Raw genomic sequence first — 558,592 nt, forward strand, 5'->3', positions numbered from 1 at the left:
ATGTTGACTATGGCCTATATGGAAACCTGGCTCTATGAGTATACAATGTTTGAGTCCCACCCTCTTCCTTGTGTTGCCTTTTTTCTTTTTTTTTTTGAGGAAGATTAGCCCTGAGCTAACTGCTGCCAATCCTTCTCTTTCTTCTGAGAAACACTGGCCCTGAGCTAACATCCGTGCCCATCTTCCTCTACTTTATATGTGGGACGCCTACCACAGCATGGCTTGCCAACCAGTGCCATGTCCACACCCGGGATCTGAATTGGCAATCCCTGGGCTGCCAAAGTGGAATATGCGCACTTAACCGCTGGGCCACCTGGCCGGCCCCTGTGTTACCTTTTATTGGTACTGTGTGTTCCTATGTCTGGGTTCACCTGGATCTCTATCACATGTAATTAGCAGAATGGAGGAAGAAGTCTATTCGAACTGCAGCACCCACCTCACTGTGATGACTTTCTAATATGTGCCTTTTGCTTACACTTCCTGTGCCTGAGATCCCGCCAATCTCCTACAGATGTCATTGTTCTGGCTGTCTTCCACTCCCTCCTGACCCCAAGGCTCAACCCCGACTCTACAGCCTGAAAAACAAAGAGGTGATGGGGCCCTGAGAAGAGCGATTTAGAGAATCCACTCGGTGAAAAGGTAGACAAACCATCTGTCTTAGTCTCCAGGTCTCAGTTACACATCTTTTCAGCTGTGTCCAGTCATGAAGAAAACTGATATTCTGTGTCTAGAGTGAAGGAACTAAAATTAATCTAGAAGATTAAAAAAATTAAAGTTTCACATAATAATTGTATATTCTAAGGCATCATTTTTGTTTATCTTTGTGAACCTCTCTTTTCAGTAATACTAAAGCAATGGATTTTCCACTAACTCATGGGCAAGGGGGCTTAACTAACATGTATAAATGAAAACAGAAAATGCACAAACATGACGTCATTCAGCATACCAGTTCTACAATTCTTTATCTCTCAAAATTAGTAAATTAAGACCAAAGAACAATAAATGACTTAGGATGGACCCGATCTAATTGGAACCAAATATTTTATTTATTTGTATAATAATTTACATTTTTTCACCCTCATTGAATGTAATTGACTAATAAAATTGTATTGTTTTCAGTTGTGCAGTAGGATGATAGGATGCATATCCATTGTGAAACCATCACCACAGTCAAGCTAATTGACATATCCACAACCTTACATAGTTAATTTTTGTTGTTGAGAACAGCTAAGACCTAGTTGCTTAGCAAATTTCAGGTATGTAATTCAGCACCATTAACTATAGTCGCCCTATTCTGCATTAGAGCTCCAGAACTTCTTATCCTGCATATCTGAAGTTACGTATCCTTTGACTAAAATTTCCCCATTTCCCCCATAGTCCATCCTCTGGTAAACATCATTTTACCCTCTGCTTCTAAGAGTTTGAATTTTTTATATTTCACATATAAGTGAGAACATGCAGTATTTTTCTTCCTGTGTCTTCCTTATATCACTTAGCATAACATCCTTCAGGTTCATCCATGTTGTCACAGTGAGCGACAAGATTTCCTTTTCTAAGGCAGAATAGTATTTCATTGTTTATATTTATTTATATTTATTTATATTTACCACATTTACCACATTATTTATATTTACCACATTTTCTTTATCCATTCATCCATCCATAACCACTTAGATTGTTTCCATGTCTTGGTTTTTCTGAATAATGGTACAATGAACATGGGCATACAGATACCTCTTCAAGCCAATGACTTCATTACCTTTGGATATACACACAAAAGTGAAATTTCTGGGCCATATGGTGGGTCTATTTTTAATTTTTTGAGGAACCTTAACTGATTTTCATAATGACTGTGTCAATTTGCATTCCATCAACAGTGGGAGAGATTTGAATAGATGATATAATTCTTGACATTTTATACACATGTCAATTAAGCATTTACTAGAAAACTAAATTATTAGAAGTTTAACTTGTAGAATAGTAATTGCCTATAACTTGCTTCTCTCCAAATTTAAATTAAGTGGAATTATTTCTTCACAAGGAACAGGATGAAAATGTCATAATAATGTGAAAAAAATGTGACAGTTGCTTGTTGTTAAAAGATTTGCTTTATCCAACTTAACTACATGCTTCTAGAATTTGGGGAAATTTGAAAAATATTTAAAAATATACAAAAATATTAAAAAGACAATTGTTGCTTAAGACCAGTGACCAAATACTTACTAAGTACTTCACACATTGTGAGGAACATTAAGACATATTTCAGACTAAATGGTGAGCCAATGACAATTGCAAGTTAGCATAAGCCTTTTGTTCTTGCATTACAATAAACCAATCAGCCATAAAATTTTCTAAATGTTTTCTACTTGAACATTTTTTAAGATCTCTCTTCTTCAATTCCTGTTATCACTTCATTACTCTAGGTCCTCCTTCTCTCTTTACTGGAATATTTCCTAGCAAGATTTTCTAACTGAATTCAAATGGAGTTTGGAATTCAATATCATTAGCTAGGGTTCTTAAGTGCAAAAAGAGAAATAAATTCAGTCCAATATAAACCGATAATATAACACTAAAAATGATTGAAAGACTTATAGAATCTTCAGAAATAGAGGTGAATCTTGTCTGAAGACTGCAACCATGAAGAATGTCCAAGATGAGCCTGAGGATGAGTCCTGTGATGATACCTCTGTTGCTCCATCTGGGTGCCATTGACAGCCTCAGAAACATGTGATGAGCTCCTCTAGAAACGTCATGAGTTTACTTCTGTTGCATCCATATTCCCTTAGAGGCTGTGCACTTGCCCTGGTTCTTTGAATGACACACTCCCAGGTTAAATCCTGCAGATAAAGAATCTAATGCATAGCGTAGACATATGTCTTGGTCATAGAAGTACATCAAGTAAGGAAGCAAGCATTTAGGTTCTATCGTAGATATGGAAATGTTTGCTTTATAAGACATCTCAAACGAGCTCAGATAAAAAATGATGATAAATGATTTCTAGACTTTCTGCTTAACCAGAAGTCCTGTGGCCCTTCGTTTATCTATTTACATGAGCCGTGACAAGTGAGATATAGGGATATGTGAGGAGTTTGTCTTAGTTACAATGTCTGGGGAAATAAATATGAGAGATTGGAAAAATAGAAACGATTCGATCTCTACTTCCTGATTAATTCACAAAGACTTCCTATGACTCTATTTGGGTAGACACAGTGAATGGTCACAGAGAGATAGCACCTATCATGAAGTTTGTGAAATTCATGTGTGACTATTGGTGCCTCTAAAGACTGGTGATCTAATGTGACTCAGAGCTGTGTAGAAAGGCCATATCTACATTTCAGTAGTGAATGTAATACGGTGGCAACAATACAGGAAGTTCTCTTACTTCCTTTGGTATCTCAAAGCTCCTGCATCTTTCATATTTTCCAGAATGGTGTCTTCTTGGGGAGGATCCCAATAACCATTCTCATAAGCTAAGAGAATCTAGAGATGATTGTGTTATTATGACTGCAGTCTCCCAGCACAAGCCTGTTTTTCTTCTATCTCCCTTTCAATCCTGACTGGCTTGAATTTCTCCTAGAATTTCTTAGCTACAATATATATTGATCATGTTAATCTCCTTAGTATGGTAAGTAATTATCTCCTTTAGCTTGTAAACCCCCTCATTTGCAGCAACATGCAGTACAATGTCCTACCTAAAACTTTATCTTGTCTTCATGCTAAATTGAATGGAGTTCTCTGAAATGTTTTGACAAGTCAGAATTGCATCAGGTATACAATGGCCTGTATCTTCAATATATTATCCACCATCCTCACAAAAAGTTCTTTGACTGGATAATTCTTCTTTCTCACTGATCTCAAGTTTCAGATCAGGAGTCATTTACACAAGGAAGCTGTATCCTTCCTCTCTGCTTGCATAGATCCCAATATCCTACAAATAAAACATGCCATCATCATATGGGAATCATCTTTTTCACTATCCTTCCATGGACCATTAACTGTTATTTTTCTTCTTTAAAAGCATTCTTAAAATATGATTTACAAACACTTGGTAGATTTTCACAAATAGGAAACACTGAAACAGGCGTCCTGACTGGTGAGCAGACATGTCCAGAACCTCACCAGCTACCCCTGTGCTCTCTTTCATTATCTATCACTCAAAGAGTAGTCCATTTTACAACTTCTGACTGCATAGATTAAATTTGTCATTTAAATGTTTTATTTGTATATCATGTGCCTTTTTGTATCTGTCTTCTTTTCCTTCACATTATGTCTGTAAAATTCATTCCAGTCATTTGTGCATTTGTAGATCATTAATTCACGTTGCTACTGAATACTCTATTTGGTAACTATCCTCTATTTACTCACTCAGTTTTGTTAACAGACATATGTGAATATTGTAGGATTTAACTATTACAAATGTTGCTGCTATGAATATTTTGTACGTGTCCTTTGGAGACTTTATTAAAAAATTCTGTTGGAAAAGACCTAGAAGTGGAAGTTCTCAGTCATTGGACATGCTTATGTTCACCTTTTTTCATCAGCTTTATTAAAGTACAATTGGCAAATAGAAATTGTATATATTTATGATGTGCAACATGATTTGATATATATGAACCATTAACTGTTAACCGTCAATGGCTTTCTTTTTTCTTTTCCATACTCCCAGATCTTGCTTACTGAGTATTTGTTCTACTTTTGAAATATTTGCACATCAAAGCATGTCTCAGTTATTCTTAGCCCAATGCATTTCCACATAATTACTAGAATTAGTTTATAAAATTTCCACCAAAAAATTGGGATTTTGAGTGAGATTGCATACCATTTGGATGAAATTTGTGGAAAGAAAAAAATCTTTTACAAGTTGACTCGATTCATTAAAAAACATATCTCACCATATATATGTCAATTTATAAAGGCTTGAAACACATCCATATTCTATTAAATTAGTATAGAAATGTTTTCTTTTATGATTTTGTAGATATTTTCAAACAATTTTATGAAAATATTTGTCATCTGAATCTCGCATTTTTCAGAATGGGGCTTCTTTTTCAAAATATATAAATGTGATTGTTCATGTAAGAGCTGTGTGATTTTATGAATAATTTAACTGGACTGAATACAGAAATTTATAAAAAAAGAGCTGAGGAGTTTATTTAAGTTTCACACTCTTCTTTCTTCTCTTAAGATAAACCAGATGCCATGGTAAAAAAAAAAAATAGAGAGAGAAATGTACCAAACAGAAATTCTAGAACTGAAGAACACAATGACTGAACTGAAAAAACTCAATGCAGAGTCTGAACACTAGACTTAACGAAGCCAAAGACAGAGTCGGTGAGCTCAAGACAGGTCATCTGAAATTACCCAGTCAGCAGAACAAAAATAAAAAAGAGTGCAAAAGGGCTACAGAACTCACAGGATTCCACAAGTACACCAACATATGCGTTGTGGGAATCCGAGAAGGAGCAGATGAAGAGAAAGGGGCAGAAAGCTTATTTAAAGAAATAATGACAAAAAACTTTCCAAATCTGAGGGAAAAGAACATCCAGATCCATGAAGCCCAAAGAACTCAAAACAGAATGAACATACAGAGGTCTTCACTGAGACAGTTTATAATCAAAATTTCGAATATTAAAAAATATTTTTAAACAATTTTAACCAGGCCAATATTATTCCCTCTCAAGTAAAAGATGTAATTAACTTGGTTACTAGAAATCATGAGAAATGTAAGAACAATTAGACTATTTTCTTCAATAGCATTGTTTTATTAAATATTTTGCAAATATAAATGTACCAATGAGTACTATCATTATTTTCGTTATTAAGTTGAACTGTTTATAGTTTAATGGGTTTTTCCAACAGAATGGAAATAACTGGAGAATATGTAGTAACTAAAATAAATTAAAGATAACTCACATATGTGTGATACATTAAGAAGTTTTATGTATACATTTTTATTAAACTAACTAAATTTCATTTAATTTAATAAATTTGTAGGCCAATATAATCAAAACGGGGAAATAATATATGCAGACACAGGTTTACTGTGCACCTACTGAACAACAATGTATGAAATATACGATCCGTAAAACTTTAGAGATGTAATAAGAATGTGAATAAATATATTTGTTTCTTTCCCCACTGAATTTACCCTTAACACACCTGTAGAAACATCTAAAGAAGTTATCAGAACTCCTTCTCCAAACGTGGCTTACAGCCATCCCGGGCAATTAGTGACTTAGCTTACATTTTCCGAGCCTCAGAGAACATACCCAAGTGAATACCAAAAAAAAAAAAAAAAAAATGAGCATTAGACTAAATCTCCAGGTAAAGAAGCCCTAGAATCATTGTTGCTGCTGAGTTTCATTGGATGTACCTAAAATTTCAAGTATAGACATGAAAGTTTAATATGTATGTTGGTTTGGAAAATATTCAAGGAAATTTACAGAAAATGACTTTGTTCATTTTATGACAGTTGGACCACAGCCAGCTAACCAAGCCAGTGAGTTTGTGAAAGTGTGGAGATAATGAAAGGTATTAATCTTAATTGTATGTTTATCTTTATTAGCCGCTTAAGAGGAACTCTTCAGCAAGTGCTTAAGAGAGATTTATTCAGAATTAAGTACTTCTGTTTATAATAAGCCATGGATACATTCAGGCATCTCATTAACCAGGGAACTCCAAAAAGAAAATTCCATTTGAATATAGTGGGTTTGAATAAGATATATAAATATTTTATCCTTAAAAATAAGAAATGGATGGGCTGCTTGAACACTTGTTCACATTTTTTCAGATATGAGTTCTTTATAAACCTAAAATGTGATATTATACAATTCTGAGAACTGATCTATTTGTGAACAATTGGTCATGAAATGACAATAAAATATGGTAAAATTGACAGAAAAGCAGATGATGATATTGTCTATGAACTACCGTTCTGGAACTATGGTGAATAATACGTGGGCCTAGATGCAACAATACCATATTCTGAAATATAATTGAAAATACTTATGATACTCTATGATACAATATACAATAAAAGTTTATATGAATTTCAGTGATACTTCAAATGTGAGAAGAGTTTATTTGGCCATATTTGGCCCAAGACATTTATAGAAAAAATGAATTTGCAGGATAAAGAATATTCACTGAAGAAGAGAGGATGCATTGTACCCACAGTCTGTGATCTATCCTCTGGGAACAGGGAAGACTGAAGCCAAGTCAACAATGCTTGACAGCAGTGTAGGTAACATGAATTACATTCTTCAGATGTAGAGGTGTTTTCATTCAAGGACATTAGGTGATCACAAAAGTATCGATTTCAATGTTAGCCACTTTGGCAGTGTTGGTTACCATTTGTATTCAAATCACTTAGAATTTAAGGTGGCAGTTTAGAAATGAGTGATGTAATCCATGTAAGAGTTTTAAGTTAAGAAGCAAAAGATCTGAAATGCAGTTTGAGGTTGAGCGAGTGGCTGCACATTTTCGATGCTGTTCAGAAGGAATTGTAGAGTATGAAATTGACAACAGAAAGTGGTTTTGGAGCTGATCCATAAATGTGCTCTCTAGAGACAAAGTGAGATGAGGGTCATGAGAAGAGGTAGGGCCTAATCACATTGGAGTGTGCTTTGGATGTGCCCAAGTGAAACTTGAAGAATAAACCTAACACTTAATGGTCCACATCCTCAATAAAGATTGTAATGGATAGCCTTTCCTAGTTCCTGCTGCTTTATTATATTTTTTTCCCACGAAAGAAGAGAGGTTACATGGCACCCATGGTGATCTTAATGTTGCTTACTACTTCCTCTTTTACTCTCCACTCTTTTTAAATTTTAATTTTTAAATTAATTTTCTGTTTGTTGAGTTGTAGGAGTTCTTTACATATTCCCTGTATCAATCTCTTATCAGATGTATATTTTGCAAATATTTTTCCATCTGTGGGTTGCTGATTCACCCTGCTGATAAAATTCTTAGATGCACAGGAATTTTCTAATTTGATGAAGTCCAGTTTATCTATATTTTTATTGTTTTACGTGCTTTGACGTCATAGTCAATAAAGCACAGCTAAATCCAACATCATGAAATGTTTCCTCTATGTTTTCTTCTAAGAGTGTATACTTTTAGCTCTATATTTAGCTCTTCTGTTCATTTAATTTTTGTGGATAGTGTAAAGTAATGGTACAATTTTGTTATTTGCATCTAGATATCCAGTTTTCTCACTGCGATTTGTTGAAAGGATGTCTCCATTGAATGGTTTTGAGATCCTTGTCAAAAATTTGACATTTGACCGCACATGTGAGGATTTTTTTCTGGTATCTCTATTTTACTGGTTTATGCTTGTCTTTATGCCAATACTACACTATTTTTATTATAATAGCTTTTTAGTAAGTTTTGAATGAGAAAAAAATGAGTTCTCTAATTCTTTTTTATGGTTATTTTGGCTGTTCAGAGCACCTTGAGATTTCATATGAATTTTAGGATGCATTTTTCCATTTCTGTAAATAATCTCATTGGGATTATGACAGGCATTTCACTGAATCTGAAGTTACTTATGGTAGTATCGACATCTTAATAATATTAAGTTTTCCAATCCACGAACGCAGGATGCATTTCTCTTTATTTGTCTCTTCTCCAATTTCTTTCAGGATCTTTTATGATTTTCAGTGCACATATTTTTTGCTTTCATTGTTAAGTTTATTTCTAAGTATTTTATTCTTTTTGATGATATTATAAATGCAATTGTTTTCTTATATTCTTCTTAGGATTGTATGTTATTAGTGTACGGAAATACAACTGATTTTTGTATCTTGCAACTCTGCTGAACTTCTTAGTTCTAACAGATTTTTATTTGTGGACAGTTTAGAATGGAAACCTTCCTGCTCTGCATGCCACCCACTTCCACCTCTTTTTCTGTTTCCCATCCTTTCAACATAGTTACATACCGCTTTGGGTCTGGGGGGCAAAGTTGACAGCGTTGTTTCATCTTCCAGCATATATTGCTAAAATACGAAAATATAAACTACAATAAAATCTAATGATAATTTAGTTACTATTTCTTTGTATAGTTCTTTTCATTATTATGGCTATTTACTCCGTCAAGGCACTTTTCAGGTCATAAATTTATCAGCAATGTTGACAGTTTTCAGAAAGTATTTTCAAGAAGACATTCAGCATTTTCAAGAAAATATCTTTCAATAAAATATTTCTCATTTACTTTTCTGTGTTCTGTTCATGATGTTTGAATATGGTGGATCATATATATCAATTCTGAAAAATTTTTTTTGATAATATTAACTCCATTATTATTTTGCTAATTGCATTTCTAGGAATAACAAGCATACACTGGTTTCCCTGTATTAACTCTCTAATTATCCTAACTTTTCAAAATGGCAATCTTTTTATTTTGTTGTTGCTGTATTCTTTTAATTCTGGTAGATTTTTTCACTTTGTCTTTGAAACTTTCACCTAATCATTTGATGAACTATTATGTATTTTTTAATTTGCAAACCCTTTCTTATTATCTGACACTTTTTAAATTAATCTAATAATACATCGTGGAATGATAATGTTTCATACTTCTTTAAAGATATGAATCCTGATTTTTAAAAATGTGCTGTCTTTCTGCATTTTCCCAATCATGTGTAACTCACTTTATATTTGTGTGGGGTGTGTGTGAATACACGTGTGTTTGTGTGTGTATGTGTGCACATTTGTGCATCTTCCTCTTTCATGTTGGAAGCTTCCTTAAAAGTCTGGGAACATTGACTCTAAAATAATATTTAAGACTAAAACATCGCGCACTGTGTGGAGCTTGTTCACTTCCGACGTCTCTGGAGGAGAAGCCTCCTCCTACCTCCGTGAAGACCGTCAAGGTGCCAAGTCCTTTTTCTCCATTTAAGTAACTGAACATTTCTCTAGCCAAATTCTTTCTTTCAGAGAATCCTGAACTGTTTCATTTCTCATTGTGCCTTTTGCTCACCTGCTGTCTTTAATTTATAACACATCCAGTTGTTTATCATCATAATAATTGGGTTTTAAAAGAGAGAAATGGTAAGTATATATGCTTAAATTCACACACTTATCTAGAACTGGAGATAATTTTAAATACAAAAAAAGGGAAAAATGAATAAGACAAAGTGTCATAAAGCAATGTATAATGTTATATACATGTTAGAGAAGCAGAGAGACAGAAAACATCCTCTTGGGGAGATGTTGAGCAGAGTGATGACAGCCACAATGAGCATGTGTGTAGATGTTGGAGCAGAGGGTCTTCTTTAACTGCAGCACTCAGAACCTGAGTGAGGAGGCAGAAGAGAATGACTTTGCATAAGTGCAACTTGACAATAACGATTTATGCTATATTTCAGAACAGATGAACCAAATGATAATACCTGACTTCAGGAAAACTTGACTTGACGTTATTGTGAAAAGAAGATTTAAGAAAGACAAAGCTCCTCAAACATGAGCTGATAGACTACTTCAATTTTAGAGGTAAGTTTTAGTGAAAAATATGAAAGAAAAATCATCCCTTAAGGGTCATAAACATTTATTGATACTAGAACTCTATCATATATGGGTTTCCATAAATTTTCTATGCATGAACTTTGAATACAACAACTGATGTTAATGATATCTGAGTTTGTGTAGGGCAGTAAAACATATTTATCCTAAGGAGATCAAAATAGAAATCTTGTTTTTAAAATATTTTAATAGATTCTTAGAAAACACTTTGGCCACAAATGTTCGCATTTTCACATTTTAATCTCTGGATCAGAAAATAAAGTTTATTTCTCCCAAAATAGATAAGTTCAGTTCTTCATTTAAGAGCTATGAAATTTTAAATAATACACAGTCTAAAATATTAAGTTAAAAAGAGATTATAGTTTTATACTCAAATCACTTACTCTTGTGTCTGTCTCTAGGAAAAATCATGTTAATGCTCCATGGAAAATTATAATCTAACATCAACTGATTTTATTTTATTGGGGTTGTTTCCACTGTCAAAAATTGGCCTGTTCTTCTTCATTCTCGTTGTTCTCATTTTCCTAATGGCCTTGTTTGGCAGCCTGTGCATGATTCTCCTCATCTTCCTGGACTCCCAGCTCCACACACCCATGTATTTTTTACTTAGTCAGTTCTCCATCATTGACTTGAATTACATCTCCACCATTGTCCCCAAAATGATTTCTAATTTTCTCTTTGGAAACAAATCTATCTCCTTCATTGGATATGGGGTTCAGAGCTTCTTTTTCTTGACTTTAGCAGGTGCGGAAGCGCTGCTCTTGACATCTATGGCGTGTGATCGTTATATAGCTATTTGCTTTCCTCTCCACTATCCCATTCGTATGAGCAAAAGAATGTGTGCGCTGATGATAAGAGGATCTTGGATAATGGGCTCTGTCAACTCTTGTGCCCACACCACATATGCCTTCCACATCCCTTACTGTTGATCCAGGGCCATCAACCATTTCTTCTGCGATGTCGCGGCCATGTTGACTCCGGCCTGCATGGATACCTGGGTCTATGAGTACACAGTGTTTGTGAGCACCACCCTCTTCCCCGTGTTTCCTTTCATTGGCATTGCATATTCTCATGGCGGTGTTCTCCTTGCTGTCCACCGCATGCACTCAGCAGAAGGGAGGAAGAAGGCCTATTCCACCTGCAGCACCCACCTGACTGTGGTGACTTTCTATTATGTGCCACTTGTTTACACTTATCTACACCCAAGATCCCTAAGATCGCCAACAAAGGACAAGGTTCTGGCTGTCTTCTACACCATCCTGACCCCACTGCTCAGCCCTATTGTCTACAGCCTGAGAAACAGAGAGGTGATGGGGGCCCTCAGAAGAGTGATTCAGAGAATCTGCCCTGTGAAAATGGAGACAGAGCTTTTTGCATGTGTAGCCAGGACTTGGATATACGTTCATTCACCAGTGTACAGAATTAAAAATATTATTTTATGCTTAGGGTGCAAGGACCACAATTAATCGAGAGAAGAAGATTATCACTTAGGTCTGGACAAAATTCTCTTGTAAATATATATGCATGTGAGTATATATATACATATATAAAATTCTAAGCCTTATCTTTTTTCTTCATGATGCTTTTTCCCATCAATTTCAAATAAATTTCCAAATTAATTTATTTTTTGCTGATGTGATGTTGATGATAATTATTGTTTGTCATGCAGCAACGAAAGGAGAAACTAACTGAAGTTGTCATTCATCATAGCAGTTCTACTATTTTCAAAAATATCTAAAACAAAAATAAATTTTTCCTGAATGTCAAGATCTAATTGAAAGTCAGAAGACTTCTTGTTATTCTCATAGTAAACCTGTAATTTACCATGCCAGTTAGTCTTTCTTTTAATTTAAAGAAACTTATCATTACAGGTATTTAGCTGAGACTTCAAGAATTCATCAGGGGTTCAGAATTCCTTATACTACTCTGAGTGGAATATGAGAGGTTTATGTCTCTAATAGGGTGATGAATGCTAAGGAAACGATTTAATTTCAGGTATACCTCAGGATCAACAATAAAAACGTGGAGGTGCTAACAGAGGTCAAGGAAATTGTGCAGTTAATTATACGATGAGTGGCTCAAAGGTTTAGTCAAATTAGTGGGAATTCATTAATCAAGGACATTCCCACACCCATCACTGGTTTTCTACATATACTGTTTGCATCCTAAGTAATGTTAAGAAACAAATTCAACTGAATAAATTTTAAAGGTTGTATTGGTTTTATTTAATGAATCGGGCAACATCCCATCTAGTAAACAGAAAGGAGCTCTGAAGAACTTTACACAATGAAACACTCTTATAGGCAGAAGCAGGCAGGGCAAGAAAGTTACTCTTGCAAAGAGCTGATTGTTTCAGGCAAGGTCACCTTCCCTTGGGGGATGGCAGGAGTCCATTAGGTGGGTTACGTCACTGGTGCTGAAGGGGTAATTCCAGATTGACTGGTTTGAGACTCCAACCCTGTGGAAGGTTGAAATTGTAATTAAGTTTGGTATCAAATCTCAGTTTTGTGATTTGGGCTTAGCGCATACGACTCCATTCTGAACCTTTTGTCTCTTTTTTAATAGTAGCCACTGCTACTCGTAGCATTAGATAATGTCTCTCAGATGAGATTTTATTCCCCATTACTGCATCTCATAGCTCTACTGAAATATGTTGAGAGAAGCCAACATCTATGGATCAATTTTACTCATTGATATTATGGCTCAGTCGCTATCACAAATAGATCCCACCATTACATCCAATAAAAATCCATCAGCTCCAGTAAACTCCCTCGGTGAAATGCCCATCAGTGATGAGTGCAGAAACGCTCTTTACCCTCTCAGGTATGGCAGGAGGGGAAGGGTCATACTCCACAGAATTTGAAGGGCACAGCACAAAATGAAAATACGAGGCTTCTTGTTCAAAAAGCAGGAAAGACTACCACTATTGGTGCTAAAGTATAAAGTTTCTTCCTTCAGAATTAATTTATTAGCTATAAAATGAAATACAAATTACAAACAATATGTTTGTATTATAATTTTATATATAATCAATAGATATAGTTTATTATGTAATATCAATATTGGTCATAAGATTTTTCTGGAACTCTTTTCTCCAAATTTATCTTCATCAAAATTTATAGTTTTAGGAACTTCGGTTGTTGTCAATATAATTGAAAATATTGTCAGTCACTGGTGGCAAATGCTAAGTTGCAATTACGTTTTGGTGATTTTTAATTTTGAGAAGAATCTGCTTAAGTTATCGGAGATATTAAGAGTGTTTGTGGGTTATGAAAATTTGGACTGAATTTCTGATACCTTATATAAAAATATAAATTACAGTAAAGATAGAGCTAATGATTCTCAAGGAGAATTTTTTATAAAAAAATTTCTCTTATGAATAAATTTCAACCTATCCATATCAGCCAATTTCATGTAACTCTGAATTTAATTTTAAATATAAAGCTAATAAATGGCATTTTAAAATAAAAAATCTGAATGAAAATAAACTTAAAGCTTCCAAATGATGGTCTCACTATTTCAAATCATGCTTATTGCTACCTAACTTCAATGAAAAGGACACATTCTGACAATTATTTCACGTTTATTCTTTATAAATAAATGAACCTACATTGTTGATTTGACTTCCATATGACTTTCTTTGACAAGGAAAAGAGCTTAAGAGAGATTGTCATCTATGAGCTTAATTTTAAAGAAGTGAGAAAGAAAAAAGCAGACTGACAGTTGTCTACTCAGCTTGTCTGATTAAACAGCTGGGTCACGCGGTCCTGTTGATCATCACTAATTGGAGTCGGGAAGACCTGTAGGGGGAGCTCTCACACCTTGTCACATGTCATCAATTACTCCAAACAAGAAGACGCAGAAGCTTGAATCTCTGACAGAAAGTACAACTACTTCACCACTGAAGGGAGATTTCTCTCTCTACCTGCCAGTAGCCCAGCCAATAAGAAACGCCACAGCTCAGCCACCGAGAAGTTGTTGCCACCCTGAACTTCTACTTTTCCCCAATGAACTTCGTTTAGAATAGACCATCCTTACTCTCTTCTTTCATTATAAAAGCATGCTCCTCTCCTTTCTTGTCTGGATTTGCCTGTGGTTCACTATAGCATGCACATCCCAAATGGGAATTCTTTTGGCTATTCCAAAATAAACTCATTTTGAGGGTAAAAATAATAAAATTAGCTTTAACGTTGACAAAACATATTTCTATATATTTTATCCTGAATAATGTCAAATGACGTGCGACAAGAAAGGCCCGTTTGGTCTTTTTTTTTTTTAAGATTTAATTTTTTTTCCTTTTTCTCCCCAAAGCCCCCCGGGTACACAGTTGTATATGCTTCGTTGTGGGTCCTTCTAGTTGTGACATGTGGGACGCTGCCTCAGCGTGGTTTGATGAGCAGTGCCATGTCCACGCCTAGGATTTGAACCAACGAAACACTGGCCGCGTGCAGCGGAGTGCGCGAACTTAACCACTCGGCCACGGGGCCAGCTCCCTGTTTGGTCTTTTTGTCCCTCTTTATAATGGCTGTTTTTAAATGTGTGCTTTTTAACTCTGATGAAGTAAGATTTCATATAAGATCTACTTTATGGACTGTATTAGATCAAGTGGAGATAAGCAAGTAATATGGTTGGGATGACAATGTTACATTTTTAAAATGGCAAATAAAAGAAATGTGCTATGGAGGGCAGATCTCAGAACTGCATTTGTTGATATGCATCTAGAAGATAGAGTAAATGTTAGATATCAAATTGTAATTAAAAATATTTAAACACTATACACTAAAGCTATCCAAATACTGAATAGTTTCACTTCCTATATACATTTATTTTATATATGATACAAATATTTTACATATATTTATATGTAATGTGTATATTATCTATATTATCTGTATACTATTACATTTATCTTGAAAAGAGAAGATTGTTATATATGCCTGTCAAAACAAATATGTAAGGGCAAAATGAAAGTGGTGGCTATACAAAAAGAGTGGAAACTAAGAAACCCTTAGACGAGGCTTTCAATATCCACAAGGAACCCTCTGTTCTGTGAATGTTACAAAGTAACATAGATCACTCAGGGGCACTGTTTGGCCGGTTGCTAAACCACAGTTGTGTGTGTGGTCTGACCAGTAATCAGTTATCTAAGTAATTTAGTCTGTGCGCTGTAACCAGTCTTTGTTTAAAGGTAGTTGGCAGGAAGAAAATATGAAAGAGGAGTGGGGTGTAAATAGATTATAAAATCAAAACTGATTTTCCAATGATGATTGGGCTGATAAATGTTAGTGTCGTTTCTCCTGAGGCTTGTGCGTTAACGGAGGACTCAATAATATATTCTGTCTGTTTTTCAAAGGTGAGTTAGGGGGTTTATGGAACAACGACAAAAAAACCAAAAAACTTTTATTTGGGAACAAAGAAAAGGCATCAGGATTACCCAGTAATTGGAATTCACAGTGTGATTGCTTTGTTCTCAGGGACACTGTTCACAGGGAGTTTCCAGTTCGTGGTTTGCTTTCTCCAACTTGAACATCACCTGGCCTCCCACAGAGACTATTTACGAAAAACAGGGCAGGTTAAAAGCTCAGGGACTCAGTAAAGATTTACATTGTCTCTCACATAACATGAAAAAAAGGCTTGAAAGCAGCTTTGTTTCCTTTGCTAACCAACTTCCGAGAGCTGGGAGCCCTGCCAGTTCAACTCCTTCCTGGACAGGCCAGGGCACTTGTTAGAGTCTACACTATAACAATAACAACTTAGAACTAAGTAGGAGAAATTACAAGCACTTGCACCTGTAGTTTGGATCCAAAAAGAAAAGCTTGTTAAAACATCCCTGGGGTTTCCAACTCAGCTCTCCCAGGCATTTTGGAAAGTAATGAGGTCCCACATGAACATAAGGAGAATTTGGCAACAGTGAGATAAAAAAGAAACTTTGAGAACAAGTTTTAGGTTTGCCTCATGCAATTCTCATACACAATGCATGGACCTTTCGCGTCTCATTAAACTCGGTGTGTCTGTGTTGACAAGCACATCGAGAAGAACTCATTTTCACCCAAATATTCATTTTTACATTACTTTTGAACAGATGCCTTTTTGAAAATCTTAAAAAAACAAACATTTCAAACAGTTGGCTAACACGCATGAACTAACACTCATTCAGTTTTTAAATTACGGATAATATCCGTATTAACATTATAATGACTCTGTACTACAGATTGACACGGTACATCGTAACAGCTCCGAAGGATTCTTCCTTGATGCATCTCAACACATCCTTGAAGCACCTCAACATGGACTGGAGAGGAGGCACTTGGAAGGAAATCAGAATGTACACTAAATAATACAGTCAACTTTTGGGGCGTGGATGGAAGTGGGGGGCCTCCATTTAAAAAGTAAAGTATGGTGGCACTGCCCCACTGGTCGGGGAACAGGACACCTTGTAAAGTGTGCCAGGAGTGTAACCTGTTTGGAAGGTGCGGTTCGCTCCAGGGTACATGTTGGGGGAGTAGGCGGGAGCCGCTGCTGCGTAGCCCGTGGGGAAACCAGCTGGATAACCAATTCCTTTGGCATTGGCATAGGGAACCCCAGAAGAACCAGGGCTATAAACAGGATTCATGATTTCAAGAACATGACATCCACAACCACGGCTAAGACAGAGGTCCAGATCAGCGCTGTCCAACAGCACTTTCTGCAGCGATGAAGCTCTTCTCCATGTGGGCCGTCCGATAAGCACCCATCACCTAAAAGTAACAATCGCTCTCCGCGCCGCGGCGGGCGGCCTGGGCCTCGCTGACCAGCGCGCCGGCCAGGGGAGCGCCGCGAGGCCTGCTCCGATGCGGGGCCCGAGCCGCCAGGGCCAGTCTCCGCCGCCGCCGCGGGCCTCTCCCCTGCTCCGCGCCCGGCGCGCCTCTCCGCAGCCCGCGCGACCCGCCCACGCTGCTGCATCTTTTGTTTTTATATATTCTTTGATATTTTTGTTTTTCTCCCAACATTGTAGTATGAAAATTATTTTATAAATGAGTAAGTTGAAAGACATATACAGTCAATGCTCATATTTCTACCTTCATTTAACTGTTTGTTTTATTTGTTTTATCCCATATCTATATATTTATGAATGCCTTTCTCTATTTAGTCCATTTTATTTATCTATTTTATTTGTTTCAAAGTGAATTTCAGACACTGGTACACTTTAGCCCCTGAACATTTGAGGATAGATATATAATATTAACTAACTAGAGTTGTTTGCTTATTTTTAAATTTTATTTCTATATTTTCAATTAAAAAATTAGTATGTAAAACTACATATGCTATATTTTTACTTAAATACAATTAGATACACAAATTTAAGTGTACCACTCAATGAATTCTGGCAAATGCATACACCCACGTAGTGTGTTGCATTTATCCTGCAGAAAATTTCTTCCTCCTACGCCCATTCCCGTTAATCCTTGCCCCAAACCCCAGAAGTTTCAACATCGTTCTGACTTTTTACCACCTTGGATTAGTTTGTTTTCTGGACGTTTATACTAGTGGAGTTCTATGGCATCCAGTTTTGAGTAAGAGTTCTGTCATTCTACATGTTTTTGAGATTCACCCATGTTGTAGTATGTATAAATACTTGATTTGTTGTTGTTGGTTAATTTAAACTCTTTTCTTTTGAGAGATAATTTTAGATTCATATGCTATTGTAAGATATAATGTAGAGAGATACTAAGTAACTTTTACCCATCTTTCCTCAAGGATGACATCTTACAAAACTAAAGTACAATAATTATAACCAGCACAGAAACATTGATAAAATTTATCAATATTTCTCAGATTTTCCTAGTTTTACTTTTCTCAAAAGTATGTGTGTAGGTGTGTGCGTTTAGTTCTATGTAAGTTTATTATGAATGTAGGTTAGAGTGTCCTCCACTGTGGTCAAGATACAGATCAGGTTCATTACCATGAGAGTCCATCAGTTTGCCATTTACTGCCATACCAACACACCCTCCCCTAATTCATGGAAATCATTAATTTATTCTCAACTCTATAATTCCATCATGAATTACATGAATTTATGTATATTACATAAATATTATATGAGAGGAGTTTTATACACTATATAATTTTTCAGGACTGGCTTTTTTTCACTGAGCATAATTGTCTGGAGATTCATTCAAGTCATTGAATGTAACAATTCCAAAAACTTAGACCATTTTTAATTAATTTGTTTTTATGTTGGAAATGGAAACATCTTGTATATTTTTTAACACTAGAAAAGAGGGGACTGGTGAAAGAGAAAGTTGACTAATATAAAGTTATTACCATGCAAGCTGTAGTTGAAATTATTCTGTTTAATATAATAAATTTATATAATAAATTTAAAAATCTCAAACTACACTTCAACATACTAAACTTTTGAGATGGAATGAAAATAGTTAATAAGAGAAATTTTATAGGAGCTAATGTCTGCATTTAAAAAAAACCTTAAATAAACAACCTAACCTTGAAGTTTCCAAAGAACTAGTAAAAGAATAAATTAAGTCCTAAGTTTGTAGTAGAAATAAATAAAACTGAGACTGAAAACAATACAAGAGATGAATTAACCTGAGAAATGCTTTTTTTTAAAGGTAAACAAAATTGGCGAAAATTTGGCTGGACTAATCAAGAAAAAAAAGAAAGAGGGGTCAAAAAATACAATCAAAAATGAAAGATTACACATTACAAATGATACCACAGAAATAAAAAGGCCCATTACGTATTATTATGAACAACTATATGCTAACAATTTAGATGGTCTGGAAGAAATGGATGAATTTCTAGAAATGTAAAATCTACCAAGACTGTCATGAAGAAACAGAAATGATATCTACATATACAATGTAATATTATTCAGCCATAAAAAAGAGTGAAATCTTGCCATTTGTGACCATGTTGTTGGACCCTGAGAACATTATGCTAAATACAATAAGTCAGACAGAGAAAGACAAATACTGTAGGATCTCTCTTATATGTGGAATATATCTATACAAACACACACTATTTATACACACTATGTACTATACACCATGTATATACTCTATAATATGTATGCTAGATATGTATGCTATGTACTATAGATAGATCGATCGATAGATAGATACAAGCTCATGGATACAGAGACCAGACTGGTGGTTGCCAGGGGTGGGAGGAAGGAGATGGGAGAAATAGTTAAATTGCTGTTTGTTTTTGTCTAGTTTAAATCAATTGAACAAAAAAGTAGAAATAAAAAGAAGTAGAAAATCCAAACAGACTAATATCAAGGAAGAAGATTGAATTAGTAATCAAAAATCTTCCAACAAATGAAAGTCCAGGATCAGATGGCTTCACTTGTGAATCTGACTAAACAATTAAAGAAGAATTAACACCAATCCTTCTTAAACTGTTTCAAAAAACGGAAGAGAAAGGAACACTTCCGAACTCATTTTATAAGACCAGAATTATCCTGATAGCAAAGCCCGATTAGGACACTAGAAGAAAAGAAAATTACAGGCTAATATTGCTGATAAACATAGATGCAAAAATTCTCAAACAAAAATTAGCAAACTGAATTCAACAGCGTATTAAAAGAATCATATACCATAATAGAGTAGGACATATCCCTGCTATGAAAGGATGTTTCAATATGTGTAAATCAATAAATGTGACATTAGCAAAATGAAGAATAAAAATCATACAATCATTCCCATAGATACAGAGAAAGGATGTGAAAAACACTTAACATCATTTCAGGATCAAACATGATAGCTATAGTTCCCACTGTTGTATGATATATATGAATGTTGTTAAGAGAGTAAATTCTGAGTTATCATTAGGAGAAAAAATATTATTTTATTTCCATGTATTTTTATTGTATCTGTGTGAGATAATGAATGTTAGCTAAATTTATTGTGGTAATAACTTCTCAATATATGTGAGTCAAACATTTATGCTGTACACCTGAAACTCATACAGTGATGTATGTTAATTATATCTCAATGAAACTGAAAAAAGACCTCTCAAACTAGATATGGAAAGAATGCAATTCAACATAATAGAGACTATGCATGACAAGCCCACAGCTAACATCATACTCAACAGAAAAAGCTGAACACTTTCTCTCTGAGATTAAGAACAAGACAAGGGTGCCACTCTTGCCACTTCTAATTAACATAGTACTAAAATCCTAGCCAAAGCAGTTAGGAAAGAAAAATAAATAAAAGGCATCTGAATAAGAAAGGATGAAGTAAAATTTTCTCTGTTTGTAGTCGACATGATCTTACATATAGTAAACCCTAAAGACTCCACAAAAAACTGTTAAAACCAATAAATGAATTCAATAAACTTGCAGGTTATAAAATTAATATGCAAAATAAGTTACATTTCTATACACTAACAATATACTACCTGAAAAAGAAATTAAGATCTCATTTACAATAGCATCAAAAAGAATAAAATATTTAGGAATACATTTACTAAAGGAGGTGAAAATCTGTACACTGAAAACTATGAAATACTGATAAAAGAAACTGAAGACTCAAATAAGCTGAAAGATATCTTGCGCTCAAGCATGGAAAGAATTGATGCTGTTATAATGTCCGTTATACCCTAAATGGTCTACAGATTCAAAGCAATGCTTATCAACATCCGATGGCTTATTCCAAGAAATAGAAAAAAAATCTTAAAATTTGCATGGAACCCATAAGGCCCCAAATAGCTACAGCAGTCTTGATCAAGAACAAAGCTGATTTCAAGCTGTGTCACAAAGATATAGTAATCAAAACCATATGGTAATGGTATAAAAAAGACATAGGCCGCTAAAAAAGAAAAAAGAGAACAGAAATAAACCTGACTGATGTTTTTACAAAGGCACTAAGAAGGGGCTGGCCCCATGGCCGAGTCATTAAGCTTTGGTGGCTCAGGGTTTTGCCAGTTCGGATCCTGGGTGTAGACCTAGCACCACTCATCAGGCCATGCTGAGGTGGCGTCCCACACAGCACAACCAGGGGACCTACAAGTAGAGTATACGACTATGTACTGGGGGATTTGGGGAGAAAAAAAAGAAGATTGGCCACAGATGTTAGCTCAGGTGCCAATCTTTGAAAAAAAAAGGCACTAAGAATACACAGTGGGGAAGGGTATGGATGTTAGCTCAGGGCCAGTCTTCCTCAGCAAAAAGAGGAAGATCGGCAGTAGTTAGCCCAGGGGTAATCTTCCTCAAAGGAAAAAAATCATTAAAACTCAAAAAAGTAGCACAAATCTCCCTGGTAATGGTAAATGTACAGCCATAGTTAAATCTGCAATATGGTAATAGTGGTGTATAACTCACAACTCTAGTTTACAAGGTAAAAAAGTCAACGTGGCAAAAATAACCAAAAATTCAATAATCTGTCATTAGTTACACAATACTAAAAAAATTTCAATTGTAGCATCAAAAATCTAAAATTTGAGGAGGAGAAGAAACCAAAATATAAAGAATGTAAAATATATTGATGTTAAATTGTTAACAGTTCAAAATAGGATGTTATAAGTTTAAGGTATTTTATGTAAGCCTCATGGTAATCACAAAGAAAAATCTCATAGTAATTATTCAAAAGAACATGATAAAAAGTCAAAGCATACAGTTACCAAAAACATGAAAACACAAAAACACAGCAGGAAAAGGAAGAGAAACAAGGAACAATGGATATATAAAACAGCCAGAAAACAATTAATAAAATAGCAATAGTAAGTCCTACCTATATATAATTACTTAAAATTTAATCAAATTAAACTCTTCAATCAAAAGATAAAGAATGGGTGAATGGATAAAAACAAGACCCAGTGATATGCTGCCTACAAAACACTCATTATAATTTTAAGGACACACATAGGCTGAGAGTGAAGGGATGAGAAAAGACATTTCAGCAAAAGTTAAACAAAAAAAGAAGTGGTAGCTATACTTATCACAGACAAAATAGACTTTAAACTAAACATGATAAAAAGAGATAAGATTATTACATAATGATAAAGGGATCAACACATCAAGAAGATATAACAAGTGTAAATATTTATGCACCCAAGATCTGAGTAGCTAAATATATAAAACAAAAACTAGCAGACCTAAAAAGAGAAAGAAACAGCAATACAATAACTATTGGGGACTCTAATACCACATTCTCAACAACAGATGGATCATTCAGACAGAATCAATAAGAAAACAGTAAATTTGAGCAACACTATAGATCAAATGGACCTAACAAACATATAATGAACATTCTGTCCAGCAACAGCAGAATACACATTTTCTCAAGCTCACGTGAAATATTTTTCAACATATCATATGTTAGGCCACAAAATAAGTCATAGTAAATTTAGGAAGATTGCAATCATCCAACTATCTTCTCTGACCACAATGGCAAGAAACCAGCAATCAAAACAAGAGGAAAACTGGAAAATCCAAAATCACATGGAAGTTAGATAACATTATCCTGAAGAACCAATGGATCAAAAAAGAAATCAAAGAGGAAATAAAAAAGTTTCTTGAGACAAATGAAAATGGAAATACAACATACCAGAATTTATCGAAAGCAGCAAAAAGAGTTCTAAGAGGGAACTTCAAAGCAATGAGCACCTACATTAAGAAGCAAGAAAGATCCCAAATAAACGACCTAATTCTACACCTTTAGGAACAAGAAAAAGAACAAATTGAGCCCAAAGTTAGCAGAAAAAAAAGAAAATCATAAAGATTAGAGCAGAAATAAATTAAAGAGAACAGAAAAACAATAGAAAAGATTAACCAAACTGAGTTGATTCTTTAAAAAGATAAACAAACTCTTAGCTAGATTAACCAAGGGGAAAAGAGAAAGAACCCAAATCAAGAAAATTATAAATTAAAAAGGAGTTAACCTAGATTCACCAAGAAAGAAAAAGGCTCAGATAACGAAAATCAGAATTAAAAGAGAAGACGTTATAACTGATACCACAGACATTCAAAGGATCAAAACAGGCTACTATGAATATCTATATGTCAACAAACTGGACAACCTAGAAGAAATAAAAGAAAATTCTTAGAAACATACAACTTACCAAGAACCAATCAGGAAGAAGTAAAAAATCTGAATAGACCAATTACTAGTGAGGACATTGAACCAGTACTCAAAAGTCTCCCAGCAAAGAAAAGCCCAGGATCAGATAGTTTCACTGGTGAATTGTACCAAACTTTAAAAAAATCCTTCTCAAATTCTTCCCCAAAACTGAAGAGAAGTAAACACTCTCAAACTCATTTTACAAGGTCAACATTAAGCTGATACCAAAACCAGAAACAGATATTACTAGAAAAGAAAATTACAAGCCACTATCCCTGATGAATATCAATGCATGAATTATCAATAAAATACTAGTAAATTGAATCCAGCAGCACATTAAAAAGATCATTCACCATGTTAAAGTTGGGCTTACCCCTGGGATGCAAGAGTGTTTCAACATATGCAGAGCAATCAATGTGGTGCATCACATTAATAGAATGAAAGAAAAGAATTCTGTAATCATCTCAATAGACACAGAAAAAGCATTTGACAAAATTTAGCATCCATTCATTAAAAAAACTCAAAAATTTAAACATGGAACATATCTCAACATATTAAAGGCCATATATGACAAGTCCACAGCTAACATCATACTCAAGAGCAAAAGGGTGAAAGATTTTTCTCTAAGATTAGAAACAGGACCAGAGTGCTCACTCTCACCACTCCTATTCAACAGAGTACTAGAAATCCTAGCTAGAGCAATCAGGCAAGAAGAAGACTGACAAATTATCAGAATTGGAAAGAACGAAATAAAATTGTTCCTATTTGCAGATGACATGATTTTATATAGAGAATATTTCAAAGATCCAACCAAAAATCTGTTAAATCTAATCAATAAATTGAGTAAAGTTATAGGATACAAAGTTAATATACAAAAATCAGTAGCATTTCTTACACTAGCAGTAAAATTTCTGAAAAAGAAATAAAGACATTGATCCAATTCACAATAGCATCAAAAACAATAAAATACTCAAGAACAAATTTAACTAAGGAGGTGAAAGATCTCTGCTGAAAACTACAAAACATTGATGAAGGAATTCAAAGAATGCAAGTGGAAAGGTATTCTGTGTTCATGCATCGGAAGAATTAATATTGTTAAAATGTCAATATTATCAAAAGCTATCTATAGATTCAGTGGAATCACTATCAAGTTTCTAATGGCGATTTTTACAGAAATAGAAATAATACTCCTAAAGTTTACATGGAATGACCAAAGACCCCAAATAGCCAAAGAAATTCTGAGAAAGAAGACCAAAGCTGGGAGAATCTCAGTTCCAGATTTCAAGATATAGTAGAATGCTATAGGCACCAAAATATTACAACACTGGCATAAAAACAGACGAATAGAAGAGCATTGAGAGCCCAGAAATACACCCAAGCTTGTGTGGTCAACTAATATCTGACAAGGGAGCTGAGAATGCTCCATGGTGAAAAGACAGTCTCTTCAATCAACGGTGCTGGGATGATTGCATATTCACATTTAAAAGAATGGAACTGAGCTCATGTCTTACACCACTTGCAAAAATTAACTTGAAATGGATTAGGCTTAAATGTAGGACCTGAAACAAGGAAATTGCTAGAAGAAAACTTAGGAATAAAGCTCCTTGACACGGATCTTGCAATAAACTTTTGTATATGGATTTTTTTGACGCATAAAGCACAGGAACAAAATAAAAAATAAAGTGGGACTACATCAAACAAAAAAGCTTTTGCATGACAAAAGAAACCATCAACCAAGTGAAAAGACAACACCTGGAATTGGAAAAAATATTTGCAAACCATGTATCTGATAAAGGGTTAATATCCAAAACATAAAAACTCATACAACTCAATGGCAACAAACAATGAAATTGAAAAGTGGGCAAGGGATCTGAATAAACATTTGTCCCAAGAAGATCTGCGAAAGGCCAACGTACATAAAAATATGCTGAACCTCATTTGTTATTAGGAAAATGCAAATGAAAATCACAATGAGATATTAGCTCATGCCTGTTAGAATGACCACGGTCGAAAAGACAACAGTTAAGAGATACTGACCTGGAAGTGGAGAAAAAGGAATGCCTGTGCCCTGTTGGTGAGATTGTAAATTGGTACAGCCACTGTCAAAAACAGTATGGAGGATTCTCAAAAAATTAAAAATAGAACTACATTATAATTCAGCAATTTCACTTTTGATAATATATCCAGAAGAATAAAAGCATAAACCCAAAGTTAAAATAATACTCCAAAGTAACCCCATTGTTAGCCTCCAATATGGTTCTTTTTGCTTATCATCACCTAGAATATCAATACAGATTACAAGATATCCTGCTAAACTGTGTGCTGCTTAGTTTCATGTTTGGAGATTTCTGATAAATGTTATGGCAATAAAATATTCTTTTATATTTTGATTTTAATACTCAACTTCAAGTTTGTGTTCTTCGTTTAGGTTCATTAATGCTGCTCTGTTTGCGATTATTCTTCTTTAGGTTTAGAATGACAGTTCTTCCATCCTGGGAAAAAATGAAGACTATTAAAGGAAAATGCCACAGATGAAATTATTTTTGTGGCAAAAAGAGGGGAGATCATGCATGCATGTGTGAATACCTGCTAATGTACTCCATTCACGTGTGGCGATTCTGCCCAAATCTGAGCCCTTTTGTTGAACTAAGTGCTATGGACTGGATATCTGTATCCTCTCAAATGAATATGTTGAAATCTTAGCTGCCGATATAATGCTATTGGGAGACACTAGGCACTTTTGTAGATGATTATGTCATAAGGAGGCAACTCTTAAAAGGGATTAATGTTGTTGTAAACGAGAAGCCAGAAAGCTCCCTTACCCCTTCCACCATGTGAGGACACAACAAGACTATGGTCATCGATGAACCCTCACCAGACATCAGATCTGCAAGACCTGATCTTGTAGTTTTAGTGCCCAAAACCGTGAGAAGTAAATTTTTGTTTTTTAAGCCGCCCAGTCAGCAAATTCTTGTTATAGCAGCTGAATGGACTTACACCAAGGAAAGCATCCTTTGACAGGTTGGAAAAGATCACAGCCCCCAGTACAAGGTAGACGTGCAGACAGGGAAACTATGGAATGCAGAAATTCTGCAATGTCAACAATTTGCTGCTTTGGGGCCTACTGTAGAAACAGTTCAGAGCTGGGAATGTCTGGGTCATAAGGAGAAGGTCTCTCTGATCGCTCACCAGGGGAAGCTGGTGATAACGGCCCCAAATATGCCGGGACACTAGACAAGTTCTTTCCTATGCTAAGGAAGGAGAACTCACCACAAACCTGGAAACTATTCAGTGTATACTCCAGCACATCTCCAAATCCAAATCTTGTCTATGGTCTTGTTTCACTCTTCCTCAAAGCTTCTCTGAAGAACCAAAGGTTCCCTCAAGTTTTGAGGGGAGGGTGAATGCAGGGAGGTAAGCATCTTATATAAGCTTCTCTCCCATAATCAACTTAAAAACTAGTCTCAGAAACACACCCAAACAGAGACAGTGGAGAAGGCAGACCCTAACCCCCCACACAGGCTCTCTGACCTCATGTAGCAGCTTAACATCTGGTTGTCCTGGCCTCTCTCACATCACAGGATGAAGATAGTATGATAACAAGCAGGAGACACTGCTTCAAAGTCCATTCTGCAGACTGCAACTCCGTCTTCCTTAGAATCTGGTAACGAAATCAACTAAGGTATAATGGGAAGTGGGGGAGAAAGGTGATACATAGGTGGGGGGATTTTCCTGTTGTTGGATCTTTGCAAGCCAGCTGTTCCAGTCTGGTTCAAGCTCACTATAAGCAGAGTATTCAATCGGCAACCATATCCACCTGCACAATCTTCTGGGCCACCCCTTGCCAGACCCCTTCCCTCCCATCCCCCAGGGACTTAGTGGAGGGCTCTCCCTTTTCCATACAAACGTGGCCCTCCTGGCTCAAGAAGTCATTGACTGTGCCCCTCTTTCATGAAAGAATGAATTGTACACAGCAATTGCTCAGCCTTCTCTTGAAGGGTGTGAAAACACCACAGAGGACAAGTGAAGGAAACAGAGGGAGGTGTGAACTGTATGTGACTCCTTATGACAGGCCTGCTTCCCCTTGGCTGGCGAACTCTCCTATATGTGCTCCATTTAAAAATGATGTGATATTAAACATGACAAATCACAGAGAATCAATGTTAAAACTAATGCCAACAGTTCAAACATCCAATGACGTAGCAGGATGTCAAACTAACGTGCAAAAGTCAGCAGCTTTCATGTAACAAACAGTAGCCACAGCATATAATAGATGAGTAGACCTTATTTACAATAGAAATAAGGAAAGATAAACTAAAAAAGGTTGCCAAGAAATGACCTGGACCTCTATGCACAAAAGTACAAAATAACCTATAAATGCATAACAAACACAGAGACAAGATGGTCCTCTCTGCTAAGTTCAACCATAAAACCTGGACAACCGTAAAAGAAGAAATTTAGTGAGAACTCTGAAAGGTGGTAAGAAGAAGGCAAACTGACTTGGGACTTCAGGACTGGAGGAACAACACAGTGACAGGGTGTCTTACTCCCCAACTTTAGAAGGAGACCCAGATTCAGTAATCTCAGATCCTGATCTGCCAACAGAACTCAGCCCAGATAGGCTTGTCCTCCTCCAGATGTAATGAGTCTCAGGAACTCTTCCGAATTAGCACAGCAACACTCCCAAGGGGGTCTTTGGAAAGTGTCACTAACAAAGAAACCAAGAGAAGATTCTCCTTCCCTGTCACCCATGAGACTTTCCTGCTTCCCCTGGAGGTACCAAGCCTGCTGGGCAGCAGCAAGAGGGACTTTGCCCACTGGAGGGGACAAAATGACTTCCTCCTAGGTTTTTAGGTTCTGTGGCTGCTCTGCAGATTAAGTTTGCGTGAGACAAATTAACAAAAGGAAATAAATTGATTACACAGTAATTTGACTATGGCTTGAATTTCATAAAATATAAGACTCAAAAAGGTAGCCAGATGATTCAGACTTTTTTCAATTTTTACCAATTTATTAAATTAATGTTTCTCTAATAAACACTAACCGCCACTTGAGTGAGGTTCATAATCATTCTTGTGATTGTGTTCACAAATTAGAGACAGTTTACTTACCCCTACTGCTGTGAATAAAATCAATTTTGTCAGTGCTGTTGGCACGTCATAACTGAAAATTCTGTAAAGTTGAGATTTGGGCCTACAAAACGCAATTTAAGAGAGTAGGTAGGTCTTGACAGTAAAGACAGCATCAAAAGCTTCATCCAGGCAGTTTGCTGTGACAAAACTTCAATGCTATCATACATCGCCTGGGATTTCTTCAAGGTCTTTTTCATTCCTCTGAGAAATGATGATTCACTTCCATCCTGCTCTGTGTGCTGCCAGCACTTTTTCTTTAATTCACTGGAAGATCAAGACCCCTCTGTAATTTCTCCAGTCATAACTACATTTGAATGTAAAAGCAGCCCACTAAAAGGTGAGGCAAGACAAGTCACTGTGATAACTCCAGCTTGGGGTCCATCTTTTGTGACAGCTCCAGCTGGAAAGTGCACGTGGATGTCTGTGTTGTTAAGATCAAAACTTCCAGAAGCACAGGGCAGATGGTATTTCTCGGCATTGCTGCAGAGTCTGATAATAGCAAGATGAGCAGACTCTTCTCATGATATCCCCTAGCTGAGCAGTTGGAGTTAAATGACCTTCGCCATCCATTCAACTTGCCTCCACAAATATGATTTCTCCACCTAAGGGAGTCCAATCCAAACTTATTGCCATTCCTGGTTGACTCAATTGCCCATTTTATATATCTGGAGCCCAAAGATGTCTTTTGGAGCATAGAAATCAATCAAAATTGGCATTTCAGGTGGTAGGGCCAAGTAACTGCTGTCATTGATAGATTCAGATTTTGCGTCTTCTAAGATGTTTTCTCTGTAAATTTCTTTCTCATTCACATCAAAATGGCCCAACTTGACTTCCTTATATTGTTCTTTTCCCACCTTCACAGCAACAGCTGGGCAAATGGCCCCAAACCAGCTATCCAGAGAATGACCCCCTGCCTCTCTGGCACACCTGGTGAAGATGTGAAGAGGAGTAACCTGAGAGATCTGAATCTGCTGAGGACTCAGCCCATGTTGTTCCAGTTGCTTTGGGATCAAGTGCTTGCTGGCAATCTATCTTCTCTTGTGTATACCCTGGCACCTGAATGTCCTCATTCTGTCCAAGAAGACAGGTGGAGTAGTAGCAGTGGTATTGGCGATAGTTATTAAAATAACTTGGGAGAGGTTAAAGCCCACATTTAGAGAATGATTTGTGAAGCTATGGTTTTGTTCATGATCCAATACCTCAAGCAGAGCTGCTGCAGGATCACCTGGACACAATTTTTTCTAATTTGTCAACCTCATCTAATAGAAACACCAGATTGTTAACCTCAACGGTCTTCAAGTCATTGATTGTATGACCAGGTATACTGCCAACATAGGTGTGCCTGTGTCCTCCAATGTCAGACTATTCATGTTCTCATCCAAATACAATCTTGTGGAAATCTCGATCTAGAGTCTTGGCCACAGACTTTCCCACATTGTTTTGCCAACTCTAGGAGGGTCAGCAAAGCAAAGAATGGGCCCTTCAGATTGGTTTTCAGCTGTTTGACAGCCTAATATTCCAACATTCTTTCCTTCAATTTTTCAAGGCAAAATGCTTATTATTCAGAAGAATTTAGGCTTCTTGAATGTCTGGATGGTCAGTTGCACTTTTGTTCCAGAAAGTTCCACCATAAATTCTAAATAATTTCTAATCTGAACATATTCTGGCATTGCTTGCAGCATTTTTTAAGTCTTTTTCTCTTGTTGACACAGATCTAATGGGCTTCTTCTGACATATTGGATGCTCACTTTTTTTTCTAGCATGACAATATCATGATTATCTTCTTCCTCACGTTCGTTTTTTAAAGTACCTAGGATGATGTCCAGCCCGGTGGTGTAGCAGTTAAGTGCACACGTTCCGCTTCAGCAGCACAGGGTTTGCAGGTTCGGATCCCGGGCATCGCTTGGCAAGCCGTGTTGTGGTAGGCATCCCACATATAAAGTGGAGGAAGATGGGCACAAATGTTAGCTCAGGACGAGTCTTCCTCAGCAAAAAGAGGACGACTGGCAGCAGATGTTAGCTCAGGACTAATCTTCCTCAAAAAATAAAAAAAATAAAGTACCCAGGATGTTTGAAATCCTATTGAGGCATATTCACATAATGCATTTATTATCATCCTTCTCGCTTTTTCTGTTTTATTATTATTATTATAATATTTTTAGGAAGATTAGCCCTCATTAACATCTGCCACCACTCCTCCTCTTTTCGCTGAGGATGACTGGCCTTGTGCTAACCTGCATGCCCATCTTCCTCTACATTATATGTGGGACTCCTGCCACAGCATGGCTTGATGAGTGGTGCGTAGGTCTGCACCCAGGATCTGAACTGGCGAACCCCGGGCCACTGAAGGAGAACATGCAAACCTAACCACTGTGCGACCAGGCTGGCCCCAAGTTCTCTGTTTTTTTAAAGCAATTTCAATTCTTGCATTTGTTTCACCAGCAGTGGTATCATCATCTTGGACAGTTCTTCCAGAGTCATGGTATCTAAAATTTGGAGCATTTTTGTTGCTTGTTTGGATAAGTGATGTCAGAATGTCTAGTAAATCTTCCCTAGGAGAACTGTCTAAAAGACATCTCAATTTAGCAACTGCAGGGACAGGTATATTCAACATTTCAATCAATAGTAGTTCATTTTTGTAGAACTCTTCTGATAATTCTCCTAGTTTCTCTTTAGTTTTACAGGTGTTGAAAAATTCCTCAAGGCAGCCCAACAGTTCCACTTTAATGACAGGATATGACTTCTCTTTTAAATCTGCACCATCTGCAAACAGCACAGGCGTGTGGTCAACAAAAGTGGGTGGGAATTGGGCCGGGTACTGCCCACAATCTGAACCATCAGTGCCACGGCCCCAATCCTGTGCAGTGGTGGCAGATCCTGAGTATTGCTGGCCAGGTAGGTCATGGTGGGGATGAGACTTAGGATGGTGCTCTGCAGCCCTTGAGCAGGCAGCTCCACACCAGCTGCCAGTTGCAAGTCCAGTCCACACTGGGTGCACATGGGGGAGCTTGGAAGCAGGAAGCCATCTGGGTGAGCAGCAGCAGGAAGTGGCTGAAGAAAAATTATGGGAAAATGAGGGGAGAAAATGCATAATAAATACAGCTTGCCTTGTTATGCAGATAAATCTCTCAGCTAAAAAAATTCTCTAGGGGTTGGCCTGGTGGTTCACTGGTTAAGTGCGCATGTTCTGCTTCGGTGGCCTGGGGTTCCCCGGTTCTGATCCCGGGTGCAGACATGGCACTACTTGACATGCCATGCTGTGGCAGGTGTCCCACATATAAAGCAGAGGAAGATGGGTGTGGATGCTAGCTCAGGGCCAGTCATCCTCAGCAAAAAGAGGAGGATTGGCAGTAGTTAGCTCAGGGCTAATCTTCCTCAAAAAAAAAAAAAAATCTCTAGGGGCTGGCCTGGTGGCACACGGGTTAAATTCACACATTCTGCTTTGATGGCCTGGGGTTCACCAGTTCAGATCCCAGGTGCGGACCTACACAACACTTATTGAGCCATGCTGTGGCAGGCATCCCACGTATAAAGTAGAGGAGGATGGGCACGGATGTTAGCTCAGGGCCAATCTTTTTAAGCAAAAGAGGAGGGTTGGTGGGGAATGTTAGCTCAGGGCTAATCTTCCTCAAAAAAAAGTCTCTAAGAGTCATTCTCTTTCTGGTGCAGATGCTTTCACTAATGGAAATTTCCTTTAGAAACATAAATTTCCTTTCCAAAGAGGAAGTCTATCCTTCATTTAAAGCAGTCAAGGTGGAGATCAAGAGTTTTTCCTGCATCTGCTGGCTCTCGATTGCTTTTGGCTCCAAATAATTTGTATGTCAAAGTACCATACTTTGGGCATCTTCAGCATTCCTTCAAGAAGAAACAACTTGTTCTTGGAAGTCTCTGTCTCCTCCCCAACCCAGATGCACTCAAGCTGTTAGGGGCCAACAGCAAACAGGGTTCTGCCTCAAGAAGCTTTGGGGAAGCCTCTTCACCCTCAAAGGCCTGAGACACACGAGAGGGATAGATCACTGCAGGTTCTTCAGCCATTGAAAATAATATAAACAGTTCCATTCTCATAAATTTAACAACTTGAAAACAAGGAACAACTTACCAAAAATTTCAAACTAACAAAACTCAACCAAGATGATAGTATTTTCCTCAATCGGGCGCTGCTAGCCAAGCTTTTTGCCACAAAACTCAAGACTTGGATTCATGCGACACACCTGAAGAAAGCACAAACTCTGGGGGGAACTGCACATCATTTGGTGACTTAAAAATAAAGATTTCTCCAAATGGAAGCAGACAGTATCTGATGCGAAGGTTTCCAAGGTGTCTGGACCAGGTCTGTTGGAAGTTTGTCTGCCAAACCTTTGAGGATGACATGACACTTCAGATCATCTCCAATGCCTATGATCTTGATAACATGCAAACTTCAGGTAAAAAGTGTCAGAGAGTTCTCCCTCCTCTCACTCCGTGTTCCTCAAATGTGGCCACAATAGGTTTCCAATCTGTGTGTTTTTCCTCCAACCTGGGACATGACTCCCAGAGAAGCTCCTTCCTGGCCTCGAGGGACGAGAGGCTACTGAAAGTGGAAAAATCTGACTGCAGATCAACAGTGCTTTCAGAGAAAGATGGCAATCAAAATGGGGACATGTGAAAGTTAATAAACGGAAACGTAGTTGAAATAGTGTTGGAAGGCTAATAGAGGGAGTTCTCATGCCCTATGTCAAAGGCGCAGTGCAACAGGAAGAATAAAGACATCCTCTTCCTGACCAGTCAGAAACTAAGCCAAGGAGAGACTGTCACAACTCTGCCGATGAAAAGCCACTGCCCTCAAGACTGTGTCCAATAGCCCCCACAGTTTTCCCCACTCTGAGATAAAAGAGCTTCTCCTCTCTTCCTTGCTGGGTGCTCCTGCATGGCTTGCCATGGTTGCACACTCCAAATGGCTATTCTTTGCTAATCCCAGATAAACCAATTTTTGCCAGAGAAATAACTGGCTGTCTATTTGTTTAAGGGCAAGACTTGTTAATAGGCAAGAGATGTAGAGAAAACATTTGATACAATCCAACTCCTGTTTGTCATAAAATTTTCTAGCAAGTTTGAAATAGATGGAAACTACTTTAACTTGTTGAAGGTCATCTACAGAAAATGCACAGTTGACTTCATGCTTAACAGGGAAAGACTAAATGATTCTCCCCACAATAAGGAACACGGAAAGGAATACCACTTTCACTACTCTTATTCAACAAAATACTGAAGCTTCTGGCAATAACAGAAGTAAAGGAAATAAAAGCCATAGAGTTTAGAAAGGAAAAAATGTAACCATTCCTAGTTTCATTGTTGTCTGTGTAAAAAAACTCTGGGAATCTACAAAAAAAAAAAATCAGAACTAATACATGAGTACAAAAAGTTCACCAAGTACAAAGTACAAGATCAACACACAAAAGACCATTTTATTTCTACAACTAATGATGAACCTGCAGATGATAAACTTGAAAATGCTGTATTATTTAGAACCACTCCGAAGAACATGAAATATTCAGGCATATATTCAGGAACATGTGTACAGGATCTGATGCTGAAAATTATAAAATACCGATTACAGTGATTAAAGAAGATGCAAATAAATTGAGAGCCTTACTATTGTCAAAGACAAATGCAGCAGAAATTAGTTAAAGTGGTGAAAGCAGATTTTATTCAGTAACAGCTGACAGAAGCTGAGCTGCGCTCAGATTTGTACGGAGGTGAATCTAGAATTTTAAAGACGGAATGAAGGAGCAGTGTTCAGGGGCTCAGTAGAGTCAAAGAAGTAAAAAAGTACAAAGGTTGGTCAGTGTAACTGTGATTAGACCCACTGTGTTCGTTACTTTGCAGTTATCAAAGTTAGGATTCTATCCTCACTCAGAAGTTGAGAGAAAGAGGCTCTATCTGTCTTAATGATCGTATTTCAAAGGAGTGGCTCTTAGGTCCTTTAGAGAATTGTGAGAGATACATATCTACAGTTGTAAGCCCTCTTTAGTAAATACTCTAAGAAGGGGGATCAGAGGCCTATAATTGGGTGTTGACTAAAATAAATAGCAAATTTTTCTGTCAGCTTTGAGCTCTCAGAAAGGCATTTTAATGGTGGGCTGGAGTCATTCCGGTTACACAGACTTATGCAGCTAGAAGCCACGCCAGAGTTTGGTTGAGTCTCCTCCTGGTGTGGGGGTTTGGAAGGAGTTGTTATGTGCTGAGAATTCTGCAGTCCTCACCATGTTACTGGATAGAATAATGAGGACAGGTCTCAATTATCCCCAAATTGATCTATAGGTCTAATATTATTCTAATAAAAATTCCACCACAGTTTGTAGACAGAGACACCTTTTTCTAAAATTTATATAGAAAGGCACATAGCTGAGAGTAGCTAAAACAATCATGACAGGAAGAATAATGCGGCAGTAAACACTTTAACAATATTTAGTATTGCCTTGTACATACTGTAATCACAGCATCATCATTTTCATTGTAGGACAGCTACATAAATCAATGGAACAGAGTAGAGAATCCAGAAATGGACCACAGAGTTATACCCTAGTGATCTCTGACACCAAGAGTGAACCTTAATGTAAATTATGGACTTTGAGTGATAATGATGTGCCTATGTATGTTCATCAATTGTGAAAAGTATACTACTCTGATGAGGGGTATTGACAACAGAAAGGTTATGCATATGTGGGGGCAGGGACTATATGAGAACACTGTGTATTTCATTAAATTTTGCTGTAAACGTAAAACTGCTCTAAAAAATAACATCCATTGATTTTTTAATAGGCAATGCAAGAATACCTTGTAGTGATTAAACTGGTCATTATTTTAGCTGTGATGGATACAGAAACTTGCACATCTGATAAAATTGTACAGAACTAAATACACAGGAACAAATTAGTACAAGTGAAACTGGAGAAATCTGAATAAGATAGTGGATTGCATCAATGCCAACAAGCTGGCTGTGGTATCGTCCTATAGTTTTGCAGAATGTTATCATTGTAAGGAACTCGGTAAAGTGTACACTGGAACTTTTGGAGTTATTCCTTACAGCAGTGTAGAATCTACAATGATCACACTATAAATTTCAATTAAAAATAGTTGGCAAATGGAAAGTCAGTCTATGTTTTAAGTTAGGAAGTTTCATTAAATGGTCAGTCCCATTACTTTATAAATTGAATACAATGCCAATAAAAATTTTAACGAGCTTTTCTGTTGAGTTAGATAAATGATCCTACATGGAAAAAATAAACGCATAAGCTAAGCTAGGAAAATATGGACCAGGAAGAACTCTGAGGGAGGAGCTGGTCTATCACACGTTAAAAATATTGCAGAGACTGTAATGCGACAGGAGAGGATTGTCGCATGCACAAGAAGAGGAGAGAAGGGAAAGGGAGGGGAGAGGGTGGCAGAGGTCAGGGGAGTGGGGGAGGGGTGGCCTGATTGGAATTTGTTGACACGGGGAAGCTGGAGCTCACTAAGTAGAAGGCAGACATCCTATGTGATGGTTTAGGGAGCACATGTGGCTTTCTCTGGCGGTCCTGTGTTGAAAGCAGAACGAGAGTTTTGGAAACTGGCAGTTACTGACCAAGTGCTGACTGTTCTGTGCTGAATGCTGCAGGGGCTGTGATTTGGCTTCTTGGGATGTTTGCTTCCCACGTTGGGGGGTCAGAGTTATACTGTCATATATGATCTGTCCTTTGTCCATTTGTATATTCAGTCTCAAAAAAACAGTTGGTGCACAAATTCATCAGTTAGCTCGTCATTAAAAAATAGTCTCTTGGAAAGTTAAACCTTCGAAAGTTAAAAAGATGAAAATGGTAAAAAGATGAAAGATGCCAAATAAGTTTTATAGATAAATATGAAGAAATTGAATAAGAATCTCAAAATAAAATGTCCAGCAGTTAAGTGTATTTACTTGAGAATATATCATGCAAACTATGTTTCAGTAGAGTGTCATTTTTATTATCAGCATAGGAGAAAAGATGAGTTATGGAAGGGATTCTGCTCATGCTCAGTGATTTCCTTTACTTAACATTAAATCTTGAATAAAGTATAATGTCAAGCTGCCTCATTTACTCGTTCATTTTAAAAGCTGAAGACTATTTCCTTGGTTTTTAAATAATGAGGTGTAAAGGAGGGGGTGAGGTGTTGAAAATAACTTCCACTGAGATTGACAGTAGCAATTGCTCTTGATTTTTTTGAGAGTCGTGGGGTCACCCATCAAAGCAGGAATGCTATTTATGTTCAGAAATTAAGAATCTGAATTTTATTAGAAATTTTGACTTTTATGCACCCTCAAAAAGTAAACTTAGGAATTTATTTGAATTTTTAGCTCTGTTGAGGTATGAGTAATAGACAAAAAATGCACACGTTTTCTATATGTGTATTGATTAGTTTGGACATATGCATACACCCATCATATCATCCCCACAACCAAGTGCTGAACACATCCATGACCTCCAAAACTTTCCTTGTGATTTTTGTGTGTTTTTTTAAGCTTAGGAATTTCATGGATTTTAACCTAATGCTCAGATAAAAGAGGGAGAAGATGAGGTGTACGTTGTTTCATTGTGGTACCTTAAGACATAGACTTTCAACATACACATGACTTCTGAAAAGCAACATTTATTACTTTCACAATGAAATATTTTCTCCTATTTCCTTCAAATATATGGCCTTCTTATTCTACCCCCCACCCACTTCCTTTTTGAGTAGGGACTCAGGAGAAATTTCCAATGGTACTAACAAACAGGGTCCAAGGGGTGGCTGCCCCTCAGCCCTGCAGGCTTTTCCCTTGTGAGAAGCGACCACTTTGCACATGTGTGAGCCAGTGTGGAACAGGACAGAGTATGTCTGCAGACTGGTTCAGCCTGCTGAGCCCCTTTGCTGCTTCTAACCTATGGCCACGAAAAAGGCTAAATGGAGGGAAATTAAACTTTGATGTGTTGATGATTGAAAAGGAAAGTGCCTTGCTCTCTAAGGGATAAAGTCATTTGGAGGAAAATCAAATAACTATCATAGTTACTTTTTCCTATCTTATTTTTCCGCTGAAGCCACTAGATATTTCAATCTTTCTGACTTCCTAACAGAATCCAGTAGTACTTTCCTTTTCTAAGGCCAATGAACTGTTATGTAAGGGGCTTCTCTTGCTTTTTCCAAACCCTCCTGGGATTCTGTTTATCTACTGTTCGTTTTTCACCCCCTGCTTTTCAGATTGCTTTGTTCACTGTCCTTGTCAAATAAATGTGGCTCATTAAAATAAGCAGCATTAATATGTATCTCTTTCACTGCATTTTATCTAATAAATATGCTGAAGATTTTCTGTATTCTGCATGTGAATCCTTTGTTGAATATTGGAACTGGGACAATCTCTTCGCATCCTGTGACTTGCAAATTCCCTCTTGTAATGTGTCTTATGATGAACCGAAAGCCTAAATTTTAGTGAATCCCAGTTTACCGATATTTCTTTTATGGAGAGTGTGTGTGTGTCTTCTTTGAGAAGTTTTTTCTACCCTGTGGTCCCGAGGATGTTTTCTTATGTTGTCTTCTAGAAGTTTCATTATTTTACCTTTCCCCTTTAGGTCAAAGTGTCCAGGAATTGAGTTTTGTGTGTTGTGAGGGTAGGGCTCAAGGTTTCCTTTACATCCATATGCCCGTCTCTACGAGTAATAACAGGCAGCATTGGGACAGGTGGACACAAGCCTGGGAGTTAGGGGTCCTGTATTCTCAGCCTTACCCTCCCTTTAAAGCACCCTCTGAACGTGGGCAGGTGACTTTCCCAGTTCTCCCTCCTCTCAGACTCCTTCCTTCCTCTCTTCCTCCTATCCTTCATTCCTGCCTCCCTCGCTCCCTCCATTCTTTCCTTCCTTCCTTCCATCTATCCACCCGAGCATCTGTCCAGGTATCAATCTGTCCAACTGTCCTCCTGCCTGTTCGCCGGTTTGTCCTTCTTCTCTCCTTCCATCCTCTTTCCTCCCATGTCTCAACTTCTCTTCCTTGTCTTTGTTCTTCCTGCTTTCCCTGTGACCCTCCATTTGTCCGCTCTTCCTCTGTCCATCCAGGTATCCCCTCTATCTGTGCCTCTACCTATCTCTTTGTCGCGTCTCTCTCTTCTTCAAGCACACTGTCTCTCTTGGGTTCATCTCACTCACAGGCTCGAACATCCCTGTACTCACACAATCCCTCCTTCTGGCACTCACATTTATGGCTCACCTGTGAATGGTTGTCCTGGGACAGCCACTGCTGGAGTGCAGATGAGCCTGTGGGGCTTCACCCACTGTGTGGGGTCTCTGTCTCTCCCGGACGACAGCCCTTTCCACAGCTCCTGAGCCGGGCAGCATGTTCCTGATAACTTCCTCATTGCTTGAGCAACCAGAAGCCACCACAGGCCTAGGGGGGCCCCTCTTCCTTCCCCAGAGGAGCTCTCCAGCCCCACAACTCCACTGCACAATTATTACTGGGCAGCTGGGAAGCCGAGGTGTGCAATTCTGCTTTGAGGGCAAGCATGCTGATCACAAGGATTATACCAATATTTCAATCTGATGCAGCCCTCAGAGAGCCCCTGGTCTTGTGAAAGTCACAGAAAATTCTAATACAAGGTGGGATGTTTTGAGGAGAAGCACCTGGCATCCTTTGGGTTGGAAGAGCTCTCTGGAGGGAGTTTTGCCCAATTGGGGTCTTTAAGAAGGAGTAGGAGTTATATAGGGAAATAAGGTGTGGAGCGTGTTCCTGGCAGAGGAAATTGCATGAGCAATGGCCCTGTAGGCAAAAACAGCATAGTGTATGGGAGAAGTGACAGGAATTTTGTTTGCCTGAAGCACAAAGCCTAACTCAGAGTGAATGCATCAATGAGGCTGAAGAGTCAGCAGGAGCCAGATGTGCAAGGGCTTTGAGTGCCAGGTCAAGAAGTTTGAACTTAACCCTGAAGGCCTTAGGGAGCCACGGGTGATGCTAGAGCAGGAGTGTTCTAGTGAGATCTTCATTTCAGAAAAATGCTTCTAATGTTCAAGGCAGAGAACATCCTTTAGACAATGCATCCAGTGAGCATGTTAGGGTGTTGGTTCCGGTGAGAAAAGATAAGACCTACCTGGGACGTGAATGAACAGAAGGAATGCATTGAGGAGCAATCTGTAGGTGCAGTTGGTGTTACCGGCAGGGGAGGGAGGAGGAGCTGAGAGATATGCTGGCTTCAACTTGGATGAGCGCAGCATTGGGTGGTGGTTCCACTGGGAGCAAAGGCAACAGATGATACTGAGTTCAGGCTTCTGCTCTGGTCTCAGCCCAGCTCTCAGTGATGGCCATCTCTCTCCCTCTCTTCTTGCAGCCAAGGGGCACGACCTGAAGGCCCTCACACTCAACTCCACCATCTCCAACATCCAGTATTTGACAGACATGAGCAAGAGCTCAGCCACATTGAACTCCACTGAGAGAGTCCTGCAGCACCTGATGAGACCCTGGTGCCAGCAGCTTCCGGCAGGATGAGTCCCAGCCAGCCGCACCCAACCTGCTGTCTCTCCTGCTCGTCCTTCTCCTGCCTCCTCCCCTGCTTGGATCCTTGTTCAAGAAGAGCAGCCTGGGCCCCTTGTCTTGGGCTGTAGACTGATCTCCCTCAGGGAAGTCCCTTTTCTGAGCATTTGAGAGTCATGAACACTTTCGGTGACCACCCCAATTTTCACCGACTCAATTTGCTCCAATTTTCACTGACTCAATTTCCACTGACTGCCAATTTGCTCCTCCCTCCCTCTGGCCCCCATTATCAGAGGATTCAGGACATCTCTCTAGAGTCCCCACATTCCTCTCTCCCCGGGCCTGCGGAGGAAGGGGCAGCCTCCAGCATGGAAGCTGCCTGCACCTACCACCCTGACCCCATGGCTCATGATGGAGAGTGTGACAGAGACCCCATGTGACAGAGAGCAGCATTCCTGGGTGCTGAACCAGCTGATCCACCATGTCACCCCGAGGGGCCTCTACTCCCTGCTCAGGGACAGCCTTTTTGTCAGTGGTGAGTGTTCGTGCTGAGCTGGATTGACAGTGATCGTTACTTATGCCTGTTCTGCTTTCTTTCCTCTCTAACACGTCAGCCCAGGTTCTGAGTGGGGGACACAGAAACCACGTATGTAAACAATTTCAACTTACAAATGGAGACTATGTAAATGGATTTGTTGATCCCAATTAAAAAAGAATGTGAACTATCTCACTATTAATTTTTATATAGATTGCCTGGACAAATGGTAATATCTTGGTTATAATGGGTTTACATATACCATTAAAAATTAGTTTCACTTGTTTATTTTTAGTTTTTTAAATGTCAGTATTTAAAAAAAGTTTAAATTTCATTAGATAGAGTGTGAAATTCTACTGTTGGACAGCACTGTTCAAGACTTGAAAATGAAGCCCAGAGAAAGTGGTTAGGGACAACTTTTCCAAGGAAAGAAGTCAATCTGACCCACGTGGCAAGATGCAGAAAACAGTCTCATACACACATACATACACACACACACACACTTAGAAAGCAAGACCAACATCATAGAGTTGAACCACTACTTCTCAAGTGGCAAGAGGTTGCAGTCCTACATTGTTCTAAGTGGACGAACCTCAGGAAAGGAGCCAGGAGTCAAGAAAATTTACCAATCAGGAAGATCTAAAACCAGAGAGTAAAGGTCAGGATCTTTTGTGAAGTTCCCAGCGGTGGATTCTGTTAGAGACTCAATACGTTAGTGAGAACTTTGCAAGAAGGGTTGTTACAGAACTCACCTATCCTTTCCTATGTAAAAATACACAAGTTTTGTAAAGAATACTAGCTCCTGCCAATCAACGAAAAGATGGTAGAACACGAATATCCCCCTTGTAAATCACTCCTGGATTAGTGAGCCAGTCAGGGAACAGATGACAGTGCATTGAGCAGGACCTCATTAGGCTGATTCTGACTTCATGACCATCCTGTGGATTGTCTCATGCCAGGAACTCTAAAACATGCTGTCCCCACCACTCTTTTGTCACCAAGGTCCACCAACCAGACCTTGGTGACAAATGCCCTGGCTGGGCCCCTTCTGACCACACCTGGAGGACTCTCCACAAATCCTACTCCGTCACGGCGCTCTTCCACCTGCCACTGGCCAGGGAGGCATTTCCTCCAAGGCTGACACTCTGTGTGCCCAGCTCTGGGAATGACACGTCTCCCTCAAGTGAAGAAAAGGATCAGAGTGAAGAGCCTGTGGACTGCAGCCATTAGGACAAGGCCTGGGGTTTGCTGCCAGACGGAAGAGAACCTGTGGTGGGTGTGGGTCCCAGGGTTCAAGAAGCCCCCGTGATTCCTGGATAGAATCCCAGAAGATGATGCAGGACGGAGGAGGGATGCTTGGGTGTGATTGTGCCTGGGAATGTCCATAGGGAGGCGGATCTGCCATTGGTAATGCCTTCAACAGTGTTGTTCATTCATCGATTCATCCTGTCTCAGGGAGTGCTGTCTACATCCTTCCAGCCCCTAGTCTCCCATCTGGAGCAAACAGACAGCTTCAGAAGAACATTTACATTTCATTTGTAATGTATGCGTACAGGGCATGCAATGTGCTGGATGTTGCAAGTGTTTTGAAACATTAACTCCTTTAGCACTCTCCATATCCTCACAAATTAGGTACACTTATCCTTCTTGCCAACAACAGATGAAGAAACTGAGGCACCAATGAGGTAAGTACTTTGCCCTCTACCAATATCTAGGAAGTGATTGAGGTGGAATTTGAACATAAGTTGTGGCTCCATATTCTCTGCTCTTAACCATCTTCTTTGCTCCCTATGACTTCACACCATGAAGACGTTGGCTCAGTGTATCCATTTTCTTGTTACATCCTGTAGCCCCACTCTTTGATCTCTGTCTGAAAAAGATGCTATTCGCATCAAAACTGTTGCACATACACAACCAAAATGACTTCTCCCCATATCCCATGTCCTGGAAAATACATAGAGAACATTTCAAGACATTTCTTGCCCAGTCTGGGAGTGCTTCTGGGAAATCCCACTGTTCCTGTAAGAAGCCAAGGGCAGGCTGGGAGCTGTGTCTTAGGGGAAAGGTGAGATCAGGAGATACTATGGGGTTACAAAATGGATGTGGGACCTCAGCAGGAATTGACTTCAGGATCTGGTGGTGTTTCAAGCTGGGTGCTAATTTTCTGGCTTTGGGTGTAGGGGCTGGTGCCGCATTCCAGGGAGAGGCCAGTCTCCCTGAGTTCTTGGGGAAACCAGACCCTTGAAAGCAAGGGAATGAGAATTTCCTTTCACAATGGACTTGGGAGGGGAAACATTCAGCCCAGAAGAGACAGTCATGATCCTGAGGAAACCAGAAGAAGCTGCCTCCTCGTCCGCCAAGCAGAAAGCCCTCCTTCATGGACTCACTTTATCCAGATGAGACCAAGAAGGAGGACATGATGATATGCCCTTGCAGGTGGGAGACCTGTGACAGTGGAGCCTGTGCCTGGGAGGCTCTGAAAGGCATCATAGGGGTGACATTTGCTGTGAGCAGGGTGCCAGATGAGAGGCACGCCTGCCTGTGTCTGGGAACAGTTTGAGTGTCAGGGAGAAGGCACCGCTGGCGCAGAGGCTCACAGGAAGAAGTGGGTCTGACCAGACAATGTCCGAAAGAGGGCAGTGGAGCTGGAAGGAGCCTGAGAAGAGAGAGGAGGGTAGATGGGGACAGGCAGGGCCAGAGGGCAGGAACTGGCAGACTGTGCTTTTCCCGTCGCTCTCTGATGACACTGCTCTAAGACATTGCACCTAGAAAATACAAATCCTTAACATCTCACAAATTCTGTGTGCCAGGAATGGGGCACAGCTTAGCTGGGTGCCTCCACCTCAAGGTCTCTGTGAAGCAGTGGCTGCGGCGATATTGCGGCTCAACTTGTGGAGGGTTTGCTCCCAAGTTCACTCACATGCATGTTGACGGGGTTTGTTTGGACTGAAAGTCTGAGTTCCTACCTGTCTGTTGGCCAATCATTCCCTCCGTTCTCTCCTATGGAACATCTTCATAGGACAACTGAAAGCATGCACACTTGCTCCCCCAGTTCCAGAGATATAAGATGCAGAGAAAGAGAGAGATGGAAACAGAAGGAGGGAAAGACGGAGGGGACTAAAGCCAATGAGTAAGAAGGAAGGGCCAGGCTTTTTGTTCTTAACCCTGGGTTGCAGGCCATCCCATCACCTTGGCTGCATTCTATTCAGAAGGCAGTTCCTGACCACTTGTGGTTCCACAAGGACGTGCACAGCAGAAGACAGTGAGCACCAGGAGCCATAGTGGAGACTGCCCACTACATAGGCCGACACGAGGCATTTGGGTCTGATTCTAAGTCAAACAGGAGACCTTGCAAGGTTTCATGCCAGTGAATGGAAGTATCTGAATTTCCCCTAATTTCCACCTCTTAAAGGTGCAGACCTGGAAATGAGGCCCAGAGGGGCAGTGACTTTCTCAAGGTCATAGAGCTGGAACCAAGTCCTGTTTTGAGGGGTACTCCACACTACATCCCACCCCTTCTTGTCATTCTTTCATCTCTAAGTGTGTGCATCAGACACATGCAAACCAGACCACAGGTGTTGTCGCTATTGTCTCTTCTACACCTGAGGACGTCCTGAGGGAGCTATTTCTGGCCTCGCCCCCATCGTGCAGGTTGGGTGATTGAGGAGGCCCTGGGAGGCCCATTGGCATTTCCAGGACACAGAGCTTGTAGGAAAAAAGAGGTCGGAACTCAGCTGCATGTCCTCAAGCTGGCACCCTGGTTCCATCTCAAGGTCCTGTGTTGGGATCTGTGCTGGCTATTTGTGTACAGTTCTGGAGGTGACATGGGCAAGGAGGGTGAGCAGCCAAGATCCCAGAGAGGTTTTCGGTGGGTGTGATTGAAGGAAGGGGCCCAGGTAAGGGAAACTTGAGGAAGTGACCTCACTTCCTTGGAAACAGACCCCAACAGAACTTAGCACACTGGTCTCCAGGCGCCCACATTCTAGACATAGCATCCTATTGAGCCCACTTGAGTGGCGACACTGAAGACAAGAGGATGTTCTCCTGCTGTCTCCCGAGTTGTGGAGGCTCTGGCTTCAGGAAAGCCAAGAAAAAGAGCCTTTTCAGTCACTATAGACACTGGCTTGGCCCTCACCTGCACCGCCTCTGTCCAATTGGTAGGAGGAGCACTCAGGTAACACAGGGAAAGCCAACAGGGTTAGGCCACAACTGGATGCCACCTGCACAACAATTTGAGCTTCCTTGTGTGTCGGAGGGGAGTGAGAGATGGACGGCGGTGCTGAGCGGGGACCCACCCTGGGCAGGAGCCATTTGCTCGGTGTTGGAAGCCTGGCAGTGTGTCGTGTTCCCAGCCTAGGTGGTGGCTAGCAGGATGGGAGAGTGGGTGCTGGGAACCAAGCTCCTCTACCCATAGGTTAGTCCCGAGCCCTCCAGGTGTCATCTCATTCCCTCCCTGGCTAGAGGTCTAGGCAGATGCTGCTCGGTACCTGATCTGTGCGGGGGTTTCCTCCTGTGGCCAAGTCGAGGCAGGCCCCTCAGACCTCCGGGCCCGGCTCTCGGGCACTGTCTTTGCAGAGCTGCACGCAGGAGGTGGTGGAAGATCTGGCGGATGGCTTCGGGTACTCCATCTCCCTGGACAGGGACCAGCTGCACCGCGCCACCATCAATAACCAGGGCTGCTCTGAGGTGAGAGTGGGCACGGAGGGGTCTTCCCACCCAGGCCCCTGAGATGACCAGGGCAGGCCCAGAATCCAACCTCAAACTGCCGTTCTCCTGGGACCCTAACAGGGCTGTCCCCCATGAGTGTCCCACAGTCCCATTCCCAAAGGAATCTGGACTTCCGCTCCTCCCCACCAGCTGCATAGGAGGGTAGGAGGGCACTCTTTGCATTTTCCTAGGAAGATTAGAGAAAACGTTGATGTCGTTGTCGCTTCCCAATAGGCCCTGAGTATCTTTGAATTTTGCCTTTTTTTGAAAATGAAACCTCGATAACAAGGGTCTCCAAACTCCCTTTAATGTAAAAGAAATTACCATCAGCGTGTTTGAAAGTCAAAGGGATTCTCAGAACGTGTCACTGCCCTGTACACTGTTTCCAGACCTGGGAGGGGTGAGGTGGCCAAATAACATTTCCCTCCAGGTCAGGGTCTGATGAAGCCTCAGGCAGTCAGAGGGGATGTCCCTCAGCCCTCACTTTGGGCGGTTCTCAGTTCTGAGCCACAGGACCTAGAGAAGCCACTTGGCATGCCAAAGCCTCTGTTCTCCTCTCTAGAGAGGGGTGTCTGTTGAGGATTCACTGGGCTGGTGCTCTTCACAGAGGGAGCTCTGTTGTCCCTCAGCGAGCAAATGGCCTTGAGGGAGATCAATGTGGAATCCTTCGCAGGACCAAAGTCAGATTGTACTTTGAGAGCGCAGAACTTTGCTGAGTTGGGACCCCTGGCTCTCCTGTCGCAGATGTCTGGGAGGGGCTAGGATTTCCTGGGTCAGCTGCAGACCCCGATAACACTGGTGGTTCGCAGTGGTGACCCTGACTCTGTGTCCCTCCTCGTCCCACCCAGAGTGAAGATGAGTCCACTCTGTCTGTCACTGAGGCCTGCAGGATGCGTGGCCTCCATGCAGGCATGATGCAGAGGCTCTCAGAGACTGTGCTGCCAGCCTTCCCCAGCAGAGTCCTCTGCAGTGTCATCACCTCCCTCTGCAGCTACTCAGGCTCCAGCACAGCCCACCAGGTGCTGGACCAGCTGTTTCCCAGGTGACTGCCCACCTCCTCCTCAGCACAGTGGTGACTCTGCCCACTGCCAGCTGTGTGTCTTGCCTTGGGAATGTCACCGCATCTCTCTGAGCCTGAGTTGGCTCCTCTGAAAGGTGGGGTGGCAGAGGATGAACTTGCTAGGCTTCTCCCAGGGATGAATGGGATCAGCCCTCCAGGTGCTGCCCTGGTGCCCGGCTCTGCAGAGAGGGTGGTGGGCCATGCTGTGGTTGCTGGTGGTGATTATTTCTCTGTCCCCCACGGAAAGTAGTCTTCCTCTCCCTTCACTGGCTTGTGGCTTTTTGAGTTTGGAAAAGCACCTGGAGAGCACCCTGTCAAGGAGTTTGAGATGCCATCCAGCTGGTCCTGGTGCTTGTCCTTGGTGTAGCCACTTAGGGATCTCTAGGGCCACAGAGGGGACCCGGCCCACTCAGACACCCGGGGTGGTTCTGGTTGGAGATCATTCAACAATGTCTATGAAGGACCTACTCTGAGCAGGACTTCTGGACACACTAAGTGTCACTCAGTGACTGAAGCAGACAGCCTCCCTGGCCCTCCCCTCTAATCTGAGAGTCAGACAGTCACACTTGACATCATTCACAGGTCCCATCTACCCTCCATCCCGGGCGATGCCCTCATCCCCTTTGGGACACATGGAGGCAGCTTGGCCCATTGCGTGCGGGATGCTGGAGGACAGGACCACCTCCCAAAGTGAGTGGTCTTTGGGTCGAGAAGGACGGCCTCCTGTCTCTAGCAAACAGGGTGCAGGGAGAGGATGGAGGCTGTGGCCGGGTCAGGCCTGGGAGAACCCTGCATCTCACCCATCTTGTGATTCCCATGGGAGGGCTGAGTTCTGGTGGCTTCCACTCCGGCAGGACTGGACTCAAAGAGAGCTGTGCATGGGTCCCAGGCCCCTTGAGAATTGGAAGGGAGGCTGGGCTGCGTTGTTCACTAGAGACCCACTCCCAGCAGAGTCCCAGCCCCTCCTGCCTCCCTTTCTCCACATCCACCCCTTGTGAGCACCACCGCCAGGTCCATAGTAGGAGGTGTGTGAGCAAGCTGCTCCCAAGTCTGCTGGAGTCTTCATTCCAGTGGCCCACATTCATGCAGGGCTTGGGTGGGCTGTGTCCAGACCCTTGGGGAGGAGAGTATCGGTGGGAACAAGAGACTCTCACAGACTCTGTGTTCAGCCTGCTGGATGAGCAGGCCTGCCACAGCCAGGACAGCCAGCCAGGGCTCAGGGCTGGGATGGGGCCCTCCTCTGGAGGGGGAGGGTCTGGCACAGGGGCACAGATGCTAACATGAGTGCCTTGGGAGGGCAGTGTTTAAGGAAAGGCCAGGCCACTGACTCTCTGGCCCATCTTCCTCCACGCAGTGCTATCTATTTCCTGCTGGGAACCTGGCTGGGCCAAGGGCAGGATTGCAGGGAGCCCCTGCGGTTTCCCTCTTGGACCCTGCAGCTGGCCACTCTGCACGTCAGCTTTGGTGGCTCCCACGTGGAGGGCCATGCCTACCTTCTGCCAGGCCACCTGGAGCATCTCAAGGCCATTGAGGCCGAACGGAAAGGTGAGGGGACTGGAGTCTGGGAAGACTGTCTGTGTTGAGGTTCATGGGCTAGCGTTCCCTTAGAGGCAGTGGAGCCCTTCCTATCTTTGGAAAGGCATAGAAACTGTCAGGTGTGTGGGTGAAACTTTCTCTTTATCCTCCTCCAGAGCAAGCTCCAAAGCTCCTGCCACTTCCAGAGCCAGAGCCAGTGCCATCCCCCGGGCTGGAGCCAGCTGCACCTCCAGTCTCACCACGTGTGGTAGAGCTGGAGCCAGCAGCCCCTGAGTCAGCCACTCCAGGACCAGAGCAAGGGCCATCATTAAAGGCAGCTTCAGAGCCCAGCTGCCCCTGGGCCGTGACCACCGAGGACCAGCTGCGGGAGGAGAAGCCGAACATCTTGGACTTCCCTCCCCAGCTGGTGGCAGAGCAGCTGACGAGGATGGCTGCGGTGAGCAGAGGAGCTCGCGGGGTGGGTGGCCCCTGCCTTCCCGGTGCCATGAGCCGCCCCACACCTGCCATTCCCTGCTCGGGATTCCGATGATCTGGGTCCAAATCCCTGCTCCCTCCCTTATCAACACTGTGACCTGGGCAGCTTTCTTTCTCCCCAAGCCTTCGCTGTCCCCTAGCGAACAGGGGACGGTAGAGACGGACACTCAGCACCTGCTGTACAGGGTGGCTGTGCCGATGAATGAGGTGGGAGAGAGTGGAAGGTGGGCAGAGTCTGGCCCTTTGGTGGGGGATGGGCACTCACTGAAGTGCTGCCAGGTCCTTGGGTGGATCCCCCATCTGCGCAGGTGGCCCGGACAGCCTCAGCACTTACCAGGAAGGTGATGTGTATTGACTCCAGTGGAGACAGTCAAACAAAGCTGGGGGTTGTCCCTGCCTCGGGGGGAATGTGCATGGGAATGGGGAGTGGGACCCGAGGGGCACTGGGATGGGTGGATGATGGCCCTTCTGGTGGGCATGTGTGGGCTGCCTTCTGGAGCTTGGAGGAAGTGAGACAGGGCTGGGAGCAAATGTCCCCTCCCTTCCCCACAGTCCTGAGTCCGGGGTCATCCTGGACTGGGTGCATTCAGTGGACACAGACAAAACCCAGGGACTCCCACAAGCCTCAGGCCACATGCTCTGCTTCCTGAGCTCCAGTTCTGATCTCACCCTGCTGGGCCTATGGGGGACTGTGGACGCCGAGCTGGGGTGCGGCAGGACCGGGTGACACTCCGAATCTTCTGCAGGAGCTGTTCAAGACGTTGGTGCCCGCCCACTGCCTCGGCTCCATCTGGTCCGAGTGCGACAACAGGGAACGAGAGTACCTGGCACCCACTGTCCGTGACAGTGTGATGCACGACAACACCGTGGCCAATTGCATCCTCGTCACCTGCCTTGGGGACCCCAGCATGACAGCGCGGGACAGGGCCAGGGTGGTTGAGCTGTGGATCAGGGTGGCTGAGGTAAGCCTTGGCACGCTCTGTCTGGATGCGTGGGAATTGCCTCTTGTTTCTCAGCTCTCAGGATTGAAGTCTGGGGTCTTAGTCCCTGGACTGTCCCTTGACCCTCATGCCAGGGCCACGTTGACCTTGACTTGAGGTCCCAGTGGGGACAAGCTCACTTCCTCCCTTGTGCTGAGCTACAAATCCTTGCGCCTGGCAGTGTTACTCGTCGGGTGGCAGGTGTGCCCTCCCTGGCTTCCCTGGACATGTGTCTCCTCCAGGACAGGGGAAGTCCATGAGGGGACAGAAACCAGAGGCAGCAGAGCTTCAGCTCCCCCTCACAGCTCCATCTCTTCGCTTCCCCAGGAGTGCCGATGCCTCGGGAACTTCTGTTCCCTCCACACAATCCTTTCTGCCCTGCAGAGCCCTGCCATTGCCCGTCTCCAAGACACCTGGGGACAAGTTTCCAGGTGGGTAGTGGGTGGTCTGCTCTCCAGCCAAGCACCATGAGGGTGAGGTGGCCCAGGCAGCCTGATTTGGGCCGGCATGTCCCCCAAAGTCAGCTGAGACCACCTGGGAGACAGCGAATGCCGGGCACAGGGACTGACCTGGGTGCTGGGTCTCTGAGTCTCTCAGCGCCCTTCGGCCAGCAGTTCCGTCCCAGGGATTCATTTCCTTCCAGACCAGATCCTGGCTTGAGCCCAGGTGGAGATTCTCAGGTGTTTCCTTTGCAGCAACAGAAGCCTCTATGCAGCTGAAACCAACACTGTTCCAAAGAGATCTGTTTGGGACATCTGGGAATGGAGGCCCCAAGGGACAAGAGGAGAGGCCCCTCCGCAGTCCCATGGGGACCTTAGAGCTCAGAGCACCCCAGCGAAATCCCTCATCCAGGTCCCAGGCAGTTTGGATCTGCTGGGTTCTCAAATAAATGGGACTTGCCTTCAAGCATCCCACAGTTTTTCTTGCTTGCTTTCTTTCTTTCTTTCTTTCCCCACCCCGCAGGGAGAGTTCTCGAACCTGGAAGAAGTGGGTCAGGAGAGAGAAACGCGTGAGCAGGGAGCTGCTGGTGCAGGTAACCTGGAGGCTGGAGATCTGGAAGGAGGCCAGAAGGAGAGGGGAGGGGGGCATCCCGAGGGGATCCTAGGAGGTGAGGCTATGGCAAGGCTCGGCCCAGGCTGGGGGTCAGAGAGCCCCGTGAGGGTGAGGCAGGCCGGGGCCACTCGGCCAGGTCCCCCAAGACACCCTGCCCTCCCCCTCCCTGTCTGTTCAGCTGGGGTCTGGACACACCCCTGGAGTCCAGAGGTCGGGGCCTTGGTCAGATTTGGAGCCAGGGCTGGGGTGAAGGCAGCGGGGACAGGGCCTGTAGCTGGCACGGGGAGCGGCCTCTCCCAGTGGGTCCTTGAGCCAGTCACTGCCCCTCTGGGGGCCTCCGTCTCCTCCTCTGGGAAGTGGAGGGAAATGATCAGCGGTGCAGGCCTCCCAGCGGGGTGCTACCATCCAAGGGAGGACAGGAACGGGAGGAGATTTGTGCCGGCTCCTCCTCGAGAGGTGAGGGGAGAGCAGTGATGACACGCAGATGACTCTGAGTCCTCAGGAGACTCCTGGAAGCAGGTGACGTTCTCCTCACACTTTTCAGCTGAGGAAAGAGGGCCAGGGAGGCCTGGGCAGGCCCAAGGTCACACAGGACTGAGTCCTGGAGCCAGGACTGGTCTAGAATCAGAGCACCCTGGAGGTGGGAGCAGCAGAGGCAGCAGGGGACTGGAGCCGATGGCCAGGGTCTGAGATCAGGGGCCTTGGGGGACATGCGGAGGGGAGTATGGGCGCACTGACCCTGTCCTCGGCCCCGACAGGAGGCGACCTCCGTGTTAAAGACTGCAGAGAGGGCCCGCCAGGGAGCCCAGGAGAGGCAGCGGCAGCAGGTGAGGGTGACTGTGGGGGAGGGGCCCAGGAGTCAGAGGAGAGGGGGCTCCCCCTCCCAGCTGGAGACCTCCCTCAGGAGAGGGGCCTTCCTCCTCAGGCGAATCTGCTGTGGCTGCCAAGCATGACGGGCCTGCAGTGGCAGTGAGCAGGAGGAGGCCTGGAAGGGCTGGCAGCAGGGCAGATTTGGGGTGGGGAAGGGCAGGGGCCACTGCCCCTGGGAGGGGCCAACAGCCAGCCCTGGGACTTGACTGATGGAGTTTGGTGTTCCTGGACGGAAGCGGGGGAGGGAATTGTGTGTGTTGGGGTGTCCCGACGATCCTAGGCTGCTCTGTGTGGGAGCGTGGGGTGGGCAGCAGGCTGGGCTGAGGGGTTTCAGGGGAAGGTTCATGGAGGCACCTGAGAGCGGGAGCTCATCACCATGCCCATCCCGATGGCGGCACAGGGTGTCGTCCCCTCCCTGGTGACGTTCTTCCGTTCCCTGGAGCTGCTGGACGCTACGATGGAGGATTATGTGGAGGTGAGTGAGCCTGGAGGTGGGTCCGGGGGCTCAGGCTCCTGAGGGTGGGGAGGAGAGAGTCCTGTCCTGAGCCCTGAGCTCTCTGCATTTGGCAAAGGTCCTCTCAGCAGGGCCTCCAGCCTCGTGTGGGAGTTAGGGTGTCAGGCCCATCTCCCCAGTGGGTGATGCAGGCTCTGCATAAGCCACCGTCCAGGTTCCCTGGGCTGCTGAGGCTCAGAGCTGCCTGACTGTGTGGCCGCAGGAGGTGGTGTCTGAGCTGGACTCAGCCTCTCCCTCTGGCCCTGCCAGTGAGGGAAGAGAAGTCGGGCCCCTCCCAGTCAGGAAGCACATCAGAGGCTGAGCTGTCCCTTCCTGCCTGAGGCCTCAGTCTCCCCACGTGTCATCAGAGAGGGTTGGGTCACAAGGTCTGTTGCCTCAGTTGCTCTGCGCCCTCTGCTCTGGAGCCCAGAGACTGGCCCAGGTCCAAGTCCGGGCTCTGGATGGGCCTGCCCACTGGCAGTAGTGCAACATTGCAAGAGGTGTGGACGGGGGCTAGTGCTGGCCCAAGGGGGCTGTTTCTGATGGACTGCGGCTGTCTGCTTTCCAGGGCAATGTGCTCAACTGTCGGAAATGGAATGAGGTAAGCGGCTGCGGCCTCCCGGTGGGGAGGGTGGGGGTTGGAAATCAGAGACCCCCCCGCAGTGGGCAGGACCCCCTCTGGCCCAATCCCCATTTGGATTGGGACATTTATTTGCACAGTTCGATATACAGAGCTAGGGATCCTATGGCATTGGCGGGTGGGGGAAGGGCTGGCATCAAAGACTCCTTCCTGGAGGAGGAGCTATTTTGGGCCAAGTGTGAGAGCAGGCAAGCCCTGACTGGAATCGCAGGGAGGGAGGGTTCCCAAGTGGGCAAAGGCCCCAGACTGGCCCCTTGCCCCCTTCCTCACCCCCTCCACGAGCCCTGCAGGGTCCCCCACTCAGGCCCTGTGGGCATCCTGTGCTTGCTCTGTCCTAGCAATTCAAACTGATGGACGAGATCGAGCTGCTCCAGGAGGCTGCAAATCTGTACACCGTGCAGCCCGACGAGCACTTTGGGGCCTGGTTCCAGGCCGTGGAGCCCCTGAGCAAGGAGGAGAGGTGAGTCGGGTCAGGAGTTGGGGGAGGGCAGGGCAGCCTCTCTCTGCTGACCAGCTCCAGAGCCCATGGCCGTTGCTCCATGGTCAGCCCCTGATCCGATTGCATGGCGACCCCTGGGGCCCTTCGACCCCAGCTGCTGGCAGGCTCCAGGATGCACATGTGATGTGTGGCTCCTGAGAGCTCCCAGCTCCGCTCTGTCCTGTAGCTACAGCCTGTCCTGCCAGCTGGAGCCCCGATACCACTGGGTCAGAAAGATTCGACTCTTCTTCAAAGGCAAGAAGAACCGCTCAGGCCAGAGTGAGTGTCCAGACCGGCAGTGGCTGAAACCATGGGCTCAGGAAACATTCAGGCTGAGCGTGGGCCTGGGGAGGCAGACAGCTGGCCCTGGGTTCCAGCTCCACTGCTGAGCAGTCCCGTCCTGGGCGATTGCACTCACGTTTCTGGGACTGGTTTCCTCCTCTGTGAAGTGGGTGATGCTAAATATCAGCCCCTGTGTCAGGGACAGATGGGGTGCTCTTGGCTGACTGAGCACTGAGCACAGGGCTGGAGCACAGAGCGCAGTGGGGGCCGGGATGGGGTGTGCACTGTGGTTCCAGGGCAGGCCGCTCAGGAAATGCCTCTCTTTCTCCAGACACCAGACCCCCAACCAAGGGCCCAGTGGTGGTGGTCGATGACCCTCCTGAGACCAGCTGAGCTACAGCGGGGACACAGCATTGACACTCAGGGTGCACAGGGCCACCTCCCCTGATTCTGATGAGGAGAACTTTGTGATCCGTTTCTTGGGGTCCCCTGTTGGCCACGAGAGAAGGCACCAACCCCTCTTCCCCCTCCCCCCTTTTGCCCAGCACCTATTTCCCTATTTGGCGGGGCCATATTTTGTTGTCAATGGTAAATGCTCCGTTTGAGTATTATATTAAATTGTTGCTTCTTTCTAATCCTGGGAGTGGAGGTGTGAGTCTTTCGCTCGCAGCACTCATGGAAACCAGATCCAGAAACTCACATTCCTCCTCGAATTTAGAAATCTCCCAGAGTGAGCGGCTCAGTTTATGTGGAGAAGGGAGAAGTGCCAGTCCCCTCCCTGGCTACTGAAGGACTTGCCCAAGTGCCCCTCCCGCCGAGGACAGGATCATTGCAGTGTGGTTCACCCTGTCCAGGAGCAGAGATGGCCCCTCCGACCTCTTGGGACTAAGCGGTTGGAGGCGTTTTCTCAGCCAGAGCCACAACCACTAAGCTGGGTGTGTCTGTCAAAGTAGCACGTGCCTGTCCCTAGCACACGTCCTGCCCAGGACAGTGGCTGCCTTTTGACACTCTGCCGGAAGAGGGAACATTTTCCCGGTTTCTCTTGCACACAGATTAGGACCTTGTTTTCTGATTCAGTCTCCGCAATGGCTTCAGCTCTAAGTGGGGAAAATACCGTCAAAAGCTCAAAACGTGCACATAGAGAGGATGAGGCCAGAGGAAGGTCCTGTGGACATGGACCATGGGCAGGCAGGACTCTTCCTTCTCGGGCCCACTAGGGGCTCCCTGTTCACCTCTGACCTAGACTGGATCCCCCTGGGCTTCTGGTCCCTGACTCCGAATACCATTTCCTGCTTGTTGCCTATCCAAGGGGAAAGCTGTGGGATGCAGCTTTTAGGGCCTCAGCCAGGTCTCCCTCCATAAACCTAGTGCTGCCTGTGAGCTAGGATTTTCAGCATCTCTGCACTTTTGCATACAATTTTATCTTGGGGCAGAAATTCCCTAGATGCCCCCAGCCTTTCTATTCATCATCCTGACCAGGAATGACCCTACAGTCTCCCTGCTGCCGAGGGTGACTTCTGCGCCTGTGTGCTTCCCAGGCCCGTGGTGTCAGACAGTCCCAAATTTACACAATCTGGAGTATTTTTAGTGATTTTCCTAAAGTCGTTGCTGTGCCTGAGCCCAGCAAGTGTGCAGACCCTCGGCTGGCTGTGTTCTTTTCCACAGTCTTGTGCTGTGGTTCTGTCATGGGGATGTGTGCCTTTCCTGTTGGGAGCTTTGAAAGAGGAGGCCTAAGAAGGGTGTGAGTTGGGGGTCCTGCGGGGAATGTCAGTAACCTGATGATCTGTGGATGTGCGTGGACACAGCCTTACCAAGGGAAATGCTGAAATGCTTCCCATCTGGGTGCTAAACAGACACTGCTCTGAGCTCAACAGGAGCACCGGGTCCAGAAGCAGGAGCGAAAGCGTGACCACCCACCCTTTGCAATGTCGTCCCTTGGAAAGAGCCTGAAAGACAAGGGCAGGGTGAAGCGCTTGGCACTTCTGAGTTATCCCCTCCTTCCTGGTGGCTGCAAGTGTCACTCAGACACAGGCAGGCTGGGCTCTGCCAGGGAGGCTGTCTCAGCACAGCGGGAAGCTGAGGATCAATCCTGGTCCCCGGCAGCCCAGGTCTTTGCTGATGCGGCACAGCCACCCAGCAAAGAGACTTGCCAGAGGAAGGTGGGGAAGGCTGTCCAGTCCCTCGGAGGAGAAAGAGTTGTGGCAGGTCCCAGGGCTAGCCCAGGGCTGGGATGAAGGCATGGGTGTCCCAAGAGAGTCTCCTCCGGGACTGGGGTGCTCCTGAGAGCCGACCTGGCAGGTAGCAATATTTAGTTTTTTGTGAGAGTACAGCTGTGGACACAGGAGGCACCATTCATCCCATCTTTGGGTTTCCAAATTGGAAGTAGGTTGTGGAAGTCCACGAGGAAAGAAATTAGCAAATCTGGATGAAATGTTTCTTGTTCAAGGCACACAGAAGTTACCAAAACTGGCTTCCTAGGAGCTGACTTAGGGGAAGAGAAAGTAACAATGTGAGTCCCTTGAAATGCCTCAGGTGAATATGGTGTTGGCAGGAAATGCTCAAAATGTTTGAGGAACTGGTAAGCTGGGTGCCATTTAAACTATTCCAGGTCTAAGGTGGGGATGGATGCTTGCATCTTGGCTTCCAGTGCAAGCGAAAACAAGGCCACTTTGGGATTCAACTCAGTCTTTCCAAAGTGGTCGATGAGACGGCGTTTGTACTCCTCACTCACGGACCTCGAGAACTTCTTGCTGTGTGGTCCATGCACAGATGCATCTTCCATTTATGGGAGCTAACAAAAAATCTGTCCAGTTGACAGCCATACCATCCAGCCTAATGCCGTCTCCCCCCACTCACAGTGCCCTGAACACCCGTCTTGCTGATTTGGACATGATTTGCCTCATCACAGTGAGAGAGCCATGCCAGGGGGTTCTAGAGCCCCGGGAACCATGTTCACACCCCCTCTATCTGCCAAAACAGGAGCATCTCTGGACGGGTAACCTGAGTCCAGAACCCTGCCTTTCTCTAGGCTTGGCTTAGGATTTGTCCCTGAATGGCATGACTCGACCATTCTCCTGAATGCTGCCCCCTGGCTTAGGTGGGTCTGGAAGAATTACCAGCATAGACTGGCCTTTCTTTCACCCTTGAGGAGACCAACGAGAACGCCCCTCGACTTGCCAACCTGCCCCTGGGTTTCGATGTCTACCAGGCCTGTCCCTGTGATGCCAAGACCTTGGAGAGCACACTGTTCTGGCTCTGTGGAGGGAATCGGACTCTCCCTAACTACAAGCGCCGGACTACAGCAAATCCGTGGCCACTGTTACAGGAACAACTTCAGCAGTGTCAGCCGAGGTCGGAACCCTTCTGGAGCTCTCCAGAAGCCCCCAGGTAAGAGGGTCTGAATGCTGGAGAGAGAGATTCTGGTCTTCCCCCATGCCTTTCTCTCAGCCAATCACAGAGAAAGGCAGAGCTCTACATAAGTCCTCCCAGGGACCTCCTCCCATGGGGAGTTTGTTAACTGGGTTGGGAAGGAAGACCACGGTGAAGGAGAAGTGCCGTTGAAACATTGAGACTCAGCCCAGACTCATGCTCAAGGCCAAGGCATCCACCCCACAGCTCCTGGGAATATTGGCTGAGGACAGCTCACAGCTCTTTCCCTCACAGGACATTCCCACAGCATAGGGAAGTGCCTAACCAGAGGATGCAGCCCTCTCCAGGGACAGCCAGGGGCCCATGTCTGGCAGATAAGAGAGTAAGAAGCCTGGTCCCCTTGTCTCAATTTGGGACAACACCAAAGGGCCATCCCAGCTCCAGAGATCCCTGAGGGTTGGCTGAGACCCAGTGGCAGCAGGCTTGGGCTTCAGCTTCTCCTGCGACCATCTCTGCTTTGCTACCTTCCCATAGGGATATCTCTCCAGAACACTTCCATACACTTTCCACATGCAATACTCCCCATCAGACTTAGAGTCTCTTGGCAGGGCCCTGATATGTGACAAGCAGCCGTCAGCAGACACGACTTCTGACCATAGCAATATGAGATTCGGGAAATTCTGCTTTGGGAGAATCACCCTTTAGACAATCTGAGAGGGTAGGTCATCGTAATCTTCAGGACAACCTTAGGTAATGCTCTGGTAAGAAATTAAATGCAATGATTAAGAAATCCATGACTCAAGATGTATTTCTCCTCAGATTTACATCAAACATTGGTCGCCGGGGTGAAGGGGACCCTGCTTCCCAAGTCTCGTTGGGCAAGGCTGATGGAGACCCTATGACCTTGTTGCTACACCATCTGAAACTCACGCCTTCTTCCATTGCCACTGAAGGACACAAAGAGCACCTGGGGCCTTACACACCCTCCTTTCTCCTTTGGCCTAAAAGTGATGCCTTGGGCAGAAGTAGCCGCACGTCCATTCGAAAACCAAGAGGGCTAGGAAACCTAGTCTTCTGTGTGCCAGAATGAAAGGAGAACTGGATGCAGTCTGCCACGCTCTTTCTCTACACCAAAGCAGACAGTCGCTCTCCCTGTCACATACAGTGTTCCCTCGCCCTGTTTCCCCAGGAGGACATCCGAAGACCCACTGAACTCAGGATCTCTAGAAGATCCTTAGGCTAACAGATCCAAGTGTTCAGTGGCCACACATGACAAACACTGCAGAACTTTCAGGGTTGGATCAGAATATCCCCTAAAGAAACTATCACCATCGATTGCAGTCAGCATCCCCCAGAAACGCTGGGGAGGGGGAGAACCTGATTTCCCTAGTTGTCACGTCATAATATTCCAAATGGTAAGTTTTCTGCCAAAAGTCCCAGAGCATACAAAGAGACAAAGAAGGATGGCTCCTACCTAGGAAAAATCTAAGAACAGATGGGGCCCCTGAGGAAGCCCTCAGGGGCGAGCACACAAAGCTTTCTCTGGTTGTTGCTGTTCACATTCCTGTGTCGAGCCTCTGTCTTCCTAAGTAGCAATATGCTGAAAACCTCTGTTTCAGGGTCAAGACAGAGTCAGAGGCCATGGATGCCGGAAATGGATTTGTCTCTTTTCTTCTGTCTTTGTCCGGGACTGTACCTACTGCCTCATCTCGATTTACAGGGAAAACCTGGGAAACCTACCCAAACAAGTGTGTTTTGGTTCCTGCAGGCAGAATACGGAAAATATTGCAGTTATTTTGGGTGAGGAAACTCAACTTCGTGGAGCCACTTTCCACCTCAAGGTGAATTTTGTTTAGAAAAAATTAAACATAGAGTTATCAATGACCTAACACGTTCATTTGGGATTTTCTGGCATGGAGGGCTGTGGCATCTGATCCGAAGGTCCGACTGTGGACCACATTTCCCAAAGGCCAAGGGGCAGAGACACGCAGCTTCTCTGTTTCCAGTAAAAAAAAAGACTCCATTTCCCAGCAGGCAGCGGGCAGGAGAGGCGCAGCTCCAGGCGTTTGTGAGCAGGCAGTTGGCCAGCCTGGGCTCCGCTCCCACGGGGGCCGTCCTGTTGGCCACGCCTCCCAACACGCGGTGCTCCCGAGCTGGCACAGCCTCTCCGCTCACACTGCTCCTCGCGCTCCTGCTGTCACCCCTCTCAGGGCGGCTCGACTGCCCCGCCCCCTCTGTGGCCACGCCCCCTGCTCGTCACGCCCCCCCCTCGCCCCGCCTCCCCGCTCTGCCTGTCACTCAGACTTATGCTCTCTGGCCTTCCCCTGTGAGGCTGCAGGCTGCAGCCCCGGCTCCTCTGTCTCCGCGCCTCCCCGCTCGCCCCGCCTCCTCACTCGCTCCGCCCCCCGCCCCTGAGCCAATGGGGAAGCCCCAGACGTCCGCGTCAGGCGTGGCGGTGCCACCGTGTGGAGCCGGTGAAAGGGGCTGCAGGTTCAGACCGGCGTGAGGGGCGTGCCTGACGCGGAGAGCCGGCAAGCTGGGGCCTCGCGGGCGTCCGCGACGATCCGGTTCCCCTCAGCCCAGTGCGCGCGGGGCTGTCCCGTCCAGGCCTCGTCCCTCCTGGGCGGGAGCGGCCGGTCCAACGCGCGCCGCGTCGGGCGCTCGGCCGGCGGAGGACGGTCTGTGCCGCCCTGGCCCGCGAGGCCCCCGGGGTCCGTGCGTCGCTTCCGCGGGGAGCCCGGGCGGGAGCGCTTTGACGGGGCTCCGCGGAGACGAGGAGGCCCTCGGAGGACGGCGGGCAGGGCCGCAGCGGGGCGGGAGGGCCGCTCCGAGGGGAGACGCGCCCTGAGCCCGGGCACGGATCCCCGACAGCCTTCCGGGCGGCGGCGCGGCCCTGGCCCGCCGTGTCCGCTGAGGCCTGCGGGGCGCTGTCCTCGAGGGCCGGGGCGCGGGGCTCGCGGGCTGCACAGGGCTCCTCGGGGCCTCCGTCCCCTCCGTCCCCGCTCCCCAGCGATGGCGGGGCCGTCCTGGCGGCTGTCTGAGGCTCAGAGAGGCAGCCTGCTGAGCTCCCCGCTCTCAGGGGCTCGAGGGAGGGACAGCCGGCTGAGTCCGGGCGGAGGGAGCGGGAGGCCGCCTGCTTCTCTACCTGCCTCCCCGCGACTCACCTGGTTGTGTCTTGCCTGGTGTGGACGCCTCCCGTCTCCCCACAGCTCCCTGTCCTGGAACGACCTGGACGCCCTGCTTGGCTGTGGGAGGGCGGTGGGTTGGGGGACGGTCGAAGAGCCTCCTGAGTTCTTGTTCTTGTTCTCTGTTTTACTGGGATCGCCTGTCGAGGCTGAAATTCGCAAGCGTCGGAGGAAACACAGGGCAGCATTTCTTTGTAGGAGTTCAGAGCGACAGCCCCTTGCTTTTGAGGCCATGCTGAGCAGGATGGTTTGGGGAAGGATTTGGTCTATGATCATAAAGCAGTTGCAGAGGGAAGCAGAGGTATTTCCTGTCACCATTGGGTCCTGCTGCTGTTTATGCTGTTGCAACTGGCGTGTCGTGATTGGCATTAAGTTTCTGAGTAGATGAGGCGATGTTCCTCTGCTCCCTGGAGAAGGGAAGGTGTCTCGGGAGGTCGCTTAAAGGCTTTCTCTGCAGAAGGGGCCGCAGGTGGTGTTCTCTGCCTCCTGACGGTGCTGCTCAGATTCTGGGTCGGCACAGTGACCAAACTTTTGGACTTAATAACAGGTCACCATGTGAAGCACTCCTGTCCCTTCAGCGCTAGCATCTGCGTGAACAATCTGCACGGATATTTACAGGGTAACGGCTTGCTGTTGTGTTCAGCGCTGCAGCAGTTGTGAAGCCAATGAGATGATGCAGGGCTGTGTCAAGCGTAGAACCTGGCTGACAGCAAGTGAGAAAGGACCCAGGAGGGGCCATCTGACCTTCGTAGAGGCGTGACTTCCAACACGATGACTCGTCCACGGAGGAAGGTGGATCGGTGCTCTCAGGCTGTTCTGTGATGACATCCAGGTGAGCACAGCATTTTCACAAGTGCTGAGGGGACGTGTGATGGTGTGAGGGAGCCTTTTTATTGGCAGTTACTTTGGGGGCATCACTAGGGAAAATAAGTTAGAGAGAATGTAGTAACACCAAGTGCTGCCAGTACAGACTGATTCTGGAAGGAAACTCGGGAATCAAACTTCTTTCTCTGTTTTGTCTTTTCCAGTGTCTGTGCTTCATCACGGGACCTTCATTCCTCAGTAGTATTTCCGTCTTTCATGGTTTATTCTTTGTCTCCCATTTTGGGACTGTCTGTTTATCCTCCTTCAATAGTTTGTTTTTGCAGTCATTAAAAAAATCTTTTTTTCCCCAGCAATTGATGTATAGTAGGCACTAAATCTTATTCTGGATATTAAGTAATGACTAAGACACTGTTTATTCTCACAAGGCACTCATTGGCTAAACATGATGGGAGATGTAAAAAAACTGTAATATCCAGAGGTGACATTGAACTCTGGTGAAGTCTATCCAAAGAAGTTGACTCTTCAGTGAGAGTCTAGTGAAAGCTTCACAGACAAGCTTGTGACTGCGCTCAGCCTTGAACAAGGTGTTGGAATTCTCCCAGGTGATCGAGAGGTGGGAGCACTCCAGGATGAGCCGGGAGAGGAGGACATTTAGGGGATAATTAGACTGGAAGGTGTGTGTATAAAATTGCAATACGACATTGTAATTGTAATGCAGATTATTCCTATCTGACCAATACTGCATAGCAGAGGGTGGGAAATGAGCCTGGTCCAAGAGAACACAGTCAGGTTAAGAAAGAGCCTTATATTTTGGCCACAGGATTGTGGTTTGATTCTGAAATTAGTGGACGGTAAGTACAGGTTTCATGTGAGGGGACAGCCGTGATCAGGTCTGCTCTGTGGAAAAGTCACCCAGGTCAATGTGAGGAACAGACTGTTGCTGCTTTCCAAGTGTAAGAGAGACTGAGGGACGGAAACAGCACGGGAACCCTGGGAGTGGAAGGAGAGGAGCGGGTCTCTGAGGGGTGAAAAATAACGTATCCCAAAATTCCGATTAATTTTTCCATTAAGTAGTGAAGTTTTACTAGAAACAATGCCAGAAATGTTATATTCATTATTTAAATCTCCCAGAAACTATGAATTTGGTATCATTATCCTATTTCATGAAGAATGTGACTGTAGTCACAGTGCTTGTGCAGGGCACATAATGGAGTCTGGAGACATGTTCAGAACTCATGGTTTCCAGGTATTTTGCATTTCGCTAGTACTCTGATTTTTAATTCACTTTATTTTTTGAACAGTTGTACAGTTACAAAAACTTGCTGTGATAGTACAGAGAGTTTCCCTCAGCTCCGTTCGCAGTTTCTACTCTTATGAACACATCCTGTCTGTTATCCTACACTACATTTAGTCCTTTCTGCCTAGCCTCCCCTGGCTGTGACAGGTTCTCGGGCTTTCCTTGTTCTTGAAGAACTTGGTAGTTTTAGGGAGTAATGGTCAGGTGTTTCGTAAAATGTTCTCCAACAGAATTTGTCTGTTTTATTCTCATGATTAGATTGGGATTATGGATTTGGGGCAAGAAGATCAGAGAGGTAAATTGCCATTTTCATCTCATCATTTCAAGGGTCCATGCTCTCCCTGTGACTTCCCCCCATTGATGTTAATGTTGGTCACCTGGCTGAGGCAGCATTTCTCAGATGTCTCCCCTGCGCAGTCACTCTGTCCCCTCTGTCCACACCGTGCCCTTTGTAGGGACTTTTGTCTGTGCAGCCCGCGCCTAAGAAGCGGAGAGTTAGCCTCGACCTCCTTTAGAGCAGAATGTCCGAGTGAATCATTGGTATTCTCCCACACAGGAGATTTGTGTCTTTTCATTTCCTTATTATTCAGTTATTTACATTGGTACAGTATTGATATTCATACATTCTCCTGATTATAATCCAACAACTTTATTTATTTTGTTGCTCAGGTTGTTCCAGCTTTGGCGATTGAGAGCTCCTTCAGTTAACCGATGTGTCCCTTTGGCGTCCCCCCAGCATTCTTGGCTTTTTTTGAGTAGCATTTCATGACTTTCTTATGTTGAATGACACTTTAGTCTCATTTTCTTACATTTCCTTCCCGAATCCTAGAATTGGTTATTTCTACAAGGAACCCTGTTTCCTTTTGTTGGACTGTGGTATTAGAATTAAGACCTGGGTACCAGGTGTGTTTGCAGCTGTCAGGGCATTAGGTTCTTTCAGCGGACATAGCAGGGAAATATATCTGTGTGTAGTAGCCTGTGTGTATTCAAACACCTATAAATATATCTATACACAGCCTTCTGTGTCTATATTCAGCTAAAGTAAGTTCACACTGATGTCTCCAACTCTATCACCACGTGGATTACTCTAGCCTCTTCTCCTTGCTTATCTGTAAACTCCTACTCCAAATAATAACCTTGTGCCCACTGTTCACTGTCCATTTACTTATCTGCTCATTTTCAGTCCACATGGATAGAAGTATCAGCATTGTTAACAATACCCCCCGGGTCACAACTTTATCAGCTACAATACAGTGCATCTGCACAGTTTCTTTCATCTTCAGTTTTACAGACTCGACTCACTTCCCAAATTACATATTTCTGCACCTTTTCACCCACTCCCTTCATTCAGACTGTTTCATACATTTGTAATACAGTTAGATTTTTTCCACAGTTTTCATTCACTTCGGGAATTTTCTTGGACACATACGTGGCTTTTTGCTTGCACACATTGTTTCACTCTCTGTGCTGTAAAATTCAGAGTTTTGATAACTATCTAAGGTTTTGTCCATATTTACAGTATTATGCAGAAGAGTTTCACTGCACTAAAAAATCCCTTGTGCTTTATCCATTCGACTCTCCTTCCTCTTCCATGAAGACCGTGCTACTACTGACATTTTATTGTCTCTATACATTTGCCATTTCTAGAATGACATAAAATTGGTGTTCTACAATAGCCTCTTCAGATCGCTTCTTTCACTTAGAAATAAGCGTTAAAATTCATTCATGTCTTTTTGTGACTTAATGCTTTGTTTCCTTTTATCACTAAATAATAATAATCCATCTTATAGCCGTACCCCGGTTCTTTCTCCACTCACCTATTGAAGAACATCTTGGTCATTTCCAGTGCTTAGAAAGTATAAATAAAGCTACTATCTATATTAGCCCACAGGTGTTTTGTAAACCTATTTCCAAATTACTTGGGTAAATACCTAAGAATGCAGTTGCTGGATTGTGTGGTAAGACTATGCTCATCTTTGTAAGAAACTGCCAAACTGTCTTCTGATATGGCTGTACCATTTTGCTTTCCAGATCGCAATGAATGAGAGTTTGCTTTGCCCCACATCCTCACGTGCAGTTGGTATTGTCAGTTTCCTGCATTTATCAGTTCTAATAGGTGTGTAGAAGTGTCTCATTGAGGTTTTATTTGAAATTCCCGAATGACCTGTGGCGGTGGTTGTCTGTCCTCAGGCTCGTTTGCCATCTGTATGTCTTCTTTGGTGAGGGATATATTCAGGTCTTTTGCCCATTTTTCAATAAGGTTGTTTATTTTTTTGTTGTGGTTGACTTTTTTTTTTTGAAGATTTTATTTTTTCCTTTTTCTCCTCAAAGCCCCCCAGCACATAGTTGCATATTTCTCATTGTGGGTTCTTCTAGTTGTGGCACGTGGGACACTGCCTCAGCGTGGCTTGATGAGCAGTGCCATGTCTGCACCCAGGATTCGAACCAATGAAACACTGGGACGCCTGCAGCGGAGCACGCGAACTTAACCACTCGGCCACGGGGCCAGCCCCCTGTTGTGGTTGACTTTTAAGAATTCTTTACATATATCTTGGACATATTTTCTTTATCATATATCTGTTTTGCGAATATCGTCTGCCAGTCTGTAATTTGTCCTTTGACTCATCGAGTTTGCCTTCCACAAAGCAGGAGTTTTTAATTTAATAAAGTCTAACTTGGGGCCGGCCCGCTGGCACAGTGGTGAAGTTCACGCACTCCACTTCGGCAGCCTGGGGTTCACAGGTTTGGGTCCTGGGTGTAGACCTACACACAGCTTGTCAAGCCATGCCGTGACAGCATCCCACAGGCCAAATAGAGGAAAATCGGCACAGATGTTAGCTCAGGGTCAACCTTCCTTACCAAAATAATAAATAAAGTCTAACATCAGTTTTTTTCCATAGATTACATTTTCAGTTTGTATCTTAATAACATAATTCCAGATTCGAGTCCACTTAGAGTTTGCTGCATAATCTTTTTAGAAGTTGTATTGTTTTGCATTACGTTTAGATCTCTGTTCCATTTTCTAAAAGTTTGTGAAAGTGTAAATTCTATATCTATGTTCATTTTTGTAAGAGCTTTAATGAGGTGCAATTGATAGAAAAAGAACCTGACATATCTAATATGTACTATTTGATGACTTGCCCCCCAATATCAACTGACAGATATGTATAAATTTCTCCTTTAGCCTGTGACAGGGTGGATCACATTGATTTGATTTTGGAATGCTGATACAACCTTGCATACCTGAATAAATTTCCTCTTTGTCCTGGTGTATGATTGTTTTACATTGTTGGCTTCAGTTTTCTAATATTTGTAGAAGACAGTAATTGCTCATTTCTGAGACTTGCTGTTCTCAAGTTTTCCCTACTTTTAAACTCTAGTTTTGCTTTTAGGGTACTGCTGGGCTCATAAGATGAGTTGGAAAGTGTTGTCTCTGGTTATATTTTCTGGAACAGATTGTTGGGAGCACGAGGTTTCTGGAGGGAGACCTGGCTGAGGCCCTAAAAGCTGCATCCCACAGCTTTCCCCTTGGATAGGCAACAAGCAGGAAATGGTATTCGGAGTCAGGGACCAGAAGCCCAGGGGGATCCAGTCTAGGTCAGAGGTGAACAGGGAGCCCCTAGTGGGCCCAAGAAGGAAGAGTCCTGCCTGCCCATGGTCCATGTCCACAGGACCTTCCTCTGGCCTCGTCCTCTCTATGTGCACGTTTTGAGCTTTTGACGGTATTTTCCCCACTTAGAGCTGAAGCCATTGCGGAGACTGAATCAGAAAACAAGGTCCTAATCTGTGTGCAAGAGAAACCGGGAAAATGTTCCCTCTTCCGGCAGAGTGTCGAAAGGCAGCCACTGTCCTGGGCAGGACGTGTGCTAGGGACAGGCACGTGCTAGTTTGACAGACACGCCCAGCTTAGTGGTTGTGGCTCTGGCTGAGAAAACGCCTCCAACCGCTTAGTCCCAAGAGGTCGGAGGGGCCATCTCTGCTCCTGGACAGGGTGAACCACACTGCAATGATCCTGTCCTCGGCGGGAGGGGCACTTGGGCACGTCCTTCAGTAGCCAGGGAGGGGACTGGCACTTCTCCCTTCTCCACATAAACTGAGCCGCTCACTCTGGGAGATTTCTAAATTCGAGGAGGAATGTGAGTTTCTGGATCTGGTTTCCATGAGCGCTGCGAGCGAAAGACTCACACCTCCACTCCCAGGATTAGAAAGAAGCAACAATTTAATATAATACTCAAACGGAGCATTTACCATTGACAACAAAATATGGCCCCGCCAAATAGGGAAATAGGTGCTGGGCAAAAGGGGGGAGGGGGAAGAGGGGTTGGTGCCTTCCCTCGTGGCCAACAGGGGACCCCAAGAAACGGATCACAAAGTTCTCCTCATCAGAATCAGGGGAGGTGGCCCTGTGCACCCTGAGTATCAACGCTGTGTCCCCGCTGTAGCTCAGCTGGTCTCAGGAGGGTCATCGACCACCACCACTGGGCCCTTGGTTGGGGGTCTGGTGTCTGGAGAAAGAGAGGCATTTCCTGAGCGGCCTGCCCTGGAACCACAGTGCACACCCCATCCTGGCCCCCACTGCGCTCTGTGCTCCAGCCCTGTGCTCAGTGCTCAGTCAGCCAACAGCACACCATCTGTCCCTGACACAGGGGCTGATATTTAGCGTCACCCACTTCACAGAGGAGGAAACCAGTCCCAGAAACGTGAGTGCAATCGCCCAGGACGGGACTGCTCAGCAGTGGAGCTGGAACCCAGGGCCAGCTGTCTGCCTCCCCAGGCCCACGCTCAGCCTGAATGTTTCCTGAGCCCATGGTTTCAGCCACTGCCGGTCTGGACACTCACTCTGGCCTGAGCGGTTCTTCTTGCCTTTGAAGAAGAGTCGAATCTTTCTGACCCAGTGGTATCGGGGCTCCAGCTGGCAGGACAGGCTGTAGCTACAGGACAGAGCGGAGCTGGGAGCTCTCAGGAGCCACACATCACATGTGCATCCTGGAGCCTGCCAGCAGCTGGGGTCGAAGGGCCCCAGGGGTCGCCATGCAGTCAGATCAGGGGCTGACCATGGAGCAACGGCCATGGGCTCTGGAGCTGGTTGGCAGAGAGAGGCTGCCCTGCCCTCCCCCAACTCCTGACCCGACTCACCTCTCCTCCTTGCTCAGGGGCTCCACGGCCTGGAACCAGGCCCCAAAGTGCTCGTCGGGCTGCACGGTGTACAGATTTGCAGCCTCCTGGAGCAGCTCGATCTCGTCCATCAGTTTGAATTGCTAGGACAGAGCAAGCACAGGATGCCCACAGGGCCTGAGTGGGGGACCCTGCAGGGCTCGTGGAGGGGGTGAGGAAGGGGGCAAGGGGCCAGTCTGGGGCCTTTGCCCACTTGGGAGCCCTCCCTCCCTGCGATTCCAGTCAGGGCTTGCCTGCTCTCACACTTGGCCCAAAATAGCTCCTCCTCCAGGAAGGAGTCTTTGATGCCAGCCCTTCCCCCACCCGCCAATGCCATAGGATCCCTAGCTCTGTATATCGAAGTGTGCAAATAAATGTTCCACCCTGGGGATTGGGCCAGAGGGGGTCCTGCCCACTGCGGGGGGGTCTCTGATTTCCAACCCCCACCCTCCCCACCGGGAGGCCGCAGCCGCTTACCTCATTCCATTTCCGACAGTTGAGCACATTGCCCTGGAAAGCAGACAGCCGCAGTCCATCAGAAACAGCCCCCTGGGGCCAGCACTAGCCCCCGTCCACACCTCTTGCAATGTTGCACTACTGCCAGTGGGCAGGCCCATCCAGAGCCCGGACTTGGACCTGGGCCAGTCTCTGGGCTCCAGAGCAGGGGGCGCAGAGCAACTGAGGCAACAGACCTTGTGACCCAACCCTCTCTGATGACACGTGGGGAGACTCAGGCCTCAGGCAGGAAGGGACAGCTCAGCCTCTGATGTGCTTCCTGACTGGGAGGGACCCGACTTCTCTTCCCTCACTGGCAGGGCCAGAGGGAGACGCTGAGTCCAGCTCAGACACCACCTCCTGCGGCCACACAGTCAGGCAGCTCTGAGCCTCATCAGCCCAGGGAACCTGGACGGTGGCTTATGCAGAGCCTGCATCACCCACTGGGGAGATGGGCCTGACACCCCAACTCCCACACGAGGCTGGAGGCCCTGCTGAGAGGACCTTTGCCAAACGCAGAGAGCTCAGGGCTCAGGACAGGACTCTCTCCTCCCCACCCTCAGGAGCCTGAGCCCCCGGACCCACCTCCGGGCTCACTCACCTCCACATAATCCTCCATCGTAGCGTCCAGCAGCTCCAGGGAATGGAAGAACGTCACCAGGGAGGGGACGACACCCTGTGCCGCCATCGGGATGGGCATGGCGATGAGCTCCCGCTCTCAGGTGCCTCCATGAACCTTCCCCTGAAACCCCTCAGCCCAGCCTCCTGCCCACCCCACGCTCCCACACAGAGCAGCCTAGGATCCTCGGGACACCCCAACACACACAATTCCCTCCCCCGCTCCCCGCCAGGAACACCAAACTCCATCAGTCAAGTCCCAGGGCTGGCTGTTGGCCCCTCCCAGGGGCAGTGGCCCCTGCCCTTCCCCACCCCAAATCTGCCCTGCTGCCAGCCCTTCCAGGCCTCCTCCTGCTCACTGCCACTGCAGGCCCGTCATGCTTGGCAGCCACAGCAGATTCGCCTGAGGAGGAAGGCCCCTCTCCTGAGGGAGGTCTCCAGCTGGGAGGGGGAGCCCGCTCTCCTCTGACTCCTAGGCCCCTCCCCCACAGTCACCCTCACCTGCTGCCGCTGCCTCTCCTGGGCTCCCTGGCGGGCCCTCTCTGCAGTCTTTAACACGGAGGTCGCCTCCTGTCGGGGCCGAGGACAGGGTCAGTGCGCCCATACTCCCCTCCGCATGTCCCCCAAGGCCCCTGATCTCAGACCCTGGCCATCGGCTCCAGTCCCCTGCTGCCTCTGCTGCTCCCACCTCCAGGGTGCTCTGATTCTAGACCAGTCCCAGCTCCAGGACTCAGCCCTGTGTGACCTTGGGCCTGCCCAGGCCTCCCTGGCCCTCTTTCCTCAGCTGAAAAGTGTGAGGAGAACGTCACCTGCTTCCAGGAGTCTCCTGAGGACTCAGAGTCATCTGCGTGTCATCACTGCTCTCCCCTCACCTCTCGAGGAGGAGCCGGCACAAATCTCCTTGCGTTCCTGTCCTCCCTTGGATGGTAGCACCTCGCTGGGAGGCCTGCACCACTGATCAGTTCCCTCCACTTCCCAGAGGAGGAGACGGAGGCCCCCAGAGGGGCAGTGACTGGCTCAAGGACCCACTGGGAGAGGCCGCTCCCCGTGCCAGCTACAGGCCCTGTCCCCGCTGCCTTCACCCCAGCCCTGGCTCCAAATCTGACCAAGGCCCCGACCTCTGGACTCCAGGGGTGCGTCCAGACCCCAGCTGAACAGACAGGGAGGGGGAGGGCAGGGTGTCTTGGGGGACCTGGCCGAGTGGCCCCGGCCTGCCCCACCCTCACAGGGCTCTCTGACCCCCAGCCTGGGCCAAGCCTTGCCATAGCCTCACCTCCTAGGATCCCCTCAGGATGCTCCCCTCCCCTCTCCTTCTGGCCTCCTTCCAGATCTCCAGCCTCCAGGTTACCTGCACTAGCAGCTCCCTGCTCACGCGTTTCTCTCTCCTGACCCACTTCTTCCAGGTTCGAGAACTCTCCCTGCGGGGTGGGGAAAGAAAGAAAGCAAGCAAGCAAGAAAAACTGTGGGATGCTTGAAGGCAAATCCCATTTGTTTGAGAACCCAGCAGATCCAAACTGCCTGGGGCCTGGATGAGGGATTTCACTGGGGTGTTCTGAGCTCTAAGGTCCCCATGGGACTGCGGAGGGGCCTCTCCTCTTGTCCCTTGGGGCCTCCATTCCCAGATGTCCCAAACAGATCTCTTTGGAACAGTGTTGGTTTCAGCTGCATAGAGGCTTCTGTTGCTGCAAAGGAAACACCTGAGAATCTCCACCTGGGCTCAAGCCAGGATCTGGTCTGGAAGGAAATGAATCCCTGGGACGGAACAGCTGGCTTAAGGGCTCTGAGAGACTCAGAGACCCAGCACCCAGGTCAGTCCCTGTGCCCGGCGTTCGCTGTCTCCCAGGTGGTCTCAGCTGACTTTGGGGGACATGCCGGCCCAAATCAGGCTGCCTGGGCCACCTCACCCTCATGGTGCTTGGCTGGAGAGCAGACCACCCACTACCCACCTGGAAACTTGTCCCCAGGTGTCTTGGAGACGGGCAATGTCAGGGCTCTGCAGGGCAGAAAGGATTGTGTGGAGGGAACAGAAGTTCCCGAGGCCTCGACACTCCTGGGGAAGCGAAGAGATGGAGCCGTGAGGGGGAGCTGAAGCTCTGCTGCCTCTGGTTTCTGTCCCCTCACGGACTTCCCCTGTCCTGGAGGAGACACATGCCCAGGGAAGCCAGGGAGGGCACACCTGCCACCCGATGAGTAACACTGCCAGGCACAAGGATTTGTAGCTCAACACAAGGGAGGAAGTGAGCTTGTCCCCACTGGGACCTCAAGTCAAGGTCAACGTGGCCCTGGCATGAGGGTCAAGGGACAGTCCAGGGACTAAGACCCCAGACTTCAATCCTGAGAGCTGAGAAACAAGAGGCAATTCCCACGCATCCAGACAGAGCGTGCCAAGGCTTACCTCAGCCACCCTGATCCACAGCTCAACCACCCTGGCCCTGTCCCGCGCTGTCATGCTGGGGTCCCCAAGGCAGGTGACGAGGATGCAATTGGCCACGGTGTTGTCGTGCATCACACTGTCACGGACAGTGGGTGCCAGGTACTCTCGTTCCCTGTTGTCGCACTCGGACCAGATGGAGCCGAGGCAGTGGGCGGGCACCAACGTCTTGAACAGCTCCTGCAGAAGATTCGGAGTGTCACCCGGTCCTGCCGCACCCCAGCTCGGCGTCCACAGTCCCCCATAGGCCCAGCAGGGTGAGATCAGAACTGGAGCTCAGGAAGCAGAGCATGTGGCCTGAGGCTTGTGGGAGTCCCTGGGTTTTGTCTGTGTCCACTGAATGCACCCAGTCCAGGATGACCCCGGACACAGTACTGTGGGGAAGGGAGGGGACATTTGCTCCCAGCCCCGTCTCACTTCCTCCAAGCTCCAGAAGGCAGCCCACACATGCCCACCAGAAGGGCCATCATCCACCCATCCCAGTGCCCCTCGGGTCCCACTCCCCATTCCCATGCACATTCCCCCTGAGGCAGGGACAACCCCCTGCTTTGTTTGACTGTCTCCACTGGAGTCAATACACATCACCTTCCTGCTAAGTGCTGAGGCTGTCCGGGCCACCTGCACAGATGGGGGATCCACCCAAGGACCTGGCAGCACTTCAGTGAGTGCCCATCCCCCACCAAAGGGCCAGACTCTGCCCACCTTCCACTCTCTCCCACCTCATTCACCGGCACAGCCACCCTGTACAGCAGGTGCTCTGAGTGTCCATCTCTACTGTCCCCTGTTCTCTAGGGGACAGCGAAGGCTTGGGGAGAAAGAAAGCTGCCCAGGTCACAGTGTTGATAAGGGAGGGAGCAGGGATTTGGACCCAGATCATCGGAATCCCGAGCAGGGAATGGCAGGTGTGGGGCGGCTCATGGCACCGGGAAGGCAGGGGCCACCCGCCCCGTGAGCTCCTCTGCTCACCGCAGCCATCCTCGTCAGCTGCTCTGCCACCAGCTGGGGAGGGAAGTCCAAGATGTTCAGCTTCTCCTCCCGCAGCTGGTCCTCGGTGGTCACGGCCCGGGGGCAGCTGGGCTCTGGGGCTGCCTCTAATGGTGGCCCTTGCTCTGGTCCTGGAGTGGCCGACTCAGGGGCTGCTGGCTCCAGCTCTACCACACGTGGTGAGACTGGAGGTGCAGCTGGCTCCAGCCCGGGGGCTGGCACTGGCTCTGGCTCTGGAAGTGGCAGGAGCTTTGGAGCTGGCTCTGGAGCAGGATAAAGAGAAAGTTGCACCCACACACCTGACAGTTTCTGTGCCTTTCCAAAGATAGGAAGGGCTCTACTGCCTCTAAGGGAACGCTAACCCATGAACCTCAACACAGACAGTCTTCCCAGACTCCAGTCCCCTCACCTTTCCGTTCGGCCTCAATGGCCTTGAGATGCTCCAGGTGGCCTGGCAGAAGGTAGGCATGGCCCTCCACGTGGGAGCCACCAAAGCTGACGTGCAGAGTGGCCAGCTGCAGGGTCCAAGAGGGAAACCGCAGGGGCTCCCTGCAATCCTGCCCTTGGCCCAGCCAAGTTCCCAGCAGGAAATAGATAGCACTGCGTGGAGGCAGATGGGCCAGAGAGTCAGTGGCCTGGCCTTTCCTTAAACACCGTCCTCCCAAGGCACTCTTGTTAGCATCTGCGCCCCTTTGCCAGACCCTCCCCCTCCAGAGGAGGGCCCCATCCCAGCCCTGAGCCCTGGCTGGCTGTCCTGGCTGTGGCAGGCCTGCTCATCCAGCAGGCTGAACACAGAGTCTGTGAGAGTCTCTTGTTCCCACCGATACTCTCCTCCCCAAGGGTCTGGACAGAGCCCACCCAAGCCCTGCATGAATGTGGGCCACTGGAATGAAGACTCCAGCAGACTTGGGAGCAGCTTGCTCACACACCTCCTACTATGGACCTGGCGGTGGTGCTCACAAGGTGTGGATGTGGAGAAAGGGAGGCAGGAGGGGCTGGGACTCTGCTGGGAGTGGGTCTCTTGGGGACAACGCAGCCCAGCCTCCCTTCCAATTCTCAAGGGGCCTGGGACCCATGCACAGCTCTCTTTGAGTCCAGTCCTGCCGGAGTGGAAGCCACCAGAACTCAGCCCTCCCATGGGGATCAAAAGATGGGTGAGATGCAGGGTTCTCCCAGGCCTGACCCGGCCACAGCCTCCATCCTCTCCCCACACCCTGTTTGCTAGAGACAGGAGGCCCTCCTTCTCGACCCAAAGACCACTCACTTTGGGAGGTGGTCCTGTCCTCCAGCATCCCGCACGCAATGGGCCAAGCTGCCTCCATGTGTCCCAAAGGGGATGAGGGCATCGCCCGGGATGGAGGGTAGATGGGACCTGTGAATGATGTCAAGTGTGACTGTCTGACTCTCAGATTAGAGGGGAGGGCCAGGGAGGCTGTCTGCTTCAGTCACTGAGTGACACTTAGTGTGTCCAGAAGTCCTGCTCAGAGTAGGTCCTTCATAGACATTGTTGAATGACCTCCAACCAGAACCACCCCGGGTGTCTGAGTGGGCCTGTGGCCCCTCTGTGGCCCTAGAGATCCCTAAGTGGCTACACCAAGGACAAGCACCAGGACCAGCTGGATGGCATCTCAAACTCCTTGACAGGGTGCTCTCCAGGTGCTTTTCCAAACTCAAAAAGCCACAAGCCAGTGAAGGGAGAGGAAGACTACTTTCCGTGGGGGACAGAGAAATAATCACCACCAGCAACCACAGCATGGCCCACCACCCTCTCTGCAGAGCCGGGCACCAGGGCAGCACCTGGAGGGCTGATCCCATTCATCCCTGGGAGAAGCCTAGCAAGTTCATCCTCTCCCACCCCACGTTTCAGAGGAGCCAACTCAGGCTCAGAGAGATGCGGTGACATTCCCAAGGCAAGACACACAGCTGGCAGTGGGCAGAGTCACCACTGTGCTGAGGAGGAGGCGGGCAGTCACCTGGGAAACAGCTGGTCCAGCACCTGGTGGGCTGTGCTGGAGCCTGAGTAGCTGCAGAGGGAGGTGATGACACTGCGGAGGACTCTGCTGGGGAAGGCTGGCAGCACAGTCTCTGAGAGCCTCTGCATCATGCCTGCCCGGAGGGCACGCATCCTGCAGGCCTCAGTGACAGACAGAGTGGACTCATCTTCACTCTGGGTGGGACGAGGAGGGACACAGAGTCAGGGTCACCACTGCCAACCACCAGCGTTATCAGGGTCTGCAGCTGACCCAGGAACTCCTAGCCCCTCCCAGACGTGTGTGACAGGAGAGACAGGGGTCCCAACTCAGCAAATTTCTGGGCTCTCAAAGCACAATCTGACTTTGGTCCTGCAAAGGATTCCACATTGATCTCCCTCAAGGCCATTTGCTCGCTGAGGGACAACAGACCTCCGTCTGTGCAGGGCACCAGCCCAGTGAATCCTCAACAGACACCCCTCTCTAGAGAGGAGAACAGAGGCTTAGGCATGCCAAGTGGCTTCTCTAGGTCCTGTGGCTCAGAACTGAGAACCGCCCAAAGTGAGGGCTGAGGGACATCCCCTGTAACTGCCTGAGGCTTCATCAGACCCTGACCTGGAGGGAAATGTTATGTGGCCACCTCACCCCTCCCAGGTCTGGAAACAGTGTACAGGGCAGTGACACGTTCTGAGAATCCCTTTGACTTTCAAACACGCTGATGGTTATTTCTTTTACATTAAAGGGAGTTTGGAGACCCTTGTTATCGAGGTTTCATTTTCCAAAAAAGGCAAAATTCAAAGATACTCAAGGCCTATTGGGAAGTGACAACGACATCAACGTTTTCTCTAATCTTCCTAGGAAAATGCAAAGAGTGCCCTCCTACCCTCCTATGCAGCTGGTGGGGAGGAGCGGAAGTCCAGATTCCTTTGGGAATGGGACTGTGGGACACTCATGGGGGACAGCCCTGTTAGGGTCCCAGGAGAACGGCAGTTTGAGGTTGGATTCTGGGCCGGCCCTGGTCATCTCAGGGGCCTGGGTGGGAAGACCCCTCCGTGCCCACTCTCACCTCAGAGCAGCCCTGGTTATTGATGGTGGCGCGGTGCAGCTGGTCCCTGTCCAGGGAGATGGAGTACCCGAAGCCATCCGTCAGCTCTTCCACCACCTCCTGCGTGCAGCTCTGCAAAGACAGTGCCCGAGAGCCGGGCCGGGAGGTCTGAGGGGCCTGCCTCGACTTGGCCACAGGAGGAAACCCCCGCACAGATCAGGTACCGAGCAGCATCTGCATAGACCTCTAGCCAGGGAGGGAATGAGATGACACCTGGATGGCTCGGGACTAACCTATGGGTAGAGGAGCTTGGTTCCCAGCACCCACTCTCCCATCCTGCTAGCCACCACCTAGGCTGGGGACACGACACACTGCCAGGCTTCCAACACCGAGCAAATGGCTCCTGCCCAGGGTGGGTCCCCGCTCAGCACCGCCGTCCATCTCTCACTCCCCTCCGACACACAAGGAGGCTCAAATTGTTGTGCGGGTGGCATCCAGTTGTGGCCTAACCCGGTTGGCTTTCCCTGTGTTACCTGAGTGCTCCTCCTGCCAGTTGGACAGAGGCGGTGCAGGTGAGGGCCAAGCCAGTGTCTATAGTGACTGAAAAGGCTCTTTTTCTTGGCTTTCCTGAAGCCAGAGCCTCCACAACTCGGGAGACAGCAGGAGAACATCCTCTTGTCTTCAGTGTCGCCACTCAAGTGGGCTCAATAGGATGCTATGTCTAGAATGTGGGCGCCTGGAGACCAGTGTGCTAAGTTCTGTTGGGGTCTGTCTCCAAGGAAGTGAGGTCACTTCCTCAAGTTTCCCTTACCTGGGCCCCTTCCTTCAATCACACCCACCGAAAACCTCTCTGGGATCTTGGCTGCTCACCCTCCTTGCCCATGTCACCTCCAGAACTGTACACAAATAGCCAGCACAGATCCCAACACAGGACCTTGAGATGGAACCAGGGTTCCAGCTTGAGGACATGCAGCTGAGTTCCGACCTCTTTTTTTCCTACAAGCTCTGTGTCCTGGAAATGCCAATGGGCCTCCCAGGGCCTCCTCAATCACCCAACCTGCACAATGGGGACGAGGCCAGAAATATCTCCCTCGGGACGTCCTCAGGTGTAGAAGAGACAATAGCAACAACACCTGTGGTCTGGTTTGCATGTGTCTGATGCACACACTTAGAGATGAAAGAATGACAAGAAGGGGTGGGATGTAGTGTGGAGTACCCCTCAAAACAGGACTGGGTTCCAGCTCTGTGACCTTGAGAAAGTCACTGCCCCTCTGGGCCTCATTTCCAGGTCTGCACCTTTAAGAGGTGGAAATTAGGGGAAATTCAGATACTTCCATTCACTGGCATGAAACCTTGCAAGGTCTCCTGTTTGACTTAGAATCAGACCCAAGTGCCTCGTGTCGGCCTATGTAGTGGGCAGCCTCCACTATGGCTCCTGGTGCTCACTGTCTTCTGCTGTGCACGTCCTTGTGGAACCACAAGTGGTCAGGAACTGCCTTCTGAATAGAATGCAGCCAAGGTGATGGGATGGCCTGCAACCCAGGGTTAAGAACAAAAAGCCTGGCCCTTCCTTCTTACTCATTGGCTTTAGTCCCCTCCGTCTTTCCCTCCTTCTGTTTCCATCTCTCTCTCTCTCTGCATCTTATATCTCTGGAACTGGGGGAGCAAGTGTGCATGCTTTCAGTTGTCCTATGAAGATGTTCCATAGGAGAGAACGGAGGGAATGATTGGCCAACAGACAGGCAGGAACTCAGACTTTCAGTCCAAACAAACCCCGTCAACATGCATGTGAGTGAACTTGGGAGCAAACCCTCCACAAGTCGAGTCGCAATATAGCCGCAGCCCCTGCTTCACAGAGACCTTGAGGCGGAGGCACCCAGCTAAGATGTGCCCCATTCCTGGCACACAGAATTTGTGAGATGTTAAGGATTTGTATTTTCTAGGTGCAATGTCTTAGAGCAGTGTCATCAGAGAGCGACGGGAAAAGCACAGTCTGCCAGTTCCTGCCCTCTGGCCCTGCCTGTCCCCATCTACCCTCCTCTCTCTTCTCAGGCTCCTTCCAGCTACACTGCCCTCTTTCGGACATTGGTCAGACCCACTTCTTCCTGTGAGCCTCTGCGCCAGCGGTGCCTTCTCCCTGACACTCAAACTGTTCCCAGACACAAGCAGGCGTGCCTCTCATCTGGCACCCTGCTGACAGCAAATGTCACCCCTATGATGCCTTTCAGAGCCTCCCAGGCACAGGTTCCACTGTCACAGGTCTCCCACCTGCAAGGGCATCTCATGATGTCCTCCTTCTTGGTCTCATCTGGATAAAGTGAGTCCATGAAGGAGGGCTTTCTGCTTGGCGGACGAGGAGGCAGCTTCTTCTGGTTTCCTCAGGATCATGACTGTCTCTTCTGGGCTGAATGTTTCCCCTCCCAAGTCCATCGTGAAAGGAAATTCTCATTCCCTTGCTTTCAAGGGTCTGGTTTCCCCAAGAACACAGGGAGACTGGCCTCTCCCTGGAATGCGGCACCAGCCCCTACACCCAAAGCCAGAAAATTAGCACCCAGCTTGAAACACCACCAGATCCTGAAGTCAATTCCTGCTGAGGTCCCCCATCCATTTTGTAACCCCATAGTATCTCCTGATCTCACCTTTCCCCTGAGACACAGCTCCCAGCCTGCCCTTGGCTTCTTACAGGAACAGTGGGATTTCCCAGAAGCACTCCCAGCCTGGGCAAGAAATGTTTTGAAATGTTCTCTATGTATTTTCCAGGACATGGGATATGGGGAGAAGTCATTTTGGCTGTGTATGTGCAACAGTTTTGATGCGAATAGCATCTTTTTCAGACAGAGATCAAAGAGTGGGGCTACCGGGTGTAACAAGAAAATGGATACACTGAGCCAACGTCTTCATGGTGTGAAGTCATAGGGAGCAAAGAAGATGGTTAAGAGCAGAGAATATGGAGCCACAACTTATGTTCAAATTCCACCTCAATCACTTCCTAGATATTGGTAGAGGGCAAAGTACTTACCTCATTGGTGCCTCAGTTTCTTCATCTGTTGTTGGCAAGAAGGATAAGCGTACCTAATTTGTGAGGATATGGAGACTGCTAAAGGAGTTAATGTTTCAAAACACTTGCAACATCCAGCACATTGCATGCCCTGTACGCATACATTACAAATGAAATGCAAATGTTCTTCTGACGCTGTCTGTTTGCTCCAGACGGGAGACTAGGGGCTGGAAGGATGTAGACAGAACTCCCTGAGACAGGATGAATCGATGAATGAACAACCCTGTTGAAGGCATTACCAATGGCAAATCCGCCTCCCTATGGACATTCCCAAGCACAATCACACCCAAGCATCCCTCCTCCGTCCTGCATCGTCTTCTGGGATTCTATCCAGGAATCACAGGGGCTTCTTGAAACCTGGGACCCACACCCACCACAGGTTCTCTTCTGTCTGACAGCAAACCCCAGGCCTTGTCCTAATGGCTGCAGCCCACAGGCTCTGAACTCAGATCCTTTTCTTCACTTGAGGGAGACGTGTCATTCCCAGAGCTGGGCACACAGAGTGTCAGCCTTGGAGGAAATGCCTCCCTGGCCAGTGGCAGGTGGAAGAGCGCCGTGACGGAGTAGGATTTGTGGAGAGTCCTCCAGGTGTGGTCAGAAGGGGCCCAGCCAGGGCATTTGTCAGCAAGGTCTGGTTGGTGGACCTTGGTGGCAAAAGAGTGGTGGGGACAGCATGTTTTAGAGTTCCTGGCATGAGACAATCCACAGGATGGTCATGAAGTCAGAATCAGCCTAATGAGGTCCAGCTCAATCCACTGTCATCTGTTCCCTGACTGGCTCACTAATCCAGGAGTGATTTACAAGGGCGATATTCGTGTTCTACCATCTTTTCGTTGATTGGCAGGAGCTAGTATTCTTTACGAAACTTGTGTACTTTTACATAGGAAAGGATAGGTGAGTTCTGTAACAACCCTTCTTGCAAAGTTCTCGCTAACGTATTGAGTCTCTAACAGAATCCACCGCTGGGAACTTCACCAAAGATCCTGACCTTTACTCTCTGGTTTTAGATCTTCCTGGTTGGTAAATTTTCTTGACTCCTGGCTCCTTTCCTGAGGTTCGTCCACTTAGAGCAATGTAGGACTGCAAGCTCTTGCCACTTGAGAAGTAGTGGTTCAACTCTATGATGATGTTGGTCTTGCTTTCTAAGTGTGTGTGTGTGTATGTATGTGTGTATGAGACTGTTGTCTGCATCTTGCCACGTGGGTCAGATTGACTCCTTTCCTTGGAAAAGTTGTCCCTAACCACTTTCTCTGGGCTTTATTTTCACGTCTTGAACAGTGCTGTCCAACAGTAGAATTTCACACTCTATCTAATGAAATTTAAACTTTTTTTAAATACTGACATTTAAAAAACTAAAAATAAACAAGTGAAACTAATTTTTAATGGTATATGTAAACCCATTATAACCAAGATATTACCATTTGTCCAGGCAATCTATATAAAAATTAATAGTGAGACAGTTCACTTTTTTTTTTATTGGGATCAACAAATCCATTTACATAGTCTCCATTTGTAAGTTGAAAGTTTTTACATATACGGTTTCTGTGTCACCCACGCAGAACCTGGGCTGACGTGTTAGAGAGGAAATAAAGCAGAACAGGCATAAGTAACGATCACTGTCAATCCAGCTCAGCACGAGCACTCACCACTGACAAAAAGGCTGTCCCTGAGCAGGGAGTAGAGGCCTCTCGGGGTGACAGGGTGGATCAGCTGGTTCAGCACCCAGGAATGCTGCTCTCTGTCACATGGGGTCTCTGTCACACTCTCCATCATGAGCCATGGGGTCAGGGTGGTAGGTGCAGACAGCTTTCATGCTGGAGGCTGCCCCTTCCTCCGCAGGCCCGGAGAGAGAGGAATGTGGGGACTCTAGAGAGATGTCCTGAATCCTCTGATAATGGGGGCTAGAGGGAGGGAGGAGCAAATTGGCAGTCAGTGGGAAGAGTGAAAACTGGGGTGGTCACCGAAAGTGTTCATGACTCTCAAATGCTCAGAAAAGGGACTTCCCTGAGGGAGATCAGTCTACAGCCCAAGACAAGGGGCCCAGGCTGCTCTTCTTGAACAAGGATCCAAGCTGGGGAGGAGGCAGGAGGACGACGAGCAGGAGAGACAGCAGGTGGAGAGTGGCTGGCTGGGACTCATCCAGCCAGGAGCTGCTGACACCAGGGTCTCATTAGGGGCTGCAGGCCTCTCTCAGTGGAGTTCAATGTGGCTGAGCTCTTGCTCATGTCTGTCAAATACTGGATGTTGGAGAGGGTGGAACTGAGTGTGAGGGCCTTCAGGTCGTGTCCCTTGGCTGCAAGAAGAGAGGGAGAGAGATGGCCATCACTGAGAGCTGAGCTGAGACCAAATCAGAGTCCTGAACTCAGTATCATCTGTTGCCTTTGCTCCCAGTGGAACCACCACCCAATGCTGTGCTCATCCAAGTCGAAGCCAGCATATCTCTCAGCTCCTCCTCCCTCACCTGCCAGTAACACCAACTGCACTTACAGATTGCTCCTCAATGCGTTCCTTCTGTTCATTCACGTCCCAGGTAGGTCTTACCTTTTCTCACCGGAACCAACACCCTAACATGCTCACTGGATGCATTGTCTAAAGGATGTTCTCTGCCTTGAACATTAGAAGCATTTTTCTGAAGTGAAGATCTCACTAGAACACTCCTGCTCTAGCATCACCCATGGCTCCCTAAGGCCTTCAGGGTTAAGTTCAAGCTTCTTGACCTGGCACTCAAAGCCCTTGCACATCTGGCTCCTGCTGACTCTTCAGCCTTATTGATCCATTCACTCTGAGTTAGGCTTTGTGCTTCAGGCAAACCAAATTCCTGTCAATTCTCCCATACACTATGCTGTTTTTGCCTACAGGGCCATTGCTCATGCAATTTCCTCTGCCAGGAACACGCTCCACACCCTATTTCCCTATATAACTCCTACTCCTTCTTAAAGACCCCAATTGGGCAAAACTTCCTCCAGAGAGCCCTTCTCACCCAAAGGTTGCCAGGTGCTTCTCCTCAAAACATCCCACCTTGTATTAGAATTTTCTGTGACTTTCACAAGACCAGGGGTTCTCTGAGGGCTGCATCAGATTGAAATATTGGTATAATCCTTGTGATCAGCATGCTTGCCCTCAAAGCAGAATTGCACACCTCGGCTTCCCAGCTGCCCAGTAATAATTGGGCAGTGGAGTTGTGGGGCTGGAGAGCTCCTCTGGGGAAGGAAGAGGGGCCCCCCCTAGGGCTGTGGTGGCTTCTGGTTGCTCAAGCAATGAGGAAGTAGGCAGGAACATGCTGCCCGGCTCAGGAGCTGTGGAAAGGGCTGTCGTCCGGGAGAGACAGAGACCCCACACAGTGGGTGAAGCCCCACAGGCTCATCTGCACTCCAGCAGTGGCTGTCCCAGGACAACCATTCACAGGTGAGCCATAAATGTGAGTGACAGAAGGAGGGATTGTGTGAGTACAGGGATGTTCGAGCCTGTGAGTGAGATGAACCCAAGAGAGACAGTGTGCTTGAAGAAGAGAGAGACGCGACAAAGAGATAGGTAGAGGCACAGACAGAGGGGACACCTGGATGGACAGAGGAAGAGCGGACAAATGGAGGATCACAGGGAAAGCAGGAAGAACAAAGACAAGGAAGAGAAGTTGAGACATGGGAGGAAAGAGGATGGAAGGAGAGAAGGAGAAACAGGCGAACAGGCAGGAGGACAGTTGGACAGATTGATACCTGGACAGATGTTCGGGTGGATAGATGGAAGGAAGGAAGGAAAGAATGGAGGGAGGGAGGGGGGAATGAAGGATAGAAGGAAGAGAGGAAGGAAGGAGTCTGAGAGGAGGGAGAACTGGGAAAATCACCTGCCCACGTTCAGAGGGTGCTTTAAAGGGAGGGTAAGGCTGAGAATACAGGACCCCTAACTCCCAGGCTTGTGTCCACCTGTCCCAATGCTGCCTGTTATTACTCGTAGAGATGAGCATATGGATGTAAACGAAACCTTGAGCCCTACCCTCACAATACACAAAACTCAACTCCTGGACACTTTGACCTAAAGGGGAAAGGTAAAATAATGAAACTTCTAGAAGACAACATAAGAAAACATCCTCGGGACCACAGGGTAGAAAAAACTTCTCAAAGAAGACACACACACACAGACACACTCTCCATAAAAGAAATATCGGTAAACTGGGATTCATTAAAATTTAGGCTTTCGGTTCATCATAAGACACATTACAAGAGGGAATTGGCAAGTCACAGGATGCGAAGAGATTGTCCCAGTTCCAATATTCAACAAAGGATTCACATGCAGAATACAGAAAATCTTCAGCATATTTATTAGATAAAATGCAGTGAAAGAGATACATATTAATGCTGGTTATTTTAATGAGCCACATTTATTTTACAAGGACAGTGAACAAAGCAATCTGAAAAGCAGGGGGTGAAAAATGAACAGTAGATAAACAGAATCCCAGGAGGGTTTGGAAAACGCAATAGAAGCCCCTTACATAACAGTTCATTGGCCTTAGAAAAGGAAGGTACTACTGGATTGTGTTAGGAAGTCAGATTGAAATATCTAGTGCCTTCAGTGGAAAAATAAGATAGGAAAAAATAACTATGATAGTTATTTGATTTTCCTCCAAATGACTTTATCCCTTAGAGAGCAAGGCACTTTCCTTTTCAATCATCAACACATCAAAGTTTAATTTCCCTCCATTTAGCCTTTTTCGTGGCCATAGGTTAGAAGCAGCAAAGGGGCTCAGCAGGCTGAACCAGTCTGCAGACATACTCTGTCCTGTTCCACACTGGCTCACACACGTGCAAAGTGGGCGCTTCTCACAGGGGAAAAGCCTGCAGGGCTGAGGGGCAGCCACCCCTTGGACCCTGTTTGTTAGTACCATTGGAAATTTCTACTGAGTCCCTACTCAAAAAGGAAGTGGGTGGGGGGTAGAATAAGAAGGCCATATATTTGAAGGAAATAGGAGAAAATATTTCATTGTGAGAGTAATAAATGTTGCTTTTCAGAAGTCATGTGTATGTTGAAAGTCTATGTCTTAAGGTACCACAATGAAACAACGTACACCTCATCTTCTCCCTCTTTTATCTGAGCATAAGGTTAAAATCCATGAAATTCCTAAGATTAAAAAAACACACAAAAATCACAAGGAAAGTTTTGGAGGTCATGGATGTGTTCAGCACTTGGTTGTGGGGATGATATGACGGGTGTATGCATATGTCCAAACTAATCAATACACATATAGAAAACGTGTGCATTTTTTGTCTATTACTCATACCTCAACAGAGCTAAAAATTCAAATAAATTCCTAAGTTTACTTTTTGAGGGTGTATAAAAGTCAAAATTTCTAATAAAATTCAGATTGTTAATTTCTGAACATAAATAGCATTCCTGTTTTGATGGGTGACCCCACAACTCTCAAAAAAATCAAGAGCAGTTGCTACTGTCAATCTTAGTGGAAGTTATTTTCAACACCTCACCCCCTTCTTTACACCTCATTATTTAAAAACCAAGGAAATAGTCTTCAGCTTTTAAAATGAAGGAGTAAATGAGTCAGCTTGACATTATACTTTATTCAAGATTTAATGTTAAGTAAAGGAAATCACTGAGCATGAGCAGAATCCCTTCCATAACTCATCTTTTCTCCTATGCTGATAATAAAAATGACACTCTACTTAAACGTAGTTTGCATGATATATTCTCAAGTAAATATACTTAACTGCTGGACATTTGATTTCATTTTTTTCTTTTTTTAATCAATAATTTACACAAAAAAATCAATTTAGGAGATAAAACGCATTGCTATTTAGAATTACTTCCTGATTGTAAATTACTAGAAGTGTAAACATGAAGTCAACGCTAAGGACTTTTGAAGTCCTTTAATTCATTTGCCAAATTTCTTTTTTAGAAAATAATGTTAATATAGGACTTTAAGTTTGAGAAACCTGTTTCATGACACCCTAATCTGTTGAAGGATAATTTTGAGATTCTTATTCAATTTCTTCATATTCATCTATAAAACTTATTTGGCGTCTTTCATCTTTTTAACATTTTCATCTTTTTAACTTTCAAAGGTTTAACTTTCCAAGAGACGATTTTTTAATGACGAGCTAACTGATGAATTTGTGCACCGACTGTTTTTTTGAGACTGAATATACAAATGGACAAAGGCCAGATCATATATGACAGTATAACTCTGACCCCCAACGTGGGAAGCAAACATCCCAAGAAGCCAAGTCACAGCCCCTGCAGCATTCAGCACAGAACAGTCAGCACTTGGTCAGTAACTGCCAGTTTCCAAAACTCTCGTTCTGCTTTCAACACAGGACCGCCAGAGAAAGCCACGTATGCTCCCTAAACCATCGCATAGGATGCCTGCCTTCTACTTAGTGACCTCCAGCTTCCCCACGTCAACAATTTCCAATCAGGCCACCCCTCCCCCACTCCCCTGACCTCTGCCACCCTCTCCCCACCCTTTCCCTTCTCTCCTCTTCTTGTGCATGCAACAATCCTCTCCTGTCGCATTACAGTCTCTGCAATATTTTTAACGTGTGATAGAACAGTTCCTCCCTCAGAGTTCTTCCTGGTCCATATTTTCCTAGCTTAGCTTATGCGTTTATTTTTTCCATGTAGGATCATTTATCTAACTCAACAGAAAAGCTCGTTAAAATTTTTATTGGCATTATATTCAATTTATAAAGTAATGGGACTGACCATTTAATGAAACTTCCTAACTTAGAACATAGACTGACTTTCCATTTGCCAACTATTTTTAATTGAAATTTATAGTGAGATCGTTGTAGATTCCACACTGCTGTAAGGAATAACTCCAAAAGTTCCAGTGTACACTTTACCCAGTTCCTTACAATGATAACATTCTGCAAAACTATAGGACGATACCACAGCCAGCTTGTTGGCATTGATACAATCCACTATCTTATTCAGATTTCTTCAGTTTTACTTGTACTAATTTGTTCCTGTGTATTTAGTTCTGTACAATTTTATCAGAAGTGCAAGTTTGTGTATCCATCACAGCTAAAATAATGACTAGTTTTATCACCACAAGGTATTCTTGTATTGCCTATTAAAAAATAAATGGATGTTACTTTTTAGAGCAGTTTTACGTTTACAGCAAAATTTAATGAAATATACAGTGTTCTCATATAGTCCCTGCCCCCACATATGCATAACCTTTCTGTTGTCAATATCTCTCGTCAGAGTAGTATACTTCTCACAATTGATGAACATACATAGGCACACCATTATCACTCAAAGTCCATAATTTACATTAAGGTTCACTCTTGGTGTCAGAGATCACTAGGGTATAACTCTGTGGCCCATTTCTGGATTCTCTACTCTGTTCCATTGATTTATGTAGCTGTCCTACAATGAAAATGACGATGCTGTGATTACACTATCTACAAGGCAATACTAAATATTGTTAAAGTGTTTACTGCCACATTATTCTTCCTGTCACGATTGTTTTAGCTACTCCCAGCTATGTGCCTTTCTATATAAATTTTAGAAAAAGGTGTCTCTGTCTACAAACTGTGGTGGAATTTTTATTAGAATAATATTAGACCTATAGATCAATTTGGGGATAATTGAGACCTGTACTCTTTATTCTATCCAGTAGCATGGTGAGGACTGCAGAATTCTCAGCACATAACAACTCCTTCCAAACCCCCACACCAGGAGGAGACTCAACCAAACTCTGGCGTGGCTTCTAGCAGCATAAGGCTGTGTAACCGGAATGACTCCAGCCCACCATTAAAATGCCTTCCTGAGAGCTCAAAGCTGACAGAAAAATTTGCTATTTATTTTAGTCAACACCCAATTATAGGCCTCTGATCCCCCTTCTTAGAGTATTTACTAAAGAGGGCTTACAACTGTCGATATGTATCTCTCACAATTCTCTAAAGGACCTAAGAGCCACTCCTTTGAAATACGATCATTAAGACAGATAGAGACTCTTTCTCTCAACTTCTGAGTGAGGATAGAATCCTAACTTTGATAACTGCAAAGTAACGAACACAGAGGGTCTAATCACAGTTACACTGACCAACCTTTGTACTTTTTTACTTCTTTGACTCCACTGAGCCCCTGAACCCTGCTCCTTCATTCCCTTTAAAATTCTAAATTCACCTGCGTACAAATCTGAGCGCAGCTCAGCTTCTGTGAGCCGTTACTGAATAAAATCTGCTTTCACCACTTTAACTAATGTCTGTTGCATTTGTCTTTGACAATAGTAAGTCTCTCAATTTATTTGCATCTTCTTTAATTACCGTAATCGGTATTTTATAATTTTCAGCATCAGATCCTGTACACATGTTCCTGAATATATGCCTGAATGTTTCATGTTCTTCGGAGTGGTTTTAAATGATACAGCATTTTCAAGTTTATCATCCGCAGGTTCATCATTAGTTGTAGAAATAAAATGGTCTTTTGTGTGTTGATCTTGTACTTGGTGAACTTTTTGTACTCATGTATTAGTTCTGATTTTTTTTTTTTGTAGATTCCCAGACTTTTTTACACAGACAACAATGAAACTAAGAATGGTTATATTTTTCCTTTCTAAACTCTATGGCTTTTATTTCCTTTACTTCTGTTATTGCCAGAAGCTTCAGTATTTTATTGAATAAGAATAGTGAAAGTGGTATTCCTTTCCTTGTTCCTTATTATGGGGAGAATCCTTTAGTCTTTCCCTGTTAAGCATGAAGTCAACTGTGCATTTTCTGTAGATGACCTTCAACAAGTGAAAGTAATTTCCATCTATTTCAAACTTGCTACAAAATTTTATGACAAACAGGAGTTCGATTTTATCAAATGTTTTCTCTACATCTCTGGCTTATTAACAAGTCTTGACCTTAAACAAATAGACAGCCAGTTATTTCTCTGGCGAAAATTGGTTTACCTGGGATTAGCAAAGAATAGCCATTTGGAGTGTGAAACCATGGCAAGCTATGCAGGAGCACCCAGCAAGAAAGAGAGGAGAAGCTCTTTTATCTCAGAGTGGGGAAAATTGGGGGGCTATTGGACACAGTCTTGAGGGCAGTGGCTTTTCATCGGCAGAGTTGTGACAGTCTCTCCTTGGCTTAGTTTCTGACTGGTCAGGAAGAGAAAGTCTTTATTCTTCCTGTTGCACTGCGCTTTTGACATAGGGCATGAGAACTCCCTCTATTAGCCTTCCAACACTATTTCAACTACGTTTCCGTTTATTAACTTTCACATGTCCCCATTTTGATTGTGATCTTTCTCTGAAAGCATTGTTGATCTGCAGTCAGATTTTTCCAGTTTCAGTAGCCTCTCATCCCTCGATGCCAGGAAGGACCTTCTCTGGGAGTCATGTCCCATGTTGGAGGAAAAACACACAGATTGGAAACCTATCGTGGCCACATTTGAGGAACACGGAGTGAGAGGAAGGAGAACTCTCTGGCACTTTTGACCTAAAGTTTGCATGTTATCAAGATCATAGGCATTGGAGATGATCTGAAGTGTCATGTCATCATCAAAGGTTTGGCAGACAAACTTCCAACAGACCTGGTCCGGACACCTTGGAAACCTTCGCATCAGATACTGTCTGCTTCCATTTGGAGAAATCTTTATTTTTAAGTCACCAAATGATGTGCAGTTCCCCCCAGAGTTTGTGCTTTCTTCAGGTGTGTCGCATGAATCCAAGTCTTGAGTTTTGTGGCAAAAAGCTTGGCTAGCAGCGCCCGATTGAGGAAAATACTATCATCTTGGTTGAGTTTTGTTAGTTTGAAATTTTTGGTAAGTTGTTCCTTGTTTTCAAGTTGTTAAATTTATGAGAATGGAACTGTTTATATTATTTTCAATGGCTGAAGAACCTGCAGTGATCTATCCCTCTCGTGTGTCTCAGGCCTTTGAGGGTGAAGAGGCTTCCCCAAAGCTTCTTGAGGCAGAACCCTGTTTGCTGTTGGCCCCTAACAGCTTGAGTGCATCTGGGTTGGGGAGGAGACAGAGACTTCCAAGAACAAGTTGTTTCTTCTTGAAGGAATGCTGAAGATGCCCAAAGTATGGTACTTTGACATACAAATTATTTGGAGCCAAAAGCAATCGAGAGCCAGCAGATGCAGGAAAAACTCTTGATCTCCACCTTGACTGCTTTAAATGAAGGATAGACTTCCTCTTTGGAAAGGAAATTTATGTTTCTAAAGGAAATTTCCATTAGTAAAAGCATCTGCACCAGAAAGAGAATGAGTCTTAGAGAATTTTTTTTTGAGGAAGATTAGCCCTGAGCTAACATTCCCCACCAACCCTCCTCTTTTTGCTTAAAAAGATAGGCCCTGAGCTAACATCCATGCTCATCGTCCTCTACTTTATACGTGGGATGCCTGCCACAGCATGGCTTGATAAGTGTTGTGTAGGTCCGCACCTGGGATCTGAACTGGTGAACCCCAGGCCATCAAAGCAGAATGTGTGAATTTAACCCGTGTGCCACCAGGCCAGCCCCTACAGAATTTTTTTTTTTTTTTTTAGGAAGATTAGCCCTGAGCTAACTGCTGCCAATCCTCCTCTTTTTGCTGAGGAAGACTGGCCCTGAGCTAGCATCCACGCCCATCTTCCTCTGCTTTATATGTGGGACACCTGCCACAGCCTGGCGTGCCAAGTAGTGCCATGTCTGCACCTGGGATCAGAACAGGCAAACCCCAGGCCACCGAAGTGGAACGTGCGCACTTAACCAGTGAACCACCAGGCCAACCCCTAGAGAATTTTTTTAACTGAGAGATTTATCTGCATAACAAGGCAAGCTTTATTTATTATACATTTTCTCCCTTCATCTTCCCATAATTTTCCTTCAGCCACTTCCTGCTGCTGCTCACCCAGATGGCTTCCTGCTTCCAAGCTCCCCCATGTGCACCCAGTGTGGACTGGACTTGCAACTGGCAGCTGGTGTGGAGCTGCCTGCTCGAGGGCTGCAGAGCACCATCCTAAGTCTCACCCCCAGCATGACCTACCTGGCCAGCAATACTCAGGATCTGCCACCACTGCACAGGATTGGGGCCGCGGCACTGATGGTTCAGATTGTGGGCAGTACCCAGCCCAATTCCCACTCACTTTTGTTGACCACACGCCTGTGCTGTTTGCAGATGGTACAGATTTAAAAGAGAAGTCATATCCTGTCGTTAAAGTGGAACTGTTGGACTGACTTGAGGGATTTTTCAACACCTGTAAAACTAAAGAGAAGCTGGGAGAATTATCAGAAGAGTTCTACAAAAATGAACTACTATTGATTGAAATGTTGAATATACATGTCCCCGCAGTTGCTAAATTGAGACGTCTTTTAGACAGTTCTCCTAGGGAAGATTTACTAGACATTCTGACATCACTTATCCAAACAAGCAACAGAAATGCTCCAAATTTTAGATACTGTGACTCTGGAGGAAACTGTCCAAGATGATGATACCACTGCTGGTGAAACAAATGCAAGAATTGAAATTGCTTTAAAAAAACAGAAAGCTTGGGGCCGGCCTGGTGGCACAGTGGTTAGGTTTGCGTGTTCTCCTTCAGTGGCCTGGAGTTTGCCGGTTCAGATCCTGGGTGCAGACCTATGCACCATTCATCAAGCCATTTTGTGGCAGGAGTCCCACATATAATGTAGAGGAAGGTCGGCATGGATGTTAGCACAGGGCCAGTCTTCCTCAGCAAAAAGAGGAGGATTGGTGGTAGATGTTAGTCAGGGCTAATCTTCCTCAAAAAAAATGATAATAACAATAAAACAGAAAAAGCGAGAAAGATGATAATAAATGCATTATATGAATATGCCTCAATAGGATTTCACACATCCTAGGTACTCTATTTTCTGGCACATTGTTATGGGATATCATGCAGGTGATTTCGACATATCCTGTGTGTTTTCCATGCGTGTCCGGCACCTGATTCTGGCGTGTCCGGCAGGTAGTTTCAGTGAATCAGGCACCTGGTTCCGGCGTATCCAACAGGTGGTCCCGGCATGTCTGGTAGGCGATTCCAGCACATGTGACATGTGGTTCCGGTGTATCCGGCAGGGGATTTCGACGTCTCCAGCAGGTGGTTCCAGCATGTCCAGCACCTGGTTCTGGCATGTTTTGCAGGTGGTTCCGTCATGTCGGCACCTGGTTTTGGCATGTGCGACACCTGTGTCTGGTGTATCTGGCAGGTGGTACTCACAAGACTGGCAGGTGGTTCAGATGTGTCTGGCACCTGGTTTTGGCATGTGCGACACCTGCGTCTGGTGTATCCGGCAAGTGGTTCTCACAAGACTGACAGGTGGTTCAGCTGTGTCAAGCAGGTGGTTCTGGCATTTCAGGCACCTGGTTCTGGCCTCTGCTGTACCTGTTTCTGGTGTATCCATCACATGGTTCCAGCGTGGCTGGCACATGGTTCTGGCATATTCGGCAGGTGGCTTCAGCATACTGGGTGCCTGGTTCCGGCGTATCTGACAGTGGGTTCCATGGTTTCTGGCAGGTGGTTCCTGCGTGTCTGGCATGTGGTTCTGGTACACTCTGAATGTGGTTCCAGCATGTCCGTCTGGCGGCTACCATGTGTCCAGGACCTGATTCCATCGTGTGCGGTTGGTACTTTCAGAGTGTCCAGGTGTTGGTTCCAGCATGTCTGGCCGTTGGTTCCCGCATGTCCAGGGGTGATTCCGGTGTGTCCAGCAGGTTGTTCCCGCCTTTTCCAGAAATTGCTTCTGGTGTACCCAGGACCTGGTTCTGGTGTATCCGGCAGGAGATTTTGGCGTGTCCAGCAGGTTGTTCCAATGTGTTACGCTGATGGTTCCGGCCTCCGTGGCAGGTGTTTGTGGCATGTCTGGCACCTGATTCTGGCGTATACGGCAGGTGGTTTCAGAGTATCTGGTACCTGGGTGCGGCACATCCAACAGGTGGTTCCGAAGTGTCTGGCAGGTGGTTCCGAAGTATCTAGCATGTGGTTCTAGTACGTTCGGAAGATGGCTCAGGCGTGACCGTTGGGTGCTTCAGGCATGTGCGGGAGTTGGTTCTGGCGTGTCAGAGTCATGGTCCCAGCATGTCCGTCATTTGGTTCCAGGTGGTTCTGGCTTGTCTGGTGGGTGCTTCCAGTGTGTCTGGCGGGTCGTTCTGGCATGTCTGTGTGGTGGTTCCAGAGTGTGTGGCGGGTGGTTACGGCATGTCTACCAGGTTTTTCCAGCACCCAAGGTTCCTGGTTCCAGCGTATCAGGCAGGTGATTTTGGCGTGTCCAGCAGGTGGTTCAGGTCTGTCCGGGAGATGGTTCCGGCGTGTCCAACATGTGGTTCTGGCATATCTGAGAGGTGGCTCCGGTGTGTCCGGCAGGTGGTCCCATTCTCTCTGGCACGTGGTTACGGGGTATCATGCAGGTGATTTCAACGTGCCCTGTCGGTTGTCGAGGCCTGTCTGACACCTGGTTCTTGTGTGCCCGGCAGGTAGTTTCAGTGAATCAGGCACCTGGTTCTGGCATATCCAACAGGTGGTCCCGGCATGTCTGGTACGTGATTCCCGCCTGTGCAGCACATGGTTCCGGCGTATCTGGCAGGTGATTTCGACGTGAGCGGCAGGTGGTTCCAGCATGTCAGGCACCTGGTTCTGGCATGTCTTGCAGGTGACTCACTCGTGTCTGGGACTTGGTTCTGGCATTTCTTTAAGGTGGTTCATTCATGTCCAGCACCTGGTTTTGGCGTGTACAACACCTGTTTCTGGAGTTCTTGGCAGGTGGTTCTCACAAGACTGGCAGGTGCTTCAGGCGTGTCCAGCAGGTGGTTCTGGCATGTCGGGCACCTGATTCTGGTGTGCCCAGCATGTGGTTCCAGACTGTCTGTCAAGTGTTTCAAGCTGGTCTAGCAGGTGTTTCAGGTGTGTCCAGCAGCTGTTTCAGGCGTGTCCGGCACCTGGTTCTGGCCTGTGCTGGACCTGTTTCTGGTGTATCCGTCACATGGTTCCAGCGTGTCTGGCACATGGTTCTGGCATATTCGGTAGGTGGCTTCAGCATACTGGGAGCCTGGTTCCGGTGTATCTCACAGTTGGTTCCATGGTGTCTGGCAGGTGGTTCCTGTGTGTCTGGCATATGGTTCTGGTACATTCGAAAGGTGGTTCCGGCATGTTCAGCAGGTTGCAACAGTGTGTCTGGGACCTGATTCCATCCTGTCCGGTTGATGCTTTCAGAGTGTCCTGGCTTTGGTTCCGGCCTGTCTTGCAATTAGTTCCCACATGTCCGGTGGGTGATTCTGGCGTGTCTGGCAGATTTTCCAGCCTTTTCCAGAAATTGGTACTGGCGTATCCAGGACCTGGTTCCGGTGTATCTGGCAGGTGATTTTGGCGTATCCAGCCGGTTGTTCTGGCGTGTTAGGATGGTGGTTCCAGCTTGTGTGGCAGGTGTTTGTGGCGTGTCTGGCACCTGGTTCTGGCATATTTGGGAGGTGGTTTCAGTGTATCTGGTACTTGGTTCTGGGATATCCAACAGGTGGTTCCGAAGTGTGTGGCATGTGGTTCTGGTAGGTTCAGAAGATGGTTCCGGCCTGTCCGTTAGGTGCTTCCAGCATGTCTGGAAGTTGGTTCTGGTGTGTCAGACTCATGTTTCCAGTGTGTCCAGTGGGTGGTTCCAGGTGGATCTGGTGTGTCCGGTGGGTGCTTCCGGTGAGTCTGCTGGGTCATTATGGGATGTCTGTGTGGTGGTTCCAGAGTGTTCGGCGGGTGCTTTCGGCATGCCTGTCGGGTTTTTCCAGCCTCTAAGGTGCCTGGTTCAAGCATATCCAGCAGGTGAGTTCTTTCTCAGCTTCCTAAAGAGCTGGAAGCAAGACAGTTTGTGGCTTGTCTCCACTTGAGGGATGGAGGCAGTGCTTTGTGCCATCCACCTCTCGAGCAATATAGGGCATGGTTGAGAGCAAATGGGCCTTTCTGACATAGGGGCTTTCTGACACTCTCTCCACGAATGCACAAGGACAGTTGGTTAAAAGCCTCTTGTCTCTATCCTCCTAAGCTTGTGGAATCACAATCATTCGGGCCTTGGCCCCCTTGCTTAAGGGGAAGATGTAGCCATTACCCCTGAGCCGGGTTGGCAAGAGGGAAATGTGGCAGAAGCAGAAGTTCTAAAGCAGCGAGTTAAGGGCTGGGAGGAAATGGCGTTCAGCTGCCTGTGTATGAGAGGTTCCCAATATGCTATAAGAGCACTGTGGAAAGCGACTTCTTTCTCAGCTTCCTAAAGAGCTGGAAGCAAGATGGTTTGTGTCTTGTCTCCCCTTGAGGGATGGAGGCAGTGCTTTGTGCCTTCCACCTCTAGAGCAATGTAGGGCACGGCTGAGAGCAAAGGGGCCTTTCTTCCATAGGTGCTTTCTGACACTCTCTCCTCCAGTGCACAAAAGCGGTTGGTTAAAAGCCTATTGTCTCTCTCCTCCTAAGCATGTGGATGCACAATCATTCGGGCCTCAGCCTCCTTGCTTAAGGAGAAGATGTAGGCATTTTGTCTGAGCCGGGTTGGCAAGATGGAAATGCCCCAAAAGCAGAAGTTCTAAAGCAATGAGTTAAGGGCTCCAAATAAACAGCATTTCAGGTGCCTTTGTATGAGATGTTCAAGGTACACTATAAGAACAGTGTGGCAAGTGAGTTCTTTCTCAGCTTCCTAAAGAGCTGGAAGCAAGATGGATTATTGCTCATCTCCCCTTGAGGGTTGGAGGCAGTGTTTTGTGCCTTGCAATTTTAGGGCAATGTAGGACTCTGCTGAGCAAACTTGGCCTTTCTTCCATAGCTGCTTTGTGAACACTCTCTCCACCCATGCACAAGGGCGGCATGAGAGGTTGCCAGTATGCTGTAAGAGCACTGTGGAAAGCGAGTTTTTCTTAACTTCCAAAGAGTGGTTGGTTAAAATCCTATTGTCTCTCTCCTCCTAAGCATGTGGAAGGACAATCATTCGTGCCTCAGCCGAATGATTCGGGCGGGACTTGTGTGACCCACCTGCCTTAAATGCTGGAACCAACTGTTGGACACTTCAGAAGCATCATCTGGAAACGGTGGAACCACCCATCGCAGATGTGAGAATCAGGTCCAAAACGTGCCAGAAGCACCTGCAGGACACACCAGAACCATCTGACTCAAACGCCAAAATCACCTGCCGGATACACAAGAACCACTTGATGGACACTCCAGAATCACATGACGGGCATGAAAGAACCATCTCTCAGAGTGCCAGAACCATGTGCTGGAAATGCCGGAACCACATCACTGACAGACATGAACCACCTGCTGGACACGCCTGAACCACCTGCTTCACTCGCTGGAACCACCTTCTGGACAAGCCAAAATCACCTGCCGGATACACTGGAACCAGGCCCCTTAGAAGCCGGAAAAAGCCAACAGACATGCCAGAAGCACCTGCCGCACACTCTGGAACCACCATACAGACATGCCTGAATGACCCGCCATACACACCAGAAGCACCCACCAGACACGCCAGAACCACCTGGAACCACCCACCGGACACACTGGAACCATGACACTGACACGCCAGAACCACCTTGCAGACATGTCAGAAGCACCCAAAGGACATGCTGGAACCATCTTCCGAACGTACCAGAACCACATGCCAGACACACAGGAACCACCTGTCACACACTTCGCAACCACCTGTTGGATATGCCGAGACCATGTGCCAGATACACTGAAACCACCTCCCGAATACGCCAGAACCAGGTGCTGGCCATGCCACAAACACCTGCCAGACAAGCCGGAACCACCAGCCTAACACGCCAGCACAACCTGCCGGACATGCCAAAATCACCTGCTGGATAAACCGGAACCAGGTCCTGGATACGCCAGAACCAATTTCCAGAAAAGGCCAGAGCAACCTGCCAGACAGCCTGGAATCCCCCGCCAGGCATGCGGGAACCAACTGTCAAACACGCCGGAACCAACACCTGGACACACTGAACGCACCAACCACACACAAAGGAATCAGGTTCCGGACACATGGTAGCCACCAGTCGGACACGCCGGAACCACCTTCAGAACATACTGGAACCATATGCCAGACACACAGGAACTACCTGCCAGACACCACGGAACCAACGGTCAGATACGATGGAACCAGGCGCCCAGTACGCTGAAGCCACCTGCTGAACACGCCCAAACACTGTGCTGGACATGCCAGATCCATATGATGGATACACCAGAAACAGGTCCAGCACAGGCCAGAACCAGGTTCCAGAAACAGCTGAAACAGCGGCTGGACACACCTGAACCACCTGTTAGACCAGCCTGAACCACTAGATGGAGAATCCTGAACCACATGCCAGGCACACTGTAACCAGGTGCCCGACACGCGAGAACCACCTTCTGGACACGTCTGAACCACCTACAAGTCTTGTGAGAAACACCTGCCGGATACACCAGATACAGGTGTCGCACACACCGAAACCAGGTGATGGACATGACTGACCACCTGCAAGACATGCCAGAACCAGACATGCCAGATGGGGAAGAGGTGATTTTGGGGGAGAGGAGCTTTGTAGATTTCTCACTTGGGCACTTACCTGTTTTGTTCTCCATCCAGGGTTTTTCCTGGGAGCAAGTTCTTGAGAAATCTATAATGAAAAGTATGAGCTATCTACATAGGGAGAACTCAGACTTCGTTCAGCAATTTCCTGGGCGTCTGGAGACTCGATAGAATACTTTTTTCTTTTTCCATTGCCAACACCCATGCCCATTCAGGCCTATGTGAGCTTTTACAATGCTCCTCCAACTGGTCTCCAGGCCTCCAGCGTGCCTCATTTCTCTTCATCGTAGAGGACAATAGCAGATCAATGTTTCTGAGGCATGGCTCCACCAGTGCCCTCTCTGATGCGGAAACCTTCCTCTCACTGCCTACCTGATAGACTCCAACTCTCTGCCTTAGCACTCAAGGGCCCCTCCGCCTTTCATGTATCCCACAGTCCTGCCAAACCGAACAGTACCCACTACCCAAAAACACACATTGCATTCTTCTCTTTCACCTCTGCCTGATCAGATGATGGACTTGAAACAAAGCCATCATTTGCTATTTAAGTGACTTTTGCACAGGTCATTTCACCTCCCTGACCCTCAGTTTCTGCATATATAAGTGATGAATAGTAAGAGTCACCTCATATTGTTCTTATAAAGAATTAAAATTGACTTAGAGAGCATATGCAAAAACAGCTGGCTCCCTGCCTGACATGCTGCAGTCACCAATAATTATTCGGATCTAAATATTGGCTCATGCCATGCACTGCTTCTTTTCCTATTAAAACCTTATCCTTCAAAAGTCGGTGTGTACCCTTTCTTGAAGACCAGCCCAAGGTGTAAACTGAAGTTCATTTTCCTAAGCTGCTCAGTAACATTTATAACGCAAAGTCTAATGCGTTAGACCATGTTTTTTTTTTAAGCAAAAGAAGCTGACTCTGGCTAACTTCAGTTTTCTTATTAAAGAAATTGACTAGAAGGATTTACGGTAACTCACATAACTGAAGGGAATTTTTGAAAAAATCAACAAACAAAAAGCAAAAATAAGCTTTGGAAGACACAATAGAGCACAGTGTATAGTTATTATTACTGCCGTTCACCAAATATTGTCGGCTCTTCTCTGGCACACAGAAGGGATGTATCTTCTTGGCCCCTTAAAGTCAAATGTGACTTTGTGAGCCTTTGGCAAATGAAACTTGAGCAAAAATGAGGCTGTCTCTTCCAGACAAACCTTTGGCAAACAGTAGGAGTGTGTTTTTCCTGCCTGGCAGTTGTGCAAGAAGTTGGATCGAGCATCTTTTAGCTGCCATCTACTCAATCCTCCAGACTGAGCAAGGATAATACAGAGCCAGCTCCTGATGACATGGAGCATGTTCGAGAAATAAACCTTGGTTATTTTTAGCTGAGACTTAGGAGTTTGTTGTGAATACAGCACAACATGGACTATCTGACTGATGAAAACATATGTAGGGGAGGAAGACATTTCCTCTTCCCAAATGTGGGTTCGTCTGGCTGGAGAACGAATTAAATTCACATGAGACAGAAAAGCAAGAGAAAATTAAACAAAGCTTTATGAGGAACCGTGGCCCGGTGCCTTTCTTCCCGAAGGAAGAAAGGGCACCAAAGAAGTGGGGTGCACATAGTGGTTATATACTGCCAAATGGGGTGTTTCACATGTGATTGAAATGTCCCTCCCACAATAGTCACAAGATTGCCCTGTCGGCACTTGATGGACACAGCAGGTAGTGGGTCTGCTATCTCAGTGGGCATAGCAGGACTCAAGTCGATTGTCTGGAGCTGGGCGGTCACAGGTGAGCTCAGCAATCAGTTCCTAGCCTAAGGAAAGATGCTTAATCCTTAAGAAATGCCAACGTTGGGAGGGGGAGGAAAGTCAGTTACAGGAGGTTACCAGACTAGCACAATAAAATGCAGATTTAAGTCCTTGCCTTTGGTATTGATTAAGAGTTTTTAGAGAGAAGGTCATCTCCTTTCTTCTTCCTGGTACAGGGAGGGAGGCAACTTTTACAGATAGAGATTTACCTTACAAATGTAAATGTGCCCTAACAAAGGGCAAGTTCCATTCCTCCTTCCCTGTCCCAGTTTCTCAAAAGCAATCAGCCTCAAATAATCCTGATGCCAAAGAGACATATCTTGGGGTGGCCATTTCCAGGTCCCCACACATACATATTACCAATTTCCTGTGCTGTTGACCAAAATGACTTCAGTGAGCCAATATTAGAATTCCTTTTCACAAAGGTGGATAAGTGACAGATTAGAAGTCTACACTGTCCCAGGAGTGTAGACAGATACCATGCTTATATATAGCAAAAATATTTCCTCATTTTGTCCTTTACCTGTCAATAAAAAAGCATATCTATAGAAATTTGGAGGTAAAGCTCCAGACAAAACCAACATGGTGACAAGGAGGAACATTACATACTTGTAAAAGGAGCGACAGATGAGAAAATAATAATAATGGCTGGGAACTTATAGAACCTTGCATTGAAAGGGATCTCATATGGAACTCAGGAAATATTTATAGCTGAAAGCACTACATGACAAAATCTGGTGGATGGAATTAAACAATACTTAGAAGAAAGATACCTTCAACATACGTATCTAAAAAGAAAAATTAGAAACCAATGAGCTACTTGTTCAAGAAGCTAGACAAAGAGCAAGACAGTAAAGTCAGGAAGAAAGGAAATGAGAAAGAGAAATGCCAAACCTTTGTTTCTATTTATTTGCTCTTTATTTATTGCTATGGACTGAATTCTCTCTCCCCACCATTCATATATGGAAGCCCTGACCCCCCCTTGTGACCATGTCCAGACACAAGGTCTTTAGGAAGTAATTATGGTGAAAATGAAGTCATAATGGTGGAACCTAAATCAGATAGGACTGCGGCCTCATCAGAAGTGGAAGAGATCTCTCTTTCTGTTTCTTCACACGCATACACACACCCCACCATCTGAGGACTCAGTGAGAAGGGGACCTTATGCAAGCTGAGGAGAGAGCCCTCGCCAGAACCTGACCATGCTGGCATCCTGCTCTCAGGCTTCCAGCCCCCAGAATGGTGAGAAAATAAATTTCTGTTGTTTAAGTCACCCACGCTATGGCATTTTGTTATGGGAACCCAAGCTAAGATGCTTATCTTTCACAGTTTGTTCCTAGGTTCTGGTACCAATTCCAATGTGTGTGGGGTTGTGGGTCGGGGGAGTCCCCCCCACCAACAAGCAATTCTTGGGACACCAGCTGGGTGTCCTACAACTCAACTCGATTCTGACACTATGTACCCAGAGACAGCATCACACCCCACAGGTTAAGGGTTCAGTCCCCAAGACTGCCCCCACTGCAGGTGCCAACAGCAAGTCTAGGTTGTCGCCTATGCTTCTGAGCAACTGGCTGTCAGTAGGAGGTTCCCAAGACTCTCTACTCCGGTTCGACGAATTTGCTAGGGTGGCTCACAGAACTCAGAGAAACCTCTTACTTACTAGATTACCTGTTTATTAGAAAAGGATATGACTCGGGAATAGCTCGATGGAACAGACGCATAGGGCAAGACATGGGGAAAGGGCACTGAGCTTCCACGCCCTCTCCAGGTAACCACTCTCCCAGAACCTGCACGTGGTCACCAACCTGGATGCTCTTGGAAATCTGTCCTTTTGGGTTTTTATGCATAAGCCGTTTATTTATTCTCTTACCCTCGGCTGCTGTTTTTCCTTCCCCATTTATAGCCCAAAGCCAATCAAAGAAGGACATGTGCAGTGTGATGCTGTTCCTGTACATTTTTTAAGTGCATAACAATGTAAGAATTTGTTAACGGAGACATACACATGTATGTCTTGACTCTGCATAAAAATGTAATCTTTTGTTAATGGAGCCATGCACATGGATATTCTTGGAATCATAAAGAATGTAATTAATTTTAGGATATTGATACCTATGATGAGGGAGGGAGGAGAACGGGATGGAAATGTGAATTTTAGGTGTGACGGCAACATTTTGCTTCTTAAAAACAGACATATCGTTGTGAGCTGAATCATGTCCCTGAAAATTCATATGTTGAAGTCCTAACTCCAGGACCTAAAAATAGGGCTGTATTTGGAGAGAGGGCCTCTAAAGAGGTAATTAAGGTAAAGTGAGGTCACATGGGTAGGCTCCAATCCAATGTGACTGATAGTCACGTAAGAAGAGAAGATTAGAACTCAGACACACACAGAGGGAAGACCGTGTGAGGACACAGGGAGAAGCGGCCGGGGAGAGAGGCCTCAGAAGAGACTATACCGGCCAACGCCTTGATCTTGAACTTCAGCCTCCAGAACCGTGATAAAATAAATTTCTATTGTTTAAGCCACCCTACGTGTGGTATTTTGTCATGGCAGCCCCAGCAAATGAATGCAAAATAGGGCAGAATTTAACGTCTGTTCTTTCTGGGTATTGGGGCCGGAGATAGAGGTCATACTATGTACTCTTCTGCATATTTGAAATATTTCCATAATAGTTAAGAAAATAACAAGCAGATCCCGAAAAAGAATAACCAGAGAGTAGAAATTTATGTGTGATTACCTTACAGGCCAAGGTGGGTTTCGTGTTGGGCAGGTGGTTCTCTTCCACAGGGTGTGTCAGTCACCCATGAATTCCCGTCTCTTGGCTCTGCCATTCCTGATGCCTGTATCATTGTCTGCAACCAATCTGCACAAGGAGAAAGAAGGAACACGGAGAAGACACACCTGCTTTCAAAAGTTCCAACCTGGAAATGGCACACACCACTTCCACTCCCATTGCATTGGCTGAAACATAGTCACACGCCACACCTCACTGCAAGTTGCTGGGTGACTGCCTTCCTGGGCACCCAGGACAAGGATGTGGACAAACAGCCAGTAGTCCCACCCACAATGTCATCAGGTTGACCCTGGTCTTCATGCTGCTGCTCAGTCTACAGCGTGTCTGCCAGGTCTATGGTTAGGGTTTAGATATTTTACAAAGTCGCGGGGTTGGGGGTCATGTTTTGGGACTTCAAAGAGGAGGAAGCCAATTCACAAGGAGACAGAAAACCAAATGTTTGCTGGGCCATCTCTAAACAAATGAGAGAGAACTTGTGTAAAATGGGCCCGGCTAGGTACCTTCTTCTCTACCACATCTAGAGTTCCCTACGTTGACAGCTCCTTCCTGGAACAGGCCTTCTGTCTTAAATTCTTTTAGGCAGTTAGGGGCGAGGCCAAAGTTTCTTTTATATATAAATTTTATGTGTATATATGTAATTTATAGAACTAAATAAATGAATTTAAATATAGATACAATGGATTATATATTCTATTATATATCAATATTAATATATATTATATATATATAGATAATCTCCTTGGTTCTCCAGAGAACCCTGACAAATACAGGAGGAGTTAATATTCTTTTATCGATGGCATTTACATTTAATCATTTGAAATTCTTAGTTATGACATTGTTATGGCTTGCAAGGAAGTGTCCTTTTCAGTGTTTCATTTAGAGGCCTCAAGATACCAATTTTAAAAAGTTTCCCATTTTATTTGTTTGGTTTGATAGGCTTTTTCCAATTGAGTGCACAGATAAACCAATTTAGGAATTTCAAAGGAGCCCCATTTAGGCCAGTGAAGCCTTAAATCACCCTGAGTAATCTGAGCCCAGTGGGACAGAAATCTACATGTAGAAGGTCTGTATTCTTTAAAGACAAAACCAGCAGGAGTCCCAGAGTGGGGCTGTTCTTTGGTGGTCCTCTTAGAAAATGGATTTCTCATTTGTATGAACTTACCAAAGGATCAAAGGCCCAAAAAAGGAGTGAAAGAAACAGAAGTTTCTAACAAAGCTGACAATGGAAGGATGGCCAGAACCACTATCAAAGGACGCCTACATAAAGAGTCTGGACCTCTACCAAAAATGGGAGGTCCAGGCCCAGGAGGACTTACCACCAGGAACCAGAGCCACCAGGAGGAGACAACAGAGCACAAAAGATTCTTTGCAGGCACCTTGCTTGTGTCTGTGAAGTGGCACCAGAATTGAAGGTCAGTAGCTAGGGATCCCACTTCTGTCACCACATAAAGTCAGCAAATAAGAGGCATAAACTGCAAAAGAACCAAAAAGTTTATTTGGGGTCTCAAGAATTGCAATTCAGGAGATGTAGATTCGAGTAGAAGCTCAAATGTGCTTCTAGGAAGACAAAGGAGGCAGGGGTATATAAAAGGAAAGGACACAGGCTTACAAAGGTCTACAGTGAACAGTTAATGACTGGTTCTGGCATGGGGTGAGCTGACTTGCCAGAACATAGTTGGTCCTAGGCAGACTGCCCCTTCTTGGAATGAGGAAACACTTGAAGATGTGACCTCTGCTGTCAGGTAAAGCTCAAAAGTTCAGTTAACATCTGGTGGTGGATGTGGTGTACAAGCATAAGCCCCACTTCCTTAATGGCCTCCCAGCTCCATTTTAGAAGCCTTGAAAATGGTACTCCATTTTGTCATTGTCATCCACCACAGTCACGCACCATGTAACAATATTAACGATGTTTCGGTCACTAATGGACCACATATATGACAGTGGTCCCATACGGGTAGCACCACATAGCCTGGGTGTGTAGTAGGCTCTACCACTTAGGTTTGTGTAAGTACACTGTGTGATGTTCACACAACAGTGAAAGTGCCTAATGATGCATTTCTCAAAACATGTCCCTTTCATTAAGTGAGGTATGCCCATACTGATTTTAGTCTTGTGAATGTTGAATAATGAATTATTCATTTCAATTATTTGAGTCAGCCCCACTGGCTGAAGACGGTAAAGGCTGACTGAAGCAAAAAACTAAAATTTGTTATTCAACATTCACAAAACCAAATGAGTAAAGAACTTTAAGTTCTATATCAGGGTTCATGCAAGGCAAAAACATTTAAAGGAAAGATGGATTTGAGGACATATATGATTCTGAGTGTAAATGTCTGGGTACTAGCAAAAATTCCAGGGAGCATTTCAGACTTTCGAGGCAGTGGAATTGGTGAAACCAAAATCAAGCTCTCCAAACAGTCAAGGGGGCCCAGGTAATATCTGGAGTACAGGTGGAACAGGCAGAAAATTCCATTAATGTAATTGTATGATATGATGAACGGACAGAGTTGGAAAATAGGATGGCAGGGTAGGGCAGAGGGACCTGGAGGGCCCAGGATGGATGGAGAGATCAGCTGGGCTGGTGGGGGGAAGGGGCCATGGGCACACCCTCTTCATGTCCCCTCCCCCACCCTCTGAAACCCTTTGTGACTCTTCAGTGCTCTGTGATGCAGGCCTGGGATTATAGGCAAGTGTGGACACTCTCAGAGCTCAGTTGCCTCAGGCAGCCTTGCGATTCAGAAAATGGAGTTCAGTCAATGGAATGTTCTCTCATTTCTGAATAGCCATATTGAGTTGTTGTTGAGCATCTGCTCAACATTCTTAGATAGTGACCACAACCTCACCATCGTGTGTGGGTTGTGGTTGCTTCTTCTGTTCCTGTGCTTCCTGGTGGGGATTCCATCTTTACCAACCTTCTGGAAAACCAAAATCTACCAAAAGGTAAGGATCCCTGGGCAAGCCACCAACAGGGATTTTTTATTGTTGTTTCCATTTCTAGTCCCACATTTTTAAATGAGTTGGTCCAGAGAGACTCCTAAGATGGCAAGTCTGAATAGAGGATAGAACATCATCCTTCTAGGGGAATAGGCCAGGCAGGACTAGGGGTTCAGCTGGGACTGTTTCCCATTTAAAACTCACAGACCATCTGGGTGTGGTGGAGGATTCCTGGATAAAATCCCATCACTGATTTCACGGCCCTGCATTAGGTTATTTAGAGAGTTTGGGATCTGTGTAGGAGAACACTGTTCCCAACACTGGATCATGAGTCACGTTCCCATGTCGGGCGTCATTCGACCAAACTGTCCTTTGTATTGGGCAGATCAGGAGAGCAGGGCTGAGCCTCTGAGCAGACACTGGAGTGTGAGCTCTGTCCCAGGATACAGGGTCCTATCTGAGGAAGCACAGATGTGACTGTGGGCCTCAGAGTCTATGCCTTCCTTGAGCAGAGGACTTCTGACTGAGAATATCAAGTGTGGACTCTAGCCAAAAATCCTCCTTCGAGTTTTTCAAAGAAGGAAAAATTGAAAGTATCTTATCACCTTTAGAAATTCAGAAAGGGAAAGAACACAAAGTGCTAGTAATAAAAATGGAGAGTGACATTAATCTTGGATGAATATCTGAGTTTCCTAGAGAGAGGAGCAAGCCAACTAAGTCCTCGCTCCTCATTCTTTTCTTTTTGTTCTCAGCGTCAGGGCAGAGCCAAGAGGAGAAGAAGAGGTGGAACATCAAGTGGTAAGGTTCCACCTTTCCCACCTGAGCTCTCCAAGGGTGACCCTTCCTGTCCTCTCCATGAGGTCCCAGGTCCATGGTCTCTGAGGATGTCAGTCGCTAGATAGAGTCCCTCTCAGAAGATAGAGGCCTCAGAGGAAAGGCTCATGGGAAGGTAGTCAGAACCCGAGACATTTCTCAGATTCCTGCTCTGCCCAGCTCTGGGCATGAAGCAGTGATGGGCCTGGACAATGGGTGTTGCCCAGTGGGTGGCCGTGGGAGACGTCAAGAGTCAGAACTTCTGTCTCCTGACCTTGTAGAAACTACGTTGACTTCCTGGATGATCAGACTCCTCGAGGTAACCATTGACCTATGTTCCTCACATGGTGGTTTTGAACATCCCATGGGATAATGTATGTGACAGTACTTTATAAATGCAGCAACAAACACATGTGAACCTTATTAATATTATCATTGACCGTTTGACCACATCTACTGGTTCTTGGGGCTTTCAGAGTTAACAGCCCGTTAATATCCCAAGGGTCTCCCCTAAAGGGACTCCTGTGTAACACCTATGCTTCTACCTTTATTACATGTAATTCACTCTTCTGGTTTCCCAGGTTGGAGAAATTACCAGAGGGAAACAGAGGAGAAAAGGAGGCTAATTTCTATTCTGAAAAGGTGACTAGTCTTTTCTTTCCTGATCCCTCTTTGACATGTTCTCTGCAATTCCAGGGATTCAGTACAGCCTGCAGTAGTCATGGGAGGGGTTTGCCATAGGAGTGGGTATGTGAATGAAGGCCTTGGGGTGAGGGCTGCTGAGTGTATGGTGAAGTCATAGACGTGGGGCATTGTGAAGGGGCAGCAGGCTTCAGGTGGCCCCTCCCCTGACAGGCCAGCAGGTCCTCCTTTCCTTGTTCTGGTCCGGGCTACAGTTTTCTACTTCCTGTCTCCCGCAGGCCCCTAGGCCGGCCTCTCGATACCACCCGCTTTCGTCAACTATTATGCCCAGACCCCTCCTGTGAGGTGTGTAATAGCACAACTGCTGAGATCAATCGGCTCCTGGAGGACCTGGAAGATGATACCGCCTCTGTGTCCTCTCTGGCTTCCACAGCTTCTGGGACTGAGTCATCATTCACTCTGTCCTCTGCCTTCTCAGAAGTCCCTCCAGGAGACCTAACACCATCCCCTCCACCTGACCCTTCCCCACCGCCCCCCTCCGTCCTCTCACCTAACCCAATGACACCCTTAGCTGACTTTCTTTCACCCTCACCACCGGGTCACTCTATGCCACCAGAGCCTTTTCCTCCCTTGGAGTCCAAATTCCCAGCAGACCATTCCCCACCCCAACCCCTTGCCCTTCCCCCTCTGCCACCACATGACACCCAGGCAACGGGTCCTATTCTCCAACCAGAGGCCACTCTGTCTCTGAATACGATCTTCTCTCTTGACCGCACCCTTTCCCAAGATATTAACCCCTTACCAAATTTGTCCCAGATAATCAATCCCACTGATTCACTGGCTTGTCATCACACACCACCAAGGCCGTCTGTCTCACCACCGACAGACCACCCTTTAACTGTGACTCAATCTAAATCGGTTTCCATCTTATTGAAGTCTGTTCCAGAGAACTCATCTCCAGATAGCCCTGGTGGGTTGTCCACTTATGTCCCAACAGTCAGAGGCACTGACCATTCAAGCCTGTCAATTTCAGAATTATCCTGGTGGCAAGCTTCTGCCAAAGACTTGTTCTTAGCACCTTCCACCTTGGCACCATGTGATTTTAATCGAGAGTTTCTTGCCCTCCATTCTTCAGAGTCCTCTCTGGAGAGACACCCTACAGCTAACCTTATAGAGCCTGGTAACCTCTCATTTCTCAGCCCTCATGTCCTGGCACTCCTGGAGAGACAAGTCCGAAAGAGGAGGGATTTCCTGATGTGGAAGGAAAAGGAGAAGGAGAAGGGTTCTTTTCCAAAAAAGCTTAGGCCAGACTACCAACTAAATCCTTCGGGGAAAATGCTAGAGTCAAATGCTGATGAGTGTGACTCAGCATTCTCCCTTCCTTTTTGGAGCAGTGCAGGCAAACCAAAGGAGCTGCACATGCATGAGCAGCCCCCATATCCTAAAATCTGGGAGGACCATTTACAGGAAAAATGTATGCAGCTCTTCTGGGGTCTCCCATCTCTGCACAGCGAGTCCTTGCCCTCTGCTATCCATGACTCAAGTGGCTGCACCACAATCTTCCTTTTCAATACCATCTCAAATGCCTCCATGGGCCAAGAATCCCCAGTACCTCTCCAGCGCCCACCTCCATCCTTGCCTGAGATCCAGCCCCAACCCTTGCCTCAAACCCTGCCCCAATCCCAGCCCCTACCTCTCACTCAGGTCAAGTCCCAGGCCCACCTTAAATCCCCACTCCCAATCCTACCATCTGGTCCTCTACCCCAGATAAGGATCTGTGGAGTGTGTCACCATAGACCCCAGGATGAATCAGAGTCTCTCACCTCATCTGAAATTCAACAGCTGGAATGGAAAGTGTTGCAGAAGCAACAGGAAAGTTTGTGGGGTTCCCCCTCTGTAGTCCAAAGATCTCAGGAAGAATTTTGTTCTTCAGCTCCCAACTTTCCTTACCATCAGGCCTCCCAGGCCCATGCCTCCATCTCCATCCTTCCCGTAGAGTTTCCTCTCAGTGATGAGCTGAGGAAGAAACTGGAACATCACCTTCGAAAGAGGCTCATCCAACACCGGTGGGGCCTGCCCCGCAGGATCTGTGAGTGTCTGTCACTGATGATGCCTCCAAGAGATTTCTCAGAGATAGCTAAGGCAGAGAGCAATCGTGGACTCTCACGGATCTCGGTGAACAAAGATCTAAATGTTGGATTGAGCCAGTCCAAAAGCTTCCATGAGAGGGGTTCAGAACTGCTTCAGGTAGAGAAGGAGATGGGGAAGGATCAGGGGCATGGCCCAGAGAACGGCCCAAAAGCTCATCTGTTGAGTGACCCAGAGAGCTCTTCAGATAAGGATCCGGCATATGACTCTGAGAAAGACCTAAATAGTCACGTGGCAAGTCTGTCAGGGAAAAATTCAAGGGCCTTGGAGGAAAGTCTAGATCAGAAACAACTTGAAAATGTCCTGAAAGCACATTTGAGCAAGAAGTTTGAGGAAATCAGTGAGGCTCGGCTCCCTGGGACGGTGCGCAGTTCATGGCATGCCAGCAAGCAGACATTGCTGCTTTCTGACAAATCCCGCACCCAAATAACACAGAGGAGTTTGCCACCTTCAGTGGGTGGGGACTCCTCCCTGAATACCTTCCAGGAGCTTTGCTTCATTGATTCCAGTGCACAACAGATGATGGAAACCCATATTAAAAGCTTTCGTATGAGAATGGAGTGGGGCCTTCCCTGCAGGGTCCTTGAATCCATACAGGCGTTTAAATTGGAAGATGCTGCATCCCAGTCCTTGACCTATTTCTACTGTCCCCCCTCAAATAACCCAACTTTGGAAGTGGACTCCAAATCCGAGGGCTTCGAGCCCCATAGAGGAAGCTCTAAATCTGTTCTTCAAGAAAAAGCGGAAACAACAAATTCAGCCCTGGTCCTGGATCGTCTTTGCCCTGCTACTTCACCTATGGGCAGGCAAGGACAAGGGGTGCCGAGACAATCACCCTCTGGTATCAACCAAGAGATTGCAGAGGTTGTTCAGAGGAGTAAGGGTGCCAGGCAGACTCATCTGTCTGTCACGTGTGGCATCACAGGCAAAGCGAGTCAGAAATTTACTCAGCTAGGCAACAGATGCCCCCCAGAGCTGCCTGCAAGGCAAGCTGGTGCCAAACATGAGACAAAGGATGAGAGAGTGAGTCCCAGTGATAGAAGAGAAGGGCGACAGGACAAAAAGATGAAGTCGGAACCCTTTTCCGTGCACAGCACGGCCAGGGACATATTCAGGGCCAAGGAGCTCAACGCTCTGCAGTCAAAAACTGCTAATGTGTTGACAACCAGCAAGCCAGGAAGCTCCCAAAGGATACGTGAGAATCACAGTAAAATAGAAATTACTGGGACCATTGAAAGCCCTGCACCAAAAAGACAAGCTCCCCAAGACCCGAAGTCATTGGATCTTAAGGAACATCTGTTTAGGGAATTAAAGTCGAAACTAGAGAAGAGGAATCAGAGCCAGGTCCAAGGCCAACACACTGACAGGTCCCCTGCCTCAGAGAGCTTGACTTACAAGGCCTCACTGACTCATGCCCACGGTGTCTCCAGTGGGGACATGGGAGCTTCCCAGGTGCTGCATGTCCATCTGGAGGACACTGGGATCAGCAGGCAGCAGCGGCAGGAGCCTTGGGTCCCTAAGAAAGACCGAAAGAGGTACGAGGATAAGAAATTCCCACCAGCTACAATGAGAGTGAGCCCTCCGGGCAGCAACAAAGAAGAGCTTGGTGGAGGGGATGCAGGGTTGGGGACATCCCAACCTACAAGAAAGAGTTTCCCTACTCAGATCACAGCATCAGAGGAGACGCTTGGGAGCAAGTCTTCCCAGACCTCATCACAGAAGGCACAGCCGCCTCCTGAAAGTCTGTTCAGAAAAAAGATGAACCACATTTTTCAATGGCTTCGTCCTGGGACAAAAGGCAAAAACCAAGAACATCCCCAGGAAAAGGGCAGCCCCATATCATCTGCACAGAGCAGAGGCCTGGTTAAAGGGAGAGCTGCCGTTACTGGGACCACCACGGCTCAGAAGACCAGGACGGTCCCTGGGAAGTTCCCAGTGGAGAAACTGGGGCAGCGGTGTGCAGCAGAGGTCACCCGCCCTCAAGAGCCCCTTCCTTCCCTGAGGAAGTTTGTGAAAACTGACCAGAAGGCAGAAGAGCAGGCCCAGGCAGAGCCCGTCCAGGGACATCCTTCCAACTACAGGGCTCCCTCCTGTAAAGTGCCAAGCACCAAGTCCCGCCACCAAGAAGTTGTCTTTGCTGGCCAGAATTATCCTACATGTTCTAGACGGATCAGGGACCAGAACAGACACCCTCAGAAAGTCATGGCGTTTAAAGATCAGCTATTGGATCAGAAGCGTCCCTTATCTGTGCCCCGCAGGGAGCATGTGCCCCATCCAAGCTCCACCTGCAGGCGTCAAGCCGGCCCAGGGGCCTCCAGCTGTTCTCACCACTGCTAAAGGCACTATGTTTAGGGATCCGTCTCTATGTCAACAGAAAACGCTTTTCCAGCGTTTCGAGAGCGGAAAATTTCCCACCGCAAAATAATTCCTTCTTGTGGAGAATATTAATTCTCCCCAATAAATGATTCTCTAATAATAATGATGTCTTTTCTGTGTCCTGTGTTGGGGGCATGGGTTTCAGGTAACTCAGGGCTTGTGCTTAGGGAAAAGGAGGAGTGAGTTCAGCTCTTACTGATTGCTTCCTCTGGCTTCTAAAAGGTCACCAGTGCTCTGGAGCTCTTGTTGACAAAGAGATATCACGTGCCCCCAAAAGCCCATTTCCTCCCTGATGAAGTTTGAGGAGGTGGGCTCTGCCTCCTGCCTCTTCGCTTAGCCTTAACGAAAGTGTAGAGCAGCTCACACCTTCCGCTCACTGAATGTTTTACATCCTTCAGAGAGTAGGGAAGACAGGTGTTCTCTATCCGAAGAGGGTCAAGAATAGGTATGCAATTCATAAAACAACAATGAAGAAAAAACAGTGGCTTCATCATGATTTAGAGGTCAGTGACCAGAGGACCCCACAGGTGGGTGAACCCTGAATGGGATTTGGGGGGTGGGGGAGGGTATTGCTGCAGTGGATCCTGGGCTGGTGGGGGAGGGGCTAGGAACAGCACAGACGCGGCTTAAGAATCTGTCATGCGAGTCATATTAATGTGTTAGGGAAGAATACTTTAAACTTTACATTGAGGTTTCCCTACTGGAAAGGCACCTGGGGGAAGTGGTTCCCCTCTGTAGGTATTTCTTCAGACTGCCAAATGATATTTTGTTGCAGAGCAAAAGCATCACTCAGCTGCCAGTAGTAACAATGTTGACCAGGTAGCCACCTACCTCCCAGGATAAAATAAAGCGGAGAGTGAGGAAAAGATGACTTGGAGTAAGCGAGGAGGGAAGAAAAAATGAAGAGGGGAAAGGAGGACCTTGCTGGTAGAACAAAGCTTTATGCCTCATCATCCATATGGTGACCCTGTCCTGTTCCCCCTGCCCCCTCCTCAATCTGATCCAGGCATCACCACCTTGAGGCTGATCCAGGCACTGCACAGCACACTGATGCCTTATTCCAAAAAGGCACTGGGCTGTTCTTTGAATACTAAACAATATCTGCAGGGAGGTCATCAGGCATGGCATCCCCCTCTTTGGGGAAGGTGATCTTGCTGCCTTCCTTCCATCTATGCTTAATAGGAATATACAAGATCTTGCCCTTAGTGTGTACAGTTCACCTATCAGGATGGAAGTGCCGCCTCTGATATTCACGGCCTTGGTGGAGCCATGGCTGGTCTCCCCCAGAACACCTGCAGCTCATGAACCAGAGGTGAGTCCCAGACTGTGCACCAGGTTACAGATATATGGGGGTCTCACCATGGACTGCACACATACCCACCCTTACAATAGGGGTTTGGAGGAAAGGCAACTCCACTTAGACAGACTGGGACTCAAAAATTGGCTGAGTGTCAACTGGGGCAAAATTCAAACAGCATTATGATGGTGAGCGTTAAATACATTAAGTTGTAGACGTCTAAGTAAAATAAAGATGGCTACAAGGGTGGAAAAATAAAATACCAATTTTGTTTTCTAAAAACAACATGATTTTAAAAATGGAAGGGAGGAGAAAAAGGGAAAAATAGAATAAAATGATTGTTCTATAAGTAATAAGAGGGGGTCAAGATATAGGTGACAAACGAAATAAGACTCCGAGTAAGGGAAAGGAATTTGAGGACATTAGAAAAGATACAAGTATAATGGTAACTATTGTAACAAAACCGAACACGCACACGCGCACACACACACACACCACACAAATGGGGTGAGTATCCCAGAGGGCACTGGAGGTAGTTTTCCCAGAAAGGCTTGTGAATGCTAGGTGTTAAAACAAAAACCAAAAACAAAACCGGTGTCCACTACAGCCTCTCTCACTCCACACTTGTATCTTCTTGTCCAGAGTTATGCCATTGAACCCACAATGTCTGAAACTTGAGGTCAAAGAAAGAATGCAGATTCTGTGGAGGTCCTGGGAGGGGGATGGGGCCCAGGGCAGGAGACTTGAAGAGGTGAGGCGGCCATGGAGGGCTCTACCATCGATGTGGATAGACCAGCCAAAGACCAGCCTCTCAGTTTCTACATCATCTCATCTTAGGGTCCTTTACTTCCATTCCAGTGTAGTTACTGCCACACTGCAGAGCTTATCACCAGGAACACTTCAGCCATCCAGATTATTACAGTCGGACATTCCACCCCTTGGCCTCGTCTCTCATTCTTCTGATTCATATGCCCCTTGTTAACTTTTCAACTCCAGGCCCTTCATTTTTCCACTTACTCCTTGTCTGTCGGTCAAGCTCTTGTTTACATTTCCTCCCTCTCCGGGGTAGACTCGATGGTCTGTCAGCTAACCAACATTTAAAAAGCTCCGCTACTAATGGGCCCCATCCAATCCCTTTTAATCCTGCCTGTCTGGCAAAATCCCATCTCTCTGCCTTTCCCAGAAATGCCTTCCTATAACTAACTGATCACTATTGGATTAAATCTCACAATGGAGTCTACCGATGCCACAGTAAATTCAGCCCCAGCACTAGCTGGAAATCACTCACTCATTCCACAAAGAATTATCCCATGCTTACTAACATGAGAACAAGACAAATGGAGCTTAGGTCGCTGTTTCCTTATTCCATTCTCTCTCCAGGGACACTCAAATTTATTTCAAATCTCCTTCACTTTCCTCAAATTTAGGCTGTCTCCATTTGCTCAGTAGATGTGCTGGACCACTGATCACAGAGGAACTAGAAGTCAGGAGACAGGAACTTTCCGTCAATAAACCTTCACAAAAACCTTTTCCCGTTCCTCCTTTCCTTCTTTCCTGTTATATGAAAAGAGGTTTCCTTCCTAACCTCAATGATTACACTTCCTGAAATGTCCTTATTGAGAGAGCTAAACCCTCGTCTTGACGGACTGAGCCCCCTTGCCAGGTATCCTCTCGTCCCCTCCCTCTCTTTAGGAGACACCCAGCTTCTTTCATTATTTTAAGCTTTCTATTACAGAAATGTTTAAACATGCACAAGAGCAGTGGGACTTCCCAGGTACCCCTTACCCCACTTTCACAGTTATCATCTGGCACGTGTGATACGGCCCGTCTCCTACAGTACGGTTAAGGGGCAAAAGCCCATGGGAACATCCTGCCATCCGTCTCTCAGGTGTATGCTTTGTGCCCATGTCACAGCTCTCACGTTTCTTTGACATTTACTACCTGTGGAGCTCACTGACCCAAAACAGATGGACAGAGCCATGGGGAGGAAACGCACTGAGCTTCAGATGCTCTGGCCATCAGTTCTGCTCAGCCCTGTAGTCAAGCCTGAGAAGTCACTGAGTTAACTCCTCCCTCCACCCCACGCAGAAAGGAATCTTCCTAAGCAAATGCAGTGCATGGTGTTGCAGTCCCTCAGTCACACAGTGACTGCAGCACGTAGAGAGCACAGAAGGAGAAAACTGTACATGTGATAAGGACTTCACATCACCATGCAAGTGTTTTCAAAGATTTAGAAGAAAGTTTCTTTCCTGTAATACATTTAAAACGAGCTACTGTATGATGAGTTAAACACAGGAGATCAAACACTTTTTTATCTCCTCTCCTTCCCCAAAAGTAAAATATTACATGAAAAGATGCTCCACATCATTAGTCACCAGGGAAATGCAAATCAAAACCACTGTGAGATAGCACTTCACACACAGGATGGCTAGAATCAAAAAGTTAGATAATAGCAACTGTTTGAAGGCCGAGAAACTGAAACCCTTCTATGCTGCTGGTGGGTATGAAAAATGGTGCAGCTGTTTTGGAAAACCATCTGGCAGTTCCTCAAAAGTTAAACACAGAATTACCATATTACCTAGAAATTCCACTTCTAGCTATACACTCAAGAGAAATGAAAACATATGTCCACACAAGAACTTGTACACAAATGTCCATAGCAGTATTATTCATAATGGTCAAAAGACGGAAACAACCTAAACGTCCATCAACTGACGAATGGGTAAATAAATTACGGTATATCCACACAATGTAATATTTTTTGGCAATAAAAAGTACTGATACATGCTACAATATGCACAAACCCTGACAACATTATGCAGAAGTGAAAGAGGCCAGTCACAAATAACCTCATATGATTCCATTCATATGAAATGTCCACAACAGGGAAATCTAGAGAGAGAGGAAGTAGACTAGTGGTTGCTTAGGGCTGGGGGGATGAGAGGACAGGGGAATGACAGCTAAAGGTTATGAAGTTTCTTTTTGAAGTCATGAAAATGCTTTAAAATTGACTGTGGTGATGGTTACCCATCTGTGAATACACTAAAAATCATGGAATTGTACACTTTAAATGGGTAAGTTGTATGGTATGTGAACTATATTTCAATAAAGCTGCTAAAACAAGTAAAGGATTTAAAAAGAATAAGGCCCTTGAGGATGACAAGAAGGGGAGAAGATATGACAAAAGATGTCAACACAATTTTTGAAGACGGAAATCCGGTGCAGGAGTGGTAACTGACTAGCAGAGCAGAGGCAGTGCCGGCAAATCAACTCACACCACAAAACCCCAGAAGACGGACGACCCAGTGGCACCAGATAAGGAAGAAATTAAGGGTTTCATGCTGTACACGTGTTGAATATTTTGTTCTTTCCTTTGGTTCTTGTTTTATATTATGTATAATTTTTTTAAAAAAAATTTTGGGGGGATGCTCTTTTCCAGTATTTTGTGAAACCCTGTTGAAATGTTAGCACACTTTAAATGTGCAAAGAGGATCCAGGGTTTCTTGCCTGGGACAGAACCTGCGACAACTGTTTTAAAGTCACCACTGCACACTTCTGGGGTCTGGGTAGGCTAGCGATGGCAGGTGCGGGAATCAAAGCCAGAAATTTCAAAGGTTAGGCAAAATTTGGAACAACAGCCAATGGTCCATTTATAAAATGTATTTATTTAAAGATAAACTTGTGGAAAAGTTGCATGGATGGTAAACAACCATATACCCTTTATCCAGGTGTACCCATTAGTATTTTGACCCATTTTCGATATCTCTCCACTTTCTCTCTGTTTCCGCTCCCTCCCTCCCCTTTCTCTCTATATCAGCACACACACACACACGCACACATGGATGTCCATGAATGAGCCATGTCCGCGCCCGGGATCCAAGCCGGTGAAACGCTGGGCCACCAAAGCGGAGTGTGCAAACTTAACCACTCGACCATGGGGCTGGCCCCACCTGAAACTATTGTTGGTGGAGCTGATCTTGCTCAGACTTTAAAGGATGATTTGACAATCATGAGTCCTGGGGACCTTAGGGGCAGTCAGGACCAGACTTGCTATAAAAAAAAACAATGCCAGAGAAGCAAAGATACATAGAGGGATTTGTCTGAACAGAGACCTCCTGCAGTCGAGGGAGGGTACATGAGAGGGGTGGGCTTGAAGTGTACCTTCCTTTTGGGTAGAGACGATGGTGAAGCTGTGGATGAGGGAGAAGACAGGGAAAGAAAGGAGCTGTCATTACTGGTAAACCCTCTCACATGGGAGGGAAAGGATTGGGTGTCTGCGGCCAAGATAGATTCATCAGACTCAGCGAGGGAATGCGGGCAGGCAAAGGGAGGACATGACACAGGGCTTCATTCCAGCAGTTTAGCACTGAACAATGAAGCTGTAAAAGTTATAACTATTAAATGACTAGCTAGCGTGGGGGGAGATGAAATAAACATATATACACCATCAACAAAAATGACATTATTGTTTAAAAAGGTACAGAGATGTCAATGGGAATTTTGGGGAAAAGATAGAAAGTAGATGGGGAAAAAAATCATAAAACCTTTCATGGAAGAAGTAACCATAGGTGTGATTCAAAAAAATCTAAAGGTACTGTCAAATATGATTACAACTGTGCTCACTAGAAGTTATGCTAAAGAGAAGCCTAGTCCCTAAATCAAGATGAGTTTGACCCTGCAGGTCATGGTCCAGCACAATTGCTCTGTAAAATAATGGAAAAGTTTAAAATTTTGCTGGGAGGACGGGATTTGGCAGAGAAAAAGAGGGAGCAGCAGGGTGAGACACCGTATGGGTGGAGGGGGCCAGATTTGAGACCCTTTAGAGGCTGACTAGCCTAAGAGGGATTCGGGGAAAAGAAGAACTACCAAACATTTTCAAGTTGTTTGCCCTGGGTCCACGGATGTGCCACGCCCTTGTGGTCCTCTTTCTCATGCTTTCTGTTGGTTGATACAGACTACTCTGTTCTCTCATGCTTTTGGGTGATAGTGGATTCTTTTGAGGAGATAACGGGAGGTGGGGCTGCTGCTGAGTGTATTTGTGGTTTCATACAGGTAAAAACACATCATGTATGAGGGGAAGTTTTAGTTGAAGGCCGAGTAGATCTTGGGGATGTAAATCCCTGGGCACAGGACCGACTTTCAAAGATGACGTGGGGGTCCAAAAGGAGATCACCAAGCAATAAAAGGCTCTTAGGTAACAGCTGGGTAACAGAATAAATAGAAAATTTCACCAAGGTGAAATATATGCTATGGTGAACATGTGGAGTTGGAAGATAAGTTGGAAGGATCTAAAGGGCCTCAGAGGGGTGGACTGATTTGCTGGCCTGGATGGTGGGGGAAGGGTTGTGGGTTCATCACTTCTGTGTTTTCCCCTCCCCGACCTTCAAGAACCTTTGGTGTCTATGCTAAAGCTCTGTGATGTGGGCCTGGAACTCTAGTCTAGAATGTGCACTCTTAAGGCCCAGCTGCCTGAGGTGGCAGTGCACTTCTGGTGATGCAGATCACCCTCTTTGTCTGAGGAATGTTAATGCACCATGGCTGAGCTCCAGCTTGAGTTCCTAGGTATTCCCATCCCTGCCTTCCTGTGTGGGGTGGGGCTCCTTCTTCTGTCACTCTGCTACCTAAAGAGGAGTCCATGTTTCCCAATATTTCGGAAAGAGAGAGACATCAATCAGGTAAGTAAATCAGGTCCCTCAGAAATATCAAATCTTTCTTTTCAAATAGATGCATTCAATGCTATCAATTTCCCCCTAAGTACTGCTTTTGCTATACCTTATAAATTTTAATAAGTTCTATTTTAATTTTCATTTAGTTTAAAATACTTTGAGACTTCTTCCTTGACCAATGTGTTTAGTAGCGTGTTGTTTAATCTCCAAACATTTTAGGATTTCCAGCTATCCTTCTGTAATTGATTCCTAGTTTAATTCCATTATGGTCTGAAAACATACTTTGTACAATCTCTATTTATTTTTGTTAAAGTGTGTTTTGTGGCCAAGAACGTGGTCTATCTTGGTGAATGTTCCATGAGCGTTTGAGAAGAATGAGTATTATCGGATGAAGTACTCTACAAAATGTCAATTAGACCACGTTGACTGATGGTGCTGTTCAGGTCAACTGCATCTATACTGATTTTCTGCCTGCTGAATCTGTCCATTTCTGAGAGAGAGGGTGAAATCTCCAAACATAACAATGGATTCAGCTATTTCTCTTTGCAGTTCTACCAGTTTTTGCCTCATATTTTGACACTATGTTGTTCGATGTATACATGTTGAGGACTGTGTGTCTTGTTGGAGCATGGACCCTTTATGGTTATGTAATACCCCTCTTTATCCCTGATAGTTTTCCTTGTTCTGAAGTCTGCTTTGTCTGAAATTAATATAGTTACTCCTGTTTTCTTTTGGTTAGTGTTAGCAGGGTACATTTTACTCTGTCTTTATTTGTAATCTATCTGTATCTTTATTTTTAAAGTGGGCATTTTGCATACAACATTTAATTGGGTCTTGTTTTTTTATCCACTGACAGTCTCTGTTTTTTAATTGGTGAATTTACACGATTTATGTTTAGTGATTCTTTTAAAATATGGTAGGACTCATATCTACAATGTCTATAACTGTTTACTATTCATTATATCTATTCTTTTTTCTTCTCTTTTTCTGCGTTTTCTGGTTTTAGACAAGCATTTTCTATGATTCCATTTTCTCTCATCTCTTACTATATCAATTGTTCTTTAAAAAAATTTCAGTGGTTGCTGTAGAGTTTGTAATATGCGTTTATAAGTAATGCAAGTCCTCTGTAACATTGTTTTCATTCCTTTCACTTATCCATATACTATAATCACCCAATACATCGTCACTATTATTATTAGCTCAATTGAGAATAAGAAAAATAAAAGTTTCATTTTACCTTAATTTATTCCTTCTCTTCCTCTTTTTAATGAAGATCCAAGTTATCATTTTCCTTCTCCCTGAGGAACTTTTAAAAAATATTTATTGCAGAGCAGGTCTGCTGCTGATGAATTCCCTCAGTTTTTGTTTGTCTGAGAAAGGTTTTCTTTCTCCTTCACTTTTGAATGATAATCTCACTAGATATAAAATTCTAGGTGGGTGGTGTTTTTTCTTCTTTCAACACTTTAAATATTTCACTCCACTCTCTTCTTGCTTGCGTGGTTTATGATGAGAATCCCACAATTCTCATCCTTGTTCCTCTAGATGTAGGGTGTTTATTTTCCTCTGGATTCTTTCAAGATTTATCTTTTGGTTTCCTACAGTTTGAAGACGATATGTCCAAGTATAGACTTTTTTAGTATTTATCTTGTTGGGGTCTTTTCTGAGCTTCTACAATCTATGGTTAACCTGTCATTAATTTTGGAACATCCTTGGCCATTATTACTTCAAATATTTTTCTACTCTGTTCTTTCTCTTTTCTCCTTCCGGTATGCCAATTACACATGCGACATATTTTGAAACTGTCTCACAGTTCTTGGATAGTCTGGGCTTTAAATTTTTTTTTCTTTTTCTCTGTGCATTTCAGTTTGCAAAGTTTCTATTGACATATATTCAAACTCACATATTCCTTCCTTGGCCGTATGCAATCTACAGATGAGCCAATCACAGGCCTTCTCCATTTCTTGTAGTGTTTTTGGTTTCTAACATTCCTTTTTGATTCTTTCTTAGAATTTCCCTCTGTCTGTTGACATTCCTCATCTGTTCTTGTGTGCCATCTATTTTTTCCATCAGAGCCCTTAACATACTAATCATGGTTATTTTGGATTCTATGTGTGATACTTCCAAAACCTGTGTCAATGTGAATGTGGATCTGATGCTTGCTTTGTCTGTTTAGACTGTTTTTTCTTGCCTTTTAGCATGCCTTGTAATTTTTGGTTGAAAGCCAGACATGCTGTATTAGGAAATAGGAACTGAAATAAATAAACCTTTAGTGTGAAGTTTTATGCTCATCTGGCTAGGTGTTGGGCTGTGTTTAATATTTACCATAGCTGTGCATGTCAGAGGCTTCAATTTCCTCTAGTGTCCTTGTTTTTGTGTTTCTTGTGTCTTTAGGTTCCCCTAAATCTCCTCCTTAAACAGAGCCAATGCCTTGCAACTCTTTCAGCTATGATCCCATCACTATACTGCAGCCCTGGGGACGCGGTGGGGAGGTGTTAAGGGAGGGGATATAATTAAATCTTTTAGTGGGCCTGTGTCCCTGGGTTGTGACCTTCACAAGTGTTTCTAAGCTTTTTTTTTTCTTTTCTTTGAACTCTTTAGATGAGACAGGAAGGCTACAGGGGGCTGCAGTTGGGTAATTGCCCTTCACCCACATGGGATAAGGCTTGGTACTCTTTTCCCCTGCTGAGGAGGCTTCTATTACGGAGCACACTCAGGGGATATTTCAAAATCCTTTCAAAATGGTAACCTTTCTCCCCCACCCTCCCGTGCCAGAAACATCAGAGTTTCTTCATGGTTCTTCACTGTGAGAACTTAGTAGGGTTCCTGGAAGTAAAACTCACGAGTAGGTGGGGCCTCCCCTTAAAAGGTCCTCCAGAAGTTTCTCACTTTCATGCTAGCCCACATGCATCCTCAGCAGTTTGTCAGTGTCTTTTACGTGTTTCTACCAGTTTATGGCTCTAGTGGCTTTTGCTCCAGGTAAGCTGATCTTAACTGTGATTCTCTGCATTCACCCTCTCTGAAGATTTTGGGTAGTAGTTTGCCCTGCAACCTCAATTCTCTGGTGACTTCAAGAAAAGCCATTGATTTTCAGTTTGCTCAGCTTTTGCTTCTCCTAAAGACCATAGTAAAGACTCCCAAGATCTTTAAGTGTTGGAGCTGGAACCAAAAGTCACTCCTCAAAGGCTAATTCTTTATTTTCCTGTTCCCTTTCTCACATTTTTAAATGAGTTTGGCTGGGCCAGAGAGACACCTAAAATGGGAAGTCTGAGGAGAGGACAGACCATTGCTCTCTTAGGGGAAGAGAACAGGCAGAACTAGGGCTTCAGGGAGGACTAAGGATTCCATTTAAAGCTCACAGACTATCTGGGTGTGCTGGTAGGTTCCCAAATAAAATCCCAAACAGTGATTCTGTAGTCCTTGATTCAGTTATTTAGCGTTTCAGATCTGTGTAGGAGAACACCGTTCCCAGCACTTGATCATGAGTCATCTTGCCATGTCAGGTGCCACTTGCCAAGCTTTCCTTCATGTTGGGCAGAGCAGGAGAACAGAGCTGAGTCTCTGAGCAGATGCTGGAGCAAGAGCTCTGTCCCAGGATACAGGGGCCTATCTGAGGAAGCACAGATGTGACTGTAGGCCTCAGAGTCTATGCCCTCCTTGAGCAGAGGACTTCTGACTGAAAATATCAAGTGTGGACCTCATAGCCAAAAATCCTCCTTCAAGGTTTTCAAAGCAGGAAAAACTGAAAGTATTTTATCACCTTTAAAAATTAATAAAAGGAAGGAACGCAAAATTATAGGAATTAAAATAGAGAGTCATATTATTCTTGGATAACAAATATCTGACTTTCCTAAACAGAGAAGTGAGACCAATAAGTCCCAGCCCTTCATTCTTTTCTTTTTGTTCTCAGTGTCAGGGCAGAGCCAAGAGGAGAAGAAAGCTGGAACACCAAGTGGTAAGGTTCTACCTATCCCACCTGAGCTCTCCAAGGGTGACCCTTCCTGTCCTTTCCATAAGGTCCCAGGTCCATGGTCTCTGAGGATGTCAGTCACTAGATACAGTCCCTCTCAGAAAACAGAGCCCTCAGAGGAGAGGATCATGGGAAAGCAGTCAGAACCTGAAACACTTCTCAGATTCCTGCTCTGCCCACATCTGGGCATGAAGCAGTGATGGACCTGGGCAATGGGCGTTTCCCAATAAGTGGCCATATGAGATGTCAAGAGTCAGAACTTCTGTCTCCTGACCTTGTGAAAGTACTTTGACTTCCTGGATGATCAGATTCTTCCTTGAAGTAACCAGTGACCTATGTTCCTCACATGGTGTTTTTGAGCCTCACATAGGATGACATACATATATGAATGAAAGCCCTTTGTGAATGATAAAGCAACATACATACGTGAGCTTTATTATTATCATTAACCGTGTGATCTTGAATCCCAATTCTTGGAGCTCTCCAAGTCCAATCTACCAAGGGTACCATACAGGACATTCTACTCTGCCTCCTAAAATATCTCTTTGCTTCTGTCTTCATCACTTTCCTGGTTTCCCAGGTTGGAGAGCTTGCCAGAGTGAAGCAGAGGAGGCAAGGAAGGTGCTTTCTCTGCTGCAAAGGTGACTAAACACAATCCTTCTTTCCTGTATCCCGCTTCTTAGCAGGGTCTAAGAATTTCTAGGGCCTCAGTGAAACGTGAGATTGATAAGGGAGGGAAAATCCTCAGATTTTGAAATCCAGATTGTGAAAGTCTTAGGGAGAAGGAAACAACGTAGATTGTGGGCTCAAGGAAGTGGGGGGATGTGAAAGGACACTATGCAATGGGTGCCCCTACCTTTGTCAGACCAGGGCCCCATACATTTGTTCTGGTCCTGGCTGCAGCTATGTATATCTTGTCTCCTTCAGTCCCTGGGGCCAATATCACGATACCACCTGCTTTCGTCAACTGCTATGTCCAGACCCCTCCTGTGAGGTGTGTAATAACACAACCATGGAGGTCAATCGGCTGCTGTTCCTGGAGGACCTGGAAGATGATGCTGCCTCTGTGTCCTCTCTGGCTTCCACAGCTTCTGGGACTGAGTCATCATTCACTCTGTCCTCCGCCTTCTCAGAAGTCCCTCCAGGAGACCTAACACCATCCCCTCCACCTGACCCTTCCCCACCGCCCCCCTCCGTTCTCTCACCTAACCCAACGACACCCTTAGCTGACTTTCTTTCACCCTCACCACCGGGTCACTCTATGACACCAGAGCCTTTTCCTCCCTTGGAGTCCAAATTCCCAGCAGACCATTCCCCACCCCAACCCCTTGCCCTTCCCCCTCTGCCACCACATGACACCCAGGCAACAGGTCCTATTCTCCAACCAGAGGCCACTCTGTCTCTGAATACGATCTTCTCTCTTGACCGCACACTTTCCCAAGATATTAACCCCTTACCAAATTTGTCCCAGATAATGAATCCCACTGATTCACTGGCTTGTCATCACGCACCACCAAGCCTGTCTGTCTCACCACCGACAGACCACCCTTTAACTGTGACTCAATCTAAATCAGTTTCCATCTTATTGAAGTCTGTTCCAGAGAACTCATCTCCAGATAGCCCTGGTGGGTTGTCCACTTATGTCCCAACAGTCAGAGGCATTGACCATTCAAGTCTGTCAATTTCAGAATTCTCTTGTTGTCAGGCTCCTGCCAAGAACATGTTCCTCCCCACATTATCACACTCTGATTTTCAACGAGAGCAAGTTTCCCTCCATCTACCAGAGACCTGTCTCTGGGGAGACTCTGCTACCAATCACATGGAGGCCAGCAGCCATTCTTTCCTTGGCCTTAACGGCCAGGCATTCTTGGCAAGACAAATAAAAAAGAGAATGGATTTCCAGATATTACAGAAGAAAGAAAAGGAGGAAGGACTATTTTCCAAACAAATGTGCTCAGAAAACCAACGGATGTCTTCAGGGAATTCATTGCAGCCACTTGACGTACAAGACACCACAGCCCCCTAAACTGGCTGGGACATCACAGGCAAACCAGAGCAGCTGAGCATTTGTCAACAGCTACTGTATGTCAAGACTTTGGGAGAAAACTTGCAGCAGAAATATAACCAGCTCTTTTGGGGTCTTCCCTCTCTGCACAGTGAGTCCCTGGTGGCCACTCTCCTGGTTTCTAGTAGTAGTGCCCCACTAGGGTCTCATTTTGTCTTATTCAATGGAATCTGTAATGCTTCTGCAGTCAAGATGTGGGATCAAGAATCTCCACCACGTCCCCATTCTCACCCTCCTCCCCTCCCCGATGTACATCCGCAACCCTTCTCTCAGACCAACCCCCAATCCAAGCCCCCACCTTTCACTCAGGTCCAGCCCCATGCCCACCTTCAATCCCCACTCTCAATCCTACCATCTTCTTCTCCATCCCAGATTAGGGACCATGGAGTGTCTTTCCATAGGTCCCAGATTGAGTCAGACTCTCATATCTCAACTGAAAATCAACACCTGAAATGGCACATGTTGCAGAAGCAACAAGAAAGTCTGTGGGGTTTAGTCCCTGCATTCCAAAAATCTCAAGAAGCCACTTGTCCTCAAGCTCTCACCCCTCCTTTGGTCAGCCAGGCCTCCCATGCCTATGTACCAGTCTCTGTCCTTCCTGGCCATTTTCATATCACCAGTGAACCCCAGGATAAAATGGAGCTCCACATTCCAAGGAGGCTATTCTCACACTGCTGCCTCCATGCCAGTAGGAATCTAGAGTCTCTGTGTAAATGCACAGAAACATCTCAGCAAAAAGGCAGACATGCTCACTCACAGCTCCGTCAGCTTCAGGGCCAGAGTAGCAAGGATCGAGCAGAGACTGAATTGAGTTTCCCAGGAAGCTTCCATGAGACGATCTCAACAAAGTTTCAACTAAGGCAGGACATGAAGAGGAATCTTGGATATATCCTAGAGAAGAGCCCAGAAGATAGTCCTCCAAGGGTCTCAGATGCTACCTACTAAAGAGTCTGAGGGCTGCCTCAGAGACAAAAAGTAGCTGTGTGTGTCACTCAAGGAATTACTCAGGGAATGAACTCTTAAATGTCTCAAGGAAGGACACAGACCAGAATGAAATGAAAACCATTCTTAGATTACATCTAAGCCAGAAGTTTTGGCAGATCACTGCGGGGAGGAGCCCCCTTGGGGTGTGTCATTCATGGCTGGCTGAGGACAACCCATCCCCTCCTTCTGGGAGTTCCCAGAACAATATGGAAAACAGAAATTTGAAAAACATAACAGTAGGTGGGGTCCACCCCCAGATGACCACTCCAGAGCTTTCTTTTCTGGATCCCAACACCCGACAGGTGCTAGAAGCCCATATTATAAGGTTTCGTGTGAGTCAGAGGTGGGGCCTACCCCTCAAAGTTCTTGAATCCATAAAATCCTATAAGATGAGAAGCCAAAACATGGCCTCTTCCCCAATTTGACTTTCTCTCCTCAGCCACCTATATTTCTGGGGTGGATTCCAAAGCTGAGGTTTCCAAGCCCCCTGAGGGAAGCTCTAAAAGTTTTCAGGGAAATAAGGTGAAAACAACGAATTCAGTCCCCATCCTGGATCTTCCACTCCCTGCTACCTCATCTGTGGGCAACGAAGGACAGGGGTCCCTAAAACCATCCCACTCTGATATTGACCGGGAGCTTGCCAAGGACATCCAGGCAATCGAGCATGGCAGACAGACTTCAGAGATCCTCACACACAGCTTTATAGACAAAGTGAGTCAGAGTAAGACTGCCCTAGACAATAACAGATGCAGCTGAGAGGTGCCCACAAGGCAAGCTGGGGCTGGACATGTGCCAAGGGATGAGAATGTGAGTTCCAGTGATACAGAGGACATGATTCAGGGCCAAAAGATAGTGGAGAAGAATTGAAAACATTTTTCCACGTCCACCATGAACTTCAGGGAGATATTCAAGGCTGAGGAGCTGTGCGTTCTTACATCACAATCTTGTGACATCTTGACAACCAACAAGTTGGGAAGCTCCCAAATGGTAAATATCAATGTGAGCAAAGTAGAAACTACCCTGACCAGTGAATGTCCCTCACCAAAAATACCAATTCCCCAAGATTCCAAACCATCAGACATTAAAAAACAGCTCCCTACCGAGTTGAAGTTTCAATTGAAGAGCAAGGAACATAGCCAGCCTAAAGGCTCTCCTGCTGACATATCCCTTACTTCAGATAGCTTGCCTTCGACTCCACACTGACTCAGTCCCAGAGCGTCTCCAGTGGGGACATGGGAGCTTCCCAGGTGCTGCAAGTCCACTTGGAGGACAATGGAGATTAGCGGGAACCCTGGGCCTCTAAGCATGTCTCATGGAAATGCCAGGATAGGAATTTCCCACCAGCTGCAAAGACGGTGAGACCTCTGGACTCCAGAGCAGGAGAATGTGGAAGCGAGGATTCAGGAGTTGGGACGTCTAAAGCCAGAAAGAAGAGCCACTCTATTGAGGACAGAGAATTAGAGGGCACTTCCCCGTGTCTGTCACAGAATGAACAGTTTCCTCCTGAAAGTTACTTCAGAAAAATAATGAGGCAGTTTTTTCAGTGGATTAATTCCAAGAAAAAAATCACAGGGCAGGAAAGTCCCCAGCAAAAAGCCAAGTTCACGTCAACCTTTGCACCACTCTGAGACCCAGCTCAAAGTGAAGCTCTCGTGAGCTGTGGGCCTCCTGAAGCTCATGAGCTCATGGCAGCCATCGGGAAGATCCTAGAGGAGAAACTGGCATGTAGATGCGAACCTGAGGCTGCAGAGTTAAGTCAGCAGAAGGGGGAACTGCAGGCCCAGGTAGAGCCTGATGAGGGGCATCCCTCCAACTACGGGGCTCTCTCTGACCCACAGCCAGGGGAATGGGCAAGGACCACATCCTGCAGCCAAGATGCTGTCCCTCCTGACAAGAGTTTTCGTACAAGGGTTAGACAGAAAAGAGACAGGATCAGACAGCCCTGGAAAGTTGTGGCCTTCAAGGACCAGCATTTATGCCAGAGTCAACCCCCTTCCTCACCTTACAGGGAGTCTGTGCCCTATCCAAGACCCACCTGCATGCATGATGTATGCCACGTCCCTCCGGCCACCCTCACCTCTAATGAAAGCACTGTGTTCAGAGATCTGACTCTTCTATTCAAACAGGAAATGCTTCTCCAACACTTCCAGGGAGGAAAAATGTCCCCAAAGAAATCATTCAGTCCTTGTTGAGAAAGCATTGCAGTTTTCACGAGAACACATCCTCTGACGAGAACCATGGTTAGCACAACCAAGGATACTGATCGTCCTCAATAAATGTTTCTGTTAGGAGAGAGTAGTGTTCTCTGTGTGGTGCTTTGGGGGAGTGGGTTTGGGGTTCCCAGCGCTTATGCTCAGGGAAAGGAAGGAGGGAAGTCAGCTCTGACTGATTTCCTCTTTCGGTTTCTGCAAGATGACCAGTCCCTTGTAGGGGGCCTGACAGTGGCTTTCTCAGTTTTATCTTGGGTCCTGTATTTGACCTTATTCAGATGCCCTGTACTTAAAACACTTTACTTTTTCATAAAAAGTACAAAAAGTTTACTCTAAAAACTTCCGGGCCTTTTCAAAATGAGAAAAACCCTTCAAGTCCAGAACTCGGCTCAACTTGTCTTTCCATCTGCTCCCTCACTATCCTGAACTATACAGAGCTGCAGGGTGGGATGCGTTCCTCTGGAAGGATACAGCCAGAATTTCCCCTTGTTGCCTCAGAAAGTTTTGGAATTGGAAGTGTGGGGGTGTTTAGGCCCTGAGGTGAGTGGCAGGGGGAAATGTTGCTCTTGGATCTCTTGGTGAGGAATGAATGTCACCTGCTCCTAAGAGCCTTTCTCTCCCTCAGGAAGTCTGGGTGGTGGGCCACGTCCCCACACCTCAGCTGACCCTAACGAAAATGGGGAGCAGTTCACCCTTCCCCTTTCTCTACCCTTCCTGGAGCAGAAGGGAGGAGAGAACTTGCAGCTCTGAAAAGGACCAGAGATATGAATATTTTCCTGAAAACAGTAACTTACCTTCATTTAGAAAAAGTTGCTGATTCCTGAGTATCTCACAGGTGAGCAGTCAGTGCAGGTGTGTGTATGGATGGGTTTTGCGATTGTGGACACTGGAGTGGCCAGGGCAGGGTCCAGGAACTGGGTGGGTCCCACCGAAGAATCTGTTATATGTGGGGTGTTAATCTGTCTGGAAGGCACATTCTGAGCTCAACAATGAGGTCTCCCTGCATGTGAGGACACCTCAAGGAATGGCAAGAGCCGCTCCCGAGGGAAACTTCCTCAGGATGCCCAGCTTGGTAGAATTATTGCAAGACCAAGAGATCACCTGGCTATCATTTTTAGGAATGGTCGTCGGGCAGCCACCCAGAATTTGGGGCAAAAGGAGAAAACAAGTAGGGAAAAAGGAACGGTGGAGTGAGTGGAAAAGGAAGGAAAGAATGAGGAGGGGAAGAATGACCTTATCATCACTCCTCATGATCCCTGAGGGTCACTTCGAGCTCACAATGTCCCTTCCAGACAGATTAACACCCCACATCCTGGCCATCCATTCCACCCAGCACTACCTTACCTAGGCCTCACCTCCTGGAGACTAATCAGGGCTGGGGGGAGCACAATGATACCACTGCAGCTAAGAGAATTGGGGATAGTCTTCGAGATTGAAGACAGTATCTCCAGGAATGTTGTCAAGGAGGTGGTCCTCTCATTTGGTGCCTGCCTTCCCAGCCATGCTACATCTTACACCAAGGTTACAGTAATTTAGGGGTGTGTTAGTTACTATATAAGAAATACCCCAAAAGTTAGTGGCTTAAAAAACCAAGTATTTATTAATTCATAGTTTCTGTTGGTGAGGAATGTAGGCAAGGCCTACCTGGGTTCTCTGCTCCAAGGTCTCTCACAAGGCTGCAATTAAGGTGTCAGCTGGGGCTGGGGTCTCATCTGAAGGCTTGACTGTGGAAATACACACTTCTTTGCTCACTTCTATAGTTGCTGGCTGGATGCAGTTCCTCAAGGCCTGTTGGACTGAGAGCCTCAATTCCTGGATGGCTGTTGGCTGGAGTTGGCTGGAGGCAACCTTCAGTTCCTTGTCATGTAGGCCTCTCCAACATGGCAGCTTGCTTCATCAAAGCCAGGAGAGAGTCTGCTAGCAAGACACAAGTCACAATCTTGTAAACTAATGAGGGAAATGATATGCCATCACCTTTCCCTTATCCTATTACTCAGAAGCAAATCATGAGGTCCAGCTTACACTCAAGGGGAGCAGTTTATACAAGGGTGTGACTAGCAAAATAAGGGATCTTTGGAACCTTCTTAGAACTCTTCCTAACACAAGGGTTTCTTCTTGGACATCCCACTGAGTTCACTGAAGCAAAAGTGACCAAAGGGACCAAGTGGATCCTTGTGCTCATCCATATCCACGTCATCAAAGTTAAAGCTGTTTAATGGCTAAGCGGAGGAACGTCTGGTAAGAAAAACATCAAAGAGATTGAAGCATCCAAAGAAGGAGGGAAAGGTGGCATGGAGGTAAAGGCGGTGTGGGGTCATCATGAATGGTAAAGTGAAAGGAGCCCTTAGAACCACCTGCCTCACCACTGCCAGTATTCAGACTTAGAGGGGAGGAAAAATTAGGTGCAAGACGGCTCATCCTCACTCCGCCACTGTATCTCCACTCTGCTCTAGCTCCCCGACTACAGGCCTAAAGAAGCAACCTTCAGTTCCCATAGAGATAGCCAGGCTTATAGAGGAAGCAAACCCTACAGCTTGCAAGGTTTAACTTCTGCTCTTATTGATATATTTAATATAGCACATCCATCATTTCAAATTTGCTTCTCACAGCTTGAACATCAGAGAGGATGAATCACACAATCGATGGCAAAGCCAGTACTAGGGAATTCAGCATGTAGCTCCCATTCTGGGATGTTTTCCATGAACCCATTGCCAAAGAGCTTCTAACCAAGGGAGAGGTGGTGGCTCAAAAGGGCTGACTTACTGGCTGGGGTCACAAAACAAGTCATACCTGGTGCCCAGATATTTGCTTCTATTCAGAGAAACACTGGATGAGGCAACGAGACAGAATTTGCACACTCAGCACATCTAGGCAGTGAACTGTCCAAATGAGGTGACAGTACCACCCAGGAGTGATCCCACACTCTTGTTCTGCTTCTAGTACTGTTTTCCTTTTTCCCAGATTCCAGTTCCTATGGGAAAGCAGGACTCTTACCAAAAGAAGGAAAACGTATTAGCTGAACAGTGACTGGAGAGATGAGGATGAATTTCTCTACAAACAGATTTCATGGGCTTGCTGCTTATACCCAGAGATCAGTGCTGTGCAGCTTGGGGGGCGTGGGGGGTGGGGGTCTCATTTACACGATATTCTGTGGCACCTGAAGAATTTTCAGTGACATAGAATGTGATGGGAATGGGTTACCTGAATTTTTATACCCTCAAGCCCACACTCCAAACCTAATGTCAGGGCCAATAAAATGCATGAATTGACTGGTACCTTGATGTGGCTTGGGTATGGGAACCCCAGATCCCAGCTTCAGGTACTGTGAATTTCTCTGGTACCAGGTGCTGCCTAAGGGAATCAGCTTTCTTGAGGCAGCCTTCACATGGATTAACACTCAGAACTGTGCCCTAATCTGCAGCCACAATGAAGGGGCCAAGGCTATGAGAAGGGGTTCTTCTCTCTTTTTTTTTTTTTTAAAGATTGGCACCTGAGCTAACAACTGTTGCCAATCTTCTTCTTTTTTTATCCCCAAATCCCCTCAGTACATAGTTGTATATTTCAGTTGTGGGTCCCTCTAGTTGTGGCATGTGGGACGCTGCCTCAACGTGGCCTGATGAGCGGTGCCATGTCCACACCCAGGATCCGAACCAGTGAAACCCTGGGCCGCCAATGCGGAGCGTGCGAACTTAACCATTTGGCCACGGGGCTGGCCCCAGGGCTCCTCTTGAGGCCTTTCCTCTGGAACTTCCATTGGCCCTGGATCAGAGCCTAAATTAGGCTATTTTCCTGGGGTCACAAGGACACGTTTGGTCTTCCTTAGGGAGGCCAAGTGGAAGCTCAGAGATTTGTGGAGGCTGCCTCCCTATCTCTCCCAGGAGACTCGGGGTCTGTTCCTTCCTTCTATGGGGGCCAGGAGGTAGAGAAAGAACTGAGTATTATGCAAGTTTAGCAATGCTTCACTGTGGGAGAGGGTTGGGCTGACAAGAGTAGGTAATTTTCCTTTGCAGGGATTCTTGCCCAGCTTGAGGCAACCTTCATTTGAAACAGGATAATGCTGTTTCTACCCTCCACCTGAGGGGACTCCAGAAGGAATAAAAGTTACCTTTCCTCATTTGTCTTACAGGAAGTTCTGGGCTTCTGGGTTCAGGAGTTATTAATGGCTTTCATGTTTCCTGAACCCAAGCAGAAGTTGTGAGATACCTGTTGTACAGTCCTGTCCAGACCCTCATGTGGGAGGAGACTTTAGCTGGCTGCTCCAAGGAGAGAGGAGATAGGGGTTGACACAAGTGCTGGGGTGAGAGAAGGAGAGTTGCCTAAAGGTAGCAGTGGCTCCAAGACCCTGAGATTCAGGATGTAGAGACGAGTCCCTTAGGTGGACGGGTTCTGTGAGGAAGTCCTCTAGGAGACAGCACAATGTTTTAAGGGATGAAGTGATGATGCTGAGATGACTAATCATCAAGCCCCATCATCTTGAGAGCTGTCGCAAGACACGGCATTGCTCACACTTAGCACAGAGGCTGTGCAGCCACTGGCCTTTCAATGGGCCTGAAGGGCTTGGGCAATGAAAATCCCAGGGGCAACCAAGATGGACTCAAGATCACAGGCTCTTATCTACATATTTGATGGTGAAAACTAAATAGGCAAAAAGCTCCCATTAATGACTACTATTGTATATCTTCCTACCCTTTAAAATGGGGTCTTTGAGCCAGATTTAATTTAATTTAGAAAAATTAAGTACTGCTTATTGTACTTCAATGTTGTGAAACAAATTTATGCTTTTTATGTATATTATCCCATTTAAACTTTACAATGCTTTGAAGTAGGTTTCTTTACCCTCTTTTATAGAAGGGAACGACCTGAAGGACAGAGAAGGTAATACATATTCAGAGTGCTAGCACAGAAGAGGTAGCCAGGGATGGAGAGCCCCCTTACGCTGTGCGGGATTCTTTGGATGTAAATGATGGCAAGTACAATTCAACTGACTTTAAAAACAGGATCTGTTGACTCAGGCACCTGAAAAAGGTCTGGGAGTAAGGCTGCCCTCAGGCAGGAGGATTCATATTGGGACTCAGCTGATGTCATCAAGTTTCAGTTTCTATCCATTTCTCTGCTCTAGATTCTGGACTGGCTACCTTGTAAGTCTGTCTGGCAAGTTCGTAGCTACATCTTCCAAACTAAAAGCACAGCTAAAAATGGGTTGTTTCTCCCACTAGTCCTTTCAAAAGTCCCACTGTGCCTTATTGTCTCCAGTTGGGTCACATGCCCATCCCTGACCAAACGCTGTTGCCAAAAGCATGGACCAATCTTTTTGGCCAAGCCTGACTTCAATGCCCTCCTTTAAAGTAAGAGCGTTAGTGATAAACAACTCCACTTGACATGGACTGAAACTGACAACGGGGTTAGATCCCCAGAGGGCAAAAGAAGGACTATTTTTAGAAGGTGAGTGAATGCTGAGTGTCAAAATAAAAACAAAAACAAAACGGATGTCTACTTCAGCCCTCTCTCTCACCACCCCATTTCTGCCTTCTTGTCCAGAGTCATGCCATGGACTGAAGGTTAGAGTTAGAGGAAATGCCAATTCTGTGGAGGACAGGAAAGGAACTCAAAGTGGAAGGAATCAATCAGAGGCCCCAACATCCATCCGGATAGACCATCCAATGATCTGATCTCTCACTGTCTGCTCCTTCTCATCTTAGAGTCCTTTACCTTCATTCCAGTTCAGTTATGGCCATAGCCTAGAACTTATCACCAGCAACACTTGTGTGTTCTGAAAAAATACAGTCTGACATTCCACCCTTTATCCTCTCAGCTTATGCCCTCAGCATGCTAATTCCTCAACCTATTCAGGAACTACAAGCCACTCTATACTTTCCCCTGCTCACCTGACAACCTTTGTCTTCATTTCCTCCCCCTCCAAGGAAAACTTCATGGGGGCATCACTTAATCCTAAACCTAAATATACTGCTCTGCTCTAAACAGCCTACCCCCTTCTTTCATTCATCCTGTCTAGCAAAATCCAACTTTGCCTTTTTTAGAACTGCCCTCAAATAAGGGCCTGCTTCCTCTTGGATAAAATCACACAAGTGTGTTTGTGCCCCATAAACTTCTGTTCTACATTTGTTGCTCAGCTCCACCACTGCCTCAGAATCCAGTCATTCCTCCTGTGTTACCATGTGCCAGACGCTCTTCCAAGCACTTGGGACACCCAGTGGAGGCAACAAACAGAGGCCCTGTCTCGGGGGAGCTTCTGTGATTGTTTTCTCAGTCAACTCGCTTGCCTAAGTTCTCAAAACAATTCCACTTTCCTACACCTTGTCCACACTCCTCGCTCATTGATCATATGTGCTGGACCACCAGAGGGAAACAGAGAAGTCATCAGATGGGAACTTTTCTTCATAAAAACTTCAAAACAAAACAAAACCAAAACCAAAATGAGATCCTCCATCTCTTCTTTCCTCCTTCCCTCCCACCATACTGAAAGGTTTCCCTCAATGCTTTCCTTAATCCTCCCAACCTGGGATCTGCCCGCCCTTTCCAAGTCACAACACTTTCACATGTGTGGACTATCTGCCTTAATTATCTACTTTTCCAGAGGACCAAGACTACATTTACCTCATCACAGCTGGAAACACCAAGCAGAGCTCAGAATCCTCTGGAGGAATACATTGGCAATGGGAGGGATCTATGGGGAGGTCCTGCCCAGCATGCTCTGGGGCGGGGCCACGTCCGGGGGTAGGGCCTGAGAGACTCTGAGAGCCTGTTTGGCTTCTTGAGGGCGACGGCACCAGCAACATGGCCAGACATCTCACCTCAGGCTTCTGGAAGATATGAGTTGAGATTTAATTCAAAGACAGGTTCTGAGGAAGGTTTCTGGATGCCTGAGTGACCTTCCCCACTGCCCAGCCTGAAGGATCCTTTCCTCCATCTGCCATTTCCATTATGGTGGGCAGGCCCTCACAGCCCCTGGGCCCCCAAACTCTCACTCCAGGCCCAGCCTTAGAAGGTGCTCAGAGGCCTGGGGGCAGGGCTGTGCTTGCCCAACACCACCCCCTTTGACGATGGCACTCTTAGGAACTCCACCAAGGTGAGAATAGTAATAAATAGAGTAACAATATTGACAACTGTTAAGGCGTCACCTTACACTGGCTGCCTGGCCTTGCACAAGTAGCCTGAATCTCAGATCTCATCTATTATGTGCAGATACTGACGTGTACTGATAGGGTTGGTCCTCGGAACTGGAATGAATGAGTAAAGAGTTTTGAACAGTGTTTACCTAACACTAGAAGTTTAATATGTGCTACCCATTATTATCACTCATTTAAAATGCTAGGCCTCCTCTTTATTATTTTAGAAGTATCAATTTACCACTCATGCATTCTTCCTTCCTTCAGAATGAATTTATTTAGTACCTAACATGTGCCAGACACTATGCCAGGCTCTGGAATACAATGGTAAGCAAAAAGGTAGAGTCTCTGCCTTCATGGATCTTACAGTCTAGAGGGGAGATCAGGCAGAAATTAATCATACAAGATTGTGTAAATGTCCCATGTTACATTCTATGAAGGGTTCATGAGCTGGTTGTCGGTGCCAAGGGAGTTTAAAACATGGGGATTTGGCCTAACCAAGGAGAAGAGGGTCTTCCTCACCCATCCCTCAGGAGCTGATAAGGCTTAAGAGGTAAAAGGTGAGTAGGAGACAACTTGGCAAAGCAGGGAGGGAGAAGTGTTCCAGGCAGAGGAATCTGGGTGATGAGAGCAGAGAGAGTGAGGAGGGAGGAATGTGATGCAACAAGAAGAGGGAAAAGCGTGGGAGGCACAGATTAAGCAGAGTTCTCTGGGCCAAATCAACTAGTTAAGTCTTTGGAGTAATGGGGAGCCAGGGGAAATTTTTAAGTTAGGATTTATTTATATGTGTAGGGTATTCAGATTTTAGTTGTATTATTTGAGTTTCCAAAAGATTACTGTGAATTAATACTGTGAATTAATGAATTACAGTGATTTAATGTGAAGAATGCTTTGGATGGGGCAAACAGGATGTGAGAGACCAGTGAGAAGGCCACTGCAGTAATCTACGAAAGAAATGATGTCAGCATGGACCACAATGGTGGTGAACAAAGTGGAGTAACGTGGACGGATGTGAGTGGCATGACTTCATTAATTCTAATAAGACGGAACATTTTTCCTTTTGTTTCGCTCCAGTGCCCAAGAGGTACAGGTTGGTGCAAGATGTGGGGTCTTTTATAGAGTTGGACAAGTCAGCAGACACGAAACATTTGAAAAGGCTGCTTGAACTGCTGACTAGCCAAAATCAAAGAGGAAGTTGACCTTCAACCCTTTGTTTCATTCCAGCTGCAGAAGTCATTTTCAGTTACTCTCTGACTCAAGTAAACACCGCTCCCTGTCACCTTATCCCTTTGAGGGTTGGTTCACTTCTACATTTTCACTGGGACATGATTCTCACCGACAGTAGAAAGTTCGGCACCCAGACCTGCAGATGTGAGGACACTTGCTCCTCTCTCGAGCTATTAGTACTTCTGGGAAACACGTCCCAGTGCCAAACTGTCCTGGTCCTGAAATGACCCCGTTATTTGGGGAGGTAGTAAAGGAAATTGCATGTTTTAAACCCCGAGCGGCCCTCTCTTTGGACATCAAAAGGTGTAAATGATAAAATACTTACTAGACTTAAAGACCAGGGAGTAAACGGGGGGCTGGATGCTGCCCAGACTCTGTGTGTCAGCAAAACATATCTGAGCTCAGCGAAGTAACCCAGGACCAAGTGTTTTCCTCAGTGGAATAGTTAGACAACAGAGGTGGGCAATTTAGGAAAGATAACTTCTTCTGTCCCTGCTTTAGAATTTCTATTACAAACAAAACCCAATCCTTAGCAAGATTTAAGAGCGTGGGACAAACACTGCTAGATGTTGAACTGCTGGGAGTGGGCCCACGTTTTATTTATCTTTGTATCCAAGCACATCCGCAGTGCTTGCCACGAGGCAGATACTCAGTGAATGCTGGGTGGATCAAGGATTCCTCTGTGTTTTCATGGGGTATTTATATGGTATGGGAATTCAGTCATTTTTTGCCCCACTAGGTAGAGATGGATGCTTTCTGTTCTCCATGTTTACTTTGAACACCATTTAGCTACAGGGATGTTCTAAAATGAAATAATAAGGCAACCAGCTTTAATACGATTTTATATATACAGACAGATACACTTTCTGACCACGTGCAGATATGAATGCTCTCCCTGGAAGATGCTTTTGTAACCTAAATTGCACTAGAATGAGGTTAGAGATGGGGAAGAAAGGGAAAGTGAGGTCAAACTCACAGCTTAATTTCCAGACAGGATTGCTGCTTTAAAAATGAATTTCAGGGGCTGCTTGGCATACTTGGCCCAAGCACTGGAGATTTAACAGTGATTTGTGATTTGGTGTGACCCAGAACATGGCCCAATGGTCCTCTATCCTTTGAAGCAGTCAGTCTGTTCTCTTGATTGCTGTTCTGGACTGTCTCACCGTCACTCCCCATCAGGGCCCCATTCCTTCTGCTCTGTCCTAGTGGAACAGTCCCTTGACCTTCATTCTCCCACTACTCTAGTCTCGACTTCTCCTCGTTGCTAGATTACTCTATTATTGCTTCTCAAATTGTGGTTCCCAGACCAGCAGCATTAGCATTGCCTGGGAACTTATTAGAAATGCAGATTCTCGGGCCTCACTCTGGACCTACTCAAGAAGAAACTTTGATGTGGGGCCCAGCAATTTTAACAAGCAAGGTAATCTCCAAGGTGAGAACCACTGCTGTACGTAAAGCTCAGTTCTGAGCATATCACCCCTTTGCCCAATACCCTTTATTGCTTTCCTGCCGACAACCACATGAGTGTGTGTGTGTGTCTGTGCGCACCCTTCTATCCAAGGCCTTCTGCAATCAAGCACCAGCTCAGGTGTCCCCACGCAGGGAGGTGTGTTCCACAGTCATCCTAATGGGTTACCTGCTCTTCCCTTTGCTCTCCTGCCACCTCTCTCTGTTAATGTTGGGTCCTCTGCTAGAAATACCCACCTCCTCCCTCTCCTTGGAGAAACCTTACTCATTCTTTAAGGCTCACTGAAAAATTAATATTTATCTAAGGAATCCATACCTGTGCCTTCAAAACCAAATAGTACTGAAGGCTTTATAAAAAGCCACGGCAGGCCCTCCCCAACCTCACAACCCCAATCCTTCCTATCCCTCCAGTTCCATTCCCCATGGAAACCACTTGAGCCATTTCTATCATAGGTGTTCTGGTGTTTACCTCTATTTATATAACTAATATGCAAATACTTGTATTTAAAAGTAATTTTAAAATATTAGACACTAACTTCTTGCCGTGGTAGATAAAATTTGAGTAGGTAAAATTGCAGGTGGATGAAATTTGGTCGACACCCCATTCCCCTCTTCACTCTTCTCAATCTGTCCTCACTTAAATCTTTATTCATGCAAAGTTCATCTTGGCATGGAAGGTGACCCCTTTCCTGGAACGTGTTCAGAGACTGCTCCTCCCCTGCTCCCACAGAGCTGTGTATCTCTCTTAGTGCACTGTCCCCCTTGCCCTTCCATGTTTGTATGTATGTGTCTCCCATTCCCACCAGCTTGTAAGAGCCAGGAAAGTCTAATCCATCTTTTACTTTCTCTGAATCCTCCCAGGGCAAAGCACAGGGCCTGGGATATAGTACACACTGAGCAAACGTGGCCAATTTAACGGTAAAGTAAAATATCTGCCTGACCTTTGAAGCTTGCTGGTGTGACAGCAGTACTTGGAATGAGTCTTCCCGTTCCAATGTGGCTTTCCAACATTATTGTGGGGAATAGTAAACTGGAGTCAGGAGACTTGAGCCACACCACCTTCTTGGTGACTTCTTTTAAGACCTTGGGGAAGACACTTAATGGTTTTGCTTCCATTTTTTCATCTATAAAGTGGCAACAATAATATCTATGGACAGAGTTGTAGGGAGGACCAAATACAACAGCACAGGTTATCAGGCATAAGGCATTACATTGATTCCTTATGTTTAAAACAAAAAGGCAAACCATTTTCTGGTAGCACATAGGGCTATAACGAGCATTAAAACCAACCTTTAAATAGAAAACTTTATTTTTAGATGATCCAGGGGGTCTTTCTTCCAAGATCAGCCTAAGATTTTTTCGGAGGAAACTGTATTCTCATTGTCCTGAAATTTGAAGCAAGAAAATTCAATCATTTAAGACCATTTGCCTATTCTGACTTGTTGATGAGAAATCACCACTACTGCCACCCTTTTAGCCTCCGAAGGGATTGTAAGCTTTGTCTTGATGTGATGGCTCAAAAATAAAATCTACCAAAGGCACGTTTTCTAAGCCTTGTCTGGCTCTACCCATTAGAAAAGTGTGAGCTACTGTTCTATCAAAACTAATTATATTTTAAATCTACAACCAAGTCTCAATTACCAAGGTTAATGGGACTACATGCATACATAATTCTCTCTTACATTTATACAGTGCTTTTAACTTCTTCAAAGCACTTTTCACTGTACTGCATATATAAAACAGAGGCATTTTTTAAAATCCACAAATAAGGTAAAAAATAAATCTTAAGATCAATAATTTCAACTGTGTACCTGTCAAAAGCTATTAGAACTTGCAAAATTGTCTAATAGGACTTTCATTGCCCTACTCTCCTCTCGACCCCTCTCAACTAAGGCCAGAAAAGACCGAAAGATCTGGAGGAATCTCCAGAGGAGAGGAAGCCAGAGAGGGAAGGAAGCCAAGGACCTGGGCCATCCACAGCCTGGATCATTAGCTCCAGCGTAATTGAGAATAACTGACTGTATGTGTGACTATGGCCAGAAAATCCAGAAAGAGATGAAAAGGCAAAGAAAATGACGTGTGAGTAACAGTATTTACAGGGTCTGTCTTTGTCATTCTCTCAACAAGCATTATTGAGTGCCTACTGTAATGACAGGTGCTTTCAACAAAGAGGATGGACACAGCAATGAACAACCCAGGCAAGACTGCTATTTTCATAGTGATGACCTTCCTGAATGGTGCAGACAGACAACAAACACAAAGACACACAACTTCACATAAACAGATAACTTCAGGTGGCACTAAGCTCTGTGGAGTCCATAAACACAGGAATGTGATAGAGCCTTGGGGAGGGGATGCTGTTGTAGATAAGGTCACCAGGGAAGGCCTCAGGGTATCTGAGCTGCAATCTGCGAGAAGAGCCCACCCTGTGCAGGTCTGCAAACCAGATGATGGAATGAGTGAACTCGCCAAGTATGCTAGAGGGAGAGGGGTCCAGGCCAGTTTCAAGGGGTTCCAGGAAAGTCACTGTTCTGTGGTTATTCACTTTGTGTCCTTTTGGGGATATTACTAAAACCTCTCCAGGACCCCGGATTTATTGCCTCTACAATGTGAGTTGCTAACACTGATCACCTGGACAGGGGAGCGCTGAGAAATAATGGGTAAACAATTGTGAGGAGCCACATAAATGCTAAATAATGCTCACAGTAATAAGCTTTTATTAAAGTCAGCACCTTGATAGGCAGCTCACAATCAGATACCTTGGCAAATGTGTGAATTGATGTGGCTGCTCCCTGTGCACACCAGCACCATCCTTTAAAACAGAAAAAAATAAATGAGCCTATGGTCATGATATTCGAAGTAGTTAGTGATCAAACAACTGTCTGGAGAGAAAGCTGGTGTGTGAAGTGTACAATGGGAGCAGGAAGATAACGGCACATCACAGCCCAGCTCACGCAGAGGATAACTCATGAATTGACTGGATGCTTGCTGGTGCACACACCATCCACTCCAGGGTGGTACTCTAACCCCATCAGGACTAGGTGCTGCCACCAAAAGCCCCAGCAGACAGGAAGGGGAGTGAGAAGGAGCCAGAACAGAAGCATCTCTGGCAGCAGCCCTCTCTGGCCCTCTTGGCCTTGGAAAGCCACCCCTGGGAGAGGACTGAGCAGCCAGCACCAAGGGCCCTACCTTGGAAGGGCACCAAGGAAGTGGTGGGGGGGTGTGAGGGAGGAGGGATGAGCATTGCATTTCTCCCTACGAGAATGAAATATCCCAACGCCAGGAGAGACTTCAGTTGTCGTTAAAACTGAGCCTCCCCACACAGAGATATGAGTCCACCCGTTAGAAGCAAATCTTCCTCCCCCAAAACCTCCCCCCAAAATATAACATTAACATCACAAAAAATGAATTCTTTTTTGTGGGTCCTACCATCTCTTTGATATAAATACACAAGTGCCTAAACATTCTTTCCCATCTTCCATCCCACATCGGCAATCAGATTGTGAAACACACACACACACACAAGCACATGCTCACACAAATACCACACAAACCCAAGCACATGCTCACACAAATACCACACACACCCAATTCCTTTGTTAAGCCCTGGCTCAGCTATTATAAGGTACCTGTGGAGTGTAGGTCACATAGCAGAAAAGTTTAAATTACTGTTGCTTCTACTCTGAAAAGCAGACAGGAAGAAAAGACAATAAAAAAGAAAACACTTATTTTAAGGCTGAGACTAAACACTCTACTCCACGTTGACTGAGGTCACTTTCCCACTGTGGGATGGGGAGAATCGAGATGATCTCTGAGGTGCTATGAACCCACAGTGCAGACTTCATGTTTTGAGGCTTGACTAGAAACGACAGGGACGTGAAAAAGAACATGGCGAGATAATCCTAGTCTTCAGGAAATTATGGTTTAAACTGGGCTGGAGAAAGACGAAGATCCTCAAAAAAATCTAATTGATTTTAACCAAATGGAGTAATTTTAAAATGTTAAATACACTGGGATATCATATTAAAAGTATTCTGGGAGAGCATGCCGCATGGGACGTGGTAAGTGCTGAATTTTCTGCTGCTAAGGGAGGCATTCCTATCTGCCAGTGTCTCATGCTGCTCAGACCTGAATCATTCATTTAGGTAGACCATTTGTCCAAGTGCGTCATTTCCCAAAACAGCCAATGAAGGAATCCAGGGAGAACTGTCCTGAGGAGATGTGGTCATCCTCAAGGCCAAATCAGTCTAGACTAATATGGTTTTTAGCAAGACTGCCCAAAGGGCTTCTAGACTTTGGTAAGTGTTGTTAATGCCTTGGTAACAATGGACTGTTGATAAGGTGGGAGATAATGTCAGAAGGAAGGAAGGTACCCGCTCACATCTTTTGCTTTTAACTTAAGCTAACCCATAAAATCCATTATCAAACCCCAAGGAATGCTCCCAATTATTGTCTTGGACCCTTCATTTTGCTTTGCTTTGTTTTTTTTTTTTTTTTCAACTCTCTATTTCTGTTTTTACCTGGCACTGACTTGCTTGACTCCTCTTCTCCTCTCAGCTTCTGGCTCTGTGCTCCCCCTTTAGACTTGATGAGTAATTTTGGTTTTCCTGCTTTTCACCTTTGGCACCCCTTCAAAAATGGGTTAGGTTTATCTTCTGGCTCTTTCTACTTCTGACTGCTTGGAAGTTTGGATCATACTTAGCCAAGTTTTGATCCCAGGACCTTTCCCTGGCTTTGACCTGTCTCAGTGGCATCTGTGCTGGGCTTGACTCCTCCAGGTGAGGGCGTTGGCAAGAGGGAGGATCAAGCAAAGATCAAGCAAGGAAACAGGAAGAATACCTGGCTCAGCTTAAACTGTGCAGGGCACTGAGGCCTTGCTGGCTGTCCAGTCTCTGACTCCTTCTTCCTCTGCTGCTTTCATTCCCTCCCATCTCTGACTTTCAATTTTTATTAAGTTTCCACCTTCTGACTGGTCAATCCTCTTCTAGCATCCCTTTGTAAGATTGAAATGGGAGTGGGAGTGATATCCATTAGCCAAAATAAGTTCGATAGCTGGGAGAAACTGCTGAATCTCTGGTGTCTTTATAGCACTTATCAAATCCCAATTAACCATATTAGTTGGCAAACTGCTCTGGCTTCCCAGGGAGTCAGCTGGTAGGTGAGTCAATAAATATCTGTCAGATGGATGGATGCACACACACTAGTTGTGTAGCATGGCATCAGGTACTTTAAATAATACAAAGTATAAGACTTCATCCTTGGCTGAAGAAGGACATCTTCTCACGGCCCTTCACAAAAGGACTGTTTGGAAATATCACCAAGCGCTAGACCAGCTTCGCTATTTCTTCTAGAAAACAAGAAGAAATCTCTTGTTTCAAGAGATGTTTGTGTCATCTCTTAATGCACAACTGGCTTCATGTGGGCAAAAGGGAACGTGAGCAAAGCCCTGGTTAAAGCATAACAGACACCCTTGGGCTAATGAACTGTCGAAGGTATTAGTGTCAGCGGATTTTCTACATAACTGCTTTGTAAACAGCAACACGCATAAACCATAAACAAGGAGAATGAAGTGAGCACCCACAGACCCACCACTCATGTCAAATCATACAATGTTGATATCACCCCAGAAGCCTCCACTCTCCTGTCTGATAATCTTTCACTTACTTTTCTTTATAATTTCATCACCTTTATAAACTCCCATAAAACATTTAGTTATATCCAGTTTGGGGATCAAAATAGATTAAAAAACAACAATTGCAGGTGCATTCAACATTGGACATGAAAAAGAAAACTGGTCTTTTAATAAGATACTTGAAGTGTACACTTTCCGTAGGTGATCAAGACATTTACTCTTTCATCCATTTTTATGTTTGCTGACTGCCAATCACTCTACTCCTTAATACTTCAAAGGTATTTTTCCCAAAGCTGCCTTTTGTCTTACACTAAAGCTTTCCCGGACTCAAGTGAATTTTGAAGGAGATTGAGCTCATCATGATGAAATGGATGTTGACATTCCATAACCATCACTGTAATTATTCCTAATTTGTACTTTGCTTGAAAAACTCTCTTCCCTTGCCCCCTAAAGTCTGTACTTTCAGAATAGCATCTACAGCTTTAATTATACCTGACAATAAACTACTCTCACCACAAAATCTTGTTAATCACGGTGTGTGTTACTATCTTCAAATATCCTGTTTTTTTAAAACTGCATTTATATGAGGTTCCCAAAGAGTTACAATATTAGCAATGAATGTTTTAACTGTTTCTGTAATTACTGTTTGTAATTACTACAAATCAAAGTTGTGCAAACTTTGGATTGGAGGCTGGTTGAATTATCTACCAAACTGGGGTGAATGGTCCTTTAATCAACCGTATACTGAACAAATCTACAGAGTAAAAGCTGAGATGGAATTTGAGTGACTTGGTGTCCATCGAGAATCAAATCTGATGCTGTAGTGTTAACAAGGGACTTCAGGTCCAGAATAATTCTGTTAATCACACTTCTTCCAAATTAGTCAGTTAATGTTGTGGGTCCTGACGAGACAGGATTTAGGAAGGCAGAGAGCGGTGGGGAATGCTCCTGGTGATAGGATCCTTAGAGCAAAGGACAGAAGACAAAAGGAGAAGGCTGTATTCGTGAGAAGTGAGCTGGACCATAACCGCTATAATTATAAGCTTATAATGTCACCACACTGCTTTCTGTAATGTAATATTTTTGTTGTCTGTTATTTTCCTTGATTCAGGTTTTGTATTTTTCATGATGTAATAGTGAGATCTAGTCTCATTTTTCTGTGTATTTGGATACATTGAGTAGAGTGCTCTGGCTGAGTAAAGAGTTTCACATATGGGAGACTTGAGAAACAAGAGTGGCAAGGAAAGTTAGGTCAGATTATGAAAATTCTTAAAATGTTTATATTGGACTTAATCCTTCAGAAGTCATTTAGTGTTCTCTTTTCTTTTTTTGTAATTGAGAACACCAGGAGAAAAGGAGTGTTTTTGATGATCTATTTTATTTTATTTCTTTCTCTTTTCTTGGAGGAAGATTGGCCCTGAGCTAACATCCATGCCCATCTTCCTCCATTTCATCCGTGGCTCGCCTGCCACAGCATGGCCTGATAAGCAGTGTATAGGTCTGTGCCAGAATGGGAACCTACAAACCCCAGGCTGCCAAAGAGGAGCACACAAACTTAACCTCTACACCACCGGGCTGGCCCCATTTTTGGTGATTTCTAAGGGGTAAAAACTAGGCAGGGAGATTAGGTAAGATGATATAGCAAAAATTCAGGCATTAAGAAATAAGGTTAGACTAGACTGGCGATGGCGGCCATGGATTGGAAAGGAAGGAAGGATGGATGCAGCACCATAAGGGAAAAATTTGCTTCTTTCCCTTTGTCTTTTCAGCCATTTGGGCTTAACGGTGTTCAGTGCTCCTGATTTATTTCCTTTCCCATTTATATTTTCCTTCTTCCCTTGATAATCTACTTTTGCTTTCCCATTTTTCCCTCTCTTCTCTCCTTGGTTTGCATTCTTATCACCTTCCTTGATAGGACGATGACTGAATCAGGCAGGTAGACATCAAATGGGAGATCTGAGTAGAAACTAACTATAAGATTTACTAATTAGAGTATGTTGCTGCTTAAAACATTTTTTTAACCTTTCATCTGCAGTTAAAAAGAAGAAAAGAAAGGTGAGGAGGCAAAAAAGGAGAAGAGAGGAAAAGGGAGAGACTCATTTATCCATTCATTCAAGAAGTGCTGTGTTTCCAGAGAAAGAGAGAGTGCCAAAGAGATAGAGAAACACCACACAATAATTTGTGTTATTGTAGTTGTGTCATCTATTTCCCCTTCTAACTCAGTTGGGTAAAGTAGAGATGCCAGATGGGAGGCTAAAGACTAAGGTGACATGGGCAGTCTCCCTCCCTCCCTTATTGCCTGCTGCTTCTCATATCAAAAGATGGAGTCTACATCCCTCCCCCTAGGCCTCAGTGACTGGCTCAACCAATAGGATGCTGTGGAGGTGACTTTCTGGGACTTCTGAGGCTAGGCTGTAAGAAGCCTGGTCTTTTGGAATATTTCCTCTTGGGATGCTTTCTTTTGGAACCCAGCCACCACTCTGAGAGATGCCTAAGTCACATGAAGAGGCCACATGCAGGCCCTCCAGTTGGCAGCCCCGAATAAGATAACAGCCAGCATCCTCAGCAAACACAGAAATGAACCATCTTGACATCCAGCAAAATAGAGGCAAAGAGGATTTCAGCCCAAGATGACATCTGACTGTACTTCCTAGGAAACCCCAAGCAAGAACTGCCCAGCGAATCCCAGCCAATCCACAGAATAAGAGACAAGAATAAGTTACTGTTTCAAGCTACTCCACTTTGTTGTGGTTTGTTATACAGCAATAGATAACTTTTTTCATCCTTACACGAGACACAAAGAATATCGAAAGTTTGAAGATTCATAATGCCACCCGGAATGCATGTATATTTTTTACATATTTTTTTCCTTTTAAAGGTCACTTTCTTATTCATTAGCCTTGAAATTGGAATTTGAATTGACCTTGATCAGAAATCCTAAGAAATGCTTAAGCAAATAGTTTAAGCACTATCATATTTTGAGTACTAGCTCAGGATAAAGTGGTATTGATGTGACAAGAATAATGGATGTGTAATTAGAAGATGGAGTTTAAGTCCTAGTTCTGTCATGTATTACTGTGTGGCCTACAACAAGTTATTTAACATTTCTGCTTCCTAGTTTCCAACGCTATAATGTAATCGAAGGTATTTAGTGATGCATGACAAAACACAGACATTCAGTGAATTTCCATTTCTTTCCTTCCTACGAAAGTCCTGTACTCATTAGTGCAACCATATCAGAGCCTATCATACCGCTTCCTAAAACTAAATATTTTTATTATGTATCAAGTATTTCCCTTGATAACTATTTCATAAGCTTCCATAGTGTTGCCTTTACTAGTGTGATCTGCCTCACTTTTTCTGTGGGATAGTTTACTTAATAGATTTTGGGGACTCATCCTGTTGCTGGATTCTTACAAAGACTCTTTTGTGATAACCTTCTTTGGTTTTCAAGGACATGACCCTGTTTCTCAAGTGTGGTTCCCTACTGTAGCATAAATGTTAACAAGTTAAATGCATATCACATAAGAATTTTAATTGTTCATCATATATTTATGTATTGAAATATAGAGTCGAATTGATATAATTGGTAACATTACCCATTTGCTTTGATTTGAGATGTCAAGTGATTGAAAAAATTTTTAATTCAGAATTGAATTACCTTGCTTATTTGAATTTATCATTTTTGTGTAATTAGGATGAACTAATTTAATTTGCAGTTATCCTTAAATGACTTAACTGATGTCTGCTGAGGTTCTTAAGGCCACAGGATTATGGAGTCATGCTGAACATCACTCTGTCTCTTAGGCTTGGAAGTACAAGTGCACCTTGTGAAGCCTGGAGACAGAAGTTACAAGCTTGATTTTTCTCCATTAATGTTTTTTTTCTGTTTTGTCCCCCTCACCTCACTCTAGGCTGCTGCATGTTTCCCAGAAGCACCACACATTGCATTTGGAGGTGGTCCTCCTTTTCCAACTTTGTTCTGATTTTATGTCATTTTTACTTGGTGTTGAGCTCACATCTCAGTTCTGCAAAGGAAAGCTGGTTATTTATCTGGTAACTTGTGGTTGGAATCCCCAAGACAGTGCTCTTAATAGAGACTGATGGTCCTTTAGCAAATATTGCTTTTTGATGATGCATTTTAATAAGCATTTTAAAAATCTGGATACCAGACTACCGGCTAGGGTACCTGGAAGCAATAATTTTAAAATAGTGTTTTTCAAACTGCAGGTCCTGACCCATTAGTGGATTATGAAATAATTCTAGAGGGTGTGACAAGCACTTAAAAAACAATGAAACAAAATGGAATAGATAATATTAGAGTGTATTACACGTAAAAAGTTAAGAACAGTTTCATAAAATTTTTATATTCTTTTGGTGTGTGTGCGTATATACTGATTTACGATAAAAAATAATTTATAGATTTATTTTGTGAGTTGCCATCAAGAGAATTTGAAAGTCACTGCCATGGATTTAAAGTTATCTGAAACAGTTTTGTAATACAGTGTTTTGAAATGAAGCCCCAACAATATATGTAACAAATAAAAGTGTAGATAGGTTTTAGTTGCAAATTTAAAAGGGACTGGCAAGTTACTTTTCCTGAGAAGTCTAGCCCTGGGATGACTGGGTATTTTCCAAAGGGCCAGGAACCAGTTATCCCAATAAATGGTAGGGGCCTAAATGCTCTCTCCCTGGGAGGCTCTGAGGTCATGTTCCTCATCTCACTTGTAGTGCTGCTGTTGCCCTGCTGCAGTGGCTGTTGGAAGTACTGCGTCTTCCCTAACCAGATCAGAAGGACCCAGTTTTCCCAAAGTCTTGGTCTGCCAGAAAGATGGCATTGCACTTCTCCCCGATTTGTGGGACCTGCACCCAGCTTGGAGAGCTGGAAAACTCCAGCCCTTAACTCCCCTCTTTGCTAGGGAACCACGTTTTCCTTCCCACTGGGTCCTTGGAAGATGGGAAGCAGCAGTAAGGTTACTTGTGTTTTATCCACACCATGTGAGTCTGTGCTTTCGTGTGAAGGCTGACTCATGTGGAGGAAAGTTCTCTGCCTAGAATTATAAAATTAATGCTAATCAGAGTAATGCAGCATCCCGCTTCCAATCTGCTAATGAGCTTTGGGGAGAGATGGCACATCTTCCTGCAGCTGATGGATGCCCCTTTTAGAGGATCTACAACATCCTCCCCAGGTCTTCCCTCAGCTGGGCTAACACACTTCAGAACAGAAGAATCCTCAGGGCAGGATGGGACCCCTTGCTTTTCTGGTTCTTGTCCCTTGAATTTTCCAAACTTCTCCTCACTTTTCAGTCTACTCTCTCTGCCACTAAAATGGCTGCCTATTAAACTCATCAGTGGAAGCTGCCATACTGTGTCACTTAAACTTTTTCCATCTGCTTATGGTTTTTACTTGTTTTTCATAGAAAGCCCTGACCTAAATCCCTACTCTTCTTTTATAATGCTTTCATTTTGACCTTACTACTGCTGAAAGTCAACCAAACTCATTCATCACTGTCCCTCCCCCCAATCTCCATTAACATTATCCTGTTATCCAGGTTTTTAACATACACTCAAGAGATTGTCAACAAAAATGGACTAAACCTTTGCATGGAACTTCTCTACCTCCACATGGGACATTTTCAAGAATAGGAGCTTTCAGATGAATTAACCATGTAGATAAATTTGTTACCAACACTAGAATCTCATTCTAAAATATTTTCTACAGCTCAAAACATGGCATGAGGCAGATTCCTATTTAAGAGAAAGGGTCTTCTTTTAAGTTGTCTTGAAGATTCTGAGACTGTCCTTAAGAGCAGTGCTATGAGAGGATATGAGGCACAATCTCAGTCACCCCAAGAGTTAATTTAAATGGAGAAAGTGAGATGGTTTCCCAAAGCACTGGAATTGATTTTTCCCTGAGTCTCTCCATAGTTGTAGATTCTGATAATCACAGAAGAAAGAGAAGGAAGAAACTTGGTGTTCCTTCTAACTGCCTCATTTCACAAACCAAGAAATTGAGGATCAGAGACATGAGGTCATTAAAGTCATCTAGTTACTTAGTTGCTTACTTCGACTAGGGTGGTTTCAGAAAGGATGCAGGAAAGTACAAGTATTTGAGAGCTACTTAGGGACTGTATTAATCAACACTGTAATAATCAGCTCTGTGTCCTTGGGTGCTGCGACAGCTGGGGGTCCACTGCTGCAGCTGAGAAATAAAGTGTGAGGAACAAACAAAAACTGAGGGAGTCCATCGCCACTAGACCTGCCTTATAAGAAAGGTCAAAAAGAGCTCTCCTGTCTGAAATGAAAAGGCAAAGGATACAAAGCTTTAAACAAGTTGATAAATAGATAAAATCAGAAAACTGCAACTCTGTATCAGAACATGTTAGTAAACAATTGTGATGCAAAGGTTAAAGGGAAAGAAAGCATTAAAAATAACATTAACCATTCCAATTTGGTAACAAATTCACAATAAAGAAAGAAATAATTTTGACAACAAAAATAGCAAGGGAAGAAGAAAAGGACAGAACTTGCCTAGTCAAATGAAGGAAAAATGCTATCAGCAGAAAAAGAACTATCTCATCTGTGAGACCTTTTATATAAACCTCATGGTAACCACAAAACAAAAATTAAGGCAGAGTCACGAAACATAAAAAAAGAGGAAACTGAAAAACACATCACCAAAAACCGTCAAGCTGAAATTGTAGTGAGAAACACAAGGAAAAAGAAACAAAGGAAATATAGAGCAACCATAAAACAAAAGATAAAATGGCAATAGTAAGTCCCTATATATCCATAATCATCCTAAATGTAAATGGATTGAATGCACCAATGAAAAGACAGAGAGGCTGGACAGGTTAAGAAAAAGACCCAAAACCAGCCAGACTTACAAAGAAAAAAAGGGAGAAAGCTCAAATAAACAAAATCAGAAATGAGCAAGGAGAAATAACAACAGACTCTGCAGAAATACAACAGATTATAAGAGAATACTACAAAAAACTATATGCCAACAGAATGGATAACCTAGAGGAAATGGATAAATTCTTGGACTCCTACAATCTCCCAAAGCTCACTCAAAAAGAGGCAGACAATTTGAACAGACCAATCACAAGGAAAGAGATTGAAACAGCAATCCAAAACGTCCCAAAGAATAAAACCCCAGGACCAGATGGCTTTCCTGGGGAATTCTACCAAACTTTCAGAGAGGATTTAATACCTATCCTTTTCAAGCTATTCCAAAAACTTAGGGAAGATGGAACACTTCCTAACACATTCTATGAGGCCAACATCACGCTGATACCAAAACCTGACAAGGACACCACAAAAAAATAGAACTGCAGGCCAATATCACTGATGAACATAGATGCAAAAATTCTAAACAAAATTTTGGCAACCCGAATTCAGCAATTCATCAAAAGTATCATACATCAGGATCAGGTGGGATTCATACCAGGGACACAGGGATGGTTCAACATCCACAAATCAATCAACGTGATAAACCACATCAACAAACTGAGGAATAAAAACCACATGATCATCTCAATAGATGCAGAGAAGGCATTTGACAAGATCCAACAGCCATTTATGATAAAAACTCTGAACAAAATGGGCATAGAAGGAAACTACCTCAACATAATAAAGGCCATATATGACAAACCCATAGCCAACATCATACTCAATGGGCAAAAACTGAACCCCATCCCCCTGAAAACAGGAACGAGACAAGGATGCCCTCTATCACCACTCTTATTCAACATAGTACTGGAGGTCCTGGCCAGAGCAATCAGGCAAGAAAAAGGAATAAAAGGAATCCAAATAGGGAGGGAAGAAGTGAAACTCTCGCTGTTTGCAGATGACATGATCTTATATATAGAAAACCCCAAAGAATCCATTGGAAAACTCTTAGAAGTAATCAACAACTACAGCAAAGTTGCAGGGTATAAAATCAATTTGCATAAATCAGTAGCATTTCTATACTCCAGTAATGAACCAACAGAAAAAGAACTCAAGAATACAATACCATTCACAATCGCAACAAAAAGAATAAAATATCTTGGGGTAAATTTAACTAAGGAAGTGAAGGACCTATATAATGAAAATTACAAGGCCTTTCTGAGAGAATTGGATGACGACATAAGGAGATGGAAAGACATTCCATGTACATGGATTGGAAGAATAAACATAGTTAAAATGTCCATTCTACCTAAAGCAATCTACAGATTCAACGCCATCCCAATCAGAATCCCAATGACATTCTTTACAGAATTAGAACAAAGAATCCTAAAATTCATAGGGGGCAACAAAAGACCCTGAATTGCTAAAGCAATCCTGAGAAAAAAGAACAAAACGGGAGGCATCACAATCCCTGACTTCAAAACATACTACAAAGCTACAGTAATCAAAACAGCGTGGTACTGGTACAAAAACAGGTGCACAGATCAATGGAACAGAATTGAAAGCCCAGAAATAAAACCACACATCTATGGACAGCTTATCTTTGACAAAGGAGCTGAGGACATACAATGGAGAAAAGAAAGTCTTTTCAACAAATGGTGCTGGGAAAACTGGAAAGCCACATGTACAAGAATGAAAATTGACCATTCTTTTTCACCATTCACCAAAATAAACTCAAAATGGATTAAAGACATAAAGGTGAGACCTGAAACCATAAGGCTTCTGGAAGAAAACGTAGGCAGTACACTCTTTGACATCAATATTAAAAGGATAGTTTCGGACACCACGCCTTCTCAAAGAAGGGGAACAATAGAAAGCATAAACAAATGGGACTTCATCAGATTAAAGAGCTTCTTCAAGGCAAATGAAAACAGTATTGAAACAAAAAAACAACCCACTAACTGGGAAAAAATATCTGCAAGTCATATATCTGACAAAGGCTTAATATCCTTAATATATAAAGAACTCTCGCAACTCAACCACAAAACATCAAACAGCCCAATCAAAAAATGGGCTGGAGACATGAACAGACATTTCTCCAAAGAAGATATACTGATGGCCAATAGGCACATGAAAAGATGCTCATCATCGCTGATCATCAGGGAAATGCAAATCAAAACTACACTAAGATATCACCTTACACCCGTTAGAACGACAAAAATATCTAAAACTAATAGCAACAAATGTTGGAGAGGTTGCGGAGAAAAAGGAACCCTCATACACTGCTGGTGAGAATGCAAAGTGGTGCAGCCACTATGGAAAACAGTATGGAGATTCCTCAAAAAACTCAAAATAGAACTACCATACGATCCAGCCATCCCACTACTGGGTATTTATCCAAAGAGCCTAAGTCAGCAATCCCAAAAGTCCTGTGCACCCCAATGTTTATTGCAGCACTGTTTACAATAGTCAAGACGTGGAAGCAACCTAAGTGCCCATCAACAGACGAATGGATAAAGAAGATGTGGTACATATTTACAATGGAATACTACTCAGCTGCAAAACAGAACAAAATCATTCCATTTGCAATAACATGGATGGACCTTGAGAGAATTATGTTAAGTGAAATAAGCCAGCGAGAGAAAGATAATCTGTGTATGACTCCACTCATATGAGGAATTTAAAACTATGGACCAAGAACAGTTTAGTGGATGCCAGGGGAAAGGTGGGGTGGGGGGTGGGCACAAAGGGTGAAGTGGTGAACCTACAACATGACTGACAAACATTAATGTACAATTGAAATTTCACCAGATTGTAACCAATCAATAACTCAATAAAAAAAAAAGGGGGAAGGCCCCTTAAAAAAAATAAAATAAAAAATAAAGATGAAGACAAACACACAAAAAAAACAAAAAAAGAAAAAGACCCAAAAATGTCCTGCCTCCAGGAGACTCATCTCAGCTCTAAAGAAAAATATAGGCTCAGAGTGAACGGGTGGAAGATGATACTCCAACCAAACGACAACCAAAAGAAAGTGAATGTAGCCACAATTCTATCAGACAAAATAGAGTTCAAGCCAAAAAAGACAAGAGACAGAGATGGGCATTATATAATGATAAAGGGGATGATCCATCAAGAAGACATAACATTTATTAATATATATGCACCTAACGTAGAAGCACCAAAGTCTATAAAACAACTATTAACAGATCTAAAGGGAGAAACTGACAGCAACACCATCAGAGTAGGGAACTTTAATACCCCACTTACATCAACGGATATGTCTTCTAGAGAGAAAAATCAACAGAGAAGCGTTGACCTTAAATGAAACACTAGACCAGATGAATTGAATAGATACATATATAATATTCAATCCAAAAGCAGCAGGATATACATTTTCTCTCAAGTACACATGAAACATTCTCAAAGATACACTGTTTCTTGGGAAACAAAACAACTCCCAATAAACTTAAGGAGACTGAAAAGATATCAAGCATCTTTTCCAACCACAATGGTATGAAACTAGAAATCAACCACAAGGAGAAAGCTGGAAAAGTCACAAATATGTGGAGCCTAAACAACGTGCTATTCATTAACTATTGGAACAACAACAAAATTAAAGGAGAAATGGAAAAATATCTGGAGACAAATGAAAAGGAAAATACAGTGTACCAAAATCTATTGGATACAGCAAAAGCAGTACTAAGAGGGAAGTTCCTAGCAACACAGGCCTACCTTGAGAAACAGGAAAAATCTCAAATAAACAATCTAACAATACATCCAAAAGAATCAGAAAAGAAGAAAAATGAAGTGCCCAAAGTCAGGAGAACAAAGGAACTGCTAGAAATCAGAGCTGAAATAAATGACATGGAGAGTAAAATGAAAATAGAAAAGATCAGCGAAACTAAGAGCTAGTTCTTTGAAAATATAAACAAAATTGACAAACCTTTAGGTAGAATAAGACAAAAAGAGAGAAGCCTCAAATAAATAAAATCAGAAAGAGAAGAAATCACAAACAATATAACAGAAATACAAAGGATTACAACAGTATTCTTTATCAATGTTATAAACTACATTAACAAAATGAAGAATAAAAATCACGTGATCATCTCAACAGATGCAGAGAAAGCATGTGACAAGATTCACCACATATTTATGATAATAACTCTCAATAAAATAATTATAGAAGGAAAGTACCTCAACATAATAAAGGCCATATATGACAAACCAACAGCTAACATTATACTCAATGATGTAAACTGATAGCTATCCCTCTAAGAGCAGGAACAAGACAAGGATGCCCACGCTCACCCTTCTTAGTCCTAGCCAGAATAATCAAGTAAGAAAAATAAATAAAACATATTCAAATTGGAAAGGAAGAAGTAAAACTGTCACTACTTGTGGATGATGAGATTTTACATATAGAAAACGCTAAAGAATCCATCAAAAAACTAAAAACAAACTAGCAGAAATAAAAAATCAAGAATATAATCCTATTTACAGTCACAACAAAAAGAATTAAGTGGGTAGGAATAAATTTAACCAATGAGGTGAAAGACCTATACACTGAAGACTATAAGACATTGTTGAAAGAAATTATAGAAGACATAAAGAAATAGAAGGATATTCTGTGCTCATGGATTAGAAGAATTAACATAGTGAAAAAGTCCATATTACCTAAAGCCATCTAGAGATTCAATGCAATCCCTATCAAAACCCCAATGACATTTTTCACAGAAATAGAAAGAAGAATTCTAAAATTTATTGGAAACAACAAAAGTCCCCAAAGAGCCACAGCACTCCAGAGAAAAAAGAACAAAGCTGGAGGCATCACATTCCCTAATTTCAAAGTATACTACAAAGCTGTATTAATCAAAACAGCACGATACTGGCAGAAAAGCAGACACAGATCAATGGAACAGAATTGATAGCCAAGAAATAAACCCATACATTTAGGAACAGCCAATTTTCAACAAAGGAGCTAAGAACATACAATGGAGAAGGGAAAGTCTCTTCAATAAACACTTTTGGGAAAATGGACAGCCGTACACAAAAGAATGAAAGTAGACCATTATCTTACACCATGCACAAAAATTAACTCAAAATGGATTAAAGACTTGAATGTAAGACCTGAAACCATAAAACTCCAAAGAAGAAAACGTAAGCAGTAAGCTCTTTGCTATCATTCTTAGCAGTATCTTTTTGAATATGTCTCCTCAGGAAAGGGAAACAAAAGAAAAAATAATGGGACTACATCAAACTAAAAAGCATCTGTATGGCAAAGGAAACATCAATAAAATGAAAAGACAACCTAGCAATTGGAAGAAGATATCTGCAAATCATTTATCCAATAAGCGGTTGCTATCCAAAATATATGAAGAACTCAACAACAAAAGAACAAACTTAGTCAAGAAATGGGCAGAGGATTTGAACAGACATTTTCCCAAAGATATACAGATGGCCAACAGGCACATGAAAAGATGTTCAACATCACTAATTATTAGAGAAATACAAATCAAAACCACAGTGAGATATCACCTCATGCCCATCAGAATGGTTATTATTAAAAAGACAAGAAATAAGAAGTGTTGGAGAGGGGCCAGTGCCATGGCCAAGTGGTTAAGTTCGTGTGCGCTACTTCAGCAGCCCAGGGTTTTGCCGGTTTGGATCCTGGGCCTGGACACGGCACCACTCATCAAGCCATGCTGAGGTGGCATCCCACACAGCACAGCCAGAAGGACATACAACTAGAATATACAACTATGTACTGGGAGGGTTTGGGGAGAACAAGAAGGAAAAAAAGATAGACAACAGATGTTAGCTCAGGTGCCAATCTTTACAAAGAAAACAGAAGTGTTGGAGATGATGTGGAGAAAAGGGAGCCCTCATACACTGCTGGTGGGAATGTAAATTGGTGCAGCCACTGTGGAAAACAGTACAGAGATTCCTCAAAAACTTAAAAATAGAATGACCAGGCATGACATCAGCATCACGGCGGAGTGAGCTCTTCCCTTAGACTCTCCTCCCTAAGAAACAATGAAAAGGACATTCATAAACCAACAGAGGACAGGCACACAACACAAAAGACATCTGAGAGACCCATGCAGCCAAATGTCTGAAGATGGAGGTGCTGGACCCCCCAGGAGGAAGAAGGAGGAAGTAAGGGGATCTCCTCTCCCTCCCCAGCAATGACCTAGGGCACAGGACCATGCACAGCTCTGAGAAAAGAGGGGCCTGGGGGGAGACTCTGTGGGAATGCCTTCGCTCTCCAAGTTCCCTCACATCCCATAGGAAAGCTCCACAGAGGAGGCTAAGCTATTGTGGGGTTGTCTTCATGAAGCCAGCACGCCAGGAGGACAGACAGTGAGGGCAAAGTGAGAACACTCACGGGATGGCACATGCAAAAGAAGTGCCCCTCCCCCTGCTGGGCTCACAAGCTCAGCCAGTCAGCCAGAGCAAGGGACCCCGTCTAGAGTGCCCATGCGTACATTAGCAAAGCAGCAGCTACAAGCAGGCAATCGCAGATGGGTCCTGTCAGCATAGATTCCAAAGGACAAGCACAGACACCAGGGATCACAGCAGGCTCAGAATACACAGCTCCTGAAGCTCCTCCAGTGGTGGCAGGTGGAATCTGAAACCAGATTCTATCTATGTGAAGGCACAAACCAACCCCATCAAATAGTATGAAGAAATATATTAATAGTCCAGACCAGAAGGAAAATGAAAAGCACCTAGAAATCAATCCTGAAGGCACACAAATTTACAATGTAAACGACAGACAATTCAAAATAGCTAACATTTAAAAACTCAATGAGTTACAAGAAAATTCAGATAGTTCAATTAAATCAGGAATAAAGTTAATAAACAGAGGGAATACTTCACAAAAGAGATTGACCCTATAAAGAGAAACCAATCAGAAATGTTGGAGATGAAAAACACAATGAGATAAAGAAAAATCTGGATACCCTGAATTACAGAGCTGACATTATGGAAGACGGAATTAGCAATCTGGAGGACCGAAATATAGAAAGGCTTCAGATGGAGGAGGAGAGAGAATTAAGACTAAAAAGAAATGAAGAAATTCTCTGAGAAATATCTGATTCAATTAGGAAATGCAACATAAAAACTATGGGTATTATAGAGGGAGAAGGGAGGGAGAAAGGAGCAGAAAGTCTGTTCAAACCTGGGAAAGGAGCTGGAATTACAAGTAAAAGATGCTAACAGAACTTCTGATTACATCAATGTAAAAAGACCTACTCCAAGGCATAGAGTAGTAAAACTGGCAAAAGTCAGTGACAAAGAAGAAATATTTTTAGAGGCAGCAAGGCAGAAGAAAATAACTTACAAAGACCATATCAAACTTTCAGGAGATTTCTCAGCAGAATCTTTACAGGCTACGAGAAGGTAGAATGAGACATTCAAAATTCTGAAAGACAAAAACCTTCAGCCGAGAATACTCTATCCAGGGAAAAATATCCTACAGATATGGTGGAGAAATAAAAACTTTCCCACATAAACAAAAGCTGAGGTAGTTCATCGCCACAAGACACCCCAAATAGGAAATGCTCAAGAAGACCTTCATACCTGAAAAAGAAAAAAAAGAGTTCACAGAGCCTTGAGCAAGGAGATAAATAGGCAGCCAAAGTCAGAAAATTGCAGCTCTCTACCAGAACAGGTTAGCAAAAACTTAATTATGACATGAAAGATAAAGGCAAGGAAAACATCAAAAATAACTATAATCTTGTGATTTTAACCACAACATCACAACACAAAACAGAATATGTTATGACCAACAAATCAGAGGAAGAGGAAAGGGATGGACCTGGCTTAGACCAAGGAAATAAGAGGCTATCAGAAAATGGTATATCTCATCTACGAGATTTTTTATACAAACCTGATGGTAACCACTAAACAAATAATCAGAACAGAGACACAAATGATACAAAAAAAAGAAAACTGAGGGGCTGTCCCAGTGGCATAATGGTTAAGTTCACATGCTCTGCTTCAGCCACCCAGGGTTTGCAGCTTCAGGTCCAAGGCACAGACCTATGCATCTCTCAACAAGCCCTGCTGTGCTGGCATCCCACATACAAAAAACAGAGGAAGATTGCCACAGATGTTAGCTCAGCAACAATCTTCCTCAAGCTAAAAGAGAGGAAGATTGCTTACAGATGTTAGCTCAGGGCCAGTCTTCCTCACACACAAAAAAGAGAAAACTGAGAAAACCATCATAGAGAACTACCAAACTGAACTGGCAGTCCAAAATACACAAGACGAGAAACAAGGGAAATACAGAACTGGAAAATAAGTGATAAAATGGCAGCATTAAGCCCTTATATATAAATAATCACTCTAAATGTAAATAGATTGGATTCTCCAATCAAAAGACAGAGTGGTGGGATGGATTGATAAGACTCATCAATATACTGCCTTCAGGAAACACTCTTAGCTCTAAAGACAAACACAGGCTCAGAGTGAAGGGACGGAAGATGATACTCTAAGCTAATGGCAAACAAAAGAAAGCAGTTATTGCAATACTTACATCAGACACAGTAGACTTCAAGATAAAAAAGGCAATGAGAGACAAAGAGGGGCAGTATATAATGATAAAAGGGACACTCCAACAAGAAAACCTAACACTTCTAAATATACGTGCACCCAACAAAGGAGTACCAAAGTACATAAAGCAACTACTAACAGACCTAAAAAGAGATATTAACAACAACATAATAATAGTAGGGGGCCCCAACACTCTACTTACATCGATGGATAGATCATCCAGACAGAAAGTTAACAAGGAAATAGTGGAATTAAATGAAAAACTAGACGAGATGGACTTAATAGATATATATGGAACATTCTATCCACAAATAGCAGAATACACATTCTTCTCAAGTGCACATGGAGCATTCAAAGGACAGACCATATGTTTTGAAACAAGACAGGCCTGAATAAATTTAAGAAGATTGAAATCACATCAAGCATCTTTTCTGACCAAAATGGTATGAGACTAGAAATCAGCTACAGGAAAAAAGCTGGGAAAGTGACAAATATGTGGAGACTACAGAACATGCTACTGAACAACCAATGGATCATTGAAGAAACTAAAAGAGAAATCAAAAAATATCTGGAGACAAATGAAAATGAAAATACACCACACCAACTCATATGGGATGCAGAAAAAGTGGTCCTATGAGGGAAATTCATAGCAATACAGGCCCAGCTTAAAAAACAAGAAAGATCTCACATAAGCAATCTTAAAATACAGTTAGAAAATGAAGAACCAACAAAGCCCAAAGTCAGCCGAAGGAGGGAAATAATAAAAATCAGAGCAGAAATAAATGAAATTGAAACCAAAAAAGAAAAAAGAATAGTAGAAAAGATCAGTGAAACCAAGAACTGGTTCTTTGAGAACATATGCAAAATTGACAAACCCTTAGCCTGACTCTCTAAGAAAAAAAGAGAGAAGGCTCAAATAAATAAAATTAGAAATGAAAGAGGAGAAATTACAACACATACCACAGAAATATAAAGGATTATAAGAGAATACAATGAAAAACTATATAGCAACAAACTGGACAATCTAAAAGAAACAGATAAATTCTAAGACTCATACAACTTCCCAAAACTGAATCAAGAAGAAACAGAGAATCTGAATAGCCCAATCACAAGTAAAGAGATTGAAACAGGTTGCTGAGTGGGAAACTACTTACCCTGACAAAGTTACCCACTCAAAGCTAACAGCCAACATCACAATTAATAGTAAAACATGGTATATTTTTCCTCAAGACTGACTTGATTTCTACTATTTCTACTTCTCCTTTTCCTTTAATGCATGGATCCTGCTAAACCTTATAAATCCACTACAATATAAAATGGGGAATGAATAAAGAGCTCACCTGAGGGATGTTCACTTTCTGTGGCTCCTGGGCGAGTACAGAGGACTGTGGTTCAGCTGAGGGGACAGAAAGAAGACAGGGGTCCTGAGATTTAGCTGTCTGACAGCTCTTAGATTCACCTCCTCAAATCTCAGCACCCCAGTTGGGGATCATCCTCCCCATAGGCACAGGGCCCTCTGGGCCTTGAAAAGGCACAAGAAGGATCATCGACAGGCAGCAACACCTGTCTTTGTGTGATTCTGAAATGACCATGGAGCTGAAATCTGAAGTTTTTTACTGAGTGAACATAAACTTTACTCGATTGATTTAACAATAACGCATGCGTCCTTCTGAATAACAGAAAGAAATAAAAACAACCGATTAGTTGAATTAAAGTACGCCAAACGACAAGACACTATTCCTTCATTAAAGTTAACTTAGCAGGAAAATACTCAGTATGCATCATTTATCTATTTTTCTCAGTAATATTATTTAACCCCTGGCATACACAATCCACGGAAAGCCTAGTAAAAGAGATGGGAGGATTTAAGGCAGGAATTTTTAATTGTTCATTTCAGCTGGGAAGTATTTCTCAAAAGGCCCTTTTGATAGATGCTTTTGGTAACTTACCTGTGAGAGAGTGAACTGTCACAAACTGCGTTTCCCTGGACAAGACACTGAAATTTTCAGGCCCAATGTCTTTAAATCTTTCAAAAGAGTTAGAAGTAGGTGACCTCGGAAAACTCTTCACAGATCATCATTCTTGGATCCTGTGACGTCAGGATAACGTCACTAATGTCACATGTGGTGGTGGACATGTGTGACAGCAGCGCATCTGTAAATAGCGGGGGCCATTTAAGGGGACTGGAGACAGAACTTCCTCCCTCTGCCTGGTTGTCCCTTACCCCCAGACCTTGCCCTCACGGCTCTCCAACAAAGCAGGCTTTCCTGAGCAGCCTGCCCCTGGGCCACCCCAGCTCACCTGTACTTCCCAGGGACGGCCCAAATGCCCCACTGTCACACAGTGTGGTGGCTCCTGAAGGTGGCATCATCATCAAGTCTGGTTCATTCTGGGCAGGAGGATCAAGACCTGCTTCTGATCTTGCAAATCTAGCATCTGCTCCTTTCTGGGCTCTTGTCTCTGCTCTGAAGCTCTGGAGAGAGGTCTAAGGTCAGAGGGGCGCTCTCTTCCAGGTAAGACTCCCTCACAGAGGCCCCCTGCTTCCTGCCTCACAAGGGCTGGTTTGTTTCAAGGCAACTGGGACATGGATCTGAGAAATAAATTCATTTTAGGGGCAAAAAGTCTGACTCTTGGAATTCATTATAACGTTAGACTTCAAGGACAGAAAGCCTGACAATGCAGAGGGGGCCAGGCACCTCTGTCTGACCCAAGGGACCTGAAGAGACACTAGAAATCCCAGGATACATGTGACACACGGTGGGATTCCATCCACATCCTTTCCTTTACATCCCTGGGGACGGAGGAACAGGCCATGTTCCTAAATGCTGTGAAGGCTGTAATGCCAGTCTTGGGCAGGTGTGACATCAGACAAAGCCTGAGACTGAAGTGAAGCACACCTGCCCTCGAATCCAAATTCCCTGGCTGGGAGCTCCTCACTCGAGCACATCGGGCCACCGACCCGAGCCTCGGTTTCTGGTGAAGTGGTTGTCAGGGTACATTAAACTATCCAGTAAAAAAGCAAAGCGTCCTCTAACTATAACAGCAGTTGTCACTTACTTAAGGCTTCCTACCTGGCACTTGTCTAAAATAGTGATCTATGTTTCCAAACGCCGCCGTGAAACAATCATTATTAATATTTATAGATGAGAACCCTGACTCTCGCCCAGGTTCCTTCTGTCGCCCCTGCTTACAGGTGACAGAGCTGGCACTGACCGGGCCTGTAGTGCTCCAGAGCTCGGGCTCCACCGCAGACCAACGGTCACCGTCCGCCTGATAAACGCACTCCTCCCTCCCGCACCCACCGCCGCCGACACGGGCTTCTCTCCGGTCGGGCTGCAGGCGGGCTGGTCACACGATCCTCGAGCACCCCGGACCGCCCCGAACACCTGCGCCCCGGGAGCCCGAGGGCCGGGGTCTCCCCCATCGGCCTTACCCGCTCTGACGGCCTGCCCGGGTTTATACACCGCCGCGGGGGGCAACGAGGTCCCAGACACTTTCTGCTCCCATCCCCAAGCACAGGCACACCCTTCCCAGCTAGTCCCTCGCCCTAGGTGCGCACCCTGCATTTTCCGAGCACACCCCAAAGTTCCCCAACGGTTCTCTGGAGTCCTGAGAAGACGAACGAGGAGGCTACGGCTGCACATGCGCAGAAGGAGCGTGGCGTCCCCTTCCCAGAGTCCAGGCGGTGAACCTCACCTATTTAAAACTACATTTCCCATAGGCCTCCGCGTCTACATTTCAAGTCACTCTTGTCCTTTCCGCGAAAGCGAAAGCGGGAGGAGGGTGTTCTTAAATCTCTCCTGCCCAGGGTCCTCTGAGCCCGAAGAGGTTAAGGGTTAAACCTGAACTCTGCTGTCAAATGCAAAGGGTAATCCGCTATTGGCTCCCGATTAAAATAGCATTTTTTTCATAAGTCATTTGGAGGTAATTGGGGAAATTTGAATACAGATTGGATATGGAAAATATTAAAATATTACTTAGATGGTGTGAAAAAAATTTGGAGTTATGTAGGAAAATTGACTTTGTAAAAAGAAAAAGACATGACGACTGAAGTAGTTAAATTATATAGCTGTAAAATTATAATTTTACAATTTTTCAACCTGGGACCTCCACCCTGTTCCTTTACAGCCGCCGGACCCACCAACCCCTGAGCCCCATCCTGGCGCGCCTGGGGCCCAGTGTGCAGATTCTACTGAGGGTCTGCACAGGTGCTCCAGGGGTGGATGTTTATAGGAAATCTGTTGGGTTTTATACATTAACATTGCTTCTTGCTGAATTCTCTTATTGTTTCATAAATTTTTGTGTTAAATATCTTGGATTTCCATGCACATAACGACAAGCTTGCTTGCTTTTTGCTGACGTTTATAATTCTTTGTCATTCTTTAGCAAATTACAGATAAAAGCACAAGAATGCTGGTTAAACTATATTAAATCAATCATAATAGACTTTAACATAAAGATCACGAAGGAGAGAAAGTGGTCACAACATATGTCATTTAACAAACATTTATTGAAAACTGACTGTACAATCGACATCATTCTAGGTGCTGGGATAGCAACATCAAATAAAAGAGAGTAAATTCCCTAACCCCATGGAGTTTATGATCAGGGTTGTTGTGGGGCCTATTAGTCAGGGTCCCCTCAAGAAACAGGTGTCAGTTGTCAAGAAACCATGGGACACTTGAGGATAGTCTAATAAATAGGGCTCTAAAAATGTGGGTAGGGTTAGTGAAGCATCCTGTAACTAGTGTTGGTAGAGAGTTATTATCACCCCCAGGGCTGTAGTGAGAGTAGGTAACATTATCAGAACTTAGCACAAAAGGCCACCCTTATGAGAGCTGTGGTCTTAGGAAGAGAAACATTGTGAATGCCCATTACATGGCTCAGCACGGAGAGCCAAAGGAATAAATACCCAACACCTCACTTGTTCTCTTCCCTCTGATATCCTATCCTCTGTTAAGCATTTATAAACCCCATTCAATACCTATTCTTAGAATTCCATCCACATATGTCTCTTCTAGACCTTTTTGTCACGAATTTTCCAGTCTTATTCTTGTTTAGCCCCTACTACCTGTCAACTCACTGAGCTACTGGACATAAATCAGTATAAATCTAAACTCAAGTACATGTCAGTTCTTCACAAAGTGAACTAAATATACCTCCTTAAACTCTACCCACTGGGAAGGTTTTTTTCACCACACGTTTCAGAACCACCCCTAAGTGAGACTGTAATTGTAGCAGCCATAATTTCCAATGATGCCACCATACACTGTAAACCCAGTTTGAAGGAGAGTTGATGGGTATGTGGCCACAGGTCTCCCTTGGGGACTTTTGGGGAATGTTTAATTGTATATTCTTGTGACCAAGTTATGAGGAATTTTGTCAAAGGGACCCAGCCTTCCCTTTAGTCAAAGCCTCCTGTCTATAAAGTAGGATATATCAAGGATTTAGAAAGAGAATCTGAATCCCTGTTGTGGTGATTTGTGTTCGTTTTCTGCCCACAAGATCCAGAATTTCACACGTATATAGATATATATCTCAAGAAGCATCTTAGTAGAATACCCATCTATTTCATTTCAATGAAATTCATGATCAAAGAGCCACCACCACCGATCCCTTCATGTCACCACAAAAGATGGCTGCACATGAGAAACACTCTAAGAGTTTTAAAAAACATTTGTCAGTATCCCATTAGAGAAAATACATATTTCATTGGTATGAAATGCAACATGGGCTGCTCCTGAGTCCACAGGGAGTATACTCATATTGATTAATTTGAGCCTATCCAAACATAATTCATCCTTTCTAATCTAATATGGTAAGGATCCACCCCCTTATGTGCTACCTAGTTTCTGCTTTATTGGGCAAGATCTTGAGATCCTTTTGTGTTTTTGGTTTTTTAATTTCTGGATTTCTTGCAATTTTACTCTGAACATAGCTGGGTTTTTATTCCCATTATGGGCCTGGAGCCAGTAAGGAAGTTCGGACAGGGCCTGAGGATAGTGTTTATCTCCTTCAGGGGTAACTTATACTAGGATCACCCCTTAGGATTTGGAGAGAGAGAGAAGTGAGAGAGACACTGTCAGAATTCAGTTACTCTTCACTTCTTTTTCTAAGCTCCTCAAAGCAGTGACTTTTAGTATACCTTAAAGGCCTTAAAATTGCAGAGAGTGTGGCAGGTACAACAAACTTGAACTGTCTAATAAGCCTCAAAGCTGTGCAGAGGCAAGTGTACACCTGCCAGGCAAAGTGCACAGAGTATAGAATATCTGTTCTGACCAAGTAGTAGTATATGTTTGACCACATCCTTCTCCTCTGATAATAACTTTGGGCTTCCTAGATGCTCAGTAAATCCATGTAAGTGAAGGAATACAATTTATTCACCTTAATCTTGACCTCACACTGAGTCCATTCTAGCAGTAATTGGGGGAGGTGTACTTACCTGGCATTCACCCTCATATGGGTAGTGATCATTTTATAAAATATTGAGGAACTTAATGTCCCTCTTGAAGATATTCTTGTATTCAAGCCTTATCTGAGTGAGTAATTGAGGCAATCTATTAAGAGCCCCAGTATATTGGATCACTTTTCAAAGTGTTCAGACACCTCCATCTGGGAACTGTTTCTCTCTATGCCTGTCAATATTAGATTAGTTTTATCTTTTTAGGATTTCATGCAAAAGGAATCATACAGTGTATTTTTGTGTGGCTTTTTTTTTCACTCAGGATAATGATTTTGAGATTCATCCTATAGTTGAATACCAGCAATGAAGGAACAGCCTCACACAGGGAGAAACAACTGCTTATGAAATCAAGGGAGACTCATTGTGCCCAATGAGTTCAGCTGTATCTGAATCCAAATACATGTAATCATTCCAATGTCCAGGTTCCTAGACTTTCCCAGTAAATGTCCCAAATCTCATCTAATACACCTCCTCAAATTGTGGATCTAATAGCTATTGTAATTTTTTGAAGAAATAATGTCCAAAACTTCCCAAAGTTGATGAAACAATGTTAATTTACACATCCAAGAAGCTTACTGAACTCCAAGTAGGATAAATACAAAGATGTAGTTTTCCCTAGACACATCATAGTCAAACTGTTGGAAGCCACACACAAAGAGAAAATCTTAAAAGAAGAAAGAGAAAAACAACTGAACATGTACAGGAGAGCATCAACATAAATAATATCTAACTGCTCATCAGAGAAGATAGACCCTAGAAGGCAGAGAAATGGCATATTCAAAATACTGAAAGAAAAAATGGTAACGAAGAATTTTTTTATCCAGCAAGACTATCCACTAATTATAAAGGTGAAATAAGGACATTCTTAAATTTAAAAAGACTGGAAGAATTTCTTGATATCAGAACTGAATTGTGAGAAATACTAAAGGAAATTCTTTGGGCTGGAAGAAAATGACATCAGACAGTACCTCGAATCAGCTGGAAGAAATTAAGAGAGCCAGAAGTAATAAATTTCTGGGTTTTAAAAAAAAGAATCTATAAATATATTTTCTCATTTCTTCTGTTAAATTCTTTAAAAGACATGAGATTGTACAAAGAAATAATTGTAACATTGTAGTATTGGTTTGGTAACATATATAGATATAATATATATAAAAATAATAGCACAAGAGGGGAAAGTAATAGAGTTACATTGGAGGAAAAATTCTATATTTCATAGGAATTAAGTTAATATTCGTTTGAAATAGACCATAGTCAGTTAAAATGCATATTGGAATCCCTAGCACAGACACTAGGAAAATAGCTCAAAAACAGTAAAAAATATTCAATAGAGGAATTAAAATGATATACTGAAAGATTTATTTAGCACACAAGAAGTTAATAAAGGAAGGACAGAGAACAAAAAAGCCTGAAGACATAGAAAACAAATAGCAAAATGGGAAATGTAACTCTGATCCTATCAATAACTGCACTAAATGTGAATGGTCTAAAAAAAACAATTAGAAGACAGAGATTGGGAAAATGAATAATAAAGCAAGATCCAACTACATGTGATCTACAAAAGACACATCTTAGATTCAAAGACAAACAGAAGTTGAAACTAGAAGGATGGAAAAGACACATCATACAAACAGTTACCAAAAGATTGCTAGAGGGTTGTATTAATACAGGACAATGTAGATTTTAAAACAAGAAATATTATTAGAAGCAAAGAGGGACATATCCAAATGACAAAATGTCAATACATCAGAAAGATATAAAAATTATCAATGCTTACAAATGTAACAACAGAGCTTCAAGATACGTGAAGTAAAACTTCACAGAAATGAAAGGAGAAAGAGACAATTCAACAACAATACTTGGAAATTTCAACTGCCTCCTGTCCATAATGGATTAAAAAGAGGAAAGACAATCAGCAAGGCTATAAAAGACTTGAACAGCACTATCAACCAAATTAAATTAAGTGACGTGTATAGATCACTGCACTCAATGACTACAAAACACACATTCTTTTCAATAGCACATGGAACATGCTCCAGGATAGACCGTGTACTCAGCCATAAAATAAATTCAACAGATTTAGCAAGAATGAAATAATATAAAATATGTTCTCCAACCACAATGGAATGTGAGCTATCAAGAATGGAATATATTTGGGATATCCACAAACATTTGGAACTTAAATGACATCCATCTGAATAACACATGAGTCAAAGAATAAAGTGGGAACAAAATTTGAAAGTACTTTGAAGTGAATGAAAATTTAAAAAATAGAATATCAAAGTCTATGGGATGTGCCTAAAGCAGTACTTAGAGAGAAATTTATAGTATTAAACACCTATAGTGGAAGAGAGGAAAGTCTCAAATCAATAATTTAAGTTCCCACCCTAAGAAAGGAAAGAAAGGAAAATAAACCAAACTGAAAACAAGAAAAAGAAAGGAAATACAAAAGATTAGAACACATGTCTGTGAAATACAAAACACAAAAAATCAATAAAACCAGAAATTGGCTGTTTACCAGATAAAGTTGACTATCCCTTAGCTAGCATCCCCAAGGAAGAGAGAAGATAGAATTTACCAAAATCAGAAATTATAAAGGGCCACCCACAGAGAAATTAAAGGATTATAAGAGAATATTATGAACAACTTTATGCCACAAATTAGACAATTTATAAGATATTGGCAAATTCTTATATCCAAATTTCCAAAACTGACTCAAAGAGAAATAGAAAATCTCCATAGATCTGTAACAAACAAGAAAATTAAATTAGTAATTAAAACCCTTTCAGGGAAGAAAAGCCCAGATTCGGATGACTCAACTGGTGAATTCCATTGACTATTAATGGAGAAAATAATCCCAATCTCCCACCATCTATTTCAGAAAATATCGAAGGAGAGAGCTGGTCTCACATCATTCTATTAGGCCAGAGTTACCTTGATTTCAATGGCAAGTGAAGACATCACATGCAGAGACAAGACCACTATCCCTCATGAATATAAATGAAAAATCCTTAACGATGTGTTAGTGAGTGATGTCACCAAGATGGGAGAGTAGGAGATGTTAGCCTCTGTCCTCCCAGAAAGATCAACAATTAGACTGCTACCTACCCATGATCAAAAAGAGTTCTGGGAGAGCTCTAAAGCCCTCTTAAGAAACTTCAGCAATGTAGCAGAACAAAAAAATGTGAGAATAACCACACATAAAGAGAAAGAACAGCAGCTTCATTTTGCCTGCATCACCCCGTCCTTTAAGCTGGTATTAGTGCTAAGAGGGAACCCCTCAGCTAGAAAGAGCTCTCCTTTCAGGGAAAGAGAGAGCAGAGTGAACGACCAGCGTCCCAGCCTTTCAGGGCACACATGAAGTACCCACTTTGGTTTCCCCCCACCCAGAGACTGGCAAAGCAGAGAGATATAGAGATGGCTAGGGACAGGGAAGAAGAGCAGGGTTTACCAATATCGGGCACACAGCAGTAAAGACCACAGTTGTGTGACCTGTTCTATAGATAACCCCAACGTGGAAGGGCAAGGGGAACAGTGCACTAAGAGAGATACACAGCTCTGTGGGAGCAGGGGAGGAGCAGTCTCTGAACACGTTCCAGGAAAGGGGTCACCTTCCATGCCAAGATGAACTTTGCATGAATAAAGATTTAAGTGAGGACAGACTGAGAAGAGTGAAGAGGGGAATGGGGTGTCGACCAAATTTCATCCACCTGCAATTTTACCTACTCAAATTTTACCTACCACGGCAAGAAGTTAGTATCTAATATTTTAAAATTACTTTTAAATACAAGTATTCGTACTAGTTATATAAATGGAGGTAAACACAAGAACACCTATGATAGAAATGGCTCAAGTGGTTTCCATGGGGAATGGAACTGGGGGGATAGAAAGGACTGGGGTTGTGAGGTTGGGGAGGGCCTGTCACAGTTCTTTATAAAGCCTTCAGTACTATTTGATTTTAAAGGCACAAGTATGGATTCCTTAGATAAATATTAATTTTTAAGTGAGCTTTAAAGAATGAGTAAGGTTTCTACAAGGAGAAACTTGTAGTTTCTCAGTTTACTTTTCCTGCCACTCTAGTGCCTATGACCACAGGGCGTGGGAAAGCCCTGGCCCCAGCTTCAGAGTGGTTGTGGCTTCACGGAACATGGATGATCTGTCCCTGTGGTACCACAGCATCACGTCTGCCTGCGATCCTGCTCTAAACCAGCAGCCTCTGTTACTGCCAGAATCCGAGCATCATCCCCCCTGGCAGTTCTTCATGCCAGGCCCCACCCACTGGACCAGACTCCTGAAATGCTGAAATGGACCTGAATCCCTACTTTCTCCATCCTTAGTTCAGCCTCCTCTTTTTATACGTGGCCCACGTCAGCCTCTGGACAGCATCCACGATGCACTGATGGTCTCCCACCAGAACTCATTTGTACATTTCTGCCTGTTCCTCCTTCACCCGCTCTCTTCCTGCAGAATGGCTTGGCTGCTCCTTGGAGCTCCTGCAGGATCGATGTATCAGTTAGAGCAGCTCTAAGGAAACATCTGGTGAGGGGGAAACAGGACTCACTCGAGGCAATTACCAGACGTAGGAGGTACTGCCGATTTCCACAACCAAATAATGCACTGCACCAAGCTCCAAGGTAGGAAAGGGCAGAGATCCTAGAGCCAGGCTGCTGAGGTTGGAATCCCTATAACACCACTTACTAGCTGTGTGATTTGGGGCTCTTGATTGAACCTCTCTCTGCCTCAATTTTCTAATCTGTAAAATGGGGCTACTAATGGATCATGGAGGATCCAAGCCGAAGATACTGAAATTGGTTAAGAGGTTCTTGCATTAATCCAGACAAAAGACAATAAGGGTCTGAACTGAGGCAGTGACAGGGAGAATGAAGCTGAGGAGACCGAATTAGAAAGTTATTTCGGAGGCTGAATGGCACAATTTGGTACCAAGTGACCATGGGGGATCAGGCACGAGAAGAAGGGGACAGGTAGGAGGAGAGAGAAACCATTTAAGTGTAGCTCCTAATTTTTTTATGAGGGTAGCTGAGTAAATGTGGATGCTATTAACATTGACAGTTCACAAAAGAGACTCATATTTGCTGTGTGTGTGGCAGGGAGGGGCATATTCCAGACAGTTCTGTTGTAATGATGACATATCTCCTTTCATTTTCATCACCACACTGTGGTTCCGATCCTCAGATGACGAAAGTGTGTCTGCAGCCTGACATTTGTTACCTCACTTAATCCTCACACGAGCCCCATGAGGTAAACGTGCTGCTATTATCTCTGTGACGTAACAGGGTACTTGAGTCTCAGAGAGGTAAAGCAACTCACCCAAGATCACACAGCACCTTGGCTGGGATTTAAATCCAAGAGGATTGGACTCCTTGAGCTATCAGCCTTCCAGTATTGCACACTGCCTCTCAAATACACTCTTCCAGAGAGGCGTCCTACATATTTTCATCTGTGCAGTCCTCCTGCATGAAATAGTTCAGATTCTTCTACCTAATTTTCATTTGAAACTCTCCTTGTATACTCTAGAATTTGCCCCAGCTAGTGAAAAGGTGTTTTACCATATTATGTATTTGTCACAGCTGCTCTATAAACCTGCATGTGTGCACTGTGTTGGCACGGTGTGGTTTCTGTGTCTAATTACAGTGTTGAAAGCTACTACATGCACAGATAGATATGTATATAGATTAGGAACACAGAGCAGTTCCCCTTTCACATAAAAGTGCATGTGCTGTAGAGGAAGAATAGCATATTTTTAACTCTTGAGCACTATTTGCTTAGCTGACAGCTAAGTGAAATGAGGGGGTGTTAGAAAGCTGTGAATAATGTTCAATATGAATATTATAGGTTACCTGGGAAAAAGGGGTTTTACAGTATAAAATGATACTGCCAAAATCCAGCAAAAGGCGTAAAAGTCCAAACCACTCTAAACATTGATTTGACTCAATCGTGCAAGTTAGAACATTCCATTTCCCCAGAAAGAAGTCATTCCTGAGAAAAACTGTGCAAATGAAATGTAAGAAGGAGAGAGAAGAAAAAGTAAGATTGCAGATCCACAATGAACAGCGTCCACTTTCATCTTTTGGGAAATTTATTTCTACTCCTCAAAAAAAGAGAGCCACAAATAATGGTTTTCCCGATGAAACCACCCCGGCTGGATCATGCTAAAAAGCTTTCAGGAGGGAAGCAGTAAGTAAATTCAACTGTTCAGAGGCATTTGGATGTCATCCTAAAGCAGCAGCCCCAGTAATCGCTGCGCCATCAACAACTAAAAGGATCCAGACTATTAGATGTGGACAACAGAGAAATAATGGATGCTAAAGAGGTCGGAAACAGAAATGATGGCATTCACCCACTACATAGCTTCAAAGCGGATGAGGGGAAAATGGAGGCTCCATTTTCTAACTACTGAACTATTAAAACACACACACACACACACACACACACACACATACACACACAGACTGATAAATGCCAGTATCAGTTTTATCACGTAGGTGGTTAAACAGTCACTTTCTTCTTCAATATTTTGAAATATACAAGGACTTTGGTCTTCTACTAATTTCAGAGTTGAAGAGGCAGCACGGCTTCCTTCTTTGCCAACGTGCAGACTGGGAATATTTGATGCTGGGGCACCAAAGCTTCCAGAACCTTGGAGGCAGGATGCTGGAACATAAGGCAGGCAGGGACACACAAAATGTCTATCTGTGAGCTTAAAGAATTTTTGGATAAGAACCAGTTCTGCTTCTCCAGCCAAGCTTTCGCTACTTGCCAAGAACATTATGCTTCGGTAGCCCAGTGATTCTTGCAGTAAGGACCCACGAAGTCTGCTTACATCAGAATCAGCTGCATCCCTTGTTGAAATGCAGACGCCCAGGCCCCAACCTACTGAAGCAGAATCTCTTGAGGTGGGGCAAGGATTCTCATGCCACTGTCCTTGAGACTTAGCAAGGTAATTAATGTGACCAGATGTCGTGGTTTGACTGGGACAATCCGAAATTCCAAGATCTTCGAAGTATTATGATATAGACTAGGGGTCCACAAACTACAGCCCATGGACCGAATTTGGCTGCCATTTGTTTTTGTAAATGGCTTTTAATTGGAACACAGTCATGTTCGTTCATTTTTGTCTTTGGCTGTTTTGACCCTACAACAGCAAAGGTGGATAGTTGCCACAGAGACTGCATGGCAGGCAAAGTCTAAAATATTTACTATCTGGCACTTTACCAAAAAAGCTGGTTCACTCCCAATGTAGACCAAAGGTTTTCAACCATTTCTGCACATCAAAATCATGTAGGGATTTTTATAACACCACTTTCCCAGACCTAGTCCCAGAGTTTCTGAATCAATTGGCCTGGGGTAGGACTGGATATAGCTATCATTTAAAAGCCTGTTCAGGTGATTCTAATGCGTGGCCAGGAAGAGGCCAATTGCTCTAAGGGAGACTGCACATACTTTGGAACCAGGCTGAAAAGACTCTGCTCCATAATCCCTCCCTTCATAATCCGGCTGAGTGTCCTTGGGCAGCCCGTGTAACTTGCGTGAGTCTCAACTGCTTTATCTGTAAAACAGAGCTACCAATAGTCACTTTGTTGGGCGAGGTATTAGGAAGATGAGAGACAATATACGCACACCTCCCGAGACAGGGCTTAGCATCCTGTGAGACTAAATAAATGGTACTGGCAGTGATGAGGAGGATGATAATGATGATAACCATGATAGAGGGTAATGCCTATGGCTTCAATAATGCAATTGGATATACATTCATTAAGCACTGTCTGTGTGCTCTGGAAGGGGAAACCTTGATAAATAAGATGTGATGACCACCTGAAGGAGCTCACAGTCAAGTAAAACAAACAGGTACGTAAGATAGTGACAGCAAGAGAAAAGAAAAACGGGCCAAGAAGATGGAAAAATGAGTCACAAAAGAGAAACTAAATTCTAATAAATATAGACAAACATGTAAACTTCAGCAATAATCAGGGAAATGAAAAACAAAACTCGAATGAGACATTTTCTCCCAGCAAATAGGCAAATATTAAAAATATCCCACCTTCACAGAAGCAAATTTTTTACAGGCTTTTTAAAGGGTGAATTGGCAGGTTAAAATCTGCACACTTTTCAAATCCTCTATTTCCCTTCTAGGTATGTAGTCTGGAGAAACACATATGCTCTAACAGACCTGTGTAGGAACTTTCACTGTGGCATGGCTGCAGCAATGTGAACCATCTAAATACCCATAAGATGGGGAATGGCCAACTAAATCTTCTTGCCTCCATTCTATCTAATTCAATGCTAAAGTATTTTTTGAAGTGATTTAAATGCATACCGGTACAAAACGGACAATCACACAAAGTACTCTGTGTCAAAGATGCAAATCATAGAAAATGCCAGAACATAGGTATAATAAAGCACACACATGCACACTCAAAACAAAACTTTACTTTTTTATCCATGTATGTGTATGTAAATTCCCAGACAAGATTACTTCTAGAAAGGAAAGGTAGATTTTGAGAGCAGCCTAGAGGAGATCTTTCACTTACTATATTGTCTGAATATTTAATAAAGTGAATGTATTCATGTACTGCTTATGTACATCTTTTAAAAGAAAAAAAACCACCAGACAATAATTGAATGTAGTGAGTATTATTAGAGAAGTATGTGTAAAGTATGATGGGGGAACCAAAAACAATGCTGCTGGGGTGGGATGGAGAGGAGGAGGTGCTGCAGAGATAGGGTAATGCTGAGCTAGGCCTTGAAGGAGAAGATGATGGTGGCATCCCAGAAAGAGAGGGGACCATATGCAGGGGCTCAGGGGCATGGCATGTATGCTTTCATTCATTCATCCCATTATTCACTCAACAAACATTTGTGGAGTGTCACCTCTGAGCTCAGGAGTGTTTCAGGTGCTGGAGAGACAGCAGGGAACAGACAGACAAAGGTCCCTGCCCGCACGTTGCTTCTCTTCTAGCCTGTCTAGATAGATAATATGCAAGAAACAATCAAGACGCATAGTGTGACGGGGAGTGCTGTGCGGAGAATAATGCAGGGAAAGGAGGTGGGAGATGCTGCGGTGGGAACGGGGTCCCCTACTTTAGTTGGGGTCACCAGAGAAGATTGTGCTAGGAAGTAGCATAAACAGAGAGCTGAAGGAGCTGAAAGAGCTAGCCATGGGGACAACCAAGGGAAGAATGTTCCAGCCACAAGGACAGCAGGTGCAGAGGACCCCATGCAGGGCTGAGCTTGACGTGTCCCAGCGACCACCAGAAGGACAGCATGGCTGGAGTGGGTCAGCAAGAGGACAGAGAGACGGTCGATGGAGGCTGAGAGGTGTCGTGCAAAGCTTTGTGAAATGTGGAAAGGATTTTGACTTTTCCTCTGGGTGGGGTAGGTGGGGGTGGGGAGCGGTCACCGTAGGCTTTTAAAATGGGAAGTGGCTTGATTCATTATATGTTTCAAAGATACCTCTGGATGCTTGACTGAGAAGACTCCAGGGGGCTAACGTGGAGGCAGGGAGACAGTTGGGAGCCTCCGGCATTTGCAGGGTCTGCTCAGGGCCTGGGCAGCTGAGTCACGGGGCGCTGGGTCACTACATAGAGGGGTGGGAACACGGAATCTCAACAGCACGTGGACATCACTGGCCTCTTCCTCGGGTAGCAGCATCCTGATGCTCTTTGACCGACCTGCCTATACCCTTGCAGGACCCAGAGGAAGAGTACAAATGAAGGGCCATATACCACATGCCCAGGGATTTGAAAGTTATAAAGCAATCTATTAAAGTGTCATTTAAAATATGTACTATCCTCCTATCTTCATAATGGCTCGGAAGGCCAAGTTCAAATTTGGAATCCTCTGACTTCTCAGATTTTCTTGCCAGAATATAGCAGCATGGGGAGAGCTGGCTCCTGGCTTATGGCTCCCAGATTCCTACCCTCAGCCTGTTCCCCACTTCTCTTCCTACTCTCAGCTCTGCCCATCACTGTAGGGGCTTTTTGTACGTGTGTGAGTACATCATAACCTGCACAGTGAAAATGGGTGGACAGCAGTCTTTACATCCCCTCTGGCTTTCATGTGCCATGTGCCCTCGGGAGGACAGATCCAGGGAAGAGCCAACTTGGGCAGGGAAGTCCAGGGTCTCCATGACCAAGAGAATGGTCCAGAAGGGAGGGTGCAGGTTGATGTGGGCAAGTGCCCTTGGCCTGTGGCCTCCTTATCCCCTGGGAAGACGTGATGGGAGAAGGACTAGAGTGGAGACTTCTAGGGTGGATGACTCAGTGCAGGGATGTTTTCTGCATGGGCTTAAGAATGGCGCTGCCCTCCTCAATCAAGCCGGCTGAGCTTAGGTCACTGCTCCTTACCCAAGGGACGTGGGACACCTTGGTTGGTATTTCCTCTAAGAAGCTACACAATGGTGGTGGGAGGTGGTTCTTAGGAATTTAAATCATGAACGGAGGGGCTGAGGGAAATGTCTTGGAGCTGGTTTGTACCAGTCACAGGGTCTTGAAGAGACTGTCGCTTAAGTCCTATTCTCTGGATTATTGGAGGTCTCCTGGTTCCAGTCCTTTCTTAGGCTTCTTTGATCAGCTATGCCTTCCATTCCGTGAGCTTTCTAAGGCTTGCACCATTCAGAGATAGTTACTGTGCCTGTAACCAAGAAACCCCACAAGATGCAGGCTGTGTTACAAAGAATTCCATGTGCCACATTAGAGCGGTTGAACTTTAGTCTGCAGAAAATTGGAGGCTTTTAAACAGAGAGCTGGCTTTTTTTTTTTTTTAATGTCTCTAGAGAGACACAGAAGATGGGCTGAAAGGGAAGAAACTCTGTCTGGCCTTCCTTGCTCCTCCAGCACTTCAAACGGTGGATTAAACAGAGGCACCTATTATGAAATATAAGTTCAACTTCAAGAAGGAAAGAAGAAATCTTCAGGGTAGGTAGGTGAGAGAGACACCAGGAGACTGTTGATGAGCAATTGAGCTCATTTTCAGGCAAGAACAAAGATTCAAGGCCGACTCCCAGGAATTAGAGATCAGGCAGTACAACATCAAATCCCAGTTCAATTCTAGAAGACATTATAGAACAGATGGTTTCTGAGCAGGGAGAAGCCAATGGAGGTTCAGTATGACTAAGTCATGCCAGACTCCTGTCAGCCCCAGCCTGCTCCTGTATAGCTCCATGAACTGGAAGTCTTCAGCAGTCAGATGCATATTAGGTGCCTTGGCCTCACCACTAGTGTGGTCTTACTAACACTGCCCTAAACTTGATATATGTGCCCTGATTCCACTCAGTCAGCTTTTCCCTAAGCCTATAAGGTCTCTTAGTCTCTTGCTGAAACCATTATCTCAGCCCACCTGTACAGGGTCTTGAAATCCTGTTAATCTCTTGCAAAGTTCTTCCTTGAGAAAACTCTCCCTTGAGAGACTGCCCTTGGGGTGGATGTCTGCTGTCTCTCCATGACCAGCATCCACTTCCCCTTGTGTAACAGTTTCGTATCTGGCCTTGATAAAGGACCCTTCCTCCACTCCCACTTCTGTGCTCAGCTCGGGGGAGCTCACTTTGTCTCCAGCTCTAGAGCCTATCTTTATCATATGAGCAAGGAGCCGCCACTGAAGAGTTTTAGTATGTCCCTATGAGGACAGAGTCAATGGCAGGATGATGTGATCAGAGATGCATCTGGGTAGAATCCCTCTGGGTGCAGGGTGAGGAAGAAACTGCATGCAAGAAGACCAGCTGGAAGACTGTTGGGAGTTTTGAGGAAAGAAACGGCAGTTTGGACTAGCATATTGGCAGGAGGTAAAAGAGAAGTAGATCGACTCAAGTGACTTTTAGGAATTAAAGTCAACAGGCTGGTGATGAATTGGATATGGGGGATGGAGGGAGAAAGAGATGTCACAAATGATTCCTAAGTTTGCGCTTTGTGCAAGTGAATGGATCACGGTGACTTCACCAGTAGAGGGAAATCAGAAAGAGAAGCAGACTCGAGGAAGGGAGTCATGAAGAGCATGGCTTCAGTTTGGAGTATTTTGCAACACCTAAGAGAAAGTGTTAAGAGGCAATTGGATATCCAAATATGGAACACTGAGGATGTATCTGAGTTGGAGATATTAACTTGCCAGTCCACGTAGAAAGCCAAAGACGTGCATTATATCAGTGAGGGGAGAAGAGCGAGCCAGAGACCAACCTCATAACTGTCCCCTCTGTGTTCCCTCCGACAACTCTCTCTTTCCATCTTACATTTATGCTCTTGGTTTTTCTACCTCTCAAAATGCACGCACCCATGACTTGTTCCTACTTAAACCCAATATTCTCCCCCTGCTAATTTCTGCAGATGGTATTTTGACTTTGTTAAATATTTTTCATGGCAGAATCATAGCAATGCCTTGCATAGAGATGGCAAAAGAGATCTGGGCAGACAATGAGGCTAATTCTATTTTGTCTTTTATTTGTTCTTGAAATGGAGACACCAGGCATCTGGAATCTGAAACCCTGTACTCTATGCGTCCAGACCTCCTATTCCGTACTTCATGAAGCATCTCCAGTTTGGGAGATTACACATTAGGACAGGAATGGATGAACTAGTTTATGTCCTGTGGACAAGGGTCCGGCACAGAGAGCAGGCTGGAAGCCATGTAGGATGGGGAGCAAGGTAACTTGGGGATATTATCTGACTTATTCCATGTGGTCCCAAGAATAAGGGCAGGATCCATGACTTACACCTCTTGTGTTCTTGGGCCAGGACAGGCCTGTTACAAAGTGGGCTTCTATAAATGTGTGTTAGTAACTCTGCAGATGATGAATATACGGAGCAGTGATGAGGCCTGGCTGAGGATGCTGAAGATGTCATTCAGAAATCCTGGCATATATTACCCTTAAGTGCTGCCTCGGTGGTTGGGCATCTGCACTTAGAACCCAGCAGAGTCTTGCCCCTGATATCAAGATATCCATGGGCCTGCCTCCCGCCGTCCCTCCCTCACCCTACCCTCCACCCGAGAACCTGTGGAATTCAGTCAGACACCAGAGACTCCGGGAAGGTCCTAGAGAAGAGGCGATCAGGGGTGAGACTCTCTCAATCATTTATTGCAGCTCTCATTGGCTTTCCTAGAATCAGCCGGAGCTGAAATCTGTTTGTGGAACCTGGGATTCTGGATTGCGGGGGTATGGACCCAGGGAACATTTATTAAGCAAGACTATATGTAATGTCCACTTAATTCTCACTGCACACTGGCGTTCTTATTACTTTTGCTTAGGGAACTGAGGCTCAGAGAGGCTGAGATTGTCTAGCCTGCAAGCAGTGGAGCATGCATCAAATCGAGACCAGCCCAATTCCACAGCCTGTGTTCATTCCACTCAACTTCACACTGCCCATGTCGCTACCACAGATGAAACCAAGTAGCAGCAAGGGGTGAATAATACACTTGTCTCATCTTTATTAACATGTATTGAGGTCCATTGAGTGCCAAGTGCTGACCCACGCCGTGCAATAAATATTAACTCAGGATAATGACATGGATCATTACCTCAGAAATGAAGGCGGATATTATCCCCAGATCCCATAGCTCGGAGGAAGCAACTCAAGGGGGTTATAAGAACACGGTTTAAAAAGAAAGAGAGCCAGAAAGCCAGTGTCTTCCCAAGCTCTCCCAGGGCATATCACCAGCCTTGTCCTTCCTCTGCAGTCCCAGCCGCACCCGACTTCTGGGTCATTCTTGAGCGGCCTCGTTTCCACCCACAGTGAGCCTTTGGAACTAGCTTGCTGCTATGGCAGGCAGCCTCTAAGAGCCCCAGTCATCCACGCCTCCTGGTGCTCATGCCCTCATGCCACGTGGAATCCCCTGGCCTTGGGTCTAGACTCCACCCTCTGACTCATTTCTGGCAGAACACGGTAGACGTGATGAGATGTCACCTCTGAGATGACGATGTGAAACTCTCACTTCCCTCTTGCTGGCACTGTGGCTCTTTCACTTATTCACTCTAAGGAAAGCCACACTGAGAGCTGCCCTGGGGAGGTGTCCCTGTGGCCAGGAACTGAGGGCAACCCTCCAGCCAACAACCAGCGAAGAACTGAGGCTCTCGGCCCAACAGCCTGCGTGGAATGGAATCCCACCAACAACCATGGCAGTGAGCTTGAAAGTGGCCCCTCCCCATCTCGAGCCTGAGATGACCACAGCCCCAGCTGGACCCCGAACGCAGCCTGCAGACTCTGAGATGGAGGACTCAGGTAAGTTGTGCCTGGATTTCTGACCCAGAGAAACTGTGAGCTAATTCATACACGCTGTTTTAAGAAATTTTAGGATAATTATTACATAGCAACAGATAACTAATATAGATGCTTCTCATAATCTTCAGTGTCGTCCCACCTGACATGGCCAGGCGAACAGTGCCACATCTAATGCTGTTACCAGTTCTACTTCTCCCAGTTTCACTTCCATTAACACTACAATGCCTGGTGCCAAGGAAGTGCTCAAGAAGTACTGGATGCCACCTGTCTTAGTCTGTTTGGGCTGCTCTAACAACATAGCACAGACTGGCTGGCTCATAGCCAACACAAGTTTATTTCACACAGTCCTGGAGGCTGGAAGTCCAAGATCAGGGTGTCACCATGCTCAAGTGAGGGCTCTCTTCCAGACTGCAGACTTCTTGTTGTGTCCTCACGGGGCAGAGGGGTGAGGAGTTCTCTCAGGCTTCTTCCTAAGGGCACTAATCCCATTCATGAGGGCTCCACCCCCATGACTTCATCACATCCCAAAGGCCCCACCTCTTAATACCATCACCTTAGGGCTTATGGTTTCAACATATGAATTTTCAGGAGACACAAACATTCAGACCTTGGCCCTACCATCATCAACACCATCATTATCATCAACATCATCATCATCACCGTTGTTACTTAACAATCATTACTGTGAAGAATCTTCTGTGTATTACGGGTAACAAGCCCTTTACCTACATTATCATATTTAAACCTCACATCTGATCTTTTCAAGATGCAAATCTGACCCCTGACTCCGATGCCCCCATGTTGGCTAAAACATCTTTTTGATTTTCCAGTTGTCTTATGATGTACATCGAAATCCCTGACTCGTTCTAGGCATCCTTCCACTCTCCCTGTGTCAGGCCGCTGGCTTTGAGTTCCTCCAAAGCCCCTTGCTTCCTCCTGCCTCAGGCTCCCTACACCTGCTGCCCTGTGTGCAGTGCCCCCTCCCTCCCTGTGCCTCCTGTCTCATGAATTCCACCTCTGAGGTCTCTGCTCCAGCTCTCAGCTCCACGTGGCTTCAGCTGATGCCTGCCCACCCCAGGTTAAAAGGCCTGTGACAGACTCTCACAAGCCCTATACATCTCTTTACAGCATCTTTCCCAGAGCTGATTTTCTTTATTTGTTGATTCTTTAATGAATTTCTATCTCCCTCCCTGGACCCTGAACCCCATGAGGGTGGAAACTATAGGTGCCTTCTTCCTGGAACACTGTAAATGCCTTGTTGGTGTGCCATTTTTCTCCAGCCCTTTCAATAGGGCTGCACAAAGTAGGCACTCAATAGGTACTGAATGAATGAGGCAACCATATTTTAAAAATGAGGAAGCTCAGAGAGCTTAAGTAACTTACTCCAGATCACAATGCTGATAAATGGCAAAACCAGATTTGGACTCAGGCAGTGGAAGAGTTAGGATCTTTATGTAACCCTTGCACATAAAAGCACTGCATTCCTCAGGCCTAAAATGTCCCTTTTCTTGATAAACTGGAAGCCACAGAAAGAGTCTTCCTGGACTCACCTTAAACACCTGTTTCTTGAAATGTCCCAAACTGCGGAATGTAAGTATCTATTTGCCCTGGGCTTACTTACCCTTGGGTCATCTTTTCTGTGAACTCAGAATGGTTAACTTCTCCAGACTTTAGACTATCTTTTCTGGAAACTGACAACAATGACCTAATCTTAGTAGCACTACCGTCCCTGTTTCCCACCCTCCCTCCTCATGAACACATAACATCTCTGATAACTGCCAGGAGTCTAGTGTGATGTGAAATCAGGCTTTCTCCCCTGCTACAGTGGAGAGAAAGGTTTCTCTTCTCTCACTGTTTTCTGTCAATCTCACTCTAGCACAGTGGTTCTCAAAATGTGGTACCGGACTAGCAACACCTGTGTTACCTGGGAACGTGTTAGAAATGCAAGTCCTTGGGCCCCATTCCATGCACTGCATCGGAAACTCAGCAGGACGGGCCCAGCCATGTGTGTTTTAACAAGCTCTCTAGGTGATTCTGGTGCATGCTGGAGTTTGAGAACCACTGACTGACAGCCAGACTGTGTGATTCACCCTATACACTTTGCCTCCCCAAGAAAAGCTTTTCAACAGGAAGTGAGTCAAGTTGGAGCTTCGAGAAAGAAATGAGGGATTAGGCTTAGGATTTGTGGCTCACTCTCAGAGCAGAGAATAAAACCAAGATGATGGGTAAAATTTATGAAAACGACATGAAGGAATGAAAACGGAGAACTATGCCTTAGCAAATGGAGCTTCTAAGAGGAAAGGAAGAAACAAATGGACACCTAAAGAATAGCCAGAGAGTACGAGGAGAAACAGAAGAGTTGTGTCTTATTATGGAAGCTCCGGGAGAAATGAACTTGAAGTAGGAGGACCCGCTTCCTCCCCAGGCTCCACCTCCACCATGACCAATTTGGCGATCTCAGGCCAACAGCTTCGTGTCTCTGGAACATTTTTCACACTCCAGCATTTCCCTGAAATCACTCTCTGCAGAACTACAAGCATGCATCTCAACACTGGACCTCCAGTCTTGGTGCATCTCCCATTCTCCTTGAACTTCCTATCTCCCCCAACCACTGCTACTCTAGCTTCTTTGAGACTCTTCCTTCACATTGTCTCAGGTCACCTGTACTGAGCGACTCTTAAGTGCCGGGCACTTAAGTAGGTATTTTCACGTGTGTCATCTCATCGAATTCCCACAGCTACCATGCCATGTAAGCACGAGACATTCATTTTGTAAACAAGCAGACTGAAGCAGAGAACATTCAAGTGACTGCCCAGTTTTGTAGAACTGGTCATTGGTGGCCCAGGAACGTAAACCCAGTAGCCTAATTTGAGCCAACACTCCTCACCGCTACATTCCACCTCCACAGTATGATGCCTACACTGCGCTAAGACCCTCTACCCCGAGATTAAGAGTCTCCCCCTCAATTGATGAGGCTGGGAGGTCAGTTAGCAGAATTTACCTGGTATACCTTGACACCTTGGCCCAAAGCTGAACTGCTGTTCCAGTTCTCTATGAAACATGCTGTGTGTCTCACTAGGATCTTGAGTCACTGTAGGCTGAAGATAACAGAAGCCATGCCACCCCTGGGCCCCCATGTCATCCTTTAATGAACCTCCAGCCCTGAAAGCACCATCTGTGTGAGTCTGTTCCTCCGGATTTCCAGAAACCTGACTCACAGGCTGGTGAATCCTGTGTGTTACACAGTATGTACATCCCACTTTCATTCATTCAGTCAACACACTTTGACGGAGCCCTGACTACATATATACCAGACTCTGCTGCGGACTGGGCAGTCAGAGCTGACTAAGAGTCTCTGCTCTCCAGGGACTGTGGCATCCACCACGAATTATAACACACACAGGTGACTGTGGCCAGAAAAACAGTAAAAGGTTGTTTAGAGAGCTCATAAAAGGGAGTGATTACCTGAGGGAGCAGAGGAAGGCTGCTGAAGGAGGCAGAAAAGGAGAGAGGAGGATTCAAGGCACAGGATGTGCATTATGAACACACGTGCACTGCGTGCAAACTGCCGGTCGAGCCTCGCCCTGCAGGTCTGACATGCTTCGTCCCATTCATTTTGCACAAAATCCTGGGATGGAGGTCCTGTTATCATCCTCCTTCTACAGCTGAGATGAAGCCAACGGTCACGTAAAGCAGGGAGAGCAGTCCCACCTCTTTCTGAAACCTGGACATGCTTAGGGAAGGGTGGAAAGGTTGGTGAGGCTGGAGCACAGGGGGCTATGGTGGAAAGAGAGCCTAAAGAAGGAAGCTGGGCTGATGGTGAAAGGACTGCAACAGCAGCCTCATCGTCCTGTCCTTCCCTCTCCCTTCCTCTGCATTTTTCTTCTAGCACTTACCATCATGCAACGCAGTACATATTTCATCATTTATTGGTATCATTGACCTCCCTCCACTTGAATGGAGCTCCGTGAGGGCAGGGTTCTTGCCTGTTTCCTTCACTCTTGTATCCTCAGTGCCTAGAACAGTGCCTGCTACCCAGCTGGTGCTCAATAAATATTTGTGGAATAAAGAAGAGATGGTTGCAGACTAACAACTAGGACTTTCAGGTAGACACAGGTTTCTAAATGGAGACTGAAAGTTTTAAACAGAAGGGCCATGATCGATTTTATTTTAATAAGAGAGCTGTGGCTGGGGAGGCATTTGGCTCCAGAAAGTAAAGCCAGGCACCTGTTTGTGACAAGGGAACGGTGGCTGAGGCAACAGAGTCAAGGTGACCCTACGGAGGCTGCCAGATGTTCCTCCAAATCAAGGCCTTATCAGCACACATGGTCTGACTTTTTTCTGGGGGTTTTGGAAGGCAGAGGGATGGCTATTTGTCAAAGAACACCAGGAAATCGGGAACCCAGCTGGGTGAGTGAAGAGCACAGAACACAATGAAAGTGGGTTACCCTCAGTTCATCTCCCCTAACATCCTCCTCCAGCCTCAGCTGTGTCCTGGGCCAAGCAGGATGGTCCTTATTCTTCTAGCAAAGCTTTCCAGAAGGTGGGGTGTGTAGGCACAAACGAGGGCCACTGGGGAGACGGATGGAAACCCCGTGCATGTGTGTGGAAATATACAAACACATGCTGGTGTGCACTCACGTACATTCTTCTAAATTCCCAGGGGAACATGACTGCAGCTGTTGATGAGGTGATGATACCAAGGGTCATTTGTTGAGCACTAACTGTGTGCCACGGCCAGGCTGAGCACGTTCCATTTATGAGACAGGCGTCATTATCATTATCCCCATTTTGTTAATAAGGGATTGAGGCTCCAAGACCGGGCAGTTACTACATGGAGAACCAAGACTGGGAGCTGAGCTGTCCTGCACAGACTGCCTCCCCATGGGGGCTTGGCCCCTTCATTTCAGTCTTTAATGAAAAGCCTCACTGTCACCTGTAGGATGAGGTGGCAGAGGAAGCCTGTGGACTCTGTGCCCTCCATACAGCAACTCTGGACAGACCACAGGTGAAAGCCCTCTGCTGCATGGGCCCCTGCTCTGGCATTTACCAGGCTCCCTCTGTGGGCCTGGGGTGTGCTCATGGAACAGAGCTTCTCTGCCCTGTCATCTGCGAACAATCGCCACCACAGTGCCACCCTTAACTCTCCACTACAGGGGCTGGCAAACTACAGTCCACAGGCCAAATCCAGCCACTTCCTGTCTGTGTCAATAAAGTTTTATTGGAACACAGCCAGACCGATTCATTTCTGTATCATCCATGGCTGCTTACAGGCTACAATAGCAGAGCTGAGTAATTGCTATGAGACTGTATGGCCAGCAAAGCCTAAGATAGTTACTATTTGGCCCTTTACAGACGAATTTGCCAATCTGTAATCTACTGGATAGTCCTCAGGCTGGTTGAAGACAAGAAGGAACCAATATTTTTGAGTACCTACTTTTTGCTATGTCTTTAAAAACTCCTAAGAGAGTTTTTATTTCTTTTACCTAAAGCAAAAGTAACAATCCTATTCTGATAAAATTCCATGTTGAAAATTCAAATTAAAAAAACTGATATTGTGTATATATATACATATATGAGTGTGCGTTTATATGAAATTACTTATCATGTGAATTTTCACCATCCAGAGATAAACATTGTTAACATTTTGTTGGACACCATTCCAGACACACATAGACACATGAATATATGTGTATAGATTTACATGTATGTGTGTATATATATTTTTTAAATAAATAAGATCATGCTATACATGCTCTTTTGTAACCTGCTTTTTGCATCGAACAATATATTACAGAACTCTTTCCATGTGAATGAATATAGATATAAATAGGCTAAATAAAAGCAGAAGAAAGAAGCAAGATAGAAGCAAAATTCAATAAACTTTTCTTTTCATAGAAGAATGATAGTGCCATTAATCTCATATATTCATTTAGCAAGTATTTATTGAGTGGTTCCTACATGCCAGGCTGGGAACACAATGGAGAGAAATACACCTTGAGCCTCTGTCCACTTGTCTTATAGTCCAATGTGGGATACAGACATTTATCCCAATAATCCCACAATTACATCAGTTGCATGATGAAGATGCATAGCGTGCTATGTATGATTAATAATCTAGCCTGAGGAAGTGATCTAGGCTCAAGTGTGAAGTATGGGGAGGTGAATTGAGTATGTGTTTTTTTTTATTTTACTGCTCTGACATCCTGGGGCCTTGCTGACGCTGGAAGGGACTGCCCCTCCAGGTGTCAGCTAATTCCTAGAGTTAGCAAATGACTCACCCTGGAGCACATCTTTCATATGCAAACCAACATGGGCCCCCCCCAGCCCCCCACTACCTCTTACATGCCCAGCCACTATCCCTCTGCCCTAATGACTCGAAGGCCAGGTACCAGACAACCAGGGACAGTCCTGCCGAAAGGATTCAAATTAGGCAATCCCAAACTTGCTAAGCTTGCCTACCCCGCCTGCCTCATTCCTTCCTCCCCGTGCAATCCACAAGAAAGGCTCTCACCCACGTTTTCCCCTCGCTCCTTCTGCTTCCTGACCCACACTGATGTTGCTCTGTGTGGCCCTCTGCGGTGTGCCCTGCCTCCTGTTTCTAGGGATCTGTGAGGATAAAAACTTCTTCCTTCATGACAGTCATTTCTATGTCTGTGAGTCTTACCAAACCTGATTAAAATAAATCCCGGGTACATTTTAAAGCAGCAGGAGTCTGTCAGGTGGGTATGCGCAAAAATAGGGAGCTATCGTGGGATGGCAGATGGTTCAGGGATGCCTGAACCTTGGTGGTTGGTTCTGACCATTCCACTGAACTTCTGTTGCCAGGATCCACAGGAGATGGTCACCATGCTGGGTACAAAGAGCATCCAGCAGCGGCTGGCTTCGTGGAACCACTGTTTAATACACTGTGATAAATGGTGTAGTCAGGAATTACGCGGTGTTCATAGTGCAAAAAGAGGGGGACTTGATCCTGCCTCACAGGAGAAAAAGAGTATCAGAGAAAGTCTCCCAGACAAAATGACACCCACATTGAGTTCCAAAAGGTACGGAAAAGTTACCCAGGAGAAGCAGGAAAAGGTGAGGATGGGTGTGTCCCAGGACAAGAGCAGACAGCATGACGTGTTAGGGAATTACTGGGCAAAGTGCACAGGCGGAGTGACATGGATGAAGCTGGAGAGGACACAGGGCCTGGAACAACACACCTGTGGTTTAGACTTCATCCTGGAGACAACCTAGAGCCACTGAAGTCTTAGGCAAGGAGCAACAAGTCTGATTTTTGTTTTAGAAACACCTGCTGTGTGGAGAACGGATCAGAGGAGGGCAAGACAGCAGAGAGGAAGACCAGGAAGGAGGCAGGTGGGATGGTCCAAGGGAGAGCTAATGGGGCCTGAAGTGGCAGCAATGGAAACGGAATGGAGGAAGCAGATTCAAGAGAGTGGCTGGAGAGAGGACGAGGGTCAAGGACGACATGGGGTTATGATCTGCACCTCTGGAAGGTGGTACCACCGTCCACCGAGGAATGAGCCACAGAAGAGAGGAAGCCAGTCACAGGTGAGGAGAGGGGAAGTGCCAAGTTTAGTTTCAGAGTCTTACGGGACATCCAAAAAGACATACCCCACGGAAAGCTGCAAGCAGGATCCAGAGCTTAAGAAAGATGGCAAGTCGGAGACCTCATTTAGACACAGTTGTACACTCTCTCCATCACTATCATTTGGTACATATGTCTCCAGGTCCTGAAGTATCTCATTCAAAACTTCTTCCCGGCTTTGCCTGAGCCTTGCTGTGGTTTTTTCTGCCTTTTTTCTACATTTTCTGTTTCTAATCCTGAGGAAATCAGTCATGCAAGACATAATGAGAATGCTGAGACTTGCCTGTGTTGATCTGAATTTTGGCACAAGATTCATAAAGAGAATAGTGACTTTTATGCTCAGATGAGGAAACTGAGGTTTGGCCAGGTCAGAACCACCCACTGGACCAAGAAAAGACATGAGATGTGAGCTATATATATGTGTGTGTATATAATATACAGATCTTCTTTGACTTATAATGGAGTTAACATTTTGACAAACCCATCATAAGTTGAAAATATCATAAGTTGAAAATGCATTTAATACATCCAACCTACCGAACACCATAGCTTAGCCTAGCCTGCCTTAAATGTGCTCAGAACACCTACATTAGCCTACGGTTGGGCAAAATCATCTAACACAAAGACTGTTTTATAATAAAGTCTTGAATATCTCGTGCAATTTGTTGTGAGTATCTCAGTCTTCGCCCCGGGATCACATGCATCATACTGTCTAGAGCTAGCTTGGGAAAAGATCAAAATTCAAAATTCCAAGTATGGTTTCAACTGAATATGTGTCATTTTTGCACCATTGTAAAGTTGATCAATTGTAAGTTGAACCATTGTAAGTCAGGGGACCATCTGTATATATATTTATTTATTATAAGGAATTGGCTCACATGACTACGGAGGCTGAGAAGCCCTAAGACCTGCAGTCTGAAGACCTGAGACCCAGGAGAGCTGATAGTGTAAGTTCAATGCAAGTCCAAAGGCAAGACAGGACCAGCATCCCAGCTGGAAGACTGACAGGCAGAGAGGGAAAATTCTCTCTCCCTCTGCCTTTTGTTCTATTCCTGCCTTCAATGGACTGGATGAGGCCCACCCACAATTAGGGAGGGCAATCTTCTTTCCTGACTTTATCAATCAATATGTTAATCTCATCCTGAAACTCCCCCACAGACACACCCACAATAATGTTTAGTCAAATATCTAGGCACCCCATGATCCAGTCAAGTTGACATGTAAACTTAACCATCACTGAGGGGAACTACGGGCCCAGGCCAAATCTAGTGGCCATCTAGCATTTCTCAACACTCAACACAAAATTGCCTTTACGTATCTCCTAGGTAATTGGTTGCTGCCTGTCTGTCCTTTCCAACCAGGCTGTGAGGTCCAGTACGTCAAACACCCTGTCAGTCTTGCTCACCAAGTGTCCAGGCCACTGAACACGCACCGACCAGAGGAAAGGAAGGACTTGTCCCCAAGTCAACTCTCCAGACTTCCTGTGCAAGGAGGGAACGAACGGAGCACCCTCCAGCCTCACGCTTTCTTTTCCATACTTTCAAGTGGGGGGGGGCACATACCTGTGCTCACAACGCTCCCCGGACAGCCCCCACTGCACCCCTAACAGGTAGACTTCTGCACAGTCAAGGGCTTTGGAAAGCGCTGGCTCTGCACACAAATATTATGTGGCCCTCGACAGGCCACTTCCCCTGAACCGGCCTGAACTTCAGGGCCACGACAGGCTTCATGAAAACCCCAACGGAACTTAGCCTCGAAAAGAGGGAGACCTGCACTCCTCAGAACGCCTGGAGACCAGTGTCCTTATCGACTCCGCGTCTGTCCTGCCAAGAAGCCAAGACCACGGGTGGCGCTTCAGCGCCCGACTCCCGGGCACCGCATGCCCAGGCTGGCCCCGTGCCCGGCACACACCGCCCGTTCCACGAACGCCTGAAGCGCACGAAGAGACCCCCTCGCTCCCGGCGCCGCACAGCTGTCCCGCGACCTGACGGGCACCTCTTGGCGCACAAGCCTATTCCTCAGGTACACGCTCGCCTCCCACCAGCCCCCAGGCCCACGCCCCCCAGGTACCTCTCTCAGATGGAATCATCTTCGCAGGCGCCCTGGTCGTCCGTGTCCGGCGAGCAGGAAGAGCGGGAGCTGAAGCAGGGCCTCCTCAGGCTAGCGGCCGTGGCTGTGGAGGGCCCGGGCTGCTGTGCCCAACGGACGAGCCCGGCCCGGGAGAGAGCAGCACAGCGCGGCCGGACTCCGCCGGGCTCGGCTCTGAGCAGGCAGGCGCGGCTCGCCGACGCCTCCCACGCCTCCCAGGACTGCGGCCCAGCAGCCGCGCGCTCCTCTCCTCGCTCGCGCGCGCGCGCCGCAGCCCAGATGCTGCGGGGCTTTTGCCCTGTCCCACCTCTGGTGATGAACGTGGACGCCAGCAAACCAACCAACCACAACAACAGAAACCCATGACTACTGTCTCCCTCGGGGTGAGATCAGATATTAAAAGCTTGCTTCCTCTTCATTCAGTTGTGGAACCAATGGGTGTCACTGATAAGCAAAGTAGAAATGACCTTGAAAGAGGCTGAGGTGGGGCAGTTTATCCAAGGGAAGAGGTTAGGAGATGAAATACACCACTTTCTTTGACTCATCCTCAGCCTAGAGGGTATTGCAAGCCACTGAACACGCATAGTCGTCGGGCTCAGCAGCATACACAGTCCACACGTGTGTGTGGGTAAGAAGTGTCAACGACACACAGTAGAAGGTGTGGATCCCATCGGTCTAGATGAGGAGGCTGAGGGGGACTGGAAGAAGGTGGAGGCAGATGCACCAATACACCTCTGTTGATCGATGAGCAAAGAATTCTTGTGTTCTTTGCTGAGCCTCCGATTCAGAAAAACTGGTGATTCAGAGGACTCTGGTCAGTTTTTCATTGTGAGGCCACCCCAAAGGCTTCCCTCAGGCAGGGCCAGCTCATTCCATTTAAGCTCCTGATCAAGGGGCTGAAACTTTAGGACATAGCAGTAGAGTCTGGAAATGGTGAGCTTAACCATCTCAAGCTGCATGATGCTTCCAAGTTTGCGAATGTACTGGGGGAACCATGAACAATGTCCCAGCCAGAGAAGGTGGCTGCCGGCTAATCTGCCTCCTCTGACAAAGTCAAGAAAAGAGAAACTGGAGTTTCGATCCCTGTGAACACTAATATTGGGAGAAAAAGCTGGGCATGAACCATGGCCTTTCTCCCCAAGAGGCTCAAGTGGTCATTTGCTGCCTTGGCTGTCCAGGATTGCTTTCTTCTCGAACAACAGCTAGAGTTTATTCTGAAGAACTAAACTCTCCTTTCAGTCCACTTGTATCACATGAGGCTCCATGCTTGGCACGGGGGGCAGAACCTTACCACGGCCTGGCATTGATACCCAGAACACCCCAGTGATACTTTAGGAGTGTGTGTATGTGTGTGTTGGGGCAGGGGAGGGCGGTGACCAGGTGGGTCCAATCTGAACGAATCCAAGGAGTTGAACCAAACCAGGAGTTACTAAGTCTGGAAGAGCTCTCTTTTTGGCCAGACTTGAACCTGGGAGGATGTACCTTTCAAGCTACTGAGAGCCATCTTGCCATCTCATATAGCCTGAGAATGATGCTAATGGGAAGGCTAACGGAGTCTGGGGCACCGTATACACAATTAGTGGTGACCTCAGTTTGGAGTGTGGTAGCTGACGGGAAAATCACCAGCGCCTGTGGAAATAGTCAATTAGAAGCAGCTAAATTCAGAAAGATGAAATAAGCTGTCATTGGGTAGTTGCAACTTTACTCCTGAGCTAGGCGCCAACTATCCCTCCCTTTCCATCACCACCTGGTAGTACCTCAGTCAACCATTTTCTTCCTTCCCTGTGTTTCCGTTTGCCTACGTTTTGACCTGTGATTTGCTCCCAAGCCTTAAGTAGCTCTAGTCTCTTGGAAGACCAACTTTCTTCCATTGAACTGCTGTTGCTCCTTTGTCAAAAATCAGTGGGGCATATTTGTTGGGGCTATATCTGGGTTCTTTGTTCAGTTCCATTGATCTATGTGTCAATCCCTCTGCAAATATTACACAGTCTTGCTTACGGTACCTGTATAATAAGTTATGAAACTGAGTAGCTCAATTACTCCCACTTCCTCCTTGTCAGAGTTGTTTAAGCTATTTTAATTCCTTCTCTTTCCGTATAGATTTTGGAATTACTTTGTCTCTAGCTACAAAACCAATTTACTGGATTTTGATTGCATTAAATCTGTATAACAGTTACGGAGAATTGACATCTTTACTATATTTTGTCTTCCAATTCAGGAACATGGCATCTTTCTCCACTTATTTAGCTGTTTCATTGCTATTGTCAGTGTTGTGTAGAGTTTGCCATACAAGTCCTGGACAAGTTTTGTTGGATTTACACCTAAGTCTTTTATTTTTATTAGTGATCCCAAGTGTACTGTTAATTTTGCTATCCTGTGCACATGTTCATTGCTAGTACGTAGAAATACAACTGACTTTTACATGTTTATTTTCTATCCTAGCATATTGCTGAACTATATTATCACTTCTAGGAAGAATTACTTATTAATTGAATTTTCTTTTTTGAGGAAGATTGGACCTGAGCTAACATCTGTGACCATCTTCTTCTACTTGATATGTGGCGCACCTGCCACAGTATGGCTTGATAAGCAATGCATAGGTCTGTGTCTGGGATCCGAACTGGTGAATTCTGAGCCACCGAAGTGGAGTGCACCAACTTAACCTCTATACCACTGGGCCAGAGCCAAGAATTATTTTTAATAACTTCTTGTGACATAAAGCATGAAATTAAGATTCAATATTATGACCTGTCTTGACATCTGACAAATCAAGGGGACTGCAAATGGCCTAACTGCAATTCCCGACTCCTCTTCCCCCTATTCTCCCACAGATAAGGTCCCCTGGCCAAACACCCCTTCTCATCACAGGGAGCAGACACAGTGCCTGCTTGTTCCTGACCTCAGGCTTCAGTTCCCTATCACAGAATCATTCCAACAAGCCCACCACACCCTCCTGTGGGAACCAGGGCTCACCTCACCCTCTTGTTACCACACAGTCCTGTTCCTACCCAAACCTCTGCTTGTTCCATCTGTTCCCAAGTGCAGTCCCCGTGTGGCCCTGCATGGTGTGTGCTGTCCTCCTCCTGGGGCTGTGAGAATATGTGATAAACTTATAAACTGCTGTCCATTCCACCTGTCCACTGTTGAGTGTACTGTGTTTAGCCACCCCCATGAGTCTAGGGTGGAAAACTCCCTCTCACCAATGGAGTGAAGTGACTAAAACAGTTGGCATCACAAGGAGGATGGCCCAACCTCACCTGAGGACACCTGGGCAGTGCTCACTAACTACTCCTTTGCTAACTATCGGGGTCGTTGGCAGCAGTTTCTATCTGGGGAGTGAGGGCCCATTGCCGGCCAGCTTGGGCTTTAGCTCATGTTCTGTTCTCTCAAGTGGATGCTGCCATCTCTTCCCCACCCCAGTGTCTCATTCTTCCCCAGAAAGTGAGACCTATTCTTAGTTGACTCTATCCCAGAGTGAGGTGCCATCAGGTGTGGCCTGTGTCTGGCAGGTGGTCTCCCAGCCTCCTACCAGAGGGCAGCGACAACACAACCTCCTAACTGGTGGATGCTTGAGTTCCATTTCCTGAATCTCAGGCTGATGCTCCTTAGTCACTGTGTCTAGTCTGATGACCATCAGTGGCTGCTTGGGGCGGTCACAGAGACACTGTTTGGGAAAGTGTCCCCCCAGCACAGTCCTGGGGATGACCCCTTGTTTGGCTTGAGGAAAGGAGAAGGCCATGACCCCAGGAAGATTTCAGAATGACTCCCTGGTTCCCTCCAGAGTCAGGGCTGTTCAGGCAAAGGCAGTGAGCTCACCCATCTCCTGTGCTGCTGCTCATCATGCTGCTGTCAGGGGCTCTCCAGAGCCATAAGGGTTTCGAGGTCCACGAGCATGGGAGCCCATGGCCCAGGCACAGATCAAAAAGAACAAGTGCCTATGGGGGAGCGTGTGGTGTTCTACTTCTCTCCCAATGCGAAACTCTGAACCAGCACACTTGGGCTGTGCTTAGCTTTGTTCCTGACCAGCATGCCAAAGGACTAATCTGGTCATCAAGGGGCTCGAGGCCCCCACCTTGGCCATAGACAAATGACCTCCTGGATGTGGACTTCAACACTGGGGAGATTGACTGGCATTCCTGGAGGGAAAGAACACTTGTCTTTGAGGCCCGACACCTGGTTCCTTTCCACATAACCACCCTGAAGGTCTGTCCGCATGTCATCCAATGGAGAAACACAAACACTGTGACTCTCCAGGCAAAAATATCCCGAGGGAATAAGTACGGAGAGAAGGTGGGGGGAGGGAAGCAGTGCCCAGCGGGGAGAAGGTAGGGCTGCAGCAGAAGATGGCTTCCACCCCTCAACATCTGCATGGTGGGGGCCGTGGGCTCCTCCAATGCACTCTGTCACCTAAGCCAGGGTGGCACAAAACTCTGATCCTCAGGGTTATGAGGAAAACAATGCACAGCACCCCTGTGGCACAGTGAAGGTGTTAATTCAAACCTGATTTAAATACAACCATTGCTGTGAGAGAGGCCCTAACCCTGATGCTCCCGACCTGAGCCTCTCTGGATGGAAAACTGATAAACAAGAGCAGAGCAGAAAGACAATCCCCCAGCCCCAAGTGCATCCTGTGACCATCAGACCAATCAAAAGATAAATAAAGGAGAGAAACCTGGATACGTGCGGAGGAAGCAATGACACAAAAGAACTAATTCCAGAAAGGTTCACAATTTGGCCCAATTAGAAATTGAAAATTTACTAGACTAATTTATATGGCAAAAAGATAAAGGGTTCTAACTGGCCTTTGTTCCTCCACAACATAGTTTCTGAACTAACTTTAACATGTGCTAACATGCCCTAGTTCGTAAACCTTCATGGACTTTACACAAGGGCTGAAATTATGGTTATACCTAGTGAAATGAGTATGTTTTCTAGTTTCTGTATTTAAGGCTTTGACATCTGAGGCCTCGGCAACCTTGGAGGAACTGCCCTGCCAGGGTTAACTAGTTGCTACAGATAGTAAATGACTCCTCTGAGCAATCCTTTCATACGTAATCATCTAGAGTCAACACCCTCAACCCCCTCCTCTCTGAGGCTCTTCCACTCTGGGCCACTCTTCCCTTGCCCTCGTCACCCCAGGGACGGGGACCAGACAACCAGGGACACTGCTGTGCCCTGAGCCCACTGAAATGATTCAAACCAGCCAAGCCAACACCTGCTCACCCTGCCTCACTCCTTCCTTCCCCTGGAATCCACACGAAAGGCTCTCGCCCACGTTTTCCCCTCACTCCTTCTGTCTCCTGACCGACCCTGGTGCTGCCCTGTGTGGCCCTCCATGGTGTATGTACCCTGCCTTCTGTTGCTCAGAATCTGTGAGGAGAGAAAACTTCTTCCTTCGTGACAGTTATTTCTGTATCTTTGTGTCTGACTGTACCTGATGGAAATAAATCCTGGTACACTTAAACCTCCTGGGCACAACTACATTTACACGTGGCTGAATATTTTGCTATTATAGATTTGGTTAATATGCTCTGTTCAGAGCCTGTTTCAACATCCGCCCAGCCACAGTTTGCCATCACCTCTGAGGGGACATGTTTTTGCCTTGTTACCCACAGGGACTAAGCCGTTCTGCTCTCACAGGCAGTCTTTGCAGACAAGACCTTCACCGGATCCCCCTTTCTCCAGGAGTACAGGCATGACATGACTTTTGTGACCTCCTCCTTCGAGGACATTTGTTTGACACACTTGTGAAGGATGTACAATCCAATATCATGTAATCCCTTTTTGCTTCTGGAGGCAATATAGTCCTTGTCTACAAATTTTACTTAAGGCCATTTATGCTGTGACTTATAAATGAGCCCAGCTTCAGTGGGGACCCCCTCCAACAAAGGACTCTAGGAGCTGTCCAAATTAAAATCAACAGTCCCTCCCTCTAGAGCCCTCGGAGACTCTTGTGGGGAAGAGGCTTCGGCAACCTCCTCTCAGGCTTCCTGGAGTCTCTGGAAAATGCAGGATGTGCGTAAGTTGTCTGTGGGTTCCTGATGCAGGAAGCCCGCCTCCTTGGCCCTGTATTCTGCCATATTAGAGCAGCAATTACTGGCCACGCACTGGCCTCTTCTGGAAACAGAATCTCTCCCAGACGCTGAGCCTCCATCCCCAGCTGCCTATTATCACTTTAGTCCTGGAAGTAGCATCCAACAAGTGCGGGAAGATGGGGCCGGCCCGGTGGCACAGCAGTTAAGTGCACACGTTCTGCTTCAGCGGCCCGGGATTCGCCAGTTCGGATCCACGGTGCAGACATGGCCCTGCTTGGCATGCCATGCTGTGATAGGGGTCCCACATATAAAATGGAGGAATATGGGCACGGATGTTAGCTCAGGGCCAACCTTCCTCAGCAAAAAGAGGAAGATTGGCGGCAGTTAGCTCAGGGCTAATGTTCCTCAAAAACAAAACTAAACAAAACAAAACCAAGTGCGGGAAGGTTACCAAGGCTTCCTTGCAACAGGATGGATCCAAACCCGGGCCCTGTGGCATGTGTGACCTGCCAGATGGGGTGCCCTCCCCTGTCCTCCCTCCATTGCCAAATATGATGGAGCTGCAGGATGTCACCTCTCCCACAGAACCTTTGGCTGCTTGGGAATTCTCTTGGGATCAAGCGAGTGAACATCAATGAAAGTTCATACACTCAAGGTTGTCGATGACCCCCTCTCCCTCCTGGTCTAGTGCCAACATTGTTTCCCAGGGAAGCATTTTTCCTCCTCCCTAAATGTCTCAGATATCACCAGGGTGTAAGACGATGTCAAGGCATGAGAGAGACAACTGTACTGTGAGGCCTGAGATGAAGATTCAATATGAAGTGTTGCTTTGAAACCTGCTAAACGAAGAGGGCCTCAAATGGCCTACCTGCAAGTTTCCCTCCTCCACAGCTCCCAGAGATAAGATCCCCTCGCCAAACAACCCCTTCATCACAGGGAGCAGGCATGGGTGCTCCCCAAGTAGTGGTCTCAAGTTTCCTTCTCACCTGTGAAATTATTCAAATGAGCCAGTCCCACCTTCCTGTGGGAACCAGGGAACACCGCACCTCTCCTGTGGCTACAAAGACTGTCCCCCACCACCTTGCGTATTTACTCTCTCCCCAAGTGCACTTTCCTATGTGGCTCCATATGGTGTAGAGTGTGGTCCCATAGGCTGCCTGTGTAAATAAATAAGAAATTGCCATTGAACTCACCTGTTCAGTGTTCGGAAATCCCCATCAACCTAAGGTGCATAGGAATCCATCCCTCGCCATCTAGGTCAGGCAGAGGAAAATTAAAGACTTCCAGTGTGCACTGGATTGAAGGAGTTACCCTGCCACCATGAGGCTCCTGGGCTTGAAGTCATATGACTCAGAACCTGTTTGGGGTCTGCAGAGAGTCACACGTGGCGGGAGGGTGGCCCGCGTGTGGGTGAGGAGCAGGGAGGAAGGCTGCAGGGGCGAGGCCTTGGAGATTCTGCTCCAGTTTGGCCTGCAGGCAGTGGAGAACCCTGGATTCCTTTCAAGCAGGGAAGCAATGGGACCACACACAAACTCAGGTCCGGGTACCCGATTTCACAGCCAAGCCAATCAGTGAGACGTTAGGGTTGCAGCAAGGAAAGAAGTTTATGATCAAGAGGCGGCCAGACAAGGAGGTGGGAGTAAAACTCAAACCCGCCTCCTCAAAGGGAAAACAAAACGTTGGGGCATTTATCTGGGGTTCAGGGTAGGGGTGGGACCAGGAGAGCGCTGGGGGTGAAGCTTGAAGAGTCCTCTGCTCAGGTGCGACTGTCGCTCGTATTTCTTCGTGGGTCACAAGTGCCAAGTCAGTGGGGTTCGATGTGTTGCACGCCGAGGATCTCTGTCCGTGACGCGGAAAGTGGGTGATCCGTCATTTCAGCTGGTCCAAGCCTCTGCATGACGTCCAGTAGGGCGGGGGCCGGGGGGCTGCCATCAAGCTGCTCTCTGCTCTGCCATCTTCCTGTTGTTCTGCAAAACAACCTCAGAAACTTTGGTTACTTTCTTGCCCACGTCCACCCCTGTGGTTGCCGGGCACCGTGGTGTCAGTAACGGCAGGGTTTTCCTCTTGGGTCACCCTCCCAACAGTGTGGAGGATGGATTCAAGCGGGGGGGGGGTGGTGTGCCAGGAGGCCAGCCGGCAAGATCAGTAAGGAGTCTACTGGGCTGGTTGCGTGCAAGAGACAAGAAGGCATGCGGCAGAGCAGCGGGGACAGCAAAGAAGGGAAGGCGCTCGGCTCCCTTTGGGAGTCGGTAGGCTGCGAAGTGTGTGAGACAGAGAGCTCAAGCATGGCCCTGAGGCCTCTCGCTCTCGGGTGATGAGAGGGGCAGAGGTTTTCTGAGGTGATGAAAGGAAGGTAAGAGGAGGGGGAGGGTTTTGTTGGAGGATACCGGGCTCCCTTTTGGACGTGTCGGTTTTGAGAAGCCTTTGCACATCCTGAGAGGTGCGTCCAGCAGACAGTTAGAGAAAGCAGCGTGGAGTCAGGGGCAGGGTGACGTCAGTCGTATGCACTCAGAAGCCCTGGGCATCCGGGGCCGAGTCGAATCGTAGGAGCACATGAGCTTGCTCTGAGACCCGAGGCGTTCCTGTTCCCTGAAGACCTTGCCTTCGAGAACAGAACCCTTTGAGAAGTGGTCAGGAGGAGAAGCCGCAGAGGAAAGTGAGACAGAAGGGTCTGAGGTTAGGAAGGGCACCTGGGGAGGGGGCCATCCCCCAGAGAAAGAGGGTGGAGAGAACTTGCAGAGACTGAAGACATGGGCAGCATTCCTCAGACACCACAGAGAGTTTAGGAACACAAAGGAACCGAAGGGTGTGCCCTGGCCTCTTGCTAGGACGTGACGGTGACGAGATGTGGGGAGTCTTTCGAGGAGCCCCTGAGAGACAAGGTGATGACTGGATGGCTGACGAGGAGTCGAGGTCTTTTGGCAGCAGCTTAGCCGTGACAGGTAGAGAGAGAAGGCGGTGGTAGAGGAGCAGAAAGGAGAGGTGTGGATGCTGGGAGAGACTTGGGTGTGCTCAGCGGCTTAAGGAAAGAGATGGGCCGAAGAGAAAGCAGCTGGCAAACTGAGGGAACGAGATCTTTGGGGGAGGCTGAGCAGATGGTTCCCAGGGCACCCCACGTGGAGCCAGGACCCTGGAACTGCCAAGCTGAATCCCTCTTCCTGGAAAACCAAAGGGAAAGGGGAGGGGTGGGTGGAGAGTAGTAGAGGGATGTTCAAACGGGGGTGGGGGGGTGTGGGAAACGGAGAGTTCTTGACTAGCTGGCCTCTGATCTCTTCGGGTACCGAATGGTATGAGGACGATCCCGCTTGAGGCAGGCGATGGAGATTTGGAGGGGCTGTTGAGGAAACGGGGCGGGGGGGGGTTGACCACGGCCCTCTGATGGGCTTGGGGGCGGAAGCGGCTTCCATGCCCATCGCGAGGCGCCGGTTCAGTCAGTCGGTGTCCATCCGGACCACAGACCACAGACCCCTGCTTTGGAAAACAACAAGATGCAGTTCGTAAACCCTTGCAAAGATCTCTGACGTCTGGTGACTGGCTTTTCAACCAAAAGCGAGTCAGGGAATAAGATCCTCCCGTGCTTAGGAGTTTTCCTGTCTGTCCCAGAGGCAGGAGAGCACCCGAGGGCGGTTTCCCAGGCAGTGGAAAGAGGAGGAGGACCGAGCCGGGGGAAACCAAGCTTTCCTTGTGAAGTTTGGATGCCCTTTGCACGTTGGTGCCCTTCCCCTTTCTTCCTACTGTCCCGGGAGTGGGCGCCCTCTGGCACTTTCTGATTCTGCAGCACTAAGGCAAGTTAGGTTCCCGCTCCCCGAGGGAAAGCTCAATAAACGCCCCCTTCCCCCCACCCCCACCCTTCCCACACCCCACCCCCCACCCGCCCGCAACCCCCCCACCTCCCAGACCCAACCCCCACCCCCTACCCCATGCCCCCCAGCTCCTCGGAGACAGTGACAGCGTGACAAACAGACTCAGAAGCGTCCTTGGCCCACAGCCTGCGATCCCACCGGTGCTGCGCCTGCTCTCCAGAGAAGTGATGTCCGCTTTAAGTTGGGTGACTACCTGCAGCAACACCCTTTTAAAAGCGTGAACCATAGCTGTTTCTTTGAAAGCTCCAGTAAAGCCGCAGAGAAACCTGTGACCTTTAGCACAAGGCCACTTTGTGCTAAGGAACCCGCAGCGAGGGACCGGCTTTCCTAAAAGCGCCGTCATCTCCTCTGCGGCTTGGGGAGCCTCTAGGGCTTGGACAGGCCTTGGAGCAGCCCGGCAGCACTCTTGGCGGGTGGCAGCAGCCAAGGTGTGCCCGTGGGCACGATGTCGGTCACGGCGTCTAAGAGAAGGTGCCCAGACCCTCCGGTTCCGGGGCCGGGTGGGTCGATGAGAGACACGGCTGGGGAGCAGGGATTCCCATCTGATCTTCTGGGGGTGGCTGCGAGGGTGGTTCTCAGAAGAGCTGGCACGTTCTTAGCCAGTCTCTTCCTTGCGGGTGCTTCGGGACACTTCCTGGGCTGAGCGGGGAGCTGTCGAGGTGGAGAAGCTCCCTGAGACTCAGCTTCTAGAAAATTCACAATAAGCTCTGAGAAGGAAGTCTTGAGCTCGGATTGCTGGTTGGGTCTCCGAGGCATGTCGGGGGCACTGCGGGATCCGAGCCACCCAGTCACCCATCTGGTAAGGCCGCCCTGCTCTTCCTGCAGCAACTGCTCCATTTCCTCCCTTTCCACACCCAGGGTGCTTCCCATCTGTCGGAACGCTTCCCGGCGTTCGTGTCTGGCGCTTTGCAAGGCATCCGTGAAGAGCTTTCTCAGGAGGGCCTTGTCTGCTTTTCCTTCCAGGGTGCTCACTAAGTCGGTCCACTTCTTTTGGATGTCCTCCAGCACTTCCTGTCGGGCCTCGTCTTGTCGCTGCAGTTCTCCGATCTGCTCCTCCTGCAGGCGCGAGGCAGCTTGCGCTCTCTCCAGCTGTCCCTGCAGCGACCTCAGCTTCCCTTCCAGACCGTCTGCCTTTTGCATCCATTCGGCCAGGACCACCTTCAGGTTGGCCAGGGCTCCGGCGTGCTGCTTCTCTGCTTCCCGGGAGGCGGACAGCTGGAGGGCAGTCTCCTCTTTTTGCTCGGTGACAGCAGTCAGTTGTTCCTGCAGGGACCCGACCCGGGCAGCGGCCCGCTGGCTCGCCTTCTGCATGGCGTGGGAAGATGACAGGAGCCTCTCCTCTAGTGCCGTGACCTTCCTCCTGAGTTGAGCCGCTCTGTCTTCTGCCAGCCGCGCTGCCCGGAGATGCCAGTCTTCGCATTCTGAAGCCTGCGTCCGAGACCTCCCCAGCTCCTGGCCTAAGCGCGCTTCCTTGTCCCGCAAAAGGTGAACCTCCTCCCGCAGGGCGCAGTTTTCCACTCGTTCCTGTCTCAGCGCCAGCGCCGCCTCATCTCTCTCCTGTTCAAAGAGAATGCTCTTTTCCTGCATGGAGGTCACTGCATTGAGAAGCTGGCTTAATTCCCCAGACCGGCCCTGTTCTTTTTCTCTCAGGAGGCACTCAAAAGCCAGAGCCTTCTTCTTCACGGAGACGCATTCGAATTCCTTCTCCCTCAGCATCATAGAGAGGCGCATGTTCGTCTCTTGTAAGGCTTGGTTTTCGGTGTCCTTCTCCCTCGACCTTTCCAGCAGCTTTGCATTTTCCTGTTTGACTTGGCACGCATCCACTTCCAGATGGACTATTCTCTCCTTCAGGTTTGTCACCGCCTGCCTCAAAAGTTCGTTTTCGCTCGCTTGGGTCGTGAGGTTTTCCCTCAGAGAGAGGAATTCCTCCCTCTGCGCCTTGATTAAGAGCTCTTTGTCCTCCAGCGTGTTCTGTAAAGCCTCTTGTTTCTCCTTGAGCCGCTGAATTTCGGAATCCGTCTGTGCGTGTCTTTCTCTCTCCAGTTCCGAGGTGGCGGCCATCGCCTCGGACAGTCTCTGAATCTCCTCTTGGAGGCTTCTGATGGCTGCGTCTTTTTCCTCCGTGGCTCTCCTTAAGGCTTCCACCTCTGCTGGCGGCCCTTTTGAAGACTCGCCCAGCGCCTCGGACTTAATTGCCTCCTGAGAGCCGGCTGCCTCACAAGTCCGCGACGATGTGGCGGGCGGCTGTGGTGACGTGAGGTCGGGTGGACCCAAAAGAACCTCCTTGGCATTGCAGAGCTGCTCTAGGCTGAGCTGCATCTGTGCCAGTCTCTTCCCCAAGAGCCGGAGTTGGGTCGCATCCCCTTGAGGACGGGGGAACGGGGCGGCAGAGTGCATCTGTCGCCGACACTTCTCCTCGCTGTCCACTAAGGCCCGTGCCTCGGGTGGTGGGAGTTCTTTCTGAAGTTGGGATGACTCCCGCTGCAGATTGTGCACCTCGGTCAGCACCAGCCGCTGCCACTCCTCCAGCACGTTGACCCACTGCTTCAACGTGTCCCGTTCCCGGAGAAGCTCCTCCAACTGATTCGCGTCCATGCCCCGAACCTCATGGCCAGCGTTGGACGTTTGCCAGATGGTGAGTAAAGTCTGACATTTCTGGCTCAAGGCACCGATTTCAATGTCTTTGGCTCGGACGAGGCGTGATAAGTGCCGGATCGCTTCTTGAAACATGTCCTCACCGCCGCTGTCAGATCGAGGGCGCCGTGTCTGATTTTCGCCTCGCAGCTTCCCGAGCTCTGCTTCTTTGGCCACCAGCAGGTCCATCATTGTGTGATACGCCCTTTTCAGGTGGCTGTTTTCCCTCACCTTCTCGTCGAAAACGGCCAACACTCGTTCCCTTTCCAAAGCATATGCTTGCAGTTGCTGCTGGAGACCCCCCGCGTCCTGGACGGAGGCAGCCGAAGCTAGGCGAGCGGGAAGGCCCTGGCTCTCCCAGTCTTGCGCCTGGATCGTCTGAGTTCGTGGACCGGTCGCATCTTCGTCCGGCTCATCAAGCTGCTCGGTCAGAGGGATAGTCTTTTCGGTCCCAAGTTTCATCTCCCCTTCTGCCGCTTCTCTCCCTTTTCCTAAAGGTTCGGTTTCAGCTTTGGCCCCATCATGCTTTTCACTTCCGTTTGGCCGACGAAGACCCGCCGCTCTCGCTCCTTGACAAATCTCAGCAGGTTTTGTCTGCACGGGCTGGGTCTTCTCGGGCGACGGGGTTTGGATGTGTTCTGTGGTGTTCTGCGCGGTCTCGCTTTCCTCCTCCCCGGCTGAAGAGAGCTGAGCGCGTTTTCTAGGCATGGGCTCGGGCGCCTCCTTAAGATCGCCCACTTGCCGTTTCTGCTCTTGGCAAGATGGAAGGCGTTGTGCCTTCCTCTGCTTTTGCTCTTCAGTGGTCCTTGGAGGATGCTGGGTTTCCTCCTCCAGGTGACCTTCGATCCCTTTCAGTTGAGACACCTCGGATTCTAGTTGTGTCCCGGCGTCGAGGGTGTTCGGGTCAACCACAGGAGCGGCTCGAGCCCTCCAGTTCTTCCCTCAGGTGACTGCCTTCTTGCAGGGAGGCGAGCCCCGTGCCTCTTTCCTCGAGGGTTTCCCGCAGAGTTGCGGTGTCTCTCCGAGCTGGAGTTGCCTGTCTCTCCTTCTCGGGTTGTCCGGTCGCCTGAATGGCTTCCGTCTCCTTTCTCCCCGAGTCGGGGAAGTCTGGCAGCTTTTGCGTCCCCTTCCTCAGCACACCTCTGGTGAAGTCAGAGAGGTGTGCTGGGAGGGAAGCCACGCTGCCGCCCACTCGCCCCAGGGAATGGCCTAAGCCGGAGCCGAGGCCGAGGCCGCCAAACCAGGAGGCCATCGCTGCGGGTCACAGCACTGACCTGGTGCGCTCCGCGAAGAGCGTCCAGCCCAGTCGGACAGTCCCGCCAAGTGTCAGGGCCCCGGTGGCTGCCCGAGGCTAAGAGTCAAATCACAGCCAGGCGCTGCTAGGCAACGGCGGGCTGGCGGCCTGGGGGCGGGGCCCGGGCGGGGCGCGGGCTCCAACCGTTGGGCTCGGGCTCCGGGAGGGGAGGGGAGGGGCTGCCCGCAACCGCGAGGCCGGCAGCCTGGCCCTCACCCATGGCCACCTCCTGACCCGCGTGCCCCGCTCCTCCCCCTCCCCCCCACCGCCAGCCCCGTGGGCCTCCGCTCAGCCCCAGGGCTTCCCACCGCGGCGGTGGGCCCCCTTCTCCCTCTGCTTCAGTGCCCCCCCCGGGGGCCAGGCGGCCCTCCTGCCCCCTGGGGCCGCCCACCAGGACCGCCGCGCTGAAGGCCGCCATCCCCACACCACCGCCACCTGTGCGCGTGGCAGCGCGTGTGGGCAGAAAGGACCCAGGGCTCTGACTGCCGCCAAGCGCCTCCCACGCTCCCTCCTGTCCTGCAGCCGGGGATTTTCCGAGCCGGCTTGGAGAACACTCGGAGGGCCAAGGTACGTGGGGACCCGCCTCCACCTGCAGAGTTCCGACGAGTGTGTTTGGACACACGTCGGCCCCCTGCGTGGAAGCACGACCCTCCTGAGCACCCTGACCATTGCCATCCCCCACACAGTCGCCGCGGTCCTTGCCCCGCCGCCTCGCCCCCCTCTTCCTGCGGCCCTGCCTGGACAAGCGGTCCCCGGGAGGAGTCTGGGGGCTCTCGGGCGCCACAGGCGGGCTGTGGCACACCGCGTGCACGCTGTGCGCCCGCTTCTGTCAGCGCGGGGCGGACTCTCCTAGGGAAGGGAGTCTTCCCCATGCGTCGAGCGGGCGGTGGAGCGGGGAAAGGACCCAGAGGTCCTCGTGGAGCGCGCGGCCCCCAGCCCCGCTGAGCCCGGCGGAACGTCGTCCTCGGGGCCCGACTCGAGGCTGGCGGCCGAGGCCCGGCTGCGCGCCGCGCCCTGGGCCTGCCGTGCGCTCCTGCCCTGGCGCGGGACGCGGGGGCAGAGCGGCTGGCCCCGCCGGCCTGGGGACCCGCCACCGCAGCGGCCAGAAAGTCCCGGCCAGCCAGCCCCGAGCTCCGCGGGCCTGGGAGCCGGGCCCCGCCGCCGCCGCCTTGACTTGGCCAGGCGGGAGCAGCCGCCAGGCCGGCCCAGTGCGCGCGCCACGAGCCCCGCAGGCCAGGGGAGCCGCCGCCGCCGCCAGGTAGTGGCCGTTGCACTGCGGGAGGCCGCGGGCCCACCAGAGCATGGGCAGGTGAGGGCCCGGGTAGGCTGCCTCCCTCCGTGCACCCGTCGGGGTCTCCACCGCCCGGGCCCCGCCCCCGGGAGCAGGGACCTGAGCCTTCTCCTGTCCTGCCGGCGACCCTGGCGCCCGTGCTGGCTGCCTGGGGCCACGACTCCCATCCCTGGGGCGCGTGCCGCAGCACCGGCGACGGTGGCGCTGGGGGAGGGGGGGACGCGGGGCGGGGCGCGGCGGGGTGGTGGGTGCTGGAGCCGGATTCTCAGCCTTGGGCTCCAGCGGGGCGGGTGGCGGCGAGGAAGGAGTGGCGTGGGGTGGTCGTGCGGGCAGGGTGCGCCGCGCAGACCCTTGAGGTCCAAGTGCAGACAGAGGAAATCAGTAAAGGGGCTTCCAGCCGGTGGGATCCCCTCGGTGCGTGCGTTTCCCTTGGGCCTTCAGGGAAGCGGGAGGCGGTGCTGCCTCCAGCCCAGGGAGAGGAGGAAGTAGCGGTGCCAGTTGTTGACCCCGCGAAATTTGGAATCGGGAGCAGGATGCAGGCGCCGGGCGCCAGTCAAAGGAAAAAGGGTTCTCCCAATCCTCTTCCTCAGTTAAAGGAATTGTCTTTTGAATTTGAAGTTTCATCTCCCATTCTTGCTCTTTTCTTTCTGTTTCTAATCTTTTACTTTCAGCTTTACAGAAACTATGCTTTTCACTTCCAGTTGTTATGCAAGACCCCGAACTTTTGTTTTTAAAAAAATCTCAGAATGTTCTGTTTGAATGTCCTGGGGTTTTTCAGGCAATTGTGTTTTGATTTGTTCTGTGGTGTTTTGCAAGCTGTCCATTTCCTCATGTTTGGCTCAATAGACTTGTGTGTGTTTCCTATGCATTTGCTTGTGCTGGTATGTCAGATCATCCTTTTCCTGTTTCTGCTCTAGGAAAGACGGAAGTCGTTGTGTCTTCCTCTGCTTTTGCTCTTCGGTTATCTTTTGACCATGTTTTGTTTGCTACTCCATATGACCTTTTATCACATTCGACTCAGAGACCTCAGATGGTAGTGGTGTAACAGCATCTAGCAGTTTAGGATCAACCACAGGTGAGGCTGGAGCCTGTTCTCTCAGTCGCTCCAGTTCTTCTTTCTGGTGACTGTTTTCTTCTTCCAGGGAGGGAAGCCTTGTGTCTTCTTCCTCTAGGGTTTCCTATAAAGTTTTGGTGTCTCTCAAAGCTGGAGTTTCCAGTCTCTCCTTCTCGGGTGGTACAGTTGCCTGAATGGCTTCCATCTCCTTTCTCCCCGAGTCAGGGAATTCTTCCACCTTTTGCGTCCCCTTTCTCAGCACATCTTTGGTGAAGTTAGTGATGTGTCTGGTGAGGGAAGCCACACTGCTGCCCACTTGCCCAAGGGACTGGCCTAAGCTGGAACCGAGGCCACCAAACCAGAAGGCCATCGCTGTGGTTCACAGCACTGACCTGGTGCACTTCTCAAAGAGTGTCCAGCCCAGTCGGACAGTCCCACCAGGTGTCAGGTCACTGGTGACTGCATGTGGCTACGAGTCAAAGCACTATGAGGCATTCTCAGCCAATGCCAGCTTGTGGGAGGGCCCTCCAACAGGGAGGGTGTGGCTGTAAACTCTGAGGCCTTACCTGGGACCTTACTAATGCCTCATCTACAGTCACCCATCCCTCCAGGTGCCTCTGTTCTTCCAGAAGACTTCTTCCAACCACCGTGGTTGGGGCTCTTCTCCCTCTGCTTCAGTGACTTTCCCAGTGCCAGGTGCCACTCCTGCCACTTCACTGTCAGCTGCCATGATAGCTGCTCTAAAGGCTGTCATCTCCAACCTACCTCCACCTGTACATGTGTGAGCAGGTGTGCTAATAGAAAGTACCCATTGCCTCTGAGCTTTTTACTATGTGTTCCATACCGTCCACATTGTCCTTCAGCTGCTTATCTTCATGCCACGGTTTTTTTTTCAATTTGCATTAAATTGTACATAGTGATGCACATCCGCCTTAAGATTGCATCTCAGTACGCTTTGACAAATATCTATACCTGCGGCTAAGCACAACCCTAGTGAAGACACTGAACATTTCCGGTGTGAAATAGGAAACCAAACAGGTCACTTATGTCTAAGGGCTTTAAAATGGAGCCAGAAACCCATTATGGAAATGGGTCTTATGCACGTCCTCATTGGGCAGAATATGATCTTTTGAACTCAGTCAAGACTCCAATATTCTGAGAATCCTGCAATAAACCTGCAACTTGTCACAGTGACAGACTTTTGCCTCTTTGTAGTCAGCCTTAGCAATTAATTATGTTTAGTCAAAATTAAGTTTCTGTCACCGACTCCAATTAACGTTCTTTGTAATGCAAATCTCCCTCTTTTGCCTTTAAAAGCCCTGGTTTCTTAGTCCCAGTGGGATGCTATTTCCAGTTGCTGCTCAAATCTGTGTACCCCTAATTGTAATTCTTTGAACCCAAAATGAACGCCTTTCTGCCTCTCAGTTTGGCTCTTTGCTTTGATGTTAACATACACGTGCCAGGAGTAGGACCTGAAGCAATCTCCCCTTTGTGGACCGGCATCCTCAGGAACCGGATATGGTACCTACACGAGCCCCTTGTGCTGACGGTTTCCAGGGACCTGTGGCTCCTGCAATTGGGAGCCCTCCCAGGTTCTGACCTCCTTCCACTTGGTTGAGTTCAGTGTCTTTTTGGGGATGGTTGACTGCCTATGAGACAATTGTCTCAGTGCCAGTGTGGCTTTTTTGGCTCAAGGTCATTGCCCCAGGAAGGACTTCACTTGCAGAGTTTTCTCCCCTCTGCTTGGTGAGCACTCTGACATAATTGATGGGTTTCCCTATTGTCATTCTTACTGTTTGTTTGCCCCCTTTTCTTTAACATGGGACTTTTATTCCCTGAAGTTCCTTGAGAAGTTCCTCCCTCAGGATCTCCAGCTGGTTTTCTGTTGAAAACATATGGTCCCTTCTCTTGTAAATTTTAATCCCAGTGAACCAAGATTACTAAGGATGATTTGCAATTACAACTGGCAGTAGAAGGAACATCCTGATTTGATACTATCATTTAAAAGTGCATGCAGTTAAAAGCAAAGGCTTCAAAATTCCACAATAGTTTTATTGAAAGTTTGGTTGTGTAGGGACCTGAAATTGGCCACCCCAAGATATGTCTCTTTGGCATCAGGATTATTTGAAGCTGATTGCTTTTGATAAACTGGGACAGGGAAGAAGGCTCTGAGGAATGGAACTTGCCCTTTGTTAGGACACGTTTACATTTGTAAGGTAAATCTCCATCTGTAAAATGTGCCTCCCTCTCTGTACCAGGAAGAAGAAAGGAGATGCCCTTCTCTCTAGAAACTCTTAATCAATACCAAAGGCAAGGACTTAAATCTGCATTTTATTGTGCTAGTCTGGTAACCTCCTGTAACTGACTTCCCTCCCCCTCGCAATGTTGACATTTCTTTAAGGATTAAGCATCTTTCCTTAGGCTAGGAACTGATTGCTGCATTCACCTGTGACCACCCAGCTCCAGACACTAGACTTGCCTCCGGCTACGCCCACCGAGATAGCAGACCCACTACCTGCTGTGTCCATCAAGTGCCGACAGGGCAATCTGTGACTATTGTGGGAGGGACATTTCAATCATATGTGAAACACCCTGTTTGGGGGTATATAACCACTATGTGCACCCCACTTCTTCGGTGCCCTTTCTTCCTTCGGGAAGAAAGGCCCTGGGCCATGGTTCCTCATAAAGCTTTGTTTAATTTTCTCTTGCTTTTCTGTCTCATGTGAATTTAATTCATTCTCTGGCCAGACGAACCCACATTTGGGAAGAGGAAATGTCTTCCTCCCCTACAGTTTTGGCGTAGTCGGCAGTATAAAATTTCACTGGCTGGACACTGCTTGCTCCTGGACTGCTGTGGCTGAGAGATCCCGGACGCCTGACAAGAACCGGCAAGAGGTAAGAGTTCTTACCACATCAGTCTCCCGGATCTCTGCCTACAGACTCCAATGGAAGCAAGAATGGTGAGTTTTTTGCTCTTCTAAATTTATATTAGCAGGAGAAAATGTTGGTGAGGCTAGTGACAAATAAAAATGGCAAGTAATAGGACATATTGGAATATAAGAGGAAGCCATTTGGTGTAAACCTAATTCGGCCTGACCTTGTCTTTCCAAAAGGGCCTGACCTAGGCCGTTGAGCATGCATTGTATATCTGCTTTAGAGATTCCCTATGGCAAAAGCAAAGGCCCTTGAGATAAAGGTGCAACTTCCCTCCCTGTCCCCATGTTGGCGTCTCCTTAAGGATTAAGTATCTTTCCTTAGGCTAGAAACTGATTGCTGTGCTCACCTGTGACCACCCAGCTTGAGATGATAGACTTGCCTCCTGCTATGCCCACCAAGATAGCAGACCCACTACCTACTGTGTCCATCAAGTGCTGTGCCGACAGGGCAATCTTGTGACTATTGTGGGAGGGACATTTCAATCATATGTGAAACACCCTCTTTGAGGGTATATAAATGCCCTGTGTACCCCCACTTCTTTGGAGTGCTCTCTTCCTTTGTGGAAAGACTCTGCCGGGTTATAATCCTAAGATTTAAGCTCAGAATAAACTCACCCAAATTTTCATTTATAGATTGGTTATGGATTATTTTCATCAACATGAGTCAGTTATAAGGGTAGGAGACCTGTGATTTATTCTGTGAACTGTCCTGCTGGGGTTGTGTGCCCAGCATAGGAACTGTTGTGTGACTCTTATCTTGACAAGCCTGTGGAAGAGGCCGTGAGGGCGACGTCTGATCTCTTCTTTTCTTTGTCTGTTTTGCTCATCATCTCTTCTGTTGTCACCAAGTCGAGGTTAAGTTCAGGCTGGACCTGACCAGAACCTGGACCTTCTGTAAAATCGAAAACTTGGGTTTCTCTGTGCCTTTGTGATGCAGTTGGACAGGTAGATCAACCTAGAATGTAATTTGAGTTACAACCCAGTTTCTGGGAAATCAAGAGCAACTGTGCTTAGAAAATCCTTGCAAGACTGGAAATACTGCTCTAGAGGCAGTTCAGATTCCACCCAGTTCCTTTATCTCGAAAAGGATTATCATCTCCCCTCTCCAGGAACTACTACCTAGCCAATCATTAATTCCTAAGACTGAAGAAAAAAAAAAGGGGAGGGGAAGAAAAAACAGCTTCCAAATTCTTTTTGGTAGCAATCTTGAGTTCTGCTAAGTTAAGTGATAAAAATCTGAGTATCTGGGTAATTTTTGGATTGGATAGAACAAACGTTGCTAAACATCTAAGTTTATCTGCCTTTGGTTTTTATTGCAGAGATGCTAAAAGTCTTTGGGCCTTTTACTGTAAAGTGATGTGTTCCTAGAAATTATGAAGTGTTTAGAATGCTGATATAAAAGACAATTCATAATTGCTTACCTTTTTAGTGTTTACTAGGGTCTGTTAATGGTTAAAAGTTCTAGTTAACATATATAATTAAAGCTATTGGAAATTAATAAGGAAAACAGCTCTGCATTCAAGGAAAGTAAGTTTTCAGTAAAGAAGGTATAAAGAATGGAAATATTTTTGTTTGGTTGGTTAAGAAAGATAAATTTGTCCTAATGTACTAGAAGGGAAGAAAGAAAGCATGGGACAAATTCTGAAGGCAAAAAGAAAGTTATAGAAGGTTTGTTAAAGAAATTCTGAAAGAGTTTTGTACCTGGTCAAGTTGGTTAAGATTGAAATGAATCTAATTAAGTAAATGGGTTTTAATATGAAAAAAGGTAAACTGGTACAAAAATTAGAATTTGGCTCTCTCTTAACAGGATAATTTTCTTAAACTCTCAGTCTGCTCTTGATAACGAGATTATAAAAGGTTTTTCCTTCTGAGTAAGTTTACAAAAGATCTATGTTTTGTTGTGTCTGTGTTTATGTTTCCTAGGTGCAAAAGACAGAGGTCTCTCTATTATGGCTTTTTTTTTATTATTATTTTTTTTTTTGCTGTTGATACCTAAGCATTTTTTCACAGTGAGCATTGTTTAAATAAGTGTTTTAAAAACCTTTTGATATTTTTGACAAGCTTCTCTCTCTCAAAAAAAAATTATTCAAGTCCTAAATAAAGGTTTTCCTTTGACCTGAATGAAGGAAGAGAATTTCTCTGAGGATTTTCAGAGGGCCCCTGAGACTTCTCAAAGAAATTTGCTCTCTCTTCCTATAAGGTGGAAAATACTAAACTAATTAGGCTTATTTAGTATGTTAATTTACATTGGAAGCATTATCAGATAAGCGATGATAATCTTTCTTAAGTGGTATTATGTGGGTAAATGCTATTGATATAGATGTCTTAAAATTATATAGCATTCTTGAAATTCTGATCTGTCCTGGTTATCGGTCATAACTCCAGTTATTATCTTGAAGTGTTGCACGTCACAGAAGTAGCCAAGTTTCTTTGTCAATTGCCCTTTTGAGTCTTTTGTCCACTTACAGATAGTTGCTGTTTTACTCTGATGCTTTTTGCTTTTGCAAATATGTCTTATCTTCAGAGACATTCATGGAAAAGACTCTGACACTTACTCTGGGTTACAGTTTTCTGATAAACTTTCAGATTGTAAAACTGAACTGGGTAAGAAATTACAGAAATCTAAAGGAGAAACTGATGACCTGGTAAAACTGCTAATAGAAGATTAAGATCAAGAACAGATTATACAGGACTGAATGAACTGAGGGTGATAATTTTTGTGACTCTTATTTGAAATATTGTTGATTTTTTGATGTTTTGCTTTGTTTTCTCAGATTCAAGAAAATCTTTTTCTGTTTTCTCTTATGCTAGCTATGACTTATAGCAATTTAGTGAAATTGAGTGAAGTTATACCTTTGTTAGCAAAACTGAGACATTTATCTTTTTCTCCCTACCTGATCCCTCAAGAGTTTGGAAACTCTTTGTGAGTATGGTTATTTCATGGCAATATAGTTATTTGCATAAGTTCAATAAGAATCTGTTCTCCTTATAACAGGACATTGGTTATCTTGCCAAGCTTTGACTGGAATGTCATATTTGAGAAAAACATACAGACTTGGATATGGCAATACTGCGTTTGAGGAATAAGGTTGACTTTCTGGAAATAAAGCCACTTGGAAAAATGGGCCTGGTACCTTGCTTTACAGAGAGATTCCAGCAATCTTACCTGGTAAGTAAGGAAGCTTGCTTATCTGGCAGGTGCAAGGAACCTCGGGATATTTTGGGGGACCTCAAGAAGAGAGGAATTCACCCAAATCTAAGGTATTGCAGGCAAGGCCTGATGGCACAAATCCTTGGCTTGGCTTTCCCGGCCTCAAGAGGTCTTTACAGTTCAATCTGAGATTCCTCATAAAAATTCCAGCAAAGCAAATTTAAGAGCCTATCTGATCAATTGCTATTCTTGCTGCACTTATGTAAATAATTGGGCCAAGTTTCTTGAAACTAAACTTATATTGCAAACCAATTAGTCTTCATTTGACTATCTTTGGTAAAAATGAGGGTGATTTTAGAGAGAAGAATTATGTTTCAGTGAAAAAACTATAATGCACATTTGTGGATATTAGATCCTAGTTCTGTTAATTGTCTTTGAGGCTTTTTCTACCTGTGAGCTGGACTGGATCCTGAATTCTTCTACTGAAATATCTGGTTACAAACCTCCAAACTAATGTTTTCAATTTTTCCCTCATTTTCTTCTGGAATCATTGAGAATTGAACATGCTCTTTTTCCTGAAACCTTGCAAACTGAAGTTGAACAACTTGATAGAAACTTGAGAGAGATTCCTGTCTGTTGCTGTGTCAGCTGGAAGCCACTCACAAAGATACCTGAATGCCCGATGATGTCATCAGAGACCTTTCAAGCTACAAAAAGATGCTTTGACTCTGACAGCTAGAAGTCTTCTTGACTGTCTGCCCCCTGGACGCAGGAACTAATTTATAATTTGCTCCAACCATTAACCTTGTTACCTTGCTTCCAACATCACAAGGGAGAGAAGACCACGACTGCATTCTATTGTTTAATTTGGTTTACAAATGAGTCTTACTTCAATGATAAGTGAGGATGTTACACTGTCTAGCCTCAAGAATGCCTGCTACTTTCTGTTAACTCTGCTAACCCAGTAAAAGATTTCCTTCTACAGGCTCAAGAAATTGCCACGGAACAAGAGAAACAGATATGGCAGTCAAAAGGGGGAATTATTGACACCCCCTCGCAGATGTGGTTCGGGCCCAATAAGAAACCCATTCCATGGGTCACAAGGCCACTTTCCCCTTCCTAAGAGACCCTTTGAGATATGGCAATTGGACTTTGTCCAAATGCCACCATCTCAAGGATATAAATACATCTTGGTAATGATTTGCATGTTTTCACATTGCATTGAGGTCTTTCCTTGCAGAAGAGCAACGGCTTTAACAGTAGGTAAATTACTATTAGAGAGAATAATTCCTGTTTGGGGAATTCCTACTGAGTTACATAGTGACTGGGGAACTCAAATCTGTTTGTAATGTTTGGCCAATATTGCAGCATTTCCACTGTGCTTACCATCCTCAATCCTCAGGATTGGTAAAAGGAACTAACGGCACAACCAAAACTTAATCGGCAAGCTTTCAGAAACATTTACTCTCTCACGGCCAAAAGGTCTTGTGCTAGTGCTCTTTAATCTTAGATCTATACTTTTTGTAAACATCGGCTGTCTCATTTTGAAATAATAATAAAACAGCCTATGCAATTGGATGAAGAAATATATGAACCAGCTTTGCTTAAGGGATGTATTACATTGTTTTCATGGTCTCATTGTGGTGCTTAAAAGAAATGAAAGATTTGTAGCTGATTCTTTCACAGAGAAGTCCCAGAACTTAAGGATCATGGACTGTAACTGGAAGAATTTATTTATTGAAAGAGACATCAAATAAGACTCTTTGCAGCCCTATTGGAAAGGACCGTACGAGGAGGAGAAGAAGACGACATCTGTTGTAGACAGCTGTCCCAAGACTCCGGACCAGGCCTGTGTTCCCAACCTTATATCTCCTCATTTAAACATTTGTTATGCTTAAACTGTATACCTATTTTATAATTTGTTTGGAATGCTATCATACTTAAAGTGATTAATTTGGAACAGACTGATCTTGAAGGCCAGGAATTTATCAAGTGACTCCTAATGGAACTCAATGGTTATGTGGAACAAATCTTTGGCCTTGGCTACTGCCTGGATGGCTAAGACACTGCACCCTGAGCTTCCTTTAAAAGCAGGGAAGGAGTCAGGTTGAGTTATAACCTGATGGCAATCTCCCTTTCTTAAGGCCAGATGGGCTTGTTCAGTGTTACACTGGTATGGCTATATTTGCTTCTTCTTTGCAGTTAAAAGATGTCATTATTACATTTGGAAGCTCTGACTAAATTTACTCAAGAAGCCCTTAATGATAGTCAAGCAGGAATAACCTTATTCAAATACTGAAATGTCTTTAATGAGAAGGGCTGTCCTTCCAAACAGAATGCCTTTAGATATTCTTACTGCATCCCAAGGTGGTACATAGACAATCATTCAGACTGAATGCTGTGCTTTTATACGTCATGAATCTTCCAATGTGTCATCTCTGCTAAAGCACATGAAGAAGCAGGTGGATGCCTTATGCGATCCTGCACCTAGTTTGATTTGTTTCGTTGGCTCCCTTTTCAGTATCAGTTCCCTTTTTCGATCTGGATTGGAATTCCTATTTCTATTATTTATTGGAATCCTTGTACTGGTCATAATATTCAAACTAATTGTTGTTTTCTTTACTCAGTGTTGTAAGAGTAGCATACAAACTCAAGTAATGATTGCTCAACGGCTTGAGATGGTCAATCTGTCTTATAACCCTGGACAAATTTCCTTTTCTGATAGGGACTATGACTAAGAATTCATTTCAGACTAATCCTTTCAAATATGTTGAGTTATTATCATTACTGTACTTGTTCTATAATCATATACAATGTAAATGTGAACTGTCATAGAAAAGCACATATACAATGTTTGTGCAACAATCTAAAATTAATTGGAAATTACATGACATGAAATACTTCCTCTGTTAATATATATATAACTCTATGCTTGTCCACTATTTCCCCCCAACGTGGTCGGCTAGGCAAATAAATGAGCTCAAAGCCTAGCACCGAGGGACATGATGGACCCAGGGCAGGCGGCAACCACCCTGATGCCGAGGGATAATATTTTGATCATAAATGCTTTCTATTGAAAGATTAGAGATCAAAAGGGGGAAATGACAAATAAAAATGTCAAGCAATAGGGTATATTGGAGTATATGAGGAAGCCATTTGGTATAAACCTAATTCGGCCTGACTTTGTTTTTTCCAAAAGGGCCTGACTGTGGCTGTTGAGCATGCATTGTATATCTGCTTAGACATTTCCTGTGGCCAGAACAAAGGCCCTTGAGAAAAAGGTGGAACTTTGCCCCCACATTAGCATTTCCTTAGGGATACGCATCTTTCCTCAGTCTAGGAACTGATTGCTGCACTCACCTTTGACCACCCAGCTCACCTGTGACCACTCAGCTGGAGACAACAGACTGCCACCCTGCTGTGTTCACTGAGACAGAAGACCTACCTGCTGTTTCCATCAATCGCTGTGCCAACAGAGCAGTCTCGCGACTATTGTAAAATGGACATTTCAATCCTATGTGAAACATCTTCTCTGGGGGTATATAACCAGTCTGTGCACCCCACTTCTTTGGTGCCCTTTCTTCCTTCAGGAAGAAAGGCCCCGGGTTATAATCCTCAGATTTAAGCTCAGAATAACTCACCCAAATTTTCATTTATAGATTGGTTATGGATTATTTTTTGTCGACAATAGAAACTAATCTAAATGTTTGTCAAGTTAATGTGATATAAAATAATCTTTGGTAAATAAAAGCTTGTCTAAGTTTGTTGGGTTAATTAAAATAGGCATGTCCTGAGAGTTCCCAGCATAAAATGGAAAACTTGTTCTACCTAGCTTTACTAAAAATCAAGCAAGTTTACATTATCTCTCCTACAAAATTTGTCAGCAGAGAAGTGACGGCTGCCTTTGTCTAATGTCTCATGAAGTTTTTGTAGGTAATGTAAACAAAATTATTAGGAACAAGTAAAGTAAATGATGTAAGTAAGATAAAAGTTTTTAGCTGAACTTTTTAATAATAGTCATGTGTTATGGTATAAGTCCTTAAAAATAACTTCAAAACCTCTTGGTAACTTGAAACCTCAGAGTTTTACTAAATTAAGCTAAATGCTAGAAATTTATTGAGTATCTTGACCATTTCCAGATGAGATAAAATAGTAAAACATTAATTACTAAACATAGGTTTATCTACTTTCAGTTTCTGATTAAAAACAAAAAACCTAAAAGATGTTTGGGTCTATTAGTAAACATGTCTTGTGCCACACTGAAAAATGTATGCTATAAGGAAATGTATGTTTTCAGTAAAAGAAGGTATAAGGAATGGAGATGCTTTAAGAAAGTAAATTGGTCCCAAAGTCAAAGTGGTTATGGGAAAGAGGAAAGAACAAACTCTGAATATGAGTAAGAAAGTCACTGAAGGTTTGTGGAAAAGGAACCCCGAGAAAAGAGATTTTCCACCTAGTCAAGCTGGCAAAGATTGAAGGAATTTAATTAAGCCAGCGTTTCTAAGACCAAAAGTAAGCTGGTGCAAAATTAGAAACTTGGCTTCCTCACTGTTATAAGGATGAGGTTTTCTTGGGCTTCTAGTCTGCTCTTGATGAAGAGATTATGAAAGGCTTCTCTTTACATTTGATAGTCTGCCTAAAAGGCAAAAAAGGGATTTTATGTTTTCAAAATCATTTCCCATGTTGCTTTTATCAGGTCTTAGATTGCGAGTGCTAAAGGTTTTCTTACGGCCATTTAACTTTCTCTATTTGTCTGAAAGTCTTTGTCACATGGTCGAAGGCATAACTGAGTATTAGCTCACGGTGACCTATGATCCTATTTGACCAAGGGTTTTAAAACTGATTTGAGATTTTTTGATGAACTTCTGAAAATCAAATTCTAAATGAAGTCTTTTTCGACCTCTAGTTAACTTTGGGATTTTTCGGAGGATCCCTGCAACATCTTAAGGACTCGTTCTCTCTCCTTATAAAAAGAGGGATATGATACTAATTAGGCTTATTCAACAAGTTAAATTATGGGAGGCATTTTCAAATAAGAAATAACATTTAGACTTCATGTTGTATTTTCATAGGTATATAAATATTCTAGAAATTATGTGAAATTCCTACAAATCTGATATGTCCTGATATAATGTTATCAGTCATAACTCTAATTATTATCTTAAAATGTTGTATGTCACAGAAATGACCAAATTCCTTTCTCAACTGCTGTATAATGAACCCTTTTTAAGTCCTTTCTCAGTTAGAGTTACTCTGACAATGGTTCATAGAAAGGAAACTCATCAGACTTAACTGGGTCTCTGTCATCAAAATTGAGGCCACCCTGCGAGGACTGAATCTGAGCGTCAGGAAAATGCCCTAGCTGACTTTCATGCAAAGGCAGCAACATCAGAATCTGTAGAGACTGGCATGTGTGGATGAAGTCCACTCTGTCTCTGCAAAGAATAGCCCCTCATTGCCAGACTTTCATTATCCTGATGTGTTCTTGTAACACGGCAACTGTCTGGTCCTGAATCAGAGGCATTAAAGTGTGTAAATAGTGGCTGTACATAAACAAACAGTCAGGGCTATGGGAAACCCCAAACAGCTGTTTGGTTCTGGCTCCCTGGCAAACCCCACTTTTGGGTTTTTGCATTCCTTTCCCCACCATAGTGCATTAAGCAAAACTCTATCCCTAGAGGCCTCACATCTCCTCCCCCTGGACCGTTTGAGCACTTGCAGCTGGATTTCATTCAGCTGACGCTTAATGTGGATTAGCAGCGTGTTCTGGAGTGGAAAGAAATCTGGGATCTTTGCAGCTCCTTCTGATCCGATCTTCCCGGGCCTTTTATGTACTTGACATATTGTGAAGTCCTAGAATATCAAACAGGGTATGTATAGGCAAGGGAAAACCCACTTTTACTGAGAAATAAATGAATCCTAAAAGGATGTGGTCATACAGCATCATTCTTATATGTGAAGGCAGCATGTGTCTCTAACCTGGAATTCCCTTTGTGGCTGCCGTTCCCACTGTGGGCATGGCAGACCCTTCAGGGACTGGACATTCGGGCACGGGTCCTAGGATCAGTATGTGCACCTCACATTCCTGTCAGACTGCAGATGATTTGAATACATCATTCTATTTATGTTTCTCACATATTGGTAGATGCCACAGTAATTAATCCACTGAAAATTCATTTAAAAATATTATTGCAGGGGCTGGCCCCGTGGCTGAGTGGTTAAGTTCACGCACTCTGCTGCAGGCGGCCCAGTGTTTCATTGGTTCGAATCCTGGGCGCAGATATGGCACTGCTCATCAAACCACGCTGAGGCAGCGTCCCACATGCCACAACTAGAAGGACCCACAACGAAGAATATACAACTATGTACTGGGGGGCTTTGGGGAGAAAAAGGAAAAACATAAAAAAAATAAAAAAAATAAAAAAAATGTTATTGCACTTGTGTCTGCCTGTGTGTTTGCGTGTGTGTATTTTCTCCAACATAGATATTAAAAGTACAACGGGCCCACGGTCCCTTATCTAAAGTCGTTGGGGTCAGATGAGTTTCAGAATTCAGAATTTTTCAGATTTTGGAAAAGTAATAATGTGTACATGTCGTTTTTATATAATGTCTCCAGCTGGGTCTGGGGCAGCAGCCCTTAGCCAAACGTGTTAGCATTTCTGTAGCAAAATATATGAATGTATCTCACACCGAATGGAATACATAGAGATGATAAATAGCTTCATGTCACTTCAGGTCCAGTTTCGCTGCCTAGTGACGTATAAAAAGAACTTGTCCTTTAGATTTCAAAATGCTGGATAAGGGATATGGACCCGTCTTGCTTTCAGTAATGTTCCAATAGACAGAGCCTGTGAACTTTTTAGACTTTTAGTGCTGTTTCCCATACTCCAGGAAGTTGGAAGCCACAATTACATTCTGTAAGCAGGGGTCACAGACTCAAGTGCCAGGGCAGGTAAAATTAAGAAGCGAAGTGGGCGGTTGGTTAGAAGACAGTAGTGAGTGTGAGGACTGTGATGAGCTAGTGGGTCCGTGTCCATCTGCAGGAGCTGGCTGCTCCCAGCTCTAGCCACTTGTTGCCGTGGGGAATGTTCACACAGTGTAGCCACATCTTCCCATGTTCAGTGATCCCCCAGAATGCTGATTTCCACGTAAAGTTTCTTGACATTTAAATGTTGTCAACTAAAAAGAAAAATCCCCTGTGGAGGCCAAAGAAAACATATCTGCAAGCTTTCTCTGGCCTTGGGCTGCCTGCTTTGACCTCTGCTCTGGAGACTAATTCTCCTGAGGTGAAAGGCTGCACGGTCGTGTTTAGGTAATGAGCTGCTTCTTGAGATGGGGACGGGACGTGTGTTTTATCGTGATTCATCGTACTTTGCATATAGGTTAGAAGTTTTTGAGTGTAAAAGATGTCACAGTAAAAAGAAAACATGAAAAAGTCGATAGACACTTTGCTTTAGAATTGCCTTATTTTCTAGCCAGCAGGAAGTTTTCTTTTTCACTTGTGAATCTGAAACTTTCAAGTTACTTATCTTGGAAAAGGGAATGAAAGCCCCAAGTTAAAAAGGAGCCTCTTTGTACAAAGTTTGAGTTGAGGGAGTTTAGACTATAACACCCCTGCCTTTCCAGGGCCCTCATGATGGGAAGTGATATTGCGTATCCACCCTTGTATTGGGACAGGGAAGTGTCCTTGGTCTCCTCTCTTTTCAGACCACACCCCTAGGTGATGTCAGCCCCATAACACCACCTCGTGGCTGATGGCTCCCAGTTTTCTGCCTCCAGTCCTGGCACTTCTTCATCCTTGCATCGATCTCTGCCTTGGATGTCTCCCTTAAATGTCCTGCTATCATTGAACTCCTGAACTTCATCCTGAAATGGGCCTCCTTTCCCTGTATTCTCTAGTGTATATGTCGGCCACCTTTGGCCTGTTGCCTGTTCTATGAAAAAGGTTTATTGGTGCCCCGTCCAGCACTAAGCCGCACAATTGAGTAGTTGTCACGGGGACCGTATGGCCCCCAGAGCCTATGCTATGTACTGTCTGGCCCTTTACAGAAAGAGTTGCCGACACTTGCCCTAGTGCATTGTGTGCCCCAGTGCCCACTAGTGCACTGAATGTCACCACACCTCCTGGGTCACCTGTCAGGCAAATAAATGTTCAGAACTGCACAGAAATTCTTCTAAGCACCTACCAGGTAGCTGTCTACTGTCAGTGTGAACATTTGTAAATCAGCCAGCTTGGATTTCACGTGGTCATTGGATACTCGCAGATGCACGGGCTGGAGTGGCTGCTTGAACCCCTGCCCAGCTGTTCCTTGAGGAAATTCATCAAAGTGTTCTGCTCTGCTAGATCTGGTGAGGGCTAGCATAGAGGGAGCCGGGCACAGGCATGGGGTCTCTGAGATGTGCTTGGGGCTCAGGGAAGGCTTCTCTGACATGTGACACTTGGGCAATCTTGCTAACAGGCAGGTAGAGATGTGGGGTGATAGAGAATTCCAAGAGGGAAGAAAAATTCTTAGGGGAGACCTAACACACTGGCAGTTTTATCCTTTAACTTAACATTTTTTGTCTATGGATTGGAAAAAGGCAATATCTGATTCTTAGCAGCAGAAAAACTCTACCCAGCTTTTATTTTTAAGTTAGGTAGTGAATGGCTGTGTATAGATCCACATGTTCTCAAGTCCAGAGTGACTGTGGTGTTTAACTCAGAAGCCCTTGGATACATTTCCATCCAATAGAAGGAGTAGGTTGGTTCTTCAAGGCTTTAAAAAACTTTAAAAGCAGCACACTCAACTTGTTTTGCTTAGCGTAAACTCATGGCCATCTTTCCCCAAAATAGACAGTTTTGTTATAGGACGTTGAAAATCTCTTGAAGCATCATTTCCCACACCGTTACTTGTAAGTTCTATAATTTTCATTATACTTGTTCATCTCCTCTTACAATCTTTTCAAAACTCTGACTGCTTTTGCATTTTTGGACTGCTAGGATGCATAATACTCCCCAAACCACCACAAGATGGCAGGACACAAATATATGACCACCACTGACTGTGAAGACCAACTGTTGGAGACAGGCAGCATTGATTGGCTTTGTTCTCATATGGGCAAGACAATCATTAGAAAGCTTCTGTGCCAGTTTGGGGGGATCACAGCTGGAGGACCACTGCAGTAGAATTTGGGGAGCCCTTCTAGGCAGAAACCTGAGAAAACTGGTGCTTTAGGAAGACAAGTCTGGGGGAAGGTGGAGTGAGGATTGTGGAGGAAGGGAAAGAGGAGAAGGTGAAAGGAGACCAGTGAGGAAGCTAGTGCAACAGGGTAAGAGAGAGGACGACAGCCAGAGCGAAGACAATGGCATTGGAGACTCATTGGAAAAAGTATTTAACACCATACATAGTGTTGGGGACAAAGAAGAAAGAAAGAGACGAGTCGAGGAGATTCGGGTTATGGCTGGATGTTATTTACTGAAAAGGTAACAGTGGTTCTTCATTCTTCCATTGTTTTAAAATGCTTCTGTTTTTAAACTTATAGTTCCTATATCTACCCTTTTGCTGGCTTCCTCTTCCAATGACATGACATTGTGTGTGTGTGTGTGTGTGAGTTTCAAGACCACCCTGTGTGAGTATCTGCGGATCTGTAAAGTGGTTTAAATCTGGGAGAGCTGCTGTCCTTCAGCTTTTCTTTTTCAGTTATTCTCTCCTATTTTCACATCAAAATGAATTTAGGTATCACTTCTTTTCTAGTTCTTAGAAAAATTCATTCATAATTTTGGTTGGTTTGGAGCTCATTCATCCAAATATTTATTGGGTTTGTGCTAGGGGCTAGGTCCTGAGGATACAAAAATAACTAAAACTCAGGCATTTATGGTTTAGTAAATCTGTGAACTAAGCCTTGGGGAGAATGGACATCTTGACAACATGACGCATCTCTTTATAGACACAGAGCTTTTATGTGGTTCGTAAGTTTTGTTGTTATTGTTGAGAATAGTGCCTAATTAGGTTAGCTGGTGAACATGGGTGACATTAACGTTTGTATATATTTATTTACTTTACAACGTATTTAACTCATATTGATAATTTTGTTACTTCTTTGAATTTCTATGTATATTATCTGTGCTACGTTTTTATTTCTTCTTTTCCTATTATTTATTTCAGTGCCTTCTTTTTCATTCCTTCTTTAATTGGTTAGACTCTCCAAACAAATGTGTAGCACATATTTGTTTGTAGCAATATTGTATAAAGGGCATGTGATTGCCCCCCATTGGGCATTCCAGAAAAGTGATGAGGAATGTGTAAGTCGTGCTGAAATGCAAATGTCTCATCTGAGTGGTTCCCTATGCAAATCTACAGGCATTTTTCCTCTCTTTTGGGCCACATCCCTTTTAGTATGTCTGATATTTGAACCTCATCCTGTGTCAGTCATAAGATTGGCAGGTGATCTTAAAGGCAGAATACTGAATTTCTAGTCATCCAACTCTATGGAGAAAATAGTGCAGTGGACTCAGATGAGGAAGGAATTGGAAGAGAAAGTTGAGAAATGGTGAGAGGAGTTTAAATGGTGCATATGTGGCAATACGTTCAGATAACTTCTAAAGAGGTGGTCAGCAGGTCACACGGCAGTGGACTTCTTTGGAGTCTTTGAATCTTAGAGCCGTCTTTAGGAATAGAAACCTTGTTTCCCGCTGATTTAGATGGAGCTCTGACAACCCTCTCCCCAGAAACAATCATCTACACTCAGAAATTGGCATATCATTTCATGGACTTCCTAGACATCCTCAAGCCCATGACAAGAACCCCAGGGTCAAAGAAAATCCATTTACGTGTTTGGGATCTCAAGAAGCCTACTCGTTATCAGAGATGATTAGCTACAGTCCCTATGCTGGGAACTGGTCTCTAGAGATATGCTGTTTATGGACGTGTACGTCCCACGTCTCTGTGTGTGTTGTCCTCTAGCCTCCAAAACACACACTTGAGGTCAATATGAGAGCCTTCCCCCAAAACACAGAAAAGCGATGGACTGCATATACTGCGGTGTTCCCCTAAGATTAGTACCATATAGCCTAGGTGTGTAGTAGGCTATACCATCTAGGTTTGTGTAAGTGCACTCTCTGATGTTCACATAACGACGAAATAACCTAAAGGCACATTTCTCAGAATGTGTGCCTGTCATTAAGCGACGCATGACAGTATATAGTGAGATCGTAGTGAGAAGATGGATCCTATACGACCACTAAAGAGAGCACACTAAGGAGATCCCGGGTCACTTCAACCACTGTAACGTACAAATACAGAGAGCACACCACCGTGCATTTGCTCTGGAGCCTCCGATGCCATCTGCACACAGTAGCTGACTATGCCGCAGTCAAACCAAGAGCTCAGGTGAGCCCAGCAGTGTCACCTGAGCTGTATCTCTTGGGCAGGAAGATCAGAAGGTACACGGGCCCTACAAACATTTGGGATCATATCTAAGAAATCTGAATTTAGTTGCCAGCTAGGGCCGCTGCTGGGAAATGACAGCTTCCATCACCTGGACATCTTGAGAACTCCCGATCTGGTGGGAATTAGAGTTCAGGCAAAACTCCATTAATCAGGGGTGACTGGGGCATCATTGCAGACTGACAATCTGAAGAACGTGTCCAGCCTCACTCATCAGGCTGTCCTGATTCCTTAAAGCTTTAAATGACATCTCCTTCCTCTCGGATCAAAGCCGAAGTCCCTTGCATCACACACTAGGCTTGGCAAGAGCTGGTTCCTTCTTCTTGTTCACTAGGTTCCAGCCGTACCAGCCTCCTTTCCATTTCTTGAAAACGTCAGGAGCCTTCCTGCCTCCAGGCCTTTGCACACTCTGTGCCCTCTTCCAGGGGCTCAGAACGGCTTGGCTAACCTAACTCCTCTTCGCTCTTCAAATAGCAACTCAGATGTCACTTCTTCTGGGAAATGTCTCCACACACCTAAAGGAAAAGTTTTCTTTAAGAAAAGTTTTCTTGTTAGTACCTATCGCTTGTCTCCACAGCAGTGAAGTATCTTTATCGGTGTCGTTCTCTTGCCTGTTTATGATCTGCCTCCACCGCTAGCCTGTAATCTCCCAGAGGGAAGCAGCTGTCCAGGATGCTTCCTCTGCTGTGGTATCCCTAGTGTTACACAGAGTCCTCGGAATACAAAAGTACTCAACAAATATTTGCAAAATGTCTGAATGAACCTTCAGAACATGCTTGCTCACGTTAAAACTAATCATCGATGAAACTGGAGCAGCTCAGTCCAACTCGACCCATTGCTGGCCCATAGCCAGGGCTCAATGAATATTTGTTGACCAACTGGCCAGTGTGGAAGGAAGTAATGGGAGATGTCCAGACAGGCTTATTGCCCTTGGTATCTCCTTTCCAGTCTACCTCCTCAGCCGCAAGCATCCCATAAACATCTGCATCCTATGGTCCTCTGGGATGCTCTCCAAATTCTGCCTCCAGGACACACCAGCTTTGTTTGGCTTTCTCTATGTTGCTGATTATCTACTTTAGTTCCTCTTCCTTCTCCTTGTGTGCTTGGTGGACCTGACGATTCTATTGCTGTTCCTTCGCTCTGCACTCTGCCACTGGAAACAAGTCCACCATCCTCTGGGACTCTGATATCAGTTCTTTTCTCTGTGTTCTGAAGCCCTGGACTAGTCCCGTTTTCTTGCTCAACTGGTCTTTAGAGACCACAGTCCAGACAAGAGAGTTCAAACATCACTCACAGGAGGGGAAGTCAGATGGTCATCATCTGCTGTGATTCCTATTGCTATTTTGGACATTTAACTGGTCGTCAATTAACTTATAAAACCAGAAAACAGACTGGCCTGCTTTATAAGTGTGCATCCAGGCAGAGCACTAAAGCCAGGCCTCTTTGCCTGGCCAGATGGGCTTTTTGTGGATGGGTTACTTTGGCCATTGGCCGCTGCAGGCATTGGCCGGTTATCATCCTCCAAGTGGCCAAGTGTGGTGTTGGCTTCATTTCCCGACAGGGTCTTGTCTGTGGGAAGAATTGTGAAGAGCCGAGGAAACCAATGGCCGTGGCTTCCTGGGACCCAGGAAAGAGTTAGGGCTCCTGCCCCCATCGCCTCTTGGCACTTCCTCCTGGGCATGTGGGCTGCTGTGCAGGCACGGTGGCTTCAGGCATATGCAACCCCCACTCCCAGGCATTAGCTGCAAGCACCTCTTTGTTTTCAAAAAGCTCATTCCTATTTCTCCAGTTTAGACAAAATACACAGAACAACCTGATGTGAACTTCTAGGGCAACGGGCTTCAACCTTCACTGCATATTAGAACCGGCCGAGAAGACTGAAAAATTCCGGAGCTCAGCCCCATTTAGGCCAAAGAAAAGAGACTCCAGGCCTCAGTGTCTGGACGGCTCCTCAAGTGATTCCAGTGCCCACCAAGGTGGAGCCCCGTTGACCCAGGCAGCGCCTCTCCCAGTCGCTTGTGCATAAGAATCCTCCATGGGATGCATTACAACACAGCTTCTGAAGCCCCAGCCCCAGAATGTGGAGTCAGTGTTTCTAGGGCTGGGCCTGAGAGGAGGCATTGTTAACGAGCCCCAGGTGATGCTGCTGCTGCCTGTCCATGGACCACACACTGAGCAGCTCTGTTCCAGAGCTTTGCTACTCAGTGTGCAGTCCGTGGATCAGGAGCCTGGGCATCACCCAGGACCTCATTAGAAATTAAAAATCTTGAGCTGTCTCAGACCTGTTACATCAGCATCCGTGTTTTAAAAAGGGCTCTAGGAAATCTAGTTGCACAGCAAGGATCGAAAAGCATTAACACGTAGGGTGCAGACGTGCAGCCCCTGGGCTAAAGTTAGCTGGCAGATGTATACCACCTGGCTTACACAGTATTTTTTAAAATTTGGAATTAATTTACACTTTAAAATTGGGATTTCTGACTTCTCTTGAAAAACTGGAAGATCTAGCAATACTGGGCATCCGTTCTCACGTGGTGGTTCTGATCTGGATGAAATGGAGATGGAGGTCACGCTTTAAGGTCCATACCTCTGTTTTACACACGAGTTGTTCCTATACCCAGAGTGTCCCCAAGCAAGATCCCTGGAGCAGCAGCACTAACATCAGTGGGGAACTTGTTAGAAATACAAACTTTCAGGCCCCACTCTAGACCCAAACGCTTGATGAATTACCAGGCATTTCAGGAGAGAGTGGAATTCTGCGTGGATTTCACCAGGATCAAAATCCCATCATGAGCTCCATAATTATGTGGAGAAAGTTCAACCAAGATCCATGGGTGACTGATGTTTTGCAGGTGAGAGAGACCAAGGGAAAAGGCTAGTGTGTGTGGGATGGAGCCTCCACAGCTTGCTTCCTCCGGCAGCCCGACACCTCCCAGCTGCAGGCTCACCTCTGCGCCCATCCTGAGCCAACGAGCTGGGCTGAGACTTGGTGTCTGGATAACCCACCCTGAGCCTGGGCGTTCACAGGCTCATAAGACAGACTGCTGCTACTTTCACCACATCAGCCCAATCCACATACAGCGTCTTCTGCCTCAGTTTCCCTAGCAGGCATTTGAGATCTGAATGGACAGATCCACAGCCAATGCCATTGCCATCTGCCTGTGCTGACTTTGGGTACTGCCTGCTGCCTGGGCTCCCCTGATCTCACCCTCTCCATTGGATTGGGCTCCTCAGGTCACGCTATTTCCTCAGTGGAGCTTGAAACTGCCGCCCCCGTTGAGACACTGTACATTTGGGACTGAGCCAGCTGTAGAGTGAGGTCAGTTTCCTTGACCCCTGCCTCTCTCCCTGTCTACACTGGCTGAATTCCTGGTGTCCCAAGATGCCTATGACCAGAGCCTGCCCAAGTAATAGCAGAGGACTGGGGACATATGGCCTTTGGAGGGGAAACTGTGATGTGACCACACACTATTCTTATGGTAAGAGACGTGGCTGCACAGAAAGTTCACACCAAGATCTTGTTTTTCTTGGTCGGGAGCAGAACATGCATAGAAACAGCAGTGAAAGCGAGGCTGGGAGAGAAAATGTTTTCCTAAAGGTGACGATAGATCCGTGTTGGGCTGAATTGCAGAAGGATTCCTCAGGAACTGTTGCTCTGGCAGTTTTTAAAGAGTGAGTCAGCAAGAATGACTCTGCCTCCTGGGATTCATTAGGTTTAATACTGGTGAAAACAGGGTTGGACTATGTAATTTTTCAGAATTACTTCTAAGCAGAGGAGTCAGGCAATAATGATATTAATAATAATAGCAGTATCATCTTTTGAGTGACAGACACTCTTCTAGGTTGTTTCTATACATTCTCAGGGCTCAGCAAACTTCTGCCATAAAGGGCCAGAGAGTAAATATTTTAGGTTTTGTAGGCTACATGGTCTCAGTTGTAACGACGCAAGTCTGCCCTCGAGACACAAAAGCAGCCACAGATAATAAGTAAACAGATGTAGGTGCCTGTGTTCCAATAAAACTTTATTTATAAAAACAGATTTGGCACACGAGCTGTATTTGCTAACTCCTGCATTATCTATTGACCCCATGATACTGTGAAGTAGGTACTTTTACTGTTCCCCGTTTTACAGATAAAGGAACTGAGTCTCAGAGAGATGAGGTAACTCGCATGAGATCCCAGAGCAAAAAGTGGTTTCCAACTCAGTATTCCAACTCAAGATTTCCTACGCTATCATGGCTGGGTGAACACTTTCATGCCCAGAGGAGTTTCATCATTCTGGCTCCTCATGTCCCAAGTTCAGTTCTTCAATTATTTCACAATTATCGGGCAGCCTCGACACAACTCTCATGGTCTATCATTTCATTTAACTATCAGGATGGCTGCAGGAGGTAGTTCCCGTTTCCCCATTTTGAGCCTGTGGTCCCCAGAGGATAAGGCAGGATTGTCAAGGTCCACCCTAAGAGAGCAGCTGAGCTTGGAGTCAGACTCGGGGCTGTCTGAGCCTAAGTTCAGTGATCTTCCCTCCAGACCTGTTGCCTCCAGATTTTTAAAATCTTTCACAGTTTTTGAATTATCAAGTTGTACATGCCTTTTGTACAGGAATTGGAGTGATCATAAAGTTAATGACAAAAAATCACTCATGATCCACCACCCCAAAAATAGCCTTTGCTACTAATCTGATGCTTTTTCTCTATCTTGATCCATGCTCATTCTCCCACACAATGACATACTAAATGAAATATTTCATATAATTGTTACTTATCACATAAGATTGGGGGCATTTTCTTATGTTATAAAATTTTAAGAAAATCACCATTTTAATGAGCGCATATTTTTTCATCATTGGATATAAGAATTTTTAAACAATTTAGATACTTTCTATTTTTCTTATCATAAATGCTTTGATAACATTCTTGTACATAAGAGTATGAATCTCCGATTATTTCCCCAAGATAAATTCATAAAAGGAAAATTATTGTTTCAAAGTGTATTATATTTTAAAAGTTATTGCAGATTGGGTTTTTTAGAAATTTGTACTCATTTAGCATCCCGTCACTAGGTCAGATATAGCTAAGCCCAAATCAACAATTTTTTTAAATTAGATAATTTTGTGGGCTAAACTATTACAGTTCTAGTTTGATTTTTATTAAGTAATGAGGCTTTGGGGTTTCTTATTGATTTGTCAGAGTTGTTTATATATTAAGGACTTGTTTTTCTGGCAAATATTACTCCCAGGTTTTTATTCGCCTTTAAAATAAAAATAAACTCATCTCTATTAACTTGTCACCTTATTCACTGCAAAGCATACTCAGATCATTAGCATTCAACACATTCAGCAGCAAGAGGAGTAGGAACAACAAAGGGTTTCTTCTGTGAGTAGAATTTGCCAGGTGGCTGGGAATCACAAGCAGAGGCTTAGCCGCAACCCCCATCTCTCTGGTACAGACCGCAGACTTGCCGGGCTGTGCTTCCACACGTGTGACTCCAGGGTAGGAATCAGCCAGGACCGGAGGCAGCTCGGAGACACAGAGAGGACCTTTGAGGCTCATTATAAGCAGTGAGCAAGGAGCTGTCTTTGTTCAAAGAACAGCCGCAAGGCACTGAGCACCTCACCATTATTTCAAATAAGGACAAGGAGGAGAAGAACAATGTCATGAAAACCTCTTTTAGAAGACTATGAAATTGAAGGCTGGCGAGAACTTCATTTTCATACTCTTGGGTAAAGGCAGAGAAAAAAATGCTTTCAGGCCTGCCGTTTTCTCCCCTCAATCCTCAAGATTATTTTGAGGAAAAATAGTCCTTCATGTCCGGTAAATCCCTTCTTTGGGAACAATAATATTTCACTTTATGTTAGATTGGGCTAGGGTGGCATTTCCAATCTTAGCACTAATGACAATTGGGGCTGGATAATTATTTGTTCCTGGAAACGAAAGAATGAATAAGTGAGTGATCTAATAGTTTGCACTCAAATATTTGAAGAATTGTGATATGAGAATTCACCTTTTGTCCCCCTTGTCGGTGCCTACAGCTGAATTAATTACAGGGAGAAAGATACTGGGATCCGTGTGAGGAGTCTCTGCCATAATGACAACTAGGCAACAACGGAATGGTCTCACTCCAGGATGAATAAGCTCGTGCTCACTGGAGGCAGTCAAGGAGAGGCTGGATTGTTCTCAGGCAGCATGCTGTGCAAGACACTCACACAAAAGATGGGGAGTTCAAAGTTCAAGGGCATTTTCTATCCCTGAGAATCTATAAATCTGTGTTTCCTGCCATCTTTCTTTTTTAATATTTCATATTCAGGTATTATTTCCCCTACAGGAACTTCTTTCTTTTAAAACAGAAGATAAACTTTTCTAGAGTGCTCAAAAATCGTCACACACACTGCAAAAACTGGCTTTTTGGGAGCTCCACAGAGAAAACATGCTTGAAGAAGTAGAGTGAGGGATTTTCTGCAAAAAGTGACTACATTTCCCCTAGCCGAGGACGGGAAGATTTTCACGGTCCCTCTCAGATACCGTGGGGTTGACAATGGGCAATGGAGCCGGTTCACTAGGGGGAAGGGCGCAGCAAGTGTGTGGGGGGGGTATACTGCCCTCCTAGACAGCGTCCACAATCAGTGCTGCAGATCTTTGTTGACATTCCAGGCCTACCCCGAACTGAGGTCTAGCTTCCTGGAGCCCTGCATCTTCTGAAGGGCTGGCTCCTTTTCCTCTTCCCTCCAGAAGCCATGGTGACCAGAGGCATGGCTTAGCAGGAGCTATGTTTCAGCAAAGGACATGTGTCAGCAGGAGATGTAAGTCAGCAGGACCCATGGACGAGCAGGAGCAAAGGGTCAGAAAGAACTGTGGATCTCTAGAAACCATGAGTCAGCACGAGCCATGAGTCAGCAGAGGCCACAGGTCAAAAGGAGACAGGTTTCAGTAGGAGCTTTTGTTCATCAGGAGCCATGGGTCCGTAGGAACTACTGTCAGCAGGAACCGTACATCAGCCAGAGACAGTCAGCAGTTGGTGGTGGGGTAGAGGATAATAGACACACAGGAAGAGGGCAGCACCAGACTTTGAGGTGGCTGATGCCATAAGCAAAAGCTACAGGGTACCAAGAAGCTAAGGAGAGAGCATTAAGTAACAATAGGATCGATAAAATGTAGAGAGTAAGTCAGTCACTGTTATGACGAGGTGGGGAGCAATGTGTTTCAGAGGGGGGCAGCATAGCCTAGTGTCTGTAGGAGCATGGACTCCTGGATGAGCTGATCTTGAACAACATTCTAGTCTCTCCTAATTTCCCAGGTATCCTTAGCATAAACCCCTATTACTAAGTATGTCTTTAGGTTGGATGCTAAAAAGGGAAATTCTTGAGACAAAGTATAAAGAGTTATTTTTTTAAGGTTCTTAGTATATATTGCTAAACGACTTTTCAAGGATTTGTATAAATTTGCTCTCTCCCACCTTCTAATTAAAATACTTATAAAAATGTATTCCAAAAGGTATGAAATTTTAAGGCAGGCTGAAAGCTGTTAGTATAGCTATCTATCAGGAGAAATTTCGAGTATAAAAAGTTCAGGTAGATGCTTGATGTAGAGCAAGAGGGCAAAGGAGACTGATATTTGCCATTGTGACTGTGCCTCTCTACCCTGTGAGTCAGAACTCTGGAGTTTCAAGGGAAAGAATCCAATTCAATTAAGACTGGCTTAATTCAATAAAATAATTTCTAAGGGCTTGTAGCTTGCACATCTAGACAGTAGTGGGGTAGATTTCAGGTGCAGCTGGATCCAGGAGCTTGAAGATGTCAGTCACGACAAACACATCAACTCTTTATGATCTGCCCCAGCTCTGATGGTTGAAAGCCCCGATTGGCCAGGTCAGGCCCCTGTCATGTGCCCACTCTTGGAACCAGATAGATGTTGAGGGAATTCCTGACCCCCCATCCCACTCCAAGCTACATGACTTGGAAGGGATGGTTTTTAAATGGAGATCAAATAGGCGAATCAAAACAGATGACCACAGGCCCGTCTTACAGACATGGGGTCTTCAGGACACCCTTCAACTGGGGAGAAGCTGCATTTGAAAATGTTCAGAATGACTTGAACCTTCCCATCAGTTATTTCCATTTCATGCACCTTCTAGAATCTAGGCTATCATTTTCAATGTTACAATGTTACAGGCTGGGGAAGGAGGGGATGTACTTGCCTGTTGCATCCAAGATGTGGAGTCCACAGAGATAACAGCCTGTGCCTGGAACAGCCTTAGGAACAACGCGTGAAAACTTCTTTGACGCGTCATTTTAAATAACAGCATAATAGTCTGGTACTTTTTAAAGATTTTACTTTTCCTTTTTTCTCCCCAAAGCCCCCAGGTACACAGTCGTGTATTTTTAGTTGCGGGTCCTTCTAGTTGTGGCATGTGGGATGCCGGCTCAGCATGGCCTGATGAGCGGTGCCATGTCCGGGCCCAGGATTCAAAGTGGCGAAACCCTGGGCCACCAAAGCAGAGTGTGCAAACTTCACCTCTCGGCCACGGGGCCGGCCCCATTCCTTTTGTAATTTAATAAGAATGTTTGCCTCCTTTATGTATTCAACTACGTAAGTCTAACATTTTTTTACCAAATGATTAAGCAATTATCTGCAAATTATTCTCCCCACAAACGTGAAATGCCACTTTTATCCGATTCTAAACTTCCATATCGTTATCTTTGATCTAATTCTAGACTCTCCAGGCTGTTCCATTGATCTGTGTATTCCTATGTCACCGGTTTGCTGTTGTATATTACATAGCAGTATCTATTCAAAGCTCCTTCCCCCTCATTTTCCCCTCAAAATTCTCCTGTTTCTGGCATAACATTCGCACAGATGACAATTAGGAACTTGTCATCAAGGTCCAGAAAGTCCTATTGGGATTAAGATTGGAGAGGATGAAGACTTTCCATCCAGGATTTGGATATCTATTTTTTATTTATTCAAGCTTTTGCACACCTGTCAGGAAAATTTTATAACCTCATCTCATTAAAAAACAAAGAAAAAACTATTCTTCTGAAGTTCAGGTCATTCAACTCTGACCGCCTATTCTTTGCATATCCCTTTCATCGGATGACATTCTAGACTTTGCCTGGTTATTTATTTAATTCTTGGCACACATTTTTCCTCTCCATCCCAGCCCCGTCGTCATCTGGGCTGGTTTCACTGGCCATGCCATGCATCTCAGGGCTGGGACTCCCTCATCTCCAGTAACCTGACCCTCCACTCCAGCTCAGCCATCCGCTGACCAAAGCAGCCTCCAGCTGGTCATCACGCTCACACTCTTCCACTCTAAGTTACTAATTCAAGCACACAAACTTCCTAAGCTTCCAATTCACTGCCTCAAATATTTTTATTACTATGCTCTTTCACTTCTTAGGTACCACCAGTTCAGTGTTTCCTGGAGCCCTCAGGGCCCATTCAAGAGAAAGAAATCACACAACTTATTTGAACAGAAACAATTTAATACTAAAAAGTGTTAACTGGTATTGAAATAGGAACAGGCAAAATTCTAACCTTAAGGGAGGGAGCAACTGCAGGAAGCAGCTAGTACCACTAGAAAGGGGAAAACAAAGAGAAGAAGTTGGGCATGTTGAATCATGGAAGCTTGGAGGAGGGCCCATGGGCCCAGGGCCCAGATCTCAGAGGAGGGCAGTGCTGGCTGCTGCGGCTGCCTTGGAGAGGGTGCCATGAAGCTGGTTCTGAGAGGCTGGAAGAGCTGCAAACTGGACTCAACTGCAGCTTCCAGAAGGAAGCGTCACTGACAACACGGTGAAGCATTGCAAGGGGGATGGTCGCAGCAACAACGGGAACACGGGAATGAGCAAGGCCCTTCTCCCACCTTCAGCCTTGCAATCATCCTCTAGTGTTCTCTGTCTCTCTCTCTCCCTCTCTCTCTCTCTCTCTATTGGGACAGTCTAATAAGAAACCGGTTGGCCATGCAGAAATGTCATTTTCAGATTACCAGTCCCAGCTCCAGGTGAGTTGGAAGCTGGGGCAAGAACTTAATAATGAACCAACTCTGACTTTCTTTCCATCCATCATCCCGGCCTGCCTTCATGTGCTTGTCTGTCCAGCATGGATTAACCGCCCAGCACTTCAGTTTACTCTCTGGCTGGTATCATAAACTCATTAGCTTCCAGAGAGCAGACTGGTATCACCGATCACCAGCCCAACACTGCCCGACATCTTACCACATTTCTCCAGGCAGCTCGTTTCCCCACACTCTGCAGACTGCTTTAAATCTCCGCTCTTCTCAAACTTCCACCTCCCCTTTTTTCTTTTGCTAGCTTCTGCCTCAAAGATAGAAGCTTCTTCTCAACTTTCTGCTAACAAGCCAATAACTGCACCCACCCCCACCCATCCTGTCTCCTCTCTCAGAAAGGTGGTGTTCCTCTGTGTGAGGCCATCACCTGCTCCCCTTTACTGCATCCCATTTGCTTCTTTCTGGGAATTTGAAGATTCACCTTTCCCCACTTGATTCTGTATCTTTGCTCTCTCCCTGTTTACCAGGTCCTTGCCTTTGGGGTTTCATAAATTTTAACTTTAGTCACTAATTTTTGAACAAATTACACTCAGCAAAATGGTAAAGCCACTTTAGAAAATAATTCGGGAGTTATTGTAAAAATAAACATACAATTATCATATAATTCAGCAACCCCACTCCTGGCTCTTTACCCAAGACAAAGGAGAACATGCACACACAAAAATCTGCGTGTGAATGTTGATTGTAGCTCTCTCTTCACAATCGTCAAAAACTGGAAATGATACAAGTGCCCTTTGGTGAATGCATAAAGAAACTTGTACGTCCATACAGGGGGGATACTGCTCAGCAATAAAAAGGAATGAATCGTTGAGACACACAAGAATGTGGAGGAATCTGAAATGCATTTTGCCAAGGAAAAGAAGACAGACTCGGAAAGGGATTTACTGTGTGATTCCATTTACATGACATTTTGGAAAAGGTGACATTATAAGGACAGAAAAAAGATCAACAATTGCCATCAGGAATTCTTTTGAAATTAGGTAGATAAGCCTTTTCCACTAAAAAAATGCTCACAAAAGGCTCTTTTGGATCTTACCCTCCCCTGCACGCTACTGCCACTGTGACTCTGACTTTCATAGCAAATTTTATCCAAACAGTTTGTCTACACCCATCTTTTCCACTCCCTCTCTTTCCATTCACTCCTCAAGCAACCTCACTCTTGCTCCAGCATTGTCAAACTCACTGAGCATTTCTCTGCACTCGTCTCTCTCATCCTTGCTCAGTAGCAGCCCCAAACAGTTGACTCTCCCCTCTTCACTCAGTTTAGGGAAGAGTCTTCCTGCCTAGATGGGGCAAAGTCAGACTCTATCCTTGAGTCGGCTCTGTCACTGCCTCAGCATCTGCCACAGTTCATGCCACAGGCTAGGAATGAACCAGTGAACATTTCTGGAAAGGAGCTTTGGGACAAGTAGCTAGAAAAGGTGGCACTATCCCAAGTTTTCAGAAAAATTCTGTTATCTCCACTGCCGTGCACTTTATGTTTCCTTGTAAAGACCTTCCTACCGTGTATCCTCAACCGTGGAAGAATAAGACAAAAATGAATTGTAATTGCACAAAAACTCACAAGGGCCTCTTATTTATTTATTTAAATTTTCCCCTCTAAATACATTTCCCAGAAGGATGGACTTCTTCTATTGAACCTTGAAGGAGACGCCTTTTCGTCCCTGGGACGGGTTCAGATTCTGGATTTGTTGCATGTTCTGTGTATCTTCTTTGAAACATTGGTGCTGAACCCCCGAGCAGCAACATTACTCATTATCCTCAGGGTGTAAAGCAGTCGAAGAGTCATTAAGGACTCTCCATTTGGAAAGCAGCCACTGCCCAACAAAGGGCCTCTTCTTGCCTCAGCCAAGAGGAGAGGCACAGTCAGGGCCCTGGGGCCCTCTCTGACTCGAACCCGAGCATCACTGATGTCCTGGAGACTCCACTAAAGCAGGCGTACCCCTAATCTCACCCAGTGACAAAGCTGAAGCAGAAGTCTGCTGAAGTGCCAACAGTTTATTTTTATCTTTTCTTTAATAAGAACTTGGTAGGCTTTTCTTTGTTTTAGGACATGGGGCTACTATAGGGCAAGAAGGTGGAATTGGCTTAATCATGCAGCAGAGCCAATGGGATTTAAGGGACCTAAATATCCCCCCCATCAGCCTATCTTCCATGCCTAAAATTCCACTGTGGAATACACATTAAGTACCTTATGACATTAAGGAGTTGTGACCTAAGAAAAACAATGAGAGGGAGGGAAAATTCATTGAACCTGATATACTAACTAGATCATACATGCAAAGTGCTCAGTACAGTGTATGAAGGATAAAAAGGACTCATAAATAGTAGCTGTTATTTCTATTACTAATAACTGCTGGACCGTTCGATAAGCCAATGTTTCTTGGCCATCTACTTGGTGTTAGTATACCTTGCTAGATGTTGATAAATAGCCAGAATCTCTGTCTCAAAAGGCTCCTGTGATCAGGGCAAGAAACCCCTAAGATAAACAATTAGAATTCACCCTCATAAGTGCTCTCTCTAATAGGACACTGAGTACCAGGTGGGAGTGCAGGAGGGAGCAGCCTGCGCTGCTTGTGCAGATGGGACACTGTGCAAGAGAGACGAGTCAGGAGGAACATTTAGGGCGCTGCCAGGTGAGAATGAGGGGAAGGGTGTACTGGGCTAAGACTGCATGCAAAAGGCAAGAATGACATGAAAAAAAAGAAGGCAGGAAAACAGAGGAACAATAATGAGTTCAATGTGTTCAGAGCACAGATTTCATCAAGGGCTAGAGAAGAAAATGGGATTGGAAAAATATCCTAAAGGAGGAAGTGCTATGCCTGGTGAATGGACTTAACCCAATAAGAAACATGGGTCCAAGTGCAGATTTTTAAGCAAGAACACAATAAAATCTACTGTCTGGAAAGACACATTCATTGGTATCAAAGGATGGGGGTCAGCAACCTATGGCCTATGTGCCAAGTCCAGTCCTTTGTCGTTTTATTTTCCGGCTCATGAGCTAAGGATGATTTTTGCATTTTCACACGGTCGAAAACCAATCAAAAGAACGTATTATGGCACAGGAAAATTAAATGCAATTTAAATTTCAGTGTCATCCATAAAGTTTTAGTGGAACACGGCCATGCTCATTTGTTTACACCTTGTCTATGGCCACTTTTGTGCTAAACAGCAGAGATCATTAAAAGTATTTACCATCTACCCTGCACAGAAGATGTCTGCCAGCCTCAGGTTAAAGGATATAGCTTAGAGCAGAGAGAGCAGAGAAGGCAGGGAAGCCAGCGTGAAGGGCAGAGGGAGAAGCTTCAGCCATGTTTCTCCAACCTGAGTCATGTACAAATCCCCCTCCGAAACTGCTCCAGGAGCTCTAGTGTCACTTGAATTACTTTTATTCAAACATAAATTAAATATTTACAAACAGACATTCTGGTAAAACTTCCTTATTCTTTTAGCTCTTACACAACTCTAAAACCAAAACAAACTTAAAAATCAAGTACAAACAAAACTACAAGACCAGTCAATTTCACGTTAACGTCCTTAATTTAAGGTGAGGGACGATGTCTTTCGGCTGCAACCAGATGTCTGCGTCGAGGTCCCAGGCCAGCCCCAGATTCATCTGAGTGCGAGTGCAGGTGTCTGCTACCACGTCTGGGTGATGACAACAATCTCACAACCTTCTCTGGGTGCAAGCACTCCAGACACCTTCATTCACGTAGAATGGCGTTGGCAACACTTCTGTAAAGGGTCAGATGATAAACATTTTAGGCTTTGCAGGCCCCTGCTACAACCATTCAATTCGCCATCATAGCTCAAAAGCCCTCACAGACAGGCCATAAACGGGCGAGCACGGGTGTGCTCCAGTCAAACTTTACTGACAGAACAAGCAGTGGCCAGAATTAGCTCAGAGACTCTGGGTCAACCTTTGTTCCAGGGCAAAGTGGAAAACTGGTGGGATTTCTGTTCAGCTGTGGACACACCCTCGACAGGCCAGGAGACCACTGTGGAAGGAGAAGTCACTGCCACAGCCGCCCATCGGATGTATTCACAACGACAGGCAACACGCTGGACTGGGGCCACAAGCCTGGACAGCAGACAGCATCACAGCACTATCACCTCATCACTTCACATCTGTATTCAAACCAGCTCACAGCAAGAATGACTATCTTGCCACTTCCCTTGGCCCAGAATGGGGTTTCCACCCACCGGCCCTCAACCTCAGGAGGCTCAGAGATGCCTGCAGGTCCTCACCACTTGGTTCCTGCTGGGACATCCAGAAGGGCCGGGTAATTATGGACTTTGCACATTAGCCACCAGAGTCCAATGCATACTGACAGAGTCTGAGCGCCATGCCGTTATAGTGCTGAAACTCAAAACGCAGTAAGAAAGGAAACTTGGCAACAGTCTTTTTAATTTGGTACCTTTTTACCCACACTGCGAGGCATTTGGGATCAGAGTTCTGATTCTCTTTACGAAGCTCTTCTATATACAGAATCACAGCCTACATTTAACTTGGAGCCTGACACTCTAGAGAATTTTATTATTATTATTACGCTTCAATTTTAGACAAAAAACACATTTTGAAAGAAAAAAGTGCCAAGAAATACTATAAATTGGATAAGAAACAGTCTCATTTATTAGAGTCTTTCTTGTAGGGAAGAAACCTTCCCCACACACGTCCCCTTACCTGGCTACTCTTCTCTTCCCAAGACAGTCAATTCAGGGAAAAAAGAGGAATAAAATCTAACTCTGGGGGCCAGCCTAGTGGCATAGTGGTTAAGTTTGTGCACTCTCCTTCAGCAGCCTGGGGTTCACAGGTTCAGATCCCAGGAGTGGACCTCCACATTGCTCACCAAGCCATACTGTGGCAGTGTCCCACATACAAAAAATGGAGGAAGACTGCCACAGATGTTAGCTCAGCGACAGTCTTCCTCAAGCAAAAAAGAGGAAGACTGGCAACAGATGTTAGCTCAGAGCTAGTCGTCCTCACAAAAAAAAAAGAAAGAAAGAAAAGAAAAGGAAAAATCTGATTCTGGTGTGGGTGTATAAACTCGTCATCCTGGTGAACGGATGGATGGGTGGCTATTTACCAACCAGATGAGGAGGCTGAGTCCTCCAGTGAGGCTTCGGGTGTGTTCTCCTGGGTGTTCCTGGACAAACTGCACTCTATTGCTCACGACCATCCTTACACGGGCCAGGCTCTATGCCACGGACTGGTCAATTAGAATGGAAGACAAGAGGGGCCTTGCCCTCAAGGAGATGGCACTGGAGTGGGCACCACCAGAGTCTTAGTTTTAGTTACATGCTTACTGTGTGCCAAGCACCATGCCAAGCGCTATACACACAATTTCTCTGGGAATACTAATGACACCCCCATTGAACAGACATGATCATCTTGTCTTTACAGATAAGAAAACTGAGACTCACAGAGGTTAAGTGACCTGATGAAGGACAGACAGCCAGTCAGCGGCAGAAGCAGGTTTCGACCCTGTGTGGTCTAATCTCGGAGCTTCTGTACTTCCTCCTGCAGAAGCTGGACACCTAAACAGACAATTCCACGACATCCATTATCCTACAGCAGGGAGAGCTGAAGCAGGGGCTCTGGGGGCAGGGGACTTGTGAGGGTGGTGGGCTATTTAGAGTACTCTAGAACAAACTGATTAGGACACACGACTCATGAGTGGGACCTGAGCAAAGCCCAGCTTCTGAACCCAGTGGAGCACTTTGCTAAACATCCCACTTTAGAGCACTCGGGACTGTCTTGGAGGGAAATAAAAGCACCAACCAGGCTTTCCTCCCAGAGATCCCCGTGGCTAACTGCCTCACCTCTTTCAAATCTGCTTTCAAACATTATCTTCACAAGGAGCTACTCAACCACCTTATTTAAGCTGCACCCTGCCCCCTCACCATCGCTCTGATTTCTTTCCCCGCCCTCCTATTTCTCTGTTGCACTGTTTTCACCTTCCAACCTATGGTACTATGTAACTTACTTACTCTCTACGTTTACTGCTTATTCTTATTGTTTACTACTTGAATCCTTTCTTTAGAACATAACATCAACGACAGGAGGAACTGGTGTCTGTTTTGTTCACCACCACATCCCAAGTCCCTAGAAGAGTGCCGTGTATACAGCAGGTGCCAATATTTGTTAAATTAATAAACGAGTGAAGGAGTGTTGAAAAACAGACTGCGGATGTAAGACTGGGCTGAATGATTTTGGCAGCCCTTCCCAGCCCTGGCATTCAGCTCCCACATACAGGAAAAGCATCCTTCCATTTGGGATTCAGGGACACTGGAAGCAAGTTCTCACCCGTCTAGATACATGACTGAGGTCTCACCGGGATTGTGCTTTCGAATGTGGATGAGACCTTCATGTTCAATAAACTCTCATCCTTGGTCTCCCGTGCTTGTCTTCATTCTAGTCTTGTGCTCTCGTGACATGGGCAGTTAAAGAAGAGAATTTAGGGGTTGCCCTTTGACTGAGTGGTTAAGTTCATGTGCTCTGCCTTGGCAGCCCAGGGCTTCACCGGTTCAGATCCTGGGTGCGAACATAGCCCTGCTCATCAAGCCATGCTGAGGTGGCATCGCACATGCCACAACAAGGGCTCAAACTAAAACATACAACTACGTACTGGGGGGCTTTGGGGAGAAGAAGGAAATAAGTAAATAAATAAAAGAAGAAGAAGAGAATTTAGTGCACACAGCAAAATCCCCCACATCTCAATGGCAGGCAGAACAAACTCTGTGATTTGAGTATTTTTGTGAAAATTCATAGGAGTGTCTTTGTGTCTGAATTAATATAATCTTAAAATTTACAAGAATCCAGTTTCCTTTTTATAAGGTTTCTATAACACATGTGTCAAGTGTCTAGTTTTGAAAGGACCTCCTAATTATTTCACTTACAACTTCCTCTGGGTTAATTATGGGAGTCTAAGAGTTGGACGAGGGGACAAGAGTAATACAGTTCTTGACATGCCATCTGAATGCAGGCTGAATGCGGTCTGTAACAAAGCCTTCCGGTTTTCCTTTTACTTATTATGTTGTCTTGTCCCCTTGTCAGGGTGAGGAACACTCCACTTCTTTACAGGTTCAAACTGAATTCCAAATTCTGTCTGGAGCACATTTGGGTTTCTACCAGGCCCACTTTCTATTTCAATCCAAGAGGTGGGAGAGATGGAGGGTACCAAAATTTATTCCTGTGTGCTCAAATGTGATCAAACCTCGAGCTCTCACTTGACAGTTAATGTCAAAGAACAACTTTAGCGTCGTCTCTTTCTGGATTCATTCCTTTTTAATGCACATCCCTCTGGTTTCCAAAGCCAGAAAAATCTGCGGTTCATTCTAGATTATTCCCCCTGCCCTAACCCCTTCCCTGGCTATCATTTTGTCCTCAAGTTCTGTCAGTTTACATCTAAATATTTCTTGAATCCGTCCATTTCTCTCCATCCTCACTATGGCTGCCTCGATTATGGCTGCCACAGTGCTCTGCTGCTAAGGTCCAAAATCATGAATGAGGCCTGTAAATAGGGTGACCAGTTCATCCAGGTTTGCCTGGGACTGTCCCAGTGTTAAATCTGAAAGTCTTACACGCCAGGACCCTCCCCCTGGTCCTGGCCAAACTGACACTGTTGGCACCCTCCCTGTAAGTCTTGGCAACTCTCTGCTTCCTCTGTTCATTGCAGCCCCACTCACCTTCTTCCAGTGACTTGGACTTTCTTACCTCAAGACCTTCACACGGGCTGGTTTTCTCCCTGGATTGCTTCTGCACTCACTCTTTGTATGGTTAGCTCATCCTCCTCTCCCAGATGCTGGCTCAAACGCCACATCTTCAGATAGCCTTTCACAACCCAGCACCCAGCCCCAAGTTAATTTCTGACCTTGTTCCAGCCTCTCGCTGTATTCTTTACTTTACCTTCACATCTCTCAATTAGTGGGTTATATTTTGTCTGTGTAGTTACGTGTTTAAAGAAGCACTTTCTTCGTTAAAATTCAGCTCCTCAAAGGCAGACAATGTGTCTGTCTATACAGCTGTTTGTCCCCAACACCTTGCCCAGGACCTGGGAAGCATCGAGCCCTCTATAAATACACTTTCAATACATTTACTTTGTACGTGTTTTCCTTTTCCCCTGATTAAACTTACAAGTCCTCTTTCTATCCTCCCTCCATCCCTTCTTCTTGCCTTTCTGGTCTCTTGCTGTCTCTCCTTTCTTGCTCTTTCTTTCTTTCCAAGAAACAACTCTTGGAATTAAGTGTTAATGCTACTGTTTTTATGATTTCTTGAACCAATATTTTCTGCTTTTATCAGTATTATTTCCTTCATCTAATTTTCTTAGGTATATTCTTTATTTTAGTTTTTGAGCTCTCAGGCCCATTTGCCAGCTCTCTCTTCCTCCCACCTGCTTTAGCTAGACTGAGTCTGCACTCTTCCTCAAGAGACAGAGCTGTGTCACTTCGTCACTCTTGTGGCACCCGTTGTTTTCTCTGTGGGATATGCCCTTCATTTACTAATCTAACAAATATTTAATGGCTACCTCCCCACCTTGTCTACTGAACAAATAATTCTTTAAGATCCAGCTCAGCTGTTCCTTGACTGTAACGCTTTCCGGCCTCCACCCCCACTGAGTTTATCCGCTGCTCTGTGCCACACCCGTACCTGGAGTGGACATCCGTTATAGTACTTACGTTGCGTTGTAACACTTTATTCATACTCCATCTTCCCCACTGAGCTCTGAGCTCCAGGATGACAGTGTCCGACCTCTGTGTCTATTTTGGAGGAAGCTGAGATTCTGAAGGAAAGGGACACACATAATTAGCATGGCTCTCTCTACAGCTTCATCCTCCTAAGAACTAAACAGACCTTCTTAAAAAAATACATTGAATAAGTCAACAGGAAAATAAGCAAGGAGATGAAGAGACAGAAACAAATACTGAGTCAGGGAGCATGTACATTTTCAACTTGATTAGATAATACCAAGAGAAATTTCTTTATTGGAGGAAAGAAGAAAAACAAGAGAGGGGCAAATACAAAAATGAATTTGATGTAGATAAGAGAGATTTTGAGAAAACTCACAGTGATGGACTTGGTCCCCACAAAACATGATTTTGCCGAGTTTGGCAGTGGGGATGGAATACGGACCTTGATCAGAGTGGAACAGGTTTGGAGTACTTTAAGAATATGTTGTGGTCAACCAGTGAAGGATTGAGGACGTCAGAACCATCAAAGGGCCAACCAGATAAAGAGCAAATAACTCTTGTGATTTTATTCGGTGCAGCCTGACATTCTAGATATTGAAGGGGGTCATGAGTGGCATGGCTGAGGATGGGACGGCAGGGATCATGGAAGTTCACAGAGGCAAAGGCATCAGGGATGCTCATGAGAACCAGCAAAGTGGCTAACCTTGGGCTGAAACAAGCAAGGCCAGAGAGGTGTGAGCACGGAGATCCTGAGCTAGACAGACAACAGGTTCCAGGGGAAAACAGAGCTGAAGAGGTGGAAGGAGAAGTCACTGTGATCAGTCGTGAGGATTTCAGAATTCACACTAGGTTTAGGGTAGGTCCACATCAGGGTTTCATCATCTCGCTGGCCAATAACACGCTTTCATGCCATTTGATGGAAATGAAATACAAACCATGAGATAGTAAAAGAAGAAAACTGGCTAAAGAGTTTTTCAGTCCCTGCAGTGTCTATCAAATCCAATGCCAAGTACTATTCAGGTCTTGTAACCTCCCTTGTTCCAGTGTTCTGGCTCCAGTCAGGACACCCCTGGGCCCAGAGCTCCTGAGGTTCATCTGGTGATGGGGCAGGTGTCAGAGCGACTGTCCTAGCTTTCACGGGAGCCTTTGTTCAGGGGCAGCAGGGAGAGAGGGGCCCCTCCTCTTTAATGGTGCTATCAGAACATAGGCTTCTTTGATCTTGTCTGGAATACTGATGGATAAAACTCTCTATGCATTTTATAGGAATATAAAAGACAAACAAGAATGATTTTTAAACACACGAAGCTTTAAGCTACAGATTTGCAGACACATTTTCCCCTTCCTTATTGCCTATCTCTAGCCTTTCTGGGAGGAAACACACATCTTGGTGTTGCTTTCTTTAAAAAAAGAGAAAGGAGTCAAAACAGTTAATCTCACACGCTTCCTGTGATAGGGAAAAGGCAGCACACACTGCTGTAGGAGGAGACCTTGGGAGCAGAGCCAAAGTAAAGGATTTTCCCAATGGGTCCCCATAATGATGCTCTTGGAGGAGGAGAGACTCAGAGTCACCCAAAGGTCCAAGGCGAGGCCAGGCCCATGAAGGATTCAAGTGGATGGAAGTCATGGTCACATCCCGTGAGGAGCCCAAGGAATCATAGCCAGAAGATAAGGGGTGGAGGTGGCCCTGAGGTTAATGACAGGAGAAGACATAAGAAGGACAAACATACAGGGGCCTACGGTCAAGGTTGGAAACTTCAGCAACTAAGATGGTGGTGTCATAAACAGAAAAGAAAGATGCAGAGAGAAAAGCAAACCTGCACTGGGAATAAGGAATCGGCGGAACTAGTCTGCCTGGGACTATCAGGACATGGCTTCTTCAACTGCGGGTGCGAGAAGCTGGGAAAATCAGAGAGGGGATCACAACCCTGATCACCTTCAAATTCCAATTTAACAGACACCCAAGCTCCATCTTCTTCCTAAGACAGCACATCAGTGCCTCTGTATCCTTAATTGTGCATGTGGAAAATCAGATTCTAAAGCAGCCATTGTGGTGGCTGACATGGAGGGCCTATAGTAATCACGTGACAGCTGTGAGAGCTTTGGTCTTGCAGACCCTCAAACACCTGCCATTTCTTTCCCCCACCTCTGCCCTTCTGTTAGCAACATTCAGTTGGAAAGATTTAAATCCCTTCATGTGAGTTACTGCACACATGCCAAGAAGATGCTCAGTGGTCACCTCGTTCACTCACCATCTGCCAACTTTGCAGGATGTGTGAGTTGAGTTCATGCCTCAAGAAAATGTCACAATTGTTAAATCTCAAGAGTCACCTCCAGATAATCTAAATTTTAAGTATTGAATGTGTAAGTGACACAGGACTGGTGTTTAAAAACATTTGCATAGGAACTCAATTCGAAACCATCCTGTGGGGCTCAGGCCATTGAGTCAATGTCTCCAGAGGCTCTGGCTCTTCAAACATGAATTCCTCCTGTTTCATTAGTTTGTGCTATTGCTGTGGCTCCCAAGGCATTACCTTTGGGACAAGAGACTTAACCATGGCATTGAGCTCTCAACTGTGTAGGAAATAAACTCAGAAACACCCATCCTTAACCAAATTTGTTTCACTTCAGGGAAAGAACAGATATGGGGTTCTTAAAAACTAACGAGCGGCATTGATATTGAATTTTAGATTAAATGATTTTACTAAAGCCTCTAAAAAATACCCCTTTTTAGCAGGTCAAAGAGCTCTGCTCCAGAAATGACAGCACAGCCTCCCAGTGAACTGCTTGTGTGCAGTGTCTCTTTTTCTTCTTCCCCTTCCACCTCCTAGAGAAGCTCTTCAGAAGCCTCAGACGGGGAGCTGCTGTGTGGCCAGTTCCAGGGGGACTATTTGCATCCGAGTCCATTCACGTGACTCTCCATCACTGTTAGAGGCGCAGGGGTCAGAGAGAAAACTTGTCCTCGCTGTGTAAATACACAGACAAACCTCTTAAAGAAAGCTTTCCCAGTGTCTTAGGTCAGGCTTCCAGAAGCAGGGCCTGAGACAGTGATTCTGGTGAAAAAGATTTATTGGAGGAGGGCTCTCTGGAGGGGGTGCAGTGTGAGGGAAGCAGCAGACAGGAGAAGAAAACTAAGCAAAGGGGCTGTCTCAGCTGGAGACTAACTTCTCCCTCGTATCCCAGAAGGCTCTGGTCCACCTTGCGGCCAGGCTTCCAGCTTTTTGTGCCCCAATCATTGGCCACTGGCTGTCCCCTGCGGCCAGGAGTAACCTCCCAGGCAAGGCAGCTCCATTTGAGCAATGAATACTCACAGCAACTGAGGAAAGAGTGTGCCACCAGTGAAGGGGACCCGGGCAGGGCACCAGCAGCATCCACTACACTTGGGGAAGGAAGGGAAGATCAGAAAAGCAGAGAGGGCCTCTCCGAGCAAGCGGCATATAAGCTGAGTCCAGAAGGATAAGTAAGAGCCAGGGTAAGTAAGAGACTTGGACGAAAAGCATGGAGAATGGTGAAGGGAACAGCACTCGCAATGGCCCTGGGGTAGAAAAGAGAATATGGACCTCCTTTCCTCTTCATTCAAGGTGCTCTGGCCTCTGATTCTGGGTTGGAGGGAAGTGTGTAGTGGTATTCCTGTAAGGCAAATGCAGGGCAGGCAAAGAGTTTTGTACTTTGGGCTTCTGCAAAGGACCCAACAGATTTGTGGAAGAAAACATTATGAGTAAGCACTGGGCCCTGAAGATTGCTGGTCTCACCTTTCACATGCTCTCATCTCTGTACAAAAGTATGTTTATCTGTTTTAGGGAGATAAGTGAAGATTCCTTGCCTGGAAACTTTACAAACGTCCAGGAAGGCCAAGCTCTTGGTCTGCAATGGTGTAGCATCTCCTGTTCTCAAAAGGGTAACATGGACCATCCCTCCCAGGTATGACATCCTATGTGCCATCTAATGATTTGTGGCACCCAAAACTCAATGAAGATAGAACATAGACAGACAGATAGAAGGAAGACCAGGGTGTTCAAATACAGTTTTCTGGCATATGAATTCTGAGACATCAAAACCTCCCTAGGAAATGAAACACCTGAAGTGTCTAGTGAAGTGGAAGGCACTGGGAAGAACTGACCCTGTGTCCCCTCAGTGTCCCAGCAGGGGGTGTTTGGATGAGCGTATTCAACTCAGCAGGAACCGAGCAAGGCAAGTGGCTGCAAAGGGGCAACTGGTAGGTGAGAAGGGCCTCCATTTTGTTTGCAGATAAAAGCTTCTCAGGACATATTTCTTGGATAGTGAATAAAGAGCCCATCGAGGGCTGGCCTCTCAGCAGCCACTGTAAAGACAAGCTGAAAAGAGAAGAAACAGAGAAAAAGATACGATAACAAAGGGGGATAGGAGATTTATGGGCTTAGAGCTCCAAATTTAAACATGAGATATGAGAATTTCAACTAAAGATGGTGATTTGGGGACTAATATATACGAAGGTCCTTAAAAATGCCCCCAAAAACCATCTTGTATTTTAAAAAGAATGAATCCGTGGTAATGCTAGTAAACTGGAATGGCAGTCAGCTGGAGGACATCTTGAAGAAATCCGAGAAGACAGAAAGCAGATAGATCTGACTGATGAAAACAGATCACAGAAAGATGTAGACCAAAATGCTGGAGAAAAGAGGGACCATTCCCACAGGGGTCCTTTGAGAGCTCCAAGCTCCTAGTCCACAAACATCAAGGACAGAGATGAGACAGGGTACAAGCATGAAGGTAACTGAAATTAATCACAGGCCAAGTCCTCCCCCAAGGTCTGTTTCCTGACTTTACATCTTTCCCCTCTCTCTCTCCTTTGCTCACCAGCTCCAGCTTCATTGACCTTCTTTATGTCCTTTTAACACGTGAAGTATCTCCCCAGCTCACTGCCTGTGCACTTGCTGTTTCCTGTCTGGAACAGTCTACCTCCAGACTTTCACATGGTTGGCTTTTCCCTGTCATTCAGGTCTTGGCTCAAACTTTATCTGCTCAAAGCATTCTTCTCTGATCACAGTATCTAAATGAGATCCCAACCCCAGCCAGTCACATCACCCTGCTTGCTTTCCTTCAGAGCATGTGTGAATCTCTGAAGTTTTCTGACTCATTTATTTCTTTGTTTCTCGTCACCTGAGGACAGAGGCCTTATCTACTTTGTTTATCAGAGTATCTACAGTAGCTGGAACATCAATACAATGCGGTGTTTGTATCAGATAGCTCTTTCTGGGTGATAAACTACCCCAAAACTTAGGGGTCTCAAACAACAACTGCTCATTTAGTTCATCATTTGGATCAGTTAGGCAGTTCTTATCTGCGTGAACTCAGCACATCTCTCCCAGGCTCTGTATCCCAGGCATCCATGGTCAGCTGTAGATTGGCTGCTGGTTGGATAATCTAGGGAAGTCTTTGTCACATGCTATGTGTCTGGCAGGCTGTTGGCCAGAGCAACAGAAGCAAATGGGCCACATGTCTCTTGTCATCCTCTTGGGCTTCTTCACAGGAGTGTTACTTTTTTTTTTTTGAGGAAGATTAGCCCTAACTGCTGCCAATCCTCGTCTTTTTGCTGAGGAAGACTGGCCCTGAGCTAACATCCGTGCCCAGCTTCCTCTACTTTATATGTGGGACGACTACCACAGCATGGCTTGCCAAGCAGTGCCATGTCTGCACCTGGGATCCGAATCGGCGAACCCTGGGCCACCAAAGCGGAACGTACACACTTAACTGCTGAGCCACCGGGCTGGCCCCCAGGACTGTTACTTCTGATAGCTCAGAATTCATATGGAAAAAAATGTATTTTTAACTTTCCTGTCTTTTACCTATTTTGGGTTTCTTTTGAGCAAGATTAGCCCTATGCTAACATCAGCTACCAATCCTCCTTTTCTTGCTGAGGAATACTGGCCCTGAGCTAACATACATGCCCATCTTCCTCCACTTTATATATGGGATGCCTGCCATAGCATGGCTTGATAAGCAGTGCGTAGGTCCACCCCCAGGATCCAAACTGGCAAACCCAGGCCACTGATGTGGAGTGCACGAATTTAACAGCTATGCTGCCAAGCTGGCCCCTTACCTATCTTCTTTATAAGGGCAGCAAGAGACAGCAAGTCCAGTGTGCAAGCGGTTTTCAAGTCTCTCCTTCAGGTCACTGTTCTAGAATCCCAATGAACAAACTAAGCCACAGGGCCAAGCCAGATTCAAGGAGATGGAGAAACAAATGCCACCTCTTGCTAGGAGGGGCTCCAAAGTCACATTGCAGAGGGGCATGGACACAGGATAGACAGAATTTTCAGCCATTTTGGCACTGTTATCATACTGCTCAATATATGCATATATATGTGTGTGTGTATATATATATGTGTGTGTGTGTGTATACATATATATATATATACATATGATGAATAGTTTTGATTTAAAAGACTGCATCTGGGAAGGCTGGGCTAGTTGGACCACATCTCTCTTCCCTGCCCTCCTCCCAAATATATACAGCAGACAGCAGAGGCTTTTGGCCCCCACATAAAAATCCAAGCTGTGCAGGCTAAAGAAAGTGACCTGCTTACATGCAGATGCCTCGTCATTTGAGTGTAGGACCATGAATGGGAAGCAAAGCAGAGTTTGAGGAAACTCTGGAACATCCAGCAGGCACCTTAATGGAAAAGGAGAGGCAACACAGCTTTTCTCAAGAAGGAACATATCAAGATAATTCACTGCTCAAGTCAAGTCCTCCCTTTTTTGACTTGCTCTCCACAGCCGGCTGACCCCCACAACTCTGAACTGTCATTTTCCAGTTATGGCACCAGACCCACCAGTACAGGCTCATCCAGGGAGCAGTTTCTTGGCAGAGAGATCTACACAAATCCAAATGGAACTCCCACCGCTTAACAGCCTAGATCTTTATTCACAAACAAGAACTAACAGCCAAGGGTCAACAAATGTGAAGAAAAAAAATCACATACGTGACTCACATTAAGATTAACAAGTAAAATAATTGTGTTTTTAGGAAATAAAGATCATTCAGGAAACAAAACAATGTTAAAAGAGTAAGAAATGACTTTAGTGAGATAGGAAAGATGGCACATACAAAAGTAAGAACAGACTGCTGCTGCAAAAAAGGAGTAATCAGAGGATGAAAATGAGTGCCTGGGAATTAAAAATACGTTTGACACTAAAGCAATTCAGTGGACAGACTGACTAAGAGAATGGGGATGGTTAACAACATGTCAGTGATCTGGTGATAAAGTCAGTGGAATCTTGCAGAGCAGAGCCAAAGGCAGAATGACGGCACGTAGGAGAGAAATGTGAAGCGGCATACATGTCTGCCCTTTCTTTTATCGGGGTTCTGGAGGCAGAGAACAGAGGTAATAAAAGGGAGGAAAAATTCAGTAGAAGATAATTTCCGTGAGACAAAGGCTACAGGGGTTTCTGAAGGCCCCCTCCTTTTTTTTAAGGAAGATTAGCCCTGAGCTAACATCTGCTGCCAATCCTCCTCTTTTTGCTGAGGAAGGCTGGCCTTCAGCTAACATCCATGCACATCTTCCTCTACTTTATATGTGTGACGCCTACCACAGCATGGCTTGCCATCGGTGCCATGTCCGCACGCGGGATCCAAACGGGTGCACCCCAGGCCACCGAAGCGGAACATGTGCCCTTAACCACTGTGCCACCAGGTTGGCCCAGAAGCCCCTTTTATACGGGCACTAATCCCATTCCTCAGGGCTCTGTCCTCATGACCTAATCACCTCCCAAAGGCCCCACCTCCTAATACCATCCCATTGGGCCTTAGGATTTAACAAAGGAATTTTGGGGAGACATAACATTTAGGCCACAGCAACGGGGCCAAAGAAAATGGTGTCATGAATTTTGCTTTGGGCATCGGAAATACTAGAAAAAGGAGGTGCTATTTCTGTTCCACTGTGAAGGACAAATATCAATTCCCACTGAGAGGCAAGGCATTACAGGCAGAAGGAAGAGTATATGAGCAGAAGTAGAAAGATCTGAAATTTCCTGACAGGTTTGGAGAAAGAGATCAATAGTTTAGTGTGGCGAGAGTCTGAGATCTATGGCAGGAAGTGAATACACATGAATCTGAAATGACAGGATTGTGCCAGATTGTAAAGAGCTCACATGCTATTCTGAGAGGCTTTTCTACCTGACACTATACATAGTTGGGAACCCTTGGAGAATTTTATGCAGCAGAGCGACATATTCATAATCTACTTAGCTCAGAATCATGAATAGCAAGTGGGTACTTTCTGATGAGCCATTCCCCAGACTCACCTAGATGTAAAAACTCAAGAGTAGACAGAGAATTTCAATAGCACTAGGAACCAGAAATATTTCACCATTACCTGCTAGAAAACCGGAAGAACTTCCATGAGTTAAACCTTTAAAGCTTACAGTAGACTGGTGGAACCATTCATGGTAAAATATTTCAATAAATCTCACAAGCATAGACTTTCTTTCATCAGAGTGAAGGAATTCAAATCTCCCTCAGTATGGAAACTATTTAGTAGAGGATTCAGAGTCTTTAACACCCTCATCCAGCATCAGTCGTGAGCTGAAACGTGCATGTGGAAGGAAAGGAGCTGTGGGGCAGCCATAGTGAAGTTGTAGCTTTTAGCCACGCACGAATGCAGAAACAGCCCATCCAGGAATGAGTTTTAAATACTGTACAAAGACAATAAGGTAGTGGTATCTCAATATCTCTTCTTAGACATCAGGTTATTATTTTAAAGAATGAGTGACTTTTTAAACTAGAAAGTTTCATGACACTTGGCTATTTTAAACTAGATATCTGGCGGCCAGCCCCAGTGGCCTAGTGCTTAAAGTTTGGCACACTTTGCTTCGGTGGCCCAGGTTCGGTTCCCAGGTATGGACCTACACCACCCATCTGCCATGCTAATGGCAGCTCACATAGACACCCACAAAAAACCAGTGACATCCGCCATCATGGTGGAGTGAGCTCTTCCCTTAGACTCTCTCCCCAAGACACAATGCAAAGGACATTCATAAACCAACAGAGAACATTCACACGACACAACAGACATCTGAGAGACCCAGGCAGCCATACATTTGAAGGTGGAGGTGCTGTACCCCCGGGAGGAAGTGGAAGGAGGTAAGGGGATCTCCTCTTCCTCCTTGACGGTGATCTAGGAAACAGGACTGCATGTGGCCCTGTGAGGAGAGCGGGTAGGGGCAGCTCTCTGCAGGAACGCCTTTACTCTTGGAGCTGCCTACAGCTGTGGGAAAGCCCCACACAGAGGAGGCCAAGGAATTGCAGGGGCATCTTTATCAAGCAAGCACCCCAGGGGGGGAGACAGCAAGTGCAGAGCAGAATGCCCCCAGGATTCTGCATGCAAAACAAAGCGCCTCTCCCTCCACCTGACACATCAGCTCAGCCAGAGGAAGGGACTCCTACCAGAGCGCATGCACACACATTTCTAAAGCAGCAGCACTGAGCGGGCAATGGCAGACGTGCCCAGTCAACACAGATTCCAAAGGACAGGCACAGATGCAAGGGATCGCGGTGGGCTCAGAATACACAGCTCCTGCCCCTCCCACTGGTAGCAGGTAGAATCTGCGATCAGATACTTCCACTAAGGGGAAGCACAAATCCACTCCCTGAAATAGTACAAAAAGACACTTTAATACTCCAGACCATAAGGAAAATGACAAGCAAGCAGAAACCAACCTTGTCCTGAAGGCACAAAAATTTACAATCTAAATGTAAGACAATTCAAAATAGCTATCATTAAAAAACTCAATGAGGGGCCGGCCCGGTGGCGCAGCGGTTAAGTTCGCACGTTCCGCTTCTTGGCGGCCCGGGGTTCGCTGGTTCGGATCCCGGGTGCGGACATGGCACTGCTTGGCAGCCATGATGTGGTAGGCGTCCCACGTATAAACTAGAGGAAGATGGGCATGGATGTTAGCTCAGAGCCAGGCTTCCTCAGCAAAAAGAGGAGGACTGGCAGTAGTTAGCTGAGGGCTAATCTTCCTCCAAAAAAAAAAAAACCAAAAAAACAAAAAACTCAATGAGTTACAAGAAAACTTGGGAAAGCAGTTCAATGAAATCAGGAACAAAATTTAATGAACAGACAGAATTCTTCACAAAAGAGACTGAAACTATAAATAAAAACCCATCAGAAATGTTGGAGATGAAAGACACAATGAATGAGATAAAGAAAAATCTGGAGTCCTTGAATAACAGGGCTGATTTATGGAACACAGAAGCAGCAGCTTGGAGGACAGAAATATAGAAATGCTTCAGAAGAAGGAGGCGGAACTATGATAAAAAAGAAATGAAAAAATTCTCCCAGAATTATCTGACTCAATTAGGAAATGCAACAGCAGGATTATAGGTATGCCAGAGGAAGAAGGGAGGGAGAAAGGAACAGAAAGCTTGTTCAAAGAAATAATAGCTGAGAACTTCTCAAACCTGGGGAAGAAACTGGATTTACAAGTAAAAGAAGCTAACCGAGGGGCTGGCCCCATGGCCGAGTGGTTAAGTTCGCACGCTCCACTGCAGGCGGCCCAGTGTTTCGTTGGTTCGAATCCTGGGCACGGACATGGCACGGCTCATCAAAACCACGATGAGGCGGCGTCCCACATGCCACAACTAGAAGGACCCACAACTAAGAATATACAACTATGTACCAGGGGGCTTTGGGGAGAAAAAGGAAAAAAATAAAATCTTTAAAAAAAAAAAAAGCAGCTAACCGAACTCCTAATTGTATCAATGTAAAAACACCTTCTCCAAGGCATATGTTAGTGAAACTGGCAAAAGTAAATGACAAAGAAAAAATATTAAGGGTAGCAAGGCAGGAGAAAATAACCTACAAAGGAACCCCTAGCAGGCTTTCACCGAATTTCCCAGCAGAAACCTTACAGGCTAGGAGAGAACAGAACAATATCCTCAAAATTCTGAAAAACAAAAACTTTCAGCCAAGAAGACTCTATCCATCGAAATTATCCTTCAGATATGATGGAGAAATAAAAACTTTCCCAGATAAACAAAAGCGGAGGGAGTTCATTGCCACAAGACTCCCTCATACAAGAAATGATCAAGGCGGCCCTCATATCAGAAAGAAAAAGAAAGGGTTTAAAAAGCCTTGAGCAAAGAGATAAATAGGCAGACAAAATCAGAAAACTACAGTTCTCTATCAGGACAGGATAGCAACCAATTATAATATTGAAGATAAAGGAAAGGAACACATCAAAAATAACCGTAATCTCATCATTTTAACCATGAACTCACATCAGAAAACGGAAGTTACGACAAAAGTAACTTACAAGGGGATGAAGAAAGGAATGGAACCTGCTTTAGACTAAGGAAAGAAGAGGCCATCAGGAAATGGACTATCTCATCTATGAGATTTTTTAGATAAACCTCATGGCGACCACTAAATAAACAATCAGAACAGAGACACAAAGGATACATACGGAGAAAATCATTCTAGAGAACTACCAAACTAAACTGGCAGTCCGAAATACAAAGGACAAGAAACAAGGGAAATACAGAACAACCAGAAAACAAGTGATAAAATGGCAGCAGTAAGCCCTCATAGATCAATCATCACTCTAAATGTAAATGGATTGAATTCTCCAATCAAAAAAGAGAGAGTGTAGGCCCGGGCCAGTGGCTCAGCAGTTAAGTGCACATGCTCTGCTTTGGCGGTCTGGGGTGTGCCAGTTAGGATCTCAGGTGTGGACATGGCACAGCTTGGCAAGCCACGCTGTGGTAGGTGTCCCACATATAAAGTAGAGGAAGATGGGCATGGATGTTGGCTCAGGGCCAGTCTTCCTCAGCAAAAGGAGGAGGATTGGCAGCAGATGTTAGCTCAGGGCTAATCTTCCTCAAAAAAAAAAAAAAAGAGAGAGAGACAGAGAGAGTGGTGGGATGGATTAAAAAATAAAACCCAACATTATGCTGCCTCCAGGAAACAGATCTCAGCTCTAAAGACAAACAAAGGCTCAGAGTGAACTGATGGTAGATGAGACTCCAAGCTAATGGCAAACAAAAGAAGCAGGTGTTGCCGTCCTTAGACAAAACCGACTTCAAGATTAAACTAGCAATGGAGTGACATCAGCATCATGGTGGAGTGAGCTTGCCCAGGACTCTCTCCCCTCCAAGATACAACAAAAAGGAGCAACCCTATTTCAAAAGAAAATAACCTAAAAGCACAAAAATCCTCGGAGAGTCATGGCAGCCACATGACAGAGGGTGGAGAGGCTGGAGCCCTGCCTCAGAGGAGCTGGCCCAGGGTAAGAGAGAACTCTGCTCCCTCCCCTAAAGACTGTGGTCACTGCCAGGGAGGCTCCATGACAGAAGGAGTGGGGGAGGGGTTGCGCATCTGTGGAATCACCCAGGACTCCCTAGGGCGCTTGCGGCCTAAAGGGAAGCCCTTTAACAGGGCAAAAGCTTTCACTCAGGGGTGACCTCATCAAGCCAAGACCACAGGAGACCAGATAGCGAGAGCTGATCGGGAACCTGGGACTGCGTGCAGGAGAAAGTGCCCCGCCCCTGACCCGCACTGCACTGGGCCATCTCCGCTGAAGGTGGAGGGCTCAGAACACACAGCTCTCGACCCCCATCCATTGGCAACAGGCTGTAACTGCAACAGAATACTATCACAATGGGAAAAAGACTCATTCTTCCAGCATCAGGCAATTCATCAAATCTCCAGACCAGAGAGAAAATAAGCACCCAGAATTCAGTCCTGAGGATGCAGAAATAAGTAAACTAAGCAACAATGAATTCAAAAGAGCTATTGTCAAAAAACTCAATGAGGTAAAAGAGAATATAGAGAAACAATTCAACGAGTTCAGGAGCTAGTCCACAAAACAGATTGAAACTATAAAGAAGAATCAATCAGAAATATTAGGGATGAAAGACACAATGGAAGCTATAAAACAAAATACAGATTCCCTGAATGCTCGTGTGGACACCACAGAGGAGCGACATGTTGAAATGCTCCAGACAGAGGAGGAGAGAGAACTGAGACTAAAAAGAAATGAAGAAAGTCTCCGAGAAATATCCAACTCAATGAGAAAATACAACATAAGAATTATAGGTATTGAAGAAGGTGAAGATAAGGAGAGTAGAGCAGAAAGCGTGCTCACAGAAATAACAGCAGACAACTTCCCAAGTCTAGACAATGAGAGGGAAACGTGTCTGGAGGAAGCCTTCAGATCTCCTAGATGTGTCCAAGTAAAAAGACCTACTGCAAGGCATATAGTAGTAAAACTGGCAAAAATGAATGACAAAGAAAGAATACTCAGGGCAGCAAGGCAGAAGAAAATACCCTACAAAGGAACCCCTATCAGATAAGCAGACTTCTCTGCAGAAACCTTACAAGCTAGAAGAGAATGGAATGACATATCCAAAATTTTAAAAGATAAAAATCTTCAGCCAAGTATACTCTACCCAGCAAAAACATCCTTCAGATATGAGGAAGAAATTAAAACTTTCCCAGACAAACAATGCTAAGGGACTTCGTAGCCATGAGACCCATCCTCCCACACCAAGAAATCCTCAAGAAGGCCCTCATACCTGAAAAAATGACAAAGGGGAGAGAGGGGTCACAAAACACAGAGTAAGGAGACCAACAGATAGACAGGATCACAACAGGATAGCAAATATTCAACCACAGCATTAGGCTAAAGGGAAGGAATACACCAAAAACAAAGACAATCTTGTCACTTTAACCACAAACTCATGACACAAGTTGGAATAAGATATGACAATAATAACTTAGGAGGCGAGGTGGAAAGGGACTGAATCAGTTTAGACCAAGGAAGGAAGAGGTCATCTGAAAAGGGACTATGTTATGCACGAGATTCTGAATACAAACTTCAGGGCAGCCACTAAACTAAAAAGCAGAACAGAGACACAAAAAAGAAATAAGGAAAAAACAAAGACACACAGCATAAAAAACGGCATAATTCAATGGGTAGACCAAAACACACAGGACGAGAAACAAAGGAAATGCAGGAAAACTGGAAAATGAGTGATATAATGACAGCATTAAGCCGTCATACATCAATAATCACCTTCAATGGAAATGGACTGAACTCTCCAATAAAAAGACACAGAGTGGCAAGATGGATTAAAGAACAAGATCCAATAATTTGTCGCCTCCACAAAACTCATCTCAGCTCCAATGACAAGGACAGGCTCAGAGTGAAGAGGTGGAAGACGAGACTCCAAGCTAACAGCAAACAAAAGAAAGCAGATGTCGCAATACTTACATCAGACAAAGTAGACTTCAAGACAAGGCAGGTAAAGAAATACAAAGAGGGGCGGTATACAATGATCAAAGGGACACTCCATCAAGAAGAATAATAACACTTATAAATATCTATGCACCCAACACAGGAGCAGCAAAGTTCGTAAAGCAACTGTTAACAAACCTAAAAGAAGATATTAAAAATAACACAAGGGAGGATGGAACACTTCCTAACACATTCTACGAGGCCAGCATCACTGATACCAAAGCCTGAGAGGGACAGCACAAAAAAGGAGAACTACAGGCTAATATCACTGATGAACATAGATGCAAAAATTCTCAACAAAATTTTGGCAACCTGAATTCAGCAATACGACAAAAGGATCATACATCATGATCAAGTGGGATTCATACCAGGGACACAGGGATGGTTCAACATCCGCAAATCAATCAATGTGATACACCACATCAACAAATTGAAGAATAAAAACCACATGATCATCTCAATAGATGCAGAGAAAGCACTTGACAAGATCCAACAGCCATTTATGATAAAACTATGAAAAAAAATAGGGATACAAGGAAATTACCTCAACATAATAAAGGCCATATATGACAAATCCACAGCCAATATCATACTCAATGGGCAAAAACTGAGCGCCATCCCCCTGAGAACAGGAACGAGACAAGGATGCCCACTATTATCACTCTTATTCAACATAGTACTGGAGGTTTTGGCCAGAGCAATTAGGCAAGAGAAAAGAATAAATGGAATCCAAATAGGGAGTGAAGAAGTGAAACTCTCGCTGTTTGCACACGACATGAGCTTGTATATAGAAAACCCCCCAAAATCCACTGGAAAACTAATACAAATAATTAACAACTACAGTAAATTTGCAGGGTACAGAGTCAACTTACAAAATTCAGTTGCTTTCCTATACTCCAACAACAAACTTACAGAAAGGGAACTCAAAAATATAATTCCATTTGCCAGCGTACCTGAAAAAATTAAGTACCTAGGAATAAATTTAACCAAGGAAGTGAAGGACTTATAGAAAGAAAACTATAAGACATGAGTGAGAGAAATTGATAGTGACTTAAAGAGATGTTAAGAGACTCCTTGCTCATGGATTGGAAGAATAAACATAGGTAAAACGTCCATACTACACAAAGCAATCTACAGATGCAATGCAATCCCTATCAGCATCCCGCTGACATTCTTGACGGAAACAGAGCAAGGAATACTAAAATTCATATGGGGCAAAGATCTCGAATTGCTAAGGCAATCCTGAGAAAAAAGAACAAAGCTGGAGGTATCACAATCCCTGACTTCAAAATGTACTACAAAGCCATAGTGACCAAAATGGCATGGTACTGGTACAAAAACTGGCACACAGATCAACGGAACAGAACTGAAAGCCCAGAAATAAAACCACACATCTATGGTCAGCTAATCTTTGACAAAGGTGCCAAGAACATACAATGGAGAAAAGACAGTCTCTTCACTACTATCTCATGACTAGGTACTTAAGCAAAGAACTGGAAATCAATGATTCAGAGAGACTTATGTACCCCTATGTTCCTTGCAGCATTATTCACAACAGCCAAGACACAGAAGCAAACCAAGTGCCCATCAACTGACAACTGGATGAAGATGTCATATACGTATATACACACACATATATATATATATATTTATACACACACACACACACACACAATGCAATACTACTCAGCCATAAAAAAAGACAAACTTGTCCCATTCACAACAATGTGGATGGAACTTGAGGGTGTTATGTTAAGTGAAATAAGCCAGACAGAGAAAGGCAAACACCATGTGATTTCACTCACACGTGGAAGGTAAACACACGAACAAAGAGAACGGTTTACTGGTTACCAGAGGGGAAGAGGGGAGGGAGCTGGGCATAGGGGTAAAGGGGCACATTGATACGGTGACGAACAAATTATAACGGACCACTGACATTTCACAATGTTATAAACTCTTTTGACCTCAATTAGAAAAAAATAGGAAGATTGGCGGCAGATGTTAGCTCTGGACGAATCTTCATCAGCAGAAAGAAATAAAAATAAAAAAAATAAACTAGAAATGTGGCTCAAGGCTGTGCACATCACCGAGCTCTCCAACTTCAGAGCAGGAACAAGGAAAAGATCACACAGCAACCTGATAGGAACTAAGTAGAAATCACGTCTAACTAATAGGAAAAGGCTGTCCATTTCTCACTCCTTCATGAATACGCCGACGTGGAAATCAGAACATATATCTCAGCCATATGTCTTTGTCTTATTTTTCTTCAAGACTGTACAGCATGAACATAGAAACGTTCAGCTGAAAAGTCAGGAGAAGAGTCCTTGAAAGACTTCTATTTGAGGAAACAGAACTATATTTTAGAAAGCTTCTGCTGTGTTTGTGTTCTCAGGAAAATTCAGGAAACTGTTTGCTCTATGAAGCAAGAAATGAAAACCTGTATAAGTTGAGGGACTGAGCTGTAAAGGGAGAGGGTGGCAAGGGAGAAACAGACAAAAAGATAAAGAGAAAGTATTTTGGAAAGAATAAAATTTCCCTTGAGATTACATGCAGCTTAGAAACAATCAAGATCAGTTTTTACATCACTGGGAATTGAATCAATGATGTTGAAGCCATTCTTGAGAAACTCTCTCAGAAAGAAGGAGATAAAGGAAAAGAGAGAAAATAAGAAGAAGATTCCAGAGATGGAAAAAGATTTTCAATAGAAGAATCATTGGCATGTCTGAGGGAGAGAGCAGAGCAGATGAGACAAATAATCTTTAAATACATCTCAGAGGAAACTTTCTGCAACTCAAGGAGGGCCCCGATCATCAAAAGGAACACATCAGATATGAGGCCAAATTGATGAGAAAAAAATATGACCATAACACATATTGAGAAAGTTTTGGAACTTCAAGAATAAATAAAATTCTCTAGGGATTTAGGAAGAAAGAGAAAAAAAGGTCACATTGGAATTAGACTGCTCACCTGCAATTCTAGGATACCTGGAGCAATGTGTGGGGACAGAGACGAGGGACAAAACTGTGTGAGATAAGCATTCGATACCCAATCTCTCACCCACGAGCGAAGACAAAAACAAAAAGATTTACACTAATGTGCAAAGACTCCCAAGATACACTATTCCATCTAGCAACAATACTAGAAACACAGTTAAAAGATGAGTCAGACTCAGAAAAAATATGATCAACACGTAAAATAGACAAATGGTTAATATCCACAGTGAAGAAGGAGCTCCCAAAACCCAACTAAGAAATTACTAAGGGGTAGGAATAAATAATTGACTGAGAAAGAAATACAGATGACCAATAGGCAGCAAGGACACAATCCATCAATTAAAATCGAAACTGGCATTGAAATACCATCGGATCAAGAAAACAGGAAGAACATCACGTGTGGGAAAGGCCTGTGAAAATCGATACCGGGAAGAACTCCCAGGGTCTGGAAGATCAAGACAGCTCCCTGAATCCAAAACTCTCCACAGTCATACAATCGACCTCCTCCAAATCATACAGTCAACAAGGAGAACCAACGAAGCCACATAGAAGCAAGCCTGTAGTGTCACAATATGACCAAGACGACCATAACCTTCAAATGACCTGCAAGTTCAGAAACAAATGCCAACTTCCAGCCCAGCTCCGACCACTACTGAAAGCCTTTGGCAGAGTGGAGGATTAGAAGGTTTAAGACTCCATGGAAAGGACAAGGTCATGGAGGAATCAGAAAAAACACATCAAACCACCCTCAAAAGAGGAAGTCCAACACTACCTGCTGAAATACGCAACAGAGGCGAAGGACTCGGTAGTCCTGGGCACTGGCCACGAGCACGCTGCTGCAAGGGGAAAGGCTCTGGAGGTGTCAGCCTTGGAGAAGCACTGCTTCCAAGGGAGAACCAGAAATTGGCAAAAGAGGCGGTGCTCCTCCCAGACGGGGCCATAAGGAAAGAGGATGGAAGGAAAGAAAAAAGGAATAGGAAGGATTTTGCACAAAGGAAAGAGAAACAAAATATACCCCTTAATTCCCGATTGCGTTATGTTTAAAGAAACTGCGCTTCACCATCCTGACAGAAGTGGGCTCTCTCACACTAGGAACCCTGTCCATACAACATCCAGGAACAGGAAAAAAAAAATTCCATACAAAGTTACTGTAAGAAGAAAACAAACTGAATCATAACATTTCAGTCGTTCAAAATTTCTCCTATGCTCCTCCAAAAACATGAAGGAGAAAACATACAGCACAACACTCCACATTTAATTATTTCAAACACGCATTGGAAGATGTTAAAAAAAGAAAAACAAACATCTAGAATTAGAAAGCCACATATTAAGGCAGAAACGGACACAGCACAGAAATACCGTGAGATCCGATCAATTTCTTTTAAAAGACAACAACAAATAAACTAAAACTAGAAGGCGCCTTAACAATCCCGTACAAGAGGGAGAGCTGCACTCCTCAGAACCCATTGAGACCAACGTCACTATCTTCTTCACGTCTGTCCTTCCAGCAAGACTTGGTTCCAAGGAGCCAAGACCACGTGTGCCGCTTCAGCGCCCGACTCCCGGGCACTGCATCCCCGGGCTGGCCCCGTGCCCGGCACACACCGCACGTTCGATGAACGTGAGCGCACGAAGAGACCCCTCGCTCCGCGTGCCCCACAGCTGTCGCGCTACCTGACGGGCACCTCTTGGCGCACAAGCCTATTCCTCAGATACAGGCTCGGCTCCCACCAGCCCCCAGGCCCACGCCCCACGCCCCCAGGCACCTCTCCCAGATGGAATCATCTTCGCAGGCGCCCTGGTCGTCTGTGTTGGGCGAGGAGGAAGACCCGGAGCTGAAGGAGGGCCTCCTCAGGCTAGCGGCCATGGCTGTGGAGGGCCCGGGCTGCTGTGCCCACCGGGGACACGGAGCGGCGTCCACGGACGCCGGGGGAACGGACGAGCCCAGCCCCGGAGAGAGTAGCAGAGCGCGACCGGACTCCGCCGGGCTTGGCTCGCAGGCGCGGGTCACCGATGGCTCCCAAGATGGCGGCCCAGCAGGGGCGTGCTCCTCGGCGCCGAGGCCCAGATGCTCCCAGGCCGTTGCCCCGCCCCCTCTGGCGGTGGACTGTGGACAGAACTCCTGGGGCCCCGTCCACACGTTTCTGACCTTCGCGGAGCGGGAAGGTGCGCTGACAGGGACGCAGGGTCCCCGCTACGCTTGCTCTCAGGGAACTGCAGCCTCGGGTTCCTCCAGAGGCCGCGGAGATTCTTACGGCTGACCAAGAACTTTTAGACAGAAAAGCATGAAACAGTATGTCTGAATTACAACTGAGCTGATGATCACCAAGGTAATGCAGAGAGTGTCATGAGGACATATAACAGGGGCAAGATCTTGACTGCAGGTGTCAGAAAGGCCTCCTTGAGGGATCCATATCTGAGAGAAACCAAAAAACCCTGGAGTCATCTTTGACTCCTCAGTCTCCCCCACATCCAGTCTGTCAGCACATAATATCAGCTCATTTGCTCTTCAAAATGGACCCAGAATGTGACGGACTCTCAGAACTTGCTCTGCTACCATCCTGATCCAAGCCACAACATCTCTGACTTGGAATATTCCAGTACCACTCACTCATCTCCCTTTTCTAGCCTTGTCTCCTACAGTCTATTCTCCACAGAGAAGCTGACGTGATCCTGTGAAAACTCAAGTCACGTCACCTCCTTCTCCAGTTCAAAATCCTCCAATGGTGCCTACCTCAGAGGAAAAGTTAGGGCCTTACAAGAGCCTGCAGCATCTGTACCCACGGGCACCCAGATTCCATCTGCTACTCTTCTCCATCTCACTCAGGCTGGCCTTGTGGCTCCTGGAACAGGGGAGGCCAGCTCCTGCCTCAGGGCCTTTCTGCTCTCTGTTCTCTCTGCCTGGACACCGTTACTCGTTCCCTCACCCTCCACAAGTCTTTCCCCAGCATTAACTTCATTGGGGCCTTCCCTGGCCATCCCATCTCCAGTCACAACTCTTTCCAACACTCCTACTGCATCTATCACTACCTGACTTGCCAAATATTTTCCTTATTGTCGTTCTGGCTGTCTCCCTCCTGGAATAAATGCTGCCTAAGAGCTCCAGTTTTGTCTGTTTTGTTCACTTCTGTATCCATGCTAAAACACTGTCTCCAGAAACTGAGTAGGCACTCAATAAAGTGTGTTGAGTGGCTGCCTCCATCTGAGAGATGACGTGGAACCACTGCGGCAGGGAGGGTGGGAGAAAGCATTGCGGGAAGAGGGAACAGTGTGCTGACAGGCGCCAAGGGAGGCAGGAACAGGGCACATTTGAAGAACAGAAAGGATCCCTTAGGGAAGGGGGGAGTGGTGTGAAGGGAGGCTGGAGAAGTAGGACAGAGCAGGCAGGGCTGTGGAGACCACATAAGGAACTTTGGTCTTTTTACAACAGCCACAAGAAGCTAGTAAACTAGGGAGTGACAGGATAAAATATGCCCTTTACAAACCTCTGGATTCACTATGAGATATGGGTTTGGAGGAGGGAACAGTGACTGGGGTCCTCAGTCACCAGACTAGTGCCATAGCTCATACCACAGGTGATCTTAGCTTGGACTGAGATGGCGGAAGCACAGGTGGAGAAAAGGAGGTAGATTCCAGAAATATTGAACAAATAAAATCAACAGGTCTGGGTGATTGATCACATAAGGTGGTACAACAAAGGGCAGTTCCAAGCTGACTCCTACATTTGGTACTTGGGAACTGAATGAACAACGGCCCCATTCACTGGGTTTTGGGGTGGGGTAACAAGGAGGAGAACACGCGAAGATGATGCAAGAGCACAGTTTTGGAAATCATGAATTTGAGATCATTCTGAGACATCCTAACGGATCTTCCCAACTGGCAGTGGGTATCCAGGTGGCATGATCAGATGATGAAAGGTGTGCTGTGTCATGCAATGTCCTGTAGGTTTTTACCTCATGGCTGATGGGGCATCACAGGTTGTAACTGACAAAGTGATAGGATAAGATTTGTGATTCTGCTAAATCACCCTGGCCACAGCATGATCACTGGGGTGGGGGAGGGGGTTAGACCAGAAGCAGGTCCAACACCAAGGACGTGGTGCAATAGAGCAGGTGAGAGAACAGACCTGAGCAAGGGCTGCAGCGGTGGGGAAGGAAAAGAGCACAGACCTTCCCTCTGTCACCACCCATCTCCCCCACAGCTGCTGGGATTTTTCTACAACACACACCAGATCATGTCAGTTCTTCCACTTAAAACCCCTCACCACCTTCCATTAGCCTTGAGACCTTCTACATCTCATTCTCTGACAACCTCAATGGAATTCTCTCTTGCCACCCATTCCCCCACCCGATGTCAACGTCTCCTGACACACTATTCTGCTTCAATCTGCATCCTGTTTAGCTCATGCTGTTTTCTCCTGCCTGGCAAACACCTATTTATCTTTTTAAAACTCACTTCCTCCTCTGTGAAAAGAAGAAAAGCAGTGCTGACATCCAGGAGCTGGTCCGGTACCATGAGCCAGGCTTTCCTGTTGTTAGAAGCTGGCCTCGTGCTCCCACAAGCCATGCTGTTCACCTGTTGGACATAAACTTCTCACAGACACCAGCACAAGGTCACGCTGCGACAGGGATGACGTGAGACAAAACACCACCACTTCATCATTTTGCCTAAACAGACAAACACAAGGCCGTCGTGCCATCCAGAAAATACCAAACATCCCTCTCTCCTGACTGAAGCGAGCAACTGTGGCTTCTTTATGAATTACGGCGTTTGTCTCACTCTAGTCACAACTCCTTCTAGAAAGGATTGATTGAGCTACACGATCACAGAATTGTCCCTGCCTCCTCTCAGCACCCAGTCCAGAGCAAATCCCTGCTTCCTTGAACCCTCCCCAAACTATCCAACCAAAGCCCAAATCCTGTAAGTTCTTTCTAACGCCCTCATCCTGATAGGCTCCAGAGTTCCCTATGATGTGAGGCCTCCCTCATTACAAAGAGTAATTAAACCCAACTGGTTTACCTACTGGTGTGCTTCTGGTGGTCTTTGCTGCAGGACATTGCAACTCTAACAGTAGGATAGGTTGATTAAGTTTCTTGGAGGAAGTGAATGGAGCTCCAATCTGAAGGCTTCTATTTTCTATGTTATGCATACTCAAAACATCACCCATATTATTTTGAGAATGAAGGGTTGGGGGGAGTAAATCAGAAGTCTGTGGAAAATGTCTGAATTATATATTCTGGAGCATGGGAGAGTGACTTGACAAGAGAATCCTACTAGAATGGTCAGGCTCTGTGAGGGCATAGGTGAGGTGGGGTGACATGAACTCAACGTAGTACCCAGCTGCCCTGCTCTGAGTCCTAGCTCCAGTACTCAAGACAAAAATGGGTAGTTTGGTTTTGGGTTTACTGGGACTGAAGGGCAAGGGAGAGGAAGGCATTGCCAAGAGAATTAATCATGGATGGACTATGAAGTCCAAGCTCAACTGAGAGGTAACAGCATAGAGGAAGCATCTAAAGGATAGAGTACACCATGGAGGGCCTGAGGAAAAATATGCTGAGGGCCTAGCTGAATTAAGTGACCAAGCAAGCTGGAAAGAAGAGATCAGGGCTGGAGGGTGCTGCACTGCTCATTTGTGAGGTGGTGCAGCATCAGGATGCAAATCCAGGGTATTATGGTGGGAATGGGGACAGGTGGATGAGACGAGGTCAGCAGTACAGATGAGGTATTGAAGAAAATGAGTACCCCGTGTGCAGGCTCAGTCCTCCGCATGCACACTGAAGTCAACTAGGATGACAGCAAGAATTGAGGCAGAGAGGAAAGCTGTGGGCCAGGTGATCAAGTCTTCAATGAAATAGGGGACTAATTAGGCAGAAAAGAGTAATGAGGAGGAGAGGATGATCCAGCTGGGGACTATGGATCTCAAAGAAATGGTGTGGGAGGACAAAGAGCAGAGAGGACATAAATCTCGTACCCCCTAATCCTGAGATCTGCAGGCACCGCTTGACGGGGCTTCAAGAAAAGGATATTCTGTAGGCAGGGCCAGGGCCAAGGCAAAGAGAGGGAGGGAAGGGCTAAGAAGAGGCTGAGGAAATAGAGGAGGCTGGCGATTATGGAGTGGTAATTTCGAGGACACTGTGAGGCTCTGGGGGGTCAGTGTTAAAAAAATTAAAAGAGTGGAGAGCTGACTTAGGGTCGCAGCATGATGGGAAGATAAGGAGACGAGAGAATGGGGAGTGGGGAGAATTTAGCTATCATGGTAAGCACTCAACAGATATCTGCTGAAACAAGTGGAATTATTAGGCATAAATCTAGTGTATCCAATCTGAAGAGTCCTAACTATCAGACTGTAGGAGTGACAGCACGAGGTCATGATGATGATGACGGTGATGGCGATGGTGATGGTTTGAGGATGATGGGGGTGGTGGTCATGACAATAACTACCAAACTTGAACACCTACTGTGTGCCAAGTACTGTTGGAAGCACTCCACATTTAATCCTCACAACCCCCATGAGACAGATGACCTCAATAGGGTCCCCAGATGGGCTCTGTACCAAAGGAGGGAGAAAATGAAAACAGAAGTAACAGAAGTGTAGAAGTGGTGGATCTTGTCAAGATGGCGGTGTAAGCAGACTCTGAACTCATCTCCTCCCATGAACGCAACCAGGTTACAATTATTTTTGGAAAAATTACCCTGTATAGAAAACTGAAAACTGGATAAAAAGAACCCCCACAACAAGGGACAGTCCTGACAAAGGCAGAAGGGCCAGAAATTCCAGCTGGAGAGAAAAAAGTCACCTTTGGGAGCAGTGGAGTTTCTCAGCTGGCCAGGAGAGAGCCACCCTAGGGTATGCAGCCCTCCCGGGAGGGGTGAGGTCCAAAGCAGGGGCCAATACTACTAAAAGCATCCTTTAGACTCAGCACAACTGAGACGAGGGTCTTAGTATCTGGCTTCGCTGGCTATTAACTGCAGCAGGGAATACCCCCAGAAAAGCTATCAGATGAAAACTGAAAAGAGTCGGGTCTTAAAGGGCCCATGCACAAACTCACCCATCTCAGCAAACTAAAATCACCAGAGAGAAGGCTGACAGTCCTTTGGTGAAAAGAGACTCACCTGGTGGGCTCTGGGGGCATCCCGGTGAAAGGAGAGACCTCTCCTGAGACTGAGACATTGGTGGGGGCTATTGTTCTGACATGGTCCAGGCGTGCTAACTCAGACCCCAGCAGACACCACTGAGGTTCTTTCCCTGGCCTGTTAGCCCAGGGGGCTGCCATACCCACTAGAGCACAGATTTAATCCAGTTCAGCCAGGGCAGGCAAGCGGCCCTAGGGACCTGTCCCACCCAACAGCAAGCCCTCAGGCTACTTGTCAGCCTGCATTGGCTGAGTGTCTTGATCCCCTACAGGCAAAAAATCGGTTGTGTTTCTATACGCTAACATGAAGTAGCAGAAAGAGAAATTAAGAATACAATCCCGTTTACAATTGCAACAAAAATAATAAAATACTTAGGAATAAACTTAACCAAAGAGGTGAAAGATCTGTACACCGAAAACTGTAAAACATTGTTGGAAGAAATCAAAGAAGACGCAAAGAAATGGAAAGATATTCTGTGCTCTTGGGTTGGAAGAATTAACATAGTTAAAATGTCCATACTTCCTAAAGCAATCTACAGATTCAACACAATCCCTATCAAAGTTACAGCATTTTTTACAGAAATAGAACAAAGAATCCTAAAATTTATATGGAACAACAAAAGACCCCGAATAGCCAAAGGATTCCTGAGAAAAAAGAACAAAGCTGGAGGTATCACACTCCCTGATTTCAACATATACTAAGAAGCTCTAGTAACGAAAACAGCATGGTACTGGCACAAAAACAGACACACAGATCAATGGAACGGAACTGAGAGTGCATAAATAAACCCACATGTGTATGGACAGCTAATATTCGACAAAGGAGCCAAGAGCATACAATACAGCAAGGAGAGTCTCTTCAATAAGTGGTGTTGGGAAAACCGGAGAACCACATGCAAAAGAATGAAAGTAGACCATTAACTTACACCATGCAAAAAAATCAACTGAAAATGAATTAAACAGGATCCTTGGCCCCAGCGCGAAGGACAGAGAATGCAGCCTGGGGAACCAAGCGTCGCTGTCAACAGTCAGTCTGGGCTCAGTTCCATTCAACAAATGTTGACTGAGTGCTGACTCACGGCGGGAACTGTGCTGTGGGCTTCGCACACCTGCTCGCCTTTGTTGTGAAGCAAGGAATGTGTGGAAAACTAGGGAGCGGTGAAACTGGACTAGAGCTACCGGTTACAAGCATCAGGGGCTGAATTTCAGGAACAGAATATTCGGTGAACGAAAGAAATAGGACATTCTGGTAAAGTTCAAACCAAACAACAAAAATGTCGTTTAAAGAAACATACATCTACAGAGGAAAAATAATATACAGAAAAGGAAAGGAATGAGGGGGAAAAAACAGCAATCAGGATCTGTCACCTTGAGGAAGTGGGGAGGGTAGGACACTGGCCGACCGAAGAACGGGAATGGGGAAGGAGTACAGAGACACCCCAGTGATTTCTCCAGTTGGGCTCTGCTCACTTGTATTTGTTTCACAATTGTGCGTACTGAGGATGTTCACAACACATTTTGTACTGGACTTTTGGTAAAATAGTTTCTAAATACATAAAAGAAGTATGCTTGTGCATTTCATTTCCCATTGGGTACCAGGGAACACACAGACTTAGAGCTGAAGAAACTTAGATCACGCGCACATGCAGGCAAAACCACCAGCCAAACAACCAACCAAGCAACCAACCACAACAACTTGAACGTCAGACCTGAAACCATGAAACTTCTAGAAGAAAACATAGGAAGTATGCTCTTTGACATCAGTCTTAGCAGCCTATGTTCAAGTACCACGTGTGACTGGCAAAGGAAACAAAGTACAAAATGAACAAAGGGGAGTACATCAAAGTAAAAAAATCTTCTGCAGGGCAAAGGAAACCATCCACAAAAACAAAACACAACCTAACAACTGGGAGAAGATACTTGCAAGCCATATATCGGATAAGGGGTTAATACGCAAAATACAAAAATAACTCATACAGCTCAACAACAACTAAAAATCAACAACCTAATTAAAAAGACGGGCACAAGATCTGAGCAGTGACTTCTCCAAAGAAGGTATACGGATGGCCAACAGGCATATGGAAAGGGGCTCAACATCATTAGCAAACAGAGGAAGGCAAATCAAAACTACAAGGAGAGGTCACCTTCCTCTGGTCAGAAGGGCTCTAATTGACAAGACAAGAGACAAGTGTTGGGGAGGATGTGGAGAGAAGGGAACTCTCCTGCACTGCTGGTGGGAGGGCAGACTGGGGCAGCCACTATGGAAAGCAGTATGGAGCATCCTCAGAAAACTAAGAATACATCTACCATATGTAGGATCCAGCTAGCCCACTGCTGGCTATTCATCCAAAGAACTTGAAAACACCAATGCAGAGAGACACATGCACCCCTAGGTTCACTGCAGCATTATTCACAACAGCCAAAACTTGGAAGCAACCTAGGTGCCCATCAAGGGAAGAATGGATAAAGAAGATGTGGTATGTATACACAATGGAATGCCACTCGGCCCTAAGAAATGATGAGATCCGGCCATTTGTGACAACGTGGATGGACCTTGAGGGTATTATGTGAAGTGAAATAAATCAGAGGGAGAAAGTCAAGCTCCGTGTGATCTCACTCATAAGTACATGATAAAAACAATGATGAAGACGCACAGAGCAACAGAGATTGGATTGGTGGTTACCGTAGGGGGAGGGGGGAGGGGAGAGAGCCAAAGGGGCGATGAGGCTCACATGTGAGGGGACGGACTATAATTAGTTTTCGGGTGGTGAACACGATGTAATCTACACAGAATTCGAAAGATATTACAACGTACTTCTGAAAGCTATATCATCTTAGAATCCACTGTTGCTGCAATAAAATAAAATAAAATAAAATAAAATAAAATAAAATAAAATAAAATAAAATAAAAAAGTGTAGGAGCCTCAAGAGGCTAACAGGCTTTTTGAAAAGTTATTCCAGGGATTTTTATGGCTTAGCTCAGGGCGGCAGACACCAGCCTGAGACACAGCTGTGACACAGCCACTAACTTCAACTAAACTATATTCCGACTGGAGGGAAATCAAAACTACTGTAATCATAAATTACTGAAGGCTTCACTTTGCGCCAGATCCTGTGCCGACTGCTTTGCACCAACTGTCTCATTTAATCCTCACATCCAAAAGGTAGGTTACCGTTATTCTCCCCATTGTAAAGGTGAGCAGGCGGAAGCAGAAAGATGGCAATCTGCCTGGAATTCACAGAAGGATTCTCTAGGTAATGACATGACTTTTGGACAAGATTTCAAGGTTTAACACATTACAGTGGGGATGCAGATCCCAGTATCACAGAACGTGAAAAACACTGAGTCCTGCCCAATGTCTTAAAACACTAATTATGGATCCTCACAATCTCTTGGCCTGTTTTCTCAGATGAGGGAAAACCCAGCGTGAAAAACCGTTGAGGAGATGTCTGCAGAGGAGGACTACGTCTGGTCTTTAAAGCCGGGAACTATCCCAGTAGATTCTGAGTCAGTGGGTCCAGAGTACGCCTTGAGCGTCTCTGTGCTTTTCAAAAGCCCCACAGGCTACACTTCCGTGCCCTGGGAGTTGGGAAGCACAGTCATGCCCTACCTCGAGACGTTTCAGTCAACAACGGGGGTCCCATCAGATTAGTCCCATATGGCCTAGGTGTGTAGGAGGCTCTGCCATCCAGGTTTAGGAACTCCGTGGTGTTTGCACAGTCTCGAGATTGCCTGACCACGACACACTCCTCAGAACTTATCCCCACTGTTAAGCAAAGCATGACTATACTGCCGCCTTGGATTCTCCACGGTCCCAGACCCTGCACTGTTTAGATGACTGCGCACGCAGAGGGCACCGCGTCTGAGGCAGAGAGCAGCAGGGATCACAAAAGCTCTCGACAGAGAGTCAAGGAAAGGCGTGCTCTGCTTACACGACTCTCTACTTTTCTCTGTGTCTGAACCATTTCATAGCTAATCTGCTTTTTTCAACCCAGCAGCTTTGCCAAAAAAAAAAAAAGGTTACCAACAAACACTAAACAAACCAATATAAAGAATACATATTAAATAAGCCTAACCCTACTATGCTACTGGCTTTTATTTCCCTGGGATAATTTGGACAGCATTAGATTGTGTTACCAAGAGCAGCCCAGCCGAGGGAGATTATTTCTAATTCCACAGTGCTGCAGATGCGGTCAGTAGCAACTGCAGGCTGGAAAGGAAAGAAAGTTGGGTGTAATCCATTCAGGTTCACACGTTTCACCAGGGACAGCCTCCAAGCCTTTAATACTTAGCTATGCATTTATCCATTTCTTTAATCAACCACTACTAACGCCTACTAAAGGCCAGACACTGCTCTCAGTACTCTACGGATATGAAATATCCTCTCACCTTTACACTCACCTATGGAGTGTGTATGATAATCATCCCCGTCTTACAGATCAGGAAACTGACACACAGAATGGTACAGTAACTTGCCCAAGTTCACACAGCCCGTAGGTGGCAGAGCCAGGACCCATTTGACAGAGTCTGGCTCCAGAGGCCACGTTCTGAATCACCACGCTTAGTCTCCAAAAACCTAGAGAAAGCGCCAGCCTCAATCGAAAAGTTTGGTTTTCCCCACCCTACAGTCCCTACGCGGCGGCCCCAGTCTCCAGGGCATTCTTTCAGCTCCTCTGACAGGCCACACTCCTCCCTTGCCCTGTCCCAACACTCTCCCGCACAAGTCCTCCTTGTCTTTTAGGCATCTGCTCTCAGCTTCAACATCACTGCCTAAGTCACAAAGTCTAACAGTAAAATGCCGTATTTCTCAACACTCAACACAAAATTGCCTTTACGTATCTCCTAGGTAATTGGTTGCTGCCTGTCTGTCCTTTCCAACCAGGCTGTGAGGTCCAGTACGTCAAACACCCTGTCAGTCTTGCTCACCAAGTGTCCAGGCCACCGAACACGCACCGACCAGAGGAAAGGAAGGACTTGTCCCAAAGTCAACTCTCCAGACTTTCTGTGCAAGGAGGGAACGAACGGAGCACCCTCCAGCCTCACGCTTTCTTTTCCAGACTTTCAAGTGGGGGGCACATACCTGTGCTCACAACGCTCCCCGGACAGCCCCCACTGCACCCCTAACAGGCAGACTTCTGCACAGCCAAGGGCTTTGGAAAGCACCGGCTCTGCACACAAATATTATGTGGCCCTCGACAGGCCACTTCCCCTGAACCGGCCTGAGCTTCAGGGCCACGACAGGCTTCGTGAAAACCCCAACGGAACGTAGCCTCGAAAAGAGGGAGACCTGCACTCCTCAGAACGCCTCGAGACCAGTGTCCTTATCGACTTCGCGTCTGTCCTGCCAAGAAGCCAAGACCACGGGTGGCGCTTCAGCGCCCGACTCCCGGGCACCGCATGCCCAGGCTGGCCCTGTGCCCGGCACACACCGCCCGTTCCACGAACGCCTGAAGCGCACGAAGAGACCCCCCTCGGTCCCCGCGCCGCACAGCTGTCCCGCGACCTGACGGGCACCTCTTGGCGCACAAGCCTGTTCCTCAGGGACACGCTCGCCTCCCACCGGCCCCCAGGCCCACGCCCCCCAGGTACCTCTCTCAGATGGAATCATCTTCGCAGGCGCCCTGGTCGTCCGTGTCCGGCGAGCAGGAAGAGCGGGAGCTGAAGCAGGGCCTCCTCAGGCTAGCGGCCGTGGCTGTGGAGGGCCCGGGCTGCTGTGCCCAACGGACGAGCCCGGCCCGGGAGAGAGCAGCACAGCGCGGCCGGACTCCGCCGGGCTCGGCTCTGGGCAGGCAGGCGCGGCTGGCCTAAGCCTCCCACGCCTCCCAGCAGCCGCGAGCGCTCCTCTCCTCGCTCGCGCGCGCCCAGCCGCCGCCCAGAAGCTGCCTGGCCGTTGCCCCGCCCCCCCTCTGGCGGTGGACTGCGCACAGCGACAGGGACACCCTCCTGGGAGAACTCCTGCGGCCCCGCCCACACGCTTGGGACCTTCGCGGAGCCGGAAGGTGCGCTGACAGGGACGCAGGGTCCCCTCTGCGCTGGCTCTCGGGGAACTGCAGCCTCCTCCCTCGGCTTTTACTTGAATGTCAGACCCGAAACCATGCAACCTCTACAAGAAAACGCAGGCAGTATGCTCTTTGACATCAGTCTTAGCAGCCTATTTTCAAGTACCACATCTGACTGGGCAATGGAAACAAAATACAAAATGAACAAATGGGACTACATCAAAGTCAAAAAAAATCCTCTGCACCGCAAAGGAGACCATCCACAAAACCAAAACACAACCTAACAACTGGGAGAAGATTCTTGCAAACCGTATATCGGATAAGGGGTCAATATCCAAAACACAGAAAGAACTCATACATCTCAACAGCAAAAAAAATCAACAACCCAATTAAAAAGGCGGGCAACAGATCTGAGCAGTGATTTCTCCAAAGAAGGTATCCGGATGGCCAACAGGCATATGGAAAGGGACTCAACATCATTAGCGATCAGAGAAATGCAAATCACAACTACAAGGAGATGTCACCTTCCTCTGGTCAGAATGGCTCTAATTAACAAGACAAGAGACAAGGGTTGGAGAGGATGTGCAGAGAAGGGAACTCTCCTGCACTGCTGGTGGGAGGGCAGACTGGGGCAGCCACTATGGAAAGCAGTATGGAGCATCCTCAGAAAACTAAGAATACATCTACCATATGTAGGATCCAGCTAGCCCACTGCTGGCTATTCATCCAAAGAACTTGAAAACACCAATGCAGAGAGACACATGCACCCCTAGGTTCACTGCAGCATTATTCACAACAGCCAAAACTTGGAAGCAACCTAGGTGCCCATCAAGGGAAGAATGGATAAAGAAGATGTGGTATGTATACACAATGGAATGCCACTCGGCCCTAAGAAATGATGAGATCCGGCCATTTGTGACAACGTGGATGGACCTTGAGGGTATTATGTGAAGTGAAATAAATCAGAGGGAGAAAGTCAAACTCCGTGTGATCTCACTCATAAGTACATGATAAAAACAATGACGAAGACGCACAGAGCAACGGAGATTGGATTGGTGGTTACCGTAGGGGGAGGGGGGAGGGGAGAGAGCCAAAGGGGTGATGAGGCTCACATGTGAGGGGACGGACTATAATTAGTTTTCGGGTGGTGAACACGATGTAATCTACACAGAATTCGAAATGTATTACAACGTACATCTGAAAGCTACGTGATGTTAGAATCCACTGTTACTGCAATAAAGTAAAATAAAATAAAACAAAATAAAACACAATAAAATAAAGGAGTGTAGGAGCCTCAAGAGGCTAACAGGCTTTTGCAAAGTTATTCTAGGGATTTTTACGGCTTGGCTCAGGTCGGCAGACAACAGGCTGAGGCACAGCTGTGACACAGCCACTAACTTCAACTAAACTATATTCCGACTGGAGGGAAGTCAAAACTACTGTAATCATAATTTATCGAAGGCTTCACTTTGGGCCAGATCCTGCGCCAACTGCTTTGCACCAACTGTCTCATTTAATCCTCACATCCAAAAGGTAGGTTACCGTTATTCTCCCCATTGTAAAGGTGAGGACGCGGAAGCAGAAAGATGGCAACCTGCCTGGAATTCACAGAAGGATTCTCTAGGTAATGACATGACTTTTGGACAAGATTTCAAGGTTTAACACATGACAGTGGAGATGCAGATCCCAGTATCACAGAACGTGAAAAACACTGAGTCCTGCCAAATGGATTAAAACACTAATTATGGATCCTCACAATCTCTTGGCCTGTTTTTTCAGGTGAGGGAAAACCCAGTGTGAAAAACCGTTTAGGAACCTTGTATAGGCTCTCAGTGAACTGTAATTTTAATTTTCAACCTGGCAATAAAGCAGTAGACATCAAATTTCTCTTTCTTTCTGCTTTCTTAGGAATTAACTGCTTCTGTAATTGAGCCACTGTGCATACCTTTCTTGATTTCCCCTCCTTTCCATATGCTCCTGCAAGTATTTAACAAATGTACATGAATTCTGTGTTGTTTTGTATTAGTGTGATGGCAACAATCAGAAGATTTTTGAATATCATCTTACTTTGAAGTTTAGCCTGGAAGCCACCACTTCTCCCGTTGGTGTAATTATGGGAACATTTTCGCAAATAATTCCATGATCCACATCAATAACTCCTCCTATAAGTTAAGGAATGACTTAAGTTACAAAAGCTATCACACGTTATTCTTAACTACGTAAATAACTTAAAGTATAATGCAACATGGATAAATTCGTTATAAAGATAATTCACAGTAACAAATCAGAAAACCAAGTGAAATATAGATATCTATATCTAAAGAAAAGTTTAACGTAAATTTGGACATTTTGACACATCTACTTGGAAAATCTTTCTCAGAAACATTACTTACCAATAATCTAATGTCAACATCATAATGAGAGCAAAGCTAAACTCTATCTGATATAACCCAGCCATACTCTTTACAACTACTTGTTTCTCTAAATTAACCTTTCTTACAGAAAAAACACGGTGCCCCAGAAAGGGAATTAAGACATTTATATATAATTTTTAAAAATATGATAACCAAATAAGTTTAAAAACATAGGATGATGAAGAACAATATGACATTAGTTCTAATTCTGTTATTTGATTTTTAAAAGCAAACAATTCATTCTGCCATATGTGCAGTTTCCAAAAATAATTCTAGAAATTTTGTTCTAAATAAAGGTAACAATTTTTTTTTAATGGTAATGTTAGTCACCACTCCTCAGACTGCAATACTAAGTTTAGGAATAACTATTTAAATAAATAAATGTTGGTTTCTTTTATCTGTTAAAGACTAGCTTCTAGAAAACTTTAGTTCTGTTGATAAACACTTAAATACAGGAAAAATACAAAAACATTTGAGTCTAATACCTTTGATTTCCAACGTATCACTGAGGGATAATTCTATGTTAGCTCCATTCTTGCTATGGTTTTCAGACTCTTGCATGACAGCAGTTCTCTTATAAATGCCTCTTTTCACTTCATCAAAGACCCAAAACATATTGTACACTCGAGCAGTATAGCCTGCTAATTCAGTGATCTAAAACCAACACAGAGAAATAAAATAGAGTTAATATACTCAAGACAGACTTAAAAAAATATGCAATCATATAAGCTTTTTGATTTAATGTTAAAGATCCTATTTTATTATACATGAAAAATAAATAACATATCTGATAACTAAAACAAGTAACGGTAAAAAGCTTATCAAGAGAGCAACATAGCAACGTGTCAATGTAAGTTTGATTGGGATTATAAAACACATAAAAAATTATTCATTCAAGTCACGGTTAAAAACGAAATGTAAAGATTTCAGAATATTAGTGAGACTTAAAAATCTTTGGTCAAGGGGCTGGCCCCACGGCCAAGTGTTTAAGTTTTCACGCTCCACTTCAGCGGCCCAGGGTTTTGCTGGTTTGGATCCTGGGTGCAGACCTAGCACCGCTCATCAAGCCGTGCTGAGGTAGCATCGCACATAGCAGAACCAGAAGGACCTACAACTAGAATATACACTATGTACTGGGGGGCTTTGGAGAGAAGGGAAAAAAAAGATTGGCAGCAGATGTTGGCTCAGGTACCGATCTTAAAAAAAACAAATCTTTTGGTGCCAGCCCCGGGGCCGAGTGGTTAAGTTTGTGCGCTCTGCTTCAGCGGCCTAGGGTTCACCAGTTGGAATCCTGGGCACAGACACTGCACTGCTCATGAAGCCATGCTGAGGCAGCGTCCCACATAGCACAACTAGAAGGACCCACAACTGAAAATACACAACTATGTACGGGGGGCTTTGGGCAGAAAAAGGAAAAAATAAAATCTTCATAAATAAATAAATCTTTAGTCAAATTTCTGATTTGACTCGTTTAAATGACAGATTTCATTTCCAGAAAATTAGAAATTTTGTGAAAAGCTTAAGTTCATTCAATGAAATTATGATCCTTTATTTTGATATCTTTTTTCAATTTAAAATAGGTTTTAAATAGAAGAAAAATACATATTTTTCTTATTAGAAATGAATGTTTCTGAGTCAAATTGATTGTCAAAATTCCTAAGCTTGGCAGAGAAAATATCCCTGCTAGAGGATACCAAAATTGGGAGTGAGCTCAGTGAAAAGCTTCAACTCCTTTTCAGTCCAAATTCCACAATTCAGCTTCTTTTCAAGCCAAACATGATTTATATGCCCAAAGAAAAACATTAAATACGACTTTTTTCTAGGTGAGATTAAAGATAAGATGAGATAAATCTCTGCTTTAGTCCATAAGGCTCAATAGAGTGGTACCTTGCTCCTATCCTGCCAGTGATCCAATTTAGGCTGAATCTCCTGCTGTTTTTCTATTAAAAGAACACCTTGTTGTCAGGGTACTGTGAAAGGTGACTCATCTCCTGTCAAGACCATCTTTCTCAGTGAAAAGGAAAGCACAAAAACCATTCCCTTACAGAAATGTTTACTAGGAAACTGGAACCAATAAGCGAGGCAGGTCACTAGTAAATGTCTCTTAAACAATAAATTGTGGAATAATACAACAATGCTGACATTTGTGTAAGATTTTTGTGTGTGCAAAACAAGCAGTAAAAGAGTGCATATTACTGTCAAAAGCTTTCTACCGTGTTTCTACTGTGTGAGAGGTCTGTAGCTGGATTAGTATCACATTTCTATATGTTAATGTTATAGCTATTTAAAGGGTAATTTCTCAAATGTTATCCACAAAAATCTCCTGAGTTCTCAAGCAGAGGAAAACAGAGCTAAGGATTAACAAAATATGGATTCAAAAGAAACCTGGCTAAATATATTTGCATAAAAAAATAAAAAGTCCAAAACCAAATGTAGAGGTCAATTAAAGAAAAGCAGGAGGCAAGGAGTTAGTAGACCAGGATGCAGGGTGGAGTGGGCCAAGAGTGTCTGAAAAAACCTGAGAATGTGACTGTGGACAAATTACTTTGGGATATAAGACAGGGGGTTTGCCCTTGAACTCTAACTCTAAAAAGGACCCTTGCTCCCTCTGGAGCTAGCAGAGAATGCATGATGCTTTCATGTGCTGTCATAGCAGCAATAAGATTCTTTAGAAGTGAACATTCTGTGATTCAAAGCACAGTCAGCCAAAATAAAGCAAAATGCAATCAGTTTTTGTGTCGGAGACAATGTAGAAAAACTAATTGATATTCTTTCTGTGACTTAGATACCAAAGTATTTTAATGTGAGATGGCTAAAATTTTGATTTGTCATTTAATTTTAATAGTAATTTATTAATCAAAAAACCTATCCTCAAAACTGTGTCTTCAGATTATCAAAATTACTATTTGAAAAATTTTTTAAAATTGAGTTGGTTTGGTACGTGGCCCTAAACAACTGGCTTTACTTTTATTTTTTTAACCCAATTCAAGAAATCAGTTGTTGAATGAGACTGAAAAGTTTTGTGGGTAAATCACAAACTTTGTAACTCTTTTATATGGCTTATTCGAGGCTGATTTAATAGGCAGCTAAATTTATAAAGATGCTCTGGCAATTTATATTGATACAAAAGCCACAAGAGTAATTAATAGTGAGAATGTCTGTCCATGGGAATATTATGTAACATCTGAACTGAATAAAATGATTTCCAGTCTTAACACTGTGATATCTGCAGGTCTTATTACCATTCTTTCAGCAAGTATTTATCGACCACGTACAACATTCCAAGCATTAAAATGGATATTAAGAATGTAAAGCTGAGTAAGACAGTTCCTGCTTTCCACTCAGGGCCTGGTGCAGGGGATAGTCAATTACAATGTGGTAAAGCACCAGGTGTACTGTGAACACAGAGAAGGTAGAGCCAGACTCTGCAATGAAGGCGGGAAGAAGGTGGAATCACAAGAGGGTTTTAGAGGTGGTTGGTGAGGCTTGACTTGTCATGAAGGATGAGTAAAAGTTTGCAAGGTATATAAGTAATATTATTGGCTAACATTTAGTGACTGCTTAATATGTATTGTTTTAAACATTCTAATGCATTAACTCACAACAACCCTACAAAGTCAATGCTATCATCATCCTTATTTCACAGATGATGAAACAGACACAGACAGGTTAAGGAATTTGAGTAAGTTCATATAATTTGTAAATACTGGAGCAAGAATTTAAATTTAGGCACTCTGGCTCCAGAATCCACACCTAGGGGTGTGGGTTTTTTTTTTTTTTTAATTAAAAACAAATACGTCATACTATAGACAGAAAAAGAGGAGCTATAACTGAAAGTGTAAAAATTAAAGGGTATTAGCAGCAATATACTTGGGAGGGCTGCCTTTTATCTTGATTATACTCTTAGCAATGTTTGGTAGAGAAAAATGTTTCCAAAATACTAAGTATATCTTGTAATTTACATTTTGCTTGATTTTCATATATCTTATTTTAATCAAATTGATGACAATAAATGCAAGTACCTCTTTGTATGAAGACATAATCCTTTCAATAGCATCAGCTCCAGAGGCCAATAAATTTCGAGCAGTAGTAAAGGCTTCTGTCCGTTCACTAACCATAGCTTGTTTGGGGCCATCCTCTAGATCTAAAAGCAAATTACAAAACTATTGAGTTTTTTCAAGTAACTAAATGTTTTATTTTATACAGATGAAATTGTGGCCAAAACAACCACATGTAAATTTTTCATTAGTACCAGCAATTTCCTAGAAATTTAATGAATTATTGAAAATACAATATTTGTACGAGATTTTATTTAAAGCTTTCTTTTGTTTCATTATTTTTTTAGAAGGAGATTTGGAACCAAAGTAAGTCTATAGGAATTACGACTATTTTCATTTAGCATTCTTTTGACTTTTTCCAAATTCAACTCCCTGCCCTTATTACAGCTAGGCAATCAAATACTATGGATTTGGTCAATAAAATACTACTAATAGGAATACAAGCAAATATTTCTAGTGTAGTTCCTTTAATAGAAATGCAAGTTAGCTGACCCTCATAATCCAGCCTCTGTCTACCTGTTTCAACCAACCCTCACTCTACAGTCTAGCGGCAGCCCAAACATGCAATACTCTATTTATCCTCTGCTATTTGCATACATGATTTCTTCTGACTTCAATATACTTCTCTTCCTTCTTTGTCTAGCTCTTTCTTCAAGAGTTAACTCTTTAGTCAAGGTTTCCCTGGAAACTTTTGCTGGCCTTTCCAATGGACTTTAAGTTTCTTAAGGGTCAAGAATGTGTGTTTTATTCTTTATTCCTAGTACTCAGCAGAGTCTCCAGCACATAGTACTCCTTAATGTGTATTGAATGGATGCATGGATGCATGGATGGGATGGATAGATGAATGAACATCCTAAATTACTGTCAATGCAGAATTACGGTTAAGAGGAGTCAGACTAGGTTTGAATCCAGGCTTTACTACTTATTGGCAGGTAGTAAGGTAAGTAGAACTTGCCACTTATCCTCTCCATGCCTATTTTCTCATTTGTAAATGAGGGAGACAATAATACTATCTCAAACAATTCTATCTCAAAGAGTTGTTTTAAGGTGAAATACAAATTAAGTGTTAGTCTAATCTATGGCCTATAATAAGTTCTCTAAATATTAGCTGTTATTATTTTCTCTAGTTATTATCGCATATCTATTTAATTTAGTCTCATTCTTCAAAATTATTCTCTCCAAGTCATTACTTTAATCTTTCCAACAATTTGAGTCTCTATCTGGCCCGTCTATAGATTATTTCCAAAGTTCTAAATTAAATGCTGAAAATTAATGAAGAAATTAGAGTGATATAGATAGTCATAGTCTAACTTTGATATTTATTGTTCGCTGATTTATCTCAGTGCAAAGGTTTTTTTTCTCCATATCAGTGCAAATATTTAACTTGTGCCCTATTATGACTACCAGATAATTTCATATTTACTTGCTCACAGACAGCTCAGCTGGGTTTGAAAGAGATCCACGCATAATATAAGGTAAAATGCACTCAGCAGATATTTACTGAACACCTAGATATGCAAGAAATTAGGCAAGGTGCTATAGGACATGCAAGGATAAATGTGATTTTCAGACTCCTTCCTTAGGGAGCCTACAGTTTGGTAGGAGAGAGAAGACAAGTTCCCAAATAACTATGCAGGGCAGCCTATGAAGAGAGTTAATGGGAGGTGTTTAGAGGAGGCAAAGATCATTTCTTGCTGCAAGAGACAGGAAATGCTTCATGGAGGAGTAGACTGTGAGTGAGGCCTTGAAGACCACATATAATTTCAATAGATCATAAGTATAGTATAAGCAACAGGACAGAGAAGGGAAACTTCAAGCAATGCCAACTGAATGATAAACAGTCTGATCAAGTTACAGCATGGGTTGGTGTCAGGCACTGATTTCACCCGAGTATGAGAATCACCATGAGTTCATGGGGCCCTTTTACAATAGTCTAGGGGCCACCCGGTGGCCAAGTGGTTAAGTTCCTGAGCTCCACTTTGGCAGTCCATGGTTTCGCTGGTTGGGATCCTGGGCGCGGACACGGCACTGCTCAGCAGGCCACGCTGAGGTGGTGTCCCACATAGCACAGCCAGAGTCACTCACAACTAGAATATACAAGTATGTACTGGGCGGTTTTGCGGAGGAGAAGAAGAAGAAGGAAAAAAAGAAGATTGGCAACAGTTGTTAGCTCAGGTGCCAATCTTTAAAAAAAAAAAAAGAGGACAAATAGTCCAATGTGGTTCCTCCTAGCCCTACTGTTGTCACTGCTCTAGAGGACTCCTGTTAGCCCCCTTGAAGTGAGTGAGTTTCCCTGAGGAATGAAAAAAGAAAGGCTTTGAGTGCTGGTATAAGTGAGGAGTGAAAAATGTGATTGAATAAATAGACTGGAAACAGAATGTAGATATTCTTACATTTAAATGTGTGACAAAATTTAGATAGACACAAAAAAATTACTGAAAGATTCTCAGCAAGCTACCAAAATAGTGAATTGCTGAATCAGTTAAAGCACTAAGAACAGTTTTGGCTCATAGAGAATCTGGCTGGTGATCTAAAATAATCATGGGATTTTATGAATTTGGGTTAAAAGCGGTTTAAATAGTAGCTTTTACTGACAGTCTCTGTTAAGAAGTAAAAACACTAGCACAGATGAACTGGTGTTTGACATGGCATGGTACTTTCCACGTCGCTTTAGCAGATTAATGCCTATTGGGTTTTCTTCGTGCTTTTAGCAACAAAATTACAAATAGCTCTGGACAGATTTCATTTGACTTTTATTCTACGGATTGTTCTTTGGAAAGTACTGTGAGAGCAGTGCCGGCAGTATTTTGCCATGCACACAACAGCCAACTGCATAACCTCTGTGAGAAGGGTAGATTCCTCAGTGTCAGAGATATAAATTCATGACCTAAAGCACTCACCTATTTTGTATCCCAGATCAACACATTTTATCTTCCTCACCAAATATTTTGAATACGTTGTCAAAAGTGCCTCACTTAAGGATTTAATATTTAACATTATATCTTCTCATTTTACTGCTATTTTCAGCTCTGCTAATAAAAGGATATATTGAAACACGGTCACATCTGTTGCTATTTCACTGAAAAGGTGAGAAAGGATTTAAAACTAAGGTTATGTAATACATTTGTCAAAACCCATAGAACTGTATAATACAAAGAGTGAATCCTAATGTAAACTATGGACTTCAGTTACTAATGTATAAATATTGGTTCATCAGTTATAACAAAGGTATCACATTAATACAAGATGTAAATAACAAGGGAAATTATGGGAGGAGGGGAAATTTGGGAACTGAACACTTTCTGCTTAATTTTTCTGTAAACCTAAAACTATTCTAAAGAAAATTGTCTATTAATTTTTTAAAAATTAAAAAAGCAGGCTACCCTTCTGTACTTTTTTCTTTGGACTTACAATCTGAGTTTACTTCTTGTCATTTATGTTTTATCTTTGCCACCTTGACAAATCTCAATCTTACCCTACCTCATACCATATATAAACATCAATTCTAACTGATGATCTTAATGTGAAATGAAAAACCAATAAATTTCTAGAAGATAAAATAGGAGAGGGCCGGCCCAGTGGTGCAGTGGTTAAGTTGGCACGTTCTGCTTCTCGATGGCCTGGGGTTCGCTGGTTCAGATCCCGGGTGCAGACATGGCACTGCTTGGCAAACGCCATGCTGTGGTAGGCATCCCATGTATAAAGTAGAGGAAGATGGGCATGGATGTCAGCTCAGGGCTAGTCTTCCTCAGAAAAAAAAAGAGGAGGATTGGCAGTAGTTAGCTCAGGGCTAATCTTCCTCAAAAAAAAAAAAAAGGAGAATAACTCTATGACCTTGGGTTAGGCAAATATTTCTTAAACAGGACAAAAAAAGCACTAACAACAAAGAAAATGATTGATAAATTGAACTATATTAAAATTATGAACTTCTCTTAGACACTTAAGAGACTGAAAAGGCAAGAATAGAGTGGGAAAAGAGATTTGAGAGTGTGTGTGTGTGTGTGTGTGTGTGTGTGTGTATCTGACAAACTACTCATTACAGAATACACAAGAGCTCTACAAATGAACAAGCAAAAACCAGATAAGCCAGTTTAAAAATGAAGAAAAAACTTATCGGTACTTCATAAAAAAGGCTATCCAAGTAGCCAATAAACAAATGAAAAGTGCTTAACCTCCTCAGTCATCAGAGAAATGCAAATTAAGACTACAATGAAGCACGCTTATACACTCATAAGAATGCCTAAAAGGAAAAAGACTCACATCAAACATTGACAAAGATGTGGAGCAACTAAAAATCTCTTACGTACTGCATGATACTATTTATATAAGGCTCAAAACCCAGCAAATACTAATGAATGATCGGCAAAATGCCTGCCTTTGCTGTGGCATGGGGGCAGGGGCAGGAGGAAGCGGGGATGGGAGTAGGAGGCTGAAGATGAGGATAAGACTGCGAAGGGGTTTCTGGGATGGGAGCTTCTAGGATGAAGGTAAGGTTCTGTTTCTTCTCAGTGGTGCTCACGTGTATGGGTTGACTTTGCGACAGTTCACTGAGTGGTACACTAATGATTGTGCCGTTGTGGGCATGTATGTTATACTTTAAAAATTATAGCTCCTGACACGAATAGCTAATTACAGCTAAAAAGTATGTCTTTGATATGTACTGATAATTACTGTGACAATAATTGGTCAACAAGAGAGTAGTCATATGTAAACTGACCCAAATACAAAATTATATTTCAACAATTTGGCATTTGAATATGAGACATACTCCTGCAGCAGGAGCTATGGAGATCATCTTGTTGGAAGTACATTTTAGGAATAAAATATCACCCATGTTATGAGGGTTATGGTAGAGTTCAGTTCCATTCCTAAGAGTGCTTTCAGTTGCTACTTCTGATGTGCCACCTCACGTTAGCAGATCACCAACATGTGGACGCTACTGGCAGTGCTAGTGGCTTAGGTGCTCTCTTCACTGTCTGTCAGGTGTCTGTGATAAGGTCTGGCAGAAGGGACCTATAAGTAGCTTTCCCTGGCCTTGCCCAGAACTGCTTTTGATATGAAGAGAAGAAAAGTGGCCTATAACATTAAAAAATTGAGATACAGCTCCCAGGTAACTATTTTCTTGACATAATTTCAGTCTTTCTCTTAATACAAAGCAAAGAAAGGGGTAATGTCCTCTAAGAAAATATAATAGAAGCAATATATAATTCACTATTTCAATGCCTCTATTTCAAGCATTAGCTCCCACGATTGCTTGGTCTCAAACTAAGTTAAGTCCCTTATAGACTAAGTTCCAATATAGCTAAATGGAGGTAGCGTGATGAAGGTAAGAAAAGTAACACACTAGGAATCACATAATGTCTTCTATCCTTAGTGCTTCCACTAACCATCTGTGTGCCCTTAGGCAAATCTGGGTCTCCAGACTGGATGACCTCTAAGCTCCTCGTCTGATGTGAAAATGGCATGATTCCACATGCAATTTTGTAATGTGAACTTGAATATAAACATAATCCTGTCCTAACCATAAGATTTCACTTGAAGTTGTAGGTGGGTGGTATAACAAATCTACTACAAAACTATTTTTCTTTTCTCCTCCAAAAAAACTATGCAGGCTCTTCCTCCTATCTGCACTTTTACCTCTGACTTCCTAATCACTTTTAAATATCTTGCTCTCTTAACAACAATAATCGTGCCAGCAAATGTCTATTGAGCATTTTCGATGAAGCAGGCATTGTTCTAAGTTTCACACATGTACTCTTCTTTAATCCTCCTAACAACCCTGCTATAATTTCTCCCATTTCAGAAATGAGGAAATTGAAGCACAAGAAGGTTAAATGACTTGCCCATAGTCATAGCCTAGTAAGCAAAAGAGTAAGCATTTGAACCCAGGCAATCTGATGCCAGAGCCCACATGGTAAGAATAGAATAAATATTAACAATGAGCCACCTGAATTCTTACTACTTGCTGAGAACTGTTTCAAAGCACATTAAATACATTATATACAATTTCATAATTCTGTAAGATATATATTACTATACCTATGGTTAAGAGAGGAAAACTGAGGCATATAAAGTTTATGCAAATTTCTCAAGGATGGATAACTACTAAATAGCTGAGTCAAGATCTGAACAGTGGCCTGCTTCTTTATTGTATTGTCTTTTTTTCCTCTATCCTACTTTTTCTCCCTTTTCTCTTTGCCATTCTTCTCTCATTCACCCACTTTTTCCACCTATTTTTGCTTTAAAATATACAGTATCATGTATTTAATTCATCTCTAACATAAGGGACAACTCAGGGCATAAGTGTAAATTAAGACTGAAGATTAGATTAGAATATATGATATGTAATTCCAAGACCTAAAGCCTCAAAGATATATCATTATTTAGAAAAAATAATTTTGTATGAGTAAAATGCTAACAATATTTTCATGTGTTAAATCATTGTAGATCAAATGTCTTTAGTAAATACGTACAAACATTATAAGCGTATATATAGTAACATTAGAAATTACAGAAGATATTGAAGCAGCTTCTCATAATAATGCTGTCATATGAATTTATTTTTTTCTTCTATGAAATTCTTATACTGCTTCTCTTTGTATAAAATCCTCTTTTGAAAAGAAGCTTTAAGAATTACTTTATTTTACTTGCATCACTGTGATTATCATAATTTCAATCTGAAATTTTAATGTTGTTTCTTTAATTTAATATGATATTTTCAGGATTTATTTTTAAATATCTTATTACATCACCCATAGAAATAAGATTGTTAGATTCTTTGCATACACTGTTTACTTCTTACTGGTCTCTGTGGGGTTAATTTGTCACCATTAATAGCTGCATTTTCTCTGCTCTATGTTGAATACTCTGGGGTTTTGTAATAAGACAGTGCTTCCAAGCACTAAGAGAACTACACCATAATCTTGTCATTGGTGTTGTCTCTATACGTTATATATGAAACTTTTAAAACATCCATATACTTAGATCCACTATGAATATCTGATAATTTTGTTGTGTCTTACTAAAACTAATCTCAAGACCATAAATTTTTGTGTCATTTTTTTCTCCAATACTTTTTTGAAAAAGCAATTTATTTTATCTTATAATGAAAGGATTATGTCTAAAAATACTATTACTAACAACGCCTTATTCAATATAAACTTTTTAAATGATTTTTTAAAAAATAAAACTTTGAAAACATAAAAATAGATAAAATTCAGTTTCCCAGTGGTCTAAACACAGTATTAGACAGTTGAGTTGTGGAGTATATTTGGTATATCTATAGTCTTATCACATGGGATTGACAAATTCCAATTTACTAAAATGAACAATTTTAGGGTAAGAATGACTCAAATTTGACAAGTTTTTTTGTAATAATTGGTTAAAGCATTGAAGCACTGTTTCAAAATATTAAAGTATAGGGTAATTTTTTTACTTGTTTTTATTAGATGACTTCAAACAAATAATTCTTAATTCTACACCAAAAATAGCCGTAAAATAGTGTGAATTCTGTTACCTTATTCTCAGTGTTGCCTTTTGTTTCCTAGGTAATAATTGTCACTCTGTATCAAGAACGTCAAGAGCATGCTCTGTACTTTATAAACATTATTCTGTTAAATCCTCCCAACAGTCCTCTGAAGCAGCCTTTCCAATTCTCGTTTTACAGATGAGGAAATGGAGGTTCAGAGTTTAATTAACATGACTAAGAGGATACAGGCAGGAAGAGGGAAAGCCACGAGTTGAGCAAAGCTCTGTCTTACTACAAAGCCCATGCTTTTATTTAGTTACTTCAACACTAAGGCCAATTTTGACCAAGTGGTTTTTAAAGAGAAGGGGGAACGTTAAATTTTGGAGGAAGAGCAGAAAATGCTGCTACTTTAATTAACTCCCCTTTGTCTCTGCCCATTAAGACCCAAACTCCCATCTCAAGTATTACAAAACGTTTTAATATTGTTCTTGTTGTCCTTATCTTTCTTAGTTATCCCAAAGATGAAAAATGTTGGTAAAAACCACTGGGGTGGTGATAGCTAGAATTAGACAGGGGCAGCTTGACAACCCCTACCCCCACAATGCCACCAAATCATGCTACACAGGAGGTTTATACATGTTACCTACAAGTAGAGGAGATCTTGTTCCATGGTGTGAAGCACTTCCTAAAACAATATTCCTAGTTGCCTAATGTAGTCAACCAACTCTGCAAATCACAAAACAGGGCAGATCCAGTTACAGAATATTTATAGACTAAACACATGGGATGTGCAGAACTGAAGTTTAAAACACATGGAGAGAACTTACACTGCTTTTCAAGATATTAATTTGAAATATCTCACAACTGGAAAGGACTTTTGAGCCACTTATCTCCTTTCACATTGCAGGTATTATTATTGGATGTTGCAAAGTCTGCCTCTGTTTCTGACCATTAATGACCACAGAAAAATGGCTACATATTCAGTTTCACTCACACAAAACCAGCAGTGACACCTTCAAGAGAAATAATCCTAAACATATATTGAAGATTAAGCATAACTGTCATTACCACCATCTGCAAAGCCAGTTGCAGTGATAATAGGTACAGCCACCATAATCAGTCCACTGCTGCTCCAAACATACTTCATCAAGAACTGCTCTATCATGATGTACCACAAACGTTTGGATAAAATGAGGTTCATCTGATCGGCTAAAGCTTTGTAACTTTTCTGGAGTTGCTTCATTTCCACCTATAGAGGGAAAAAGAGGCAAGAACCCAGCATGAGTTATAAAAGTAAATACTGTATGTCTGGAGGCTTTCTTTAAAGATAGGTACACATTATTTTGTTTTACTTAGTATAGTATGATCTATGATTCTAACAACTAAAAAATACAGATTAATAGAAGAATGAGTCATTATTATTTAATTTGGTCACACCTATACTATTGAAAAAAACCCATGATACTTAGTAAATATAAAGTACATGTCAGTGATTTATAATTTTTATTTCAAAATTACTTGCATGAGGTTAAAATTAAACGATATTCTATAAGACATGAGTAAACAATGTTAGAACTTTATCCTTCTTGATCACACCAAAAATATTTGAAAATAAACACATGACACACATATGTGTAATTAGATTCCATTTTCGAACTAACTCAATTTGCTGGATTTTGTCTTAAATGCCGGAGGCCTACAGCATGCTATAATTTAAATCACTGAGTTCAATGATTCAAGAAGAATCACAGGTCAATATGACTAATACAACATATAAGGCCAATTTTCAAGGGGGAGTAGAAGTCCTAAATTTGCTTTAAATTTTCTTCTTCAGATTCCTACTACTGTAAACATTTGTCTTGATAACTAATGATGCTTCAAAAAGTAAAGAATTCTGCTTGGGAATTAAAATACCATTTCAACTTAAGAATACCTGAATATTTCATTTGTACTAAGTCATTTGTATTAAGATTTCAGATGCATCACCTTAAAAAATTTGGTCGTATTTAATATTCTGAGGTTACTTCAATGCTCTGGAAGTTTATGTAATTAGGCTAACTATTTTAGGGATCTGCTTAATGTCGAAAATCTTTAGTATTCAGAAATAACGTTCTGAAATTCCTTTTCTCCTCCTCATTTCTTCTCTAATCTTAGCTTTTCTCTCAAAGCCAGACAAAATTTCATTTCACTGCCTCTTTTTATTTGTGTCAAACATGGTGCTGAACATTAACTAAGAGTTGGAAATGCTATTTGTGAGACACACTCTCCTGCACTTCTTAGGACTGAGGACCCTCCATTGCTGACCAGACATGCAAAATTGTTAAACTTGTCTTTCATGTAAAAGGACAGGGTTTTTTTTCCTCTTAAAAACAAAGGGCCCTCAATAATAACAACAAGAGAATACCATCCTAAATTTTCCATCTCAATGGACATGTGTTTACTCAGTTTCCAAACACATTTTCTTCTAATGTTCTACACCCAATTAGGATTTAAGTTTTAAGAAAATGCTTCAGAGATAATTCTGAGCATGTTTGGGTAACTGAGGCTAAGTAGACTGAGTACTGAAAATTTTATTCTCATGAAACTTTAGAAAAGTTTGCACTCTATAATTCTTTAACAACTTGTGAGTAAAAAGGGTAAGGAAGCATACATTCTAGTACAGGTTTAGATGTCATAGGAGTCTAAAATGTTAAAGAAGTGGGTCCATCAACAGTACAACAGATGGTATCTAGCACTGCAGTGGCAGCTTGAACAGTCTCACATTTCACCCATCATCTTAATTTCTATCTTACCTTATGTCCTCTGTAAAAGGCAATTTCTTCAACATTGGCTATAATTCTGGAGTGCACATACCGCAGATAGCCTTTTCTATGAGCTTCTTCAGCCACCAATTTACCAAATTTGGGAGAGCAGGCTTTCAACACTTTAGCAGTGGCATATACCACAAGCCCTGCTAATAGGGTGAGCCCAATTGGGCTAGCTCCTCTGGATGTAGCAGTCTGGATGAGCGTATAGGAGGTCAGGATTACATCTAAAATAGGTTTGGTCAGATTAGAATACAAGTGAGCCACAGATTGGGAGAACATCATAATATCCTCAGTAAGAGACTGGTCAGGGTTTGCCAGCCTCCCATCCATATTGATCACCTTATAAGAAGTCTGATTTGTAAAACAGGTTTCATAGGCATGGCCTACTAGGCGAGTTCTGAAGGCCAAAGCCAGTTTGCACTCCAGGTACCTTATCGCACTGTTCACAGAGGTAGCAGGGATGGCAATCATAAGCCACTTGAGTAATTTGATGATGAAAGCCAGTTTGCACTCCAGGTACCTTATCGCACTGTTCACAGAGGTAGCAGGGATGGCAATCATAAGCCACTTGAGTAATTTGATGATGAAAGCCAGTTTGCACTCCAGGTACCTTATCGCACTGTTCACAGAGGTAGCAGGGATGGCAATCATAAGCCACTTGATTAATTTGATGATGAAAGCCAGTTTGCACTCCAGGTACCTTATCGCACTGTTCACAGAGGTAACAGGGATGGCAATCATAAGCCACTTGAGTAATTTGATGATGAAAGTCCGAGGCTTCTTTTCCACAATGCTTTTCACGATTTTTCCATCCAGACCAGCCACATAGATAGACAGAAATGTTCTCGAGATTAGAGCCACCGAGTGGAGGCAGAGCCACCCTGTTTCAGTGGTCACAAGTTTTGGAAAGAGAATTTTCCAAAGTTCTAGTAGCTGTTTGAAAAAATCTGCATTCACTCCAGGCGAAGAATTTTTACAAGTGGTCTCGGTGCAATGCAGTATTTCTCTGTTCTCTGCAGTCGGGTAAGCTGCTTCTTTTCTCTTCCTGTGGCCAGATTGCTTTAAACGCTTGCTAATGATGGGATAGAGGGTTTTCAGAGCATATGCCACAGCCACCAGGCAGGCAGCCCTTTTAGCAGCGCTCGATCTGGTCCATTTCACTCGATCAGCTGCTGCATTTAGCATATGTGTCATTTTCCCAATTACCCAAACCGGCTTCAAAAAGAATTGGTTTTAAAAGATCATGATCCCCCGGAATCCCCAGCAAATGTTTCAGAAAGTCCTACAACGTTCCATAGTCCGCAGCATTTCTTCTCTTCTTTATTTAAATTTTGCTTTTGTTTTTTTCAATTTTGTTCTGCTGTGACAGGTGCAGCGGAGCTCAGACTCCACCGCACCTACTGGGGATGATTCCCTCAGAAGCTCAAGCTGCACTAAGCCGCCCCAAGCTCCTCCCTCACAGGCCCCTCATTGGCTGTGAGGATGGTGGGACCTTGGAATCCTCGCCGCTTCCCTTTGAACCTTGAAAATGAGGAGAAAGCAAAGCGAATTACATCCTTAGGCAGGAGTCCAAAGAGTTAAATGTCTATTTTTGGAAAGGTCGAATCAGGGCAGCCGCGGGAGACAAAACCTGCCCCAGCTACTGAGCATGCTCAGCGTCACTTAGAAACGCACAGAAGTTTCAGAATATACATCACTCCTCTAAGGTTTTAGTAGATACCACAAGGGGAAGAGCGGAAAGAAAAGGAAATTTCCAAGCGCTATAAAATGAGATGAGGGAGAAGGAGCTAGGGAGATGAGGGAGGAGGGGCAAGAGGACCAACATGAAATGAATGTGAAAAGGATATGGAATGAATCTGAAAGGGTATGGACTGAATCTGAAAGGGAGAGAGAGGAAAGGGACAAGCGGGAGGGACACTGGAGAAAACAAACTATCAAATACTTAGATCTGTTTTTCAGTCCCATTTTATTTTATTTTTTCTGTCTGTGTTTCTCATGAAGTCCCAGAATCTATCAGACAAGTCGTAATTGAGGGCATATTTTGTAAATAAATAGGAGAGAAGTCTTCTGCAATATAGAAAATAGTTCTTTGCTATATCTCCATCTCTATGTTTACTTGTCCTTACAATAAAAATCTTCCAGCCCCACAACTGCTACTTTTAGCAATGCAGATCTGATGCACTGGTATTTATTTACAAGGTGACTATTGAATAAAAAAGAGCAGTGTTTCACTTCTACCACCCTCTGTGTCCTTTAGATAGTTGTTACTTGGAGGTGTGTGACTTTATAACCTAAAGTTAACCATTTGGGAATCCAACTGGAGTTAGATGGTGGAAATAGCTTCTCTGGGACCTTACTTCATTTTTTGAGAGTTCTTTGTCTTTTGCAAACTTTTGTTTTGCTTGTTTTGTTTAGGGTTAGAGATAATCTATTGGCTACTTCCCACTTTGGTTATTTGATTCAAACAAAGAGTGTTAAAAAAATTTTCCCTACATCCCTAATGGAGGACTTAAACTGCTAAACAGTCAAGCGAAATTCTGCATACTGTTAAATATGTAAAATGTTTAGGTAAGGATGAGTGTGTTTTCGAATATGCAAAAACATTTTTGCTTCCCCACACCCACCACCCCCCACAACATACATACACATTTCTAGTCAACTGGAAGCCTGGGAAGATATGCATTAAATTAGAACAGAGGTTGGCAAATTATAACCCAACCAGTGGGCCAAATTTGGCCCGCCACCTATTTTTTTATGGCCCTTGAGATAAGAACAGTTTTTACATTTTAAAATGGTTGAAAACGCATCACAAGAATAATAATATTTTGTGGTGCATGAAAATTACATGAAATTTTTATTTCAGTGTCCATAAATAAAGTTTTATTGGAACACAGCCACACCCATTTATTTATTTACTTATTTTCTATGGCTTTCAAGCCACAGAGCCAGAGCTGGATAGATGAAACAGAGCCTAAAATATTCACTATCTGGCCCTCTTCAGAAGAAGTTTGCCAACCCTTGTGCTAGAATATAAAACCTGTCTCAGTGTTGAATGATCTTCATTATTCAGTTTACTGTGAATAAAGAACTATTCTCCTTTTCACAAGTAACAATAGCCTTAAACTTTTAAAACTCCTTTCCCATGTACCTATATGAATTTCAAGAATCATCACAGGTCTCTTTTCACTTGTTTGCATTCAATTCAGCAGATTGACTAATACATGAGTGGCAAATTCATGCAAATTTCTTTTATAGCTGGCCATATTAGCAGCACAATCTATCATTCATTCCATTGAGACTTTCTAAGTCTGTATGTAGAGATCATAGTGTTATAGTGGTTATTTTCAAAATCTTTTATTCCTAATCTCACGTTTTTCATGTGTCAAAGTAAGGATCTCTTACCCTTATAAACTTTAATTCTTTATGTCACATCTCCTGACTGTGATAAGACAGGTGGAGGGCCAGGGTAAACTTAGCTGGGGGTGATAGGAGGATGTTCAGCCAGGCAGAACACGTTCACAGAGGGTTGCACCGGTCAGCAAGCAGCTGGCAGTCGAGGCAAGTGGCCTGCATCACTGGCATAGGACAGCCACATCAGGGGAGGAGCAGGGCAGTGGGAAATCTAGAAGCAAAGAAGGTTAGAGATCGAATCAGGCCTGCACTTAGTTGTAGGTAGGTCAGTTTATCAACTGATAATGAAGCTAGGGTATAGGAACAAGCTTTTATTGGCTTGAGTGAAAGACTTATTAGAATGAGGAAAATAATCAAGATAGAAAGACAGAAATTTGGTTACCGGAATTGTGGTGCAGGGAAGGTTGGAGGCCAGTTACTAGAACTGGGGAAAAGGTTAATGTGAGATTTGACCTAATGATGAGCCACTTAAGTACAGATGTAACTATCACCATTTTAATTCCACTCCCACCCTTCACTCTACCCTACCCCCAAGAGTCAGGGTTGGTCCTAGCATCTGAGACCAAGCTCAAGACTTCAGGGAAGGCAGAGGAAGAATTCAAGATGATAGGAAAACAGATACATAATTCCAGTTGGAAATATATGCCATTTAAGTAAGAAACTAAGAATGTCAAGGTACTTCTTTCATTTTTTATATTGCCATGCAATTAAAGCAGAAAGAATGCTAATTTAGTTTGAATTTCAAACTAGGTGAGAAAAAAAGAGTGAAAAAAAGTCACTTGTTACTATAGTAAACATAATTCAGCCTAATTTCCACTCAATCTTCTCAACTTTACATGTGTTTATATGGGAAAGCATTAAAATTTTTCTTAAGAGAGGAGAAATAATCTTAAAAAAAGATCTTGAAAATGAATGAAAGTTAAAAAATAAGCAATAATTATCAAATTACTCTGTTCTCAAGTGTGATACTCTCAATGTCAGTGTCACAGTGGGCATTACCAACAACCATGGAAGAGCAGGATTAAATAGACTTTATATATATATTAGAGACTATATATATATATACACATATATTAGGAAAACTACATGCTTTATAAACAGTAAAACATCAGAAATAAATTTTTATAATAAAGAGACCTACCTATATAAGTATATGAATAAAAATGTATAATGTAGATAATATGTGTTATGTGTTTAGATAGTAAATCACCAGAGAGTAAATAATTTTTAGCAATAAAGATAAATTAAGGTTTAAGATTTGGGATGCATTTGCTGAGAAGGATGCATTTGCTAAGTAGTATTTTATCTGTGCTGTATTCCTTTCTTGAACTGTTTCCTGACCCAAGAGATTACCTAATTGCCCTACTGGCCCTAAAATAGCACAGCATTTGACTCATTATCTACCAGTCATGCTAGCCTTATTCATGTGAGCCACAAACACAATGAAGATGAGATCTTAGGTCAATATTTCATCTGTTACAAATAACCACCTAATAACTGGTTCATAATGAAATGTCTTTTGCTGTGAAGGAAAACCCAGCAAATATCTTGTCTGAGGATGTATCTCATAGGTTAATCTTTCCTTAGCCTAATTTACCACTTCCACTGCCTCTCTGTGACTGGAAAGAAAGCAGTGACTCTAGTCAGAGAGAAGACACGGTTCTATCCAGCTCCCACTTCTTGACTCTTCTCAACAGATTGGTCAACCTGTCCTTTATGTCTCTACCTATAGAATATATTTTAAAAGGTCAGTCAATCCTCTCTAAAATTATTTTCCCCTTCTAGTTAATTTAGTTAATTTGTACCTGTTTCAAAATGTTGAAAGTAGGAAAGGCTAACACACTGGGCCATTGCTTCTGACTCGATTGTATGGTTTAGTTACTGAAAAACAATGAGCTACTCCATGACGAAGACTAATTTGTTCTGAAATGCTATACTCACTTGGTTTAATTCAAACCAATGATAGATATACTTTGGTGAATTTTTGTGACAAAAATCAGTATTTCTATGATTAAACGATGTCTACCAGGGCACATAATCCTATTTTAGGCAACTATATTTTAGGCACTATTTCCCAATGAGTTAACAGAAAATGTATCATATTTGAAAATGAGAGATTGCCCAGGTTAAAAATCTGGAAAACAATCATGACAATTGGGGAAAAAAAACCATTTTGTGCATTTGTTTGGTACAGGAGATTTCTAGTTTCTAACCAAAATATCATAGAACAGTGTGTAAGATAAACGTTTTGTGAGGATATACAAACATAACACAGAAACGATCAGTAAAATCCAACTTTCGTTTTGAGATTTTTTTCGGTAAGGTGTTTAAAGTCTTTGGGTCTTTACAGCTAAACCCAGTTTTGATCAAGCTCTCTAAGAAACCCACAAAATGGTAAGTTACTACAGCGCAATATTTCTAATAAACAACTGTGTACTGAATATTGAAACTGCACGTGAAAGATATTTAAAGGATTTGGATATGGAGTGATGTGGGAATGGAAACATCATCTTGAGGATTACGGATCCATATCTTTGTTCTTGCCTTCTTTTTCTCCCCTCAGTCTGTTCTTTGACCTAAAAAAAAAAAGGCTGAGACCTACAGCAAAGTAAATAAAACTATGGTGGGGGTGGTTTGAAACACTAACCCTGCGGCCACAGCCCGACACTTCATTTCTTGAGGGTTCCTTCGCCCGACCGGTTGAAACTGCTGTGTTCTTCCTCTTTCGGACGCGCTGCCTTCCCACGGCGGCCCTCTCAGGACAGCGTCTCCGCAGAAACCGCAGAGGCTGCCGGGAGACCCGGAAGGAGCCTAACCAGGCCTCAAAGGCTGTAGGGAGGCTGGGCTATAGGCCCGTGGGCCGGAGAGGAGCGGGCTGAAACCGAGGAAGCTGTGGCTTAGCACTGAACGGAGCCGTCTGAAGTGCAGCTGTCAGAACCCCAGTGTCTTCTCAGAAGTTTTGGGGAGATGAACTGGGTCGGGGGCTCCCAGTGAGTCGTGCTGCTGGAGCTTGAGACTGTAGCCTTGCGTCCCTGGACGTGCATTCCCGTCATGGCGCCTCTTTCCTAGGCCTCGGAGGGGAGGGCACAGCCTTGCCTGGGGGCAACTTGCTAGGAGAGGTCTTTTAATCTTCCCCAAGCCGGGGACCCTAGCACCATGTCTCTGCTCTTAAACCGAAAGCAGCTCAGCTTTTCCCCCACTGTCTTTCCAAAAGCTTCACATGTGGGGCCCGCCGTGGGTGAGGTTCTCTGCTCTCCCTCCCCCGCCTCCCGGGTCCTCCTCCTCTAGTGAGACCTCTGAGCAGCTGAGCCCTCTTCTCGGCCCTGCTTCTCCCTTTTCCATGGGATTTCTTTGCGTCAATATATCATCTTTGCACAAATTTGTAAGGCGTTATGGAAGAGGCCATTCCCTGCTGCCCTTAAATCCATTGGTGGGGGCTCGTATCCACCATAAATCCAATTTAGTTTGTTTTTGCAAGGGAGGGAAAGTGAAGCGTTTTTTGCTTTAACTTACAAGAGAATTTACAATTTGTTTTGTATTTAGAATTAATCACATAAAGGAGGATGAGTTGACAGTTTAGCTTTATGTAACCTGTTCATTGCTGTTGACCTTCAAGTCCACTAGGATAGAAATCATGTGGGCCTGTAATTTCGTTTGATCAAATTCCCCTGACGAAAAGAATTGTTTTGATTGAAACATTAAGCCATTAAATACAATTTTTGTCACAAGTAGACCCAGGACAGTGATGATATGGTTAGAATATAACACATTTAAATTCTTAGGAATTTTATAAGAGGAAAGACAGCTTTTGTGTTCAAGTATTGTAACGATGTCTGATAATTTTAGCAATAGCATTTATCCTGTTGAAGATATGTTAGCATCGTATTTTAGAAGTTTATCTGATTTATTCCTAGCTAATGTTCTAGCATCATGCTTCCACTTTGGAGAAAAGTGAAAACTCACTTACAAACGTCACACAATTTAGTTGATACATGATTATAATTTGATGTTTTTGAATTCTTTAAAATGTGAATATTAAATGAGATACAAAATCATCTTACAAATGCTTAAGCAGTATTAAAATATAGGTGCTATTATTATTCTGTCATATATCTTCTGGTTATTCAGGGAGTAGTATTTTGGTTGCTAGTGGGAGGATGCAAAAGCAATGTACTGCAGGAAACGTGTAGTCTAGGATTGTGTTTCTCAAAATGAGATAGTGCTGCACCTGGAGATATTAGGTCCCAGGGGGTTAAGAAACCACAGAAGAAACGTGACACATCTCCCTGGAGCATCAGTTTTATTCACAGATCGGAGGAAAATATATTTTTTAATTTAAGTAAACATGGATATGTTATAGAGTAAAAGGCAAAACTTGTGTGAAGTTGTAAGAGAAAATATGGAATTTTAAATAAATTTTCTTGGGGAGGTTGGGCTCGTTAGGGTCAAACTCCAGATTGGTAATGAAAAAATGAGTGTCTCCACTTTGTACTATCCCAGCAAACAAAGGTAGACAAGATTAGTTGATCATGGCGCTCTGACCATGAGGCCGTAAGGGCCTCAGAATCTGAGACAGTGCTTAGTAATCACTAGCAGTTGATTGGAGCTGCTATAGAGTAGAAGTTTTAATCCTTGTCTCAGACCATCCTTGAGTACTTGTTTATTTCCCTCTGTTGTAGGATTAGTTTTTGTTTGAAAATTTTGAGAACTGTTAGGAACTTAAAATACAGACGAGTAACTAGAGAACATTTACAAAGCTCTCTCAGAGCTGCTCCATCAGAGAATTCGGCATTAATTAATTCAACAAATACGTTTTTACTTGCCTCCCTGTTTAGGGCATTGTCAAGCTGTATAGTGGGATTCAAAAGAGAAAAAGATAAAACTTTGGACCACAAAAAGAATTTATGGTAGAATGGTGAGATTTGAATTAGGTGAATGATTTTAAGACTAGATAGTTAAATGGTACTTAATATATAACAAGTGCTGTTGTAAGAACTTTTTGTATATTAGCTCATTTACTCTTAAGAAGAACCCTATGAGGTATGTACAAATGTTATCCTCATTTTACTGATAGGGAAACTGAGGCACTGTTAATGTTAAGTGGCTTGCCCAAGGTCACCCAGCTAATCAATGACAGTTATTTGAGAACCATATGCTTAATGGCTATGCTATGCTATGCAATGTAGAAATACGAGTGTTGTGAAAGTGGCACATGTAAAGGGCTATGGATATTTAGAGAACAGAGAAATTACCTTAAACCTTGAAGGATAACAGTGTTGCACAGAACAAGCGCCACAGAGAAACAATGAAACACAGGTTCTTAAAAGCTGAAAAGGAAGTGAGATAAATAATTATCAAATTGGAGACCTAGTTTTTACCAAGGCTTCTTAGAAGAGATGGGTTGGGAGGGCAGTATTAAAGAACCTGAAAGGATTATTTGGCAGACAGTAGATAGGTCTGCATTAAGACAGGAAAACACTTGCAAAGAGGCTTTCTACCTTTTTTCCAAGGAAATGAATGAAGCAGGCTATAGCAAGTTTATATTTTGGTTGTAGCAACCTGATTGTATACACTAAATCAAACCAGGGTATTCTTGTTGTGTATTATAGGGACCTGATATACAGTTTAATTGCAGAATCATTTGATAGGAGCGTCTTTACAATTGCAAAGGTCTTTGCAAGTTTTCTTGGCATAAAAGAAACTTGGCATTTAATTTTTTGCTGCTCTTCTGTTTGGGGAGTCTACCAGTCATATGTAAGATTTTTTTTGTGAGGGAAGGGACTGGTGGCTAGGGAAGAAATAAGCTTTCCTTATTTTGCTTTTTAAATTACTTGGTTTGGCTTTAGTGTTATGCTTTGTGGACGTCTTTGAAGATATAACATTTCATTTCAAACAAAGTCTCATTTAGGGTAAAGAGATTTGGTCTAAGCTGAAACTAATTGACATATCTATGATAGCAGTTCCCAGTCTACTGTCCCTGAAACTTGCTAATCAGCCATAATGTCAGATTTTTCAATTTAATGGTTTCTTTCTTTTTTTCCTAAAATTATATTCTTTTTTTTGACTTAAAATGCCCCTCCCATTTTAAGTCCTTTCTTTTTTTCTCCCCCTGCTTTTTCTTCCCAAATCCCCCCAGTACATATTTTAGTTGTGGCATGTGGGACGCCACCTCAGTGTGACCTGATGAGTGGTGCCATGTCCACGCCCGGGATCTGAACCAGTGAAACGCTGGGCCACCTAAGCAGAGGGCGCGAACTTAACCACTCGGCCACAGGGCTGGTCCCAAGTCCTTTCTTGACAAAATTAAAAATATGAATCATTTGTCAGTCTTACCAATTAAATAATTTTTTTTTTTTAGTTGTCTGGGAATCATTGACCTAGAACTCTAATCTTTGTTTTGTACTTTTACGTCAGCACTGAGACCCTGTGTTTTCCTAGTCACATTGAGGTGTAAATTTGAAAGAGGACAGGTATAAGCACTGATCTTTTTAATTTGGAAAAGATTCTCTTTTATTTTCAGTATTTGGTGATTGATGATTTGTTTCACCAAATTCATAGCCACCTCAGACATGAAGGTGGTAGGAAGAGAAGAGAGAAAGGAGAAGATAAAGATGTGACCAGTCTTTGGGCCTCGATATGCTATTCAGAATGGGATCAACTATAGATCTGAAATACAGCACTATACATGCAGTGTAAGAAGACTTTTTGTTTTAATTAGAGGAGGTTTATTTTTATAACTTAGATTGAAGAATGCAACCCGTGTCATAAGAAAGACACAGATAAAATCCTGTTTGAATTTAGGTGAAGGAGAGGTTTGCATTTGTAAATGTAGGCCTAGAATATTCACCTGTGCAAAGTATTTAGTGAGTGCTATGTACCAGGCACTGTGCCAGGTCAGAGTATAAAGTAACTGAAATTTAGTCTCTTTCTGAGAGATTTGTAGCTTATTGGGGAGGGGGGAATATGACATTCCATAAAGTTTGAAAATATTGAAAGATCAGGGGCCAAAATATATGATTTAAAAAAAACAATGTGAACAATAGTAGAACATAGGAAAGTTTTAGCTGAGAGTTTGGCAAATCAGAAACAAGGCTAAAGGAAAGTTTGATGGAGAAAAAGAATAAAATAAATGTTATGTAAATAGTTGGAGACAAGATTACTTATTTAAATACTTAAAAATGTATATATGTGTCTGCGTGATGGTGAGGTTGAAAACCAGACTGAGAAGTTGAAATTTGATCTGTTGGATATTGAGGAGTCATTCAAATTCAGAAGTACCACAGTGAAAGTGGTATTCTATGACTGTTTGTTTGTGGTGGTAGTGGTGTGTCGTTTGGAATATAGTGGTGAAAGACTCCAAGACAGTGATACCAGTTAGGATTCTTCTGGGGAAAAATAATCAATACTATTTTTCCGTTTTCTTGTATGACTATATATTTTCCAGATCAAATCAAAACCAGTCCTAGGGCTGGCGCGGTGGCCGAGTGGTTAAGTTCGTGCGCACTGCTTCGGCGGCCCGGGGTTTCGCCAGTTCGAATCCTGGGCGCCCACATAGCACTGCTCATCAGACTATGCTGAGGTGGTGTCCCACATGCCACAGCTGGAAGGACCCACAACTAAAAATACACAACGATGTACTGGGGGTCTTTGGGAGAAAAAGGAAAAATAAAATCTTTAAAAACAAAACAACCCCCAAAAAAGCAAGCAAAAAAAACCAGTCCTATGTGAATTTGGGTTAATTATTAAACCTCTCTGTATAGGAGCAGATCAGGTTGTGAGGGACCTTCATAATGGAAAAAAGAATACAAAATTGTGACTACAAAATTAGGTATAGGGCTTGGAAGGGGAATATGCAGATGAAGGGCTCTGAACTTAAGTTTAATTAGCTTTACAATAAATTCTCTTTACTGTGAATTAGCCTCTGTCCCTGCATCTCTTTCTTCATCTGTTAAATGGGGATAACACTTAAATGTACGGTGAACATCATCCCAGTTTGCCTAGGACAGTCATGGTTTATGCCTGTGATCCTAGTGGCACGCCCAGTTTAGCATTTGTTTTCGGAGTTTTTGTTTTTTAATTAAATATAAGCTACCATTAATGGTTCCGTTAAAATGAACCCAGATAGAATCAGTGAACATCCTTTTTTTTTTTTTTAACCTCTGCCGTGGTCTGTATTAGTGCATGAGCAACGTGTGCGGTGAAGAACGTTCTCACTTTAACATGTGGTTAAATCTGAAGACATCCAATGATAACCCAGGCCTGACACTTTCCAGATAGAAAGTAACTAACAGCTTCTTTTAAAGATAGCATGAAGGGCGCTTGCTGATAAAGTGTGCTGAGACATGAGTGGCTGGGTACAACTAACTTGCTGGATGGGATGGGAGAAGTATTTAATGCTGCTGTCTCTGCTATCCACTTGTACCAGCTAGTTGTAACATTGCATTCTAAGGTCTGAGAGATTTGTATAGCCGCCATGCCTGGGAGTGGGGTCAATAGGAAACATGGAAAATTTTAGATTAGGTGTAAGTGAAATATTTGCTAGGAATAGAGGCTAATCAGTCCTGTCAGAGTGCCTACCAAGAGTAGTAGGAAGGTTGTTGTTACAGTGGTTTTGTCAACAACCGTTTCCTTTTTCATAGTGTTTAGTAATGCTTTTGTAACCTTTTGGCAGCAGGGAGCTCAAATAAAGGAAAATTAATGCTTAATGATAAATACTGATGTTTTGTTTTTCATTTGAGTTGGTGAATCTATAACTAGTACACAAAATGTTTGCCAGCATTTAGCATCTCTCATGGTCACATGACAATCTGAATGCACAAATCTGCTGAAAAAGCATCAGGAGTTACTTTCAGATTTGGTAGTTATTTTAAGGAGATTATATCTGCAGACAATAGTTTGACACATGTAACTGCAGAACATTAAAGATAAAATTATTTCTGCAATGATATTATAAATAGAAATTTGATGGATCATAGCATCTTGGGTAAAACAGGACTCTTACTAAATTATGTAACCTGTGTAGCCAAGATACACTTGGAATTGGTTGTAGTTCATGTATATTTCACAGTTGTAGTCAAAGAGGCTTGATATTTTACTGAACAAAGCTACAGTTGTCAAAATTTTCAATTTTTTATATGCACAGTTAATGTAACTGAATTACAGTGTTTTTGAGACAATACTGATGTTGAATCCAAAAAAGAATACTTTGGCGTGTTGTTATAAGCTTGCTTTGTTTGTTGCCTTTTATTAATTGGATTTCATAAACATTTGACTCTTTGAAGAGTTACTTGATAAATCAATCTATGTATCCTGCATTGTTAGTGAACATTTTTGCAAGCAAGTCCTCTAAATTTTGATGACATTTTATTCAAAAACAGTTGAAAATATTTATTCAAAATATCCCATAAATGGAGTGAAAAACTTCAACTTTAGAAGCTTTTAGTGAATTATAATTGTTGAAATAAAGTTTTTAAGATTTAATTGTGAATAACCTGAAATACACATCTGTGTTGGGCTATCATTCACAATCTAAGATCTCTTCCATTGTATGACCCAGGAGATGGCTGTTCATGTTTATCATTACAGCCTGTAACTATGAAACAATATTTTCCATGTGAAAGTACTATAAGAATTCAATCTCTAAGAACTTATTTTAATTAGGCTCTGTATTCTGAATATTAGGTGGATTTCTGCCTTATCGATTGACACTTTTTTTCTCAATACCATACCTTTTGTAATTCATATTACTCTAAAAACTTTTTCTTGTATTGCAAGAGAAGAATTTATATGAAAGCCATAGCATTCTAATGTATATCATTACTATTCCTGACACATCAGGTGGACCTGCTTTAGTTTTGTGGAAAACCAACCTAAGTACTTTTTCTAGGCTAGTTACTGTCCTGAATCTTAATAAGTCTGCTAGCTAACAATGTTAACATTATGATGTCTTAGATTAATATTAATTTCACTGTGACACAAGCCATAAAATAATTTTTTCAATTGTTAGTTATTGCTTTATTAATTTTATTTACATTTTTCACTTTGAATCACACTTAAGATGTTATTACAAGATTGTAACAATCTGGAAACAGTTTCTTTTGCATGGCACCTTGCCACTAAAAAGATAAACTAAGCAGCAAAATAAAAAGCAAAACAAAATAAACAAAAAAGAAAATTCAAGACTAGCTGACAGTTAAGATATGTGACACCCATAGTATTTAATCCCTAATGTAGTTTCAACATCTCCTGCGTACTCCATGTAAAATGTACGTTCGTGTTGTTCTTGATGTTTCTTTGACCACATTACTGCCTGTCTTTTTGTTTTAAAGAAAGTATTTCTTTAGCGTTTTCCTTTAAATCTTTGCTTACTAGAAAGAATGGCAAGGGGCAGAATGCCCTGTTATATTTTTGTAGTCAGTATGGTTTTATTTCTTCCTTTCTCTCTCTCTTCTTTCCTTCTCCCCTTCCCTCCCTTCTCTTCTCTTCTTTCCCTTTCTTAACCTCTTTACACTTCTCTATTTTACTTTATTCTTTCTATCTTAATGAAGAATAAGGTAGTGTAATCTATATCCCTGCTTCCCACAATTGATAACTTGTGGAGTGTTCTATGAAGAAGTTATGGCCTTTTGATTTTATTTTCAGTATGTAGCTATAATGGCAACTAATATTGTTCACTTAAACTTTTACTGAAAGAGATGGTTGCAATATATTTCTTTAAAAATCCATTTTCTAGAATAACATAGTAATTACTGTTAAAGAGATGAGCTTCATTCCCACCTCCCCACCCCTAAATCTCTGGTAATTTAAATTTCAGGACAAAAATTAGAGAAACTCTTAAAATTGTTTTTTATAAAGTGCATATACATTTCATGAAGAAACTGATGTTTGAATGGGGTCTTGACGGTATTGAAAGTTTTGAGTACAAAATATGGTGGGAGGAGTCTCCATATATGGAGAAGAAAAACTATATTTTCATTTGGTCGGGTGTTGGAATACATGAAACGCAGGAATGGAAAACAAAGTTGAAACCTAAGTTGGGGCAGGCAATGGAAGTCACGTCCCTAAGTGATAATCAGAGCTGTGTTTTATTGCTATTACCAATGTAGTAAGAAATATAGGAGAATATTTGCATAAAATCAAGGAGACTCTTTAAAGTATAATTATGGTAGCTAGCTACATACTTAATATTGCAGTAGTCAAAGTAGCAAATGACTTCTGAGGATTCACATTTTATATATGGCAAGCTATTTTAATTATCTGCACGTTTTTCTTTTTCTCAGATATAAAATTCCATCTAGTTTACCCCATTATTTGGGGATATATTCATTTGTTCTCCCGTCTTTTCTATCTTATTTTTTTCTACCTTTATTGAGGTATAATTGACAAATAAAATTGTAAGATATTTAAAGTATACCATGTGATGGTTTGATATATGCATACATTGTGAAAGTTAATTAACACATCCATCACCTCAGATATTTCTCTTTTTTGGTGAGAACATTTAAGTTCTACTCTCTTAACAGATTTCAATTATACAATACAATGTTATTTTGTATTAACAAATGGTATGGTTACCATGTTATCCTCAGAACTTATTCATCTTATAACTTAAAGTTTGTATGCTTTTACCAACCTCTCCCTATTTACCTGACCCCCCAGCAACCACTTGTCTGTTCTCTGTTTCTATGATTTTAACTTTTTTTTAGATTCCACATATAAGTGGTACCATGTCCTATTTGTCTCTGTCTGACTTAATTATCTAATGCCTTCCAGGTTCATCCATGTTATCACAAATGACAGGATTTCTTTCTTTTTTTTGTGAGGAAGATTGGCCCAGAGCTAACATCTGTTGCCAATCTCTCTCTTTTTGCTTGAGAAGATTGTTGCTGAGTTAATATCTGTGCCAGTCTTCTTCTACTTTATGTGGGATGCAGCCACAGCATGGCTTGACACGTGGTGCTAGGTCTGTGCCTGGGATCTGAACCTGCGAACCCCGGGCTGCCAAAGTACAGCGTGCGAACTTGACCACTATGCTGCTGGGCTGGCCCAGGATTTTTTTCTTTTAAAAGGGTGAATGATATTCCATGATGTATATATATACCAAATATTCTTGATCCATTCATCCATTGATGTACTCTTAATCTGCTTCATACCTTGGTTGTTGTGAATAAGGCTCCTATGAACATGGGAGTACAGATATCTGTTTGAGATGTTGATTTCTCTTTGGATATATACTCAGAAGTGGTACTGCTCGATCAAATGGTAGTTCTTTTAATTTCTTGAAGAACCTCCATGCTGTTTTCCATAATGGCTGCACCAATTTATATTCCCACCAATAGTGCACAAGGGTTCCCTTTTCTCCACATCCTAATATTTGTTCTCTCTTTTCTTTTTGATGCAAGTCATCCTAAAGGACATGAGGTGATAAATCATTGTGGTTTTGATTTGCATTTCCCTGAGCATTAGTGATATTGAGAACCTTTTCCTGTACCTGTTGATCATTTGCATGTCTCTTTTGAAAAATGCCTATTTACGTCCTTTGCCCATTTTTTAACTAGGTTATTTGTTTTTTGCTGTTGAGTAGTATGAGTTCCTCATATTGTGGATATTAAACTCTTATCAGATATAAGATTTGCAAATATTTTCTCCAATTCCATAGGTTCCATTTTCATTTTGTTGATGGTTTCCTTTGCTGTGCAGAAGCTTTGTAGTTTGATGTAGTCCCACTTTTTAATTTTTGCTTTTGGTGTCAAATCCAAAAAATCATTGCCGAAACCAATTTCAAGGAGCTTACCCCCTGTGTTTGCTTCTAGGAATTTTATGGTTTCAGGTCTTATATTCAAGTCTTTAATCCATTTAGAGTTGATTTTTGTGTACAGTGTAAGATAACGGTTACAGTTTCATTCTTTTGCATGTGACTGTCTAGTTTTCCCAACACTATTTATTGAAGAAACTGACCTTTCCCCACTGTGTATTCTTGGTTCCTTTGTGATAAATTGAATGACCATATATTTCTGGCTTATTTCTGGATATTCTATTCCATTGGTCTGTCTGGCTGTTTCTATGCCAATACCATACTGTTTGATTACTGTCACTTTGTAATATAGTTTGAAATCAGGAAGTATGATGCCTCCAGCTTTCTTTCTCAATTATGCCTTGGCTATTTGGGATCTTTTGTGGTTCCATACAAATAATAGGGTTGTCTGTTTTATTTTTGTGAAAAATGCCACTAGAATTTTGATAGGGATTGCATTGAATCTGATATGTCATTTGATTTCTGGGCTTTCAATTCTGTTACATTGATCTGTAGGTCTGTTTTTTTACCAGTACCATCCTGTTTTGATTACTATAGCTTTGTAGTATATTTTGAAATGAGGGATTGTGATGCCTCCAGCTTTATTCTTTTTTCTCAGGATTGCTTTAGCTGTTTGGGGTCTTTTGTTGCCCCATATGAATTTTAGGATTCTTTGTTCTATTTCTGTGAGGAATGTCATTGGGATTCTGATTGGGATTGTATTGAATCTGCAGATTGCTTTAGGGAGTATGGACATTTTAACTGTATTTATTCTTCCAATCCATGTGCACGGAATATCTTTCCATTTCTTTATGTCTTTATCAATTTCTTTCAATAAAGCCTTAATAGTTTTCATTGTATAGGTCTTTCACCTTCTTGGTTAAATTTATTCCTAGAAATTTTATTCTTTTTGTTGTGATTGCAAATAGTATTGTATTCTTGAGTTCTCTTTCTCTTAGTTTGTAATTAGAGTATAGAAATGCAAATGATTTTTGCAAGTTCATTTTGTACCCTGCCATTTTTCTGTTATTGTTGATTATTTCTAATAGCTTTCCAATGGATTCTTTAGGGTTTTCTATATATAAAATCATGTCATTTGCAAACAGTGAGCATTTCACTTCTTCATTGCCTATTTGGATACCCTTTACTTCTTTTTCTTGCCTAATTGCTCTGGCTATACCTCCAGTACTATTTTGAATACGAGTGGTGAGGGTGCACACCCTTGTCCTGTTTCTGTTCTCAGAGGGATGGCTTTTAGTTTTTCCCCGTTGAGTATGATGTTGGCTTGGGTTTGTCATATATGGCCTGTATTATGTTGAGATACTTTCCTTCTATACCCATTTTATTGAGAGTTTTCATCATAAATGGATGTTAGATCTTGTGAAATGCTTTCTCCGCATCTGAGATGATCACGTTTTTTATTCCTCATTTTGTTAACTTGGTGTATCACATTGATGGATTTGTGGATGTTGAACCATCCCTGTGTCCATGGTATAAATCCCACTTGATCATTGCTGTATGGTGATAGATTAAGATTTTGCTGTATTCGGTTTGCCAGTGTTTTGTTGAGGAGTTTTGTTCATCAGCAAAATTGGCCCGTAATTTTCTTTATTTGTGTTATCCTTGTCTGGCTTTGGTATCATCTTGATGTTGGCCTTGTAGAATGACTTACGAAGTATGCAGTCTTTTTCAATTTTTTGAAATAGTTTGAGAAGGATAGGTATTAAATCTTTGAATGTTTGGTAGAATTCTTAAGAGAAGCCATCTGGTCCTGGACTTTTATTTTTTGGGAGGTTTTTGATTACTGTTTCAATCTCTTTACTTGTGATTGGTCTTTTTAATTCTCTATTTCTTCTTGATTCAGCTTTGGCAGATTGTATGAGTCTAAGAATTTATCCATTTCTTCTGGATTTTGCAATTTGTTGGCATATAGTTTTCATAGTATTCTCTTATGATCCTTTGTATTTCTGTGGTATCGGTTAATTTCTCCTCTTTCATTTCTAATTTTATTTGAGCCTCCTCTCTTTTTTCCTTAGTGAGTCTGGCTAAGGGTTTGTCAATTTTATCTTCTCAAGGAACCAGCACTTGGTCGTTGATCCTTTCTACCATTTTTTGGCTTCAATTTCATTTATTTTTGCTTTAATTTTTATTATTTCCCTCCTTCTGCTAACTTTGGGTTTTGTTTGTTCTTCTTTTTCTATTTCTGTTACGTGCAGTTTAAAAGTGCTTACTTGAGATTTTTCTTGTTTTTTAAGGTGAGCCTGTGTTGCTATGATTTTCCCTCCTAGGACCACTTTTGCTGCATCCCATGAGTTGGTGTGGTATAATGTATTTTCATTTTCATTTGTCTCCAGATATCTTTTGATTTCTCCTGTAATTTCTTCAATGACCCATTGGTTGTGCAGTACTATGTTGTTTAGCCTCCACATATCTGTCACTTTCGTAGCTTTTTTCTTGTAGTTGGTTTCTAGTTTCATAGCATTATGGTCACAAAAGATGCTTGATATGATTTCAGTCTTCTTAAATTTATTAAGGCTTGCCTTCTTTCCCAACATATGGTCTATCTTTGAGAATGTTCCATGTGCACTTGAGAAGAATGTGTATTCTGCTGTTTTTATATATGTTCTATTAAGTCCATCTGGTCTAGTTTTTCATTTAATTCCATTATTTCCGTGTTGACTTTCTGTCTAGATGATCTATCCATTGATCTAAGTGGGGTTTAGGTCCCCTACTATTATTATGTAGTAGTTCACTTCTCCTTTTAGGTTCGTTAATAGTTACTTTATGTACTTTGGTGCTCCTATGTTGGTTGCATCCAAATATGTATTTCTTATTGTAAATTACAATATCACAATGATCAATCTGTTGTTCAAAGTGGGGTTTTGAAGTCCCCTGCTATTATTTATTGCTGCCTATTTCTCCTTTTAGTTCTGTTTATATTTGCTTTATATATTTAGGTGCTCCAATGTTGGGTGCATAAATATTTACAGTTCTTGTATCCTTTTGATGAATTGACTCCTTTATCATTTGTAATGGCCTTTGCTGTCTCTTGTTACAGTCTTTGTCTTCAAGTCTATTTTGTCTGAGAATTATGCTACCCTAGCTTTTGGTTTCCCTTTGCATGTAATATCTTTTTCCATCCCTTCACTTTCAGTCTGTTTGTGTCTGTAATGCTGAGATGAGTCTCTTGTAGGCAACATATATTTGGGTCATGTTTTTTAATCCATTCAACCAAAAAACATTTACATATAAAGTAATTATTTACATGGATGGACTTACCATGGCTGTTTTGTTGTTTTCTGGTTGTTTTGTAATTCTTCTATTCCTTTCTTCCTCTCTTGTTCTCTTCCTGTGTGATTTGATGATTTTCTCTATGGTATACTTTGATAACTTTCTCTTTATCTTGTATATCTCCTCTAGCCTTTTACTTTGTGGTTACCATGAGGCTTACTTAAAACATACTTGCCTGCTCACTCCATGTTGAACCCTGAGGGGATAGCTCTGGTGAGTGCTGCATTCCTGTTAAGAATGCTTATTTATTTGCCATAGTCTTGTGGGTCTTGTGGACACAAGCCCATTGGCTTTCAGAGCTAGGTGTTTTGGGAGTCTGTCTGTTTGGTGAGAGTCTTAAAATTTGGAGCACTAGATGTGGAGGTCAAACCCTTTGCTCCTCAGGGAGAAGGTGGAGTTGGGGATTCCCTTCTGACTGTATGGCATTGTGGCAGGGGTGGGGTTTATGATGAGAGTGTGTCTCAGCCTTTCCTACCTGTTTCAACCTGGGTATTTTTGCATTTGTCCCATGTGTACGAGTCGCTAGTCTAGTTTCTGGATCTCTTTCAGAGGGAATGCTCCAAGTGTAGCTGTACATTTGGTGTGTCTGTGGGAAGAGGGGAGCTCAAGATCCTCCTATATCATCATCTTGGTCAACCCTTGGGGGAGAAAAAAACAACTTTACAGTTTTATTTTAAGTTAGCCTAAGCAAAACTGTTAGAAGCAACTATTAGGAATATATATATATATATATATATATATATATATATATATATATTTTTTTTTTTTTTCCACTGACATAGCCAAGTAAAAAGTCACTTGGATTGTCAACTAGTTTAATTTTAATCTACATCTCTTTAGTGGACATTTGTACTCACTGGCAGCCAAGCATCTGAGCCCCTTATCTATGCGTGGGGGTATTTCCTACCTTATGAGTTTTGGTGATAGGCACAGACCACCTGCCTATGTGGAATCTTGGGAAAAAAACCCAGACATTTGTTTCACTATGCTTTGCAGCTAGCAAATAGGCATGTGACCTAAGCTGAGACTTAGATGCACTTGTCCTGTACTTTGAATTAGAAGCTAGTAACACAAAGAAGTAGGGACTACAGAGCTTCTATTGTAGTTGGAAGCAGTTGCAAGAGCTGCAGCAGGATTGAATTTTAATGCCAGTGATGCCAGGGGGTGGTGTTCACTGTCCAGGAGTGGAACTGGTGCAGTCAGTGGTGTTTAGTATTCACCAGTGCTGGCAGTGGTGTCCTTAGGAGACTAATTATGGCTTGATTTTGACTATGATGCCACAGCTCCCTAGACTTCCTTGTTCTTGCCAGGTGCCAAACGTGCTTCCTCAGCTTTGTTGACATGTTTGTTGGTTACCTGATTTTCTTTTAATAAATTTATTTTCTGTTTAAATTAACCAAAGGACCTTTCAATTTCTTGTAACTTAAGAATCCTAACTGATGCAGTTTTCTTTTCTAGTGCAGGTAATTGAGAGTGACTATATTTGGTAAAACATTTAGACACATAGTACTATTTAGTAGCATTGGTTGCCTTAATAATAATTTAAAATGTTCTTTTTATGAAATTGCCTTTGACTTATACGTTAGGATCTTTTTTCACTTTCACTGTTGTCTAGTATTAGTAGGCTAATCTAGCAATTGGTCTTGAAATCCTAATTAATTTTTTCTTAGGCACATAGGAATAGGTATTATGGAGTACATAGAATTTGGTGAGAGCCATAAGAGTGTCCTGGATAATGGAAAATCAGCCTGGAGTAAAATCACTTGATTTATACATATATGAAGACTGTATTTAGGCTTTGGCTAGTCCCTAATTCTATTGATCTTTATAATGTGGGAACTTCTTATAGAATTGATTTTTCTTCCTACTGTCTCTGTAATCTGGATTGTTTAATACTGCTGGCTCTGTCATACTTCTTATATTTCGGAACTTTGAAAAGTCACTTTGCTTTCTCTTTTTTTGAGGAAGATTAGCTCTGAGCTAACTGCTGCCAATCCTCCTCTTTTTGCTGAGGAAGACTGGCCCTGAGCTAACATCTGTGCACATCTTCCTCTACTTTATACGTGGGACGCCTACCACGGCATGGCTTGCCAGGCGGTTCCATGTCCACCCCTGGGATCTGAACTGGCGAAACCCAGGCCGCCAAAGCGGAATATGCACACTTAACTGCTACACCACCGGTCCAGCCCCCACTTTGCTTTCTTTGCCTTAAGTTTTAAAGTGATGGAGAATAAACTAATCTCTAATGTCCTCTCTAGCCTTAGCATTTGATGGGTCAATGAAATGTGATTTATTTTCTTTTTCTTTTCTAAAGTTTGAATGCCAGCAGTGCACTTATGCTGCGTGGATCTGGACAGATCGAATTCTTTGCTCAGTGAACTCAAAATGGTCAATTAAGACATAGCTATTGGGAAGTATGTTAAAGTACAAGTTCAGTAAGTACCAAAGTCTGGGGGTATTCAGTAACTGTCATTCATGTAGTTTATGAAAATCATTTGGAAAATGAACAGCTTTGTATATTCACAGTTGAAATTCTTGGAAGACAGTATAATATCTGGTTGAAAACTTCAAAACCAGAATGCTTAGGTTTCAGTCTGGCTCTACCATTTATTAGCAGTGTGACCTTGGGCAAGTTACTTAACCTCTCTGCATCTTAGTTTCTTCATCAGTAAAATGGGGATAAAAATAGAACCTACCTTACAGAGTTCCTGTGAAGATTAAATGAGTTTGTACATGTAAAGTATCTGAAGTGTCTAGAAAGGTGCAAGACATATGGTACTCATCATTAGCAATTATTATTTTCATGTTATTATATAATCTCATGTAGCTAAAATACATTTTGTCATTTTACTTATAATTCTTGTACAAATCTTGAATTTGAGATCATAGTTTCATGTATATCCAAAAGATTTATTGTGCATATCTGCTTATTTTGTCATGAATGTTTTATAGCATTCTACTATTATTAATAGAGCAAATAATTTATAACCATTAAATATTGCACTATCATGGGATTCGTTGCAGTGTTTGGCACAGAGATCATAGGTGTGAAGCACATCCATAAAAGCTAGCTGTGTTTTAAAGAAGTTATGAGATTTCAAGTATGCATAGCTGATATAGTAATGTGACTGAATTGCTCTAATAATAAACTTAACATTTCTTTCAATCCTATATAGATTTTGGTCCTTTCTCTACTTCCTGTTGATAGAAGTAGAATATTGAAATACAAGGAAAATTAAAATGGCAGCATTGACCAAGAATATTGCTATCATATGAGAATGTTTCAGTGGTACCTCCTTGCCAATGCATTGATTTCTCTTTGCTTATCTTGATTTTATAATTCAGATGTATTTTATGCTTCATTATTAATGATAGGTGTAGAGCCTTTCTTATTAGTTCTTGGATTTTCTATCTAAGAAAATTTTGTGAAACAGTATATACTATAACATTTGAGAACATTTTCATAGTTTCTTTTCATAAAATAGCATAATTATCACTATACTTTTAGATTTTAATTCCAAATCTTTAATTCAACTAAAATGACATCATTTTATTTTATTTATGTATTTATTTTGGTGAGGAAGATTGGCCCTGAGCTAATATCTGGTTCCCATCTTCCTCTTTTTGCTTGAGGAACATTGTCCCTGAGCTAACATCTGTGCCAATCTTCCTCTATTTTGTATGTGGGATACTGCCACAGCATGGCATGATGAGCAGTGTGTAGGGCCGTGCCTGGGATCTGAACCCAGGAACCCTGGGCCACCAAGGTGGAGCATGTGAACTTAACCAGTTTGCCACCAGGCTGGCTCAACAATCATTTTAGAGACCATTTCTTTAATCATTGTGTTTTTTATCCTGTTTCCTTTTTCAGGACCAGGGTTCTGATCAAGCAGGAAAGGAGAAAGCAAAAGGTAAAGAGAATATGTTTATTTGTGTTAGCTTTATGAAAAAAGTGATCTTCTGAAGCATTTTTCCAAGGGTAATAACTAAGTGAAATTGGAAGACTCTCTTCCTTTAGTCTTCTCAACCTTGTAGATAGGTTGATAACCAACCATTTTGCTTAGGCAGAGACTTAAGGACCTTGTTGATTCTTGTTGTCATTCTAGTTCCAAGATGTATCCCAAGTCTGATAACTTCTCACTACCTATACTATTAGCACCCTGATTCAAATCATCATCATTTATTGCCTAGAGTAGTATAATGGCCTTATAACCTACCACCTTTTTTTTGTTTTTTAATTACATTGATCATTACACAGTAAAGTTGAGCATGTATGTACATTACAGCTCAGCAGTATATATCTGAGTGAAACTCTTCCACTTGTGAACTTTGAGACATGTACAAGCTTGTTTGGATATTGTTGTTGTTAAGTAGCAAACAAAAAAAAGAGAGAGAAGGAGGAGAAAGTGAGAAAGAAGGACAGAGGAGGAGGAAGGAAAGGGGACCACCCAAATGTCCATTAGCAGAAAATGGTTAAGCAAATAGTGGCATATCCAAGTAATGATGGAGCAGTGAAAATGTTTCAACTACGTGTAATTAGTGTGGATGAATCTCAAAAACATAAAGTTGGATAAAGAAAGCAACTCACAAAAGAATGCAAGCAGTAAAATTCCATGTACGAAAAGTTCCAAAACAGAAAAAATATGTTCGAAGGTAGTAAAATTTAAAGAAAAGCAAGGGAGTGATTATTATGAAAGCAGGATAGTTGTTAACTCAGTGAATTGATGCTTCATTGTAAATTTAACTTGTATTTCCTTGATTACTAATGAGACTGACTATCTTGTCATTCAGGTTTCCTCTTTTGTCAGGTACTTTTCCAAGTAGTTTTTTCATTTTTTATTTGAGTTGTTTGTCTTTTTCTTATTGTGTCTATGTATTTAGGAATTATTTGTCAGGTATATTTGTCCTTTGGCTTTTAATTTTAGTTTTTCAATCCTGTCTTTGAAGAAAAGTTCTTAATTTTAATGTAATTGAACTTATCACTGTTTTTCTGCTTTATCTTTTACTCCTTTGTAGTCTGTGACACAGTGGTTAGTATGATCTTTTAAAGACACAAATCAGAATTTATCATTCCCCAGCTTAAAAGCCTCAATTGCTTTTCATTGCTCTTAGAATGAAATCTGATTTTACCAAAGTCTAAAAGAACCAGAAGGATCTGCACCCTGCCTGCCTCTCTGACCTTGTTTCTTACTACTTGTCCTATTCATTTTATTTCAGCCACATGACCTTCTTTCTGCCACTGTTCTTTGTCTGGAATAGTCTCCCTCGAGATATTTGCATGTCTGGCTTGTCAACATTTGAGTCTCAGCTAAAGTATGTCCTCTTAGATTGGCCTTCTCTGATCACTACATCTAAATAGCTCCCTGCCCTCCAAATGCTGTCTCTCCTTTACCCTCTTTAATTTGTCACTCTTTCATAATCCTATATTTTCTTAGAAATTTGTTTATTCTGTCCCCCCATTAAAATATCTTCATGAGAAGAAGGATTTTACCACGTTTGTTCATTTTCTATCTCCTGTGCCTTGAACTGTCTCTAGCAATAACATAGACACTCAATAATAAATAAACTATGAATGAAGGCTGTCCCAAGACTATTTTTAAAAAGTAATCTAACTCTATCTGGATCATTCTTTTGAATATTTATCAGAAAGGGAAAGACACATGGCTCTTCCCAAGGTGTTGATCTCTAATCGTGTCACTTTTCTCTTCTTTGAAAATTTCATACCTTCTTCCTTTACCTCCCCAAACCTCTCTTTCCCAACACTATTCTTTATCACTTCATGCTCGTTAAATGACCTTGTATCATAGTTCAGAGGAAATAGAAGCTATCAGATGAGAATTATCTCAAATTTCTACCACCAGTTCTATAAACGACCTTCCTTCTTCATCCATCTTCTCTTTCCCTCCTCTAACTACAGAAGTAATTCCCTCTGATCAAAGGAAGGTCTCTCTGTCTGTGATCTGGATTCCATTTACTTCCGCTTTCCATTGATATTTACACATACTGAATTTTCTCCTATTAGACAAGTAAAGGTGTCTCTGGGTCCTTTCTCTTTCCTGCTATGCCCTTTCACTCTCATCTCCCATTTGTTCCTTAGTCCACTTCACGGTCAAAATAGTTATATCGTCTATAAGGAGAGACAAGGCTGCTGCATCTAAAGTTTAAAAATCTAGTGAGGGAGATAGAGTTAATCAAGTACAGTAAACTATGGTAAGTGCTATAATAGAGAACATATGTAGTGCTATGGGAAAGTGTAATATAGCAACTGATACAGTCTAGGGGTTAGGGAAGTTTTGAAGGAATCAAAAAATAAAGCAAAATTTGTAGGGCCCCTTTCATGAGGAGAATGTAAGATGATGAAGAAAAAGATGATTTGAATTATCTGTGATAGTTGCTAGTACTGTAATGTCTTCTATCATGTATAGTATATAGGTGGTTTTAGTAAATATCTAAGATGTACATTTACTTAATGACCATGGTATATCAACCAATGCTTTTAAAAGATTTTATTATTCATTCTTAATTTTTAATTGCAACTTTTTCATTATAGAAACTGTGAGAAAACCGATCCATGTGAATATGAATAGAGACATAAAAATGCCCCTGAGAAAACATGATTTAGAACTTCCAATGTCGCCTCATCTTGTCCCGTCTAACCTCTGCATTGGTGATATGGAAAACAAGTAGGTTTTAGCTAGGTTGTATATTATTAGGTATTTGAAAGAGTCATTATCAACTCTGTTTTATTCATTGGAAAATGTATAAAGGGATTATCCTAGCTCCAGTTTTTGTTTGTTTGACTGTTAGCAGTATTATTAAACTATTAAGACCTTTGTCAATGAACTAATATCCATGCTAAGTGTTTTTTGGATGCATAGTTTGACTTTCCTTATCATAAAAATCTCTCTCTAGTAATAATGTAATTTTTATAAAACACAGTAATATTATAACCCTGGAATGATTTACTTAAGAGTTCCATATGTTTTCATATTTGTATAGAACAGTATGAATTTTAAATATTTATAAAAGATAATCAATTTTATTGCCACCTATGTGTTTAACTGTTACATTTTCTTTTCATTAGTTTACACTATCAAAGACAAGGCAGCAAGGAAGAACTTGGCCCAGTTAAGGTGAGAGTTAAACAAAAAAATTTTTAAGTTATTTTAACAATTGTGACATGCCACTGTTACCCAACCAGGTTCATTTTTGCCCGCCGCCCAGAAAGCCAAACACTGAGATGACGAGATAGCAGCAGAGAGAGGGTTTACTCACAAGGTAGCCATGTGAGGAAGCGAGCTCATGAGCCTGAAATTTGCTTCCCTGAAAACAGAGACTCAGGGATATATATGGGACGGGGTCAACGTGGTCTGAAATGTGGAGAGAGGTGATTGGAGGTGAGGAGAGGTGAGGTAATGATGATCTGCACAAGCGTAGTCAGACTTCATGCCTCTTCATAGGACCCATGTTCACAAAATGGCGACATTGGCATGATGTGAGGGTAGAGTTTTTAGCCTCTTCAAGTTAAAAGGTCACCTGTCGGACATCTCCGTGGGCCCAGTTGATGAGTTGGTGGTCTCAACTGGCCTGAAGTGGACAAGGAGTTCTAATTCCTGAAAAACAGCTCACACACGCATTACCATGGTGATGCAGGCACCAGGAAGATGTTACCTATAGGAGCCTAGCGGGAGTCCGCATATTGCCTAAACAGCACAATTAACAATGAGTGGGTTAAACAGCTAAAAGCTATAATCAGTAATTGCAAAAGGGAAAAAAACTTTTGTTCCTAGCTACTTAATCATCAGTGGCTCACTTTCTGCCAGTTTCACCATCAAGTGATATAAATTTTTTGAGAATCAGAGAAAATTAGTTATCCTTTAAAAAAAATTTTTAGTCTTTAAAATTGTTCTTTTAGAAGTTTTTAATGTAAGAAACCTATACCTTAAGAATATTTTAACGATTGCTTATGAGAAACCCTTTGGAGTTCTGGTAATGTAGACTAGGCATTTGTGTGCAAAGCATTTGATTCTGCCTGTCACTGAAGAGCTGCAAAGGATAATTCATTTGGGGAGTTCTACTTTGGGTTCATGTGATCATTGAGCGATTCATGTTTTCAAACGTGGTGACCAGACTATTTCATTTTATATCAAATTGTGATTTTCAATATTCATGTTGATCCCAAGATTATTTTTCTTTCAAAGTATATTTCAGATAATTATTTTTTAGCAAATAAGATTTTAATCAATTAGAAAACACATAGATTGTGATTAAAGCTTGAAATGTGAAAGTCCAATGCCATATTATTAATTATTCTTTCCTTTGAATAGCCAAAGTTAAGCTACGTCAGAAAGATAATGGCAGTGATACTAAAATCTCTTGGAAATCTTTCACCTGAATTGTAGATAAATGAAACTTAGATTTCCTGTCATTAGGAAACGACATGTAGGAATGGAGCTTGAGGGTAGAGGGGACCATCGGTGAGAAAGGCAGATGGAAAGGAGCTCTTAAGTATAATCTTAGTTGATAACCTCTCTTGTCTTAGTAAGGACTGTCAGTTACTGATGACTTGCCTTTACTTGGGACTTTTTCTCTAACTCGTGACTTTTTTCACTTTTATTTTAACTTTCCTCGTCTCTAGTTTATATATTTTGGCAAATCACATGATTGTGTCTTCTTTCCTATAGTCCTCACAAGTCATGGACTCATATACAATGTTCGAACCTCAATTGAGCAGAATAGAAAACTGCAGCTTCACACCACCATCTTTGTCAGCAGAATTAGCTTCTAACAGAGATATTACAAGACAAAATTTTATTCCCAGAATAGTGCCTAGTCCTCAGAAAGTTGCATATGAAAAAAGCAGAATGAACAGGTACCTTTCTTTTTTTAAATAAAAGTCTTTATTGAGTTAGATAGGTTACAATCTTGTGAAATTTCATTTGTACATTATTGTTTGTCAGTTGTGTTGTAGGTGCACCCCTTCACCCTTTGTGCCCACCCCCCACCCCATCTTTCCCCTGGTAGCCACTAATCTGTTCTCTTTGTCTACATTTTTAAATTCCTCATATGAGTGGAGTCATACAGAAATTGTCCTCCTCTATCTGGCTTATTTCACTTAACATAATTCCCTCAAGGTCCATCCATGTTGTTGCAAATGGGACGATTTTGTTCTTTTCTATGGCTGAGTAGTATTCCATTGTATGTATATATACCACATCTTCTTTATCCAGTCATCTGTTGGTGGGCACTTAGGTTGCTTCCATGTCTTGGCTATTGTAAATAATGCTGCAGTGGACATTGGGGTGCATGGGACTTTTGGAATTGCTGACTTCAAGCTCTTTGGATAGATACCCAGTAGTGGGATGGCTGAGTCATAAGGTGTTTCTATTTTTAATTTTTTGAGGAATATCCGTACTGTTTTCCATAGTGGCTGCACCAGTTTGCATTCCCACCAGCAGTGTATGAGGGTTCCTTTTTCTCCACAACCTCTCCAACATTTGTTACTATTTGTTTTAGTTATTTGTGTCATTCTAATGGGTGTAAGGTGATAGCTTAGTGTAGTTTTGATTTGCATTTCCCTGATGATCAGCGATGATGAACTTCTTTTCATGTGCCTATTTGGCCATCCGTATATCTTCTTTGGAGAAATGTCTGTTCATGTCTCCTGCCCATTTTTTGATCGAGTTGTTTGATTTTTTTTGTTGTTGAGTTGTGTGAGTTCTTTATATATTATGGATATTAAGCCTTTGTCAGATATACGACTTGCAAATATTTTTTCCCAGTTAGTGGGTTGGTTGTTTGTGAACAGGTCCCTTTCAATCACTAGTTCTTAGCATTTTATATTTTTGTGATATGCTCTTTTTTTCTTTTTATAGATTGAAAAAATATTAGTTGTGGCTTGCTACAGATATAGCCAAATTAGGAGAGAAATTAAGTATAATAATTCTTCTTAGGTCAAAAACTTAATTCTCTGGGCTGTAGAAGATTATGAATCCCAAAACTGGAATGTTCTTTAAAAGTCTTTGAAATCACCATCTTTTTATAAAATTATTGATAGTAAAATTGACCATAGTTCAATGTGTTATGTAATACTTGATTGTAATCACAGTAAAGGAGTAGTTGGTGATGTCATGATGGCCCAGTATACATGATATGGAAAGGATCCTGTGAATAGCAGTACATAATCTTAGTGATGTCATAGTAATCTGTTAAAGTATAAGTTGTGATGGCTTGATTCTGTCTATGATTTGAAAGATAGCTGGTTATATGCACTTCCATCCAAGACTATGCACATATGTGTATATAGATAGAGATATTTAGTGCTAAAACATTCAATCGTTGTAGTCTCTAAAGTTAAAATTATAAAAACATCCAAATTTTTGAAGTTTGAAATATATGTGCCATAGAACATACCAAGAAATGATCTTTTACTAAGTTTACATAGAGTTAAAAAATATAAAATTATTAAAGGTTACTATACTAATATATAATGGTAGTGAGTAAAATGGTTATGTAAACACTCTATCTTGTTAACAAGGTTAACAAGAATATTTAGTTTTGAATCTCTCCCATTTTTAGCATGAGGTGGTTTTATGTCATATTTGTGTATTATTTCTAAATTAATTTATAATTAGCAAATTTATAATTTATAAATTATAGTTATATATTACAGTATTATAGTTACATACAATATGTAATGATATTCAATTTTATTGAAGTATGTTTTCTGCTTTTCAGAGAAGGGAAAATGAAGTATTGTGCTAGGCTTATTAATTTAAGGACCCAATAATTTTTTGTTGTTGCTTTGGTGAGGAAGATTGGCCCTGAGCCAACATCTGTTGCCAGTCTTCCTCTTTTTGTTTGAGGAATATTGTTGCTGAGCTAACACCTGTGGCCCTCTTCCTCCATTTTGTATATGGGTTGCTGCCACAGCATGGTTTGTTGAGTGGTATGTAGGTCTGTGCCCAGGATCTGAACCAGTGAACCCTGGGCCGCCGAAGCATAGTGTGGGAACTTAACCACTATGCCACTGGGCTGGCCCCCCAATAATTTTCGAGTGATGCAATGAAAAACATTCAGTTACCCGTTCCATTTGTATTTTATAAGACTAAAACTTGCATCCTACATCAGCTTTAACTCATCCTTGCTTTGTTAAATAGTTTATAGGATAGAGAATGAGACCCTGTGTAATCTATACTTGAATAATCTTCTACTTAGAGACTGCAGGTTAGTGATTATCTCCAAAGGGGTAAATAATGTTGTACTTCATATGGCAGAAGAGAGAAAAGAGAAGCTAACGTCCCTGGTAAGGTGTGGTGTCACATTGTGAAGTATTAGGGAATTTATTTATTTGGATATATATTTGGAGAGATTTCAGGAAAATTAAAATGAGACTATAAATTACATAAGAAAATGAGTTGAAAAACAGGTTAGAATAAAAAGTGGTCTGGGGCTTACTAGTCCCTGGAGAAGTAGTATTGAGCCAATATATAATATTCTCTTCTGTTTTGATTTGTTTGTGTGTTTCTCGCTTCAAGGGATGACATTGTCCCTGCACCATTGACACTGTCTCTCTGAGGCTGAGATGAGATGTGTTATCAGACTTTATTTTCAGCTTTTGTTGATTTTAGACCTCTTTTTTAAAAAAAGACTTTTAGTATCTCTTTTTGCCTGCACGTCTTTTTTTTTCTGACTCTTTCTGTCATTGCTTGTCTTTGGACGTCTCGTTTCTGTGTTTCATGGCTTATACATAAAATATACTACAGATATGAATTATTATTGCTGGATAGATTAGTGTTGGGCCATTATAATATCTTTATATGGCACCTTCCTCATTAACAAATGGGTTATCACATCTGCTTTTCACAAGAGTCTTTCCCTACTTTCCCCGTTTTGCACTCAGTGGTAGCGATATTCAGAAAGATTAAAGTAGCAGAGGCTGGCCCTGTGGCCGAGTGGTTAAGTTCATGCACTCCACTACGGCGGCCCAGGGTTTTGCCGGTTCGAATCCTGGACGTGGACATGGCACAGCTCGTCAGGCCATGCTAAGTCGGTGTCCCACATGCCACAACTAGAAGGACCCACAACTAAAAATACACAACTATGTACCGGGAGGTTTTGGGGAGAAAGAAGAAAGATAAAATCTTTTTTTAAAAAAAAGATTAAAGTAGCAGTCTAAAATTACTTAGTAAATGGAGGAACTGAGATAAGTACAGTTGTTTCCTTGGGAGAAATCATTATTTTCTGTCAGCGATATTTAACTTTTATTTACTCAAGATCTTGGTGTTCCGGGTCTTTTTTTTTTAATCTTTTTTTACCTCTGAGAAAATGGTTAGCTCACCATAGATCAACCCTGTTATTTTAGCAGTCATTCAAATACTGACACTGCTTTCATTATTAGAACAGTATTTATTTTGTTTTCAATAAGGACGCTCTTTCTTTTAGACTAAAAAGTACATTTTTAAACTATAGATGTCTACTTAAATGAGGTTTTACGGTAAATTATTTAAATTGTATATATGTACATTTACCCTTTTGGCAGGTTCTTCCTTTTTTTTTTAGCTCAGTAATGTTAATTATTCTAATTCAGTGATTTCCAAATTAAACAAAAATCAAGATGCTTTCAGTCCATCATATAAAACAGCACAATTTGGAACATTATTTGAAAGATTAAACAGGTAAGCAAAGATGTTGAAGGAAATAAAGAACCTGTAGCATGCTTTCTTTGAGTTATTAATTTGATTTTACTGGACAGAAGTATTTTTAGTTAGAAACGTAAACAGACCTAAGTAAAACTTCTAAGGAAAAAAAAACACTGTAAGTAAAATGTAGCATTTAATTAAAGTAGTTATAAGTAACGATTTTCTGATGTACATATCTACCTTTCATTTATTTATTTTAAAAAATATTTTGGGCCAAGGTGTTTTGCATCTGTTTTATAATCCCTGTTTTATGAATTACTACTTTCTTTTTCTTTATCATAAACATAATAATTTTTTTTTCATATTTATGGTAGTTGATCAGTGCCCCATTTTTATTTTCTAGGTGTCCGTATTTAAAATCTGGTTCGTTGTTTTAAAAGACATTAAACTTGTAAAACCAGTTTGAATCACTCTTGGTAATCATAGTGAGAAACTTTGACTCTGTAATTCTGTCTCAGTCTTCCTCATTTCAGTAAATGGCACCACTATTCACTCACTTGCTTAAGCTAAAAAAAAGTTGTACCTGATTCCTTCCTTTCCTTCAGCTCCCAATATCTGTTTCACAAAGTATTGTCAATTCTGTATTCTAATAAACTTTAAAGTTATCTACTCATGTCTACATCTCTACAGGTTCCATTTCAGTCTAAGCCACCACTGCCTCTTGCCTAGAATTCTAATAGCCATATAACAGTTCTTTTTGTTTCCTCTTTGTCCTTAGGTCTATTTTTTTTCACACTTTATTAATGTATAATCAACATACCATAAACTGAACTTATCTAAAATGTGCACTTTGGTAAGTTGTGACATATGTCAAAAATAATGACCATTCATCATCCCCAGTAGTTTCTTTGGGCACCTTTGTAATCCCTTCCTCTGGCTACTTTACATCCCTTACTCCCATCCCAAGGCAACTGCTGATCTGCTTTCTATCACTGTTGATTAGTTTGTATTTTCTAGAATTTTATATAAATTGCATTAATACAGTATGTTTTCCTTGTTTTGGTCTAGCTTCTTTGACCTAGCATAATTTGAGATTCATCTATGTCGTTGGTTGTGTATATCAATGGTTCATTCCTTTTTATTGCTGAGTAGTATTCCATTGTATGGCCATAGCACAGTTTATTCATCTGTTGATGACCATTTGGCTTTTTTCTCCAAGTTTTGGCTATTCCAAATAAAGCTGCTATGAAAGTTCATATAGAAGTCTTTGTTTAGACATATGCTTTCATTTCTCTTGGGGAAATATCTATGAGTGGAATGGCTGGGTCCTATGGTAGGTATATGATTAAATTTTTAAGAAACTGACAAACTGTTTTCTAAAGTGATTTGTACCATTTTACATCGCATCAGCAGTGTATGAAAGTTCCAGTTGCAGCATACCTTTGACAACACTTGGTAAAGTCAGTCTTTTAAAGTATATGCCATTCTAGTCAATATGTAATAGTATCTTACTTTGGTTTTAATTTTGCATTTCCCTAATGACTAATGATGTTGGCATCTTTTCATGTGCTTATCAGCCATTTGTGTATCTTTGGTGAAATGCTTACCTTTTTCCTTTCCTTAGTGGTGTCTTTTTGAAGTAAAAAAGGTTTTAATTTTGATGAAATACAGTTTATTAATTTTTTCATTTAGAAATTGTTTGTGTGTTGTCATAGCTAACAAGTCTTTGACTAAGCCAGGGCCATGAAGATTTTTTCCTATGTTTTTTTCTGTCTTGTAGTTTTAGATCTTACATTTAGGTCTATGATCTGTTTTGAGTTAACTCTTATGTATTGTGTGAGGTAAGGGTCTAAATTCACCATTTGCATTTGTGGAAAGGAAAGAATATCTTTTCCCCACTGAATTGCTTTGGCACCTTTGTTGAAAATCGATTGACCAAAAATGTAAGTTGTTTTTCTTTTCCCCCAGGAATCTCAGTTCTGTTCCATCGGTTAATTATGTCTATCTTTATGTCAGCGCCACACTGCCCTGATTACTATAGCTTTACTGTATGTTTTGAAATTGAGAACTGTATTAGTCTTCCAGTTTGTTGTTCTTTTTTGAAAATGTTTTGGCTTTTCTTAGTCCTTTGCATTTCCATATAAATTTTAGCATCAACTTGTCAGTTTCTGGAAATAAAAAAAGCCTACTTGGATTTTGATAGGGATTGTATTGAATCTGTAGATCAATTTGGGGAAAATTGCCATCTTAACAATAGTGATTTTTCCAATCCATGAACATGAAATGTTTCTCCTATTCATTTTTTTTTTGAATGTCGTAACAGCTTTATTCATAGTAGTCCCAAATTTGAACTAACCTGGATGTCCATTAAGAATAGAATATTATGGGGCTGGCCTGGTGGCATAGTGGTTAAGTTTGCATGCTCCACTTCGGTGGCCTAGGGTTTGCAAGTTTGGATCCCAGGTGCAGACCTAGCACCACTTGTCAAGCCGCACTGTGGTGGCATCCCACATAAAATAGAGGAAGATTGACATAGAGGTTAGCTCAGTGACAATCTTCCTCAAGCAAAAAGAGGAAGATAGGCAACAGATGTTAGCTCAGGGCCAGTCTCCCTCACACACACACACAAAAGAATAGAATATTATATAATACTCATGCAGTGAAATAATACACAGAAATGAAAAAAAATAAACTGCTGATACATGCAGTAACAAGCATCTCCATGGAAGAATCTCAACACAAAAAGAGGACCATTGTGTAATTCCATTTATGTGGAGTTCAGAACCTGGCTGAATTAATGAATGGTGATAGCACTCAGAATGGTGGTTACTGTTGGGAGGTGTGGACTTGGAGGGGCATGAGAGAACCTTCCAGTGTGTTTGAAGAGTTTTTATTTTTCCAGATGTATTGAGATATAATTGACAAATAAAAATTGTATATATTTAAGATGTTCAAGATGATGATTTGCTATACATATACATTGTGAAATGATTACCACAGTCAAGCTAATTAACGCATTCATCACCTCAAATAGTTACCATTTTTGGGTATGTGATCAGACCACTTAAGATCTGTTCTATTAACAAATATGCAATTTACAAGTATACAATATAGTATTATTAACTATAGTCATCATCTTGTACATTAGATCCCCATAACTTACTCATCTTATAACTGGAAGTTTGTACCCTTTGACTAATATCTCATTTCCCCTACTCCCCAGCATCTGGCAGCCACCATTCTATTCTCTGCTTCGAGTGTGACGTTTTAGATTCCATGTATGGGTGAAATCATATAGTATTTGTCTTTCTGTGTCTGACTTATTTCACTTAGCATAATGTTCTCCCTCTTCATCTATGTTGTCACAAATGGCAAGATTTCCTTTTTTATGGCTGAACCATATTACATTGTGTTTGATCTTCTTTAATTTCTCTGAGTAATGTATTTTTTTTTTTAAAGATTGGTACCTGAGCTAACAACTGTTGCCAATCCTTTTTTTTTTTGTCCTACTTTTTCTCCGCAAATCCCCCCAGTACACAGCTATGTATTCTAGTTGTGGGTCCTTCTACTTGTAGCATGTGGGATACTGCCTCACTGTGGCCTGATGAGTGGTGCCATGTCCGCGTCCAGGATCCGAACCGGCAAAACCTTGGGCCGCTGAAGTGGAGCGTGTGAACTTAACCACTTGGCCACTGGGCTGGCCCCTCAGTAATGTATTGTAGTTTTCAATATATAAGCAGTGTGCTGCTTTTGTTAAATTTATTTCTAAGTATCTTATTCTTTTTATGCTGTTGTGAATTGAATTATTTTCTTAATTTCATTTTTGGATTGTTCATTGCTAGTGTATAGAAATACAATTAATTTTTGTATATTGATCTTGTATCCTTCAACTTTGCTGAGATCATTATTAGTTCTAGTAGTATTTTTGTGGATTCTTTAGGAGTTTCACCATACTGGATTATGTTGTCTATAAATAAAGGTGTTTTTATCTCTCCTTTTTCAATCTGGTTGCCTTTTACTTGTTTTTCTTGCCTGAGTGACTACAACCTCTAGTACAGTGTTGAATAGCAGTGACAAGAGTGGACATGCTTGCATTTTTCCCACTCTTAGGGAAAAAGCATTTAGCCTTCACTATTAACTATGATATTAGCTGTAGGTTTTTTTGTAGGTGCCCTTTATCAGGTTGAGGAAAGTCCCTTCTATTCCTAGTTCATTGAACGTTTTTACCATGGATTTTGTCAAATGCTCTTTCTGTGTCCCTTGAGATTATCATCTAGTTTTTTCCTTTATTCTATTAACATGTAATATATTACCGTATTTTGAAGTATTAAACTACCTTGCACTCCTGGGTTAAAAGCTGCTTGGTCATTATATATAAACCTCTTCATGTAATGCTGGATTTGGTTTGCTAATATTTTGTTTATGATTTTTGCATCCATATTCATTAGGAAAATTGGTCTGAATTTTTCTTTTCTTCTTATGTTTTTTGTCTGGCTTTCATATCAGAATAATACTGGCCTCATATAATAAAGTGTAAAGTGTTTGCTCTATTTAATAGAAGAATTTGTGGATTCTTTAGATGTTTTTGCATCAGGGCTATTCTTAGTGGGAAGGCTTTTTACTAATTTTTTTTACTTGTGTAAAGATCTATTCAGATTTTCTAATTTCTTCTTGAATCAGTTGTAGTAATATGTGTTTTTCTAGGAATTAATCCGCTTCATCTAAGTTGTATGATTTGTTAGCATAAGGTGATTTATAGTATTCCCTTGAAATCCTTTCAGTTTCTGTCAGGTTGGTGTTGATGTCCCTTTTTGAGTTCTACGTCTGTGTCTTTTCTCCTTTTTTTCTTGGTCAGTGTAGCTGAAGATTTGCTAATTTTATTGGTCTTTTTAAAGAACTAAGTTTAGGGTTTTATCAGTTTTCTCTATTTTTCTGTTTTTCATTCCATTGATCTCTGCCCTAATGTTTATGATTTCCTTTTTCTGCTTGCTTTTGGCTTAGTTTGCCTGTCTTTTTTTAGTTTCTTAAAGTGCAAGCTTAACTTACTGATTTGATATATTTCTTCTCTCCTAATACAGGCATTAAAAGGTATAAATTTCCCTCTAAGCAGTGCTTAGAGGCCAACCAATGATTAGTTGGAGGTTGTGTTTAAGTACCTTCAGCTAACAAGGCTTCCCCCCTTGCACAAGACCTTACACTCAGCCAGGGATGAGTAGATACCTGTAGCTCTTTCTGGTCTCTCCTGAGTCTGCACTCAGCCTTACACATGTATGCAACCTTCCAGACCACCAGGAGGGTCTGGGAGTTTATCAAAGCCTCTTGTACCTTTTTGTTTTCTGGATCTCTCTATGAAATTTCTGGATGGTTTTTGCTTGCTCCAAATATCTCAGCCTCAGGCAGCTGCAATTTTGGGCTTCTTTGATAGTTTGCCACCAAGACAATGATTATTTTTGACAAATTCCCTGGGCATGAGTCTCCCACCTTCCCGACCCTCTCCAGACAAGCTCAGCCTTGGTAGGCTACCAGCCATGGAGTTGGGGGTGGAGGGATGGTGGCAGCCTAAGGCTAAAACTCCACAGGCTCCCACTGGTTCTACTAAGGTTGAGTAGTTTTTCTTGAAGTACTGCTTCACAGTTTATTGGATGCCATTGGTCACTCCCCATATTTGAAATGATTTTTTTGGTGAGTGTTATCTGGTTCTGTTACTGCTTTTAGGGGACAAGATTTGCCAGGTTTCTCAGTCTCTCATTCCAGAAGTCTGGCCCCACAATTGATTAATTTTGAATGTTAAACCACCCTTGTATTCCTGAGATAAACCCTACTTGGTCACAATGTGCTAACCTTGTTATGCATTCATTGGATTTGATTTGCCAAAATTTTGTTAGGGATTTTTACATTAGTCTTCATGAGGGAGATTACTTTCTAGTAATATCTTGTAATATCTTAGTCTGGTTTTGATATCAGCCTAATGTTGGTGTCATAGAATGAGTTGAGAAGTATTCCCTCCTGTGTAATTTTCTGAAAGAGTTTGTGTAGGATTGGTACATTTCTTCCTTAAATGTCTGGTAGAGTTCATCAGTGAAGTCAGTTGGTACGAAGTTCTTTTTGTGGGAAGGTTTTTTTTTTACTATAATTTCCACTTTTTACTAGATAGAAGGCTAGTTGGATTATTATTTTTTTAGTGAGCTTTGGTAGTTTGTGTCATACAAAAAATGTATCCATTTTATCTATGTTGTAAAATTTATTGACTTAAAGTTATTCATAATATCTCCTTATTATGCGTATGAAATCTTTAACTTCTGTAGTGATGTCTTTTCTCCCATTACTAATATGGGTAAGTTGTTTCTTCTTCCCTTTTTCCCAGTGATTATTCTGATTAGAGACTTGCCAATTTTATTTATTTTCTCAAAGAATCATCTTTCAGTTTCACGTATTTCTTACTTTTGTTTTTATTTCATTGAATTCTGCTCTTATCTTTATTTCCTTTTGTCTGTTTACTTTGGATTTAATTTACTCCTTTTTTCCTGATTTCTTAAGGTGAAAGCTGAGGTCATTGACTTGAGACTATTTTTCTTTTCTAATGCACGTGTTTAGTGCTGTAAATTTTCCATAACTGCTGCTTTGCTGCATCCTACAAATTTTGATATGTTTTGTTTTATTTTCATTCAGTTAAAAAACTTTCTAATTTTCCTTTTGATTTCTTCTTCACTCCATGAGATATTTAGAAATTTGTTATTTGGTTCCTAAAATTCCCAAGACTTTTCTGTTATCTTTCTAAATTAATTCCATTGTGGACAGGGAACATCCTTTGTGTGATTTGAATCCTTTCAAATTTATTGAGACTTGTATTATGGTTGTGAATATAGTTTACATTTAGTGCAACAATTGATATATGATTGGATTTGTCTGTTCTCTTGCTATTTATTTTTTATTTCTCCCATATAATCTTTGTTCCCTTTCCCTCTTTTCTGCCTTTATTTGATTTTAGTCTTTTTTATGACTTAATTTATCCTTTTGTTGGCTTGTTATCTATAACTCTGTTTTGTTTTTCAGTGGTTTCTTTAGAATTTATTGTATATATTTTAATTTATCACAGACTATATTCTAGTTATGTTATACTACTTCAAGTATTATGTAAGAACCCTGTAATGGTATGCTTCCGTTTCTCCCCTCTGGCCTTTGTGGTGTTGTATTCATACATTCACTTATATAGATGTTATAAATCCAATAATATATTATTGTTCTTTTTTCTTTAAAGAGAGTTAAAAATTAAGAAAATATGTTTTTTATACTTAAGCACAAATTTATCATTTTTGGTGGTCTTTGTTATTTTGTGTAGATCTAGATTTCCGTGTGGTGATATTTTCCTTATGTTTGAAAGACTTTTGTTAACATTTCTTATAGTGTGGGGCTGCTAGTAATTAATTCTTTCAGCTTCTGTGTATTTGTAAGTTTTTATTCTTTTCTTTTTGAAAGATATCTTTTGCATTGTTTCCTACTAGAAGTTGCTGTCATTCTTATCTTAATATCTATATATCTAATACATAATTTTTCTCTGTTTCTAAGATTTTTCTATCATAGATTCTCCATGGTGGATTTTCTATCATAGATTTCTATCCATTGATTAGGATGTTCCTTTTCTTTTTATTTCTTGTTTTTGAGCTGCATTGAGCATCTTGGATCTGTGAACTTAGTTTTTATCGAATGTGGAAAATTCAGCCATTGATTTTTTGGATATTTTTTATTCCTCTCCTCTCTTCTTTGGGGACCTTAATAACATGTAAGTTAGTCCATTTGAAGTTGTGTCACAGTTTATTGATGCTCTGTTTATTTATTTTCATCTTTTTTTCTCTCATTGTTTCATTTTATATAGATTATATTGCTTTTTCTTCAGATTCTCTAGTTGTATCTTCTTTGGTGTCTAATCTCTATGTAAATCTATTCAGTATATTTTTTATCTCTAGAAGTTTGTTTTAACTCTTCTTTATATCTTCCATGTTTCTATTCAACATCCTCAGTCTTTCGTCTATCTTTTTGGACGTAGGGAATATAGTTCTGATAACTCTTTTAATGTCCTTGTCTACGAATTCTATCATTTGTGTCATTTCTTGGTCTATTTCTAATAATTGATTTTTCTCTTCATTATGGGTTGTAACTTTCTACTTTTTTGCATTCCTGAAAATTTTTTTTTAGATTGTATACATTATGAATTTCATCTTTTTGGTCTGGACATTTTTGTATTCCTATAAATTTTCCTAAGGTTTTTCTGGGATTTTAGTTGCTTGGAAATAGTATGATCTTATTAAGGCTTGCTTTAAACTTTGTTAAACAGGACCAGATACACCTTCACTCTGTGGCTAATTTTGCCCCCTGCTAAGGCAATATCCTTCTTGTATTCTTAGAGTTCCTTTGAATTAAGAGGTTTTCCACTCTAACTGGTGGAAACACAAAATTTTCCCATTTCTGTTTGAGTTCCTGGAATTGTTCAATCTTCTCATCTTGGGTGTTGCTTTTCCCAGCCTTGGGTAATTACTTCATACGCATGTGCTGATCAGTACTTAGCTGAAGATTTGAGAACTTTCTGTAGATCTCTGGAGCCCTCTCTCTTTGAAGCACTCTCCTTCATGGTACTCTGCCCTGCATACTCTGTTCTCTGCAGTCTTCCTGACCTTCCAGTGCTCTTTCCTCAACAAAGGGAATCTGTGGGCTCCAACTGGATTTCCCCTCTCTGTTCTGTGGCTTGGATACTCTCTCCAAGCAATAAGCTAGGAGCAGTCATAGAATTCACCTTACTTGTTTTCTCTCTGTCAGGGATCGTTATCCTATTCTATCCAATGGCCCAAGTCTGAAAGCCATTGTCTCATACAGTTTGTCCAGTTTTATAATTCTGTCAGTCAATGAGGCTAAATCTTGTTTCTCTAACTTCATTTTGGCCAGATGGAAATCAGGATATTCGCATTCACCCAGCAGTCAGACTGATATTTTTTAAGGCAAAAAGCAAGAGAGTTTTACTTTTGTACTTAGCAATTTTCAATATTTCTTATTGCTCTTTTCAAAAATAAAGCTCTACATGATCTGGGCCCTTTTGTACCTTTTAAGCCTTAGGCCGTAAGTTTTCTTTCACTGATTCTATTCTAGCTTTACTCCTCTTCTTTTTGTTTCTCACATGTGCTGCAAATCTTGTATTTGTGTTTATTCCATCCCCCTGCAGTATGCATACTCCTCTCTTTATATGTCTAATCATTCTGTATCTTTAGCTTATTTATCACTTCTTTGCTAGGAACTTTCCTGACCAGCTATCTGAAAAGGACCTCCAACACAAGTTGTTCCATCGTCTGATCTTGTAGCACCTATAAAGCTGCTGTAATTATCTTTTTTATTTGTTTATTTCTTTTATCCATTGTGCTTATTAATGGTTAGTTATCTTATTTATTTGATATTATCTTCCTTCACTAGAATATAAGCTGTATTATCTCCCTACCACATGGCAGGCATACATTAAATATCTGTTTAATGCACATAAAAGCCTTATTTAGATAATAAATTTATCCATATTGTAGTCCATAACTGAATGAACTTTTATCTATAGGAAAAAGTGTTAAAGAAGTTGGATCGATTTATCTTAGTAAGGCTTTTATATTTTTAGCATCATTTCTCTCTGTCATCTTTACAAGTAGCAATCCTTCCCAACATTCAGTCCCCAACTCAAATGCCACGTACTTGATTTTTCTCAAGTAAAAGCATTTCTTTTATTTACTGTCGTAACGCTGTAGAATAGCACTTATCACTTTCTAGTTTTTCTTTCCCCTTCCAGACTATTTCTTGTGAGCAATAACTGTGCATTATACATTTCTCTGTTCTCCAGATCTCTCAGTGAGTGATTCTTCTGAGTCAGAATGCTTAAAATGCTGTTTAAAAATGATTATTTACATTTGTAGTGTGCTTTCTAATTTATGAAGTGCTTTTACATTTATTTTCTCATTTAAAGTAATACAGTTTCTCTGGTGTGAATGGTGTATATTATTGCGTGCTATAGGTTATGCGTTTGATATCACAGAATAACATTATTCTGCTCAAAACACTATTAAGACGCGTATTGAGAAACAGTGTAGGATCACGGTCTATGAACATTCCTGGACAAAATCTCTCTCTCTCTTTAATGCCAAACTGAATTCTTTTCTCTCTCTGTCCCCAATACGTGGCATAGTGCCTGGAACACGGCAGGTGGACCTGCTCATTAGATGTTTAATGAGTAACTTAAAAAATAAAATTGGAAATCAATCAGTTTTAGCAGTCTATGTTTCTTTTCTAAATTTCTTTGGTACCTCCAATCTCTGGAACAGCCCACCCCTAAGTAAATTTGTGGATAGTCAATGGCAACAAAATCCAGAGTATCTTGATTTTTTTTTGTTAGATTGGCACCTGAGCTAACATCTGTTGCCAATCTTTATTTGGCCAATCTTATATTGGCTAACATCTGTTGCCAATCTTTATTTATTTCTGTTTTTCTGCTTACCCCCAAAATCCCCCAGTACATAGTTGTATATTCTGGTTTTAGGTCCTTCTGCTTCTGCTATATGGGACGCCATGTCAGCATGGCTTAATGAGCAGTGTGCTAGGTCCGCACCCAGGATCTGAACTGGCGAAACCCTGGGCTTCCGAAGTGGAACGTGTGAACTTACCCTCTCTGCCACAGGGCCAGCCCCAGAATATCTTGATTTTTAATTATTTCGTGTAATAGCTTTGATTCTTTTATACAAGTTGGACATAACTTAGAATTATGTTTTATACATTAGAAGGGAACTTATAAGTTATCTAGGCTAACCTTTTCATCTAATTCATCTTATCTCTTGGCTTTATTACATATATATGCATTTGTATCTGTATTGCTCTCCCTTGGGAACTTCAGAGTTGTTTTTATATCCTTGTTAGGTTGAGAGATATCTGTTATAGTGTTCTGATAACTCTGATTTGATGTTTTAACACTGGGGATAATTTTTCCCTGCAGTGTGTTCAAAATATCTTTCTCTGATTAAACAGAGCAGCAGTTACATGCAGTGGTTGTCTAGGGTATTCACTAGACCTTATTACAGAAGACATGATATAGGTCGGTCATATTTTGTTAATATAACAGTGAATTGAACCACATCATACTTCATTTCAACACATTTTTTTGTGTTGAAATACAAAACTAAGTGTAGATTATTTTCATACTCACTGAGGCACATTAGACAAATTTCCACCCAAAACAATATTATTTATTCAAATAAAAAACTGAAAACATAGTCCAGGTAAATGTTAGTAGCTACTCAGTATGTTCTCTAAGAGTTTAACTTTAAGTTTCTAAATGAAAATTTCCTATGCTTTTCTTGTTAAATATGTTTTTATTTATCTCAAAGTCCAGGAAATCGGAATTTCCTTACTGAAAGACCTGATATAGTTACAGGTGAAGATTGTGGAACCATGGATGAGAGAAGACAGTCAGACTTCATTATTGAAAAATAGTCAGTACAACATATTTTGGAAGAAAATAGGAAAGAGGTTTCAAATTTTCTTGAAGATGCGAACCAGCCAACACCCAGCCTTCTGTCAGAGAATTGTGACTCTTTTATTAGTGAAAATGTGATCAATTTATTAAACATAGATCGGTGGAGTATAAAGAAAACCTTTGACAAGTGTGGTTTTGACAGTATGGGAGATATTTGTGCAGTCACTAGTTCTGATAAAAGCCATTCCACTGAGAGATGCATTAGAAGTATTTTTACAAATCCAGAGTTGACTTTTAGTAATTCTACTTTTAATAAAACAAGTTACCCAGAAAAGTGTCAGCCAAACAAGAACTATCAGAAAGAGTATAACGATCATGAAAGAAATAATCTTAGTACATCTTTTGAGAAGGATAGTTTCCCAGCCAGCTCTGAAAAAAAAGGTTGGTGTTATACACGAGAAGGGTAATAATCTATTGGTCTTTTTGTTTTTAGTACATATTTATATATAATATAGATATGTGTGTGTGTGTGTGTGTGTGTGTGTATTTGGAGGAGTATAAAATTGAAAATAGAGTGACATTCTATTATGTGACATTGTGTGGACCAGTGATTTCGTTCCATATGGGTCATGCTAATAAGCTTCCAATTTAAAAAAAAGAACTAGTCTGTGCTAGAGTTTTAGTTCAATGCATACTTTTATTTTTAAAGGAAAATTTGAAAGTGATTACCAAGAGAAGGCACCACAGAAGACAATCCAGATATATCCAATGAACCGTTTGTAAGTTTTCAGGTAAATCTGGGGAATGCAATTCAGCATCTAGTATAATGCATATTGAAGGGTTGAATTGATGCAATGTGAGGTAGGGGTGTTGCTGTCTCAGAGTGGGCAGACTGGCCTCTACAAAGGCTTACCAGTTGTCAGAATCTTAGTAATATCACCCTAGTTGAGAGTATGGTGCTCGTATTTGCCAGCACAAAGCCGTCATCTTATCTGAATCTTAGTGTTAATTAGATTTGAGAAGACTGACTTATGTGTTCAAGAAACTTACACACTCACCAGAATGTCAATTTATTAATTTACAGTAAGAAATAGAAGGGTTACTTATATAGGAATGTTTACTGGCATGATAAGCATGTTTTCTAATTCTTGGCAGCTCTCCATGGGAAGGTGGCTTGGTTAGTATAGAATCAGAACAAGGGAGTAATAGAATTCAGATGCTAATGGCATAAGCAAACATATCAAGAGTTTATGGGACTGCAGTTATACTTAATTAAAGAAAACTTGTAGTTTTGGAATAGTCCTAACTTTCTTGGTAATAATTGTGGTTTAGTCAAATCTGGGTAATTAACAATCATGAATTAGAATAGGTTTTTATTGTAGAAGTACTTTCTTATGGAAATATTTAAAATATCTATTTGTAAAAAGAATACCTATATGCCATTTTTATGGGATTGGCACAACAAATAAAACATTCACAACTTATTTAATAAAGTAAAAAAATTAGGTTCTTTGCTGTCAAACTTCCAGGTGTTCAGAAACTTATGAATGAAAACTAGCATGTTAGACCTTGAATTTTAAAATGTACTTTATGAAAGTGATTTTAGAACATGGTTCTCAAAGCTGGGTGCAGAACTGAATCACTCAAGGGGGTGATTTTAAAATACAAAATACCAAGTTTGACCCACACCCTTAGGATGGAGCTTATGTATTTTTTAAAAAGCTTCCCTTATAATTCTGATCTGTAGCCAACTTTGGGAACCATGATTTAGAACAATAATTTTCAGAGAGAATAAATCAAACTTTAATACTGTCTTATTTGTGACCCTAGGGGTAATGTCCCTTTGAAAGAATTGCCTTTTAAGCAGTCGTGGAACTTTGGACTTGGTGAGGTAAAGTACATTTTACATTATCTTTCCAATTAAGTCAGTTGATAATTCATGTCATATTTTAGTATTTGCAGTGTACTTTCATTTAAGGTTAGCTTTTATTGAAAAATTTCTTTTTAGGCTACTTTTCTTACTCTGGGGAAATTATAGTTTAGGTCTAGAAATAAAATTATTGCCTTTTCAGAAACTATAATGTGTTTATTTGAGAAAAACCAATCTAGATGCATTTATTTCTTTATTTCTTTAAATTTTTATTTTTTTCAGATGTACATCGTATTTCGAATTCTGTGTACATTACATCATGTTCACCACCCGAACACTAATTATAGTGCATCCCCTCGCATGTGAGCCTAATCACCCCTTTTGTCCTCCTGCCTCCCCCAGTGGTAACCACCAGTCCAATCTCCAATGCTATGTGTTTTTTTTTTCTTTTTGTCGTTTTTAATCTTCTACTTATGAGTGAGATCGTATGGTATTTGACTTTCTCCCTCTGACTTATTTCACTCAGCATAATACCCTCAAGGTCCATCCATATTGTCACAAATGGCCAGATTTCGTCATTTCTTATGGCTGAGTAGTAGTCCATCGTGTATAAATACAACATCTTCTTTATCCATTCGTCCCTTGATGGGCACCTAGGTGGCTTCCAAGTCTTGGCTATTGTGTATAATGCCGCAATGAACATAGGGGTGCAAGGATCTTTATGCCTTTGTGTTTTCAAGTTCTTTGGATAAATACCCAGCAGTGGAATAGCTAGATCGTATGGTAGATCTATCCTTAACTTTCTGAGGATACTCCATCCTGCTTTCCATTGTGGCTGCACCAGCTTGCACTGCCACCAGCAGTGAACAAGGGTTCCCTTCTCTCCACACCCTTTCCAACATTCGTTGTTTCCTGTGTTGTTATTTATAGCCATTCTGACCGGAGTGAGGTGATACCTCATTGTAGTTTTGATTTGCATTTCCCTGATAGCTAATGATGTTGAGCATCTTTTCATATGCCTGTTGGCCATCTGGATATCTTTGGAGAAATCTCTGTTCAGATCTTTTGCCCATTTTCTAATTGGATTGTTGGTTTTTTTGTTGTTGATCTATATAAGTTCTTTGTATATTTTGGATATTAACCCCTTATTTGATATATGGTCTGCAAATAGCTTCTCCCAATTGTTAGGTTCTCTTTTCGTTTTGTTGATGGTTTCCTTTGCTGTGCAGAAGCTTTTTAGTTTGATGTACTCCCATTTGTTCATTTTTTCTTTTGTTTCCCTTGCCCGGTCAGACATGGGACTTGAAAATATGCTGCTCAGACCAATGTCATAGAGCATACTGCCTATGTTTTCTTCTAGAAGTCTCATGGTTTCGGGTCTTACATTCAAGTCTTTAATCCATTTTGAGTTGATTTTTGTGCATGGTGTAAGGGAATGGTGTACTTTCATTCTTTTGCATGTGGCTGTCCAGTTTTCCCAACACCATTTATTGAAGAGACTCTCCTTTCTCCATCGTATGCTCTTGGCTCCCTTGTCGAATATTAGCTGTCCATAAACGTGTGGGTTTACTTCTGGGCTCTCAATTTTGTTCCATTGATCTGTGTGTCTGTTTTTGTGCCAGTACCATTCTGTTTTGGTTACTATGGCTTTGTAGTACAATTTGAAATCAGGGAGTGTGATACCTCCAGCTTTGTTCTTTTTTCTCAGGAATCCTTTGGCTATTCGGGGTCTTTTGTTGTTCCATATAACTTGTAGGATTCTTTGTTCTATTTTTGTAAAAAATGTTGTTGGAACTTTGATAGGGATTGTGTTGAATCTATAGATTGCTTTAGGAAGTATGGACATTTTAACGATGTTAATTCTTCCAATCCAAGAGCACGGAATATCTTTCAACAATGTTTTATAGTTTTCGGTGTAGAGATCTTTCACCTCTTTGGTTAAGTTTATTCATAGGTGTTTTATTCTTTTTGTTGCAATTGTAAATGGGATTGTATTCTTAATTTCTCTTTTTGCTACTTTGTTGTTAGTGTATAAAAACACAACTGAGTTTTGTACATTGATTTTGTATCCCGCAACTTGACTATATTCCTTTATTATTTCTGAAAGTTTTTTAGTGGACTCTTTAGGGTTTTCTAGATATAAAATCATGTCGTCTGCAAAGAGTGACAGTTTCACTTCTTCTTTTCCAATGTGGATCCCTTGTATTTCTTTTTCTTGCCTGATTGCTCTGGCTAGGACTTCCAATACTATGTTAAATAAGAGTGGTGACAGCGGGTATCCTTGTCTGGTTCCTGTTCTTAGAGGGATAGCTTTCAGTTTTTCTCCATTGAAAATGATATTTGCTGTGGGTTTGTCATATATGGCCTTTATTATGTTGAGGTATTCTATACCAATTTTATTGAGAGTTTTTATTATAAATGGATGCTGTATCTTGTCAAATGCTTTGTCTGCATCTGTTGAGATGATCATGTGATTTTTATTCTTCATTTTGTTAATGTGGTGTATCACGTTGTTAGATTTGCAGATGTTAAACCATCCCTGCATCCCCGGAATGAAACCCACTTAATCATGATGTATGATCTTTTTAATGTATCATTGTATTCGATTTGCTAGTATTTTGTTGAGGATTTTCGCGTCGATGGTCATCAGTGATATTGGCCTGTAATTTTCTTTTTTTGTGTTGTCCTTGTCTGGTTTTGGTATCAGGATAATGTTTGCTTCGTAGAAGGAGTTAGGAAGCCTCCCCTCCTCTTTAATTTTTTGGAAGAGTTTGAGAAGGATAGGTATTAACTCTTCTTTGAGTGTTTGGTAGAATTCACCAGGGAAGCCATCTGGTCCTGGACTTTTATTTTTTGGGAGGTTTTTGATTGCTGTTTCGATCTCCTTACTGGTAATCGGTCTATTCAAATTTTCTACATCTTCTTGGTCCAGTTTTGGAAGGTTGTATGTTTCTAAGAATTTATCCATTTCTTCTAGATTATCCAATTTGTTGGCGTATAGCTTTTCATAGTATTCTCTTATTATCTTTTGTATTTCTGAGGTGTCCGTTGTAATCTCTGCTCTTTCATTTCTGATTTTATTTATCTGAGCCTTCTCTCTTTTTTTCTTGGTGAGTCTAGCTAAGGGTTTGTCAATTTTGTTTATCTTTTCGAAGAACCAGCTCTTGGTTTCATTAATTTTTTCTATTGTTTTCTTAGTCTCTATTTCATTTATTTCTGCTCTGATTTTTATTATTTCCTTCCTTCTGATTTTGAGCTTTGTTTGTTGTTCTTCTTCCAGTACCTTTAGGTATGCTTTTAGATTGTCTATTTGGGATTTTTCTTCTTTGTTGAGGTAGGCCTGAATTGCTATAAACTTCCCTTGTAGAACCGCTTTTGCTGTATCCCACAGATTTTGGCGTGTCATGTTTTCATTTTCATTTGTCTCCAGGAATTTTTTGATATCTTCTTTGATTTCTTCATTGACCCAATCATTGTTCAGTAGCATTTTGTTCAATCTCCACATTTTTGTGGCTTTTCTGGTTTTCTTTCTGTAGTTGATTTCCAGTTTCATACCTTTGTGGTCAGAAAAGATGCACGGTATTATTTCGATCTTCTTAAATTTATTGAGACTTGTTTTGTGGCCTAATATGTGATCAATCCTGGAGAATGTTCCATGGGCATTTGAAAAGAATGTGTATTCTGTGGTTTTTGGATGGAATGTTCTGTATATATCTACTAAGTCCATCTGGTCTAATGTGTCCTTTAAGGCGAGTGTTTCCTTATTGATCTTCTGTTTGGATGATCTATCCATTGGTGTAAGTGGAGTGTTAAAGTCCCCTACTATTATTGTGTTACTGTCTATTTCTCCTCTTATGTCTGTTAATAATTGCTTTATATATTTAGGTGCTCCTATGTTGGGTGCGTAGATATTTACAAGTGTTATATTTTCTTGTTGGATTGTTCCCTTTATCTTTATGTAGTGCCCGTCTTTGTCTCTTATTACAGTTTTTGATTTAAAGTCTATTTTGTCTGATATAAGTATTGCTACCCCTGCTTTCTTTTCTTTGCCATTTGCATGGAATATCTTTTTCCATCCTTTCACTTTCAGTTTGTGAGTGTCTGTAGGTCTGAAGTGTGTCTCTTGTATGCAGCATATACGTGGATCTTGTTTTTTTATCCAGTTGGCCACCCTATGGCATTTGATTGGAGCATTTAGTCCATTGACATTTAAAGTAGTTATTGATAAATATGTGTTTATTGCCATTTTGTCACTTTTTCTTTTTTGGGGTGTTTTAGTAGTTCTTCTCAGTTCCTTTCTTTTTCTCTTGCTCTCTTCCCTTCTGGTTTGATGGTTATCTTTAGTAATATGTTTGATTTCTTTTGTCTTACTCTTTGTCCTGCTTGTTATAGGTTTCTGGTTTGTGGTTACCATGAGGATCCTATTTAATATACTGTGCATGTAACAGTCTATATTGAGTAGATAGACTCTTTAGCTTGACCTCTTTCTAAAAGCTCTACTTTTTCACTCCCCTCCTCCCACATTATGTTTTTCACATCATATATAGTCTTGTGTTTAGTGTGTGTCTATCTATTACCCTCTTATCATTGAAATAGGTGATTTTAGTACATTTGTCTTTTAACCTTCATATTATCTTCACAGGTAGTTGATCTGCTGCCTTTACTGTCCTTTTACCTTGCTAGTGATTTTATTGCCTGTCTTGTGTGGTTGTTGTTTTGGGTTTTTTTGATAATTTTTTTTAATCTCTATTTGTGGTTATTGCTTTCCCACTTAAATAAGTCCCTTCAGCAATTCTTGCAGAACTGGTTTCTTGGTGATAAACTCCTTTAATTTTTGCTTGTCTGGGAAGCTGTTTATCTCTCCTTCCATTCTGAATGACAACCTTGATGGATAGAGTATTCTTGGTTGTAGGTTTTTTCCTTTTAGCCTTTAAATATGTCGTGCTATTCTCTTCTTACCTGTAGGGTCTTGACTGAGAAGTCCGCTGATAGTCTGATGGGCTTCCCTTTATATGTCACTTGCGGCCTTTCTCTTGCTGCTGTTAGGATTCTCTCTTTGTCTTTAATTTTAGACATTTTGATTATAATATGTCTTGGTGTGGGCCTCTTTGGGCTTCTCTTGTTTGGAGTTCTCTGTGCTTCCTGAAGTTGGATGTCTGTTTCCTTCCTCAGGTTAGGAAAATTTTCCTCTATTATTTCTACAAATACACTTTCTGTCCCTTTGTCTCTCTCTTCTCCTTCTGGGACCCCTATAATCCGAATGTTAGCACGCTTGATATTGTCCCAGAGTTCCCTTACTCTCTTCTCATTCTGTCTAATTCTTTTTTCTCTTTTCTGTTCTGATTGGGTGATTTCCTCTAGTCTTTCATCTAGTTCGCTGATCCGTTCTTCTCCTTCCTCTACTCTGTTATTGAGTCCCTCGAGTGAATTTCTCATTTTGAGTATTGTATTCTTCATTTCTGATTGTTTTTTTTTTATATCTTCCAGTTCTTTGCTGATGTGCTCACTGTGTTCATCCATTCTTCTCCGCATATCTGTGAGCATCCTCATGATATTTTGTTTGAATTCTTTGTTGAGTAGGTCACTAGTTTCTGTTTCACTTAGTTCTAATCTACAAGAGCCAGATCCTGTAAGCTCATCACAGCAAAAGAGACTCAAGTTCAGAAAGATTAAATAACTTGTTCAAAGTTACACATTTGAGCCAGGATTCAAACTTTTGTCTTATCTGACTGTATATTTTCAACTATATTAATTGTTTTGTCTTTTTGTCTTCAGTGTGTACATTGAGTACATATCATGAATTCATTCACTAGAATTTATTGTCATTCTCCTGTATGCTAGACACTGAAGATTCAGTGGTGAAGAAACAGTTTTTGTTCTTATGAAGCTTATATTGTGTTATGCACTAGACTCTGCAAGGTACAGAGATGAAGGGACATGGGACCTGTTTTTAGGAAGCTATGGTCTAGTAGCTAGACAGAAACAGAAAAAAATATAATACATTTAGATAAATTGCTCCAATTGGGGTTTGTACAAGGGGCAGTGGGAAACAAGTAAAAAATAATTCTAAGTTTCATGGCTAGTCAGGAGGAAGATGTAATAGAGGAGAAAACTTTTGATCTGGATATCAATTAATAAGTTTACCAAATGGACAAACTGCCTTCATACTATGAAGAAGAAGCAACATAGATAGAAACTAACAAGTGAGAGAGTATAGCTTATTTTAGAAGCTGCAAAGTAACTTCATTCCAGTTGTTGTTATTGCTACTACTATAGTGTAAATTACAAGCGATGGTGAAATGGCAAAAGATAATTCTAGACAATATAAAGGGCTAGATCATAAAAGACTTTACATGACATATACCAGTTTTATTTTCTGTCACCAAACAGAGCCACTGAAAAAATTTTAGTAGAGGAGTTTGATGACATGTGAGTATTAAAAAGTTGACTCTAGCAACAATGAGAGATTTGAGAAGTGGCATGACTCAAGGCAGGGCAAAAAATAATGAGGGCTTGAAGTTGAGCAGTGTAAGTAAGGATGGAAATGAGGGAAGAGCTATCACAAAGATTTAGAAGATCTTGATTTGATAGTTGTTGTTGATTAGTTAAGGGAGAAGGAAAACATTGAAGGAGATCTGGATTTATTATTTGGGTAAATGAGTAGTTGATGGGATAGTGCCATTCACCTAGATTGAAGTGTTAATGTTTTATTGAGGATTTTTGTATGTATGTTCATCAGGGATATTGTCCTGTGATTTTCTTTTCTTGTGGTGTCCTTGACTAGTTTGGATATCGGGGTAATGCTGGCCTCATAAAAGGAGTTTGGAAGAGTTGTCTCCTCTTCTCTTTTTTGAAATAGTTTGAGAAGGATAGGTATTAATTCTTCTTTGAATGTTTGGCAACATTCACCAGTGGAAGCCATTTGTCCTGGACTTTTGACATTGGGAAGTTTTTGATTACTGGTTTGATATCTTTACTAGTAATAAGTCTATTCATATTTTCTATTGCTTCATGAATTAGTCTTGGTAGGTCGTATGTTTCTAGAAATTTATCTTTTTCTTCTAGATTGTCCAGTTTGTTGTTGTATAATTAATCATAATGGTGTCTTATGATGCATTTTATTTCTGTGATATCAGTTGTAACGGCTTTTCTTTCATTTCTGATTTTATTTATTTGAGTCCTCTCTCTTTTTTCTTGTTAAGTCTAGCTAATGGTTTGTCAATTTTGTTTGTCTTTTCAAAAAACCAGCTCTTAGTTTCATTGATCTTTTCTAGTGTCTTTTAGTGTCTATTTCATTTATTTTCACTCTGATCTTTGTTATTTCCGTCTTTTACTAACTAGGTTCAGTTTGTTCATTTTCTTGTTCCTTGAGGTGTAAAGCTGTGTTGTTTATTTGAGATCTTTCTTGTTTCTTAATGTGGGCATTTATCACCAGGAACTTCCATCTTAGAACTGCTCTTGTTGCATCCCATAAGTTTTGGTATGTTGTATTTCCATTTTCATTTGTCTCAAGATATTTTTTAATTTCTTTTTTGATTCTTCTTTGACCCATTAGTTGTTCAGGAGCATGTTATTTAATATCCACATATTTGTGAATTTTCCAGTTTTCTTCTTGTAATTGATTTTGAGTTTCACGTCATTGCAGTTAGAAAACATGTTTAATGTGATTTCAGTCTTCTTAAATTTATTAAGATTTGTTTTGTGGCCTAACATATGGTCTATCCTGGAGAATGTTCCTTGTGTGCTTGAGAAGAATGTGTATTCTGTTGCTTGTGGATGGAATGTTCTGTGTATGTATGTTTGGTCTATCTGGTCTAAAGTGCCATGTAAGGCCAATATGTTTTTATTGATTTTCTGACTGGATGATCTATCCTTTGATGAAAGTGGGGTATTAAAGTCCCCTACTGTTGTATTGTTGTATATTTTCTCTCTTTAGGTCTGTTAATATTTGTTTTATTTATTTTGGTGTTCCTGTGTTGAGTGCATAAATATTTACAAATGTCATATCCTTTTGTTGGATTCACCCCTTTTTTATTATGCAGTCATGCATTGCTTAATGACGGGATACATTCTGAGAAATACGTCAGTAGGCAATTTCATCATTATGAGAACCTCATAGAGCATACTAAAGGGGAACAAAATTTGCCATCCCAAAATGTGTCTCTTTAACGTGAGGATTGTTTTAGGCTATTTTTGAGAAAAAAAGACTTAGAAAGTTTGTCTTGTAACCTACCCCTTAACTGCCTAAAAGAATTCAGATTAAAAAGAGCTGTCTCAGGAAGCAAGCTATCACCTTAGCATAACATGAACTAGGTGATAGACAGGAAGGCACCTAGAAAAGCCTGATTTTTGGACTCCCTTCTGTGTTTTTCTGTTTCTGTGGCCAAACACTTGTTTTCTAGGCATTTGCTCCTTTTCACTTACCTGTGAATTGCCTTCTTTCCCTTTCAAGTCCCTGACTCTCTTCATCTCCAACATCTTATTTTGTCTTTACCTGAAGATGATATTTAAGGTGAAGGCTTTGGCTAGTTACTTGGTTTTATTGTGTTTCTCACATGTGTACATGTTATTAAACTTTTGTTTTTCTCCTGTTAATTTGCCTCGTGTCAATTTAATTTTTAGATCAGCCAGAAAAACCTAGAAGAGTAGAGGAAAATTTCTTCCTCTCTTACAGTACTTACACAAACCTCAATGGTATAGCCTGCTACACACCTAGACTATATGTTACTTTTCTTAAAGGATCACTGTTGTATACACAGTCTGTTGTTGAATGAAACGTTTTTATGTGGTGCATGACTATATAATGACCTTCTTTGTCTCTTATTACTCTCTTTGTCTCCAAGTCTCTTTGTATTAAAGTCTATTTTGTGTGATATATGTATAGCTATGCCAGGTTTTTTTTTTGGTTTTCATTTGCATGGAATATCTTTTTCTGTCCCTTTACTTTCAGACTGTGTGTGTCCTTACCTCTGAAGTGAGTTTCTTATAGGCAGCATATAGATGGATCTTGTTTTTTCAGTCTATTTAGCCACTCCATATTTTTTGAGTGGAGAATTTAGTCCATGTACATTTAAAGTAATTATTAATAGGTGTGGACTTATTACTATTTTGTTCATTTTTTTCTGACTGTTTTGTAATTCCTTTGTTTTTTCTTTTTTTCTTTCTTTGTGATTTGATGATTTTCTGTAATGGTGTGCTTAGGATTCCTTTTTCTTTATCTTTTGTGTATCTACTGTAGGTTTTTGCTTTGTGTTACCATGAGGCTTATGTAAAACAACTTATAACATTCTAAGTTCTTAAAAACTTAAGTTTGAATGCATTCTAAAGATCTAAATTTTTACTGCCCTCCCAAGTTTTATGTTTTTGATGTCACAACTTATATCTTTTTATCTTGTGTATTTATTAACAAAACATTGTAGTTGTTATTTTTAGTACTTTTGTCTTTTAACCTTCATACTAGCTTTATAAGTGATTAACCCATCACCTACAACATTAGATTATTCTGAATTTTACTATATAGTTACCTTTACCAGTAAGATTTATAATTTTATATGTTTTCCTGTTACTGATTTAGGGCCCTCTCGGTTTAGCTGAAAGTCCCTTTAACATTTCTTGTAAGGCCAGTCTAGTGATGATAAACTCTTTTAGCTTTTTGTTGTCTGGAAAACTTTTTATCTATCCTTCTATTCTGAAGGACAGCTTTGCTGGGTAGGGTATTCTTGACTAGCAGTTTTTTTCTTCCAGCACTTTGAATATGTTGTGCCACTCCCTTCTGGCCTGCAAAGTTTCTGCTTAAGATCTGCTAATAGTCTTATGAGGGTTCCTTGGATGTAACAAGTTGTTTTTATCTTGCTGTTTTTAAGATTCTTTCCTTGTCTTTAACTTTTGATAACTTAATTATAATGTGTCTTGGTGAGGTCTCTTTGAGTTCATCTCATTTGGAACTCTCTGGGCTTCCTGGATCTGGATGTCTGTTTCTTTCCCCACGTTAGGGAAGTTTCAGTCATAATTTCTCTAGATAAATTTTCTGCCCCTTTCTTCTTTTGGGACCCCTATAATACAAATATTGGTCCACTTGATGTTGTCAATAAGTTCCTTGTGCTATCTTCATTCTTTTTCATTCCTTTTTCTTTTTGCTCTTCTGATTGGGTAAATTCCTCTGCCCTGTCTTTTTGTTTGCTGATCCTTTCTTTGGCTTCATCTAGTCTTCTTTTGTACCTTTCTATTGTATTTTTCAGCTCTGTGATTTATTTTTGGTATTTTTCTTATACTTTCTACGCTATGTTCTCTTTGTTGAAATTCTCACTTTGTTCATGTATTTTTCTCCTGACCTTGGTGAGCATCTTTATGATGGCTAATTTGAACCATTTATCAGGTAAATCACTTATTTCATTAAGGTCTTTTTCTGAGGCTTTATCTTGTTCTTTCATATGGAATGTCTTCTTCTGTTTCTTTATTTTCCTTGATTCTCTGTGTTGGTTTCCATGCATTCTGTAAAACAGCCACCTCTCTAGTCTTGAAGAAGTGGCCTCGTGCAGGAGATGAACCTTATGTTTCAACCCTGCTGTAGCTCTTGGTTGTCTCTCAAACCTTTGTGGTTGTTCAAGCAGTCTGCTTTATTTTTTGTGGCTCCCAGTATTTGAGGGTGTGCAAAAACCTGCCGGTGTCCCAATAGGGAAGATCTCAGTCAACATCTAGATTCAGTCTAATTGGAAACTGGACCCTGATGCAGCAGCTTTTGAAGTATGTAAATATACCTCATTCATGGGAAGACTTTGACATGAGCATTTCTGTGTGCTCGTCTGCACTGAGCCCTGGTGTGATAGCCATATAAGAACTGCTTGTTTGCTGACATCCTGTTGAATCTATGAACACAAGCCCTGCTGGCCACCAGAGCCAGGCTATCAAGGGATGTGTCTTTTGGGCAGCTGACACAGAAACCCTGGTGCTAGATATGTGCACAATCTCCTTTCTTGGAGACATTAGCAACCTAGGGTGGGACAGATGGAGAGTGTGAAGATGGTAACCATTGGGCTTCCTGGTCTCTGGGGAGGATTGCAGTTAGCCCCTAGGTCTGTGCTTAGTTAGAAGCTTGACCCTCAGGCCACAGGTATGAAGATAAGCTAATAGGCTTCTTTCACAGAAAGACGGGCATTTCAGTCTGCTGCCTCACTGCTGTGCCCTGGACCGGTAGCTGGTTAGGAACTCTTTCTTTGTTCATTATAGTCCTGTGGGACCTGTGAACGTAAATTGTAGGGGAGGAAAACAATTCCTCTACCCTCTGGGTCCTTCTGGCTGGTCTAAGAATTAAATTGACATGAGACAGAATAACAGGAGAGAATCAAAGTTTGATAACATATGTACATGGGAGAAACCCAGGAAAATCTTGCTGGAGTGGCTGAAATTGCCACCTTAATACCATCTTCAGCTAAAGATAAAGGAGGATATTGGGGGTAGTGGTTTGGGACTTCAAAGGAGAGGAAGGCAATTTACATGACGATGGAAATGCAAATGTTTGATAAACAAGTGTTTGCTGGGCCATCTGTAGACAATGGGAACTGAAAGAGATCTTTTGATAAAATGGCCCTTGCTAGATGTCTTTCTGTCTACCACACCTAGAATTATCTATGGTGATATCTCCTTCCTGGGACAGGCCATTCTATCTTAAATTCTTTTAGGCAGTTAGGGGGAAGGTCAGAATTTCTTTCAAAGAGTCAAAGACTCTTTTGTCCTTAAAATAATCAAGGCAAAGAGACACATTTTGGGGTGGCAAATTCTTTTTTTTTTTTTTTTCTGGGAAAGATTTGCCCTGAGCTAACATCTATTGCCAATCTTCCTCTCTCTTTCATTTTTTTCCCCTCCCCAAAGCCTCAGTGCATGGTTGTATATTCTAGTTGTAAGTCTTAGTTCTTCTATGTGGTCTGCCGCCACAGCATGGCTGCTGACAGATGAGCCATGTGGTTCCATGCCCGGGAACCAAACCCAGGCCACCAAAGTGGAACACACCGAACTTCAACCACTAGGCCATCAGGGCTGGCTCAGATGGCCAATTCTGATCCTCTTCAAAGCCTTGTTGGCTGCCAGAGCCAGCTGATCAAGGGGCATCCCATGGGTGGCAGCTGCGAAAACTGGGCCTCCAGACAATGTGCACAAGCTCTTTTCTGGGAGATACTGGTGACTTGGAGCAAGGCAGAGTTGGACTGTGAAGATGGTGCCCACTGGGCTCTATGGTCTTAGGAGAATATTTCAGTAGGCCTGTAGATGTGTGTTAAATTAGAAGCCTGCTCCTTAGGCCAAAGATTTAAGATAAGCAAATAGGCTTCTCTCACAGAAGGATTGGGGTGCGATTCAATCTACTGTCTCTTTGCTTTGCCCTGGAGGATAGCCAGTTAGGAACTCTTTCTCCATTTGTTACAGTCCTGTGGGACCCTCAAATGTAAGCTCCATTCTGCAAGGTACTGGTGACCATGAGCGAGGCAGCGGGAGAGTGGAAAGATGGTACCCAGCCTCCGAGTTCACTGGAGAGGATTACAGTCAGCCCTTAGATGTGAGTTTAATTAGAAGCCTGACTCTTAGTTTGCAGCTATGAGGATAAGCTAATAGGCTTGTTTCACAGAAAGACTGGATAGTCAGTGAGCTGCCTCTGCTCTAGGCCCTGGGGTGCAGCATGGTGAGCCTGTGCGAGCCCTTTAGGAACTGTTTTTCAGTTCCGTGTAGCCTTGTGGGTCTCATGGACACAAGCCCTGTTGGCTTTCAAAACTTGACGTTTTGGGGGCTTATCTCTTTGGTGAAGGCCTTAAAAGTTCAAGTACCAGATATGAGGGTCAAGCCATTCACTCCTTGGGGAGAAGCTCAGAGTTGTGGGTTCCCTCCTGGTTGTGGATCATGCCCAGGGTGGGGTTTATGGTAAGATTGTGTCTCGGCCTCTCCTACCCATTTGACTGTGGGTTTTTTCTCATTCCCCTGATGTATGGGAGTCTCTGAGCTTGTTTTGGGGTTTCTTTCAGAGGAAATTGTTCTGTATGTAGCTGTAGATTTGGTGTGTCTGTGGGAGGAGGTGAGTTCAGGATCCTCCTACATTGCCGTCTTGAACTGGAACTTATTTAATTTTAAAGTAGTAGAGGAATAAGATTTAAATTATGGTTGTTACCAATGGGAAGGTAATCACTAGAGAAATAAAGACACGTAGAAGATATTCAGAATTCAAGGGAGTGGGGATGTCACACTAGGAAACCTGATCAAGATGGGAAAGAATGAAATAACTTTTAGATAAATGGGAAAGGTAAAATGTAAGGAATGAAAACTGCTTAGCAATTAATATATGAAATATAAAGAGGTTGATTTTTCTTAACAAGATTCCAAGAACATCAAATTGAGAAGAAAAAAATAATCTTTATAGTTTTTCAAGAAACATGTAGAACATAATAATAGAGGTTAAAAATAAAAAGATGGCAAGATATATATAAATAAAATATATATTATTGGAACAAGGAGAGTAAAAATTCAATGACAAGCCCATTCAGAAAGGAGAAGAAGAGGTGATACAGAGTTACTGATCCATACCGATCATGAAATCCTGCTGGGCAGACATTGTGTGAAAATCTTGCTATCCTAGAGGATGGGGAAATTCCTTAAATAATTTAGTTTCTTCTCTTTGGGACCATTTTATTTGTCTGTTATCCTCTATCAACAGATCTGAAGTGGATATTGGAGTGTTTGCCTGTCTTGGGGGTCTATATAGCTTTCTCAGCTTGTATCTTACTGGTGCAGGTTTGGGGCTTGAATATTCTAAGAGTTGAATGTACAAGGCTTTTTAAATGATTAAATAGTGAGGTTAGAAAAGAGGCTTTGCTCGACAAAGTTATTCAGGGCTCCAAGCTGGTAGGGACTCTGGTATCTTCAACTGGTAGGTTTCCAACTTGTTGATACTGGGTATAGTGGAAGGGAAAAGGAAGTGGAGGATTGTGGAGAAAATTTTTATGGGCCAGCACTGGCAGTGGTGTACACCACTTTACCCATGACCAGAACTTAAATCACGTGTCCAAACCAACTCCAAGGGAGGGTAGGAAATGTGTTTTAGCTGTATGCTTAAAAGGAAAGGGAAACATGTTTGGTGAACAACTAGATGGTTTCTCCTTTATGCTACTTATCTGTCTATCAAAAACTGTATATCCCACCAACAGAGAATATATGCTTTCTATAAGTCCCTACTATATTTGCAAACCTAATTCATGTAGTAAGCCACAAAGAAAGTTTAAGAGATTTATCTAAGGAGAGATTCATAGCCATATTCTCTAATAAAAAATTCATTAAATTAGAACGAAAGAAGAGGAAAAGAAGTTGCTTAACCTCCCTTATCTTCTTGAAAATTAAGAAACACTCTGGTTTTGAAAAAGAAAAAAAGAAAAGGAAATGAAAATAAATTACAAATTACATAGAAATTGATGAAAACCAAAACCAATGGTGTGTTCTGTAGAAAATTGATACCTCTAAGAGCTTTTACTATTTAAAAAACCTGAAAATAAATGAACTGATATCCAACTTAACAAATTAGAAAAAGAAAAACAGAATAAATCTCCAAATTGCTTTAGTATCTTTTCCTTTTTTCAGCTGCATTTGTTATGATTACCTGAATCCTTTCTTTTTTGTCAATTCATTTCTTATCAAGTGTCTCTTCTGTTGCTTGCTGTTTCTAAATGAATTTCAATTTTGTTTTGTTTTATTGTTTGTCATAGGCAAATTTTTCTTTGTGAGTTTAAAATTATCTTTGTGGAATTAAAGTAATATGAAGGAAGAGTACTGTGAAATGATTTGGTGGGGTGAAAAGGGAGCTATAAGTGGATATTATTGTGTATACTTAGGAGTTCTTAAATTTTATTTTTCTTTTAGATTCTGATGGAAAAAGGAGGAACGTGTTCTTTAAAAGGCAGGCCAACCTCTACTACGAAAGTCTGTCAGTATAAGTGAATTTTTTTTCTTTTAAAAAAACTAACATTTAAGTGGAAATTGTTTTAAGTGCTTTTTTTTAGGTTTTTGCCAGCAAATATGTTTCCTAGATATCTTAGAATATACTAGTAATGCAATTGTCTTCAAAACTACTTTTATCTTTTATAAAATGTGTTATACATGATGAATATATGTAACATATATGTACATTTTAGCGAATAATAGTAAAATAGATACCCTTGTACTCACTTTGTAGCTTAAGAAATAATACGTAATCAGTACATTTGAAGATCTTCTCAATTGCATTTCCTATCCTGCCCCCAAGAGGTAACTATTATCCTGAATTTGTTTTTATGGTATCATACATAGACTTTTACATTGCTTGGTTTTGAACTGTTCACAGATTGAGGCAAATGCTATATATTTTGCTGCAACTTTCTTTTCTTTGTTCACCCACTCTGATATTTGTGACTCTAGTATACTTCATTATTTATTTACTGCTATGCAACCTTCTGTTGTGTGAATGTACCTCAATTTATACATTTTCTGGCATTGGTTATTTAGATTGTTTTGAATATTTTGCTATAATAAACAATGCTACTTGGACAATTCTTGACATTTCTCCTGGCACACATGTATAAAAAATTTCTCTTGAATAAGAGTCAAGGAGTAGAATTGGCTAGTTCAAATGTAATGCGCATCTTCATCTATTCTAGGTAATACAAAATTGTTTTATAAAGTAGTTGTGCCAGTTTAAACTCCCACTTGCAGGAGCTAAGACTCTTAGTTGTTCCATATTCTCACTAACACTGGATCAGCTTTTTATCATTGTTGGAATCTGGTATTTCATTGTAATTTTAATTTATATTTTCCATGATTAATTAGGTTGATTTGCCACCCCTGTTTATCTGTGAAATACCTTTCATGTCTATTGGTCATATTTCTTTTAGAAAGTTTGGCTTTCCTTATAGGATATATCTTTTCCATATGTAGATATATATGTATATATCCTATATATCTTTCATATATATATACTAGATTCTAATTGCTTGTAGGCTGTGTGTAGCAAATACTTCATATTTGAGTGGTCATTTTAGTCTATACTGTCTTTTTATGAAAAATAGTTTGTGGTACTTTTTAGATATTCTGTGATGGAATGATTCTTTCGGATATCTACTTTGCTAGGATACCTAGAAATCTTTATCAACTTTTTTCTTTTGGATTTAATTTAAATTTTTGAAGTGTAAACCAGTAGTCTGGTTTCTATCCTATCTTGTCTGCCCTATTTCCTTTTGCCTCATATGAGTAACTTTTTTATTGGTTTATGGTTTATCATTTTACTATGTTTTGTTGTGTTCTGTTTTTCTTCAAAATAAAGCCTAAGAATATATAAACACACATATTCACATGAGTCTTAGTTCTCCACTTTTCTCACTTAAATGTAGTATAGGATATTTTGTATAATATAGGATATTTTATAGATGAATTAAATGGATTCATTTATTTAGTAAGTTTCTTATAGATTTCTCCATCTTAGTACTAGACATTTCTTCATCCCTTATTTATGACAATTTGGTAATCTATTATGTGGATGGGCTATAGTTTATTCAGTCATGCCCTGTTGGTGGACATTTGGTTTGTTTCCAGTATTGCGTTCTTATAAACAATGCTTGGTGAACAACTTTGTGTATATGTTTCTTAATTGTGGAGGTACATTTTCAGGATAATTTCTAGGAGTAGGATTGCTGTGTCAAAGGGGGGATACATTGTTTTTTTGTGTAGTTATTATTGCCAAAATTCAATTTTGATAGATATTACCAAATTCCCTGTTGCATCATTTGGCAATCTCACCAGAAATGTGCCTTTTTATTCCACAGCCTCACCAACAGGGATTGTGTTCAAACTTGGGAATTTTTGTGAGTTTTATAAAAATAGATAGGTAGACAGACGGATAGATGGCAGTTTAAGTTTGCTTTTCTTTTTCTATAAGTGAAGTTGAGCGTCTTTTAAAAATATTTAATGTCTGTTTTCATTTCTTTTTCTTTAAAGTCTCCATTCATGTCTTTTGACCAATTGAATTTTTGGTATTTTTTTTCTTGATATGTAAGAACTCTTTATATATTAAAGAGATTTAGGTCTTTGTGATATGTCACAAATATTTCCTCCTAGTTCATTATTGGTTTTTGATTTGTTTTGACTTTGCTTATGATATCTCCTGCTTTGCCAAAGGATTAATGTATTTTTTTATGTGGTTGATTTTATTCATCTTTTCTTTTATACTTCTGGATTTGATTAGAAAGACTCTACACTCCCAGGTTAAATGAATTCACTTAATGTTTTCTTCTAGTGTTAGTATGATTTTATATTTTTACGCTTAAATCTTTAATCCATTTAGAGTTTATTGTGATTTAAGGTGTGAGATGTGTATTGATTCAGGCTTTTAAAATGCATCTTTTCCCTAGGCATTTGTGATACCACCTTTTTTATGTACTAACTTTTCATATGTGCTGGGCTTTCTTTACTGTTCTACTGGTCTTTCCTAATCTTTGTGTGCTAATACTGTACTATTTTTATGGTAAGTGCTTTATAGTATGCTTAATTTCTAAAACAGTTACACCTCCCTTTGTACTTTTTAAAGATTTTTCTGGCTAATTTTGATTATTTTTTATATAAACTTTAAAATCAACTTGTGTAGCTCCAAAGAAATATTTTAGTTTTATCAGGAAAATGCTAAGTGTATATATTGATTTAGTGTGGATTATTATACTAATGATGTTGAGTAGACCTATCTAAGAACAAGGGATGTCTTTTTGTTAATTCAGCCTAATTTTGTATCTTTAATAGTTGTTTAGAACACCTTTAAGCACTTTAAAGTTTTCCTCAAGTAGATTCTGCATGTCTCTTGTTAGATTTGGTGGTAGGTAATTTTTGTTGCTACTTTAGTGTGAATGCACGTCCCTCTTGGTCTACAGTATTTATGCATTGTGAGGAGTCATGACCTACTTCTCAGGCCTATTTTTAAACTTTACTTGCTATCATAAGAGAACACATTAAGCACATAATGAAAGAATATCGGACTGGATGCTTTGAGTTGATTTTTTAAATACAGCTTTTATTGTACAAGGAAGCTTCGTTTATTAGATTAGCAAATATCTGGTGCTTTTGGACGTAATCAACTTGCCTTATTCCTCCTTCCTGTAGGTTGACACTTTAAATTATTATTTAAATTATTTGTTCATAAAACATTGTTCGTATATTAGAAAAAATCAATTGAATTTTCTCTGTTCTCCTTTCTTGCCTTATGTACCCTTATTTTACTTGTAGATGAAAAACTTTTAAGTGTAGAATAAACCCGTAATACTCTGTCAGAAATCCAAGATGCGGAGTTTCTCAAGTTTTAACTAGTTTTGGCACACTTTTAAAATGCTCTGCAGTATGTTAGCTAAACTTATTTTACCAGCTGATATCTGCTGCCTGTGTATATATTTAGTAGAGTATTAATAAATACCATTCTTCATGAGTTAAATGTTCGTTTTCAGATCTTGAGTCTTCACAGAGTAGTTGATCTACCAGTTACTCTCCAAGGCCCACAGATAGTTGTTTCAGTTCTAGTTCAGAGATGATAAGTTATGCTTTTCATTTTTTTGCTTATTAATATATGCTATACTAGTTTAGAATTCTTTGTATATCTCATAGTGTACGTTTACATTCTGAAACAAATAGTTGAGACAATAACTAGTGGAAATATAAATGTAAACAAAAAATGAAAAATATTAAAAATGTAAGAACGTAAACAGAAATATAAAATTAAAGTATAAATGAATGTGTTCATTATTATTGACAGAAGCCAATCTTATCAGGATATGTGTGTGTGTATATGATAAAGTTGTGTTTCTTTTAAAAGAGTTTTTAAAAGAACCCACTCATAAGAATTGAAACCCTAAAACAACCAAAAATACATAGAAAAAAGAAAACCTTAAGGCTTATATGAAGAAAACACTAAAGTGTTACTGAAGACTGTCGTCTGAATAATTGGAATGACATGCTATGTTCTGAGTGGGAATGCTGCATTTCTCATAAATCACATTTAATGGAATTCTCCTCCATCAATTCTTCCGTATTCATTTCGTCCACCTTTTGTCTCTCACTTTCCATCTGAACTGCTCTTGCTAAGGAAGGACCCCAGTGATTTCTATTTTGTCAAATTCGTTGGACACTGAAGTTTTTATTTTACAAGAACTTTTAGTAATATTAATAGAAATTATGTTCTTTTTTTTTGAAACATTTTCTTCTCTTTGCTTTTATGATAACACACTCTTTTGGTTTTTTCATACCTCTTTGAGTGCTACTTTATGCCTTTGTCTACTTCTCTTCCACCCTTCCTCCTATATAAATGTCATAGTGTTTATGGTTTGCTGCAGGATCCTTTTCTTCTCTTAACCTACATTCCAAACTCTAGATGATGTTATGTGCTCCAATGACTTATATACTGTCTAGTTGATGACAGTTCTCAGCTTTATGACTTTAGCCCAGATCCTTATTTAGATGTCCAGTTTCCTAGCGGATACCTCTTCTTGGATGTTTCACAAATATCTCCTTATTTTTATTCCTCAAACTGAATTCCCCTGTTCTTCTCCCCAAGTCAGTTTTATTGATATTTCCTATATTAGTGATACCTTTTTGTCCACTCAATTACTCACTCTAGAAACTTAGTAATTAACTGTCATTTCTTTCTGCCTCATCTGCCTTCCTTAACCACATTCATTCCATCACTTCATTCAGTCAATTGTACTTCCAAAATACTTGGCATATTTATCTACTTCCTCAACTTCTGGTGTCAATACCCTAGTTAAGGTACCATCATCTTGTTCTTGAACTATTGTGGTTGTTTCCTAAGAGATCTATTTTCCACTCTTGTTCCACTTTTTCTCCAGTTAGCAGTCATCGTGATCTTTTGAAAACTTAAATTGAATCATGTTATTCCTATGAGTGGATTTCTATTTTACTTTAGAGTCTGGCTACATCTTCAACTTCTGGTGTTCTCCCTCTCTCACCACACTCCACACGTATGACATTTCACTTTCCTTAGTTTATCAGTCTCTTTTCTGCTTCAGGGCATTTATTTATATATCCTGTTTCCTCTGCCTTACTGTTACTCATCCTTTAGGTCTTAGCGTAAATATGTCGCTACTTCTGAAAGCCCCTCTTTGGTTCCTCAATCTAAATTAGGCCCCTCAATTATCCTCTCAAGGTCCATCATACTTGTTTTTCATAGTGCTTTTCTCATTCTGTCATTACATATGCACACGTGTGATTATTTGGTTAATGCCATTTCCACCAATGAGAACGTGTGCTTTAAGAGGGCAGCAACTGTGTCTGCTTCACTTGCATTGCAGATGCTAAAAAATACTTGTTTCTTGAATAAACAAATGTATTGAGCTGGTTTTCTCTAATTTGTGTGCAGCCAGTCTTAATGCTGTTTCTTGGGCTTACTTTTCCTATTTCAGTGCCAAACAACTGAGACGTATACCTCATTTTGGTTTTTAATGTTAACTCTGCCTTTTTTTTTTTTTTAGCTTGGCTAATCAGTACTTTTATATAAGATTTTCACTAAAAGAATATTTTGGTTAGTGCAGTAATTAAGAGATAAATTTTTTGTGAAGTTGAAAAATTCAAGCTAGTAAATTGAAATATAAACCTATTAAAAGTACTTAAAATTTGACTTTTTATGTAACAGTTGTGATATTTATTGCTGTTTAATTTTCCTTTTGTCTATTTGATTTTCTGTTAGCCGATACTCTCCTTAAGTTGTTTCTTTTATGAGACTGGGCCCATAAAAGATACAATGTAGAAATTTTTTGACTAAAGTCAATGAGTGAATAGTTGAACAAGTTATATGTGTCAACTGTTTCTTTCGAAGTTATTACTTCTACTCCATTCTTTTTAAGTGGTTGAAGAGTGTGGTGTATATCGTTTCCTCTGTGTGAAAGGGTAGGGGGATGATGTAGCCTGTGATTATAGAGACTGATAAGAGACAAAATTCCCCTTCTCTTTTTTAGCTCTTTTGCTTTCTTTCTTTTTTTTTTGGTGAGGATGATTCTCTCTGAGCTAACATCGGTTGTTAATCTTCCTCTTTGTTTTTTTTTTTGCTGAGGAAGATTAGCCCTGAGCTAACATCTGTGCCGATCTTCCTCTATTTTGTATATGGGTTGCCAAGACAGTATGGCTTGGCAGTAGTGTAGGTCCATGGGATCTGAACCCATGAACCTGGGCTGCTGAAGTGGAGCCTGCCTGACTTAACCACTACACTACAGGGCCGACCCTTTCTTTTGAATTTTTAATACAAGGATTGTCATTATCATTATTGTTCTTGTTATTTAAAAAATCCATAACCTCCATGATTTTTAAAAATCAAAAGTCCAGGTTGACTTGCCACCTGCCAAAGTCTCTTCTGTATTTTGAAATTTTCCATGATGTGAATTTAAGAATGTCTGCTTTGAAGTCATTGAATGATTTTTTAAAATTAAAGCATCACTTACAGCAAAATTACTAAATTTCTTTTAGCTGTCTGAAGATGAAGATCAAATATTGCAGCAAATTGAAGATTCAAATAGGAGATCCATCAAAACCAAAGAAACAACTAACAGTTTTTATTTAGAAAGGATGGCAAAACTTCCACATGATAGGATTGCTAAAAACAATGCCAAAATTCATAAACAAAATGAGAATTTTCACCAGTTCTCACTTAAAGATAAGACAGATCAGTTTCCACAGTCTCAGTGTGATTCAGCACTCATTGTGCAAAACAAAAGCAGTAATTGCACTGTACAGGTTGCAAGATGTGATGCATGGGTACAAACTGAGAGTGAACCTGTAATGAAAGAAAAGTTAGATGCTGCCATACAGTGTGATATAATTTCAAAATGTAAATGTATAAGTGATGTGTCTTCTCTTTGTAATGTTGAAAGGTGCAGTGAAAATATTAAGGCAGATACCACTGGAGGACAGGAAATCCTTAAGAACAACTAATATGCTAAGATCTCAGCCTGAGATTTAGCATTTCACTTAATGTTCAGAATTTCATTAACATAATAAGCAATGAGAAAATGCAGCTAAGCACAAGGTGGAAGTAGTCACAAGATATATTTATGGTTTATTTTTAAACATTTTAATATTATTAATTTATGCATTTGCTTTGCATAGATATTTCTTTAGTATCTTCAAGTTTTTAGAAAATAATATATATGTAAATTTACTATCATTCTTATGGTGATTATTCATTATATTATGATATGCTGCTGTTTGTGGATTAAAAATATGTTTACTTGCTTTCTTGTCACATTTATTGTTAGATTTGGTGCATTTGCATGTTTTAGTCAAAATGTTCTCTTCCAAGATTTTAAGACACAAAATAATACTAAATATCAAATATGTTTTCTAACCTCATTATAAGATTTTCTTAGCTACTTACATTAAATATTATACCCTCAGTAAAAATTTCTGGCATTAAGTTTTAGATACAATATATTTTCTATTTTGTTTGGATAACATTTTTTTTTTTTGATGATGAAGATTGGCCCTGAGCTAACATGTGTTGCCACTCTTCCTCTATTTTGTATGTGGGATGCTGCCATAGCATGGTGTGATGAGAGGTGTCTAGGTCCTTGCCCAGGATTTGAACCGGTGAACCCCGGGCTGCTGAAGCAGAGCTTGCAAACTTAACCACTATATCACTGGGTGGGCCCTGGATAACGCTTTTTGTAATACAAGTACCAACTTATATTAATTCAAAGGAAAGTGTTATTTTCTTCAAGATTAAAAAAATGTTTTCATGCTTTTATAAAAGAATTGTTCAACATTGGAAAAAATGATTTATGTTCACTAATTTTAACATTGCTAAGATTTGTTTCATAAATATTACATCAAGATTTCTCATTTATAAAATACAAGTTTTGTTTCCAACATATCATTTTTTGCAGTAAGATTTTAAATGTTCATACTCAGACATTTGTATGACTGTATTACAAAGTGTGCAACAGGGGGCATTCTCCTATCTAACGGAACCAAAAATAAAATTGTTAGGGAGTTTCTGTGCCTTTAAGGAAAAGAATGATTAGATACTGCATTTTTACATGCATGGATATCACTCAATAGTTTGTATTGCAGAGGGGATTTGAAGCGTAACAATTTATAAATACTAAAAGTTAGTGTTTAAACAGTAGCAATCTTCAGGTTTTTAGCTAGTTTTAGGAAGTTATCTTTGCTGCCTCAGAGAGAGAACAATGCGCTCCTAAGTAATTGTTTTCAAGTATAGTAATCATCTCATGAAAGGAAAATTTAACTATCTGATGTACAATTGATAGCTTTTCAAAAAGCCAGATTTTCATCCTGATATTAAAGAAAAGGTATTACATCATAGATTTATTATCCTCATTATTATTTTGCAAAATATGACATATATAGCAATGAAGACCAATACAGGCATACCTCAGAGAGATTGTGGGTTCAATTCCAGACCACTGCAGTAAAGCGAGTACTGCAGTAAAGTAAATACTCCAGTAAAGCGATTCCCAGGAATTTTTTGGTTTCCCAGTGCATATAAAAGTTATGTTTACACTGTACTGTAGCCTATTAAGTGTGTAATAGCATTAGGTCTAAAAAGACAGAGGGCTGGCCCTGTGGCCGAGTGGTTAAGTTCACACGCTTCTCTGGGGCGGCCCAGTGTTTTGTTGTTTTGGATCCTGGGCGCGGACATAGCACCACTCATCAGGCCATGCTGAGGCGGCATCCCACATGCCACAACTAGAAGGACTCACAACTAAAAAATATATATATACACAACTATGTACTGGGGGGGCTTTGGGGAGGAAAAGGAAAAATAAAATCTTTTTTTTATTTTGAGGAAGATTAGCCCTGAGCTAACTACTGCCAATCCTCCTCTTTTTGCTGAGGAAGACTGGCCCTGAGCTAACATCCATGTCCATCTTCCTCTACTTTATATGTGGGACGCCTACCACAGCATGGGGTTTGCCAAGTGGTGCCATGTCCCCACCCGGGATACAAACCGGCGAACCCCGGGCCGCCGAGATGCAGAACGTGTGCACTATTTGCTGCGCCACCGGGCCTGCCCCAAATAAAATCTTTAAAAACAGCAACAAAAAATGTACATGCCTTAATTAAAAAATACTTCATCGCTAAAAAATGCTAACCATCGTTTGAGCCTTTAGCAAGTCGTAATCTTTTTGCTGGTGGAGGGTCTCGCAAAAACGTGGTATCTACAAAGTACAAGAAAGTGAAGCACAATAAAACAAGGTATGCCTGTATATGGAAAAAGAAAACTCTCACTGATGATACTAGAATAAGATTGAGCCATGAGTCTTGGGTGGGTTTCAAATAGCAAATAAACTGACTTTTTCCCAAATACTAATGAGAGTCTAGCAGTGTTGAAGCATGTATATTACAAAAGTCCACAACGAGTTATATTTTTATCAATATCATAATGTGGCAGTTAAGCTCAAAAAGGTGAAGAAGAATGTCAGGGCTTTTTAGTGCAGTGACCACACACAATGAGAACAGAGTAAGACACAGTGTAGTAGAGAATTTAAACTTGCCCAAAAAGAAATCTGGCCTGAGCTCTTGGCTTTGGGGAGGTAATTGCTAAGCCCTGGGATATCATGCCTGACAGAAATGTTTTTGTTTGCGGGGGGACCTTGGGCCAAGCCAGATAGCAACAGTGTGATTTAGGATGGTACTTAGAGTCAAGCGGTATCAGCTTGACTTCTTAAGGAGCTAGAAAATGAGATCAGCCATGTGGGCAATCAGCCCTGGGACTGTTACAGAGCCTCAATAAACGCTTTGGACACCAAGGCTCAGATGAGCTTCCTTGTTTGGCAGTACTCTGTGGGTGTTGTCACACATTGATACCATGAAAATAACACTGTCCATAGAAGAGGCCAACTGGGAGCTCCACGCTTATTCCTTTCCTAGGCTCTGTCCTATGTGTTTCTAACCTAGGCTGATTTTAATCTATATCCGTTCCCCGTCATAAACTGTAACTGTGAGTACAACAGCTTTCAGTGAGTGCTTCCAGGAAATTATCAAATCTGAGTGTGCGCTTGAAACCACTGAAGTAAGGATAGTTTTGTGGACTGTTCCCTAACTTTGCAGTTGCTAACTCTTTAGATGCTTTAAGGAGATAAATATATTTAGGAAGGAAAGTGAGTATAGATTTACAAAATAAAAAAGACATGGAATAAATTATAACATACTTCTCAAAATACAATACTGCTTTAGGTTTTCTCTTGGTGAAACCATTTAATAAAAAAAAATAATTGAAGTAAATAAACATAGCTTGCTTTTCATATTTGCAATTTAAGGTTTATAAAACAAAGTAAATCTTAGCTAAGGTTTATCCAAATGAAACAAATGGAAAACTTAATAATAATTACGCACACATTTGTAGTGTAAACTGCCAATCACAGTGACTTCAAATAAGATACTGTGCATTCAGTAATGGCAGATGTATACGATACCGATCTGGAGTTGGTGTTTAACAGAGTTGTAAAAGTGCATTGTTTTGGTCAGCATCAACTACTCTAGGAGGTTGCCATCTGAAATAATATGAGGCTATCTTTAGTGGGAGTCTCATGTAATTTACTTTTATACCACTTATCATTGTAATTTATTTGTGTAATTTCTTGCTTAATGTGTATTTTCCCCATGACACTATACATAGCAGTGTAGCAAATGGTGTCAATGATCTGCTCACATTTCCTTGGCATTTTCCATGTCAATACATGCCAAACTGATTTCAGCTGCCAGCACATGTGACTCATTTCCTGAGGGGTTTCTCGTGGCTGCAGACACCTGCTCTGCCAATGTGCAGTCAGGGAGGAAGTACCAGGGAATTAATGCTGTTTGAGAGCAGCCTTTTAAAACAATGACTCTTGGGAGTTGTTGGATAAATACCCCAGTTTCCTTGCCTCTTGGGCAAGTAACTCCCTCAGAAGTGTGTTCTATACTACTGCTTACTCAAAGTGTGATCCACTGACCTGTAGCATTAACATCACTACTGCCTGGGAGTTGGTTAGAAATACAAATTCTTAGAACTGTTGACCTTAAAAAACAAAAGAGCCTGTTATTTTACCAGCAAAATGAATGTATTTGGGAAGAGCGGAGGACGTGTAATTTGGGACATGCAAACTATGGCTAACCATAGGCAAGTCCAGAGAAGAGAGGAGAGGGGCTTGCTTTTACAGAGGAAAATGAAAGCTGGGAGGGGCTGTTTTGAACAAAAGTCTTTTGGCGGAGACTGAGTTCATGGTGGTAATGACTTCTCATTGACTGAGTGTGATGGTTTCTCATTGGCCACGCTGTTGCTGGGCAAAGAGAAATTCTTCCTTCCTCCTGCTGGGGTGTGTCAAGTAAGCCTCTTCCTGTTGGGGATTGTGAGGTATGCTTTTTCCTGTTTGGGGTCTGTAAGGTATGGCAAGTGATAGTGCATGAATGTTCCCCTTCAGGGCTCCCCAGCTCCATTTTAAATGCGGTTTCCTGTATTTATTTTCACAAAACCCACCCCAAAACTACTGAATCAGGATCTCTGGGAGTGAGGTCTAGGAATCTCTGCTTAAATAGGTGATGTTGTGCACTTTGAAGTTGGAGAAACACCATTCTTCCAGAGTTCTTCACAAGGATTAAGCTTCACTTGCTTACAGGGTTAACTTTCTTGATAATAAACCCTTTATTAACTTCCTTCCTTTCCTGTTTAACTTCTCTAATTCCAGGCCAGTGTGTTACCCCAAATAAACTACCTGCACTTGAATCTTGACTTAGGGTTTGCTCCTGGTGTAATCCATGTTGACAGGTTAGGAACCATGACAAATGGATGAATGAATTGTTTTTATAGGTATAACTCAGATGTTAACATTGCTAATTTTTTCACTTTTACAAGTCTGTAGTCCCAGTTTTCCATTTCTTCCACCTGCTGAAGACTCAATAAGTGGGTCTAGCAGCATATTAGACATAAATGAAGAAAGAATTAGTGAAATGAAATATACATCAGAATAAATTATCCAGAATGCAGGAGAGAAAAAGTAGTAGAAAATATGAGAGAGAGTTAATAAGGAGAATAGAGTAAGGAGCTCCAACACATATATTTAACTGAAATATCTGTGACCATACAAAGTTATTACAATATAATTGACTATATTCCCTATACATTATATGCCCATGACTTTATTTTGTAAGTGAAAGTTTACACCTCTTAATCTCATTCACTTATTTCACCTACCCCCAACCCTCCTCCCTTCTGGCAACCACCAGTTTGTTTATAAGTCTGTTCCTCTTTTGTTTTGCTGGTTTGTTTGTTTTGTTTTTCAGATTCCGCTATAAGTGAAGTTGTAAAGGAATTATCTTTGTGTGACTTATTTCACTTAGCATAATACCTTCTGAGTCCATCCATGGTGTCACAAATGGTAAGATTTCATTCATTTTTATGGCTGCATAATATTTCTTTGTATATATACCACATCATCTTTATCCATTCATCTATCAATGGACATTTAGGTTGCTTTCGTATCTTGGCTATTGTAAATAATGCTGCAGTGAACATAGGGGTGCATATATCTTATCAAATTAATGTTTTTGTTTTCTAATAGATACCCAGCAGTGGAACTGCTGAATCATATAGTAGTTCTATTTTTAATTTTTTGAGGAACCTCCATATTGTTTTCCACAGTGGCTGCACCAATTTACATTTCCATTAACAGTGCATGAGGGTTTTCTTTCTCCACGTCCTTGCCAACACTTGTTATTTTTTGTCTTTTTGATGATAACCATTGTAAAAGATGTGAGGTGATATTTCATTGTGGTTTTGATTTGCATTTCACTGAGGATTAGTGATGTTAAGCATCTTTTCATGTGCCTGTTAGCTGTCTGTGTGTCTTCTTTGGAAAAATGTTTTTTCAGGCCCTCTGCCCATTTTTTGTTAAGTTGTTTGTTTTTTTGATATTAAGTTGTATAACTTCTTTATGTATTTTGGATATTAACCCATCAGATATATGATTTGCAAATATCTTCTCCCATTCAGTAGCTTGCCTTTTCATTTTGTTGATGGTTTCCTTCACTGTTTGAAAGCTTTTTAGTTGGATTTAGTCCTATTTGTTTATGTTTTCTTTGGTTGCCCTTGCCTGAGGAGACAGGTCTAAAAAAATATTACTAATATTACTAAGACCGATGTCAAAGAGCATACTGCCTATGTTTTCTTCTAGGAGTTTAATGGTTTCAGGTCTTACATTCAAACTTTTAATCCATTTCAAATATATTTTTGTATATGGTGTAAGATATTGGTCCAGTTTCTTTTTGTTTTGCATGTAGCTGTCCAGTTTTCCCAGCACCATTTATTGAAAAGGCTGTCTTTTCTTCATTATATATTCTTGCCTTCTTTGTCATAGATTAAATGACCATATACTCATGGGTTTATTTCTGGGTTCTCTGTTCTGTTGACCTAGGTACCTGTTTTTGTGCCAGTATCATACTATTTTGACTACTATAGCTTTGTAGTATACTTTGAAATCAAGGAGCTTGATACTTCCAGCTGTGTTCTTCTTTCTCAAGTTTACTTTGGCTATTCGGGCTCTTTTGTGGTTCCATACAAATGTTAGGATTGTTTGTTCTAGTTCTGTGAAAAATGCCATTGGAATTTTGATAGGATTGCATTAAATCTGTAGATTGCATTGCATAGTATGGACATTTTAACAATATTAATCCTTCCAAACCATGAGCACGATATGTCTTTCCATTTATTTGTGTCATCTTCAATTTCTTTCATCAGTGTTTTATAGTTTTCAGAGTATACAGGTCTTTCACCTCCGTGGTTAAATTATCCTTAGTTACTATATTCTTTTTGATGCAAATATAAATGGGATTATTTTCTTAATTTTTCTTTCTGATAATTCATTGCTAGTGTATAAAAGTACAACCAATTTTTGCATGTTGATTTTGTATTGTGCAACTTTACTGAATGTATTTATTAGCTCTAACAGTTTTTGATGGTGTCTTTAGGGTTTTCTATATGTAATATCATGTTATCTGCAAACAGAGGCAGTTTTACTTCTTTTCTGTTTGGATGCCTTCTATTTCTTTTCCTTACCTAATTGCTCTCGCTAGGACTGTTTTACTATGTTGAATAAAAGTGGCAAAAGTGGACATCCTTGTCTTCTTCCTGATCTTAGAGGAAAATCTTTCAGTTTTTCACTGTTGAATATGATGTTAGCTGTGGATTTGTCATATATGGCCTTTATTATGTTGAGGTATATTCTCTCTATACCCACTTGATTGAGAGTTTTTATCATAAGCAGATGTTAAATTTTGTTAAATGCTTTTCTGCATCTGTTGATATGATCGTATGAGTTTTATCCTATCACTTTGATTTCTGGATATTGAACCAGCCTTGCATTCTTGGCATAAATCCCACTTGATCTTTGTGTATAATCCATTTAATGTATTGTTGAGATTGGTTTTGCTAACATAATGTTTTGCATCTGTGTTCATCACAGATATTGGTCTGTAATTTCCTTTTTTTGTGATGTCTTTGTTTAGTTTTATTATCAGGGTAATGTTGGCCTCATAAAATGAGTTTGGATGGGCCAGCCCTTTGGCTGAGTGGTTAAGTTCGTGCACTCTGCTTCAGTGGCCTGGGGTTTCACTGGTTCGAATCCTGGGCACGGACATGGCACTGCTCAATAAGCCATGCTGAGGTGGCATCCCACATGCCACAACTAGAAGGACCCACAATTAAAAATACACAACTATGTACTGGGGGGCTTTGGGGATAAAAAGGAAAAATAAAATCTTTAAAAAAAATGAGTTTGGAAGCATTTCTTCCTCTTCCTCTATTTTTTGGAATAAATTGAGAAGGATAGGTATTAACTGTTCTTTAAGTCTTTGGTAGAATTCGCCTGTGAAACTGTCTGGTACTGGACTTGTTTTTCTGAAAGTTTTTAAGTTACTGATTGAGTTTTGTTACTAGTAATTGGTCTGTTCATTCATGATTCAATCTTGAAAGATGTGTGTTTGTAGGAATTTGTCCATTTCTTCTAGTTTATCCAATTTGTTGGTGTATAATTGTTCATAGTAATCTCTTATGGTCTTTTGTATTTCTGTTGGTTGTAACTTCTCCTCTTTCCTTTCTACTTTTATTGATTTGGGTCCTCTCTTGATGAGTCTGGCTAGAGGTTTATCAGTCTTGTTTATCTTTTCAAAGAACCAACTCTTAGTTTCACTGATCATCTTTATTGTTTTCTTCATCTCTTTCAGTTATTTCCGCTCTGAACTTTATTTTTTTTTCCCTTCTACTAACTTTGATCATTGTTTGTTCTTCCTCTTCTAGTTCCTTTAGGTGTAAAGTTAGATTGTTTATTCAGGATTTTTCTTCTTTCTTAATAGGCCTGTATTGCTATAAACTTCCATCTTATAACTGTTTTTGCTGCATCCCATAGATTTTAGAATGTTGTTTTTCCATTTTCATTTGTCTCAAGGCATTTTTTGATTTCCTCTTTATTTCTTTGTTGACCCGTTGGTTGTATAGTATCATATTGTTTAGTCTACATGTATTTGTGTTCTTTCCAGTTTTCTTCTTATAGTTGACTTCTAGTTTTACATTATTGTAGTCAGCAAAGATGCCTGATATGATTTCAGTCTTCTTAAATTTCTGGAGACTTTTTTGTGGCCTAACATGTGATCTACCCTGAAGAATGTTCCATGCGCACTTGAAATGAATGTATGTTCTGCAGTTTTTGGATGGAATGTTCTTTATGTATCTATTAAGTCTTTCTGTTCTAGTGTGTTATTTAAGGCCAATGTTTTCATGTTGATTTTCTGTCTGGATGATCTATCGTTTGATGTAAGTGAAGTATTAAAGTCTCTACTATTATTGTATTACTTCAGTTTCTCTCTTTACATATTTGCTTTATATATTTAGGTGCTCCTATGTTGGGTGCATAAATATTTACAAATGTTATATCCTCTTGTTGGATTGATCCCTTTGTCATTAGATATTGCCATTCTTTGTCTTTTGTTACAGTCTTTGTTTTAAAGTCTATTTTGCCTGATAGTAATATTGCTACCCCAGCTTTCTTTTTTTTCCATTTGTATGGCATATCTTCTGCCATCCCTTCATTTTCATTCTGTGTGTCTTTAGATTTGAAGTGAGTCTCTTAGACATAGCATATAGATGTGTCTTGTTTTTTGATCCATTCAGCCACCCTTTGTCTTTTGATTTGAAAATTTAGTACATTTACATTTAAAGTAATTATTGATGGATATGTACTTATTGCAGTTTTACTAATTGTTTTCTGGTTGTTTCTGTAGTTCGTCTCTGTTCCTTTCTTCCCTTGTGGTTTGTTGACTTTCTTTATTGTTACATGTGAGTTCCTTTCTGTTTATTTTTTGTATATCTATTATAGATTTTTGGTTTGTGGATACCGTGAGGTTCATATATAGCAATCTCTATGTAGAGAGGTCTATTTAAGTTGAAAGTTCATTAAGTTCGAATGCATTCTAAAAGCTCTATATTTTTAAATCCCTCAGTTTATGTTTTTGATGTCATATTTTACAAGTTTTTATCATGTATCCCTTAACTACTTACTGTAACTACAGTTGATTTTACTGCTTTTTTCCTTTAATTTTCATGCTAGTTTTATAAGTTCTTGATCCACTACCTTTACTATATAGTTGCCTTTACCAGTGAGGTTTTTTCTTACGTATATTTTCTGATTTCTAGTTATGGCCTTTTTTTTTCCTGCTTAAAGAAGTCCCTTTAACATTTCTTATAAGGCTAGTTTAGTGGTGCTGAACTGTTTAGTGGTAGTGTCCCTGTCTGGGAAACTCTTCTTCAATTCTGAAGGGTAACCTTGCCAGGTAGAGTATTCTTGGTTGTAAGTTTTTTCCTTTCAGCACTTTGAATATATCCTGTCATTCCCTTCTGGCCTGTAAGGTTTCTCCTGAAAAATCATTTGACAGTCCCTTGTGTGTGACTAGTGGTTTTTCTCTCTTTATCTTTAACTTTTGCCATTTCACTTATGATATGTCTTGGTGTAGATCTCTTTGGGTTCATCTTGTTTGGGACTCTCTGTTCTTCCTGGACCCAAATCTCTGTTTCCTTAGCCAAGTTAGGGAAGTTTTCAACCATTATTTCTTCAAATAGGTTTTCTGCCCCTTTCTCTCTTTTTTCTCCTCTGGGACCCCTATAATGCAAATGTTAGTATCCTTGACCTTGCACCAGAGGTCCCTTAAATTTTCCTCATTTTTTAAATTCTTTTTTCTTTTTCTGTTCTAATTGGGTGATTTCCACTACCCTGTCTTCCAGCTCACTGATCCATACTTCTCTGTCATCTAATCAGCTATTGATTCCATCTAGTGTATTTTTCATTTCAGTTATTGCTCTCTTCAGCTCTCACTGGTTCTTCTTATATTTTCTGACTCTTTGTTGAATTTCTCACTCTGTTTATCCATTCTTCTCCCAAGTTCTGTGAGCATCCTTATGACCATTACTTTGAATTCTTTATCAGGTAGATTATTTATCTTTGTATCATTAAGGTCTTTTTTTGACGTTTTATCTTGTTCCTTTGTTTAGAGCATATTTCTTTGTTATTTCATTTGCTTGGCTCTCTGTGTTTGTTTCTATGTATTAGGGAAAACTCCTACCTGTCTCAATCTTGAAAGTGTGGTCTTGTGTAGGTGATGGTCCTTCTCGTTCAACCCTACTCAGTTGTCTCTCTAAACTTTTGTGTTTGTCTAGACTGTCTGATTTATTCTTGATGTGCCTCTGTTGTTGAGGGTGTGCCAAGACTTGTCAGTGTTCCAAGAGGACAGATCTCATTTAGCACCTAGTTTCAGGTTGATTGGAAGCCCTCTGGGGCTACAGTTGTAATCCCTACTGGCCTCCAGACTAGGAGATGTGGTGGTGTCCCCAGGGCAATAGTTGCAGATATTGGGGTTCCTGATGAGTGTGTAAGCTCCCTTCTGGGGAGTCTTATTGAGCTGTAGTGAGGCCAAGGGGGTGTGCAAGGATAGTATCTCCTTTCTTGCATTCCCTGAGAGTGCCTCATTAGCTTCTAGATGTGTGGGAAACCTGAAGCCTCTCCCTCAGGGTGAAGCTCCAGGCTAGGCAAATATGCGTTTTTTTTATAGGAAGACTAGGTTTGTGTTTCAGCCTGCTGTTGGTGCAGTGCCCTGGGGGCGGGGTGGTAGCCTGTTAATAACTGTCTTTCTGATTATTACAGTTCCATGGACTTCAGGAACAACATCTACCAGGGCCAGGCAGTCAGGGAGTGTCCCCTGTGTTGATTCCATTAGCCTCCTGGCTTTAGCCAGGAAGTTTGAGAGTGTAGGGTGCAGGGCTTGCTTTCTGGCTTCACAAGCAGGGGCGGGTTGACTTGAATGAGCATGCTCATGGGCTTTCACATTGCAGCTGGAATGTGCCCTGTCTTTGCTCTTGTGTGATGGTAGGCTCGGGGGATATTGCTGGGAGTGAGAGGTTGTCGTGACTGCTCGCTCTTGTGAGCCCCAGCCCAGGGGCAGGAGAATTCATTTCGGCTTTAGGCTGGGAGTGGGATAATGCCTCTGTCACTCATTCTTCAGTCACAGTGGCATGGGCTCTCAGACTTTAGCTAGGGTGCATGAGAATGCTGTGTCTGCTCACACCTGCATGACCTGCCAGAGAGCAGGGAATGCTGTAGCCACCTGTGTGGGCAGGTTAGGTGGGGAGCGCAGCAGTGGCCTCTGCCAGTGCCTCAGTCCCCAGTGAGTGTTTTCACCATCCCCCACCCCTCTAGCTGCTGTTTTTAGATTCACAAATGACTCTCTTTCACATATAGTTTTAGCACTTTTCAGACTGCTGTTATTTTGCTGGGTCTCTAGGTGAGTGAGACTGCATGTTTGCTCTTTAAGAGGGGATCTGTTTCCTTTAGTACTTTGGAACCCTTGGTTGTCAGCCCCGTTGGTTTTCTAAGCCGCATATTTTGGGAACTTGTCTCTCTGGTGCAGACCCCAGGGGCTGGACTGCCTGATGTGGGGAGCCCACCCCTCACTCTCTGGGAGAAGTGCCCATCTGGTGACATTCCTCTCTATTGTGTGCCACCATGCTGGGGATGGGGGTATTGGGGCTATTTCTCTGCCTCTCCTACCCATCTTGATGTGGTCCTTTTTCTCCTTTGTTGTGGAGCAGGTGTTCCACTAGCTTCTAGTTTCTTTTCAGGGGGAATTGATCCATATGTAGCTGTACATTTGTTGTGAAAGTGGGAGGAGGTAAGATCAGGCTCTTCTTATGCTGCCATCTTCATCCCCCATAAACATCCTTTTGTTGTTTGAGGGAGGAAGAGGTCATGTAATTGCCAGTTATACCTATGTTATGTTTATCAAGTGTGTTGATAAATGACCTCTAACATCTAGCAATAGAGGGCTTCTCTATTGACACTTTCAGGTCACCTGAGATTTCTGATTAAACCTCAAATATAAAGGTAATTTATTTACTTTGGTTCCTAAAGGTACAGCTATCTTGGAGCTCAGGGATTTCCCTGATTGTAAACACCTCTAAAAAGGCTTCAGTGTCTTCTGATCACTTGTCCAGTAGTTCCTCTTAGTAGAAAAAGTGGCTCTTCAAGCATATAAAAAGTTGCCTACCTCAGCTGGAGTTTTTCAAATTGTGTTTTACAGAGTTGAGGAAGCTTATTAGGTTTCCAGTCCAGCATGTAAGGATGTTGGAAGTTGGAGTTCATCCTAACAACAAGTAAAAAGCTGAACAAACTGAAAATCAGCAACTTCCATATGAGAAGTGAGGTCCCAGGGCAAATTGCTGCTCCTGAAATTAAAGACAAGAGGACACAGAAAATCACAACTTACCTAAGCAGAAAGTCTAGAGCAGAAACCTCCACAGGAACCAGTGCCAAGGTGAGAAACCTAAACTGTAATTGGTGGATTGCTGGGGGCTCAGTGTGGACAAGTTTGAGAGTTAAAAATTCCAGGAGGGTACATTCGTAGTGAGGCTCCAATACATTTTTTTGAGTTTTATTTCCAAGAGCTCTGCCAGGTTCTAACAGCCAATACTGGAGAAAAATCCTCTCAGGCTTCTGGCAGGAGGAAGTAAAGGAATCATTTTGAAATAGTCCAGACCATTCTGTTCTTCTTAACAAGGCCTCAAGAGAAACTGTTACTAGAGCCTGACCTGCTAGGGCTTTATCCAAGCCTGATGAAACTTGGAGAAGGGAAATGTCCAACCCCAGCTCTCTCTAGCCATCCTGTCCTGCCCAAGGGGAAGAAAAAACTGAGAAGCACGTGTGAAGGGGCACAGGCTCACTAAAAACCTGAGACCTAATCCTAGGAATATAGAGCCCTTCCCTTCCTCCCACACCTTACAACTATATCACTAAAGGTCTATTTACTGGAGTTCCTTTTACCCAGTATATCATGTCTAGATTTCAACAAAAAATTACTAGGCATACTAAAATGCAAAAAGCACAGTTTGAAGAGACACAGTAAGCATCAGAACCACATTCAGGTGTGGCAAGGATGTTGAAATTATCAGACTATGCACTTAAAACAGCTATGATTAATATGCTAAGGGCTCTCATGGAAAAAGGAGACACCATGCAAGAACAGATGGGTAATGTAAGCAGAGAGATGAAAATTTGAAGAAAGAATCAAGATGAAATGCTACATCAAAAACATTGTAACAGAAATGAAGAATGCCTTTGGGTTCATTAGTAGACTGGACATGGCTCAGGAAAGAATCCATGACCTTGGGGATATGTCAATAGAAGCTTTCAAAACTGAAAAGCAAGGAGAAAAAAGACTTAAAAAAATTGAACAGAATATCAAAGAACTGTGGGACAATTACAAATGATGTAGCATGCATGTAATGGGATGGGAATAAGAAAAGGAGAAGAAAGAGAGAAGGGAACAGATGAAATATTTGAAGCAATAATGACTAAGAATTTCCCCAAATTAAAGCCAGATAACAACCAAAGATCTAGGAAGCTCAAATAAGTGCCAAAAAACCTACACTTAGGCATGTCATTCAAACTGTAGGATGCAAGATGGAAAAAATATTGAAGGAAGCCAGAGGTAAAAAACACCTTATAGAGGAACAAAGATAAGAAATACGCCTGACTTCTTTTCAGAGATCAGGTGAGCAAGAAGAGAGTAGAGTGAAATATTTAGTATTGAGAGAAAAAAAACCTCACCAACCTTGAATTCTGGATCCTGTGAAATTTTCCTTCAAAAGTGAAAGAGAAATAAAGACTTTCTCAGATGAAAATTGAGGGAATTTGTTGCTTAGTAGACCTGCCTTGCAAGAAATGTTAAAAGAAATTCTTCAGGGGTAGGCCCTGTGGCTGAGTAGTTGGGTTTGCATGCTCTGCTTCGGTGGTCCAGGGTTTCACCAGTTTGGATCCTGGGCGTGGATGTAACACCACTCATCAAGCCATACTGAGGTGGCATCCCACATAGTACAGCCAGAAGCATTCATAACTAGAATATACAACTATGTACTGGGGGGCTTTGGGGAGAAGAAGAAGAAGACGAAGAAGAAGAAAAAAGATTGGCAACCCATGTTAGCTCAGGTGCCAATCTTAAAAAAGAAAAAATTCTTCAGAGACAAAATGATATAGGTCAGAAACTTGGATCTGCATCAGGAAAAGAGCATTAGAGAAGGAACGAGTGAAGGTAAGTTAAAAACTTTTATTTTTCTTATTCTTAATTGATTGAACAGGAAACAGTTTGTTCAAAATAATAATAGCAACAATGTATTCATTTTATAGCTTATGTACAAGTGAAATGAATAGCCATGATACAGGGGACAGGAAGGAAGAATTAGGGATATGTTGTTGTTAGAAGGTACTTACACTACCTGTGAAAGGGATACAGTGTTATTTGAAAGTGGACTTGTGTTAGTTATGCTTGTACGTTGCAAACTCTAGGGCAACCCCTAAAAAAAATGTAAAAAGAAGTATAATTGATATGCTAAGAAAAGAGAGGAATAGAATCATACAATATGCTCAATTAAAATCACAAAAGGCAGAAAAAGTAGAAATCAAAAATAGGAACAAAGAACAAAGGCAACAAGTGGAAAATAGTAACAAATACGGTAGCTATTACATCACTTTAAATGTCAGTGGTCTAAATATATTTTCTATATTCTAAGCATAAATTGAAAAACAGATTGTGGCAGTGGACAAAAAACAAGACCCAACTATATGTTGTCTTTAAGAAATCCACTTTAAATATGAAGACACATGTTGATTTAAAAGTAAAGGGATGGAGAAAGATTTTACAATGCTAACACTAATCAAAAGAAAGCTGGAGTAGCTATATTAATTTCAGACAGAGCAGACTTCAGAGCAAGGAAGCTTGTTAGGATTCTATTGGATAATTCATAAATGTAAATTTTGGCATGTTTTTGGAAATTACTGATCATTTTAGACTTTAACTAAATACCAATCCTTTCACATTTCAGTTTTATCCAGTAGTTATGTTTTAGTTCCTAAATCCATAAACACTGACTCTGCGGGAGGAAAATACTACAAAAATTTTCAGGTAGAGGCAGTTATAAAATTTTCCATGATATAAAGCTCATTGTAAAAAAGAAATAATAAAGAATAGTGGTTAAAAATGCTTTGACACACACTGACCTGGGTCTAAGTTCAGATTTATAAGCTGTGGTACTTGATATAAGTAACTTTAGTTCCTGTGACTCAATTATTTCCTCATCCATAAAATAGGGGTGATAATAGTTTAAAAAAATTTTCACTGAGGTCATTATAGTTGATAACATTGTGAAATTGCACGTGTTCATTACTATGTGTAAGTCACCATATATATGTGCCCCTGTACCCCTTAGGCCCACCCTTCAACCCCCTTCCCCCTGGTAACCACTAAACTGTTCTCTTTGTCCATGTGTTTGTTTATCTTCCACATATGAGTGAAATCATTTGGTGTTTATCTTTCTGTCTGGCTTATGTCGTGTAACATTATACTATCAAGGACCATCCATGTTGTTGCAAATGGGATGATTTTGTGTTTTTTTATGGCTGAGTAGTATTCCATTGTATATATACACCACATCTTCTTTATCCATTCATCAGGTGATGGGCACTTGCGTTGCTCCCATGTTTTGGCTATTGGGAATAATGCTGCAGTGAACACAGGGGTGCATAAGTTTCTTTGAATTGTTGATTTCAAGTTCTTTGGATAAATACCAAGTAGTGGGGTAGCCGGGTCATATAATATTTCTATTTTTAATTTTTGAGCTATCTCCGTACTGTTTTCTATACTGGCTGGACCAGTTTGCATTCCCACTAGCAGTGCGTGAGGGTTCCCTTTTCTCCACATCCTAACATTTCTTATGTTTTGTCTTGGTAATCACAGCCATTCTAACAGGTCTAAAGTGACATCTCATTGTAGTTTTGATTTGCGTTTCCCCTGATGATTAGTGATGTTGAACATCTTTTCATGTGCTTCTTGGCCATCTGTAGCTCTTCTTTGGAAAAATGTCTCTGCCCATCTTTTGATCAGGTTGTTTGTTTTTCTGTTGTTGAGTTGTGTGAGTTCTCTATGTATTTTGGAGATTAACCCCTTGTCAGATACATGATTTGCAAATACTTTCTCCCAGTTGGTGGGTTGTCTTTTTGTTTCGTTCCTGGTTTCCTTTGCCTTGCAGAAGCTCTTTAGTCGGATGTAGTCTCATCTGTTTATTTTTTATTTTGTTTCCCTTGCCTGAGTAGACATGGTATTTGAAAAGATGCTTCTAAACTCATGTCAAAGAGTGTACTGCCTATATTTTCTTCTAGGAGTTTTATGGTTTCATGTCTTACTTTGAAGTCTTTAGCCGAATTTGAGTTAATTTTTGAATATGGCATAAGATAATAGTCTAACTTTCATTCTTTTGCATGTGGCTGTCCAGTTTTCCAAACACCATTTGTTGAAAAGACTTTCCTTTCTCTATTGTATGTTCTTGGCTCCTTTGTCAAAGATTAGCTGTCCGTAGATGTGTGGCTTTATTTCTGGGCTTTCAGTTCTATTCCATTGATCTGTGTGTCTCTTTTTGTACCAGTACCATGCTGATTTGATTACTGTAGCTTTGTAGGATATTTTGAAGTCGGGGATTGTGATACCTTCAGCTTTGTTCTTTTTTCTCAGGATTGCTTTAGCTATTTGGGGTGTTTTTTTTTTTTTAAAGACTTTATTCTTCCTTTTTCTCCTCAAAGTCCCTGGTACATAGTTGTATATTTTTAGTTGTGGGTCCTTCTAGTTGTGGTATGTGGGATGCCACCTCAGCATAGCTTGATGAGCGGTGCCATGTCTGCGCCCAGGATCTGAACCAGTGAAACCCTGGGCCGCTGAAGCGGAACACGCAAACTTAACCGCTCAACCATGGGGCTGACCCCTATTTGGGGTCTTTTGTTGCCCCATATCTTTATTCTATTTCTGTGAAGAATGTCATTGGGATTCTGATTGGGATTGCCATGAATCTGTAGATTGCTGTAAGTAATATTCACATTTTAACTATTTTGATTCTTTCAATCCATGTGCATGAAATATCTTTGCATTTCTTTATGTCATCATCGATTTCTTTCTATAATATCATTTAGTTTTCATTGTATAGGGCTTTCACCTCCTTGGTTAAGTTTATTCCTAGGTATTTTATTCTTTTTGTTGTGATTGTAAATGGGATTGTATTCTTGAGTTCTCTTTCTGTTAGTTCATTATTAGAGGATAGAAATGGAACTGATTTTTGTAAGTTGATTTTGTGCCCTGCAACTTCGCCCTGGTTCTTGATTGCTCCCAATGGTTCTGATGGATTCCTTAGGGTTTTCTATATATAGATCATGTTGTCTGCCAACAGTGAGAGTTTCAGTTCCTCTGTGCCAATTTGGATGCATTTATTTCCTTTTCTTGCCTAATTGCTCTTGCCAAAACCTCCAGTACCAAGCTGAATAAGAGTGCCAAGAGTGGGCACTCCTGGCTTGTTCCTATTCTCAGAGGGATGGCTTTAGCTTTTCCCCATTGAGTATGATATTGGCTGTGGGTTTGTCATATAGGGCCTTTATTGTGTTGAGGTACTTGCCCTCTATACCCATTTTTTTTTTTTTAAAGATTTTATTTTTTTTCCTTTTTCTCCCCAAAGCCCCCCGGTACATAGTTGTGTATTCTTCGTTGTGGGTTCTTCTAGTTGTGGCATGTGGGATGCTGCCTCAGCGTGGTCTGATGAGCAGTGCCATGTCCGCGCCCAGGATTCGAACTAACGAAACACTGGGCCACGTGCAGCGGAGCGCGCGAACTTAACCACTCGGCCATGGGGCCAGCCCCCCTCTATACCCATTTTATTGAGAGTTTTTATCATAAATGGATGTTGGATCTTGTCAAATTCTGTCTCTGCATCTATTGAGATGATCGTGTGGTTTTTATTCCTTCTTTTGTTAATGTGGTGTATTACATTGATTGATTTGTGACTGTTGAAACATCCCTGTGTCCCTGGTTAAATCCCAGTAGATCATCTTGTACGATCCTTTTAATGTATTGCTGTATTCGGTTTGCCAATATTTTTTTGAGGATTTTTGCATCTCTGTTCATCAGTGATATGGCTTGTAATTTTCTTTCTTTGTGTTGTCCTTGTCTGGCTTTGGTATCAGGATGATGTTGGCCTGGAAGAATGAGTTAGGAAATGTTGTGTCTTCAATTTTTTCGAATAGTTTGAGAAAGATATGTGTTAAATCTTCTTTGAATGTTTGATAGAATTCTCAAGAGAAGCCATCTGGTCTTGGACTTTTATTTTTGGGATATTTGGATTACTATTTCCATCTCTTTACTTATGGTTGGTCTATTCAGATCTCTATTTTTTCTTGATTCGGTCTTGGCAGGTTGTATGAGACTAAGAATTTATCCATTTCTTCTAGATTGTCTGATTTGTTGGTATATAGTTTTTTATTGTCTTGTAATACTTTGTATTTCTGTGGTGTCCATCTTAATTTCTCCTCTTTCAGTTCTAATTTTACTTACTTGAGTTTTCTCTCTTTTTTTCTTAGTAAGTCTGGCTAAGGGTTTGTCATTTTTTTTATCTGCTCAAAGAACCAGCTCTTAGTTTCATTGATCCTTTCTACTGTCTTTCTGGTTTCTGTTTCTTTTATTTCTGCTCTAATTTTTATTTCCCTCCTGCTGCCTTTTGGCTTTGTTTGTTCTTCTTTTTCTAGTTCTGTTAGGTGTAGGTTAAGATTACTTTTTGAGATTTTTCTTTTTTGTTAAGGTAGGTTTATGTTGCTATGAATTTCACTTTTAGGACCACTTTTTTTTTTTTTTTTGATTTTTAAATTTTTCTCCCTAAAGCCCCCCGGTACATAGTTGTATATTCTTCGTTGTGGGTCCTTCCAGTTGTGGTATGTGGGACGCCGCCTCAGTGTGGTTTGATGAGCAGTGCCATGTCTGTGCCCAGGATTCGAACTGATGAAACAGTGGGCCACCTGCAGCAGAGCACGGGAACTTAACCACTCGGCCACGGGGCCAGCCCCCCTTTTAAGACCACTTTTGCTGCATCCCATTTGAACTTTTATGGTGTATTTTCATTTTCATTTGTCTTCAGATATTTTTTCATTTCTCCTTTATTTTCTTCATTGATCCATTGGTGGTTCAATAGCATCTTGTTTAGTCTCCACATATTTATCACTTTCCCAGCTTTTTTCTTGTAGTAGATTTCTAGTTTCATAGCAGTATGTTTGGAAAAGATGTTTGATATGATTTCAGTCTTCTTAAATTTATTGAGACTTGCCTTATTTCCAAATATATGGTTTATATTTGAGAATGTACCATGTGCACTTGAGAAGAATGTGTATTCTGTTGTTTTTGGATGGTGTGTTCTGTATATATCTGTTAAGTCCACTTGGTCTAGTTTTTCATTTAATTCCACTATTTCCTTCTTGACTTTTTGTCTGGATGGTCTATGCATTGATCTAAGTGGGGGGTTGAGGTCCCCTACTATTATTGTGTTGCTGTCAATTTCTTTCTTTAGGTCCGTTGATAGTTGCTTTATATACTTTGGTGCTCCTGTGGCAGGTGCATATATATTTACAACTGTTATGTCCTCTTTGTGAAGTGTCCTTTTTATCATTATACTGCCCCTCCTTGTCTCTCATTGCCTTTTTTATCTTGAAATCTACTTTGTCTGATATAAGTATGGCAATCCCTGGTTTCTTTTGTTTGCCATTAGCTTGGAGTATCGTCTTCTCTCCATTCCCTCTGAGCCCGTTTTTGTCTTTGGAGCTGAGATGTGTTTCCTGCAGGCAGCATATTGTTAGGTCTTGTTTTTTAATCCATCCAGCCATTCTGTGTCTTTTGTTGGAGAATTCAGTCCATTTATATTTAGAGTGATTTTTGATATATGAGGGCTTAATACTGCCTTTTTATCACTTGTTTTCTGGTTGTTCTGTATTTCTCTTGTTTCTTGTCCTGTGTATTTCTCAGTATTTATTATTTGTGTCTCTGTCCTGACTTTTTTCTTCCTGCTTTTTCTCCCTCCACCCCCCAAGTACATAGTTGTATATTTTAGTCGTGGGTCCTGTCCTGACTTTTTATTTAGTGGTTACCATGAGGTTTGTATTAATGATCTCGTAGATGAGATACTCCATTTTCTGGTAGACTCTTATCACCATTAGCCTAATCTGGTTCCATCTCTTTCCTCTTTCCTGTCTAAGTTATTGTTGTCACAAATTACTCCATTTTGTGTTGTGTTTGTGATTTAAATGAAGTGCTTATAATTATTTTTGATGCTTTCCTTCCCTTTATCTTTAATGTTATGATTAAGTGTTTGCTAACCTGTTCTGATAGCTGTAATTTTCTGATTTTATCTGTCTCTTTGTCTTCTTGCTCAAGGCTTTGTACACCCTTTCTTTTTTTCCCCAGGTATGAGGACCTTCTTGTTCATTTCTTGTAATGGGGGTGGGAGGTCTTGCCATGATACACTCTCTCAGCTTTTGTTTATCTGGGGAAGTTTTCATTTCTCGATCGTATCCAAAGGACATTTTCACTGGATAAAATAATCTTGGCTGAAAGTTTTTGTCTTCAGTATTTTGAATTTATCATTCTACTCTCTCCTAGCTCATAGGTTTCCACTAAAAATCCGCTGAAACCCTGATAGGGGTTCCTTTGTAGGTTATTTTCTTCTGCCTTGCTGCCCTTAATATTTTTTCTTTGTCATTGACTTTTGCCAGTTTTACTAATATATACCTTGGAGAAGTTCTTTTTATATTAATGTAATTAGGAGTTCTATTAGCTTCTTTTACTTGTAATTCCAGCTGCTTCCCCAGGTTTGGGAAGTTCTTGGCTATTATTTCTTTGAACAAGCTCTCTGCTCCATTCTACCTCTCTTCTTCCTCTGGAATACCTATAATCCTTATGTTGCATTTCCTAATTGAGTCAGAAATTTCTCAGAGAATTTCTTCATTTCTTTTAGTCTCTCTCCACCACTGCCTGAAGGATTTCTGTATTTCTGCCCTCTAAATTACTAATTATTTCCTCCATAATATCAGCTCTGTGTTTTAAGGATTCCATATTTTTTTATCCCATTCATTGTATTCTTCATCTCCAGCATTTCTGATGTTTTTTTTTTTAGTTTCAATCTCTTTCATAAGGAATTCCCTCTGCTCATTAATTTTATTCCTAAGTTCATTGAACTGTCTGTCTGAATTTTCTTGTAACTTGTTGAGTTTCTTTATGATAACTATTTTGAGTGAATTATCTGTCATTTAGAGTGTAAATTTCTTTGGCTCAGGATTGGTTTCTGGGTACTTGTCATTTTCCTTCTGGTCTGGCATATTAATAAGTTTTTTCATGTTGTTTGATGGGGTGGACTTTTGCTGTCGCATAGTGGTAGTATCTGGTTGTAGATTCCACCTGTCACCAGTGGGGCGGGGGTCAGGAGCTGTGTTTTCTGAGCCTGCCACAACCCGTCTGTTGTGCCCATCCATTGGAAGCTGTGCCAAAAGGGCTTTCTGCATTTTGCTGCCACTGCTTTACACAGGTAGGTACAGGCACTCTGGTTGGAATCCTCCACTCTGGCCAACTGGCTAAGCTGATGAACCAGGTGATATGGGGGCCAAGGGGCACCTTCTTTCCCACCTGTGCTGCTTGCTCTGCACTCACTGGCTGCCTGCCTTGGCTGCTCAGCTTGGTGAGGGCAGCCCTGTGGTTGCTTACCCACCTTGGTGTGGAGCATTCCTGCAGAGGGCTGCCTTTTCCCCCTTCTCCTCTCAGAGTCAGCACCAGCTGTCACACGAGGGCCCATGTCCTAGATCACTGCCACTGGGGAGGGAGAGGAGATCCACTTACCTTCTTCCATTGCCTCCTGGGGTTCCAGCACCCCCACCTTTAGACATATGGCTATGTGGATCTCTCAGATGTCTGTTGTGTTGTGTGAGTGTCCCCTATTGGTTTATGAATGTCCTTTTCATTACATCTTAGGGGGAGAGACTAAGGGAAGAGCTTACTCTGCCATCATGCTGATGTCATTCCTCAATAGTTTTTGTGAGGATAGAATGAAATGATATGTATAAAGTATCTGCCATATAATAAGCATGAGTTGTTGGTTTATAAAGAAAATGTAGAAATAGAAGGATTTATTAAAAAACACGTAAATTTGGGGCTGGCCCCGTGGCCGAGTGGTTAAGTTCGCGCACTCTGCTGCAGGTGGCCCAGTGTTTCGTTGGTTTGAATCCTGGGCGTGGATATGGCACTGCTCCTCAAGCAGTGAGGCAGCGTCCCATATGCCACAACTGGAAGGACCCACAACCAAGAATATACAACTATGTACTGGGGGGCTTTGGGGAGAAAAAGGAAAAAATAAAATCTTAAAAAAAAAAAATGTAAATTCCATCCTAACGTTGCTATCCTAATATTTAATGATTTCTGTCATTAGATTTCCCCTCTTTTAACAAGAATCATAAGAAAACAAATTTATCATCCAAATGAGTTTATACGAATATACACATATTCATATACCAAATGGAATTTGCTATTGGATTAAAACATCTTTGCTATACAGAGGTTCATTTACAAAGCATGCTCTTTGATAATGGCCTGGTGCCATGTGGAATTTTAATCATTTTTTTCCAGTCTGTGAAAAACTTCCACTGCTCCTTTGTGGGCCACAGGAGCACCTGCAATGCATGCATCCATTCAGTCTTTAAATATTTATTGAGAACATACTATGTGCTAGGCACTGTATGAGGTGCTGGAGAGTCAGTAGTCTATAATACAAGTTCCCTGCTGTCATGCAGTGTATATTCTAGTTGAAGAAACAGACAAGAAATGAGAAAGATAATTTTCAAATAGTGATAAATACTAGGAGGAAAATAAAACAAGGTGACATGATAATATATCGGGGAGGAAGGAGGTGATTAAATTGTAAAGGCAAGGCAGGCTCAGAGGAGATGATTTTGAGCTGATATCTGAATGACAAGAGGGAGCTAGATACATAAAGCATAGAGTGACAAGCATACCAGGCAGAGGTAACACCACGTGCAAAGCCCCTGAGGTGGAAATGACTTAGCTTTATGAATTCCTAAGTAACTTGCATATAAATCCACTCAGTTTATTATTTGCTAGATGAGCTCACCATTTGAAAGAAAATGCTGCTGATTCCTTTTTTTTTAAAAGATTGGTGCCTGAGCTAACAGCTGTTGCCAATATATATTTTTTCTGCTTTTTCTCCCCAAATCCCCCCAGTTCATAGCTGCATATTTTAGTTGTGAGTCCTTCTAGTTGTAGCATGTGGGATGCTGCCTCAGCACAGCCTGACGAGTGGTGCCATGTCCACGCCCAGGATCCAAACCGGTGAAACCCTGGGCTGCCAAAGCGGAGCGTGTGAGCTTAACCACTCGGCCATGGGGCCAGCCCCTGCTGATTCCTTTTTAAAATGATTTCAAAATTCTAATGCAGTAGTTCTAACACTATCATGTGTGTAAGAATAACCTGAAGAGTTTGCTAAAATATAGATCATGATGTAAAAAAGCTGAACTTGTAAAAACAGAGAGTAGAATGGTGGTTACCAGAGGCTGGGGGTTGGGAGAATTGGAGATATGTTGTTTAAGGGTACAAACTTGGAGCTAGTAGACAAGTAAGTCCTGGAGAGCCAATGAACAGCATAGTGATTATAGACAATACTGTGTTATAAACTTCCAAGTTGCTAAGAGACCAGATCTTAATTGTTCCCACCACAAAGAAGAAATGATAATTATGTGAACTGATAGAGGTGTTAGCTAACACTATGGTGGTAGTCATATTGCAATTTATCAACATGTTGTATACCTTAAACTTATATGTTATATATCAATTATGTTTCAAAGAAGAAAAACCCAGTTTCCTGGGTTACATCCCTAGAGATTCTGATTCAGTAGGTCGGGTGAGGCCCACAGATTTGCATTTGTAACAAACTCAAGGGCGATGCCAGTGCTGCTAATCTGAGGACCATACTTTGAGAACTACTGCTTTAACAAATCTATTTTGTGAGTTTAGTATCCATTTGCTAAAAGTAAAGCATGCCAATCTTTTCTTTCATGTAAAAAATGAACTTATTTGTCATGCTCATCATCTGAAATTAATTTTTGTAACTGTAGTGGAAAAGTTCATGAAGTGTGAAAGATAAAAAAAGACCATAAATATTTCATGTTGAATTCATAGCATCTATAATTGTATGAGTTTAATTTCAATATAACCATTAGTGAAGAGTTAACAGTTTCATTTGGAGAGGATTTCAAGGATTATTTTTTAAATGCTGAAAGGAATTTAAATGATAGAGCACTTAAAGATTTTATAAAATTATTTTTGTTTCTTGACTGAGAGATCACATAAATAGAAATTTGTACATTAAATCCTGATAATCTGGAGAATATGAGAAGGTCGTGCTTCCCATCAACTGTGCGATTTAGGAGGATACGCATGGAAAAGAGATGGAGAAAGGTAGAGCTCAAAGCATTCTGGTCAGTAGGGAGCCTGGCTGCTGCAGTCACACAGACTGTATGACATATGTCAAAGAAGCCCATGTGCTCCTGTCCCTAGCAGTTGTTCCCAGGAAGGGAATTTATAAGAATATTGTTTGTTCCTTGGGCATCATGACCTTAGCGGCACCAGGGATGGTATATGGATGGTGATACTAAGAACAGCCAACAGTTACCCAGCACTTTCCACATTCCATTGCTCTAAATGTTTTATGTGATTAACTGATGTAACCCCCAGAACACATCTATGGGGTAGATAGTGACAACATCTCCATTTTATAGACAAGAAAATGAGTAATTTAGGTTACCAGGCACTAAGCAGAAAAGCTGAGATTAAAACCTAGACAATTTGTGTTCAGTCTGATCTGTTAAAACATTTTACTGTATACTGCTTCATATTTGGAGAAGAATCCTGAAATCAAAGGTTTTCAGGATTTGTGTCTATACCTCAGGTTAAAATGAGGTATCTGATTCTTTTTCTGCACACCATTTAAGTTATTACACAGGAATTCCACAATGTCTTCTTTTTGTTTTTTTGGCGAGGAAGATTGATCATGAGCTAACATCTGTTGCCAAGCTTCCTCTTTTTGCTTGAGGAAGACTGTCGCTGAGCTAACACCCATGCCAGTCTTCCTCTATTTTGTATGTGGGATGCCTCCATAGCATGGCTTCATGAGGGTGTGTAGGTCTGTGCCCAGGATCTGAACCTGTGAACCCTGCGCCGCCAAAGCGGAGTGTGTGAACTTAACCACTGCGCCACTGGCTGGGCCCACAATGTCTATTTTTTAATCTTTCTGCCTGGGTCTGAAAGGACAACATTCCAAATGAGGACCAAGAGAGGAAGACTGTTGGAGTATTCACTGCAGAGAAAAGTTTTTTACCACTTCCTAGTGTGTGATCCTGGGCCCATCACCAAAATGTTCTGAACTTAAGTTTTAGTATCCATAAAAGGATGACAACGTTTACTCCACAGGATTAGGCAACTGAATGAGGACTTTTCTGGCCACTGATACAGACGTATATACTAGTCAGGTGTCCAGGTGGGTGGACACTTTATGATAATTTATAGGATTTTTGCCTTACCTGCTGATGAGAATCTTTGGTTAAGATGCAACTTCATTGAAAGACTTTGAATGACCGTGGATCTAGTGTCTTCAGAGGATCTCCTTGGGCTATTTGTATGGTTGGGCTTGGGATGGCACACCCTAACTATGGAGAAAGTCTAGTGGCTGCCCAGATCAAACAGTAATGTAATGCTTGTAGTGAAAGCTGCTGTTGGAGCAGTGTGACAGTGGAGAGCAACAGAGTTCCAGGATGAATGTCAACTGTTCATCCAGCAGGTGTTTCATTTTCATTTACAAAGCAATAACCAAAAATAATTTTTGTCAACCTAATATAATGGTTCATGTCAATGTCTGCTTCTGAGAACGACCAGAAATAATATTTCAAGAATTCCTAAGCATTTCATTTCAAAGTTTTATGTTTAGAGTAATTCCTTGGAACAATTTTTAGGTATTATAATTTTTTTTTTTGATGAGGAAGATTGGCCCTGAGATAAATCTGTTGTCAATCTTCCTCTTTCTGCTTGAGGAATATGTCTTTGAACCAACCTCTATGCCAGTTTTCTTCTTTTTTTTGTATGTGGGATGCTTCCACAGCATGGCTTGATGAGCAGTGTTAGGTCATGCCTGGGATCTGAACCCATGAACCCTGGGCCGCTGAAATGCAGTGTGCGAACTTAACCATTATGTGACCAGGCTGGTCCCTATAAAATATTTTTCAAAGATAGTTGTGTTTACCTATGCTCAAAAGAGGGAAAATATCATTAAAATGAGTAGGCCTGCATAAATATATAGAGGTAGGTAATCTTTGTAGATGCTTTTACTGTGTAACCTAGATCCTAAAATCTAAGGAAGAGATGTAGAGAAAATAAAAAGTGCAAGGGAGATATATGAGTAATGAATTGTCTTAACTTTTATTTGATTATTTTCATTTACAGTTCTGGCACTGACACTTTTTTTAAAAAAAGATTTTCATTTTATGTAAAGATTGAACTTCAATAAAATAACTTAAAAAACATTTACATATACATCACTAAATCTCCATAAAATATACAATACTTTTGATACAGCTAGAGGCTAGAATGACTTTGAAGGAAACGATAAATATTCATAATTTTTGAGAGATATCCCATATGTCACGTGTAGGAATAAATATTTATATTGAATTTGCCAAGACATGTGAAGTGTTAAACACTATGTAACATGCACCTAGAAATTAAAATATATATTTTGAAAACATTTTAAAAGCATAAAATTGTGTTTTGATTTAATCTAGATGTACATTAGCGCTTCTAAATAGAAATTTGAACATTTATTACAAATAAGAGATACTATAACATCAAGTGAGATATAGTCCAAAAGCCGCTAGGAACCAGTTTGGACATGTAGAATATAAATTTCTACTTTGGCTAGAGTTAAATCTCATCTTTTTTAACCTTCAAATAAGATGGAATGATGTTAAATTTGCTAACATTTTAAAACTTTACAAAATACTGGTTTTTATTTTTGAGTACTTGTAAGCTGTATTTCTTTTTCTCATTTATACTGATGTGACAAAATCAAACACATGAACTTAACTGTCTAAAATAAAAATCTGAATATTACTGCTAAATGAAAGTAAGTATTTAACATTCCAAAGACCAAATCACTCAAGTGCAACAGACTGTTTTATACATACAAAGTAAAGTTTTATAGGAATTACATTGTTTTACACTCACAAGCAAATTATGAGGATAAAATTCATGTACTTCTGAACGTCATTAATACTCTTAGGAACTATCTTTCTGATGTATATAGGCAGACAAAAATTTCCTTCTCTAGGAGATAATATATAAGAGAGTTGGTAGCAGTTAGCTGTTTGGCATTTTAAAATGATTACCCTTTCTAGAAAATAGTAGCAATACTGCTCACCCAGAAGAACTGAATGTACTGATAATTGATACGCTGCTACAACCTAAATCACTTCATCAAATTAGCTTAACATTACTGTACATGAGGCTAAGACAACTGATAGAAAAGGACAGAAAATAGGATATTAACGTTAATCCAGAGAACACCTCTGAGTCTTTTATAGGCAGCAGCTACACATGAGCTGTAAATTTTATCCACAATTTAATATGTTTTGCTATAAAGCACAAATTATGAATTCTCTGCTCCTGACCTGTTATGTCATTCTTTTATTCATAGTTAGTGCAAAGGTCTGATATTGGTAATTTAAAACTTGTCCCAATAACTGTATAAATCTGAGTTGTTATGTGCTTAGTATAATTTAAGATTTTATAACTAGGAGAATGGTAAAAAAAAAAATCTGATTATAACAAAACATCTCATTAATTTTATTGTTCTTAATTACTATGCCAATGAAATAAAATCAAAAGAATCCTCCCACTCCCCTCACTGTATTACAGTATTTAATGACACTGATAAAGTTTATAAATTGAGACTCTCTTAGATAACATATGGATAGTATTTTCTAGACTGTCCTCCCCCAGGATCTGTGGATTATTAGAATACATTTCAATTTTACTTTCTGTGTAAAAGCAAAAGGGTAAGTTGTCAACTTACATTTTTCCTCTTCATTCTTCCTCTGGATAACTGATTTTGAAATTATAGTAAACAATTTATAAATTCTTTGCTTTAATGGATTTACCATTTTAGAGTGAATAACTTAAAAAATAATGTTTAGACATATACTAAAATCTGGTTCAGTGGTAAAATAAAATTGTGAAAAAGCACTTGATAGCATTACTCTCATAGCATTTTGCATCAGGGAACTAACTACCGCATATGACTGGGAAGAAAATTCAAATGGAAATACTATATTTTAAGTCTAATTTTAATTTAGATCTTTAGATACATATTAAAAATCATGTCTTGGATAATTATTGACTAAGGTGCAACAATCAAAATTATTAGGAATGTTTATATTGAAGAAAAATATTAATACCAAATGTGTAAAACCTATCTGACATCACATTCAGCCTCATGTGTTCAGATGCAGATGAAATGCTATATTCTCTTAAGTCTAGTGCAGATCTCATCAGCCATCCAGGCTAAGCCTCAATAGGGGTGATGACCTCCTTCACTAAATTTCCCTAAAACATAATATACCTCTGTTGAATCTGCAGCATGTTTAGAAGGAAACCTATAATTTCAGTGAAAAGCATGATGCTTAATGTGCTTTAATATGGTAAGTCAAATATAACACATATAAACAAATCGCCCTATAAAATATATATTTGATGATGTTTCGGAATGAAAACGGAATGTTTTCAAGTTGATAGTGGTAGCCAAAGACTGAGAACTTAAAAGGTGCGTAATATAAAAAAGCCTGCAAAATTCAAACATTCAATTTTTAATGTACTATAAATGTTCACTGAATCTAAAAATAATACCCTAATTTTATAAGGTGCCTTTTCAAGTAGTTATTTGTTTTTAAAAAATTATAAATAATTCTTATAACTATGCCTCTCTGTCTTGTACTTCAAAGATATGGAATGTTATCTATCTTTATCATCATATAAATAACAAATAGTCCTTTAAAGAAGCTGAGGAGAATGGGGAGGGGAACTGGGGCTGATTTTCCCTGTTATGTGCATTTATGGATGGAAAGTTGCAAACACCATCTGCTTATGTCGGGGAGAACAGGCCATGTTCTGCTTTAGGACATAATAAGGGTCGAGTTGCTCCTTTAATAAAGTTACTGTGCATTCAGCCCAGCTGAGTATATAAGCATATAGTTAAGGCTATATATACAATAAAGAGAAGAATTGAGGCAATTACTTGGATAAATCAGAAACATAAATTTTTAAAGAGGGCACTTTATTGGTCTAAATATTTTTTCTCCCCATCATATTCTGATTTTACCACACAGTAGCTTGTTTTCCACTTCACTTGATCTGTGAGAAATATTACACAGATAAGCAATTTCTTACGGGGTAAGAAATATCAATAGAATAATAATTTTCTCCATTAAATCTCATCTGCTTTTCTGGGAAAAATTAATATTACTATTCCCTTATAAATCAATTGTCAAAGCACCTAATTGAAGGAAAAAATAATATTTTTTATTACATGACATGACCAAAGGGAGAAAACTTTTTTGGCTGAAGGATTTTTAGGCCAGTAAAGTGACCGTTTAAACACGTATCATACCCCTGGATGCTGAGAGAATGAACCTTCTTGGCTACATTCTCAGCTTTGATAACTGTGATAGGAACAAGCCAGACTTTAAGAGAAGAACAAAACATCTTGGAGACTGGCAGAAACACATTGAATTTAGAGACAGCCACCTTTTCATTCCAAAAAGTACCTTATTTAATGTTTAGAGCCATGTTAACATGCACCAAACTTATATGTTCCTAACTGGCCACAGGTGAGTCATTCATATTTTCACTGGAACTAATAAGTAATTTATGAATAATTTTGTACATACTATATAATTATTAATATAAGAGCAAAAATTAGAGTTCCTTGATGAATGAGCATAAAAACCAATGAACACTTTGAAAAGACATTGTAGGCATGTGGTAAGTCAACATTTCTTAAAGTTATGTGCTGTATGAGAACCAGCAATCTGTTCCAATAGATAATCCCAATTTTTAGACAAGAAGGAAAAAATCCAAGCCAACCATGAGAAAAAAGGAGACACTCTCAGACAAATCTATGTATCTTTTTTTTTTTTTTTTTTTTGGTAAATTGTCAGGGAAAACAAGACAGGGTGTGCAAAAATAAAAACTGGTTTATGTTCTTAGAGTAAAAAAAGACAAAGTACTATTAGGTAATAAAATGTGACAATTCCATTAGGAAGAGTTAATAAGAAAAAAATAAGTCCCACTCTTTAATTGAACAAACATCAATAACAGCAGGATTATTTCTGTCACTGATTTTCTTCCTTTTTTGTTTGAGAAATTTGATTAAAAGAGGGGGGGAAAAATAGTCTGCTAGCAGCTATTTAACACAAATGAAGGCACAAATAGGACTCCAGAGTTGACGATTGCAGGTGTGGTGAATATCAGGTGATTCTGGCATGAACAAAAACTGACCCTGAAGTACAGTTGAAGATGTAGCTCTATTTTGTGTTGAAGTTGCATACCTAAGTGACTGACTCGATCAGGGGTCCAGAAAAATCTTCTCTTTCTTACTTTCTAGTAATAAAATATACTTATCAAAACTTGTTAGCTTATCTGTGCAAATGTATACTTATCACTGCTGCAAAAAAATATGTATGAAAATAAACCCTAAAAGACCTGCTTTTCATAATGTTCAAAATAGCCTGTACATAGTCAGTTTCTGAAGAACTCTCAAGAGCTGAATTGGAGAGAGAAACCAAATATGGAATCCAAAGGAGATAAGGACAGCTGTGCCCTTGTAGGAGGCACTTTCGAATCTGTTGATGAAAGCTTAAAGGGAATTTACTTTCTAATAGCTGATCACAGATAAGCTACTTGTCCTTAGGAAAATTTAGGGCCAATAGGCCATGTTTTGACAGAAAACACCCTCGGATCATATCCCAGAATCCTTCTTTATAAGTATATCATACATATTATGATTTGGCTAGATCAGCACTGACTCAACTGCCACTAATAATTATATATGGTCTTAGGAAAAAAGGATACCACTGAAGTCACTGGATACAGTATTCATTTTAGACTACCTCAGGAAGGAATTGCACATATTTGCTCAATAATTATTAGTTTAAAATCTCCATAAATATTTTTTTACATTTCTGCTTGTGAAAAAAACAATGTCATCATGGTTGTATCTTCCTCCTAATCAAATATTCTAGAATATGAAGTCATTCCAAACTAGACTGTGGAAAGAACCAGATTAGAAGCAGGGCAGTGAGGTCATCCATTGCTGCTCTTCTCCCCCAAGTTTGTTTAAATGACTAAATATATCAGCAGCTGAAATTTATTCTACATCAGAAGCATCGTTGTCAGAAAGATGATAGTTACTTCCCTTCACCCGAATATATTCAATATATCTCCCTTCATCAGAATCTGAAGCGCCACATGTACATAGCCTGTTGTCAAAGAGTGATTCAATTTCCTCTAATTTTTTCCCTTTGGTCTCAGGAAGACAGCCATAGATGAAAAGGAGTCCCACGGCAGCGAATCCAGCATAAAGGAAGAAGGCTCCTGCAATGGAAAATAATATGTATGTATAAATACACATAGATATACTTGGTCTATATAAATATGGTCTATATATAGAGAGAGAGAGGGGCCTAGGTTAGAAACAGTCCTTGATTTTGACTTTCCTTTCTGGTCAGTCATGCATAACTGTGGTATGAAATGGAACCAAAAATTACTGCCAGCCTGGTTTACTCTAATTGTTCTAATCCTGTGAATATAATGTAATTTGCCTTTCTAAACTTGTAAGGCCAAACTCAAGAAGAATGACAGACCAGGTTCAGATGTAATTTCTGCTTTGCAGTCTTTTCTCATGTGGCTGGATAGAGATAACTTTTCTCTATGTGCTTTCACAGCACTTTGCTGAGGCCTCCTATCATAATAACCAAGAAATATTATAATTATGTGCATGTATTATTTGTCTTGTCTACTAGACTGGAGGCACTTTGAGGGAGAAATTTCTTTCTCATTTATCTAGTATTTCCAGAACCCACATACAATGATGACACTGCTGAACTCATGACTCACTGGAGTACATGGCAACTCTATTCTTCTGGTCTCTCATTCCAAAAGTCTGATAGTCAACCTTGACTTTTCTCTCACTCTCCTGCCCAGTATCCAATATGCTGGTTAGTCCTGTTGGATCTGCCTTCAAATATAATCTGAAGATGACCACTTCTCCTCATTCCGCTGATGTCTGTGATCTGACAGCCATCCTCCCTCATCTGCACTGCTGCAGGAGTCTCCCAACTAGTCTCCTTGGTCCTTCTCTTAGATCCTTATAGTCGTCCTCTTATTCTTTTGGTGCAGAGCACTTATCACCATCTGACATACTATAAAGCTTACTAATTTGTTTTATTTTCCTCCTCTAGAATGTAAGCTCCATGAGGTCAGAGAATTTTGTTCTGCTGTAAGACTATGCATGTCAATGCAGCACAACCACAAAGACATAATTACTACCTGGTTGTGTTTCCCAAGTGTCAATTCAGCAAGCCAAGATGGATGAGATATATGAGTATGTGACTTGAGCATGTTCTTACATATTTCCAAGATGGCCTTTCCTTTTATAGTCCAATTCCCAATTTAAATATAAGAACCTATGCTTTCACTTTCGATGGATGGAAACAACTAACTACAACGGAGTCCTTGCCTAATTTTAGGCCTTTGGTCCAGACCATCCTGTATATGAGATGGGGGAAGGAAGATGACAAACTAATGGGACAAAGGCTGGAGAAAGGATATCAGATTAGGAGTTGGAAAATCTGGATTTCAAATTTGCTATGTGACTTCTAAATAGTCACTTAACCTCTTCTCTGGCCCTCAGTTTCCTGATTCAGCAAAATAAGATGGTTTCTCAGCTATGATTTAAGTTTATAATTCTATAAATTTTACAGCCCAAATCAGGACCAGGTTTTGGAGAGATGGTTATGAGATGCTTGAGAGAGAGACATCCTCTTCTGTTTCAGTAGCAAAAGTGGTCTTAAGGGCAGAGTCTATGGCTTGTTTGTCTGTGGGTTCCCTAGTACAGAGCCTGACACACTGGAGCGTCTAGAGAATGAATGTGCTCTTGTTGACTGCCAGATGGAATATATTGAGTAACAGATCTGAAATAAAGGGCTAAACTAGACAACATAAAGCTTGACTTTCAAATATGTCTTTAAGATGAATAGCATAGCAATTAAAGAACTGAATTAACATTTCTCAGTTCTGCTGAATCATTACAGAATAGGAAAGACATTATTAAGACTACATTCTTAAAGACATACGTATAAATAACCATTTCAGGAATATACACAGAAACATTTCTTGGGAAGGCTCAAGGAAAACTACAGAGGAAAAATGCTGCTCAATTGGCCACCCAAAAGAATCTGCTCTCTGGAATGAGGAGCCGCGAGAAAACAGAAGGGAAATAGAGATAAATTATGAGAAATTAGAAAAAATATTAAAGAGTTGACTAAATCAAGACATAGTTTGTTAGATTAAGTCATCAGAAGCCATACAATCTTAAGGAGCTGGACTTGTATAAATCAAATTCTCTTTAATAAAAACACAACTCTATTTACAAATATAGGTCTCATTTATTTGATTGTTTGGTTCACATTGAATACTTACTACAAACATACATTTTTTTATGTCTTATACTTGGTAAATAACCAAAAAATAATACTAGGTAATCTGGGATGCGTGGCTGAGTGTTACAGTGAAAGGAAGGCACCATGGCTCTGTAGAGTCTGACAATCACAAAGCAACCCAGGCTGAATCCTTGGGCAGTTTCTTAAATTCTCTTGACCTTAGTTTCCTGATTTAATGGAGAAAATAATTCCTGCCTTGCCAAACTGCAAGAATAAAATAATGTATGTTACATGCCTATTAGAATTTGGATGTTAGCTGCTCAAAAAAGTGATAGACAGAATAATCAAATTCTACTAAATGAGTAGGGAACACAACAGATGCTTTCAGAGATAGAGTGGAACAAGGTTGGTATGAACAATAAATTGGGAATGTTTTCATCAAAAAGGTGATACTGACAAGCTAGCTTTTGGAGAATGTGGGAGTTTCAAGAAAAAAATGAAAGGAGATGAAGTCCTGTGATCTGTTTACAGATAAGCAAAGTTGTGGAGGTAAGAACAGAATTGGAATCTTTAGCAGAGAGGAACAAAGAAAGGATCATAATCATGATGATGAGAAACAGAAAAAAAAAAGTGCAACTGGTATAACATTTTAGACTAAACCAGGCTGCTAAACTCCAAAATCTCTAACAGAGCAAACCTAGTTTGGCTTTATAAAATGTAGTATTGAGGAAATATTCATCACAATTCACAATTTAGGAAGAGAGGCATGATCAGAAGTAACAAATCAAATCTGTTAGTGCTAAACTCGTACAGTTAAAACCAACTAGATGGGTTAGGAAGATTCTTGAATGCCGTGCAGCTTCTTGCTTGTGACCCAGATTCCCAAGCCAAATAACATCAGGGAAATTCTATTAAAATACAAGACCTTTTATTAAATCTGAGGAATCTAAAGCAAGCAAACGCCAAAGCTAAGTGGGCTTCTCTGGTGAGACCTGTGGTTAAGCCACAGAGGTGTGGGCAGGCCCGGAGGCTGTGACCTACTGCATGTAATGGGCAGGTCAATTATGTAACTCACTTTCTTAATTATTCCCCCCTCAGAATGAAAATGGAAAAAATGTCAGGATTGTTAAACAGTGCAGATACTCCTCAGCTTTATTCGGAAGGAAATAAATCTTATTAGAGTCCTACATTAAGTTTCAGATTAAGACAGGTATTTAATTGAATTATGCAAAATGAGGAATCAAAGACCACGTTTGATTGAATTTCAATACCTCAACCCAGGAACTTTGATCTAATGCTCTCCAAAGGATCACTTTAGTCACACATGCTATACATAAAATGGTATACTGGTGACAGTTTAATGATAATTTTTAGTAATATTACAAAACATTACTGGATGGGGTCCAAGGCAGACCTGTCTAAGCAGTATAGTTTATGAAGGAATCAAAATCTGAGGTCTTACAAAACAAAAAAAGAAGGAAATAGAAAGACATGGATATTTCCAGAGAAATACATCATTGTGGTGTATATTCATAAATTAGGAATAGAAACATATACCTTACATAAATCAGTAACATGTAGATTAAAATGTACATCAAAAAAAAACAGGGAAAAAATGAACCTGAACTGAAATATTGTTCCAGTACTAGAAAGCAGTAGACCTAATGGACTGACCGGTGCACTTACATGATAGAAGCTTGGCTTAGTAACAAAGCAAAAAGCTTCTTCTAATGGGATATTTTTGAAAGAAGTCTGGCTAGGCCCTATTTAAATTTTACTTCTGTTGCCTCATGTTTTTCTGGCAGTATAAATTCAAGAAAGAGGAGCTTTGCTATCAGAAGTCTTACCAAGTAGACTATTATTTGGTCTATGAATTTCTATAAAAAATGCTTCCTCAGGATGTTAGTCTATATTTAGGTCTTAAATGTGTTCTCAGGAATCAGCAAATATGGGTAAATATTTATTGTGCTCATACTCATGGTGTCAGGAAGATAACTTTATGAATTTATGTAAAAATTTTAATTGCCAAGTGGGATAAAGCTGAACATACTGAATATATATCCAGTTTAAAATGCCAGTGCATTTCCTTTCCAAGAAAATAAGTATTTCTAAATGTTCTAAATGGTGGTTGGGAGAGAGAAGAGTTTATAAAGATAATACTCAGTAGATAAATAGTATTAAATAAAAGTAAATACCAATTCAGCATGTTCAGAAGAGAGGAGGAATAAATTTTTATAATGTTTCCTTTATTCATCACTCATCTACAAAATTCATCTGCATGTGTATTCATTTGACAAACACTTCTGAGTGCTTATCAAGTGAATGGCACACCCTGGAAGGCACTGGGAATTTAATGGTGAACAAGGTGTAGTACTTGCCTGAGCTCATGGGACTTATGGTCCAGCAGTAAGGGGAGAGGGGCTGACAAACGAACCTGTTACTGCAAAAAGGAATAATGAGTGCTTAGCTCATGGGTGGGGTGAGATGAAGGGAGGTGAGTCATAGGGGAGGGGATCAGAGGATGGCCTAAGCAGCAGGCATTCCATATACAGCATAGAGGCTTAGGGAGTTAGAGTGAAAACCTCATATTTCATCAATTTAGAATCCAATCACAATCTATAAACTTATACAGACAATGAAGAAATCATCTTGCTAAAAAAAGAAAGACATTTCATTTTGGTAAAAATGGACTTGAAGTACCTTCCCAAAGTTTTTTCCTAATTCAGCCACTTCCCAATATTGTTTTCTTTGAGTTATGGCCTCCACACCTTTTCACTTGAACCCTTCTGTTATGTTTACAGTTTTGGCAGTGGTAAGTGCCATTCTCAGTGGACACTGAAATGCACATGCCGTGGCCTGAATGGCGTAGATGATACAGTGGAAGGCATAACTCCCAGCACGACATTTAGGGGAGCTACTTTCAGCCCTACCCAGATTCTGCTCTTGGACACGACTCCATCCCTGTCGTGGGACATCTTCAAGCATTAGCCCTAGACTTCCTGCCTACCTCTTTCTACCATTCTCTGTTGTTTGTGCTTCTTCATTAAACTAACAGCTCTGCTGTGAAGATTTCCAACTGGGGAGATAGCTGGGAAATGTTTGGGTTGGGAGAGTGGGTGGGTGGGTGAAGGCTATGAAGCGCTGAGGGACAAGAAGCAATGCTGCTCAGGAAGGGAGAATTCCTCTTCTTTTTTTCCAGGTCCATTCCAAGGACTTTGGGGAACAAGAAAGCCACACAGAGATATTTATAACAGCAAAAATATAACCATCTAGTCTTTTCAATCACAAATGATAGCATATCTAAAAACAGTAGGAAAAATAAAAATGAAACTATAGCTGGAAAAAATACTCTCTTACCATAGTATGTGAGATACTCTGCTGTGTGTAAAAATGTCAATGAAACCAGAACATTGAAAATCCAGTTTATTCCAGATGAACATGCATTTCCTGTACTTCTTGCCCAAAGGGGATATATTTCAGAATTCACAGTCCAAGGCATTGGTCCCATTCCTGAGAAATACAAAATTAAAAATTTCAGTAAAGTAGTATGTAAGGAATTTTAAAAAGAGTAGCTTGTCTCCTGTAAAAAGAGACAATTTAATTAACACAACAATAGCCTTTGGTTTACCAGGTGCGAAGAAAACAAGATATAAAATAAGGCCCAGAAGTGCAGTCCAGGAGTATGGAGTAGGGCAGAAATTGTAAGCCCAGAATACTTCTTCTGTTTTGAATTTGGTTTCATTTCCACACCTGAAAAATAATGCAATATAAATATTAACTTAGTGTTTTAGGGTATAGTTGCAGAAATTCAATGTGATCATTTAGGATGTATTTGGAAGTTCCTTAATATCATTAAGGAAAAGGGTCCAAGATGTTTTTCTTGAAAAAGAAAGTTAAGATTTAAATATACAGTATTAAATATGCAAGCTCACATAGAACTTTTTAGAGCTGAATATAATTCAAGAGCAACACAAAGAAATACATTGTACATACAACTCAATAGAAAAAAACCTGATTAAAAAATGGGCAGAGGCTCTGAATAGATTTTTTTTAAAAGATTGGCACCTGAGTTAACATTTGTTGCCAATCTTCTTTTTCTTCTTCTTCTTCTCCCCGAAGCCCTCCCAGTACATAGCTCTATATTCTAGTTGTTGAATAGACATTTTTCAAAAGAAGACACACAGATTGCCAATAGGCACATGAAAAAGTGCTCCACATCACTAATCATCAGGGAAATGCAAATCAAAACCACAATGAGAAATCACTTCACATATTTTAGACTGGCTAGCATCAAAAAGAGAAGAGATAAGTGTTGAGAAGGATGTGGAGAAAAGGGAACCCTTGTGCACTGTTGGTGGAAATGTAAATTGGTTCAGCCTCCGTGGAAAACAGAATGGAGGTCCCTCAAAAAATTTAAAATAGAACTACCATCTGATCCAGCAATTTTACTTATATTTACCCAAAGAAAACAAGAACACTAACTTAAAAAGATATCTACTCTCATGTTCATTGTGGCATTATTTACAATAGTGAAGACACGGAATCAACCTAACTGTCCATCAGTGGATGAATGGATAAAGAAAAATGTATATATACACAATGGAATATTATTCAGCCTTAAAAAAGGAAATCTTGCCATTTGAGACAACAGAGACAGACCTTGAGAGCGTTATGCTAAGCGAAATAAGTCTGGCCAAGAAAGATAAATAAGGTATGATCTCACTTGAATGTGTGATTTTGTTTAAAATAACAAAACAAGCTTACAGATACAGAGAACAGGTTGTTCATTATGGGAAGAGGGTTGGGGGGGCGGGGTGGTGGTGGGGTGAAATGGGTCAAAAGGCCCAAACTTCCAGTTATAGAAAAAATAAGTCCTGAGGATTTAATATACAGCATGGTGACTATAGTTAATAATATTGTATTGCATATTTGAAAGTTGCTAAGAGAGTAAATCTTAAAAGTTCCCATCGTAAGAAAAAAAAATCTGTATATATGGTGACAGATGTTAGCTAGACTTATTGTGGTGATCATTTCACAATATATCCAAATATTAAATCATGTTGTACACCTGAAACTAATATCATGTTATATGCCAATTCTCAAAATATATATTGTGTTTCATAGCATTTTTCATACAAGTCCGACACGATTTCCAGTTAGTCCTTGAAAGCTGCAGTAACACTTTTAGACCACTGAGAGTCAGTATGTTGTAGAAAGACTAGATTTTGCAGTCAGGACAAGACTCAAATTTCAGAACCAGCTTTTTCTTATCTGTAAAATAGGGATAATGCCTTACAAGTAATGTTAAGGATTAGAAGGGTCCTGTAAAGAGGTGATAGGGTAGATGAGGGCAGAGAACAATGCTTATATCTTATTCCAGCCAACCCTTTCCTTTTCTGCTGTGCATCCTTGCTTACTTCTCTATCAGTCACTCCTTGCTGTTTGCCTCCTAGTTCGACGGTGGAGCAAAGTCTTCTATGGTCTTAGATGGATTGTCAGGTTGAACTTCCAATTCTTTACCTTAATTGAAATCTGAATTGCACCTCAAGATACACTCAGCCTCAAAAACATTCTTATCCCTTCTTGTTATTTTAGACTGTTGTTCTGCCTCCAGCAACCTCTGTTTTTGAACCTTGACATCCAAGCCCTATCCTTATTGCTGTGTCTATGACCTCCATCACAACACCCTACCTGTCTTGATGATTTGGGTGCCTGGTCAGTCATCTTCTCCACCCGCTCTCATCCTTTGCCACATTCATCGATTTTTACTTCTAGCCCATCTAATACCGTGGCTTGATACTTCCTCATTTAACCTCTGAAAACGCAGACAGGGCACTTCATAATTTGCTTGATCTGAAACTATTTTACTTTAAGTTCTCAAACACAGAGTATTCCTTTTCTGATTACAAGCACTTTATTTCCTCATTTCTGATAACTTGCTCCACACCCAAATCACAGTGTTTAGATTCTAAACTCCTCTCAGTATTCATTCACCTCATCGCTCAGCTAAGTCCATGCCAATACTGTCTTCTCTCACCTCTAGAATCCATCTTTCTTTCCTCCATCCTTGTCTGCCATTCTCACCATTTCAGTTCCTAACCCTGTGCAGCACCATTAACTTCCTTCAATAACCACTTTTCAGAAGCTGGGCAAAACTGTGAAACCATGCTGCTGGGTTCTATGAAAAGTTCATGCTATTTCTTCTCAGTTGGGTCCCTAATTATGCTTCTTTATTTTTATCCCTTATGGTCTTCTCTACTGAATTCTTGGCTTATAGCAGAGTAGGCATTCAATAAATTTTGTCAACTATTGCCTCAATTAATTAAAATATTTCTTACTGTCCTCTAGCCTTGAATCTTTCCCTCTGCTTTCTAGGTACTAAGACCTTGGCTCCTTTCAATTTGAATGCCCTCACTTTTTCTCTACTGAACCTTTACTTTTCTATATTTTCTTTCATCTTTTCTCCTACCTCCAATGGTAACATGTCTCTTGCCCTTTCTAAGGACTGCCATTCCCGCATCTCATTCTCCTGCATCTCATTCTCCTGCTGTCTCCTCTGGGGTCATGTTCTATCAGTAGTCTGTTCTCTTTCTGCCATCTTTAGTTCCTTCCTACTAGACCCTTCTTTTTACAACACAAAAGATCACTTCTACTCGAATGTTCAACCCCTCTCATATTACTACTACTAGCTTGTTTGAAATTACAGACAAATTTATCCTAGTGAGCTCTACATCCTCACTACCCACTCTTTCTCCACAGCCCTGCTCCCCTATCCAGCCAGATGCCAGCTGACTCTTACTCAGGCTGTTTTCCGAATCTGCTCACCCAAAAGTCCTCAATGACCTCCTGATCCCCAAATTCATTTATCTTGCCTTAATTTTGAGGCTCTGATGACTCTGTGGTGGTTGATCTTGCTGACAACCCTCCTTCTCCCTCCCCTTTACTTTTAGATCTATATCTTCGCCTTATCTCACTGACATATATATCTTCATTGCCTTTTCAAAATGCCTCTTCCTCCCCTCAACTCTAAATATAGCTGTTCTCTAAGGCTCTATTCCGGGGTTTATACCCTCTCTCTCAATCATCTCATCTAATTTTAGGGCTTTTCAATCTCCACGTGGATGCTGAAAGGTTATTCTAGCCTCGACCTTTTTCTCAAGCTCCATTGCTGGAACTTAGGTATCTGCTGTGCATCCACAGCTAGATATCCTGCTGTGGCCTGAGCACAGTATGGCTGCAAGGGAATGCCATGTCTTCTCCAGGAGGTGGGAGTTGGGCTGTTCTGGGTTCAAATCATGACTCTATCCCTTATTAGCTGTGCTCATTCATTCAAAAATTTAGATAATGAGTGCTTTTTATGTGTCAGACATTAGTGATATAGCTCTGAACAAAATAACCACCGTCTGCATTTGTGCAAACTAGAGTTTAGGGGCACAGGTGCAGTCCTGTTTCCTGATCTGTAAAACAGGGCAAAAGACCATTATCACAGGCTGTTGGGAAATTAAATGTGAAAATGCATACTGAGTGCTTAGCACACTGCCTGGCATGTAGTGAGTATATGCACAGTAAGTATTACTTTACTAGTGCCTCTCATGACATTTCTGTTTGAGTTAACACCTCCATTCCTTGACTGGAAATTGATTAAAATCTTGGAGTTATCTTCAATCTTTTCTTATCCATCTCTTTTTTTAAAGTTTATTTGCTTTATTGAGCTAAGATTGGTTTATAACATTTTGTACATTTCAGGTGTACATCATTATATTTTAAATTCTGTTTAGACTACATCATGTTCACCACCCAAAGTCTAATTACCATCCATCACTGTACACATGTGCCCTTTTACTCCTTTGCCCTTCCCCCTCCCCTCTTTGCCTTCTAGTAACTACCAATCTAATCTCTGTATCTATGTCTATGTTTCTTCTTGTTGTTTTTACCTTCCACTTATGAGTGAAATCATATGGTATTTGTATTTCTCCCTCTGACTTATTTCGCTTAGCATAATACCCTCAAGGTCCATCCATGTTGTCACAAATGCCAAGGTTTCATCATTTTTTATGGCTGAGTAGTATTCCATTGTGTGTATATATCCCCCTCATCTTCTTTATCCATTTATCCATTGATGGAAACTTGGGTTGTTTCCATGTCTTGGCTATTGTGAATAATGCTGCAATCTTTTTGACTTAGTGTTTTCATGTTCTTTGGATAAATACCCAGAAGTGGGATAGTTGGATCATATGGTAGTTATATTATTAATTTTTTGAGGAATCTCTATACTGTTTTCCATAGTGGCTGCACAAGTTTACACTCCCACCAGCAGTGTCTGAGGGTTCTCTTTTCTCCACATCCTCTCCAAAACTTATTTCCTGTCTTAATGATTATAGCCATTCTGAATGGCGTCAGATGACAATAGCTCATTGCAGTTTTGATTTGCATTTTCATGTGCCTGTTGGCCATGTGTATATCTTTGGAAAAATGTTCAGATCCTTTGTCCATTTTCTAATTGGGTTATTTTTGTTGTTGTTGTTGAGTTGTATGAGTTCTTTATGTATTTTGGATATTAACCCCTTAACAGATATATGATTTCCAAGTATCTTCTCCCAATTGTTAGGTTGTTTTTTCTTTTTCTTTCTTTTTTTTTTTTGAGGAAGATTAGCCCTGAGCTAACTTCTGCTGCTAATCCTCCTCTTTTTGCTGAGGCAGACTGGCCCTAGGCTAACATCCGTGCCCATCTTCCTCTACCTAGCATGGCTTGCTAAGTGGTGCCTTGTCTGCACGCAGGATCCAAACCAGCGAATCCCCGGCTGCTGAAGCGGAACGTGTGAACTTAACCACTGCACCAATGGGCCAGCCCCTGGTTTTTCATTTTGTTGGTGGTTTCCTTTGCTGTGGTGAAGCTTTTTAGTTTGGTGTAGTCCTACTTGTTTATTTTTACATTCATTTCCCTTGCCTCGGGGGAGTCATTGTATTCAAAAAGATACTGCTAAGACCAATGTTGAAGAGTTTATTGCTTATGTTTTCTTCTAGGAGTTTTATGGTTTCAGAATTTACATTCAAGTCTTTAATCTATTTTGAGTTAATTTTTGTGTACAGTGTAAGATAATGATTTTTTTCTTTTGCATGTGACTGTCTAGTTTTCCCGACACCATTTATTGAACAGACTTTAACTTCTCCATTGTAAGTTCTTGGCTCCTTTGTTGAAAATTAGCTGTCCATAGATGTGTGGGTTTATTTCTGGGCTCTTGATTCTATTCCATTGAGCTGTGTGTCTGTTTTTGTGCCAGTGCCATGCTGTTTTGATTACAATAGCTTTGTAGTATATTTTGAAATCAGGGAGTGTAATACTTCCAGCTTTGTTCTTTTTTCTCAGGATTGCTTTGGCTATTCAGGGTCTTTTGTTGTTCTATATCATATAATTTGGGGATTCCTTGTTCTATTTCTGTGAAAAATGTCATTGGGAAATTTTGATAGGGATTGAACTGAATCTGTAGATTGCTTTAGGTACATTTTAACTATGTTAATTCTTCCCATCCATGAACATGGAATATCTTTCCATTTATTTGTGTGTCTTCTTTGAACAATGTTTTATAGTTTTCAGTGTATAGGTCTTTCAACTTTTTGGTTAAGTTTATTCCTAGGTATTTTATATTTTTGCCATTGTAAATGGGATTGTATTCTTAATTTCTCCTTCTCCTATTTCATTGTGTTACAGAAAGGCAAGTGATTCTTGTATGTATATTTTGTATCCTGCATCGTTACTGTATTCGTTTATTATTTATAATAGTTTTTTTGTTGGATTCTTTAGAGTTTTCCATACATAAAATCCATCTGCAAATAGTGACAGTTTTACTTCTTCCTTTTCAATTTGAATCTCTTTATTTCTTTTTCTTTCCTGACTCCTCTGGCAAGGACTTTCAATACTGTGTTAAATAAGAGTGGTGAAAATGGGCATCCTTGTCTTGTTCCTGTTCTTAGAGGGAAAGATTTCAGTTTTTCACCATTGAGTATGATGTTACCTGTGGGTTTGCTATATATGGCATTTATTATATTGAGATACTTTCCTTCTATGCCCATTTTATTCAGTTTTTAAAAATTATAAATGGATGCTCTGTCTTGTTGAATGCTTTCTCTGAATCTGAGATGATCATGTGATTTTTATTCTTCATTTTGTTAATGTGGTGTATCACACTGATTGAATTGCAGATGTTGCACCATCCATGCACCCCTGGAATAAATCCCAATTGATCATGGTGTATGATCCTTTTAATGTATTGTTGTATTTGATTTGCTAGTATTTTGTTGAGGATTTTTGCATCTATGTTCATCAGTAATATTGGCTTATAATTTTCTTTTTTTGTGTGTTGTCCCTGTCTGGTTTTGGTGTCAGTGTAATGTTGGCCTCATAGAATGAGTTAGGAAGCGTCCCCTCCTCTTCAATTTACTGGAAGAGTTTGAGAAGGATAGGTATTGAGTCTTCTTTGAATGTTTGGTAGAATTCACTGGGGCTTTTGTTTTTTAGGCGATTTTTCATTACTGTTTTGATCTCCTTACTAGTGATTGGTCTATTCAGATTATCTATTTCTTCTTGATTCAGTTTTGGAAGGTTGTATGATTCTAGGAATTTATCTATTTCTTCTAGATTATCCAATTTGTTGGTGTATAGCTTTTCTTAGTATTCTCTTATAGTCCTTTGTATTTCTGTGGTGTCCATTGTAATCTGTCCTCTTTCGTTTCTGATTTTATTTGTTTGAGCCTTCTCTCTTTTTTTCTTGGTGAGTCTAGCTAAAGGTTTGTCAATTTTGTTTATCTTTTCAGAGAACCAGCTCTTAGTTTAATTGATTTTTTCCACTATTTTTTTAGTCTCTATTGTATTTATTTCTGCTTTAATTTTTATTATTTCCTTCCTCCTGCTGATTTTGGGCTTCATTTGTTCTCCTTTTTCTAGTTCCTTGAAGCGCACTGATAGATTGTTTGAGAAAAATCTTGTTTTTTGAGGTAGGCCTGTATTGCTGTAAACTTCCTTCTTAGTACTGCTTTTACCATATCCCATAAATTTTGGTATGTCATATTTTCATTTTCATTTGTCTCCAGGTATTTTTTGATTTCTCCTTTAATTTCTTCATTGATCAATAGTTGTTCATTAACATTGTGTTTAATCTCCACATATCTCTGGCTTTTCCAGTTTTCTTCTTGTAGTTGTTTTCTAGTTTCATACCATTATGGTCAGAAAAGTTGTTTGGTATTATTTGAATCTTCTTAAATTTTTTGAGACTTGTTTTGTGGCCTAAGATGTGATCTACTCTGGAGAATGTCCCATGTGCATCTGAAAAGAATGTGTATTCTGGAGGCTGGCCCAGTGGCATAGTGGTTAAGTTCGTGTGCTCTGCTTCAGTGGCCCGGGGTTTGCCAGTTCAGATGCTCAGTGCAGACCTACACACTGCCCATCAAGTCATGCTGTGGCGGTATCCCACATAGAAGCACTAGAAGGACTTACAACTAGGATATACAACTATGTACTGGGACTTTGGGGAGAAAAAAAAGAAGAGGAAGATTGGCAACAGATGTTAGCTCAGCGCCAATCTTCCTCACCAAAAAAAAGAATGTGTATTCTGCAGTTCTTGGATGGAATGTTCTGTATATATCTACTAAGTCCATCTGGTCTAATGTGTCACTTAAGGCCAATGTTTCCTTATTGATCTTCTGTTTGGATGATCTATTCATTGATGTAAGTGGAATGTTAAAGTTCCCTACTATTATTTTGTTACTGTCATTTTCTCCTTTTATGTCTGTTAAAGATTGCTTTATGTATATAGGTGCTCCTATGTTGGGTAAATAGATATTTACAAGTTTTATGTCCTCTTGTTGGAATTGCTTCCTTTATCATTATGTTATGCCCTTTGTCTCCTGTTCTCGTTTTAAAATCTATTATGTCTGATATAAGTATTGCCACTCCAGCTTTCTTTTTGTTTCCATTTGCTTGGAGTATCATTTTCCCTCCCTTTACTTTCAGTCTGTGAGTGTCTTTAGATCCAAAGTGTGTGTCTTGCATGCAGCATGTATAGGGGCCTTCTTTTTTTTATCGATTTAGCCACCCTTAGTCTTGTTATTGGAGCACTTAGTCCATTGACATTTAAAGTAGCTATTGATAAGTATGTACTTATTGCCATTTTGTTACTTTTTTCTGGATGTTTTTGTAGTTCTTCTCTGTTCCTTTCTTCTTCTCTTGTTCTCTCATGATTTGATGGCCTTCTTTAGTGTTACGTTTGGGTTCCTTTCTCTTTATTTTGTATGTATTATTATAGGTTTTTGGTTTGTGATTATCACAAGGTTCGTATATAATAATCTATGTAAATAATAATCTATATTGTTTATGGTCTCTTAGTTTGACTTCTTACTAAAAGCCCTACACTTTTATCCTCCCCTGACATTTCATGTTTTTTATATCCTATTTTACTTATTTTATTTTTGTGTATCCCCTATCTTCTTATCATGGAATTAGATAATTTTAGTACTTCTGTCTTTTGACCTTCATACTAGCTTTATAGGTGGTTGATCCACTACCTTTACTGTATATTTGCCTTTACCAGTGATTTTTTTCTTTGATAACTTTCTTATTCCTATTTGTGGTCTTTTCTATTCCATTTAAATAAGTCCCTTTGACATTTCTTGTAAGGCCACTTTAGTGGTGATAAACTCCTGTAGTTTTTTCTTGTCTGGAAAACTCTTTCTTTCTCCTTCCATGATATGAATGATAACCTTGACAGGTAAAGTATTCTTGACTGTAGGTTTTTTCCTTTCAGCACTTTGACTATATCATGCCACTCCCTTCTAGCTTGTAAGGTTTCTGCTGAGAAGTCAGCTGATAGCCTTATGGGGTTTCCTTTGTATGTAACTTGTTGCCTTTCTCTTGCAGCTTTTAGGATTCTCTCTTTAATTCCTGACATTTTAATTATAATGCGTCTTGGCGTGGACCTCTTTGGCTTCACCTTGTGTGGTGCTCTTTGCACTTCCTGTACCTGGATGTCTATTTCCTTCCTTATGTTAGGGAAGTTTTCAACTATTTTTTCTTCAACTGGGTTCTCTGCCCCTTGTGTCTCTCTTCTCCTTCTGTGAAACCTATAATATGGATGTTAGTATGCTTGATGTTGTCCCAGAGGTCCCTTAGACTGTCCTCATTCTTTTAAATTCTTTTGTCTGTTCAGCTTGGGTGATTTTCTCTACTCTTTCATCCAGATCGTGGATCCTTCTTCTGTGTCATCTACTCTGCTATTGATTCTCTCTACTGAATTTCTCATTTCCATTATTGTATTCTTCTGTTCTCAATGGTTCTTTTTTATATCTTCCAATTCTTTGTCAAAGTTCTGTGTTCATCTCTTCTTCTCCCAAGATCAGGGAGTATCCTTATGACTACTAGTTTGTACTCTTTGTGAGGTAGATTGTTTATTTCTGTTTTCTTTAATTCTTTTTCTGAGGGTTTGTCCTATTCCCTTAGTTGGAACATATTTCTTTGTCTCCTCATTTTGCCTACTTCTCTGTAGTTATATCTATGTATTAAGTAGCTCAGCTGCATCTCCTGATCTTGGAAATGTGGCCTTATGTAAGAGATGCTTTATGGGGCCTGGCAATGTGCTCCTCTCTCATCACCTGTGCCAGATGTTTCCTTGTGTGGGCTATGTGTGCCCTTCTGTTGTGGTGGAGTTGCTACTGCTACGGGCGCATGGGTAGGTTAGGCTGGCCCCCAAGCTGGCTGGTTGTAAGGCTCAGCTGGGTGTGGCTGCTGCAGTGACTTTATTGCATGGGGCAAGCCCTGGCATGGCTGGCTGTAAAGTCTAATAGCATACAACGACTGCTATTTTGCTGTTAAGTGAGTCAGGCCCCCACTGTGGCTGGTTGCTAGGCTCAGGGGTTCACAATTGCTATAGGCTTTCAGTGTGGCTTCCTGTAGTGCGCGGCCATTGTCAGCTCTCTCAGGAGTGTAGATGGGTAGAGCTGGCTCCAGGTGTGGCAGTGTACAATCATTTCAGGTGTTGGAATGTGGGGCAGATCCTCTATGTAGCTGTTTGCAATGGCCAGCAGCACAAGTCAGCTGTGGGCCCATGTGCCCCACCAACACAGGCCTGCACACACACCTTGTCAATGTGGACCCACAAGTTTGCTGTGGGCTTGCTGTGGGCAGGACCAGTCCCTGGGGCAGGCTGCCTGCTGCCTGGCTGTGCTTGATTGCCATGGGTGCTCTATTGGGTAGGACAGATCCTGCACTAACAGGCTAAAGGAGGAAATCCAACGGCAGCTGCCAATGTCTGTGTCAACACAACTGAACTAGGTCACAGTAATGGTTGCTACCAGTGTCTCAGTCCCGGGGGTGGGGTGGGGGGTGGGCTCAGCTGCCTCATGCCTCTCTGAGATGTGCTCCAACCTTAGTAAGTGAGTCAGTTTTACTAATGAACTATGCACTTTTCTTTCTGGTGTTTTTGTGTTGGTTTCCAGATCGGGTGAATTTGTGTGTGGGCCCTTTAAGATCAGGTTTTCCTTTCTCTGAAATTCTGTGGTTTTTCCGGGCGTATTCCCTATTGGTTTTCAAAGCCAGCAAAGCCAGGTATTATGGGATCTCATCTTGGTTGTGCTGAACCCAAGGGCTGGGATGCCTATTGTGGCATAAAATCCCTGGCTCCTCTGGGAAAAGCTCTGTACCTTTGAGATTGCTCCTGGCCATGAAGCGCCATGGCTAGGACGTGGTTTTTTCCTCAGCAGAGTTGTATTTCTGCCTCTTCCACCTGTCAGTGTTGTCCCTTGTGGGGGTTATTTTTATCCAGTTTCCAGATCTCTCTCAGAGGAAACTGTTCCAGAAGTAGTTGTAGATTTGTTGTGTCCATGGAAAGAAATGACTTCAGAGTCCTCCTACACTGCCATCTTCCAAACTCTCTACCTCTCTTTCAATGCTCCATACTTTTAAGTCTAAGTAAAGAAGAGTGACTAAGACTATAAGCTCTGGAACTGACATCCCATGTTCAAATCTAGGTTGGGACACCCAGGTTTGAAGCTAGTCACTTAACTTTTCAAAACCTGTGTGAAATAAGGATTTTTTTTTTATTGAGGTCATAATAGTTTATAACGCTGTGAAATTTCAGTTGTACATTATTATTTGTCAATCACCATATAAATGTGCCCCTTCACCCCTTGTACCCATTTCCCAACCCCCTTCCCCTGTGATAACCACTAAACTGTTGTCTTTGTCAGTGAGTTTCTCCAACATATGAGTGAAATCATACGGTATTTGTCTTTCTCTGTCTAGCTTATTTTGCTTAACATAATACCCTCCAGGTCTATCCATGTTGTTGTGAATGGGACGATTTTGTCTTTTTTCTGGCTGAGTAGTATTCCATTGTATACATATACCACACCTTCTTTATTCAGTCATCGGTCGATGGGCACGTGGGTTGCTTCCACTTCTTGGCTACTGTGAATAATGCTGCAATGTAACTCCCTTTGAATTGTTGATCTCAAATTCTTTGGATAAATAACCAGTAGTGGGATAGCTGGGTCATATGGTAGTTCTATTTTTAATATTTAGAGAAATCTCCATACTGTTTTCCATAGTGGCTGCACCACTTTGCATTCCCACCAGCAGTGGATGATGGTTCCCTTTTCTCCACATCCTCTCCAACATTTGTTATTTTTTTGTCTTGGTGTTTATAGCTATTCTAATGGGTGTAAGGTGATATCTCAGTGTAGTTTTAATTTACATTTCCCTGATGATTAGTGATGCTGAACATCTTTTCATGTGTCTACTGGCCATCTGTATATTTTCTTTGGAAAAATGTCCGTTTAGCTCCTCTGCTCATTTATTGATCAGCTTGATTGATTTTTTGTTGTTGAGTTGTGTGAGTTCTTTATATATTTTGGAGATTAACCCCTTGTCGGATATATGATTTGTAAATATTTTCTCCCAGTTGGTGGATGGTCTTTTCACTTTGTTCCTGGTTTCCTTTGCCTTACAGAAGCTCTTTAGTCTGATGAAGTCCCACTTGTTTATGCAAAAAGGATTTTTGTGCCATCTATCTCAAAGAGCTATTTTGAGGTTTACATGAGATAATGTATGCCAAGAACTTCACAAGGTATGGGTAAGAAATCATATTTCCTGGAGATATTTTCTTGAACCTGACTCTTCTTAGTTGCATTAATAGCATCCTAATTCAGACTCTTGAGTGTTTGTGTCATCAACTGCATCTGTCTCTGTGGCAGACTCGATAGTGTCACCCCTCTATAATCTGTGTTTCCTGATGTTCCTGCTCTTGTTTAACCCTCTCCCTTTGAGTGTGGAAGTGACCTGTGACTTGCTTCTAACCAAAAAAATGTGGCAAAAGTGACAGGACATGTGATTAAGTAAGATTACAGTGCTCTCCAGCTGAAGTCTCTCACTCCCATGCTGGCTTTGAAAAAGCAAACTGCCCTGTTGTGTAATGCCAATGTAGGGATGCTCATTGAAGGAAGTGAGAGAAGTCTTTAGGAGCTGAGGGTAGCCTTTGGTTGACAGCTAGCAAGAAACTGAAGTCCTTGGTGCAAAAGTTACGCAGCAATAGAAAATGAGTAATAATTATTTTTCCTTCTTTTAGCATTCCTTTCTTCAAACTACTACCCCACCAAGTTGAGCTCTAGAGCATTGCTCTTGCCACCTCACGGCTGAAAAACCTTCATCCCACTTGTCCCAACTATGAAATGGGGCTTGCAAACTTTGGGTGCAGCCTACCTTATCCTATACTCCTATACAAAATCCTTTTCTCCAAATAGACTAGACTACTTCTTTTCTAAACCTGCTTTCCAGACCCAGCATCTTCTATTCATGCCATTTCCTACAAGTGAAGGCAAACTCTCAGTCCTCATCTCCACCATCAAAATCTACCTCAGCCCTTAAGGCTAGTACAGATGCCACCCACTCGCCTTTCTGCAGTATTCTCACTCTCCTCTCAATGCTTTCCATTGTCCTCATTTATATCATCATCACATAGTGCTCTGTGTTATCCTATTTGAATATACTCCCTCTTCTACTGCTCTGGGCACTCATCCCAGGCAGCAGAGCACAAGGGTTAAGGGCACAGAGTCTAGAGTAGACTGCAGGATTTTGTATGTTGGTTCTGCTACTAACCAGCTGCATAACTTTGGGCAAGTTACTTAACCTCTTTGTACCTTGGTGTTGTTTTTTTTTTTTTGAGGAAGATTAGCCCTGAGCTAACATCTGTTGCCAATCCTCCTCTTTTTGCTGAGGAAGACTGGCCCTGAGCTAACATCCGTGCCCATCTTCCTCCACTTTATATGTGCGACGCCTACCACAGCGTGGCTTGCCAAGCGGTGCCATGTCCGCACCTGGGATCTGAACCGGTGAACCCTGGGCCGCCGAAGCAGAACGTGCGCACTTAACTGCTGTGCCACCAGGCCGGCCCCTGTACCTTGGTTTTCTAATCTGTAAAATAAGAGTCCCTAATAGACTTCCTACAAAGATTAAATACAGTGATAATTGCTTGGCAGAAAGAAAGCAATTTATTGTGTTTGCCAAAAGAAACAGTCATTTTTGTATCCTCCCCCTTTTTAAAATCTCAACCTCTAGCCCATAATAGTACTCTCTATAGAGACAAATAGTCATTAAATGATGAATGAAGGCTTGACATTTGCATTTGTTTAACTGTGAGTAGGAAACAGCATTAGAAATCTCCTGATCAATAACTTTCCACCTTCATTTCCCACCAATCAAATTGCCTTTTGAGTCATGAAGATCGTAAAATGGGAAAATAAGAAAGAGGGTAGGGAGAGGGAGGGGGAGGAAAGCAAAAGAACCTGGAGAGGGGAATGTTTACAAATAAATCACTAAAATTCACTGAAAAATTCTATTTACTATTTTCATTCATTATTATCAAAGTTCCTTGCATGATCTCTTGCTGAAACCATGGAAAGTAGCATATTTTCCGGTAGGCTCTGTGCTTGCTCTGATGTACCTTTTCAGCATCTGGCCAGGCACATTTATATACGTAAAAGCCCAAGTAACTTCTTGTCATCCTCGTGCTGATTTTAAGGACAGCACTGCAGGCACTGACTTGGCAGAGTTACTCACTCAGCAATACGTAGACAGCTTAAGGACTAAGCAAGTGACATCACACCTGACGTTCAAAATATAAACACCAGAAATCCCAACTAAAAAAATAAAAACGTATATTCCAAATGTTATTGCAAAATACCCTCCTGTTTTCCTGGCTTAGTGACTGCTGGTAGAAGAACACAAGGCTCGGGAGAAAGAACGAAAATACTTTGACATCAGTGTGTGGGTTGGGATTAGAAAAAGTCATGCTCTCTGATGGGACACCTTCTCCCCACATCCTAGAGCAAAAACAGAAAATGACTACAATAATGGGAGCTGCATGGAGGATGCTGCAGTGGACAAAGCAACAGAATCGTACGCAAGCAGGCAAAATATGTTTCATTTTGGCAGAGTGAGAGATCTAATCTTTACCAGCAGCATGACTAGACTGACAACCTGATGGTAAAGCAAATAAATGATCAGTTCCCTGTTCCAGCCACGGAACCCACAGTGCTTCCTTTAATAACATATCTAGAAATGTACAGCTCTCTTTGAAGGTGAAACAATTCTCCCTTGCCTACTCAACACCCACCTAAAGCCAGTTCACATGCAGAGCTATTTCTGCCTGTTTTTTGTGTTACTTCTCCATCAGATAGCTAAAGAGTTTTAAACCAAGAAATAACCACAGGAACTGAGTGATGCAACTGCTCTTGCCACAATTAACCACAAGGAATTTATTCCTCGCTTCCTACACAGCACAGGCTTTATGTATTGCTCCTTTATTCACCTTGAGGAAATTATTTAACTGCTTCATGTTCATAGATGGGAGATGGGAGAAAATACAACCAAGAAAATACACAAAACTTCAAATTTTATCTATTCAATCCTAATCAATGACAAACCTATAGAATTTTCCCTCTTCCCAAAAGAGTTGATAAAAGATCTAGGATTTTGGACAAGGGAAGGGAGGTTTACTACAGTTTGTGTGACACATCTGCTGATCTTCTACTCGGTTTACTGCCTGTGCTTTCCTTGCCAGTTCATGACTGAGAAGTGTGAGTGCAGCAGCACTTCATCTCAGTTCCTGATGTGGTTCTGTCATTTCTTTGAACAAGATCATTAAGCTATCACCTCAAAACAAAATGGATACCCCTAAGGGTTAACTTGAATCATTCTCTATCTATAGAAATTTATGATCTGATTACACAGTTATAGTCTGAGGGTGGTGGTGGAGAGGTACCTAGAAAAGGATAGAGTGTCCCTCCAGGCAAGGACACCTTCATTCTTCTCTGAGGAGAAATGAACACAATGCCAACCAGTCAGAACTAGGATGATGTAAATGTACAAGCAACTCAAGCCATGAGAAATTCCAACTTTTGGGCATCCCATCCAAAGCAACCAGGAAAAGTTACTGTTACAAACTTGACCCCTTACTACTCACACACGTTAAGTTCTGTTCACTAGCATAATTCCTATATGAACTAACATGAACTAAATTTATGTCAAGGGTGGCAACATAGCATTTAAACTCTACCATGTCTGTTGTTAAATAATTTTGGCAAAGTATGGCTCCCTAGCTTGCAGTGTGCAGACCATGCTGAAGATCTCTTGGCCTTGGATGATTTTCTATTGTCTAGCCTTTTTCCCCCTGTTTTTATGTTTTACAGTTTTCCTGCAGAGGACTGTCACACGAAGACAAGGTGGAAAAAAGTCATCTATTTTCTTTTGTTAATTACCATTATTTTCTGGTAAAAAGAAAACCTTTAGAATTATTGAGACAATTAAATCATAGATATGGGTAAATTTCAAAAGCATTAGAAATTTGGAGCTAAAGGCTATTTTTTTAAATGAATTAATAAAGTTTTATTTATATATAAATCACTGTACCTAAACCACTTACCAATATGTTGGCTAGCTTGTTATATACCCTAAGTGTGGGAAATAGATGGACAGAATATGAGTGGGCAAGCAAATGAAAATAATAATACTTAAAGCCGTAGGAGATACAGTAATATTGGCATAGTCTTTAATTCTGGTAAGAATTTAAATTGGTATAATTTCCTCTTGGAATGAAATCTGGCAATTTTTACATAAGAATATTCATACCCAAACATTCATGACCCAAAGTCTTGTTTCTAAAATTTATCCTTAAGAAATAATTTAAATGGGAAATACTTCCACTCTAGTTTTATTTATCACAAGCTTAACATAGATAAATAATTAGAAACAATACAGATATACTACAATGCAGGGTAGTTAAGTCAGTTAAGGTACAACAAATGAATAGAATAAAGCAGCCACTAAAATAATAATTATAAAGTAAGCTGGGCCAAACCACAAAGGTTGGTCTGGGTTTGAAGACTGGTCAAAATGTCTTAGACTCAACTTAGGTTACTTTCATTTTGGTACCAAACTGGCAAATAGTACAACAGATGTATGCACAATCAACAACACGTGAGTGGACTTGGTCCTCAGTTCCCTCTCCGGTTTCTCCCACACTTGTGCCTGAAGTTCTGTGGTCAATGCAGAGTGAAGGATCTGCCAGGTCAGAGGAGCCCTGAACTCTGCCTTGGCGAGAGTCCACATTAGCAGTGGAGCTTCCACCCCATTTCCGAATAAGAAAAATTTTCCACTGTATTACTTTATAAGAAAACACCTCATCATTCTTTTTCCTACTATGTCATCACACCTACAGCAAGCTTGGTCATGGTCTACTTCGTGAAGATTACCTGGAAACATGGAAAAGGCCTGGAAGTTGGCAGTGCAGGAGATACCAAACTATAAAACATTCTCTAGGATATAAGGTTGTACGGATAAGAGAAAAATGGAAACATGGAAAATAGGAGGGAAAAGGAAATCTATTGAGATGATTATTTTTACTTTTGAATTTATAGTTGTGATAACATCACTTTGACAAGATGGGAGAAACTTTAGTGACTCACAAACAACTAATCTTGGGCCTCTTCTTCCATTTCTTTTTGTTTCGCCCTAAAATTTTTCCCCTTGTAAAGGTAGGCATTAAATTTATTAGCCATTCGCATGCTTCCACTGGCACTGAAAGGAAGGGAAATCTTGCCTTTGAAGTGCATTACCTTCTCCATCATGCTGTTTCTTAATATTGCCCCAAAGTCCTCAAAGCACTGGTCTCCATATTTATACTCCATAGTCACTATACTGCTTCCCGTCCTACAGGGCCTGCCTTTGCCCACAGCTCCAGGGTTCCCCACGAGCAAGTGGCAATGCTTTGCCCCACAAACTGCCTGCCTGGCTGCAACTATGTTTCACACCAAGGCCATCAACACCCGTGGTATAGAGAGAGTGGATGCTTTATACCAGAGAATGACTTGACAGTTTATATTCTCTCTCACAGAAGTCAGAATAGGAAATATCTGAAGAGGATAGAGCCATACAGAAGTGGAAAGACTGAGAGAGAGAAGAGAGTAAGCAGAGGTGGTAAGAAGGGTCAGGTACTTGACAGTGACAGAGGAAGTGCAGAAGAGGGAGGCCAAGAGCAGCCTGCTGCCAGTCCGATGGACAGTATTCCCGACCTCCATGAGGCAGCGCTGAGCGGAAGCTGAGACTTTGCTTTCTTTCCTATTTTTTTCCCCTTACTTTTCTATGCAACTTTACCATGAAACTTCTGTTAACAGAGAAAATCAAGGGTGTCTCTGTTCCTCTCAATGTGAAAAGTTCTAACAAAATAATAGCTAAGTTCTTAGAGCACCGATCCTGACTCTGAAACTATAAAATCCCACAGGTTCTCAAAAAAGTGTATCACAATCACCATACAGCTCCGTTCCTGCACCAAGATTTTTTCAAACACTGAAAATACAGTATAAAAAATTAACTTTCCCCGTGTAGTCACTGTGGGAGGGGCTACCCTGATTCCAACTATGCTGTACTACAGTGGTGATATCTTCTGGAATTCCTTTTTGAATCATATTCAGAATCTGCTGCTTTGTCACTCAAGAAAACCAACCTTATTTTTTCACTTTCTACTTCAGGCTCTCTTCCTCTCCTTCCCTTTTCCTTTTGTTTCTTGCCAGCATGAGCCAATCATATGAGGAGCTGTGTTAAGTACTGGGTGAAATGAGCGACTGAACCAAATGGAGTAGAGGTGGGGAAACAGTATAATTGAAATAATAGCAGCAAACACAGGATAATAAGTTCATTTGTGTGTTATGGCTCTAGCGCCATAAGAAATAAGATGGATGTTGCTGAAGGGGGTTGTGTTGCAGCCACACTGCTCCATCATTGGTATGTCAGTTGATAGCCACTTGCTGTGATATCCTAAATGATGCCCCATATCTGGCAAAATGTATACATTTGTGAAATCACTGAGTAAATAAATGAATGAAGGAAAGGCTTAATGGCTTCAATAGAGTCTATTTTGCTGGTTACTACTAATTTACTAATTTAATAACTTTAATAATTAAAAACAATTTTTTCAAATAAAAATAACACTACAGTAAATGAAATTAATAATATAATTTATAATGGGACCAAAGTTATTTCTTTGGAACAGGGTTATGATTGGCCCTCATGTGACTGTGCTGTGACAAGGATCTCGTGATGGTAAGTTATACCATCCCTCTCAAGTTCCAAATCAGATACCTGAGCTTTTTCCACACTTACGGGTTCACTCTGCTGCCTGACTTCTTTTATTCCCCTGCAATACTTGGGGACCTTTCTCCAGTGAGGACACAACACCTCTATCTTCCCTCTTCCCTCCCCAGGCTTCAGAGGCCAGTTCTTAACACATCTTACAGATAACCAATGCTCAATAAATGCTTTTAAAATAAAACAATAAAAATACTTGTACAATTCCCATTAAGATCTGACACAAATTTCTCCACTATATATTGTAAGCATTAGAGAAGACGTGTATTTGTTGTCAAAAGTTTTTAAATTCTAAGAAATTTATCTCTACTTAATTTTAAAACTTACTGCCTGTGGCAGTATGGGAAAGACACATTTCCTTACCATACGCATTGTGAAATCCATCTGTATCATCTCAAGCTTTAAGAATTTCAAGCCACACCAGAACTCTGATTTAATTTTCTTTCCACCGCAAGAGTGCCTGCACAGTATCCGTCACTCATGTTTATTTGCAGGTGCATGGGAATGAATGTGGCTGATTTATTGCTGTAGGCTATCTTGATGCAAACAATGGTATAATTTGTTTCTTGGATTCTTTTCAATCCATTCTACAGCTGCCTTCCATCAAGTGTGAGTTCTATAGCTTCTTTAGGAAAGCTGTGCTCCCAACAGAAATGTCCTTGAGTAGCTGTAAATCTTCACGTGATGAAATTGACTAATATTTGTATAAAGTTTTACCATACACAAAACACCTTAATATACATTGACACATTTAATTCTCATAATAATCCAAAGCAATAGCATCGTTATTCCCATTCTGCATACGGGACAAGTCTTTGTAAATTACAGCGACTTTCCTAAGATTATGTAGCAGCGGTAACACTGAAACCCAGACTTCTCTGTTTCCTTCTCCTTCAACATAATCATCCTAGCAGTTCATATGTATATGAAAACTTCCTTTTCTTGAGGTTTCTTACTTTTTATGGAATTTAAATGGAAAAAGCACTGAGATGAAAACTCTGCTTGAAATCTCCCCTAAGTCAGTGTTGTTCTTTAAAGTCAGTAGTAAAGTCAGTCAGTAAAATTCTAACCAAAATGAGTAGAACAAAATGCTTCCCAAAGAGCATTAGGAATTAAAACAAGCAGCATCTTGGCCTCTGTGTCTTTATATTCTCTTTTGACTCAGTATCCATTTTGCCCCAAAGCACAAAACAATAATTAGAAAAGAAAGGATACTTATATGAGCTGGAAGTTAAAATATCATGTAACAATCTCGATAACTAGATAATTCATTTGAGCGCAGTGGTGCCAAAAGTATGAATGGATGACAAAGAGAACAGTCATTCTGATGCAATAAGATGGCAGTGTTAAGCAGTCTTTAAATAATACATATTCTAAAACACAGAGCTACATCATGAGTTTGATACAGTCACCTCAGTAAGGAATTAAACATGAAAAAATGTTTCCTCTGAAGTTGCTTAGAAGATGAAAATACATATGGAATGTCTTACTGATTACTTAAAAAAGAAATTGTGCCATTAGTTATTGATGTTAGAATTTTATAAATGATGAGGAGATAGAAAGTCATTATCATAAAAGTATAAACTGTAAGGCAGTTTCACATTATCTCAAATTTCTGCTAAAGTGAAAATGTAATAGCTTCAAAATTAAGCATTTTCACTACAAACTGCCTTTTTTCTCACCTCCTGATTTATACAGAAACTTCTGAAACACCTTACTGGTTATCAGCAATGAAACAAAACTATGAAACAGACAAGATGTGTCTCAGTCCTTCCAAATCAAAGATGGTTTCTCTTTGGGTGAATGTATAGCTTTACAGGTCCATTAAAATCTACTCCAACCTTCCTTCTACTCTATTCCTGGTACTGAGCAAAGCAAATTATGTCACACCTACCGTGGCACTCCTCTTCCTAGAAACAGCCCTGGCTTCACATGGGTGGGGGGCTGGGGAGGAGAGGCCCCTGCATGGGCTGCCTCCTCCTCCAGCCTTACCTAGTACCTCCTCCACCTCACTCACTACCATCACCCTGCGTCTCAGAGGCCAGTGCAGTGGCAGGCACACAGCTGGGGCCCAATAAAGATTTGTTAAATGAATCATTTTTACCATTTGACAATGTAACTTATGTAAGGAGAGAATGAATTAGTAATGTAATGAGTCCTTTATTCTTTGTATGAATTTTTATATATTTTGAAAGTTTACAGTAGGTAAACTTACATATATTTTAACTCCAAGTAATTACTGCTTTGATTAATTATTTCAACAAATAAACGTCTTGTATTCTAGGCACAAGAATAAGCACTAGAGAAGATGAATTTAAATATTCATTTATCCTATCATTCAACAATCATTTACTACAAGCTAAGTGTCACTTAAAATTGTTAGATACACAGCCAAAATGTATTGGCAGGTGAGATGGGAGTTTTTATATTTCCCAACACACACACACACACACACAAGCACTATAGAAGAGATATTAGTGGAAATCTGTGGTTTTTTTCTTTAGAAAGAGAGAAAAGGGTCTTGTAGCAATGGACAAAAGTGGATGGGTGGCTTGTGTAGGACCCTGACATAGCCTGAAGGAGGGGACTTGACACATTTGCCTGTATTGGTAGAGCTGTCTAGGAGAGCAGCTCTAAAGCCTGGTAATGAGGAATATTCTGAGCAAGTGAATGAGCAATGGGCAATCTTAGATTATGGATGTCTCGTGAATATATGAACTGGGAACTACTCAAGGTCTGGGCTCTCTCTTGGATCCTAAATGGACTTGTACACTGTGGGTTTACGGTAACCACCGTCATGAAACTATGCCTAGAAATAAGGCCAACGTATTAGGAGATAGAGAGTCTTAGAGGAAAAGCACATATTCTACAACTTAAGAAAGGCTTGCTATACTTTTATTATGAAGTGAAGGGCAGTCTCCTATTGAGAATATTTTGTGTTTATCTTGGGTAGAAGTTTTCCCAAAAGGGTCCCTGGGGCTGATAGTATGTCTCAAAGTTCGATCCCATAAGGAAAAGGGGGGTCCCCAAGCGTCTGAAATGCACATTCTAAGCAGACACTAGCATATACAGAACACAAAATTCAGAGATGGGTCTTCAGGGACTGTTAGATCAGTCTGGCTGCCCTAACCACAAGAGAGAAAACTCAGAGTCAGAAAATTTTAGGAGTTGGGGAAACTTCAGACACAGAATATTAAATCTGGGCTCAACCTTGGTGAGTAAATCATTCTTTGTGTTTCTGTACCCTGTGTGGAGCGTGGGAGATAGCTCAAGGGGTTAAATACTTTATCTAAATCCTCTCTCCTGTAACAGGTACAAAGACTATTTTCCCTGGAAGAAAGTGCTGATCAAATTTAAGATTTCAGCAAATGGCCTACTTTGAGCTCTTTTTTTGTCCCATTTGCCTTTGTTCTTGGTGTAGTGCCTATAAGAGCTTCAACATTTTTATATGAATCAAATAATAGTCACAATTAAGTTTTCTGTAAATGTTTTTTTCCTTAAAAAAATTAAAATTGGAGCCCTGTAATGTAGTAAAACAATGTAATCAATGTAGCTGCTAAGGTAAGCCTCTGATCCATATATCGGAAGTGACTCAACTGGTTGAAAGCAACAGAGGAAATGGAGAGGGAGTTGGGTATATGGCCAGTTTGCACAGACGTTAACAGCACAAGCTTTGTAGTGGAACAGACTTTGGTTTGAATTCTGGCTTAACTGCTTACTAGCTTCCACTAACGACCTTAAGCTAGTTATTTAACCTACCTGAGGTTCACTATCTTCATTTAAAAATGCTTAGCATGGGGGCCGGCCCAGTGGTGCAGCAGTTAAGTGTGCACGTTCCACTTTGGCGGCCTGGGGTTCACTGGTTTGAATTCTGGGTGTGGACATGGCACCAGGCGTCCGACATATAAAATAGAGGAAGATGGGCATGGATGTTAGCTCAGGGCTAGTCTTGCTGAAAAATTAAAAAAAACGCTTAGCATGAAATTATTATTACAAAAACAACAGCAGTTATTGTTGCTATTAATAAAAATGCATGTATTCTGAAGGCCTGGGCCCCAAAGACAAAAAGGAATATTTTTTCTTCTATAAAGTTCTATACATTACAACATTCCCTTGTAGATATGATCTGTTTCCTAAAGGAGAAGGAAATAACATCATCTGGGTTCCTAGGACATTATTTTTTCCTTCAGCTCATTTTATTTATTTATCCCTGTCACAATCTTTTTGTTAATCATTTTGTAACATTTTGGTATACTTCCTTGGCTTTCTCTTTAGTCCTTATTGAAACAAGTTTTCTCTTCATGCAATCATGAATAAACTTATTCTTATTTCTATTCAGTAATGTAAACACTGTCTTTTAAAACATTATGATAGGGGCTGGCCCCATGGCCGAGTGGTTAAGGTCATGTGCTCTGCTTCAGCAGCCCAGGGTTTCGCTGGTTTGGATCCTGGGCGCGGACATGGCACCACTCATCAAGCCATGCTGAGGGGGCATCCCACATGCCACAACTAGAAGGACCCACAACTAAAAATATACAACTATGTACTGGGAGGCTTTGGGGAGAAAAAGGAAAAATAAAATCTTTAAAAAAAAACCCAAAACATGATACATTTTAGGATGAAAATGAATAAATAGCAAGAGACAAGAGAAGGTGGCCTGTGAATAAATAAATAAATGATGATGCAAAGTTAATGGAAACACTCAGGAGCCTCAGCTTATGATTCCTCATAATCTAAAAATCCAAAGGGCAAATACACCACGTTTATTGATGATAAACTGCTATTTGTTAGACATGAACCCTTCCAGGGAGGAGGGGTATTATCATTTACTAAATGCACAGTTCAAGTTTTACTGGTACTAAGATAATACATGTGATGCCGTTAATTCCATCAGAGAAATGTGACCCAAGTATGAGAATGTATCCTAAGAACAATTACATAGTAATAAAAATAATACTCTGGTTTTTTTTGGTAAAGATTGGCACCTGAGCTAACAAGTGTTGCCGATCTTCATTTTTTTTTTCCTGCTTTTCTCTCCCCAAATCCCCCCAGCACATAGTTGTGTATTTCTAGTTGTAGGTCCTTCTAGGTGTGGCATGTGGGACGCCGCCTCAACGTGGCCTGACGAGTGGTGCCATGTCCGCGCCCAGAATCTGAACCAGTGAAACCCTGGGCCGCGGGAAGTGGAGCGTGCGAACTTAACCACTTCGCCACGGGGCTGACCCCAAATAATACTCTATTAAACATACTTGCTGCTGTATATATACAAAAAGTATTCCACTTCTAGGAGATTTATGCACATTGAAATGACTAATCATGACTCTCTACATGTGCAAAAGAATTAGGAACCATCTAAAACTTCCCTAAAAATACTCGAACTTGCCTGTTTAGGTCTCTAGTGATATAATCCTTCTTATATCTTTGATAAGCACAATTAACAGAATGCTGACTCTATTAGAAAGTAGCTCAACGCTCAAAGCTGCCCTGCACCCTCAATTTCCAAACTCCAACCACTTATCCACATGGATCCCATCATCATGAAATAAAGATTTTGGTGTACTTAGAGTTATTTTCCCATACATATTTAACAATCTAGTTTTTGTGTGTGTGTGCAAATAAAATTAGGTTCATATTATAGTTGTCTTACAGCCTGTGTTAATTTGTTAAAATTTATCATACAAAGAGTTTTAGAAAATATTTATGTACACTTTAAAGAACAATAAGATAATCACCGATTTACTCACCAACCAGGTTAAGAATGACATCATTATCAGACTTTAGAAGCTGTCTGCGGGCCACTTCCTGATTGTATCCCCTCCCTTGGCCCCACAGATAATCACCATCGTTAATTTTGTGTTAATTATGCCCTTGTCTTTCTCTATTATGATACTATTTATACAAGTACTCCTAAAAAATCAGTAGCTTGATTGTGCCTGATTTTGAATTTAATATAATGGAATATTGTACGCTTTCTTTTCTGACTTGCTTCATTCTTTAATGTGCTTTTGGGATTCATTCACAGTGATGTCTTAGCTGTAGTTCATTTTCAGCTGAAAAAGGTATATACTTTGTATATACTTGTATGAATATACCAGTTTAGGCATTCGTTTCCAGTTTCTAAAAATTACATATAATGCTGCTATGAACAAATTTTTAACATGTCTCCTGGTGCATGTATAGAAGAGTTCCTCTATTAAATATAGGGAAGTGGAAGTGTTGGATGGTAGGTATGTGCAGTCAGCTTTACAGACAACACAAACTGTGTCCTAAGTAGCGGTACCAATTTAGATTCTCAGCACCAGTGGGCGGGAGAGGACTGTGCACTGCAGCCTAGCCAGTTTTTTTTTTTTTTTAAAATATCTGCTAATCTGGTAGATAAAGATGGTACTCTATTATAGTTTAAATTGGCACTTTCTTGATTAAGAGTGTGAGCCCCTTTTTCATATATTTATCGGCCATTTGAGTATCTGCTTTTATGTGAGACATATATAATTAAAAATTTTCTAGCAGCCACATTAAAAAAGTGAAAGGAAACAAATGAAATCAATTTTAGTCATGTATTTCAATTTAACTGAAAATATTTTGATTTCAACATGTTTTCAATATAAAAATTCTTAAGAAGATATTGTACGTTCTTCTTTTTTTGGTACTAAGTCTTTGAAATATGGTGTGTATTTTACATTTACAGTACATCTCAATTGAGACAAGCCGCATTTCAAGTGCTCAAAGCCACAGTGGCTTGTGGCTATCCTACTGGGCAGCGCAATTTAGATACTAAGCCTTTGCCAGGTAGATTTACTGTAAATATCTTCTATCAGTGTGGGGCTTCTTTTTTAACTGCTTTATCTTTTCATGAATCAAAATTATGAAATTTAACTTGTCAAATATATTTATAATTTCCTTTATGGTCTGCATTTTCCTTAACTGGTTTAAAAAAACCCTTCACTTTCCTTGGGTCATAAAGATATACAACTATATTGTCTATTAAAAGTTTTGCAGTTGGCAAATAACATGGTTATGTATGTAGAAAATCCAAAGGAATCAACAACAAAAAGTTACTAAAATAAGTGAATTTAGCAAGGTTGCCTTTTTTGAGATCAGTATATGAAAATATATTGCATTTCTACATACTAAAACAAACCACCGGAAATTAAGAAAAATTCCACTAACAAATAGCAACAAAAATATAAAATATTTAGGAATAAATTTGACAGAAGATGTGCAAGATCTGTACACTAAAAACTACAAAACATTGCAGAGAAATATTAGACTAAATAATGCAGAGATATACCGTGTTTATGGGTTTATTGCTAAAGATATCAATTTTTCGCAAATTGATCTGTAGAGTCAACACAAACCCAATCAAAATCCCAGTAGGCTTTTTGTAATTGACAAGCTAATTCTAAAATTCGTAGGGAATTGTAAGGACCTAAATAGCCAAGACAACTTTGCCTCCGTCTTAGCATCCCATTGGGGGTTCGTGTACAGTCCTTAGAGATGACTGCTGCATGTACATCCCCTCAGAACCTTTCTGATGTGAAGCCAACCAAACTATCTTCTGCGTGGACTAGCTGGTCCTGACTTCTGGGATGGACTCTGCCGTGGGTGGAGGGGGCTGGGGCTGCTGCTTCTGGATATTCCTGACAGAAACCCAGTCTTGGCTCTGAACAATCCTCCAAAGGTTGTTCATTCACCTGCTCTGCCTCTTGGTAGGAATCCCTCTCATTAAATGTATCCCCCTTAGCCACAGGTGATCCCTTCCAAGACCCCCAGTGGATGCCTGAAACCATGGATAGTACCGAACCCTATATATACTGTTTCTTCCTGTACATGCATACCTATGATAAAGTTTAATTTATAAATTAGGCACAGAAAGAGGTTAACAACAATAACTAATAATAAAATAGAAGCATTATAACAATATACTGGTAATAGAAGTTACTGTAGATCTTAGCAACCTCAGCATATGATTTTTTTTCTTTCCTTATTAAGTTGAGAACTTTCACCTTTTCACTTAGAGGAAGCACTTTATGGCTTCTCTTTGGCATGTCCGAATTGCCGGCATCACCACTCTTGCGTTTTGGGACCATTATGAAGTAAAATAAGGGTTACTTGAACACAAGCACTGTGATACCACGACAGTTGTTCTGATAACCAAGACAACTACTAAGTGACTATCAGGCAGGTAGTGTACACAGAATGGATAGGCTAGACAAAGGGATGATTCATGTCCTGGACAGGATGGAGCAGGGTGGTGTGAGATTTTATCACGTTACTCAGAACAGCACACGCTTTAAAACTTATGAATTGTTTATTTCTAGAATTTTCCATTTAATATTTTTGGATCACAGTTGATCACAGGTAACTGAAACCATGGATGAGGGGGGGAATACTGTAATTTCTTAGGGTCATTCAGCTAAGCAGCAACATACTTTCAAAACAAATGATCTCAGAACATTATCTCAGAACAGAAGCAAAAAGAAACTTTAACCCTAAAATCGACCCCCATTCTAATAACTTTCCTTTTATCTCAATGGGCCCATTCAGGTTGGCAGGTATAGGACTCTTGTGTGCTTTGTTCAAGAGGAGGGACTGTGGAGAACCGTAAACATTTTCTGCTCTGAACTTACACCTACTCCCTTGTTCTCTGGTACTGAGAAACTAACCCACTCCCTCTAAATTCCTCCTTTGAGCCAACAGCTCCTAGAAAAGGAGGTAATGGCCTGCAACAGCCAAACTGCAAGGAAAAAACTCATTTCTGCAAGATTACAACACCTGTCTGACCAACACCCACCAACCCTGCAGCTGGCGCTTGGCCACTTTTGTCTCTTTTCCTCTGTAAAATCCTCTCTTCATTTTCAGAGAGAGACTTCCTTTGAGTATGCTCTCTGTTGCAACTACTTGAACAAAGTACCTTTTCTGTTGCATTGTGAGATTCAGAGAACTTTTGAGCAACTGACAGAATTTTACTCTCATTCTTGAAAGATATTTTCACTGGGTATAGAATTATAAATTGATGTGTATTTTCTCTCAGCATATTGAGGATATAAGTCAATTCTCTTCTGGATTCTGTTGAGAAATAAGCTGTAGGTCTAATTGCTCTTGCCTTGAAGATGATTTCTTCTTCCACCCTTTTAAACTGCTTCTATGATTTTCTCCCTCTCTTTGTTGTTACGCAATTTCACACCAATGTGTTTAGGGTGGATATCGTCTTACTTATACTGCTTGGGACGCTTAGGGATTCTTAAAGCTGTGGATTCAAATATTCTAGAATATTTTCAGTTATCAGATCTTCAAATACTGCCTCTTCCCCATTCCTTCTATTTTCTCCTTATAGAGCTCTGATTTGAAGTATATCAAACTTCTTATCCTAACCTCTCTTATATCCTGATCTCTCATATTCTTTGTCTTTGTGTTTCTTTAGACTTTGTTCAGGATAACATGCTCATATCTGTCCTCCAGTACATTAACTGTAAGTCAAATCTGCTGATAAATCTATAGAACTAAATTTTAAACTTAATTTATCATATATTTCTTTTCTAGAATTTGATAATTATTTAAAAAATCTGCTACTCCTTGCTTGTATTTTCAAAATCCTCTTTTATTTTTAAAATGTATCAACCACGGTTATTCTATATTTGTGTAACAAACCCCACACCTGAAATCTCTGCAGGGCCATTACTGCTATCTTGTGTTTTATTGACTTGATTTTTGTTCATGGTGCCCTAGTACCTTTGTATTTTTTGTGATTTGGACTGTGAACTGCTCGTTTTCCTGGAATTTTAGACACCTGGGGGCTGCTGTAGAACTGGAACCACTTTAGAAAAAGTCTTCAGCTCGAGATTTTTACAGACACAGGTGGCATGAATTCAGGCTGAAGCCCATGTAAGGGCTGACTTCTGGTTTTAAATTCCTGGGGTAGGGCATTTCCCCTCTGTCCATGCAAGGGTTGTGAAAGGAAAGTTTCCTTGTTGTCCTTTTTTGCACTGGAACACTTTTTTCTTTAATAACAGCTTTACTGAAATATAGTTCTCATGCCATAAAATTCATCATTTTACAGTATATAATTCAGTGATTTTTAGTACATTCACAGAGTTGTGCAACCACTACCACTATCTAATTTTAGAACATTTTCATCACTCCATCCCCATTAGCAGTCACTTCCCAGTCCTTCCTTCCCCTAGCCCCTGACAACCACTAATCCACTTTCTGTGTCTATGGATTTGCTTATTATGGACACTTTATAGAAATGGAATCATATTGTATGTGGCCTTTTAAAAGTGGCTTCTTTCACTTAAGATAATATTTAAAGGTTATATATGGCCACTTTCATATTTCATTCACTCTCACAATTCAGGGTATAGCCCTTGACGTCCTAACTTTACCTGAGTGTGACCTTGTGATTAAGTTTTGGCCATCAGAATGTGAGCAGAAATAAGGTATTTCACTTCTAGGTCATTTTCTTAAAGGAAAGCTGCTTGCCTTCTTTTTCCTTTTTCCCCATTTCCATAGTCTGGCACAAGGTCTTGGTGATGGTGAGTTGGCTGAAACTACGTAAAGAGTATAGTCTTCAAATTAACAGAGAAAGAGAGTGGAGACCTAGCTCCCTGATCATCTTCTGGTGCACAGCCACAGGGTTAGTACCTCTGAAATACTGAAATTTATTGAAATAAACTTCTCTGTTGAGGTTGGTCTTTCAGTTATATCAGTTTAGCCTGTGTGCTAATGTAATGAGAACACAGTGTCATTTATTTTGTCATTTGCCTACTGATTATTATTCCAATATTTTTAATAATACTACTGCTGCCATGAACATATATATCTCCAAATTCCTCTCCAATTATCTCCTTATAACACAATTCTAGAAGTAGGGTTGCTCGTTACCTATAATGTGTGGACATTATTAAGCCTCTTGACACATGTCTACAAATTTCCATTTAGAAAGACGTCTTGTTTTACTCTCAACATCAGTGCAGAAGAGTGCTTTGTTTGCTCACTTAAAAAAACTTAAAAGATAATAACCTAAAAAGTGCTATTTGGTAACCTGCCTAGGGTAAATAATAGTAAGTAACGAATAGTGAAAACTATTCATTTTATTATTTGTATAAGTTCTGATGCTAACAAAACAACAACACACATCTCTTCTAGTGACTTAAAGTAAGCATCCCTAAGCCTTTCAACTGGGAAACAATGGTAAAAATTGTATTATGTTTGCAATATAATTATCTTTAAATACATTGAAAATGCTAACATTTTCAGCATACGCTGAACTTATTTTGGATTTCTGACTTGCATTTCCTGAGCTATATTTATAATGTTATTTTCCCATTTCAGCTCAATATTTTCTCATTTATATTGTGGTTCTGTAGCAGAAAATGGTTTTCTCTTTTCATAAGCAACAGCAATTGTGAAAAATATTGTAAGTGATGATTCGACACAAAACGAGGAGCTAATCCAATAACCCATCTCTTCTAAAGTAGCTAAATATTTCAGTGGGTTTCACAAAGATGATGAAGACAACAGCAACCCTAATTTTTGTTGTCTCATGTTGGTAGCTTTTATTCTGTAAGAATGATAAATACCATCAGATAATCTAATCATAGTCCAAGATGCAAGTGTGCTTTAAAATAGAAGTTAATGAATACATGTTATAGGCCAGTTACAGTAAACACAGATATACACAAACACTGAAAACCGGTCATGAGTCAACCTACACATCCCATCCGTATGAATATAAAAGCTATCATTTTCATTAAAATCTACCTCAAACATGATTTTTATTCAGGGCTGTGGGAGGCAGCCTGCAGGATGTCCCTCAATGATCCCACCTCATGGTACTCATGCCCTTGTGTAGCTCCCACTGAATAACCTATGTAACTATTCTTGTGGAATGATGGAGCATGACTTCTGAAGCTAGTTAATAAAAGATATTATGACTTCTGCCTGCCTCTCCCACATCACTCGCTCTGGAAACCAGCTGCCATGTCATGAGGACACTCAAGCAGCTTAATAGGGAGCTCCACAGGAAGAGAAAATACAGCCTGACAACCAGCATTGACTGGCCAGCTGCAGTCAAGCCTTCAAATGACAGCAATCTCTGAGTGACACTGAACCAGAACGTCTCAGCTAAGTTGTTTCTGGATTCCTGATCCATAGAAACTGTATGGCACAATAAGTGTTTATTGTTTGAAGCTGCAAAGGTTTAGGGTTATTTGTTACATAACCTGAAGAAGAAACTGAAAACAAAAGGTGACACCTTGATAGTAAATTAAAATCTATATTCCCAAGCAACTTTTGATTCATCAAAAATTTATAACATCCCTATCATATATAAGAAGAGTCCTTTAACTTCTAACTGTAAAGCTGGTGCTTCTCTCCTGCGTAGACCGTCCAGCCTTCTGTGTTCAGCCTCCTTGCAAGGCACATACATACACCTCCCAGGACCCCCCACCCCAGGCTAGCGCGAAGGCAGAGGAGAGACTCACGAGATACATCAGCTCCATTCTGGGCTTTCCTGAGCTCTCAGTACATTTCCCATAACACCTCTGTATAACCATAAAAACCTCTCATACTCCTTTAGCACTAAATGAAGCTTAAAATACTTTATAAATGGTCCCCAAAATAAATCAGGGTAATGAAACAAAGGTACTGCCTGCCTTCAAATTATATGCAATTGCACCATCCCTACTCCCTATTCCCACCTCAGGAAAGGCACAACCACCTGGAGAATTGCAATGATGTTTTTAAATTTCAAAATTAACTTTAATTTCAAAATTCAAGAAAATTAACGTTCTTTAATTTTGAACATTAGCACCCCCACGGTACACTTTTATAGGGACTGATCCAGAGTCATCTCTAAAATTACAGTAAAAATAAGCTTCACTTCCACTGCCGCTGGCAGAGTAAACCAAAGAAAGGAAACAAGTATGACAGCTCAAAAAAAATCTGAAGTTTAGCTAGCAGCTGGGTCAAAAGGATTGGAAAAGTCAAGGCTACAAATTGGTCTGTACAACTAATAGCAATTCAAAAGGTGGAAAATGCATCTCAGTGAAATGCAGCAACTGAGTGATTTTAAAGTAAGGCCTATTATACAAAAACATGCTCAGAGACCAAGACAGATAATATCTTCACAGCACTCAAGTCTGACAACTGAGGCGGGTTGGTTGAATCATGAGTTCACTTGACTCAGAAAGAAATTTGGTAGAACTTTCAGCTCATTGGTCCAGAGAGAATCAAATTTATAACAGCATAATTTGTAAACTGTCAGAATCCTTAGAGTATGAATTTGTTCCCAATCTGCTGTGGAGCAGCTGATACATACAAAATACATAATGAAGATTGATGCCCAGCTTTTTCTGTGGTTCCATGAAAAACAGATCCTTGCTGAGAAATCTTATATACAGCATTTATTGTAATATTTAGTTGGACCTATTCCAATCTTCTTAGGACATGACAAAAATCAGGGCAACTCTAAAACTGCCATTGAGCTTCCCTACCCAGGCATCCGTCTTCAAATCCTTGGCATTTTTGCAGAAAGGTAGTTGGTACTGACATGCTTTGAATGAAATTTGTAAACAGAAGAAATATTCGTGGCTAAAATCTCTTCTGGGAATGGTATAAATTGGAATGCAAAGTATGCTGAGTAAGATTTCGCAGGGCTATTTCCAAGGGGGACAGGCTTGGAAGAACTGGGGCTGCCGTGGGTAGCAGAGTCAGAAACAAACATAGAAGCTCCCCCAGAGATGATGACAATCTACTTGAGAGGGCCAACTTGGTGGCCTAGCCTAATTTCCCCTGGTACAAAGATAAGATTCAAAATTGGTAATAGTCCATTTTAAGATTATTTAAAAGGCAGCTGAATAAAAAGATTACTAGAGCAGAAAAATTCACCAAAGGTACCAGTGCTGGGAGCAAGAGGATTTAATTGGGAGTCAGCTGACTTATTTTCTTGTCCCAGCTCAGCCATTAATTAATTGGTCTTGTAAGCTTTAGCAAATCATTTAACATGTCTGGGATTTGGTTTCCTCATCTGTATAATGAGAGGACAGGACAAGAATCTAGGACTTACTAGTTTGTACAAAATCAATATTGTGTTGAGGAAGATTCTCAGGCTGCTTGGAAACCCATTAGGAAAGGAGACGGTAATCAATTAGTAATGTCTGCCAGGACAAGGTGTGGTGGAAGAATGGCTGGAGAAGTGCACAGCCATTAGACTCAATCATCTTTAAGGGCACTTACAACTAGAACATTCTATCATTTATTCATTGAACACAACTAGCCAGAAGACCCATTGATAGGTTATTTCAACAAAACTACACCTTTAGGAAATATAAAGAGCTGAGTAACAAACAGAAAGAAAATTCTTTATTGTTAAAGACTGTTAATTCAAAGAGGTAACAATGACTGTATCAAAGCAATGGATGTTCAATTAAAAAAAAATAAACAATTTTAAAAAATGGTAAGTACTAGGTTACACAGATACACAGATAAAACTCCAAGATCATGATCAGAAGATGGCTTTGCATTTCACAGGCCTGAGGCAATATTAACTGTCACAGGTATAAGAGCTGTCATAGGTATAATAGCAAGTACTTCATTAAAGCCCCTATACTTGGCCTGTTACATCATTGTAAAATTCTAAACAGCTAGAGCAGCATTTTAAAACTGATGTAAGCTTTACATCGTAAATTTGAAAAGAAAATGCAATAAGAAATAGAGCGGGGAATGGACTGCCACATTTTTAATCAGTAGCATTGCCGCTGTTATTAGTCTATTTCTCAAGTGCTATCAGTTAACAAAAGCTTAGTTAAAAATGTAGATTAATCAAACAACAAATCAGAAATGATTTAAAGTAATTTTAGGCCAGACAATTTACACATTCATAAAAAATACTTTAAAGTACTTTTTGATGAAGTTGTAAAAAAATAGAAGTATAGGGAAACCACACTGAAATGAATTCAAATGCATTTCTTTATGAGACTTAGCACTAAGTTATCTGACCATAGTGGATGGCCTGTCCTTGGATCAAGGGTATGTGAAACCCAGTGGCAAGAGAATATGTTAATGATAAATATCAATATCACTGACTTTTTCAAGGTAATAAAACCTGCTTAAGTCCATATGATAGTTTGAGCTTTACTTGAACACTGAGAATAAAATAAAATTGCTATTCAAAAAAATAAGCAAAATCTGTCTTCATAAATTCTTGGAAACCTAGATTACGCTAATATATTTTTTCTAATAAACATCACCAAATATCATTTTGTAATAGAATGAACAAAACTATAAACATTTAAGGTCCTTTTTTTTCTTTTGGTCCCAGAATCCATCTTTAAGCATCTGAATGGGAACAATATTTTTCTTACTTCCAAGCTAATCTTTTAAAACTCTGATTTTGGATTTACTTTTAAATCTATTAAATACATATGTTGTTTGAGATTTTCTGGCTCTAGGGATAGTGTTAAGTTATTCTGACATATCTTTGGCCTTAAAATAGGTTGCTATTTGTAACACTGGAAACAATGGACTAAATTATTTACCCATTGAAAAAAAATATTTTTTGAGCCAGGTACCATTCTAGGTGCTAGAGCAGTGAACAATACAGAAGTTTCTGTCTGCACAGTTTATATTCTAGCAGTTGAAGATAGCTAGTAAATAAGGAAGCAAATAAATAATTTCAGGTAGTGGTAGTTGACATGAAGAAAAAAATACCAGAGTGATAAGACAGAGAAAAATGAAGTGGAATCAGGCATTTGACTAGCTAGTCAGGGAAAGGAGAGCCAGCTTCATGAGGATGTGACACGTATGACTGCACAGAACCCCACACTTAGAAGAGCTGACACATGGTTTAATGCTCTGCTGTCACTTCCTGAAACTTTTAATAAGAGGCCTTGCACGTTCCTTTTACACTGAGCCCTATGTAGCCAGGTCTTGCAGAGAAGTACGATTGTGTTTTTTTAAAAAACATTTTATTCAAGCACCCAGTAAACATCAAACCTCCAGTGCTCCCCCACCCTCTGTGAATTCTTCTCATGTAGACATGGGTCTACCGGAAGGAAGTTGTGTCTGCTGACGGCTCCGATGGTGAAGAATGACGACACAGTGGCCTCAAAGGTACAGAGAGTTTTGTATCTGACATCCTTAAAACCAAGACACAGGGTATTTTACTTCCAAAGTGAAGAGTGCGTGTTCCGCCCTAGCTGTCAATCCAGAAAGTATGCACTACGGAAGGATCCATGTGGACTCGGCACAGTTCTTCTCATACACGATCTCCCTTGAGTGAGGGGGGAGTCTAACTACAAAACGTGCCATTTTCAAAGCACTCATTTAAAGCATTATTATTATTATTTCAAAGCATTATTTAAAGTGTGTGAGGATGAAAAGTAGAACTCTGCAACTTATCTTAAAAGAAAGCACAAGTTCCAGGAGTTTTTGTTGTCTGACTAACAGAACACGCAAATTCAGGCAGTGAGGTCCTCAAGGAATGACATGCATCTTTCCCTGTTGTCTGCCCTGTGGTCCTGTATCTCCTAAGCACTTATTATATTTCCTTTAAAGATATAAGACACTTACTTTGCTTACAAATGCAATCCAAGTGTGAATAAATAAATGTATTATCTCTTAACACCCCCCTTCCATGTTCCTTTAAATAGAAAAATGTGCTAAATCTCCCTTCATATCCTGTTGGGCGACAGCTGTCTCACCTATGGTTTTAAAAACAGACTGTAACTCGATCTTCTGAAATCCTTTCTTGAACTGCAGCTCATTCTGTTGAAGAAGTCCTGGGAAAGAAGTCCTATTGATATTGTTGGTAGTCTCCAAAAGGTGAGGACGGTAATTGGGCTGAAGGCAACTGGGAGGGGTTTTCAGCAAACTGAGGACCACTGGGAAATTGTGCAGAGGCAAATCTTGTCAACAAGATACCAGCTCCTTCAGTTAAAGCTAGGAGAATGCCACCCATCGCGGCTGACCCGACCATGGCCACTGGTCCATTTCTCCTGGCCAGGATGGCTCCTGTTAAGGCACCACTTGTGATGGAGTTCCAGGGGGTCTTCCTTCCCTCTGACCTGAACCATACTGGAGTCAATCATGGAAAGCTCCCCAAACTGCAAAGCTCCCTCCCAGCTGCGGAGCCCTGGTTTTAGCAGCTGTCAAACTCGTGTGCAGTCTGTGGTTTACTCCCACTGGAGAATTGCGAAAGCCTTTGATTGCTTGAAAGATACCACCACCTATAGTATCTATCGTAAAGGCCCCCCCCACCCCCAGTCATCCACAATTTGCCAGGGGCATGGCTCCCATGCATACTCCTCCATCTTGGCTCCAGCAGCCGAGAAGTAAGGTCTGAATGACAAAAAGGGGCTAGATCTATGCGACAACAGTGGAAGGACATTCTTTGAGAGGGAACAGCGATATTCTGTTGCTGCAAAACAGCAGGGTGTCTCAATCTTGACATATTTGAGAAACAGAAAGAAGACTAAGTCGATTGATGCATGGAAGTAAGAGAAATGCAGTGGTAGCAGATGAGGCCAGAGAAGTACTTAAGGGCCAGTTCATATAGTCTTGTAGGAGACTGGATTTTTATGTACGCACAAGGATAGTGTACCTGATGATAAGGTGTATGAAAAGAAAAATCCACCCACTGGCAGAGAGACACGAGAAAACGTGTCTGTTTTGGTGTAAACTGAGGTTGAAACACTATATATTATGTGCTTGTGTGGGTGTATGTCTTGTGAATATATATACACACATATATATATAACTATATATATTTAACTATCTTGAGCATTTATATCCATAGACCAAATATCATATCCGATTGAGGTTTCTTAGTGTACGATGAATAATCTAGGAATGTCCAATTAGAGGCACTAACACAAAAATATGTCCTAGGACAGTTAACCTAGTAGAAGGGCAACTCAACCAGAGTGGAGTTAACCAAGATCATTACATATGAAAAGAGGCCTCACTGTCGTTATCTTCCATGGGCCCCCTGGGATACTAGGAAGACAGAAATTTCTAAATTTATTTGTAATAACGTTTGGAAAAGAGGAGGAATGTACAGCCACCCCACGGGCCCCCACCTAAAGTACAGGGCACAGGGCAACCACTCTAGGTGCCCTTTTACGGGACCAGCCTGCAGGCTGGTGACAGTCCTGCAGTATCTAACAGAAGCAAATGCAAAAACATCTCTGGAACGACAAGCTCTTAACTCAGGCTATACAGGGCTGCCACAGATAAAACTGTGCAGAAAATGAACTTACGTTACAATTACACAGAACACATAAGGAAACAGTCTACTGTGATCAATTGCCAGTAGATGATAACAGCAGACAACAACAAATAGAATCAGAGTTGCAAAAACTTTAGACTGTCAAACTATCACCTAGAAGCAAAAAATTAAGCATGATTCAATGATTTAAATGAGATATCTAAAATACGCAAAAATAAAACACTATAAAAATATTCAGATTTGAAAAAGAATCAAATATAACATCAAAAAAATATATATAGTCATAGAAAAAAACCCTTCATAGATGTACTAATCAGCAGATTAGACCTCGTGAAGAAACTTAGAGAACTGGAGGAAGGATCCGAGAAAATTCCCCAGAACATGACACTAAGAAAGATGACATAAGAGACAGAGAGGGCAGAGGTCAACAGGCACGTCACTGGAATGCCAGAAAGACAGAAGCCGGAGAGCTTGAGGAGGGACAATATTAGAAGATACAGTGTCTGGGAGTTTTTCATAACTGATGAAAAACAACACTCTCCATATTTAGAAAGAACATTTATTCCTTAGCAGGATGAATAAAATTAAATTTGCATCAAGGGATGTCACTGTGAAACTACGGAATCCTAAAGAAAAGGACCAGAGCTTAAAGCATCCAAAGATGGCAAAGACCACTTCAAAAGGAAAGAACCCCCCTGGTGGCAGACCGTTCAGAAGACCCTGGAATAATACTTTGAAAGTACGGGGACAAAAGAAGCGTCAGTCTAGATTTCTATGTCTAGGTTACCATGATTTAAGAGGGACAGAAAAATAAAGTAAATTTTCAGATAAAGCTTGGGAGACTCTACCACGAATACTCTTGCAGAAAAGCTTCTAAGGATACAGAATATGTATATTTCTTCTTACATATTCGTATATCTATGAACATGAGCTCAGAAAATAGAAAAAGATGAAACAAGAAATTATGAACAAAAAACTAGTGTGAATGTGCATAAATGTAAACAAGCTGTGACTTGAAGAGACAGCTGGTTAGAATGGTGGGAAAAAACACCATATATGCTCTTGAGAAGACACATAAACATATGGATGCAGACAGTTGCAATATTTATGAAGAAAAAAGATATAACAAACAAATATTAACAAAAAGAAAACTGGTGAAACTACACAATAATAGACATAATGGATTTTAAGGCAAAGATAGTTATTAAGGATTAAGGGTACTTAATAATAAAGGGTTCATTTCATCACAAAAATATAATAGTTCTAATCTTGTAAATGCCTGATTGAATATACTTCAAGCTATAGAAGGCAACACTGCAGGATGTCAAAGAAAAACTGACAACTTCATAATCATAATGAGAGAGTTTAACATTCATTCTCAGAAACTGTTAGATTAATAATAATAATAATCTGTCAAAACCAATTTATTTACCAAACTAATGTAACGCTTATTAAATAGCTTTAGTATTCCCTGATTCCTCTGCTCTTAGCTTATTCTGCCACTTGTGGTAATGCAAGATAAAATAAAGGTGATACAGATTGGGTAATTAACTGATTTACCCAAGAAATATTTACTACAGGACCTCGAGGCTCCAGGCACTGTTCTAGTCTATGGTGTCACAGCACTAACAGAAAAGGTCACTGCTCTCCTGGAGCTGACATTCTAGATGGGCACACAGAAAACTAACAGATAACCATATAAAACGTTAAATGTGTATGTTTAGACATTAAATGTCAACATAGTAATATAAATACTAAAAAGAAAATTAAAGCAGAGTGAGTAGTGCAGGAGTTGGGTGCATAGTTTGTTACCTTACAGGGCTCTCAACTAAGCACCCGATGCCCAGGAGATGAGGGAGCAGAGAAGCAAGAGGGTGCTCCCTGCAGGTCTCTGAAGGGACAGCTGTCCAGGCAGGTAGGAAAGCCAAAGAGGGAAGCCTGCTCCGCCTCTGCAAGAACAGCCAGAACTGAGGCTGCAGTGGAGGGAGCGAGGGAGACAGCGTTGGGAGGGCAGCTCAGAGAGGTGTGTGTCGGGGTGCTCAGAGGGTGCAGCACTTTCTAGGGTGCGGTTTTTATTCTCAGTGATGTGGGAAGCCATTGCAGAGTGAATGGAAGAGCAGTGTGATCTGGCTTCCAGTTGTAAAGGGTCACTGTGGCTGTTTTGTGGAGAACACGGTGGTGGGGAGCGTGCGGGGGCCAGGGCTGAAGCAGGGAGCCGGGCAGGAGGCTTCCGTAGTAATCCAGGGGCAAGACAACAGTGGCCGAGACCAGGGCGCAAGCAGGAGAAGGGACAGGAGGAGAGGGATTCTGGGTCTATCGTGAAGATGGACAAAGGATGAGTCTTTCCAGGCAGCAGCAGCCACCCATGTTATACTCTCTCAGGTTCTTAATGCCTCGGATTTGTTTTTCTTTTCAGCGTCTCCACTCCCATAGGCTATTGGGTCTGAAACAACTGTATTTAAAAACTGATCAACTGCAACATGCTTTTAAAAAAAAAGCTTTGAAGAAGTTGTAAATACTGCTGAGAGCTCTCTTTGAAAATCCATTCCGCATAAATAACCTGCTCATTAAAAGGCAAAAGGAGTGAAGGGCATTGGGGGGTGGCACCTCCTCAGTAACTCAGGCACTAAGGAAACTGGATCTGAGCGGGCAAGTCAGAGGCAAGGTCTTAGACAAATGGCAGAGAAAGAGGAGTTTCCTGGCCCTTTCTCCACTGTTTGCTGAACGGAAAAAGGAAAGATAGCTGAATGGTTGTTTTGGAGACACAGGCAGACAGCAGAAAGCTGTGCACAGAATCTGCCTAGTTCCACAGTTAACTGGACAAACCAGCAAGAGACAAAGTCTAGTGTATTCATTAAACACTTGCCTCAGTAATAGCAGCTTTCCTGCAATTTTTACAGCATTCTTTCTGATGCTGACTGCTGTATGAGAAAGCTTACAGTGACAAAATCTTAGCTACAGCAGAGGAGAGGATTTAAAAATCACAAAACCAATCAGTAGAAGAATGTATAATACAGTTTCACAAGGGCTCCTGAGAATGGGATTTCACGAACTAAAAATTAAGAAAAAGACTGCTGACAAATTTACATTTCAGAATTGACTCGTCTGATCTTGCCTGGAACCTCTGAAGCTGAAAAGTTAGACCAAAAGCTCTCAGTCTGCTTGCAAAGGGAATGAAGAACCAAACCTTTGCCCAACAAATTGTAAGGCGCTCTTAAGGTGAATATCTAACTGACGGGCGGTGCCCGAGGAATCGCCCTTTTCCACGATAAAATGGTGTTCTGTCCCTTTCTCCTAAATGCTACTGGATGCATTTTCCCCTGGACTCTAATTAGAAGCTATGCAGGATCCTGACTGCATTTATCATTACCTGCAAACTATAAAATGTCCATCAAAAGTCAGGTTCTCAGTTGTGAGCAAATCTAACCCAAGATAGACCTCGGTGCTACATAAGTGAAACTCCACTGTACTTGAAAAGATAGAACTTCCTCAAGCAAACGTCCTTATGGTTAAACAGACTCAGGAAAAAGATCTGAGAGTACTTCAGACAGTATACAAAGAGGTAATATTGCAAAATTTGAGAATTCTCTAAAGTGCTTAAATTTTGGGGGGAAACATAATTTAGTTGTTAGAAGTTTTGTCATGTAATGATGAAATCAAACTATTTGAAAATAACTTTCTAGAAGTTAAAACTGCAAACAACCCAGATGGCCTTCAACGGCTGAACAGTTAAACAAACAATGGTACATCCAGTACCACGCAATACTAGTTAGCAGTAAAAAGGAACAACTATTGTTACGTCACCATGAATCTCCAGGGAATTATGCTGAGAAAAAAGCCAATCCCCAAAGGTTACACACTGTACAATCCATTTATTAAATATTCTTGAAATGATGAAATTATTGAAATGGAAAAGATATTAGTGGCTGTCAGCGGTTGAGGACAGGGGTGGAGAGGTTTGGGGGGAGGGGAGCAGGAGGAAAGTGGGTGTGGTTATAACAGAGCAATACCAGGGATCCTTGTGGTGATGGCATTGTATCTTGACTGTGCTGGTGGATACGAACCTACACATGTGACAGCACACACACGTGTGATAGAACACAAACTGGGGAAGTCGCTAAATAAGATCGGTGGACTGCAACAATGTCAGTATCCAGGTTGTGCTACTGTGGTATAGTCACATGCAAGATGTTATCATTGAGGGAAACTGGGCAAAGAGTACATGGGATCTCTTTCTATTACTTCTTAAAACTATATGTAAATCTAGAATTATTTAAAAGTAAAAAGTTTAATTTGAAAAAAGTAAAGAGTGGCTGGAAGACTTGATAAACATATCAGTTTGACTACTGATTCACTGTCAAAGGTAAACTGATAAAGCTTTTCAGAATTTGGCTTTTAATAACAGTATCAGGAGAATCTTGCAGTGGCTAATGGTGTCACCAAATGCTGCTTACTAAATGTAGAATTATTCTGCCCTTTGAAAATAGCTAGAAAAATACAGTTTTGTATGTTAGGACAACTCTTAGAAGCCAAGTAATCCAGGAATTCAGTCACCTATTGATGTATAACATAAACTCATTTTAAGTGTGTAAATCAATGAGTTTTGAGAATGTATAGACCCGTGTAACCACCATCACCACAAAGAAGATATTGAGCATTTCCATAGCTCCAAAAAGTTCCTTCATGTCCAGTCCTAGTGAATAACTTATCTGCTTTTGGTCACTAGAGACTAGTTTTGCTTTTCGAGAATTTCATATAAAGACAACTATATAGTACATATTGTTTTGTGTCTAGATTCTTCTGTCTAGCATAATGTTTTGAAATTCTACCAGGTTACTGGACATAGCAGTCATTCATTTTGATTATATCTGGGTGGTATTTAACTGTACAGATGTACCATAATCTGTTTATCCATTCACTTATTGAAGTAACATTTGGGGTAGTTTTCAGTTTTGTCAATTACGAATAAGGCTGATATGAACAAGAGCATAGAAACCTTTGTTGGGCATGTTTTATTTCACTTGAGTGAATATGTAGTAGCTAAATTACTGGATTGCACAGAAAATTACGATAAACTTTATAAGAAACTTCCAAAATGATTTCCAAAGTGTTTGTACCAATTTACACTCCCACCAGCAGCATGCTTCACAACCTCACCAACACTTAGTATTGTCCATCTTTTCCTTTTAGCTATTCTGGTGGGTGTGCTGTGTTATCACACTGTTTTAATTTTGATGAACTCCAATATATCATCTTTATCTTTTCTTTTCTTGTTTGTGCTTTTTGAATCCTATCTAAAAATTATCTGCCTCCTCTGAAGTCACAAAGATTTCCTCCTATGTCTTCTTATACAAGTTTTATGATTTTAGCTTTTAAATTTAGGTCTATGATCCATTTTAAATTATTTTTTGTTTATGGTGTGAGGTAAGGATTGAGGTCCATTTCCCCCTGATACTGACAGACAACTGTTCTAGCACTATTTGTTGAAAAGACTATCCTTTCCTCACTGAACCAACTTTCTATCTTTGTGGAAAATCAATTGGCCATACATGTATGGATCTATTTCTGGACTCTATTCTGTTTCATTCATGTATACATCTGTTCTACCAATTCTATGTTGTCTTGATTACTGTAACTTTATAGTAAGTTTTGAAATCGTTTAAGCCAAATCCTCTTGTTGTCCTTTTTCAAAAATGCTTTGGCCACTCCAGTTCTTTTGCATTTCCAAATAAATCTTAGAATGAACTTGCCATTTTTTACAGAATAGCCTGTTAGGATTTTAATTGGGATTATTTGAATGTATAAATCAATTTGGAGAAGACTGATATCTCAACAACATTGAGTCTACTAATTCAAGAGCCTGGTATATTTCTCTAGCTAGTTCTTCTTCAATTTCATTCAGCAATATTTTGTAATGTTCAGTGTAGTGATCTTGATATTTCTTGTTAAATTTATCTTTAAGAATTTATACGTTTTGATGCTAGTATAATTAGCCTTGCTTTAAAACCATATCATTTGCCAGTTGTTAATAAATAAAATCTATTTTTGTACATTGACATTTTTCTGAGATCTTGATAACTTCACTTATTTGTTCTAGTAGTTTTTTTTTTTTTTTTTTTTTTGCTGAGGAGGATTCCCCATGAGCTAACATTTGTTGTCAATCTTCCTCCTTTTGCTTGAGGAAGATTTGCCCTGAGCTAACATCCATGCCAATCTTCCTCTATTCTGTGTGTGGGTCACTGCCACAGCATGGCTGCCAACGAGCAGTGTAGGTCTGCACCCAGGAACTGGACCTGGGCCACTGAAGCAGGGTGTGCCAAACTTAACCACTAGGCCCTGGGGCTGGCCCCTGTTCTGGTAGCTTTTATGCAAAAATAACGTCAACTGAAAATAGAGTACATCTTCCTTTCCAACCTGTATGCCTTGTCTCGCCTTATTACACTGGCTAGGACCTCCAGTAAAATGTTGCACAGAAGTGGTAAACTGGACATGTTTACATTGTTACTAATCTTAGAGGGAAATATTTCGTTTTTCACCATTAAGTATGAAGCTGGTAGTAGGTTTTTCACAAATGTCCTTTAAAAGGTTGAGGACATTTCCCTCCAATCCTAGCCTTCTGAGAGTTTTTATCATAAATGGATGTCGAACTTCGTCAAATTCTTTTTTCTGCATTTATTGAGATGGTATCCTTTATTCTTTATATATGATGAATTATATCAATTGGTTTCAAATGTTAAATCACCCTTGCATTCCTTTATATTGCTAGATTCAATTTGAGAATTTCTATGTGTATACATATAAGGAATATTGGGATGTTGGTCTGTAATTTTTCCCTTCTTGTAGTTTTTGTATGGTTTTGGTACCAAGATGATATCAGCCTTATGAGTTGGGAAGTTGTTCCTCCCACCTCCCACAGCTATTTTCTAAAAGAGTTTATGTAGGATTAATATTATTTCTTCCTTAAATATCTGTTATTCACCAATAAAGCCATCTGGGTCTGGGGTTCTCTTTTTGGGGAGGTTATTAATTATAAACTTGATTTTAAAAATAGATATAAGAAGACTTAGGTTTTCTATTTTTTATGTGTCAGTTTTGGAAATTTGTGTCTTCAAAAATTTTGCTGGGGGCTAGCCTGGTGGCGCAGTCATTAGGTTCACACGTCTGCTTCAGTGGCCCAGGGTTCTCTGGTTTGGATCCCAGGTGTGGACCTATACACCGCTTGTCAGGCCATGCTGTGGCAGGCGTCCCCACATATAAAGTAGAGGAAGATGGGCCCGGATGTTAGCTCAGGGTTAGTGTTCCTCAGCAAAAAGAGGATTGGCAGCAGATGTTAGCTCAGGGCTAATCTTCATCAAAAAAAAAAATTGTTCATTTCATCTAAGTCCTCTCTCTTAATTCTAATAGTGGTGAGTTATGACGTCTTCTCTCTTTTTTTCCCCCTTGATGAGTCTAGGCATAACTTAGTCAACTTTACTGACCTCTTAAAAAATAGCTTTCGATTTCACTTACTTTATTTACTGAGTTCCCATTTTTCTATTTTATTGATTTCGGCTCTGTATTATTTCTTTTCTTCTACTTTGGGTTTTATTAGTTATTCATTTTCTAGCTTCATAATTGGAAGTTTAGATCCTTGATGATTTTAGACTTTTCTTATTTTCTAATATAATTACTTTAAACTATACATTTGTCCTGAGCATTGCTTTATGCTGCAACACAACATTTTTTATATATTTTCACTGGGTTCAAAATATTTCCTAATTTATCTTTTGATTTCTTCTTTATACCATGGATTACTTGGAAGGGTGATTGTTTAATTTCCAAATATTTGGGAATTTTTGCAAAAGCCTTTTTTTTTTTTTTTTACTGATTTCTAAGTTAATTTTATTGTGGTCACAGAATGCACTTTGCATGAATTACAGGATATTTTTCAGACTTGTCTTATAGCCCAGAATACTGTAGATCTTAGTAATGTTCCATATTCATTTGAAAAAAACTATGGATTCTGCTGTTGTTGGGTGGAATGTCCTGTAACTGTCCAGTTGGTTGACAGTATTGTTCAAGTCTTCTGTGTCTTTACTATTTTTATCTATTTGTTCTATCAATTACTGAGAGAGAGTAGTGAAAAACTCTCCAATTAATTGTGGATTCAGTTTTTGCTTTATGCATTTTTTGAAGCCCTACTATTACAGAAATATACATTTAAGATTCTTATGTCTTCTTGATGAACTGGCCTCTTTGCAGCCTTCTTTGTCTAATATTAACAAAACCACTCCAGTTTTCATATGAGTAGTGTTTGCATGGTATGTCTGTTTCTATCCCTTTACTTCTAACCCATATATGTCTTTATATTTAAATTACTGTCCCCTCCCCCAGACAGCAAATAGTTAAGTCTTGCTTTTTTTAATCCACTTGGGCAATTTCTGCTTTTTATTTGGAGTTTCTAGACCATTTACATTTAACGTAATTTATCAATATAGTTGGTTTAAATCTACTATCTGTTTCTTTTATATTTATCCCATCTGTCCTTTGTTACTCTTTCTCTTCTTTAAGATTTCTGTTGCCTTAATTGCATATATTTTCACAATACATTTTATGTTATTTCTCCTGTTTGCTTCTTAACTACCATTTTTTGCTTTAATTTTTAGTCATTGATCTAGGCCAGCATTTATTTTGATATAACCTGTTCCTTTATTATACATTCAAATATATTCAAAAGACTACCAGTATAACTCATATACACATTTTATACTGATATATCCATAATGAACTTTCAACACCTATAAATACATTGCCAGTTCTTTTCATCTAAACCCCCACTAACTCTCACCTCTTCTAGATTATTCTGAGGCAAATGACAGATAACATATTATTTCATCTGTAACTATTTCTGTATGTATCTCTGCAAGGACTTTTTAAAAATATGAAAACAATAGAATTTTTCCATTGAAAAAATTAACAATAATTTCTTGATAGCATTAAGGAGCCTGTCACTGTTCAGATTTCCCTGATTGTCTTTTAAAAAGAATTTTTTCACAATTTGTTTGAATCAAGATTTAAATAAGGTCATTCCTTGCAAATGTTTTTTTTTAACTGGGGGGGGGTGAAAAAGATTCAGTAAGATTTAAAAACACTGCTGCTGCCACTACCATCCCTGAATCCAAGTAGGCCTGCTGTTTGAGTTAAAATTTTAAATAATAATTAAAAAGATTTAATTTGCAATATTAATTAAACAGCGCTCCTATACTACACACATTTTAAATTGGAGTTTCCATTTTACATTGAAGAATATCATTCTTGGGAATTCTCTGAAGCCTACAATGCCACATCTTAGGTAACACTCCATCTTTTGACAGCTTCAATTTTGGACCATTTCCAATATGAGTGATTTCCTATTACTTCATCAATATTATATTGCCAAATTCTGTAAGGCCATAATAACATCTTCCAAGAGGAGGGAAACTGATCAGGAATACTCTCTTAAATTTTTCCTGCACTGTTTTATTTATGACAATTAAGAGTTAAAGTGACTTAAAAATGTGAAGACTAGGGACTTCAAAAAATTAACCATTCTGACGTAGATTCTATTTCTGGAGTTTTAATGACATTGCTTTACCTCCCAAGGAAATGAGCTAGAGATGTAGAGACAGCAATTGATAGGTTATGAGGACTAAGCTAATCAAAGATATTTAATAAATTATTCATAATTTCCTCATTGGACCTTTTTTTTTATTAGCCTAAACTTTTTACAAATCAAAGGTAAATTGAAAAACTCTATTACTTTAGGGAAAACACAAAAGGGCTTGAGAGCTGATTTTATTATGTCAAATAACATACTCTCTAAAGAAATTTAATTAAGATTCTGATTATACTAAGCATTGTCATAATTGTATAAGATTTAATGAAAAAGAGTTGATGAACATTTTTACAAACTTAAGAATGAATGCATTTGTACTTAAGTGCATGAGGATTATTAGCTTTGAAAAGTATCTCAGTATATGCTAGCGACAATGAAAGTCACTTCTTACATTTCCAGTCTGGGAAAAATAGTTAACTGTTATTTTAGTTAAATTATATCACGTCCACCATTCTATAAAAGAGAGCCAAATGTCAAATAAATATAGCCAAAAAAGCTGCAGAAGTAGAATAACCTGTTAATGTTCATGTTTCAGAGTCCATTAGTGATATTATGGAGCCATAGATTTCTGAAATACTTTCCCTTCTGTTCTGAGCATTTTTTTAATTCCAGAAATTCAATTAGATATTCAAGTCTTATTTAATTATCTATACTGTAGACTCTACAGTGTTCCAAAAATCCTAACTGTAACATGAGGCCTACAATGCGTCTTAGACTGATACTGAACTGGTGTGAAACAGTTTCACGAGAATTTGCCTAGTTCTTTTTAATTTGTGTGAACTATGGGTTTGTTTCTTGGTTGGGTCCATGCTTTATTGTCATGCTTCTCAAATTACATATGTTCTGATGTGCCACAGGATAAAATAGCACATTTTCTAGGAATAAAAGTTTTCCTTTTCTCACTGAAGAAAAATCGATGGATAAGTAATAAAAATTGTAATCTTAAACTGAATACGGCTATATTTTAGAATATAAAAGAAAATTCATATGCATTAAAAAAATAAAATACTAGATTAAAAGACAAATAAACCTGCCCTTTCATGGGTCTCTTTGGGCTCTGCTGCCAGAATCTCTGTCCATTTGCCTTTATTTTACTTAGAGAAGTTGGTGAAAAGTAATGCTCTACTGAATTCACAAGAATTCTGAACATTACTATTTTTAAGAGTTTGAAAGAGTTTAATAAAAAATGCTTAGAGGATCAGATGCTTTAAATTTGTTTTATATCTAATACACTAGGCATGCTTGATTGTTTATTTTATCTTGGGCTAGTATATTATTATTCCATTGTGGTTTGGCCCATTTCCAATTTCAGAATGCCTTGAGCCACAAATGTAGGTAGTGAGTGACTTTATCCTTATCTTCTGAAAACGGCAGCACACACAGAAAGATCTCATTCCATCTTTGACCTGGAAGATGAAAGAGGAATGAAGGGTATTGGGAGAACATTAAGTTCTCTGAACATCTCACTAAGGAGTGCTCAGCACAAACTCACAAGGGCTACAAAGTCTCTTTTTAAAGAATCAGACTAAATCACAACCAGATGGTTGTGTGTTGCTCATTTTGGGGGTGGTGTATGTGTGTGCTGGGGTGGGATGCAGGAGGTCACCAGTCAAAGTTACACTGCTGCTACAAGTCTCAGGTAAATCCACAGGATGATCAACTCCACTCCCGTTTCAATTTAGGATAGGCTCTGTCAGCTTCTACTTGTGGATGATCTGCCACAGATTTAGGCTTCAGATAATTTCTATTCTCTCAGCCACTCACATAATGCAGAAAACAGTGCCTTGTCTGAAATGAAACTGTTGCACTACAGGACATGAAACATTTATAGAAGCCAGTCGAGAAAAGCAACTGATGGCTGCTGAGGGGTTTAATGAAACAAAGATAGAGTGCCCTTCATCCGCATTCATAAAATAGTTATTTGTACACAGTAGATCATAAAATTTAAGGCCACACATACTATTCTGTCCTCATCATTTAATATATTTGAAATACATGTTTTAAAAATATCAAAATCCACTGTATACAGATATTTAAAAATATATCCACTGTATTTCAATACTAAATCTCTAAGAAAAACTCAAAGCAGTGAGTCTTCTCAGCACTCTGTCAATAATCTGGGGGAGTTCTGCTTCCTTCAAAGGCAGCTCCTCGCCCAGCCAAGAAAGATCTACAAATGAGAAAGCTCCTCCAGACAAGGCTGACTACGTTCTCAGAGTGCTTCCTGAGCCAGCTCCAAGATATACATTCCTTGAACTTGCATAGGCTTCCCTTGCTTTATCTTCATTCTATTTCTCCAGTTTCTTCTCTTCCTTGTCCTTCCAATTTGGATAGCTTTATGATAGCATTTTCCAGCTCTTTGTCCTCTACCCATGCTTCCTAATCTATTTCGTGCATTCCTACGCTGAATTCCTCTTTTGAGCTTCCTTGGGTCACTCCTCTGACCAAAGTGACGTCCCTAGGTGTGTGATCCCCCTTCCTAGTTATGCCAAATGAAGGGAACCAGAAGACGTTATGCCAAAATAAGCCTTTTTGACATTTTGAGCTGAAGGCAATTAAGCAGTAGCAAATGCAGGGAAAGCTCTCTGCCCTCTCCCTATTTGCCTAAAAGCAGGATATAAATTTACAAAAGTGTCCCTTCTTCCCTCTCTAACAGGAAGGACAAAAGTTAATCACACAGCAACTTTAGACCCTACCAGCCTGTAGATGGCACAGAGGAATCTACATAACGAACTTTACTAACCAGCCTTTATCTCCCACTCCTTTCCCATATATTTGCCTTCCTACAATATGCCACCTCTAGAGACTCAAGGTCCTTTTCCTTTGTCTTGTCATTTCTCTAAAAATGTATTGTTCTTTGTTTAAGATGCTATATAAACCTGAATTCTAGGCCACCTCTTTGGGTTACTCCTTTCTGAGTTTCTCTCCCATATATATGAGATATACATGCTAATAAACTTCTGTTTGTTTTTTCTTGTTAATTTTTCTTTTGTTACAGAGCACAGTCCAGAACCTAAGATGGGTAGGGGAAAAATTTCCTCCCCTACACTAACGTGGTTTCCCAGAACTTGCCTCCCTCCTGGCTTAGGGCAGACAGAAATAATGCCATAAAAATCCTCAGACTTAACTGGGCAGCAGTACTAAACACGTTTCCTGGTTTAATTGTAAAAGACATGAAATATTTCTGTGTACCTTCTTAATTTCTATTTAAAGGAGCAAAGTTGTTATAATAGATCAAAAATTATTTGCTAAAATGTTCACTGCTCCCAAGACATCAGGTATCTTATGAATCCATGAAGAACTTACAATGACAGCTCCGTTAACAGGGAAGAGGATGTTCTGGCCAAACATCCTTTGTTTGTTTGATGTTCCTAAAAGTAGCTTCTGTGACAGCGCCCAGGGCAAGGACATTTCTCCGCTTTATGATACCTTGGAAATTCTTTTTCAAGTGTGTCTCACTGTCCTAGTTGATCTCCCCCAAATTTTTACCAATACCAAGCTCTGCAATTCTATTTTGGGTTATAAGCAAAGTTATTAGTCACAGTTTGTTGAATAATTAAATAGGCATAATAAATGCAGAAAAGACGTTTCGTACACACTTTCCTCCAGATGAAAACTAGAGTTTGAATGCACAGATGTAGAAAAGTTTCAGACATTACTGAAATAGAAAACGTTGACTCAACACTGCTCTGCCCCTTTCCTTCGTCCCTTGATTCTCTGGAGCAGAATTCTGAATGCCTGTTTCCTAAGCCAAATAATTAAAAAGTAACAATAGGTCTGTACAATCAAGTACTTCCTAAAAGCTTAATGTTAAAACAAATGAGATGATTTCCCATTGTCAATCGTTTTTCAGTCAACTAGCCTGCACTCACAGAAAACAAAACAGTATAGTTATATGAACAATAGTTTCCCATCCCCTAAGCTTCAGAAGTTTGATGGCTCGAATGCCTTAATAAATGCGTTTCCACGTATTACACATCAATCTCATTTTTAAGCTTTCAATGAAATTTTCATTAAGAATAAAAAACGTTACTGCAGCATTATTCACAAGAGCCAAGATATGGAAACAACCTGTGCCCATCCACAGACGAATAGATAAAGAAAACGTGGTGTACATATGCAATGGAATATTATTCAACCATAAAAAGGAAATCTTCCCATTCGGGAGGACATGGATGAACCAGGAGAGCATAATGCTAAGTGAAATAAGTCAGATGCAGAAACACAAATGCTGTATGATCTCACTTATATGTGGAACCTAAAAAGGCAAGCTCGTAGAATGAGAAAGTGGGACGGCAGTTGCCAGTGGCAATATTGGTCAAAGGGCCAGACTTTCACTTAGAAGATGGATAAGATCTAGGGATTTAATGTCCAGCATGGTGAGTAGAGTTAATAGGATTGTCTTATGTACTTGAAATTTACCGAGAGTACATCTTAAAAGCTCTCAACACAAACATACACACAAAAGGTAACCGTGTGAGGTGCTGGACATGTTAACTTGATTGTGGTAAGCATTTCACAATGTATACACAGCGTACTAAATTACCATGTTGTACACCTTAAAAAATCTTGTGGTACAACCTAAATATATACAATTTTTGTCAATCATACCTCAATGAAGCTGGAAAAGAGAATAAAGAATAATATACGATATATTTTCATGAACCTTAAAAGCTGAGAAGAAATTAATGATTTATAAATGGTTTTATAGTTTGGAAATTTTTTCCCTCAGTTATGTCATAAAAAGTTCACATAAGGCATTGTGATGGGGGAATTCTCATTATTTAAAAATATTTTTTAGGGTTGGAACACCCAATTTTGTAAACATTTACAATCCATGTTTTGTATCTGAAATACTCTGTCCCATAGTTTGCCATAAACTTTTATTCCTCAAGCCTTCCATTATTTGAAATTCCTAAAAGCCAGGGTTGACTTATAAAACTCATTCCATATTTGCACATTCTACGACATATTTTCACACATTCTCTCGCAATGTCCTTGACCCTAAGCAGTGTACATGGTAAATACTTTTCTTTCTTTATGTATTTGTAAAAGGAACATTCATTTCTTTACAATAATTTTTAAGTAGGCTTGTATAAAGGTTGCTATCTATCTGTCCTAGATTATCAATCTTGAGGTAATGTCTGTGTCTTTTTAATACATTTTTAATAGCATGTAGCACAATATCAAATTTCAATGTTACAAAATGACTTTAGAAAAAACTCTTCATACTTCCAGCTACAAATACCTTACCAATGTGAATAAGATTTAAATTCTGTTATAAAATCCAACCTATCAATAATTAAACATAAGAATATTAACATTTATGGGTTTGTCCATACAGAATAGGTCTATATCCAATCTTTTCCCTGTAACTCATATATCAAATAAACAACAACAATAAGGAAAAATAAACTTTTATCTAGTTTATTTTTTAGAGGGTTCCAGGGCACATGTGTCTCTGGAATGAAAATGAAGTTGGCAAATACTTGGAAATATTTATTTTAAAAATAAAATTCTTAGACAGAAAAAACAGCACTTGTCACAATAAAAGACCAGTCATGATACAGTGAAGGGCGTTATAATGAGCTCTTCCTAGAAATCATGGGGACAAAGTAATGTGTTCTGATAGTTTCCACTTGCCATTCTGGCATCATTTTGAAGCCATAGGGGTTCTGACTGATACCAGTTCATGAATGTCTATGCAAATTCCAAGTGATAAAACACGCAGTCATTGTTGTACAAACAGTAAGAACCTGTAAACCAAGATCATACATAATGGAAAAACTATTTTATTTTTTTAAAGCTGGCACTGAAACCATGAGAGTAGGAAGGACTTGAATACTAAATGATGTGTATTGAGGCAGCAGCTCTTTAATCTGAAAAACTGGGTTTAGTTCACACATGCAGTCTAGCAAGAAACTTTTTTTTTTTTGGAGGAAGATTAGCCCTGAGCTAACATCTGCTGCCAATCCTCCTCTTTTTGCTGAGGAAGACTAGCCCTGAGCTAACATCCATGCCCATCTTCCTCTACTTTATATGTGGGACGCATGCCACAGCATGGCTTTTGCCAAGCGGTGCCATGTCCGCACCCAGGATCCAAACCGGCGAGCCCCTGGCAGCGGAAGCGGCACGTGAAAACTTAACCCCTGTGCCACTGGGCTGGCCCCTAGCAAGAAACTTTCTGAGAGTATTTGGATTTCCAATGCTGTTCTTCTTTCTGTATCACAGCAACATGATAATCTTCCTTTTATGTGTCTGTATTAAAAAATATATTTTATAATTTTAATTATAATATAATAATGTATTTATATAGCATAATAGTTTATCATTTTTAAAATATTAATTTTTAAATATAAATTTAAATGCATACAAATATATTTTAAAATGCAGATGGTACCCCTCCACATCCCTTATATTAATAAATTTCAAATGCCCTGCCTTACCATCTACCTGTTCTTTTAAAAATTCTTCCTTTTCCTATCAGAATTTTAACTTCTAAACCCAAAGCCATTCACCTTAGCCCCGACTTAAAAGCCTTAACAGCTCCCTACCACCTAGAGCAGCGTTCCCCAAACTTAAGGCACTTGCTAACTCCTTTTGTGATTATTTACCGTATTTTTCTTCTCCTTGTACTATTATTTGTTTAATAGTTTGAAAAAAATGAGCTTCCTTTTATAACTTAAATTAAAAAATTTTCTGCCATTTCCACAGTGGAATACAGTTCATCTTGCTTTACCAGTCAGAAGAGAATAGGTTATGCAGAGGTAACAACAGAGCCCCAAATCCCAGTCCACAAACTGAGTTAGTTTCTTGCTCACATTACAGGTCCATCTGAGGTCACTGGTGGGTCTGCTCCACATTTTTGTACTCTGTGACCATAGCTAAAGGAACATCTATTCTGGGACAGTGCCAACTTTACTCCAAAGGGAAAAGAGGACACGGCAAATCCTTGCTCTTAAAGTTTCAGCTCGGAAGTGACACAGCTTGGTTCCACACTCATTTCCTTGGCCAGAGCAAGTCCTGTGAATAGGACTGAATGGGCGAGGGAAATCTAATCTTTCCCCAGCGAGCGCAGCAGATAATTTGAACAATAATACAACCAAACACAGTTGCCAAGAATAGAAGATAGTTATAATAAAAATGGAATGAAAACACATTATCAATTTCTAGTTAGATAATGTTTCCTGCCAAGTGTTAAAATCCTGATAGTGCCAACCAATTTTCTTCTTAATATATTTAGTATATCTGGAAGAGAACTATATCTCACTATGTCATATCCACATCTGGGTATCACATAAAGTCATTCACCTAAAATCTTTGCCAGTATGATTTCCACACCTATGAAAATGTACCTATAAAAATCAAATTAAATTGCTAAATAAGGCTCTCCGACACTGATCCAAACTCACATTTCCAGGATCAACTCCAGTCTTGCATTTTCCTTCCTCTTGTTCCTATTGCTCCCTATGTCCCCTCTTTGACAAATCCCAAGCTCCCCAGACTTCAGCTCTGCAGTACCAGATCCTCGTTGCTAAGTTGCAGCAATATTTGATGAACCAAGACTCGCCATTGTTATTTGATATTCATCAAACACATGCAATTCTAGTCTCAGCCTTTATCATTATACTAAAAGTATTACAGTGTTCTTTAGTGAGAAATAACTCACAGACTACTTTTCAGATGAAGTATGAACTGAAGAATAATTTAAAAAATGTAAAAGGGACTAACCAAAAATTTAAGGTTTTGGCCTAAAATGAAGGGTAGTCAAATATATTATGAGTGTTACTACTTGGATAAAACTGTTAAAATGTGTTTATTATTATAATTAAATGTCAGCTAAGAAACTGGACAATGAACATGGAGGAGACAGATAAATTATTCATAAATATTTTGCTTTTCTTATTTGTATACTTTGCATCATAAATAGCATCAGATTTCACAAGAGACAATCTCTAAATCCAAGAAAGTCTAAGTTTCTGCAAGTGAAAAGAGAAGACCCCAGCGGGATTTGGTCTCTGAAATTATTTATGTATAGATGAAACTTACAAATGCAAAGCACACAGCTACAGATCTTATAGGGGGTAATCTAGCATAATGACTTCTATTCCGGCAAAAACACAAAGGAAAGTTTAGTTCAAAAAGAAAAATGGATTAAAATATTTTATATTAGATTCTCTCTCTACTTCTCTCTCTCTATAAAATGTATGCTGGCAAAATTTTAATTTTAAACTATACTTTATTTTAAATCCCCAATATAAATAACTGATAACAACAGCAATCCTGTATATGAATACATTAAGACACTGATATAGTTTGTTAATGATAAATTTCTTTTTCTAAATGCCAACTGATGCATATCTTTAAAAATTAAATTAAAAAAATTAAATTAAAAAAGAGAGGTGATGAAGGAAAATTCCTGTTTTTGCTATTTGGCCTAATTTCATAATACACCTCATACTGTCACTACAGATATATTGCTTCCCTGATATCCCAGTGAATGTTTTGAGGAAATGTGCTGAATATTCCTTTCAATAATTTTTAAAAAGTATTTGTCATGTAGTATGACTACAAGCAATATGTAGTATGCATTCTTAAAGTACATGGTTAAGTTTCATTCTTTAAACTTTTTCAGTGTTTTAATCAGTACCAAGTAAACATTTAACATTGTTAATAAAATCGTTATCACTCTCATTTTTCTTTTAGAGGTTTCCTTTCCTGGAAATAAGTATGAATGCAGGAGATAAAACTAAAATGAAATAATAGGAACACCACATCCTCTCATTTGGAACTGTGGTACTTTCAAACTCTTATATATAAATTTTCCACTGATGGCAGCCTTTTCCATTTCTCATTAAACAATTATTGATTGAATGCTTGATATGTACAAGGCATCAAGGGATTAAAAATAGTGCAGGATACAGACACTGGTATCTATAATCCAGAAGAGAAGATACATCCAAACCCAAATTACTAGCATGTAAGACAGTATAATTATCATATAAATTATATAAGGGAGTGCTAGAGGACAGTAGGGGATATAATCAGCATTGTGTTCTGGGGCCAACCAGAGACTGTAAGGAAAAAGTGACACCTGATCTGGGCAAAAAATAATGGTTAAAAGTCAGGCAGAGATCACAAAGGGGAGAAGGAGGGTAGATTCCAGGCAGAAAGGACAGCCTGTGGAGAGGCATCCAGGCAGGAAATCATAATGGATATGGGATATTTCTCATAAGGGGTTTAGATTGACTAGAATTCCGTGTGGGAGAGGGGTGGGATGCGGGGAAAAAAGGCTGGTTGTTGTATCAGAGTGCAGCTTTCAGAAAAACTTCTCTGCTGAATGAACACAATAAACCAGGCATTCAGTGCGAGTTAGAACAATGAATTGCCAAATAGCGAATTTATCTAGCTATTTTAGTGTGTATAATTACAGGGCGAAAATGATGTATTATAGGAAACAAATACTGAATCAGCACATTAAGAAAGTATCCCTCATTAGCAATACTTTTCAAGAGTCAGGGTGTTTAAAGTTCCAGAATATTCATGGTTTTGTATGTAGAGAGAGCCAGGAGACATGGAGGTGGATGCACAGACACAGATAAATAAATAGAAAGTATCCTAATGCACTTATCTGTTAGGAAGTGCTTATTCTAATCTAGAAAATGTGTTACTGACAAATCTAAGAAAAAAATAAAAGTTAGTAAACGATATTACTACTTACATTTGCACAGGGCATTCTATTTTTACAAGTGTCTTCAGATAGACCCTTATTTAATCTTCATAAAAACCAGACTGTTAAACAGCAATTATATGACTCCCATTTTACTCAGAGAGGCCCAGCCTGTCCAAGGGCCACTTATGAGGTAAATGATAAAAGCTCAAATTTGAAACTGTCTGACTCTAAAATGTGCATCTTTCCACTACCCAAATGTTGTTCCCCTAAAAATGGTGGACTTACTGGCTTTTTAACTTCGAGAAAGTCATTCAGACCCTCTAAGCATCACTGTTCTTCTGTCTAATGGGAATAAAAATCTCACTTCACAGAGGTGTCCAATTGGTTTTGGAAAATTACATTTTTTCTAGAAAACTGTCTGTTTTACCTGTTTCCAAATGCATTGGACAATTTTATTCGTAGTGTTCTCTTATGAGGTTTAAAATCTTTACTATCTGTTATGTGCCCTTTTGTCATTCTAAATACTGTTTATCTGTGCCTTCTTTCTCTTCTTAACCAGTATTACCAGAGGTTTCTTCATTACATTGATCTCTAAGAAACAACTTACTTTTGTTTTTTGATCCTTTAGTATTTCTTTGCTTTGCCTTATTTTTTTTTTCTCTTATCTTTTAATTTCCATCGTCTGCTCACTCTACAGGCTAACTCTGTGTTCTAGTTCTAACTTCCTGTGGATCTTTTCAGTTGTTAATTTTAATGTCCTATTTTCCATTAAGATTTCTTCTTCCCCCTTTAATTAATTTGAAGTATTTTTTTAACCTCCCAAACTAAAGTAGAAGTGGTGATAAATATCTTTCTATTGCTTGCAGTGTTATTGCATTTTGGTTAGAAAATATGTTTTGCGTAATATTGGTTATCTAGATTTACTTAAAATTTACTGAAATATATATACATTTATAAAAATTTATTGAATTTGGGGCTGGCCCCGTGGCCAAGTGGTTAAGTTCGCGCACTCTGCTGCAGGCGGCCCAGTGTTTCGTTGGTTCGAATCCTGGGCGCGGACATGGCACTGCTCATCAAACCACGCTGAGGCAGCATCCCACATGCCACAACTAGAAGGACCCACAACAAAGAATATACAACTATGTACCAGGGGGCTTTGGGGAGAAAAAAGGAAAAAAATAAAATCTTAAAAAAAAAATTTCTTGAATTTATTGTTCTTGAATATGGTAAATTGTCATAAGTGCTCTATGTTTGCCTGAAAGGAATGAAATTCTCTATGTGTTAGGTTGATTATTTAACTCTTACACCAAGCTTGTTATTAAGTTTTCCCAATTCTCTAATCTGTTATTTTTTTTGTCTTCTTGATTTAGCACTTATCTAATTTTTTTCACTCCTTTATTTCCAACCTTTCTATGATTGTCTCTCATAAATAGCATACAACTGCATTAAAAAAAATCCAGTTTGCGGATCTTTGTCTTTAATAGGTATGTTTAATTGGTTTATCTTTACTATAATAGCAAGCGTATATTTATACTTAATTTTGCTGGGTTTTTTGGTGATTCCTCCTAACCATGTTTTTTTTCCCCTGTAAATTCCCTCTTTTCCTGTTTTATTCGTTTGATTGATTCTCTTGGTTTTTTCCCCCTCTATTAGTACATATTTTTAAGAAATGACACTCATATTTTTAACATGTATATTTAGCAAGTTTCAAAACTAATTATAGTCTCCATTTGTTTCTGGAAAAAAAAACAAAGGAATATAGAGGGTTTTTTCTAGAAGTTCCCATACCACCTTCTATGTTATTTATCTGTTATTTTAGTTTTCCAAGGTTTTTTTTTAATTTACTTAAGTATATACTTAGGTATATACCTGTACAGATACTTACACATATACACATACAATGCACAACTCAGAAGTGTACAGCTTTCAGTATAATTGAAACAATTATACTACCTTCTTTATTTCTTTTACACATATTATTTAAAAATCTCTTTCAAAATTTTATTTGTAATACAAGGTTCTTTAGGTATTCATTTTTCCATTTGTTACACTTGGTGGCTTTCTTTCCTTCATTAATTGATGTAGTCTGTAATTTTTGACTGTCATCTCATATTTACTGAGTTGCTTTCCAAACAAGTCTCATGTGTCCTGGGTTCTGACAACGGCATGTTTATGTTTGAAGTGGCTCTGTGGATATCTCCAGTTTGGGACCCACTTTTTTTCAGTGTTCATGTTTTTCAACACGTTCACGCTTCACAAAGGCAGTGTGAAATTAGAACCCGTGCTTCCCCATAGTGAAGGCTCCCGGTTCTGCTTTCTCATGTGTGACACTGCTTCTATTCAGGGCCCCAAGTGGGCAGCAGAACTTAGCAGCTTGCCCAGCCCAGCCCAGTTTTTCTTGCCCCTATTTCAGAGCGTAAATAGCACTTCACAGTTCTAGAGGCAAGGCTGGGAGCTTTATCTCTCTCAGCAACTGACCTCTCACCATGAAGCCCTGCTTCGCTTCTGATATTCCCATGGGCTGTTGGGTCTCTATATGGACTTGCTGCTCTCCCTCTCATTTGTGGCAGCTGGGGATTTCTCTCCAGTTCAGCTGTGCATTAAACCAGTGTTCGCACGTGTGTGGGATGCGTGTGGGAGGGGCAGGGGGTGATGGGCAAGAGGAGAAGGTTTTCCCTCAGCTCGGTGCACTGTATTTTCTAGAAGTATGCTAAATGATTTTTAAATGGGCTTTCCTTTTTTATTTTTAATTGTGGTAAAATACACATAACATAAAATTTACCATCTTAACCACTTTAAATGTTAACCATTTTTAATTGTACAGTTCAGGAGTGTTAAATATATTCACACTGTTGTGCAAACAATCTTCAAAACTAGTTTCATTTTGCAAAACTGAAACTCCATATCCGTTAAACAACAACTCCCTTATCCCCCTTTCCCCCGATCCGTGGCAACCAACACTCTTCTTTCTGTCTCTATAATATGACTGCTCTAGGTATCTCATATTAGTGGAGTCATACGACATTTGTCTTTTTGTGACTGGCTCATTTCACTTAACATTACGTCTTCAAGGTTTATCCATGCTGTAGTATGTACCAGAATTTCTTTCCTTTAAGTCTGAATAATCCATCATTGTATGTATATACCATATTTTGTTTATCCACCCATTTGTCAATTGATACTTGGCTCGCTTCCATCTTTTGGCTATTGTGAATAATGTTGCTACAAACATGGGTTTCAAATGCCTCTTCAAGATGTTGTTTTCAATTATTTTGGATATACCAAAAATGTAGTTGTTAGATGATATGTATTCTTTTTTAAAATTCTGTGAAACTACTGTACTGTTTTCCATAGTGGCTGCATCACTTTACATTCCTATCAACAGTGCACATTGTTTCCACTTTCTCCACATCCTCCACAACAATTGTTTTTTTGATAGTAGCCATCCTAATGGGTATGAAGTGGTATCTCATTGTAGTTTTGATTTGCATTTCCCTAGTGATTAGTGACATAGAGCAGTTTTTCATGTGCTTACTGGCCATTTGCAGATAGATCTTCTTTGGAGAACCAGATGATTTTCTAAAAATATTTTTTATTGAAATTTACCAACATATAGAAAAGCATGCTGATTGACTCAAAGTTTTGTTTCCAGTAAATTATGGTTGATTATACAAACAGTTTGCCTTAGTTGAGACAATTCAGACTTCATCAAAATCATCATATGAAGTCCATCATCAATGGTATTACCATTCCACCCCGCGTCCCTTCGGGAAATAGCTATAGTTAGAGATCAGGATATATGGCTATGAACTGCCTCAGTACTGGTCCCTGAAATATCTATAAATAGTATATCTCAGATGTGAATCCAAGTAATGGGAGATTTTGCCCTGAGAATTCCATTCCAGGTAATCGTATAAAACCTATCAATCAACCAACAAACAAAAATACAGTGAATGCTATTTTCCCTAGAAACGAAAAATCTGTTGTAGGACTTTTACATGGTGAACATATCCTGTCTTTTTTGCATTCTTTCTATCACAGATTGAGGCACCCAACAGCAGTGGCCAAGCTGGGGTGAGGGCTGCTGCTCTGCACAGAGAACAGTGACGCTCGCCTCTCACCAGCCCCCAGGCCCAGGCCCATCTGGGATGGAATCCTCTTCGTAGGCGCCCTGGTCGTCCGTGTCCGGCGAGCAGGAAGAGCGGGAGCTGAAGGACGGCCTCCTCAGGCTAGCGGCCGTGGCTGTGGAGGGCCCGGGCTGCTGTGCCCAACGGACGAGCCCGGCCCGGGAGAGAGCAGCAGAGCGCGGCCGGACTCCGCCAGGCTCGGCTCTGGGCAGGCAGGCGCGGCTCGCCGACGCCTCCCCGGACGGCGGCACAGCAGCCGCGCGCTCCCCGCGCGCGCCGCCGCCCCCACGCTCCCCGGCCGCTGCCCCGCCCCCCCTCCGGCGGTGGACTGCGGACAGCGACAGGGACACCCTCCTGGGAGAACTCCTGGGGCCCCGCCCACACGCTGCTTCGGACCTCCGCGGAGCGGCAAGGTGCGCTGACAGGGACGCAGGGTCCCCGCTATGCTCGCTCTTGGGGAACTGCAGACTCCTCGGGTTCGACTTGAATGTCACACCCGAAACCATGCAACGCCTACAAGAAAACATAGGCAGTATGCTTTTTGACATCAGTCTTAGCAGCCTATTTTCAAGTACCACGTCTGACTGGGCAGTGCAAACAAAACACAAAAGGAACAAATGGGACTACATCAAAGTAAAAGAAATCTTCTGCACGGCAAAGGAAACCATCCCACAAAACCAAAACACAACCTAACAACTGGGAGAAGATACTTGCAAACCATATATCGGATAAGGGGTTTATATCCAAAATACAGAAAGAACTCACACAGCTCAACAACAACAAAAATCAACAACCCAATTAAAAAGACGGGCAAAAGATCTGAGCAGTGATCTCTCCAAAGAAGACATACGGATGGCCAACAGGTAAATGGAAAGGTGCTCAACATCACTAGCCATCAGAGAAAGGCAAATCAAAACTACAAGGAGAGGTCACCCTACTCTGCTCAGAATGGCTCTAATGAAGGAGACAAGAGACAAGTGTGGGAGAGGATGTGGAGGGAAGGGAACTCTCCTGCACTGCTGGTGGGAGTGCAGACAGGTGAAACCACTATGGAAAGCAGTATGTAGTAGCCTCAGAAAACTAAGAATACATCTACCATATATATGATCCAGCTAGCCCACTGCTGGGTATTTATCCAAAGAGCTTGAAAACACCAATGCAGAAAGACACCTGCACCCCTAGGTTCACTGCAGCATTATTCACAACAGCCAAAACTTGCAAGCAACCTAGGTACCCATCAAGGGAAGAATGTCTAAAGAAGATGTGGTATGTATACACAATGGAATACTACTCAGCCCTAAGAAATGATGAGATCCGGCCATTTCTGACAACGTGGATGGACCTTGAGGGTATTACGTGAAGTGAAGTAAATCAGAGCGAGAAAGTCAAACACCCACACCAACCCTTTTCATATATTTAACGTATGCTAATTTCTCAGTTGCAAAGTTCGGTATTTACTATCTATGTGTCCAGACTGTTTGGGATTCCTTCTAGGCTCCTTGTCCTTTCATCAGGAGGATGTACAAAAGCAAGATGAAAAGGTGGGAAAAGTAGTGAAAAACTTAGAGCAGACTTGTGGATGGGGTCTCAGGGAATACTTGCCTTTAGCAACTGCAAACAACCAGTTCTCCCTGGGGCTTTTGAGGCTCTGGCTAAGCCTGAGCTGGTCCCGCCCTTTTTCCAGGACTTCTGGTTCCAGCTGCCATTGAGCTTTACTCAGAAGGAATGTGAGGTGGGATGGGGAGAGTTCCCTTTGGCAAGGGAGCATCCTAAGGACCAGCAGGTGCCTGGGGGGATTTCTACCCACGGGGGAAATGGGAGAGGAGCCAATGGAAGCAAACGCTTGGAGTCGTTTGTCTTCCCGGGAGCGGGTGTTTGGGAGCAGCCTGGGTTCTTAGCTGGAGCCCTGTCCTATTTGGGGGACACAAAGTGGACTGGGGACCCAACCTGTCCACTCCCTCCCTTCCTACCTTCACGTTCCTGAGAATGGCCTGCAGGACTGACTCCCAATGTCATCTGCCCAGGGACGGTCATGCTTGACCCTCCCTCCCTCCCTCCCATCCCTACGTTCAGATGCCTGGAATTTAGCTGGAGCTCTGAGCGTCCCGGGTCTTCTGTAAAGAGAAACGTGGGCGCTGCTGTGGGAATGGGCTCCCTGTGTGGTGGCTTCGCTTCTGAAGGTTTTCTTCTCTTTAGAGTGACCCTAAGAGCAGTTTTCCTAATTTGTTTCCCAAACATTTCCATAATCTTAATAAGTCTCACATACACACACACAGACACACACACACACACACACCATGTTCTAGGATGTGCAAGCACTGTTTTAGTTGCTGGCGACAGGTCAGAGAACAAACGAGACCCAGCTTTCAGGGAGGCATCAGTCTCAGAATGTACCTGAAGATATTTGACACCTGACAGGCACAACACATAGGGAAGCCTGAGGAGACGATGATGTCTGGATAGGGCTTCTCTTCCTTCTAGCCCTTCATACAAGAGTGTACTAGAGTCACACCTATGAAGATGACTTTGGTTTTTCTCTATTTTATTTTATTTTAACGTGTGTGTGAGTGAGGAATATTGGCCCTGAGCTAAGATCTGTTGCCAATCTTCCTCTTTTTTTTTCTCCCCACAGCCCCAGTACATAGTTGTATATCCTACTTGTAAGTTAGTCTAGTTTTTCTACGTAGGATGCTGCCACAGCATGGCTTGACAGGTGGTGGGCAGGTCCACGCCCAGGATCTGAACAGGCGAAGCCCAGGCCACCGAAGCAGAGTGCTTGAACTTAACCACTATGTCACTGGCCGGCCCCTCTCTCTATTTTAACAAGAGGATGATTGCTACTTTCTTTTCCTCTTAAAGAGTAAAATATGATTTTTTTAAATACAGGAAATTTGGAGGAGAAAATTTAAAATTACCCATAATCAAACATCTCAGAGAAATCAAGGCTGTTGTGGTGATGTGCAGCTTCCCTCGTATTTTTCTATATCTGTATATCCTGAAACATTGCTTTCTTATAAAAAAATTTTTTGTACAACAATTTCCCCAGTAGTACTATACTCACAGGTATTACCTATACATTTAATGTGTATTTTCAAAACAGCTTTATGAAAGGAAGGAGGGAGGGAGGCAAGGAGGGAGGAAAGAAACTCAAGAGAGAAAGAAAAAGGTTGCCAACTGGCTACCCCAGTGGAGAGCCCAGTACACTTCCCATTGCAAAATCCTGTACAGCCGGATAGCCAGGAACCGCAACCAGTGTTGCCTTCCCAGGGTTCTTGGCTTACATTGAATATGGTCCATTCATTCCACATTTCTGGGTGCGGGACATTGAATTGGTTTCTTTTCCAGAAAATCTGAAAGATTCCTCATTTTAGTCATTCGGGTATTAGATCATTTGAAAAATGGAAATTTCCAAAATAATTAAGTCACACAACTTTTTTTTTTTACCCCCAAGAAAAGAGATTTCTGGTGTGAAGCATGTAGAAGCTTCTCTCATTAAAACTCCTGGAAAGAGGCGGCTGGGCCTTATCGGGGAGTCCATAAGCTGTGCTGGTTGTGGCTCCACTCCCTAGTGAAATCCAGTTCTTCTTCCTCTTCTGCTTCGAGCCAAAAGCCCTGCACATTGTAGGGACTGAGAAGACATTGAAGCTACTTAGAGAGGAAGGAAAGCAACTCAACTCTAGCCAAGAAGAATGTGAAATTGCCCGTGGTTGCAAGGGCTTCTAGGAGTGACCAACTGGTTTCCTGGGCCCTTGGTTACCCACTAGCCTCGGAATAGTCAGGCTGAGAGCAGGTTCCAAGGTGTCCTTTAGGCTCTGTTAGTTTCAGCTCTGCACAGGTGGAGCATCTGCAGCATTTTCTCCAACCCAGTGGGGCACAATTTGGGACACACTGCTGCTTCCTATATCAGGGCCACGGGCCACCTGACCCTCAGTTCTTGCCTCTGCAGAACCGAGATGCAGAAATCTTTGGTTTCTGGGACTGAGACATGGGTCCTTGATCCTCTTTAGCTACGTAAGGGGCTCCTGGATCCTCTGGAACTGTCCAGCAACTGACAGACAAGAAATGAAACTAGGGGTGGGATTCAGGGTTCTGGCCCAGAGTCCCCTGTTCTTCCAGTTGAGATGGGACTGAGTGAGGATGCCAACCCACTAGGATGAGCCTTGGGAGCAAAATTTAAGGGGGTGTCTAAAACCTCAGTAATCAACATCAATAATATTTTAGTTGTGATGAAATACACGCAACATAAAATTTTCCACTGGGACCATTTTTAGGTGTACGGTTCAGTGGCATTAAGTAGATTCATACTGTCGTGCAACCACCACTACCATCCATCCACACAACTCTTTGCATTTTGCAAAACTGAAACGAACTCCCCATTCCCCTCTGCCCTAGCCCCTGGCAACCATGCTTCTACTTTCTGTCTCTGTTTAGCTGCTCTAGGTGCTACTTTAGATACATGCTCACAAAAGTCCTGAGAAGGCCCTAGAATTTTGTCTTTGGCTGATCTCCAGGCTCAGTGCAAGTGAAGCGAAGTGAAGGAAGTGGAGGCAGAATTGTAAATGAACGGAGTATTGAATGAAGACCCAGGCATAGAGCTAACCTGCAAAGAATTAGAGTTTCCCTCTCTCTCTTTTTGCCTCCTGATGTTCAAGAAATCTCTGTCAAAACACTAGCTGAATGCAAGCTAAAGGAACAGAGACTTCAGAGACCACCCAGGACAAAGAATACAGACTTTACAAAAATAGTTTAGAAAAGACACTAAACAATCAGCTGCAGCCTACAGCAAGCAACAGAAAAACCCTGAACGGGGGATGAATCAGATTTTCAGGGTTACCACATTCTACTATTAAAAAAATTCATTTTCAGCAAAATGTTGTGAAGCATGCAAAGAAATAAGAAAGATGATCCATTCATATAAATCAACAGAAATTCTGGATGAGCCTGAGTGTAGAAGCTTTATTTTACTCTATAATTATAGGGATATACTGGAGCCAGAATTTCTAACTTTTTAATTTTTAAAATTGTAATTCAGGGGCTGGCCTGGTGGCTTAGCGATTAAGTTCACATTGCTTTGCTTCAGCGGCCTGGGGTTTGCTGGTTCAGATCCCGGGCGCAGACATTGGCATCGCCCATCAGGTCATACTGTGGCAATGTCCCATATACAAAATAAAGGAAGATTGGCACAGATGTTAGCTCAGGAACACTCTTCCTCAAGCAAAAAAAGGAAGATTGGCAACAGATGTTAGCTCTGGGCCAATCTTCCTCACCAAAAAAATAAATAAATAAAATAAAGTTGTAATTCAAGCCTAGAGAAAAATTGTAATAGTAAGTGAATTCACATATTCTTCCCATCTAGACTTACTAGTTTTTAACATTTTGTTGTATTTGCTTTGTAGGTATATAAATTCATACACATATACACACATATACATATATTTATATGCAAACATATATACATATTATTTGTATTATTGTCATTGCTGTGAATCATTTGAGAGTAAGTTGCAGACCTCATGACACTTAAGCCCTAGATGTTTTAGCATGTATCATGATAAATTTTAGCATGTATTATGCTAAAGAACAGAGGCATTCTCTTATATAATCACAGCACAATGATCAAATCTTGGAAATGTAACATTAATACAACAACAATATCTAATATATACAACATACTTAGATTTTAAAAATTGGCTGAATAATGTCTTATACAGATTTTTTCCCTAATTCAGCATCCAATCCAGGATTATGCATTGCATTTAGTTTTCATGTCTCTTTAGTTTCCTTTAACCTGGTATATTTTCAGCCTGCCATTGTTTTTTACTACATTGATGTTTTTGAAGAATATAGCCTCACCGTTTTTTAGAATGATCCTCAATTGGGGTTTATCTGATTGTTTCTTCACGATAAGATTTAGGTTATACAGGATTTTTTTTGCTAGCAAAAATGCACAGGATAATGTATCCTTCTCAGGAGGAAATTCTAAAGCAGTGGCTGACATTCCCCAATATGCTGAAAAAGACGTTAAGGGGTTTGTACACCCGGAGGAAAAAAGGGAAGCACTTACTCCCTCAAGATAGTAACAACTACTAATAGCCAATATTTATTAAGTTCTTCTTCTCTCATTTAGTCTTCACAATAACCCATGAGGTAGGTACAATTATTATGCCTATTTTGCACATAACAAAACTGTAACTCAGGTTAAATCACTCTTTCAATGGCACATGCCAGTGGGCTTTGGAATTGGGATTTGAATCCTGGAATCTGGCTTAGCAACAAAGCACTTAACCATTCTCTCTGAAAGATTACTAGCACTTCGCTAAGAAGGCAGAAGAGGTGTGGTAAATAATGTCACAGAAATCATTGCCTTGGTTGGGACCCAGCTGGAGGAAAGAAACAATCAACTGGAAGAAAGTTTGAACACACTAAACAAAAAGAGTGAATGGGGGAACTGCTGACAAAAATCACCTCACCGAGGAGAAGCAGCACAGGCTCAAACTCAGCCTTCAGAGCACAGTATATGTCCTTCACTCAGCGAAGCTGATGCATGGGTTTGGAGCTTCAACAAAATTAGAGGTTGACAGGTGGGGGAGAAAGAATCCTTCACCTACAACTACTCAAGGCCATGCATCATTCCCAACCTGCTCAGGAAGCTAAAAGACTCTACAGTGAAGGCAAACAAATGCCATGACCTCCACTCACTTTAAGAGAAGAATTCCCTCACTATATAAATAGTGCTCAGATAAACAAGATGAGTCAAAGAGAACACACCAAAGCAAGCATTTTATATAAAGAGTGGACCCTGAAAGATCTGTTTATCTTCAAAGATGATTAAATTGAGTTCTATTTATGGTTGACCAGAGGTTTGGACCAACCCTCCCATGGAGTACAAGCTAAATAAAATAAAACAGATGGTAGAAGCCATCAGAGAGCTACCCAGGCAATGAAAATTTGCAGAGACAAGATCTAGAGGAGCCAAAGGAGGTTGAGCTCAACATTTGGGGCCACATTTCTCTTTAAGAGGATTGCTAATTACAAAACCTAAAGTGGTAGCTAAGAGGCTGAGACACTGAAAAGAGCTTTCAGCAACTTCTCAGGGCTGGAGGGACAAAAATCAGAGTCCAGGGCTCACCGTGGAGGATGAGACCTGGTGAACAGCGCAGGCTTTTCACTCGGACCACTGAGGGGCTGGAGCGTAAACAGGGTGAACGAGACATAGACCAGACCTCTCCAGGACGGAAGTCCAGCTCAAACCTTGATTGTCTATTTCTCATTACGTCATTTTTACCATTTCATTTTTAACTTCTAATTTATTGATTATCACTGAATTTGGTGTTGTCAGTGATATTTTAATTTTTCCACATATTTCATGATTTCTCATATATACTTTCACTTACTATTTGCTTTTTAAAAGTTTCCAAAATTTATCTAATTTATTTTGAATATTTTTATTTGCTCTTAAGTTTACTTTTGAATTGATTATATTTGCATTGTTTTCTTTCTCCTAGATTCTTTAACATTTTTGTTTTGTTTTCCTGAAATCTGAAATATTCAAACAGTTTATCTTTTCACTTTCTTTTCTAATAATGAAAATATTTAAATGATATTATTTTTCCCCTGAATATTTGTTTGGCTTTCTTTCATGAGTCTCGACATGGTGGACTCGTATTTTAAAATGATTCAATAGAAATATAATAAGATTTTATTCATTTTCATGAGCAAAATGACCAAAAATAAGTATGAATCTAGAATATGTGAACACTAAAATTTATTTTAAAAACATAAGTGATGCTACACCTTAAATATTAACAGTCAAGTTTACCTTGAAAACTTATTTTAAAATTATAATTTACTTGGCCTGATAAAAATGCAAATAAATGGAAAGAAGGAAAATTTATAGGTCAATTTTGTGATTATAAGACAATAAAATTTATAATTAATACTGAGTCAATTTATATACACAAAAAATAAAACCTCAAATACTGAGAAATTTAAAATTAACTTTTTAATAGTAATTGAGAAAATATGAATAAAAAAGACTCAGGAGTCTGTTTTGTCGTGAAAGAAAGACTCATAGCAGCAATAGTGTAGCAGAACAAACTCTTCCCTAATAAAGGATATGTGGAAAAGTTAAGGATAATGATGATAAATGTAAATAATAGACGTGATTTATTGAGTGACTCTCAGAGGTCAGGATACTTTTTTATTTATTAACTAAAACATATATACAAACACTCCCCTCTGGATATAAATGCACTTTTTAACGTATGCAGTTACTCATTCTGGAGTTTGAAACAAGTTGAACAGTGGAATTTGTTAGGAAAGAAGAATTTCTGTGCTGGATGTGAAGACGCTCCCATTGATCAGCTCACCTGCCCTTTCCGACTTTGGACCTTCCATCTTTGAGTTTGTGCTTCCTTGCTTTGGTTTAATAGATGCAAAACATTCAGGGAGAGGAAATAAAAGAGCACAGGGTCACTTTTCCATTTGGAGAGAAGCTGATGCAGAGAATCAGATAGGGCAGAACTGCTAATGATTTTTACAGAACCTCTTTGTGGAGATGAGGGGGAGGTTATCAGTGAAGTGTCCTCTGCCCCTTACATCCTTACATAGCGTGTATCCTCCTGGATGAGCTCCTTGGAGAATAGGGGAACACATCTGAAGGCATCGCTTTTACATTGATGGATCCTCTGCAGCTCATAGTGTAACCAAACTCACTGGGTTCGCCTCTTGGCGAGTGTGGAGCTAAAAACACTACCAAGGATGAAGTGGGTGGAGAAAAAGGTTTATAGCTTGCTCAAGCAATGGAGAACACTGGGGATAGCTCCCCAAACAGTGTCTCTCCGAGCTTAGCGCTGGTGGAGACTTTGTACATCAGAGTGCACAGGATATGTTACAACTGTGTAACAACTGGGCTCGATCAGGGCACAGGTACAGATCATTACATAATGAGTTCAAGGCACCATTTACATAACAAAGTCAGGGTACCACGACATAGCAAGTTCAATGGAACATGCCATTACATACTGAATTCAAGGAACATGTCATTACATAATGGGTCCATGGTAACTTTTGGTCACTTAGAGCTGGAGTAATTTGTAGGAGTCTTGCAGCAATTGTGTAAGTTTCATTGTAGGATGGCAATGTCTGCAAAAAGGGGGACATCAACCTCTGAAAAACTGCTCATTTATTTTTCTCCTTGTCTGGAAAACATTTGACAGACCATGTTAATTACGGATCAAATTCTCAGTAACCCTTTCCTTGCCTGGTTTCTGGTCACAATAGGAGGCATAGAAAGGTCTTGGGAGTCCAGACAGTGGGACTGAATTGGAAATGGTTTGGGGCTAGAAGTCATAGGGCCCATCTGTTCCTGAAACATTAAAAGATCCAATTCACCTGGTCTTCCCCTAAGATACCTACTTTATGCTTTCTGACTATCTATATAAATAGCTTTGAAAATAGTCCTGCTTACTTGCTGGTTCCTCTGGAAATCTTAAAGGAGCTCTATACCTGGAGCAATCTGAGCTCAGAAGAGTTCCCACTCGCACTCCTGTAATTTCATCAGGTTCCCTGGCTTAGGACTTCAGGATCCCTTAAGACCCCTCACTGGGTTAATTGGAACGAATTCTGGACATTTCAAGGATTGAGGCAAACAAACTCCTTCCCAGAGCAGCATGGTGTTTGCCCTATGAATGAAACTCCTGGGGAAAGAGAGAAAAACGTAGTCCCATAACCCTAGCTGGAGAGGAAAATGAGAGAATCACTAAGATGCTCCAGAACATTCTTTCCTGTGCTCTAGGCTCTTGTTGCCTCTAAGTCTGTTTTTCAGGTACTTACCTTATTTATTCTGTATGCATAGTATGGTCTTAGTTTAGTCAGCTTGGATCTGAAGGTTCAAAATTATTTCCTTACCTTGGGCAGCAAAGTGGAATCATGGCCCTTAAAAAGTGGACCTGAGTCCCTGGACACTGTCCTTCATCAGCTCTGAGATCCAGGCTTCAACACAGAAAAGCACAGAACTACAGAACAAGAAGAGGTATTAGAGAGGACTTATTTTAGAATTTTTAATTTTACAGTTCCCCAAATAAGAATAAACAACATGAAGCATTCTGCAGATTCTAAGGCACTGTGGAGTGACAAGATGCACCATTGTTTTCTGTGTCACCAATAAAGAAAAAACACTGCCAACTGAATTATGACATAATACTTTCTTATTGTTTTGACCTTTTATTTCACATTATTAATAGATCCCTTTTAGACTTATTTAGACCTACTTTTAATCATACATTTTAAAATGAGATATGACTCTCGTACTCATGTAAAAAGGAAAATAAAATGGTTAAGGCATTGCTAAACTTTTCGTGTTCAGAATCCTATTCTTTTTGTGGTGAGGAAGATTGACCCTGAGCTAACATCTGCTGTCAATCTTCCTTCTTTTGCTTGAGGAAGATTGCCCCTGAGCTAATATCTGTGCCAATCTTCTTCCATTTTGTGTATGGGATGCTGCCACAGCATGGCGTGATGAGTGGTGTGTAGGTCTACGCCCGGGATCTGAACCCGTGAACCCTGGGCAGCTGAAGAAGAGTGTGTGAACTTAACCACCAGGCCAGCCCCCAGAATCCTATTCTTCTGAATCATTTTTCCATTCAGTATTGTCTGTGCCTATGTTTTTCCACCCAGTATTGTTTTCCTTGCTGCCAAGAGTATTAGTACCACAGCAATTCTTAAGTATGCTCCACTATTGTGTCTCAGATTGTTACTGAGCAAGAGCTTGTTGCCTGATATGCATAGAAGCTAATACAATGGCACTGGCTTTTGAGAGAAGAAAGAGCTTTATTGCAACGTCAACCAGCAAGGAGATAGGAGGCAAGGCTCAAATCTGTCTCCCTGAGCTGAAGCTGGGACAGACTTTTAAGGAGTTGGGAGTAGGAGTAATTATGCATAACACTAGCTTGTTGGAATCTGATTGGAGGGTGGGAGTGTAACACTCTTATAAGTCCAGTGTGCTACAAATCAAGGGACCCTTCGCTTCTTATTAGGTTCCCCTCACCACTTTCTTCTCACACTGAGTTCCATAGTCAGGGAACTTTTGGTTCCCTGTGGCTTGAGGTCATCTGAGGGCAAGGTTTCCATCTTCTGAGCACATTCCAGCTGCATGTTTTGCAGTTCTTGGTCATTGCCCCTGCAAGATGACCTTGACATGTCGTTATTGATACAATAGGGCCAGTACAAATTGGTTTACGATGGTTCCAGGATTTTCTTCCAAGCTGTTGAAACCTATCCTATGTGCCTGTGTATTGGCACGAGCATGACTACTCACCACTAGCACCTGTTCAACAGCAATTATAAGGTACTTCTGGATTTCAGATACGAAAATATAAAAATATTGCACCTATTAAAATCAGTGAAAACAGAAGGATTCACAGTATAGTCTTCTTTTCACGATAATACAATCACTCCTGAATCATTTCTGAGTAGCTGGTAAATTGTGTGTTCCTTGCCTGTGGTGTTTAGATTCAAGCTGAGAAGTGCCATAATCGTAGTCTCTTGACTAGCTTTGTGAGTCTTGTATGGACAGTAGTAGTATTGTGGGTATCTGCACAGCACACAACAGAAAGATGTCTTGTTAATTTAATCATACTTGTTAGAATTTTGCACTTCAGCTGGTATTTATATTTTACAGTTTTAACTTTAACTTATAGGACGTAAAGTTGGCTGCTGTGTTTTTGTTGGGGAAGATGTTGCTACTGTTGTTGGGAAAAATGAATTATTTAAAACAAAACAAAATAAAATAAACATACATGCATTTGAAAAGTATTACCCTCTTTGGTGGCCCAGGGTTTGCCAGTTTGGGTCCCAGGTGCTGACATGGCACTGCTTGGCAAGCCATGCTGTGGTGGGTGTACCACATATAAAGTAGAGGAAGATGGGCAAGATGTTAACTCAGGGCCAGTCTTCCTTAGCAAAAAAGAGGAGGATTAGTGGCAGATGTTAGCTTGGGGCTAATCTTCCTCAAAAATAAATAAATAAATAAAATTAAATTAAAAAAAAAGAAAAAGAAAAATATTACCCTATAAGTGCTCCGAAAGCATCTTGATGCTGACTCCATCAGGATGGGCTAAGTTATGCTATAGAATTGAACAACCTGAAAAATCTCAGAGAGTTATCTCTAACCAAGGTGTCTTTCTCACTCATTCTACATATCCATATCTTCACTCCAGAATACAGGCTGATGGAATAGTCTTATATGAGATATTCTAAGTCTCACGGCAGAGGGAAAAGAAATGGTAGATGAGAAGCTGACTCTTAAACAGGACAAAAATGCACATCTTTCTCAAAGAGGAGATTATTGCAAGTCACAGGTCCAAGCCTGAGTTCTACTGGGCAGGCAAGTATGATCCTCCTGCAAGTAGGGGCAGCAACGATTTTGAACAATAATGTAACTACCATGGGTGCATAGTTAACATACACCTATGGAGGGACAACCTTGAAGTAATCTGTGCTTCCTTCCATACTATGCCTTCAGAATTGAGTACAGGGAAGTTGTATTAGTCAGGATTCTCCAGAGAAATAGAACCAATAGGATAATCATAGATAGATAAAAACAGATTTACTATGAGGGATTGGCTCATGCAATTGTGGAGCTGAGAAGTCCCATGACCTGCCACCTCCAAGCTGGAGGCCCAGGGAAGCCAGTGGCATAGTTCTAGTCCAAGCCTGAAGGCATGAGAACAAGGGGAGTCAATGGTGTGAGTCCTGGTCCAAGTCAGACGCCCCGAGATAAGAGTGCCAATGTCCGTGGGCAGAAGACAGATGTCTTAGCTCCAGCAGAAAGAGTAAATATACCCTTCCTCCACCCTTTTAGTCTATTCAGGCCCTCAATTGATTGGATGATGCACGCCAGCATTGGCGAGGGCAATCTTTACCACTCTACCGATTCAAATGCTAATGTCTTCCAGAAACACTGTCACGGACACACCCAGAAATGTTTTACCAACTATCTGGACATCCCTTAGCCCAGTCAAGTAAACACATAAAATTAACCTTCACAGAAGTTGGATATATTCCCATCTGAAAATCTCTCATTTTTCTGTGAAATAGATGGTGGTGAATTCATTGACTAAGAAAGAGGGGTTTGGTGATGAGGTGGAGAGCTGAGGAGAGCAGTATCTGGAAAGGCTCTGGAGTCAGAAAAAAGGACAACCACAGAGAAAATGAGATAACCATGGACAAATAAAGGACTGCTAAATGATGCCAGGACCTAGCTGAGGTTGAGAATAGTAAGTGTGGAATGGCAGCTTCCCAACACTCAACTTTGTCGGGCTCTTTGCTTAGCACTTGGCACAGTGCTGCACAAAACATGCATGGTCTTTGATCTCATGGAACTTACAGTCAAGTGGGGAAGATGTCCATTAAATAGCAGCACAAATTAATGTATAGTTACAAACTGTGGCAAGTCTATGTGACGCCAGCCCTGATATCAGTTGCCCTACATTAAACCCAGCATGCATGGGGTTAAAACCAAATCACTCTTTCCTTGCTTACTCCCTGGCTCCCAGAATTCCCTATCCGCTGTGAAGACAAACAGCCAAGGTCGCCCACCTGGGTTCCTTATTATCTCCTCCTTCTTCCTGCAAGCAGCATCCCAAGGTGGTACACAGGCAGGTGGGAAAGCTCTGACCAGCCGGGCCACTGACTCCCCCCACTGTCTACAAGCAGCCACATTCCTCACAAAACTTTAAAACCCCTCTCCTCCCCTCTTTTGGGGAGGAGAGAGGAAACGAGACAAATATGAGGGCTCACTCTTGTCTCCTGGCTGATGTCATCTGAAATAAACACCCTCTCCTTGCCATAAGCCTGGAGTTCCAGTTTGTATTTGGCCCCTCTTGTGTGGCAGGTAAAGAACCTACGTTTGTAGGTGCTAACATACAGAAACAAAAGGGTTCTGTGAGAGAATTAATTTGAATTAAGGGGAAGGAGGTCAGGGAAGGCTTCACTGAAGAAGAGACATTTGAATTGAAATCTGAAGGATGACTAGAGGGAGATGTTCTAAACAGAGGAAATGTGTAGATTAAGGGACAGCAAAGAATTTGGGATGTGGGAGATACTAAAAAACCCACGTGGCCCGAGGACAGAGAACAACAGGAAGATAGCAGCAGGTAATTCAGGACTGGCAGAGCCAGATTGCAGGGTTTTATAAACTATGTTAAGGGGTTTACGCCTTACTCCAGGGCAGAGGGCAGCCACTGAAGGGTTCTGAGAAGAGTGACATAAACAGATGAATCTTTAAATGTCCATCCCGGCTGCCTTGAACAGCAAGGCTCGAGGAAAGGCAAGATTAGATGTCGAGACACGATTCAGGCGGCTATGGTAATTTGGACTAGAATGACACTTGTGATACAATTGGTCTTTCCCCGATTTCCATGAAGAACTGGAGCTACAGCCCAGAGTCTCTGACACTGAGTAAAAAAGCCTCTTTTGTCTTGGTTTATGTTTGGCTCAGGACGAGGGGCCCTTCCTGGACCTAAACTCCAGGTCCGCACAATTCTCCACTTCAGAGCCAACCTCCCTACTTCTTTTTCACATCTTACTCTTCCTCGTGAACTCATTCTTAATCATGTTTCTTCTTCTACGTCTCTTCAATCAGCCCTGCCCGTGCTCTTTATTTATCAGCCAGAATGCTTTCAACAAAATCAGCAGTAGCAACTCAGTTTACAGATTTGGGGCTTTATTCTAAGAAAGAATGAGAGATACCAGGGAAAAGACTTTGTGTATCAGGTCCTCATCCCCCCACCCCCAAATAATCATCAGACACTAAAATCATTTGGAGCTTTTGGAGCCCTATCAATCAGGTGGGGAATTATCTCCATTTTAAGGCTGACAGGAGAGACCCGCCGTTCTGCCCCCGAGGACAGGCACCGAGTCCCCGAGCCCTCTGGGAACTGCAGTCCTTCGAGCGGGACCCCCGACCGGGGGCGGTCGCCTCCAAGTGCGCAGATGCGACTCCAGACGGAGCCTGAGCCTTTTGTCTCCCCGCGGCTCCGTGGGTCCGCGAGGCGGCTCTGTCCCTCCCGCCCGTCCCAGAGCGCAGCCCGGCGGGATCCAGCCCTGTGGCCGGAGCCAGGTCCGCAGCGCGTCGCGGGTAAGAGAAAGCGGGCCTGAGCGCGGGTCTCCGCGACCCGCCCGTCCCTGCACCGCTCTAACGCCCCCCGCCGCAGCCCGGGCCGGGCCCTCAGCTTCCGGCCTCGGCGGAGGACGGGCTGGGCCCTACCTGAGCCCCGGCCCCACCCCCGGGCTCTGCGCGCGCTACCCCGGCGGGGTCTCCAGCCAGCTTTGAGGCTTTCTGAGCGGACGGCGTCCCGGAACCGGGGTTGCCGCTAAGCCCTCTGGGAAGTGGAGTCCGGCAGCGTGAAGGGGGCGTGGCGCAGCTGGGGATTCTGGGAGTGGGAGTCCGGGGGCTGAGGGCTCACGGTCCCACGTGCGGCGAGCTTGGGCCCCTCCCCCTGGTTTTGGGCATACATCTTGTCACTACACGGAGAGCGTTAAGGTGTTGAACTTTTGGGGTAGAAAGGAAAAAACGGAGTCCGTGTCTTACTCATTCCCCTTCTGTGCTTTGCCCTAACAGAGGTTTTAGCCTGCCTGTGCTTGGGGGCCAGTTCAAGGGGTTCGGCTTCGAACGTGCAAGGGAATCCTGGCCTGTATATTCTCAGTCTTAAAGAGCGAGTGAGGAATCGGCTGTCTGAGAGCCCCGTCTATCAACTGCCTTGTGTTTGTGAATAGCAGGGATGAACCAAGTGAGGGACCCCCGCTTCTAGTTACTGCCACCATGATCACAGGCCGCCTATGGCCGCTTGTGTGTTTAGGGTGTTTCTCATGGGAGTTTCTGCACTCTCTGGAACCAGGTGTGTGCCTGAGGCTCATACTTCACTGCCCTGATTCTTTCCTGCTTTTGCCCTGGTGTGGCATGTAGTGACTGATCTTGGTGATCCAGAGGATGGTCTTCCAGCTGTGGAGATTAATTTAGCCTAAATAATAAAGATTCCAAGTAAATTAGGATTACTTCTGAGGCCCTAGCACATAGGAATAAGCCTCCTAGGAATAGAGAGAGAGGATGATGCCTCAAGGAGCAGCAATCAGTTCCAGAGGAGGGGAAGCCTAACCTCAAAATCTCCTCCCAGAGCCTCAGAGTAGAGTTGAATGATTTACACGAAGAAGCAGATTATGTATTGCTGAAAAGTCCGTGTTTCTCTCATTTGAAACAGTGAATAAGAAGGGCGTCATAGCAATAACAGGACAAAGAAGAGAAGCTGATCATGGATTATCTGACCATTGAAGTTGAGGAAGAAGGTGGGAATTACAGAAATAAGCATGGAGTTGAAAGTGGAGGAAATACCCTTGATGGGAATGAACAGGGAACAGACACATGTCAGGAGAAAGCCCTGAAGTAGAGAAGTTCTCACTTCAAAACTTCAAAAGTTCAAAACTACCGTGTTTGAAAATCACTAAGTGGTCTCCTTGTGGCACATTCTCCAGCCCCATCTTCCTCTTTCAGCACTTCTGTGCTCATCCACATTCCCTCTGAAGCTGTGGAAGGGAGAATGTTCCATAGTGCTTGCTTTTGTGATAAAGGGCAGGTCACACTCTTCCACCCCCATTGGACTGTTCCAAAAGATTGATGTATTTGTGGCTCTGTGGGTTTAACTTTTTGGTGAAAGCACTTTCACTTAATTGTCTTACCCTAGCTTCATCTGAGCTTTTTGAGTTAAGTAGAGTAGGCCTTATATATATAATTCAGCTGGCTTGCGATAACTTTCGTCCTAGTGAATTTGGGAGTGAGAAGATAGAGTTTACCTCCTTCATGGCTTTTTTCCTGCTCCTTCCGGCCATGACTCCTGCTGATGCTTCTCTGCCCCAAAAGCAGAGCACAAAAGAAATGGAATCTACTGTTGAGCTCCTTCCTGTGGAGTTCCAGGTGAGTTTGGATTTAATTTCCCTCCTCTGAAATCTTAGCTTGTTGTTCACAGTGTGTCCTCATTTCTTTCTTCATCTTGCTTCTGAGGTCCATGGAAATCCCCTCTAAAGAACTGAGCCAAAGTAATTTTTCCTTGAAGACTTGAAGCTCTGGGAACAGCTCAGGCCAGAGCTTTAAATTTGGGAATAATCTGTGTGGATGGTATTTTAAACCATGAAACAGTGATCAGTAAGGGAATAATTGTAGCTAGAAAAGAGATGAGTTCTTATTACTGAGTCCTATGGCTCTCCAACACTTAGAGTTCAGGGAGATGAAGAGAAACCAGCAAAGGAGACTGAGATGAGGTGGCCAGTGAGGTAGGAGGAAGCCAAAAGTGTGGCATCCTGGTAACCAATTGAAGAAAGTGTTTCAAGGAGAGGGGAGTGATCGCCTGGGTTAAATGCTCCTGCTAAGTCAAGTAAGATGGGGCCTGAGAATTGGCCATTGGATTTTAAAATAGGAAGATCATTGGTGACCGCCAAGGGCCATTCCATGGAGCGGTAGGAGTGAAGCCTTGTTGGAATGGGTTCAGAAAAAAGTAAGAGGAGAGAAATTGGAGCCTGGGACTACAGATAACTATTTTGGAGAGTTTTATTCTCCGGGAAAGGAGAGAAGTAGGGTGATAGCTGGAAGGAGTAGTAAGACCAAAGAGGTTTTTTTTCCCCCTAAAGACAGGAGAAATAAGAGATTGTTGATAGGTGTGTAAGATGGATGGAGACAAGAAGATGTCTAAGGACTGAACTCTGGAGAACTCCAGCGTTTAGAGCCACTTTTCAAACATTGCTTTATTTTAAATTAAATAATCCTGGGATTATTTATAACCTGTTTCACAGATGAAGAAACTGAGGCTACAGTAACATGCTCAGAATCATAAATGGTTGAGCCCTGATCAGAACCCAGGTATGTCTGATGCTAAATCCTATGCCTCTAATGACTCTATTCTTTTATGGACATCCTTTCCCACAAAGTATTCTCCAATTAATTACGGTCAACAAAGGACACTCATGTGACTGTCAATATAACATAAAGTATGAATCTTATCTTAAAACATTTGATCCTTTTCAATGTAAAATCAGTAAATTCACTCATTCAGAACAACTTTAATTGCTAAAGGATAACTAAATAAATGTAAAAGTCATGGCCCTAAGTACAGAGAAAGAAGGCGCCTCTATTAGAAGAGCATGAGAACAGCGTGAATGTCTACATACATTCAGGATATCAAGCTGAATTTCTGTAAAATCTTGGACTAGCCCAGGAATCAGTATAAATTACTTATCTGAGCCTTATCCCATCTACAATATAATCAGTAATTAACGTTTGGTTATCATTCAGTGGTTATATTACATTTATTTAACAAAATATGTAAGAGGCAGAAGAATATAGTTATGTAATATAGAAGAATATATATATATATATCTTCTATATAATATAGAAGAATATAGTTAAAAGTATAGCTTTCGAGTGAGACTGCCTGGGTCCAAATCTCAGATCTGATCCTTACAGCTGTAAATAATGTTAATAATAGTACTTACCTCATATAGTTATTATTACAAGAGATAGTTCATTCAAAGGACTTAGCACATAGAAAATAAATTATAAATGTTAGCTATTATTATTATTTTCCCTAACACATATTAATACTTGGAAATTTTAGAATATTCCATTAAAATGGTTAAAATAAAGATTTAACCTTCAGATTAAAAGACACTTCCTCTTCTAGATTGTTCTCTTCCCTCAAGGATTACGAAGAATGTGCTTGTACTTCCAGGAACTGGTGACAGTGAAGGATGAGGAAATGGATTTTGCCCATGTGGAGGTGGACCAGCTGAATTCTGCCCAGAGGAACATGGGCCTGGATCTGAAGGTGGAGAATTGTGGAAGCCTGGTATTTTGGGGTAAGGAAGTCATTTTGTAATGCAGAGTGCTTACTGAGACGTCAGCTTCCTTAACAACTAATGGCATCTAAAATGCCATAGTTTTGCTTAGGATCTGGAGAGCCCCTGATAACTTGGAGCTCAGAATTGGGCTTCTTTTCTCTTTTGGCAAGCAAAAGTTCACCATATGTGGAACTGAAAAAGGACAGCTTCGTTATATTGCTTTTAAGACTTAGAAGCTACAGTAATTCAAACAGTGTGGTATGGGTGAAAAGATAGGTGTAAACCAATGGAACAGGTCAGATAGTCCAGAAGTAGACCCACACTTATATGGTCAATTAATTTCTGACAAAGGTGCAAAAGCAATTCAGTGTTAAAAAGAGAATCTTTTCAACAAATGGTGCTGGAACAGGTGGACACCTGTATTAAAAAAAAAAAAAGAATCTCAATCTATACCTCCCACCATATATAGTAAGTAACTCAAAGTGGGTCACAGACCTAAGTATAAAATCTAAAACTATACAGCTTCTAGAAGATAACATTACGGACAGTCTTTGTAACCTTTTGTAAGGCAAAATTTTATTATATATGACACCAAAAGCTCGATCCAGTAAAGCCATCTGGATCTCAAGTTTGCTTTCTTGGAAGGTTTTTAACCTTGAATCTAAGTCCTTTGCTAGATACAGGACTGTTCAGATTATCTATTTCTTTTTGAGTGAGCTCTGGGAATGGTTTCTCATCTTTCATTCCTGATATTAGTAATTTGTATCTTCTCTCTTTTTTTTCCTTTGTTGGTCTTCCTATAGGTTTAACAATATTATTGATCTCTTCAGAGAACCAGCTTTTGGTTTCATCGGTTTTCTCTATTGTCTGTTTTCAATTTTATTCATTGCTACTCTTATCTATTATTTTCTCCCCTTTGCTAATTTTGTGTTTAATTTGCTGTCTTTTATTAGTTTTTTAAGGTGGAAGCTTGATCATTGTATAAGATCTTAATATAATGTAATACAGTCACACGCTGCGTAATGACGTTTCGGTCAATGACAGACCACAAACATTATGGTGGTCCCATAAGATTAGTACCATATAACCTGGGTGTGTAGTAGTCTATACCATCTAGGTTTGTGTAAGTATACTCTGTGATGTTTGAACAATGACAAGATTGCCTAACGATGCATTTCTCAGAATGATCCATAATTAAGTGACACATGACTGTCTAATGTAGTATGTTTCTTATTCTATCTTGATCATTAATATAAGATCTTCATATCACATCTTTATTCTCTTCTAATAGGAACATTTAATGCTATAAATTTCCTTCTAACTGCTTTAGCTATGTTCCACAATGTTTTTTTTTTATATTTTAATGTTTTTGTGAGGAAGATTGGCCCTGAGCTAGCATCTGTTGCCAATCTTCCTCTTTTGCTGAGGAAGACTGGCTCTGAGCTAACATATGTGCCCATCTTCCTCTATTTTGTATGTGGGATGCTGTCACAGCGTGGCTTGATAAGTGGTGCCTTGGTCCACACCTGGGATTCGAACCTGTAAACCCTGGGCCATTAAAGTGGAGCTCACGAACTTAGCCGCCACACCACCAGGCTGGCCCCATGTTCCACAATTTTGATTTGTGGTATTTTCATTTCCATTCAGTTCAAAATAATTTCTGTTTTCACTTGTGATTTCCTCTTTGACCCATGGGTTATTTACAAGTCTCCAAATTTTAGGTGATTTTCGATAAATTTCTAGTTTTGATTTTATAGTTTGATTCTGCTGTGGTCAGAGATACTTTGTATGATTTCAGTTCTTAAAAGTTTTTGAAGTTTGTTGTATTATCTATAATCTAATCTTGATAATTGTTCCACATGCACTTGAAAATCAATGTCAATTATTGTCAGTTTGATTGACAGTGTTGTTCAGGTCTTCTCTGTCCTTACTGATTTCCCATTGGCTTCTATTGATTACTGACAGAGGAGTGTTGAATTCTCCAATTATAATTGTGGATTTGTCTATTTCTCCTTTTAGTTCTGTTAGTTTTTGCTTAATGTATACCGAAACACTTTTGTTAGGTGCATACACATTAAGAATTGTTATGTCTTCTTGGTGAATTGACCTCTTTTTCATATAATGTCCTTCTGTAACCTTGGTAATATTCCTTGATTGGAAGTTAATTTTGTCTGATATTAATATAGCCACTCTAGCCTCCTTCTCATTAGTGTTTGCATAGTATATTTTCCCATTCTTTTTGCTTAACTTAAGTGAGTTTCTTGTGGACAGCATGGAATTGGGTCTGGTTGTTAAATCCATTCTGACAATCTGTGATTTTTAGTTGGTGTGTTTAGACCATTTACATTTAAAGTAATTATTGGTATGGTTGGATTTAAGTCTTTCATACACGTAATTGTTTTCTTTTTTCTTTTATTTTTTAAAGATTGGCACCTGGGCTAACAACTGTTGCCAATCTTATGCTTTTTTTCCCCCTGCTTTATCTTCCCAAACCCCCCGGTACATAGTTGTATATCTTGGTTGCAGGTCCTTCTAGTTGTGGGATGTGGGATGCCACCTCAACGTGGCCTGATGAGCGGTGCCATGTCCGCACCCAGAATCCAAACCCTGGGCTGCCGCAGCGGAGCGCGCAAACTTAACCACTCGGCCACAGACCCAGCCCCGTAGTTGTTTTCTATTTGTTCTTTTTAGTGTTCATTTTTTTCTTTTTCTGCCTGTTTTTTTGATTATTTCTTATTATTGCGTTTTATCTGCACTATTAGCTTATCATTAAAACTTTTTTATTTTATTGATGTCATAATAGTTTATAACATTGTGAGATTTCAGTGGTACGTTACTATTTGTCAGTCACCATATATATGTGCCCCTTCACCCCTTATGCCCACCCCCTTCCCCTCTGGTAACCACTAATCTGTTCTCTTTATCCACGTGATTAAACCTTATTTTTAAAGTATTTCTTTAAGGGTCGTCCTAGAGTTCCCAATATGCTTCTTTCATTAATCATAGTATCCCTTTACAGAATGTTATAACACTTCATATGTAGTGTAGGAACCTTCCTTCTATAAGCTGCTAGTTCTTCCGTCCCATCTTTTGTATGATTGTTGTCATGCATTTTGCCTTTATATATGCTATAAATCTACAATATATGCTACTATTTTTGATTAACACAGTCAATTATCTCTTGGAGCATTTTAAAATAAGAAAAAATGAATTTTATATTCCATTTCTAGCACTCTTCATTTTTTTTATATAGAGCAGGCGTGGGCAAACTTTCTCTATAAAAGACCAGATAGTGAATATTTTCTGTTTTGTGGGCCATACACTCTCTGTTGCAACTGCTTAACTCTGCCATTGTGGCGTGAAGGCAGCCGTAAACAATAGTAAACAAAGGGAGTGGGCAGATTTGGCCTGTGGGCCGTAATTTGCTGAACCCTGATGTAGATCTCAGTTTCTCACTAGTATCAGGTACTTCTGCCTGAAGAACTTTCTTTAACATTTCTTATAGTTCAGGGCTACTGGTATTGAATTCTCTCAGCTTTTATTTGTCTGAAAAAGTCTGTATTTCACCTTCATTTTTGAAAGATGTTTTCACTGAATGCGGAATATGGTGACAGTTTTTTTTTCTTTCAGCACCTTAAATGTGTCACTTTATTGTCTTCATGTTTATAATAGTTTGTGACCAAAAGTTTCTGTAATTTTTATCTTTGTTTTCTGTATGTAATATGTCTTTTTTCTATGGCTGCCTTTAAGATTTTCCCTTTATCTTTGTTTTTTAATAGTTTGAATATGATTTATCTAGGGATGTGTGTGTCTGTGTATTTCATCCTACTTGGGGTTATCTGAGCTTCCTTGGGTCTTTAGTTTAACGTCTTTCATTAGTTTTGGAAAATTATCAGCTATTAACTCATCAAATATTGTCTCTGTCCATTCTCTTTGTCTTTTCTCCTTCCAGGATTCCAATTACATGTATGTTCAAGCATTTTAAATTGTCCCACAGCTCTTAGATGCTCTCTTCTGGCTTGTTGGTTTATTTTTCACTCTTTTTTACTCATTGTGTTTTAGTTTGGGTAATTTCTGTTGACTTATTTGTGAGTTTACTCATTCTTTTCTTAGCTATGTTGACTCTCCTGATGCACCCACTAAAGACACTCTTCTTCTCTCTGATCATATTTTCTCATTTCTAGCATTTCCATTTGACTTCCTCTTATAGTTTCCTTCTATCTGCTGAAATTCCCCAACTGTTAATGCACATTGTCCACCATTTCCACTGGAGCCTTTTACATATTACTCATAGTTATTTTCAATTCCCTTATAGTTCTAATTTCTGGGTAATCATTGAATCTGGTTCTGTTACTCTATGGTTTTATACAATCGAATTTGGATGGGGCTGGGAAGGGGTGCATGGAGAGAGGATGCAAGCAGACCCATTGTGAGGCTGCTGCATTAGTTTAGATGAGAGATGATGGTGGCTGAACTGGGGTGGTAATAGTGGGGAGGGAAAGTACAGAATGGATTTGAGAGAGATTTGGGAGGTATAATCCATAGATCTTGGTTTATTTGCTGTGATTGGTAAGGTAGAATTCAATGTGATTCTCAAGTTTGTGACTTTCGGCTGGAAAACGTGTTTAGGCTTTTGTGAGGATTAGATATGTACATGTATTTAACCTTTCAGAATAGTAGCTTACGCATAATAAACAGTATATAAGTGTTTGTCTAATATTATAGTTCACAGCATAGATTAAATTTTATGTACAATGATATTCTCAACTTCTGAAAATCATGACAACATTAAAAATATGTTTTACTCGGGGCTGGCCCCGTGGCCGAGTGGTTAAGTTCGCACGCTCTGCTGCAGGCGGCCCAGTGTTTCGTCAGTTCGAATCCTGGGCACGGACATGGCACTGCTCATCAAACCACACGCTGAGGCGGCGTCCCACATGCCACAACTAGGACCCACAACTAAGAATATACAACTATGTACCGGGGGGGCTTTGGGGAGAAAAAGGAAAAAAATAAAATCTTTAAAAAAATATGTTTTACTCAAACATGGGTTATGTTTCTATAATGGGATGAAAGGATCTTAAGAAAGGTTTATCATCATCCAAGGTTGCCTCACTGCTTGTATTATTTGTGTTCAACTCAGTTCATACAATATAGATTTAACATGTGCTTGCTCTTCACCAGCGCTATGATGGGCCCTCAGAAATATCAGTGAACAAAAGAGGTGTGATTCCTACCCTCAGAAAACTTACCTTTTGATGGTAGAGTTTATATTCTTATATTAATGTCTTTTTATTAACATGAATGATAATGGCGATATTTCCTTAGGCGGCAAAACCTGGGGAATGTACAGCTTGAGGAAGAAGATGAGTTAGGTATGGATATAATGAATTTGAGATTTCCAAGTGAATACGTGAAGTAGATAGTTGAATATATGGGTCTGGGGGAGAGAGAACTAAGCTGGAGATATTGATTTAAGGTCATTGATATATAGAAAGCAGTTGTAACTAGTAGACAAATAAGTCCTGGAGATCTAATGCACAGTGTAGTGAATATAGACAAGAATATTCTATCATAATCATCAAACTTGCTAAGAGACTGGGTCTTAGTTATTGCATCATAAAAAAGTGATAATTATGTGACATGATAGAGGTGCCAACTATTGCTACAATGGCAATCATTATAATATATAAATGTATCAAATCAACGTGTTGCAGACCCTAAATTTACACAGTGTCATATGTCAAATATGTTTCAATAAAAAAGGCACTTAAGGCCATGGACTGGATGTCTTTCAAGGAGATAATGTGGGTAGGGTAGAGTGGGGGCAAAAGAGAGGAGCCTAAGACTGAACACTGAGAACCATCAACATTTAAGAAGAAGAAACAGAAAAAGTTCCAAAGAGATAGAGATCAGGAGAAAAACATGGAGAGCTTAGAATCGCAGAGTTGAGGGGGAGAATATATGTCAAATATATCTGAATAAAGTTGGGGAACAAAAGGGAGAATGTTGTTAGGAGGAAGGCATGGTCGAGACTGTCAAGTGCTGTTGAGAGGCCAAGCTAAGCAAGAAATGAAAAAGATCTGCTGGATTTAGGTGACATACAAATGGCTAGTGATGTCAGTGAGAGCAGTTTCAGTCAAGTGGTGGGGAGAGAAGCCAGGCTGCAGTGGCTTCAGGAGCAAGTAGGTGATGAGCAGATATGCAAAACCTGTTTGAGAAATTTTGCTATAACAAAAAAGGAAGGAAGAAAGGAAGGAGAGAGAAGGAAGGCAAGGAGAGAGGGAGGAAGGAAAGAAGGAAGAAAGGTGGCCGTGGTTAGTGGATACACAAAATCATATTTAAAGCATATGCTAAACATATTTTAAAAATCTGTGCCTTTAAAAAAGGGTTAAGGGGAATAATTTAAAAAGTCAAAACTGGTTGTCTCCAGCTGGTATTATTATAAGTGATTTTTTTCTAATACTTTTTCAAAACTGCCCAATCTCAACCTATGTTTTCATCTTTCCCCTCCTTCCTCATTTTATGTTAACATTTATTCTCCTCCCTTCTGGTTATCCTCGTCCCTGGTTAGTCTGTTCAGTTTTCCATTCTCTTGGGTAGAGCATCTTCATTGTCTGACCTTTTGTTGTGCCTTATCTTAGTGATTCTCCCATCTCTGTTATTCCCTGAGACTTATTCATCTGCCATTGCCACAAGGCTCTTTCTGAAAACGTTCAAATAAGCATTTTTAATAGACATCACTTTTATTTTCTGTATTCTCTTGCCACCTCAGCAGTTTTCCTTCTCTCAGCACAGAGAGCACAAACATTTGTCCTTTTTATTTATTTCAGATTCTGAATCTATACCTGAAACTAAAGTGTCCCTTTCAAAGCAGGAAGTTTATGAAGAAGTATCATCTGAAAGGGAGCTGGTGATAGAAAGACTTAAAAAGGATGATTCCTGGGATCCCAGATTGATAGAAGCCTTGGAATGTGAAGGCACATTGGCAAGGCAGAAAAGAAATCAGAAGAAAGATTTAAGGCAAGTCATAATTAAACACAAGAAAACCCCTATGGAAGATTGTAGTGATATGGGGGAAAAGTCAAGCCCAATTAAACATCAGAAGGTTTACTCGGTAAAAAAGCCTTGGAAGTGCAATGAGTGTGGGAAGTCCTTCGGTTACTACTCAGCCTTTATCCTACATCAGAGAATTCATACTGGAGAGAAGCCCTATGTTTGTAATGAATGTGGGAAGGCCTTCAGTCGGAGCTTATCACTTATTCAGCATCAGAGAATTCACACTGGAGAGAAACCTTATGGGTGTAACAAATGTGGGAAAGCTTTCAGTCATCGCTCAGCCCTTATTCAGCATCATATTATTCATACTGGAGAAAAACCCTATGAATGCAATGAATGTGGGAAGGCCTTCAACCAAAGCACTTACCTTATTCAACACCACAGAATACACACTGGAGAGAAACTCTATAAATGCAAAGAATGTGGGAAAGCTTTCAATGACACCTCATCCCTTCTTAAACATCAAAGGGTTCATACTGGAGAGAAACCCTATGGATGTAAAGAGTGTGGGAGAGCCTTTAGTGACAGGTCAGGGCTTGCTCAACATCAGAGAACTCATACAGGGGAAAAGCCATATGAATGTAGTGAATGTGGGAAAGCTTTCAGTTACTGTTCAGCCCTTATTCAACATCAAGGCACCCATACTGGGGAGAAACCTTACAAATGTACTGAATGTGGGAAAGCCTTCAGTGACCGCTCAGCTCTTGTAAGACATCAGAGAATTCATACTGGAGAGAAACCTTACAAATGTAAAGAATGTGAGAAGGCCTTCAGTCAGAGCTCATCCCTTACAAAGCATCTGAGAACTCATACTGGAGAGAAACCGTATAAATGCAATGATTGTGACAAAGCCTTCAGCCAGAGTTCATCTCTTATTCAATATCAGAAAACTCATACAGGAGAAAAACCCTACAAATGTAAGAAAATTGAGAAAACCTTCAGTGTGCATTCAGCCTTTCATCAACATAAAGAAATTCATGATGAACTGAATGCAGTAGATTCATGAAATAATTATGTATTTTCTCCTGATTGGATAGACCTGTTCTAACTATGACAGGGTATATTGCAAAAACTTGTGATGCTGTGTCACACAGAAAATAGCCCTCTTTCTTGAAATGCTATTAGGTATGGAAGAGGACGAGAGGTACATGTGGGTGTCTCGGTTACGAAACCAGAATACCTGAAGCAGTGGAGAAGAGAATTTCCAGGGAAGCACAGAAGGAGAAAGTCTAGTCAGAGAACAGAGGAAAGAGCTAGGCATCTGTATCAGTAGAAAACCAATCAGGGGAGCAGACTGAATGTTACTTGAGGCTGGTGACTCTCTAGATAGTAGTTTCAACCTGAAACCAAAGTGGGGAGGATCAGGACCCCAAAGAGGAAAATTACCAGGAAGTTTCGCTAGGGAATTAAAAAGAGAAAAAAGTCTGAGCCGAGAAGAGCCTCCTTTCTCTGTCCCTGCCCTCCAATTGTTGACGCACACATTTGCAAACATTTAAACCGGTGGTTATTGACCCTGGATGCACATTGAAATCATCTGAGAAGCTTTAAAAAAATACCCGAGTCCCAGCCCCAGCGATTCTGATTAAATTGGATTGGGGTGTAGCCTGGGCATCAGGAATTTTTAGAACTTCTCAGGTAATTCCAACATGCAGCCCAGATTAAGAACCATTGATTCAGATTCTGCACAAGGATCAACTCAATACGATAAGAGGATTACAGGCAACCAAATGGATTAGAGCTCCTTGTGTCCTTGCTGCTGCTTTTCCTTTCTCTTGCTAATTGTATAACATCATCTTTTTGACCTGATTTTGGATCCCTTTCCTTGGGCCTTTTTTGTTTTCTCTGACTTTGTGTGAAGCTGCCTGACACTAACTTCTGCTTTGACCGTGAATCTTGCTAAATGTGCTCCTTGAAGCCTGGTTATTGCTTTCTCAACCATTTCTACCTACTAGAGTCATAAATTGTGCCTGCTACCCATGGCTCAGTCATAGCAAAAATTAACTGTAAGAAACAAGCTTAGAGGAGGGCCTGAAGATCAGAAATCAGGATTGAAGACAGAGTGATGGGAAGGGACTTTCGAATAGTTAAAATTTTGACTCCAACTGGATAGTATGTATCTTAGAATTTCCAGAAATTATAGTAAAATTTAGTTGTGTGCATGAATTAATACTCAACTTTAAGGGGTATAGGTGGGAGGGAGGGTAAATCGAGAATGTTCCTATATCTAACATGAAGCCCAGTAATAACTCTAAGGAGATTATTATAGATGATGTCATCTCTATAGAACATCCATTAAAAGATACAGCAAGTAGAGGAATTTACATATTAAAAAAATCTTTAACCCAAAAGAAGTCAGAAAAGGAGGAAGAGAGAAACAAGCAGCTGAGACAAATAGCAGAGAGCAAAATGGTAGACCTAAATTTAACCCTGTCAGTAATTACATTAAATGAAAAAGAAACACCCCAGATAAAATTCAAAGATTGTCAGACTGAATAAAGAAGCTTAACTCAACTGTATCTGAAAGAGGCACACTTTAAATACAGAAGGGCTTACAGGTTGAAAGTTCAAAAGATGAACATGGATGTTGGCTGTGGGTTTGTAATAAATGGCCTTTATCATGTTGAGATACTTTCCTTCTGTACCCGTTTTGTTGAGAGTTTTTATCATAAAGGTATGTTGGATCTTGTCAAATGCTTTCTCCGTGTCTATCGGGATGATCATGTGATTTTTATTCTTCATTTTCTTTTTTTTCCTAAAGCTTGGCACCTGAGCTAACAACTGTTGCCAATCTTCTTTTTTTTTTTCCTCCTTTTTTTCTCCCCAAATCCCCCCAGCACATAGTTATGTATTTTGGTTGTGGGTCCTCCTAGTTGTGGCATGTGGGATGCCACCTCAACATGGCCTGATGAGCAGTGCCATGTCTGCGCCCAGGATTCGAACTGGCAAAACCCTGGGCCACTGAAGTGGAGTGCGTGAACTTGACCACTTGTGTTCCCGAGACCAGCTAGGCAGCCAGCTGAAGAGGTGGATGGAATTAATAGACAGAACACAGTCTATCTAATAGACACAACACACTCTACAATTTTTCACAGGACAGGGGACCAACCATCAGTCTCTAGGACAGAGGTGACATCCCTCTGATCGCCACGTATTTATTTGCAGGCCAAGAAGTACAAGCATAGCAGGAACTCTTGCCAGCAGGGATATGCAAGTCAAAGCTCAGCAATTCTAATCTCCCCCCCTTCAATGTACCCCGGCGTTATGCAAGGCCATTCTCTGAGGGAGTATCCTGGGAACAAACAATCTGGCAAGTGATGTGGATGGTGTTCCATTCCTGCAAGGGCCCAGCGTCCTTAAGCCCCTTGCCTTCATGTTTGTTAAGATACTACCTTCTGGCCTTTGATTCCAAAGCACAAACAATCTAACACAGTAATTTATGAGAATCAGCAGATTGCATATTTCTCAGTCACACATTTTGTAATTTGTTCTTGCTAAGCTTAAAGCCTTGCAATAATGTTGCTGTGCTCTCCTGCAATGTATGTTCAGTGTTGATTTGGGCTTTGCTCCTTCAGTTCTTCTTCACCATTATAATTTCCCTCTTCTCTCTTTGTGTCTAGCCTTACAGACTTCCATGATTTTTAGCTCAGTGATAGATTTTTAAAATATTTTATCTACTATTTTATGTGCTTGAGACTGAAAGGGGAATTGTGTTTGTTATCTGCCATCTCACCTGGAAGGCCAAGTCTCACTTTTATATCTCCACTCTAAGAATACACAGTAAATAAGACACATCATTGCCCTCCAGATTAAGTAAAAACATTTCATGAATGATTGTGGCCTTTCTGTAGTCCCAGTTTCTTCTCCAGTCTCATCTGTTTCTACCATCCCTGCTTACACATTATGCACCAGCATTTATGATCATTCAGTTCCTCAAGCATCACCCCCTCTCTTGATTGGGGGCCTTTGCATATACAGTAGCTTCTGCCTGGAACATTCTTGTGACCTCCCTTCATCTGGTTTACTCCTCTTCATCCTTCCAGTATTAATTCAAGTTATCCCTGACTTACCTCTAATATCATGTTCTTGCAACCACCTTTAGTTCTCCTGACATCATCACATTTTCTTATCATTTCTTGTTCAATGTCTTTCCCATGATATGATAAGCAGATACTTTACTATAATTACTTGTTGAGCATCATTCCAATGATATTATTAGTTCTGTAAGGGCAAAGAAACAGTCTCTCTTGTTTACTGCTTTATTTTCATTGCATGCCATGTATTATATATTTAATAAATCATGGTGAAATGATAGAGTGGATGAACCATGCCTAACTTGACAGCTACTCAGAATGGTATATTTGCTTTGGAATTAGAATCAACATGAAAAGAACCTTGGATTTGGACCAAGGAGTAGTCCTTAATTTGCCACTAACTCACTCCATGATTGGGGGCAAGTCTCTTAAATTAGCAAGGCATGGTATCCTATTTTGGATGGTGAAAATTATGAGTTAGAGAATTAAATGTCTTCTAAATCTCCAGTGCTCGGTGTTCTCTGTGTCTGGAGTCACTAGGATCCCATAACTTGCCCACTTGGTCCCCACAGAGCAAAATTCGTTCCCTTTCAAAGAGGGGAAGGATAGATTATTGTTTTAAACACAACTTCTCTACTTTTCCACCCCAGTTCTTAGCCCTCTAGATGATATTCTGTGAGACATCAACCAATTCAGTGAATTACTGAAGAGTTCCTGGGAGCCTCCATGGGCCTCCATCTGTTACTATAACCCTGATGTTGCTGCGAGACATTTCTCACTTTATTTCCAAGTAGTTTCATCCAGCTGCTCCTCATGGTCTAAAACCAAGGGGGAGTAAGTACAGAAGCCTGAAATTACCAGAATTAGCTGAATTGATTCCAATTAGCACACTAGCAGCTCTGAAGCAAAACCTTTGTCCCCATGGCCTTGAGGTCAAGACCAATTGCAGTGGGGTCTGAGTCCTTTCCTAGGCCCGGAAAGGCTCTTGAGAAGTGAGTCCTTCTGAGGTTCCTTGAGGAGTTGCATCGGAGTTGGGAGGGAATGTTTGAGGAATGAGGGAACCATTTCTAAGTCCACTTACGTGGACTCACTTATATGAACTCACTTATATGGACTCATTTAATGAGTGAGGATAAATGATACCCTAGAGAGAAAGCCAAGAGCAAAACAAATTTCATGTTACTGAGTCTCAGGGCTCTAAACACTGCAGTCTTGAGTTGTTTTCAAACAGGTCTCATTTCCTTTCCCAAGACCCATCGAGATTTCTTTTAAGTCTGAGGAACCAGAGAGTGTGAAATTTTAATTTCTCTTCTCAGACAAATACTATTTGATCCCGAAAGATCCTGAGAGAGATCAATAGGATAGGAGGGTCCTGAATATGTAGATTAATGGTCAGCAGGTGCCCAACAGCCTCCTACAGGGTCATTACCACAGGCTCCATCAGAGGCACCACTGACTCTTCTTTCTTGATCCTCTGCACCTCTCACCCCTCAATGTGAAGGTGACCTGCATCCCAGAATGTTTCCCTGCTCTCTGCTTGCCTTATTCCTGAGTGCCCTGCCCATCACCAACACCACGGAGCTAGAGAATCCAAACAAAAAGATGGGAACCCCAAGGTTGGAGCAACCAGGGGACGTGATCATTGGAGGCATCTTTCCGATTTACATGACAGAGCCTTCATCGCCATTGAATTTCACCTCTGGACCCATTAAAGTGAGTAACTTAGTTGGTTATGACCACTGGTCTAGCACTTGGACAGAGAAGGTGAGGTGCATTTTCTAACGATATCCTCAAATATCCTGGCGCATAGGGCGCACTCAGTAACTTGTAACTACTTTTATTTTAGATACTATCAATGTTAACAACATCTTGGCCTGTCTTTGAGTGAAGGCCAGCTTGTTCTGCTCTATTGTGTTCAATGTCACTCTTTTTTTAAAATGTCGTTAAAATGCTGTCCAGTATATTCTTGATTATGTTTTTAACAAAACTTTTATATGCGTGATTTTCTATATAGGTGGATTTTTAGCAATGATTTTTATTGAGTTTTCTTCAAAAATTACAACAGAAATACATGTTTACCACAACCTGTGAAACAATATAGAAATATATATTAAAAAGCCGTAGTGTTTAGCTCCTACTTTCCATTTCCTCACTCACATCCTTGAGAGCACAGTATATATCATTCTATACATTTCTTCAATTATCTTCTATTCAAATATGTATAAATGAATAGGTTTTTAAAAAATTCAGTTTACTGTTTATTGTCTATAAAAAGTGAAATTGTGCTATATGAATTACAATGTAACTTGTTTTTCACTTTTTTTTTTTTAAAGATTGGCACCTGGGCTAACAACTGTTGCCAATCTTCCTTTTTTTTTTTCCTGCTTTATCTCCCCAAAGGCCCCTGTACACAGTTGTATATCTTAGTTGCAGGTCCTTCTAGTTGTGGGATGTGGGACGCCGCCTCAACGTGGCCTGACGAGCGGTGCCATGTCCGCGCCCAGGATCCGAACCCCAGGCCGCAGCAGTGGAGCATGCGAACTTAACCACTCGGCCATGGAGCTGGCCCCGCTTTTCTCTTTTAACATTAGCTTTTCATTTTACAGAAAAGATTTGGAAAGTGGGATTGATGGGCCAATATGAACATGTATTTTTTTAACATGAACTTTTTGTATTAATAAAAATTGCAGATTACTTTCCACAAATCTACAAAGTAATGGTTCTCCGTGTAGTGTATGAGACAGTCAGTGACCATTAGTCCATGCATGCCCACAAATGCTGCTCTCAAATAATTTCCTCAGCTGGCCTCTGGACTGCAACAGATGGTTGCAGGTCAAACTCTATTCTATTGGTTCTTGAATTTTGTTGTGTATATAAAAATCAACTGAAATGCTTGTTAAAATTTTAGATCCCTTAGGCTCACCCCCGGAGGCTTTCTCTCGGTAGATATGAAGAAGAATACAGGAAATAGCCCTTTTATACTGCATGTGCCACTTGAGGTGGTTGTTTCAAGAGCCATGCTTTGAGGAACACTCTTCAACCCATGGCACCATGAGTTCAGAATTTTTGGTGGTCTGGTTCAGTTCAAAGGTGATTTAATGTAAGATTTGGTGGATACAGAACCTTCATGTTTCCGTCCTCTCATTCCAAGCTTGCATATCCCACAGGATATACAAAACAATAATAAAAAGCCTAGTTTTCTAAGGATGTGTGTTTTGTTAGCTCTCAGCACGGGAACCATTCTCAAGTTGTTCACTTTCCAGGAATTACTTGTTGAGAATGGAAGACTAACTCCAACTAAAATTACCAGGGAAATTCCCAAAAGGAGTGTGTGTGATATAGGAGTTTATCTGAGTTGCCAAATAGAAGAAGCTGATTAAAAGGTTCCTAGAGGGGCTGGCTCCATGGCCAAGTGGTTAAGTTCACACGCTCTGCCGCGGTGGCCCAGGGTTCGGATCCCGGGTGCGGACATGGCACCGCTCGTCAGGCCACGTTGGGGCGGCATCCCACGTCCCACAACTAGAAGGACCTGCAACTAAGATGTACAGCTATGTACAGGGGGACTTTGGGGAGATAAAAGCAGGAAAAAAAAAAAAAAGATTGGCAACAGTTGTTAGCCCAGGTGCCAATCTTTAAATAAATAAATAAAAAGTTCCTAGAAAAATGTATAAAAGTTCTGACTGTGGCATCCAATAAAATGCTCAGTTGTCACCAATCTATATTTTTCGTATGTTTTCACAGATATGATCTTGTATCTCATTCATAAGTATGTAATGCCTAGAACGTGACTCCTGAAAGGAAACCCTCTAAAGCAAGTGGGTGCCTATAATAGAAAGCACTGAATGAAATTGAGGGTTTTTCCAAGAATGCAGGAATTGATGTAATACAATTATTATTACTATTTTATTATTTTATTTATTACAAAGCTTATGTGGCATTACATATATTAACTCATTTAATCCTCATAACTCTATGATCATTATCTTCGTTTTACATGGGACAAATGAATGCAAAAACAAATGAAATAATTTACCAAAAGTCAAAATAAATAAAATAATTTACCAAAAATCACATAGCTAGTAAGTGATAAAGCTAGGATTAAAACCCAGGCAGTCTTTGTGGTTTATAGTCGAAACCACTTATCATAAACTGCTTCTGAAATAGGTAGACAATAGATAATTGGGATTTGACTAGATGAAGAATAACAAATGAGGGTTGTCAGCCAAGTTCAATCGTATTTTATTATAGGAGAATTCTGAGGAAAGGCTTCCGTCACTACAACTGGAAAGGAGCAAGGAGCTACCTAGTCCAGCAGGGCAGAAGATGAGAGCATTGGCAGGGAGTCTGCTCTACACAGAAACAGAATTTCAGAATGAGGAAGAAAGGGGCCGTGATTTGGCTTCTTAGTGAAAAGCTTTGGACATTACTAAGCCGTTCCACCCCACCCACTCCCTATGTCCACATGCTACCCAGACTCCCAACCGTCATGAACAGAGAAATGCTAACATCCTAGAGGGAGGTAGACCCACATTAGAAAGGTGATCAGAGAAAAGAGGGAAGCAGTGATGTTGATATTGGAGGATACCAGGGGAGAAAGAAGAATCAGAGAAATATTTACCATTCTTCCCCTTGCCTCCAATGAGACCTCTCTTTAAGCCCCCGACAAATCATAGTGTCTCTTTTCACGCATAATGTCTGTAACACAGAATTTTTGAGATGCAAAGATCCAAGGAGATTATCAAGTCAAAGCATTTTAAAAGTTGTAGAAGGAACTAGAATAGATCTGGGAAAAACATCCCTTCATGCTACTAAGTCAGATTCCCTTTCTATATCCCCCATAGCATGCTCTGATCTATGCCTTTTCAAATATTGCTGTGTTTATTGTGTTGGATGTGGTTTTTCTCTAAATCCTCCCATTTCAGTGTTATATTATGATCTTTATCTCCTTTTATACTATATTTATTGATTTTAAGAGCCTTACTTTTTCAAATTTTAACACAGCTGAAAATAAGACGTATCTTAGAATCAAAACATTTTATAATTATAATTGGCAGTGCTTTTTCCTTCCTATTGGTACATAAAATAATGTTGCATCTTACAATCAATGGCATCATAGATTCAAAATATTTGGGAGTTATGCCTTGTCTTCTGGAGTTTCCTGAATTGTAACTCCTTTAAGGAGTTTCCCCCCTGAGGATAGTTTAGGTTTTGTTGCAACTATTTTAGTTACTTATGTTTCCCTTCCCTTTCTCAAACACATCTAAAAATGTCCACCTTCATAGACTCATTCTTTGGATCCTGCACTGTTTTAATGTCTTATATATCTAATATATCATAAAAATGTAAACAGTTAGAAGAAAATAATATCATCTAATTTGGAATCTTCTGGTTCTGAGTAGAATAGTGCTTTTGAGAAGATCGATGTTACCTCGAAAGCTACATGAAATGCAAAAAAGTCTCTCTTAAATGTATGCGAGAGCTGCTGAAGCAATGAGGACTAAAGGGACTAAGATTCAAGAAAAGAGAGAACTGCGGAGAAGTGAGCTGAAAATCTGCTCTGCTTTTCTCTGGGGTCAGTTGCTGACTCTAGGCATGTGCAAGAGGCAAAATCCAGGCTTTGACTAGTTGGAGGGATACTTCTGGGGAGCATAACAACTAGCAGGGCTTTAGGAAGTCTAATAGAAATGGAGTGACAGAGGAGGAGACATTTTAGGAGCCTCAAAGAGAAGACCTGTTCTCCTCTTAAGACAAGTCTGTGACTTCTGCCTGCTGCCCTCCCTCCTGTGTTCATTCTCTCTCCATCTCTCTCTCTCTGTCTCTCTCTGCATCTCTCTGGGCCTCTGTCTCTCTCTGTGGGGCTGTGTCATTTTCTGTCTCTCTTAGTCTCTCCCGGTCTCTGTTTCTCTGTCTCTTTCTCTTTCCATTTCCATCTCTCCTTCTTTGTCTCTCTGTCTCTCCTCTCTGGCTTTATGTCTGTGTCTCTCTCAGTCTTTCTCTCTGTCTCTCTAATCCGTTGTTCAGGAGAAGCAAGATGAGATATTCTGAGCTGCGCTTGGTGGCCTGCGTGCAAAGAGCTAGTAGAGGGTCCCGGCTCCCAGACGGAAAAGACTCCCAAATCCATCCAAATGGCGTCCTGCCAATAGGCAGACAGTGGTGTCCGAGACAGCCCCCGCCCCCTAGCCTCCGTTGAGCCTGCAGCCTCAGCCTCCCGGGAGACCTGGAGGCAGAGGTTCCTAGCTGAGCTGAGCCTGGATCCTGGGAGAGAAACCTGTTTGTTCTTCTGAGTGCTAAGTTAGGGTCATGCTCACACCCAGCATAGACAGCTGGGAGCTCCTTCCAGTCCTGAGTCTGGCCCTGCCCTCCTCTCCTCCAGCCTCCTCTCCTCCCCAGCTCTCTCCAGCCACTCTAGCTCCTTTCTCACCTGCTCTCGGCCAGATTCCCTTGTGCCTCCGAGTGTCTGGCCCTCGGAGCTTCCCTTGGCACACTGCTCCCAGATGTGTGCAGGGCTGGCTCCTCTTGTCCTTCTGCTCATGGCACAAATGTCCACTCAGAGGCCTTTAGACCCACCTCAGGTGCCGGAGTCCAGCTCCAGCTGAGTCCAGGTTCCTGAGGGAGGAACCACGTCGGCAAAGGGAGGGGAAGGGAATGAGACTGCACACCAAGTTGGTGAAAGCACGTCTGAAGTCTTTATTGTCAAGCGTGCGTTTATATACATTTTAAGGATTACATAAGCATCTGGGGTACATCTATTTTCTGCCCTGAAATAGCTGGGTTTTCCCCCATGATATCATTTTGCTTCCTTAATCTATTTGAGTCACGAGCAATTTCTAAAGGTTACTTCCCTTATTCAGTTTTGGTAAAGAGTTGTTCTTCTCATTTTCTGGGTAAGTGCAGTTAATATTTATAGACCTCTACAGTATTCTTTGCAGGGGACGAGACTCAGGTTGTGCTGGACAGAGCCAGCCTTGGGGCAAAGGTGAGCCAAGGTACGTCCGGAACAGGCACATACAGGTCCCCACGTCCTCTTCTATAACTCCCACACTGAGACGTCTGACCTTTTCATCCTCTTCTATAACTCCCACACTGAGACGTCTGACCTTTTCATCCTCTTCTATAACTCCCACACTGAGACGTCTGACCTTTTCATCCTCTTCTATAACTCCCACACTGAGACGTCTGACCTTTTCATCCTCTTCTATAACTCCCACACTGAGACGTCTGACCTTTTCATCCTCTTTTCTTGGCAGGGCCCTGGGGATATTGAAGGAGTGTTAGTCAGAAGAGGGTCTTTCTTGTCTATTACAGTGAGATTCACCTTTCCTGGCAGATTCCCCTGGGTAAGCACAAGCGTCATGAAGAGAGCCAATACAGCAACTAGTAACATCAGATTGAGCAAGGAGGGCCCTTGGCCATTCCTGCCGGGGTTGCTTTGCAAACTCCCATGGTTCATGTGACCCGACATTGTCACTGGGCTACAGCAGTTGCAGGACTGCGTCTGGCACTCAGGGCTGCAGGCCCTCCCTCCAGCACCCTGCTTCATTGCCCTCTAGCACCTGCGTGTCTTTTCCACATGAATTTGCTTTCCTCACTTGGTCCCTTCCCCTCACAGTCGGTGAGCTCCTGGAGGCCACGGGCCGTATGAGGGCTTTCAGAACTGCCCCCAGGCTCACAGCACGCCTTCACAGAGTGAGTGCAGGGCCCAAAGCAGGTGAAAGAAGGGGATGATCTCAGAGGGCCTTCCACCTCTGAGCAGCTCCCATCGTGGCCATGAATGCCAATCACGAAAGGTACCTGTTTCTTTGGCTGGGGGAATGCCCAGAATGACCGCTGAGTGTGCCTTCCCTCTTCCAGTTACTCCTCTGAGCACGAGTGGCCACCAAACCCCTGGTGGTCAGGCCCAGCATTGCAGCAACAAGCAGGACAGTGGGAGAGAAAAGACTCACCTTTGTTCGGGGCCTGGAGGCAGCGGTTCCACCAGGGCCCAGGGCGCAAATGAGAAGGCTGTGCAGGCTCCGGGGGTGATGTGAGGGACCTGCGAAGCCTCTCTTGCTCCCTCTCTCCCTGCACTTGCCGCGGCATGTGCACTTTCCCCACGAGGCCTCCTCACCGCAGCCAGGGCACTGACTCCACTCCACATCCAAATGAGGACCCCGAGGCTCCAACAAGGATGGCCTCAGTCCTTCTCTCCAGAGGAGGGGTCCCGTGCTTTGCCACATTCTGCAGTAGCCAGGTGCCCAGCCCACCTACAGCTCAGGCTGCCCTCTGCCCAGAAAGGCCTCGAGGGACTAGAAGGCCCTGTCCAAGGCCTCGGAGCACAGTGGGTCATGGATGGACAACTGAGATTGATAGACTCTTCTACAAGCTTGTGGGGTCCTTGGAGTCACTCCTCTAGGCTCCTCAATTGATGGAGGAGTAACCTCAGGCCTTCTATCCACTAGCCCCTTCCACACTAGGGGCGGGGACGGGGGGTGTCACATCCTCCATCCAGGTGCCCAGAGTGGTGGACTCAGGACCCCAGACATTGTCAGGCATCTCTCCTCCTCATGCTGCAGACCTGGGCATGTTCCTAGGGGACTGGAAACCCCTGGGCTGAGGCAGAACCACCTCCAACCTCTTTCTTCTTTGCGGCTGTCACCTCCCCAGTGTGCACTCCCCTCCTGACCCCCACCCTGGGCAGGCAGAGTGTGTGTGAGTGTGAGAGTGTGTGTGCGCCCAGGTGCGGATGCCCAAAGGAAAGGGCCCCCAATGGGAGGACGTGGACAGAGGTCCCCCAGGATCTTAGGGGCTCTCCTTCCCAAGGCCAATCTCCTGGGATGCTAGAGCTGGCCCAGGGGCCTGGAAGCCTCACTTCTCCTCTGGACTCTGCCCACCTCGCGGGCCCAGGTCCAGTCCCTGTTTCCCCTGGCCTCAGCTTCTCAACTGTCCCGTGAGGGTTGAGCAGGAACAGCATCAGCCCTGCTCAGCACAAACACAGCCCTGGGCTCCTGCCCCCCGGGGTGTGATGGGGCCACCCTCAGGGGCTCCCTGGCCTTTCTCCCTCAGGGCAGCCGGGCCTCCTGTACCCAGCCAGGCATACAGAGCAGCCCTGCCGGCAGCATACGTGGGGGTCCCCCCGCCCCAGCACGCATGTGGACCACAAGAAGCTCCTCACATGGCTGCTTTCGATCAGTGCTTCTGAAAATATGGAAGCAGACTAGGATGGCCACCTATTGCATGACACCGCTTATCGCATACATCCAGAAAAGATTGACCACAACCTGCCAGAACACACATTAGGGGTTGTCAGGCAGTGAGGGAGGAACGGGGGATGAGCACTTTGGGAACAGGCTTCCCTTGTGGTGAAGGGAATGTTCAGCAAGTGGACAGTGGCGATGGAGGCCAAGCATTGGGACTGTACATAACGCTCAGGAATTGTACAATTGAAAAGGAGAAAATGCAGAGTTCTTAAAATATAAATAAATTTATTTTACAATTTACATAAACACCAAAAAAAGACAAGAAAACGAGAAACATAAACGGCTACACAGACATACAGGTTAAGGGGCGAGAGGAAGGGAGGTTGTGGTGAGGGAGAAGGTGGAAAGGATGGGTCAGGAGCTGGGGATGACAGGGGTTGGAGAGTGAGCTCTCCCGGGGACAATGCTGGGGCCTGAGCAGGCTCCAGGGCTCCAGGAGGATCTGGAGCAGGGGATGTCTCTCCCTGCTCCCTGGCGACAGCTTCAGCCTGCCCCAGGGCACTGGCAGGAGCCGGAGCAGGGGATGGCCCTCCCTGCTCAGCTGGTTCCATGAGAGCCGGCTGCATGGCTCCTGCCCGAGCCTGAGGAGGGGCTGGCTCTCCCTGCTTCCGTCCTGGGGTGCCGCTTGTCTCCTGCCCTTGTGCAGGAGCTGCTAGATGTGATTGTGCTCCCCGCACACGGGCTGGGTCCTGTGCTGGCTCTGATCCTTGTCCAACAGTCCCTGAGGACGCCAGCCTTTTCCCCATGCCTGCCGCTACGCTGTTCCTGCCCAGCTTCTCCTCCCTCGGGGAGCTGGACTCCATGTCCCGAGTGGACCTCTGCAAAGACAGTGACCAACAGTCAGCCCAGAAGCATCAGAGCCCTGCTCAGCTGCCCCTGCTCTTTCTTCTGCCCTCTGCGCCTAATGCTCCCAGATCAGGCACCACCCTGTGTCTGCGCAGAATTCTCCCCAGGATGAAACAGATAGACCTCAGGGGCTCGGGAGAAACCTCGGGCAGACGGTGCTGCCTGGCACTCCACGTCCCACCCGATCAGCCATGAGCCGGGGTGGGAATGGGACCGGCCCACCAGGCTTCTAACCCCTCATCAGCCTGCTCCTCCTCGCGGTGGTCCACTCACACAAACCACCCTTCCACATACACACACACACACACGCACACACACGCACGCACACACACCCCCCCCCCAGGGAGGGGACGTAGGGCTGTCCAAGTGGGACCACAGTGATGGCCTGGCCTGGATTGGCCCACCCTGGCCGTCCCCGTGTTACCTTTGTGTCCCTCCGCACAAACGTCCTGAGATGTCTCGAGCGGGACAGGAGCCCGCATCTGCATCCTGGGCGCTCCTTGCGGGCTCTGCTGAGGCTGCGGCCCCGGCACATGGGAAGACAACAGGAAATCATGGTGCTCCTTCTAGACAACTGCTAGATGAGTGAGCTGTTGGGGGCTGTCTCTAGGAGCTGGGAACTTAATGCTCAGGAATTGTACAATTTAAAAGGAGAAAACACAGATTTCTTAAAATATAAATCCATAAATCTATTTCAAGGTGACACAAACACCACAACAAGACAAGAAAACGAAAATTATAAACGGCTACACAGATATACAGGTTAAGGTGGGAGACGAAGGGAGGTTGTGGTGAGGAAGAAGGTGGAAGGGATGGGTCAGGAGCTGGGGATGATGGGCGTTGGACAGTGAGCTCTCCCGAGGACGGGGCTGGGGCCTGAGCAGGCTCCAGGATTCCAGGAGGATGTGGAGCAGGGGATGGCTGTCTGTGGTCTCCAGCTGTGGCTTCAGCTGGCTCGCCAGCCCCAGCAGGAGGCAGATCAGTGGATGGCTCTTTCTGGACCGTGGCTGGGGCTTCAGCAGTCTCCCAGGCACAGGGAGAATCTGGAGCAGGGGATGGCTCTCCCTCTTCCCTGGCTGCGACTTCAGCTTGCTCCTGAGCCCTGGCAGGAGCTGGAGCAGGGCATGGCTCTCCCTGTTCCATGGCTGAGTCTTCAGCCAGGCCAGAGTCCCAGCAGGAGCCGGAGCAGGGGATGGCTCTCCCAGCTCCTGGGCCCTGTCTTCAGCTGGCTCCACAGCCCTAGCAGGAGCTGAAAAGTCAAAGCCCGTGTCTTTCCAGTGCTGGCAGTCCCCATCTCCCTCCCCCAAGCTCCGCTCACAAAGCCAACCTGTGGCTGTGACAGCAGTGCCCGGCTGCCCCCTGCCCTGGATTACAATGGGCACAGATATATTGGGGGGTTTCCTGCCAACCTCTGCCCAGTGTCCACTCACAGAGTGGCATCAAAACTTCCTCAGTCCCAGGACTGGCGTGCTCTGCTCTCATCTGAGAGCTCCCCAAGGTCCCCTCTCTTAGCTGGGGCTGGGAAGGACCCTACATGTCCCCACATCCAGACCCAGTGGCTCAGAAAGGTGGCCCAAGATGGCCATGGGGTCCTAAAGGTCAGCCTGGGAGATGCTGCCAGGAGGGTCCTGTGGTAGGTGGGCAAGTTTCTCTTGGTGCCATCAGCTTGGGGTGGGGGCCACGACTTTCCTGTCTCTCCAGAGCCTTCTCTGCTGACCTCCATGGCTTCCTCTGTCACCTCACAGGGGATGAGCCCCACCAGACCCTGCATGTCCTTGTGGACACCACACTGGTCACCGAGGCCATGCTGCCCGGTGGGGAGGCCACAGTTGGCATCTCTGAGTTCCCCGGCTCCCTCTCTTCCACCAGAGGCCTGTGGCCTGAAGAGGGTGGGAGGGGAGACTGTTGGTGCTTGGGGGGCTCTGGAACCCCTGAATCTTGAGAGTTGAGGTGTGCACACCTCTCCAGCTTGGATGAGTGCCTGGGCGGAGGGCAGTGGCATGGGCAGCACCTCTTGGGGGACTTGGGAGACCCCCGTGAAGGATGGAGATGCAGAGCCAGTCCCACCCAACTCTCTGTGGGTGAGGACTGGGGCTGAGGGAGAAGGAGGTTTGTAGTGAACCAGGGGAGCCCATGCCGAGGGTAGAGCCAGAGCAGACATTTCTAATTGGAGTGAGGGAAGCGGTGCCCAGGGCTCCCCCTGTCCCTGCCTCTCCCCTCCTTGGCTTTCACCACTCTGGACTGTACAGGGATGGGGTGGGTGAGGGGCGAGGGGGGGGGTAGTGTAGATGGTTTGAGCTTTTCTCACCAGGGAGAGGCACAGAGGCAAAGACACAAGCTCAGAGCCAAGGTGGCGGCTCCCGGCGCCCACTCACCCCGCCTCTCGGCAGCCTGGCCCAGGAACCCTGTTTCCCTCCCTGTGCCGCCTGCCTCCCCACCCTGAGCCCAGAGACCTTCAGCCCCCATGGGGCATCTTCCTCAGGCCTCCCTGAGCCACGGCTGCCCTCAGGGTCCGCCTTTGCCTGCAGCCTGGAGAAAACGTGGTAATGGGCTCTTGGGCCTGAACATGGGATCAAGGGTCACCCAAGATGGCCGCACCCAGCATGGGATTTCTCTGACGTTTTCTTCATGTCACACAAGGGACCTGAGCTCCACGTGGGCAGGAAACATATTGGGTTTTGCTCCCTGGTGAAGTTACAGTGCTGGGCACACAAGTAGGGAATAGAGGCCACTGGCTGAATGATTAAAAGAATGAATTCCTACCTGAACGAATGAACGGATGAGGAACAAGTGAAGGCCTGAATGAATGAATGACTGGATGAATGAGTGAGTGAGTGAGGCCATGAGTGAATGAGTGGATGAATAAGCCAGTGAACGAAAACACAGACGCCGCGATGCAAACGGGAGGAGGCTCTATTTCTTGTCCTGGGGCCTCTGCCCAGCTCAAGGGCCCAGCCAGTCCCTGCCGCTCCTGGCCTCCGTTTCCCCACTGTCCCCTGAGGGGCGGGTGGTGCGGCTGTAGCAGCCCAGCTCGGCGTGGCCATGGCCGGGCTCTCCCCGCGGGCTGTGGCGGGGACGCGCTCGGAGCCGCACGGCCTCCCTCCAGCGGCGGACATGGGCGGACCCCAAGGTCGGCCGGGCTCATTTCCTGGCCCGGTGCACAACGGCCAGAGAAAGCGCGTGCCCGTGACCGCCCGCCGCGTGCATGTGCACCGCCAATGGCGCCCAAGGGCTGCTCCCAAGGGTCTTGTCCCGCCTTCTGCCCCATGGCCAGGTTGGGTGGGGCGTGCGGAGAGGTCCTGGGTCCCAGGGGCCAGGCTGTGGGCGCGGCGAGGGGAGCAGAGAGAGGTGGCCCTTTCCCCCAGAAGCCTCGGCCCCGCGTCCCAGGCCAGACGGCGCCCATAGGCCGGCAGAAGAGGCTCCGGGGCTGGAGAGAAGGCCTCTGAGCCCGGAGACCTGCCTGTGGTTCGCCCTGTGGGCCGGACGCAGGGGACAGGGGCCATTTGCTCCGTGTCCCAGTCCTTTATCACCGAGGGCTGTTCGTCGGCGTCTGCAGGGACAGCAGGAGACCTCCGTCACCTCGATGAAGGACACGGCCATGGCCTGGTGAGCCCACAGGTGAGAGAGCTGCTGCCCGCCACCAAAGGCAGCACCATGCTGCCACCCCTGTGTCCGGCCCTGTCTGGACCCCTGAGGGAGGGACAGGGACCTGGTGGCAGGAGCACACCTGTCGCGAATGTGGATGCTACCTGGCCGAGGAGACCAATGTGTCTCTGCTCATTTGTGATGAGTTGATGCGTTTACTGTGGGGGACTATAGGGACGAAGGGGTCAGGACTCAAGTCCTTTGGTTCAAATGTCCGTGGGGATAAACTGAAAATGACAACTCGCCCTAGAGTTTTCTCCTGTCCAGTAGACTGTTTCCTTTCTGCGTTGGGGAAAGAACAAAAATGATGGTATATTTTACCCTTTGCAAAAATAAAGCATCAACCTTTGTTTCTTTAAAATGATGTGAAAAGTTACTGGTATCCTTCAAGTTTTGTTTGGGGGTCACTTGATGGTAAACAGGCAGCTTTCTTCGAAAATGTCTTGTTCTAATGATCAGGCCACTCCTGGCACAGGGAGCAGAGATTTTCATGTCTCGCCAGGTTGAAAGGCCCTGGGCTAGCTGTCAGAGACACTACCAGCGTGTCCTTGGAGCCTCCCTGTGTCTCAGTTTCCTCATCTGTAACATCAGGCTTGGCTGGAGGGCCTAAGTGGTTTCCAGAAGTTCCTGCAGCTCTGACAGCTGATGCCTTAAGGTACCAAATGTTCCTGAAGACATGAAACAGGAGACAAAAATAGTTTTTTCCCCTTGAGGGTCTAAACTGGTAAACAGACGAGAGAGGCCGAGCTCTCAGATGAGTGGTTCCAGTGAAACTCGCTCACAGCCTGTGTGTCATGGAAAGTTCCCATTTCCGTGCTCACTGCACAGGTCCTGCTCCTTCCTTCTCACCAGAGTTCATCAATGCCCTTGGGCACTTTCATTCATCTTTCAGCAGGATCTCTGTTCACCCTCGTGGGTCCCTGACTATCACACCAATGAGTCAATAATGTTCACTTGTTCCAAGTCCTGTTGTTTAAAATCCCGTCTCCAGCTCTGTTCTGGTCAAGTTTCTAAGGAAACCTCCGTGTCTTGGAGTGATTGAATTAGAGAGAATGTTACAGCATATGCACTCTCATTTTCTCCCTTTCGGTGTGTTTCCCACATGGAATAGCTGCTTTGAAAATCAAAAGATAAAATTTCCACTCTGTCCTCTGCCAGCTACCCTCTTGCCTAGAGAGACACCATAAGCTGCACCTGCTTTCCCTTGGGAAGATCGAGGCATAAATTCAAGGCAACATTTCTTTAGTGTGAAGGCTAGGGTTAGGGCTGCTGCCGCCCATGCTGCTGGCTGGAGCAAGTCTGCACCCCCTTCCTGACACCAGCATCCCCCATCCTTTCCTTCTGAGGATGTCTTTGCCCATTTCCCTGGGGGTGGGCTTTGTGGGGCTGTGACCCACATCCTTTGGATTGGTTGGGACTCAGCTGTAGCCAGTGCCTCGTGCTACTTATCATGGGACAAGGACACATCGCAAAGTTAAAAGAAAATTGCTCTTCTTTTTCTTTTTTGAAACAGCTTTGTTGACATATAACTGCCATGCCATGTAATCCACCCATTTTCAGTGTACGAGTCAGTGATTTGTGGGATATTCACAGAGCTGTGCAACCATCCCCACAATAGTAGAACATGTTCATCCCCTCGAAATGAGACCCTGTACCCGTGAGCAGTCACTCTCCATTCCCACATCCCCATGGCCCTAGGCAACCCCTCAACTACTCTTGTCTCTCTCTGTCTATTTTGGACATTTCATAGACACGGAATAATACAATACAGGTCCTTTGATGGCTCCTTTAATGGAGGATGTTTCAAAGTTCATCCGCATTTATAACACATGTTAGTAATTGATTCTCTTTTATGCCAAATAATATTCTGTTGTCTGGATATACCATGTTTTGTTTATCCACTAACCAGTGGAGGGGTATTTGGGTTGTTTCCAACTTTTGGCTCTTGTGAATCCTGACGCTATGAACATTCGTGTTCAAACTTTTCATATGTTTCCATTTCTCTTGGGTACATACCTGGGAGTGGAATTGTGGCGTCGTATGGAAACTGCGTCTAGATTTTGAAGAGCTGCCGGGCTGTTTTCCAAAGGGCTGCACCATGTTTTATTTCAAGCCAGCAACGTATGAGGATTCGAATTTCTGCCCATCCTTGTCGACACTTCTTACTATCTACCTTTTAAATTACCACCGTCCTAGTGGATGGGCAGTGATATCTTGATTGTGGCTTTGATTTGCTTTTCCCTTCTGAATAAGGATCTTGAGCATTTTGCCTGTGCTTTTCGGCCTCTTGTGTATCTTCTTTGGAGAAATGTCTGTTTAGCTCCTTTCCCCATTTTTAAGTTGAGTTATTAGTTTCTTTATTATTATTTATTTATTTATTTATTTTTAATTATTTTTTATTTATATTTATTGAGTTAATGATAGGTTACAATCTTGTGAAATTTCAGTTGTACATTATTGTTTATCATTCGTGTTGTAGGTGCACCACTTCACCCTTTGTGCCCACCCCCCACCCCACCTTTCCCCTGGTAGCCATTAATCTGTTCTCTTTGTCCATCTTTTTAAATTCCTCATATGAGTGGAGTCATACAGAGATTATCCTCCTCTAACTGGCTTATTTCACTTAACATAATTCCCTCAAGGTCCATCCATGTTATTGCAAATGGAATGATTTTGTTCTGCTTTGCAGCTGAGTAGAATTCCATTGTATATATATATACCACATCTTCTTTATCCAATCCTCTGTTGATGGGCACTTAGGTTGCTTCCATGTCTTGGCTATTGTAAATAATGCTGCAATGAACATTGGGGTGCATAGGACTTTGGAATTGCTGACTTCAAGCTCTTTGGATAGATACCCAGTAGTGGGATGGCTGGATCGTATGGTAGTTCTATTTTTAATTTTTTGAGGAATCTCCATACTGTTTTCCATAGTGGCTGCACCAGTTTGCATTCCCACCAGCAGTGGATGAGGGTTCCTTTTTCTCCACAACCTCTCCAACATTTGTTACTATTAGATTTAGATATTTTTGTCATTCTAATGGGTGTAAGGTGATATCTTAGTGTAGTTTTGATTTGTAATTCCCTGATGATCAGCGATGATGAACCTCTTTTCATGTGCCTGTTGGCCATCCGTATATCTTCTTTGGAGAAATGTCTGTTCATGTCTCCAGCCCATTTTTGGATCGGGTTGTTTGATTTTTTGTTGTTGAGTTGTGAGTGTTCTTTATATTATGGATATTAAGCCTTTGTCAGATATATGACTTGCAAAAACTTTTTCCCAGTTTGTTGGTTGTTTTTCTGATTCAATCCTGTTTTCATTTGCCTTGAAGAAGCTCTTTAGTCTGATGAAGTCCCACTTCTTTATTTTTTCTGTTGTTTCCCTTCTCTGAGAAGACATGGTGTCCGAAAAGATCCTTTTGCTACTGATGTCAAAGAGTGTACTGCCTACGTTTTCTTCTAGAAGCCTTATGGTTTCAGGACTCACCTTTAGGTCTTTGATCCATTTTGAGTTTATTTTGGTGAATGGTGAAAAAGAATGGTCAATTTTCATTCTTTTACATATGGCTTTCCAGTTTTCCCAGCGCCATTTATTGAAAAGACGTTCTTTTCTCCATTGTATGCTCTCAGCTCCTTTGTCAAAGATAAGCTGTCCATAGATGTGTGGTTTTATTTCTTGGCATTCAATTCTGTTCCATTGATCTGTGCACCTGTTTTTGTACCAGTACCATGCTGTTTTGATTACTGTAGCTTTGTAGTATGTTTTGAAGTCAGGGATTGTGATGCCTCCTGTTTTGTTCTTTTTTCTCAGGATTGCTTTAGCAATTCGGGGTCTTTTCTTGCCCCATATAAATTTTAGGATTCTTTGTTCTAATTCTGTAAAGAATGTCCTTGGGATTCTGATTGGAATTGCATTGAATCTGTAGATTGCTTTAGATAGAACGGACATTTTAACTATGTTTATTCTTCCAATCCATGTATATGGAATGTAGTTCCATCTCCTTACGTCATCATTCAATTCTCTCAGAAAGGCCTTGTAATTTTCATTATATAGGTCCTTCACTTCTTTAGTTAAATTTACCCCAAGGTATTTTATTCTTTTTCTTGCAATTGTGAATGGTGATGTGTTCTTGAGTTCTTTTTCTGTTAGTTTGTTATTAGAATATAGAAATGCTACTGATTTATGCAAATTGATTTTACACCCTGCAACTTTGCTGTAGTTGTTGATTACTTCTAAGAGTTTTCCAATGGATTCTTTGGGGTTTTCTATATATAAGATCATGTCGTCTGCAAACAGCAAGAGTTTCACTTCTTCCCTGCCTATTTGGATTCCTTTTATTCCTTTTTCTTGCCTGATTGCTCTGGCCAGGACCTCCAGTACTATGTTAAATAAGAGTGGTGACAGAGGGTATCCTTGTCTCGTTCCTGTTTTTGGGGGGATGGCGTTCAGTTTTTGCTCATTGAGTATGATGTTGGCTGTGGGTTTGTCGTATATGGCCTTTATTATGTTGAGGTAGTTCCCTTCTATGCCCAGTTTGTTCAGAGTTTTTATCATAAATGGCTGTTGATCTTGTCAAATGCTTTCTCTGCATCTATTGAGATGATCATGTGGTTTTTATTCCTCAGTTTGTTGATGTGGCATATCACGTTGATTGATTTGCGGATGTTGAACCATGCCTGTGTCCCTGGTACGAATCCCACCTGATCATGGTGTATGATCCTTTTGATGAATTGTTGAATTCTGGTTGCCAAAATTTTGTTTAGAATTTTTGCATCTATGTTCATCAGTGATATTGGCCTGTAGTTCTCTTTTGTCATGCTGTCCTTGTCAGGCTTTGGTATCAGCGTGATTTTGGCCTCATAGAATGTGTTAGGAAGTGTTCCATCCTCCCTAATTTTTTGGAATAGCTTGAAAAGGATAGGTATTAAATCTTCTCTGAACGTTTGGTAGAATTCCCCAGGAAAGCCATCTGGTCCTGGGGTTTTATTCTTTGGGATGTTTTTGATTGCTGTTTCAATCTCTTTCCTTGTGATTGGTCTGTTCAAATTGTCTGCTTCTTCTTGAGTGAGCTTTTGGAGATTGCAGGAGTCCAAGAATTTATCCATTTCCTCTAGGTTATCCATTCTGTTAGCATAGAGTTTTTCGTAGTATTCTCTTATAATCCATTGTATTTCTGCAGAGTCTGTTGTTATTTCTCCTCTTTCATTTCTGATTTTGTTTATTTGAGCTTTCTCCCTTTTTTTCTTTGTAAGTCTGGCTAGGGGTTTGTCAATTTTATTTATCTTCTCAAAGAGCCAGCTCTTTGTTTCATTGATCCTTTCTACTGCCTTTTTCGTTTCACTAGTATTTATTTCTGCTCTGATTTTTATTATTTCTCTCCTTCTGTTGACTTTGGGCTTTATTTGTTCTTCTTTCTCTAGTTCAGTTAGGTGTAGTTTAAGATGGCTTATTTGGGATTTTTCTTGTTTGTTAAGATGTGCCTGTATTGTGATGAATTTTCCTCTTAATACAGCTTTTGCTGTATCCCATATGAGCTGATAAGGCATGTTATCATTTTCATTTCTTTCCAGGTATTTTTTGATTTCTTCTTTAATTTCTTCAATGATCCATTGCTTGTTCAGTAGTGTATTGTTTAGTCTCCACATCTTTGTGCCTTTCACAACTTTTTTCTTGTAATTAATTTCTAGCCTTATAGCATTATGATCAGAGAAGATGCTTGTTATTATTTCAATTTTTTTAAATTTGTAGAGGCTTGCCTTGTTTCCCAACATATGGTCTATCCTTGAGAATGTTCCATGTGCACTTGAGAAGAATGTGTATTCTGCTGTTTTAGGATGAAGTGATCTATATCTGTCTACTAAGTCCCATTGTTTTAGTTTTTCATTTAGCTCCACTATTTCTTTATTGATTTTCTGTCTGGATTATCTGTCCATTGATGTGAGTGTGGTGTTGAGGTCCCCTACCATTATTGTGTTGTTTTTAACATCTTCCTTTAGGTCTGTTAATAGTTGCTTTATGAACCTTGGTGCTCCTATGTTGGGTGCATAGATATTTATGTGTTATTTCTCCTTGATGAAGTGTCCTTTTGATCATTATATATTGTCCCACTTTGTCTCTCTTTACCTTTCTTATTTTGAAACCTGCTTTGTCTGATATAATAATTGCAACACCTGCTTTTTTTTTTGCTTTCTATTAGCTTGAAGTATTATCCTCCACCCCTTGACTCTGAGCCTGTGTTTGTCCTTGGGGCTGAGGTGTGTTTCCTGGAGGCAACAAATTGTTGGATCTTTTTCTTTAATCCATTTTGCCACTCTGTGTCTTTTTATTGGAGAGTTCAATCCGTTTACATTGAGAGTGATTATTGATGCATGTGGACTTAAAGCTGTCAATCTGTTGCTCATTACCTGGCTTTCCTGCTTTTCTCTTCCTGTGTGCTTTATCCTACCCATTTGATATGGCAATTTCTTACACTGGGTTTCATAGATTTTTCCTTATTTATGATTTGCGTCTCTGTTCTGTTTTTTAGTTTAGTGTCTACCCTGAAGTTTGTATTTAGAATCTCGTGTATAATATAGTCTATTCTCTGGTGGTCTCTTAGTTACTTGGCCTAGACTGATTTAGTCCCTTTGCTCTTCCCCTCCTAAATTATTATCTTCGTTTCTTATTCCAACTCATGTCATGAGTTTGTAGTTAGAGTGATAAGATCGTTTTTGCTTTGGTAGTTTCCTTACCTTTATCCTAATGCTATAGTTGAATATTTGCTATCCTATTCTCGTTCTATTTATCTGTCTCGCTACTCTGTGGTTTGTGACCCCTTTCTCCATTTTTTCTTTTTTCAAGTATGAGAGCCTTCATGAGGATTTCTTGTAGTGGAGGACTTTTGATTACAAATTCCCTTAACTTTTGTTTGTCTGGAAAAGATTTAATTTCCTCCTCATATCTGAGGAATATTCTTGCTGGATAGAGTATTCTTGGCTGAAGATTTTTATCTTTTAAAGTTTTGAATATGTCACTCCATTCTCTCCTAGACTGTAAGGTTTCTGTAGAGAAACCCACTGAAAGTCTGATAGGAGTTCCTTTGTAGGTTATTTTCTTCTGTCTTGCTGCCCTGAGCATTCTTTCTTTGTCTTTCATTTTTGCCATTTGTACTACTATATGCCTTGCAGTAGGTCTGTTTACATTGACAAATCTAAGAGATCTGAAAGCTTCCTCTACACACATTTCTCCCTCAATCCCTAGATTTGTGAAGTTCTCTTCTATAATTTCATTAAGCACACTTTCTGCTCCATTTTCCTTTTCCATGTTCTCGGGAATTCCTCTGATCCTTAAATTCTTTCTCCTCATTGAATCCACTATCTCTTGGAGATTTTCCTCATTTTTTTAAATTCTTAGTTCTCTTTCTTCCTCTGTCTGGAGCCATTCAGCCTGTCTATATTCGATTATGCTAATTTGCTCTTCTATGGTGTCTACCCAGGCATTCCGGGAATCCGTATTCCATTTTATCTGGTCCATTGTGTTTTTCATCTCTAATAATTCTGTTTGATTCTTCTTTATAATTTCAATCTCTTTTGTGAAGCAACTCCAGAATTCATTGGCTTGTTTCTCTTTCTCTCTACCTCATTGAGTTTTTTGATTATAGCTGCTCTGAACTCATTTTCACTTAAGTTACCTGTTTCCAAGTCCTCAGGACTTAATTCTGTGTTTTTATTGTTTTCCTTCTGGTCTAGAGCTTTTATAAGTTGCTGGATGGTACAGGAGCAGTTTTTTCCTATGGTGGTAGAATTCGGTTGCAGTTACAGCCTGTTGCCACGAGATGGGGGTCGAGAGCTGCATGTTCTGAGCTCTCCGCCTTCGGGCAAGATGGCGGCGCCCAGCTCAGTTCGCCTGGGGGAGGGGCAGTTTTTCTCTCAGGCCGATCTGGATTCAGATCAGTTCTGTTCTCTGGTCTCCCGGGGCCCTAGGTATGTGGGTTCCCCGCACATGGAAGCTTTCCCCGGTCAGCAGGTTTCCACTGTACTGCCAGCAGGAGTCCTGGATGATACCCCGGTTGTGCGGCCCCTCCCCTGCTGCTTCCCTCACTTGCGGCAGCAATCCCAGACTCTAGGGGAGGGAGCGAAGTTCTCTCCTACTGCGTTCCAGCTCCTCTGAGGCCAGCAGCAGGGTCTCTGTCCTCCATATTTTTGATACTGTAGGTCTCCAACGCCCTGGCATTAGGTTTATTTGCTGAAATTGAGTTTTTTTCCAGTTCTTTGTTGCAGGTTGGAGGGGAGACAGTCCCAGGTCAGCTCACCCCGCCATCTTGCTCAGTCCACACCAGTAGTTTCTTTATTATTGACTTTTAAGTGTTCAGTATGTTTTCTATACGCAGGTCTCTTATTATACTTGTGATTCACTTGGGTATTTTCCCATTCAGCAGGTTGTCTTCTCACCTTCTTGATACTCTCGTTTGAGACACACATGTTTTTAATTTTGTTGAGATCCAATTTATTTCTTTTCTATTGTATACTAGTGCTTTCGGTGTCATCCCTGGGAAACGATTGCCTGACTCCAGGTCAGAAGTTGTGATCCCATGTGTTTTCCTGTAGGAGTTGTGTAGTTCTGCCTCCTATGTGGTGTTGGATCTCTGTGAGGTCATTTCTGGAAGTGCTGTGAGGAAGGAGTCTGACTTCCTCCTGTGCATGTGAATATCCAGTTGTCTCGATCCCATTTGTTGAAAAATTATTCTTTTCCCTTTGAACTGTCTCATCTCTCATCAAAATCCAACTGACTGTAAACATGAACATTTATTTCTGGTTTTTCAGTTCTGTTCCATTATCTGTGTGTTTATTTTTCTGTCGGTACCACACTGTTTTCATTATTGCAGCTTCACAATGAGTTTTAAAGCAGGAAGTGTGAGCTCTCCATCCTGCTCTTCTTCTTTGAGGTTGCTTTGGCTCCTCTGGCTCCCTTGCATTTCTCTATGAATTTCGGGATTGGCTGGTCAGTTACTGCAAAAGAGGCTGCTGAGATTTTGCTCGAGGTTGCATTGACTGTGCAATTCTCTCCATGCAGTATCACCATCTTCATAGTATAAAGTCTTCTGATCCATGAATATGGGCAGTCTTTTCATGTATTTTGGCCCTCTTTAATTGCTTTCAATAATGTTTTGGAGCATTTGTTGTACAAGTCTTGTACTTCTTAAGTTAGATTTATTAATAAGGATTTTATTGGTTTGGATGCTATTGTAAATTAACCTATTTTCTTACTTTCATTGTCAGTTTTTCATTGCTAGCATGGAGAAATAAAATTGACTTTTTAATTGAAATATTATATTAGTTTCAGGTGTAAAATATAATGATTCCATATATGTGTATATTCCCAAATCCTACAGCCGTGAGTCAAGTTTGAATCCATCGCCTTGTTACTGAGCAAGGGCTTGCTGCCTGATGCGCATAGAAGCCAGGACTATGGTCTTGGCTTTTGAGAAAAGAAGATCTTCATTGCAAGGTCGTCTCACAAGGTAACAGGGGGAAAAGCTCTCCAATCTGTCTTCCCAATGCAGGTTTGGGGTCACATTTCAGCACTGGTGGACTAGTAAGCTGCTGCTGGGACCACTGGGCTGCCGGGCTGGCCTTGACTCAGTAATCAAGCTACTTGGGCTGCTGGAAGCCAGATTGTCCTTAGTGAAGGGCTGCTTGCTTCTGGTGTCAGTGTTTCTGAGGATTCTTGTCTCTGGGGACCTCCTGGGGCCATGGGTTCCTGCCTGGCGTGTGCACAGTGCTGTCTGTGCAATTGAGCACCAGGACTGATTAATCAACAACCTGTTTTAATGGAGAAAAACTAGTTTAAGATGGTCAGTGTTTTCTGTGCTGTTGCAACCTCATATAGTTACAAAATTTTTCTTGTCTTGAGAATTTTTAACATTGACTCTCTTAGCAACTTTCCAGTAGACAATATAGTACTGCTAACTCTAGTCACCATGATGCACATTAAGTCCTCAGGACTTCTTCATTTTAGAACAGGGAATTTGTACCTTTTGACCCCCTTGCTCCCTTTGCCCACCCACCACCCCTTCCCCCTGGCAGCTGACAACCTGTTCTCTGCATCTATAGCTCAGACACATGGGTTGCTTCTGTGTCTGGGCTCCTGTGAATCATGCTGCAGTGAACATGGGGGGCAGATGTCTGTCTGCAGGAATGTTTCTGTTTCCATTGTGTAAATACCCAGAAGTGGAATTACTGGATCATATGGTGGTTCTATTTTTAATATTTGGAGGAACTTCCATACTGTTTTCCATGGTGGCTGCACCAACTTGTAGTTCCGTAGATTGGTGGTGGTTTTGGTTTTTTTTTACTGATCTTGTATCCTGCCATCTTGCAGAAGTCGTTTATTCGTTCCAATACTTTTTCTGTGTTTTCTCTGATTTCCTATATACATGGTCATGTCATTTGCAAATAGAGAGAGTTTTACTTCACTCCGTCCAATCTGGATGCCTTTTATTTCATTTTCTTGCCTATCTGACATGGCTAAAACCTCCCGTAAATGTAAAATAGAATTGATGGGAGTGGCCCTTGCTCACCTTGTCCTGACGTCAGGGATGAGGCTTCCAGTCTCTCCCGTGAAGTATGATGCATGTGAGTTCTGTCTTGTTCACAGATGCCCTTTCCAAGGGAGCTGCCTTGTGTTTCTAGTGTCCTGAGTGTTTTGATCACAAAGGGCGTTGGATTTTGTCCAATGGCTTTTCTGCATTTAGTGGGAATCAGCTTTCCCAGCAGCTTTCAAACCATGAAATCATCTTCCCTTCCCTCTCCCTCCGTCTCTCTCCCTCACACAAACACACAGACCTCTCTGGAAGCAAATCAGAATGCACCCAGCAAATCCTTGCTGAAAGTTGTCGAAGGAGTCATCTAGACCTCTTGCTCCCGGTTATCCTTGCCTGGCTGCTGCGTAGCTAGGGGCGGCCTCCACTCCACACAAGTGATGGCAGAAATTCACATGCTCCTGATGATTTGCGAGGGTGCTGACTCCCTCTGGCATGCACACGCCATCATTTTTCTTCTCTTGACTGACTGTAGAGTGGAAGCATTTAGCACGAAAGGAGAGGACCGTGCAGGAAGGAGCATGTATCAAGTGCGAGTGCTAAAGGGTCACAATAGACAGGTAACATGTTGACTTCCCCAAGAAGTGTGTTAAAGGAAATGTGACATATTCTCGATAGCCCTTTCTGGCATGGAAGTCCGCGTTCTGCAAATACTGCTTTGGGTTTTTTTCCTGAGGCCTCATATATTGCTTTTGTCTTGCAGGAGTTTGGTTGCTGACCATGTTGTCGAACGGCCCTCAGGAGGGTGAGCTTTCTGTTCCTCAGTTTGGCCTGTTGCAGGTAAGGGGCCTTGGGGTCCTTTGTGTGTCTTCAGCTAGGAAAGGGTCACCTGGGCTTTCCCCAGAATTCCCTAGCAGTGCTGGGAGCGCCCGACATGCAGTACAAGGTCTGGATTGGACAAACGCTTCATCTGCAAACTTCCTATGGCGCTGAGTTTCTAAAGCCCTCGAATGACATGGATTCTGAAATGGAAAAGTGAAGGACAAAGGGACTTCAGCAATGTGATTGCCAGGCTTCTCCCGAAAACAAGCAACAGGATACACACCCCTATGCATGTGCACACATACACAGATGTGTGTATACGTATGTGGAGAGAGAGACTGACTTTAATATACTGGCCTGTGTGAGCATGTGGGCTGGCGAGTCCACAGTCTGCAGGCCAGGCTTACAGACTAGAAGCTGTGGCAAGTTAGGTCTTGCTGAAGGTGCATATGAAGGTGAGGCTGACCCCCTGACCATGTGATTGTAAGGCTCAGCTGTGTGTTGCTGCTATGGTCACTTTGCTCACTTTATTGGGTGAAGTGAGCCCCAACACAGCTGGCTGAAAGGTCTAATAGCACATACCTGCTGTTGTTTTGCTATAAAGTGAGTCAGGCCCCAGTGTGGCTGGTTGCTAGTGTCACGGCCTCACATTTTCTTTGGGCCTTTGGTCTGCGGGGCTGTTAGCTCTCTCAGGAGCTCAACCTTGTGACGCCAGACTCAGGGATGGGAGCACACAATCATTTCATGTGTTGGAAGGTGGGCAGATTCCCTATTTGTTGTATAAGAAGGCCAACAGCACAAGCCTGCTGCACCTGAGAAGTCTCACCACCCCACTGTGGGACCATAAACCCCATCAACACAGGCCCACCCTGTGTACATGCCCTGCTCTGCTGAAGCAGACCTGCTTGTCTTGCTGTAGAGGTCCAGAACACACCACCTACACAGCCCCACAAGTTCCCTGTTGGCTGGCTAGTAGGTGGGGTGAGTCCCTAGGGAAGGGCGCCTTCCCTGGATGAGCTGGATTAAATCACTGCTCTAGTGGGCAGGCTAAACCCCTCAGCTAAGAGGCCATGGGAAGAAATACAATTGCATCTGCCACTGTCTGTCTCAGAGGCCTGTATTATGTCACAATAATGGCTCCGACCAGTGTTCACTCCCTGGGGTGGTGATCCCAATCACCTTCTGCCTCTCTGAGATGTGCTCAGAGCTTATCCAGTGAGTCTTTTTTTTAACCAAAGGACTATGCACCTTTCTTTCTGGTGATTTTGTTTGGTTTTTAGAATGGGTGAATTTCTGCATGGGCCCCTTGAAAGCAGGCTTTTCTTTCTCTTCTCTTCAATAGGTTTTCTGGGGGGTATTCTCCTTTGGGTTTAATAACCAGCAAAGCCAGGTACTTGTCTTTGGTTGTGCTGAATTTGAAGGCTGCTTATTATGACATCACTCTCCCCCTCAGATCCCCTGCTCCTCCAGGAAAAGCTTCATACCTTAAAATGTCTCTGGCTTGAAGCACCATGGCAAGAATGTGACTCTTTCCTCAGCAGGAAGGTATCTCTGCCTCTTACAACTCAGTCAGTGTTGTTTGTTGTCGGGGTTCGTTTTATACAGTCTCCAGTTCTCACTCAGAGGTAATCATTCCACAGGGGTAAATTTGTTGTGTCCATCGGAGAAGGTCAGTTCAGAGTCCTATGTTACCACCTTCCCAGCAATCCTCTTGTCATTGATTTTTGACTGTTTTGTTATCACGTGTCTTGGAGAGGGTCCTTTTGTGTTGAGATAATTGAGTGTTCTACTTGCACAATGGATTTGTATATTCAGTTCCTTCCCCAGGTTTGGGAAGTTCTCAGCTACCATTTCTTTAAATAAGCTCTCTACTCCCTTCTCTCTCTCTCCTCCTTCTGTGATATCCATTACCCTTATGTTGTCATTTCTAAAGGAGTCAGATAGTTCTTGTAGAATTTCTACATTTTAAAAAGTGTTAGCTGTCTCTCCTCTTCTACCTGCCCCATTTATAGCTATCTTCAAGCTCACTAATTCTCTCTTCCACATGACATGCTCTTTTTACAATGTTTTCCAATGCATCCTTCATCTCATTCATCGAGTTCTTCACCTCCAGAATTTTTGCTTAGTTCTTCTTGAAAGTTTCGATCTCTTTGGAGATTGAAGTATTCCTTCTGTTCATTGATTTCATTCCTGAGGTCATGAAACCATCTTTCTGAGTTTTCTTGAAGTTCACTGAGTTTCTTCATGATAGCTATTTTGAATTTTTTGTCCATTAGATCAGAATCTCCCATGACTTTGTTTGGTTTTCGGAGGATTGTTTTCTGTAGCAAATACGTTTTTTATTTAGGTACAGTTTTGTTTTGATTCAAACTTTTCAATTGCTTAGAGATTAGAAGCCTTTTTTTTTGTTTTCAGTAGGTGTCATTATAGTAATTGTTTTTGATTTCTCTTACCTGAGCTGTGTCTGGCTATATTTGTGGATCTGCAAGTTCTATCCTCCAGCTCCTCTATTTTGTGTCACATGGATACTCTCTTTGTTGCTGCCTGCCCTTCTGGGGCCCACTGATGGCTTTTTATTGCTTGCATTTCTGTGGTTGCTGGCTTTGCTCTCAGGACACGGAAATGGTCAATGTAAAGCCACATCTGAGATCTACTGAGTGGGAAGCTCCAGCACAGCTGTGGGGATTGGGGTTGGGGAGGTGGTGAGGGAGACTGGCACAAGCAGCACTGTCTCAGCTGTTGCCTGTTACCCTTTGGTCCCAGGAAACACTGATGTTGGGAAGTGGGAGTGCTGTGCACACCTGGTGCCACCAGGCTCTGAGCTGAGGATAGGGGTTTGGGATCATGGGACTCCACCTTTGTAGCTCCTCTGCTTCCTGTAGCCACAGGTGTCACTGCCCCTGCCTGGCTGCAGTCACACGTACACCTCTGCTGCAGACCACTGTGTCCTCTGGGATCAGGGGCGGCTGGCTCATCTGCCATGGCTGGGGATCCAGGATCCTGGGTGCTGCCTCCACTGCTCCCTCATTTAGGCTTTTCTATGTGCTCCAATTCACTTTCTTTGCATGTACTGATGTGTAGATCTTTCTATCAACCTGGTGTTTGGTGCCATTTAGCTTTTGTTGAGTTTTGAATGTTTTAATCATTGTAGATTGAAGAGCAGAGACTCAAGGATCCTCTCACACCACCATGATGATGATGTCTTCTAATTACTACAAATTCTTAACCTCATATGATATACAATGTTTATTTATTAGTTTTACCAGTAAGTTCCATGGGGGGAGAGACCATGGTTGCTTGTTAATCACCATATACCATGCTACCCAATACGACACTGGGGACATAGCAGAAGCTCATCAAATATTTGTCAAATAAATTACTGAATTATATAAATGCCACCATTGTCTTAACCACAGAGATATTATATTCTGGTGAGAAGAAGAGCACCAGGTAAAAGCATTAGAGAGCAGGTTTTGAAGAGAGTGATGATACATTGAACCTACACCAAGAATAAACAAGATAAGATCAGTGAAACAAGACATTTCAGCAACTGAGTTGAGTTAGAGAAACAAGGAATAGCTCAACATATAATGGAGAGAAAGAGCAGTGTATGACAATGAGATGGGAGTAAATATGAAGGAGATGTAGGGACATGCCATTTTCTTCTTTGATATCTGTATCTGAAGTCTTTTGACATGTTATATTAATGTTGAATATGAAATTGGAGTATGACCAAGAGCTAGAGTGGGAAACACTACTGGCAATTGCCTGTCTCTATTCCTTGACTTCTGTTCTATGATATTGCACGTGGCAGAACCCCCAAAAGTGTCCTATGAGCAAAGGAGACTAGATTTTTTGCAGTCTGTCTTCTCAAAAGGGTTGGATAGAAAGGAGCTAGAAAGATCTGTGTTTCAAGATGAAAAACAAGCCAGAGACTCTAGGAATTGTTTCTCTCCATGCTTAATTGGCCCTTGGAGAAGTCATTCCCATGTTACCATCACAGTGATGCTCCTTGAAATATCTCATGCCCTGACACCTCCCAACGAACTCCAAGACAGCCCTTTGGGAATGCTTATCTCAATGCACACAGGGAGTGTAATTGGCATCTTGAAGTAATGCTCTCCAGAAGAGACTCAGGATGTGTCCTCTGGGTTGAATCCCTGATGCCATACATTGAGTGCCCTTGATTTGCCTCAGCTGACATAATAGGGCCTCTATGTTAGAAGGCTGTTTTATTTCTCACAGATGTTTGCTTCTTTTCCCTCATGTTTAGCTCATTCTGGCCAAGTCTCTTCTCATTTTTACCGCTATGATTCCTGCTGAGGAAAGATTCATGCAGTCAAGAAGGGGATTCTACTAAAAAATACCAGTGCTAGAGGCAAATTCTTGTTTTATTTGATAGGAAAGGAGGTGTAAAGCTAAGAAGAGAGTGCTTTGAGTGATCCAAAATAGCAGAAACTCCAAAACAGATTTTCTTTTGGCTCTGGACCTATTGATGATTAAGCTGGTATTAAATGAACCTTCTGAATCTGGTAACATTAATGGAAATTCTTTTTGCCCAAGCTCTTGTTGTCCTTTTGGATGGAGAGGTACCTGAAATATATATTTAGAGGCAGATGAAGGATATTCATTATTCAAAGGCCCACCTATTACAAGTTCAGTAGGTTCAGTTGCTTAATCTGTCCTGATGTGTGCTGATGGAGTTCAAAATCTGAGCCCAGATTGCAAGAGCATTACTATGGATGCTATTGTTCCTGATGATGCTCTGTCGCTAGGATAATTAGTGTAGACAACGATGACTGTGTAGGACATGGTGTTCTATGCCATTCTACCAGTAAATGCAGATTACCAGGGTTAGAGAAGGAACTCTGATGAGCACCTCAGAAAAGACTTGTTTGGATGATCAGTAGCCAATGTTTGAGTTAGTGTGGATCTATGCTGCCCTCGCCATTTCACTTCTATACTTGTTCTCTCCACAATTCTCTGCAGCAGAAATTCCAGGTAAGATAATTTTGGGGCTCGAGGTGTTCAGGAAACCTTCACTATAAACTAGGGCAACCTCTGGCATTGTTAGCTTATTCCCTCATCCCTAAAGTCAGAGGGTGATATTGGTCAGTCTGTGAGGAAAGCTGGCTGAGAAAGCAGAGAAAAAAGTCAACTGAGGGTCACAAATCAGAATGGGAAATTATTAGGAAAGTTGTCTAAGGGAGGCAGAGAGACAGGACTCAGATGATGAGAAAACCAATGCTATGGACATTTAAAAGGTGGAAATTAATGAGGAAAGAGATAGAGACGTAGATGAATACTTTAATACAAGGGAAATATATGGTTGGCTTGATAGGGTTGGAGTGACCAGGGGGAACATGGGATATTGGGCCCTTCATTCACAAGAAGCTGAGTTTGAAATAACAGTACGAGGAGACAGCCAAAAAGATGACCCTAGGCTGCATTAATTGGAGAGAGATAATATATGTGACCTCTTTCTTACTGGTCAATTTATCCTTTGGAGAAAACATTCAGTTCTGAGTTCTTTGCTGTAAATGGTAAGCAGATAATGTGGAAAGCAAGAAGATCTAGGAGATGTTTAGGAAAAAATACAAAGAGGTATTGGGTGGATATTTTGGAGATTAATTTAGATTATCAATTTTTCAAGTTGGGCTTCACCATGGAGATGAAGCGCTCATTCTGATCAGCATTCCTGTGAGAATGAGATAAAGGGCCAAGTGGGAATGTGATTGACTAAATGTTATAGAATTTGGTTGATTAAATGTTATAATCTTAATTTGATCAACCTGATCCATAATTTAAAGAGACTCAGGTCTACTGAGGACATATCTCTTGTTTGTTTTCAGGTATATAACAATGGTGGTTTTGTTATTTGTCAACATGGCACCCGTATATATCTCATAAACCATACTTAATCTCCAAATAAAGACCATACCAAGTTCTCCTTCCATATAACATAGTGCGACTACCCCACATACAATCAAAAACTTGTTAACCTTTTCCCAAGAAAAGGATATAAATCACACCAACCCTTTCCACTTAAGAAGATACCAAATCGCTTCCTTGTCTTGGTTGAAATTCATTCTACTTCTATCTGGTTCCTATTCCCCTTTTTATGTCTTATGACTGATATACTTAGATATGAACCTAACTACATTAATATACCATACGTTAGAAAGGGGATATCTGAGGGGGAAAACTCAAACAATTCAGTTAATTATATTTAGAAAATATTCATAAAAAAGAAAGAAGAAATACCTGTTACTACTACAGTTTTTGTTTCTGCAGCTGCTCACATAGTCATGTCTGGTGTATATAACAGTCTTCTTTCACACCATTCCATATTTCCTTTGTCTGCATTTCATCATGTTTCATTTTCTGGTGGGATGACCCAAACTTTCATTCCTGAAGGATCTGGGTCATTACCAGTCCTGTGTGAATTGGGTTTGCATAGTTTTCCACTGACTTTCATCACAGGGCATTTGAGTACAGAGGTGCCCCCTAGAAAATCTCCTGCCTTCCAGATATGCTTCTCCTCATCCCCATGGTGTAGTAGGAACTCAGTAACCCCTTGCTAGTCAGGATCAGCCATGCAAGGCAGTGTATAGTAACTTCCTTTGCTTGTTGATTCAGTGATAGGAGGAGTCCATGTTGCTGAGCCCATGTGTAGCCTTCATCCTGGTTTCTGTGGCTACTCTGTGAGGCCATTATCATGAACGAGAGTGACTGAGCAAGAGTGTAACTGACTTCCACAGAATGGGTTAGCACTTGGATAGGATGTCTCATTCTGTGGACAGCAGGAATGGATATTTCTTCCTTGTTTTTATATGACTATTTCACATGTTTTTGGTTCTATGTGGGATAGTGATATCATGTTAGGTAAAAGGATGACTGTTGTGTTTATTTTGGGATGAAGTGTGGCTTAAGGAGATGTGCATCTGTGCCAGATTGACAGGAGATGGACTCTGGTGGTTTCGTAATGTGTCAACTTGGCTAGGATGGACTACATTTCCCAGAATTCCCATTTTTTGTGTTTCTGGTTAAGGTGGGTCACAGGAGAGGCTGTCCCAGAGCCTTAGAGGCAGAAGAGAAGCAGCCATTTTGTAGTGTACAGAGGTGGCATCTGATCTGCTGATTCTCCTCATGTGTGCGAAGCAGCAGGTGGGCCTGCAATTGTTCTGCCTTCCCCTGGATCCTCCTTTAGCGCCTCTGATTTCCAGGCCAGGTGTGTGTGTTTAGGCTCCTGAATATGGGCCTCAGCTTCTGTAAGACAATCACACCGCCAATTCCAGTGGCAACAAGAACAGACGTGGCTTTCAGTCTGCCCTTTTGGGGTTATATCTCATTCTTGTGGGTTCCAGCAGGCCCTTGATCTACCACACTTTATATCCACTTTATAGCTTCCTGACTGCTTGTGCCATGGACTTGAAGTTCCAGCATCAGACACAAGGGTGACAGCCTTATATAGACCGCTTAAGCAGCTTTCACTATTGCATAATGCAAAATTTCTGTACAATCCCATTAAATACATACATATGTATGTATAAAACTCTCAGTGGTTCAGCTTCTCTGGATAAACTCTGACATAATAAGTAAGAAAGCATATATGTGTACTTTATATATATATATACATATATAATATATATTATACTAAATATAATTTAGTTTAGTAAACATTTAGTCTCTCTCTATAAAGCATATATATATATATATATACACTTATAAAAAGTATATATGTGTGTGTGTGTATTTCTTTCTTAATGAGGAGAGGCTATTGTTTGATTTTTGGCACTTAGAGGTTAGAAATTCCGGAATTTCTAAGTGTCATGTTTGTGAAGAAAGATTTGACATTCTCATTTTAAAGGGCTATTTCAAGAATTTGGGCTATTGAATAACTAGAAATAGAAAAAAAAGTCTTCAAAAATTGTGTGGTAAATCAAAAGGTCTTATTGTAAGGTATGCTGAACTCCACTATTTCTGATATCAAAATTCTTCTCCACTTCCTGTTTCCCCAGGGACAGAGAAAGGGAGATACGGCAGAGGAATCAGACCTCTCCAGTAGACTTCATCCTTGAAGGGCTCTTTGATGACTCCCTCACTCACCTCTTTCTTTTCATCTTGACCATGGTGGTCTTCCTGATTGCGGCGAGTGACAACATCCTCACCATTCTCCTCATATTTGCAGATTCCCAGCTTCATACACCCATGTACTTCCTGCTCAGCCAGCTCTCCCTCATGGATCAGATGCATGTCTCCACAACCATCCCCAAGATGGCTACCAACTACCTATCTGGCAAGAAGTCCATCTCCTTTGTGGGCTGTGCCACCCAGCACTTCCTCTATTTGTCTGTGGGTGGTGCTGAGTGTCTTCTCCTAGCTCTGATGTCCTATGACCGCTATGTTGCCATTTGTCATCCACTGCATTACACTGTTCTCATGAACAGAAAGGTGGGACTTATGATGGCTCTTGTGTCATTCACATGGTGATCTTGACGCAGTTCCCTTTCTGTGGGCCTCGAAAAATCCACCACTTCTACTGTGAGTTTCCAGCTGTTGTGAAGTTGGTACGTGGAGACATCACTGTCTATGAGACCACAGTGCACATCAGCAGCATCATCCTTCTCCTCCACCCCATCTTGCTGGTTTCTACATCCTATGCCTTCATCCTCCACAGTGTCATTCAGATTCGTTCAGCTGGGAGTAAGAGAAATGCCTTTGCCACTTGTAGCTCTCACCTCACTGTGGTTTCCCTCTGGTTTGGTGCCTGCATGTTCTCATATATGAGGCCCAGGTCCCAGCGTACCCCATTGCAAGACAAAGTTGGTTCTGTGTTCTATAGCATCATTACTCCCACACTGAATCCTTTGATTTATACTCTCTGGAACAAGGATGTAGCTAAAGCTCTGAGGAGAGTGCTGGGGAGAGATGTTATCACTCAAAGACAACAATTACAGTTGTCCTGAGTATAAGAGTAGAATGGCATAAGCTCCTCAAAATGATTGGGTAAACCCTTAAGAGTTTTCAAGGGTCCAGGTCTCTGATCACTACTGCAAAAGTGATGTGGTCAACATGCAATTCCAGTATTCTGACTTGGTCTCAGCTGTCTAGGCATCTTAGAGTACTATCTTAGTCCATTTGGGGCACAATAACAAAAATACCACAGAGTAGCTGGCTTAGACAACAACCATTCATTTCTCACATTTCTGGAGACCGAGAAGTCCGTGATCAAGCTTTGAAAGTGCTACACCCTCTTTCATTTCCTGTTGATCTCTTTATATGTAACTCTGCCAAACCATGCTTCCCTGAATTCCCTATCCAAAGCAGCACTCTCCAATCTCTGTCCCCTGCTTCCACTTTGTTACACTACTTTCATGATGTTCCACAATATTGTTGTATTTTATTTATTGTCTGTTTTATTAGAATGTAAGCTCCCTGAAGGGATGGACTTTACTTTGTGTACTATTGTCTCACCAGAGCCAAGATAAGAGCCTGACACGAAATAAATGCTCAAAAACGATTTGTTGCTTGGATTAATAAATGAAAGGGACCTAGATCATTTTACTATCCCACGTGACATTCATGACATTTAATTCAGATAGGGGAGGGGCTATGAAAGTGAATAATACAGTGGATGGCTTCGTAAGACTCATTTGTCTCAGATAGCTGGATATTAATTCCACGTTGTGCAGAGGGCTGATATCTAAGTGAACTTTCCTGGAGCCTCGTGGTCTGAGGGATGCCAAAATGAGGGACAAAATTCTATATCTTTCTTCCCTCACTAGTTAAAAATGTCATGAATCCCTGGGACCCTCCTCAGAAGAATAACACTTAAAGTTTGCGAGATTAGTTATCTTCTCTTTCATGAGTAAGTATTTTCCCTTTGAGAAAGAGCTTTTTGGCATTCTGAGATATGGTGAGCCACCCATCAGGAGTTGGGTGTCATCTTACCCACCTAGCCCTAAGGTTGGATGTACCCTGTAACACTCCAATATCAAATAGAATGAAGTTTTACAGAAACTGTGCCTGTGCTGTTTCTGAAGGCACAAGGGTGTTGCATAAACAGCCAGCTCACAATCCAAGTTACACACAGGTGGTTGTTCCTCTGCTACCTCTCTCTACACGTGCAACCATGGCCTTGTAAGGACTCCTATAAGATTATCTGAGAATTAAATAATCTAAGCCAAGTTTATGGATCATTATTCATGTAATGCTAGCATCTGTCAAATGCAAATAATTCAGTGTTACATGGGCTCCCCTTGAAAAAGAGATGTAACAATGTATTATTGTAACCATCCTTTATATATTCCAGATGGTATCTCCTTATCAGATAGATGGTTTACAAATACTTTATCTCAGTCCATGCATTACCTTTTCACTCTTTGATTGTGTCCTTTGAGGAACAAAGCTTTTAAAATCTTGATGTAGTCCATCCAATTTATCTATTTTTAGTTTTGTTGTCTGTACATTTTGTGTCCTTCCAAGAAGTCATTGGTAAATCCAATGTCATGAAACTTCTCCTCTACGTTTTCTTCTAAGAGTTTTATAGTTTTAGCTCTTATATTAGATTTTGATACATTTTCAGTTAACTTTTATATCCATATTGTGTAAGGTAACAGCCAAACATCATTCCATTTACAGTAGCAATTCGAAGGAATAAAATACTTAGGAATTAACTTAACCAAGGACTGATAGAGTTGTACACTGAAAAATATAAAACTCTGCTGCAAAAAATTAAAGAGGCATAAATAGATGAAAAGTTATCCTGGGTTCATGGATTGCAATTCTTACTATTGTTAAGATGTCCATATGACCCAAAGTGACCTACAGATTTAATGCAATGCCTATCAAAATCCCAATGGCATTTTATTCAGAAATAGAAAAACCTATCCTGAAATTCATGTGGAAACAAGAAACCTCAAATAGCCAAAATAATCCTGAAAAAAATAAAACTGGAGGACTTATACTTCCTGATTTCAAAACTTAATATAGAGCTACAATAATCAAAATAGTGTGGTCCTGCTATAAAGACAGGCATATGACCACTATAATTGAATAGAGAGCCCTGAAATAAAGTTTCATACGTATGGTCAAATCATTTTCCCCAAGGATGCCAAGATCATTCAATAGGGATATGACAGTGTTTTCAATAAATGGGCTGGGAAAACTGGATATGCAAAAGAATGAAGTTAGGCCTTTACCTTACATCATAAACAAAAATTAATTGAAAATGTATCAAAAACTTAAATGTAAGTCCTAAATGTATAAAGCTCTTAGTATAAACCATATGGGAATAGGTTTAGGACATTGTATTCGCCCAGAGATTTCTTGGATATGATAGAAGAACACAGGGAACAAAAGTATAAATGGATAAATTGGACTACATCAAAATTTAAAAGTTCTGTTCAGGACACTGTAAAATAAGCAGAGTGAAAAGGCAACGTATGGAATGAGATAAAATATTTGTAAACCATCTATCTGATAAGGGTTGATATCCAGAATACATAAAGAATGGCTACAACTCAACAGCAACAATAAAAGAACTCCATTAAAATATGAGCAAGGAATGTAAATAGACATTTCTCCAAACAAGGTGTGCAAATGGCCAAGAATCACATGAAAAGATGCTCAACATCACTAATCATTAGGGATATGATTAGGAAAAATAGACTCAAATTGGATTAAAGACTTGAAAGTAAGATCTGAAACCATAAAGCATTTAGAAGAAAACATAGAGGGTAAGCTCCTGGACATTGGTCTTGGCAATGAATTTTTGGATTTGACAACAAACACACAAGCAAAAACAAAAGCAAAAATAAACAAGTGGGACTTCATCAAACTAAAATGCTTCTGCACAGCATAAAGAACCATCCACAAGCTGAGAAGGCCACTTACAAAATGGGAGAAAATATTCGCAAATCATATATCTGATAAGTAGTTAATATCAAAGATATATAAAGAACTCATACAACTCAGTGGCAAAAACCCCCAAACTATCAGATTAAAAAATGGGCAGAGGATCTGAGTAGATGTTTTTCCAAAGAAGGCACACAGATGTCAACAGGCAAGTGAAAAGATGCTCATCACCAGTAATCACCAGGGAAATGCAAAACAAAACCATGATGAGACACCACCTCATGCCTGTCAAGAATGGTTGTTATTATAACGACAAGAAATAACAAGTTTTGGAGAGGATTTGGAGAAAGGGAACCCTTGTGCACTGTTGGTGGGGATGTAAATTGGTACAGCCACTATTGAAAACAGAATGGAGATTCCTCAAAAAATTAAAAATAGAAATATCATGTGATCCAGCAATTCCACTGCTGGGTATATATCCAAAAGAAGTGAAATCACTATCTAGAAGATATCTGCACTCCCACGTTCATTGTAGCATTATTCACAACAGCCAAGACATGGAAACAACTTAAGTGTGTATATATGAATGGATGGATAGAGAAAATTTGGTGTATACATATACAACAGACTATTAGCCAGCCATAAAAAGGAAAGAAATCGTGACATTTGTGACACCATGGATGGACCTTAAGGGCATTATGTTAAGTGAAATAATAAGAGAAAGAAAGACAAATACTGTATGATTTCACTTATATGTGGAATCTAAAGAAACTGAACTCAAAGGTACAGAGAACAGAATGGTGGTTGCCAGAGGTTGGGGGTGGGGTTGGGGAATTGGGTGAAGGTGGTCAAAAGGTAAAACCTTCCAGTTGTAGAATGAATAAGTTCTGGGGATGTGTGTACAGCATGGCGACAGTAGTTACAAATACCATATTGTATATTTGAAAGTTGCTAAGAGAATAGATCCTGAAAGTTCTTATAAGAAGAAAAAAATGTGTAACTTTGTGAGGTGATGAATGTTAACTAAAATTATTGTGGTAATCTTTTCACAACATATGCATATATCAAATCATTGTGTCGTACACCCTCAATTAACACAATGTCATATGGCAATTTTATTTCAATAATACAGGGAAAAAAACCTCACCCTTTCCTAAAAACATAAGCAAACACCACAATGAGACACCACTTCACCCCAATTAGGGTGGCTATTATTAAATAAACAGAATAGAGGTGTTGGTGAGGATGTTAAGAAATTGGGACTCTTATGTGTTCTTGGTGGGAATGTAAAATGGTACAGCCATTGTAGTAAACAATTTGGCAGTTCCTCGAAAAATTAAAAGTAGAATTACCATATGATCCAGCAATTCTATTTCTGGGTGTATACCCAAAAGAATCCAAAGAAGGATCTCAAAGGGTTTTTGTACACTCCTGTTCATAGCAGCATTATTCACAACAGCCAAAAGTAGAAGCAACCCAAGTATCCACTGATGATGAATGGATAAACAAAATGTGGCATATACAAACAATGCAGTATGATTCAGCCTTAAAAAGGAAGGAAATTCTGACACATGCTGCAACATGAGTGAACTTTGAGGGCACTACGCTAAATGAAACAAGCCACTCATGAAACGACACGTACTGTATGATTCTAATTATGTGAGATACCTAGAGTGGTCAAATTCATAGAAAGAGAAAGAAGAATGGTGGTTGCCAGGGGCTGGGGAAGGAGGGGTTGTGGAGTTGTTTCATGGGTACGGAGTTTCAGTTTGGGAAGATGAAAAGAGGTCTGGAGATTGGTTGCACACAATGTGAAGGTGCTTAACAATGCTGAACTGTACACTTAAAAATGGTTAAGATTGCCAATTTTAGGTTATGCGTATTTTATCACATTTTTAAAATTTATGTAAAAACTTAGCTTGGTTTTAATACAGGGCACTCTCATCATTAATGAGATATTCATTAAATGGCAACTAGAGTTTTGGTGGTGAACATGAGGGAGTCTATACAGGAGTTGAAATACAATGATGTATACCCGAAATTCATGAAATGTCACAAATTGTTACCCCAGTAAAAGAATAAACAAAATTCATATAGAAGTTTAAGAAGTTGTATGATGAAAAACTTACTACAAACAAGTTTTAATGGAAAAAACCCACTGGGAACACTTTCACTAAAACCAAGGACAGTAAAAACTCACAATAATACTACATTTAAAAGAAACAGCCCATTTGATCCCTGGGCTGGTTGCTCTTAACTGCTGTATGATGTTAACTATAACAATTTTGACAAGTATACACCTGATTGGATGTATTATTTTCACATGTGTTTGCTCTTAGGAAAGAAAAGTTACTCCAGTTGAAGGAAGTTTAGATAGTTACTCAAGTTGGAAGGACACTGTGCTTCTCCTACTGAGCTGAAAGAGGTCCTGAAAGTCCCCACGGCCGGGCTCTGTTCTCAATAGACATGGGTCATAAATATCCAGCAATGAAACTGTGTCCAACCAGCCTCTTTAAACCCAGTGGCCCAGTCTATCTATTCTTCATATATGAAAAATCTTGACCATTGGAGCCTGTGGGACAAATTATTCTATTTTCACCTGAAGCCCAAGCGCACCAGGAAAGTTCCAAAAATTCTATCTTACTCTTTCACAGAGATTCTTTGCTGATCCAAATATACCAGGTCTGCAGCACTGTTGTCAAACTCGACCCTCTTCAGAAAGGAGTGGAGCTGGAAAAGTTGTAGTTGGGTTGTAGAAAGAATCCTAGATTTGGACACGAGAGACTGTTAGCTGTGTGACTTTGGAAAAGTTCCTTATCTTTTTTAAACTTTAAATTTAGAAGTACTCATTTGTATTATAAGAATCGAATGACGTAATGCATACGAATGTAACTTGATAAACTAAAACTTAAATGTAAAATACTTAAATATCATATAATATTTATGTGATTTATGCATGTGATATACATACAGATATATATACACACGGAATTGTTATGAGATAAATTTTGTAAATTAGCCACTATGGTTCTAGACCCAACATAGGCACTTTCTTGTCAGTCACTTACTTGAATGGATGCTTGAGAACATGAGAACAAAAAAAATCTATGCTTGAAATTCAGAAAATATTCGCCAGAGAATCAAATTCAGATTCACTCATTTGTCAATAGTAGTCTCTCAAAACTTCTCTTTACTCTTCTGCTAACTGGGGATAAAAATATTGCCTAAATAATTATATAATATTAACCATACACACATACAAATATATGTCATATATCAAACATCTCTCCCTCTCTATAAATATGCATAAGATAAAACATTTAAGCTAGCTACTATAGTGCCAGACCTGACATAGGCACTTTGAGAACTAGTGTTCTTTTTTTTTTTTTTAAAAGATTTTATTTTTTCCTTTTTCTCCCCAAAGCCCCCCGGTACATAGTTGTGTATTCTTCGTTGTGGGTTCCTCTAGTTGTGGCATGTGGGACACTGCCTCAGCGTGGTCTGACGAGCAGTGCCATGTCCGCGCCCAGGATTCGAACCGACGAAACACTGGGCCGCCTGCAGCGGAGCGCGCAAACTTAACCACTCGGCCACGGGGCCAGCCCCAGAACTAGTGTTCTTTCTACTCACATTTATGGCCATCACGGAAGAACTGCAGACCTATGATAAAAAAACAAAACAGCCCACAAGATTGGCAATACTCTGAGGCTCTTTGTGACTCAGAGAGTTCCCTTTGGCCCATAAATTTCAGAATTTCATCCCTGCTATGGGCATCTATTGCTCTATGATTTTTTCTACATGAACAAATTGAATTTGAAAGCATATAAGACTAGATCTCCATCTTAGGCAGTGAAACTAGTAAAGAAGCTACTGTGACTCTGAAGAAAGAATCCAAAATGCTGATTTCCTATAGAAGTTCTGAAAAAGTGACATTTAACTATGTGTTTGGACTGGATCTAAAATTTCTAGATCATCAGATGAGAAGCAGCTCGATTTGCAACATTACCTGCAAAGGGTTAAAAACCAGCCTCTCTCTGTTTCTTATCTTTTTTTTTTTTTTTGAGGAAGATTAGCCCTGAGCTGACTGCTGCCAATCCTCCTCTTTTTGCTGAGGAAGACTGGCCCTGAGCTAACATCCGTGCCCATCTTCCTCTACTTTATATGTGGGACGTCTACCACAGCGTGGCGTGCCAAGCGGTGCCATGTCTGCACCCGGAATCCGAACTGGCGAGCCCCCGGCCACCGAAGTGGAATGTGTGCACTTAACCACTGAGGCAATGGCCGGCCCCTCTCTGTTTCATATTGGTTGCATGCTTGACTGCTGAAGAAGAAACATATGAAGAGTTTGGCCCACAGCATACACAGCATTGTAACACAGTAACTCCTGCCAGCCATGGTCACATCAAACTTGTGCAAAGGGAGAGACTCCAAAGAGGCATTAGGTGAACAGTCGTCCGATTTTTCAATGTCAGTTTCAGAAACTGAGCAATCGAAATACAAGTTCTATCATTTAGTGAGGTACAAGTCATCTGGGTACTTAGAAGGGTATCTATCTAGAGAAACTGTGTGAAACCAGGGATCTCACTATCCAGTTGTGAAAAAGTGAGAGTCCCATAGAATGTGCCAAGCAGGGGATAACTTTCACTAAAGATAAAATCCCGTTGCAAAATAGTGATCCAGTCATTCCCTGTCACCAAAAGGTTCCACTCTGAAAAGCTCAGTCCTAGAAGTATGTCAGAGTCACCATAGATGCCAAACACATTTGCTGATGAATCTCTTCCCTGAAGTGAAATGGCCAGGCCAATGAGAAATACATGCCCTTGGCGATAGGAAACTTTTCCAGAAAGGCCATACAGATGCCATTCTTATCAAACTCTCCTCTCAAGCCCCAGAGAAAGTGAACCCCCTTCTTGTCTTCTGAAACAACCAGCACAACCCAGATCCAATCAAAATGCAGCAGCAACAAGACCGTGCCAAGGGCCAGTGCTGTGTTTCTGGGGGCCCTCTGATAGAGAGATGGAAACTGGCCTTTGCCACTCAGGATGGGATCAAAGAAGCCATAGGAGAGCTCAGTGAGAAAAGAAAAGCATGATCCCATGTGAGATCAGAGGAAGCAACATGAGGACGGAATGAAGCACAATTATCAGCCCATCTAACTTCAATTAACTGTTAATGGGCATCAGGCCAAGCTGCCTGGTTGCTGTTCAGCTCAAGAGTTCCCTGCTGAAAGGAATCACAGAGAAGCCTTGCTCATTCCACTTTTATGCCTCACTCTCCCTCTGAAAGTTCTCTGCAAAACAATTGCCAGAGCTCAGAAATCCCCAAAACTTTAGCCAGTTAGGGCGTGCCCATTTTCTCCTTCTCTCTCACTCTCTGCAAGAGATTGAATTATTGACCCAAATCCTTCACCCCTCACTGTACTATTGGCCTTTGTTTTATAACTTTGCAGTTACTCTTGCTAGACGTGGAATGTACTTCCCTATCCTTTGACCTTGTTTATACTCAGCGTGTGACTTGATTACACCAATGGTATGTTAGTGGACACGACATAAGCAAAGTCTTGAAATGTGCTTACTCAATGGGGATTGACTTTCTGCACTTTTCCCATTATCATGAGAAAATTTTTTTCCTAGGACTTTACTGCCCCTTCAGCCTGGGCTTCAAAAGGTGAACACATAGAGCAGATGTGAGAGCAACCACCAGCAAGGAACAAAACCTGCACTCAGCAGAACCCAGCCTAGATCCGCTGACCAGCCAACCAACATAGAGATACATTCATGAGAATAAATAATTGCTGTAAGTTACAGAGTTCTATATGTTTTTGGATGTAGTATTATGATGCTAATAACTAATGGATATAGAAATTGGTAAGTAGAAGCAGGCTTCTGCTTAACAAAAGGATAGCATATGCTAGTAGTTTGGGAACACTGTTATGGGTGGTGAGAGAGCTGTTAGAGGGGGTTGGAAAATGGCCATAAAGCTATTATAGGGGACAGAAAATGGTGCCCCATGTTATGTAGACAGAAAAAGGTGATGAGACTGTCATCTGTGATAATTAAGAAAATAGGAAATATACTAATAAACTCGTGGACTTGAGCAAAATAGTTTTCCAGGCAGAATTTGAACTCAGATACATATAAGAAAGAGATGAGCTCAGAAAAGAACTGGCTCATTTGCAAAAGTAGAATTTACTGCGAATAAACGGAGTCTAGAAATTGTACTGTTGGAAAATCAAACCACTTCTCATAGAATCGATAGATGTAGCTTTTATTATATAACCTCATAAAGAAGACCAAATTCAGGTCACTGCCAGTAAAACACAGCCTCAGAGTAAAGAACAAATGGTTTTATTGATATTACATTCCTTTAAGACCTCTGAAGAAATAAAGTGGCTAGTAGCTTCTAGTAAGTTTCAAGGTATGATCCCACAACAATCTGGGGTATCTCAAGTACCATTGATTAAGTGTAGAAAGCGTGGTGTGTCTTAAAAAGAACTCTGAGCATGGCTTTTGACACATGGAGTTGACTAGAACCAAATATACAGAACACTCACAGTTTCTGAGAGTTTGGATTGGCAAAAGCACTGGCAGCCTGTAATAAAAGACACTTAGAACCTTTGGGATGTAAAATATTTGGGATGACCTCTAAAGCACCAATTTTCTATAAGTAAGAAACAACTCAGAGCTGGCCCAGTGGTGTAGTGGTTAGGTTAGTGCCGTCCACTTCCACGGCCCAGGGTTTACCGGTTTGGATGCTGGTTGTGGACCTACACACCACTCATCAAGCCGTGTTGTGGTGGCATCCCAAATAGAAGACCTAGAAGGACTTATGACTAAGATATGCAACTCTGTACTGGCGCTTTGGGAAGAAAAAAATAAATAAAAGAGGAAGATTGGCAACAGATGTTAGGTCAGGGCCAAACTTCCCCCCTGCCAACAAGAAACAACTGAAAAATCTGAGGGCATACTTTGGAACACCCTCCTTACAAGTGGCAGGGAAAAGAATTGTGTGCTATAGTGGAAAAAAAAATAAAGATACACTTCTAGGAATTTAAACTGTGGCCTAATCCAGAAGCTCTCTCTATTTCTAAGACCTGGCAACATTGACACAGATTTCATAATTGCATAAATCAGGGACTACCCTGTGCTTCCCAGTGTTCCTCTTTATGAATGGAAGTGTTTACTGCAGTTATCTTGTTGCTTTTCCAGCTTTGTATGCTGGCTGGGTGGGATGCAGTTAAGTTGTCTTGTTAATTCATAGGTCTTATATCAGGAGAAAGTGCATCCAGAACTGATGTGAATGCCGAGATCTTGGTCTTTGAGCCTGATGCTGTGATTCCATGAGACTTCTGCGGCTCTTTGGGGTGGAGTAAGCATAGTTTTCATGTAGAGGATCATGAAGAATTGTGGTCCAAAAGCACAGACTGTGGTAGATTGAATTACCAGTCTCAATTATTATCTCCTTCTATACATGCCCTTTGCCATGTAACTTTTAGCTCCTCCTATTAGAGGTGGAAAGTACTGCCTTACCCTTTGACCTTAGGTCTGGTCCTATAACCAGCTTTTGCCCATAGGATATTAGTAAAAATGAGTGAGCAAGGGTTTGAAACATGCTTGTCCAGTTGTGCTTGCCCTGTTAAGCTTCCACCGTTGAAATGAAAAGAGTTTCTGCTGGGTAGCTGCTTCTGCTCTAGTCTGGGCCTCAGAATCGACACAGATGGAGAGAACTTGAGCTCAAGACATAGCATGGAGCTAAGCTCAGTCAAATCCACATCTTGAAGCAGAGCAAGCAAGCTGACCAATGGCTCACATGTGCATGAATGAGAACGAATAATTGTTTTAAGTCATTCATCTTTAGGAAGTTTTGTCCCACAGCATTAATATTGTTGTGACAATAGGTAGCCAAGACACCCACCCCTACTCAAATAAAGGACGGACACACACACACACACTCCCTCTCACACAAACTCTGTGTTATATTTGTGTCTCTGTGAAATGAACTCTCTTGTTTCTTCTTACTTTTCTTAGGCACCTAGGAGCAGCACCCAAGGAGGAAAGATTCCATTTCTCCCCACCCCATCACACCTTACCTGTGGGTAATTGTAGTGTTCCAGCAGTGTCCCCATCTGAGCTGAAATGGCCCATGTGGTTCCTGCAATAACCGCTACAGACCTGTTCTCTCTCACACAGGTGTAGTTAGGTATCACATTGCCTAGTCCAGGCAACCACATGAGGGAACTCTCCAAAGTCCTTTGCTCACTGTGCAATGCATTGTAGAGATCCCATCCTAGGGATACGTTGGGTAAAGATAGGGGTTCTCTTTATTGTCTCAGTGGCAAAATCAAAGGCAAGAACATACTGGTAGTGTGATGAAAAAGCCCTGTATGGAGGGCATAAAGATCCTTAGGAAAGGCTCAAACCATGTGATTTAGGATTATTTCATAATTGAAGAGAAAGGACACAATATTGAAAGCAAAAGCCCAGTAAACTCATTCAATGAGAAGAAATAGCTGTCTTTACTTAGACATTAGAATTTGGACTTAATTACTTATTTAACTGGAGGCCTTGAAGACTGTCACTTAATGCCAAGTTTTCTGAGAGGGGATGTCTATATGAAAAGAACAAAGGGAGTAAGGAAGATTCAGATCATGTTCAGGGTGGACTAATAGGTTTTCTTAATGTTGGACTCTAAGTGTATGACGTTCTAATTAATGATAATTAAATACTGCACTTTGGTGATGCATTAACATGAATTTGGAGGTGGACATGGGAAGGAGAGTATTTTTCAAGCTGCTGCATGTGGAGAGCCATCAATTCAGTGCCAATAACCCAGGTAGACATAGAAAGTTAATGAAATAGGCAGATCGAGAAAGAGGGCTCAGCAGAATAATCGTGCTGCCTAAGTTGGTGCCTCACTCAGAAACACATAGATCTGCCATGTCCAAAAGTGAGGAAACGAAGGGCAGCATTTCAGAGTCCTCAGGAAAGGAGTCAGGAGAGGCACTGACTTTGGGGGAAGCATAAAGCGGCACTGACAGATTATGACTTTTGCCAAATCTAAAAGAACTAGGAACATTTAGGTGTTTAAGAGGCAACACATTGCAATCTTTTGGTGTCCATTTATGAATTTCATACATAATAATTTTAATACATTACATTTTTATATAAGATTATAATTAAAACTGTATCATCTGCAGTACCTTCTTTTTATCTGTTTTCTACAAGTTATAGCCATTTTCTTATTTCTCCTTCCAGCAGACTTAAGGGCAATCTAATAGTATCTCTGAAAGAATCATGCTGGTTACAGAAAATTCCCTGCTTTCCTCTTACCTGGTACAGGCAATTAGAACAGTTGTTCAACAGAAGGGCTTCTTTGGGTTACTTTAAATTCTCCCATCTGCACTGGTCTTTATCACACCAATAGTTTGCAATCAGTTGAAGGTTCTTTGTTGTAGAATACATGTTAAATTTTCATGACTGTGTTCGGTATGTTTTTAAAAACAATGTATTTTTTCTCGTTGACAGCAAGGTGTCTACATATGTGCAGTAAAGAAAACATTTTATACTTCAAATATTCTATATTTTTACTATATTTGTTGGTTTGATCTACTGACAATTGAGAGAAGTAAGTTGAAATCTCCTACTGTGATGATAGAATTTCTTTTCTATTTTTCCATATTTATCAATTTTTACTTTCTGTGTTTTGGGGTTATATTGTTGTCACACAACATTAGAATTGTTATATATTCCTGGCAAATTTGACCTTTTATCATTATGTAGTGACCCTTTCAACCTCAATGAATGCTTTCTGTCAAAGTCTCTTTTGTCTGATGTTAACATAACTAATTTAGCTTTCTGCTGAGTGGGATTTGCCTAGTATATCTCATTCCATCACTTTACTTTCAAGTTTTCTGCATATTTATGTTTTACATGTGTATCTTGTAAACACTATGTGATATTTTTTCTTTACCCTTAGAATTTGTTACAGAACAGTCCCCAAGATTGCTCACATTCTTTGCCTTAAAATAGACCTCAAGAAATTAAAAAGCATATATAGATATTTAAATTTGAAAGACTATATAGTCAAATATTAAATATATATGTTTGAATTTTAAAGACTATATATATTCCATGATCAAAATGGAATTAAACTAGAAACCACAAAGATACTGGAAAATCCCCAAATATTTGGAAAAGAAACAACACTCTTCTAAATAATGCACAGGTCACAGAAGAGATCACAAGAAAAATTAGAAAATATTTTGATTTGAATAAGTGAACATACAACACACAAAAACATATCAGACAATTCAAACTGAGTGCAATTTTCAGCGTTAAGTGCTTATATTTATAAGGAAGAAAGGTTTTTGTAGTGGGCAAAATAACTGTCCCTAAGGATGTCTACAGCCTAATCCCCAAACCTGCAAATATGTTACCTTACATGGCAGATGGAATTAAGGTTGCTGATCAGCTGACTTTATAATGGGAAAATTATATTGGACTAACCAGGTGAACCCAATCTAATGATACAAGTTCTTATAAAAAATGTAGAGAAAAGCAGAAGAATGGATTAGAGAGAGACAAATGGGACAGAAGGTGGAATAGGAGACGAATTGGAGAAGGAAGAGAAGGGGGAGGCAAGGGTGAGATCCAAAGTGTGAGAGGGACTTGAACTTTCATTATGGGCAAGATAGAGAAAAGCCACCATGGGCCAAGGAATGCAGTGGCCTCTAGAAGCTGGGCATGGCCCTTAGCTGACAGCAAGCAAGGAAACTGAGACCTCAGTTGAATAGCTACAGAAAAGTGAATTCCAACATGAATCCAAATGAGCAAGGAAAGGGATCATTTCCTAGGCCGTCAGAAAGGAGCACAGTCCTGCTGAGATGCTGATGTTAGTCCAGTGATACCTGAGTTGGAACTTTCATCTACAGAACTATAAGATAATATATTTGTGCTGTTTTAGCTGCTAAATTTGTGGTAATTTGTCAGGGCAGTAATAGAAATCTAACACAGTCTCTGATCAATTATTTATGTTTCTACCCTCAAAAACTAGAAAAGAAAGAGCAGTTTCAACCTAAATCAAGAAACAAGAAGAAAGTAAGAAAAAGCAGAAATTGATTAAATAGAAAACAGAAAAACAGTAGGAAAAAAGAAAAGAAAGGAAGTGGTTTTGTGCAAAAGTTAATAAATTCTCAAACTTTTATTTAGCCTGATTGAGAAAATAAATTAAACCAAAATTTCCAATAACAAGAATGAAAGAGGGAACAGCACTAAAGATCCTACAGTCATTAAAATGATGATAAGAGAATATTATGGATACTTTTTGGCAATGTATTGATAACATAGATAGAATAGACAAATTCCTTGAAGATCCAGTCTACCAAATTCACTCAAGAAGAAATTAGCAACGTGAGTAGCCCTATATCTATTAAGGAATTTGAATTCATAGTTAAAAACATTCCTACAAATCAAGACCCAGGCTCAGATGGTTTTCTTGGTGAATTCGACTAAACATTTATGGAATAAATATTGTTAATTTGCTCAAACTTTTCCAGAAAATCAAGAACAGCTTCCCAACTCATTTTGTGAGGCCATCATGTCTAATCCTAAAATCAAGAAAGGCATACAAGAAAAGAAAACCACAGACTAGGGTTCTTCCTGAACATGGATGCACAAAGCATTGACAAAATACGAGCAAATTGCATCCAGCAAGGTTGGTTCAATATTAGAAAATTAGTCAGTGTAATTCATACGATAAAATAAAGGAGAAAAATCATAAATTATCTCAACTGTTGTAGAAAAATGAAGTGCCTAATCGGAAGCAAATTAGAATTCTAAGAATATGTACCTGCCAGTTCAGTAACATTCCTTGATAAGGAAAATCCTAGATCATCTGAGATTAGACATAACTTGGCTAACATAGTATTAGGTAAGACAGTACAGCGAGTGGTGGATACTGCATGTGCTGCCCAGGTCCCCCTTCAGTGAAGGATGTGTTGTCCCAGCTGCTAGGGGTGCTGTCAGTCCCTTTAGGGATTGCTCAGCTGCAGAAAGCCTCCTTATCCAAGGTTTCGCCCCTTCCTGGGGTGACCCACATCCGATGAGAGATTGAAGTAAGACTACAAAGGCCTGACCATATTGGGCAAACTCGGAACAACTCTTAAGGGCCATTCTAGCTCTAGAACCCCCTGTGGTGTTGGTCCAAATTGTCCTTAGTCCTGCATCACAGCTCAACCTATTCCTCTGTGCACTCTTGCTTTTTCTTCAATCCTTCCACATGCGCTGATCGCAAGGGTACTCCTTAATAAATATCCTGCATAATAAACTCTGTCTTTGCATTTGCTTCCCACGAAACCCAATGTGTAATGGTTGGTATAGGAGATGAAGAACAATGACAACAAAAACAACCATTAAAATTGGGTTTTGGCACCTGATCATTCTCTCCTCTCTGGTCAGGTGGCAAAGAAGGCCCCACCATTACTGGTGTAGGAAGCAAAGATAATCTCTGGGGAAGATGAAGATCCAATTATTAATTGGATGAATTATGACGATGAATTGTGGATGATGAAATAATGAAACGTGATGTATTTGATTGTGTGATATACTAGGCATTTGAGAAAAATATGGGAAATACTAACTATAGTGGCAATGGAATTGAGTGACTATTGATAGACTAGATGGATAATATGGAAAAAGAAAATGAAAAGGTGAGAGCAATTAATTGCCAATTGTAAGCTAAGTGTCAAAGTCAAAAAGCTTACTAGATAGCATGCAATGATACTCTAATTTCCTTCAGTGGAAAGGCAGAGAAAGCAGACAACCAGAAGATTGCAAGAGCTTAGCCAGGAGCATGCTTTTGATATGCAAACTAATCAATCCAGATTCATTCTTCTCTTTGGTCCATAAACACCAGAAGGCAAAATTCCTCTGCTTTAATCATCCCATGGCCAGGTCCAGAAAGCTAGGGATCATCCCTATAGCTGAGAGCGCACTAAAATTTTTCAAACTAGCCAATCCTAAAGTGTTTACTCTGATCTTCCTTTGGAAACTCCAGTAATGGCTATGGCCTAATCTCTCACCTTGGTCTTGACCCTTTTGCCTCCTGACCATCACTGGTGCTTTTCCATGTGGCTCTTCATGGCATGCTGTCCAACCTCTTTCTATGAACTGTGAGTATAATAAACTTTGATTTCCCAAGGATCTCCTGTGTCTCCACCTGTGGCTGCATCTGACTGACTATAACATACAAGAACACAAAATAAATAGCACAATTAGGCTTGGTAAAACATACGCACCCCAGAGGATGGTAGATAAACCCTTCTAAATTTCAGGGGCCTGCCTGAGTTTCAGTAAAGTTTTTTGTGTCCACTGATTAGGAGCATGTTGGCACATCACACACAAAATAAAAGACAAATTATTGCATCTTATATCTCCCATAATAAATAAGAAAGTATATGCCAGGTAAGGCTTTTCAGTTTTTATCAGCAGCATATTCCACACCTGAGATTCTGCTTCAACCCATATATACCAGGTGACACGAATGCCTGCTAGTTTTGAGGGAGGCCCAGAGTAGGAAGTTGGTCTGTAGCCACCATGCTGAATATCACACCCTTTCCCAGGGTAGCCCAAAGCAATGACTGATTGATGAAGGAATACAAAGGTCTAGACACTTTGGCCTAACTTGATATGACCTGAAGGGTATTCTGTTATTAATTAATTAATTGCAGTGACATTGGATTATAACATTATATAGCTTTCAGAGGTACGTTGTAATGTATTTCAAATTCTGTGTTGATTACATCATGTTCACCACTCAAAAACTAATTACAGTCCATCCCCTCACATGTGAGCCTAATCAACCCTTTTGCCCTCCCACCACCCATGGTAACCACCAATCCATTCTCGGTTGCTATGTGTTTGATTGTTGTTGTTTTTATCTTCTACTTATGAGTGAGATCATATGGTATTTGACTTTCTCCCTCTGACTTATTTCACTCAGCATAATACCCTCAAGGTCCATCCATGTTGTCATAAATCGCCGGATTTCATCATTTATTATGCCTGAGTAGTATTCTATCGTGTATAAATACCACATCTTCTTTATCCATTCGTCCCTTGATGGGCACATAGGTTGCTTCCAAGTCTTGGCTATTGTGTATAATGCTGCAGTGAACATAGAGGTGCAGGTATCTTTATGCCTTTGCGTTTTCAAGTTCCTTGGATAAATACCCAGCAGTGGAATAGCTGGGTCATATGGTAGATCTATTCTTAATTTTCTGAGGAAACTCCATACTGCTTTCCATAGTGGCTGCACCAGTTTGCACTCCCACCAGCAGTGTACAAGAGTTCCCATCCTTCTACAATCTCTCCAACATTTGTTGTTTCTTGTCTTGTTAATTATAGCCATTCTGACCAGAGTGAGGTGATGCCTCATTGTAGTTTTGATTTGCATTTCCCTGATAGCTAATGATGTTGAGCATCTTTTCATGTGCCTGTTGGCAATCCGTATATCTTTGGAGAAATCGCTGTTCAGATCTTTTGCTCATTTTTTAATTGGGTTGTTAGTTTTTTTTTGTTGTTGAGCTGTATGAGTTCTTTGTATATTTTGGATATAACCCCTTTTCTGATATATGGTTTGCAAATATCTTCTCCAAATTGTTAAGTTGTCTTTTTATCTTGTTGATGGTTTCCTTTGCTGTGCAGAAGCTTTTTAGTTTGATGTAGTCCCATTTGTTCATTGTTTCTTTTGTTTCCCTTGCCCAGTCAGACACGGTACCTGAAAATATGCTGCTAAGACCAATGTCAAAGAGCGTACTGCCTATGTTTCCTTCTAAAAGTTTCATGGTTTTGGGTCTTACATCCAAGTCTTTAATCCATTTCGAGTTGATTTTTGTGCATGGTGTAAGGGAATGGTCTGCTTTCATTCTTTTGCATGTGGCTGTCCAGTTTTCCCAACACCATTTATTGAAGAGACTCTCCTTTCTCCATTGTATGCTTTTGGCTCCCTTGTGGAATATTAGCTGTCTATAAATGTGTGGGTTTATTTCTGGGCTCTCGATCCTGTTCCATTGATCTGTGTGTCTGATTTTTGCCAGTACCATGCTGTTTTGGTTACTATGGCCTTGTAGTGTATTTTGAAATCAGGGAATGTGATATCTCCAGCTTTGTTCTTTTTTTCTCAAGAATCCTTTGGCTATTCGCGGTCTTTTGTTGTTCCATATAAATTTTAGGATTCTCTGTTCTATTTCTGTGAAAAATGTTGTTGGAACTTTGATAGAGATGACATTGAATCTGTAGATTGCTGTAGGAAGTATGGACATTTTAACGATGTTAATTCTTCCAATCCAAGAGCACAGAATATCTTTCCATTTCTTTGTGTCTTTAATTTCTTTTAACAATGTTTTATAGTTTTCAGTGTACCAATCTTTCACCTTGTTGGTTACATCTATTCCTAGGTATTTTCTTCTTTATGTTGAAATTGTAAATGGGATTGTATTCTTAATTTGTCTTTCTGCTACTTCGTTGTTAAGGTATAGAAATGCAACTGATTTTTGCGTGTTGGTTTTGTATCCTGCAAATTGACTGTATTCATTTACTATTTCCAGAAGTTTTTTAGTGGATTCTTTAGAGTTTCCTATATATAAAAATATGTTATCTACAAATAGTGGCAGTTTTGATTCTTCTTTTCCAATTTGAATCCCTTTTCTTTCTTTTCCTTGCCTGATTGCTCTGGCTAGGACCTCCAATACTATGTTAAATAAGAGTAGTGATAGTGGGCATCCTTGTCTGGTTCATGTTCTTAGAGGGATAGGTTTCAGTTTTTCTCCATTGAGAATGATATTAGCTGTGGGTTTGTCATATATGGCATTTATTATGTTGAGGTATTTTCTTCCTATACCCATTTAACTTATTTAGACTTTTTATCATAAGAGGATGTTGGATCTTGTCAAATGCTTTCTCAGCATCTATTGAGATGATAATTTGAATTTTATTCTTCATTTTGTTAATGCGGTGTATCACGTTGATTGATTTGAGGATGTTGAACCATCCCTGCAATCCTGGAATGAAACCAACTTGATCATGATGTATGATCTTTTTAATGTATTGATGTATTTGATTTGCTAGTATTTTGTTGAGGATTTTTGCATCGATGTTCATCAGTGGTATTGGCCTGTGATTTTCTCTTTTTGGGTTGTCCTTATCTGAGTTTGGCATCAAGATAATGTTGGCTTTGGAGAATGACTTAGGAAGCCTCTGCTTCTCTTCCATCTTTTGGGAACAGTTTGAGAAGGATAGGTATTAAGTCTTCTTTGAACGTCTGGTAGAGTTCACTAGGGAAGCCGTCTGCTCCTCAACTTTTATTTTTGGGGAGGTTTTTGATTACTGTTTCAATCTCCTTACTTGTGATTGGTCTATTCAAATTCTCTACTTCTTCTTGATTCAGTTTGGGAAGGTTGTATGATTCTAGGAATTTATCCGTTTCTTCTGGATTATCCAATTTGTTGGTGAATAGATTTTCATAGTATTCTTTTATAATCTTTCGTGTTTCTGAGGTGTCTGTTGTAATTTCTTCTCTTTCATTTCTGATTTTCTTATTTGAGCCTTCTCTCTTTTTTTCTTGGTGAGTCTACCTAAAGGTTTGTCAATTTTGTTTATCTTTTCAAAGAAGCAGCTCTTGGTTTTGTTAATTTTTTCCATTAGTTTTAGTCTATTTTATTTATTTCTGCCCGGATTTTTATTATTTCCTTCCTTCTGCTGATTTGGGCCTTTGTTTATTTCTCTTTTTCCAATTCCTGTAGGTGTACTGCTGGATTGTTCATTTGGAATTTTTCTTGCTTGTTGAGGTACTGCAATCCAGAATTGCTATGAACTTTCCTCTTAGAACCACTTTTGCTGTATCTCATAGATTTTGGAATGCCATATTTTCATTTTCATTTGTCTTCAGGTATTTTTTGATTTCTCCTTTTATTTCTTCATTGACCCAGTTGTTGTTCAGTAGACATCCTGTTTCTTGATCTGTGTCCTGGTTACCTGATGGGTTTACTTTGTGAAAATTCATCATGCTGTGCTCTTATGATTTGTTCACTTCTCCTAAGGTATGTTATGCTTAATAGAAGGTTTTTAAAACACATATTGTTTCTACAATTATTAGAATTGAGCAGGGGGTTCAGAGGAAATAATTAAAAATATACAGTTCCTCTGTCTTTGACAAAATTAATGGTCAAATAGATCACACTTTCTAACCTTGAGAACCTCATTCAGCAGCTCACCAAGGAATCAGTATGATTTGGGATCTAATTGATGAGGCCACAAAGAACGTTTCATTTAATACCACAATGTAGGGAACAAATTAAATCAGTGTAATGTAATGATCAGTTTCACAAAGAAATCTTCATTCAGTGAGGAAACAAAAGTAGGAATCAGAAAATAGTAGCAAAGAAGTGAGGAGAAGTGTGGAGAGAGAGAGGGAGAGGATAGGTTGGTAAGTGAGGTGATGGAGCGACGCTGAAATTTCCCTACCCTTCACTCACCCTGAAAGAATGTCAGCAGTCAGCAGCTCCAGCCCCACCTAGGAAATGGAATATATGTAAATGAAATAAAATGATAAAAATGTTTCTGAACCACATTTTCAAAACTTTTTTTTCTGGAGAGAAAAACAGGAAGCCCAAGAGAGGGTCAAAGAATGAGAGAGATTTTAGACAAATACCTAGAAAAGAATACAAGGCAGGTGCAGAAGATATCTAAAAGAAAAAAGAGTGGCTGGCCCCTTTGGCTGAGTGGTTACGTTCATGTGCTCTGCTTCAGCGGCCTAGGATTTCACCAGTTCGAATCCTGGGTGTGCACATGGCACTGCTCATCAGGCCATGCTGAGGAAGCATCCTGCATAGCACAACCAGAGGCACTCACAATTGAACATACAGCTATGTAGTGGGGGGCTTTGGGGAGAAGAAGAAGAAGGAAAAAAAGACTGGAAACAGATGTTAGCTCAGCTGCCAATATTTAAAAAAAAAAAAGAAGGGGGTCAAACTTCCTACGTAAAAGGACCTCATCTGCATCATCCCTCCCCAGATGCAATGCTTCCTGCGAAATTTGTGACTTTAACTCATATGGCAACTGATACAGGTGTTAATGTGAAGAGGTCGTGTCATTCTGAAATGTATTCCCATCTTTCTCATGGGGAAAGCAAAATGTTGCACCATCATATTAACAGTCCATCAGACATAGGACTGGCGCAATTTGATTAAATATAGGGAAAAAAATGAAAGCTTGTCTTTATTATCCTGAAACCACTAGTAAAACAGAATGCAATGGAGAGAAAAGACCTCATAGGCTATTCATTCCCTTCTCCTTTCCTGGCATGTAGACATAGGAAGCTTGGGCCATTCCTAGTAAAATACAGAGAAAGTCTAGGTATTTCACAAATCAAAATGATATTTACATAAAATTCTGTTTCTGCAGGTAGGACACAAAAATTTTATTTATTTATTTATTTTGGTCATAACAGCTTATAACATAGCGAGATTTCAGTTGTACATTATTGTTTGTCATACACCATATAAGTATGTACCTTTACCCCTTGTGCCCACCCTCCACCCCCTTCCCCCAGTAACCACTAATTTATTCTCTTTATCCATAAGTTTGTTTATATTCCACATTGAGTGAAATCATATGGTGTTTGTTTTTCTCTGTCTAGCTTATTTTGTTTAACATGATGCCCTCAAGCTTCAACCATGTGGTTGTGAATGGGACGATTTCGTCTTTTTTATGGCTGAGTAGCATTCCGTTGCATATATATACCACATCTTCTTTATCCAATCATCTGTTGAAGGGCACTTGGATTGCTTCTATCTCTTGGCTATTGTGAATAATGCTGCAATGAACATAGGGGTGCACAAGTCTCTTTGAATTGTTGATTTCAAGTTATTTTGGTAAATACCCAGTTGTGAGATAGCTGGGCCATGTGGTATTTCTGCTTTTACTTTTTTGGGAAATCTCCACACTGTTTTCCACAGTGGCTGCACTAGTTTGCATTCCCACCAGCAGTGGATGACGGTTTTCTTTTCACCACCAGCTCTCCAACATTTGTTGTTTTTCGTCTTGGTGGTTATAGCCATTCTAACGTGTGTAAGATGGTACTTAAGTGTAGTTTTGATTTGCATTTCCTGATGATTAGTGATGTTGAGCATTTTTTCATGTGCCCAGTGGCCATCTGTATATCTTCTTTGGAAAAATGTCTGTTCGTATCTTCTGCCCACTTTTTAATTGAGTTGTTTGTTTTTTTGTAGTTCATTTGTGTGAGCTCTTTATATATTATGGAGATTAACCCCTTATCAGACATAAGATTTGCAAATATTTTCTCCCACTTGGTGGGTTGTTTTTTCATTTTGATCTTGGTTTCCTTTGCATACCAGAAGCATCTTAGTCTGATGAAGTCCCACTTGTTCATTTTTTCTTGTGTTTCCCTTGTCTGAGTAGACATGGTATTTGAAAAGATCCTTTTAAGTCTAATGTCAAAAAGTATACTGCCTATATTCTCTCCCAGAGGTTTTATGGTTTCAGGTCTTACCTTCACGTCTTTGGTCCATTTTGAGTCTATTTTTGTGCATGGGGAAAGATAATGGTCTACTTTCATTCTTTTGCATGTGGCTGTCCAGTTTTCTCAGCATCACTTATTGAAGAGACTTTCCTTTCTCAGGTGTATGTTCTTGGCTCCTTTGTTGAAGATTAGCTGTCCATAGATGTGTGGTTTTATTTCTGGGCTTTCAATTCTGTTCCATTGATCTATGTGTCTATTCTTGTACTAGTATCATGCAGTTTTTATACTACTCTTTGTAATGTATTTTGAAGTCAGGAATTGCCATGCCAACAGCTTTGTTCTTCTTTTTCAGTATCGCTTTGGCTATTCGGGGTATTTTCTTGCCCATGTGAATTTTAAGATTCTTTGTTCTATTTCTGTGAAGAATGTCATTGGGATTCTGATTGGGATTGCATTGAATATGTAGATTGCTTTATGTAGTATGGACAATTTAACTATGTTTATTCTTCCAATCCATGTGCATGGAATATCTTTCTATTTCTTTATGTCATTATCAATTTCTTTCAGAAATGTCGTATAGTTTTTTTGTGTAGGTCTTTCACTTCATTGCTTAAATTTATTTCTTGATATTTTATTCTTATCGGTGCGATTGTAAGTGGAATTGTATTCTTGAGTTCTTGTTCTGTTAGTTCGTTATTTGAGTATAGAAATGCTACTGATTTCTGTAAGTTGACTTTGTACTCTGCAACTTTGCTGTAGTTCTTGATTATTTCTAAAAGTTTTCTGATGGATTCTCCAGGGTTTTCTCTATGTAAAACCATGTCATCTGCAAACAGTGAGAGTTTCACTTATTCATCGTCTATTTGGATTCCTTTTATTTCTTTTGCTTGCCTAACTGCTCTGGCCAAAACCTCTAGTACAATGTTGAACAAGAGAGCTGAGAGTGGGCACCCTTGTCTTGTTCCTGTTCTCAGAGGGATGGCTTTCATTTTGTCCCCATTGAGTATGATTTTGGCTGTGAGTTTGCCATATCTGGCCTTTATCATGTTGAGGTACTTTCTTTCTATACCCATTTCATTGAGAGCTTTTATCATAAATGGATGTTGGATCTTGTCAAATGCTTTCTCTGAATCTATTGAAATTATCATGTATTTTTTGTTTCTCATTTTGTTAATGTGGTGTATCACGTTGATTGCTTTCTAGATGTTGAACCATCCTTGTGCCCCTGGTATGAATCCCGCTTGATCATGGTGCATGATCTTTTTAATGTATTGCTGTATTCAGTTCTGCCAATATTTTGTTCAAGATTTTTGCATTTATGTTCATCAGCTATATTGGCCTGTAATTTTCCTTCTTTGTGTTGTCCTAATCTGGCTTTGTTATCATGGTGATGTTGGCCTCATAGATTGTGTTAGGAATATTTCCGTATTGCTCAATTTTTTCAAATAGTTTGGGAAGAATGGGTAATATATCTTCTTTGAATATTTGGTAGAATTCTGCTGAGATGCTGTCTGGTCCTGGACTTTTATTTTGGGGGAGGATTTTGATAACTGTTTTAATCTCTTTACTTGTGATTGGTCTATTCAGATTCTCTATTCCTTCTTGATTCAGTCTGGGGAGGTTGTAAGATTCCAAGAATTTATCCATTTCTCCTAGATTGTCCAGTTTGTTGGCATATAGTTTTTCATAACATTCTCTTATAATCTTTTCTATTTCATTGATACCCATTGTAATTTCTGCCCTTTCATTTCTACTTTTATTTATTTGAGCCTTCTCGTTCTTTTTCTTAGTGAGTCTGGCTAAGGGTTTGTCAATTTTTTTTTATCTTCTCAAAGAACCAGTTCCTTGTTTCATTGATCCTTTGTACAGTCAGTTTTTGTTTCAATTTCATTTATTTCTGCTCTAATTTTTATTATTTCCATTCTTATGCTGACTTTGCCCCTTGTTTGTTCTTTTTCTAATTCTGTTAGGTGCAGTTTAAGATTGTTTATTTGAGCTTTTTATTATTTGTTAACATGGGCCTGTATTGGTAAAAATTTCCCTCTTAGGACTACTTTTGCTGCGTTCCATATGAGTTGGTATGGTGTATTTTCATTCTCATTTGTCTCCAAATGTTTTTTGATTTCTCCTTTCATTTCTTTGATAACCCATTTCTTGTTCTGTAACATGTTGTTTAGTCTCCACATTTTTGTCCCTTTTTCTGCTTTTTTCTTGTGGTTGATTTCTAGTTTCATAGCATTATGGTTGGAGAAGATAGTATACATGGTTTCAATCTTCTTAAATTTATTGAGGTTCGCCTTGTTTCCCAATATTTGGTCTATCCTTGAGAATGTTCCATGTGCACTTGAAGAAATTATACTCTGCTGTTTTTGGATGGAGTACTCTCAATACATATCTATTAATTTCCTCTGGTATAGTCTTTTGTTTAATTCCACTATCTCCTTGTTGACTTTTTGTCTGGATGATCTACATTGATATAAGTGGGGTGTTGAGGACCCCTACTGTTATTGTGTTGTTGGTAATATCTCCTTTTAGGTTTGCTAATAGTTGCCTGAAGTACTTTGGTGCTCCTGTGTTGGGTGCATATATGTTTATAAGTGTTATGTCCTCTTGCTGGAGAGTCCCTTTTATCATTAAATATTGCCCCTCTATGTCTCTCTTTACCTGTTTTATCTTGAAGTATACTTTGTCTGATATAAGTATGGCAACACCTGCTTTCTTTTGTTTGCCATTAGCTTGGAGTATCATCTTCCATCCTTTCACTCTGAGCCTATGTTTTTGTTTAGAGATGAGATGTGTTTCCTGGAGGCATTATATTGTTGGGTCTTGTTCTTTAATCCATCCTGCCACTCTGCGTCTTTTGATTGGAGAATTCAGTCCATTTAACTTACATTTAGAGTGATTATTGATATATGAGTGCTTAATACTGCCATCTTATTGCAGGTTTTCCTGTTTTTCTGCATATCCTTTATTTATTGTCCCATGTAGATCAGGCTACTGATTGGATTAGGTAGTTTTCTATGTTGGTTTTCTTCACTGTCTCTTGTTTATCATAGAAGGACACAGAAATTTAGAGCTTCTCTATAGGGATATTATCAATGATCATCCTAAGCTTGGACACACTAGCAGATGTATGACTTTGTAGGAAAAAAATTTGCATAGTCTCTTAGATCTGCCCTCCTGACAAAGGACTGCATCTCTGAGGAACACCACTTTTCCTGCAACACTAGTAACAGCCAAGGCAGGAAGGGGTGGATCCAGGAGATCAGACATTGATTGAGATCCCTCTGTCTTACTTATGCCCTAGTAATGCAGGAAGATAAGAGGTGGGGAGAGTCCTAATGTGAGGTCCTGATGGGAGGTGTGTGTGAAAGGAGAGTGGAAGTAGGAATGAATGAAGAAAACTTGATTTCTCTCTCCAACTTTAAAGGGGAATAGGCCAATGGAAAGAGAAAGAGTAATTTAGAGGGGATGAGGGAATGGTGGACACAGACAGAATAGGAGAGAAGTAATTCAGAGTGCATTGGCTGAACCACCTGAAGCTTAAATAGATATCTTCCACCATAAGCTCTGAAGGTAAAAATAAACAGGCTTAAGAGGAAAAAGAAGAAAAGAAAAGGTACTTACTACAAAAATTGCATATCTTAGGTAGGATGGTATTGAAACACTTTCCGTAAAAATTCTGGATCTAGTTGAAATGAATAAAGTGAGAGAAAGCCACCAATAATCATATCCCAATCCCAGTGTAGACTAGGCTTTACTTTTGAAAAGCAGCTGGGGTTATCTAAACTGCACCCTGAGAGTGGAAAGTGGATGAACAGAGAGAGAAAAATCAGACAGATCATCACAGAAACATCTCCACAAATTACAGCCCAAACCCTTACTCTGTGGTGAGGGAACAGGCAGATCTGGGAGGAAGTTAGCAGCTGGGCCTCTGCCAAGAAATAAAAGTCAATGCCTCACTTCCCCTCCTCTGAGGAAGCATCCTGGAATGGGTGTTTGGGCCAATATCAAAGGCCAGGTGAAACACGAGTGCACAAAGTAAATATGGACATTTCCAGGTCTTAGGGGACACCTTCAATGTCCTTGTTGTAAATTAGGGAGGCGTCATCCCTCCCCTCAGCCAGTTAGGACTTGGGGACCATCTTTAACCTGAGGCTGTACATGTGGGGCTCTGTGCTCAGGTGAAAAAAAAACAGAAAAAAAGTTTGTATGTCACCCACTGTAGCCCAAGGCCACACGATTTCATCAGAGCCCCTGGAGAGCACCCCCAAAGACCTTCCTCTTCTGAAGCAAAGGATAATTTCAACTGTGTCAGTATGCCAAATTGACACCATCATCAATAGACCCCTCATTTCAGTGTTGGGCATCATGTAAGATAGTTCCAACATCATGCTCCTCGAAAGCCAAGGTAGAAGGATCCTTCTGGGTCTGTGCCTCCTTCACATATCCAAGGCCCACAGCAGTCATGATTGTGCCCTATAAGGCCTCCCAAGGGCCTCTAAACTTCCCTGTTCTTGAGATTCATGGGCAGGTCCAAGGAATCCTTCCTGAGGAAATGGCAGTCAGCTGAATGTTACTCAGCCTTACAGAGGAAGCAAATTATGACACATACTACAACATGGATAAACCTTGAGGACATTATCCTAAGAGAAATGGGCCAGTGACAAAAGGATAAATGCTGTAGGACCCCACTTATATGAGGTACCTATTATAGTCAAATTCATAGAGACAGAAAGTAGCAGGGTGGTGGCCAGAGGATCGAGTGAGGGAGGGTGGGTGCGAGTTAGTGTTTAATGGGTCCAGAGTTTCAGTTGGGTGATTCTGAAGTTCCGAAGGTGGAAGGTTGTGATGCTCTCACGAAGATGGGAATGTAGTTAGTCCCTCAGAACTGCACACTTAAAAATGGTTAAGATAGTAAAATTTATGTTATGATTTTATCACAATTTAAAAATAATTAATTTAAGAAAGAGCTTATGTTTGAACACTGGACTGAACTGGAGAGCCACTTTCTTATCTCACGTTATGGAGTGAACTGTGTCCACCTCAAATTCTGTGTTTAAGTCCTAACTCCCAACGTGACCGTATTTGGAGCTAGGCCTTTAAGGCAGTCATTAAGTTTAAATGAGGTCATAACGTAGGGTCATAATCTCATAGGATTGGTGTCCTTATAAGAAGAGGAAGAGACACCAGAGCTCTCTCTCTCCCTGCAGGTGCACAGAGGAAAGGCCATATGAGCACACAGAGGGAAGGTGGCCGTCCACAAGCCAAGAGAAGAGGGCTCAAAATGAAACCAATCCACCTGGAGCCTGGATCTGGGGCTTTTAGCGTATATAACTCTGAGAAAATAAACTTGTGTTGGTTAGACCGCCTAGTGTTTCATATTTTGTTACAGCATCCTGAGCTGACTAATTCATCTCATATGGGCACATTCCTTGTTAGGATTCTCTTACAGAGAATCTCTTTCCAAGATGAAATTAAAGGGAAGTGAATTCTCTCTTCATTTCTTAAAAATCACAATGTATATCTGGGGAATAAGAAATTGTGGAAAAGCAAGGTGAAATCCCCCAGGGGAATGAGTTCCAGCAATTCTCATGACACACGGTGTGGCCTAACTCCCTAGCTTGTTGTTTTATGTGCCCGGAGAATCTGAAGAACAAGGCCATCTGGATCTCTAGACTTGAGTGCTGCTTTCCTGGAATCCCCCCTCGGAGCCCAGCCATGTTGCAGGCTGACCCCAACCACCTGGAGGAGCCACCTGGGAGCACTGTGGTCCATAGCCCCAGCTGAGCTCCAGCCAGGTGAATGTGCCATCTTGGATGTTCAGTCCAGTCGAGACTTGTGGTGGCACATCCTGCACGCCATCTGATGGCAACTCTGTGAAAGGCTCCTAGCAAGACCTGCCCAACCAAACCCTTCCTAAGCTCCTGACCCACAAAACAATTACCCAAATAAAATGGTTGTTGTAAGTTGCCAAGTTTTGAGTTAATTTGTCAGGTAGCAAAAGATAACAGGAACAACCACCCAAAACAGATGTGCATTTGCCAGGGCCAAGGGAACTTACAGGGAACCACATGTGATATTGGAGGAAGCAAAAAACCTTTAAGTTACAGTGAATCACTGGAAGCAGCAGTGGGGTTGTGGGTCAGCTCGGAGGAAGGAGTGTCGAGGTCTAAGCAGGAGTGTCCTTTGGAGTCACATGGTTCAGGGCAAAAGGGAATGACAGCATACTGACATTATTGAGCACTATTATGTGTTGGGTCAGCTTGATGCCAAGCCTTTGTGTTCCCATCATATGCCTTTCAGTAGGGCACATTTTGGCTGCAGGCTGTGGTAGACAGCTTTCAAAAACACCCCCAATGATTCTCTGCTCCTGGCATTCACACTACTTTGTAGTCCCCTCCCAAATAAGTCAAGTTGACCTGTGAAGCCACTAGGACGTTGTGGGCATGATGGTGTGTGATTTCTGCTTCCTCCTATTTGTCTCAGTTCTAATTATCTTCTGCATCCTATACATATTACTCTACGTGAAGTCAGTGAGAGATGTTTCAGTTATCTATTGTGGCATAATAGACCACTCCAAAACAGTGAGTAATATTGATCCTTTATGCTGTTCATGGATCTGGGGTTGACTAGGCTCAGCTGGGCAGCTCTCTGTTTTTTTATTTATTTTACTGCAGTAAAATTGGATTATAATATTACATAACTTTCAGATGTACATCGTAATATATTTTGAATTCTGTGTAGATTACATCATGTTCACCACCCAAAAACTAATTATAGTCCATCACCTCACGTGTGAGCCTAATCACCCCTTTTGCCCTCCCCCCTCCCCCTTTCCCTTTGGTAACCACCAATCCAATCTCTGTTGCTATGTGTTTGTCATTTTTATCTTCTACTTATGAATGAGATCATATGGTATTTGACTTTCTCCCTCTAACCTATTTCACTAAGCATAATACCCTCATGGGCAGCTGTTTCTTGAAGTCTGTCATGTGGTTGCAGACAGGCTGGACCAGAGGTCATCGCAAAATTTCTCTCCATATGTCTGGGTTGGAAAGAGTCAAGCAACTGGGGACTGGAATGCCTGCCTCTCCTCAGATATTTCTTATCTTTTTATATAGATTCACAGATGATGAGAGAGAGAGAGATGATAGATGTAGATAGGTGATAGATAAATAGGTAGAGGTAGACAGCTTATTGAGAGATATAGACAGATATATAGATAGATGATCGATAGAATGACCGATACATACCTGCAGACTTACTTACACTGTTAAACTTTCCAGGAGTTATTGCATCTTCCAACAGGATTCCATGGAGAGAACAATTCCTGGCCAAAAGAAGTGAATATGGAAGTTTGGACACCGAACTGAGGGTCTTCCACCCCATGGATAATTACCTACTCTGCAGAAGGTCTCAGCCAGTGTGTCACAGGAGAAGAGAATCTCTGAATCGACCAAGGTTGATTTGATATTTCCCTTGTCCAGACTGTGTATCTTTGAGTGTTGTAGGGATAAACCTGTCTCATTCTGGCTTGTTATCTATTTTGGAGACGGCACAGCCTGAATATCACCAGAGGGACTTGTCAGAATTCTGGGACCAGAAAAGCAATGCTATGGGAGGGCAGGTGAGGGCCCACATAAAGACAGTGGGAGCATTTCTCTAGAGTCACTGCAGTGCATGCCCCCAAGTTTGGTCAGGCTTACTTGTGATGACAAAGTCACTGCTAGAATGGGGATGTTTATATTGTTCTTAGGGAAATTATTCAACGGCATCAGCTGTGACACCAATGATTTCATACGTAGAACTCTGTGAAGGATGTATACAATTTTATTTCCTAAAATGGAAGATGAAGCTGGAGTTGGTCATGCTGTAGGCCAAACTTCAAAACCAATATTGGCTCCTGAGGACTGAGGATAATATGTCTTTGAAAATAACAGCTGACATTTATTAAGCTGTCACTGCATGCTTCGTGGTCTGTGCCCTAAACATGTTGCACACAGCATCTGATTTCCTCATCACTTGAGACAGGTGCTATGTTATCCCCTTATTTTGCAGATGGGGACTCTGAGGCTCTAAGTACAAAGGTGCTAAGGTATTAGGTAACTTGTTTATGGTTGCATTGATAGGAAAGGTACCAGATCCCTTTCACTGGGCTGTGCATCCATTGTCTAGTTGCTGGGAGTTTTGGCTATTACTAGCTCACAGTTGCCCCTTTCTCATGGAGAACCATCCATGACCAAACTAAAGCCCTTTCACCTGGCAGTTGTGCCTCCTGGAGGGTGGGAGACCAGTCTATGACTGACTGATGGGGTACAAATGATGGCCCCTGCCAAAAAATGAGATCTGCTCTGTAATGCAATTCTGGCTCCAAAGCTCCCCATGGGATCAGGTTCCACTGAGACCACACCTTCACTCAGCCTTTCCTCCTGCCCTGCTCAGCTCCCTTCACTCCCTTCTCCTGAAAACACTCTCTCAGTAAACCATTTGCACCATAATCCTCATCTTAGGCTCTGCATTTAGAAAACCTGAACTGAGACAGTGGCTAAACCCGAGGTAATTTGTGCACAATCACACTAATCTGAGGGGTATTCAGGGGCTGAAATTCAGTGCAAACCCTGTTGGGCAAGCTATGCAATGAGGGCGACTTGTCCTCATTGTCCCAAAGCCACTGATTGGTCTAGACTCAGTTCTGGATTGAACTAGGATTCAAAACCCAGGAAGTCCAGCTTCAGAGCCCCCATCTCTCAGTCACTGTGTGGCGCTGCCTCCTCCTATTAAAATAACACAAGTAAGACTAAGGTGAGAGAAGAGGAGAGCTGTGTAAGCGAAAAGGTGTCTTTGTGAATCCCCCACCCCCTAAATCGCGTCTTACAGAACAGTCAGTTCAAAGAACTATTTTCCTGAACCATCGCAGAGTAAGTTGCTCACCTGACACTTCATAGTGCCCTGTATTTCCTACAAACAAGGATATTCTCCTACATTGCTTCAAAACTGACATTCAAAGTCAGAAAGTTAATGCTGCCACATTATTGCCATCTAATCCTCAGACCCCATTGAATCCTCCCACTAGTCCCAATAATGTCCTTTATAGCAGGAGAACCAAGCCCACATGTTGTGTTTAAGTGTCACCTCTCTTGAGGTTCCTTCAGTCTGAAACACTTGCTCAGTCTTTGGATTTCATGACCTCGGCTCTTTTGAAGATTACACACAATCAGACAGGAGGAGTAGAATATTCCTCAGTTTGTTTTCTTCTGACCATTTCAGGATTTCTTTCAGGTTTGCCTCCTTGGCAGGACTGTCACAGAGGTAACGCTGAGTTCTTCTCACTGCATCCCATCAGGCGATGCTCAGTCAATTCACCCCATTCTTGGTGATGCTCTCTCTGATCACTTGACTAAGGGGCTGTCTGCCAGGTCTCTCCACTGCAAGACTACCATTTCTCTTATGTGGTTAATGGGAATTTTAAGCAGTAGCACTTTGAAAATATCATCAAATTGCAATTTATCCATTTTTATATCTATCTGTATGTACTCATGTTTCCTAGTTAACGCAATGTGTCATAACCTCTTACCATCATTCTTTATTATGATAAAATTGTTCATGCTTGGTCAGTCAAAGCTCGTCAGGCTGGTTTCTGCAACCTGTTGACATGTCTCCATCTCTGTTTAGCATTCTCCTGCTTTCTAGCACAAGATCTTCCGGGCTTGTCTTGTACTTTCCCAGTCCTAGCCTTAGAATCAGCCATTTCTCCAAGGAGTCCTGGTTCCTTTTAGCGGAAAATGACATATATAAGTCAAGATCCTGGCAGGAGGTGTGCTTATTGCTATTAGGGTCTCACTGTTTCTAAGCCCTATTGGCAGACAGAAGTAAGAAATGTGTTTTTATAACTACACACACACACACACATAGACACATACGTTGTCTGTCTGTCTATCTGTCAATCTATCTAACCTATCTCTCTCTCTCTCTCTGTATCTATCTAATCTATCAATATAGAAAAGTAGGAATTTACACCAATACATTTAATTCCAATCTGACTCCACAGGGTTCATTGGACTTCTCCCTTTCAGAATCAGTGACTCCTTTCTCAAACAGTGAGAAAGGTGGCTTCTGTCATCCTCAATATATTTACTTATTTGATCAATCCCCTTTTATGTGGCCAATCCTCACTCCATCCCTCTCCTCTCAGGGATGCCCTGCTCATCCTATGTGGGCTCTCCACACCGTATTTAGGCTCTGGCTGCTCTCACCAGGCAACCCCTCTGTATGGATCCCCTTCTTACCTTGATTTCTCTCCCATGCCCACCCCAGGATCTTCCTCCAGGTGCAGATCCTACGCATCATACCTTGTCTCTGATTTGGAGCAACTGTGACTCCCTTCTCTGACCTTGCAACCCAATATGTGGCTGCCACCTGATTGTGCCCCACATACTGGCTTTAGGACTGAATTATCTAGGAAGGGAAAAGCAGGCATGGGAAGAGGAGGAGAGAGAAGGGGAAGGAAGAGGCAGAAAAAGAAAAGGAAGAACGAGGGCAACTTCTGATACCAGCAGAAACTGACAAATGCTTTTAGCCTTTCTGCATAGTCAACTGACCTATCAACCATTTTTCTAAATTATTTTATTGAGGTTATATTGCTTTACAACATTGTGTAAATTTCGGGTGTATATTATTTCTATTTCAGCTTCTGTATAGACTACATTGTGTTTACCACCAATAGTCTAGTTTTTATCTGTCACCATACATATATGTCCGTTTACCCCTTCTGCTCTCCCTCCATGTCCTTCCCCTCTGGTAACCACCAATCTGTTGTCCTTATCCATGTGCTTGTTTGTTTGTTTATCTTCTACATATGAGTGAAATCATACAGTATTTGTCCCTCTCTGTCTGCCTTACTTCCCTTCGCATGATGCCTTCAAAGCCCATCCAAGTTGTCGCAAATGGCATGATTTTGTCTTTTTTAATGCCTGAGTAGTATCCCACTGTGTGTGTGTCTATAAACCACATTTTTTATTATTAAATTATTTTATTGAGGCTGTATTGGTTTTTCACTGAGAATAAACAAGATAAGCTGAGTGAAGTAAGATATTTTAGCATCTCGAGTGAGATAGAGTAACAAAGAATAGTTCAATACATCCTTATAATGGAGAGAAAGAGCAGGGTATGAGAATGAGATGAGAGTAAATAAGAAGGAGACGTATGGATATGCCGTTTTCTTCTTTTACTGCTATACCTGAAATCTTTTCACATGTTATATAAATGCAGTCTATAAAATTGGAGTATGACTAACAGCTAGCTTGAGAAATGCTAGTGGTAATTTCCTATCTCCATTGTTTGACTTCTCTTCTGTGATATGGTAAATGAGGAAACCCTCAGAAGGATCCTGTGGGTAATAGAGACTAGATATTTCTCAGACTGACCTCTCAAAAGGGTTGGATGGAAAGGGGCTAGAGAGAACTTGATTCCGCAATAAAAAACAGGCCAGAGACTCTAGGAAATTTTTCTCTCCACTGTTAATTGACCATTAGAGAAGATACTCCCATGTTGTCTTCAGAGACTTGCTCATCGAAATAACTCTTTCTTCTCACCCCTACAAACTAACTCCAAGGAAGCCTTTTGGGAATGCTTATCTCAATGCATACAACAAGTGTAATTGGCATCTTGAGTAAAGGTTTCCAGCAGAGACTCAGGATGTGTCCTCTGAGTTGGAATCTCTGATGCCACATATGTAGTGTCTCCAGTTTTCCTCAGTGGACATCATAGGTCCTCTGGGTTAGGGGCTATTTCATTTCTCAACAGACGGTGCTCCTCTTCCTTCATGTTTGGCTTGTTTCAGGTCAAGTCTCATTCCTGAGGAAACATTCATGCAGCCATGAAGGGGCTTATTCTAAAAAAAACAGTGCTAGATGCAAAGTCTGATTTAATTCAGTAGGAAAGGAGGTGTGAAGCTAAGAAGAGAGTGCCTTGAGTGATCCCAAATAGCAGAAAATAGAAAACAGGTTTTCTTTTGACTCGTGACTCATAGACGATTAAGCTGGTATTAAATGTAGCTTCTTGATCAGGTAACATTAATGGAGAATCTTATTGCCCAAGTTCAAATTGTCATTTTGGTGTAGAGAGGCACCTGAAATATATGTTTCAAGGCAGAGGAAGCATATCATGATTCAAGGCCCAACTAGTAGAGGTTAAATAAATTCACTTACTTAACCTGTCCTGATGTATGCTGTTGGAGTGCAAAATCTGAGCCCAGATTGCCAGAGCATTACAGAATTACACATACAGTTGCTCCTGATGATGCTCTGTCCCTAGGGTAATTAGTGTAAACAGTGATGACTGTGTGGGACAATATCACCTATGCCATCCCAACAGTAAATGGAGATTTCCAGGGTTAGAGAAGGAAGTCTGATGAGCATCCCAGGAAAGACTTGTTTGGATGATCAGTAGCCAATGTGTGAGTGAATGTGGACCCATCCTGCCCTCTCTGTTTCACTGCTATACTATTGTTCTGCCCACATTTCTGCAGAGGAAACCCAGGTAAGGTAATGTTGGGGCTTGAGGTATCCAGGAAATGTTTAATGGAAACTAGGGCATCCTCTTGCATTGTCAGATTATTTCCCAATTACTTAAGTCAGAGGATGGTACTGGTCAGTCCATGAGGAAAGCTGCCTGATGAGGCAGAAGAAAACAGTCGGTTGAGGGCTGCAAATCAGAATGGGAAATTATTAGGAAAGTTAAGTGGGGAACGAATAGAGAGACACATGAATCAGATAGTGGAGAAACTTATGCTACAGAGATTTAGAAAGTAAGCTGTAAACAAATGAGGAAAGAGATAGGAAAATATATGAATTCTTTAGTAAAAGGGAAATGTGTGGCGGTCTTGTTGGGGTTGGAATCATAATGGGGAAGATGGGAAAGTTGGGCTCTTACTGCAGAAGAAGCTGGATTTGAAATAAGAGTGTGAGGTGACAGCGAAAATGATGATCCTAGGCTGCATGAATATGGCAAGAGATGGTAGGCGTGACTTCTTTCTTACTGGTCAAATTATACTTTGAAGAATATATTCAGTTATGAATTCTTCACTTTAAATGGTAGGTAGATAGTGTCTAATGCATGAAGCTCTAGAGATATGTTTAGGAAGAAAAACACAAAGAGGGATATTTTGAGGATCGGTTTAGATTAGATTTTCGAGTGGGGCTTTACCAGGGAGGTCAAACTCTCATTCTTATTAGTAGTCATAGAAGAATTAGATAAAGGAGTGATTGGGAAATTTAGCTGGTTAAAAGTTATAATCCTACTTTTATCAGCCTGATCCATAATCTTAAGGCTCTCATGTCTACCAGGACATATTTCTTATTTATTTTTAGGTACATAAATATGGGATATTTGTTATGTGTCAACTTGGCACTCATAGACATTTCTGTAAACTATACTTAATCTTCAAATGATGACAATACTGAGTTATTCTTATACCTAACATGATCCAATTATCAATGTACGCTCAAAAACACGTTAACCTTTTACAAAGAAGAGGATATAAAACACACCAAGCTGTTCCCCACACGAACAAGAGCCCTTTTGTGTCTTTGGGTGAAATTCATTCTACTCCTACTCCTGATTCATACTCTACATTTTCTGTCCTGTAACTTAAATACTGAGATATGTAGCTAACTGTGTGAATATGGCTTATGTTAGAAAAGGGGATGATGGAGGAGAAGAAGACAAAAATATTGAGTTAATATGTATGTACAAAACATTCTTATCCAAGTAAGGAAGAAATGCCTATTACTATTAGTTTTTATTTCTGCAGCTGCTCACATGGTCATGGCTGGTGTTTATAACTGTCTTCTTTCACTATCCATTCTGCATTCCGTTTGTCAGCAGTTGGTCATGGTCCTTGTCTGGTGTGATGACACAAACCTTCATTCTTGAAAGATCTGGGCCATTAGAAGTCCTGTCTGAAATGGGTTCTTGTAGTTTTCCACTGACTTTTCTCACAGACATTTGTGTAGACAGGCCCCCTAGAAAGTCTCCTGCATTGCAGACATGCTCCTCTTACCCCCACGGTCTAGTAGCAACTCAGTTTTTCCTTGTTAGTCAGGATCAGTCACACCAGCCAGTATATAGAACTTCCTTCACTTGTTGATTCAGTGATATGAAGAGCCAAAGTGGCAGTCATGACTCTAAGCAAATGAAATAATTGTTTTCTCACCTGGTGGCATAATTTCTCTTTTGGACCTAAAATGTCTAAACTACCAGAACCTAAAAGTGCAGACACAGGAAGCAAAAATTTTCTTAGTGGGTCATAGGTATAAATGTCATAGTGAGAGATATGATTGTCAATTCCACCTCTTGATTCCTGGTCCCATGAAGACTTATGACGGAAGAAACAGCACCATAAATTAGATGAGGATTTAGAGTATTTACCACATCCTGGAGGACACTGCCCCAGCAATGTGAGGAGTTGCCAAGTAGCTTTGCTGTAACTGAGTCATCAAAAACCCTTTCCACTGTTATATCAAACCAGTAGTTTCAGGATGATTGAGAATACAGAAAGACCGGTGGATTCCATGAGCATGTGCCCATTTCCATACGTTATTTGCCTTGAAATGAGTTCCTTAGTTAGGAGCAAAGCTTCATGGAATACAACTATGGTGAGGAAAGCATTCTGCAAGTCCAGCAGTAGTAGTTTGGGCAGCAGCTCTGTAGGCAAAGAAGGCAAATCCATATCCAGAGTAAGTGTCTATTCCAGTAAGAACAACGCACACTCCCTTCCATGATGGAAGCTATGCAATGTAATCAGTCTACCACCAAGTGGCTGGCTGTTCCCCTGGGCAATGATGGCATATCAAAAACTCAGTGTTGGCACCAGCTGTTGGCAGATTGGGACACAGCAGTGTCTGTAACTAGATTGGACTTGGTGAGTGGAAATCCATGTTGCTGAGCCCGTATATAGCCTCCATCCTGGCTTCCATGGCCACTTTGTTTGTGAGTCCATTGGCAGGAACAGGAGTGCCTGAGGAAGACTGTTAACTGACTTCCACAGAATGGGTCAGCACTTGGATAGGAGGACTCATTCTGTGGACAATAGTAATGGGTATTTCTTCCTTGTTTTTATATGAGTATTTGGCATCCTTTTGGTTATGTGCAGGCTAGCTATATCATGTTAGGTGGAAAGATGACTTTGTTGTGTTTATTTTGGGATGAAGTGTGGCTTAAGGAGATGTGCACGTGTACCAAATTGACAGGGGATGGACCCTGTTGGTATTTAATGGGTGGGTGAGGCTAGGATGAAGTACATTTCCCTGATTTCCCATTTCTGTGTGTTTCTGGTTATGGTGGGCCACAGGAAAGATTCTCAGGGAGATTTAGAGGCAGATGGGAAGCAGCTGTTTTCTGCTTTACAGATGTTGTTCCTGAACAGCTGACTTGCCTCCTGTTTTGAAGCAGCAGCCGGGACTTCGATTGCTCTACCTTTCCCTGGATCCTCCTTTAGCTTCTGTGACTTCTGGGTTACGTGTGTGTGTTCGGCCTCATTAAGAAGGGCCCCAACTTCTGAAATACCACCAATTCCAAAGGCCACAAGATCTGATATGGGTTTCAGTCTACCTTGTGGAATTACAGCTCAACCTTGTACATTCCAGCTTGCTCTTGATCTACACTTTATATGCACCTTGCCTTGCTGACTGCTTGTCTCATGGACTTCAAGTACATCAGACACAAAGGTGACAGCCTTACACAGACTGCTTCACCAGCTCTCACGACTGCATAAGGCCAAGTTTCTGTACAATATTAAATGTATGTTTCTATGTATGGTAAATATCTTAGTGGTTCAGCTTCTCTGGTTAAACCCTGACTGATAGAATAAGCCAAAAAAGCAGATATGTATACTTTTTATATGTTCATTTAATATAAATAAAATTTAGTGTATTTATATAAAAGTATATATATGTGTGTATGTATATTTATAAAAGTATATACATGTGTGCATATGTATTTCCTGCTTAATGAGGAGATACTCTTGTTTTGAAATTTGGCACTTAATAGATCCCAGATATTCTGGAATTTCAGAGTGATCATATTTGGGAAAAGAGATTTGAAATTCTTTTTTTTTTTTTTTTTAAGATTGGCACCTGGGCTAACAACTGTTGCCAATCTTTTCTTTTCTTTTTTTTCTGCTTTATTTCCCAACCCCCCCAAACCCCCGGTACATGCTTGTATATCTTAGTTGCATGTCCTTCTAGTTGTGGTATGTGGGATGCCTCCTCAACGTGGCCTGATGAGTGGTTCCATGTCCGCGCCCAGGATCCGAACCCTGGGCCGCCGCAGTGGAGCGCGCGAACTTAACCACTCGGCCACGGAGCCAGCCCCATGAAATTCTTCTTTTAAAAGGGTACTTCAATAATTTGAGCTGATGAATAATTGAAAATAGAAAAAAATTTCTCCAAAAATTATTTCATGGATGAAATGTCTTATCGTCAGGTATGCTGAAACATAGTATTTTTGATACCACACTTCATCTCCACTTCCTGTTTCTCCAGGGACTGAGAAAGGGGAGATGCGGCAGAGGAATCAGACCTCTCTGGGAGACTTCATCTTTGAAGGGCTCTTTGATGATTCCCTCACCCATCTTTTTCTTTTCTCCTTGACCATGGTGCTCTTCCTTATTGCAGTGAGTGGCAACGCCCTCACCATTCTCCTCATCTGTGCTGATACCCGGCTTCATACACCCATGTACTTCCTGCTCAGCCATCCCTCCCTCGTGGATCTGATGCTTGTCTCCACAACCATCCCCAACATGGCTACCAACTACCTATCTGGCAAGAAGTCCATCTCCTTTGTGGGCTGTGCCACCCAGCACTTCCTCTATTTGTCTGTGGGTGGTGCTGAATGTCTTATGCTAGCTCTCATGTCCTATGACCGCTACGTTGCCATCTGTCATCCACTGCATTACTCTGCTCTCATGAAGAGAAAGGTGGGACTCATGATGGCTGTCATGTCATGGTTGGGGGCATCCATAAATTCCCTAATTTATACGGTGATGTTGATGCAATTGCCTTTCTGTGGGCCTTGAAAAATCCACCACTTCTACTGTGAATTTCCAGCTGTTGTGAAGCTGGTATGTGGAGACGTTGCTGTTTTTGAGACCACAGTGCACATCAGCAGCATCCTACTTCTCCTCCTCCCCATCTTGCTGGTTTCTACATCCTATGCCTTCATCCTCCACAGTGTCATTCAGATTCGTTCAGCTGGGAGTAAGAGAAATGCCTTTGCCACTTGTAGCTCTCACCTCACTGTGGTTTCCCTCTGGTTTGGTGCCTGCATGTTCTCATATATGAGGCCCAGGTCCCAGTGCACTCCATTGCAAGACAAAGTTGGTTCTGTGTTCTATAGCATCATTACTCCCACAATGAATCCTTTGATTTATACTCTCCGGAATAAGGATGTAGCTAAGGCTCTGAGGAGAGTGCTGGGGAGAGATGTTATCACTCAAAGACAGCAATTGGAGTTGCCCTGAGTATGGCAATAGAATGGGATAATCTCCTTAAAGTGATCTGAGTAAACCTTTAAGAGTTTTCAAGGGTTCAGGTTCCCGATGACTACTACATAAACGAAGTGGTCAGCACACAATTCCAGTATTCTAACTTGGTCGCAGGCATCAAAGCACCATAGAGTACTATCTTACTCCATTTGGGTTGCTATTCCAAAAATACCACACACAGGGTGGCTTAAACAACAAACATTTTTTTCTCTCAGTTCTGCCAACTGAGAAGTCCAATATCAAGCCTTGAAAGTGCTTGACACTCTCTCATTTCCTTTTTATCTCTTTTTAGATGTAAGCATTTCTAAGCATGTTCCTGACTACCCTATCCAAAGCAGCACTCTCCATTCTGTGTGCCCTTCCTTCACTTTGTAGCACTACTTCACAAGATGTTACACAAAATTACTTTACATTATACTTATTGTCTATTTTACAAGTATGTAATCTCCCTGAGGGCAAGGACTTTACTTTGTGTACTATTGTTTCACCAGAGTCAAGAAAAGAGCCTGACATGAACTAACTGCTCAATAACTATTTGTTGCTTGGGTTAATAAATGAAAAGGACCTGGATTATTTTACTGTCCCACATGACATTCAAGGTAATTAATTCAAAGAGCTGAAGATATTATAAAAAGAATACTACAGTGGATAGCTTGGTAAGAATCATTTGTCTCAGCCAGATATTAATCGCGTGTATATGCAGAGGCCTGGCATCCCAGTGAACTTTCCTGGGGTCTAATGGTCTGAGGGATGCCAGAGTGAGGGACAAATTTTTATATCCTGCTTTCCCTACTAGTTAAAAATGTCATGAATCCCTGGGACCATCTTCAGAATAATAACTCTTAAGGTTTGAGAGGAAAGTTATACTGTCTTCGACAACTAAATATTTTCCCCTGAGAAACAGCTTTTTAGTCATCTGTAATCGGGTGAGCCACCCCTCATGAGCTGGGCGTCGTCTTACCCACCTAGCCCTGAGGTTGGATTTACTTTGTAATACTCCAATGACAAGTGGAATTAATTTTTACACAAACTATACCTGGGTTGTTTCTGAAGTCCCAAGGGTGATTTATAAACAGCTAGCTCACAATCCCAGTTAGAGACAGGGGGTTATTCTTCTGCTGCCTCTCCCTCTCTACACACACAACAATGCCCTTGTCAGGAATCCTATAAGATTATTTGAGAACAAAACAATCGAAGCCAACATAATGGATACTTATTCGAGGACAGTAAGGGCTATAAGATGGATAAGTTCTGAGGATATAGTTTACAGCATGGTGACTATAGTTCACAAAACAGTATTGTATATTTGAAAGTTGCTAAGAGAATAGATCATAAAAGTTCTTCCGATGAGAAAAAATGTATAATGTTGTGAGGTGATGGATGTTAACTAAACTTACTGTGGTCATCATTTCACGATAGATACATAAATTATTGTGTTGGACACCTTGGGTTAATATAATATTATATGTCAACTATATCTAATAAAACAGGAAACAATAAATCTCACCCTTTAATAAAAACAAACAAACACTACAATGAGACACCATTTCATGTCCATTAGGATGGCTATCATTAAAGAAACAGAATGCAAGTGTTGGTGAGGAGGTGAAGAACGTGGAACCCTTGTGCACTGTTGGCGGGAAGGTAAAATGGCACAACCATTATAGAAAACAGTTTCACGTTTCCTCAAAAATTAGAAAATGAAATTACTGTATAATCCAGTAATTCCATAGAATATTCATTTTCTGTGAGAGTTGTTTTACCCTTTAATCCTGGCAGGATATTCCTATCAGGCTTTAGCGGAACCTTATAGCTCCTGGGGCAAAGTAATATCCTAGTAGCCCAGCACTAGAAGCCAAGATGGAAAAGATCTCCACAGCCACCATGACCTCCCCCTTGGTGCTGTTATGCACAGGGAGGAAGGTGATCCAGACCCGCACAGAACACCAGCATGCTGAATGTGAGGCACTTGGCTTCCCTGAAATTGCCAGGCAGGCTCCTGGCCAGGAAAGCCAAGGTGAAGCTCATGAAGGCCAAGGAGCCCAAGTATCCTAAGGAAAGGTAGAACAAAACGACAGAGCCCTTATCGCACAGAATTATGGGGAAGGTAGGCTCAGAATGTGCATGTACATCAACAAAAGGGGGAGAGTTTCCCAACCAGAGAGTAGAGAAAATCAACTGAATCAATGAGCAGATGGGGATGATGGAATTAGGTGCCCCTGACAGCAACCACTGCCTCATCTTTATCCCTGGGGTTGTGAACTTGAAAGCCAGAACTACAGTGATGGCTTTAGCCAAAATGGTGGGAACCACCACAATAAACATGATTCCAGACAACATTTGTTGGAGGATCCAGGTGGAGGGTTGGAATGTCCAATGAAGAGTAAGGTCAGAGGAAGCAGAGGATGAGGGAGGTGAGCAGGAGTAGCTGAGAGCCCAGTTAATACCTTGGACTATGGGTGTGTCACTATACTTCACAAAAATGCCAAGAACCACAGCTGTGAGGACAGACAGGCAAAGAGCTTCACAGGCAAGTACCATCCCCATAGGATCTCCATAGGCCAAGAAGATCACAACTTTTGAGAGGCAATGATCTCGATCACTATTTGGGTATTGATTGTCTGGACACTTCATACATTGCTTCATATCTGGCAAGAAAAGCATGGTGCCACTAACTTGGGTTCAATGATTCTTAAGAGTCCTCAAAATATTCACATTTGGCCAAATTGATATGATTAGACAACAAAT

At 41.9% G+C, this 558,592-nt stretch overlaps 6 protein-coding genes, 2 long non-coding RNA genes and 4 pseudogenes across 59 annotated transcripts; 8 read left to right on the forward strand and 4 right to left on the reverse strand.

The window, feature by feature from the left end:
* The first annotated feature begins 10,940 nt into the window (after positions 1 to 10,940).
* LOC139043279 (olfactory receptor 2L5-like) lies at positions 10,941 to 11,984 on the forward strand (annotated as a pseudogene).
* Positions 11,985 to 50,158: 38,174 nt separating this feature from the next.
* Positions 50,159 to 53,939, forward strand: LOC139043301 (ral guanine nucleotide dissociation stimulator-like). 2 transcript variants are annotated; one of them, XM_070503538.1, is made up of 7 exons: positions 50,159 to 50,523; positions 51,302 to 51,370; positions 51,814 to 51,888; positions 52,475 to 52,507; positions 52,885 to 53,006; positions 53,212 to 53,303; positions 53,638 to 53,938. In XM_070503538.1, exons 1-7 carry the CDS (start codon positions 50,380 to 50,382, stop codon positions 53,697 to 53,699), a joined length of 597 nt encoding a protein of 198 aa, XP_070359639.1. In that variant the 5' UTR covers positions 50,159 to 50,379; the 3' UTR covers positions 53,700 to 53,938. The 2 variants fall into 2 exon arrangements, with proteins under 2 accessions (XP_070359639.1, XP_070359640.1); XM_070503539.1 differs by lacking the exon at positions 50,159 to 50,523 and adding an exon at positions 50,896 to 51,062 and having other exon boundaries at positions 53,638 to 53,939.
* A 5,155-nt stretch (positions 53,940 to 59,094) lies between these two features.
* Positions 59,095 to 65,425, forward strand: LOC139043298 (uncharacterized). Its single transcript, XR_011500388.1, has 3 exons — positions 59,095 to 60,692; positions 60,889 to 61,359; positions 62,652 to 65,425. It is a non-coding gene; the product is annotated as an uncharacterized lncRNA (long non-coding RNA).
* A 760-nt stretch (positions 65,426 to 66,185) lies between these two features.
* On the reverse strand, positions 66,186 to 78,049 carry LOC139043280 (ral guanine nucleotide dissociation stimulator-like 1). Its single transcript, XM_070503520.1, has 8 exons — positions 78,014 to 78,049; positions 69,598 to 69,960; positions 68,751 to 68,819; positions 68,233 to 68,307; positions 67,614 to 67,646; positions 67,119 to 67,240; positions 66,822 to 66,913; positions 66,186 to 66,487 (listed from the first exon to the last, which is right to left on the reverse strand). Exons 1-8 carry the CDS (start codon positions 78,047 to 78,049, stop codon positions 66,426 to 66,428), a joined length of 852 nt encoding a protein of 283 aa, XP_070359621.1. The 3' UTR covers positions 66,186 to 66,425.
* Positions 78,050 to 79,172: 1,123 nt separating this feature from the next.
* LOC123276114 (ATP-binding cassette sub-family D member 2-like) lies at positions 79,173 to 291,892 on the reverse strand. Of its 43 annotated transcripts, XR_011500355.1 has the most exons (12): positions 159,385 to 159,535; positions 158,127 to 158,298; positions 157,775 to 157,979; positions 157,166 to 157,221; positions 144,115 to 144,212; positions 136,034 to 136,128; positions 135,685 to 135,826; positions 131,538 to 131,743; positions 126,567 to 126,836; positions 101,137 to 101,292; positions 99,764 to 99,889; positions 79,177 to 80,030 (listed from the first exon to the last, which is right to left on the reverse strand). XR_011500355.1 is itself a non-coding variant. In XM_070503518.1 (7 exons), exons 2-7 carry the CDS (start codon positions 286,962 to 286,964, stop codon positions 242,880 to 242,882), a joined length of 1,851 nt encoding a protein of 616 aa, XP_070359619.1. In that variant the 5' UTR covers positions 286,965 to 287,291; positions 289,173 to 289,415; the 3' UTR covers positions 241,703 to 242,879. The 43 variants fall into 43 exon arrangements, 1 of the variants encoding a protein (XP_070359619.1); XR_011500345.1 differs by lacking the exon at positions 144,115 to 144,212 and having other exon boundaries at positions 79,178 to 80,030; positions 159,385 to 159,534; XR_011500354.1 differs by lacking the exons at positions 135,685 to 135,826; positions 144,115 to 144,212 and adding an exon at positions 137,503 to 137,555 and having other exon boundaries at positions 79,178 to 80,030; positions 159,385 to 159,534.
* Positions 199,483 to 214,827, forward strand: LOC123276165 (uncharacterized). Its single transcript, XM_070503542.1, has 4 exons — positions 199,483 to 199,667; positions 200,091 to 200,582; positions 205,153 to 205,320; positions 208,292 to 214,827. Exons 1-4 carry the CDS (start codon positions 199,483 to 199,485, stop codon positions 208,374 to 208,376), a joined length of 930 nt encoding a protein of 309 aa, XP_070359643.1. The 3' UTR covers positions 208,377 to 214,827.
* A 445-nt stretch (positions 291,893 to 292,337) lies between the features above and the next one.
* LOC139043281 (regulator of DNA class I crossover intermediates 1-like) lies at positions 292,338 to 353,239 on the forward strand (annotated as a pseudogene).
* A 26,759-nt stretch (positions 353,240 to 379,998) lies between these two features.
* Positions 379,999 to 391,261, reverse strand: LOC123276144 (uncharacterized). The gene is made up of 3 exons (XR_011500389.1): positions 391,142 to 391,261; positions 390,871 to 391,023; positions 379,999 to 385,447 (listed from the first exon to the last, which is right to left on the reverse strand). It is a non-coding gene; the product is annotated as an uncharacterized lncRNA (long non-coding RNA).
* A 35,679-nt stretch (positions 391,262 to 426,940) lies between these two features.
* LOC123276125 (mitochondrial import inner membrane translocase subunit Tim17-A pseudogene) lies at positions 426,941 to 427,509 on the reverse strand (annotated as a pseudogene).
* A 38,993-nt stretch (positions 427,510 to 466,502) lies between these two features.
* LOC123276101 (zinc finger protein 892-like) lies at positions 466,503 to 483,311 on the forward strand. Of its 9 annotated transcripts, none has more exons than XM_070503532.1 (5): positions 466,506 to 466,999; positions 468,679 to 468,829; positions 469,702 to 469,768; positions 470,608 to 470,763; positions 477,579 to 483,311. In XM_070503532.1, exons 4-5 carry the CDS (start codon positions 470,619 to 470,621, stop codon positions 478,808 to 478,810), a joined length of 1,377 nt encoding a protein of 458 aa, XP_070359633.1. In that variant the 5' UTR covers positions 466,506 to 466,999; positions 468,679 to 468,829; positions 469,702 to 469,768; positions 470,608 to 470,618; the 3' UTR covers positions 478,811 to 483,311. The 9 variants fall into 9 exon arrangements, with proteins under 9 accessions (XP_070359632.1, XP_070359633.1, XP_070359634.1 ...); XM_070503530.1 differs by lacking the exon at positions 469,702 to 469,768 and adding an exon at positions 468,120 to 468,204 and having other exon boundaries at positions 466,507 to 466,999; positions 470,637 to 470,763; positions 477,579 to 483,310; XM_044745113.2 differs by having other exon boundaries at positions 466,507 to 466,999; positions 470,637 to 470,763; positions 477,579 to 483,310.
* Positions 483,312 to 503,309: 19,998 nt separating this feature from the next.
* Positions 503,310 to 515,978, forward strand: LOC139043282 (olfactory receptor 2AE1-like). The gene is given in 4 exon segments (XM_070503521.1): positions 503,310 to 503,524; positions 506,846 to 506,887; positions 514,926 to 515,377; positions 515,380 to 515,978. Coding segments are annotated over 4 exon segments (1,203 nt in total). The 3' UTR covers positions 515,874 to 515,978.
* Positions 515,979 to 554,860: 38,882 nt separating this feature from the next.
* On the forward strand, positions 554,861 to 555,820 carry LOC123276711 (olfactory receptor 2AE1-like; annotated as a pseudogene).
* The last annotated feature ends 2,772 nt before the right edge of the window (positions 555,821 to 558,592 follow it).

This window comes from Equus asinus, unplaced genomic scaffold (genome assembly GCF_041296235.1).
Source record: "Equus asinus isolate D_3611 breed Donkey unplaced genomic scaffold, EquAss-T2T_v2 contig_197, whole genome shotgun sequence".
NCBI lineage: Eukaryota > Metazoa > Chordata > Mammalia > Perissodactyla > Equidae > Equus > Equus asinus.

Coding starts and splice junctions, on each gene's coding strand:
- LOC139043301 (XM_070503538.1), top strand. CDS start 50,380: ATGGGACTTGCCTTCAAGCATCCCACAGTTTTTCTTGCTTGCTTTCTT. Junction 51,889..52,474: donor CGATGGAGGATTATGTGGAG/GTGAGTGAGCCT, acceptor TCTGCTTTCCAG/GGCAATGTGCTCAACTGTCG. Junction 52,508..52,884: donor ACTGTCGGAAATGGAATGAG/GTAAGCGGCTGC, acceptor GCTCTGTCCTAG/CAATTCAAACTGATGGACGA.
- LOC139043280 (XM_070503520.1), bottom strand. CDS start 78,049: ATGCAGGACGGAGGAGGGATGCTTGGGTGTGATTGT. Junction 66,914..67,118: donor CCCCTGAGCAAGGAGGAGAG/GTGAGTCGGGTC, acceptor TCTGTCCTGTAG/CTACAGCCTGTCCTGCCAGC. Junction 66,488..66,821: donor GAAGAACCGCTCAGGCCAGA/GTGAGTGTCCAG, acceptor CTCTTTCTCCAG/ACACCAGACCCCCAACCAAG.
- LOC123276165 (XM_070503542.1), top strand. CDS start 199,483: ATGGAAGGCGTTGTGCCTTCCTCTGCTTTTGCTCTTCAGTGGTCCTTG. Junction 199,668..200,090: donor CCCTCCAGTTCTTCCCTCAG/GTGACTGCCTTC, acceptor GTCAAATCACAG/CCAGGCGCTGCTAGGCAACG. Junction 205,321..208,291: donor CTCCAATGGAAGCAAGAATG/GTGAGTTTTTTG, acceptor TCCTTATAACAG/GACATTGGTTATCTTGCCAA.
- LOC123276114 (XM_070503518.1), bottom strand. CDS start 286,964: ATGACACATATGCTAAATGCAGCAGCTGATCGAGTGAAATGGACCAGA. Junction 284,213..285,755: donor CCTTTTACAGAGGACATAAG/GTAAGATAGAAA, acceptor TTCCCTCTATAG/GTGGAAATGAAGCAACTCCA. Junction 272,092..275,459: donor TTATGTCTTCATACAAAGAG/GTACTTGCATTT, acceptor TGTTGGTTTTAG/ATCACTGAATTAGCAGGCTA.
- LOC123276101 (XM_044745110.2), top strand. CDS start 468,533: ATGTATTTGTGGCTCTGTGGGTTTAACTTTTTGGTGAAAGCACTTTCA. Junction 468,830..470,636: donor TCCTTCCTGTGGAGTTCCAG/GTGAGTTTGGAT, acceptor TTGTACTTCCAG/GAACTGGTGACAGTGAAGGA. Junction 470,764..477,578: donor TGGAAGCCTGGTATTTTGGG/GTAAGGAAGTCA, acceptor TATTTATTTCAG/ATTCTGAATCTATACCTGAA.